Source organism: Atractosteus spatula, chromosome 12 (genome assembly GCF_055471065.1).
Source record: "Atractosteus spatula isolate fAtrSpa1 chromosome 12, fAtrSpa1.hap1, whole genome shotgun sequence".
NCBI lineage: Eukaryota > Metazoa > Chordata > Actinopteri > Semionotiformes > Lepisosteidae > Atractosteus > Atractosteus spatula.
In genome coordinates, this window is record NC_142717.1 from 20,697,177 (window position 1) to 21,273,892 (window position 576,716).

General features: G+C 36.5%; 9 protein-coding genes and 1 long non-coding RNA gene across 37 annotated transcripts in view; 4 read left to right on the plus strand and 6 right to left on the minus strand.

Annotated features, from left to right (window-relative positions):
- Nucleotides 1–56,222: 56,222 nt before the first annotated feature.
- On the minus strand, nucleotides 56,223–77,400 carry LOC148822754 (serine/threonine-protein kinase DCLK3-like). Its single transcript, XM_088929397.1, has 5 exons — nucleotides 77,340–77,400; nucleotides 70,214–72,045; nucleotides 58,410–58,542; nucleotides 57,292–57,459; nucleotides 56,223–56,419 (listed from the first exon to the last, which is right to left on the minus strand). Exons 1-5 carry the CDS (start codon nucleotides 77,398–77,400, stop codon nucleotides 56,223–56,225), a joined length of 2,391 nt encoding a protein of 796 aa, XP_088785523.1.
- Nucleotides 77,401–85,769: 8,369 nt separating this feature from the next.
- Nucleotides 85,770–122,955, minus strand: LOC148822755 (TPR and ankyrin repeat-containing protein 1-like). 3 transcript variants are annotated; one of them, XM_088929495.1, is made up of 24 exons: nucleotides 122,889–122,955; nucleotides 119,239–119,373; nucleotides 118,676–118,802; nucleotides 117,857–118,016; nucleotides 116,126–116,229; nucleotides 115,542–115,628; nucleotides 115,234–115,372; nucleotides 114,314–114,457; nucleotides 113,711–113,875; nucleotides 105,458–105,607; nucleotides 104,914–105,168; nucleotides 102,342–102,518; nucleotides 99,236–102,073; nucleotides 97,648–97,847; nucleotides 95,511–95,648; nucleotides 94,746–94,889; nucleotides 94,119–94,275; nucleotides 93,655–93,743; nucleotides 92,474–92,577; nucleotides 91,860–91,992; nucleotides 91,321–91,466; nucleotides 88,303–91,223; nucleotides 87,809–87,910; nucleotides 85,770–86,771 (listed from the first exon to the last, which is right to left on the minus strand). In XM_088929495.1, the coding sequence occupies exons 2-24, from the start codon at nucleotides 119,370–119,372 to the stop codon at nucleotides 86,641–86,643; spliced, it is 8,745 nt and encodes a 2,914-aa protein (XP_088785621.1). In that variant the 5' UTR covers nucleotide 119,373; nucleotides 122,889–122,955; the 3' UTR covers nucleotides 85,770–86,640. The 3 variants fall into 3 exon arrangements, with proteins under 3 accessions (XP_088785621.1, XP_088785619.1, XP_088785620.1); XM_088929493.1 differs by having other exon boundaries at nucleotides 121,565–122,947; XM_088929494.1 differs by having other exon boundaries at nucleotides 120,651–122,947.
- A 3,813-nt stretch (nucleotides 122,956–126,768) lies between these two features.
- Nucleotides 126,769–128,795, minus strand: LOC148822756 (uncharacterized). The gene is made up of 2 exons (XR_016093860.1): nucleotides 128,517–128,795; nucleotides 126,769–128,227 (listed from the first exon to the last, which is right to left on the minus strand). It is a non-coding gene; the product is annotated as an uncharacterized LOC148822756 (long non-coding RNA).
- Nucleotides 128,796–129,008: 213 nt separating this feature from the next.
- On the plus strand, nucleotides 129,009–145,479 carry mlh1 (mutL homolog 1, colon cancer, nonpolyposis type 2 (E. coli)). Of its 3 annotated transcripts, none has more exons than XR_016093837.1 (19): nucleotides 129,009–129,279; nucleotides 130,498–130,588; nucleotides 131,094–131,192; nucleotides 131,923–131,996; nucleotides 132,364–132,436; nucleotides 132,971–133,062; nucleotides 135,922–135,964; nucleotides 136,570–136,658; nucleotides 137,078–137,190; nucleotides 138,492–138,585; nucleotides 138,676–138,829; nucleotides 139,180–139,535; nucleotides 140,265–140,413; nucleotides 142,090–142,198; nucleotides 142,717–142,780; nucleotides 143,069–143,233; nucleotides 144,045–144,137; nucleotides 144,555–144,702; nucleotides 145,061–145,479. XR_016093837.1 is itself a non-coding variant. In XM_088928841.1 (19 exons), the coding sequence occupies exons 1-19, from the start codon at nucleotides 129,173–129,175 to the stop codon at nucleotides 145,226–145,228; spliced, it is 2,247 nt and encodes a 748-aa protein (XP_088784967.1). In that variant the 5' UTR covers nucleotides 129,009–129,172; the 3' UTR covers nucleotides 145,229–145,354. The 3 variants fall into 3 exon arrangements, 2 of the variants coding, with proteins under 2 accessions (XP_088784967.1, XP_088784968.1); XM_088928841.1 differs by having other exon boundaries at nucleotides 144,589–144,702; nucleotides 145,061–145,354; XM_088928842.1 differs by lacking the exons at nucleotides 129,009–129,279; nucleotides 130,498–130,588 and having other exon boundaries at nucleotides 131,096–131,192; nucleotides 132,366–132,436; nucleotides 144,589–144,702; nucleotides 145,061–145,354.
- A 1,204-nt stretch (nucleotides 145,480–146,683) lies between these two features.
- On the minus strand, nucleotides 146,684–219,236 carry lrrfip2 (leucine rich repeat (in FLII) interacting protein 2). 15 transcript variants are annotated; one of them, XM_088928825.1, is made up of 29 exons: nucleotides 218,848–219,236; nucleotides 216,478–216,648; nucleotides 190,957–191,043; nucleotides 183,404–183,454; nucleotides 181,564–181,617; nucleotides 181,414–181,461; nucleotides 179,268–179,354; nucleotides 178,205–178,252; nucleotides 175,517–175,588; nucleotides 174,238–174,312; nucleotides 172,869–172,916; nucleotides 172,706–172,750; nucleotides 171,994–172,041; nucleotides 171,819–171,875; nucleotides 168,228–168,296; nucleotides 165,860–165,973; nucleotides 164,840–164,884; nucleotides 163,660–163,791; nucleotides 162,007–162,078; nucleotides 159,559–159,729; nucleotides 156,259–156,351; nucleotides 155,263–155,355; nucleotides 153,896–153,997; nucleotides 152,739–152,871; nucleotides 152,064–152,113; nucleotides 151,800–151,920; nucleotides 150,801–150,880; nucleotides 150,175–150,279; nucleotides 146,684–148,371 (listed from the first exon to the last, which is right to left on the minus strand). In XM_088928825.1, exons 2-29 carry the CDS (start codon nucleotides 216,565–216,567, stop codon nucleotides 148,261–148,263), a joined length of 2,301 nt encoding a protein of 766 aa, XP_088784951.1. In that variant the 5' UTR covers nucleotides 216,568–216,648; nucleotides 218,848–219,236; the 3' UTR covers nucleotides 146,684–148,260. The 15 variants fall into 15 exon arrangements, with proteins under 15 accessions (XP_088784951.1, XP_088784952.1, XP_088784958.1 ...); XM_088928826.1 differs by having other exon boundaries at nucleotides 216,478–216,595; nucleotides 218,848–218,982; XM_088928832.1 differs by lacking the exon at nucleotides 218,848–219,236 and adding an exon at nucleotides 187,396–187,415 and having other exon boundaries at nucleotides 216,478–216,494.
- A 5,824-nt stretch (nucleotides 219,237–225,060) lies between these two features.
- golga4 (golgin A4) lies at nucleotides 225,061–309,428 on the plus strand. 3 transcript variants are annotated; one of them, XM_088928668.1, is made up of 26 exons: nucleotides 225,063–225,276; nucleotides 241,485–241,586; nucleotides 247,375–247,476; nucleotides 250,113–250,184; nucleotides 250,685–251,005; nucleotides 252,448–252,495; nucleotides 254,208–254,264; nucleotides 255,280–255,378; nucleotides 255,757–255,904; nucleotides 256,448–256,635; nucleotides 265,717–265,800; nucleotides 270,132–270,279; nucleotides 278,402–278,580; nucleotides 280,797–280,928; nucleotides 282,182–282,337; nucleotides 282,786–287,026; nucleotides 287,531–287,652; nucleotides 289,169–289,299; nucleotides 291,615–291,728; nucleotides 293,689–293,709; nucleotides 294,131–294,199; nucleotides 294,597–294,672; nucleotides 298,084–298,178; nucleotides 301,846–301,932; nucleotides 304,357–304,423; nucleotides 308,710–309,422. In XM_088928668.1, exons 1-25 carry the CDS (start codon nucleotides 225,199–225,201, stop codon nucleotides 304,384–304,386), a joined length of 6,900 nt encoding a protein of 2,299 aa, XP_088784794.1. In that variant the 5' UTR covers nucleotides 225,063–225,198; the 3' UTR covers nucleotides 304,387–304,423; nucleotides 308,710–309,422. The 3 variants fall into 3 exon arrangements, with proteins under 3 accessions (XP_088784792.1, XP_088784793.1, XP_088784794.1); XM_088928666.1 differs by lacking the exon at nucleotides 247,375–247,476 and having other exon boundaries at nucleotides 225,061–225,276; nucleotides 308,710–309,428; XM_088928667.1 differs by lacking the exons at nucleotides 247,375–247,476; nucleotides 304,357–304,423 and having other exon boundaries at nucleotides 225,061–225,276; nucleotides 308,710–309,428.
- Nucleotides 309,429–323,186: 13,758 nt separating this feature from the next.
- Nucleotides 323,187–458,511, plus strand: itga9 (integrin, alpha 9). The gene is made up of 28 exons (XM_088929806.1): nucleotides 323,187–323,510; nucleotides 325,913–326,040; nucleotides 332,902–333,008; nucleotides 338,376–338,499; nucleotides 341,240–341,307; nucleotides 346,071–346,200; nucleotides 347,313–347,398; nucleotides 347,787–347,849; nucleotides 349,473–349,610; nucleotides 350,516–350,621; nucleotides 351,877–351,971; nucleotides 355,101–355,191; nucleotides 356,526–356,571; nucleotides 358,404–358,558; nucleotides 363,837–363,997; nucleotides 393,738–393,890; nucleotides 404,065–404,141; nucleotides 410,455–410,602; nucleotides 425,453–425,539; nucleotides 431,045–431,124; nucleotides 433,576–433,665; nucleotides 443,472–443,580; nucleotides 446,624–446,731; nucleotides 448,443–448,568; nucleotides 449,417–449,536; nucleotides 450,254–450,349; nucleotides 453,717–453,836; nucleotides 456,575–458,511. Exons 1-28 carry the CDS (start codon nucleotides 323,332–323,334, stop codon nucleotides 456,671–456,673), a joined length of 3,090 nt encoding a protein of 1,029 aa, XP_088785932.1. The 5' UTR covers nucleotides 323,187–323,331; the 3' UTR covers nucleotides 456,674–458,511.
- Nucleotides 458,512–466,420: 7,909 nt separating this feature from the next.
- Nucleotides 466,421–468,469, plus strand: fignl1 (fidgetin-like 1). The gene has a single exon (XM_088929517.1). The coding sequence runs from the start codon at nucleotides 466,421–466,423 to the stop codon at nucleotides 468,467–468,469; it is 2,049 nt and encodes a 682-aa protein (XP_088785643.1).
- A 22,085-nt stretch (nucleotides 468,470–490,554) lies between these two features.
- ikzf1 (IKAROS family zinc finger 1 (Ikaros)) lies at nucleotides 490,555–532,785 on the minus strand. 8 transcript variants are annotated; one of them, XM_088929578.1, is made up of 8 exons: nucleotides 532,626–532,785; nucleotides 526,553–526,606; nucleotides 523,158–523,277; nucleotides 505,453–505,713; nucleotides 502,055–502,222; nucleotides 500,860–500,985; nucleotides 497,384–497,515; nucleotides 490,555–494,383 (listed from the first exon to the last, which is right to left on the minus strand). In XM_088929578.1, exons 1-8 carry the CDS (start codon nucleotides 532,768–532,770, stop codon nucleotides 493,659–493,661), a joined length of 1,731 nt encoding a protein of 576 aa, XP_088785704.1. In that variant the 5' UTR covers nucleotides 532,771–532,785; the 3' UTR covers nucleotides 490,555–493,658. The 8 variants fall into 8 exon arrangements, with proteins under 8 accessions (XP_088785704.1, XP_088785705.1, XP_088785703.1 ...); XM_088929579.1 differs by having other exon boundaries at nucleotides 497,414–497,518; XM_088929577.1 differs by having other exon boundaries at nucleotides 497,384–497,518.
- Nucleotides 532,786–569,112: 36,327 nt separating this feature from the next.
- The window catches only part of spmip7 (sperm microtubule inner protein 7), a 14,311-nt gene continuing 6,707 nt past the window's right edge, over nucleotides 569,113–576,716 (minus strand). Inside the window, exons 8-9 of the mRNA XM_088929518.1 lie at nucleotides 575,298–575,399; nucleotides 569,113–569,236 (exon numbers count right to left, since the gene is read on the minus strand). Of these exons, the coding sequence (XP_088785644.1) occupies nucleotides 569,113–569,236; nucleotides 575,298–575,399 (226 nt within the window). The remainder of the gene's footprint in view (nucleotides 569,237–575,297; nucleotides 575,400–576,716) is intronic.

Below are 576,716 nucleotides of genomic sequence, written 5' to 3' on the forward strand. Positions count from 1 at the left end.
TGGTGGATTTAAATGCCGACACCCCAGATGACTATCGCTTGCGAACAGGTCTTTTCCCCCCAGATGTACCCACGGCTTTTGTATTTAAAAAATCTAAAAGTCGGTGATCTCGCAATCATAAACTCAGTCGAAAAAACACGTTCGGACCGTCGACATGTCTTCACGCGTTCGGAGAAACCTGATTCTCTTACATTTTCTGGTAAAAGCCGCCCCCAATCAGCGGAAAGCTATTCTCTGCGGGGCTTCAAATGATCTTGTACAGGCCATAGCTGAAATCGCCTTGAATACCTTGAAAGGGAACATACCGTTATCTACTAAGCAGTTTGGGACCCTGAAGAGAAAGCATAAGCTTATAAAGACTTTGAGTCGAAAGGGTCTTTCTCTTAAAAGAAAGAGACTCTAGGTGAACCAGTCTGGCGGTTTTATCAGGACCCTGTTGAGTATTGCAGTACCATTAATTACGGGGCTTCTACAATGTCAATAATGGAGCACGCTGAAAAAATGTACCTTGTACCTCAGAAACAGCTTGATCGACTCCGAGAGCGGTCCGGCACCGAAAGCGATGTAAGAAAAATAACAACCCGTCGGTTGGATGATGAAATGAGAGACATTCTTCAGAATGGCCGAATATGAAAAAGTGAAATTGTACAGTCAGATGTTACAATGGTATTTGACATTAGTACGTCAGGAGACTTCTGAAAATGGGACTTTAACTGTTGTACTACCCGAAAATGCACCCGCCGAGCTATCACACATGTTACCACAGCCGTCATCGAGCAACGCTGACTTTGGGTATATTTTGGACAGCGTGTCTCAGTGGTTCCGGAGAAATGCAGAGATATTGTTAAAGACTATGGCCTGCAATGAACCGTTAATAGCCTGGAATGAAAAAGAAGAATTTGTGTACAAGGGGGCACCCGTTGAGGGCTCTCACATGATTGATCTTGTCAGGGCTCTCACGCAGCAGCAACCAGTTGCGGCCAGTAAGAAGCCAAAAGGTTGGGATGTATTTATGGAGGCTATGGCCGAAATCAACGTACCGGGCACCTTGCTAGCCAACGCTGGTAACCGAGAGCTACTTGAAAAACTCAAGTCTGCCCCACTGGGTTGTGCAGCGTCTGTCAAAACTTTAAAACACCTGGTAGAGATGTCGACGCCGAACCGGTCTCTAAGATAACCGCAGAAATGTCTAGGAGACGATCATTAATACCTAGACCCACATGGATGTCTTTGTAACATTTTTTCTGTCATCTGAGGGTATGGGTGTTTGTGATAAATGACTTGACTTGAAATGTATATTAAAAAGTGTGAGCAATATAGTTACGTTAAAAATGTTTGTAATAAAATGGCTTGGATATAATGTGTATTAAAAAAGCTTGAGCAATATAACCTTAAATAACCGTGAATGTATAATAAAAATATTGTATTGATTTTAATTCATATTTTGTGTTCTTTTTTTAAATAATAACCACACAGACAATGAAATGGTTCGATTTCATTTTTATTTTAGACTTTAACATTCATGACATGTTTTAAATTGACATAAGCACCCGCATAATTGAACATTCATATTTTCAAATGGCTTAAAAGGGTACAGGGGTCTCCGTCTCACACGTCGTCGGTTTTTCAGAAACATTTCAACCATGCGATCATTCTGGATTGCATTTGTAGAATAAAGTTCTAAAATGTTTCTAAAAGATAGGCCTTTACATCTATGGTATAGAAAAAACACACAATGTACTCCGCAGGTCACTGCAAAAGAATCTTGCAATTGTCTGTTGTTGTAATATATGGAATTAGCATTTCTGTTTAAGAAATCAATAATGTTCTTGGGAAAAAAAAAAGGCTTTGGGTGAAAATCCGTAGGAGTCGAAAAATTCTGCTCCGGTGTCATCGGGTAGGTAAATAGCGAGCCAGTGTTCGCCGGGGCGGTCGTGTGGGTGAGTATTAACTATTAAACTCAGAGGTCGCCGCGCCAGTCTCTCGATCGGTAGTGCATCACTGGGGAACACGCCTAGAAAACTGTCTTGGGTGTAGCGATCTCGGGTTAGAATGTCTTCTAGCTGTTTGGTGTTCATCTTTATGTGTAGGTTGTGTGGCTCCCGTTTTTTTTTAGCTGAAGTTGTAAATGACTTGACGTCTCATATCAAACTCTATCACGTTGTCGAACAGCGCATACACAACCATGTTAACTGTAGTGGGTAGCGGTAGTGCGAAGCATATTTCAGCTCTCAGATTACCCGTTTTGATAAGTGAATAATGACCTGTGCATTTGTCGTCGGGGCTGAGGTTGAAAGTGAACAATGTGTAACCGTGCGCATACTCCTCGCGGTCCACCAGAAGTAGTTTGTCTTTCTGACGCTTCCCGGATGTTTCCACCAGATTAAAATATTCACGGACGCAATGACCATTCTGGAAGTCTGGTTGAAGCGGTTTAGTGGGGATTTGTTCACCGTCCGCATAGAGAGTCAGAAAGTTAATGTTGTAGTGTTTAAAATTGAAGGGGTTTTGTGTAAAACTGCCGCTGAATGCTGCGTTGTCCACAAACCCCAAAATTACCACTTTGGGTAACTGCCCAAGAAAGAGGTTTTCTTGGTTACACACACGGCTCCCTGCAGGCAGACGGAAGACTTTCATCTGTATGCGGTCTATGGTGTATTTATCGTTGGCTGTCAGGAGTGCTTCGGCATGTCCCAGTCTGAACCCAGGTGACACTCTGTCTCTTTTCACAAAGATGCCGAGAGTACGCTCAGTTTGTGTTCTCCGACGTTGTTCATTAAGCAGAAAGCATCTCTGTTGCGTGTGAGTTTTATTTTCAGGTCAACGCCATTCAGTAGTAGTTTGTCCTGAAAAAACAGGTCTGCGTGAATGTGACCCAGGAGCTCCAGTTTTCGGCTTTGTGTCGTGTATGATGCTCTTTTTCGGAACCCCTGATTGGGTCCATCCAAAATTATGGACTCGTGTCTTTGTAAAAGAGCCCAGTTGAATACTGCGTCTTCAGCGTCTCTTCACTGTAGTTCAGGACAGACTCTATAAAGGCTCTGTAAGGATAACAGTTGTTGCTCTGGCTGATCAACTGGTCTCCCCTGTGATGTCAACCTGGCTGAAGATGGCAGCGATGGGGTAATTCACCAGACTCACACGGGCAGATTAAATCTAAATAATCTTCACCATTGCCTGCGATGTAGAATTCCAGAGGTGCGTTTTCTGTTAGGGCCGTGAGGGGCGGAACTTCTATGTAAAAGCTTTTCTCGATGCTTGTTTGGGTAGGCGCTTATTGAAATATGTCCAGCTCCGACTTTGCGCATTCAGCAGACCCGCCGTGAACAAAAGCCATATTTAAAATATGTCTTGTTTCATATCTCATTGATTGCGGCGTGTCACGGCCCTCTTCTTGGTCGACCTGAAGCTTTTATGAGATGACTGTCTTCTCTTAGCCGTTCTTTTATCAGGTTTCGGCGGTCCCCGACGGTGAGATGATGAAGTCTGTCTTTTTCTCTTGACATCTCTTCAGATGTATGCTAGACCCAAACCTTCCTGCTGATGTGCTGCCGCCTTAGCAAGTTGATTTAGCAAGTCCCTGAAGACAATCTATATTCATTATATCATGAAGGTAATTAAGGAAACTGTTGAGAGAGACACATTGCATAATTCAGCAGCATAGAAAAAATCATTATTGTTCACATTATTTTTCTAGTTGATTTTATTCCTAATAAACTTTAAATCCAATAATGAGTCCAGTATCCTTCCTACTGTAGGTAGACTATTGAGCCATTTAACACATTTTGTAAGGTGCAAACATTTGGCTTAGTTTTGTGGATTAAAAGAAAGATAACAAATCATCTATCCAGCCATTTTGAAACTGTTTCTTCCAATTCAGGGTTAAAGGGGAGCCAGAGCCTATCCCAGTAAGAAAAGGGTGCAAAACAAGGTAAAACTTGGATTAAATGCCAGTCCATTGTAGTGAAAACACAGAGATATGCATAGCGACATGCACATTCTCACACCTAGGGATAATTTTTCCATAAGCAAATGAACTTCACAGTATGTTTTGGACTGTGGGAGGAAACCAGAACACATAAAGGAAACCCACACAAACAAAGAGAGGACATGCAAACTCCATACAGATAGCAACCCAGGTCTGGTATTGATCTCAGAGTCCCAGCACTGCAAGGGAACAGTGCTACCCACTATGCTACCTTGCTACCCACAGTTAAGAAATCTCATCTCCCAAATGGAATTGTGTTGATTTTACCCTTCAGGAAAAAAATCATTATGGGTTATTTTGTTCTTGTGATAAAATAGCTACAGTGTAAGAACTACTGCTCATACATTACTAATGTTTTCATAATAAGAGATGATAAAAAATGTAGGACATGAAATTAAGCAAGTGTAGGGCATCCAGAAAAGGGGATGTTATGAAAATATTTTATAGCAACCCCTTCATCTGGATCAATAATGTAAAAGAAGAGATTGAAGGCTCAGTAATGCTAAAGGTTTGAAGAAAATTTTAAAAGTTTGGAAAGTATGGGTATGGAAAAAACCTGAATAACGTGATCTCTGAAAAAGGAACTAAAGGAGCTGAGAAGGGCAGCCCTCAGTAAGGCAAGTGGTGCAGATCGGCAAACTTAAGGGTTGATGTGGTGACAAGTGAATAGAGAAAGTGTGGAATGAAGTGCGGGCTAGAATCAGACTGCTGAGTCAGGCTAGGAGCTAAAGCTGGTGTGCCAGGCAATTCTGAGAGCTGAGGCTGCTGTTTGAAAAGTTAAAAAGTAGGTGGCATAGATCCCTCATTTTAGTCAGAATATATTTTTACTTGAACTAATCTAATTATTGGATTTAGCTAAACTGCTGAAACATTTTTGTAATCAGCCTTTGAGAGTGCACTGCTCTCTAAGAATTGTGTGTTAAACTCTTAAAGTACTATGAATTGAATATAACTTCTCAATTTGTTGTACATTCCCTCAAATACTGTTATACTGTAGCTAGGGTGAGGACCCTTCTGTTTGTTCATATCACCATATTGTACTGTATATTATTATTATTATTGAGTGATATGACTGGTAATTTCCTTAAGGGCTGTTGGGTAAATACGTTTTTATAATTACATTTTTGTTTTTGTCTTCAAAGCCCTCTAGGCTTTGATGCTACCCATTACATGAAGATATAGGATATTTCATTTTAAAGAGTAGCTATCAATCAATGGGGTCATATACCAAGTTAAAGTTATATACTCATACACAGGTACGGTATATGGCATAGCAAAATGCTATTTAGCTAGCTCTCAGACAAAGTAGTACAAAAAAACAACAATACAATTGTGTAAGAAAAGAAAGAGGCAACAGGCAATGTGCAAAACAACAACAGGTAACAGGTGATGTGCAAAACAACAACAGTTGTGCAAAATCATACGTCAGAGTGAAATAAAGGACACAAAATTATGGGGAGTGAATGTCTTGACATGTGAGATAGAGATAGATTTCAATGTGCGTTTGAGTTTTTTTAAAGAGAGAAGGCACTGTGAGGGTTCAGATTGTAGGTGATGTCAAGGAACCTATTGGTAGAATTAGAGGATCCTTATGCGTGACCGTGAATCCCACAGAACGCAGAGTAGCAAAGGGTCCGGTAACGAGAGATATCCAAAAACAATCCAAAAGACAAATCCAGAAGGCGAGGTCAAAAGGTGGGAGCAAAGATTAGTAACGGGAGATCAGTCAAAAGGCTAAGAAATGCACACAGGGGAATACTACAAGAGGCTTCTCAATAGTGAGCGTGGGAAGGTGTGTGAGGGGAGTTTAAATACGATAAGGAAAGGGATGTGGTTGGATAACTGGTTAGAGAGTGAGAATTTGTGGAATCTAGTGCATGTGAGAATGTGATGGGTTCAATCAGGAATGAGATTGTGAAACAGTGGTTCTGGGAATGCAACGCCATTTGCAAGGGAGAGTGTGGGGTGTGACAGGAATGGAACAGCGTTTGCGAGGGAGAGTGTGGGGCATGACGGGTGAAAGAGGCTAGGAGTTTAATAGTTTGATAGTGGGGGGTAAAAGCTGTTTCTGAGTCTTGTAATTCAGGCCCAAATGCTCCAGTACCGTTTTCCAGATGGTAGAGGGTCAAACAGTCTGTAATTGGGGTGTGTGGGGTCTTTGATGATGCTTAGAGTTTTCCTCAAGCACCGTCTGTCAAAAATGTCCTGGATGGATGGGAGAGCAACCCCAGTGATGGACTGGGCAGTTTTCACCACCCTGTAGGGCATTGCGGTCAGCAGTACTGCAGTTGCCATACCATACTGTGATGCAACCTGTCAGTATGTTTTCTGTAGTGCATCTGTAAAAGTTAGTGAGGATCTGGGGAGATATCATAGCTTTCTTCAACCGTCTTAGGAAGTACAGGCGCTGTTGTGCTTTCTTAATCAGACAAGTGGCGTTGAGAGACCATGTGAGGTCCTCGGTGATATGGACGCTAAGGAATTTGAAGTTACTGACCCTTTCCACTTCAGTCCCGTTAGTGTGGACAGAGGCATGACCATTTTGCAGTTTTCTGAAATCAATGATCAGCTCCTTGGTTTTGCTGACATTGAGGGTGGGGTTGTTGTCTCATTGTAAGGAGATTGACCTCCTCCCTGTAGGCCCTCTCATCATTGTTTGTGATCAGACCTACAACTGTGGTGTCATCGGCAAACTTGATGATGGAGTTGGTGTTATGCTTGGCCTTGGTCATAGGTGTAGAGGAAGTAGAGCATTGGACTAACCACACAGCCCTGGGGAACCCCAGTGTTGAGTTAGTGTGCCGGAGGTGTGGTTTTTAAGCCTGACAGCCTGGGGTCTGCCTGTCAGGAAGTCCAGAATCCAGTTTCAGAGGGTGGTGTCAAGACCCAGTGCACTGAGTTTCTTGACTAGTTTCTCTGGAATGATGGTGTTAAAAGCTGAGCTGAAGTTGATGAATCCGTATGTGTTCTTTTTATCCAGATGGGATAGGGCAGTGTTTTATGGCAATGGAGATTGCATCATCTGTAGATCTGTTGGGCCAGTAGGCAAATTGGTACGGGTCCAGTGTGTCTGGAATGGTGTCCTTAATGTGCCCCATGACCATCTTCTCGAAGCACTTCATGATAACAGGAGTTAGTGCCACCAGACGGTAGTCATTAAGGCATGTCACTGTGGTTTTCTTTGGTATTGGGATGATGGTGGTTGTCTGGTGGGGACTACAGCTTGGGCCAGGGACATGTTGAAAATGTCTGTGAATACACCTGCCAGTTGATTGGCACAGGCTCTGAGGATGAGACTGGGTATGTCGTCAGGTCCTGCAGCCTTGCATGTGTTCACTTTTAGCAGGGATCTCACCTCATCTGCAGACAGCGAGAGCACCTGGTCAGCTGCGGAAGGTGCAGCTCTGTTGACTGGTTCTGTGTTGCTGGCTTCAAACCAAGCGTAAAAGATGTTGAGCTCATTAGGCACGGTGGCATCATGGGCAGATGCACAGATGTTCTTCCTTTTGTAGTCTGTGAGGGCCTTTATACCTTGCCACATGTGCCGTGTGTCATTAGTGCTTAAGTGTTCCTCTAATTCCTGTTTGAGTGTGTTTTGTGCATGTTTAACACCATTCTTTAGATTGATCCTGGCTGACTTTAGCTCTGATTTATTGCCCGATTTGAATGCTGCATCCCTTGCTTTGATTAAGATGCGAACCTCACTGTTCATCCGTGGTTTCTGGTTATGAAAAGTTTTCAGAGTGTAACATCATCAGCACATTTGCTGATGTAGCAAGTGACTGATGATGCATATTCCTGTATGTCAGTGTGTGATCCCTGTGTGGCTGCCTTTTCAAATACATCGCAGTCAGTGCATTCAAAACAGTCCTGCATGACTGATTCAGCTCCTTCAGGCCACACTTTCACCGTTCTGACCACTGGTTTCACTTGCCTGTGCAGCTGTCTGTATGCTGGGAGGAGAAACAGAGTGATGTGGTCTGAGTTTCCAAAGTGGGGGAGGGGTATGACCTTGTAAGCATTCTGAATCTTAGTGTAAACGTGGTCCAGAGTATGTTCTTGTCTCGTTGAGAAGGAGACATGCTGATGGTATTTCGGGAGAACAGAGACGAGATTTGAATGATTAATGTCACCCACGACGATAAAGGCTGTGTGGGGATGTGCAGATTCCTGTTTGTTTATTGCAGTGTACAATACCTCTAGTGCTTCTTTGCCATTAGCGTCAGGGGGATGTAGATAGCAGTGATAATAACAGTTGAAAATTCACTCAGCAGATAGAAGGGGCGGCATTTGATCATTAGAAATTCCAGAGCAGATGAGCAGTATTTCATGATGGTAGATATATTGTTGCACCATGCGTTGTTAGTAAAAATGTATCCTCTGGTTTTAATGGACTCTGTAGTTCTGTCCATGCGGAAGGCAGAGAACCTGTCTAGGTGTATAGCCGAGTCTGTAATACTGTGTTGAGCATATAAAAATATGGATAAGATTATGGAAAAAAGAATGTTCGGTTATGAGCAGCCAGAGCAAAATACTTTAACAATAGGTCTATGAAACTGAATAGCCTCTAAGACAGATGCACCAAACTACTCGGGGAGCCAGTGACACCCAGCAAGTTAGACCTCAGAAATAAGCTTCTTAAATCCTCAACTGCAGCCCAGGAACCACATGTACCAATGGGAGTAGCTGCATCTTTTAAGAACAGAGCTGGCAATGTATCTGGTGCTCCGGCAGTCAAAGTGATGGCAGGAACAGCCAACAAGCCAAGAGCCGATGAACATTTCCATGTGCAGTACAAGCCAGATTCATGGTTGCCATACATTGAGATATGTGTGACAAACTACAGTACATTAGATCCATTGGAAGCTGGTTCTGCCAGTGAAGGTCTTCCTGAGGCTACCAGCTCCACAAACCAGGGTCTGTGAGGCCAATGGGAGGAGACAAGCAGGATTATAAGTGCACTCTCCTGAACTCTTGCACAAATGACAAATAGACAACAAATGAGATCCACTTGGTTCTTTTCTGAGGTTGGAGAACTTCCCTGGATCTCCCTGCAAGATGCACTGCCCATTAGAATGGAAGGTGAGGTTTTACCTACAGATCAGACTGTTTAGAGCTCCACATCTTTGATGTACACAGATTGACAATATCTTCTACAGAAATTGTGCTCGCTTATCCAATTAGAAAATGCATCCAAACCTGTGTTTGGGGCATGTGTGGTAACTACTTCCCAGCAGAAAATCCAACCCAGAGGTACATTGGTGGAGAGAGTGGTGCAGAGGGTTTTGCCTTGGTATTTTTGAAACACTGAATGTAAGACAAAGGCATTGAACCATGGTTACAGTGGTGTAAGATGACCAGGGGAAGGGTCATTTATAACCGGTATTTCCGGAATGAAACACTTAATATATTTGATATAGACCTGAGCAAGATGGCCACCAAGGAGAACCAGCTGACCCGCTTTTGGAAAAGGCCCATGCAACGAAACAATGAGACACAGGTGAGCTACATCAAGAAACAAAATATAAATGCCCCGGAAGCGGTGAGCCAGCGCGGAAGCCGATAAGGTGAATGCGTTTTGGAGGAAGAAGAGGATTAGAATTAGGACTGTGGTTGAAAGGATCAAGGAATAACGGACTACGGTTATGGATTACGGACTACGGTTTACGGATTACGACTTGGTTATGGTACGGATTTGTGTGGACATACGGACTTTGGAATTTGGATTGTTTAAGGATACAGGAAACGGATTACGGATTGGAATCGGAAAACAAATGGACAAAGAAGCGGAGAAGATCAGTGTGGTGTGAGTAACATCCCTTTTACACCTGCTTTTCCCCCGGTGACACCACAGTGGCCATAAATGAATCACGGCTATGGGCAGGGTTGAGGTGTAGCTTCTAGTATAATATGACAGTCACTTTCACATTTTCACAAGGGTTCATGTTTTTCCAGGGTTTGCTGCTCTGACTGGATCATCTTTTCATGATCCATGTTAATTATCTTATTATTCAATTCCCACTTATCTATATAAAGCCAAGGCGCCACATTGACAGCACGTCGTCATTTTTTGACATCACTCCAATTTTCACTAGCACTTCTGTCTCACTCTCCGTTTTTTTCTGCTGAGCTAAACAGTCTTACCCTACACAGAAGTTGCAGCCTCAAGACTTGAAACCTGTTTGGTCCATTTTTTTGGCAGCGCACTATTTGGTTAAGCCAGCCCTTGCGCTGCGCAGCAGTCTCTGCAGCCTCGCCAGTGGTTCACCCTTCTCAGCAGCACTCGCCTGCACAGTAGCCTTCAGCCAGTCTTCACTCTGTGCAGCAGTCTCAACAGTCTGTCCATCTAAGTTGTCCAGCTCCTTTCCCAGCAAGCCTGCAATTTGGTTTCTCCCATACACAAGACTCTGTTTTCAGCAGGTGGATTGTGTTTGACAGCAATCTCGGCTTCCAGCCTTCACTCTGCACAGCTCTCAGAATCGCCTGGCACACCAACTTCAGCTCCTAGCCTGACTCAGCAGTCTCTGATTCTAGCCTCCACTTCATTCCACACTTTCTCTATTCACTTGTCACCACATCAAGCCTTAAGTTTGCCGATCTGCACCACTGGCACTACTGAGGGCTGCCCTTCTCAGCTCCTTTAGTTCCTTTTTCAGGGATCATGCTATTCAGGTTTTTTCCATACCTAAGACTCCCTTTTTTCCAAAGGGCTGTGTTTAACATCCTTTTTCGCGAGTGATGCACTTAGCCAGGCTTCTCCTGGGATCATCGCTTACCCACCCCCCACCCATTACTGACTGGCGAAAGTGGGGAAATGGTTGTCTGATATACTGTATTCTACACTTGAATACACTGGATCACCACAGGGCTGTCTTGTCTCTCCTATTGTACATTTGTACACTCACAATTGTAAGAGCACACAAAAAGACAGACATTTCATTAGATTTGTTAATGACACAGCCCTGATCAACCTATTAAAGGATCCAGAAAAACATTATGGGCTAATTCTAAATGTTTTTACTAAATGGTGTGATGACGTCTCCTTGGTGTTAAATGTTATGAAAACAAAAGATCTGATAATTGATTTTAGGAAAAAAATCTCCAGCTTACTGTAATTAATAAGGTTCGAGTAGGGAGCTGTGTCAGCATGCTGAAAGGAAAAAAAAAAGCAAACCTTTCAGCTGTGAAGTCTTCTTTAGGTGTGAGGGAGGGATGTTGCAAAGAAATAAAGAGAACTGTTTACTGTAATTACACTGTTCATAAATAAAACCTAATAAGGGACAAATGTTGTGACACCATTTATAAAGAAAGGCGAACAGAGACTTTAAGAAAACCTGGTTACTTTAAAATAAAACAATTTTAACACTTTTGTACAAGTCATTTATTAAAAGTGTTGTAACATACTGTCTTCCTTGTTTGTCATCATCAGTGTATATAATTGCAATAGGCTGGGAAGATTTGTAAAGATAAGTAGCAATATAATCAGGGCAAATTAAATAAACCTATCTGCCCTCTACGAAGAGAGGGTTCAATAAAAGGCCAAGAGCATTACTGAGTGTGTGGCTCACCTCCACCATTGTGAATTCACACTATTCCCATCTGCCTCTGTGCCCCCAGGTGTAATGGTAATAGACTCAAGAAATCTCAGTACAATCTCGCTCTCAGAGAATATAAAATAACTCTTATCTCCTGAAACACAGTTGTACTGTATTCCTTATTGGTGATGATTGTCTGTTTTTTTTTGTTTCATCATTCAATTGGACATATAGCAAATTTCCCCAAGGTGATGATAAAGCTTGAATTGAATTGAAAAATGTTCTACTTTTAACTACATAATCTAATGTTGTTTGTCTATTTTATTACTTTCAACAATGGTCTAAATCTGTTCCAATAAGTAAGTTTTTCAAACTCAGATCACAATGTTGCTCAAGTTCAAGTTATATTATAGTTTTGCTACCTGTGTTTAATGCTCTGCACTTGTCTAAATGGTAAGCATCTGACAGGTTGTTTGTCCATTTTTAAATGTTATCTAATCTTATCTTTTCAATTTACTTTGAGCTTCTAAATAATTTGCAATTCCTTCTATTTTGCTATCATCTGTAGCTTTCCCTAGTTTACCAACTACTATATATGTATAAGAAAACACACAATCGATTGAATTAGGAAGAACAGTGGTCCTAGTGCATTCACTACAGTACTATATATCCTGTGGTACTCCACTTTTTACATGAAACCAAAAAGAGCTTTATCAAATATACAATATTGTGTACTCTATGGATATTCATTATTGTTGTTTCTTGTAAGAAAGCACTCTTACAGGCTAGTTAAACCAGACAGATATTTTCTAAATCCATGCTGATTTTTCCCTAGGAGCTGCCAGCAGAGGCACACAAGAAGGACCTCAGCCTATCATTTTTCTTTTTATGCTTATTTGAAGTGATCAAGATGATAAGAAAAAAACTGGGACACACCAGAATAACAGCTAACAGCTCCAACAGCAATAGATTGAACACAGGAAGGAACTTTTATGCTCTTTGTTATAAACAAAGACTTCCAGGGAGCAAAACCAGGCCATAGTATGTCAGGGGGAAGGCTGTAGGGTGTTAAAAAGTATCTCCCAAGCTTCTAGCTGTCAGCTAGCACCAAAAGATGTAAAAACAGAACTGTGTACGATGATTAGTGAAGTCTATTTGGTGAACAGGTCCAGTGGAAGCAGAGTATCCAAGACGCGAGGCAAAAGAGTAGTCCGAAAGTCTAAAGCAGCGAGTCAAAGCCACGAGATCTCAAAAGAATAGTTTAGGGTGTAGTGTAGAGCAGCTCTTCTTGAGGAGTTCTCAATAGCTAGCAAGGGCAAGATGTGAAGAGAGGGTTTAAGTAGGAAAAGTGCATGGGCTTAATTAGGGCATGCACGTTCAGTGTGCATGGGAATGTGACGGTGCTTGTGCAACAGAATGCGATTCGTGACACTAACTTAGTGACATTTTTTGATGGGGGCCAAAATCAACCAGAGGAGCCAACAGGATGTGTATGTTTATAATAATTGCTTACACTTATATAGCGCTTTTCTGGACACTCCATTCAAAGCACTTTACAGGTAATGGGGACTCCCCTCTACCACCACCAATGTGCAGCATCCACCTGGATGATGCGACGGCAGCTATAGTGCGCCAGAACGCTCACAACACATCAGCTATTAGTGGGGAGGAGAGCAGAGTAATGAAGCCAATTCATAGATGGGGATTATTAGGAGGCCATGATTGGTAAGGGCCAATGGGAAATTTGGCCAGGACACCGGGGTTACACCCCTACTCTTTTCGAGAAACGCCCTGGGATTTTTTATGACCACAGAGAGTCAGGACTTCGGATTTACGTCTCATCCAAAGGACAGCGCCTGTTTACAGTATAGTGTCCCTGTCACTATACTGGGGCATTAGGATCCACATGGACCAAAGGGTGAGCGCCCCCTGCTGGCCCCATTAACACCTCTTCCAGCAGCAACCTTAGTTTTTCCCAGGAGGTCTCCCATTTAGGTACTGACCAGGCTCACAATTCCTTAGCTTCAGTGGGTTGCCAGTTGTGAGTTGCAGGGTGATATGGCTTTAGCAAAGGACCTCCCCAATTTCTATAATTTATTCTCCAAAATATTTAGGGATGGTCTTTCATGCAATAAAGCAGATTAGGGAATTCTAAACAGCAACCAAAACATTGCAGTATGACTGCACACAAAGTCACAAAAGTACAAAGAGATGCACAATGGCACACAACCTAGAGAGGTGTACAGGGAGCATATACGTATATGAAGACATGCAATACAGAGATATGTTGCAGATGTAGGGAAGGTGGCAAAAGATGCGTAGGGACACAGAAGCACTGAAAGCACCAAAGCATAGAAATACAGTACAAGGTGTGGCTGCATGCAGTTCATAGGAGGTAATATAGTACAGTGCAACCTAATACACTGAGGCCCATTTTCTTCTATCTTATAATGTTATCTATTTGCATCACAATTCCTGAAAGATAAAACAGACAAGAATAATTAGGAAAGTACTGAAAGGCAATAACCTTAGACAAACAGAGAAAGCAGGGACATCCATCCATCCATTTTGTAACCTCTTAAGAGTACAGGGTCACAGGGACTGAGAACACCACAGTAATTGAACCCAGGGCCCCTGTACTGTGAGGTAGAAATGCTATCAAGTGTGCTACCATGCCACCCAAAATGGCAAGTTTCTTCAAAATAAAAAGGAAGACCTATAAGCAAAGAAGATATGTAAAACAATTGCTCAAACAAAACAAGAATGAACAAAATTCCTTATAGTAAACCAATATGTGGGATAAGCAATATCTTAAACCTTTAAAAATATGGTGGAGGTATGGGGGCAGCAAAACCTAAACCCAGGCCTGAGAAATAGAGGCTCTAAAAAGGTCTGTTACAGTAGGTTCTCTTTTAGTGCTTTGCCTTTCTTAGAAAGACTTTGAGTGTCCTTTTAAGTCCAAGAAAGAGAAGAGCATCAGCTTCCAGCTGGATACACACAAGCTCAACTATAGATACTGTAATAAGATAATACAGTCAGAGAAAGAAGTTCAGGCACCCTGCTGGCCCTTATCTTCTCAGCTGACAGGTTCCCCTGATTGGACTGTTGGTCACATTGGTAGCTATTCTAATTCTAAAAGCTTAGTACTAAATTATATTCAGTATCAAATCGGGCTTTTCACAACACCTTTTCCTTTTCAGTTATAATTTTAGTTACAATTGTTTGTAATTCTATGTTATGTACCATCTGAACAAGGAGAGAAACAGACCTATCAAGAATAGGGCATCCTCCATCTACACAGGGTTATTTTCTTAAGCAAACTTTGCATCCATGAAATAATGAATCCATCCATTTTCCAGGGATATGATTTTCATGTTTTACTCACAGTGCCACGGTGCTGTATATCTTCAGATTAGTGATAGTGATATGAAATGCAGTAGTAAAAAATTGAAAACAGGACTTTTATCATTTGAATCTTAGAGGCAACTTTAGTTAATAAACATTATCTCCAGTACAGTGTTTTAATTCTAAATACAGTACTAAATGGGTAACAATATTAGTTTTATTGAAGTAACTATGACTAAAAGGATTTACAGATTTCTTATTCAGTGCTCAGTATAAAAAAACAAAAATCTTTCTTTAACCTGTACCTAAGAAAAATAAAATATGACTTACACATAACTGCATTCTATAAATCTTAATTTTAAGATTTTTTAAAAATTTATCAACCACATACTTAAGGTCTCAGCTGGACCACATAGAAGGAAACCTACAGTAGACATACAGTACAGGTAAAAGTGGTGCACCAAACTAACCAATTGCTTTTGAATACTCAAATGAAAATGATTTTGACAGAAGAAACATAATCCATTCACAATTATGCAAAATAGACTTAACAACATACAGCAAAAACATTTTTTGTTTTATTTTCTCATTTGCCAAGGGTTTGGTGTGACTGATAAATTACAGTGTTACCAAGGCAGATACAATTAACAAAACCTTTATGGACATTTACAGTTCAAACATATTATTGCAAATTTACATACATCACATAAAACATTATTATGAAACAGGCTTACTGTCTGTTCCTCAGGCTGTGACAGGAGATCACATACAGCACTTGGGTTGCCAGCTCTATAGAGTGTTCACTCTCCTCCCCCAGTAAGACTGAAAGCTGTTCTGATTCTGGCAGGTGTGTGAATTCTGGGATTAGATTTGTTATTTTAGGGGAGAGTGTTTGTCTGATCCCAGAGCATTTCTTGCAGTGCAGCAGTAAGTGCATCTATGTCTCTGCTTCTCCCTGCTGGCAATGATAGCTTGCACTTTTCTCCCTGGGGACCTAGGTCTGTCTTTGATGCCCACTTTCTATGGCCAGGCTGTGGTCAATGAGCTGACACTTCATCAGGGACTGTGTCTCTGCTCTGTCTTTCCATGGTCAGATACTCAGCTAGTCTGTATTGTCTTTTTAATGTCCTATATCATTCCAGTTTCTGTTGTGCATGTGTGTCCCATTTTTTAAGGTAGTGTTGTTTGGCTTTTGCTGTGATTTAGTTGACTTTGATTTGTGTTGTTTTAGTTGTGCTGTCAGTGTGTGTCAGTGACCTTCAGTACCAGCCTGCTGAAGGGCTATTTTTGGGGGCTCAGTTCTTGGTTCAGCAGGTTTTTTTCTGGTAGGAGTTTTGGTTACTGCTTTTCAGGTGTGTAATAAATATTTTATTTCTCTCCTCTGTATATTGATTAGCAATGGGTATTGGCCTAATTCAGCCCTGCATGGATTGTTAGGTGTTTTTTTCTGCACATGTAGAATGTTTTTAGAGAACTGAAGTAGTACAAGTAGGTAGCTGCATCAGCATGCATAGGTTGCAAAGGAACAAGTAAAGGTTTATTCCATGCTGAAATAGAAGAAAAGAAACACAATGTTTTGGCTGTGGAGCCTTCTTCAGGTGTGGAGGCGTGGAGCCTTCTTCACAATTGAAGTACAGTAGGCTCCACAGCTGAAACGTTGTGTTTCTCTTCTTTTGTTTATATAGAACTCTGTGTGCAGGGCTTCTATGGGGTGTTTGTCCCAATCTTGGTCTGTGAGTGGACCCCACACATCACTGCCATATGTAGTGTTTCATAGCCGTTCAGGGAAGCCAAATATGTAATCATAGTGGCTCTCTGAAGGCACCAGTTCTGTAGGGTTTGGGCATTTACTGAGACAATTATTAATTGTAGCAGTAAATCACAAAATTGATTCTTTTGATGGCTTTAGAATCCAACCATGCGACATAACTCAAACAACGCACACACACAGGTACTAATACACGAGGATACATTTATTAATACATAGAATATGCATGTAAACCTAACAGATCTTATCGAGAGGGTTATCAGAATACAAAAGGTATATATTCAATCAGTTACGAAGTGTTACACATCAAGAGGACATACGTTCAGTATATCATTCATTAAGACCGTTTCATAAATGAACTTGGTTATAACTTCTACATTAGATACTTGAAACAAGTACATAACTCTTAGGAATTAAATTGATATCAACTGGTTTGGATAACAATTGAATTCCCGAGCTGTAATGCATTGAAGTTGAATACTCATCCAATTTCTGGGGATTCAGATCTCCTGCGGGCACAAAGAAACAGTTGCAGGCTGTTGCTGTCCAATCCGCGCTCTCTGGCTCCGTGCCAGGCTGTGCTGTGCGGCTTGCGACGGTGCGCTGCTGATGCTCACTGACCGGCTAGTTAGTGTTGGCTTTAACTAGCAAAGTTTGTGCACAGGAGAAAAGATGACTGTGGATCCCAGCAAGTCAGGAAGAGGACCGGTTCGTTCCTGATGAAGAGCTAGTTCTGAATAGTGATTCAGCTGTCCACAGTTCTGACCTGTTCACGAGGCCTGCTGCTGGTTGCTCTCTGGCAACCTCCACTCTAGACTCTTAGAACAAAGGAAAGTTCTGGCACTCGGACACACTGGCCGTTCCGTGGTTGTCCGGGCTGAGTCTCGGGATGGTCAGGAGGCGCGCTGCGAGAATGTCCTGCCCTTGGGAGCCTTCTGCTCCTGGGCTGTCCCGCCCTGGAATTCTCCTTTGAATTCCCTTTAGAACAGTCCACAGAATCCTCTCCAGAATCTTACTGAATCTCCCGAATCTGAATCTCGTTGAATCTCAATCTCCAGGCCTGTGTTGCCTGTTTTTACCTGGAGGAACTTCAGCTTGTTGATTGGCTGAAAGTTCCATGGGCATCAGAGTCCCACGTGGGTTACTCAGCCCTACCAGTCCCTGATTGGTTGATCAAGGTGAGATATGAGTCACTTAGTCCTGACACTTAGTAATGCAGTCCAGATGTCCATCCGGCACTCCCTAGACTGATAGGCGCCAGTGGATGACCATTGATCATGATAGCCAGACTTAGCTAAGTGCATCCCCCTTTGGGAGCTGTCCTAGGAAACCTTAAATCACCCTGCACTAATGGTCTCTCTGTGGCTGCTCCACAGAGATGAACAGAGAAATGGGGCCTCATTTGGGAAGCTCAGAAACACTTAATTCTGCCTTATTATTAAGCCTCGCCGCTACATATCCCCCCTTTTTGAAGGTCACGAGGTCCTGAGGCGTTGTTGCCTTCAAAACAAAACAGAGTTAAGTGATGTCCCTTGCCATTAGAACATTAATCTTAAATGTCTACATTACTCCTCGAGAATTCATACCGGAACCAGCATTGGATACAAACAGGATGAATAACATCTGGAGTATGTATAAACACGGTAGGAGACATTATCTAAGTCTAGGAATTACACATCAGGAAGCTCACTGTCAATATCTGATACCTCTGTAGTAGATATTTGGGGAGAAGTCACTTCCTTTCTTTTGACATGCTACCTTTGACTCATTCATGCTACCCGGAGTACATCTTGATGTGAGAGTACAGCATTCAGAGTACATCCAGTCATGATCCAGCTACCCGGCAGTAGTGTTACAATAACAACAGTTCCTGTTCCCAGCCCCCCGATAAACCACAACACCTGTGTTGGGTATCTGCTAGGGTGGTTTGGAGGTTTGTTCCATTAAAGCAAACTAACTACCTGTACCTCTTCAGGGCTTACTGTTTCTTGGATTTCTATCCAATTCCTTAGTGTGGCATCTGAAGGCATCCACGACCTCAAGTTTGGTCTTATATTGTCTGGTTCCAGACTGTACAGTGTTAATTTACCATGCTGTACTATGGCCTCCTCAGGAACTTGCAGGAAAACTGTTTTGATTAGGTAGCTGCATTGCGGTAGCTGTATCATGCCTGTCACAAGTCATAGTGTCAGTTAAATGTGGTGTGTTGACCAGCCATTTACGTCCCACCTGCTCTTCATGGGGTTCATTAACCTCCCTCTGCCCATTAGTAGCTTTACACCCTTCATTGGTGAATCGTTTAGACACAGCCAATGGATAGCTTTGGTAGCCATACCCATCTCAAGATTTGGAACCGAATTCAATCTTGGATTGCCTTCTGGGTGAGCTATGAGCGATGGGGTTAATGTCACATACTCCTCTACTGAGAAGAGTGGAATCAAGTGGGTTGGGAATTGTGCCGTGGCTAGACTGGCTACAGTGGCACTAAACTCCCTTAACAGGTCTTGTGTCAACATTCTGGCCTGTTGCACACAAGCATAAACCCACTGTATAACACCAACAATCATGTCCACTGGTTGGGGAATAAGGTTTAACCCTGTTGCATAGGAAGTTGCCTGTAGGATTTTCCCTAAGCTTTCCAACTTTTGCTGCTGTTGATACAGTCTGTCACTACCTTCTGGCATCTCTGACACCTGCCTTCTTGGGGCAGTCAGGGTGAGAGTGCCAGTAGCACACAAACCTACCAGAAAAAGCAAACGTGCAACAGTGGTGGCAGCAATCAGTCCTCCCAAAAGTCTTTTCGGGTGGCTGATCCCAGTCATCTCCTTCTGAGTGACTGTTGCCTTTCTAAGCTGGCGCAGCGTGTACATGGTGTCTTTCTCAGTATGCCATGTGGCATCTTGGGCACCAACATCCTGGAAATCTGGGGAGATCTGACACAGCTGCTGATGCTGCTCCTCCATTTCCAGGGCATCTGCTTTTTCGATTTGTTCATGCCTGTGCTCTAGGAACCCTGCAGGGGGTGGTGCAGCGGTGGAGCATGCCTGACCCTCGGCTGAGTGGTCATCTGGAGCACCTGAGTGATCTGAGATTGTTACCCCATTCTCACTGTTCCGGTCCACCGTGCACACTTCCTGATTGAGGAATCCCTCTATCGGCATGTTTACAATCGTTCGCTGGGCGTGGGTGTAGGACACCTGCTCGCTCCCCCCTTTCCTCGCTAGGGGTTCAGGGAGCTGCCCCAGCACTGGGATAGCTAGTTCACTGTCTTCGAACTCGCTATCACCCACCAGGCCCATGTCAGTGCAGGCGGGGATTCTGACACCCCTCTTTGCGATGTCCTGCACTGACAGGCGGGTGACTTGACCATCCAGCTCCAGTCTGGCTGAACCACTGTTGGTCAGACTCAGACTGACAGACTGAGCTGGTGGCTGTAAGAAAACCGGCTCGGCTTTCATTCCCTGTCCCTTCTGGGGGACTGGGTGTGTTGGCAACCCTGCCGTTGAGGCAGGAACAATCAGGTCAGTCTCACTCACTACCTGGTAGTTGTGAGAAATAATGTTACCTGACTGCAGGTTCCCTGGGTCACAGCAGAGGGAATCGGCATCTGGGATCAGGTGTGTCCACAGTGCAGTAGTCTCAGCGTCCAGCTGGACCTCCTGTCTAACCTGTGAATGTTGCACCAGGGGCACCTGGCGGTGGCCCCGTGACAGCTGCTCAAGCAGATCCTCACTGATAGAGGACCTCTCAGGGCTAAGGGCGAGGGCTACATCACCAACCTGCTCTCCTGCCATCTGGATCCCTTCCACCACTGCAGGGTGGTGGTCCTGACCCCTCTTGGGTGCCAGGGTGCACAGGGAAAGCTCCTTTTCATCGCCAGGTGGGGAGATCTGCTCCTCTTTAGGGTTGTAAAAGGGGTGTGCTTTACCTGGTGGATCAGGCGGCTGCTTGGAGCACCGCTCCTGTGGCAGGGAGGCTGTTGTGACCTCAGCCGGGACACGACTTCCCTGTATATCCGGGGAACAAGAAAATATTTTTATTTCTTGTCCAGAGGGAACAGAAGGAATCTTCACATAGGCCTCTGTGTTCGGTGGGCACTGTGTGAGCACAGTCTGCCTCTTGGCCCCCCTTTCCTTCTGTACAGAAGGCTTAGGAGCCTTGACCTGTTTCCACACTTTGCCTTTCTGGTGATCCACCAAAGGTTCCACCATGAGTCGCATGCCCTTTTCTTTTTCTACCCGTTTGAGCTTGCCGTGTGACATCAAACACCTTTCAACCTCAGTGTCAATCAGTGTCTCACTGTGTAAGGCACCTCCCATGGCAGCCTTGGGGTAAAAGCTTCCTGCTTTTCCTCTGTGTTTTACTGCCTGCTCTGTGACTTCAGGGGTGGAGTCAGCACTCGCTTGGGAGTGGCTGACCTCATCCAGGCAGGAACCCTTCCGCTCAATCAGATAGACTGAGGGAGTGGGAGGGGGCGGGTCTCCGCCTCCTCCAGTGGAGAGTATCAGCTCATTCACGCTTCCGGCAGCCTTGGGGAGCGGTTGTCCCTGTCCTAATAAAGCTTGTTCAAGCCTGGCCAGGCGGGTGGCTACTGAATCCTTTTGTTCAGCTTTATCTAGCCCTTTTCCTCCCCCGGTGTTCTCATGGCACTTAGGACGCTGGGTGCGGTCCTGTGTGCCTGCTTTGGAACGGGGCTTAGCCAGCTCAGGAGCCTGTGCTCCTTCGAGCAGGAGGGAATCAACCCTGCTGGCTCTGACGGCGAACACAGTCGTTTTAGCAGCTTTTTGCTCAGAGCGACTTTGGACATCATACTCCCAGGCTTTCTGCACGAATCTCTTAATATCAGTCATTTTCATGGTCTGTGCATCTGTATGCATTAAGATCATCTTTCTGACTGATGGGTGGAGATTCGCAATGAATAAACCCTTGAAATGTATGTTCTCTTCGCAACCCTCATCATTTCGCCCTGCAAAATAAGTTCGTCTAAGTCTCTCGTAATATTCGCGAGGGGACTCTGCTCTCTCGTGCTTAATGTTAAGAGCGGCGGCTATCGCGGCAGTCGGGTCAATAGACGCACTGTATTCTCCGATAAGTGCATGACAAAGCTGTTCAAAGTCATTACAGACTTCTTTCATCTGCCTAGCCATCCACTCATGTACAGCTCTGCTGGTAGTTTTCCTGACCAGAAACACTTTCTCCTGTTCTGTGGCGTTTGGCAGGTACTGCAGGTTATACCTGAGGTCTTGAATATAACTCTCGATATTATTCTCTGACACTGCGGGGTCAAATCTCTCTACGTCCTTCGCTAGCTCTCTCAGAGAATGGAGATTTATTCTTCTAGCTTCTCCGCTGACGGAGATATGGAAGAGATCGTGGTCAGACTTGTCACTGCTAGAGAGAGTGCTTAATAGCGACTCGAATTCAGACCTTTTAGCAACCATCGTTAAACTTAAAGAGTATTACTTTTAAGTACGAAATCACAGTTTTACCACAGAAAACCACAAGATCAAGTATGCAATCAACCCGGTAGATTGCAAAAGATCACAAAACACTCAAGCACTGCTTAAAGAGCAAGGGGAACTTTTTCTTTCGGCTTTCAGCACACTGTATTATCGTGTATGAAACCCGCGGCGTTTTATATGAATTATTCCGCTTGGTTGATTCATTTCAGCCTTGCCACACCCACCCAGGGACGCCATAAATGTAGTGTTTCATAGCCGTTCAGGGAAGCCAAATATGTAATCATAGTGGCTCTCTGAAGGCACCAGTTCTGTAGGGTTTGGGCATTTACTGAGACAATTATTAATTGTAGCAGTAAATCACAAAATTGATTCTTTTGATGGCTTTAGAATCCAACCATGCGACATAACTCAAACAACGCACACACACAGGTACTAATACACGAGGATACATTTATTAATACATAGAATATGCATGTAAACCTAACAGATCTTATCGAGAGGGTTATCAGAATACAAAAGGTATATATTCAATCAGTTACGAAGTGTTACACATCAAGAGGACATACGTTCAGTATATCATTCATTAAGACCGTTTCATAAATGAACTTGGTTATAACTTCTACATTAGATACTTGAAACAAGTACATAACTCTTAGGAATTAAATTGATATCAACTGGTTTGGATAACAATTGAATTCCCGAGCTGTAATGCATTGAAGTTGAATACTCATCCAATTTCTGGGGATTCAGATCTCCTGCGGGCACAAAGAAACAGTTGCAGGCTGTTGCTGTCCAATCCGCGCTCTCTGGCTCCGTGCCAGGCTGTGCTGTGCGGCTTGCGACGGTGCGCTGCTGATGCTCACTGACCGGCTAGTTAGTGTTGGCTTTAACTAGCAAAGTTTGTGCACAGGAGAAAAGATGACTGTGGATCCCAGCAAGTCAGGAAGAGGACCGGTTCGTTCCTGATGAAGAGCTAGTTCTGAATAGTGATTCAGCTGTCCACAGTTCTGACCTGTTCACGAGGCCTGCTGCTGGTTGCTCTCTGGCAACCTCCACTCTAGACTCTTAGAACAAAGGAAAGTTCTGGCACTCGGACACACTGGCCGTTCCGTGGTTGTCCGGGCTGAGTCTCGGGATGGTCAGGAGGCGCGCTGCGAGAATGTCCTGCCCTTGGGAGCCTTCTGCTCCTGGGCTGTCCCGCCCTGGAATTCTCCTTTGAATTCCCTTTAGAACAGTCCACAGAATCCTCTCCAGAATCTTACTGAATCTCCCGAATCTGAATCTCGTTGAATCTCAATCTCCAGGCCTGTGTTGCCTGTTTTTACCTGGAGGAACTTCAGCTTGTTGATTGGCTGAAAGTTCCATGGGCATCAGAGTCCCACGTGGGTTACTCAGCCCTACCAGTCCCTGATTGGTTGATCAAGGTGAGATATGAGTCACTTAGTCCTGACACTTAGTAATGCAGTCCAGATGTCCATCCGGCACTCCCTAGACTGATAGGCGCCAGTGGATGACCATTGATCATGATAGCCAGACTTAGCTAAGTGCATCCCCCTTTGGGAGCTGTCCTAGGAAACCTTAAATCACCCTGCACTAATGGTCTCTCTGTGGCTGCTCCACAGAGATGAACAGAGAAATGGGGCCTCATTTGGGAAGCTCAGAAACACTTAATTCTGCCTTATTATTAAGCCTCGCCGCTACACATATAAGGCAGTGGGTTGGGTAATATTTTCAAATATACACAGCCACATTTTTATTGTGGGCTAATATTATAGAAACTCCTTCTAACGTTCTAATAAAAAACCTACACATCCTCTCTTTCAGTGCCCTCATTGTTAGATTCAAATTCCCAGATGAAATGATTGTCAGATCAAGGTATGTTTAGCTGGTTGTCTGTTCCAATGTGTTGTTATTCAGTGTGAAGTGGAACCTGTTTCCCTGAGACCAGGCTTTTTTCTGGAGAACCATGACTCTGATTAAGATTGCCTGTCAGTGCCCAAATTTGATAATACTGCCCCAGCAGTGCCAGGCTCCGCTGCAACCCCTGTTCTGTGGGTGAGAGCCTATCCAAGTCATCAACACAGAGCAGGAATTTGATCTCAGTGTTGTGCAGTGTTAGGCAAGGGGCTGCAGACTGTTCCAACACCTCTGCTAGCTCATTGATATAGATATTGAGCAACACTTGGCTGGAATGACAGAGTTCACAAAAATACAATTATGTGGGATTAATCTACAATATAACTTCTCATTCATACATTATAATTACTTTAAGACCAAAATTAATCCACCAATTAGTTCTGGTCTATAAGTCTATGAAAAACAATAACAGAGTATGCAAACTACAAAAGCAGGGTAAACAAAGGACCAACAATCATAGATTAAAGGTTAAGCAAAAACATTTTTCTAAATGCTGTTAAATTACAGGGCATGAATGATTGTTAATATACTGAAAGGCATTAAAAGCATAATAAAAATGCTATTGATTCCAATGCACATTTGTTGCCTTTTTAATAACTCTCTGTTTTATGAGTGCACTTCAGCGTGCCCTTCATTCATTTAGAGCAGTATACCTCAGCAGTTAAACTATAAATGGTCTTTGGGACAATCTGATCTATCTGAATAAGGTTTTAATGAAGCTGTTATGAAGTGTTTCAGTTTCCTAACCAAATTTTATGTTCATCCATATATCAGATTCTGTTTGATATCTCCAACTGAGTGGAATGAAGAAGCTGATGTTTCCTTTATCTGAAACCACATCAGTATGAAAAATAAACTGTCTTGCATTACTTTACAAATAACAATCACTTTAGAAGGAAATCATTCTTGTGTTTAAAAAGGTCACATCCGCAAACATTATAAATAAGTTTTGTGATGACCAGATTTAGTCATTTTTTGTAATTTTATGAACCACTAGTTATGCATATCCTGAGAAATATGTTTAAGTTAATCTATAATGTGATTTCTAGTGCAAAGGCAATTAAAATATTCCAATATGCTTTATTATATTTTTTTGTAATTTTATAGACCACTAGTTATGGATATACTAAGAAATATGTGTTAATCTATAATGTAATCTGTAGTGCAAAGAGATATTTCAATATGCTGTATAACAGCAGTACTGTTCAGGATCAAAACCAAAATGTAAAAGAGATTTGACTGTTAGATGCTTAGATTTAATCTATTGAGGAACCCATGCAAAGAAAGGAAATTGGAAATAAAGATTGTGTAAGTGGGCAGCAGGTTCAGGCAAAATAGCATCTGTTGTCTCGACCATATTCCCCAGAAAATGGTGGGAAATGAGCTGCTGCTCTTAGTCACCTGATCAGTTGCTGGAAGACACAAAAAAATCCAGAAACAAACACTTTCAATGCTTTTTTAACTAATCTGCTTTCTGGACAATGAAGGACAGAAATCACCAGAAAGAAGGGAAAAGGAAGCACCTGAATGTGGCACAAAGGAATCTGAGTTTTGAGATTTTAGGATGTGCTTTTAGAGAACAGTCAAAGAAAGAGACTGATTTTAAAAGTTTTATTTTATTTTCAAGCTGGTAAGCAGCTAAGTTACCTGGCTCCAATAGGGACAGACTGGAGAAAGTATAGTTAGCAGGAAAAATACTGTATGAGTTAGGCTTTTGTTTGTTTACTTTCTCATACTCTAAATAAAGGAGCACTGGTGTGTATGTTATGGCAGAGTTAGGCCCTCCTATTTTAAGGATCCCAGTTTACAGCACATCTATAACAGTTGTTATAATGCTATTAAAATGCATAAATATGTTAATGGGAATGTGTTACAGTCCCAGCATCCCGCCACCAGAGGGCATTTCAACCTCTGGTACCTACCTCCATCCATTCAGAAGAGGCATAGATCTAGTAGACAGCATTAATCAATCTCGATTTGCCTAGTATCGTTACATCACTACGCCCTCTCTCCACAAGCCTACTTAAACCCTGCTCTTGGCCCAAACTGAGTTCAATATTGTTTACAACCTCTCAAGCTCTGCTTCTCATGCTCCGCTGTTCTTACCCTGGACTTATTGCTGGTGTTCTGGATTTCGGCCTGACTCTTGACCTTGATTTTTGGATTGTGTCTTTGGTGCTTTACACTTAGTCTCCTGGTTTTTCGAATCTTCACTCGCCTATAGACCCAGTTTTACTGGTTTTGGATTTCTTTTTGATCTTCTTAATCGCATAGGGTCCATTTCTTACCTACTGAGCTGGTGACCAGCCTAACAGAACGCTGCCCACTAATGTATGCTATGTCAAATGTACAGTAACAGTGTTTTTAGTCAGCCCTTATGATATAAGTAAGGCAAGCCTGAGATAATTTATTTTTCCAGGAAATTGGAAATAAAGATTAATCTGTAATATTAATCTCTATTGTAATTTGTAGTGCAAAGAGATTCAAAATATTTCAATATGCTGTATAACAGCAGTACTGTTCAGAATCAAAACCAAAATATAAAAGAGATTTGACTGTTAGATGCTTAGATTTAATCTGCTGAGGAACCCATACAAAGAAAGGGAATAGAAAAATAAAGATTGTGCAAGAGGGCAGCAGTTTCAGGCAAAATAGCAGCCATTGTGTCAACCACATTCTCCAGAAAAAGGGGGGAATAAGCTGGTGATTTTTTCCATATAGACTTTTGAGTAAACCTCAAAGAAGAGCCCATTTTATAATGTAATACCATTACATAGATTTTCTACGATAATTTATACGTTACTATCTGCTTACTGCAGCCACTGCACCAGTCACTGGTCAATCTCTCTATCCCTTCTACCTTAGCTGGTGAACAACACCCCAAGGTAACTTAAACACCTTCACTTTGGGGAATTGTTCCCTCCTCACCTGGAGAAAGCAATCCATTCTTTTCCAGAGAAACATGACCTCAGATTTGGAGGTGCTTACCCTCATCTAGTCTAGTTACACTTGGCTATGAACCTTACTAGTGTGCATTGGACATCAAAATCAGAAGAACCAAAGCATGAATAACATCATCCACAAATACCAAAGATGCAGCCCTCAGGTCCTCAAAATGGATATACTTATCTTTTTCTGGTATAAGATAATTATACTTAATATTCTTCTTCTGGTAATTAACTGTGTACTACTAGCCTCATATATCTAACATATCCCAGGAACCCATTGAAACAATTATTTTCATTCCATAAAAAGAGTTGTGAGAGTGAGTAGTACTGTAAGTTGCATCAAGCTGCCAGTCAGAGGCTCTATCATAACTCTCAGAGAGGAAGAACAGGCATCATTAATGGATTTCATGGATCTAAATTTTGCCAGCCCTGGTACCATAGAATGCTGCATCAAGCACATGGAAGAACAGCACTAGCATTAACCAAAGATCACAAGGAAATCATCCTGCCAAGAATCTGAGTGGAGAATTAGTGGTTACGTCAGCAGTTACAGGTCCTGGGCATCATTCAACATTTAATGCCCTGCTAAATGAGAAATTAAAAGGGTCTCGTGATGACCTCCTACCTGCTGCTGAGTGCATGCAGCCCAGCATTCCTCCATTCCAGCAGCAGAGATTCAATGAAACTGCACCAAAGGAAATGTATGAAGTCCAGATCAAGATGTCTATAAAGAATCTGTGAAGAGTCAATGGGATGACAGGCTTTCCTAGTGCTGCTGGACATAAACAGAAGGATGACATTTCGTATCAAATCTTCCAGCAACACCAGTTTCTTAGCTTGGAACATTTCATTGACTGTTAGCTTGACACTAGCAGTAAGAAGATGTACAGGAAACAAGAAGCTAGGATAATATCCATCAGCATGCTACTGACTTGGAAGCTCTTGCAACATTCTTAAGAAAACCGATTCTGCACTGCCTACATCATTAGGCTTGCTGCCTGAAATGGAGTAATATTGTACATGTATCCTACTTCAATGGAAAGAGAGGGCATCTGCAGGCAGTGTACCCATGAAGGAAGTAATCTGCTCTGAGTCAACAGTCACCCCTGCCATGAAGAAAAGTGAGGAGAATCTATAGTGAGTAGACTTTCAAGGGAAATAATTTACATACACTGTGATTTATCAGGGATGTACAGATGGTTGTCCTTGTTGAAATAAGCTGACTGAAAATAAGCTACAACCAATATTGGGCAGAGAGTGGCATAAACATCATCCACAATGGCTCAGGAACCATCTTCACTGACCACATTGCTTTATTCAATCAAGATTGATTATTCAGAAGCCATTGATGCAACTCCTTTCAAACAGTTGCTTAAGACAAGGATAGGACCCTAGAGAATCATTCATGCAATGTTCATCCTAAGGATGATAAACCTGAATCAAGTACTTATAGATCAATTAGTCTGACACAATTATATGTAAGGTTATGGAAACAATTTTGAGAACTAAAACAGGGGATCCGTTATATGGAAATCAAATCCTAGAGAACAGTCAATACCACAGGGCACATAAATAGACAAAAACAAGTACACATTCACACCAGGGAAAATTCTCAGAAGCCAATAACCTACTGGTACATGTTTGAACTATGGGAGGAAACTGAAGTACCAAGAGAAAACCCCATATGAACACAGGGAGAAAATGTAAATTCCACATAGATAGCACCTCAGGAATTGAATCCAGGGCCCCAGTGCACTAAAGCCTCAATGTTGCAGTGCTAACCACTGTGCCACCCAAGTAGTCTAAATTGGTTTAGAAAAGTTAGGTCTTAACTAACTGTTAGTCAAAAAAACTGTACCAATAGTTATGATACTTTATTTAACAGAGGCCACTGGACACAAATTCAGTCTTCACAGTAACAAGTAAATACCCTGTCTGAATAAACAAAGCTCTCTACCTAAAGTCTTTGGATCTTATCATGTCTCAGGTTTGGTCAGCCAGTTGCTCCAGATAGAATGTAACCAAAAACATATTTTTCTTGTATGTTAATATATCAGCTCTGAAGGTTGTTGCAACAGAGAACAATACATCACATGTCTAGTTTAGAACTTCCAGTACTTCCAGAAAACTTTGTCATTTAGAAATGTTAACAAAAAGAAATAGACAGATACAGCCAGATTTGCAAGCAAGATGTCTCATACATTAAAGTTATTGTTCCATCAAGGTCATAGTGATCACAAAAAGAAAATACTTAACTTACTGTAACTCTTTACATCCATTCCTAAGTTGGCTAATACAAAGAAAGTCTTCACTTCTTTTTACAGTTTTTTGAAAAAGAAACAACAGTTATGGATACACACAAAGCATATGGTGTATTTAGCTTTTCAGCAGACTTTTGATAAAGTTCCTCATAAAAGATTAATTATCAAATTACCATACATGTGTAACAGGAGCTGGTCCAGGCTCCCGCAAAGTGTAGTTCAGGACCCTATGCAGACGGTATAATCCAGAAGTAAGTGAAGAAGGACATCAGGGGAGGAGATGAAGAGGATCAGGACGGGTTGACAGACAGGGGGGCATGACTACGGTGATCCGGTGCTTGGTGGGCGTGGCGATGGCAAACAAGTTCAAACAGTCCAAGGTGAATCCGGGGTGCAGTCCAAAGTCCAAAACCGGGGGATCCATCAAAGACTAAACAAACACAATTAAAAACCTGGAACTGGATCCGGAACAGGTAAAGGGAATAAAATGAGGTAACAAGGCCAGGCGCTCCGAGCCCCGGACTCAGATGGTCAGGACGCCATTATGAAGCTTATGCCATTGAGTCTCTCCTGGACCTGCTGGTAGGCTGGTAGGCAGGCTTCTGGGCATCCATCTCCCAATGCTGAGCCAGGCATAGCGCCCGCCTTAAATAAAGATGGACTAAACAGGGGGCAGGTGCATGAAATCAACTAAAATACAAAAGGGCCGGAGCCCCCTTAAGAGGAGGGACTCTGATCGTGAAAACATGAAGGTAGGCATTTAGGGAAATCATTGTGTAATTAGTGAAAACTACAGGGATCTATACTAGACACACCTCTTATATTAATATTAATCCAGATTCTGCTACAATAAGTCTCCTAAATCTCCTATACTAACAGGATAAAGGAAATGAACTTATATCTATATGAATCTACTGTATATCTTAGAAAACAGAAAAGATTGTGAGGGTTCTTGATGTAATTACTCACAATACTTATGATCATTGACAAAGTCAACCTAATAAACATTCAGAATGACAAGTGGAAATGATATGGAAATGTAAAACAAGAACAAGAAACATTTCTTTACTTACTGGACTATGGGAGTATGGCACAAGCTAACCAAGCTATGTTATAGAAGCCAATACTCTGGTTTATTTCAAGAAATGCTTGGATGAAATCCTTGGATCAATTAACTACCTAACAAGCTGAATGTCATCCTCTTGTTTGGAACTATTTCTGTGTTCCTAATATAAAATACTAATGCCAGTGCTGGATGGATTGGTGGATTGGTACAGTGCCATGTTAGACACACCTGGAGGGGGAATAAATAATCTCATATTAGTTAGGTTTTCGGTAAATTACAGAGGAAATATTGTGTAATCAATAGAGAGCTGTTAACAATAGAGACAGCCTTAATATTTTTATGACCCTATGTCTGTGAATAGTTACTGTATCTCTTCTCATTTCTAAGCTTGTTGCTCAGTTTCAAAGAACTGAAAGGACAGATGGCCAGATGGCTTGATGCATTACAGGAATACAACTTCATCATTCACCAGTGGACTAGAGCCAAACACGTCAATGTTAAAGGTTTTTCCTGAAAGCCCTATGTTGAGGAGGAAAATGAACCTTATACTGTATTAAGAAGGAGTAGCATTGGTAAGAGACAGCTGCAGTCATCACCACTGCACTAGCTGCAAGTATGGGTCTGGGAGTAAAGCCTGAGGAAATTAAGCTTTGCCAGACAGAGGGCCTGAGACTTTGAAGCAAGTGAGAGTTACAGGCAAACCATTAACATACAATTAGGGAGGCATCATTGTGGGTCGTGTATAAGGTTGAAGGACCAAGAAATTTTGGAGTGCCAAGGACCACAGGAATTTGTTTGCATTTGTATTGATGTTGTTGCCATCACGATCACTTTAACCTGATAGTCATTGTTTCATTTCAAATCCAATGTGCTGGAGTACAGAGCCAAAACAACAAAAATTGTGACACTGGCCAAATACTTACAGACTGCACTGTAGATGCTCCAGGAGAGCTTTCAGAAAGCTTGAGCCATGTCCCGCAAAAAAGATTTTCTATACAAGCAGGTGAAAATGCCAAGGTGTCAGAAGAAAGCAAAACCTGAAACTGTTCATTGAAAGTACACAGATATTTTCTGATACTAGAAACTATGTCTGTCTGTATCTGTTGTTCTGGACAAGACTGTGAATTTAAACACAGTCCAGAAAACGTAATGGGTAGTTCTGCATTAAAATACATTTTAAATTGCTTTGCTTTGCTCTGATCCACCAATATAGTTTCTCCTTGAGTTCATTCAGAGACAACACAAGATGCACAGGAATCTGTATATATGACTGGCAGCACAGATTTAATAAATAAAAAAACACAACAAAAGATTATTACCACAACAAGGTATTGGTTTGATATTCTGTCACAGTTATTTAGCACGTCTACAAATGCTTGAGAGATCCTTCAGTCAAGAGACATGAAAATGTATACAATATATTGTATATAATATATTATATAAATCATATTTGTATATGTATATTTTCAAAACAACCCTTAAAGATATGTTTGCCCACCAAAACATAAAGTAACACTGGCTGGATTTACAGAAGAGAAATTCCAATTCCTATAAGCTACTACACTATTTTTAGTTTAAAAAATGGAATGAAATGTTTTTTACTATGAAATAAATAGTTTAAATGAACAATAATTAATATAAAATTAAAATTCTGTTTTAAGACATCAGAATAAAAGAAGAGCTGGCCCCATTTTAAAATTCTTCACACAGCACTCTTCACTTTAATGCTTTGCTTCCTTTGAGAATAGAATTGCAAAATTAATTTGGAATTAAACTTGATTAATGTTTATTGTTACACTAAATGGTGGCAAATATTAATGGAATACACTTTGAACATTTGCAGGGGCAATGAAAAATGGGAACAATCTCCATGGCAACTCCAAAAGAGTCCATTGTAGATATGTTCAGATACAGTAGGTGTGGGGCTGCCAATGTATTCCAAAATAGTGATTAGGAGGGTTAGATAGATAGATACTTTATTGATCCCGTGAGGGAAATTGCAGTGCAACAGCAGCTTAACACACACAACACAGCCACAGTGTAACGAATTATATAATAATAGTACAATACATACAATACAATACAAGAGTTACTCACAGTCCGGACGCACAAGAACAAACTAGAACAGAACAGTACACAGAAAATCGTATCACACTCATATCACACATATGAATATAAATATAGATGTAACTATAGATATAAATATAAATGTATTGCACAGGTCCCTGGCATATATTGCACAAGAAGTGGTTGTAAACGGGAAAAAGAAAAAGAAAAAGAAAGAGAACAGATGTAGCAGTAGATGTGTAGATGCGTTTAGTCCAGAAACAGGTCACTGTCGATGTTGCCTCTGCCAAGACGCAAGGTGGATGCGTTGTACAGTCTTATGGCAGACGGCAAGAATGACCTCCTGTAGCGCTCCCTGTCGCACCGTGGATGAATCAGTCTATTGCTGAACGTGCTCTTCATTCCTGCCAGCCTGTCAAAGAGGGGATGGGAGAAGTTGTCCATGATGGCCTCTAGTTTGGACCTCATTCTCCTCTCAGCCACTACCTCCAAGGAGTCCAGGTCAAACCCAATGACAGAGCTTGCTCTCCTGATGAGCTTGTTCAGCCTTTTGGAATCTACTGCTCTAATCCCAGAGCCCCAGCACACCACTGCGTAGAAAATGGCACTCGCTACCACCGACTGATAGAACATGTGTAGCATCTTACTACACACATTGAAGGACCTGAGCCTCCTCAAGAAGTAGAGTCGGCTCTGTCCCTTCTTATAGATGGCCTCGATGTTCTTAGACCATTCCAGTCTATCGTCGATGTGCACTCCCAGGTACTTGTACGAGTCCACCATCTCCACGCCACTCCCATGGATGTAGACAGGAGTAGGTTTGACCTTTTTCCTCCTGAAATCTACCACCAGTTCCTTTGTCTTCGTCACATTCAGTTCCAAGTGGTTCACCCCACACCACTCCACAAAGCTGCTGACCAGTCCTCTGTACTCCTCCTCCTGCTCACCCTTGATACATCCCACAATTGCAGAGTCATCTGAGAACTTCTGCAGGTGGCATGACTTTGAGTTGTACTTAAAGTCCGAAGTATAGAGGGTGAAGAGGAATGGAGAAAGAACTGTCCCTTGAGGTGCCCCTGTGTTACTCACTACCTGTTCAGACACACAGTTCTGAAGTCTCACAGACTGTGGTCTGCCTGTCAGGTAGTCAGTGATCCACGAGGTCGTGGAGGCATCGACTTGCATCTCCTCCAGCTTCCTCCTTAGAAGTAAGGGCTGGATGGTATTGAAGGCACTGGAGAAGTCGAAAAACATGATCCTTACAGTGTTGCCAGCCCTGTCCAGGTGTGAGTAGGCCCTTTGCAGCATGTAGATGATCGCATCCTCCACACCAACACTGGGCTGGTAGGCAAACTGTAGGGTGTCCAGTGATGAGCTGACCAGGGGTCTCAGGTGGGATAAGACCAGCCTCTCCAGTGTCTTCATGATGTGAGAAGTCAGTGCAACTGGTCTGTAGTCGTTGAGGACAGAGGGGCGCCCTTTCTTTGGTACCGGGACCAGGCATGATGTCTTCCAGAGCACCGGGACTCTTTCCAAGCGCAGGCTCAGGTTGAACAGTCGCTGGAGCACTCCGCTCAGCTGATCAGCACAGGCCCTCAGGACTCTGGGGCAGATGTTATCTGGTCCTGTGGCCTTACCCTCGTGCAGCCTCTTCAGCTCCTTCTTCACCTGGTCAGCTGTGATGGTCAGCCTGGCCTGGGGGATGGTGCTCATACTGCTTTCAGTGCTGCAGGTGTTAATGGCGGAGGTGTTGGAGAGTGGCAGCTGTGGGGGATGGGTGGGTGAGTAGCCGTCGGGGGTTGTGGCTGTAGGCGGCCATGTTTGTGGGGGGATGGAGGAGGTATTGGGCAGTCGCAGCTGTGAAGGGTTAGGGAGCGTGTGGCAGTGGGGGGATGGGTGTTGCGCCACAGAGGACCCAGAATCAAACCTGTTAAAGAACTGGTTCAACTCGTTGGCCATCTCCAGGTTCCCTTCTGTTGCACCCCCAGCCTGTTTGAAGCCAGTGATCTCTCTCATGCTGCTCCATACATCTCTCACCCTATTCCTTTGCAGCTTGTCCTCTATCTTCTTTCTGTATGCGTCCTTGCTCTCTCTTAACTTCTGCTTTAGCTCCCTCTGTACACGCTTGACCTCTTCCTTATCTCCCCTCCTAAAGGCTCTCTTCTTGTCATTCAGAAGAGCCTTCAGGTCGCTGGTGATCCAGGGTTTGTTATTGGAAAAGCAGTGTACGTCTTTGGTGGGGATGGTGTTATCTACGCAGAAGTTAATATAGTCAGTGACACAGTCCACCATACTGTCTATGTCGTCCCCATGTGGTTCGCACAGCACATCCCAGTCGGTGGCCTCCAAAGCACCACGTAGATCCTCCATAGCCTCCTGAGACCATCTCCTCACAGTCCTCATGGTCACAGGTTGGCGCTGGACAATAGGCGTGTACAGTGGTGTAAGCAAGACAAGGTTGTGATCTGATCTGCCAAGGGGGGGAAGGGCTGTGGAACTATATGCATCCTTAGCATTGGCATATAATAAGTCCAGTGTTTTGTTTTCTCTGGTCGGGCACTTAACAAACTGGTGGAAAGTAGGCAGAGTGGTGGAAATAGATACGTGGTTAAAGTCCCCTGAAATAGCTATAAAAGCGCTTGGGTGCTTTGTTTGTAGCCTGGCTGTGACTGTGTTTATGACGTCACACGCTACCTCTGCATTTGCCGTAGGTGGAATGTAAACAACAACAAAGATGGCGCATGTAAACTCCCGCGGCAGATAGTACGGACGCAGTCCTACGGCTACCAGTTCGATGTCCGGGTTGCAGACGCGCTCCTTAACATGAGTATGTCCAGGATTACACCATCTGTTGTTTACAAGCACCGCGAGCCCCCCTCCTTTCCTCTTACCGCTCTCGGTGTTTCTGTCCGCCCGCACCGTCTGAAAGCCGCCGATGGTAACGTTCGAGTCCGGAATAAGTTCCTGCAGCCACGTCTCGGTGAAACACATGATACTGCATTCACGATACTCCCTCTGGCTTCTCACCAATGCTCCCAGTTCGTCCATCTTGTTCACTAAGGACCTCACATTTCCCATGATGATCGAAGGAAGGTAGGGTTTAAATCTCCTTCTCTTCGCCTTTCGCGTCGCACCAGCCCTACAGCCTCGGCTTCTCCTCCTCAGCTCCTCCGGCACCGATGGCTTCTCTCCAGTGAGTAGAGCCGGACGCGCTAGCGCGATCAGCTGGTCCCGCGTGTAGACAATGCTTCTGTGGCTATCAGCATTGCAACTCGATAGCCACAGAGGTCCAAGTATCAGAAAAAACAAGAAAAAGTTTCTCAGCTTCCTAGTATCCATCATGTTGTGATCGCAAATCTAGTTGCCGGCAAAGGTATGAAGAAAAAACACTAACACACTAGCATTAACTAACTGAAAGAAACAAAAAGACAACAAAAAGACACAGAGCTGCTGTAGCAGGCTGCCACTAACACGGCGCCATCTTGGATATATGGTTATAATGAATGATAAGATTAGTTGAGGAAAGACAGACCATTTTATTAGTGTAACAAAACTATTAATTATTGTCCTAAACAACTGTAAATGATAAATAAGCACTTTCCATCCTGTCTTGGGTAATTCTTCCAAAAGCAACTCATCTTTTCCTCAATTCCTCAATTCCTAGCCAAAAGGCCGCATTCCAAGTTTAAATACCCATGTTGCTAACTGGCTGTTAATCACACTCATTATTGCAAACAAAATATTAAATTGTACTGTAATTATCCCTGTTTTATTTTTGCAAGCTTTTAACATTTAAACTATACATGTACACTAGTGGCCAAATGGAAATCTTGTCACAATTTGAGCAATAACAGTTGGCCAATGCTAGTTATAGGATATGTTTTACTAACAATTTACTCCAGTTACTTACATGAACATCATTACTTTATTGGTCAGAAATCCAAAGTAATTTGCCAGACTGTCCAATTGTCAATTGTTTTACACTTTTGACTATTGCAATATATATTATATTTTTCAGCCAAAGTCTCTAGTCTATCCCTTCAAAGTCTAAAAACTGCCATTTTTTTAAGGCAAAGAAAAAACAGCTATCTTAAGCAAAAGCCTGTTGACTTGTATTATATGTTACATTGCCTTTGACAAGAGGAAGTGTTGAGAATCCAAGAAGCAAAGATCTCGAAAAAGGCTGTTTTTTATTACCCTTTTTACTCTGATTGCATTGGCAGGTTATGTGGCGTGGTGCCAGTTTGGAACAGACAGGAGATATTGACCTGTCATTCTCATGAAGATGCCTTGTTACTTCAAGCTTTTCCTCACTTGTAAAATGAAAAAAATTTATTCATCTTAAACAATGAATCCTCCCCCAACACGAGACAGAAAAACAATCTTTTTTTTTAGGTTTTGAGGCTAGGGTGAATAAATTAAAGTCAACAGCTCAGTTGCCCAGCTCATAGAGAAGAATGAAATACACTATTTGACTGTATGAATTTCATGATAGACGAAATAAGATTCATGTTTTTACTTCAGCCATCAAGCAACCCAAAGAGAGTAAATTGTTTTTTTTTCTGTAGAGTTTAAACTCCAATTTTTCCATTTACAAGCAAAAGACATACCCATAATTACCTGATCAAGGACTAATTTAGTTAATTTGATAATGAACTAGGATCTTTTTTTTCTTGAAATGTAATGTAATGACGTTAAAAAGAATAATGTAAAAAAGTATAATGGAGTCCATTCACATAGCCTCTTTTTTGCCATTGAAATTAATGGACTTATAACCAAAGTTATTATAAAAATATGATTCAAGAGGAGGTGTAAATCCTAATCTTCTACAATTCCACTGATCTACAGTATGTACATACAGTAACTCTCACACCCAATATATTCCATAGTACATCTCTCTTGTACCCCTCCTGCCACCCCATCTACACCCCTGCAAAAACTCTCTGGTGCAGTAATCACAGGCTCTACTGGTGAGGCTGCTATTCCCTCAGCCAGGTGAACTACACCAAATATAGTCCGCATCTCATCTCTATCGCATTTATTAGAATCAAACCAAACTACTGAAACTACTGTAAGTGTGATGTCCTTAGCTGTGTGGACACCTACAGTAGCAAAACCAGGTCAGTTGGATCTTGAGACAGGGCTTCTGCAAAACAGGGTCTGGATAAAGAGGTTTAATAAAAAATGAAAGGAAATCAAGTTTCAAACATAAAAAAATCAAAATCTATAAATAAGGATATCGTTGTCTATCCAGGGAAAAACATTCATGCCCTGTCCTTTCGAGGCAAGCCATGCTTCCCAGTAATAGAGAAGCTGCAGTCAGTCATAAGCACACCACTGTCCACCACTCACCCTTACCTTCTACCTGCAGGGTTTTTATGTGTGGCATAACCTATAACCTATAATAGCTGTGTCTTGTTTCTATCTCAGATGGTTCATTGCTATACTCCTCCTGTATGCTGCCATCTTTGTACGACTGTACTGTCACAAAATTCCAGGAGGTGCATTCGTAGATACTATCCCTCTATGACCACACCTCTCAGGGCATCACAAAAGGATAGAAATACATAGCTTTCAATAATATATCAACTAAACTAATTATTTTCTTGTTGAAGTAATAAGATAAATGGAATAATTTGGAGCTGCATTCCAAGATTTGTTTACGTTGTGCTTTTTCATTTTAGTTTTCTTATAAACAATAGTTCCAGTGACGATCAAATTCTACTCTTATCCACTTCTACTGCTACATCTAAATATCGCACATGCTGAGCTCCCTTTTACGCATCTTTTCTCACCCCACCTTCATCCTTGCAGGAGCTCCTTGGCAAATTCCTTCCAAAAGCGAGGAAGGGTTCTGTCTGTCTTGCCTTTACAACCTGACTGTTACAGCCAGGTGAAGTACACCAGTTAAGCTGCCGCTACTTCTGTCTCTACGTTGCATTAATTAGGATTTGACCAAACTACTGAAAGGTTTTTATGTTTTCATTGCTAGGATGGTTTCCAAAGATCAAACTGTTTTGGGTGGCATATGTCAAACTAGACAAACTAGCTTTCAAACTTGGTCTTATTTGCATACCCATTAACTGATATTTCACTTTGTCCAAAGTGTACCTTCAGATGACTGATTAGTATCTAAAAAACTGATTTAAAATGAGCATTTAAAAGATACACAAAGTCGCTCATCTGCTTTACATAATCAATCTGTCTACAGTCAAAATGCATTGCAACTTAAATTCATCACAATATTAAACTTGTGTTTTAATTGGTCTGTCAAATTCTCATTAAGGAGCTCTTTAATGAGCAAATGGAACACATTTTACATGACCTCTGTGGAGATAATACAACCTGAAAGTGATATAAAACAGGCTGCCTTCACTCCTCACTCCGTTAATGATCTCCATTTTACAGTACCTGCAAAATATTTAATTTAATCTGCATCATATTTCCTTATTAAATTTTTTAAAAAATCTATAAGGACATACAGTATGTTCAGAATCTACTATAACACACTTCTCACATTAAGAAAGAAATATACTAACTTCTAGTTAACTTTTGTGAATTTTCATAGACCCATAATACAGACAATGATCTGTACAGTATATCATATACTGTACTGTAATAATTTTATTACAGTATGTAATGGAATGTTTTTCCTTCAATGAAAAGAAAAATATTACATTACATATCTTAAGAATTCAACAAAGGTCAAATATAATTAATGAAACGTCATTTGGGTAATCGTGCTCTCACCTTTACTCTAAAGAGCATTTATTCTACATACAGTAGGTTCTGTGTCAAAGGTAAATATTCGTCAATAGTTCAGCGAGAAAATGCTATAGTTAAGTGCAGAAAGCCCAGCCAAAGATATTGCAATGCAAAAGACATACTTCTTACTGGCCTGAAGCTCAGAATCACTGACTATCTGCAATGGATTTTCCTGGTGCTCGCATCCGATTGTGATCATTTTTTAAATCGTATTAATGAGCCTGTTGTAGTGTATCTTTTGGATGATTTCCCTGTGGAGTTAGCCTCCCAGCCAATGCCACATTTATGTCTATGCATTCAGCGGCACTTTTATGTGGTCTTCATTCCTCCCTGTTCTCACTGATTTGCTGGTTTAAATCACAAATTGTTAAGGAGACAGAAAAGACCTGACTGCAAATGGAGACTGACAGGACTTCAGAATTCAAATGTCACAATTCAACAACAGCTATGCAGAGCTCTTCCTTCATTTCACCTTTTTTTTTCACTTGCTGCTACACAGTCATCCCTGTAATCACAGCCTTGTATGATGTTGAATCTACTGCTTCTCATGTGGGCAGCAAATCTTCCCAGGAACCATTTCCTGTCACTATTTTTTATATTTGTGCTACAAATTTAGAAACAATGAAAATCTTCTTTCTTCATATTCTTTTCTCGATTAAAAAAGATTCAGCTAAAGAAATTTGGTGCTTTTTTCTATCACATTGTGTCTGTTATTGGAAATTTTAATAAAGAGCAAAATTCATTGTTTAAATTTTGTGTTGTGTTCATTATCATATTACATTTCCGGCAGACGCACCCTGTAGACAAATTACAGTATGTGTGATTCTCAATACATGTTCTACATCTGGTTCTATAAATACAGTATATTTAACAACATGACTGCTGATGTCCATGTACAGTAGCTATGGTTATTTACAGACTTGACCTATGACACATTTTATGTTAAGAACCCTGCCCTACTTAGAAGTTGAAAGATAAGATGATCTTTGAAGCAAATCTGAATGGGTTTTCAATAAATATTTTCTTGTTTACAGACAAAATTGTGAATGCATTAAATGATTCCATTCATTTATGAAGAACATGCATGTTCTCCCCACAGTCATGTAGGTTTTCTCCAGGTACATCAGTTTCCTCCCAGAGATATTATGACTAGGTTTAATTGGCTATTTTATGCTTTCCCTTTCCCATGGACTTTTCCTCTTAGCCCTTCTTGTTTCATGTGCTTCCAGGATACACACCTACAGTATGTGCCACAGTTCTTACCAGGACAAACATTTTACTGGTAATAGATTGAAGTTATTCTAATAGTTACAAAGTAATTATAAGCAGGATGAAATAATGCTGTGTCATTTTATTTGTGAATGTGGAAGAAATCTGTAACTGGAGGGTACTCAACTCCAAGAGACTTTCCTCTATAAATCTATCAATCAAGAGTTTGTGAATGGTTTAGAAAGAGGGTTTTAATCAGCCAATAGCTAGAGCAGTGTAAATTATAAATGAAGCCCTTTCGTACCTAGTGCTAGTGCAGTCACGGCCCACTTGAGCTCTAGATCAATTATTTTTCAAATGAAAAGCAACAAAATTTCTAATACATATTTTATAAAGAGCTGTTTGGACACTGCATCATGAATAATTCATTGTGCAATCTCCAAAAGGAGATTAATAAATGATGCCCCATTTTCAAAGACCTTAAAGTTATAGCAAATTAAGTTGCTCTGTAGCTGGAGTGATACAATTCTAAAGTTTTACAAAATGGGAAAATTGTTCTTAGCTTAACCCTTCATGCTATTTTTCTGATTTAGTTATGTTACTTCAGTGATATATACAGTATATATTTTTTTAAATTGCTTGTTTTTATTTTGACTACATCTGAGGTACTTTGTCAGAAAACAGAGCTCAGACTAAGATTTCACTAGGAATGACAACGCCTAAGATCAAAGCGTAATGAACTATTATGGAGCTGATATTTGCCTTAACCCGCTTGGCTGAGGGCCTGCCTCCTGGCCATAGGACAAGGAGGCTAGGACCCCCAAAAAGAATCATGTGGGACTCCAAGCCACCAATGCAGAATTTGGAGGAGCCTTAAGGAGGTGTAGTCTGTGACGCATGGATTGTTGCGGCAATAGGGCAGTCGGAGTACTTGTCTGCGTTCTGTGTAGGTTTACTGTAGGGAAGTCAGCTTCCGTTGGCCTAGGCAAGTCGCTTATTATAGGTATGCATTGAGGCATTGACGGAAGGGAATTCAAACGAACATGGGGTCTAAATGATGAGAAACCGTGTAGGCTCTTTGTAGATGGGAAAGAAAATCGCTGCTGTTATTGGATTGGGTTAGTGGTGCCAGTGTTATCTGGATGGATAAGGGCCCATGTTTGCAATTGTGTCCCCCAAAAACAGCAATGGAAATTGGAGACTCCTGCACTTGATTCGCAAGGTGATCACGAGACAGGTAGACAGTAGTGACTTGGCCTTTTATAGCCGTAAACTTTGATGAGGGTTTCCTGGATGGACGAAGTGGCCGGCTCGAAGGGAATGCGGAGGCGTGTAAACCTTATGGCAAGTAACACCTTTGCTATCTGATGATAAATTAAGTGTAAAGAACTAACTGCTGGGACTCTTATGGATTCTGGAACTGGATAGCGAGCATTGATGGCCTTATGAGAGATCCATGTGGGCACTGTGGAGAGGAAAACAAAAACTCCTGTTGGGAGAAAATAAACCTCTGGGGGTCCCTGCCCAATGGATGTCCCCCCTCCGGGCAGCTAGGCATTTTTGGATAGCTCCAGACTTCGGCTGTAGTACTGTAGCTCATGTAATTTACGTGAATGGATTTTACGTGAAGTGAGAGCAGTACTGGATCCAAGAAGTAGCAGTGTGGAGTGGGAGAAATGATCTCGGTGCTGAACTGGACATCGGGGATAGGGACTTGAGTCAAGGGGCAATTGTTGAGTAGCCAGAGGTAAGAGGCTGGGCAAACCCAGGGCTGAGAGGTGGCAGCGGTAGCAGCAGATGATGATTGGAAGACAAAATGGGCCTGGGGCTGGATCGGACACCAGGGATAAAAACATGCATTAGACAGGGGAATGAGGTGAGGGACTTACCTGTACAGATGTCGAGGGGGTGGCTTGGTAGCAACGGAGGCACGAAGGGATGAGACTGAGGCTGAATTGGGGAAAAGAGGTAAAGAGGCGACGAGACAGGGACGCAAGACATAGCGCAATTGCTGGCAAGAGAAATTAACTTTTACCCCTGTAGTGTGCTCTCACGAGGCACCAGTTCTGTAGGGGTTTGGGCATTTACTGGGACAATTATTAATTGTGGCAGTAAATCATGAAATTGATTCTTTTAATGGCCTTAGAATCCAACCATGCGATATAACTCAAACAACGCACACACAGGTACTAATACACGAGGATATATTTATTAATACATAGAATGTGCATATAAACCTAACAGATCTTATCGTGAGGGTTATCAGAATACAAAAGGTATATATTCAGTCAGTTACGAAGAGTTACATATATCAAGAGGACAAACGTTCAGTATATCATTCATTTAGACCGTTTCGTAATTGAACTTGGTTACAACTTCTACATTAGATACTCAAAACAAGTACATAACTCTGAGGAATTAAATTGATATCAACTAGTTGGGATAACAATTGAATTCTCGAGCTGTAATGCAGTGAAGTTGAATACTCATCCAATCTCTGGGGATTCAGATCTCCTGCGGGCACAAAGAAACAGCTGCAGGCTTGTTGCTGTCCAATCCGCGCTCTCTGGCTCCGTGCCAGGCTGTGCTGTGCGGCTTGCGACAGTGCGCTGCTGATGCTCTCTGAAGACCGGCTAGTTAGTGTTGGCTTTAACTAGCAAAGTTTGTGCACAGTAGAAAAGATGACTGTGGGTCCCAGCAGGTCAGGAGGAGGACCGGTTCGTTCCTGATGAAGCGCTAGTTCTGAATAGTGATTCAGCTGTCCACAGTTCCGACCTGTTCACGAGGCTTGCTGCTGATGCTAACCTCGGGTGGATCCTCTGGTTACTCTCTGGCAACCTCCGCTCTAGACTCTTAGAACAGAGGAAAGTTCTGGCACTCGGACACACTGGCCGTTACGTGGTTGTCTGGGCTGAGTCTCAGGATGGTCAGGAGGCACGCTGCGAGAATGTCCTGCCCTGGGGAGCCTTTCTGCTCCTGGGCCGTCCTGCCCTGGAATTGTCTCGCACCCCTGGAATTCTCCTTTGAATTCCCTTTAGAATAGTCTACTGTGTTGCCTGTTTTTACCTGGAGGAACTTCAGCTCGTTCATTGGATGAAAGTTTCATGGGCATCAGAGTCCCACGTGGGTTACTCGGCCCTACCAGTCCCTGATTGGTTGATCAAGGTGAGATATGAGTCACTTACTCCTGACACCTTAGAAATGCAGTCCAGATGTCCATCTGGCACTCCCCAGACAGATAGGCGCCAATGGATGACCATCGATCATGATAGCCAGGCTTAGCTAAGTGCACCCCCATTTGGGAGCTGTCCCTTATCAAAAGAAAACATCTTTATATCAGCCTGCATGAATAGTTTCTCTGTGGCTGCACCACAGAGATGAAGAGAGAGATGGGGCCTCATTTGGGAAAGCACAGCAACACTTAATTCTGTCTTATTAACAAGCATTGCCGCTACACCCCGAACTGGATACCGGGGATGTGGAAGCGAAACAAGCAAGAGCAGATTGGACATGTGGGGTGGGGGGGGTAAAGGACAGGGATGAAATGGGGACATGGGACGAAGGACTTACCTGTCAAAGAAATTGTACCGGTGGCAGAAAGGGTGAGAGAAAAAACACGAAGTTGAGATGGAGACGCAAGACATGGGACTAACCTGTATGGACATTAAAGAGGTGGTGCCAGTAGTGGAGGGGCTGAATAGGATGGGGATTGATGAGATGTGTGACAGTTACAGACTGGGCCAGAGGTAGGATGCCGGACAGACCCTGGGCTGAGGAGATTGCCACAGTAGCAGCAGAAACAAGAAAAATAATTCCGGGGCCAAATTGAACGCCGGGGATAGGGAAAATAAGAGATGTATTTTGAAAACACACGCTTCCAAGACGAAGACCCAACTCCGTGATCAGTTCTGTCTGAGCCTGAGAGAAATGCAGTCGCGCGGCAGCCTAGAATGTGTTTTTTTGTTTTTAGAAAACAGAACACCAGGGGATCAAGACACAACCAGACGAGGACACGAGACATAAGGGCTGGGTTGGACGGAAACACAAATAAGACAGGGATGCAAGACGCGGGACAACTGCTGACTGGGCCAGAGGTAGGACACCGAACAGGCCCGGGGCGAAGGAGATGGCCGCAGTAGCAGTGGAGACAGGAGAAATGAGCCCGGGCTAAATTAAACTCCGGGTATGAGGACGCAGGACAACTGCTGACTGGGCCGGAGGTAGGACACCGGACACACCCGGAGCCGAGGAGGTGGCCGCAGTAGCAGCGGAAATGGGAACCCGGGGCTGGATTGAATGCCGGGGATTTGCAAGTGTGGCAGCGAGTGTGCATTTGCCAAGAGCAGCCCATTTTGTTTCAACAGGAGAAGTATCTGGATGTTCGGATGCTAGGTGTTTCGAATGGACGGGTTGGGAACGGCGGGTCCTGGTCTTGGGAAAGGCATGGAGGCATGGTTTATGCAGAGACTACAAGGTGTGCGGGGCCTGCGAGGACGGTGGGGGACTGCAGGGACACAGCGCGGCGGCGCTGCGGCACAGTTTAGAGAGGAGGCTGGGTATAGAGCAGGGTGCAGGCCCAATCAGCACTCTCCCGGTGTTCGTGATGAGCAGGGCTCCCTGGAGAAGCTGTGTAAGATGGAGGCCAAGCGCAGCACCAAGGCAGGAGTCAATGAGCTGGAGAGCCTCTCCCTGGATTCGTATGCTTCCGACGACAGATCCGAAGATGATGGCTACCCAAGGGTGGGCTTGGATTTGGATGCTGTTGACAGCGGGTTTGCAGGATCGGGCTGCTGTTGCCCGGTGGAGGTGAGTTGGTTGAAGGAGAGATGCTGGCGAATGTGTAGCAGGACGAGACAACGGAAGACGAGGGGCAGAGGCACGGGCAGCCTAGCTTCTTTTTCCTTTTTCTCTTCTTGCGTATTCACCCTTTAGTTGAGGAACATATGTAAAACTGGGTTAATGAAGCTGTTTGATGTCCAGAGAATGATTAGAAACCGACTGGCAATCTCCACTCTGTAGCTCAGTTGTGGGTGAATAGTCAGGTCTATAGCCATGAACATATAGAATAGTGTCCGGCAGACTATGAAGGCTCCCATCAAGTAAACAGGTCCCCTGGTAGCGCAGCCTTTGGCCTTTCTCTTGATAGGAAACTTCCATCCTGCAGCGTGCAGTGCCTGCAGCAGCACGGAGTAGCAGGTGACTATGATGCAGGCTGGAAGAATATAGGCCATTGCACTTTTTTTTTGTATGCCCAACAGTGCTTGGCTTTCGTTGTGCAGGCATGTGACGATGTGAGGGGCCGCCGCAGTCAGCAGGAGTCGGAGCTGAGCAGGGGGGACCCCAAGGTCCACTACTGCAGCGCAAGTTCTAGAATGGGCTGGAGAACGGCGGCGCGGGTGATGTCAGTGGAGGGCGCCGGAAAATTTTAAAGTTTCTTTAAGCCTTCAGATCACGACGTCAGGTCTGTAATCGTGGGAGACGATCCAAAGAAAGGAGGAGCGGATATGCGTGAACTTCAGCGAGGAGTTGAATCTTGAGAGAGCTGGCCGGAGATGAGGGCTGCTGGTAGGAAGGGATGGAGGCGACAGGACGCTGGAATAAAAAGCAGGAGGAACAGGCTGGTTGAGGAGTGTCAGGGAATCCTCTGCGCTGCCAAAGGTTCTTCGCAACGCGAAAGACACACCCGAACATGCAAAAGTCGCACGCCAGGGAGACAGATGTCGTGTTGGTTTTTATACCGTTTGGTGGAGGAAGAATAAAGGGAGTGATTGCTAATTAATGACAGCTGGGAATAATTGAGCGTGGTTGTTGTCATCCCTCCTAAACTTTCATTATATAAACTCCATTTCACAAAAAATGCAATTGTTTCTCCTTTTGTTTCGGGTGTTGTTTGTTTCAAATAAAGGGAGAACAGGACTTTGTAGATTAGAATCAAATGCATGACCCTGGATTGCTGTGAGGATAAACAACTGTGTTGCATTGATTCACAATCACATCAAAAAAATGTTTTCAGTTAGCATTACCAACGCCTACAAATTTAAGCAATCACAAAACACCCTCATTTAAGTAATCAGTCATGGCCAGTTTTGAGCTGAGGCTCTTTTCATTCTAATATTACAATACTGCACATAAAATAATACCTGTGGGAAGTACTGTCCTGAAATAACTCTGCTCAATGTAAATGTAAGTTACAGATGCAGCCATTCAAAACAAGCAGGGTACGGTGCGGTACAATGCGGTGGGTGTGTTGCGTCATATCGCGTCTTGTCGTGTCATACCGCATTTTACCACATGCAAATTAGATTAAGTTAATAGTATCTAGAATCACCTTGTAAAACTGCCAGGTGGAGCTAATAAAATTAACCTCTCATGTACAGCATTTGAGCTGTCACCAGAAAACACCTGGTTTCGACTCCCGATCACTGCTGTAAACTAAAATACTTTTTCATTGACAAAAAGTAACCACAGCATTTCGTTGATCCGATTACACATTCATTTCCAATCATACAAAGTAAGTCTTGAGAACCTCCAATTCACCATGCCTTTCACATGCTCATAAAATATATTGTAACGTATATGGCCAACAGGTACTGTGTAAGAGCCAGCTTACCAGAGCGGTGACGTCAACGCCCTTCCATGTAATAGCAGGATGGGAGATCTCTGATAGATCTAATACTGTAGTTGGCAGGAGATCTCTCTTTATCTCACCAGGCTGGGTCCCTGTTGAGTGACGCCGGAGGCCCGGGTTCGTGTCCCCAATGATGTGGGGCTGACCGTAAGCGGCAACGGCAAGGGTGCCCGCCTGAACCGCGAAGCGTTACATTGGTGTCAGAGTGGGATGGGATAGCCCTTCGCCGAGGACGGCAAGTTAAGCAGGGGAGAGTGTAACGCATATGGTAGAGAGGTACTGTGTAAGAGCCGGCTTACCAGAGCGGTGACGTCAACGCCCTTCCATGTAATAGCAGGATGGGAGATCTCTGATAGATCTAATAGTTGGCAGGAGATCTCTCTTTAGCTCACCAGGCTGGGTCCCTGTTGAGTGACGCCGGAGGCCCGGGTTCGCATCCCTGACAGTGCAGGACCGACTGTAAGCGGCAACGGCAAGGGCACCCGCCTGAACCCTGAAGCGTTACAATATTAATTTAGGAACACAAAGATATTACTGTACAGTATGTAAACTGTACTGTATATGGCTGGTCTTGGTAGTTTAAAGAAAAAATACACGCCAGTATTCCATTTCTCCCTAAACATTTTAAGCATCAAAGTCTTACATGTGGTTATTGTGGAAACGTTTTTACATGCTCCTTCTGACCATATTACTGTACGTTTATTTACTTTGTAAAAGGTGATCTTTTTAACCTTTTCTGCGAATACGCTCGTTATCAGAGTAAACAAAAGCATACTTCTAGAATTTGATTAATAGAAAATATAATATGGAATGGCGTATCTGAAGAAATTAATAACAATATAATTATATTCATGTACTGTTGCACAAACAGTAGTATAAGACTTTCCATGGATATGTGTACTTCTGTTTCAGTGTTTAGTGCGTGTTGATGGTGTGATGGCTTAGGTGACTGACTTATAAGGCTGAGGTTGGGTGTTCAAATCCAGCTATTGCTATGAGTTTTCTTTTAACAAATAAACATTTCTTTGAAAGGCTAAAATAGCAAATATTATGGGCACTATATTGATCTTTTTTATATTTCTAAATATCACAACATGTTCGTACTGTATGTACACAGCATTACCACAGGGTGTAGGGCGCAACCCACGTGAGCCCGAAAGCCCTACATTAATGTAGCACATTCGCCGGGCGCTGAGGCTGAAGAGCACCTGGCTGGGGTGTGCGGCGAGAGGCAGGACAGGAGTGCTAGTGATCAGGGTGGGGATTAGGAAAGCCGCTGACCAGTGCAGCTGACCCACTGTGAAACGGGCGTACAGTCTGGGGAGATCACCCATTTTCATGTAAATAGTCCCCTGGTTTCACACCCCTGTGTGCGCTCTCTCTCTCTCGGCTGGCGCGCAGCAGTGCTGGCTGGCTGGTTGTGCTGAATTTCACTCCACAAAGTCTGAGTCTGTGTGCCTACATTGTTTTAAACAAACTGGTTTCACAAATCTTTTCTCATCCTCTACATTTACAAAATAGAATAGGCAAGCCTTCAAATGAAAAACAGTCCCCCTTCCCCCCACGGACAGACTGACAAATGTTTTCTTAGAAAAAGAGATTCACAACACGAAACTGTATCAGTCTTCTGTGAAAAAAAATTGGAGACATAATGGGTGTTGTTTTTAATAAGCTGCTGAGTAAAGAATAAGAATTTTCCTGCTGTCAGCAGTATTGTGTTTATAGTTTTATGTACAGGTTGGGAAAAGTTTCACAAGTAGAGGCCTTTAAAATGAGGCTGGGCAAACGATTTTTCTAATTTTTAAAAAATAAATAAAAACTGAGATATAATGATATTGTAACGCCCTCGCCCAGTGGTGAGGAGGAAGCGCACCTAGGCACTCATAGTACCGCTGGGCAGGCTGGGAGTTGTAGCCGGGGAGAGTCCGAGGGTCAGCACAATGACCAGCAGCTGACCATGCATATGTAAATAGTGTCATAGCAGTTTTAGTGTCCGGTGTACCCATATAAGTGGATAGCCTGTTGTTAAGAGGCACCACCCTAACGATGTGTACGTTTTCCGTCAGTCTCCTAATGTGCTATATATCCTGTGTTTGGTTTTGTGTGTGTTGGTCAGAAGAATAAAAGCTGTCGCTTGGTTCACTAATCGCGTCTCCACTAGTCCTTTGTCCTGAAAGAACCTGCATACGCTACAATATGTTCCTGTTTAGAGATTGCACAACTTTAAAAGCTATAAAAACAAGCTTCGATAGTTAATAACCACTTTTTATTTGTGAAAAACGGGTGATTTTTCTTCCTCATGATCAGCTTAGAATCTCTGCATACGCTGTAAGATTTTTACTTCTTAATTAAACATTAAAATACACGAATTTCATAAAGACAACACATGTTTCGAATAAAAAAAATCATATTCTGTTGTCTTCCTGGTATGTAGAACAGATCAGCAGGTCTTTTTTTCCCAATCAGAGGCTCTGAAAATAGCATACCGCCCACAGCGCTCCGTCAGAGGGTGAAGCGGTTGTCTTCTGGTCTTTTCTGTTCTGTATTAATAAAATGTATGGTTACTTGCATTGTTTAGTTCCTTGGGGAAACCTGGTTGTGAAAGGCGCTATATAAAAATAAACTGAATTGAATTGAGTTGTAGTGTTTTACATTAAATGTGTTTTATTTTGATAATAATTAAGAATTGACCCTGTCATAAATTACTATTGCATTTATTTTAAGAACGCATTTGAGTTAATGCAAGAACGTTTAATCTTGTAGGAGGGCAAATGTCTGACATCTGAACAAAAAATATTTTACTTTAAAATACTGTTTGTGAGGAACAACATTTCCTTGCCCACTTCTAGCCCAGACAATTTATTTCACACTGCAAGCAATTTCTTTCATCTTTGCATTTACCACAGTTTAATGTGATTTAAGGGCTCCCTCTGCAGTTTAAAGCAAGCAAAACAGATCTTAAAACATAGTGTCTTGCAAAAGTATTCAGACCCTTCCCATTTTGTGAAATTATAAAAGCCAGATAGCTGTTGCTGCATCTAGTAACTGGAGAAGTCAAAAAACATAATCCTTACAAGGCTGGCAACACTTTTGCGGTGGTATGCTGGGGCTCTGGGATTTGAGCATTGGATTCTAACAGGCTGAACGAGCTCATCAGAAGAGCAAGCTCTGTCATTGGGTCTGGCCTGGACCCCCTGGAGGTAGTGGCTGAGAGGAGAATGGTGTCCAAACTAGAGGCCATCATGGACAACGTCTCCCATCCCCATGACATGCTTGTGAGAATGAAGAACACGTTCAGCAATAGACTGATCCATCCACGGAGCGACAGGGAGCACTACAGGTCATTCTTGCCTTCTGCCATAAGACTGTATAATGCATCTACTTTGCGTCTGGGCAGAGGCAACATTGACAGTGACCTGTTTCTGGACTGAACAGTAAACTGCTACATCTGTTCTTTTTCTTTTTCACGTTTACAACCATTTTTGTGCAATATATGCCAGGAAATTGTGCAATGCTTTTATATTTATATTTATATTGTGCAATACAACTTTTTGTGTACTGTTCTGTTCTGGTTTGTTCTTTGTGTGTTCTGGACTGTGAGCACTTCTCACTGTACTGTATGTATTGTATTATTATTGTATCATTCGTTACACTGTTGCTGTGTTGTCTGTGTTAAGCTGCTGGTGCACTGCAATTTCCCTCACGGGATCAATAAAGTATCTATAAAGTATTTATCTAGTAATTTGCTTTTATTTATCTTTAAAATAAACTAGCTATTGTTTTACTGATTGATGACCATTAGACTTGTTTGCAACTCTGTTGCAGGAGCTGAAAAGGTGTTAATTGTAGGCAGGAATTTTCACAGCATTTAAACCATTGTAGAGAAACTGTGGGAACAATTTCCATTCAGAACAAATTCACACAATGTGGCAATAAACTGAAGAATAGAGCAAAATCAGTCATTTTCTCAGCAATACTACCAGTACTAAGCAAAGGTGAATGATTCCAAATATTAATCTGTCAGCACAACACATTGATGAGGACATAGTGTGCAGAAGAACACTTCAGCTTTCTGATCTAGACTATAGGAACAAACTTCTAAGTCTACATCTAAATGAAATCATCTCGACACTACAAAATCCACACAAAAAATCTGAAAACATTTAAAATAGAATGGAATGTGAGGGGAACTGTCACACCCTAGACCTAGAGGGCTCTCTACTTCTGTCCTGTTCCTAGTTCCCTGTGATTGTTCATGTCTTTCCTGTGTCTGCTCTGCTCCTGGCTCAGCATTGAGGGTACAGATGTCGTGAGACCCGCCTATTACCAGGTCGCCCCACATCCATGGCCTGAGGGCATAGGTTTCTTTACTGACATCGTCTGACTCCCTGAGCCTGGGCTAACCCCCGTGTTGTTAGCAACTCTGTTGCAGGAACCGCTACGCATTGGGTCTCTACTGCTCACCTAGTCTTTCCACCGCATGCCCCTTCCAAAATCCGTGACAGGAACAAGGGAAGTCAAGGAAGAAGTATTTTGCATGGAAAACTCTTAAAAAAGACCAAGGTTGAACCAAAGGCAAAAACAAAACAAATAATCAGGTTGTTAAGTGCTATGCCTAAATGCTTGAAATATCACAAACAAAATAGATGACAAAGAAACTACCACATTACCAGGCAATTATGATGTTATTGGAATCACAGAAACATGACTAACTGAAAATGATGAATGAATATGACATTTGTGGATATACAGTACTCTGTTCTGGAGAAACAGGAAAGACGGAAGAGGAGAAGGTGTAGAGCAATATACAGTATTCAAGTTCAGGAACACTAGAGGAATAAGGTGTCTTAGGTTTTACGTGGATCAGATTCATTAAAAAACATTCCAAGGAATATGTTAAGAATATGATATATTCCACCAAATGGTACAGACCATTAATGCACTGGCTTCTTTCAAGAAACAGCAAAATGAGATTGTTGAATAAATTAACTAATAACTATGAAACAAACTAAATGAGCTGAATGGCCTCCACTCATTTGTAATCTTTCTTATGTTCTTACTGTATGTAAAACCTGAATAAGATGGATAAGTTACAGTAAATGTCAGCAAAAACTAAAGAGAAAGTTCTCACATTGCTTGGGGATTGCTTTTAGACAGTAGTTTTCAAATCTTTTCACAGATTCTCCATAGGACTTTGGGCCACTCATGGACATGCATTTTTGTGTTCTTAAGCCACTGCAGTGTAGCTTAGTGCAGTTTTCTAGCATTTCCTGTGCTTTGCTTACTTTGATTGTAGGCATAGTGTTGACTGGGGAGATGTACTGTACTGGTTCTGCACCTTACTTAACACTTGGAATTTAGACCATAAAGTTCCTATTTGTTCTTATCTGACTACAACCTTTTTTTGCTGGATCACTCATGTGCTTTATTGCAAACTCCTATTCAAATATGAAGTGGTATGGTTTTCCACTCTGCTATAAAAGCTTTGTGGAGTAACTGTTGACTGATGTACCTGAATCACTGAACATTAGATCTCTTTCAAAGTTGTTGTTGGCCTCACTTTACCATACCTCACAAGCTTCCTCCTTGCCAGAATGTACACAGATAGAGGCCACTCAACTACTTGTGTGTAATCAAATAATTGTGCTTATCCAATCAGTTCTTTTCCATTTTTCATTCATGATTTCTGTTTATATTTTTTTTTGAATGTGTGGAGCAAGTTGTATACATAACAAGTATTAATTACTACTTCAATGTGTAATTACTGCAAGCGTTAAAGCAGCAAAATGTGAAAAGTGTGAAAGAGTCAAAACTTTTTGCAAGGCACTATATGTAAGCATATATTGTGTAATTCTCTAAACATTAGATTTAGCAATTTCCTTTTTTAAAGTCATACAAATTAAACATTATTGTCTGTTTTAAAGTATTTATTTTCTAGTTTGGCCAGCACCCTTTTTTCAAATTATATTAAATGCCTCCTCAGTGTCAAAGTGTAAAATAAAAAAATTATCTGGAAAACTAAATAAAGTAAACAAAATAGCCAGCTACTATATCACCCTGCAACTCACAAATAGCAATCAACTGAAGCTCAGGAAGTATGAGCCTGGCCAGTATCTGTTTAGGAGACTGTTACAACCACGCACCGCTCTTGTCCACATTAATTGCACTCATTACCTCGTTTTCCAATCATGTCCCCTTTTCTTCACTATTTAAACTCCTTGTTCCCACACCTTCTTGCTTGGTATTTTGAGTCACAGGCTAGTCAGTTGGCTGCTTGCTTGCTTAACTCTCACCGCACACTTTACCTGGACGTTTTACTCAGATTTTAACGTCTCCTTTCAACCCTAGGATTTTGCTCTTTTGGACTATGCCTCACAAACCTTTCTCAGTCACACTTGTTTTGCATAGTGTCCAACTTGTTTGTCGACGCCTTGGCGTAACGGAGACCTCCTAAGGTTGCTGCTGGAAGAGGTGTTACTGGGACCAGTAGAGAGTGCTCATCCTGCAGTCTGTGTGTCCTAATGCTCCAATATAGTGATGGAGACACTATACTGTATAAACGCACCATCCTTTAGATGAGACATGATTCACTGTGGTCATTAACTGATAATTCCATAAACTCATATACTGTAGCTCTTTACAGGTAATGGGAAATACTCCACCACTAATGTGTAACTCCCACCTCCATACATCAGCTATCAGTGAAGAGGAGAATAGTGATGATGCCAATTCATAGATGGGGATTATTAGGAGGCCATGATTGGTAAAGGACAATGGGAAATTTGGCCAAGACACTGGAATGTATTGACTCCTACTGTTTTTGAGAAATGCCCTTGAATTTTTATTATTATTAAAATAATGTATAGGGCTAAGCTTGTTTATACTGTAAGTGGTGCCATCTGCTCTGTAAGTCTATATGGTAGAAGTAAATTTGAACAACACATAAAAGACCAAACTGAACAAAGGATCAAGTATTCAGAATGAACTACCAATCAATATTATTTAATACTTTATTATATAGTAGATAGTCTGAGTATAAGATACAAAAAGTCATTTCTTTATACTAAAACTGTCAAAACAGCTGATAAAAAATATTTACAGGTACTTTACCATACTCAACCCTGCATAAGCTTTACACAAGATCTTAATAACATTTAAGAATTGTATATGAACTAAAAATAAAAGCCTGCCTCTTCCATCCTGTCTCATCTCCATGTCATCATGAATAACTGGAACTCCCACTGTTTTACATATTCTCGCAGATGAGCTCACCAAAACAGAGAACTTGCACAGAAAAACATTAGCCTCAGACCGAAACCAGCAACACAGCTCCAAAATATTATATAGTTATATTACTTTGAATCTGTCAGATACCTTATGTTAAATCTTTTTAAGAACAATATGCCATTATTAACTCTTTATTAAAATATAATTTTATACTTATCCAATGAACACCTAAAACGAGTGACATTTATTTTCTTTTGCCTGAATTGAATTTGTTTTTGCAGTTTCTATACAATGAGGAATCTATACATTGTTTGGGTGCACTGATACACACCTTTTCCCTTTAGCGCTCGGGACTATTTCAGGTCTCTCCCACTACAAGCCATATACTGGTAAGAGTTCCACTACAGTTCCTGGCTACAAAAATCAGTCTGTTTGTGATTTACCATCATATTATGTATTACAGAAATAAAAGAATACTTACATTTTATAGTATTTAACCAATTTCCATCTTTTAAAATTACTTTTACATGTGGTTTAAAATTATGTTCAAAACACTGAGAAATCTTTGTGTAGGTCAATATATTTTGATCGTCACGATAACTATGTTGTCCTTGTAGATCTTCATCTGAATAACTCTAAATCTCAAGGTTACACTTACACTAATAAATTATGCTAAAATAACACTTACAGGGTTAATTTATTTAGAAAATAGTGAAGGCTTTACAATGTTTCCATATATAGAACAATTCCACACACTCTGACGTCAGTGTCTGACATGGGGTAAATACGTTGAATTTAGAGAATGGACAGAAGAAAAATTAACAACATTGATCTCTCCTGCCACCTCTCTCCAAGGTTTTCAGCATTACAGCAGGTTATGATACTTAAGTTTAAAAGAATCAAGTAATTCACTATAAGTTTATGATATGCATTTAATTTTGTTAAGTTCCATTAGAGCAGCCTTGATATTTGCTATGGCTTATGTAATAGCTATCCTTCAATTTTCTTACCGCTTCTTCCAATTCAGAGTAGTGGAAACTGGGTACACTCTGGACAGAACACCCAGGGCGGGCAGACAGACACAAACACAGACATACACCCATTCGCTCCAGGGCCACGTTTTCCAGATGCCAATTGACCTACCAGTATTTTTGTACTGTGGAGAAAACCAGAGCACCTGGAGGAAACCCAAGTGATCGCAGGGAGAACATACAGTACAAAGTCCACATAAATAGGACCCAAGGGCTGGAATTGAGTCCAGAGCCCCAGCACTGCAAGGCAGTAATGTTAACCACTGCACCAATGTACCATCCATTATAACTATCATTATCAAATTTAAAAGTTTCTTGCAAATCAAAAAGAGTTTGCAAAGTCTAATGCATTTATATTTACAGAAGCATATCAAGCAGAATATCTCAGGAGGCTTTTAGCTCATTTCATTGTATGAAATTAATTTAGGCCACAACCTTTCAATAAATTATCTTTTTAATCATTATATTTTACATTTTAATTAGAAGATGATCTGGAGATTAATCTTTTTTAATTCTGTAATTTTCTGCTTACTATTTTCAGGGCAATTCACAAGTAACTATGAGTATTCATTTGTCCTTACTGCATTCAAAAGTGTGCCACACTTTAGGAACTCTAGCCATACATTTTCTTCCCACTTTATCCAGTAGAGATTCATGGGTGGTCCTATCCGCATCCTATCCTGACAAGAAACGGGCTCAAGGTGGGATACACCCAGGATGGAACACAATCCCAGGCCTCAGTTCCGTAGGGAACACACAGACACACAGAAGTCAATTAACCTACCAGTGTGTTTTTTGATTGTGTGAGGAGGCCAAAGCACCTGGTGGAAACCCAAGTGCAGAAGAGGAGAACAGGTTCAGAATTTAACCCAGGGACAATGCTAAACACTGCTCCACCATACTGCCCCTCCTCCTTAAGGAAATCACGCCCATTGTTATATACACCATTTCTGGGACAGAGAAATAATAGGGAAGAAAGGCATGACAATAAATAAGTATCAGAGACTAATGATCTGCAGCACTGGCGTGCTCCCGCTTGCGACGGTTCTTGAAGTGACGTTCAATGTTAGTGGTGACTTCTCGCTGCAGGTTGAAGCTGTTCTTGCTCCCTGATTGCACCCATGGATGCTGCAGTGCCTGCTGGGCTGCATACCTCTTCTCAGGATCCACTAGCAAAAGCTTGCTGATCAGGTCCTTGGAACCTGCGGTGAACATGGCACTTTGAGGAATACACATTAGCTGAATGTACACAGTTTCTCTGCTAAATGTTCTATCTCAGATTACTGTTTGAATAAAAATATGTTAATATGTGGCATTTGTTTTATTAAGGGCCTCTTGTTTGCTGTTTGCCCTTGTTTTAAAAAGTATTAAGAAGAGTCACACTGGTGTTAGTGAAGTCCTGTCATTCCAATTTCTCACAGGCATACCTAAACAAAGAAACTATGATAGACACACAACAGATAGGACCCTTGTGAGTGTCATTGGTAAATCACATAGGCTGCTGTTCACATCTGGCAAGTCATGCAAATAATGTTAATTATTTCTAATTTTCAAAACTGAATTTTTGGAATCCAGAGTCATCTAAGTCTATATCTAAAGAGAATTTGACAAACTCTCAGAAAAGTAGAGAAAATATAGGAGGATAATATAGGAGGAAAGCTGTTACAGAAATTGTTAGGCAGATTTAATGAATAGTTTTGAGAATCTGTAACAGGATTCTCAAAAGAGAGTGTGTAACTCCCCACTGGAGCTTCACAACAGCAGTATCTACAGCAGGGACCTGAACCCAACAATGTATGAGTCCAGAGACTTGTTATGCTGTTCTGCCTTTAGCTTAAGTCTCTATAGCATTCAGATGGAAAAAATGAAAGAAAGCTATGAATTTCTTCATGGTATTCACTGTTAAAAAAGAATAGTTTTACAAGGACTTTTGATTCAAAATGTCACAATAGCATTAAATGAATAAAGGATTATACAGTACTTTATGACAATATATTCAAGGGTCAACTCCTCCTTAAGGTATTCTTTTTTCTAAAATTTGAATTTCCCTAGTTGAGATTTGTGTTATCCTTACCATCTGAGATGTTGTCCCAGTAGGGGGACAGGAACTCATACTCCCCCAGCTGAATAATTTCAAATAGCTCTTCCTGATCTCTTTCCAAACTACGAAATGGAGGGAATCCACACAGCAGTATGTAGACAATTACTCCAGTCGCCCACATATCTACTGGCAACCCATAACCTGCAAAATCAACATAAGAAATTTAATAACACTGATGATACTGCACTAACAAGAATAGCTATGTATAGTAACATAGAATCTTATCTGAACTAAGGATCAAGCAGTTCTTCGTAATAATCATAATTTCTTAGCTGAGTCAACAGCAGTCTAGTTCCTTATGTGGTTAGGAACTTGGAAGTTATTATGCACCACTACATTAGACATCTGACATATACAGTAAAACAGTTCTTTACATACAGCCATGAATGTAAATCTTCAGTATTATTTAATGTTGTTTGACTTTCTTCTACAGCTGACTAACCAGTTATTCTTTTGTTTTGTGAAGGTTAACTTGGTAGTGCATTATTCTTTAACTTCTTAAAAAGATCACCATTTTCAAATGCCTTGAGACATCTAAATTGTCTCAAACTAAATCTAAAACTAAGTCAGTTGTAAACTCTGTGAAAGGCTACACAAAGTGTATTGGCACAGTCCTCTTACTCCTCACAAGTCTTCTTTATTCCTTCTGGGAACCTGCTGGCAGAATATCTGAAGTCATCAACACTCTTGAGAAGAAGTATACTACAATATACTTGTCATTTACAAGGCTTAACTTTAAATCTGTGCCAGGATTTTGCAATTTGTTCCACAGAGTTAAATGCTTTCTTCACTGCCATTGTGCATTTCAGATGTGTTTTTAGTTACATCTGGAGTTCCAATCACATTTATTCACAGAGAACAAACAAAGCTTTGCCATTATATTGCTCTTTACAGAAAGAACAAGAATGTTTGGCCTAGTTACCTAGCAATTCTAGAGACATAATTCTTTATTCTCACCAGCTTTCACTGCACAATGCTAGTTCAGTAATGTCACACCGGGTATCACAATCACATTGATGAATTTATGATTGCCTTATGTTGCTACTTCACTACACAGCACAGATAGCTTTGCTGGAACTTTTGTAGGCTACCTTTTTCAGAGAGTATTTCTGGGGCCACATATGTAGGTGTTCCACAGACAGTGAAGATTGGTTCAGTTACTACCACTGCAAGTCCAAAATCTGCCAGCTTCAGTGTGGTGCTCCCATCTTTGTTGTGTTGAACCTCATTAAAGGATAAAGAAAATCATGGAAAACAGTCCGTATACTATACTACACATACTTGAATAAACAACCTAAAAATAGCATGCAAATTGTGTTGACAAACCCAGATCAAATATAACAATGCTAAAGAAGTCTGAGGTTATTAATCGTTTGATTAAAATGAACATATGGCAGTTCTTCTAAAGTTCATATACTGAGATGAATGCTCAAATTTATATGTTTAACTCTGACATAACCAATGTTTAACATAACACAACTCCTAAGTGTAGTCTGAACACTAAACGTACAGAAGTCCAATAACTATCAATGGATATTATAAGAACCTATTGTACCTATCTCAGTTTAAACAGTTAAACAATATCCGTCATTAAAGCAACAGACTGGTGACACTAGGGTCACCTCATATCTCATCAACAAACCTGTTTTACCCCTTTACTTGGTTTTTACCCTTCAATCTAAACTCTAATTTCAATTTAACTGTAAATACTTCTTAACCTAAATTAATCTGATCATTACAGTTACTGCACATACAGTATTTGCCTTCATATTTCAAAAGAGCTAACCTTAATTCTTCGTGTTGGTTTGGGATAGAAATGAGATTTATCTTTTTACTGCTTGTAACAATGATATTTAGAGACATGGCTGGTCTTATGTTTATATTTGGTTTGTTTAAAAGTAATGTTTTAGTTAGTCAGCATTGGAGTTACATTTAAGAATGATATGGCATTCATAAAGATAAGGAGTTAAGTTGGAGTACAATTAGAAGTCAATTTTTTATAATTTCTATTAAAACATTTTTGGAGTACTGAGCCTGGGAATAGTTTCCAGTTTTTGAGGAGGGCTAAGCCCAGGGTTCTAGCTGTTGTTAGTCCAGTGTGATGGATTGTATACAATATGGTAAAGCATTAAGTAACTGTTCAAAGTATGCTTTCGGTAATTATGGTCTGATTTAAAGTTGGTCAGCACAACTGAATGATAACTCGTCCTACATTGGCATTACCAATTTATTAAATTACCTACTAATTGGTAATTAAAGTAAGAGCTACAGTTAGTTTCACCCTAATTCATAAGTTACTATAATGCTTGTCCATCTTGTCCATGCTATTAATAAAAGAGTCAAATAAATATGAACTCTTTTCCTAATTCATCCAAAATTTAAACATACAGTAGTATAAACATTCATAGACTCCTAATTTTACTACATTTCAAAATCAAGCTAATGATTCAGTTTTTAGTATTTAGTTTTACTGTAATGCTTTGCTGTAATGACTTTTTGTCAATTTGTTCTATGTTAGTTCTAGGATAAGAGCTAGATAATGGTTAACATAACACTTTCCATTAGAATTAACTTCCATTACCATTAGGGTAATGTTTAAATGGCTTAATTATCACAGTTTTAGGGTCAAACATCAAAACCTTGGTGCTGGGCTGTGGCTGAGGTTCTGCGTATTGATAAACCTACGATTGCAATTGGGTTAGGGGTAGTTGACAGGAATAGTTTTAAGATTAAAGTTAGAGTAAAGAAAGTTTTAGAATTTGAACTAAAGCCAGTAACTACATACAGTAAGTGAGCATTAAACACCATCTGCACTTAATACTGGGCCAGTTGCAGGCTAATCCTACTCTGGCAATTATTTTAACCACAACTCCAGCTCATCCCTAACATGCAATTGCATTCACTTTAGTTTGCCACCTTTAATTCACATCCTCAGTCCTCATATCTGTCATGCAAATTTAGATTATATATATGTTCATACAGTACATCTGCTTGGAAATGGAAATCTATGTATAAATTACCAACTACAGTTGATCTTAAAGGTCTCCAAAATAAAAGATTTGTCCATGAGTCAAAATGCTGAGCAGGTGCTCATGAGAATCAAAACTTGGCACCCTTACATTACTGGCACAATTCTTCACCAAATGGTCTACAGTGAGCTCGAGAATTATTGGCACCCTTGATAAAGATGAACAAAAAAAGACATATAAAATAAAGAGCACAGATAATGATCAATATTTTATGCCCAAAAATGGGAAAACTACAGAATAAAGCTACTTTTATTCTAATACAACTATTTAAAAATAAATGTTTATAAATGAGTAATTCTATTAAAGAAAATTAAATCTGCAATGAAATACCGCTTATTTAAATACAACGTAGTTGTAAGGAATGTTATTTTGGACTTCCTGTTTCACCAGAGTATAAAAAAGAGGTACTGTGGCACACATGAGAAAACTTTTTGTCATCCATAACCATGGGGAAAGGCAAGGAACTGACAAATCAAAAGAGACAGATTTGTTGATCTTCACAGATCAGGTAATGGATGCAAAAAAGTACATAAAATGTTTGATGTACCACTTACATGTAGCACTATTAGGGCAAGAAGTTCAAAACCACTAAAAAGTGGTTAACCCACCAGCAAAAGGATGCAAGTGCATCTTGTCCCCACATACAGTGAGGAAGATTGCAAAAGGCTATACGGAAGGGTTCCCCGAAGAAAGCTCTTACTGACAACAAGAAACAAATTTAAACAGCTGGAGTTTGCCAAATGCCATTGGGACTTTGATTGGAACCTGGTGCTATGGTCAGTTGAGACTAAAATTGAACTCTTTGGCCATTCATACCATCAGCAAGCATGGTGTCAGGAGAGGGATGCGTAAGAACTGAACCTCATACCCACTATGAAATATGGCGGTGGATAATTGATATAGTGGGGCCGGTTTGCTGCCACTGCCCCTGGAGCTGTTGTTAAGATCAATGGTACCATGAACTGCTATCATGAAATGGTACTTAATATCGGGATATTCTGGCCAAAAACCTGGTTGCCTCTGCCAGAAAGATGAGAGTTGGTTGCAGGTGAACCTTCCAGCATGACAATGATCCTAAACACATAGCAATAGAGAAACATCTGCTTTACAATGGTCATCCTGGTCTCTGGACTTAAACCAGATTGAAAACCTGTAGTCTGAACTGAAATAGTCAGAAATTTTCCAGAACCTTGATGAACCTTGATGTAAGTCTACACTTATGCTTACATCAAGGTTCATCAAGGTTCTGGAAAATTTCTGCATAGAGGAATGGTTCAAGATCCCTACCAATGTGTTTTCCAACCTTATCAAACATTCAAGGGAAAGGTTTTGTGCTGTTATCCATGCCAGAGGAGGCTGCACCAAGTACTAGAGACAGAGGATCCAATCATTTTGACACCTACGTTTTTGAGGAAAAAATACTATTATTCTTGTGATTTTTTTAAAAATAATTTTATTTGAATCAATAAATCACACTTAAATCACTGTTTTCTAAAGACATGGAACATATGTGAGTTCTGAACAATCTAAAAAGTATAATTTGATTAATTTAATAATTAAGTTAGTTTTAAATGGGCTTTATCTTTCTAATGAAACATTAAATGAAAACTTGCTTCATTGGTAAAATTGTTCCCAATGATGATTTAAGGGTGACCCATTAAACCTGCTAGACTGTCGTTTTCCAAGGCCAGGTTTGCCAATTCCTATGTCATAATTTACCATTAGAAATACAGATGTAATTGTTAAAGATACCGCTAGGGGGGAGTATTTGCAAAGTGATATAGGCTTCAAGCGAGACAGAAAACGTGGTCAAATTAGAGCTCTGCTGTTATTTAACCATTTAATTCAAGCTTACCTCATGACAATGTTTTTTGGTTATATTATATGAATAATATTGTGTGTCCACTTCTGATGATATAACTTATAACCTATCAGATATACTAACATTTCTAAATTTAGGTAACTTTTAACTGTAAGCTTTAAAATGTAATGATTTTCAAACAAGGTAGGGAAGAAGTGGTAAAGAGGCAGTGCTTGGGAGAATGTTATTTATCCCTTTAAGTATTGTGAAGTCAATCATTAAGAAATCATGCAATTATCATTCCAGTTACTATCTGCAGTATGCCAGTCCTCCCTTACAAACTGAGTAGGAGGTCAAACAAAATATAGTTTCAGGAAGGCACTTTAAAACTAAAATAACAGATTTTTAAGATTAACTGAAACAAATATGAAACAAGATATAAAACAAATGTCACATTTTAATACATTGACAAAATCCCCTTTTAGATATGTTCACAATTTGTTATGTTGCAAACTGAAATAGAAATCCATTTACTGTATATGGGAATTATTGTCACTGACACATACAAATTAAAAATTCTTGACATTTTCACATGTAAATTAAAAGAAAACACTGAAATGTCTGGATCTCTTAAATATTCATTACACTCCAAATTGAGCTTAAATGAATCTAATTTCCTTGTGAAATCACTCTAAAAGTTGAATGTTTGGAGCTTATCTGTGGTCAGTTCTACTGGTTGACATGATTTCAGAAGAAATAAACCTGTCTATATACAGTGAGATCACTCATTTGACACTGCATGTAAGAGCAGTTACTCTACCGTGAACACCGAAGAGCTGTCCACTCCCGAGAAAAGCTCATATAATATTATGCCTGGAATTTGCAAGAAGGCATGTGACAGAAAAGATTCTCTGGTCTGATGGAACAAAAATTGTATTCTTTGGCCTGAATGCAAAACTCTATGCCTCATGCAAACACAGCACACCACCTTTGAAAAACAATCCTTACCATCATGTTATGTGGGTGCTTTTTGCTTTTTGGTGGCAGAGACTTTGGCACTTATCAGGATAGAGGAGACAATGAAGCCAAATAAATGCAAATCCTTGACTTGAATCTGCTTTACTCACCAAAAGACCTTATATTGGGGTGAAAATTAATGGTTCAAAAAGACAATGACCCCAAGCATACAGCCAAAGTAACACTGGAGTACGTCAGAACAAGAAGGTGAATGTCCTTGACTTTCTATGGAAGCACTTAAAGATTGAGGTTCACTGATGCTCCTCGTCCAACTTGACAAAGCATAAGCAGAATTGCAAGGAAAAATGGGAATGCCCAAATCCAGATGTGTAAAGCTGATACAGACTGTAGATACCGTATGGGGTGTGTTCAGTGGGGAGGCAGAGCTCTCAACAGAGAGCAACACGTTGCCTCGGTAACCACAGCGGAGCTGAGTTTAGCAGCTGATGAGTCTCAGCTTTGGGAACACTTTACATGCTAGCTGAACACGTCCCACAGAAGAGATCAGTCGTGTTCAAGCTGCAGGTGAGAGGGGACAAGAGCTCAGGGTCCCCATATGCGGAAGTTCAGCTGTGAGAGAGCAGGGTCGATGCAGGACAGCATCTAGCAGCTGCATCTAAACCCCAATAAGGGAATTAGAGAGCGACAGTTCCAGAGGGATCTGGGAGAAACTTGCCTTAATCCCTGAAGGGACCTGGAAGGAACTGTGTGATTTGAGTCTTTAGAGACTGTGTAGTGTATGGAGACTAGAGTTTTAAAAGGACAGCAGCCTATTACAGTGAGGAAGAAAAGAGCTGTCCAGGAGATCTGCTGTAAGAGTGTTTAAGTGTATAGAGTGAGTTGAATATTGGAGCTAACAGTGATGGCTGGGTGGCTGGGTACAAGTGCGAGGTACTGTATGCTAGCAGCTGCGTGTGTGATAAAACAGAGGAGGCTGGGCGCAGAGATGGCTCTCTGGCAGCTGCAAGGGCATAGCCTAGGGTGTGAGAGTGAGATGCCAGAGAGGTTGTGTGTGTGGTTTTTAATTGGGGAAACTGTGTTGAGTCTTAGCACAAGTGGTGAAGTGCTACAGGGGACTCGGATGCTTAGTGAGAGTCTCAGCACAAGAGTGTGCTGCTGGAGACTGTGTGTGAGACCCAGCCTGGTGGCGTCAAGTGAGGACATCAGAGGCTGGAGGTGGATCTGGAACAAGTTCTGGCTGTTTGTGAGAGGGAGCTGGAGACTCCAAACAACGCAGGGGGAAGAGGCTCCTGACTAACCAGGTGGTGAAAGTTGGAGGTGACGTTTGTCGAGCCTGGGAATCAGGGAGCGAATGGCTCAGCAATGGACCTCCATTTTGATCTCAGAGGAGATCATATAGGACAGTGGTGAGAGTGAGTTGGAGACGCAGGGTCTGAGAGTCTGCGAGACGAAGGCCCAGAGGTCGCGCCACATGCCCTGGTGCCTCAATGAGTGGGCCGAGAATATCACCATTCTCAGAAAAGAGTGGCTGCAGAAAAGTGCGAAAAGGTTCTCCAGCAGGCTTTGAGGGGTGTGTCCCCTTTGACACACTACAGACATGGCAAAAAGTTTCATGGTCAATCACAACAAAAATTGATGTTTATTTGTAAATGCAAAGTGTTATTTTTGGTGCAAGTTCCAACACAGCACATCAACCACTCAACACATTCATTTAATTTGTGAAGAATGGTGGGGGCTTCTCAGCAGCAGAAACTGAGCAATAAGAAGTCATTTAGGATCTGTGTGATAACTGAGTAAATAATGGGAACATTTTTTTAGGAAAACCTGCTTGAGTCACCCATGGATTCTAAAACTAGGTTAAAAACTTGTGCAGTTGTACATATACAGTAAACTAATGTGTAATTTTAGTATGACAATGAACAGAAGCACAAGTGGTAAAATCACACTAGAGTGAATGTCCTTCAGTTACCTGGTCAAAGTTGTGTACAGTATCCTATAGGGATTTATGGTGAGACCTATATTTGTCTGACTGATGTTTTTATCCAAATTATCATACATTGTCATCTATTTATACAACTCAGTAATTTACTGGAACAATTCAGTTCAAGTATTTTGCTCAAGGGTACAACATTTTGTACCTGAAGATTTTTGCCAGAAAGAATAGCCATAAATTTTATCATCCAGCTGTGCAAAGTTACACTGATCCAAAGACACAGAGAGCAGTAATTGCTGCAAAAGGTGCTTCTACCAATTACTGACTTATGAGGCAGAATACTTATGCAATTAGGAAATTTTACTTTGCAGATTACTTTACTTTTCTGACATTCAAGCCCCTTTGCATATTAAAAGTGTTCAGTCTGATTTAAAATGGTTTAAAATAAAAACTGTAAAAGCATATTAACATTTTCAAATAGCAAATATTAAAATTTCACATAGCAAATTCAATTTTCCCCAAATTTCAATACGTAAGTCATAATTAATCAGCATGTGACATTATTGGAACGGAGTGATTAGTTTTGCAAGGCACTGTATCTTTTTATCAATGTGTTGTGTGCTGATGCAAGATCACTATTTCACTATGCAGTCAACTAACAAATGCTTATTGGGATTAAAGAAAAGGTGACACAATGTGGACTGGTACACAGGATCAGGTAGTACTTATACAGTTTTATTTATTTTGTGATTTATATTAAAGGATTCAAATTATTTGGCATAATATAGATATTGTCCATATACTTATAGTGGCTTTCTGGTGAGTCAAATGTTATGGTCGGCAAAGTAACACTGTGAATTCCAAGTAAAAAACAAAAGAGATTACCTCACACAATCTAATATGCATGCCATTCAATCTTTGCATCCTGCTCACAAAGCTGATATTTGCTCTAGGTTCTGTACTGCCAGCTGGTGGGAGCATTATTTGGTTGATTTTTAAATCAGCATTTCTTTCTTCTGCATTCTCAGTTTCCTTAGCTAAAAATAATAAGACCATATGGTCCAAAGAAGGAAGATAATATAACATAGGAGCAACCGTGTGTGTGCGTGACATCCTGTAAGCAACAAAAGCAAATATATGTGGATAGAGAATAGAGAAAGAAAGAGAAAGACTGTCAACATGTATATCTTTCCTAGCACAATTAAAAGATATGTTACATGCTACTGTATTTAGGAAGATAATGTGTTCAAATCACTTAGAGCATAAGAAATATAGATCAAATAAATCTCTCCATATGTTAGCTAGGTCGTTTTGTAATTCTTTTCAATATTTCATTTAGTTTGGCACCTTCTCTGTTTGTTTTTGCTTGCATTCATTTCAAATCAGGGGTGAACAGTTTTGAAGAAGCTTACTTTTCAAAATAAACTTCATTACAGGTACACATTACTTTTGTAAGGGATTAATTATCAAAACTAACAACTTGTGGGGCAATAAATTTAAAGTGTAATCAATTACAGTGATCTTAAACAATGATATTACAGTGTGTATACAGTAGTTACTATCTAAAATACCTCTTGCTGTGTAAAGCACTGCTTAAAAACAATTTGCTGTAACTTCCAATTTTAAAAAAGTAATCTCGTACATAATGAACTTTTAAGTGTAATGTATTTCTTATCAAAATTACTTCCCCTAACACTGCTTATGGAGAGCTTTTATCTCTAAGGTGACCTCTTCTCACTCATATTCAGTATTTATTGTATATTTATAGCAGGTTCACACCACATACTGTAAAAGGAAACAGTGCAGTTGTTTCTGTACCCAGACTTGATCAATTGAGGACATGGTGTATTTTATATAGCCTTTTCAGCTAAACAATGCAGTATATAGAAATATATTTATGAAGACTGGTTTGATTGAATTCTCCGTAACGACAGTTGCTAAAGTGCTATCAATATTACTATTATCAATCAAGACTTCCAAATGCGTATTACTGTAGATGAGGTAAATCAAAGTAGTTGGATATTGCTTTATTTAAGTTTTAATCTTATAGCAGCAGTGTGAACATTTATTTCCTTCAGTACTGCTTTGTACCCAGTACTGATAAATGCTTTATTACAACAAAACCTCTTGAAAGAAAGTTCAGGTGGGTAGCTGCGTCAGCATGCGTAGGCTGCAAAGGAACAAGTAATGGGTTTATTCCATGCTGAAAAAAAGACGAAAGAAAACACAACGTTTCGGCCGTGGAGCTTTCTTCATGTGTCTCTTGAAAGATGTTTTTTTTTATTTCAAGAAGCAAAGCACCCTGTCTGATTGTTTGGTTTGATTAAGTAGTTGTTTTTCATTACATAAAAAAGATATTTAAGATTATGAGAGTTTTTAGGCTAGCAACTTCTTCAACAATTTTAAAAAATGTAAGTAATGAGATGCAGTTTTGCAACACATTTTAAATTCCTGTATTATAAGGAGATGAGGGCACTGTTTAACCAAGTAATGAATGTCACCATGGTTACTCACTGACAGTGACACTTTCCTGTTCAACCTAGAAGAAATATTACAGATGCTAGAGGGATGCTTGCTTTGGAAAATTTGGAAAACTGTCCTAAATTATCTTTGCTTCTCATGTGCTTTGTAATTACTGCGTAATGAATCGTGATATCTAGGCTGGGCAAGTGAACAGCACTTGGTTTGTAGGTTTTGTTTCACTGAGGCAAAAGCTCAGCAGTGAGTAAAAGTACTTGAAATTTACAACTGACAGCACTGCATGCTGATGTGTCATTATGAATATAATAATTATCATATTATAGAATTACATCATTTAATCCTTATAACAGCAGGGCACAATCTTAGAACAGTGGGAGTATCAAATCCAGTTTAAAGGTGTATTAAGTAGATTTGCTTTCTATGAATTTGTAAATTAACATGTAATGTAATAACATTTTTCCACAATGGTACTTGTTAGAAAGACAAGCAGAATATCAGTCTAAGGTGCTCTCGTAAATATTTAGAGGCTTCTGTGATTGAACCACAAAAGTACAAGTAATTATACAACACACAGAGATTTTATTTTGATTAATTGCTGGTTCTTTCCATGTTTTCCTTCTGTGTATTCCTTTGTTTCTATGTTTCTAAACATCTTACAATCAAGGCTTATTGAGTGTAATCATCCAGCCCTGCTGAAAACAAAACAGAAACTAATGTCTTAAGACTAATGCAGAGGAGAGCTTGAGTGAAAGTAGCAAAAAAAGCTGGGAGCACCATACATTAATTACACAATGTCTTGGTATTTATGTGAGTGTTTATATGTACAGTAATTACAATGTTATTATGCCTAGCTGTATGTAATGTGTAATTTCTTTTAATCGTACAGAGAACTACACAACTGGCACAGATATTTTTTTAGCAATATGAGTATTTCATTACTGAAGTAATTTCTTGTTGAGATTATGTACTGTAAATGACAAGCACAGGCATAGCTTTATTAGTGAAACATAGTGAAATCTTTAGTGAACATTATTTATTAATTCAGGTGGGTAGCTACGTCAGCATGCGTAGGCTGCAAAGGAACAAGTAGGAGAAGGCTCCACAGCCAAAACATTGTGTTTTCTTTCTTCTCTTTTCAGCATGGAATAAACCTATTACTTATTATTTATTAATGACAAGAGGTAATAAGTACTTAGCTTAGATTTATAGAGGGATTTTCCATCATTTGTTAAGGACTAGTAATTCACTTATAAAGAAACAAAGTTCTTTACAGAGTACCCCTAAAATACAGTTACTAACAGTGAAATAACAATTTCAAAGCAAACAATTAACTACAGTATGTGCTGTATCACTGTATTTACAATTACAAATGTAATTATTATAATTAGATAGACAGTGAAAACATTCTTCTTGAAGTGGTAACAGTACTTCAAAATTACACTTAAATATTCTGGTAATAAACATGTGTCCAATGCCATAGGTTAGATAAACTGAAGCCTACTGTATGTCTTTAAGACAACAGTGGATTAGTTATTTGGATTTATTAAAATTATGAAAAGCATAAAAGATGATTGCACTAGACGAGCTGCAATAATTTATTTTTTTAAAGTATACCCCTTGAATGATATTGTTAGAGCTAGTTGGAGGTGCTAAACATCTAGCTTGTGTCAATTGTCAACATTTAAGCTCTCTGGAAGCATCAAAGCAAGAACTGAGGTGTGTACTGAGTTGTAAGGGGTCTGAGACAGACTATTTAAATGAATGGCCAGGTTTTCCTTGGTTATTAAGATCTTGGGGAATCATTAACTGTCATCAACAGTCCAGGAACACAGAATAAAAAGACAGAGAAGGGAGAAAGATGAGAAAAGAGAGGAAACAAGAGAGGACAGACAGCAAGACACAAGGAATGAAAAAAAGGAGTGCTAAGCAAGTGGTTATGGTTCTCACCAACCTTAAGGAGCAGATTCTAATTTCGTATTTGAACCTTGTTAAAAGAGCTTGCCATTCCTTTGTTTTTAGGAAACTCTGATTTCCCATATAGAAAATTCCTATATTAAAAACAATCTTTCCTGCTTAGTTAATGCATTTTTAGAATACGGAGATACAGTAGGTTCCCATTCACTTTGTAGCATCCAGATCTATATAGATAGATTTAACTGTAGATCATATTCTATTTAGTTTAAAACATTAACTCTCTTGTTGGCCTGTCTAGGCTGTCTAGGTGATACAGTATATGGGATCTTTGAATACTTGGAGTAGAGTGTTACATGTATATAGGATCTTTCAATACTGGGTAGTAGTCTGGAGTTTTACAGGTTAGTCAGGATGTTGGCTTCCGAGACACCTTGTTTATAAATAGAGTAACTTGTATGTTGTGTTCTTTAGTTTGTGTTGTGTAATTTTTAATCAATGCTTGTTTATCCCAGTTTCCTCTGATTTATTACTCCTTTACCAAAGCTGTGCCAGAGAACAAAGATCTCAAGTGCCTGCTATTATACCAACCGCTTGGGTATATGTTTGGCATTATCTTTACTATTCTGGGGTTATAATTATTTAATTTACTTATAGATTATACCAGTCTGTCTGTTTCAGCAATTCTCTATTTTCTTAACCCCCTATTTGTAATAATACATTCTAAAATATAATTGAATTAGGGAAAGGGACGCAACTTACCAAAAGGTTCTCTGGTTTCAAATCTCTATGAACAATGTTCTTGCTGTGAATATATGCAAGTGCTTGACAAAGATCATTAACCATGAGAGATGCATTGTGTTCAGTAAACTTGACACTTTCTGTGATGGAATCGAAAAGGTCTCCTCCATGAACAATCTCCATAATGAGGTAAATGTCACTCTCAGTCTCATAGTCCTGCAGCAGCCGCACCACGTTTGGGTGGGAGAGGCTCTTAATGATGGATATCTCATTTTCTATCATGTGCTCTTTACCCTTCAGTTTGGCCTTACTGATGATTTTCATGGCATAGGCAAAGTCAGTGTTACGAAGTTTGCACTCCTTTACAACAGCAAAGTTCCCATCCCCTATGACTCTGCCAATCTCGTAATAACTTTCAATGTCACTTTTGGTTTTCACAAGTCTTGGCTTCAAAATACAGTTTCTTGAAGATTCTCTTTCAGAACTTTGAACTTCTTCTTGTGTCTCTCTGGTTTCAGCCTCTTGCTGTCCTTCCTTATTCATATTTTTCTGTTGGAAGTCTTCAGAAACACTACAGAGTCTTTCTGTCTGAACTTTATAAGGGCTTTTATTTTCAGTCAAGTTGGACCTACCATTAAGAAACCTCTCTGATACTGAATTCTCATTTCTCACTTCAGAGTCACATGGATTCCTGGCAGATTGCTTTTCCACAGCACACTTCTTGTCTTCCAGCTCCGTTGTTTTCTCTGATTTGCTTTGACCATGGAAAATAGGCATGTCCCCATGTTCTTTGCAAGTCCAGCTGCTTTCTTTTCTATACTTCTTTGTATCTTCACGCTCATGTTTTTCTTTCTGGAAATTATCCTCTGACATTTTGGAGCTCTTTGGCTTTTGCCTTCTTTTCTCTAGTGGCAATTTTTCAGGCTGGTCTTCCTCCCTCCCCTGTGCTTTGTTGTCAGGAGACACATTTTTTCTCTGGATTAAAGTACACTGCTCTCTTTGTCCTCGATTCCTTTTACACTTTTCACAAAGGCTTGCGTTTTCTGTGTAAATGTGAGCAAATTTTTTAATATCCTCATCTCTGTGCGGGAGACTGCCTTTAAATCTGTTCTTTTCTGACAGCTCTTTCTGCTGTCGCTCCCACCTTTCCCTCTCCCACCTTCTTGCCTTAAGCCTCTCCTCCTGACGGGCCTTGTCTCTGACTCTCTGCAGGTTGGTAGCTGCCTGCTTTGGAAGCTTTGGACCTTTCTGTTTGGTGACTATGGGCTCCTCATGAAATCCGCTGTCTGCTTTTGATGTTTTTGTTTGAGGTGTTTGAAATTGTTCCCAATTTTGCTGTACGGTGCTCTGAGAATACGGACAGTCTGGATAGAGCTCCTCCAAAACGTCCTGAAAATCCTTCACTGTCAACTTCTCCCTCCCCGCAGCAACAAAGACATCATCCCCACGGAAGAAGTCAGACACACTCCGGATCTCCCTGCCTTTGAGGCTGAACAGTCTTTTTACTCTGTCATTTTTCCATCGGGGAAAACCGAGGGCCTCTGATATGTCAGCCAACAGTTGCTCAAAGGTCTGCACAGAGCGCCTATTAAGAAGAATAGTTATCTTCCTCAGGTTTCTCTTGCTGCCTGGCCTCACCACAGTCACTATCCTTGGCTTCAATGGGCTATTCTCTGCATGGATGGTATGAAAACCATTTCCATTGTGATGGAATGGCTTTTTGAAACAAGTGGTTCCTGACAGTGTCTTTCCAAATGTGCTGGAGCTCATGGGTGGATAAGTTGCCTGAAGTCTTATATCACAGTTCCCTTGTCTTAGATCCTTGATTGAGATAGGAAGGGAAGCTTGCTGTCCTACAATACAGAAAATGGGAAGAAGGATTTTTGCTTAGTTATGCTGATCATTTTTTTAATACAACAGATTTTATTTTGAAATTTTGTTTGTATTTGTCCTGTGATTGAAGGAACTTTTCCAATCTATTATGCATTTTTTTCCTGGAACGCTATTAGTTACAGCAAAATTGCATAGAACAGATCATTTACTGGTTTATATATATCTATAATACATATATATTTGTTATATATACTGTAAGTACTAAAGCTTATATAAGCTTAGACACACATATACTGTATAAAATATATAAGCACATAATTATGTGTTTCTGAAAAAATACTATTAAGTAATTAGCAAAATATTTCACTTGGTTTAATGAAAACATTTTTTATTTATGGGAATTTTCTAACACTGATATACAGTAACTGGTTAAATCTGATATAATCTGATATAACTGTTTGTTTTTCCTAAACAGATAATCTACAGTAGGTACATTTTTTTTTCATTATGTTGTGCTCAGAAATACATATTACATAATATACATGTTGTTTCAAATCAGCAGGAGCAATATTTTTTGCTGGGTCCTTCTGCTAAAATGAAATGCGTTTCATGGCATGTCTGTGTTAACTGGATAAACACTCAATTTCAAAAGTGCCTAGATTGGACTCAGTAACCCGGGATTTAGTAACTAGGATATGGGCATGTAAACAGTGTCATGAGTAAAATTAAAGAGAACAAGCCAATCAAAAACTAGGAACCGGCAGAGTGGGGAGTTCTTGTGATGCCAACTCAGGGTATGGACCATGACCCTGAATAAATTCCAATGTCCTCCTTTTCCTTGAAGTGCTTTGCAATTGTAGTAATCCTTACTGTTATTTCTCTCCTTTGCAAAATCATGAACAACAAAAAGCACTGGGATGACAAGTGTCTCTTTTCTCATCTTCAGTATCCTGCCTGGTCTGACCTTGATTTGAGAAACTAATTGATTTTAAAAACTCTGTGTAAATTGTTTGCTCTTGGTTAACATAACAGCAGTAACCTTTATACAATATCAATAGTTTTTTTTATTTTATGTTCACATATATGCCTTTGTTGCTATTATGATTTACGATGATGAAATCACACAGACAATAACAAGTTAATATAATTATTTTTATAGATCAGTTATTTTCATTTTTACCACAAAGGAATATCCAAATAGAAATTTGTTTCAGGATACTTTACTTTATTTAATCACTACTATCTGAAGGACTGTAGGACCAGGGCCAGATACCCTCAGTCTAAAGCACAGAATTTACTGTAAATATGCTGCATGGATTGGACCCATATTGTTTAAACTAAATAAAACAGGATCTTTTAACACTGATGTCTATAATCCTAGTGGAACTCAGGTTGAAATGATGTATTTGAATCAACATTGGTAATATTCCCTCCTTTGCCTGCCCTTGAGTATACTGTATAACTGAATTCAAACCTCCAAAGTCAGTAATATTCCAAAATGCTTTTTCTTGCAGTGACCTAAGTTTTGAATAAAGGCCTTTTTAAAGGTGACCTGATCAGACATTGTTCCACCTGGACCTCATTGGGTAAAAGTGCACCTAATGAGCTTTCGTGTGATTGGTGTGATTGGCAAGTTGCAATGCCTCACTGCAAAAGCTGTATTGCTGGTCAGAGGGCTTAAAACAAATTGACACCTTTTTGTGATAGGACATAAGCTATAACTATAGTATTCTCATTCCAGAAGATGTTGCGTTTCTTTTTTCCACCAGTATACAGTATATAGCACCTGATTGGACTTGCAGCTGTCAGTCTTCTGTACTGTGAGAATGTTAAAAGTGGAATGTAAAGGCCAGATTTATATACTCATATATTCAAAATTGACTTTAAACATTTACTTGTCTTTTACAAGATATTGAGATGATTGGATTTAAAAAAAAACCATTTTCTCCTATTAAAAGTTTGGAAGCTCAAATTTTTCTTCTCTTTCTTTTCTTTCCTTTTTCAGTTCATAATACATTCATATAAAGTATTATGTTAAATTACTCACTTTTGTTTCTAGTACAAAATACATCTGCACATATTTTCACAACTTGCATTTAATTATTAAAATATTTATTGCATCAATGTTCTCCATATGTGTGTTGTTCCAAGTTATTTCTGTGCCTTCAAAGTTTGAAATTTTTGCAATGGAACAAAACACTATAAAAAATCATCCCATTATTATGTAGGGTTCAGCTAAAACCCAGCAACCTCTTGTTTCCAGGAAAGAAAACCAGAGTATAGTAGGAATGGCTTTATCACAGGGGGAGTCTTTCAATAGATAACGGCTTATTCTCAGACTGGGAATAAAAAAGATGCCACCTTTTCATCCAAAGCAGTTCCTAGAGCAACCGGTTACACAAAAAGAGTCTTGACTTGCATTCAACTAGGCGTATAATCAACAAGGCTGCTAGCCATAGATGAGTTCTGAATTGAGGACAGAGGTGTTCAATGGAGCAGACATTTAACTAAGTCAGAAATAGCATGTGCTTATATCTTGCAACAGATGTGCCCTTCAACCTAGTTTGGCCATTCCTTTTAGGCAACTGCACCACCCAAGGAGCAGAACATGACCCCCCAATAAAGCTGGTGAAGTGATCTATCATGTTCAGGGACGCTGAACAAAAGACAGAAAATTGTCCATTTATTAACAATCTATATAGATGATATGAAACTGAGGTTTAAAAATAAACATATACTGGCAATTGTTATGTGATGTTTTAAAATTTTAGAAGAGATGTTTATATATATAATGAATATTACTGTATGTAATGAGTAAGATTCACTGATTCAAATTCGTTTTAGAGAGTTTAATCCCTTTGTAAATACACTTTTAATTTATGTAAAACAAATTTTTTATTTACTCAACCCTTTCTTCCCTTTCATATTGGAGGAAAATCAAACAGAACAGCTGCCAGTAAAGTACATTTCAAGCACAGAAAGACTCTCAAATTGCCTGTGCTGATGAGAAAGTCTAACTCCTGCTGCTGAGCATCATATTCTTAGGGGTAGTTCCTACTGTATACTGTCCTACTGCTGGAGGTGAGAGGACCAGATTATGCCTCCTAAGGTTGCTCATTCATGTTTAGTTGGTCTGTTTTTTTTGTTTTATTTATCACCCTATTTTTAAGTAGTACAGAAAAAAGTCAAAGAGATATGGTTGTGTAAGAGTTTATGTTACATGTACTGTATTCATCACTTTAATCCCCCTCCCACAAAACAATGGATAACACACAAGTTAAGAGTGGGGAACTGAATTGTAAAAAACTAATTATAGCATTTTGTCATCATCAACTTGCACATTGAATAACCACTTCAATCTTTCTCTCAGGACAGGACTACTATAAAGGTTGCACTGTACTCCATGTAATCATACTGTAATCCACACCTTTCTTTGAGCTCTGAACTATAGTAAATATACACACCAAGTTTAAAAAAAAAATACAAAATCCTTGAAAATACATTTTTCTGTTTTGATGGCTCTAATTTATAGATAGACATAATTAGCATTATTTATTCTTACATGTTTTACAAGGGAGTTTTTTTAACTAAAGCAATTAATGATAAACAGACATTTACATGCAACACAGTATTACAAAGTGCATCAAAACACTGCATTTGGATTGAAAAGGACATTCAGCATAGATTTCTACAGATGACTGGAATGACACTTAAAGTTTGGCCTCATCCATGAAAGGCAATCCTTGTCCTATGATTTTTGTGGAAGTATTCTGTCTTGCCTTGTGTACTTTTAATAATTTAGAACTGCCAAGATCCTGTAACTGAGAATCTCAAATGACCTCGGAGTCACTGAGATGGAAAGAAAAAAAAATCTGATCGCCCGTGTTTGCTTACAGAGCAATTTCTTCCACTGTTTCAGGCAAGAGATGGCTACCTTTCCAAGCATTGCTCTTAATAGAACTCCACCTGGAAGATGGTCCAAGAGAGGCAATGATCATACCCAAGCCCTTAAAAATCAAAATATCTTATGCCTAATTTTCTCCTAATCTATTACATACGGTATACGCATATTTAACATGTATACATAGCCTAGTATAGCATATAAGGTGTTATATTTCTACAATCAAAATATCCTGTTATTTTTTTTATAAATTTGCTTATTGATTTGTTTTTGACACTGTGACCTTTTTCTTTCCAAGATGATCTCACACCGTTTTGGAAATCCTGAGTAATTACTATGCATGTTAAAATTAGGTTTTGTAGGAAAAAGAATTGTAAATGCAGTCTTATAACAATGAACATTTATTTTTCTCCTCATGATGTGCGGATAACAATATGTGACAAATATGATATACTGTAGAATGTTTAGTATTCTGTTTTCTTAAGCATTGAGTTTGCGTTCATTGAGCAGCGTCAATTTGTTAGTCTTTAGATCATCACAATATATTTCAGGAACAATACTTAATTAAAATTAACACTAATTCTCCACTAAAATGTATTTTTAAAAAAATATGAAGTATAAAGTAATTATAGTTAAAATGTAAAAGTGTTACCTGATTTCCCAATGCAAATGAGTTTAGAAAGTTTAGAGTAATTTATCTGCATCTATCACTGTTATCAAATGTAACGAATACTTCTTTAAACTGATTTAGAAAATTACAATTTCAGAGACTAGAAAATAACGTATTATAGGAAAAAATAAGTATAAAAAAGCTGCTTGTATTGTTATGATTATTATAACTTCATACACATGGATTAAATTATTACTTGTGGTTTGGTCATTGTTAACTTTTTAATGCTACTACAATACTTTTTTAAATGATGCAGAGGTGTAAAAAAGAAAAGATGTTCCATGATGTGAAACTTTGGGTCAAAAGTTAAATGCTTTTACATTCAGTGTTGCTCGAAACTGTTTCAGTTACCTACAAATGTTGTATCAATACTCATAAACTCTCAGTTTATAATACAAGATTTTTACACTCAATTCAAAATTCAACTATAACAGCACAAATAGAAACATGCTGTTTTACAAAATGTTTTATCATACATCTACAGTACAAAATTAGTTAAAATGTTCGGTACTGTTAAATTGTCTTTTTCATGGAGTTTGCTGTATATATGGTATTTTATTGTTGATTTCTGAGAGATGAAGAGATAAAATAATCTAAAAGGTAATGGAAGATAAAGTTACCATTTGTATCAAATATTTGTTTCATTAATTCCTTAATGCATTTTCTAAATCAGTGCAAGAAAATTGCCAGATAGCATTATAACAGGCACTAGGAAAGAGCATAGAACACTGATAGTAACTCACCCGACTGCCTCCAAATGGGACTTGCCACTTCACTAGGACCCTGCTTCTTGAAGGCTGGCATGGTAGTGAAGCAGATATTCCTCTATCCGAAGACACATTAACTGAATAACACTGAACTGCATTCCCTGACAGTGTGCAGAAAGACTTAGAGTATCTATACAGCCTCCTCTTAAGTGCCCTAAAGTCTGCATGTCACATTGTGAGGAGAGAAGAAGCTTCAAGGACACTGAATAATCCCTATGGGTGGAGTCCTGAGACTCAGAGAGAATTAACCCTCTTGCATCCTGTGCCCTCTGGAAACAATGGGCTACAGCATAACACCCAATTATCTGTTATAATAAAATAGTAGATTTAATGTAGATTGTACATTACAACTACAATTTATTTTGCTACCTGAATTTTTTTACCTGTTAATACCTTAATGTTTTTAAAAACATAGTGCCACAGGGCTTGACAATACCTTTTAGTACTGTAAATGGGCTATGGAAAAATGTTCAATAAACTAATGTATTTCTTAAACTAGTGCAACAAATACAGTATAAATCACATTTTAAAACTGTCACAAGGAAAGGTGCACATGAGATCCTATCTAAACGCTGGACAGCTCCTTATTTCAGAACGTCTCTGACATCTTGACTGATTTGTTGTCACAGATTTCATCCTCCAACCATAGGTTAGAGTTTAATATTTAACTCAAATGGCACATTTACTTTTCAACCACAATGATTATTGAGAGCCGCTAAGATTAAATTCTACTATATTTTAACACAAAAGTGGTCAAAATTTAAATAAACACAGCCTGCATGGAACATATCTTTAAACAACACCTTAGCAACACAACTACAAGACAGTGAGAATGCTGTTTGAATGACCAATATTCCCAGTACGAATTTCCAGAGCCAGTTCAAAAGCTGCTTGGCAACAGTACAGAATGAGTGATTATCAAGTATCCTTTTCGTCTCCAAACAAAGCACAAAAATACGGAAGGGATAGTACTGATAAAAACTACATTGAAAGTTTAGCTGAGTACATCAGAAGAAACATCGTCAATGAAAACAATGATTGTTTGCTTCCCTTGCCGTGCACATGCACATGCCATTTTCTTAGGGAGTTCATTTATGAAACAGATCTAAATAACTATAACTATATCATTGCTTTAAAAGTACCTAAGAAAAATGACATTTATTTCAATAACTTGACTTATATAGCAAGCCAAACATTTTGATGAGTATGTAAATCATAAATGGAGGAAGAATAAAAGGAAGAAAAAGTAAAATAAAAAGTAAAAATAAAAACTGTCACAATGTTTGAAGAAATCTATGCATTAATCCATAGTCAATTTAAACCTTATTCGACATTTATAAGACAGAAAAGGCCATTCATCTCAGTGAAAATGAGAAAATACAACATACAAATAAAAATACAAAATGTGTATAAAATACTATTGAGTCATTGGGTACTTTGACAGGTAATATGGTTTAAACAGAACTGAAACATTTATGGTTAAATTAGCGTTAGTTGTGTTTCACTGAATCCTTGCTCTTGAGCACTACAGTACATAGAATATGACAGTATGTATCACTACCACTTGATTATTTATTGACATACGTATAAACATAGAGTGTCACAGCTGCCTCTTGGTCTGGTTACAGAAGCAAATCACACTACTAAGACGTGTGACGCAAGCGATCTTTCACCTCACAGACAGTAATGTATAAGGCCCAGTAAAACAGGAGCATGCCAACCCAGATCTATAACATTTGTTTTTCACAGGGCTTCCTAAAGTGAACGTAAGAAGAGGATCAGGAGTCAAAAAAGAACCTTCACAGAACCTCTAAATAATTTATTATTATTTCTTTTACCAGGCTTCAATATACTGTAGATAACAACTCATCTGGAAGTGATCCTCAATGCAGCCTGAGATTACCTTCTAGCTAATTGGTTTCACATTATATCAAATAGCTCAATTAAACTAAAGGCCATGTTTTTTTCTCAATTAGTATTTTACTTGTTTTAGTAGTTACTGTGACAGTGTCTTCTTTGATTACACAACAGGTATTTTGACTTATTCCTAAAAAACTCTGCCTTCAACATTCAAGTAATAATGTACTGCATGTAGAGCATCAGTTGCACAGATCTACAGGGGTCTAGTTTCCCATTCGTTCATGACACTTGTAGGTAATTTTACCAATTATACTGCATCTACTTCATTATCACACTACTGTTTTACTGCTTGTTTTTTTATGTGCAATACAATTTGGACAATAAGAGAATGTTTATGTTGCTATTGCATCAGAACATAAACTAAAATCAGTAACAATCCATTTAAAATGAAACTAACTTACATTTATAAAAACATTCACAACAAACTCAACCACAAAAAAGTTAGAAAAGCCAAAAATGTACCAATGAGAAAAAGACATTCAGTGTATTTTACTAATTTGTGTCCAAAATCATTAATCCAGGATTGTTTCCACATATTTATTGTTTCTATATTTATAATTTCAAAAATGTGTATCAAGACTGTCATAAGTCTTATTACTTATTTTATCTACAGATAACCTTTTAAAAATTAGAATCATGATAAACATCATTGGACACAAAGGTTTAGTTGTTATATTTTAAGTATTTTCATAAGTATAATGATATTAATTCTTACTGAAATTAAAGTTTAGCTTGTTTATAAGATATACTGTACTAAGATATACTATTGAAAGTCATTTAATTAGCAGATTCTATCCCTAGGCTCCATAAAACACTCCATATACTGTAGAAGGGGACCTACCTGTACATCATTAACCATTGATATGCAACACCCATTTGTGAAATGTACGGCTGCCGTTAGGTATCAGCAGCCCCCACTACACAGCAGACCAGAGAAGTGTGAAAACATTTTTGTAACTGAATTAAAGGCTAATATGGATATGCCTATTTGGAATTTAGGCAGTCCAGTTTCCCCATTTTTATTTGTTTTGTTGTTGTTTTTCTAATACATTTCCTTTGTCACCCAAAATGAAATAATCTTTTTACTGCTGTAAAGCACAACTGTAATCTTCAGCAGCAATTCATATTTTTTACTTGGACTTTAACTTGGAGTGGTGAAAGACACAACAAGACTTAGGTGATTATCTCTGTGAAGCCACGGTCAAGGCTTAATGCTAATGTTAATTGCTCTAATAAGTAAGTCGTTTATAAACTTTCTGTAGGTCAGGCATACTCAGTCATTTCCCATTAGCACAGACAAGCCAGATCCCATGAGCTCTTAGTGCCATTGAGCTCTTTTTAAAAGAAAATATTTGAGCCAGTGATTTCCTCTTGAGAGTACATGTAATGTACTGTAAATTGGCCACAGTATATTATAAAAACACGTCCTAATAAATGTACGTTTAGTATTCTTTCCAAAGGTATTGCTGGGAAAAAATGCACTCAAATATAAAATCAATTCAACTTTAATTCAACTGAGCAAATGAACTCAATATAATTGTTATTTTTGCTCAAGAAAAAACATTTCACAAAATAACAATCCCCACCCTCCAATTGTTGTCACCACAAAGTCGCAGACTGACAAATCTATGCCCACCCACACACACTCTGCCACAATAACACCAAGCATCAGAGTGACAACAAACGTGCTCATGTGTATTTTTTAGAAAACAAAAGAACCTTTCAAGGCTTCATCAAAAGGGATCAAGAGCACAGAAAGACAGATAAAAGCATTGGTGATTGTGTTTGACAATGTACAAATAGAATACTCTGCTGCTAGACTTCTGTAGTGCTAATGCTTCAGTACAGGAGCTGTTTATCAGAGGTTATGCCAAAAATCAGATGAACCCTGGTGTGTTTATTAATGATCTAAACACTAACCCACTTCCGAATGCCCACTTTTATACAATAATGTTTATATTATTTTATTTTAGTAAAAAGGCTATTTTGATGTGATTAGTTGTTCTGTATTTACCTGCAATATTTAGGAACAATGAAAGAAGAAATTAGTTGGAAGACAGTAATCTATCAAATAAGATTTCAATTCAAGAGTTCAATTAGCTATCAAAAGTAAAAAAGAAAGCAGCATCATATTGAGTGAAGATACTTATAAAGCAAAAAAAAACACACTTTCTGGAAAACTTTACATGAGTATAACAATAGCATGAATTGTTTTGTATATATTACCACCATCTCTTCCACTTTATAACTGTAGTTGAATATTTCAGCTTCTGCATGGAAATTGTTTGTGACATATGAACGTTTTAGTCTAGTTTTAGTTTGAAAAAAAATACAAATGTGATTAGTAATCTATGGAACGTGAAAAAATATGATCAATTTACATTAAAAGGGGCATTACTATTCTAAGCTCTTTAAAAGTAAAGGTTTTGAAATCTTATTTATAAAATTTTCCTAGTATTTTTGATCTGGGTTTTCCTTTCATGCAAAACAAGTCTTTAAAAATGTTTTTCCAACCAACTGTTGACTTTTTCAGTCCTCTGCTTTAATTATATGGTACTCTTCCTCAACATGTGAAATCAATCAAAAATATTTAAAACACAAACATTACAGTAAATCACAAATAATAAATACATAAAAAGCCAGTACCTGTTTGGGTCTTGTGATGCTGCTTTTCTTGGGACATTTTTATATTGTTTCTGAAGACATTATTAGTAATTAGAATATATTGAAAAGTTACAATGCTTCTTTTTATCTTTTGACGTCTTCACATCTTCCAAAAAGTTAAAAACAAATACACTGAAAAATTCTACCTGATTACCTGACTAAAACAGTCTTTGTGGCAAACGTTCCCAGTTTCCTCTCTATTCACCTCTGTAAAGGCCTCCCCAGTGAACTTGCTTCACTGCTGGGTGCTGAGGGATTGTATTCTGCTTCCAGGCAACCAGTTAACTCCATCCACAGTGTTGGGTGGTGTGTGCCCCGATTTCTTTGACAGCCCAGAGGACCAGGTGAAGAGTAAGGCAATCTTAGGAGGAGGAGGTTCCAATCATTGTTCTCTTTCAAAAGGAAGAAAGAGTTACTGTACCTCAACCCGAGACAAACAGACCTTAATGAACATAATACAGCAGAATGATGCAGAACAATAATACAGTAGTATTGCTTTAATATCACATTATTAGTCTTATTTTTCTCATTACTATGTACTAGTTTTCCATTTTAAACTAAGAATTTCAACAACTGTGCAAGAAGATGAGATTATAAACATACAGACCTACAGTACAGGCAGTTTTTTTTCTGATCTTTCCGCTTCTTGCTTACTGTATTTTGATGGGATAATGCAGAGAGGTACTGTAGTAAATCAAGTATAATATGTACAGTAGGAAACGACAAATCAAAGCCAAAGATAGGAAAAACAGAAGTCTGGTGAGGCACAGCATATTGTATATATAATGTTTATTAAACATGGAAACAGTCTAATCACATTTCAAACAATAAAAATATTTTTTATATTGGAATAATCACGTTTAATATAAATTAGACCTTGGACTCATTTTCTAAATTCAGCTAAGTATTCAAAGCATAGATTAATAAATGCGGGAGCAGTTCTTTAATTTTCCTGTGTTTACTATAAGACACACACAACAGAAACACAAGTAGAAAAAAATAATTGAGGATCTTTTAAAAATCTACATATAATTCAAATTATTAAAATTACAACTCACATACTTTCCAGCTTTACTTAACCTTTTCATATTTCTAAAAAATTAATATTATATAATAATTTGTTTATAATGGGCTTTTCGTCCTAACAGATCCAAAAGTACTTTAAATGGAGGAAAGGATACACTTCACCTACCACTGCTAGAGCATGCTATAGCTCTGTATCTTAGGCATTCACAAGCTGTAAACTGTAAAAGGCAAAGCACTTCACTATGAGAAACCTAATTCCCATTTATATCCATCCTTCTCTAATCTAGAAACATTTTTAGACAGTGCAGGCCTTGAGATGAGCTTCACAGAACTCATTGTAGTCTTTGATTAAAGTAGAATTTGGCATGTCCACCTTTTCAACAATTTCAAGATTTGACATTCTTCCATTTTTGAGTGTTTTTGATATGCCAATTTATTGGACAGTCCTCTAAGAACCTGTTTAATGCATCAAGGCTTGCAATAACAAAGAAAATAAAGGAAAACACTTGAAAAGATAAAAGGTGAACAGTCAAAAGAGATTTGCATTTCCTTGAATTTATCTGTACCTCACTGAAGTACAACAGTTCACAATTTTTACATATTTAACTACTTACAGTATTTACTATACTAAGTAAAATTGATTCAGCCGTGCCAAATCAGGCTGTGCTAGGACATAAGGGTAGTACAGTATATTTAAATCGATTCAAGCTCCTTTGGACAGGCTTCAGACCTTTTCATTTTACCCCCTTCCTCTTCAGGCTGTTTAAAGGTGTTCTCAGCAAGCTGTTGAAATACTTTTGTGATACTATCCCAACGGTCCTAGAAATCTATTAAGCTCAATATGTTGTTTGATAGACTTTGATGATTTTAGTCTTCTCCAGATTCACCTTAATCCCTTTACCAGACTTATTGCCCATGCAACTTTATGTGGAGTTTAAAAAAAACATTCACTTGTAATTCAATGCGTTTTCTTCTCATGGGTACATACCAATACCCTTAATGAAGATGAAGTATAGACCATGGTTCCATGAAGGGAGGATGTCATGAATGATGAGTGGCATTAGGGACGTTCCACAGTCAAACAAAAATCATGTTAAACATAAATTACATGGTGCCATCTGGTTTGTCCATCCACACCGCCAAGACAGCTGATGGTGATGAACACAGCTCAATTATTCTTATAAATAAGTATACCCATTTAATTATTCATTATAATTATTATACCTATACTTTAACATTTGGTGAAACGGCTGCTGTATTACAGAGTTCTTGAAAAGTGAGGTTCAATAGGCCTTCACATCTATCACATCAGTGTTATAAATACCTTCTTTATTACAATAGATTGTCCCCATCTTTATAAACATCTGGCGAGGATTGTAAGACTAAGACTGTATCTTGGAAAGAACAGAGCTACAGGTATTTGCTTCACTGTGACATTATCTACATCATCACAGAGCTCACAGCCACCCTGTTCTCCTAAACTGAAGCAGAGATCATGTCTTACAATAAGGTAGGGGTATTCCATTCTCCTTTCTTGCTGCAGGGCTGGTATGTACTGCAGGTCTTCATTCCAGTTTATTGAGCATAACCAGGTGGTCAGTGGCTTAAATGGACCAATTTGGCTATAACAGGTTGAAGTAAATACAAAAGGTTGCAGTTACATCTGCTGGAGTAAAATAGTGTTGGATCTTCCATCACAGTAACATTGTGTGCAAAATAAAATTACAACAAAGAGAGGATACATGTACAGTATACTGATGCACGACCCATAATTGCATGGAAACTACTTAAACATATCATGATTAAGAGATAGTAGTTCAGGTGGGTAGCTGCGTCAGCATGCGTAGGCTGCAAAGGAACAAGTAATAGGTTTATTCCATGCTGAAAAAAAGAAGAAAGAGAACACAACGTTTCGGCCGTGGAGCTGTGTTCTCTTTCTTCTTTTTTTCAGCATGGAATAAACCTATTACATGATTAAGAGATTATTCATGATAAAAAATCCAGCATTAAGTGAAGTGACTGATGCAAATCACTGGAAGTCCAATCCCATATAAAGATTTAAAGCCAGTATTTTTAAATAATGTGGTTTGTCCTTCCCAATGGAATCCTCTTTAGCTTCATGGGAGCAAGGGCAAAAAAATGACTGATTTTGGCTGACAAGGTCAAAGCAGGACAGTTCCTGCAATTTCAAGCACAATTTAAGGAACATCACATGGGTACTGGGTAGTGATTTGTTTCTTTCTTCTAAAATTGTTAGCCTTTCTCTGCATGGGTCTGTTTCCATTGGTTTCTGTTAGCTCAGAGTTCAGAATGCATTTGTCTTTCAGGATCTGAAGTAATGCCCATCCTGGTGCTGAGGTCTAGTACAAACAAAACGAAGCTTTTTTAAAAAACAATTTCTCCTATACTCTTAATTTGACAAAGAATTTGAAGGATAACCACTTGTTTCTTATATATCCATTATCACATGTGTGTTTTGAGTTCTATTTATGCTTAAAGAGAACTAAAAACATTTTCATTAGGGATTGTAAACAGGTTACTAGATATAAAGGCTCCTAACATTCCTTTTAGAATCACGATGAATCAGGATCTATTAGTGTTAATGATCAATTTTCTTACAGTACCTGGTTAAATATAAACTTTTACACAGTATAGAGAGCTTTAAATTGTATTTTAACTATAAACGAGTAATGCATAACATTAACACTGTCTTTCTAACCTCATTCTAGCATATGAAATACTTAGTTGCTCATGCAATTTTAAGCGTTTTTTCCATAGGCCTTAGAGAAATTAAACTTCAGTCAAATACTTTATTCTCAAAATACCAATGAATGATCATCATTTAAAGAAAACAGAACTGTTCAATACAATGTTTAGATCTTAAGATCTTTTGCTGTTGATCATTTTAATTGTCTTTATAGTGTATAGAATCAGTTATTTTCTACTTCTGTAGTAATATCACAGTTTTAAAGGGTACATCTTGTTTATTCTATAAAATATATAAAAAATAGAGTTCACTAGAACGTTTTGTTTTGAACATTTTTTCCTGACTAACATTTAAATATATACTGTATGTAAAAAATAAGTCAATCACTTCAGTTGTTGTTTCCAAATGTTAAGTACAGTAAGTCAAATTCAAATGGAATCAGAATAAACTTTTGTATTTAGATCATCCTGCACATTTACTGAAAGGAACACTGTGTAGATACTTACTGTACCTACAGTATCAGCAGTGGCATAAAGAAAAAAAATGCCATAATGGCATCAATATTCTTCAACAAAAAATACAAATTGAAATTATAAATATAACTGTACATAAGCATGACTAAATTAAGGTCTCCATACAGAAATACTGAATATAAAACAGAAATACAGTAAAGTTCAAATGAATGTGATGAGAAACTATTAAAAAATGTCCTGAATTGTTCTAAAAAGTATATTTATCATTTCTTAAAAAGTAAAAAAGACAGTTTTCTGTTGTCTAAGCAAATAATAAAATAATACTAAGATTATAATGAAGCTGAAGATCACTGCAGAAATCTAAAATACATGAGAATGAGTTTAGCTGTTCGGCTGTTAGGTTGTCTGTACTGAGTGGCTGTTACAAGTTCTTTAAAGAACTGTGCAGTCCATGGCTTTGCAGCTTAAATTTCCCACACATCAGGCATCAATACTTTCTTCTTTTGCCAGATTTCCCCTTCTTGCCTCTCCTCTTTTTATTGTGAGTAAGCTCCTCAAACTTCTCAGGCTCATCAACAGCATCATCTTCCAAACCGTTGTCTTTGAAGTCTCCGGTTTCTGTTAATTAAAAAAAAAAGGAATTTGCAGTAATGATGTTGTGGTAGAATCACCATTTAGTTACTGCTGTGCTGAAGTCTTAGAAGTTACAACAGATGCATCTAATGATACCAACAATTTATAGAAAGTCTCAAATACTGATTCATTTTAGTATAATAACTGTTATTAAAACAGCTAAGTATGATAAAGATAGAAATAAAATTTGCCATATGACAATTTTCATTTCACTTTAATAAAAATGTATAGCTAGACAACCACACTCTGCAAGGTAAATATATGGGCGAGTAATCAATATGAAGGGGTAGCTAATCCATAAGTCAATTACCAATTAAGTGTAACTCATTCTCAGGCATTTCCCATTATCAATATTTTGCTGCCTTTTGTACTGTCATAATGCTAAAAATATAGTTGTTGTACTACAAAAAACTGTTTCAAAAAAGATTTGACTGTTAGCATAAAATACAATGGCTGTAACTTCAGTAGAAGATCATCTTAAAATTGTTTCTGCATAAAGAAAGAAAATTAGTGAAGAACAGTGCAACTGAAGAACATAACGCAAAATACAGCATTGAACATATTCACAAAGCAGTGTATTTAAAAATATTATTATTAATGAGTGGAAAATGCATGTTAAATGAATCCACAAGGCATCTCAGCCAGGATTCATGAAAAAAGTCAGCTGATAGTAAAATACTCTTGGTATAGTGTCTTTAATATTAACAATCACAATTTCATTAAAAAATGTAAAAAGCAAAATAGCACCTCCAGTGTTTCCAGTAAAGGACATCTCAGCAATGTATACCTATAAAGATTTTCTTTCAAACACTGTAACACATTCCTCTATGATACACAATGATATTCCAAATGATACACAAAGGTCTTTCATGTTGATTCTAGAGACTAAATGAATCACTTCTGAGGGTAACAATATTCTTTTCCATATTTAGTGAGTTCAAGCAAAGACTGTGGAAGATGTTAAAACTCTAAGAAAGAGTGCAAACACCATCTCTGTTACAAACGTGACTGAACTCACACACCTTCATTTGCATACATTCCTGTTTCGGCTAGTCTCATATCTTCCTTAGCCTCATGCAGTGCCGCACTCAGAAATGAAATTTTCTGGGACAGTTTCTCAATGCCTAAGAAAAAATAAAAGTTCCCAAGAAAGGTATCTGCATCAAGTGTCTTTGGAAAAATAATGTGCAATGATATTTACAATGTTGCATATGCCTAAAACATTAATCATAACAAATAGCTTTTCGATTCCAATGAGCTTTTCTATCACTTTGCATCAGCTTTGCTCTACATTCTTTATTAAAACTTTCATAGTTGATGCCATCTTTTAGTTTGGAGGAAAAGAAGCATTTTTCTAAACAAGGAGGTAATACTTTCAGATAAAACTCATGCAGTTAACTGAGTCACATTAAAAAGTATAAAAAGCATAATACATCTACTACAAACTGATACCTACATATAAAATGCTAAATAATATAATAGTATTATGTTGTAAATATAGTAAAATGTGTATTACCTGAGGCCCAGTTTTTAGTCTTGTAGATACTCTCCATGGAAGACATGAAGTTTTGAAGGGAACTCCTCAGTTTTCCTTCCACAACCTTTAACTGTTCTCCCAGAGAAAAAATGCCTGCTTTGTAGGCATCCAGATCTTCAAGAACCTTTTTGGAACTTGTGATTAAAGGGTCTGCATGCTCAGCAAAATAGTGCAAGTACTTCTCATAGCAATCCTGCTGTAGTCTATGTTTCTCACTAGACAAGTGTGTTTGGTAATCTTCTTTGAATGAGATTTCATTGTTGTCTGCCACTTGATCATGCTCTTCATTTCCTTCTTCAGTTTCAAGGTTTTCCTCTTCTAGCTCCTCCCCAGTTTGCTCATCAGAAGGTTTTACCAAATTCTTCCCAAACCTGATGCCACACAAGTCACACTGTGTAGTGTCAATGTCAGCTTTAATGAAATTTTTAGGGATCATCCGTTTAATGTGTCCATCCCCTGATTTCTCTCGCATTATGGCTATCGCCCTGTTTACCAAAATGCATTTTCTGATGGCTACCCTCCAATTAATTCTGTGCTGCTCTGCACGAAATACCTGCAGATGGTATTCAGATTCTTCAATATCTTCCTCATAAACAGCTGCATGAGTTTTATCAGAGGATGGGGAGGACAGGGATATGGGCAGCAAAATGTAATTGAATCGAGCGACAGTGACGGTTCTGAAATGAATATCCTTATTAAAACTGTCCCACCTGCAATCCATAAGGTACTCATCATCCCTTTCCTTCAACAATACCTCAAGGGCTTCGACCACATCTTTGATATTTCTGGATGTATTTACACTGTTAACGACACGCATGATCCTCTTGGAGACTTGACCTGGATCTTGGAGTTTCATCAACTCTTCCTTTGCTGTTATGAAGTTGCAGCGAAGATAGGTTTCACATCTGGAATCCAGGACTTGCCCTACATTCACAAGCATCACCAGACACAGCACCGCAGATCTCTCAGCTTCTCCTGAGCCAGTGTATTCTGAGTCACTAAAGGCGTCCACCAAGACATTGAAATTTTCATTCACATGACCACTCATTACTTCAGCAAGGTAACAAAGATGGCTTTTCAATTTCTTTATGAAATATGGTACATCCCTTGGTTTGTAAGAATGCACCACATGACACCATGGCTTATTTTTCAGCATGAATTCCCAGAAATGAAGGAGCGCAAGATAGCTCTTTGGCAAACATACTACCATGTTTTTGCAAAAGTGCATCAGAAAAGCACAGGTCAAGACAAACTGAAACTCAATCAGCATGACTGTATTTCCAATGTCTGGAATCATATGTTGTTTACATTTCCTGACTGGCACATTCAGAAAACGATAGAATGTGTGAATGCACTGCTCAGGGTTCTTGTAAAGTTCCCGAGTCATCATAAGGAAAAGCCTGAAGAAGTTAAAGTGCTGTTGTTTACCTTGTAACATCCCAGCTTTGCCCTTTCTCTGTGTGTTTGTGTTCAGTTCATTCTGGTATAGATTCTCCTCTTTAAAAAGCAATTTATCCAGTTTGTCAGGGAAATCAGAAGACAGGAGGTAGACCTTTGTCGCCTCTAGCCACAAATCAGTCGATTCTCTCCTGATGAAATCCTTTTCATCTTTAAATCGTTTTGAGATATAATCCCTCAGAACCATTCTGTAGCTCTCAAATGGTACAGTCTGGGTTAATGAAAGGATCTCTTTGCAGGCAACACTGTTGTCAGATACAACTCTTTGGTGAAAATGCTTTGGAAAAACAGTCCTGATGAGAGACTTGCATAATGCATACTCATCTCCTGTCAAAATGTTTTGGAAATCTTCAACTTCAGGAAGAGAGTTTTCTTTGCATAGCTTCTTAGCTTCTAACAGCATCCCATTCAAAGCTGTAAGATAAACCTTGGAATGGATGGCAGATTTGGCTTCATGTCTCTGGAGTGGCTTGTGAAGATCTGTGCAATTTTCCAACTTGCAATCAAGACCACACACATACTTCAAACACACATTTGGAACTGCCTGACAACCAGAGATCATCTCCTTTGCACAAATGTATAATTTTCTCAGCAAGTGACTTTTTAGGACAGATTTCACATCGTTTGTGTTTAACCTGTAGGAAGTAAGCTCAGATATAGTATTTTCTTTTAGGCTTGCATCATCATTGAGAATAAACTGCAAAATCCTTGCTCCATCATTCTTTGGGATACGGCTCTGGCTATCATCTATTTGAATGATTCCATAGAAGTCAAAGCAAGATTTCACCATTTCTTTCTCTTCATTGTTTTCTGGTTTTGCCAGGGCTTTGACCAGCTTCAGCACCATTGAAATGCATGTCAGGTACTGACTTAAATTTGAAACCGTTAAGACAGAATGACTAAGCAGAGTGCAGAGGGCCTCTAATGCTCCAGCAGTATGACTTTCTTTCAGAAACATCTCGAATGCATGCCTGACAGTTGTTTGAATTTGCTTTGTGAACAAGCCTTCCAACAGAGTTACTTCTGCTACTCCATATGGCTGCTGTGTCTTCCTGAACATTTGTAAAGCATCTCCTAACACTTTCCTTACTTCTTCTTTCTGTAAGGTATCAAGCTTTTTTTCGCAGGACTGAATGCGGGCATAAGCAAGAAGGCACTCGGCTTTGTACTCCAGTCTGTTAGAAAATTCTGCCGCTTTGGTCAGGTATCCATACTCTCTCATCAAAGTAGCTGCATCTTCCTCCCGCTGTAACATTTTCAAAACACCAGCTGCTTGGGTCAAGTAACCATTTTCTTTTAAGAAAACGAGTTGATCATCTGGAGATAATTTTGAGAGACATGCTTCCATTTTTGGCAGATTTTTCTGTTTGTGATATCTGGCAGCAGCCTCCAGGTAGAAGTACTTTTTAGTGTAGGGAACTTTGGTCTGCTTCAGATCCCACCTGTAAAAAAACAACACTGGTGTTAATGAAAAGCTGACGAATGAAAACAGCTATTGTCTCGTAAGAACAGTTCTGTCTTCTGGATAATGGCACATACCTTTCCAGTACCTCAGCTGCTTCATCAAATAACTCTGCCATGCAGTACATTTTCATTGCCATCTCATACTCCGCTGCTTTTTCAAAGCACTTAGCAGAAGATTTGTAGCATTCTGCTTTTCTGTACAACACTGCTGCTTCCTTCATCTGAAACATTGTAAAATAGATTACCAACAGGATAAAATAAAGTTAATGTGCATTCACTAAATGATTTAGGAGTATTGTTTTAGGTTTATTTACATTTTATATTGTTTTACATTTTGCTAGGAAGTATATTCAGTAACTTCTAAATTAAGCATCTGTCATGCTGTAGTTTTCTTCATCTGGGTTGCAGTACCAGAATTGAGACTTGACACCACCATTAGAAAGTTTTCGATTTATTACTTACTACATAATCCATTACCTGTATCATCACAGTTACCCTATTTTCAAATGCTAATATAAAAGCTCAAAGAAGCATCTATGATTACAAAGTATTTTTCCTCTGAAATTCTATGGAAAAACAAAACACAATGACCTTCAGGATCAGCTGTGCCTCACCTTTCCCAAGCTCTCACACAGCTGTGCACACAGCTTGTACTCTTTTGCATTTTTCAAACATTTCATAGACAGCTTTGGCACACCGCACTCCAGGTAAGTCTTGGACAGCTGCAAGTACTCTAGCTGCATCTCTCTATTAAAAGATGAAAAAGTAGATAAGCTTGTAGAAATACAATTTTCTCATTATTAAGGTCTATCCAAAAATCACACTAATATCATGTTTTTATTGGAAATATATAACACGAAAATATTCTATTGCTGTTAAAGGTTAGTCACACAAATTCTTTCCCCAAAATACTCCCATTTTACGCACATTTAAATAAATGAGGTATGTTAAAAGCAATTTCAATAATTACTGTTGTTAATATTACATCAGTTAGGAAAACATTTAAAAATGTAAATGTTACAGTGTTTGATTTAGCTTGCTTAGAAATGGAAATCTTATTAAAATCTGTTTTAAATTTAAAAGAATTCTCAGCAGCAGATGTATATTATTTGAACTAAGACAACACTGACCTCTTGTGGTCACTAGTCCTACCTGGAGTTTCTCTTCATATATACTTGGATGTACAGTATGATGCTTCAAAATTCATTTTAAAAAACATCTTACTTACTTGGGACTGACTTTCTTGTATTGCACGTTAAGAACTGCAAAATTAGCTAAGGCCAACTTTTCCTTATCGGCAGAACCTCCTTTCTGGTAGCATTTGGCAGCAACCTAGAAACAATAAAATACAGTAGTCTCAATACTATTATAATAATAATAATAATTGCTCACACGTATATAGCGCTTTTCTGGACACTCCACTCAAAGCGCTTTACAGGTAATGGGGACTCCCCTCCACCACCACCACCAATGTGCAGCATCCACCTGGATGATGTGACGGCAGCCATAGTGCGCCAGAACACTCACCACACATCAGCTATGAGCAGAGTAATGAAGCCAATTCATAGATGGGGATTATTAGGAGGCCATAACTGGTAAGGGCCAATGGGAAATTTGGCCAGGATGCTGGGGTTACACCCCTACTCTTTTCGAGAAACATCCTGGGATTTTTAATGACCACAGAGAGTCAGGACTTCGGTTTTACGTCTCATCCAAAGGACGGCGCCAGTTTACAGTATAGTGTCCCCGTCACTATACTGGGTCATTAGGACCCACATGGACCGAAGTGTAAGCGCCCCCTGCTGGCCCCACTAACACCTCTTCCAGCAGCAACCTTAGTCTCCCATCCAGGTACTGACCAGGCTCACACCTGTTTAGCTTCAGTGGGTTGCCAGTTGTGAGTTGCAGGGTGATATGGCTGCTGGCTATCCTATCATACTATCCTACACATCCATACTATCCTATTATACAACTTACCAGTGTATAATACTATCCTACACTGACAAGCCTTCCAAACATCACTTGTCACTTTATTGACTGGATGCTGCACGTTATTTCTTCAATACTATACATTCCTTTGTTGCATTATCTGGGCAGAAGATTGCCAAGTTAACTGCTCTAGCAGAAACATTTTTAAAAACAAAAAGTTTTCTCAAAGACAAAACCTTTTTCAATGGGTGTATTCTAATATCTGTGCAGTCAATCCCAAAAGTTTCAGTAAAGTGGTGTAGAATGTGTTTGTAGAATGATAACAGATAAGCAGCAGTAGTATGACTGACATTAAATAATCTAGGAAGAAAACAAATAAAAAAAATAATGATAAGATACCTACTGTCCTTTAACTCATTTGAAATGTTAATGACAAAATACTCCAGTACAATAATTCAGAAAAAAAGTTTTATTAATTACCTTCCAGCACTGATGTTTTGCAAAGTAATCTCCTCTCTCAATCCACTCTAGCTGTGTTGAACTTTTAACAAACATACTGTCATCAAGATCTGTAAAAAAATAAGGGATGAAACAGGCACACAATGTTCAGACCTGCTTCAGTATGCATTAAACAGAATCTCTGCCATTTTACTAAGAAGAGGAGGCACTTGTGGGTTTTGGAACACATTGCTTAGTCAAATGCCGAGACTGGCGGATTCTTCATTCACTGAGATATCTGTATCAAATAACAATTAATCACTTCTTCTCTTATGTGGCCCTTCTTATGATCTTTTTGTTTTACTTATTTGCTTCTTTTGCTAAAGATTTTCTATCCTTTGACCAAACAGTTTAGATATGGAAGAGATTTATTAAAATCACAATCAGCACATTGTAATAAAATACATATGCAAGTATACTTTGTACAGGATTTAATAGAAACTTACCAGTGTTTTCATCAGTCTTGACCACCTGCACATACTGTCCCTTGATAAGATACTCAAATGCAGGACCACGCTTCTCTTGGTTTTCATCAAATAGCCAAAGATTTACCCTGGCTCTGGTGACAGCTGTGTACAGCTGTTTTAATTCATCATTCAACATCTTCAGGAAACAAAAACAAGAGAATGACACAATAAAATTACACATTTACTAACTGTAATTACTGATGTAATGAGGAATCATTCTTTGCTCCACAGGATACACAAAGCTGACACGTCATAGAAATAATTAAAATGTGCAAAGAGTTAAAGATGAAGGATTCAGAGTTTTACATTAAAAAATTATCACTCCACAAGTTTCAGTTATCAGAGTAATAATTGAGGAAAACTGCAACTGTACTTGAAGTCCTGTGAAAACTGTTTAGGAGGAGATATGGTTAAGATAGGGCTAAAGAACCAGTATCTCAGATTCCCACTCAGAATTATTTTTTGAATTTCAAATCATTGAAATTGGTGGTGTTTTCCTTCTGGGACCTGAAGAAGCTTGATACAGCGATACTCATACAGTAAGTTACCAGTCAGAGACAAAAGGGAATGCTTCCACTTTTAAGACCCATGTTATCCAGACCGCACCTTGTGCAAATCAGCATTGAACTCCAGAGGTCTGGTCTGCACAGAAGTTGCCTCCTCCAGGGGGACTTCCACAACTGGCCCACTTGATGATGCCTGTGCACTGGTGTGGCTGAAGGAGGAGATCACACGCCACTCTTTTCCAGCCTAACCACACAGGATAAATAAACAATTACAAGCTGTAATCTGCACCTCAAAAACAGGAAATACCCTTATCTTATCCCCTACGATGCAGGTGTACAGTAGGTCTTAAAGTTTTCAAGTTTTCAAACTTTTCAAGTTTTTTTTTTTAAATAAAAGTAATCAAAAGGTTCTCAACACAAGGGTAAATTTCTGTACAGTATTTCCATACTGAAGTGTTTTGGAAAATCTAAAGTTAGTACTTGAATAGTTTATCTGGGCAATTCTTTAGTAAGGCTGACAGAAATTATAGTGTGAAGTTTCTCATTCTTACACTTTCTTCCTTTGTTAGAATTTGTTCAACTCACCCACCTCCCTCCCCAAACAGAGGACCCATAATAATAGTACATAGTAATAATAGTATCAAAACAATATTTTATAACAAGATAAATCAAATTCCTAAACAGAACTACCTTCTTATGTTATTGTGCCACTATTAGTAATAAGTAATACAACAGGTTATGAATAAACTGCTTTTGTCAGCAAAGTGCAAAAACTTCCCAGGTCAAACCACTCCATACAAATCAGATACATCTAAAATGCAAAGAGTATGTCAGATAAATTTGTCCAAAATTTTCAGAATCACACCTGGGAGTCTGTGAAAAAGTTATACAGCAGCACATCATCAAATTCCAGGCCTTTAGCTTCATAAATGGTGAGAACCAGTGCCAAGGTCAGCTCTTCGGGAATTGTTTCCTTAGCTGTTTCATTTGCAACAAGGACCACCTGGAGTATAAAGACAGATAATGAAGTACAAATTGAAAATAATCCAGAAAAGGGTTCCATCATACAAAGAGACCTTGCATGTTGCCCACTTTCTTTTAACACTTCTGGCCTTGTTTTAATTAACAGTTAACAAAAATATCTATTAGAAACCACCTAATAGTTTTTTATTGCCATCTGGTGATGGACACATGTCACTGCACTGAGTGTTGTTCACATGTTCAGGCAATAAAATTAACAATCTTTTCTGAGGAAAACTCCAAAACAAAAAGAGCATGTAAACACAACGTTTGTTACACAGTATATACACACAAATTTTATGCTATTGGGTAATGTAGGAGGGGTAAAATGGTGCAACATGCACCAACTACATACCCCAGAAGCCTGTGGGGTGTGGAAGACATACGGTTCCACTGTCACATGAACAGTCCAGAAACAGTGATAACTCAGGCGACCACATTTAACCAGGAAACTAAGGCTTCATGGAAAGCTCATTTACAGCCTGCCACAGGAAGTAGATATTTAGCGGTATGTAGCAGGAGTGAGTAAGAGTTGGAGGAGACTGAGCGAGGAAGTGCAGAGCATTAGGATCCCAGACTAGGAATTAGATTTGTGATGGACTTTGGCTGTTGACTGTTTTCGTTAGTGTGTTTTAACTTCAATTAGTTTAGCTGACTGGGTTATAGAGAGGAACTTGAAACAGTCACACAGAGCTGAAAGAAGTTACATTTTTCTTGATTTTCTGAACCATTTACGCACTGTACAGTTCACTGGTGTGCAATATAAATTGGCCTATCTGTGCATCTGTTACCCTGCCTATTTCAAGAGCCTTATACTCTTGTATACAGAACAACATGCAGTCATACACAGCATCAAAATTAGTGTATACATATATTGTATAAATAGTATAGTCACGTTCTGAACAGAGTTGATAGGGGGAAGGATACAGAACTGTTCATTTTTAGTGTGATTACAATATGCTCAACAATATATCCAAAGCCCTGAGGAAATACAGCATTTGTCCCCTCTTTTTTTCCTTTTGTAGAAGGGCTGTAGAACTGAGGTGGATGTCTACTGCCTGATAAAGTAATTTAGGATTCATAGGGTTTAAATTTATTAAGGTTCTTTTAATTTTAGCTGCTATAGCTTTTAAAATATTGTAGACTTTGAAATAATATGTATAAAGACAACAGGGACAATTCTAGCTTCTCCACTGGATTCTTGATATACTTAAAATACCTCTGTATCCATAAACATCTAGTGAAGCCAAAGTTTTTTTTTTAATTTTAATAATAATAATAATTTAGAACACCTTTACAAATGCAAGGACACTGCACATAATGATAAAATATTTTAAAAAACAGTAAAAATGAAAACAAGAACATAGAACAAACAGGAAGGGCATTCCATAATAATTGAGCAGTGACTGAAAAAGCATGATCACCAGCAGACCAACATTTACTCCCAGGTATAGAGAGCAAAGGACCAGCCTCAACTGAATGGAGCCTACAGAAAAGAGTGTATACATGAGGGAGTTCAGAAATGTATGATTGAGCCAGACTATTCAGAGCCTTATAAGTCAGTAACAAGGTCTTAAATTGAATACTGTACATGACTTTACAGGCAACTAATGAAGAGATTTAAGAGCAGAAGAATAAAAGGTCCTCCTTTTACTAGGAACACAGATCAACTGGTGAGAGTCTATAACGGCATAATAAGTAACTAGTAAGACGTTTTGCCTGAAGTTTTGGAAAGACTAAATTAAAAAAAGAAATTAACAAATAAATGAACATATTTAATATCTATACATTTCCCATAAGGCAGAAGGTTCTGAGTGAGTTGCATTACCCCCTTAACACAAGCATATTGCTCTGTAATCACCCTTAGATATCAATGCCTATGACATTATTAAAGAGCAGGCGGGTGCCTCTTCAGGGATGCAAAGATGTTAGTGAATCTAGGGGTTACAGTAACTTTTTTAAAGTGTATACAAACCACAAACCTGGTGAGCTCCAAACTCAATGGGCTGTGACTTCCTCTTGTTCCCCCTCAGTAAAATAGCCAAGTCACTGACACTGCAGGATTCCAGGACTGTAGGCTTGGGCCCATCGAACAATCCCCTGTCCCTTGGCAACCGGTCAAATGATTCAGGGAAGAAGAACTGCAGCAAGTCCACAATGCCAGATGCCAAATTCAGAATCCCTTCAATGAAACATTTGGAATTTGGAATATTAAATACATTTCATCCGTACTACAGTACAGTGTAATCTGTAAAATGCTTTATAAATATTTTTTAGTGGCAACCGGTCTAAGATTTAAATCGATTCATTAATGCAACACCCAATTTCACCTAAAGAGTACTGTATATACACATGAGATTAGAATAGCGAGGTGTAGAGGAAAAAGCAGAGGTAAATTCCACAATGAAAACTTAAATAGTGTAGTGCATTTGCCTGGCGCTGCAGCTGAAGAGCGCCTGGCTGGGGGTACGCGCCGAGGGCCAGGACAAAAGTAGTAGTTGTCAGAGTGGGGACTAGGAAAGCCGCTGACCAGTGCAGCAGACCCATTGCAAAACGGGTGTACAGTTTGGCGAGATCACCCGGATTCTTGTAAATAGTTCCCTGGTTTCGCACCCCTGTTATACTTCTACCCAATTGCCACACTATCCCTGTGTAGCTACCTGAACAGACCCCTGGGTGCTGCTCTCTCTCTCGTCTCTCGGGCACACACTCATTCTCTCTCTCACTCTCACTCTGTCTCTCTCTCTGCTGGCGTGCGGGCGCGGGACTGCTGTGCTGGCTGTGCCGAAAAATAAAGCGCCGTTTTTCACTCAACGAATGTCTGAGTCACTGTGCCCTTGCCGAACCCGAAAATACTACAATATTTACTTTCTAAACATATAATAAAGATACTGTATAAGTATAGGTTATTATAGAGGCTGAAAAGTAAAAAGAAAAAATATTTCAGTAAGGAAGCCTTCTTATGGTATGTGAGGGCAGGCATACAGTATGAGGCCAAGGGGTAGAAAAAGAAAAATTTTTAACTGGGAAAATGAAAAGAAAAGCTAAAGAGGAATATTGGAGTTGCAGAGGAAGTGCGTAAAACAGAAATCTGTAAATGAAGAGAGATTACTGAATCATTCTGACCTGGAGATAAGTGTGACCCAACTGAAGTAAGCCCTACCTCTCTAATTTATCTAATATATTTAACCTTATTTATTTACAGATCTCAGCCTTCCACACTTCCCCATCTCTCAAAGTTCTATCTCACCCAGCAACCCATTCTCATATCTTCTTACTCCTTACCCACCACTTTGTATCATATTCCTGCTCTCTCTCATTTCTCTGAGTAACTAAAAAGAATTCAAAGACAAAGCTTTGGGTCTTTTGGTTTTGAGTGTATAGTTTTCTTTTCTCTTGATTATCTGTTCCTGTGCAGCTCACATACTGTACCAATGCAGTTCCCCACTCAAATTTGTCTATATAGACAGCACCACTGGTTCCAAGCTAGAGGGATGTACAGTTAACAATGCACACTTTAAATACTATCTGCCAAATGTATTACAGATGTATAGAAATAACTCTTTTTACCTGAATGTGATCTGTAGTTCTGATACAGCTGATAAATCCTCTTTGGTTTTCTGACAAGAGATCGCTTCTTCTTGTCCGCATTGCTCTTGCTGGCATAATAGAATAAGGACCTGAGATCACTGAAGCGAAATGCCACTCCCTTCATGATGCTCTGTGCAGTGTCTCCAGTAAGGAACATGGAGTTGGGGTCATTGATTATTTTCATAAGCATACAAAGTTCGGCCTGGGTAAAATCTTGGATCTCATCCCCATAAAGCTCATGAATGGACCATGGTATTTCGTCAAGTTTTGCAAGTCTAATAGACAAGTTGTGCAGAACATCCTCCTCATCAAAGAATCCCCGCTGGGACTTGATTTGCTGATACAGGCGAAAGAGGCGATAAATTTCAGTCCTGTCCTCCTGGAAGTTTGGAGCTCTCTTCCTACCAAGCTTGTTATACTGCTCCTCTGAAAGGGTACCTTCTGGGCTGCTATAAGCCTCAAATGACCCTTTTAAAAATGACTTGATTTCCTTCCAAACCAAGGCGGGGTTACAGTGGGGTTTACCTTTGACCATTTTAGGCCAGATTTCATAGGCAAACACCTCATATGTTACAAATTGTCGGGGATCAGTCTCTCGCATCTGGATTTCCATTACATTTTCTTCTTCATCCATCTCATCTTCAAGCTCCTCTTCTTCATCGTCATCCTGCAGCTCAGGAATCAACATCTCATCCTGAGAGGACCAGCCTACAATAGATTTTTTCAAGCTCCCATCTGGATTCCTTGGGAAGAAAGGATCAGGCAGTGAACCATCCAGAAGCAGAAGCAACTGCTGAGAAGTGATGAAGAGTGGGAAGTGTTCATCTTTGATATCCTGGAGTCTGTAAATACTGGAATCCAGGGGTTTGTAGTGACTAGTGGCCTTGGTGGACTTGCTCAGCTCAATAAAATTTTTCTGCACCTCCTTGCACAAAACATGATTTTTGGTCACAAAGATCTGATGCAAGTGCTCAAGTTGGTTTATATCTTGTTGGGCACCATTGTCAATATGTGATTCCACTACATCCTCCACTGCAGGAGCTACTGCAGAGCATGCTCCATCACAGGTCTGGACATCCTCTTCACTTGATACAGTGTCATTTTCATCATCACTTTCATGGCATTCTGATTCCGCACAATTTGTTGACCCTTCCACCTCTCCTAGATCATTCTCAACACCATGGCCTTCGGAAAGTGTCTGTTTAGGCCACATGACTTTCACAAGCAAAGGCTCACCTGCTTGCTCTGCTTTAACCCAGTATTTCTGGTACTGCTTCCACAGTCGATAGAGGCAACAGGTGGTTTTGCCAGTCCCACTTCTTCCTATCAAGATAATTGCTTCCAAGGGTTTAGGGCAGAGGTCTATTATAGCATATTCCAATTCCCCAACCCTGAAGGGGTATTCAACCTTAGTGTCCATGTTACTAAGTATGTTGAGTGCCATATTAGTACTGAAGCTATGAAACTTCATAATATTGTATTCTGTTTCAACCGCACTTGCTGGTGGGCAATATTCAGGTGTCACGTAATCTTCCATTGTCTGACTTTCACCATAATCCACAAAACAGAGAGGAATGCGTTTCTCTGTGTTCAGGTTTGATGAAAACTGACCTTGGTTAAGCCCTTTGAGTTTCTTGCGTAAAACGCATGACAAACCACGGTTGTAAGCTTGACATATTGTATCGATGGCATGATTGAGCTTGTTGTGGTCAAGCACAATGTCCCAAATCCTGATCATTTCACTGTAGACTCTTCCAGTGGCCCTAACATTACCATTGGATGCCTGCTCCATTTCAATTATCTTCTCTGGATTTTCGCTGCAACGAGGTGAAAAGTCTATTGCAAGCTCCCACATCATCCTTGCCCCTTTGTCAAGTTTTGCCTCATAGAGCTTAATCTCACTTTTAAGATGCTTAAGCTTCTTCTGAAGACTGACAGTCCATTCTCCATTTCCTAACTGCTGGATGACCTGCACAATTTTGTTTCTTGTGTGCAACTGGACTTCTTTGCTTCCAAGTTTCTTTAAAACTTCAGAGGTGCATTCAATTTCCCAGGTCATGTTGTCAAAGTCCAATGCCTGAAAACAGTCCTCTTTCAGAACATCATCTGGTTCATTTTCTTCCAGTGTCGCCTCAGCTTCTGGGTCTTCCAGCAAATCAATCTCTTTTGAAGATTCACTCTTGACACTTGTCTTTTCAGTGTAGTTGGCTGAATTGCCTATAGCGTAGTCTATGTTGTCATTGTCTCGTAATGCCATCGACCCTGAGATATCAACACAGGGTGACATACATGACCAGTCTCCCTGTTGAATCAATTTTTCAATCTCATACACAAGACTGTCTCTCACTGTGACCAGTTTGCATTCCACTTCACCTTGTTGAACATTTTCGCCTTTCTTGGACTTTGCTTCAATGTCCTTGAACTCTGGTTCATCTGCTGGTTCAACAACTTTCGGCTTGGAGTTTTTTGAGTTGATCACTGTTTTCACAGTTTTTGTCCTCTGAGATTTTGAACTTGTATCCTGCTTCTTTTTGTTTCTAGGGAGGATTTTGTTCCAATAAACAAGTCTTGGATCCTTTCCACTTACTTGAAAAGTTGCCTCTCTGTCTTGATTATTTTTCAATTTTTTGTTGATATCAAATTTTACTAACATGTTCATTATATCTTCATGATGCCTAAATGAATTTTTCTGGAAGATCATATGAAGTAAAGTGTTGCCTTCATGGTCTTGTGTATTAGGATTGAGATAGTCATATTTTGCTGGATCTGCACTGTATTCGTCAAGAAAGTGTTTCAGAATGTGTAAGCCAATATCATCTGTAAAACAAAACCAGTGTTTAGAGACAAAATGCAACAGTAAAAAATAGTAATGCAACAAACTTGTCATTTTATAAAATGGTATATTTTACAATACAAAATGGTACTCAATGTTGACAGTGTAACAAAATATTAAGAATGGTTCTTTATTTTATGAATATAAACATATATATAACATAATAGAGACAACTTTTCAAAAAGTCACAACAGATAAGTGCTTTGTCCTCTTTAAACTTGTCTGGCACAGAGGATATAGGTTGAAATATACCTTTTTTATCTGAAACAATGTGAAGAGCTGCGTGAAGAGGTGTATCTCCAGATGTGACAGAAAAACTCTTTGTGTTTCCCCCATTCTTCAGCAGAAGATAAACCAATTCATAGTCTTCATTCTTCAGACAAAGATTGATGGGTGATTCTTTTAGATCACCATATCCATTTGGAGAGGCTGTTCAGACACATTAAACACATTTTTGTCACCAACCGGTAATACACACATATACCCACTCAAACATGTTTTAAGTGAGCTGAAGCTCATTTAAAATATGTTAGCTTATTTTAGTGTGTTTTTTTGCTACCAGGGAGCAAGCACTCAGAGGTCAAGGCAATAAGCCATGCTTATTGGCATAAAGTAGAGCTCAGTTTGTGACCAGGGGGACTTTTCATATGGGTGGAATTTTATTGTACTGATAATGGCAAATATCTACTTAAATTATTGAATTGCATTTTGAAGTGCAATGAAATATGTTCTAGAAAAAATGAACCAAATATACTGGGCACCAGGGATGCCCAACCTTTTTTAATGTAAGGTCTAGTTTTTCATTTGCCAGTCCAGCGCAATCTACCAGTGTGTATTTGAAGCTCTGATATATGAAAAACAGACTGGGCACATCAGTACAATAACGATACCCATCACTAAAATTACAGCAAATAAAAGCAAGTGACTTATGTTACTGTAAACAAGTAATGTTCCCCATTTTAGAAAAAAGAATATCCTACCTTAAAGGTAGCATTGGCACTGAGAAAACTTACTTGAGAACACTTATAATTTTTTTCTTAACGTGTTGACACTGCGGATCATGTCGATGACATTTTTATTTTGTCCCTGCACCTCGACATTCAGCTCATTCAGCAGTTCAGTCAAGTCTGTGAGGAATGCTAAATCCAGAAGCCACCGGTCATTCTCTAATTGGGCATATTCACCATGTTTAGATGACTTGAGAAACTCTTTGATTTCAGGCAACAGCTGTCTGAACTTTGCCAAAAATGTCCGTTTTTTTAATCTCCAAACAGCAAGTCAGCAGCCTCACCAAACATGTTTTTATTAGTTCTCGATCCCTGAATGACTTTTTGTGTTTAGCCAGGATGTGGCTCACACGGAACGATGCAACGATTGCCGCTTTCCCTCTTGTATTAGGCCTCGTGAAAACCAACTGCTGCTAGCTGTGCAGTTTTGAAATGTTGTTCTATATTTCCCTTTTTCGCGTAGACGCTAGCATTACAGATTTGAATGCGAAAGTACAAACAAATAATCATGCTCCCATTCCGTGGTACGTTTTCGGTCTCTTTGCTTCATCATTTTTCGCTCAAACACTACATCAAATAGGCAATCAAACTTATGAAACTGTTGGCGAATTTGTCACAGTCTGTTTCGCTCCACTATGCACAGTACCCAATGTGGAGTTCGCGCGGCAATAACCACGAGAACGTTCTTGGGTAGCATACACAACACTATTTACAGAGCTCCTGTAGCCTTTTTTCCCCACTGTCAGCCAGCACTCAGGGAAGAGACTTTTACAACCCATTCGACACGGGTTAAACACACACAACGGCAGTAAAATGCAAGACATCACATGTACAGATCTGAATGAATTTTTAGGCTATCAAAAAAAGTAAATAGTCATATAGCCCATTTATTTTGTGCCAAACATTCTTGCGATCCAACGACTGGCAAGCACTCCACGTTCGATCGACTAGTTGGGCACCCCTTCTGTAGACCAAAGGGTCTGCAGGAGCTTGAGAAATTTTGCCTGGAGGGTTAGTCTGAAATCCACTCTCAAACTGCCAGAACTTCACTGCACTCTACAAGAAGTATTCTGTCAGCGCAATCCATACAAGGGAAAGTTTTACATACAGTAATGCTAACTATCGGGGTATTCAAAATATTCTGTCTCCAAGCAAGCCTATTACAGTATGTTAATATCAATATCTAGACAATATTAAATCGATAACACATTTTATTAATTTTTTGGGGGGTTCCTGTATCACTGGAGATGTGAAGAACTAAGGAGTAGATCCCATTTTCCAGATAAAAACTAAAACTATAGGACTAAAACAATACTAATTACAAAATCATATGATCTGTAAATCTCAAGTTGACAGATGATGCCAGACACTAGGCCCATAGCCTGTTTAACTTGCACTCCATTCGTTTGGTTTTGCAATGTGGCACTGTGTGGATTATTTAGATTTCTGTCAGCAGTCAATGAGATGTCCAGATTCTTTCCAACAGAATGGAGATACAGTGTACAATGAATACTCAGTGACTTCTAATTAACAAATAAAGAGAGTTAGGCAGTGAGAAAATAAAAATATATAAATCACTTCTGAAATGCGTGCTTAATTATCACATGCTTTAGTGTATTGTCAGTACACATGGCTCAGGCAGCATGATGAAAGCTGCTTAATCCTAAAATCCTTTAATTATTAAAACACTGGTTATAAAATCAGTTATTTTATAACCAGTTATAAAATTAACTTAATTAAATTAAGTACTTTAATTATTAAAACACTGGTTTTAAAATCAGGATGAAGAAAATATAATAAAGCAAAAACAAGTTTACCTCCCATTTCAATAAGACACTTCACCACATGTATTCTGTTGCCATCAGATTTGCTAAAATGGGGAACAATATCAGCCAAGTTCAGGTCCTTCAGGCAGCATCTGGACAGGAGGCCTCCCTCACTTCTCTTCTCTCCATCCGTTCTACCCCACAGCATCAGCAAAGTTTCCTTCCACTTTCTTCTTTGAAGGCACTGTTTAACCAAGTTGTTTGAATAGCTGACATCCACATCACAAGTCACTCCAGGAGGGACTTCTATGGGAACAGACAACAGAAATCTATACTTTCATTTGGGTTATTATCTATACACAATATAATTATTTTCCCGTTTCCATTAATGATTTAATTTTGAGAAATCATCTGAAGAAACTAAACAAGAGTGTATCAGCAGTATTGCTTCTGGATTTCTGAAATATTTAACATATACAACTTTCATCCTATCTCAATTTTAAACCTTAAAAATATCATGCTCACATCAATGGATTATTAAAGAGATTTCGAGGTGCTTGGTATTTGAAATTCACATATAAGAATGACATGCTACCTGTACATGATGAAAGATGTCTCAAGAGGGGCTGGACCATTTGATGTTCAATCAAAGGACGAACATGTTTCTTAGGACACTTAGTGCAAAACTGAACAAACTGATTTACTGCCTCTGCAAAAGATATCTCTCCTTCAGATGAAGAAGCTCCTGTAAAAAGACATACCAAAACTGGTTAACTTAAAAATATAATCAATGGCTTACACACCTTTTTCTCAAATATACTTTGAAGGAGCAGGTATCTGATTATTTTTGGAATTAAATGTTCTGAAAGATTACAATAATTCTCTTGCTTTGAACTGAAAGAGTCCTGCAACTACAACTTGTTTGAGTCAGCTTCTTAGTAATGTTGTCGAGATGGTACTGTGAGAAGCTGGATATCCTGGCTCTCCAATGCCAGACCAGATTACCATACACTGGGCTTATCCTGACACCTCCTAAATGAAATGAAGTGCCTAAATAGATGCCTGTCAGTCTGCATCTGCAAGAAGGAGGCATATCTGGACTAAGACCCCATCTGGAGGTCATCTGCCATAAATCCACTGACAGAACCAGAATGATGCACCAATGGGGAACAAACCATAATGACTAATCACAAACCACAATAATACAACTTAAAAGTTGCTGCACAAGCAGTTGCAATGCTCTCTGAGATCCCGTCAACTTGACAAGAAATGAATCATGTGACTGAAACCATCGCTCCCAGAAATGGAAACAGCAAACAAACTTAGCTGAAAGTAACTGCTGGGCCAAGAGACCATACTGTATGTAAACTAGAGTTCTCAACAGCAAGAGATGTTTTGTGACACACTCTTCGTTGTAATTTTAAGTTTCTCCCTATCTAAGCCTGAAACTGTGGCCAGATTCCCATGTCCTGAGACTCTGTTTCAGTGGAAGATTGGACTTTAGCACACTGCTAAGCATAGAACCCTTCTCTCTTCCTATGCCCTGAAGGATATTCTACAGTATATATTCTGTATCAGTGGACAAAGACTTGACAAACTCTGTCATGGATCCTGCTGCTCCTCTCTGTGGAATTTTTAAAACCTCATCAGAATTGCTCCTCGCAAAGTGTTGTTAATTCTGATATCTACACTTCCAATGTTCGCATTTTTACACTCAAGAAGTTACTTTTATTCCAAACAAGAATATTTAAGATAAAGATTAATTAATTATAGGAACTGAATTTACTCATTTCCTGAATGTTTATGTACAGTATGGCATGAGACCAATTATAACAAGGTTGACTACATTAATGTAAGTTTTATAGCTGATGTATTTAAACCTGTATTATTAGTACCTGTATCTCATACAATTCTTGAGTAATCAGCCAAATGTATTTATTATGGCAGACTGATTAATATGCTGTATAAATAATTTTCATTAGCCACATTTAGCACTTTACTGTATTACTAAAACCATATATTTTTGAATGTATGTTTATACATTGCTGTTTGTTCTGACTGATTGATCGATTCCCAGTGGCCGTAAGGAACTCTATGAATTTACTGTCCTGATTTCTAATTATGTAAATCTAAACCAATCTAAAGCTAAACCAAACCACTACACTGGGAATCTAAATAATGAAACTCTCCATGGAGAGAGAATACCAAAAGAACTATTAGAAGAATGTTTATTAGGTTGAATCTGGTGAAATCACATTCATGGTGAATAAGGATAACAATGTTTTCACATTCACTGTATGAACCTTATTCTGTATCTATTCTTATTCCGTTTTACCTAAAAAGCATTGTCCCAGTAATTAAGGGACTAATTAGAGAATATACATATTTATTTTTTGCAAATAATGGCAATATGAACATATACTGTATATATACAGATCAAGCCATTCAAAATGCGCAGAGTACGCTACGTCATAACGCGGCAAGCGTGGCGCATCATAGCACATGCAAATTGAAATATGATAAGTATCCAGAAGCACCTTGTAAAACTGCCAGGTGGAGCTAATAAAGCTTAACTACAGCATTTGAGCTGTAGTCAGAAAATGCCCAATTTCGAATCCCGGTCACTGCAGAGGGACAATCTTTTTCCAATTAAGAATTTAAGTTGTATACTCTTTAGACTTTTAATAATTTTAAACTGTGTATTACAGCATGTTAATCATTAAACATTAAAAAGTCAGTATATTTTATAAAAGCAAGATTGCTCAGTTGGACAGAAGAACACAACCTTCATAATAAATATTTTATGCACCAAAGTCTTTAACTTGGTAACTTAGTGGGTTCTGGTTTTAACATGCTTGTTCTAACATTATTAAGCTTATATTGTGTACTTTATAAAAAGTTATAACGTTTTATTCTTTTCTAGAAATACACAGTAAGAACACCACTTGCTGGTATATGTTGTAGTGATTTAATATCACTTGATAGTTATATGAATATGGTATCGTGTAACTAAGCAGCTAAAATATCACAGGTGGACATTTCGGAAATATTTTGACATCCATTTAATTTAAAAAAAAACTTTTATTGTCCTTGTAGTGGTAATGGACAAAGCACTGCACCCAATGGTTCAAAGCGCGATTGGAGTATTACTTTCGGTTTGTTTCTTACTGTATATAGTGAATACATAAAAATAGTCCACTATTATAGCTTGTTGTTGGCTCTGGCGTGAATTTGTGTATCTGGATATATTAAGTGATGGTACTGTGATTAAGGATTTTTTGTGAAATTCTTTAAGTTAAACAAAGGAGGGAAGAAGGGTTATTTTTACAACTGGCAGATTCTGACTGATTTAATTCCCCTCATTTAGCTGAAATGGATAAAGAAATCATGCAGTAGTTATATGTATTGGAAGGTGCTCTGTTTTATTAACAGACACTCAGACTCAAACCTGTGTTGTACAGTGATAGAGACGTGGGTAATGTCATCCCCATTAAACAATGTGCTTATCGCGCAAATCCTGCTAAACTAGAAATTAGACACAAGAAGAGTATTATTGGACAATGTTGTGTGGTTCTGGTGGAATTTCTCTGTAAACTGAACAGTTATAGAGGAGAAATGTGTGTATCACCTCTTTTTGCACTTGTAAGAACATACCAATGTTAACGGAAGACATTATTAATAACCTTTATATCTGAAGCTGTTAACTCTACTTCACACCTGCATGTCAAGATCACGGTTTCAAAATAAAAAAACATCAAACCTTTGATTGGATGAGAACGTTATGATTGTTTCGCAAGGATGTGAAACGTGACAATTTGTTACAGTTACCATCAGGTAAAAAAAAAGTTTATTTTTTATTTGTGGCTGCTGCAGTGGCTTGCAATGGCTGGAAGGGGGGGGGGGGGGGGGATCTCCTTGACAGCTGACACTCCTCCATCCGCTTAAGTGAAAAATTAATAAAAACGCCAAAGTAAATGTCATATTTACAATTTGTTGAAAATAAAAATGTAAAGTTCCCTAAAGCTTTCTCAGTCAAGAACGAAATTCACGTAGGGAGCTGTGTAAGCATGCATAGGCAGCAAAAGATCAGCTGAAGAGGGAAGAAAACGTTTTCAGAGAAAACAATGTTTCAGATGTGAAGAATACAGATCCCCAATTCAATTGCAGCCTAAATGTTTCCCCGCACACCCTGTCCCCACTGCGATTGGAATATACACAAAGCACTGAAAGCTTTACAGTAGATGGTCAGGTGTTTCGCAGACGTGGGGATAGTACATAATTCTGGCTTTATGAACTCACACCTGGGATTTGATCATTTCAAAATAAGTTTTTTTTTTTTAAAAACTGCACCAGGTACTAGATCTTGTTTATATTAAAGTTATATCACTGGGCAGTGGTGGACGGTTAGTGGACTGTGCGCTATTTTGTCAGCAACCTGCTAATCTGGTTAACACCTGTAGAAAACATGATTTTATTTCTGTACGGAATGCATGTTGTGTTCACAAAAATAAAGTGTTTCAAATGTTTAATTAAGAAGTAAAAAGAACTTACAGCTTACACAAAGACTCAAAGACTCTACGTGCATAAAAAGTGTTTTTAACTGATTTACAGATGCCGCCATTCAAAACGCGTGGGGTTTTATTATTGAATTATTATTATCGAATCCATCAACTCGTTCACTTGTGATTATTTTGGAAATATTTTGACATATTCATTTTAATACAGAGTTTGTAATGTTGTGCTCTCTGTACAAGTTAAGCTTTGATAAAGTACAAATAAATGTATTTCCCACAAGTTATACTGTAGTGGCTTCAAAACTATACAACATCGCGCTGTTTGCATGCATCTTTGTTCAAGTTTTAAAACTACAGTATGGAAAAACGAGTGTTAAGAAAAAACAGGACATTTGATTGATGGTTGCCTTATATTTATTTTTAAAAATGAAATAAAAAATTAAGATACAATGACGTGTTCCTGCCTAACTCAAACATTGCGTGACTTTAAAAGCTGTAAAAAATGGTTTAGATAGCAGAAAGTCACCTTGCTCTTACAAGCGGCTCTGTTAAGCAGAGTTTGTGTTAACGTAACACAATGCTGTCAGTAAAACAAATGACCATGGGCAGTTTTCCTTCCCCTGTATATTCTCATGTATGAGTAGAATAGGCAAACCTTCCAATGAAAGATAGGTTCCTTTTGCCCAAGACTGGCAGGAAACAGTCTAAACTCACCACACCCAGACTGTTAATTCAACCAACCTTTTTTAATAGCCTTGCAAATGCGCTCACATTGTAGAATATGCATTTGACACATCACAGGTGTCACATTTACTGTACATGTTGGACCAGTTGCCTTCCATTGCGATTTTTTTTCTCTCCATAGCCTCCACTTTATCATTTATACAGTATGCCTATTCCAGAGACATTTTCATTGTCGATAACTATGCGGGGAAAGCATGTAGATTCCAAAACACTCTACGGCAGCAGAAGTGAGCAATTACATGCTCGAAAAATGTGTTCCCAAAAGCATATACTGTACAATTATCGCAACATTTGCAAACATTCCCGATACATAACCACGTTATATACTCTAGGAGAATACACACTGTATTAATTATTGTTGCTGCTGGGCTTCAAGCTTTGAGCCGCCTACTTACTTCTTCGACTAGCTTGCAGAGAAAGTCATTGCCCTTCCCTCTGCCTGCCTCACCTGTTCCCATTTTTAATCATTCTGTGTCCAAATTGCAGTGGGTTGCAGGCTCTGTGTCATTTGTTCATAAAGTTATTGACATCTGAAAAATTGTATCTCATAAATAGGTATTTTAATAAGCAAAGCTTATGAAAATTGAAGAAAAAAAATGACTCTGAAAAAGATACAGAAGCTTGAAATTATTATTATTAAATTTATACTGTTAATAATGACCAGACACATTGTTATAGTTTCAGTGGTATCTTTAATACCGCTTTGTTATTCCCGATTCTAATCACAATGTATACGATTTTGTTTTAAGGCTTGAGGCGTCTGCTCAATTGCCCCACTGAATAAAGTGTTTTAAATTAAACCGGTTGAACAGCTGACAGTATTCACGTTTGCTAATTCACGTTTTTATTTCATTATTAATATAACTTTACATTGAATATGTTAAAATATATATACAAAAAAACATGTTAATATAGTGTGCATAATACTTCATCATGCGTGAATAAGTCAAATTAAAAATAAAACGTGTTTACAAAGAAAGTGGATTACAGTTATACTACCAGCTATATAAATACATATATTTAGATCCTTAAATTAATATCATTATTAATTTCTTTAGATACGTGATTCCATACTATATTCCCTATTAATCAAATTCTAAAAAGTATGTGTTTTTTTACTGCGATAACGAGCGCAAATGTTCATAGGAAATGTTAAAACATTTTATATACTTTATAAAAAGTTAGACTTAATATAGTCAGAAGGAGCACGTACTGTACAAACTCGTATGTTACAGTATTTCATTCGGTATGTAACCGAATGAAAAACTTTGACGCTTAAAATGTTTAGGAAGAAAGTTGAATATTGATGTGTATTTTTTATTTAAACTACCAATACCAGCCACAAACAGCTTACATAAGGAACAAGTAGTAGGCTTATTCCATGCTGAAAAGAGAAAAAAGAAAACACAACGTTTCGGCCGTGGAGCCTCCTTCATGTTTTATTTCTTCTCTTTTCAGCATGGAATTACTTGTTCCTTTGCAGCCTACACATGCTGATGCAGCTACCCACCTGAACTACAGTTTACATAATATGTTTATGTTCCTAAATTAATATCATTTATGACCTTCAGACGTGTTATGCTCCTCTTCTTTTTATGATCAGCTACTTAAATTTCCCTTTAGTTGTAAAATTCCATATTAATATTCAATATTAAGTGGATTTAAACATGCATAGCAAAGAGATTAAATCGTTTCACTAACAACCAATGTACCACGAGTGACCCTGTTGGTCATTTTGGCCAGCCAATCACTTACCGGAGTACAACGCGGTGAACTGTAGATAATTTCGCGCAGTACGGGGTTGTACCGTGTATTTTGAATGGCTGCATCTGTACTTTACACTTACAGTTGTATGTGTGAACATGACATCTTTCCACAAATGTCAATCCTCAATTAATAGTATTTACAGTTTTGTAGATATTCAAAATATTAAAAAAGTGAATCTGACACATGCAAAACTTTGTGCTTAGAACTTAGTAACACTTCTATTGGCAGATAATCACAGCTTCCAGACATTTCCTGTAGCCAACTGAGAGTCTTTCTATTTTTGCTTTTGGATTTTTTTCCCCCACTCTTCATTGCAGAACTCTTCTAGCTCAGAAATATTCTTAGGTCTTCTTACACACACTGCATGTTTGAAATCGACTCACAGATTTTCAAGAATACTTAAGTCTGTGGATTGTGAAGGCCATTCCAAAACCTTCTTTTGTTCCTGAGCGTAATTCATGGTTGATTTTGAGGTACTGTATGTTTAGGATTGCTGTCTTGCTGAGATATCCAACCTCTTTTCAGATTCAATTTTTTCACTGACATTGGCTTCTAGAATTTTTTATAAGCTTTAAGCATATTTAGTTGAATCTATTCTTCCTTCCACCCACAAAATATTTCCTGTGCCAGTGGCTGCCACACAATCTTTCTTGGCTTATTTTAGATGCTGACTTTTGAGATGAGATTGTAGAAAAGCTTTTCTTCAGACAACTCTCCCATGCAGATTTTGTGTAAGCAACGCTGAACTGTGAACTTGTGGACAACTACTAATGGCAGTTAACCTTTCTGCAGGTCCTTTGCAGACCTGATCAGATCTTGCCTTAACTTCAACCTATCCCTTTAACTTCCATTTCTTAATGTTGTTTTTGACAGTTGAAATTTCAAGTTGTAGTGTACAGAGACCTTTTTATAGCCATCTCCTGCTTTGTAAGAGTGGATTATCTTTATTTTCCAGTCCTCAGACAGCTGCTTAGAGAAGCCAATGGTTGTTAAAAGTAAACAGAACAACTTTCAACACAACCTGAGAGGCTAGAAGTGTCAAGAGTATTTGTTCCACCCTGGAATTGTCATCACATGACTTAATTTAAGACGTAATGGGTCACTCAAGTTTTGGGGCTTTTGAAAAACACAACTGAAAAAAGTAGTAATGAATCAACTGGAAGTGTACCCAATCCTTTGCACATGCTAAATTCACTTTATTTTTTAAAACTGTTAATCTCAGAAAATAAATAGTAATTTTGCATTATAATATGCAGAAATGTTGGGTTTAACTTTGTACCATGTACAGTAGTAGTTGTGTCACCTTTTGTTCACTTCAGACATTACAATTTAAACACAGTTGCCTAATCTTTTGCACAACTATATATAATATGTATATGTATTAACAGACTTAAATGATTAGGAAAAACTGTAAGAAAAAAATACATATACTGTATAAGCAAGTAACACTACGTAACTAATAGACTTCCAAAAAGCTGGAATAAATGCTGACCAATTAACATTATGTAATTATGAACATAAGAATTACCTTATAAAAGGCTAACATGCAAACCTGGTATAAGGGGAGATTAGAACAGTTAAACAAGTATCATGAATGCAACAGCTCAACTGTTGCATAAACAAGATGAACTTATTAACCCAGAACTGAAAAAAACTGTGAGAAAAATCTTAGAGGACTGAAAAATATTGTTACTGGGCTTACAGACCCAGGAATTTTGTTTGCTCTTTCGTTACTTTTCCTGTTTTCTCCCTATTCTCAAAAGAAGTAGAAACATTTTCCTCCACTTTATAGTTTTTCTCAACACAATTTCACCATGGCCTACCTGCAGTCTCTTGGGAAGTAGTGTGGGATTCATGCCTCTTAATGGCGTCGAAGGCTTTGAAGTTCTTTTGCTTTTTCAGATAATCAGCAGCTTGCTTGTTCTGCTTGTCACAGATTTTTGGATCAGCCCCCATTTGCAGCAGCATGATCACATCTTCAGTTTGTACTGTTAAACCACAAAAAAATGTTTAACCTTATATGTTTGAGGTGTAAATAAGAATCAGAATGGTGGATGAGTGGTGGCTTATAGAGAAATCAATATAAATAAGAGAACTGTATCTCTGAAAACATAGAATTAACCTAATTTCCATCAAGTCTCAAATATAGACAAATGGGTTTTGCATAATTATTAATGTAATAAAAATATATCATGTGTGCTTGGTTAAAGTTCATATGAAGCCTGGTAGCAGATTTTTCAATCTGTTTTAAGAGACAATTTAAATAAAAATACATCTACCAGTGCTGAAAAACATTACATCTAAAAACAGGTCTAATGGCTGAAAGATATTTCAAAGACCTGAAGTTACAGCAAAGTGCTCTATCTCAATATTGTTAAAGAGCTCTTTCACAGAAAAAAATGTTTCTTTTTCCTAACTGTACCTACATTTGGGCTGATATCCTTGAACACTTGGGAAAGTGGAGACAATGTGCAGGAGAGTGTAGCCCTCATTGTTCTGTTCATTGATTCTCTCTTTAAATGTTGGCTTCCGAGAGAGGAAATAACTCATCAGGTTTTGACCCCGTTCACCTGTGACAAAAGAATGCCACATGAAACAAGTCTTACTGTGTCATAGCCTTTCAAGCCTTTTGACCATTTTAACAACATTCATGCCCAATTGATACTGAATGAATTATAGATTTAACTGTACAGTAAAACTGCTTCCATGCAATGAAAAATGGCATATAAAAATCATAATAACCTAAATACTTCAGAAGTACTTTTTTTCCAACATTTTAAAAGTCAGGATATTAAACAATATACATTTTATTATTAACATGACCAATTCAGAGCTAATGCAATTGTTATACTGTACGTCATCTCAAATCAGATTTCTACTTCTGGCTTTTTGGGTTTAATCACAACCTTTTTGAATGAAGAACCATAATCGAGAAGCTCAATTCAATTAAATTTTGCTCAAAATTTGGAACTAGTTTTCTGGTAAACAAAATACAAAATCGCTTAAGGCATTTCCTAACTAAGCAAGATTTTACTAGGCAACATTTTCAATAATGCCTTTATTGTGCCGAGAATAACTTCTTTGAGTTTCTGAGATTCTACTTTCAATAAGAGAAATATGGGAGGAAGTTGTCCTTGGCCTTCCAGAACTTAACCTTGTTCGGTCTTCAATAGTGATAACAAGGTGGCAGCTCTTCACACAGTTCCTAGGCAACATGTTTTCCCTAACATTCTTAGAACATCAGTAAATCCTAAATAATTTTGCAAAAATAAATAGCAAAGTAATTTTTGTTTTAACACAAAATAATGTTTGACCATGCTGGACTATGAACCCACAGTCCACTTACGTGTCTTGATTGACAGCTCCATTACGGCATGAAGGGGGAAAGGTCCAATTTTCTCTATATTAGCACCACCATCAATTAGCCATTTGAACATAAATGACACCCATTTAATATTCGCATATTGCCTGGAAGTTACATGTTCCTGCAAAATAAAAGGTTTTGTAAACTCCAAACAACAAACCACAAAATTAAGGGCCACAGTTCTGTTGCTTTGCAACTTAAAAGGTAGTTTGTTGGTGCAAAGACATGAGACCTTTACTGATTACAAATAGTTACTGAAACCAGAAATACTTAACAAATAAAGTACTGACCTCAAAAAGGGTCTTCATAGAGATATAAGACAGATTTATTTCTCTTGGCAACCTTCTCCCCATAAAATAGATCAAAATGTGAGCATTCTAGAGAGAAAGAGAAACAAATCATTCACAGTTCAGCATATCTTCATTTTCAACACTTCTTTTATATATTGTAAAAAAGTTCAGTGCATGTTGTTTAAGGGACATCATCTGTCCCTTTCTTTATCTCTCAAATGTTCAATAAAATGTAATTGGTAAGGCCAGTTGATTTATATGCTCATATGATCCCTCATGTTCCTATGAACACAGTTTCTCAAAATACTTGTCTACCCAGAAAAAGTGGGAATTTTAGCTAGTACAAACTGATATCTTTCTTCAATTTACTTCCATCATGTCTCCTAAAAGAAGTCTTTTTGCCCATTTTTTTGTGAATTTTCCTGTAGTCTTCATGACAGGCTGAAGTTATTATTTACTTAAGACATTATTTAATATTTTTGTGGTAGGTTCCTCTAAGCTCTAACATTGCTTGAATAATTATATAATATGTCTAGCAATCAAATAAAAATAGCGGAATTCAGTTTAAATGCATTTACCCTTACCTTCCAATGGTTTGTAGATGCTAGTTTTTCAAAGACAAGTTTCCAAATTTCAGGTCCAAAGTTCTTTCTCAATATTGAATCAATAACATATGGAACAAATGGGGCTGGAGGAAACAATAATGACAGCTGTTTGTACTTTGACAAAGAATAACAATGGCCAAATATAGCTTTTTATTTTACACAAGAAGCTAGAATGTTTATTATGCAGGGGGTCCGTGGGACAAGTTCCTTGGTTTAAATCTCTCCACCCTTAGACCTTTGATGTTTTCTGACAAACAATGTAAAACTTCCTAGAACTGAATTCTTTTTAACTTAGGTTTGCCCCAGAAATCAGTCTATTGTGCATGTCAAGAGCACAGATAATGAGTAGTTTTTTACTAGAATTATTTCAAGTTTACCTTGTAATAAGTATGAAGTACCCTGCAGTATATATATAAAAAAATATATTTCAAAAAGTATTCATAAAGCATCGCACGGCAATATTATTTTAATTATATGTTAATGAGGTACTCGAATTGTGCTTTAAGCATCTAATCTTACAAGTCTGACCATTTTACCTCAACAACAGTGGTAGTGAATAGTGCATTATGGCTTTGCAAGTACAAAAGGGTATAAAAAGGACAAGAGTCAGAAGCAGCAGTTGAGTTTGAGGATGACGAGAGCCATTTTGATGACCACCTGCCTCAACATGATCTTTCTCCAACTAAAACATCTGCAGTCAAGACTCAGTGATTTCTCAAGGGGAGATAAATAAATTGAACTTTTTAATTTTGTTGAGGTGAGTTACAAAATTACAGTGTAAAACACCTTACTGTTTAATCTTTGAAAGTGACACCTTTCTCACACTCTCTTTTATATAATTTAATATGCTTAAACTATATAAAATAAAAAAATTAATGACATTTAAAGATGTATGTATAGTCATTATACCTCATCATATCCCTATCACTACTCAATTCCATTGTTTCTTATGTAGAAATTCATCTCAGTTTGCGTCATCAGGGGATGATTTGTGCCATTCTAATCACCATTAATGTCTATTTACAGTGTTTCTTACGAGAGAAAATTCCTCCATTTACAGTACGTTGTAACTTTATGGTCCACATCAGCCATGTAAACAGGGGACCCCTGTACATTTTCTGTGTTTTTAACAATAATTTCTTACAGCTGTTTTTTTCATCCTGTTAAAAGATTTGATTTCCTAGGAACCTAGGTTGTTTATTTCAGTTAATATTTTCCCGACTAAGTCTAACCTTTCCCAGTAATAGTTTTATTTACTTCACAATGAATACTCATGATGAGTATCAACAGAGATTAATTTAAAAATGTATCATGCTTTCCTAAAACTTTGCACCCAAGAATTATCCCTTTCAAAAAGAGACAATAAACCCCTGTTACTCATGTTAGAATGAAAGATTTTGCCATAATTATTCAGAACAGATCAAGTTTGATGCATTAACTTGGTAATAAATATTCACATTTACATAACGTGCAAGATGCAGCTACTGACTTTTTAGATAAAGCTGTCTGAATGAAAATGGTCATCCACACTACTGCTAGATTTAAGAGCTAAACTAATCCAACTAACCACTGAAAAACATCATGACAGAAACACGATACAAGCAACAGTAATATTTTATCAGATATTTATTAAAGATGCAAGCAGATACTATACAAAAACTAAAACGTTTGACAATCACTCATTCTTGAGGACATTAAACTTTAACTTACCAGTCCGGTTATCAGTAACAGTGATGAGTCCAACTACAACATCTGCTATGACTGGTCTTGGAGTATCCACTTTAATAAGCTCCAAACCTTGCAAGAATGTTTGCACTGCTTCATTATAGTTCCTCATTTTCACCAACGCAGTCCCACGCCTGTAGTAAGCCTAGAAAACAAAACACCTCAGAGCATTTAGTATGTTTAAGACCTTCCTATATTAAAAACTGAAGTAATTACCAAGAGAGAACAATTTCAAATCTAAGTTTTGAAAAATGAAAATACAGTACAAAGGGAAACCGTGTAAAAACAACAACTATAGCCTAAATTAAGTTAGGCTGTTAAAAAAATAAAATTAAGAGATCAAGACGGATATATCAATAATATAGTATGTGTACTTTCAATCAGTTGAGTAATTTGCATATTTAAAATAAAATCTTCAGATTATATTTTGTTAACAATTCACTCAGTGCTGACCAGCACTAGATCTCATGCGGAAAAAGATCATAAACTTGCTTTGAAAAACAAAATTGTCAGAATTATACGAGCATTTCAGGGGTTATAAACCTAAATAAATGTTATTCAGAAAAAAACAGAAAAACTTCCAATTGTACAGTGATTTTGTAACTATTTCCACTATGGGAGTAAAATACAGTGAGTCATACATTCCTTTAAAGAATTAATAACTGTGATGTGTTAAATAAAATCTTATTTATTACTAACAGACAAATATTAAGAATGTGCACATTTTAAAATGTTGTGAAGATTAAGTCCTATTAAAACAAAACTGTCAATTACAGCATATGATCAGCAGTATATAGGACTTGCCTTTATAGATGAAGGATCTATTTCCAGTGCTCTGCTAGCTGAAATAAATGCTGCCTCCCATTGGTGAAGGTTGTAGTAGCAAATGGATTTGTTGCAGAACAGTATGCTTATTTCCCCTAGAGGTCCTCTATGGAAAGTAAAAAGAAAGAACAAGGTAAAGATGCAGGATTTCTTTATTATCATTATAATTTCAGTTTATGGGCTATAGTTTCATATAGTAAAATAAATTCCCTAGACACATACAACTTCTGTGCACTGAACCCTTACAATTTGCACATTAGATGTAGAAATATAAAAAGATGAGAAGATCATGTTCTGATTAGGACTGGAGAGCAGATTCCGGCCAAGTAATTTGATACAGAGAGCTTGTAACACCATTATACCAAAAAACATGTTAAAATAGGAATCTGTTAGGTGTTCCTACATATATTGGTGCTACTATACACATGGACAGAAATGTGTCTTGGGAAAAACTTTTTTTTGGGAAAAAAATTTAGCCTATATACAATCTGAGACATTTCTACATACTGTCAATGCAACAGAAACAATTAATTCATACTTACCCTCTGGAATGAACAAGGTTGAACAAGATACTGAGAGCGACATCATACTTTTTGATAGCAGATGTATATCGGCCACATTTGAAATCTTCATTGCCTTCAGCCTTCAGGTGTTGAGCAACTGTAAATTCATCCATTCTAAACCCAGGAAAACAAAAATGATGCTTCCATTTTAATAATGTTTGTTAAAAATAATATAGGACCACATTAAGGTATCTATACAACCTATAATTCTTTGAACACACTTTCTTATTTTGTCAAGGTTTTAAGGTGTAGTCTTTCCTAAAAGTATACTAGTTGTAGTGTACATGAAATGACTTTTTGATAACAAGCCATGTGTATAACAAATAAATGATTCTGACAACTGTCCAGGATCAGAGTCCATGCCTAATCTTCTATCTTGCATAGCTTATTTACTAGTACTCTGTATTCAAAACTCCACTTCCTTTTAATAGCAAAGAGCAGTTCTGCAATTTACTTAAATATATCAGTCTGTGGTTTACATTCTGCAATGTTTTACTTGCTTTTCACATTTAATTAATACATTTTATTTGTTTAGCAATAAAATTAAAAAAAAAATCAGGCACCACACTTAAATCAAAGTAAAGCTCTTGATTTTTTTTAAAAAACTCATACAGTTACCAGGAGTTTGGCATTGCCCCCCATTAGAAAACACTCCACATCATCTTTTGTACCATCCCCAAAAAGGACTATAACTAAGGGGTACCTTCCACAAGGTGCCTTGTTTTGCATATCTTTCAGTGTTCAGGTTTTCAAGTATGCCACTACCAATGCCATGGAGCTCTGCCCTGAAAGCTTGGCATGAATGAAAATGAAGGAAACCATTTGGGAACCACTCTTGCTGAAGAGAGATGGGAAGGACAGCAGGTTTCTGAGTGGCAACTGCCCTTGGCTGAGGGATGGACTTAAAATGACATCCCAAGCCAATGGGAAGCCAATGGAGACTGGGGAATTTCTAAACCTCACCGTGGGGGCACAGCTTGCTCCTTTCAGATGGTGGCGAGGGTGGAAGCATGAAGTGATGTGAAAAAGATGGCATAGTCACAGAGTGTGCTGGGATTGCAGGAGCTGGTGAGCATTAGTAACGAAATGGCATTCTCATCGGGGACCATACTAAGACATAATCTTGTCTCTTTGGCAACACAGAACATCTGGGCCGCTGTCAGCAAAAGCTTGCAAACAGAAGGAGGCTGAAGAATGGAAATTAGGCTGCAGCATAAATCTGCTACCTGATCGGCAGAAGCCGAAATAGTCTAAGGAGGGGCCGATTCTAGCAGCTCTTGTTTAGAGAATCCAGTTCCACCCAGCTTACATCATCATGCAGCTCATGCTTAAAGGAGGGTTGTAGAAGGCAGAGAAAATTCCATTTTAAAAGATGAGGGAAACAAGCTCACCAGCTGCCCTGACTCGCTACATTGTGAAGTAGAGGAAGTCAGACAACTCCATGCGCCTGAAGGAGCAGAGGGCTGGAGAGAGTTCTGTTGGTTCTCTGCTTGAATGGCAGACAGAGGCAGCACATCCCCTGTAGAGGGGCCGAAGCAGATGCCAGGAGACCTGCACACCCATCAGCTGTAAACGCTCCCAAAACTTAGAAACGGTATGGGGAAATTGTCAGGCTCCACCTAAAAGGTGGCACGCAGTCAGTAAGGAAGGAGAAGATTACAGCAGGCACTGCAGCCAACGCACAACCCATTTTCTGTGAGATCTAGACCAGAGTCACACAGCTAATACAGATACCACCTCAAGAATCACACACAGTAGTCACAGCTCCACCACTAACAGCTATACTGCCAACAGACAGAAACATGGACACTGAAGAATGGTCAGGCCACTACTGCTACAGTAGATGTGAGGTGAGCAGAGGTTTCAATGCAGAGAACAAGACAGGGTTAAATACAGATGCCATATGTAAGAGCCAACAGTGACTGATCTCTGATAATTATTTGTTAATGGGTTCATGTTGTGTTAAATGTATTATGTATTGTGTTATGTCTTTTACCTGCCTGCAAAACACATTTCCCATGTGGAACAATAAAGGTAGTAAGGGTGAGCTGTAGCGGAGCAGTGAGAAAGGACTGACTAAAACCAAGCAGGTGCAGTTACTGATTAAATGATTTCATACAGTACATACCTGTCTTGCAGCTTCCAGTAATACCACCTTGGAAATGCCTAGCACTAGCAAAACTGCAGGCCTTTAAAGGACAACTAGAGAGAATGATACCGGATGGAACAGTAGAGCCCACTGACAGCCCTTGGTTATTTTAGACAGTGGTTATATGGAAGAAAAAATAATAATAATGGGGTATACCTTAGGAACCAGCTGGCTCCCCATGAAAAGAGAAGAGAACTGGGATTGCATGCCAGGAGAGTTGAGCTTTGAGGGCCAGACAGCAAAAAGGTGCCTGAAGAGAACAGTCTTCTGCAGCTGCCACCACTATCAACCCCCATGTTATACATACAATATGTTTTTGTGTCCAAGCTTCTAAGATCTCTGCTGTGTCCAACAAAGAAGATAAAAAGTGGAGGAAGCCTTCGTTTCAAAAAAACTTTTTTTAAATGATTAATATCAGCAATAATAAAAACGTTAAATACGGTTTAATTCGACATAACCTGCGAAACCACATATCCTTTTGAATATATATTTGTGAAAAGTAGGGTTACAAATGGAAGTCAAGTACTGTACGATCACTATGTCAAAATAGCCAACCATATTTTCTCTAGAAGCAATCAAACAATGCAACGATGATAAGTACAAAGTTAGGGAAATCAAAACGCATAGCTTCTCCTTTTTAAAAAAAAACAGTACTTTAAATTCAGAACGTTACAATTGGAGACATTAAATACACAATACTGTACATTGTGAGGTACTGTGAAATACACGTCAGCTCCACATTACAGCTTTACCAAGTTAATTAATCCACCGCCAAATTATTAATATAAATATGGCTGTGCTTTCACCGCCCCTTCCACGACAAAAACCTTTTTTACAAGCAGAGTATTCAAACAGAGGGTGATATCTTCTTTTTAACCTAGAAAAAAATACTTGATATCAAATAAAGATAATGGAACGGAAGCTGTAGCAGTCAGCCTGTTGGCTGGTTATCAAAGTTTGTAGTTGGCAGAACACAGCTATTTCTCCAAATTTTAAATTTTACATATATCTAATATTACAGCAAACTATTGCGAAATATTAAGGATATAACTGAAAGTAAAAAAAAGAGCAATATCAACACGAAATAAAAACCTAACATATTAATTATTGCATTATTGAATTACGTTGACAACTTGCACAGCTATTATTATTATTGTTATACTGGAATCGACATAACAGGCAAAACGCTTTCTTAAGTGTCCAGAGAAAGTATATTGAAATATACACAACGATTTATCATTCATTTACCTCCTTCATTCTTGTTAACATTTTTACAAACTTATGTATTGATTGCACATGATTCCTAACAATACGTGGAACCAAGACAAGATCCAACCTATCTGAAGGAAAATATACTAAACACCATGCTTTTCTTTTATACCCTAGTTCTGTTGTATTTGAGTCATATATTTGTCTTAAGTTTGCAAAAATAATTAAAACGCTGAAAATTATTTAGGAAGTAGAAATGATCCAAGCTTACCTAAATGTTTATTAGTCCATTACACCCAATACAAACTACGAACTGCTGCTCGTCAAGTGTAGCACATCTGTGTGAAGGATCGACCGTGACGTCATTTCGGGGAAAAGGAGTTACGAATTAGTTAGGTTTCTTTTTGCGATTATAAACCAGTTAGGATAGCAATAATAATTTTAGTTTCATTAAGTGTAATTGTGATTTCACTATTTTAAAGTCGTATGTGTTAAATCACAAATACAATACCTTTAGTTTAATACAAACAGAACCTTTTAATTGCCTTATTAGTAGTCAATCTTGAAAACAGAATTGGATTTTCAATAGTGTTGAGTCCCGTTTCCTTAAGCAGAATGCAAATTTTAAGTCTCACATATATGTTAATCTTATGGTAATATTTTCAGAACATTGGTTGCTGATAAATGAAGCCGACATTCAGTAGGTTTCGTTTTCTCGTTTATTTCGTAGGTGGTCCTGATAGGTTTCCTGGTAGCTCATCCATGGCTGTTTTGTAATACTGAATGTGTTTATGCAAAGATATGGGCGATTCAGTTCCAAGGTCCGTTTGATAAAAACATTAGCGAAATCCTAAAACCACGTCACATTGCCCGACAGAACGAATTGCCGTCTCTGTGCCACTGTAATGACAAGGTTTCGAAATATCTAGAATAAGTCTTATGCGGAAACACCATGATAAAAGACACCCAGCTTCTTTTAAATACCCTTAAAGTCTTGAAAATGAGAACCTATCTAGGTTTCTATAGAGCCATTTGCCAAGCAGAATGTCTACTAGCATGCATCTCTACAGTACGTGGTAAGGAGAGTAAGACGTTACAAATTGAACCAAAAAGATTAGAGGGGGGTTGCTGATTAAATAATACGCAGGGTCCTAAAGTATCTGAGGTTTACATTTTCAGCCATTACACAGCTTCTCTAATATGAGACAAGTACGTACTAACTGCTAGTCTGGAAAGATTAGTTCTGTATAACTGTAGTTCTTTATAACACAACTCAAAACAATCACACATTAAGTTGATGATTCCAAATCCAAAAGAGCATGTTAATGGGAATCATCAACTTAATGTGTGATTGTTTTGAGTTGTGTTATAAAGAACTACAGTTATATAGAACTAATCTTTACAGATTAGCTTGGACTGTACTTGCAAGCTCTAATTTATTCCTAGTTTTGCCTTTTAAAGGCCACATAAACATTTTTATGTTTTTAATCTACAGTGACTAAACTGGCTGAAACATTTGAAGTGCTGTTGATGTGGCCTTAGAGTTTAACACACAAGTAATAAAACCTGAAATGTCTTCTTATAAGTTACCAATTTCAATTGTATCCAAATCATTAGCTTTCATATCAGTAATGGAGATCTTCTTTCCCTTTAAAATAATGTAAGCTGGTAAAAATAATGAATGTTTCTCTATTTTAAAACCAAACCATAAAAAAACTGCAGTTGTATGTTGTATCAGTAACTTCAATTTAACAATGAAGAGGTATTAAATGATTTTAAACACAAACACTGAAAGATACTCACCTTCTTTGTAAAACCATTTCACCTTCATTTTCACCTGAAAAGTGGTTTAGTCTAGTGTCTTTCACCAAAGAATCTAGTAAAATTACTTTTCCTATTGAGATAACGGCAGCAGTGAACGGGACTCTTTTGAACACTATTTCCATCATTACTGACACAATACACACTACTACTTTGGTTCAGTATGACCAGAATTTGTGACCACAATGTGTATGCATGGAAGGCACACAAAAGGATAAACATATTCAATACTCACTGTATACTTACTGGGAATCAGTTTTTCAAAGTGCATTTTTTTACTGGAATAATAAGTTATATGATGAATACCAAACTGACATTTTGACACTGACAAACACATGAAAAAAAGACAACAGGGCAAGCTTTAAATTGTGTTTAATTGGATGAGTCCTAATAGTTATAAAATCCCTTTAAAGTCCTTTGTCAAACACTTCAAAATTCAAATAATAAAAATTAAAAATATTTTAGTATTTTTTGCACATGGACTCACCTGATCATAGATGCTGTATTTCTGATTAATGACACTATAGAACATAAAGAAAGGGTGGTTACAACACAATATGTTTAATTTGCACACCTGACAGATAAGAAAACAAATATGAACCCAAATGCAAATCTGGCTTCTAACGTAGTTTTTTTTTTAAGTTGTGTACAACGCCTTCTATGCAAACATACTGTATGGTTATCCATGGCATATATATTCATGAACAGTATAGATAGATAGATGATAGATAGATACTTTATTGATCCCGTGAGGAAAATTGCAGTGCAACAGCAGCTTAACACACACAACACAGCCACAGTGTAACAAATTATATAATAATAGTACAATACATACAATACAATTCAAGAGTTACTCGCAGTCCGGACGCACAAGAACAAACTAGAACAGAACAGTACACAGAAAATCGTATCACACTCATATCACACATATGAATATAAATATAGATGTAACTATAGATATAAATATAAATGTATTGCACAGGTCCCTGGCATATATTGCACAAAAAGTGGTTGTAAACGGGAAAAAGAAAAAGAAAAAGAAAGAGAACAGATGTAGCAGTAGATGTGTAGATGCGTTTAGTCCAGAAACAGGTCACTGTCAATGTTGCCTCTGCCAAGACGCAAGGTGGATGCGTTGTACAGTCTTATGGCAGACGGCAAGAATGACCTCCTGTAGCGCTCCCTGTCGCACCGTGGATGAATCAGTCTATTGCTGAACGTGCTCTTCATTCCTGCAAGCCTGTCATAGAGGGGATGGGAGAAGTTGTCCATGATGGCCTCTAGTTTGGACATCATTCTCCTCTCAGCCACTACCTCCAAGGAGTCCAGGTCAAACCCAATGACAGAGCTTGCTCTCCTGATGAGCTTGTTCAGCCTTTTGGAATCTACTGCTCTAATCCCAGAGCCCCAGCACACCACTGCGTAGAAAATGGCACTCGCTACCACCGACTGATAGAACATGTGTAGCATCTTACTACACACATTGAAGGACCTGAGCCTCCTCAAGAAGTAGAGTCGGCTCTGTCCCTTCTTATAGATGGCCTCGATGTTCTTAGACCATTCCAGTCTATCGTCGTATGTGTTTGTATGTACAGTATGTGTGAATCTGCAAGCAATTAAATCCTTGTTACTGAAAATCTTTTAATTTTCTTAAGAGCCTTAGTGAATGCAATGCTTACTTTATACTAATACAAGTACAGGTACGTCAAAAGGCATATGGTACCAGTTTTAAAGGTAATAAAACCATTTACCATTATTATTAAAATCATTTGATAACAATAAATCATCTGTAACATTACCATGAATTTAAAAATTCAGTTATGCTGGCAATTCAAAGTAAAATCTTTATTCGTGCACTATAAAATTCTAAAGGTTAATTCTAAAGGTAATTACATCTCTTACAATTTCCTACAGCAGTTTATTTAATATTCCTTGCGGCTAGGTAGCTCGTTTGAATGGAATGATTAACGTTGACTTAATTTTGTACAGACGTATACATGATTAATAAAGAAAAACAATGATTGATTCTGCCACCAATCAATTCCATGTTTAATTTTGATCAACTTCTGACGTTTTTCATACTCATGACCACAAGTACTGCACCTCCAAGGTCTTAATAATTTTCATTCTAACAACAACTTGCAAAGGGATGCTGAATTTGTCATTCCTTTTGGTGTTTTAGGTGCCCAACGACAAAGCCAGACCAATGCAGTTGCTCTATTTAAAAAAAAAAGAAATTAATATTTTATGTTGTTTCTCATCACAATGTCTACAATTATTGTAGCGTATTCAGGTTCTTTCAGGACAAAGGACTAGTGGAGACGCGATAACTTTACCAAGCGACTGTTTTATTCTTTTATCGAAACCACTCAAAACCAGAGGATCTACACACACATGAGGAGACTGACGGAACACGTACACATCGTTAGGGTGGTAATTACTTAACAACAGGCTATACACTATGAAGGCTACACAGGACACTAGAACTATGACATTATTCACACATGTAGGGTCAGCTGCTGGTCATCGTGCTGACCCTCAGACTCTCCCCGGCTACAACTCCCAGCATTCCCAGCGGTACTACGAGCGCCTAGGGGCGCTTCCTCCTCACCCCCGGGCGAGGGCGTTACATTATTATACCATCAAAACGTAAAGCATGTTAGTGTTTACACATGGACGAACTTTAAATGCCTCTTTTAAGATGTTTAACTTTAATTTCTGAAGCATCCAAAATTGTAATTACGCAAAATCTTGTGAAAACGAATATGGCACGTAAACTGGAGCAAGAGGAAAAAGTGGACTATATTTTGAAATTCAACTCACACATTTTTCAGCAACTACATTTTACACACACAGTTTTAACATTGCTGTTGTAATAACACAACCTGATTAACAGACCTTTTTGATGTCTGAAAAGCTGTTATGATCTTACTATGATGACTTTCTTGTGCAGTATCAGTCGTTTCTCGTAAATATTCCCTCGATATGAAGTATAGAGTATAAAGCCTCACATTTATTACTGCCACCTTCAGGATTGGAGTATTGGAGAACAGTGCTTGTGTTCAATTCCTAAACAAAAAGACCTCCTGAGCTTTTGAGATCTAATAATGATGTAATATCAAACTTCCCAACATCGATTTGTTCATGTTTTTTATTTACAAAAGAAATCTTTAGTCAGATACCAATAATTAATCCAGATCTGATTTAAAGATGTATCGTTCTGCGTTACAATCGCACCCAAATAAAAAGAAACTGTCCATTAACGATTCACTCTTCAGGATGGCGGGCTATTTAGAGCTGCTGTTTCACATTGTTTGGTTTGTGTGCTCGAGTGAGGTCTGGAGCGCCTTACTGTGTGGAGTTTGCATGTCGTACCTATGTTTGTGTGTGTGTTTTGCCTGGTATTCATCCGCAGTTTAAAGACGCGCTGTTAAGATACAATAGCGTGTTTCTAATTCCCGTGTGTGTATGTGCTTTGATGGAAAGTTGTCCGATTCAGGGGTATCTGCCTGCTAAGCTGCTGGGCTCCAGCTCACCGCGACCTTGCATTGTTTGACCACGCGGTTTTTCGCCCCAATTTTCCTGACCGCTGCTTTCGTTATATACGGCATCTCTCCTGTCAAACTTCCTCCTGACGTGTTTGCCAGAATCTGGGCCGTGGTGAACAGTGGGAAAGACGCCCTGTGGAGAGTGAGCAACATGGGGGTGTTCAAAGGCATCGAGGTCCCAGTCAAGGCAGCAGGTAGCCTTGCCCTGTTCATCACCCGAGAAAACTATTACCTCAGAGATCTGTGGAGAGAAGGGAGAGAGGAAGCAGAAATCTGTGGGAAATAGACGACATAGGACAATATCTCAAGAAACTATGAAAAACATTATCATGTTTAAGTAAAGAATGTGCTTTGCACCAGAACAGGAGAAATTGTTGCTATGTAACTATTATCGCGTCAAAACGTAATGAGATGTTATCATATATACTGTTTTAAGTATGTATATTAATGTAAAGCTTTCTATTTTGTGATTCCCTGTATTTTTGTGAAAAGAAAATAAAGTTCTTAAAAATCGGCCAGTGAAGACTTACTGTATGGTTTCCGTCAGTTACACTTTGTCACACAACCTTAGTCTCGCAGCACTTTTGCCATTATGAAACACCATCTATTCGTAATATCCCGTAATGTCCTTTAACAAATTTAATAAATGATTGTACTTATTTAATAATTTTCCCTTTCTCTTATGAGACATTTGATCAATATTTCTCCAACCACACCTGCATGTCACATATTTTCGCCAAAAGCATGATGCAGTTGTGCAATTTACAGTATATATTTACAGTAAGACCTTCCAAGGAAAAGAATTTCACTTGCCATATGATTGACACGTCGCATTCAAACACTAGCAGTCTGCAATTTCCAATTGCGCAAGTCTGCTCTTTCCAGAGAAAAGGGATTGGCGGAGGTGAGTTGCTGGACTATTTTCTCATTGGTGGTAAATCTAGATTGTTAGTCAGAACACAAATTAGAGACGTTGTGGTGGCGTAATATTGGTAAATGTTATCCAATGGGTTCAGGAAGTAGGAGGGATTTGCGTTTCCCCGCGCCTGCTGTCAGTGTTTACAATATAATGCTCGTGTCTTCAGTTACTAGTGTATTTTATATTGCTGTGCGTCTGTTTTTTCTATTGTATTTTAGGCGGATTATGTTTCCGTGAAACGTGCGAAACACACGGAGTGATTGGAAAATGGCTGGGGTGATCCGAAGGCTGGACGAGGCGGTAGTAAATCGCATTGCCGCCGGTGAAGTAATTCAACGGCCTGCTAATGCCATTAAAGAGATGATAGAAAATTGGTAAGAGTTAACTTAACATGTTACTAACATTGTTGGGTGGGCTACACTAAATTGAAACTAAGTTTAACCGAAAAGGAAGTTAGGAGACGTAGTACATAGTATTAATATGAGAATTCTAGAAGGGTAGGTATCGGTGGTGGATTGAACTGTATTTTAATTTGCGAGAATGCCTTAATGTTCATTGTTTACCCGATGTTGTGTACAATACATAGAGTTAACACGATCATTTGTCTAAACATTTCACAGTATTGGGATGCTGGAAAACTCATAATTAATGCACTTTGAAAATCATTTTATATTATGTGGCAAGTGCTGAAAATGGCAGATTCATTTTATGTTTTTTGAATCTATATTTTCACCTTATTTGCATCGCAAATTTCACAGCAATATATATGTGTCTTTGACAAGTTGCAAAAAATAGAACTGAGGCTATGTGTACCAGACCAAAACGTACAGTATACTCTGTATTTGGTGAATGTTATAGTCAGTACTGAGCCATTTATATACTGTGAAAATATTACGTTTTAGGACAGTAACGTGAAATGTCACCTTTGCTGTGTACGGTTGTAATATGTATTTCAAATCAAAAGATGAATATGATGCAAGTGTTCAGAATGTCAGCATTTATTTCTGGAGATTTTGTGAATACATGTTAAACCTTGTTAGAACAAATTTTTTTTTGTGTTCAATCCCCCAATTTCAGCAATGAGTAAAGTTAGTATTTGGTTACATGCCCTTTATTTTCACCAGACTCTTGATATGTTCCTTTGAGATGCTTTGCAGCCGCTTGACTGCAGCCACTTTCAGATGTTGCTTGTTTTTGGAGTTTTCTGACTTTAGTTTCCTCTTCACCAAATAAGATGAAAACTCAATAGGCTTCACATGAGGAGATTGATTTGGCCAGTTCAAAAGTTCAGAAGTTACCACTTATTCTTCCTGATAGTGAAGACAAAAACTTTTATGTTTTTAAGCCAAAGGTTTAATATATGCCTCATATTAATCTTTTGATTTGATTAGTACTGTACAAAATGATAACAAAGATAATTAGTAATGGCAAAAATGATACTTCATTGTCCCAGTTCTTAGGAGTTTCCCTGTATATAATAATGGTAGGCAAGGTCACTATAAGTGAATAACATTGCCTTATAGCAAATTACATTTGTTTCTATGATAATATAACTGAACATTAAATACTCAACTGGTAAACTTTTTTTGCAGTTTGGATGCAAAAGCAACCAGTATACAGGTTACAGTGAAGGAAGGAGGGCTAAAGCTGATCCAGATTCAGGACAACGGCACAGGTATCCGGGTAAGTAAAGAGTAAGAGCTGCAGAAAATGGTCTTTGATTTTTAATTTATATTATATATTTAATGAGTAGTGAAGAGAGTTTGCTTATCAGTTAATCTAATATGTAAACAGTATGTAATCTACAGTATATTATGGAGAATTGTTTATGCCGGGATACATCAGACCATCTTCATTTGCTTTATTGCATTTCATGGAATAGGGAGAGAAAAGTGAATATATAGTATACAAGTATAAGAAGATCCTTGGTTAATTAAAAATGTTTTAAGATATTAATTTCATCTGTTATTAAAGGTGTATTTTCTATATTTAATTACATTTAGTATTTTAAATACATTAGTTAGGAATGATATCCAGGTGTGGATATAAATGATGAAGAGGTGAGGCTATTCTGTCTTAAATTCAGAATGTTAGTCTAAGATTGTCCGACATTACAGAATAAATTATGCATTGCAGTTTATTAATTCATGTTACTTAACTTGTTATCTTGTGCTGTTTTTTTTAATAGAAGGAGGATTTGGAAATAGTGTGTGAGAGATTTACTACAAGCAAACTAAAGACCTTTGAAGACCTTACAGCCATATCTACCTATGGTTTCAGAGGGGAGGTAAGTTTCACTGAGAAGAACATTAGATTTATACTGTGCTCTTCTTTGTTTACTGCATGCTGGTTTGAAGTTGTCTACAGGAAAGCATACATTTATCCACAGTTTTTTTTTATTCTGTTGCCAACATGTTGTTTGTACTTAAGTAGACTGAAAACACAATGCACTTTACAAAATAATCAAATAAATAAAACATTCAGTGTATAAAAACTAGTAAGCATTTGCTTTCAGATTTAATAGTTTTAAAAAATTGAGGGAGCAATATTACATAACATTTTGGTTGGGATACAACAAAATCTTTTATAGTACACCCAATGTACGCCTAGGAGCAAGTAAACGTTAATTCCCCATTGAAAAATAGAAGAAACACAACTTTTCAACTGTTGGGTCTTTTTCAGGTGACACCATAATTAACTTAAAATATTTAAATATGCCACTATTGATATTTAATTTGTGCATCACAAGTTGTTTGAAGTTCTAGACATCCATTACTTCTAGACCCTGCATGTTTCATGGGTTATATAATAAGCTTTAGGGTTTCTCTCTTTCCTGAGCACTTCTTTAAGAGTGCTGTGTTTTTCACTAATGCGTACTTGCAGTTCTCGGACAATTTGTTTAGTATCTGTCTGAAGTAATGTTATTTAATAGGTTTCTTTATGTAAGCAGTTGATGGTTTGTAAACTCTAATGCAAATTAAACCATGCTTCAAGAAAACATTGAAATCTTTTCACAGGCCCTTGCCAGTATAAGCCATGTGGCTCATGTAACAATTACAACCAAAACAGCTGATGGTAAATGTGCATATAGGTAAGAAAACATTACAATATCGCATTATTCCTATGCCCATTTTGCCTTTCCTGTACTTCTCTCCACAAGCCTTGAGAGCTGTGGCTGATAGTAGGATTGTGCTGTGGTATTTTTGCATTCAGATACTTTGCCAAATATTTATCATCTTTGTTTCGTGAGCTTCAGGTGTACACTGGAGCCACATACTGTATAGACAACATATTACTTTTTTTATTATTTTAACATGAAAGTTTAGATAAAAATTATATTTGTAAATTATTTTTTTATAGCAGAGCTAGGTAAATAACACTGATCTTCCTATCTAAATGAATATCCCCTGGTTTATGGTCTTGTGGTTAAGGCTTTTTTGTATCTGCTGTCCATTTAGAGCCAGTTACTGTGATGGAAAGCTGAAGGTACCTCCCAAACCATGTGCTGGAAACCAGGGCACACAGATTACTGTGAGTCTTTTTGTATAATGCAACTAAGTTTCAATGTTTTTTATAAATAAATTAAATCATGTATTTCTTTATTTATAAGTCACTGTTACTGGTAGGAATCACTGATACTGGCAAAAAATCCCAGTTTGCATAAGGATTGCTTTTTTTATATTTGTTTCTGTTATCCCATGTTAATACTAATATTTAATGTATTTTTTCATGATTTAAAGATAGATTTTTTTTCCTCAGACTTTTCTGAGTCATCATTTTTTACTTTGAGTTTGAGTTGATTGAAGAATGTTGACTGAGATCTTTACAGTCATCTCTTCTCAGGCAGATCATTCTTTCACAGGCAGGATTAAATCCGGATTGCTGCCAAGTAATTAAATCTAAAGTGACTAATAATCTGTTTGAATGATCTCTACTGGAGCTCTCAGTACACTTAATTAGAAGTGGTAATAAACAATCATAGATGATTCTAGTTCTCTAACCCATGCTAACACAGAGAAAAGTTCCAGTTTTTGGCAGTCTCTTTGGAAAATGTTCTATGTGCAGGTAGAAGATCTTTTCTACAATGTTGCTACACGAAGAAAAGCCCTGAGGAGCCCGAGCGAAGAGTATTCCAAAATTGTGGAAGTGGTTAGCAGGTCTGTTTTTTTTAAATTGATTTTTTACAAATAGATGAATATACTGCACATGTAATACTAAAGCACAAATAATCAAATGATAATACAGAGTAATAGCTGGTTACAACTACAGTTGTTACAGACTACTGTAAATGAAGTAAATAAGGTATATAAATGAAAAGGAATTTCACATATATGGTCATAAAAGTAATAATATTAGATGAAATATTTTCTGTAATTTTAGGAGTCTGCACTCTTATGGTTGTGTAAAAGATAAAGATGCAGTGATTTCTTAAGGAGAAGTGTGTCCTGTCATTGCTTAATGGTGATGCATTGCCTATGGAAAGCTACTTTCCCAAGTAACACATTTTGTGTCTAACAGCCTGAGATCAAGACATGTTCAATCAGAACTTATTTGATTTATTTACACATTGTAACACAAAACATCCAAGTAAAAGACAGATGTTCAAACATTCTGAATGGAGTTTAAAAATGAAATCCTAGAAAAATGGGCTAGATAAGTGTACACACCCCTTAGTAATAGCAATTGAAATTAACTCTGGTGTAACCAATTGCCTTCCATATTGTAGCAATTCTGATGATTTCAGAATAAAATCAGCTGTTCCTATAGGTCTTTTCTGCTGGGTAGTGCATCTAGTTAAAGTTAGCTATGGGCAAAAAGGAGCTATCAGGAGACCTCTGGGATACAATTGTGGAAATGCACAGAGCAGGAGATGGATATAAAAATATTTCAAAAGTCTTAAATATCCCTTGGAACACAGTCAATACCATCATTAATAAGTGGAAGGAACTGTATACAGCACTACCTTGCCTAGATCAGGTTGTCTTTCCAGATAGGATGACCAAGAAGACTAATCACAGAGACTAACAGAAACTTTGAAGAACTTGCAGGACTTTATATCACACTGGACAGGATGGTTGAAGGAAGAAAACCACTACTCAAATTGACTGAGCTAAAACAGTTCTAGAAGGAGGAATGGGTAAACATTGCCAAATATAGGTGTGCTACATTGGAACAGACCTGTCCAAACAGAATTATGGCTAGAATTCAAGCAAAAGATGCTTCTACCAAGTACTGTACTGGCTCAGGGGGGTGTATACTTATTCAACTTTTTTTTATGTGTTTTCATTTGTAATTACTTTTCAGAATGTTTGAATTTCTTTTCACTGTGAGGTTGTTACTATGTGTTACATTTTGTTAAAATGTAAATGCAAAATAAATTCTGATTTAATGTGTCTTGATTTCAGACTGTTAGGCTACAAAACATGTTTCTGTGGAAAAGGTGTGTAGATTTTTGATGGCCACTGTAGTTTGGCCTATGCTTCCAATTCAGTAAGATCAAGCTTTTTCCTATTTGAAGGAAGTAAAAACTAAAAATTAGAATGTATCGAATCATACAAATTTCCAAACAAGTCTGTTAGTCTAATTTTAAATCCCTTACCAGTTCGTCTTTTGAGCTTTAAATCTCTTCATCCACAGAGGAGAGTAATGGATAGATCTTACGTGATATTCTAGTTCCCTGTGATTTTTCTCCAGCCTCCTGTCAACAAGGGGAGATAATAATAATGGTAGAGACTGTCTTGACTGATGTCTTTAGGGCCCCTGTCAATAGAAGATAGTGAAAGAAGCAACTACCTGGCAAGAATAATTCCAAATATTAACATTAAATTTCAGATAGAATGCAGTTTTTCAAATTGTAATAAATAAATAATTGTAATATGTTTCAATTTAATTGTTTCTAATGGACCATAATCTTAACTGTATGCATAGCCAAGAGGGTCTTTTCCTTTCATCTTGTTGTGTCTAATAAATATACTGTAGCAAGTGTAAGACAACAGCATCTTGAATGAAAGCTACTATGGTACTGTTAGGCCGTTTTTTAATTTACTCTTCTGAAGGGATGGGAGCAAATTCCCCAGTAGAATTTGCTTGTTTGTCGATTGCTTTAAGCCATTTTATACTGTCAATTGTAGAAAATAATTAGTTCAGAATAGAATTTATATTTGTTCTAAATAGCCCATTAGAGATAGAGAGATACCATGCCATCTTTCAGGATCCTTAGTGAGGACTTTCAGGATGGGTTCACATTAGGATGATGTAGTTCGTTCAAACTAGCATATAATTGAATCCCTTATCTATTATATTATAATATATTTGTTTGTTATAAGAACAGCAACATCTACATATAAACTGCTTTTATGATAAATTGCTCCAGTTTGGATATGTTTTATAGTATAATTGTAACCAATAGCAGGAGCTAGAGATTCAATAAAAATAGATAGTTGGATAGTTGGCAACCATGTCTAGTACCCCGATATAGCCAAAGGAGTTGTGAAATTATTCCATTCCTTTCGGGGAAGTATATAACAATTTAACCGATTTAACAAAGATTTTACCTCCAAGATGTTCCAAAACAGCAGGGTGTGCTGCTGTTCTTTATTTAGATTGTGCCTGTGGGCATTTACTTGAATGGTTAATAGACCGATTAATAATAAAAGCAGGATAAACAACAGTGGAAAATACAGTTTAGGATGCTAAAAGTTTATTGAACACAAACTTTATTTGCTGATATTTGTAGTTATGAGAAAGTGAATTTGTGTCTGTAATAAAAGAAGTTATTGTCTGAAATGAAAGAAGATTCCATTTTAGGGTGAAACTTAGAAGCTGAATCCAGGTCACTAAACAAGATATTTTTTCTAAGTCTCAAAAGGCAGAATTAAGGTTTGTATCTTAAAACTAAACACAGTTGCAGAAAGGTTTAAAAGGCAGTACTTTACGGACGTTATGTCAAAAGAAGTTAGAGTTTTCAGTCTCTTAAATCTCAAGTCTCTTAATACACAAAAAATCTTGTTTTTTAGGTATGCTATACACAATTCTGGTAAAAGCTTTGCTGTAAAAAAGGTGGGTAAATGTGTTCATACCTTTCAAAAAATTGTGGAACGATTCTTGTATTGAGCGTCACGGTGATGTGTTGGTTGGCACAGCTCACTCAAAGCATTTGGGTTTTGGGCTTGATTCTGGTCCTGGGGATCTGTCTGTGTGGGGTTTCCATTCATGTAGGATTTCTCCAGGTGCACCAGTTTCATCTTTCAGTCCACCAAAGACAAGCTTTGCTCATCTACTCTAAATTCCCTGTTTCCCTGAGGCCCTGTGATGGACTGGCCACATCAGTGGGGAGAGAGGTCATGTGCTCTCAGTCTCCAATTGTATGAAGCCCTGTGCTTCATTAAAAAGTTCTTGTGTGCTGTGACCAACACCATGAAAAGTGCCTTACTATTCATTGATGGGTGGATACATGTGTATCTTTTAACTTTGTCTGTGTTTTCTGAATCAGAACAGTGAGATCAAACCGTTACGTTTCACCACTAGTAGTGTTTTGCCTTGTAATGTACTACAGGAGAAACAGTTTTCTTCCTGGTAGGAGTTTTGCAACTCTCTTTAGCTGTGTTCTTTTTCTTGGGATTATTGTGACCAGTTCTGCTTTGTTTTTAACTATTTTATTTCAGCAAGGGGAGACTGTGGCAGATGTCAGAACTCTCCCAAATGCTTCCACAGTTGATAATATCCGGGCAGTTTTTGGCAATGCTGTTAGCAGGTAAGAAAATGATCATATTTAAAATTATTTCAGACATTGCAGGTGCCTCTTCAAATGATGTAAGCTTTTAATGCTGTACACATTGCTCTCAGAGTAAGGAACATCACAGTTTCTTGCTTATCGAGACAATTAAAGGACTGAAATCATACTTCTGTTATGGCAACATGGAAAATATGGAGGATAGTGTATCTTGATGGAAAGAGATGATCGTTAAACTAATTCATTAAATACATATCACACTTTTAGGTATTTGAAGTATCACACTATTCTAGATCTGTAGGATTACAGAACAGTATCCTTCAGTGATTTTACATGATATTCATTAATGCACTCTTTGTATCACAGTATAAACATTCAAAGCTGTGAGATTCAAATTGTGCTGAACTGTTTGTACCCCCTTGTTTTGACCTCCTCAACAGGGAGTTGATTGAAGTTGGCTGTGATGATCAGAAGCTGGCTTACAAACTGAAAGGCTTCATCTCCAATGCCAACTACTCTGTCAAGAAATGCATCTTTCTACTCTTCATTAACCGTATGTATCTGTGACATACACTGCCCTTAACCAGGGCAGTCCCAAGTGTCTGAACTCACAGTGGTCATAAATTCAATTTCAGAAGGTATAAGCTGCATACCTTTAAAAAAAAACATACCCCCAAAACAGCATGCATGCCTCTTTATATACTGTAAGTCAAACAAAAACCCAATTACACCCTTGTGAGAATGTGAAAGGGGAATTTTTCCCCCTAAAAACAATGCAAATATGCAGGGTCCAAGACCGCTAGAGTGGAAACTTTGCCCATGTGGCTTTAAGCTGGAGTTTTTCCCATAGGGATTAATAGAATAGAGTCTTGTTAGTGACCGTAAGTTAGACTGAGTTTCTGTTTCACTTGTAGCTACCAAATACAGTACAAACTAAAAATACAAATGAAACAGTACTAAACAGTACATTCCTAAATAATGCAACTTATAGCAAAATGACATAGAAATAAAAAATAATATCATACTGTTTGGACACCTGTATATACATTTAATGTACTTATAACACATAGAAAACAATAAATAGAAATAAATACTGTCACAGCTCCTTTTGAATTGTGGTCTTGTTGAAAGCAACAAAGCCTTTCATAACTTCTGAGGTATATATTTTTTTTCTACGCACTGTTGATGCATGTAAGTTTGCAGTGAAACTTTGATCCATTGGTTGAATAAGCAATGTAATTGGTAGTGGTAAGAATTCAACTTTAATGTATAATGATTCATAATTGAAGTCATAAGTAACATCATTGTCTGCAAAAGGAAGACTTTTTAATATTAGATTTTGTTCTTCAGAATAATTTTAATTTCTGGAACAAAATAATCCATGAATCACCTGTGTTGCAAGCTTTTTGTGTCTTGAAGTGGTATTCCATTTGTTTTGGGGAAGTATATAAAACTTTTAACCAATTTAACAAAGATGTTACCTCCAAGATGTTCTAAAACAGCAGGGTTGTTACAGTACTTGCTGCTGTTCTTTATTTAGATTGTGCCTGTGGGCATTTGCTTGAATGGTTAATAGACCGATTAATGATAAAAGCAGAATAAACAACAGTGGAAAATACAGAACAGGATGCACCACGCTAAACAATTATTAAATACTACCTGTATTTACTGAAATTTATAATAATGAGATTTCAATTGAATTCATATTTGTCATAAAAGATTTGAAAGAAGACTACATTTTATTGGGAAACTTCAAAGCTGAATCCAGGTCGCCAAAACCTTGTATTGTTTCTAAATCTTTACTTCTTTTATGTTGGGCCTAGAAGTCGTTGCTCATTTGTTTTCTCCTTTCAGATCGTTTGGTTGAATCAAGTGCTCTGAAGAAGGCCATAGAAACAGTCTATGCTGCGTATCTCCCTAAAAACACACACCCCTACCTTTACCTAAGGTGGGTGTGACCAGGGAAGAGGAGCATTTTGTACCACTGAGTAAAGTGCGTCTGCTTGAAGAGTAACTTTCCCCTGTTTTGTCATGACAGCCTTGAAATCGCCCCCCACAATGTTGATGTAAACGTGCACCCCACAAAACATGAAGTACACTTTTTGCATGAGGACAGCATAATCGAGAGTGTGCAGAAACACATTGAGAGCAAGCTGCTGGGCTCCAATTCCTCACGCACATATTTCACACAGGTGAGCCTGCACAGACGGCACTGTATCGCATATACATGCTCACAGCATTGCACATTGGACATAAAGCTGCTCAGGTTAGGGAAAAGTGCAGTGGTGAGCTTAAGTGCAGATCTCTGTTGCAATATTTAATGAGTATTTTATATGGCTCCTAGGTTTGCAAAAGATATTCTTAATAGGAGCCTAAAATGTTACTTTGTCAGTCACAAATATCAAGTGGTAATTGAATTATTCAAATTATAGGCTTTTGTATCTGAGGATATACTGTATTAGAATGTCCTCACCGAGTGTGAAAAGTGTTATGGCTGTCCCATTGGCTTTCTTGTTTTTAACCTCTTGCTGTCTACCTGTAGACTCTCCTCCCTGGCCCCGCGGTATCTTCCAGTGATGTTGTAAAGCCGGGCTCCAGCTCTTCCTCTGGCTCTGTTGACAGAGTGTATGCCCACCAGATGGTGCGCACAGATTTCCGGGCCCAGAAGCTGGATGCTTTCCTCCAGCCAGCGAGTAACGCCACCCAGGCACCTGCTGCCGAGTCCACGGAGCTGCAGGAGCCCAAGTGCAGCACTGCCTCTAGTACTCAGGCCGAGCCCTGTGACGTTGACATGCAGGACCTGAGAGGTGCAGACTTGACAGCCGCCCTGGTTGGAGATCAGGTTGACCCCACAGAGACCACCAGTGCCGACTGCTTACCTCCTGCTGATCCCCCCAAGTATGGTTTTATAAACAGTTTTTACACTCTGAAACTTGGAGTTTCGGTTTGTTAAGGACATGCTATATATAGACTATGTGCTTTTGGAGAGCTGTTCTTTCTACACATAAAATACTAACCTTTTAATGTTGTTTTGTTTATGGTACCTTAGATATATTTTAACTATTTTCTAAGACTATTGAAATATTTATCTTGGATTAATTGAAGAATCAATTCTCCCTCACATCAATTAATTCAGTTGGAGTGTGGCAATGTCCACAATAGGGGGTTATCAAACACATATTCTGAAAAATGTAATGTGCAAGTCTTAATGTGTCAAAGCTGTGGTATTAGTGGTATTAAAGCTGAAACAAAATTTAATTGCTAAGTGGTCACAATGTGTGGATTGTTAACACTACTCCTTTAGATTAAAAGGTCAGTGTTTTTTTGAAGTTCCAAGTACCAAGTCTAACATCACATACTTTAAACTGTGGATAGCCTCAAGAACATCATTCTTTCCTTCTGAATTACCATTTGTTATATCACTTCTAAAAACTGTACTTTGTGTAAACCAGTTTATTCCAGGACTGCTTCCACTTGATTATCTTAATCCCTCTTAATGACTTAATTGTGTCTTCTTATTCTAGAGACCACAGCAAGTACCGCTGATGTAAAGACTGTGATTTGTGGCTGTTGAGGAGTATGATTTGTCCAGAATGGTTTGTGACTGTATTTTTTGTTGCACTTCAGGAAGCGTCCCAGGGTGAGCCCAGATGTGGAAATGAAGGAGTCCGAGAGTGAGAGCAACCTGACCGCTGCTGCGTTACCGAGGAGACGTGTCATAAAGTTAACAAGCATCAGGGAATTGCGCACAGTGATCAGTGACCAGGCCCACAAAGGTCAGGGGCGTCTGTGGAACATTTCACTGACTGAATTCTCAGTTTATCTATGCAAGATTCTTTTTCTCTTACTCATGAGGGATGAGTGTGCACTACTTCGCAACCATCTTAGACATTTTACATTGTTCCACCCTTTTCACTCAGATATTTTTTCCATCTTTATGCAGAGACACTTTTATGGTGGTCTACTGAGCTTTTAGCCATTTTCTTTTAAGATTGTAGTTAATGTTCTGAAATCTTACTGTATATTATCTGTCGTTTGCATTTATCTGCCATTATTATTTTTTTATAATAATGTCTTTATTAAATCTTTCTTAGGACAAAACCTTAGCTTCTTGACAGAGATTTTATTGTATTATATTAATTGTATTATTATATTGAAATAATATACAGTAGGTATTTTTTATGTTAAAATCTGCTGATAAAACAAGTGAAAGATGTAACATTCAACAAAGTCTACAAAAGCAGGTAATGTTGTTATATCTAAATTACAATCCTATTGCAATTGCCTGCTTTTATGGATTTGTATTTGATTTTGATTGTTGTTTTCACATTTTAATCATCAGTTGTGAAACGATAAAAAAGAATATAATTATATTTATATAATATAAAAAAATCTTTTATATCTTGTCCTGATGAAGATCCTGTGTATATTGGATGTTTAGTAATGATAAAATCTATTTTGGAGCATTTAAAACAAGTGTGTAAGCAGGTCAAAATGCTATGTGGAATGGTGGATACAGGGGTCTGGAGCTGTAGGAAAGTTATGGGTGAGGCACTTGTTATACGCTTCAGCAAGGTATTATATTAATATAAGGTATTATATTATAGACTGTATAAATTGGTGCAAATGTTTTGGACAGCCACATAAATATGTTTGTGGCTTATTTGTGCCATATATGCAAACTAGGTACACTGTCCTCCAAACATATTGGGACAGCAAAATCATAACTGTTATTTTTGTTTTACAGTCTGCAAAGTTGACTTGTGATCATGATATGTACAATAAATATACAGTACATTTTGTTCTAGGGTGTTTCATGCATTATATTAAAATAAAAACATACTTTTTGTTTAACCCAGTGATTTCCATGACAGTTAAGTACTTGGGTAAATTCAATTTAAATAAACTTCAGCATATACAGTATTTGGTTACATATCCCTTTGAGGCAATAATTGCACCAAGTCTGCTACTCATTGAGTTCACCAGTAAGATAAATGTTTGCATGGAATTACCTACTGTACAAATATATTGTACTTATCATTCATATCACAAGATTAGTTTCAAATACAAATTGAATGAAAAAAGTTTGTGATATTCCATTACTGATCAAGTATGTGTGTTTTCACTTTTTTGTATTATTTTGTATTGGTCATTTGTCATGTATTATTCCTGCCAGATTTTTGTTCCAAAGTAAGAAATCATATTGTATTGTCTGTCAGTGAGCAGTGAGTGTGTGCCATACTCGAGTGTATAATTATCCTCATCCACACATTCAGAGCTGTGCAGTCCTCTTAGACCTGTTTTTAAAATGAATTATGGGAGAAAAAGGCTAGTAATTCAAGCTTAATGAATAGTGAGATATAATGCAATTAAAAATGAAAATGCTCTTAAGGCAGGACACTTTTAGTAATTTTTCCCTGTATTGAGTTGTCTCACTGTTTTGTTGTTGAAGGTCTTCAGGAGATGCTGCAAAATCACTCCTATGTGGGCTGTGTAAGCCCTCAGTGGGCTCTCATCCAGCATCAAACTAAACTGTACCTCCTCAATACCACCAAACTCAGGTCAGTTGCAACCACCATATTGGTTTGAAGAAACTTCCTGGTAAGCTACAGGCTGGTTAGCTACAGCGCTGGTCCATGTCAAGGTTATGGAAGAAAACAAAATGTCAGTACATTTATACAGCAATTTCCAGAAAAAATAATCTATCTTTACTGGTCATGAGATCAATGTTTTGATCTCTTTTGGCTCATGTAAGATATAAAAAATAATTAGTAATTAATCTAGGATCTCTGATAAGATGTGAAACTAATTTAATCTATGATGAGTATGGCATCTTCCAATATTTAGGTGACATGCTGACCCAGGGCTACTTTTCATGTCCTCGTCACATCAGTTGGGAAACATTTCAGTGATTCCTAACTACCTAATTGCTATTACAGTAAAATTATTCATTTTGGAACACTTGAAGGAGCAAATTAAAGTGAAGAAAGGAAATTGCTTTAAAAATGTGAATGAAACAATTTTTTCAAATTGAGCATAATTAATCTAAATGTTGTCGCATTTCTATTTTTAATTACAGTCAGGAGCTCTTTTATCAGATTCTCATATATGACTTCGGGAATTTTGGTGTTCTAAGATTATCCGTAAGTAATTTTAAAATATTTTACCCAATATGTGAAAGGTTAGGGAAATTTGATTCATATTACAAAACAGAAATACAAGCTTCTTGTAGTTTATCTTAGCCAAAATCCAAAATCTTAGAAGGAATTATCCTGTTTTGCACCTCTACAAGACTGGTCTCCTAAGTCTAGCCTGCAGAATCCCTGATTTAGCATGTTTTTCATACACTAATCTGAGATGGAGGATCCTTAGAGACCTCTGAGTTAAGTGCTGTGCTGTGTTCTTATGCTAAGAGGTGCTCTGTGTTGCAGACCCCAGCTCCTCTATACGACTTGGCCATGCTGGCCCTGGACAGTCCAGAGAGTGGCTGGACAGAGGAAGATGGACCCAAGGAGGGTCTAGCCGAGTATATTGTGGAGTTCCTCAAGAAGAAAGCAGAGATGCTGGAGGATTACTTCTCCATGGAGATCGATGAGGTCTGTTAACAAAACAGCCATTATCCAAGCAGGCACACAACAGTTCTTGACCTTGATAATGCAGATTTTTTAGGTCAGTAGGACACAATTTAGACTTATTTTTCTGGCTTTTGTTCATCATAATCTCTCTTAACTAAATTTACTTGAGTACCATATAAAATAAAGATTATTAGTCTTACCAGTTTTATGTTCAGACAAATTACAATTGTTTTTTTTTTCAGGAGAAAACAGTTGGTGACCTTCAAGTTGTTATACTTGAACAACTGTTATAAAATTGCTTTAATGTGGCTCCTTTGCACACTATTAGTGTATCACTGAATTTTCTTTTTGTGGTTCTGAAAAAAACAGGAGTGTAGTTCAGTCTCTGGGTAATGGCTTCTACGAACTTTCAATGAAAGATTTGTCATCTTTCAAAGAATGATGATATTTTTTACCAATATTATAATTTATATTCTACTGCTTTGGCTTTAAATAATTTTCTCTTGAACATTTAACTGATTCTGCAGAAGAAAAATAATTCACCAGTACTGTCTTTGTGAGTGACCTGTCCAAAACAAAGTTTTTTCCTATTGTTGCAGACATGAATTATTCTTGTTCTTTCATTTAAATAATATATTTGTTTCAATACAATTATTTTGAGCTTCAAAATGTTTTTTGTATTGTAGAAAAATGCTGATTCTATCAAACAATCAATGGCTTTCTTCCATATCCAATCAGTATGTAATGACAATAGGTGGCCACATGGGGGAGAGTTGTGGTCAGTGACACTCATTATTCCTTGTTGTATTTATGTTTTTATATCTGTTGGCAGGAAGGGAACCTCACTGGTCTGCCACTACTGTTAGACAACTATGTCCCGATGCTAGAGGGACTGCCTATGTTCATCCTGCGTCTGGCCACAGAGGTACAGGAAGAGGAGGATTTTCATATTTTAAACAAACTATTCATGAGAAACGCCAAGAATTAAATAGCAAGTGTTTATTTAAGGGCTTAGGCATATTAAGATTTAACCTAACATACTAGGCTAGGGGTTACCCACTAGCCTTAGGATGAGGAGGCTATTATCTCCATGCAGTGTAAGGAGTTAATAAAAAGGTAGCTGTGAAGGTGTACAGTAGATAAGAAGAAAGAGGGACACAAAAGACGTACCTGTATGCAATGGAGAAAAGCTTATATATTGTATTACTTTTGAGTTAGGACAGCTGAGGCCAAGCCTTCGTTGTAAGCTCCATGAACAGTATTCTGTCATAAAACATCAAGTACCTTGTATAATCTTGATGTTGTCTGGCATGATTTATTTATTCTGTTTCTGATCTCTAAGGCCTGATAACGTGGAAAAAAATCATGGTTTGCAGGTGAACTGGGATGAAGAGAAAGTGTGCTTTGACTCATTCAGCAGAGAATGCAGCCTGTTTTATTCCATCAGAAAACAGTACATACTGGAGGAGGCAGCAGGGCCTGAGCAGCAGGTATACGCTTATGTATGAACTAAAGCTAAATAGCGCCGCACAAATGATAAAGCATGGCTGGAGTTGGCTGGACTTTCTCAGACTGCCACACAGTGTAGATACACTCAAGATGTGCTAGAATCTTGTAGTGATTTCAGGGACCGTGGCAATCCAGTGTAACTGTCCTGTAGAGCCCTGTGGGGCGTATACTATGGTAAAATACAAATGGCTGTGACAGGTGGACATTGAAAGGTCAGAGGAGTGTGTTCACTGATTCTCTCAGTAAGGTACAGCAGTGGTAATCAGGATCATATTTCCACATACAGTATATGCAAAACATGTGACTGTAATTCTCTCAATTTTCCTTTGTTTTTAATAGGCAGAGGAGCTGGGATCAAGTGGGACTTCATGGAAGTGGACTGTTGAACATGTCATTTTCAAAGCTTTTAGGACACACCTTGCTCCTCCGAAACACTTCACAGAAGATGGCAGTATCCTCCAGATTGCAAACCTGCCAGATCTTTACAGAGTATTTGAGAGGTGCTGAAGGTGCATCCTTACTGGGCAAACATTAAGGAAGGTCAATGCAGTAAGATGGAAAAAAAATCCAAGATCATCTAACCACTGATAGGATTTGCCTGATTTTCTGCTTCAGATGTGGGTTATTACTGTTTGTTTCCTAAACAGTTATCTAACACTTAGTAAGCAGCTTTTGTTTTCTACTATTTCCTATTGGAAAAGTGTTTTCATTTATTTTATGTGACTGATTCTGACTACTGAAAAATAAATATTTTAATGTTACTTCAGTTTTATTTATAAGCTTGATTGTAAATAGCAACACCAAGGTCACTAAGCAGGCTGAGTCAGTGTTCTAAATTTAAATATAGTAGGCACTTCACAGGGCTGTTCAGTGACGAGAACAGATCTTTAATTCAGAGAAATAAAACTGGGACTTGCTTCAGAAGTGATGTGTATGAATGAGTCAGACTGTAAATGTTGCCATTACATAGTTTTCTAAAGATAGTCAATAACTTATTAATATCCCATGAGAATGTGAACAGGGACTCTTTAGGAGAAGTCTGATAAATTAACATGGACAAGTAGATTCAGATGTACGTAGATTAAAAACTGAATATTTCTATTACCATTATTATTGCATAATAGACAGTTTGATATTTACAAAAATCGAGATGCTGTATTACAGATGAACAAAATAAGATTTTGTTATTTTGTGTATAAAAGCCTTCTGAATTTTTCTTTCAGTACCAAATATTTCTGTAGGTTTTGCATAATTCCTGTAGAAGACACTTTCCTGATTATGATTTTAAAATAGGAACAGTGCCTTATCTGCTTTCTAGTGTGGAATACTGTGTATGCTACTCAGAAGAGAATGAAATGTAGATATGCTACTCTGACACTCCCACTACTGTTATATCCCTCTCTGGCAGCCCTCAGAGAATTGCATGTTGTTGTCAGGGGAATCCTAGTCACAGTTGGCAAGTCATATGAAGCAAAGCTCAAACTAGCAATGTCTAGGCCATACAGCTCAACCTGTACTATTAACAAGCACTTATGCTGGTTAAGGCTCTGTAAAAAAAATCTAAAAATGTTTACCTCTCAATCAAGCTTAATTTTCTATATTTCCTTTAAAGAAAGGTGTACATCACAATAGCTCTGTAAATTAATTCAAATACAAGTTCAAATACAATAAAAGATTAGACTCTACTTGCTGTTTTTTTAGAATAATTTTGTAGCATTCTGTTTAAACATTTGTTAAATATTACAGTACATACAACTTACACACAGGCCAAAAGGTATCATGGGACAAATTTCTAGTTTTAAACTTTGAAATTGTTACTCATATCAGCCCAGCAGAGTCTCAAACTGAACTTGATTACAAAATTGAAATTTAAGACTTACCTAATTCATAATGAATTGAAATGGGATATTACTAATTTCTCAGACCAGGTTTCATTACTTAAATAAGAGCCAGTTGAATATAATGTACAGCAGTTTTATTACAGGTCAATTGTAATTTACAGGAATTACATTTTTTAATTTAGATTTTTAGCAGCAAACATATAAGTCACTTTCTTTACTTGATATGCAAAAATGCGACATTTACAACTAGCATGATTTTTTTAGGTTACAAAACATTTACAAGTTACAAAGTCCCATGATTTAGGGCAAGCTTTTATAGTCTTTTCCAATCTCTTTCTCATCCAACTAAATTTCAGACAGGAAAGAACATTTATTATATGGTTATAACTAAAAGCCAAGTTCCTGTTGTAACATTGATCAGCTGTAATTATGCACATAAATGTTGGTAGACAATTGGAGTACCCAAGCAGTTATTTAGTCAAATTACACCTGTTCACTTTCCTTAGTTTCCAAATGGTTAGTGAAATTACTGCTTACAAAGTAATGGTTAATTACTGTTATAACTGACCACAGCCCAGCTGTATAATGACATGGGGATGGACTTTACACTGTGTTGTATTTAGCAGGAAAAAGCAATAAAGTGATGAGAATTAAGATGGTCTTGAGAAAGAAAATCAGTGATGAGAAATCAAATGGCAAAGCTTTATCATAGTCTAAGGAATATACAATAAAAAAGCAAATCTGTGATGTTTATAAAGTGTCATTTTAATATCTTAGCTGCCCCAGTCACAATCATTTTGTGGTCCTGAGACTAAATCTGCTTCCAAGCAGTAAAGTATACAGTTTAAAAAGTACAGCACATATTGTGTTTCTATGCACTTTTCTCATACCCAACAATGCAAGAAATCAGGACTAATATCCTGTATTCAATCAAAAACTTATCTTATGTGCCATCACCCATGCAAAAACATCCACATTTTATATACAGCTCATACTCATTTACATATTTTTCCAAGAAAAAAATTAAAACATTTTCCTTTTTGAAAATTCCTTAACCACAAAACATATTACAATATCCATTGGTTCTATTTTTTTCAAACCAAAATGCACCCTTTTTAAAATTTTGTACCAATACTTGTAATGCAGGTAATAAACCTCTATAATCTCCTTTGCACCACGTAAAAGGCACTTTTAACTGAGTCTTGCATTATGAATGGGTGCAGAGCAAGAGCAGCCATTTATTTTACAGTTCAGAAGCAATATAGTGTCCTGTTGAACTCATGCAAGTCACCAAAAGAAAATATATATATATCAAGCACCCAGGAAAGCAGCAGGAAAGAGTTTAGTAAATAACAATGTATAAAGCTTTGAAAAAATAGGCTAGTTTCATCTGCATTAGCAAATCAAAGAAAATACACAGCCCTTTCACTATAGGAGAATAAAGTTGCTCAACAAGGACAAGTAAGAAAGTTCACAATTAACAGTCTCTCAGCCAATGCTTTCATTCATATAAATTACAATAAAAAGAACCAGGTATGCCAGTATATATAAAACTAGAATATTACCAATGAAGAATTCTGAGGTGCTCCAAATTGTGCTGTTGTGAAAAGTTCATTTAATGAAAAAGTTAAGGGCTTGTTAATTTTTGTTGCAGTGCGTCTCGCTCTCCTGTGTTCACTCCTACATCCTCCTCCTCTTTCACTGCTGAGACAGAAGTGCAGTGCGATTGGCCTTCATCTTTTCTAAGCGCTTGACTAAGTGGCTGTTGGTCATCTCCATCTCCTCAATCTTGTCCAAGGCTGTTCTCAGCTAGAGAGTGAAGACAGGAGTCAGGGCATATGGACACAAACAGACTGCAGAAGCACAAAGATACTTAACTGTAGTGCTGGCTCTGGTGATGTCTTCAATGCAACCTATGCCTAGATTTCTATTTTCTTAGAATCCTATCTCAATAGAAGACCCAACAAGTCAGTATCCATATGGCTTTTAAGTGTTCTCAAAAGATTACTTTAAAAAGTACAAAACTTCAGCCGTGGATATGTTAATACCCTTGATTGGATTATAAAAGTGACATCATGACATCCAGAAACATGGCTTTCAAAATGGTTGATGTTAGGCTGTAAAGCAAGTTTAAGAGTTTCAAAGTAACAATATTAGCCAAAAGAGTATAACACAACATATATTGGGCATTACAAAAGCAGAGTTTGGTTAGCAAACAAAACCTTTTTTGTAATCTAGAAACCCATGGGCAGTAATTCAAGCCCAGAAATGTGCATAGAAATGCCTGACTTCACTCTCTGATATGCTGCCCAGTGGGACTATTAGTGTATAATTGGTGTTGCACATGTCAACCAGTTAAGTGTTGCACTTCCATGGTGGATGAAATAGGTGCCCTTATAAATGTGCAAGTCTTCAAGATCCTTTGGGATGAAAAGCACTATATAAATACAAGGAATCATCATAGTTCCAAGTTCTCATTTTAAGAGATAACACTACAACAAAGAACATCTATACAAATATATTATCATTATTAATATTAATCATTTCAAAGTGGAGAGGGCCACCATGGCTTAAAGTATAGAACAGAAAACAACCTCAAGAGTAAACTTAATGGGCATCTGACAAGCTGGATTGTGCAATGACATAAGACAGAATTAAAAAGTTCAGAAACTCACTGAGTTGGATGAGTCACTGAAAATAGCTTTTTGTTAAAAATACTTTACAGACAATAGCTGCAGTCCCTATTCATTTCACTGTATTTATTAAGCAAGTAAGATACCATTTTAGCAATATTAAAAACATTAATTCAGAGCTCACTGGCATTAATTACTTATTTGAAAATATGTTTTTATACATTTAGAATCTAACCAGTTATTTTTGTTATACCCACCTGATTTAATACACCTAATTGTGTCTTAATTGTTCTTCATGTCTCAGCTAGGAAACAGCTAGGAAATCTCACATCCTAACCCAAGGGGGAATGAGGAGGTCAGACCTGCTCTTCTTTGAGGCACTACGTTTAAACACGTCACAAGCTGTACAGCCCCCCAGGTGAGGTTCAGCACTGACAGGAGAAGAGGTGCATCCTTCACTGTCAGCCCTGGCCAATAAGTCCCATTCTACCCTGCACTGGGATTCCCAGTCACAGCTTGTGACATGACTTGGGCTCAAACCCACAACTGCAGAGCTCAACCTCCGCTCTGGCAAACACCTTTACTTCTGGGGTGACTTGGAATGATCCAGAAAATACATATTCTGCACAAGGAAGGACTTTTCATTTTTCATTTCATTGAACGGCAGTCAGATCACAATGACCTCAGAATTATTTTTTTCTTAAGAGGGTCACTGGACATGTAGGCCAAAAGAGGGGACTATAGCAGAGAATTTATGGTGCGTTAAATTAACACATAACTTGTTAATAAAACATCATTCCCTTTAGCTATGTTCTTCAGGCACACAGTAAAGCAAGCTCCTTTGGAAAGTAGCATGAATTATAAAATTGTAAATCTAAACCACTCAAGATTATCTGTAATGCTTTAAAGGTTTAATTGGCTACATGAGGGTGAAGTGACATGACAGTTAAAATAATTTTCCATGTTAAACATGACATACCTCTCTTTGAAGTTTCCTTTTTTCTGCTTTCAGTTCATCTTCAATTTTTTCTGAATTCTCTGCAGCTGCTTTGTATCGGGACACCTGTCCTTCAAGTCTATTAATCTGGAAAATCAAAGCATAAATTATCTGAATATTCAGTTATTTAAAATACTTAACACAATAGAACAAGGTAGACATTTCTGCAATGTGCAATATTATAAACTGCATTTTCCATTACTAAAATGCTAGACAGATGTTAATGCTAGACAGAATGTTAAATAGAACAGCACTTTATTTTGGTGTCAGCTTGATGGAAGTGTCCTGCAAAAAATCTTAAGAAACCGAGATTCAGGAGGGAATAGCTTTCCTTTTTAATCTATATATACACAGTGGACTTCTGTACTTTTGATGGTAACAAATTTGAAAATTCATTACTTCTGATACAGTATATGTCCCTCCAAAATAAAAACAACCTTTTTTCTGTTTCTTTTAAAAGAAACAGATACAATACAGACGGAAGAAGTAAAAGCAATGAAAACAAAACAGCTGCTATGTAAACATAACCGTAACCTTTAAACATATAATTTAATTGCATCTTGAAATTTTTGTGTATTACTGAAAGCCCCTACTATAAAAATACTTACATTTTGTTCCATAGTACCCATTTCCTGTTCTGCTTTTGAGAGTTTGAATTTGTATTCGCTTATCTGTCGGTTGGCATCTCCTGTGAAGAGTAGATTAGAACTGGTTAAATTTCTTTTATCCGCAAAGGTACATTATATTTAGAGGATCTGTACATTTTTGCAAAAAAAACTGCTAAGATGAAGTGCAGGCACTAAAATATGGATTAGTATTACCTAGATCTTGTTTAATTGTAAAATATATATACATACACATCTAATATTTTAGGTATATTTATAACTATATATTTATTTATAACTAATACAGTACATATTTATAATGTATTACTATATTTTAGATGTGTGTACAGTATATATATAAACTATACAAACCCCAGATTCCTACAACAAAGGATTATGGGACAAAATATTTGCCAAGCCATTCTGTTGAAGCTGAAATATTGGCTTCTTTCAATAAACGACTGAAGAGACCCTCAGATCAATTAACAATAAGCAACCAAATTAATTAGATGAGTTAAATGACCTCCTCCCATTGTTAACCTTTCTTATAGTCTTAAAACTATACAAGTCACTTTTAGAAGAAAATCTTGAAGCAGCACTCTAACATGATTACAAAATTATTTGAACAAAAATAAAACCTTTTGTGCTTCACCCCATCTAACACATGCAGAGATAAGACATTTTAATATTGTTTTTCTCTTTACGGTCTTGACAGTAGGATAACTGAAGTGGTACTACTGTCTGTAAATAGCAACAGAAAGAAGTCATTTGTTAGATAAGAACAAGAATAAGCAGAAGTCTCTCTTCATTTTCTTTACATGAAAATGTATAATAGAAATTTGAACAACTTAAAAAGAGAAGGATTTAAAGCCTGTCTGGAAGTCACACCATGATCTAGTGTAAGACGAGTGCAAGTTGTAGGATGTTAATAATGAAGATGATCATGCTTTGTGAAAAGAATTTCAGTGTTTGTGATGGCGTCTATGCCGTGAGGGTACATACTCTGCATCTCAATAAACTGCAGGTCTGTGCCATTCTCCATTCGCTCCCCATCTGTATACACACTCTCCATTTTTGAGTTCTTCTGCCTCTCCTCCTCCAGCTGTGTTTTCAGTTTCCGTATCTGTTTATAAGAAAACAACAAAAAGAGCTCTTCTCCATGTTTTGGAAGTTCACAAACTCAGTGCCATGCATAATTTAAATAAAATTACTATAAGACTAAAGACTCGTTTAATTAATGAAACTAAAACTAAAAATGTTTATTACCTGGGTTAAGAGTTCATCCTTTTCTTCAGCAAGCTTCCTTAGCCTCACATCTAAAGATAAGACAGATAACAAACACACCTGTGACTTACTAGACCACAAAAGGATATGAGTTTATTGAACATTTTAAGGCAGGTGATTTTAAAGTCAATTAAGACAAAAAACAACTGCTGAATTTGTTTTTTGTATCACACATCAATTTATGTTATTCATTCAGCATTTAGAGATTCTGATAAATGTATAGTATAGTCTTTACTAAACTAAACAAAATACTAGAACTTTGAAAGAACAATCTAATAATACAAACGTGTTCTTGTTATTTGTTAAAGCATTTTTCCCCACTGCTACTGAAACTTAAAATCCAATGTACTATTAAAACTCTTGATTAAAAGGTTCAGTAGAAGCAGTCTTGGGAAAAACACAGATTTTCCTTAAGGTTGTTAAGTATAAAGTTCTTTTTGAAGCAAAATTATATACAGTAATTGTCAGTGGACTTACAAGAGAGAGCAGACTAAACCAAATTCTGCAAGTCCACCTTAACTTTGGCACAGGTACAATGACTTCTATATTTTAGATGGAGGTGATCCCTTGAATTGCAACGCTACAAAAATTAAATGGTGACAGCCCAAACTAAAAACCAATCAATAACACAGAGACAGTAAGCACTGCATAATTTACCTAGTGGCCCATCTCCAGCAGATTCAAGCACCTGAGCAGCCTCCTGTGTCACCACAGTTATTGCACCAACTACAGGTTCATGGTTAATGTCTCCATTTGGGGTACCTTCTGGGATTATCACGAGCCCATGTTTCTGTGGACAAGAGGCACAAGAGTTAGCGTTTATTTTCCTATAGTGTAGCACACCGACAGTTCATACTGTACTTACATGAAAATGAGATGTGCACCATAATCTTATTCAAAGTGTCAACTTGTAATATACAGTAGGACTAAATATTTGATCGAAATATTTTTTCAAAAACAAAATTACTGCTATTTATCGTATAACCCTAATGTGATGCAGAATAAATGCAGAATATATATGAACGTTAAAGATACTGGTTCAGGGAAAACAGACAATGCACTTCCTTGGTGACATTTTACAACCTTAGTGACAGAGAAAAGCTACAAAGAATTCTATAAATAACACACATTAACATAGGAAATGTGTACAAATAAGATATTCCAATGCAGTTTTTCCTATACTATGGAAAAAATAAAATTTGGTTTTGAAAAGATGGGATTAAATGTTGTAATTTTATTAATAAATATATTTCAGAAGAAACAATTTCACAATCACAGATTGTGTATAACAAATTACTAAAATTATATGTACAGTTCTGCAAACCTACGATACATTTCAGAAGTGAAAATGACAACAATTGACTTGCTGTTACCCATCTAAAAATACCAGATTTACCTTTTAGCTAGAAAAATAATTGTATGACATTGGTGTACAAGTTTGTCATTTCTGGGTACATTACTAAACCAAATATAAAATAAAAACGGTCACTGTTTCTGAGGGGGATTCCTAAATTCACACTAATCAGTGTATTCAGTGATTCAAAGTAAAACAATTTTTACAGCCCCAGTTGCATTAATCCTAAATTAAAACAAATCAGAAGAGTTAGGAGTTGAGCAGCCAAAATGACAGTGCAAGTGGTAATGAAGGTGTCAGCAATGTGAAGCAACAGTGAGCTGAGCAAACTCCCATGTTAATCCAATGTCTGTACAAGCCTCCCTCTCTCTGAGGCTAAAAGACACTTCAAGAGGAGCATCCAGCATAGCGGCAGACGTCTGTTAACCTTCCTAGCCTAAAGGGAGTCCCCATGACCTACCTCTCCTGTCTTCACTTTTCCTTTGAGGTCAGCCAGCTCATCTCTGAGCTCATCTCTCTCATTCCTAATGCAGTCAAAGTACTCTTTCTGCCTCTCTAGAGCCTGAAGATCAGGCAGGAAGCAGGAAAAAATGGCACAGAGAAATAGGAGATCAAATGCAGAAGAGATAAGAGCAAAAACGAGCAGGCAATGATGGGAATGGTGGTTGAAAAAACATGCACAGACGAGGACACACCCTTGTTAGCACTCATGTTAGTGAATAGCCACATAAAATAAACATGCCCAGAAATAAAAATACAGATGAATGCAGCATAATTTTATATATAAACATAAGAAAATGGGAAAAAGACCAACCAAATAGATGTGTGATGTATTCCTACAACTAATTAGTTGCCAGTTTTGGTAACTGATTTACAGAAAGTGCTTATGGATTACAAAAAATTATAATCAATAGTTTCTCATATAAAGTGATTTAGGAACTCTCTCTAATAATGAGTAATCAAAGTCACGCTTTCTAAATTGGTTAATTATGCATCTATTTCAAACACTCTTCTAATATTAAACTGTTTCAAAATTTAAAATAAAGTTTTACATTATATGTTAATTTAACAGTGGTGGAAGCTTGCTTTCAAGCATGCTCTTAAAAGAATTTAATATGGATTTTCACATGCACGTTGGATGAGTAGAAATATATACACTCACAACCGCTCAATCATTGTTATTTCTGCCAAAGTCTAGAAACTAGCATGCAATAATGACCAGCAATACATTGCTACAATATCTAATGATTCTTGATTTATTAGAAGGCAAAGTCATTAGAAAGTATGTTGACTTCAAAGGCAACGTAAAAATACCTACTATGGCGTAACTGTTGTTACTGCGGTAAATATAGCAATTGTTATATTAGGGACCTCAGTTTTTATATAAATTGAAAAACTGCAACTACTACTTTAATTTCAATGTATACCGAGTGTTACTGTCTGTTGTGATGTCTGCAATGTCATCAAAAAATTTATTAGATTTTTGCTAAATAATCCAACATGATTTCCAACCTGGCCCATAAAAAAATGATGGCCAATCACTGCGGGCAGCTATTCATATTGATTCCATACAAAATGACCCCTATTCAATTAAATGAGATGCAACTAGAGTGTGCACCTCTGTTAACTTGAGTAAGCTCTCACATTTTTCAAAAATAACCTTAGACTGTAATAAGATCCACACTGAATGTGTTCATTATACCTAAAGTGAGTAAAGTTTCAAAGCAACCTGAAAGTAAAGAAGCTGTATATAGACCTCGATATTGCAGCACAAATATCAGTCTATTGCTGGTCACTTTCCCTCCTTGCCTGACTCGAGCTTCCTACCCCAATCTTTTTGTCCTTCCAGTTAATCGTTTCCTGCAGATCAAATGCTTCCCTGGTGAGGGAATCTAACTTTTCCTGCATTCGCTGGTTCTCCTGGGATGTGTGTGTACAAAGAACAGGACACAGAAGAGCAAAATGAACACAAAAAAAGAGATACAGTAACGAGAACAGACACCAAACTCAATTTTGGGACAGGGTAGCAAAGTGAGGAATAAATGAAATACAGAAGCCAGGATGCTGGGAGACTGCTCAGTAATGCAAAAAAAAAAGAAAGATTTCAAAAGCTAAAATGGGTTTGAGGCCATTTGTCTCTACAAAGGTTTAGGAACAGAACAGAAATTTTTCCTTTACACACTCAAGACATTGAAAATATCTTCAAAGTATATTTTATTAAGATATTCTATTGTGAGGCAGCCCTAAATCTATTTTATCTTTTAAATGGGAACAACAATCTGCTAAATATTACAATTATACAGTTTATCTTGTTTTTTCTTTGCAAATTATTATGCATTTGTTACCATAAAGTTTTCCTACTTTCCTATGGAGATGTACTGTAGAACTGAATTGACAGTTGTACTGTAATTTCTAATTTAGATCATTCAGCCCTTTACATTGATGTGTTGCATGACACCACATCGTCCACAGTTACTGTATAAAAGGTATCTTATGATTGCAAAAGGTCGTAACAGACTGAATGTGAAGAACGGAAAGAAACGTAATAATTTGAATAAATATTTTGGGGCTTCATTAATAAAGCTGCCCTTTTAGTGTTAACCCTAATGTTTGTTCCGATTGCAAAAACCTTTTGAGAGTAAACAGACTTTTTCTTATAACACAGTTAAAAAAATAATTAGAGAAAAAGGGAAAAAAAATCAGAAAAGTCCCACAAATACTATGTCGCATATTTTATCACTAAAGAAACATTCCTCTGACTGGAAGTGAATCTCACCTGCAGGTACAATATAACATTAACATCAAGCAAACTTGGTGCCTTACCTCAATTAGTTCATCTCTTTGGCGGATACCCTCTTTCAGTTCCTCTAGTTTGTGCTGCAAGACACCACATGTGTGCTTTTGCCTTTCTAGTTCCTGAAATAAAAGGCACAAACAGCATTATCAATAACCACTGACAACACATTTGAATTAATATGCTCCCTCATTACAATAGCTGGCAGCTAATTTAAACTATAAATAAGCTTACTCATACCTGGTGAGGTCAAGTTTCTTGACAGTATATGTATAGCAGTAAAAACAGTATACTGTATGTATAGCAGATACCACTTATTAGCAACCCTTGGGTTCCCAGTCAAAAGTTTTTTTAGACCATATTTTTTCCATTAAGCAAAATGAAAAAATTAATAAAAGCTGGTTTACAGTATATGAAACAGGGATAAATAACATTCGTACAAAACACAACTGAAATATACTTTCATATTTCCACTCATTACATTTTTAAACAAAATCAATACAAAAAAACAACATACAGCTGCAAGAAAAAGTTTGTGAACCCTTTGGAATTACCTGGATTTCTGCATTAATTACTCATAAAAATGTGGTCTGATCTTCAACTAAGTCACAATAATAGACAAACACAATCTGCTTAAACTAATAACACACAAACAATTGTACTTCTTGTCAGTACTGAGCACATCGTTTAAACATTCACAGTCCAGGCTGGAAAAAGTACGTGAACCTCTAGGCTAATGACTTCTCCAAAAGCTAATTGGAGTCAGGCATTCCAATCAATGAGATGAGATTGGAGGTGTGGGTTGGAGTTGCCCTGCTCTATAAAAAAGCCACACAAAGGTTGGTTACTTACAGAGTCTGCTCTTCTCAAGAAAGAGCTGTTCATGTGAACCATGCCCTGATCAAAAGAAATATCAGAGGACCTTAGAAGAAGAATTGTAGAGATGCTTAAAGCTGGAAAAGGCTACAAAAGCATTTCTAAAGGCCTGAGTGTTCATCAATCCAGAGTAAGACAAACAGTCTACAAATGGAGGAAATTCAGTACTGTTGCTACTCTCCCTAGGAGTGGGCATCCTGCAAAGACCACACAAAGAGCGCAGAGTGCAATGCTGAAGGAGGTGAAAAAGAACCCTAGGGTAACAGCAAAGGACCTGTTGATATCTCTTGAACTTGCCAAAGTCTCTGTTCATGTGTCCACAACAGGAAAAACACTGAACAATAATGGTGTTAATGGAAGGACACCATGGAGGAAACCACTGCTCTCCAAAAAAAGCATTGCTGCATGTCTCAGGTTTGCAAAAGACCACCTAGATGTTCCACAACACTTCTGGGACAATGTTCTGTGGACGGATGAGACAAAAGTTTAACTCGGCAAAAACGCGCAACACTGTTTGGAGGGAAAAAAAGCACTGCACACCAACACCAAAACCTCATCCCTACTGTGAAGCATGGTGGAGGGAGCATCATGGTTTGGGGCTGCTTTGCTACCTCAGGGCCTGGACAGCTTGCTATCATAGAGGGGTCAATGAATTCAAAATTGTATCAAGACATTTTACAGGAGAATGTCAGGGTAGCGGTCCATCACTAGAAGCTTAATAGAAGTTGGGTGATGCAAAAAGACAATGACCCAAAACACAGGAGTAAATCAGCAACAGAATGGCTTAAACAGAAGAAATTTTGTGTTCTGGAATGACCAGGTCAGAGTCCAGACCTCAACCCAACTGAGATGCTGTGGCATGACCTGAAGAAAGCTGTTCACGCAAGGAATCCCAGAAATATCAATGAACTGAAACAGTTTTGTAAGGAGAAATGGTCTAAAATTCCTCCTAACCATTGTGCAAGTCTCATCAGCAGCTACAGGAAACGTTTGGTGGAGGTTCTACCAGTTACTAAATTCAAGAGTTCACATACTTTTTCCAGCCTGGACTGTGAATGTTTAAACAATGTGTTCAATATTGACAAGAAGAAGTACAATTGTTTGTGTGTTATTAGTTTAAGCAGATTGTTTTTTGTCTATTATTGTGACTAAGTTGAAGATCAGACCACATTTTTATAAGTGATTCATGCAGAAATCCAGGTAATTCCAAAGGGTTCACAAACTTTTTCTTGCAACTGTAAGAACAAATAATTGTGCAAAATACACCAGCTCCAATAACATTAGTAAGAAACTGTACATTTCTGCAGCAAATAACTTTTCTGCCAACATCCACAAAAAAGTTAACATACTGTACCATGTATGGTATAGTACTTACAGTTAATATAAAGCAGTTTTAAAAGAAAGAAAGAAGTTTCTAAAGTTCTGTTTTTTTTGTTGCAATTCAACATCTCCAGAAATTCTGTGAGCCTCTTCATACTGTAGCTATTTTCAAAGACACGATATTTCCAATCAATTATAGTTTGGCAAACTGCAGATTCCGAGATGCATAACCTCAGTGCTGCTTGCATTTGTTTACAGACATACTGTACAAGAATCCAATTTTGTCAGTAACAGACAGGTCTACAGAAAACTTCTAATGCACATTCTGCAACCAGCAGTTATAAATGTAAGGGCTTAATTTAGCAGGTTATGAAAATGTATATAAAAACACTGCACAAACACATAGCCTATCCTTACTTCTACTGTAGCCTTCAGAAAGATTAAAAAGCGTCATAAATATGTGGCAGACAGCTGTTCATATCTGAAATCTAGCTAGCTACCATTTAAGTTTATGGGATGGGTTTTGGTTCCAATGCCAGTACTCTCTTTCAGTTTCACTAAATATCACATTTAATCAGCAAATATACGTACTCTGACCCCAATCTATTTTTTTTTTTATCTGGGAATTTAAAATAACAATATGCCATTAATGTGGCAATCATTACATCTAATAAATTCTTGTTTTATTCTAAAAAACTTTACTGTAATTCTAAACTCTTTATTTTAAACCAAATTTAAAAAGTTTAATACCAATAATTAACCTGACATTTAAAAAGGTTTCTAGCATTCATTTGTGTTTCCTTTTAAAATACTCTTGCCACATGCCAGAACATTAAAAATGATCTATTCACAAATTTGCACTGGTTACAATATAAATGTCTTTTTCTTTCTTTTGCTTAAAACCAATCTTCAATCTCAAATTCACAAATTCTAAACTGATTACTTCATGGCAATCTTTCCAGAGGCTTCCTACTTCTACCAGTGGAAATCCACAATTATGAACAGAGTATACTATTCACAGTTAGCAATTTTATCTTTATTTGGCAGAAGTCAATAATCACTGAATTAGACACCTGAAGGTTTTGGACCCTTTAATTACCCATCCTGTAATGAAGGGATCAGGGGTACTGTACCTTAGTTTTCTCTTCTGTTCCTCGATGCATTTCTGCCATCTGTTCCTCCATTTCCTCAATCACATCTTTGAGCGTGTCCACCTGGTAGATGAGGTTGGCTTTATCGTTGTCCAGCTGGGCGTTGGAGACCATAGCTTTCTTGTACTTTTCTTCCACTTCTGACAATGATTCCTGTTGTAGTTTGCACATACAGTATAAGGTTATTGTACACTATGGAGCTTTTGTAGGCTGTATACAAGATGCGAACAATCTAAGCAAAATATAATTCACTCTTTACCTATAAACGGAACAGTCAAGGATTGAGGAACATAATGCTTTGATTTTGAGTAGCTGAAATACTCTTCATTCTAAGCCTTAGGCATATGTGACACTTTAATAAACATGTATTGCCAACAAGCCTTGTACTTTTATTAAAGTCACATTTGTAGCTGACCTAAGAATGTATTGTCCATATGCAGCATACAGTAACTAGAAAAAAAGTACTTTAATTTAACTCACAAAGACTGTGGTGCTTTCAATTGGATATAGGAACCTAATTCTTATTACAACAGAATAGTGTATATCTATAATGTATATCAATTTATCATCAGTGTGGAAACTTTTTTTCCTAAACTGAGGGCTAGAATACAGTCAGGGCTAGAAAACACCAAGCAGAGCTTTCTAATAATCCATCCCCCAGATGTTACTGAATGTTTGTACACATTCACTCCTGCGAGATATATGTGGATCTGATCTCACAGGAGACTAAACAAATGGCTCATGTGAGGACAGGCCCAGAGAACACTATGGATGAAAGCTAAGCTGTTGTTTTCTTAAATCAGGAGTACAGGCATTACAGAAAAAAAGAACTATTTAGATGAAAGCATGACTTCAGAAAAATAAAGTACACAAAAACAGGAGTAGCAACATATCAAGACAGAGAACTAGTCCAGCAGAGAGACATTCATGCATACAAAACTTTCCTCCGTTGAAAAAATGGGGGAGGGGTGGGCTCTACAGCTGTGCATGCTCACTTAGAAAGGGTTAGTAGTAACTGTGTTTCATGCTCCCCTGGAAAGATAAACCATCAGGGTGTAAGCTGTGAAAAGCAAGCTATATTTATCTGAAGAAATGATGATCCAACTTGATGGCCTACTGCTGTTACTACTCAAAGTCCCGGGCCTTTTATCACAGAGTATAGAGAAATAAAGAGCTTTTGAGAACTAATAACCTCCTATGACTCTTGTACATTACTGATGGAGTATTTTAGCATCTATCCCAAATGACTCTTGGAACGAGGCACTCGACCGTTTTAATTAAAAAAGGCTGTTGTATTACTGTACATTTCCCAAATACAGTTTTCCACGTTTTTTTTACAAAATATTGTAGGTGATATTGTAATTTTATAATATTGTAAAAAAGAGTCTAACAGAACTTTTATCATAAAAACAGAGGGACAGAACTGAACACACATTATTTATATTTCTATTATTTGTACAAACAATGAACCTCATCAGCAGATTGTGCTAAGCATGTGAGAACAAAGTCTATCCATTAGCTTTGAATCATCTATGGAGACAAACCAACCTCAGTTTTCATACCAAAAGGCAGTGATGACAGCTCTTAAACCCAGTCAAGACTGGCTATTCAGCACAGCATGGATTTATACTGGGGATTACCTGAAATCATGGTTTATGACTGTACATACTAGAGACTGTCATTTTAAGCTAATAGTCTCTTTGGAATCAGTTCATTTAACTAAGAACTTCAACATGTGTTAATTTCTGTTTAAGTTAACTTTTTAAAAATACAAAGGATGCTTTCAAATAACATGTATGCAAAGCATGTCTCTTAAACATGTGCTACTGTATGTGAATGCAAGGGATTTAGATAAAACCAGGAAAAGTGGCACCAGGACTGGCTCGAAGATCCTGGCATGCTGTCATTTTGATGTGTCCACCTTCTGATACTCCTCTCCACAGACTCCATTGCAGATTTTTAAATGGAAAAGAAGATACACTAATGGCATGCTTCTGAGGATTTTCATCACATTTTCTCCCTTAAATATGCACTCATTTTTAATTTCTAATAAGACTCCTTAACCTATCTAAATCAAGATTATTTCCCTTAAGTTTATCTGCAGAGCTGTAATGTTTTTTTAAATGGACACCATGCTTTGTAGGGTTGGCCAGAGAAGAATACTTCAAAGATAATTTAGTAAAATATGATTATACTTGCAAGAATTTTTTCGAGAAGTTGTATAAACATTGATACCCCTAATATCACTACTCTAAAGTTTTCTGTTAGATATCGGAGAAATAAAGTTCACCTTCAGTATAAATTGTTACTGAACAGTCCAAACAAAGGTTAGTTACACTACAGTAAAGTTAATACATAAGAATCTGGATGCAACAGCCATCACCAGTAACAGCAAAACAGAAGGCATGCTCAGAGCATCAGCCCTGCTACCTTGAGCTCTTTTAGTCCCTGCATGTATCTGCCTTCTACATCTTGTATCTGGTCCTTAAGATCATAGATATCCTGTTGGGCAGATGGAATGAACCATTTGTACAAATCAGCGAGAAGGGGAATTATGTCAAAGTCAAGCTTATAGAGCAACCAAGACCAAAAGATACAATAATTTCAGCAAGCATCCCTTCATGCACAAATGCAATCATAGCAAGAAATAGAAGGATGAAAGAGGTCCTAGCATTGCTTTTCTCAATAATTCCCTACTTCTAAAAATTTAAAAATGATTTCAACTTGCAAAAATGTTTTAAGCATCTGTATTTGTTGTTAGAGTAACTTTCAATACGAGAAAACAATTTAACAAAAAAAAAAATAAAGATCCATAATGTTTACAAACAACAAATTCCATGCTGGACACTGCAAAAAGAGCCCTCCAGCTAGTATTTACAGTATTACCACTCCTATGTGGAAATATGAGATTCTTAACTGTAGTATTATTTTAAATTTAAAGGGCTATTAATCTTAAATGTTGAAAATTGGATCAAGAATAATTTAAGTGCGATTAGACCAGGAATAAAACACTGTCCTCACAGATGTCTAGACAGACTGATATCTAGATATACAGTTGATGGTTGGAAGATGTCTGATAAAAATAAATGGATAATTCACACTGTTAAATCCCTCAGGTCTTGGTAACAACTCTGAGGCCACTTGTTTAAAATCAACAAAAAATATTGTTTTCATGCAATACTCCAAGCAGTTCCAAACTGCTGAGTATCTGGAGTATTTATATCTATATATACACACTATGTCGCTTTCTTCTATTCTTCTTTCAATCACTTTACATTGGTCTTCTTGGAGTACAGGAGAAATAAAACTTGTAATATGTTGCAACTAAGACACTGAAGCACTGGGACCATAAAACAGTCCATCAATCTATTTTCTAACTGCTTCATCTAATATAAAATATTAATTTTTGAAAAAGAAAAAAACAAATGTTTCAAGTACTGTGAATTTCTAGTTGTGTAACATACACTAAAGAAGAGGCCTGTTTTATAAAGATGACATACTGTACAATTTACATAGCACACACAGTTCTGCCATTTATTAATATTCATATTAAAGTTACTAAAACAAGATCTTAGTTTCAATCTACAATTTCAATCTACAGTTATTAATAAATATTCATAAACTGATAGATCTCAGATATTCTGCAACTGAACAACTTTTTAAGTGCAGGCATATGTTTTCTGATTTTAAACTCCATTGATAAAAATATTTTAACTTTTAATTTTTTGAAATGAGTCATTCCTTCACACTGAAGAGCAGCATAAAATAGTTTAGAAAATTTACTTCAGGCTGTGCAAACATTTAAAGAAGGCTTGGAAATTAATCCAGTAAATAAAACTAATGTTATTCCTATCATGCACCTCAAGATACATCTGCAACATGACTGCTTCTTGTTACACTGCTATGTAGGCTAACTATAAAAAGGATATGAAAACTAAAACCATTTTTGAACAAAACATCAAAACTTTTCAAGGCATAGATATAGATACGAAATGGCATAGAGCTTGTCTAAATTCATTACCTTTTTAATATACTGCAAAAAATCCAACTATGCACCTCTGTATGACAAATAACAGATCTTACCCTCAATTCACCCAGTGAAGAGTCTGGGTCTATTATGCTGCTTGTGTCCCCACTTCCTCTCCGTGATGAGGTCCCCCCCAGAGAAGCCAGGGTGGCCACAGACAGCCCAGGTACAGCATTGCGAGAAGATGGCTGTGACACACAGAACATGTGAAGCACATCACAGCAGGGAAATTATCCGACTAGCATCAGGAGCACAGACTCATTTATGCTTAAAAACGGGTTGTCAAGGTTAGCTCCTAACTTTCTGTATCCATTTAAGAAACCATGAAAACTGCTCAAGGAGTAATCATAATGGATTTCATTCTAAACAGACACAGGATGATGGTTGTATCACAAAAGATTTTATTTGGCGCTTTGGGCTCTTCCTTTTCTCACTAATCCACAAGCTGTTTAGTTTTGCAGTAGGATAAATGAACATAATATGTACAAGGAACCCACCTGACTTCCTCTGGAACCGAATCTATTAGCCTGACACACATCTTTAATTATCCTAGCTCTTAGAAGAAGAGGCTAGATGGTGTTTCCTTATTTTAATGTGATAAAACCTTGTTGTTTTTGTTTACCTAATGTTTACTTTAAGGAGTTCAAAGCAATATAGTATGAATTACAGTATATTAAGTTATATTTTAAGCATTAAGGAATTTCTCGTCTTTCAGAATCTTACTACTTGCCACATACTGTACATATGCTGCTTGTTACTTTTATTAATTTAACCTGAATTTCACTTTAATGATGAAAAATTAAGTTTTAGAACCAACCTTGTTCTGTAAGTACTTACTGTACATTTATGTATATAAAACTTTTCATCCCAAAGGAACCCATAATTCATATATAGGAGGGGACCCACTCTCATTCAACACTTTAGTGCAGCACCTACAGGGTGATGTCTGGCAGCCATTATGTGCCAGCAGCCCCAGTACAAACCAGATCTGGAGAAGTCAGAAACTACTTCACCAACTGAATAAAGGGGGAAAATTAGGTAGTCCAGGTAGAGCAAGCCCAACCTGGCAAAGCAATGGGGTTTAACACCCTTTACACTAACCTAACACCTAACACCTAACACCTTGGTTTAACATCTAATGTTCACAGTGCCTTGTATTTGCAACTACAGTAACTGCAATACTTGCTGTTACATCTCATTTTTCCTCACTTCCACACATTTGTTTTACACACTTACCCGTGAAAATGTTTCACTGAACTGCTTGTCACATTTTTCATCCAGCTGGAAAAAAAAAGAAAGAAATTTAATTCAACATTATATTACTATTATAAGCCATATGCCATTAGGCACAGATTCTTACAATGACAAAAAACAGACTCTGCTGGTTGTGGTATCAGTGCATACCATAAATGTGTATGATTTTTACATAAATTCAAAATTTGTCACAGTAAGTGGTTTTAGAGCTTGTATGACTGAAAATTAAAATCTTCAAAAAACACAGAGACAACATTGTTTTATTGCTCTTCACATTGAAGAGCATTTTTAATGCAACAGAAACAAATCTATAGGCATCCACAGTAATGTTGTAAAATACAATACAGGTCTATAAGAAAAAGACAAAAACTCAGAACCAAAAGTCTACTGTTAAGCTCTTTGTTGAATGAAAGTTAAAGAAGGAAAAGGAAAGAAAAATGTTAAGGACAAAAAACAGACAGGACATTATTATAAAGTTGTAGAGTAAAAAAAACTACTCGGTTTTTAAAGTTTAATACATTAAAGTCTGATGCACAATTTTTCACAACCTCAATTCAGAATCAGAAATACAGGTATATTTTTACATAGGCTACAGAAAAGTTGCAAAATGTACTGTACATAATTTGCACTTTGCTGTTAATCAAAAACATTACAATTAGACCCTTGCAAAAAAAGGCCTAATAATCTTGCTACAGGATACAGGTTCAGGGAAATGAACAATCAATAAAGAGTGTCTGTGAATCCATGCTGTTCTACATGCTAAATTACTCCCTGAGCATGCCATTCCCTTCCTGCAATTTATTCCATGGGATACATTTCACATTAGAGTCCTTGATAGCAATGGTTATGAATAGTTTGCAGCACAAGTATTAGACTGTTTCAGTCACAGACGATAACTCAACAACACATCCCAAATTACTGAGAAATGTGTTAGTATAATACAGGCTATAATGTTAGACATTAAAGTCACACCATGCCTTGCTTTGTTCCCCTAAAACTCACGCTGTCCACGTCTGGGATGCTAAGATCATCCATGTCAGACACGATGCTGCCCCTGCGGTTCGAGCGGCTAAAATAATCCGCAGCTGACTCACTGATATCAGAGAAGTCGGAGGACTACGGTACCGAGTTGAGAAGGAGCAGGAAGAGAAAGCAGAATGCGGTTAACACATGTCACAGATCTGGAAATGCAAAGCTTAGATTTAAAGGACCCAATTAAAACACACTTGTAGACTATCAGAAGAATGGTATAGGGAAATTTAGTTAAATAGTTCAAAATTTTAAACTGTAAATATTTCAGACAATCTACACATGACACAAGAATTTCATGAGATTAACAATAATATTTTGTGGGCAGATTGTAAAATGAAAACCAATAAAAATTACATTTGCCAAAATCCTGAGTCAAAATCCTGACTCAGAAAGGTTTATAATGCAAGTTTTCTATTTACACCTGCAAATTCCTTTAGTAGAATTTGTAGAGTGTAACAGATATTCATGTTAAAACTATGTGTCAAACAAAATAATAATATACAGGTATTTAGAGTATTCTCTTTACCCCTATCAATGTCCTAAATACAGTCCTACTGTAGGTACAATCGTTAATATAATGGATTACGCTTAAACTTAAAGACAGAAATAAAAAATATTAATAAAAAATACCAGAAATGATTGTACTACTTTATATTGCTACAGTAAATCCTTCATGTGAAAAATTCTCTCACACCCCATAGAGTACTATGATTGGTCTTTCTACTCTTTTGTTTCTTCTCAGTAAATGAAGAAAGCCTTTCATTACGGAGATAAACAGTGCCAGGAAAAACATTCATTCCCTTACAGTTGTTCTCTTTGTTACGTTAAAGGTCTCAGTCACCACACTTTGAAGCAGCAATTAATACTTGTTACTTACAGAACTTACTGTGCCATCTGTGTAGAATAGTGGTTCAGTTGTAAGAAAGCAAGTTTGAAAAAAATCAAAGACACTGAATATAATTTTGACCACTGTGATGGCAGTGTGTATCATACCACTCAGGTAATGCCTAGACATGGTTATCCCTCCTAACTGAGCATCTGAACAAGGAGGAAACTGGTTAGTGAAGCAACTGTGAAGCCAACGGTGACTTTGACAAAACTACAAAGTTCATTTGCTGAGACGGAAGAAAACATGCATGAGTCAACAATATCCCTGTCCACGAAGCTGGCCTGTATGGCAGAATGGAAAACCCATATCAAACCCAGCATGGAATTTGCAAACGTGGCAAAAGGTTTTGTGGTTAGACAAGACAAAATTGGATGTTTTTGGTCTAAATGCAAAGCGTTACATCTGATGCAAACATAACATAATGCATCATTGAATCAACACCATCCCTACTGTCAAGCATGGTGATGGCAACTTTATGTTATAGTATTACTTCCCATCAGAAGGGACTGAGAAGCTAGTCAAGAACACAAGATGGAATATGGTAACATAAGTTGGAACACATTACTGGAACATTTTAGTAGAAAACCTGCTTCAAACCTTCCTGCATGACAATGACAAAAAGAACAAGGCCAAAGCTACACTGGAATGGCTTATGAATAGCAGTGAATGTCCCAGTAGCCCAGTCAAAGTCCTGACCAACTTGAAGCTGGTATGCAACATTTGCAGAGACTAACCCATTAAGACTTGCAGCTGTAATGTTTGCTTTCAGTAAATACTAAGTTCACAGTCTGAATATTTTTTCAAGGCACTGTATATACAGTATAGAATGGCATTTAAGCCAGTTATGGATTAACAGAGGTCTGATTAAAATGACTAAAATTTGAGTTCATGTACAAACTTCTGTTTGAGATTTTACTGATGTGAAGTTCCAGTATATAGCCTAATATTTAGTTATAAGATACTGTATGCCATGTAGGTCAATCTTGCCTATAGCCTTTTCTGTTCTCCAGTTTCCTAAAGCATTTTCTCAGGCTATTTCTGAGTCACCTTACATAATCACTGTATAAATACCTATATTTAAACACAAATACTGTAACTATGAGATAAAAATGAAGTGCTCTGGGACAGCTTATTTAAGGATTCCCACCAAACAAGATTTTACCTGTTTTATATGACATTTTAGACACTTGGTTGTGTGGTTTTGTGACAAAAAGACAAAAAAAATCATCACAGAATAATCATAACATCCTGAAGATTACATGATTTCTGAAATAAATACCAACAACTTTCAGATCTATGAAACTGGATAGAAATTGAATGGAATGGAATGGCTTGCCTTCAGGGAATTAGAAATCAAAACCTTTCAGAAACTTTGGAAGCTTTTACTGTAAACAGCATCCTAAGCAGCAGAAGGTGATAGACACACGCAATCATGCATAAAGAGCTCACCACACTATCTCGTCGCCCACGATTGCTGTGATCCTGAGAGACAGTGCTGGCTGTATCATCATCAGAAGACTATGAAGATTAAAGACAGTAATATAAACAGCACTGTAAACTAGAAGGCCGGGGGACACTGCTTGTTTTCATTAAACACAACATGCAATTTATAACTGTGCAGCAATGGTAAACAACAAAAGCTAAACCAGATGCTGACAAATGGAGAACCTGCAGGCAGAGATAATAGCCTGCCCTTCTGTGAGAGAGCAATGTTTGAGCCACTGTAACAGTGTAGACTGGTGTCTATAATCTGACATCAAAGACTATGCCTACATTGTGATGAACCTTTTTTGTAATTTGTATCTATATTTTAAGACCTACAACAAACTGCATTCTGTATATGGAAACAATATACAGCTCCTGAATAAAATACAAAATCTCTGAGGATTTGAATTAGTTATTGAAATATAATTGTAAAACTTACGGCAGTCATGAAAGATCAATATCGCATTAGAAAGAATAAAAAGGGGATAAGAATGATACACACTACAAAAAAGCATTTGCCTCATCTCACCATGTGCAGCTGGCAAAACTGATGTACATTAATTTTCATTACGTCACTTCTATTCAATGCATAATAAATAAACATCAACTAACAAACTTAGATATTGCTGGTAATCTCCACATGCAACGTCTGTTGCATAACATTCTGTAAATACACTTAGGGTACAGAAATAACAATGTTTCATAAGCTAGTATAGAATACTATATACTGAACAAAAATGGTAACTAACAATCAGCTAAGATATTATTGTTCTTACAAAGTTAGTTGTACTGTTTTATAGAAATAGAAATATTTTTTTTGGCATAAACAAGTTTTTCCAAAGCCATCATTTTGAGAAAGAAATAGCATGAACTGCACATATACTGTACCCACATCCTGAAAAATATGTGCATGTTCAAATGTTAAAATGTTTAATAACGGGTGATTTTTTAAATCTATCTGGAAGTCAGCTTCACCATCACACAATTTTAAAATAAAAATATTCAATTAAATTTATTTTTATATAGCACCTTGCCTTTCACAACAAGGTTACCCCAAGGTGCTTAACAAAGCAAGTGACCATACATGTTGTAAATACAGAACAGAAAAGACCAGAAGACAACTGAGGATATATATAGGAACAAGTAATAGGTTTATTCCATTCTGAAAAGAGAAGAAAAAAACACAACGCTTCGGCCGTGGAGCCTTCTTCAGGTGTATGAAGCAGCTACCCACCTGAACTCTATATATATAAATATATATTAATAGATATATAAAATATAAATATAAAAGAGACTAATCTCATTCTGTGTTTCTAATTCTAAATTCTTAAAGATGAAACATTAAAATCTTTATGGTTACAATATCTTTTGTCCAGTACAGGACAGTGTAGTACATCTTTTAAAGAAGAAAATTTGTTCTTAAAGGTATGAGAACATTGATCCTAAAATGTACAGAAGCTTATTAGTAGTACAGAAGGACAAAAAAATTGCATTTAAATAAGATACATTGTCTTAATTACACAGCAACATTTACAAACTGTATAATGGCTTGTGTACCATCCTAGAAATGTTTTTCATTTTGTTTGGCATTCCCATATTTCTTTACATTCATGCCTCTGCAAACTGACACAGAAATACTGTTTCTTTCTCTTTTCAAATGACACTCTTCTTGCCTTTTGCTTTGTAATTCCAAATTCAAATGTATCTGATGTCAGCATAGTGTAGTCTAAAAGCTTTTGAGTTTTGTGTTTAAAGATTCAATGATCGACCAACAACAACAATAACAAGTAAACCAACAGCGGGCATAAGTTTTTACTCAAGTAAATGTATTCATACAATTAGGCAAAAACCAATATACAGTACATGTTTCTGCAGTTTCACGTGAAGAATAACATGCTTGTTAAGGCATGTCAGTTGTGATTTTCACAGAAGTGGCGGAAATGACATGAGTTTAACCCAGGAATGCTCAGTGACAGGGTGTTCTACTTCATGTACTGTATACAAAACACAGTACACACGCTCCTTCAGATTAATTCATTTGTGAAAGACAATGCTGTTTTAAATGGGACATTATTATTGCTAATATATTGCAAGATATTAATATACTAGGCAATGCTGTTCACAGATGAATTATCACCTTTTAAGTTTTCTTATATAAAACAGTGCTGGGCGATAATTCGATAACGATAATTATCGCGATATAATTTTCCTCGATATAATTTTAACAAAAGTTCGATAAATCTTTGATATATGTTTATGCTTTGTGCACAAAATACTGCGCGAGTGCACGTGCGTGTTGCAGACCGGGCAGCTAACGTGGTGTTGCTGACAGGATTGTAGTTAGATTGGAGAAATGAGCGACACTGAAGCAAATGTAGTGCTGCCAACGACCAGCTCGAAGGACGATGACATCGTCGACAGAAAAGGTCATTCAACTTTTCTGATATTTTGGAGATATTTTGGCTTTTTACGACCAGACATAAAACAGAGCACTTTAAACTTTGCAGTCTGTCTGAGCCATCTTCTATGTGTATTTTATCACACTGCAGTATTTAATTTTTCTATTAAGATATTTATTTTGTAAATTTTACTCATGCATATTTTGACATAAAAAAGACTTGAATACTCTCAGATTTGTTTAATGTTTCTGCTGTTTGGCAAGTGTTTGTTGTGTTCTTAAAATAAAGAGTTGTTTAATTTACCAATTAACTGTCTGGTTTCTTCAACTTTCACTCAGGAGAAAAAATCTGCCTTTAAACTTGAAAGAAATAATGATTTGACATTTATCGTGAGAATTATTGATATCGACTGATATGAAAATTTTTATCGTAATAATGTTTTGGGGCATATCGCCCAGCCCTAATATAAAAGCAAAAAGATTCTAGTTTTAACGCATTATCTCATTTAAAACACACAAAATAGTTTTTTCTTTGTGACGCTAATAAGTTCCCGCACAAAGAACTGCCACAGGATCACTGAATATTCACCATCATTAATTGAAAGATCAATTTGACACAACAGAAACAAAATAATGTAATCAGACTCAGATAATCCAATCCACTCTTAAATAGCTACTCTTGATACGTATAAACATGACCCTGGAGAAATTTATAACTCTTGAGTATACAGGCTTCAAAGTAATCTGAAACTGAAGACATCAAATTGTAAGGTGACTCCCAAACATTTTCATGACAGACATATGTTTTTGGTTAAATAACCTTAGCAGGTCATAAAATGAGACCATCACAGGGCCTTCACATTTTAAATTCAAAACATGATATGTTAAAGATAAACAAAAAGAAACTAATAAACTGAAGGTAAAATATTGTATTTTAAAAAGAACAGAAAAGGTTTGTTCCAGGAATTGCAACCATACCCTGTCTGCATAATATTAAGGAGGCAGTTTGTTCAAACTAGAAATTAAAACAGAATAAATCTTTTAAGTGCTGTGGGTGTGTCTCTTGGATACATTTTGGTGCATTACTGAACTGTAAAACAGAAGTGTACTGAGCTCTCTGAGGTTAATCCACACCATGCAAACTGTAAGACTCTCACCACAGGGCTGCTACGAATTGAGCTCGCTCTTGAAGAGTACCAGCTGTATTCTGAGGGCTGTGGACAAAGTCAGCATTGACAGGAGATTAATACAAAATGCCCTAACTTAAAATGGGTAATTATTGCATCCACATTACGTCACTATCAGAGTATTCAATGGCTAAGTGACACTTACAGTTCTTGAACTGTACGACCCATAGAGACCCTCATCATATAAAGAGGCCTAAAGGTATAAAGAAACCAACAGGTCAGATCACACAGTGAAATGATGAGGCTGTAAGATTCCTTCCAAACCAACAACAGTCAAAGATTTCTAGCAACAATAAAAAAAATCCATATGCGTGAAATTCAAGGCCGAGTTATACTGTGAGAATGGCATAAAATTCCAGATGAAAACTCGTATCAAAATAAACGAAAAACAGTTGTGTTAGCTCAGTATAAACATATTGTATATGTCAGACTGATGCATGCAAATGAGTAAAAATCTTTAAACTGTTTTTCAGAATAAATCTCAAATGTCTTCCTCAGAAAAGCTTCTGAAGTTTCAGAAAATGAAATAATTTTAATGGTGCAGACCATCATATTTGGACCAGTAACCAATTCTTTAAAGTTGCAAGCAAACTCTTGCAATTTTTTTTTTTTAATATGAAAAGCTACATTCACCCAAATTCAGAACATGCAAACACAATCTATTTTGTACACAAATAATGCTTTTAGTGCACTACAAAACTAAAATAAAACCAGTTAAAAAAAGTTATTTTGAAGCAATTATTGACATGCATGTTTTGACTAGGAATCAGAATTATACAGTTGTGATGCTACCTAAATCTCACAAGGTTGCTGTTAGTTGTACAAAAGCTCCTGTGAATTCTTTAGTGCATACGAACCAGACTGTAGCTGCGTGTCAGACCGGTGTCTGTGCTTGAGGAGGCCTGTGATGCATAGGAAATGTGTAGCACATTTAAAGACATTATCTGTACTGAATTACAGAAAGGTGTTTAGAATTCTGAGATAAAGACAAAGGTAGCGCACAGGCAACACAATACTGACCCTGTAGCTCCTGGATGTTGCAAGTGGGTCGGTGTATAGAGAGGAAGACTGCAGCAAGAAGGAATTACAAAACATTTAAATAGCTCACTTAAGTTTTATTCATTCTTCACATTAAAACGTGTATATGTTTGTTACCAGATTAAAAACTCTCGTAGTCCAATACCACTCTTAACCTTGATACGTAAAGTGCATGTTAAAAGCTAAATTAGGTTTCAAATGTATTCCATTTAAACAAAAAAAATCTAGTGTAATCTTTCAATATGAGGCTAAAGGTCTTCTTTAATATTTCTTTAATACAGTCGGGCTATAGTAAGGGCTACCACTCTGGAACAACTGAAATTCATTAACTCCTTAAAAACACTTTCCAGTAGGTACTTCACTTCTCTGAGATTACTCTGGTCAAAGACAGAGCAACAAAATATAAAATACAGCTTTATTTCATATTAACAAGGTAATCTATGGTTAATATACATAAGACACCTTTAACAATAAAAGGCTGTAAATCTTGCTTTCTGCTGTGGGTTTTCTTTTAAGCTTAGTCCTTACAAAACTCAAGACTGCTTCCAGTTTCTAAGGTGCCACTTGATTGTCCATTAAACGTACTGCAGAATAATCAGATGCAGAAGTATTGAAAAGACATAAGAAACTATGTATTTTCACAAATAAATACCTAATATGCTATTTTGATTTAGATTTTTATTTTCAAATAATTTTGAAATAAGCAACACAGTCAGGCAGAGAATGAATAGTCAATAATTAAACAGTAGACTCATAGGAAAGAGACTACCTTTAATATAACAAAATTGCAGTTAGCTTTTTTTAATGTCACTTTATATTGTATGCATTCAGTCTATACGTATAGGAACACCTCAATTAGTGATTCCATATCATTTTAATGTTGTCACTCCCAAAAGAAAGACAAAGCATTACCGAAATTAGAATCTGGTTGGAAGTCTGTAACATGTCTACTTCGGTGAGGAACTACATCTTGGCTCATGAGAACCTAATTTGATTTTCCATTTTAATGCAGGGCATTTCTTTGATTAAATGTGACTAATGGAAATCTGTCATGTCTGATTTTTTGAAAATGTTATTCAAGCTGATGTTTGTTAAAGTTTTTTTCTTCATTTCTTTACTTAGACATGCAATATGTATAAAAGCTCAAATTTATACTTATAGGCGAGACCTTAGGGGATGGAAAACTGTAGAGATCTCCAAAATCATTCACAGTAAAACTACAGCACAATGTAACAGATGAGAAACATATGACAAAATAGGAACAGACAGAGAATGAAAAAGTCTGACAAAGCTATGCTTTTCTTAGTAACCTATATGACTACGCTGACAAAAAGTGGTGAGATGGACAAACCCGAGTATGGTAGGATGAGAGTGGTTTGGCGTGCTTTAGGCTGCTGTAGTTTCTTTGGTCATGGTAAAATCCAGCCTGTGAAATGGATGGACACATTACAGACATTCAAATAGGCCACAGGACAAACAGAGTCACAAAAAAACGGAAATACACTGTGAATATAGCTACAAAGTTAAGCATTCTCCTAATACACATTATTGAACTGCTGTACATGGTGAATCCTACATGGGTCACATTTGTAAAGACCTGTGATGTTGTAAGAAGGTTAGTCAATTTTGGCAAAAGGCTTCCTACAATCAGATGGAAACTCTAGCATGTCCAGGTTATCTATCATGGAGAAAGAACTCTGCTTATCATCCCTCTTCAATCTGGACCATATCCTGTGGTACAAATCAACCGCTATCTGCTTTTTCCTAAGTAGTTATTGGCTCAGTTTTAATTGGACTTGGGGATATCATCACTGGAAGGCATAAAATTAAATTAGGAAACTTTCAGTCATAAGCACTGTATCATCTTTGTACATCCATTTATATCTTTCCAACTTAAAATTACTTTATTAGTTACACTAATAAACTGTGGGCCACTCAGTCGTTTTTTTTAAAACATTGCTTGAGGTAACCAAACTACAGATCATGGGTTAAAAGTGCCACCTGGCTAACTCAAGTATAGCTCGTGGTGACGTGCTGGGAACAAAGGGCAGGCATTAAGAAACAAGAGTTTAAAGTGTTCAGAAAGAATCATACTGTGAAAGCATCAATATCTCTTTTCCAGCCTATATAATAAATATATATATATATATGCTGTACGTGTCATTCATAAGAAATATTAAATATGAGGAACAGGTGTACTGTACTTGAACATATAAAAATACTATCAGAGCATAAATGCTAGGTATAGCTTTTGAAATAAGTGTACAGTCTTTACTAAAATGTAGATTTCTTATTTAGATCAGTGTATCTATAAGTCACTTATTTAACATTAAATTAATAAAAGTGTAATTTACAAACACTATAATTTATTTTTATAAAAACAATGGTGAGAATTTAAAAAAACTATACTGATATTATCAATAAAAGTCCAATAGCTTTGCAGTGCTCAGCCATATAGATATTTCAACTCTTAGGGTTAGGAAAGTTCACCTGTCATATAATACTGAGTAAGTCTGAAGTGTCTGAGGAAATAATTAAATGCCCTCTACTTATATGAGCAGTATCACAGTATCATTAGTGATCTAGAATATGACTGCCTCCCTGCAGAGACGCAAAAACACTAAACTAACCAACATATCCTTCCTGGAGCTGCTAGATACAGGCGTCTTCTTATGTCCATGAGAATCACTGTATGTAGAGCTCTGTGAGGACAAAGCATCAGAGGGACAGGCTTAGAGATGAACAGTAGAAAGTTTCTCTTGTGTCAACATCTCTGTACTGCATTATTGTTGACTTTAGGTATGTATATTAAATAAACAAGAAGGAGTTTAACAACATTATCTAATGAAACTAGCAATTTTTGTGGTCCCTAACATTCTCTTATTAATGGTTCCTTCATAAGAGAAAAAATAATCTGCTGGTCCAAGATGTTAGTTGTACACAGGTACACATACCTCAGGAGACAAAGCAAAAAAATGGACAAATCTTTGAATTTTAGTTCAATTTTTTTATCTTAAGAATCTCAATTCAGTATTCATATACTGTACTAATTTAGAGATCAATGGTTAAAAACAAGGAATGCATTTTTTAACGATCAATGTTTTGTCAGGCTTTTTTAAAAGACAAATATTTCGTACTTTACACCTTGATTTTGAATTGCAGGTTACTGTTATCTTCAAAAGCTTGTCTGAGCTAGGCAAACCACAAGCATAGACAAGTTCTCTGGATACTGAAAGGTTAACTGTCTGCTGGATGTCATCTCCCATCACAATTACTGTATCTGTGAGCCAAGGAACACACAGCCAACAGTACAATGTTCAATGTACTCCCATCAACTGTCTGTGTCCACACTCAGAAGTCACACAGCCTGGTTCTCAAACTATCACAATATAATTTGGGAATCCTACTCTAAATCACACAAATTCTTTTCAATGGAATTTTGGAAGAAGGTATTATACTGTAATGAGCTTCATCCTTTTAGAGCCTCAGAGCATTTGTTCAGTTTTCAGGGTGAAACTTACAGTGTCTATAAAAAGTATTCACCCCCCTTGGACTTTTTCACATTTTATTGTGTTACAGCATGGAACCATGATGTATTTAACTGAGAATCTTTTGCCACTCATCAACACAAAGTACTCTATAACGTCAAAGTGAAAAAATAAATAAGACATTTGACTAAATAAATTAAAAATATAAAACAGAATAACTGAATGCATAAGTATTCACCCACCCAGAGTTAATACTTGGTAGGACAACCTTTGGCAGCAATTACAGCTGTGAGTCTCATTGGGTAAATCTCTATCAGCATTGCACATCTTGACACTGGAAATTTTGCCCATTCTTCTTGGCAAAATTTCTCAAGCTCCATCAAGTTTGATGGGTCCAATTGTGAACAGCAATTTTTAAGTCATTCCACAGATGCTCAATTGGACTGAGGTCTGGGCTTTGACTGGGCCACTCCATGACATTAACCTTTTTGGTTTTAAGCCACTCCAGTGTGGCTTTTGCTGTATGGTTTGGGTCATTGTCGTGTTGGAAGATTAATCATCTTCCAAGTACCAGTGCTCTTGTGGATTGCAGCACGGATTACAGGATTTTTCTGTACTTAGCTCCATCCATTTACCCTTCTACCTTTATGGGGTTTCGTGTCCCTGCCGCAGAGAAGCATGCCCAAAGCATGATGCTGCCACCACCATGCTTCACTGTAGGGATGGTGTGATGTGCTGTGTTAGGTTTTTCGCTAAAAACAGCACTTAGCATTGAGGCCCAAAAGCTCAATTTTGGTCTCATCAGACCATAGAATCTTCCTCCAAATTGTTGAGTCTCTCACATGCCTTTGGGCAAACTCCAGCTGAGATGTAATAGCCTTTGTTGAAAAAAGCTTGTTTCTTCTTGCCACCCTTCCATACAAGCCAGATTTATGAAGTGTGCGTGCTATCTTCGAGTCAGTTTTGGAGGATGGCCAGTACTGGACACATTCACAGTTGTTCCATATTTTCTCACCTTTTTAATGATGGACTTCACTGTGCTTCAAGGTATATTCAATGCCTTGGAAGTTTTCTTATACCCTTGCCCTGACTGGTATTTTTCAAGAACCTTGTCTCGGGTCTGCTTCGAATGTTCCTTGGTCTTCATGGTGTAGTGCTTCCTTGGAAATGCACTCAGTGGGGAAGCTCCCAGACACAGGTGTGTTTATTCTGAAATCATGTGAAACACCTCAACTGTACACAGGTGGACTCCAGTCAAGTAATTATGTGACTTGGAGAAGAGAACCTCGTTACTTCAGAGGTAATTTAGGTGTGTCAAAGCAAGGGGGTGAATACTTATGCATTCAATTATTTTCTGTTTTTTATTTTTAATTAATTTAGTAAAATGTCTGGATTTATTTTTCCCACTTTGGCATTATAACTTTGTGTTGATGAGTCTCGGTTAAATACGTCATGGTTCCATGGTGTAACAATAAAATGCGAAAAGGGAGGGAAAATACTTTTTATAGGCACTGTAGGTGTCTATATATTGTCAGGACCACTAATTTCTAAATATGATAAATATACATTCTTACACAGCATACACATTTTTACTGGGCATATACAAATTAGAGCAGGTATAGTGCTTGCATACATGAACTAAATTTAGTCAAATTTAGTCAAAGTGTTTTTTTTCTCAGCTGGTAAACAGGGAACAGTTACTGCAATGACTAGGTTTTAGACAAGAAATGTAAGAAAGGCAGTTTTTGCATCTTTACAAAATCTGTTTCCTTTATATATATATACACACACAGACAAACAAGAAGAATTATGTCTTTTTACAGTACATACAGATGATCGTGAGCTTTTTATGGATGACTTGTCCTTAATGTTGTCAGTCTGAAGGCAAAGAAAAGAAAATGTAGATGAAGAGTGATGGAAATAACATTAAATGAGAAGGAAAAAGATTGAAAAAAGGAAGTTAATTTAAATTTAAAAAGTGTGGGCTGCAACACACCCAAACAATTTAAAAGTTATCTGCAAAATTGTCCTGTTCCTTGACACTGTCAAACTACATGACTAAAAAATATGCAATTGAATACAAAAGCTATAAACACATCTAGCTCACATTTTTATAAAAGCAAATTTTAACTTCCATTTTACTACTCTGAGTGCAGTATTTGGTCCCTCCTAATTTTTTAACAAAAAATAAGCAATTTCTTCCTCTGAGATGGCTATGTGAAATCCAAATGCTGAAAGATTTGTGAATTAATTAACTGAAATATTTCAAATAACAAAAGCAAGACCCCAATTAATACTGGATTCTACAATACTTATTCTGTTTCAGTATCCCAAAGGTCAGAGAAAGGTAAATGCACCCTACAATACATTATGCGCTGCACTACAAAAGTGCCTCAAATGGCGACTTCATTCCAGGAAAAAAAATAATTATTTTCCAACACCTTATCCAAGTATCAAGTCCTGTTTCAGTTCTGGATTGTGTCTCCTCTTATCACAGAAGGTTAAACTGTGCACTGCTGATACAGCCTCACCCCACCCCCTTCTGCAGCACACACTACCAATAAACAATTGAAAAGCTGTTACCATTTTGCAGCCAGAAGCTTCAATTACTTCAAACATTATTGATGAAAAAGTGAGGTCTAAGCAATGAAATGTGCCTTACTGGAGAGATAATGACTGGAATCCATCATATCCATGTGGCAAAAAATAAAGTCTTACAACGTGCAGTTCTATCAAATTTGTTTCAAATGTTACCACAACGGTTCCACTCCACAATCGTTTCTGAACCTGTCATTACATTTATATATGGCTTGTGGTTAGCGGCAGCTGTCGCTCAGCCATTCAGGAAGTCAGTGGCTCACACACAAAGCATGCACATCCCCACCCCACACACCACGAGGTCTCTTCTCCGGGAGGTGCTCGCTCGGCTCCTGTGAGAGACCCCAACATCTCGGAGAGAGGAGGACAAGGAAGAAGACGGCTTCAAAAATGAAAATACAGATGTCAGTTAAATATGCCTGATATTTTTACACTTATTCATGTTCATTCAGAATATTGAGAAGAGAGACCGTGTACAGTCGGGGACTCAAAGGAATGTTCTAGTCCGTTAGGCAAACAGAATGGATGAGATCCATAGATGACTTACAGTAGCTACTAGCAACCATGTTAGATGGATGGGCTAAATGACATCCTCTCATTTGTAAAAGATCCATGTTAAATAAAACAATAACAATACAGACTATACTGGAGAAATGCCCTGAATCTGTCCAGTACCAGACAAACCTCAAAGCTCAGGATTAGTAATTAGATACTGCCTACAAAACAAATTTATTCTATATATACCACAGATTTGCAACAGAATAAGCAAAACAGGCATTACTGTTCCTTTTATGCAATATAAATAACATAGTATAATAATTACTTGCAGAGATTATATCTTGTATAGTGTAGGAACAAGTAATAGTTTTATTCCATGCTGAAAAGAGTAGAGAAAAAACACAACGTTTTGGCTGTGAAGCCTTCTTCAGGTGTCTTCAGGTACCCACTTTATGTACAGTGTAGGCCTAATTTAAAACAGAAGCATGAACTTTAATCTTAATTTCACTATGACTTTATGAAGAGCTGCAACTGAATATGACTTGAACTAATAAATTTACAGAAAATGCTTCTTTAACGAGAGTACTACCTATTACAGCTTTTTATACCACTTTTGATGACTTGGTTTGGAAACACGTGTCAGCAGTTTTCTGCAGAAACCAAAACATATAGAGTACAAGATGGACTCTCCCATAGTTTCAAATGTTACTAATACGTATAAACACAAACATTGTGCACCATATTTTCTATTTTCACCTAAAATAAATAGCTAACTATTTTATGTTATTGTAAATTGCATTTTATCACAACATAGTTATATTATAAGGTATTTGTATTAGCTAACCTGGTCTCATTAAACAGTTACTTTTTAACACCACAAAGCATTGCAGAGCACTGCATTTTATTCCGGAAGATAAATAAAAAGGGAAAGCTTCTAAATTAAGCTGTTATCAGACAATACCAAGATCCTGACCATAAATTAATGTTTGCTGATTACACTAAGCATTTTTGATATACCTTTTCAAATTCACCTCTAATTTGCAAAAAACAAATATCTTTAAACGCAATTAAAAATGTAATCTACAAAGACCATGATACTATTACAGACAGGCATTTTAGAAAGGTACCGAAAATGTTCTAAGCTCACTGATAATATTGAACTACTGTATTGTGTTTAACTGTCCTCTAGGAAGAGTATTACTTTGATCTTAAAATACCCAAACAATATTAACACAGTACAGTATTGATACAGTAGGTGTTTACTTACTAGTTTTAATGAAGTAATTGGGATATGCCTGAGGGAGGTTTTACCGTTATGATTTTTTGGGGTTTATCTGGTCTAGCACATGTCAAAATTTGGTTACGAAACATCCATCAGGATTACTACTTCATATTATTAAACTACCACGCTGGGAGTCAAGCAATTCAGAGGAATTTCACAAAATTTTACAGCATTCAGTTGGGTGTTGTGCATTCGCTTCACGTCACTGTCATTCTCCTGCATCAGCCATACAAGGACAGGACTCGTGCTATGAGCGTTAGACTAGTCCTCTGTGTCCGGGCTGTAGAACAGAACAGGGGTCTCGTTTATCATCTCAAATCCTATGCTACTGGTTCAGCTGCACAGCAAAGAACTAACATCCTAATTGCCATTGGCTTTGCATTTAATGTTCTTGTTACTTTAAATGCCTCAGCAACTAAATTACTGTGATTACACATAACTAAGGGCTCAGCAGGGAGCAGGCAGCTTTTTGAGTATCATCCAAAACAACCCAGGAGAGTGTACAGCAAGAAACAAAAAATATGTGATTTTGTTACAAAAAGTAATTGTTCTAAAGCTGGACGAAGTGCTATAGCCTGAAGAGAAAACACATGCATATAATCTAGATTACAATGGACACGAGACATTAAAACGTGGGCTCTCCACAGGATACTGTACAAACCCTGTAACTGCCAACACTACGGACTGACATCACATCATCGTTGAGTCCCTGAATGAAAGAAAAAGGACAAGTGAAAACAGAAACTGTAAGAAGTAGACAAAGAAGGGAGAAATAATGAAAGAGAGAAGAGAAAGAGATGGAGGTACAAACCCGGTGATGATGTCCACTCGATCTGTGACCATATTTAGCTTTTTCTGTGTCTTCCTGAGAGGAAAAGGAGTGTTGAAATGCAGCAACTCCAGTATATATAAAGTAGGAATCAGAATTACAGATAGTGAAACAAGACATGCAAATCTGCTTTTAAATGACAGCAATAAGGCATAAGACCATACACTCTCACTGCTCTTCATTACAGCCACAGCTCTTCAGAGGCAAAAAATACTTCTATACAGAAACATTCTCTTTATTAAATCATTCACTGTTTAATATGAACATTTTGCACCATAGTTTTTTGGAAGAGTGCAAGTTAATAATTAAATACAATGAGAACACATTTACAAAATTGACATGGAAATACTATAGCAAAAAGACAATTTTACTTATGCACTTTTAAAGAAAAATTTAAGAGTTTGGCCAATATGACTATGTCTGGCCCAACAGGCAGCTGATGGATTACTAACAGGGGCCAGTGGATTTTTGTTTTCACAGACCTTATCACAACTCCAGCCACAGCTATAATAACCCACCATGGACAAATCCAAACATTGAGGTCTCTAACAGCACAGATTCAAATGAGAAAATCAGAATGTGAAAAGTTTAGAGCTGTGCTGAGGACAGACGTTTTAGGGCTGATGGGTTATCCAGTAAATGCAAATATATTGTAAAAATTCAATCAGGATAGTAAAATGCACCCGGATGTATTTAAATATAGGCTTGTATTAACTGTTTCTTTCAGGGAATTATCAATATATCTGCATAATAACTACATAATGTCTAATAGTGCAGAGCACTGTTAAAATATTAGTTCAATAGATTTAATCTTAAAATATATACTGAAATTCATTAGGTAGTCTGGAGATAAAGATCAGGACTGATACATGATTATTCTTGCCTGCAAATGCAAATGTTAAAACATTAAAGAATTTTAATACTTTTTGGGAAACATTTCACATTATAGTCAATATAAGTCTATTTTTCTTGTTATTATGACTAAATAGATTTCTGTAAAGTCTTATTTAGTATATGTTCATTTAACAAAAATAATATATATTGGCAAATAACATCAAAGAAACTCTATGGCTGATAAATACTGAACTTGTTTTGCATCTGCTGCACCTGGTCTTATGTTTGCAAAGCCTACCATTGTATGCAAAACAGATGTAGTGCAATACTGCTTAGCAAACTTAAGCCTAAGGAAATACTGTTTGGCTCTCATTCCTACCTCCATTTAACTGTATTTTTCAAGCCTTACTTTCTAGGGAAAAAACACTTTCTGATGTCCAAAAAATTCCCTTTAGCTATTTCTTTTTGGAAGTAATTTTCTCATTCCCACTTCCTGTAGCTCAATTTCAATTCTACATATTAGAATTCGAGATTTCAATTTTGGATAATTCTAAAACTAGATAGGAACAGGGAAGAAGCAATATGTCCAAAGACCCTTTCTGTTTCACATCCATAAGGGTCGCTCTTTCCTTTTTCATATCATAAAAATCCAGAATACCTTCTTCACTTTATAAATTGGGCCTGTATGGCTTCTTAACAAATGTTAATGGTTGTATGGATTTATTATCTCATGCAATTATATTCTCTTTACTATCAATAATATCCAAGGCAGACATGCTTACATTATGTTCTGTGTGATTCACTCTGATCAAGTAATCAAAACTAAAATATAAAATATACAAGTAAAGCTCATACTGTAGTTTTTCCAAATTTGCTGTTCATTTTAGAGGGTAGATGCTAAAGAGCACTAAAAGCAACTCTGAACACACAGTGTATTAGTAAGTGACACGCTTCATGCATGTTTGCATTGACACACTCTTTCTCCTACCATCCACTGATGGATTTGTCCCCATTTTCTATCTGAAGAATGGCGAGAATGCTACACAACAGAGAAAGAAAGAGGAATAATGGAAAAAAAACAATTAAATATTCTGAATATTCTGAAGAAGCCAGTGATTATAAAAAGAAATGGAAGCTTTTTAAGTTACACAGAATGCTAGTATTTTTCATCTACTATCAATCATATATTCCAGAAAAACTGATATTATGCCAATGTTAAAGTTTATCATACAGGAAACATCCCTCAGGATGCAGGCTTTCTATTTCAAAATACTAATGTGTCAGTTTCCTTAAAATAATACACATTACATTCTCAAGCAGAATAATCATTTTACACTTTCTTCAATTCAGTACTTAAGATACACAACTATTTTTTAGAGGAGACTATAAAAATGATCACTATAACTTAGACACCCACTCGTTTATTACTTAGGCATTGAAGTGGGACATGTATATATCTCACTTATCCAGCACTTAAGCACATTGTGAGAGGTGTTGATGGGGTCTGTAAATTTAGCCTCAAACAAAAGTTACACTAAGATGCCATACAGCTGACTTGCTTTAGCAGCCCCAGTGGCTTAACGCTAGATAATAAAAGACAGGAATGACACCCACAAACAGGACAAAGCAGACCAATGTCTGCTGCATATCAAAGGACAGAACCTAGAGCAAGACAGAGTAGGACAGAAGTAATTACATATCAAAGAACAGGACAAGCACTCAGATTGTGAAACAAACTTTCTTCTGACTGTATATAAGAGCTGGGAAACCCTTGCAGTTTGTCTGTTCTGTGGGGCAGACCCAGCGTGCGTTGTCGAACTTATTGAGCTCAATAAAACTGAATCTACACAAGACTGTGTCCTGCTCCTCTGATGAAGAATTTCCCACAACAGGCATTTTATAAAGTGAAACATATAATCAAAAGGTTTTCTAAGATACATGGAAGCAATACCTTTTGATTTAAAGGTACTGCATACCAGGCCTATTTATTCAGATCAATTTCATGTCTAATAATTCCAATTATTAGACATGAAATGTATGCAAGTATAACGTTTGTGGTGTATATACAGTACAATATACTGTAAGTAAAGGAGAACAGAAATGAGTACTTGTGGTTGAACCCACACTTTGACAAAGCCTTCTTAAAGATCTGCACCTTGACAAAGTAAACCAACCACAAAATTCTCTTATCAACATCCACAAGATTTTATTTAAACGAGCAAGAACAGTTTTTCTTGTCAATACACAACCTTTTAGATTGGAATCAACAGTCATTAAGCCATCTATATTCCATATCCAAATATTTTTCTGAAGTAAGCTAACTTTACTAACTTTACAAGATGCCTGTATTATTCACTTTGTGCTACCTGCTTAATGAAACATAAAAGATAAAATTACCTACAATTCAAGTGGAGTATGTTGAGATTTACCTGTTTTAACCTGCAAATACATACATTCACCAAACTTAGTAATGTAAAAGGCAATTGTATGAATGGATTTCTCCAAGATGGGAACAATCAATTTATTACCACTGTCAAAAGTCATTTTTTAACCCTGGACCACCATCACTACAAAGACAACTCATGTTACAGAACAAAAACAGACTAACCACAACACCTACATTAAGAGTTTTGTCTTACATTTTAATTAAGAAACTACAAAATCTGCAATATAAAAACGAACACACTCTTCCCTCATTAAATGAGTTCTTTACTTAAAACAACTCGCAAAATGAGTGATACATTCAAATACCTATTTTTGTTATACGAGTTAACTTCCGCCACTAATATGAGCTCCAAGTGTGTAGCTCATTCTTCCACTTATTTTTTCTCTCCTCTCAGCTGTTTTATTGACTATCGTAACAGAAATTGTACTATAATTGTTATTGTATTATATTTGTTATGGTGTATTCTGAATGCATAATTTGTAAAAAATAATATTGATTCAAGAATTTTAACATTTTATACAAACAAATTTTTCATTATAATAATAGACACTATGAATGCACAGTATCGTATATGTATACTGTAAGTACATAAACTCAATTGGTTTACAGTACCTTATAGCCAGTTACGAGCACTTGAAATGAATCAGAGATCTTTACATATATTTAAATGTGAACTATGTCCTCGCTTTTGTGATTTTTCGCCTATGAACACACATTTTGGAAAGAATTATGCACATATAGCAAAGAATGAGTGTATTTACCTTTAACAAAAGCACTAAATACATCATGCCAAAACTTGCTTGGTTTTTGTCTGCTATGAAATATGACAGCTGATAGCAGACAACGCTCACTGGAGCTATGGTGATCACAGAAAGTCAGGAAAGTAGTACTGAGTTCTGCAGTACTAAGATAATTTCTAAGACTCCATAGTCAACATCAGAGATGATTAAACTTGGGAGTCTAAAAGATGCTCGATTCCTTCAGGCAGACATATTTTATCTTCTCTTTAAAATACTCATAGAAACACGTAGCTGCCATATACTAAATAAAAAAAAACAATAGGTGGCATAACTACAAATCTGACAAGCAAAAGAATGTCCTCCATTAAAATTCTTAAAATGTGTAATGTCCAACCACATAGCTCCACATTTCGACACTGTACCCTGTAACCTACTTTACTCTGTCAACAGTTTTACAAAATGGCAAGGAGCTGGCATTGAAATGAAATGTCTCTGGCACTCAGCATGATGTAAACTGTAGATTAAGAAACATGCTTTCACAGGCTCCTAAAAATGGGACAATGATTTGAAAAGAGCACTTTCAAAAGTGCCCGTTACCAAGGAGGTTTAAGAATTAAGGTCATTCTGACGTGTACAGTAGCATTCTTTAGCTAAATCCTTGAAGTGCTTAAAACAGATCCAGCTTTTACTTTTGATGCACATGACTGATAAAACCAAGAGCACCTGCAGTACTGGACACAAAACATCACTGAAACTACAAGTAAGATGGCTGGGAAACAGGAAGTTACATAAAGGAACACTTATATCCACTGTAAATAGGAAACAGCCATCTGAACTAGACTCATGACCTTGTAGCAATTACATAAACAAAGACAGATCTGCATAGTGTTTTGTAAAAACTATAATCAAATAAAAAATACACCTATTAGATTCAGCTGAAGAAAGCTTGAAAGCATGAAAGACAAAAAAACCTTCTCACATCAGTTTTCAAAAGGTAGGATCTACTGGTTACCTAACAAGAAATTGAACTTTTCATCAAGTACTGGAAACAGCTTATATTTAGACATGTTCTTAAATTAGACCAGTTTTTGTTCAGTGCCTTGGCTTAACACTGTATACATCAGAGGTTTCTCCCAAAATACCTTCTTACACTTACACTGAAAATGAATAAGTTTCTACCTTAAATTAAACAATAACATCATATACTGATTATTAGGCATGTCATAAACAAAACTGAGTACTTTGAAGAATAAAAAACGCTGAAATTTCTTATCTGTTGAACTGTCATATTTTAATCAAGAAGGTAATTATCTTAACAAGTATTTTAAATGAATAATTAATGTATTATATTTCAACACTCCATAATTGCATCTTGCCTGCACTTGTAAGCCAGCCATGAATTTTAAATTCAAACAGTCTTGTCTTTAAATAAATCATAAATAATAATGTAGAATCTAGTAAGAGAGAAATCCTCAGTACTACATGTAAGTTCCTACAGCAATTGATGGCATTAAAAAGAATGCTTTACCCTTCCCTTGACAAGTTAAAAAAGGTTACAACAATATAATCAAATCTAGCTCAATGCCACCACAAACACTGATTGTAAAGTTCACAATCTATTTTTTCATTCAGTGAGTCCATTTTTTAAAAGTCCAATAAAAAAATTCTCCAGACTGCACGTATTACTGAATATGTTCCATACATAGTTGTTCTTGCTACGTCATCTTTGATAGCATTATGTTCAAGCTTTTCAAAGACTCATTCTTGTTATACTGTAAATAAAATGTTTCTTACCTGCATAGCTTTCCCTCACCCTGAAAATTTGCAACAACAAAAGAAATAACAGTGTCAACTCTATTTTCAAGGTTCCACTTAATATTTATTTCAACAAGTAACCAGTTCTTTGATAGCACTTTTATAGAAATGGATACTGTTAAACATATTCTGCGATTAACTACATTTTATCAGTCTGTATTCAAATTATGCCCTGCAGCTGAATGCAAGATGATTTCTAATAGTTTTTTGTTCTGTAAGTGTGTATGCTGTACTGCCTCTGAATAAAGTGATGTATAAGAGGACAGGGTTGAGTATAATATTGCTCATTCTTTTTTACCACAGTCCCTTGGTTACTAATATTACAGCACTCGTGAACAGAACACCATCCCCCGAGTGAAAAACATTCTCCAAAAATGAGGTTTCATAAAAATACCTCTGTGTGTTTTTTGGAAAACCTACAATAATAATTGATTACAGTAGGTCAAAATACTGTATGTTATGTGTAAATAGTTAACTTTTTGCTAATTTACATAATGCAGGTGAAATAACATTAGTGTCAACAAACAAAAGTGAAGTATGACAACCTCGTCATCCTGTTGTAGTCTTAAAACTACCCAGTCAAAAACACTAAAACGTACAATATATTTAAGCAGTTAAATATTTATATAGAGTATATATATAATAGCCAGCAGCCATGGCAGCCAGCTGAAGCCAGCCACATCACTTTGCAACTCACAACTGGCAGCCCGCTAAAGCTAAGCAGATGTGAGTCTGGTCAGTACCTGGATAAAAGACCTCCTCGGAAAGCTAAGGTTGTTGCTAGAAGATGTGTTAGTGGGGCCAGTAGGGGGAGCTCACCTTGCTGCCTGTGTGGGTCCTACGGCAGCACATGAGGACACTATACTGTAAAAAGGCGCCGTCCTTTGGATGAGACATAAAACCGATGTTCTAGTTCTTTATTAAGTTAGTTATTAAAAATCCCAGAGTGTTTATCGAAAAGAGTAGGGGTGTTACCCCGGCAACCTGGCCAAATATCTCATTGGCCTTTACCAGTCATGACCTCCTAATAATCCCCATCTATAATTTCGCTTCATCACTCTGCTCTCCTCCCAACTGAGAACTGGTGTGTGGTGAGCGTACAGTGTGCACTACAGCTGGCCTCGCATCATCCGGGTGGGGCTGCACATTTGTAGTGGAGGGGAGTCCCCATTACTTGTAAAGCGCTTTGAGTGGATTGTCCAGAAAAGTGCTACAGTATGTAAGTGTAAGGAATTATAATTAATTATTAATAGAATATTTGGTAATAGAGGTTAGCTATCAAAATGTTAACTATGGAGAAGAATCATTCCAGGCATTGTTTAGGGTTCTTTCTACAATCATAATGTCAGCTGGTAGAAAATCACAAAAAGAAAATGGGGATAAAGTAAGCTGAAGTACGACAGCTGCACATTATTGAAATTAAAACAGTTCAAACAAATTTTATGGTACAATAAAATGTGATAAACCCATATATACTAAAATAATAATTAGTCTACTTTGCTTTAACCTAATATTAGTAAAATGAAGATTCCTAAATAACATTTTAAATTATATTCACACACCAAATAACTGAAAAAAATTAAATGAATAGCAATAAAAGTAAGCCTATTCATATAAGACCAAAGAAATATTAAGCTATCACAAAATTCAGTGTTAAAATAAAGAAGATAAGCAATGAAAACTGTTTCTAACAAGATTCTACTCTGCTATGCTACACCTAGAACACTGTGCAAGTGTCAATGACTGCATCCTTACATAGGGAACATATTGAACTCTGATCACCTCAATCAGTGAGCTAATGTCAAGCAAAGTGTCAGCAGCCACGGCTAATAAAGAAATTGAAAATAAAAAAAAAATAGTTCACAACAAAGCCCACTCTGAATTTATGACCCACTTCAGGCTCATTCGCTCACAAGACAGGAGTGTTCAGAACTACAATACAAAATTCTAGGTCATACATTGACATGCCATTAACCTTATGAGGTTAAATCTAAATTTGATACATTTCAGTTTAATCAAATGAGATGCTACTGAGAGGAATATTTTATAGCAACCAGTTTCTTTAAAAATTAGAATTAAAACTAATTTCAAAGTTTGAATATTTTCCATTTTTATCTGAAATGGGAGGGTCCCTAGTTTTGTTTTTTTGTTTTCTTAGTGCAGGACTGCATTGACTTTTATTTACTGCCAACATGTGTCTGAAAGAAAAAAGATGACTCAGTATTTTTATGACCCATGGGCTAAAGTGACATTAACTGTGCATTTCGTAAATTGCATTCTCTATTTTTCAGTTTAACAGAAACTCCTTGAGCAGAGGATTTCAGATCAATAGAAAACAAGGTAATACAAATTCTAAAATCTAGTAATTGGTAGGGCTAGTATTAACAGGTATTACTTAAATTATTACTTTCATAAAATGTTTAAGATAAAAAGTTAGATTGAAAGCATTTTCAGTCTCTGAGAATACTCTGTGCTACTATATCGTCTGCTATTAGATCAACTGAAGCACAGCAAATAATCAGTAAAAAGAGCTGACCTAATAATGGTTATACTGGTACTTACTCTCACCCTTAAAGCTGCTGACACTGAAATGCTTTTAGGTGTGTTCAAAGTGAGGTAAACAGACATCTCAACAGAAAAACATTAATGAGAGCACACAAGTAGAAGCTAAGAAGAAGTGCATATTAAACTGGGAAAGGGAAAACGTTCTGCACACAGGGTGGTGGTAGTCTCAAACAAGACAATATTAATAAAGTTGATAGCCTGATAGCCTTTTAAGAAGCATATTGACAAAATCCTCAGACCACTTATCTATCAGCAACAAAACCAGCTAGATGGGCCTCTATTTATTTGTAACCTTTCTTGTGACCTTAAAGAAAAGATCACAGAAGGAATAGAAACTTTCTACAAAAACACGATTATTTCAGAGAAACATATTCATACTTTTTCAGCTGTTACTAATATCACAAATCCTTCGCACTGGCTTAGATACAGCCATATACCATAATGCATTATTTAATAATGTCATTTAAATATTTAAAAATTACGGAAGACAAAAATGCAAGTGTTTAATAAAACTATACATAATTAATAAATTTTCTGATGCTATGTGGATATATAAAATTAATAGTTTTCAAAATGGCTGCCAAACTTCCTATCACAGGTAAAGGCTGTTCAGGATCTCTGAAATTCAAATTTCACAGGACCCAGAAAATCACCATGCTTCCAGCGCAGTCTGAGGACAGGGAACCCATACACTCCAGTGACAAAGAAAGGCCACCTCCTGCATCTGGAGTCAGTTGTGTACATTCTCTTGAAAGGTCAGTGGCTTTAATATAGATACGCAGACACTTTTGCAAGGATGCCCTTAGAGACAAAACAGGATCCTATCGTAGTCCTATGAAAAGCTCAGACATTAATTTTGAAATCTGCTTACCTTTCAGTTCCTCCCAGGAACACAAAAACATGTGCGAACCAGAGCATGAAAGGCATAAGAAAAGCCCCATTTTTGCAGTGCTATGTAAAGTGACAGTAGATTACCTCTTTCTGCTGCCGCTCCAGTTCTCTCATTCGGATGTCTCTTGCTTCAGCTCGCGCTGCCCGCTTCGCAGCGAGCCTTGCCTCAGCCTTGACAGAAGAGAAATAAAAAGCAGCAACAAATTAGCACATTGGGTTCAATCAACTGATATTCTAAAATCTTGTTATTATTATTGTATATACAGCAGATGCACTTCTAATTCCTCTATTGTTTTGTAATCAGGAATTGGCAAATAAACAGCTTATTTTTATTCTGTACTGAGACGTTTACTGCGCACTCCAGAAAACCTCAAAGCACATGTGAAATATTAACGAATCATAAGAATGGATCTTTACATGTAATCTGGATTTTGATTTAATCTCATAAATATATCCGACATTGGAAGAAATGGTTTTATTGTAAATATCTGCCATGAAGAAACTTTCTGTTCATGAGCAACAGGTTATGAACAAGAATTGTGGATCCGACCTAAACTTTACATGGTCATACCTTCCCCCAAAAATACCACAGGGACGTAGTGACGGGCGTTTAAAAATTGGGTTACCATTTGTGTGATTCCACTATATTTGGATTACCCTACCTCACAAAACCTAGAATTTCCAGCCCAGTTTTTTTAGCCTAGCCCTTTGCATCCTTTTGTGCCCACCATTGGTTGAGGAACAGCCCAAAATTCAGTTAAATTTATTAGGTAAATCTTCAGAATGAAGTGCTTACACAACTAGCAGAATTAAACAGGTTTTATTTTTAACAAGGAATTATCTTCTGTAGGTTACGAACAAGAGGTCACTCCAGCCTAGTAATTACACTTTTATCACTTCTCCCAGTGACAATTACATTTACAAAATCAAATTAACCTCAGAGGAGGCAAGGTTAAAAATTGCTTCATTTGGAATTATCCAGATTATATCTTTATCAGACACCAAAGTGGGGTACGACCTTTCATCATTCTTGGTTGCATATGCTTTAAGGTCAATAGAGTCAGAGGCAAGAGATCATACTGTGAGATGTTTCCAAACATCATATAGTGTACTGCATTGCAGTTTAAGTAAATGTTTTTCCAACATAATCCTGAACAATAGTAATAAATGTTGTACATGTCTACAACTTTACAAAACAGAAATATTACACTAATTACATAACAAAAACAAACTAAGGTTTTCCATTAAATTACATGTAAAATGTATAGCTTCAAATGAAAGCTACATTATGTAGTAACATCATCACTATACTAATGGATTCCACCAGTAAATCTGCATATGATTAGAGATACAACATGGATCATGAACAAGTTGTACTCCAAATCACTACCATTAACGAATTTCAAAATAATTTCAAAATAACAATTGTAATTTCAAAATACAAATGATACCGTACTGTACTCCATGAGTAAAATAGAAACAGTTTTACACTGCTGTTCCTGTTGTGCATAAACCTCATTTTAGGAAATCAGGCATCCAATCTGAATTCATACTAATCCTTAATAAAAGGATACAAATAAAATAAGCAACAAAACATTTAACTTCAATCATTATTTTTAAAGAAATCTAATGTACAGGAAGCTTACATTACATTTTGTGGCACTGACAAATACATTCACAAAATCTAATTAACTTCAGATGGTAGACTATTTTTCTTCTTTTCAAAAGAGTCTACCATATTCTTTATTATATATTACAATATATATATCTACACTAAAACTATAATGAAACTGAAGACATGGATTTTAGAGCAAGATGTTAACAAAAGTCAAGGAAGCAAAGTAATTCACAATTAAAAATGTTGGTGTACAAGACATGCATTAGATGAAGTCTACTTGATTCAGAACAGTGAAGCTGAGCAAATGTATCAATTTGAAACAAAATGCAATTATTTACAAAATGCAAAAAAAACAAAAGAACAAAGAGAGGAATATCTTTGATCAAGAATTCAACACTATATTTGAGCAATTATTAAGGTCTTACAGGTCAATCAAACAAAGGGCAAACAATGTAAGATTAACTCATCTAGTCACGTCAGTGCCACAGCACAATACCAAAAGTTATAGGGGTGACGTGTCATCCTTTCAAAACAAACTAGAGCAAATTTATTATTGCACAGAGAGGGAATTGTAATTAAAATCAACAACACCACAGCACCAGCCACAGTCCACAACAGTTGGTATTATTTTTCCACTCACAGATGTGCTTTAATTATGTTAATGAAAGAAGTACTGTAATGTAGAACAGAAATAAAGCTTTAACGAATCACGGATGTTTTCTTAAATAATTATGGGTACCACTTTAATTTATTATAAATTCCACAATACAAATTTAGAACAATACACAAAAGATGGACTGGAGGTTACAAACTACTACATATGATTTGTTAAAATTAATAGCTTCAGATCAGAAACCAAAACAACAATACTTATTTTTTCTTAGAGTAATTATTTACTCGTTTCGTCAAAACCTTGACAACAAATATGGGAAAATAATATTTAATTTACTATTAATTGTAACCAGCCAAGATCTGCTGCCATGTACAACATTATTTTAGGTCTTTAGCATGCATATCATGTGTCATTTCAAACAGAATGAAGAAAATGCTTCCAGTTAAAACTTGAGTCCAATCAAAAAGCACATTTACCAAGATTCTGTTTGTTTTGAAGGCTGAAAGAATTAGAAAACTGTATCTGCATCTCTGTATACAAATACTTTAAGAGATGTACAGTAAATTAATTAAATTTTCTGTTAGAATGAAAACAGTATTTAGTCAACTTATAAGAGATACAACTCAGAAAAACATATAGACAAATTACCTTATTCATTACACTTAAAACTGAGTAACACTGGAAAATATCACTTTGTATAAGAATATTGTATACAGAAGCATTGTATATACACGTTTATGAATACACAACAATACATATAAGAAAAACAAACATTGTAGGTGGATGCAGATGGGCAGTTGGATTCCAAGATCAACAAATGCTCAGACCTCTTAGGTCAACGTGTACGAGTGATTTGATCTCAGCAGTAGTCAATCAACATTAGTTACTGAGTAATGATGGCGTCATAACAGCTAGTATAACAAAGAATGTATCATTCAACAAAACAAAATTTTAATATACAGCTTCTGTAGCAAATATTTAACAAGGAGTAGAGACATTTTGGTGCAGATACACAACTTCACACAAATAGCTATCAGCAGCTTTGGCTGTTTAGCTGATAGAGTACTGATATTCTTTTTGATGAACCTTTTCTAACAAATCTTAAGACTGTAACAGTCCCATTTATGACTTAAGAACTAAGGCAACATTTTTCTTGTGGTACCATTACATGAGCTGCACATGAAGAGAATGTCTCTTAAAACAGCACGAACTGGAAAAATATATCACTTTCTAGAAATAACTAGGAATAGAACAACAGTGTGACTGGAATAGTTCGTCATGATCCCTGTTAATACTTAAAGAACCCACACTAAACTCTCTTTAAAGTATGTGTTTAAAATAATCTGTACTAAACACTCCATTAAAACAAGCAAGGCCATTAAATCTTTATTTAATTGAAACCATCACTTAATAGGCCATTTGAATACCTGTTGCCTTAAGAGGTCAGATGAAGAAATCTCATTTTCAAAACTGGACATGTTCAAAGCTAGCCTTGGATATTGGGGTTGCCTCTATACAAGACAATCCTGATGAGCAGTGGTATCCCAGTGATGCCTCATGGGATGTAAATCTAGAAACATAGCAGGCCAAAGTTCCAGGACATTGATATTTGCATTTGAGAGAAAAGGTTTTGGCCTAATAATCTTGTGTCCCATTTATTAAGTGCACAGAAACAAGTTGCTGAAGACAAGGTACAAGTTGTAGAAGAAGCATCACGTTTGATGAAATTATCTTATACATGCATTTTAACTCTCATTGACTCATGAAACAAGTTATAGTCCCATAATGGTGTGGCTCTGGTTTCCAGCCAGTGCCTTCCGAAGTTATGAGAAAAACTCCCTGCACATACTTAAGTAATAGCAACCTTTGAAACTGAAACTAAGAAGTTTTCCAATCTCACTTGGCTAAACAGCAACTAAACATTAAAATTGATCAAGTGTTTTGTTATCTATGAAACTACTAAATCCAAATAATTTACAAGCTAACACAATAATCAACATAAAATGTACATCTCTAATAGGTGGAAAACAAGCCCTTGTAGTTTCTTCTGCTGGAGCGTTAAATGACAGTGCAGTACTGGTCAGTAAAGCTGCATAATCATGAGTCACTGTTATGGGTCATGATACACCACTAATGTATATAAACATATTTATCCATTCTCTGTCTCCATTGTGCTTTAACGTATAAAGAGACACTTAGATAATTGTGGTTTTGTAGTGGATCATGCCAGGGTCAGAACAAAGAAAAAAGAAAACTGTCCAATGGAAGTTGCTATGGTGGACTACTTTAGACTGATGTGTAACTAAAAGCTGTCAACTGAGAAGTAACATGAAAACAGCACACATGGTAGAACAGTCACTTTCAGGGCAACATGAGAATGTGAAACTAGCTTCTGGAAGGAGAGGGGTAAGAGTAAATCATTGCTTTAGTTTTAGTGTAGTTTGGCAGGGTGTAATATCTTTCATACTCTGTAATTAAGAACAATGCTAAAATAAAATAATTTTTAAATACAGTGACTCAAATGTGATTTTGAAATGTGGTGTTTTCTTTAGGGAACTTTATATAAAATTACATTTATTTTTTTCTAGTGTGATCTTCGTTTCTGTGGAAAAGCCCCAGATAACTGACACAGCCAGATTACCCAATGTAAACAGTTTATGAATCACTGGAAAGATATGCGGTGGAGATATAATTACTAGTATAGCTTTTAGAGATTTTCCAGCATTTTCTGAGTCAGTTTATTCTGCACTCTACACATTATGTACCCAGATATAAACAAATACCATGTCTGTAGATATCACAACTGTATAGTCAATAAGAAAAGTTTACATACATTTGTCACATTTCACATCTCCCACACTGAGGTATAAGAGAACCTAAAGCAGGAGAACTGCATTGGCAATACACCTTGCACCTTGCTTACAGCTGTAAAATTAACAGAGAGCTATGCTTCATGAAACTACAGTAGCATGAAACTTAATATTTATGCAAATTGCTACTAATAGCCTCTGAAGATTGTATTTTTAACTTCTACTTCAAAAGTTAGAGATTTATTTTTAAGATGACTTACATATTTATTTTCTTATAAATCTTTATTTTTTCCATGTTCAATGGTAGCCAGTAAAAAGTAATCTATGCTTATTTTTGAGATCTGATTTTTCATAACTGCTCTAAGTAATGAGCACTTCAATCATTCCTATGGACCAGAATACCAGGCTTGAAGTAAACTAATTTGCCATCTCCTTGTTCTTTGTTTTATATCATATAACACAGACATCAACTGTCTTCAGCACATTATCTAATTCAGTCAATCAACGTGGTGCACATCACAACAAAGTCTAAACAATGTTGACTTGCCAAAGAAATCTTTAATTTTATATTTTTTCAAAACGCTGTATAGTATTTCTCTTTTTTCTGTAAGTTTCCAGAATCACGTGATGAAAATTGTTTGCATGTTATACAATAAATGAAAGCCAGGTGTGGCTGGGTTTTTTATACAAACTATGACAATTTGCTGTTTAACCATCAGGATTTTGTGATTCAGAGGAATTTCCATGTTTTACCATTCTAAATACTAATAGTGAAGCCCAGTTCTCACTTTCAGAACTATACTTTTTGTTCTTTATACTGCTAGTATAAAACTCCACTATCACACAATTACATCTCCTTTTAAGCATCAGTTCACTATTCAAACACACTGACATGTACAGAAGACAAGTTTACATTTCCTATGGAGAAGTTTAGCCTTTATTATTTAGCCTGAATTAAAGACACAATAAAAAAAGAAAGGCAGACGGTTTATTGAAAAAGAAAATGAACCATTTTACCTTAACAATCATCAATTATTATCAGAGTACAAAAAAGGTTCTGTTTATATAATTAAAACTTTTCTTCAGACCTTAGACTTGCTACTTAATTAGGGCTACTAGCCTTTGTCTAAACTTATAATATTATAAGATCTTCCTCACATTGACAAACAGAGACAAGCTGGGGTATATCATTTATTTTACCTTGCAAAAATTCAACTATATATTCAAAACTGAAACTTTTGGTGAGTTTTCCCTTAATCTAAATTTTGCATAGCAACATAAATTTAGCCTTTCTGAGACAGGAGAAATTTGAAGGCCTCGCGTGAAGAAGACTTTTTTGTAGAATTTTGAGAGCGCTGTCTTCATAATTCTTGTACATATTTTGGGTTTATTTTTCAAACAGTTGTGAACTAAAAAGGTAGTAACAGTGTACTTGTTCAAAATATTTATTATTTTAAGAAATCCACGCAAATAGCAACCTACCAGCAGGTACAGTGTGTATTTATTCTCTATTGAAATTAGAAAAAAAACAGTGTGAGTCACAAGGGAACTAGTTAACGTTTTATTCCATGCTGAAAAGAGAAGAAAGGAAACACAACATTTCATCTGTGGAACCTTCACATGCACAGTGGATGGATAGAACCTCATACAGGAGTTTCACTTTACACAGAATATTTGATTACCAACATACCCATTAAAAAGGTAACAAAATACAATACAGTAGATATTAAAAAAATATACTGTACATGTGTATATTACAATTCTTTCTCAGTATTCACAGAAACAAAAAAAAAGTTGCTATTCCAGCCTAACAAGATAAAAAAAAAACTAGCTGTGCATTCTCATCCTTAATCCAAAAAAAAATGGTTCTGCACTTGTATGGAGAGCTAATTTTGTAAAGAGCAACTACAGCAAAGGCTAATTAAAGACTGACCAACCCCACACCCAGGGAATCCCTGGTTCCAGTTACTCCCTTCACTCTTCACATTGCATGTTTTAATATTAACCCACTTGACAATGCAGCAGACAGGACTGCTTTCAAAGCACTTTCAAAAAAATGATGGTTTAAGTGAACAGCATACTAGTTTTACTTTTGCTTTCCACAACAATTCTGTCACCAGCTTGACTGGTATCCTCAAATTCTTCTATAAACATTAAGCAAAATAAAAATGTGTAAATTCTTTTTCTTGAAAAAAAATCCACCCAACTGCTAAAATCAATCAAGAGACAAAAGGGGCAGGGGATGCATTCCACAATTGGAAATTGCATTGGAGAGTCTGAAGTAAAACTGACAGAACCTATTCTGTAAATATATTTTCCTGCTTTTACTACTGAAGGTTGCTATATAAATGTAAACAGAACTTCAATCTGTCACGAAACATTCTCATATATATATATACACTCCCTTGAGCACAAAGACATACCACAGGAAAGGAATGAAAAATGCACAAATTCAGATTCCTATTGAGAAACACTACCTTAAGCCACATTAAGGTCAAGCAGGCCTAAATAAACAATCATTTTTTAAGGACTGTAAAAGTGTTAATCTTAAAGGCAATAAATAAGCACCTCACATTGATGATGTATTGAAAACAATGGCAAAACTAGGTATTGTGTGGTGTTAACATGAATAAAGCAAAGTGAAGCAAGATTGCACATCCTCAAGATCAGGCACCGTACATACTGTAAGTTTCTGGCCAAAGTTACAGACCTTTCTCAGAAAATTCACAACTCATTTTTTGAGATAATTAGCAAGTCCCAGTCAGCTCTTAATTGTATTTTACTGTTACTGAAATAAAACTTTGTTTCTTTTTCTGCAAATACTTTATGTCATCAGTCAAAGCACAGTTCACAAACATACATCCATTCACAAGTACAGCCATAGACAAAGGCAAATACAGTACACACAGAATGGAAGACAATGGAAAAGAGGCACACACACACAGTCCCATTTCTTTAACCCAGTTTTCAATGGTAAATGACAGCTGACTTGCTGCCTAAGAACTGTCCCATTGCACACTGCACCTGTTAGAACTGTCTGGCAATGTGACCTGCTCAGCACACCAACACAGCTGATCCTTCTGTTTTCAATACTATTTATAGCTCTTAGCTATACCTCATATTTGTGCTTCTGACCTCTTGTCTCAATCTACACCTAACTGGTTGATTTAATGGTTAGAAACCTACAAATCCGCTGTGCCTTAATCAGATCAATATCTTGCTTAATACTGAATTCTATGCTGTCAATTTAAAAACAAAAAGACACAAAACAATGTAAACAAATTGGCATAGAGTATGAAATGAAGAATGAAGAAAGCTCTGCAGGAGCAGGAATTGCATGAATAAAGAAGTTCCTCACCCACCCTTAAACAGTTACAGCAATAGGAGAGGGGCATCCGCTTCAGAAGATACATCTGTTCACACTTACTGTAGCCTATGTAGCAGACCCAGCAGAAGATGACGTTATTTGCTATGTTGTACACTATACGAGAAGCTTGTGTGCACTAAAGTGTTGGCAAAGCCCATCATGATCTGCAAAGGAGCAATGAGCAGAGTACGAAAAGGAGTTCCTGAGATCCAAAATAATTGCAGAAGCTTTGAAATCTGAGGTGCTGAGTCATAATGACTTATAGGATGAATGCATCAAAAGCCTAACCTTTTAGGTATAAAATGAGAAAAACTATAAACACAATAAATGTTATTGGTTTCATCTTTAAATCCTCTCAGTATGCTTTTCGTGAAAGTTGGCTTATTTCATTGTTATAAATTAAGAGAATATAACATTGTAAACACTAACAATTTTACGTGAGTAAAAGACTTAGGGTGAAAAAGAGATTTCATATGAAAATGCTTAAAACTGTTAAGCTCAAATATGTCCCTCTACACGTGTCTTCCAATGGATTGATGTTATGAAACATGCTAACAGGAAAATGTGCTCCAGTAAAGATATTAAAAGACGTTATGTGAAAAAGCTGTATCCTTTACAGTAGACAGGGGTACTTATATTACTCTACACCATTTAAATTTATTTAGATAAAACGATCCTGTAACAATCACAGAACTAGCACAAACAGGTATCAATTGCAGCACAAGGAACGGTTCCTCTATTGTCAATAAATTGACTTTTAATTGTGGAACTTGGAAGTACATGAATAGATCAAAACACCGCATAAGTCTTCCAACAACGCTTTAAGCATTTTCCTCCATCACAGCAAAAGTGAACAGTGGCTGGCATTTCAAAATGTAAATGACTTCATGCTGTACAGTGGGCAAGGCTAGCTGAGGGCAGGGCGTGGTTAAGAGTAAGTCAATAAATAACAGATGCAGTTTTATAGGAAAAAAAACAGCAACCAGTTTCCTCACATGACACTGAAACAACGGTCAATTTCAGTGAAAGAGACAAGCTGGTGGACCAAAATGCAGAAAATGGGAACAGAACAAGTAAGAAAGAGCACTTCCCTGTATGTTTCTTGTCAATGGATATGCTAATTTAGAAACAACAACAATCATTATAATTATATCAAACCAATTGCTCGTGCTTCCTTAAGATGCTGATGTAATTGTGGCATCACTATTAGACATTATATATGGTATTACAAAATTTTACTATAATTCTCTCTTTTTTTTCAGGTACCATTTCATTTTTCTAGGCAACTAATTACTGAAGACTATAAATGTGCACTTCAACTTCTTGTGAACTATTCCACAATTGAGCCTGAAAGCAAAGGGGTTAGTAATGACCACTAAAGGCAAACTAACAGACACACCAATACCACTCCAAAGACTGCAGTATAGGCATTCCCTGTAATCTGCGAAACACTTAACTGCAGCTTTTTACACTGCTATTGTGAAAGAGCTTTTAAAGGACAGTACACACCAAGTCAAATAAATACCTTCACTATTTGGAAAAACTACAAAAACTACACCCTAGATGGAACACCACCTTATCTGAGGGCACTAAAAACTGAATATGAAGGGCAATTTAGACACACCAGCTAACCTGGACAGCACAGAGCGGACTGTGGGAGAAAGCTGGAGCACTCAAACATACTCTACACAGATTTGGAGAGAAGACTCCACACAGGAGGAAAGCTTTTTGAATAGCACTAACCTCCATGCCACCTTGCCACTCTTCACTAGTAATGTGTTGGAGAAATTTCTAATAAAAATGTGGACTGTCTTTACTGGATATTGCAAATTCTCCTCATCCTGAGCATATGGCACATCGTGTGGGAAGACTTGCTACAAAACATGTCAGAACTCTTCAACATTCCCCTTTCAAATTCTGAATTTGTCATAGAAATTAAACACACTATAATCCAGAGAAATTAAAGATATCATCAGAAGCTCTGAAGAAAAAGAAAATAAATATTCTATGATTATATAGTCTCCTTGGTATGAAATCCGTCAAAGCCTACATCTGAGTTTACTGTCTTCTTGTAGCATCTGTAAATAATTCAGCCAAAGGTGACATTTGTTCAGTTTGGAAGGGCACAATGACTATACGCAGACATAGCAGATATTTGACATCCAGCTCCAATACTTTTCTATTATTTGCTAACCACAAGAATCTTGCAAGTATGAAGGAAACTGCATGCTCACAGGCTATATATCTATCAGAAGCAACATGCTTTCACTCACATCCTCCATGGATAAATTCTTAACACAGAGCTGAATTTGGATGTATATAATTTCAGATTCAGTTTCTCTTCCAGTCTAAAATAAGCATTTTGGAATGCATTCACTATTATCAGAAAGAATTCCATAAATAAAAGTAATGCAACAGGACACTTAACAGTGTAGTGCAGCACTGTAGTCACCCTGTCATTATGGTAAGAATAAAAAAAAACTTTTAAAATGGGCTTAAGGTTTTCATGAAGACACACTAAACATCTACAGCTGCACTTACAGAGTATGAGATGTCTCTTAACCATAGAGCAGTAGCATTTTACAGAAGCCAGAAAATGTTCCTTTATGGCAATTTCTCTTCATTTTTTGCACGTGTAATAATTCCTCTATATCAAACAAATTTAAAAAGTATAAAATGAGTAAATCCTGAGGAGTAAAATTCTTAAAAAGGCATTTAATACACTTTAAAAGTTTATTACAATAACTGAATATTAAATTCTAAAGAATAATTCTTCCTTTTAGATCTTTACAATGTAAATTGAAAGATATGTTTTAACGCCTGGGGATCTGCTGTTCTGAGATATTATAGTATGACACTTGAAGTACATCGTCATAGTCAAGATGAAACAATGTGTACCCAAAACAGCTTAGATAAGACTTAACACAATGCAATAACAGAACTATGAGCTACAAAAGTTACAGTTGCAGCTAGACTAATGTATTAGGTTGCGAACTAGCTATCTTCTGATGTAACAAACCAATATTCTCCTGATGAAAATGTTATTTAACCATAACAACTAGTTTGATTATATAGGATTCATCAAAGATGTAGTCCATCTAGCTTGTAAACAACTGCTGGAAACCCTGGTGACCCCAGCACGCACTTGTTACCTTAAATTGAACTACTGAGTATAGGCCTAGCACTTTCACTAATACCAAAGCTAAATATTTTTGGAATGTGTAATATTTTTTATGGCACAAATTCAAGAATTTACTAAAATCTCTACTCTTGAACTGAGATTTGATTTCTTCTATAAGGGGTAGATTATTCTGATACTGTTAACCATACTTCTTTTTCTTAAATTTTCATATTTAACACTAAATACTATTTGACAAAAAATAACCTTACTCATCTGACATACAAGTGCACAAATCTTTATAAAGTTATCAAGTATTTAAAAATTGTTGTACTGCTGTTACCTTAATTCTTGGTAAGAGATACCAAGTTCACAACACACAAACTAAATAAGATGAATAAATAAGACTATGATCACAACAAAGTAGAAGAGATGTGTTGAAGTGTAGAACTGCATATAGAATTGTTTAGTTAACCCAAAATTTAAAATCAAGGAAATGGAAGTTTTCCAGACTTCACTTCACAGCAACAGAGACATGGCCAAAAAATCCCACAGAAGCCGACTGTTATTAAAACAAACTGGTAAAAAGAATTATCGGAGTTTTAAAAGGAAACATCGCATGTAACCAGTATATCCAATTTCAACATTGACCCTCTCCCTGTTTACTTAAAAACATTTTAACATAACACAGCCTTAAGCAACAGCAGAAACTTTTCTATATTATATTATTTGAGATTATAGAACTGCACTGCAGATTGGTTTGGATGTTAGTTTTGTTGATACTGTACATAGTTATTGTGTCCTGGGTTTGATTTAGGCCTGGGGAGTCTTCTGTGAAGAGTTTGTACATTCTCCCTGTGCCTGAATGAGTCTTTGCTGGGTGCCACTGTTTCCTTCCAATCCAAAGAAAGTACAGTACTGTAAGTGATATCTCCAAACCGTCATCCATGTGTGTGCCTTGCAAGGGACTGGCGTTCTATCAATGTCACAAAACAATATTTGTCTTTGTTTTGTCACCCTCCAACCAAAAATAATCAACAAGTTTTCCGGGTACACGAAAGCAAATATAACCTCTAAAAACACAGCAGAGCAGAAAAAAGGTCTTTAAATTCTCCTTCCAGAATTCTGAAGTCTCCATTAAAGATGTACAATTTTGTGAGGTATATCAATATACAGTACATGTTGTGTGAAATCAATGCAATTATGGAGCAAAAAGGATATCCCAGAAAGTAATTGTAAAATAAATTTAAAAACCTGTTTTAAATGTTGATGTGTTAATGTTAGTGTTCTCTGGTGTTATTTCTGCGTTCCAAAAACTGGCTGATTATGCTTATATCTTTAATTTGTCCCTGAGAAATATTTAAAATGAAGCAATTTTTATAATTTTGTTTTAAGTGAGGTGTCATTAAAATATGTTTTATTGAAAAGTTACAATAAGAAATAATTACTTTAAGATATTTAATAATCTTCTACAAATTAATAACCTCTGAATAAAGAAAACAAAAGGGGAACTTCAAACATAGCCAGAGGTGAGGTTATATTATTACTGATGTTTATCTGGGGTGCAACTGAACATGTGCTGTACATTATGTGTGTAATCCTACTAACAGGACGACATAGGCTTTGGCATTTGAAATGCTCTAGATTCGAAAACATTACAAGATCCCTTCAAGCATTTGGAAAAGGTAGACTAAGAGAAAAAATAAATAAATTGAATCCAGTCTGACGCAGTATTAATAAGAACAACATCACTGAAACGAGAGAAAAAAGCATGTAAAACATAGAAATAAGCAAGCTCTTAGTTCTTTTGATTAAAAACCATATTCTTAAATTTACTATTATTAAGTCATTCAAAAATCTTAAGCTAATCAATTTGTTCTATGTTTTGTGTACTTGCTGTATGTATTTGTACAGAAGATGTACTTACAAGTAAGATGTGCTTACTAGAAATTCTGAAGATTATCAGTTTGTTTTGTAGTAAGCAACATTAATGGATCTTCAGCACTTCACAACCATGAAATGTTTCAGGTTTTAAACCGTTATGAAAAAAACAGTTCAATCAAATGATTTTCAAACATTTACTCCATAGCTTTAGGCTTAACACTATGTAAAGTATACTGACTTTGATTTTTATCGAAAAATCAATCAACTATTACTGTAACATGATTTCTTATTATTCACAAGTATTACCTTGTTTTTCTATGTTATATTTTTTTCTAAGTCAATCCTGCTAAATTAAAGCATGTGTGTAAGATACTTATTCTATTTGATAACATAACTCTCTCCCGGAAAACAATGCTGCTGGAATAAATTAAGTATCCAGATTTTGAACATGAACTTTTTAACCTTATTTAAAAAGGAAGGATATTTTATTTTGAGGAAAAGACACTGATGAATGGTAATGTTATTTCATTTTTATGCAAAGTAAAAGTGAGATTTAGCCAGCAAAACTCCATCCAAAAAGACAACCTTTAAGGATCTGATTGGAACATTCAGATTGTCAATGAAAGAGCTTCAGGGTGAGAATATTGCATTTTGGCATTATACATTTGCATTACAAAAAATACTGCTCTAAATGGCAAAGAGGTGTATTACTGAGGAATAAAATCTAAGTAAATAAACCATAGATGGGGCATTCCTAAAACTATAAACGTCATACTTTAAAGTTATAAATCTTAGCCCCACAAAATCAAACAGGGATTTGTAAATGGAACTCACAAATTTAGTATGACCGCCATTAGAATCAACGACTGTACAACAGGTACAGTTGTGTGTAACATTTAGGCATTGCTGGTCAAATTATGTTTCAATTAATTTTTAAGTCAAAAGAATTTGAAATAAGCTCTGCATTTTTATGTATTATGCACAATCATTTATTTACAGTTTTGTAGATATTAAAATATTAAAACAGTGTATTATGGCACATGCAAAAGTTTGGGCACCCTTGTCAGTCAGCACTTAGTAACACCTCTATAGACAGAATTCACAGCTTCCAAACATTCCTGTAGCCAACTAAGAGTCTTTTTATCCTTGCCTCTTTTCCATGCAGAACTCTTCTAGCTCATAAATATGCTTAGGTCTTCCTGCATGTACTGCCATGTTTGAAATCTCCCCACAGATTTTCAAGAATATTGAAGTATGGGAACTGTGAAGGCCATTCCAAAACCTTATTCTTTCATTCCTGTAAGTACTTTATGGTTGATTTTGAGGTATGTTTCGGATCGTTGTCTTGCTGAAATATCCAACCTCCACACAACTTGCCACACAATCCCAAAGCATAATAGATCTACCCTCATGCTTAAAAGTTGGCAAGCTTTTCTTTTCCTCTAATGCTTCAGCCGTGTTTTGCCAAATATATGTTTCTGTGGTTGTAGCGAAAAAGTTAAATTTTTGTTCCAAAAAGATTCCAGCTTATCAAGATTTTGTTTTGCATACTTTTGAGATGAGATTGCAGGCAATATTTTATTTTTTTCAATCTGTTAAAATCAGAAAATAAATAGTAATTTAGCATCATAATTGACAGAAATATGTTGAGTTTAACTTTGTACCATGTAGAGGTTGTGCCAACTTCATCCCACTTAGAGATTTACTGAAACATATCATTTGACCAGGGGTGCTTAAACGTTTGCACACAACTGTATCTGTGCATTGAGGTTATCACTTTTTTGTTTTCGTTTTGCAGCTATGGTATGGTATGCTATGAAGTCATTATAAGTGGGCGCCCCAAACCTGCCTTATCATTGACTTTCTGACCGGCCTCTTAACATCTCAGAAATGCACTAATGGTATTTGTGACAGCAGAAAAGGTGAGCAAGCATTTGTTAAGAGATTCCAGGATTAAACATATCTTAGGCTTTAATACTGAATAACTGTCTTCATAATTTTTTGTTACTACAAGCTTTAATGAATGCAACATTCTACACACTGCATGTTCAAGTCAAAGAATGAGCAACAGTTTTATTTTTGGGGCAGTAAAAGTAACATTATATGGCCACCCTATAAGTGGAAGTAATGCCAGTTATGTCTTAGAAAAATCTATGTTACAACCACATTCAAATAATAAAAAGAGAAAACACAAAAGTTAAGTGGTCTATTGGTTTGTTACAGTAACTTAATACTAAAATGTTTTCAAATATAGAATTGTCTTTCTAAATAAATCCTTCAATTTATTCAATTACAGTAAGTCATAATAAAAGCCTGAGAAGCAAGCTGTGCAAGTGTCTTGGAGTCGGCACCATGCTTATCGTGTTTAACTCTATTCACAAAGTTGATTTTTAATGACACATCTGCCATTGGTTTCATTGCCCCCAATTATCATTAAACATGGTGTACCTAATATTAAATTATACAAGTGGGTCTAGCACTACTGATAATCAGGCTGGGCAAAACTCCCCACTGGCAAATTAAAAAACAGCACCTTACAGTGCTGTACGTCTCAGTGATCTTTAAATATAGAGCACTCGTTTCATGGGTTGTAGGAGTCAGAAACTCTCTATTCAGCCACTTTGTTCAACCCAATACCCTGGATTCTTTCAAGAAACAGCTGGGTAAGATCCTCAGATTACTTAGCAACCATGTGAGCTCATGTGAGGTCAAATGCCCTCTCAATTGTAACCTTTCTTAGGTTCTTATTTGTTCATATAAACCTCCTGTAAAACTACATTTCCAACAACTGCAGAAGACAGGTTGTAATAGAGAACACTTGAGCAAGTTAGGAACCTATACTTCAGCTTCATTTCATTTGTGTTAAATTCCACAACTGATTGAACATATTGCAATGTGTATTTCACCCTTTGATAAAGGCTACAGTTAAATAATAGTAATCAATGCTTGCAACACTGAGATGAACGTTACTGTGCAAAGGTCAAATCTCTAAAGTCTGAGAGGTGTCCTGATTGTACACAATAGGAATCAACTTCTTACTAAACTATTTTAATAACACTTTCAATAAACTTTTTTGAATGGATTTTTGTGCAACAGCAAAATGCAAATGGCAATTGTGAGATACAAAACAAAACCCCATCAACATTTTGTTTTGTATATGCACTAAATTTAAAATCTTGTTTTGAATCCTACCTGTAGACAGAAATGAACATATAAGTGTTCCACGTATCTTGCTCTATAAAGTCATCCTAACATATCTAACTGTATTGGCATTCTTATTATCAATTCTCAATGGCACAAAAAATACTTTTTTTCCAGGAAGGGCCATGACATAACATCACTGCATTACAAGCCGCAGCATGATATTGTAACCAAAACAGAGAAACCATTGAGTGCAACAACAACAAAATGCGTGAAGGATTATCAAACAGTATCTACTTAGGGCAGCTCCATTTTGTATAAGTCAAGAATCTATTTTTCACAAAAAATTCTTAGTTTAATTGCTTGTAAATTTTTTACCGGAATAATCTGAAAATTGCTTCATATCAAAGACAAAACAGCTTCCAACACTGTTCTTAAAGGCTGAATCTGAATCATTCTTACCCTTACAATCCTAATTTTAAAGAGGAAATGCAGAGTTATTTTAATATTTTGGTGTCAGAATTAATCGCATTGATGAGTGCATTTCAAACCACAATGAAAGTGAAATGTACACAGTAACACCTCTACTTACATCACATAATAGATTAAACTTCCAGGTATGCACAGCACCATATTGCTGTCATTGCCTGCAATTCAGAACAAGGCAACAAAACTTGTGGTGACGTGGACCAGCCCTACTACACTGTAAACAAACAGGCTTATGAAAACATTTCTTTTAATCCAATAAAAATATTGCTCTCAACTTTGAGACGGTTTTGCCAATAAAAACACCCCTCCAGCTTAATGTCTGCTGCGTGTATTTATTCATTCGTACATCGCATTACATTTTATTACAGTGACTAGTGAGCAGGAAGGGCTCTCATTCATGGTGACGCCAGCAATTTGCAACAACAGAGCGACCATACAGTACTTGCACAGTTCACGATTTTTTGTGCTTAACTTGGAATTTGTCAAATTGAGATACAGCCCATTCATTTATTTTGTTACTGATATGTAATACCCCCTCTGAGAAACTGGGACTGCAGTTCCCCTTTAAGTAGTCTTGCTTCAATGCCACATATAAGTGAAAGATTATTTGGTTAGAATATTGTATACATACTACATGCACTGACAAATAACATCTGTATACAAGATATCAAATAAATGGGTACAAGACAATGTACCCAGTGTTGTGTCACTGTACACCTTGAGCAGGTTTTAAAACAATAATAGTGAGGTTTCAAACTTTAAAAAACAAATTCCTTTGACAGTTACAGCAGTCTTTTACTACTGAAATAAACTACTTTTACTACTGAAAATGATTTTCACTACAAGTATATTTTTAAAGTAGTTTTTTTCAAATTATACATCTCTTCTGATCTACTAGTTCCTTGTTTATGAAACATGAACCCACATAAAAACAAAAACATGCATGTACTTTAGGACAGTTATCCTAGATAGAATTGATTGGGCCACAAAATAGCTCAAAGAATCCTACCTTTCACAGCAACTACCCAGATTATTTGCTGAAACTGTTACTCTCCATTGAAAAGTCTATGTATTGTTAAAAATTAAATTTATGTATAAAGTAATTTGTTTTACAATATGGCATACGTAAAGGGTTAAACAGCCTCCAGACAAAAGACAGAAAGGTGCCCATCTGAACTCTGCCAATTCCTAGAAAAGAGGTTCTCATGTACCATGTCATCTAGAGAAAGGGATCTTCTTATGTTCCATGAAATGAAATGCAAGAACACAGCTTCATTTTTTCCCCCCAAAGTCTGAAACCTGCAGAATAAAACTTTCCTTACCACCTCTTTTAAAACCAGATATAAATATTTTAGGAGCTACTGTATTGTAAAGACATGCTCTTTCAACAAAACAAAAGAGGTCACAACTCTGTGGAGCTTCATTCACTGAAATATACTGTTAACTTAGTCAGAAGTACAAGAATGCCAAATTAATAAAGCATTAAAAACTAATATTAGCAATTGACAAGTTCTCTGCTAATCTTTACATATATCATTTTTTAATTGGATAGGTAGGAAGAGAAATGTTGTGCTGTAATTTCACAAAACACACTATTCACTTTATTAGCTTGTATGTTCGATAAAGTAACAGTACATTTGGAAAGATGTTCCAAAAAAAACATGACACCTTGGAAAAAATAACTGTGTCCAATTTTAATTACAGAGAGTGCTGACAGTGTTAAAGGGAAGCCAGCCAACTTTAGTAACCACCTAGTCCAATACAGCAAAACAGGCTTGTGGTTGAGCTGGAACCGAATCCATCAGTGAAACCTACAGCGGTTTTAAGAAAGCACAAAGGATATGATCCATTTAAAAATGGAAATAACTATTACTACTCAGCAAAATGCATGTAACTATTGCTAATTTGCCTCATATTACTATTATGGAACAGTTCATAATAAGAAATTATTGTATTTGATTAGCAGTCGATAATAAAGAATGAGTAAAAGGTAAAATGTGAAAGAGTATCCAAGGTCAAATAAAACTTTTATTTATGTTCCCCATCAAAACCTGATTAAATATTACTTGCCTGCAACAGATGCCACTAACACAGGATGATGGAAAAAAATGCATACAGCTACTTCATTAGGTTGGCTCAAAAGCAATAGCTGACTTTATTACATACTGCATACAGTAAATCTACTAAATATAGAATTCTGGTGTCAGTGTCCAAAGCCAGGCTGCACTCAGAAGAAACCAAGGGAGTGAACACAACGTTCTCGGTGAGCAAGCTCTCACACTATGACATCTAATTTGTGTTGAAGGCAACTATAGAAGTGATATAAATGTTGTAGATTTTCCTTCCATCTTCAGAAATTAAGAAATATGTGAAGTGACAATACTGAAAGAATAAGCTTCCCATATTCTGTTTAAATTTGGTAATTTGTCGATATTTTCTAACTGCAGCAGGTTCTATGTTTGTGTCATTTCGACTGAATACAAGCTCATGTTTTCAGTACAATCCTGGAGTTTTAATTTCAGATATAGAGGGAACATTTATAGAATCTGGAACGCCCTGTTTAAAACCCAAGTGAGTTAAAAACTCAAAATTACAACCTCACTATTGAGAAATAAGCAATACTGGTGAAGCAATTTTCATTTAGAAGACAGATTGACTGCCCAGTTTCCAGGTATAATCCTGTTACACCCAGTTAAAGTAAAATGTTTGATATAACAAGGCATTTCTTAACAGATTAGTTTTAATTTACACCACTATCATAGGACTCTTCTTTAAGACTGATTTTCTGCAACATTTAAATTTAAATACAAAATTTAAACAAAGTGTGAAACTGAACAACACACCACAGATACTGCACAATGCACATGTGCAGAAGTGTGAAGCTTAACCACTATAGAACCTGCTGAGATAACATGGTAATTGGCCAGTGGAAAACTCATAATTAGGGGCTAGCCTTACCATTCAAGTGCAAACTGCATTTTTACCCAGTCTGTATGATAATGAGCATTCATTATTAGGTAGAAGGGTTTTCTAACCTCTAACAGAAGTTCTGTTTCATGCTAAGGCAGAGCAAATGTCCCTGCCTCCAGATACACATATAACAACTTTACAAAATAAATATTTTTTTTCTAACTTATTAAAAAATGTGAAAATATATTTATTACATTAACATTAGTGTACTTATAAATGTAGACATCAGATATAAAGTGAAATGCATTGAAATGTAAATACCTACATACATTTGCAAATGTGACACATTGCCAAAACTAAATGCAAATTCAAGCAGTCTTAAATTAAATGTATTTCAATTATTTGTCCTTATAATGAACATTAACAGACTGATTAGTCTACACAAACTGATATACAAGGAGTTTAATTGATACAATAGCAGCACACAGTTCATACTGTAATCATACTGTCAATAACAATTACAAGTTATGTACCAATATATAGTAGGAATCAGGTTACAGAACAATACCACAATGCTTTGTTGCATTCTATTCTAACATTTATACAGGGTATTAATAATCATTAATAATTGTAGATAGTGGAGAACTTGCAAGCATAAAGCAACCAATAATTAGCAACTGAAAAAAATAAAGCTACTTGCCTTTGCTTAGTAAATTGACATTCCTTCATGCTTCACTAATAGAGAAGATAGTGAACAAGTTGAATGTATGGCTAATTATATGGGAGTTATCTGCATGAAAAGGGGTTACATGGACATATCTTTTTAAATATAAATATAATTACACATAGTTAAAATATACAAAATATGAAGTGAAATGTAAATAGTTGCACAGTTTTCATCTGACCCTCAAGTCAAGTAAACACAGTAAACCATCAATTTAACAGACTTCAGATTTAACAGAAAAAATCTGTTAATGGGGAAATTTGTCAGGAAAATCATATAATACTGGACTTTCTCCACAAGAACGACATACACGAAAGTAAATAAAAAATAAATACTACATAGGTTTAAATTTAAAGAATATCAATGGTGCCCTTCAGGGGTAGGTCAATTGCTTACAAAGGGTGTTGTTAGTCTTTCCAATTTTATACAGAACATTTACGATACGCAAAATAAAGAGCTTTCAAATTTATGTTTAAAAAATCACAGAAACAATTTTCATTAATTGTGTTGATTGAATTTGTCAAGAAATGTCAAATATCCAGAAAGCATATAAAAGTATGTCTATATTTTTCTCATATAATGGTGTGTTTTGGGGTTAAAACTACATTGTTTGCAATTTAATGGAAATTCAGCAATAACAGACATCCCTTCCGCCTATCAATCCATTAGACCAAGGTCTCTCTGCACTGTTCGTTTCCGCAAATATAAGAATATAAGATATTACAGCACAATCACTTCCAATGTCTACATTGAAAATAAAATGCAAAATATATTTTTACAATTTTAAATATGAATGATATTTAAAGAGATATGTTTTTTTTAAACAAATGTACAATTTTTCAATCATTAATCATTTTGAATTATTGAGACAACAATTCTATAATGCGTTACATCAGTTCTGTTTTTTAATAATCATTTATTTGTCTTGTACAAAGTCAACTGGTAGGATGGGTTATTGTGAAAAATCTATGAGTGGTCTACATTAATACAAACTGTTAAAAAGACAATTAGGCTCATGGTTCTTCAAATGCCATTTCAGTTGTGTTGCCATTACTCTTAATAGTTTCAAGCAAAACAGTATGTTCTCTCAGAGGTCAGGTTGCGTCTGCTATTTAGACGGTCACTGGACAACATTGCAAAGGAAAGCGATTTTGCATATGCATCACAGACACAACATTTATACCTAGACATTCAAATGAATTTCCTGGATATCTCAGTATTATCAGTACTAGCATCATTTGTTTATTTACTAATAAATAAAGGTGAATGATGTCTTTTTCATCAGGATATTTGCCCCTGGCGTCAACTGTTTTATTTCTCCTTTTTTGTGTGCTCTATTAATCTGATCAAAATGTATCTTGCAGTTTGCTCCTGGTATCCATTTTCAAATATGACAAATGCCTTAGAGTACAGTATCAAGAGTTTTTCTTAAAGTGTTTTCAGTATCATGCAGCTTTGTCTGGCAAATGAAATCCTATTACAAACATAACTTATTAAAATTCTCACCTTGTCAGAACATGTAAAATGCAAGGCTTGAAAAAATAACAGAGAAATAGACTGGAATGTTCCACACAGAAGACAAATTACTTTAAAAACATACCTTACTGCAGTTAACTTCCACGCTATAAAACATTCTGCCTCTTTAAAACTCATTGCATAAGAAATGTCTGTCAGTACCCTTTTAAGTTTCATAATCTGAAATTTAGCAATTCATAAAACAACTTGACTTTCAAATTTAAATGCACATAATTTAACATTACAAACATTTCTAGATTTTAATAATTTGAAGATATTTTAGACTGCAATCCTGGCAGAAAAAAAACACTGTACATGCATTTCCAGTTATACAGTGACTCTACAGTAGCTAGTATAAAGAATTAAAGAATGAAGAAAAGTAAATGTGACTATTTCTTAACAAAGCGATAACTCTCAGTGTTAAAGATACTGCTCTTACATATTTGTGCAGACTGAGGCATGCTACCACATGGCAAGAGAGCATGTCTATACGTCCCAGCAAATCAGAACAAACATATTAGCAATCACAATATAAGCCTACAACCTTTTTGGCCTTGACAGTACAACAGTGGTAAATCAAAATATGTATTTTATGTGTATGTAAAATATGTATTCATGAGGCTTGGCCCGACACATACAGAATGTCTGAAAATGAAACAAGAGTAAAAGTCTATCTTTTGGCATATGCAGTATATTGTTAATTCTTAAAATCCTCCTGGCAGAAAATGGTCATAGACATTTAAAGAAGTAGAAAAGGTTATTTTACAAATAAACCGTGTGCAATAATCAAACTGTCACATGTAAAACACATTTGCTACAGCCCTGCATATGAAACATTTTTAATGTTAGTCTTTCTTATGACCACTACAAAATAACTTCTGCGACACGATATGGTAACAAAGAATGGAAACACTGCACTGTGGAGTGCCATCAGCTCATGGAAAATCCCATATTCTATTGTCTCTAATATTAATAAGGCATGACCCTAGCATACTACAGTAGACTGAGTACTGCATGCTAATCTATTTTAGATGCCACTGAAACAGGTAAAAGTGGTCATTAAACAGGCAAAGCTAAGTGATACGAAATGCTGCAAATGCAGAAGAGTGGTGAATAAAGTGCTCAGGCAGTGGGTAACTACTTGATTCCATTCCTTTCTGCCCCTGATGAAACACGTCTATACTGGTTTTCCGCAACACTTTTTTTAAAACACACTTCAAGTTAGTGCACAAACTATCCAGACATGTCTTCTCCACCCTCACCAGACAAGTCTGACCTGTATTTCTAGAAAATATTTCTGAACGCATATCTAACAAAATGTTTTTTTTATTATTTATCAAGATTTATTCTTGTTTATTTGTTGTGTGAGATTACACAGATTTCTTGTCGATTTCTATTTAACACCAAAATCTAACTATATCTGAATGTACTGTGCTTACACACATAAAACAAATGTGGGAAAAAAATTGCATAAGGAGATAGAAAAGGGTTGTATTTTTAAAAAACAAAATCAAGCATTGTGTAGAAAAACATTTCTTACAGTCTCTACAAATTGCAATTGTTCTTTTACATCCTAGACCCCTTTTACACTACAATATGTTGTACAGAGATATAAAAAAGAACTGCAACACTTCCTGCTGACCACAAAATATTTCCTTAGAAATGTTTTAATATATTTCTTTCCCCCCCCCCCAATTTAAGCTAACAAGTCTGATCTTACTACTGTTCAGTACATATCACACATACAGTACCAATCAAACATTTGAGTACACCTGCTTGAAACCAGGTTTTCATGATTAACTGTGCTTTAAACTGTATAACCTTGTCTATAAACACTTAATATTTAATTACATGATATGTGTACTTATAATCGTAAGTGAACTGCATTGAAAATGTTAATTTTTCATTTTCAGTAAAAGGAACACCCAAAGCAAGCAGATATCAGTCTGAAGCCAAGGTGAGTTAAAAGTCAGAAATGTGAATACAGTAACATCGTGTTAGAACACTACCTCATTTACCTTTTGTCACCAATTATTGGTAAAAAGGTGAGAGTCCACAATTACTATAAATATAGGGAGCATAGGCAAAAGTTTGTAATTCCTGAAAGAACGTGGCAAATTTTGCTCAGTTAAGCACGGAAAGACTATCAAACGATATGAAGAAACTGGCACTCATGGCGACCAAAAAAGTTCAAGCAAGCCAAAGGTGAGCAACACATCAACTGATCAGAGGAGGTTCCATCAAGCTGGCCTACCAGGAAGAATTGCTGTAAAGAAACCATCGTTAATAGTGCAGAATAAGAGGAAGAGACTTGCCTGGGCCAAAAAACACAGAATCTGGACCTTTGAGGCCAGCTTCACGCAACCTCCTCTGAATAGTTTATGTTGAAACATCTGTACTTCTAGTTGCATTGAGCTCAGCTTGTATTTCAGGGGCAGTTAGTCATCAGTTTCGCAGAGTTGTGACTCTAATGAACGTATTCTCTGATTCCGAGGTCACCTTTGGCTTGCCTGAACTTTTTTGGTCCCCATGAGTGCCAGTTTCTTCCTATTGTTTGATAGTCTTTGCCACAGCAGTTACTGACACTTGCAAAGTTCTTGCAATTTGTCTTAAAGATTGACCTTCATTTCTTAAAGTAATTTTAGACTGTCTTTTTTCCTTGCTTTTTTAGACAATTAACTTTTTTTAGTGTTCTAACACCATGTTATACACATTTGTGACTTTTAACTCACCTGGGCTTCAGATTGATATCTGCTTGCTTTGGGTGTTGCTTTTACTGAAAATGAAAAATTAACATTTTCGATGCAGTTCACTTAAGATTATTAGTACACATATCATGTAATTAAATATTAAGTGTTAACAGACAAGGTTATACAGTTTAAAGCACAGATTATCATGTAAAACCTGGTTTCAAGCAGGTGTACTCAAACTTTTGACTGGTACTGTGAATACAATGTGGTCTGATTCATATCATCAGTCTAAGATCACTAAGAAGCACTCTACTGTGCTTTGTGTTGCAATAACTTCAGCTGAAGACTTACAGTTGATCTTTTACATTTGAACTTGTAAAAAATAGTTAAATTTAAAACGAACACATATTTAAACTTAAATCATGACTTATTACTGGTAGTACAGTTCTCTTATATATGCTTTGCATTGAGAAAATACAGCATTTTGTTACTGTTACTGTAACACCAACTGTATGTGGGTAACAGGTTGAAAGAGAGGCTTTACAACCACAAATGAAAGTAATAACCAGATCTGCTTTCTCAGGATGTTTTATGGTTTTATCAGAGCCCGCAGCCTTTTAAAGACAGAAAGGGTACACCTCTATGTTTTTGCTTTACCCTGAGGGAAACTCCATTACGCAGAATCTACACTGACAGAACAGGACTTAAAAAAAGGTTTCTACTCACCTCCCTGGCAATACTACTCAAGGCCTCATCTTCAGCAGAGAATCTGTCTTTGATAGGAGCACGTTTCCTTCCAGAGCCAGGTGTCCCCATTTCCTCACCTTCTGTCTGATTCAGCTTCCTTAAAATCCAGCAGTGGACAAAAACAAACTGTTCCCAGAGACTGTCACCACACTGGAAATTGTAAATACAAATGTATAAATAAAAACGAAACATGATTTGAAGAAAAAAACATACCACTTGCTAGCATTTATCTTTTAAAACCACTGAAACAACAGTATTTCTCTTGCGTGAACACACATGAACATGATGCCACTGCTCTGTTAATATGCTTTGTAGATTTCTCCAGGTTTCAGTACATTCCCGGAAGGAGCATTTCTTCTGATCAGCTAAGTGTTTTATTATATTGAAAGTATTCATAAGACCTGTTCTTCTTTTTACTTTGCATATAGCCAAAATACATAACTTTAAATCATTTCTCGTTGTTGATGCAGCTGCTATTCTTCTTAGAGTGGAAAGTGGGTTGAAAACAAAAGTTCTTTCCAGATAGGTATTAAGACTCTATAATTGACAATTGTATTGTCACTATTGTTATAACAGCATTATCACTAGGTGACAGCAACCATTATAATTTTAAAACAAGTACTTAATTGTTAATATTTTCCTGTACCAAAAGGCAAGAGGCATCCATCAGCCCACATTAACTGTGAATTAGGCGTGGCAGTTGAGGTTGCTGTGATCAGGCCTGTCTTACACTGACAGCTATTTTTGCTGACAGTAAAATGGTGATTGGTATTGCTGAATAACACAGTTGGAATTTCCTGCGACCTCACAGAGAAGTTTAGAAAGACTGTGTGAACATCTATTAAACATTTTTATCTATCACCATTACATGTTTTACTCCAGCCCCTTTTAGAAAGACAGCACATACAGTACAGTATAAGCATTTGCAGTTTAAGTGGCTTTATTTTTAATTGACTCTTATGTGGTTTCAATATTTAAATGGAAATGAAAATAACTTTCCACATGGTTATGCAGACTTAAACTAGCATTAAACATTAACAAATACTGGAACAGAATGGGTGTTGTTTTTCTAATTTGTGCTGTGCAAGTAGAGACTTTTACAGAACCAGATGTAAACCCTGTTCTAATTTGCACCTCATCCTAATGTTGTATCTCAAATGAAAATTTTAGGAAGGGATTTGTAAAACAGAACCACAAATAAATTTAAAATTGGTACAATAAAATAGCAGCTTAGACAACAGTGATTTTTTTTTCTAGCTACCAATCAAAATTCTTACACTTTGGTCCTCAATTATGCTGGCCCACAACAAAACATTCAGTATTACTTCTAAGACTGATACATAAGTTTAGTTATTTAAAAGATAACACTGCTCACAGTGAAGATAGTGCTCATCATCAGCAGAGTGTTTCTTTTTAGTAACAAAATCATTATTGTGATTTGACAATCATTGCAAACAACAGTATCCAGGCCTTCAAAGCAGATAACAACGTATTTCCCATTAAAACGAACTAACCTGCAGATTAAAATGTTTTATTATTAAAAGTAATTGTAATGAGGAATACTGCATTTCCTTTGTTATAGGAAACCTTATTAAATATTTTAGAGCTCATAATAAATTTGTATTACCGGTACAAAAAATGCTTTGCTGTTTTAAAGCAGATCCATAATTTCTGTGGTACTATTTTTGTGAAGGATGTAAAACATGGTGCCACTTTATTGATCTGTGTAAACAGATTTGTTCCAACGCAAAAAAGTTTATATGCTTATTAGGACAAAATGGTTGTAAATAAAGCCCTTTATTTAATATATGGCTGTCAAATATTCTTTAAATTATTTAAATACATGCCGTCATAACTTTTCCAACTTGGTCAAGTCATAATCCCAAAGCTTGACAAGAAGGTTTTAGTGGACGGCCATATAATGTTATTTACCCTAAAAGTGCAACAACCAGAATGCCAATAATATTTCTTTTACAATATTCCACGCCACATTTTCACTTTCGACTTCGGCAATAACAAATAGTCGGTGTCACCCGACGATTTGTGAACAATTCCGTCATTAGAGCTTGCAAGTTACCATTTGCCAGCTTTTCGGAATTTAATATAATCATTTTAATTGGAAAGAATGAAAATCCAGGAAGTGATCCTTTTTCATCACTATCCTAACGCCACCGGCTCAAAAACAAGGCGCGACAAATCGGCTGTACAGTGATTTTTTTAAATACGGCAGTCTTACACCTGGGTTTCGGAGTGACATCTCAGAGCATTTGTGCAGTTTCCCATTTCAATCAAGAAAACAGCGTTTCTCAAAATATTTCATTTAGAGTTTCTTAAATCCAAAGCACTTACCTTTAACAGTGTTCAACGGAAGAATGCCGATATACCAGAGACACTGTGTCCAGGGAGAGAAAAGTGGCTCAGAATAGGAAGAAGGCCAGACCCTTTTTTGCAGTTATAATTTCACCTCCGTTTCCAGTGTGACAGCGCAAACTGACACCGCCGCTTATTCGTCCACCTTAACATAAGAAATCCCGATTCTCTTTCACCCAGGATTCCCTTGGCATTTATTTAGGACAGGGTTGTTTTAATTATTATTATTTTTTCCGACCGTCTCTTTATGTGCTTTTCTTCCTCAGAGAGCTGCCGCTAGAAGTAGCGCCTTTCTCCTGCTACTCGAGTCCCCTTCCCCAAACGGCTCCGGCTCCCTGTCTCTTCCTCGCTCGCCAGCTTCTCGGGGTGACCCGATGACGCCGCAATGCCCGGATGTGTGCGGCTAGGGTGGAGGCGGACGCTGATGATTTCATTTAAGATAGAACGATAGTGTCACGCGTTCGTAGGGTGCAGTGTCATGGACAAAGAAGAAGCGAAAACATATCTATATATACTGTATAAACACAATGTGCATATTCTGAGTTTTTGCGGATGTAGGGAGAGTTACAACATATTGCTTTATTTGAACTGAACTGCTAATATAATCGTTGTTTGCCTTATTTTCAAGTTATCAAATACAGTTTAACTCCTTACAACCACAAAATGTGCTTGAAAACGTGTTTAATCAGACATGATAACAGTAAAAACTGGAAAAATCTTTTACGATAACCTTCATTACTACTGCCCAATGGGTCTCTGGTCTACTGTGAACTGTTATTTCGATTTTTCTTTCTCTTCTACTCGGAAACAACAAGCACCTTAGATATGACAGTACATGTACATGAAACCACTGATAAATTTAAACAGCTTAAAATTTACAGTTTTATACTATTTCAACTCTTTTTCTGTTGCTTAACAAAAAGTAGTTTTTATTGCAGACAGCCGTATTATAAATAAATTCACACATAATAAAATGCAGTACGGTAGAAAGAATCAGCTATTATAAAATATGTTAGTCCAAACTTTATAGTTAAAAGTTTAAAATCTGTGGATTTAGGAAAAGGTAAGTCTTTAGAAATTGTATAGGTGAGTAAGTACTGAAGAATATCTGTAAGGTAATAAAAGATCATAGCCTAGAGTTATCTGAAATTCCTATTATTAGATAAACCTAGTATCCTGTGACACACCCTTCAATCTGGTGAAAAAATGAATTTTTATAACCTTTCTACAAAATTAATGCGAGCCTTTTCCCCTTTCATAGAGAAACAACGACCTCTACTGGGGAAATACATCTGTATCTACAACTTTTTAGATTTTTTTATGGATATCTCTTTTAATTACACAAAGGATGTTAGGATACTAAAAGAATGAGGATATCCAGTTCATTAATTGGTGTCCTGTTCGCTTAAGTTAAAATAAAAGTTTATAGTCTAGTGGTTATTTAATCTAGCTCACTCTCTTACTTTCAGAAGTTAAGCATTGGAACAGCTTAGTCAACTATTGTGATGTTGAGGTTGAGCGTATTTAGACAGTTAGTGGTAGGAGGGAGACAAGCAAGCTGTTATTCTGGCTCTGAGAAAGCTTTATTGCCTTTTTTATTTACAGTGGGTGTGCTATCCACAGGGGTTAGGCAAAGCAGGTTGAAGATGAGAAGAAGAGAGAGAAATGCTGATCCTCAACAGTTCCAGGTGAGAAAAGAGCAAGCAGGGGTCTCTCAGTCCTTTTAAAGGGGTAAAGGGCAGGAAAGGGGGAGCCAGATGAGAAAGGTCAAGGAATGAGCAGATCGATAGACTCCCCCCTTCCCCACCAGGTCCCTTGTCCTCAGGAGAGACTTGGTAGTCTCACAATTGGATTGGTCTCTGTCTCTGTCTGCTCCTCAGGGAACGGCATGATCTGGGTCACGGAGACTGGGACGGTGTAGTCAGGAACACTGAACGAGGAAGACTCCTGGATCTTATTGGACTTTGTTAAACCATCAGGATCCGGGAGTCCTTTCCATCAGATAGGGTCAGGCTGCAGCAGGCTTCTAGCGGATGCCACATGTCCCCGGTAGGAGGTCATCTGGTCCAGATGCAGCTCCGCCTGACGACCTGCCGGAGGAAGACGCATCCTGTAAGATACCTCACTCACCCGTTCCACAATGCAATAGGGCCCCACCCTCTTGGCATCAAGTTTTGGGCCCATGGATCTGACAGGGACCACAGAGCCAGAGGCCATATTATAACCCACTGAAGTTAAGCAGGTGTGAGCCTGGTCAGTACCTGGATGTGAGACCTTCTGGGAAAAACTAAGGTTGCTGCTGGAAGAGGTGTTAGTAGGGCCAGTAGTGGGCGCTCACCCTGTGGTCATTAAAAATCCCAGAGTGTTTCTCGAAAAGAGAAGGGGTGTTACCTCCTTGTCCTGGCCAAATTTCCCATCTGCCTTTACCAGTCATGGCCACCTACAGTAACAATCCCCATCTGTGAATTGGTGTTCTCTACTCTGTTCTCCCCCCCACTGATAGGTGGTGCACTATGGCTGCCGTCCATCATCCAGGTGGGTGATGCACATTGGTGATGGAGGGGAGTCCCCATTACCATTATTATTATTATTATTACTATTATTAAATACAGACGTCCTCACCCCAATGGAAGGGCTGCTCCCAGGGCCAGATGTCATATTTCCTCTGGAAGTGTAGTACCAGTGCCCTTGTCTGCTCTCGTCAGCTCAAACCTCTGGACAGTCTCCATACGCTCTCTTAGTTGTATTCTTAGTCTCTTATTCCGACTCACCCACAGCAGGGCCTTGGTTGAGAAGTCACCAAAAGACCATCTTAGCTGGCATCTGGAGGTCATGGCCAAGCATTAAGAGATGGGTGTGCAGTCAATGGACTCCTGGACTGCCAAGTGGCAGGAGAGAAGGACCAGTGGCAAATGCAGGTCCCAGTATTTTTGGTGCCATGCAATAAGTCAGGAACAGCTGCGTGCCCAGATGTGGTTGAACAGCTCATCAAGTCTGTTGCTTTGGCGGTATAAGGAAGTGGTCCGTGTCTTTCAGATTCCCAGGTGTTAGCATATGCACTGGAGCACTTGGGACTCAAAATTCCGACCTTGGTTTGAATGCAGTTCCTGTGGCACCCCAAACCGACTGAATCCCCCACCTCCAGTTAAGGCCTCAAACTCTATCTCCTCCTTCAGGTCTGGTAGAGCGTAAGCCTCTGGCCAGTGATTGAAATTGTCCATGGCCCCAGAACAAGAGTAGCTAACACCGGGGAATGTAGCCAGTGTGCAGCGTGAAGGGGAGCCCAAGGATGTAATACTGGAAATGGTGAATCACGCTCACCACTGCAAGGAGCCACAAGGAGCTCCCATCTGGTGACACAGTAGTTGTGCTCCCGTGCAGTGAAAAAAAGAAGAGAGAGATACTGCTCCTGAACGATTCCAGCAGCAAGAAGGTTCTTTTAAGGGGGTAAAATCCTGGAAAGGGGGAGCCAGAACGGAAAGGGCATGGGGCACAAGAACAGTCCATTTTGGGGAGAAGTGGATCACTACAATATTATGGCAGTAGGTAAAAAATGAACTGGCTGACAACAATTTTTTAAAATTATTAAAAAATGAAGTCTTGTGTTTGACGTGAAGTGTGGGAAACTTAAATAATTGAATAACTGAAGTCTCCAGATAGGATACACTGGTCTAGCAAGTAAAGTAAGTGCTCAAATGGACACAGAAAAGCTAATGTGCAGCATCATATGGAAGTATTAAATCATGGTAATTCATGGTACTTCAGCAGACATGCACTAGGGAAGGTCCATCTTTTATGAATTAATGACCATCCAGTATTTGAGACTATCTGAAACCACTTCACATTTCTCAAATTAATAGTAATACTTGCTTGCATTGTATATCCCTTTTCATCCCATAGCAAACCAATGTGCTTCGAACACAGGAAGGGGGACTCTCTTCATCCTTCACTACTGTAGTACTGCATCTAATACACCAGCAGCCCCATTACACGGCAGATCGGTTTGAGCATTGATCAATTAGTTCATCTGTTGAAATAAGCGTAAATTTAATGCATGGAATTGAGCCATGACAATGGGGTTAACCTCTGCTTATACAAATGGTGTCAAGGGGTCTTTCATGACAAAGTAGTCATTATAAGGTGAGAATAATTTCAGTATTTTATATTTGATTTAATTTTTTTTGGCCACTGCCAGGCCATAGTACTGTATATATCGTTACTGACTAATGGTGAAATTGTCATACGTATTATTAGAACATCAAATAAGAAATATTTTAATATTTAGAGCATAGAAACATAAGAAAGGTTGCTAATAAGAGAAGCCCACTTAGTAAGATTATTTGATAGTAGCTACTTAATCAGAAGATCTCTTTCAGCCATTTCTTGAAAAAAGACTAACAGAATCCTTTGTGTAAGAAAGTGCCTCTTAAAGTTTTAAAAGCACTTTCCATTAATTTCCACTTGAGTCCTCTGGTTCATGTTTCACTGTTAATTTTAACTCCACAGGAGTTGGCTTTGTCAGTACCCTTGAGGATTTGGAAACCTTGAAACAGGTCTCCTCATAGTCTGTTATGGACTAAAATATACAGTATTCCTATTTTCAGAGTAAAACATTTCTGCAATCCAGGAATGTGTTTGTGTGCTCCTTCCTTGACATACTCTTATGCATTTTGGGATATTATGTTTTATATCATAGTGACCAAAAGTGCACACAATATTCTAGATATGTTCTTACAAGTGATTTTTACTATTTTAACTAAATATTCCTTAATTTCAATTCTACAATTTTAACTGTATACAACAAATTTTCTGCTTGTCTTGGAAAATTGTGTTTCCACAATCTCTTGAACATGTAAATGATATGTCTACTTAAAAGGTGGTCCTAATACAGATCCTTGAGGTTCTCCATTAATTACTCTAATCTGAGGACTTTTGCCTTACCTGTACTCTCTGTTTTCATATTGACATCAGTTTTATAATTATTTATAAGGAACTTCGTCAAATCTTTCTGAAAATCGAAATATACTGTATTGTATGCTTTGTGTATGTTCATTCTTGCTGTGGTTTCTTCAAAGAACTCTAAAAAGTTATTACCATAAGGCCTTTGGGAATTTTCATATTATATGCTTCTAGTACATGTAAAACATCTGCCTTTTCTATAGTGATATTATTTAATATAGAATTTTGTCTTTATTCACCCTGAATCAAGTTAGCAATTTCTTCCTTGAGTAATCATGAGTAAAATATTGATTTAATTATAATCAAACTTTCATCAACTAATGTTTCCCATTTCTATTTCTGAGATATTTTTCTCTATCCTTTTTTTCTTTTTTCCTGTTACAATACTGAAAAACAAAATTATTTATAATTTACTTTTGCCTCCATTGCAATATGTTTTTCTGTCACTCTCTTAGCCTTTCCCCCTTTTTTACCCTTTTGTTCCTATTTTTTAATTGTATCCTGTCTTTTTACATATTTTCAAGTATTTTCTTAATTCTTATATTTTTAAACAACTTATTAAAGCATTTGGGCCAGTGATTTCAGACTTTTTTATTTATTTTGGGATGAATATGTTCTGTGTCTCAAGAAGAATATATTTAAACTGTTACCATTCATTCTCTACTGATGTAGTTTACAATGTCCTATTCAAATTCTGCTTTTCTTAAGTTATGTCATAGTTCTAAAGTTGTTAACTTTTGAACTTTACCTTAGCAGTTTCGAAATGTACACCAGGGCATACCATATTATGATGATAGGTCTTTACAGATTCTTGCATTTGTTTTCTACACTCTTGTTGTTTGCAAAGACCAGATCAATACAGACTTTCCCTCTAACTTGTATTTTGACAAAACAGAGTAAGGAATTTATGTAAAGAAAATGTAAATTTCCCATGTGGTTGCAACATAGCTATCATATAGTTCATATATATACTGTAGGTATCATATACAGTATCATATAGTTGTTTTTTATTTTTAAAATTAAAACAATATTTTTTAATGTTCAATCAACAAGGTACAGGAAACTGATTACACTAAATTTGTTTAGGAATATCTCTGCTTTATTCACCTAGATTTCGCGATGGTTATTAATAAACACAAGCCTTATTAAACGCTTGAATTGTGAAGTACGCTGATCTAACATGTCCTTCTTCGTTTGCCGTAACTATATTTCTCTCTGCTCCACGTCGGCCGCACAGGCGCAGTTTGCGCTTTCACCTGCGGGGAGATGAAAGACGGTGATCTCGAAGATAGAAAGACCGAGGATTAGGGAAAAAAAGCACTTTTAATATTTAACATCGATTACTTTTTGACAGTAGCAGCGGCTTGAAATATGTTCAAGAAACTGAAGCAGAAAATTAACGAAGAGCAGTCCCCACAAAGGAATGCGCAGGCTCAGCAGCAGGCCCAGGTACAAGACGAGTTTACTTTCCGAGAGTCTGTTCTGTCGGATGGTTATCAGCTACCGGTGGTTCAGCCTTGGGAATTTAAAGACACACACGAAAATGACATGACATCAATAAAATTAAATCTGATGGCCAGCTGTTAGTTTTCTTGGCTGTCTAGATAAATAAAGGTCAGACAGTTTGTTTTATCGTCAGACCTATGATGTCATTTAGTTATTTTTCTTGTAAGTTTCAAAGGTGCATCAGCATTTGATTTATCGAAACTGAGTTTCTAGCGACGTTTGTTTTGCATGTCACGAAAGATCAGTCAGCCTGAAACTTATATTTTAGCCGGCTTGCGATATCACTTTCACTCTAGTATTTTTTGAGGATGTTTACTTCAAAGGTGATTAAGTTTCATCTTATGTATGTAATGACTTACTACCTCTTTGAAGAGAATTAATTAAAAAGCACGATGCACGAAGCATCAAAGCTTTCCGGCAAAATGAGTGATGATAGCCAAACAGTAATTTAATTAACTGAAATTACTGGAGAGAGTGGTGTGTAACTAATGCGGACACGTGTCATTGATAGGTTAGTCATACTCGTGTCACCTGCTTTGCTGGTGACGGCTCTCAGGTGGTAAAAACCGTAAACCAACCTGTGCGATCGACGAAATGATTTAACGTTTTACAGAGGTCACGTTAGTACATTTAGTCTAACTGCCTGTGTTCTGGCTTGGACATTATTAGTTCTTTCTTAATCTTAGCAATGCTATTGAGTTGTCGTGTGCATGATGTTGGGTAAACGAGGAAGTGTTGGAAAAATCTAGGTTAGCGATCGTAAATGGATCAGAGCATACAGGAAAATGTTCTTCAGGGAGCCCGGGGGCACAACTGACTCCCGGTTTTTGTTGTGACAGGTTAAGAGTGTAATCCTGATCCTGCGCGATGCGAGTCTCCACGCATTTGAACAAGTATAATATTCTAAAATGAGCACTGCTCAAAACGTTTAACAACGTTATCCTATAAAGCTGTGTTGGTTAATGATTTTATTTACTATTGTTAGAAGCCTGTGTCCAATCAACTTTAACAATTTTGTTAATCTCAGATTTTAGTACATTTATATACTTAGTATGTACAAGTGCATTCTTATGCTATACGTCCCTTCACAGTTGGTATTGACCATCTGGTATGTCTTTGTTGACCAAACCACATTTTCCTCTTACACACTTCACTTAGTTTGTGGAAAAAATGCCTTGGAAATATCTGCTTCAGTGTAATTGACAGTCATTTTATTCTGCTGAATTTCTCCTATTTGGATTCCTCTCTCCTCTTGTTTGTTTACGATGGTTTCAAATATACTGCATAATTGGATATAGTAAATATATGATTGTCATCAGTCTTCCAAGATAAAAGGAATCGGCCAAATGAGCTTTTAAGCTTGGCAGAATGCTGTTCTAGCAGTTTTGCAAAGGCTTCTGGGAACTGACTAAGCCTTAGGAGATCCAGAGAGGTTTAATCTTTATTGGCAAATCATACTAATATATAATGAAGGATTATTTTAATTATCTGCTTCTTACTTTGGTTGACTTTTAAAACCACTGATTTGTTGTTAAATCCCTTCATGTTGTGCATTTGATTAGTTTAAAAGGTCTAAATGTAGTTATCGGGTCCAATCGTTAGAAAAATATCACAAATCTAATTATTCTCATATGATGAATTAGCATAATACCATCAATTCCTTTACCGTCTTTGTTTCAGGTATATAATGTAAATTTCTGTATGTTTATTTGCTATGTATGTTTCACAATGTTCAATTTAAACAGTTTAGTTCACCTCTGCCCTTCATATTTTTACATTGGAAAACCATAACACTATACATCTATCTACAGCTAGCTATCAGAGTAATATTCTATTTTTAAAATAATTATATGATTGAATGGAATGTGTTCTGGTGTTGATATTCATAGCTGTAACTTGCAAAGTAAATGTTATCACTCTGGGACACTAATGTAGTTTGTGCTCTCACATGTTCATTTATGAACTGAAAGCAATTTGCTGTACAGCTCAGTGATCATCAGACCCAGCATAACTCTGCAGTACATCACTATTACTATGTTTAGAATAGTGTTCACAAAGTTATTTGGAGTATAAGCTGACAAATTGGGAAGGCGTTAACTAAAGCCATTTTCCTGTGTAATGAAATGGCAATAGAATTGCCAGTATTAAAAAAAAAAAAGTTTTTCAGGCAGTTATTTTCGATTCAGAATAAATTGCAGCAAAAACTTGTGTGTTATAGGCCGCTTTTTCTAGCTGCAAGAGTGTCATTGTGTTGTCCTTTGTATTTCACTTGCACATTGAGGTCCAGGACTGATTCTCAATGCGAATTTGATCTTGTGGTCTGTACTCATCAATACATGAGGAAAATATGCTATCACTGACACTATTTGTACTAACCGTCTCACTTCTTTGGCCAGATCAAGGATAACTACTTTGTGAGTATGGCTGTAAAGTGCAGGTTGTGAATGTTTTTGTTAATGCTCATGTTTGTTTATGAAATAAGTGGTTATATGTTTATTTTCAACACGTTTGATTTACAAATCAGCCTTCTTTTAAACCGGTTCCTTGACTCTTGTGTTTTTTTTTGTATATACTCATTATTTAGTTTATAACCCCAAATATAAATCTTATTTACATACTATTGTCTGCACAATACTCCGGTCTTGGGCTCTGTAGTGGAGAGGGCTTCTCTTTGTCAGTTTAAAACAGAAAATGAACCATTCAAGTAAACCCTAAAGTAACTAAAACAAAGCTTTGAATATCAGTATGCTACAGCCTGTTTCTCATTCCCTGATCCGTGAACCAGCACCCATCCCTAGAGCAGTGCTTCCTGGCCCCTGCTAGGATCTTACATAATATTGCCAAATAAGTATTCTTGTTATGGGCCGCTTTTTTAGCCTAAGCAGTCCTCAGAGGAGGGGGTCCTTCAAAAGCTGGTCCCTGGTACAGAAAAGCATGTGAAACACTGCTCTACAGTTTTTGAGCTCTTTGTTACTGGGTACTGTACAAATGACCAGAAGACACCACTTGGACCAACACAGAATAGATTGTTTGAAGATCATGGGCAGCTCATGCATATTTACTAGTCTTATGCTGAGTAGTACCCCTAATAGCTTCTGAGGCTCCATCTTTGTGAAAGTGGGCAGAAGGGCTCTGTTTAGGCATAGCTGGTTTATATTTTTGCTTATCTGGTTATATAACAGTAATCTGCAATGTCATTGAATTTGTTATAGTGTCTCCTTTGCCATAGTAGGCTTTCCCTTTTTGACCTATTATGTATTTGTTTTGTTAGAGCAAGACACCTAAATATTGTAATCCAAAACATTTTTGTCTCATTGACCCTAGTATAATAAGAAAATAAATCTGTAACCAAACAATCGTTTTTTTAGTAATTCAGAAAACTGTCGTTATTATAGTTCATATAATTTATATTTTTGGAATTTACTTTTATATTATTTGAACACTTACTTTACAAGTGAAATGCAAAGACTTACAGGTGTAAAAATGCTTGTAGTCTCAAATCTAAAGAGGTGTTTGTAATTTTCATTGATGTTCTTATGGATATATTACTAGAAAAGGAATCTCTCCAGCTATGGTCCTGGTGAGCTCCATTGCAGTTAGTTTTATAGGTCATCTGCTTCTAAAGATTAGCAACATCTGACAAAAACTGTCATTCTGGGGAGCTTAGATGCTGGGAAATTGTTCTATATTTTAAAGCTATAGTAATTTAGTAGTGACCTACTTAATCTATTGTTCTAGAGCTCTCTTGGACAAGGGCTGAACATCCCTTACTAGAACATATGAAAATAAGATAGGCTAAAAGGTCTCCTTTAATTTGCAACCTTTCTTGCTTATTAAGGAAATTAGTAGCTAAGTGAACTAAACTTTCAACCAGCCTTTTGATAGAAAAAAATATTCTGTTTCCAGCTATAGATGCAGCCATTTAAAATGCAAGAGACGTCAAGTGGCATATAGCAACACGTCTCATGGCATGACAAACAGCACATATTGACATTTTTTTATCAATTTTATATATTACAGTATGTTAAATATTAATTTAATATTAATAATAAAAGTAGCAATAAAATAGATGCAACTGTGTAGTGTAGAACTACTGAAGCAAATGTGACGTTTATTGCTCCTGATGTGTGAAGAAGCACAAACCAAAGGAGCAATAGTTAATTTACCACCAGATCTTGCAGTTTTTAGTGTTTTATTTGTTGAACCATAAGTAACTAATCCTGTTCTTCAAGTCTGAACTATGTATTAAATGCAAATGTAGAGTCATGTGAAAGAGAAAGTACACCCTCTTTCAATTCTATGGTTTTATATATCAGGACATAACAAAAAATCATCTGGTCCTTACCAGGTCCTAAAATTAGGTAAATCTAACCTCAGGTGACAAACAACACATAACAGATTCCACTATGTCATTATTTAACAAAAAAGTAAGCCAACATGCAGAAGCCATGTGTGAAAAACTAAGTACATCCCATGATTCATTAACTTGTTGAACCACCTTTAGCAACAATAACTTGAAGTTATCATTTTCTGTATTTTCTGGGTTTATCAGCTTCTCACATCGTTTTGGAGGAATTTTGGCCCACTCTTCTTTACAACATTGCTTCAGTTCATTGTTTATGCACAGCTCTCTTAAGGTCTCGCCACAGCATGTCAATGGTTTTGAGGTCTGGACTTTGACTGGGCCATTCCAACACCTTCATTCTTTTCTTTTTCAGTCATTCAGTTGTAGATTTGCTGGTGTGCTTGGGATCCTGTTGCGTGACCCTGTTTCAGCCAAGCTTTAGCTGTCGGACAGATGGCCTCACATTTGTCTCTAGAATACTTTGGTATAAAGAGGAGTTCATGGTCGACTCGATGACTGCAAGGTGCCCAGGTCCTGTGGCTGCAAAACAACCCCAAATCATCACCCCTCCACTACCGTGCTTGACGGTTGGTATGAGGTGCTTGTGGTGATGCACTGTTTGGTTTTTGCCAAACATGGCATTGTGCATAATGACCTGACATGTCCACTTTGGTCTCGTCTTTCCAAGGACATTGTTCCAGAAAACTTGTGGTTTGTTCAAATGCAATTTTGCAAATCTAAGCCATGCTGCCATGTTCTTTTTGAAGAGAAGGGGCTTTCTCCTGGCCACCCTTCCATGAAAGCCATACTTGTTCAGTCTTTTTCTGATCGTACTGTCATGAACTTTAACATTTAACCAGTTAACCGAGGCCTGTAGATCCCTAGATGTAGCTCTTGGGTTCTTTGCGTTTTCTCTGAGCATTATACGGTCTGACCTTGGGGTTAATTTACTGGGACGCCCACTCCTGGGAAGATTGGCAACTGCCTTGAATGTTCTCCATTCGTAAATAATCCTTCTCACTGTAGAATGATATTTTTCAAATTGTTTGGAAATGGCCTTATAACCCTTCCCAGATTGATGAGCAGCAACAATTGCTTCTCTGAGTTCATTGCTGATGTCATTTCTCCATGGCATGGTGTTAACACACACCTGAATGCTCCAGATCACCAAACTGCCAAAAGTTCTGCTTTTATAGAGGTGGTCGCACTTCCTGATGATCAGCTAATCAAGTGCATTTGATTAGCAGCACCTTGCTGCTAATTACCATCTTAATTCCTATGGAAGCGGTAAGGGTGTAAATTCTTCCCACATGGTTTCTGGATTTTGGCTTACTTTTTGTTGAATAAATAATGACATAGTGAAATCTGTTATGTGTTATCTGAGCTAGATTTGTCTAATTATAGAAGTTGGTGAGGACCAGACAATTGTTATTTATGCCCTGATATGTAAAACCATAGAATTGAAAGAGGGTGTACTTTCTTTTTCACAAGACTGTATACTCATGCTTAAGAACATGATAGTCAGGTAAAGTATAACTCACTGACTGTCTTATAATATCAAATTCCTTTTTTTTCTGTTTTTTTCTGTTGTCTCCTCCCCCCTGTCTCAAGCTTTGCACTTGTAGCCCTTGGTAACTTTTCACTCAGCAGGGGTTCCCAGCCTCCTCATCCTCACAGGGGAGAAGGGGGTGGAGGGGGATTCGGGGAGATGTGAACACCGTTTCCTAACATCACATATCTTAAATCTTTGTTTATAGTCTTTTATGCTACTTTGTTGGTGTAATGGGCAATTGAAATAATTGTCAATAAAATGACCACGAGGCCAGCTAGAGAGAAACAAACTGTACTGAGTTTATATGTTGCACGTGCTCTCCCTCTTACTTACTTGCTGTTCAGTATGAGTGTATGTGTGCTGTGCCCCAAGTCAGGACATTCTGCTGGCTTTTAAACTCATTTCATTCCACACAATGCTTTGTAGACATCAGATGAATTTTAATAAAAATGTATTTTCTGTGTAATGTCTAATACAGTATGTCTCCAGTAAAACTGGTGATGCACAGTAGTTTCACAAAATAGTGAGCTGAACATCCGCTAAATTAAGTTTTTAAGTTCTTTTGTTCTAATTTTTACTTTAATTTTTTTTTCTTTGGATAGTATATAATTTAACAGTGGGAAATTGTGATATCTACAATTTAATTTAAAAGTACTTCTCTGCAATGCAACTGAATGTACAGTACATGATCGACAGTTATTCAAATCAAAACTTACTTTAATTTGGCTCCTGTTTTGTTTTTTTACTGTACGTGTTTGTTTGCTTTAAAATATGATACTGTATGATTTTAAAGCCTATAACCAGTAGATCTGGTTTTCTTTACCCCTCCTATGGCTGTATTCACATGTTTGCTAACTCTATGGAGGTTCATGCATGTTCTTACTGCATTTATTATTAGTTATTATTTAAAATACTGTGATATAAAAAAATAATAAAAATGTCAATGTAGTATACCTATCATTTATTGTATTTTATTATTAGAAAATTAGTTTTTTATTATGCCCAAGGGGGGGATTTGTTGCTATTTGTGCATTTGCTGGGAATCAAACCCCACTCTTCTATGTGGCAGGTGGGAATTCTACCGCTGAATTGCCAATGTGTCACTCTGATTGGATGAGCTAAATTAAAAACTGCAAGTGTTGCTTTTTCCATTTTCTACAAGTGTTTATTTTCTATTATAATGATTAAAACAGTGAGTGTTGATGGGAAGTTTAGTTAAAATGAGCACATCAGATAACTACAGCAAATGACCAAGTAAAAAAAATTGATCCAGAAGATGTTTATGAAGAAGGGGGAATACTGCTATGAGCCTTATTTTTTATTTTTGGCTACCAATACCATTTTATAAATATATAATATTTATATTAAGAAATTAATGTTGTTAGTGATATTCAGAAATGTTATTATACTTTGGTTATTTTTAATTTCAGCTACCAACATTTATTTAACTAAAATACCCAAAATACCAGAATTACATATTAATATTTTGTATTAAGTGGTTTCACTAACATCTAATGCACCATAAGTGCCACTTGTTGATCTTCTCTGGGCAGTGAAAAGTTAAATTTGCCATGCCGAATCATACTACAGTACAGTGCACCTAGCTTACCACAGACACAAGTTTTGATGCGAATTTTGAATGGCTGTATTTGTATGTAAACAAGAATTTTCAGTTCTCCCTCCTTCATTTTGTTTCTAATTATGACATGGTATCATTGTTTCACTACAGGATATGAAATTATCTCCTATTCTGATTTTATATACTTAAATCAAGTCTGCTCTTTTCTAGACTGAAGATGTTTATCCTCCTTTTTTTTGCTATGATAACCAAAATTGAACAGAATAGAACAAAATATTCTAAATTACATAACCTTTTTCCACAATACATGCCTTTTGCTGTTTGCTTTATCATTGCTTCCGCACCTTGCCTTACATAGAGTAATCTCTAAGCTTCAACATATGTTACAGTTACTACATTTTACTTAATTTAGTTTTTGGTTTAATTAGGTTGTTCAACAATGTGTTCATTGCTTTGCCTCATTGTTATAAAGCTTTTGCTTTATGTCACATTACTAGAGCATAACCTTTCAGCTGCTGAGTGTGAAATGCATGAAGATAACCTGATTGTATTCGTACATGTTGACCATATGTTTCAGAGGATGTCAATCTTGGAAGATACGTTTGTGTCTTAGTCCTGAAACTGAGGGTTTTTTTTTTAATCCAGACAATAAATAATCTCAAAGAAAATTTAGTCCATACCAATGTTAGACACACCTTGAGCCAATCAGGTGAAGAAAAGGGGCAGCCAGTTATAGCTATCTTAAACAGTGTAAAAGGTAATCAATTCATATCCTGTAGACTCAGATAAGAGTTTTCAGGTTTTTTTTATAATTTAACAGTGCAGTTATAACGCTTTATTGGATTTTAAGGGATTATGCCAGAGAGAGTAGTAGTAATAATAATAATAAAAATTGCTTACACTTATATAACGCTTTTCTGGATACTCCACTGAAAAAGCTTTGCAGGTAATGGGGACTCCCCTCCACTACCACCAAGGTGCAGCATCCACCTGGATGATGCAGCAGCAGCCATAGTGTGCCAGAACGCTCACTACACATTAGCTATTAGTATAGAGGAGAACAGAGTAATGAAGCCAATTCATATATGGAGGTAATTAGGAGGCCATGATTGGTAAGGGCCAATGGGAAATTTGGCCAGGAAACCAGGGTTACACCCCTACTCTTTTCGAGAAACTCCCTGGGATTTTTATTGACCGCAGAGAGTCAGGACCTCGGTTTTACGTCTCAGCCGAAGGACGGCGCCTTTTTTTTTTTACAGTACAGTGTCCCTGTCACTATACTGGGGCATTAGGACCCACTTAGGCAGCAGGAAGAGCACCCCCTGCTGGCCCCACTAACACCTCTTCCAGCAGCAACCTTAGTTTTCCCAGGAGGTCTCCCATCCAGGTACTGACCAGGCTCATGCCTACTTCGCTTCATTGGGTTGCCAGTTGTAAGTTGCAGGTTGATATGGCTGCTGGCTACAAGTAAAGCAAGAAGCTTGACCTAAAATACAACACTGTGTGCCTTTTTTAATATAATAGTTCTTACTGTAGTGCCTCAAGAAAAGAGTTCAGAATACTTAAAGGTGAATGGTCAATGGTCTACATCTTGCTCAAGAATGAGACCTAAGGGAAATTATGAAGAAGTATACTCATGACTGGAAATAAATTGCATTTATTTGCATGTTGTGGTGAGTGTGGGGAGTTAATTATCCTTGTTGTTGAAGTGGACTCCCTGACTTCTATCAGAGTACATCTGAATTATATTCTCTGATCAGTAGGAATACATATCCACACAGGCAGGATAGGAAGAGTGTCCTTTTTTCTGAAGTTTTTATACTATTAAGTAGATTTTTATTAAAACATTTTCCAAAACACAGCAAGTAATTGGAGACATGCACTCAATAAAGATTATCACCACTTAGAAATAATTCATATTAAAGCGAGACATGTAAAACAATGCACATGATAAAAACTTTATCAGGGTGTAGATAAACATATCTGGTAGGTACTGGAGAGCACTCCCATTGAGAACCTAGGAGTCTAGATTTCTGCAAGTAGGATATCACAGCTTTTTAGCTTTCGACCCAGATGGCATAGCAATATTTTTCAGATGGAAAACATCAGTCTATCCATTTTCTAACTGCTTTATTAAATACAAGGTCATGGTGGAGCCAGAGACTATCCTGGCAAGCAACAGATTTAAAGCAGGATACATCATAGACAAAATACCAGTTCATTGCAGGGCAGACACACAGACATGTACACACGTACAGATGCAGCCATTCAAAGTGCGCGTTACAGACACGTACCGCAGGTGACGTCGCTCAGTATGACGCAAGATGACGCGGGGCACCGCAGTACGTGATTGGTTGACCGACAGGGGCACTCGTGGTCCGTTGGTCTGTCGTAGAAAGACAGTAAACGTCTTTGCTGTGCCCGTTGTAGGTATTGAATTTTACCACTGAAGGGAAATCTTAGTAGCTGAGCATAAAAAGAATAGGAGCATACTGTAACGCGTGTGAAGGTCATAAACGATATTAATTTTGGAACATAAACATACAGTGTATAGCTGGTCTTGGTACTTTAAAGAAAAAAATACACACCAGTATTCCATTTCTCCCTAAACATTTTAAGCTTCGAAGTCTTTAACTAACGCGATACCGGAGTCAACAAGCATACTTTTAGAATTTGATTAAAAGGGAATATAATATGGAATCGCGTATCTAAAGAATTTAATAATGGTATTCGTGTGCTGCGACAGGGCTGTGTAGGGCTGTTTCGCCTGCCTGTTCATGTGAGCTGTCTTGTAGACGTGACTACCAGCTGACAGGTTGTGTTTTCGAATCCAGCTGGTGCTGGTCTTTTCTTTTAACAAACATTTCTTCGAAAAAATAGAATAGCGATATTATGGACAATCAATTGACTTTTATATTTCAAAATATCGCAACATGATCGATATTTGCGATATTTTGAACATATCTTCCCTTCTGACAGCGGTGCCTGCTTCTATTGTGTGTGTGTGTGCAACAGAGTAAATTTTTAATAGCGTTTTAAGCGAATAGGTAATTAGATTGCTCGTAAACCTAATCGCTTTTTCTACATAAACACAGCATGATTACTCTCTGAAAATGCTTTTCCTTTATTTTTAAAGTAGGCTCAGATTTCAACTATAGATCGTATTATTATAAACTTTCTTGGAAAAATGTATTTTATGTAAACCATGTTTGCTATTAATTCATTTAGGGCTAAAATACGTTCATTGTCTTCCAATCGAGTCGAGTTGACATTGGAAGCCTGCCACACCCGGACTGTTAAACCAACGCATTAGCACGTCAAAGCCCATTGAGGGTATTGAGCCAGTATTGGCTTTAGTATTCCCCCCCTCTCCCCTCAATTCAATTCAATTCAAGGTGTTTTATTTGCATGACAGATGGGTACAAGCAGTGTTGGGTATGTATATTGTAACGCTTACGGCAGACAGGCACTGTGTAACAGCCGGCGCACCAGAGCAGCGCACCGAGGGAGCGTCTGCATTTATAACTTGGTTTTTAAAATTAGTCAAGCAATATGAAGCATCTTCTTTTACTTTTGAGTCCCTTAAATACATTGAACACAGCTTTCTCACCACTTAAGATTGCTCTTGATACCATCCTTACACAAAGCAGAAGGGAGATTTTAGTGCCTGAGCATAAAAAGAATAGGAGCATACTGCAACGCGTGTGAAGTCCATAAACGATATTAATTTTGGAACTTAAACATTCAGTATATGGCTGGTCTCGGTACTTTAAAGAAAACATACACACCAGTATTCCATTTCTCCCTAAACATTTTAAGCATCGAAGTCTTTAAGTAACGCGATACCGGAGTCAACAAGCATACTTTTAGAATTTGATTAAAAGGGAATATAATATGGAATCGCGTATCTCAAGAAATTAATATGCAATAACTGAGTCAAGGGACTCAGAGGATCCAAGGCTAGACTGAGTATAATAGGCTTCGGGCTTCTATTGTGACATCTACTGTAAATTACAGAAATGTTAAAAGTAAACAAAATAAAGTAACTAAAATGTGGTCTAAAATCACCCCTTTAGACACCCCTTTTACTTCACTGGTGTCAGATATGAAAGGCAATAGTCTCCCGTTCTGTCTGCTGTGTGTTGCAGCAGAGGGACTCCCTGCCGCTGAAAGGGGCAGAGTAACTTGCATGCCCTCTAGTACAGTTTACACATGCACGACTTTAAAAGCTAGCAAGACAGGTTTCGATTCACATTAGCTGGCGAGCCTTGTTAAAAAAACGAATGATAATGTAACATGCCACTGTTCATGAACAAAGTTATACTGAGATTTCCTAAGATACGCGATTAAAAAATAAATAAATAAAAATTTGAATCTCCCGCGGAACACATTCCATAAGAATCAGTGGTTTTACAGTATATATCGCCTTTAAAGGTGGCTTCTCAAAACGCTTTACGGGATAAAAACAACCAGAACAGCAGCAACAACAATATTGTATTTCGTTGCACTTTGAAAACCAAGTAATAACTTAACTATACAGTACGTGCAAACGTTTCGTATGTTGCTGTCGTGAATGTCTGCGTACCCATAAGTATCTTATTTGCCTTGAGTCTGTCTACAGTATCTCTGTCCCACTACCCCCATCTCTCCCTCAATTCAATTCAAGGTGTTTTATTTGCATGACAGATGGGTACAATTCTTGTTGGGAATGTATACTTTGATATTTACACCCGGCGCGGCACCGAGGGAGCGTCTGCATTTATAACTTGGTTTTTAAAATTAGTCAAGCAATATGAAGCATCTTCTTTTACTTTTGAGTCCCTTAAATACATTGAACACAGCTTTCTCACCACTTAAGATTGCTCTTGATACCATCCTTACACAAAGCAGAAGGGAGATTTTAGTGCCTGAGCATAAAAAGAATAGGAGCATACTGCAACGCGTGTGAAGTCCATAAACGATATTAATTTTGGAACTTAAACGTTCAGTATATGGCTGGTCTCGGTACTTTAAAGAAAACATACACACCAGTATTCCATTTCTCCCTAAACATTTTAAGCATCGAAGTCTTTAAGTAACGCGATACCGGAGTCAACAAGCATACTTTTAGAATTTGATTAAAAGGGAATATAATATGGAATCGCGTATCTCAAGAAATTAATATGCAATAACTGAGTCAAGGGACTCAGAGGATCCAAGGCTAGACTGAGTATAATAGGCTTCGGGCTTCTATTGTGACATCTACTGTAAATTACAGAAATGTTAAAAGTAAACAAAATAAAGTAACTAAAATGTGGTCTAAAATCACCCCTTTAGACACCCCTTTTACTTCACTGGTGTCAGATATGAAAGGCAATAGTCTCCCGTTCTGTCTGCTGTGTGTTGCAGCAGAGGGACTCCCTGCCGCTGAAAGGGGCAGAGTAACTTGCATGCCCTCTAGTACAGTTTACACATGCACGACTTTAAAAGCTAGCAAGACAGGTTTCGATTCACATTAGCTGGCGAGCCTTGTTAAAAAAACGAATGATAATGTAACATGCCACTGTTCATGAACAAAGTTATACTGAGATTTCCTAAGATACGCGATTAAAAAATAAATAAATAAAAATTTGAATCTCCTGCGGAGCACATTCCATAAGAATCAGTGGTTTTACAGTATATATCGCCTTTAAAGGTGGCTTCTCAAAACGCTTTACGGGATAAAAACAACCAGAACAGCAGCAACAACAATATTGTATTTCGTTGCACTTTGAAAACCAAGTAATAACTTAACTATACAGTACGTGCAAACGTTTCGTATGTTGCTGTCGTGAATGCCTGCGTACCCATAAGTATCTTATTTGCCTTGAGTCTGTCTACAGTATCTCTGTCCCACTACCCCCATCTCTCCCTCAATTCAATTCAAGGTGTTTTATTTGTTTGACAGATGGGTACAATTCTTGTTGGGAATGTATACTTTGATATTTACACCCGGCGCGGCACCGAGGGAGCGTCTGCATTTATAACTTGGTTTTTAAAATTAGTCACGCAATATGAAGCATCTTCTTTTACTTCTGAGTCCCTTAAATACATTGAACACAGCTTTCTCACCATCCTTACACAAAGCAGAAACTGTCCGATGACTCACAGTACAAGTGGAAAGATTACAGATTTTAATCGTCTTTAATTTTGTCTTTAATTTTGCCTGTGGAGTGTATCTTATTAAGCTCTAAATTGCATTTTGAGCGCGGTTTTTTACTTTTTTTTAATTGCATTTTGGGCGCGGACAGCACATACAAGGGTTAATGAACTGCGCCAAGAAATTTAAAATAGTATTCTTTAGGTGTGAGGGTAGGAGTGGACCGCAGCAGGCATAATCAGCAAACCAGGAAAACAAAGAACAGGACAGGTGAGATGTGTATCCAGAAAGCGAGTGATCAGAAAAAGGAAATGGAAAACGCAGAAAAAGAAAACGCTTTACAGGATAAAAACAATAACAACAGTAGTGGCTGGGCAAACGATTTTTTTTATCGAAATACAAATTGAGATACTGTACTGTATAATGATGTGCATGAACAAAGGTATACTGCAATTTTCCTTAGATACGCGATTAATGCTTCGTAGGAGGAGGCGGTCTTTTCCTCTTGTCTAACAGTTTGTCCACAAACAAAACATTCCTGTTAGACAAAAGGAATTGAAAAAAAACAATTTTGTCAATGAAAACCGGTGTGTGTGTCTCTCCCTGCTGGATGTTCCTCTCACAAACTGCTGAATGAATAAAATAATTTTATTGAAAATGCGTTTGCGATTGTCTGGTATTTAATCTGGTCCCTTTTAACTGTTTTTCGATCTACTGTATTGCTTTGAGATGCCACTTTTAAAGGCGATATGTAAAATAAAGTTTTTTTTATTATTGTTATAGAGAAACATGATCAGATTTTCCCTGGTTCAGAAAAAAGATCTAAAGTGCTACACATAACTTTCTTAATTCGATGTATTTAAAGCAGTGAACTACTGTAGGTGTCACATAACATTCAGAAATACAATCACGTATTTGACAAATAAAAACGATTATAATCTAATCCTTCCACGTTTGATCCCAAAATCCCAAGAAATATAAATCTTGACGGGTAGAAAGCTATGCTGAAAGTTTATTAAGATGCTTAGAAGACAAAGATACTGTATCAATTTATGTTGCATTAGCCTGATTATGATTAAAAAACACATATAATTAAACACGCGTTTGCGATTTAAATCAGAACACGATTTAAATCAATATCGATTCCATATTATATTAGCAGAAAAGCTTAAAACTACCACTTTTTCACACGCTATTTCACATGCTAGTTAAATACTTCGATGCTTAAAATCGTTAGGGAGAAATGGAATACCGGTGTGTATTTTTCCTTTAAAGTGCCGAATCCTGGAATCTGACTGGCTGACACCCCTCTGAAGTGGTTCCATAAAATCTGGTATACGGAAAAGAAAGCGTTGATAAATACAAGTGTCTTTTAATACACTCTTTGCTGTGCTCTTGAGGATCCTTGTGATATTTTAAGCTCTAGTTGAATGATAAGTGTCGCATTTTAAATCATTTTCGTAGTTAGAAATTATGAAACGCCCTGTTAAAAGCAAGGAAGTTTTTATGCCCGTTGAAGTAAAACAAAATGCCTGACAAAGTATGGCTTGGACAGATTCCAAGTGCTTGTACAAATGTGCTAAAGAAATTATACTTTGAGTATACAGCTTGTCTAAAGTCATCCATTATTAATACTATTAGTAATATCTTCAGTAAAGGCTTTGATGCATAAATATTTATGATAAAGGTAGGCTGTGTACTTTTGTCCAACTGAGCAATCTTGCTTTCATAAAATATACCAACATTTTAATGACTGATGATTAACATGCTGTAATACACAGTTCAAAATTAAAGGCTCAAATGCTGTACATGAGAGGTTAAGCTCCCCCTGGCGGTTTTACAAGGCGACGCCGGATAGTTAACCACGTGACACCACGTTAACTGCGTCATACCGCGTGATACTGTGACACGCCCACCGGGGTATGCCGCGAAATACCTCACGCATTTTGAATGGCTGCATCTGTACACCAAGGCCAGTTCACCCTGAAGACAGTTAGCCTACCAGTATGTGTTTTGACTGTGGGTGGAAACCAGAGCACCTGGAGATAAAGCATGTGAACACAGGGAGAACATACAAACTCCACACAGTCTTTACAGTATTCTGCATCTAAAAGTCAGTTCAGTATCAAAGGTCGACCACAAATTCTTCATTATGGGTTGAAACTCAAGCGCAAAGCTGTCAATTGACATAGTTATAGCTTTGATTAAATTTAATTCATGGGAGGAACCAAAAAATGTGATCTCAGTCTTATCAGCTAAGGTCCAAATATTTATCATCCCACCTTTTTTTTTATTAGAAATGTATTCAGGGAGAGGCCTGCTATACAGGCATAAGGAATAAATGACAAGCAATGTTATTTGTACAGATTAGTATAATTTAAATTTAGTGGAATTTTTCAATTACCCAACAAGTACATTACATATATAATATATGAAGTTATCATTTGTTTCAAGGGGTCTTCAGTTCTGGCCCCGATGTGTTGAATCAGTAGACTGGTAGTGAGCTGGCCTGAAGGAATGTCTTTGAGTTTTCAGTATGCCTCTGTCATCCCTGCAGAACCCTGCCGTCCCCACAGCGCCACCTGCAGGCTCTCGAGGACGTACCTCGTCCCTCACGCTCCGGCAGGATGAAAGCACCATCTCTCCTGATGACAGAGAGGTAAGCTTCTCTAAGCTGCACATGGCTTCTTGTCTTTTTCTATGCTTCTATTTGATTACAAATATTCCATTGCCTCTTACCATGACTTAGACCATTACTTATGAAACACTGTCTTGAAAAGCTTTGCTTTAAGTTCTTCAGTGGAAACTGTTGGAAACACTGAGATTTTGGAATTGTGGTAAATACAGTTTTGATGAGTTTTTTTAAGTTCAACTATTCTGTTTAGCTTCCAGATGAACTAGTAAAAGCTTTAGGTTTTAGCTGCACAATGTCTTGCTATTAAAATAACTTACTAAATCAAAACTGACACTGAGAGAAGTTGTGGCCAGGATCTGTGCAGTAATACAGTATAAAAATGAACTGTGATAATGCATTAGTAATGGCTGTTTGCACTTTGCACTAATGGAGTTGCTAAGGGTTTCAGGCAAACTAGAAAAAACAAATAACAAGCGAGCATGAAAGGTGAGTGACTTTGCAGTGCCTGTTACAAGCTATAAGCTGGACAAGCTAGAATTTATTAACAGACTCCTTCTCCACAAAATGTGTATTTCAGCTAAAGCCATTGTCCTGCTTACTGGGATGTCCAGAGGTTGTTGACCAATGATATATTGAATATGTATTGGTGCTCAAAAATTACAGTCATAATACTGTCTAGCTCATGTTTTTGTACATGTTTTCTAGAATGAGTGTTTACAATAGAAATCATAACATTACTGATCATTTCTATAGTTCAGTAATTCTTTTTAATATAGATCGCTTGTGATAATGGCATTTTAAGTTTAGATTGCCTTTGGCATCTAAATGCATTAGGAGTTCTGTATAAATAAAAAATAATACTGGTAATACAAGGTAATGATCCAGGAGAAGGAACCTGATGCTTGTGCATCTTTTGCATCTTTGCAAATCCCTTTAGAGTATAATGCTTCTAAGTTTAGCAACTCAAACAGCCATTTTTTAAGTGGGTCTAATGGCAGTATTGTTTTTAAGAATAGCAAAGGTTAATGTGATCATTATTTTAAATTTTGTTTAGATATGTGACTTTCTATTGGAATCAATCCAGAAAAGCATTTAGTATATATTATTCAGAATGAGTGATTCAACACAGCTCAACACCATTGTTTATGCTGTCTGATTTTCAGATAACTGATGCTATTTTTGACTGATGTATTTCCTAAAGACTACAAGGTATCCTACCTAGGTGAGAGTATAGACTCAGGTCTTAGTGGGACTAAGTGGCTTTCTGATAACGAATGGATGAATTTGACTTCTGGAGCACAAGCAGGCTGAAATCATCTATTTTGCATCTATTTTGATAAATTCCATAATCTTGTAATCCTGTATTTTGTCTTGCACATTTTGTAGTCTTTAGATGAAATTGCTTTACAGTTGTCTGTAACTTTATTATATGCTCAGCACATTTAATAAAATAGTTATCCCAAATAGTGTAGGTTGTTTTTTTAGCTGGAGTGTAAATTAATTATATGTTTTAGGTCTGAATGTAATTTTCTAGTAATCAGATTTTGTGCAATTCTTAGCAAGATAATAACTTTATTATTCGGTTTTAGAAATAAAATGGGGAAAAAAAACAAAGCAGAGTGTTGACAAAATTAATTATTTCCTCTCTCACTTTCATCTGTTATCATAGATTGCACTATATAGCCTCAGAGCTTAGGGTAGTTAATATAGTACACAATATAAGGTCCTTGCTAATTACTTTTGTAAGTTTAGTGGATAGGGCAAATTAAACTAAAATCAAAAGTAAGCTTAGAACCACTCTGAGGTTAAAAGTCACAGTTTTTAGCCTTTTCCAGTTACTGTTTTACTAGGATGTTTGATTGGTATTGGATGCCTGAAAGTGTTGAATTACTTTTTCTTTATAAACGTGTTCAAAGTTCTGTCTTTGAAGATTCCATTCAAGGCAGATGAAACCTTGTTTGTTTAAATTTTGGTGACATGTAATGCAGAAAGTGGAAATGATCAACTGGTTTTTGACCTCAGCTTTTCACATGTATGAACCAAGAGATACTACTCAAAGATATATCCTGATGTTTTCACATTTGCTGTCCTGGTTTTTATTGCCTGTTTCAGTTTCTTTGAAACCTAGACAATTTAACCCTAACACAGGGCTCACCTTTACAAAGTCTTCAGCTCCTGACATCTGAACCATTCAAAGACTGTAGCAAAACTGACTTTATTGATCTATATACCTGGAAATTGTCTCTACATTTTCAATTGTTGAGGTGGTTCTGAAAGTTTTGATTTTTACAGTTTAATTGTTAAGATTGGTGTCTGTATAACTTATAATATAAGCAGTAGTAATATATCTGATTTCAAGGACCCAGGGGGTTTCTATTCGCATCTAGTGTATCATCAAGATTTTGTGCTTGATTTGTTTTAGTCTGGACTTTATTCCTTTGGGTTCATCATTTGAATGCTGATGGACAGAGGAATGGAGAATAAAAATACTGTAACTGATGGAGAAGGGAGTCCTCCAAGAGGTAGTCTTTTATGCATTGAAAAAAACTGTGAGGCTCATTTGCCTGATTCCCCACTAAGGAACAGCCATTTATGTCTATTTAACTGGGTGAACTTTATAAAATCCAAATATTCTTTTTTTAATTTCTTCTTCTATTGATTAACAACAAGACATCAAAATGTTTCCTTTCCAGTGTATTCAATTGCAAACACAAAAACAGCTAGTCAGTCTTTCTTTTACCAGGACCTAATAATTTGGGAAAATTTTTGGGGAGAGTGGCCTGAACAGGCAGTACTTTGAATTACATGAAATTGGCACATGTGGATGTAAAGTTTTACCTTTGTTGCGAAAGGAGGCAGCAGATGGAATATTTCAGCAGCTGAACTTGATCGGATACACTGGAGCTTATGCCCCGCAAGGCATGTCTTTAGGTGTGTCAGGTCTGTCAGTTCTGCCATTTTAGCACCAATGTTCGGAATTAGAAGACTCCTTTTGCTTGTGTTTGTACAGATCCAGCCATTCAAAATGCATGGAGTACGCTGCGATAAAACGCGGTAGGGATGGCGTATCATACCGCATTATACCACATTTTAATTGAATTATGATAATAGTATCCAGGAGCACCTTGTAAAACCACCAGGTGGAGCTAATAAAGCTTAACGTCTCATGTACGGCATTTGAGCTGTCGCCAGAAAATGCCCGGTTTCGAATCCCGGTCACTGCAGAGGGACAATCTTTTTCCAATTAAGAATTTAAGTTGTATACTCTTTAGACTTTTAATAATTTTAAACTGTGTCTTACAGCATGTTAATCATGAAATGTTAAAAAGTCGGTATATTTTATAAAAGCAAGATTGCTCAGTTGGACAAAAGTACACAACCTTACAGCTTCATCATAAATATTTTATGCATCAAAGTCTTTAACTTGGTAACTAAGTGGATTCTGGTTTTAACATGCTTGTTCTAACATTATTAAGCTTATATTGTGTACTTCATTAAAAGCTATAATGGTTTTATCTTTTTCTAAGAATACATAGTAAGAACACCGCTAGCTGTTATTGTAAAATGATAAATGTAGTGATTTAACATCACTTGATAGTTATATGGATTTCTTTGCGAAATTCTTTAAGTTAAACAAAGGAGGGAAGAAGGGTTATAAATTGTATAAAAAGGGAAAGGGAGGGGGATGCTCTCCTTGACAGCTGACACTCCTCCATACACTTTTTTAATAGCCTTGCAAATGCGTTCACACTGTAGGATATGCACTCAACGCACCACAGGTGTCACATTTACTGTACACGTCAAACCAGTTGCTTTCCGTTACTTTCCGTTTTCTCCATAGCCTTCGCTTTATCATTTATACAGTATGCCTATTCCAGTGACATTTTCGTTGTCGATAACTATGCAGGGAGAGCATGTAGATTACAAAACACTCTACGGCAGCAGAAGTGAGCAATTACCTGCACGAAAATGAATGTGTTCCCAAAAGCATATACTGTACAGTTATCGCAACAGTTGCAAACATTCCCGATACATAGCCATGTTATGTACTCTACATTGTTCTATTTTGTCTGTCAGTGAAAAAAATGACTGTGGGCACTTTTCCTTCCCCTCGGGTTGTTTTAAAAAAACTCGCTCTTAATGGGCTAATCCTTCAGTCAGTCTCTCTGATGCAATGCATCAGCTGGTCAGGTGACTGAGGGTGACTGACATTATTTCCCACTGCATTCTGGGGAATGTAGTTTTGACAAGAACCTCCATCTTGTCTCCATCTATCACTCTCTCACAATTCATCATGTGTGTATGAGTCAAATTAAAAATAAAACATGTTTACAAAGAAAGTGGATTACAGTACAGTTGGATATGCATGATTAGCAACACGGGGTCATTGTTATGATTTCTCTATTATTATCAAATCCCTCAACCCGTTCACTTGTGGTTATTTTGGAAACATTTTGACATGTTCCTTTTAACTACATTGCTGTCGATATTTTAGCAATAGACTAAATGAAACACTTGGAGTTTGTAATTTAGGGCGCTCTGAGCGAGTTAAACTTTGATGCAGGACAAATAAATGTATTTCCCACAAGCTGTACTGTAGTGGCAGTACAGTAGCAGTTTGAAATTATTTGTTGTTATTAATAAATCACTTAGCTTCGAACATGTTGTGATATTTAGAAATATAAAAAATGTCAATATACTGTCCATAATATTTGCTATTTCAGTTTTTTAAAGAACTGTTTATTTGTTAAAAGAAATCTCATGGTGACAGCTGGGTTCAAACATCCTACCTCCAGCATGCAAGTCACATGCCTACACCATTGCACCACACACGTAATCACGAGTGAATGAGTTAAACTGATGCAGTCATTTACAACGAAAGTCTACTACTGTGATAAGCTGAGCTACAGTATATGCATATAATTATATCATTATTAATTTATTTAGAATGTCCCTTTAGTTGTAAAATTCCATACAAGTATTCAATATTAAGTGGATTAAAACATGCACAGTAAGAGATTAAATGATTAAACTGTTTCACTAACAACCAATGCACCACGAGTGCCCCTGTCGGTTATTTTGGCCAGCCAGTCACGTACTGCGGTACAACACGGCAAACTGTGGATAATATTGCGCGGTACGGGGTTGTACCGCACATTTTGAATGGCTGCATCTGTAAGTTTCTGTAGCTCAGATCAGAAGATAATTGAACTGCAGCACAGAACACTACAGCTGCCTTTTCTTTTGGTCAAAGGGATTTAAAAATCTTCAGTCACTTCAGTCCTTCATCAGCTGATACGGTTAGTGGCCTCCTGCAGTTATTACTGTTGACTTGTGATGAGACTCAGATAGCTGTTCTCAGAATGGGAGAAGATGCATTGTATTGACAGCAGAAAAGTACTTACAATGTTACACTGAAACGACAGGCATGCTATACTAATGAAAAGGATAAGCCTCAATGTTTTTGTTTGTACACTGAGATTGATTTTGCAGGTTTTTTGTAGTTCTTAAACATGTTTTCCTGCTTCTTTCCATCTTCAGAACATCTAGGTTTTTCTGATCTATCTTATAACTTGAGAACTAAGAAATACAAGAGGCATTCAATTGGTGAGGACAAACAAGTAAATCTAGGTACTTTTTCTGGGAATCACTGTTTTGTTTATTTTTCTTTTTTCCATGAAAGCCTTGAGCATCTCATCGGTGGTTAGTTTTGGAGTTGAATACCTTCTTCTGTACAATTTCGTTTTTTTTTGTTTTCTCATTGCTCTTTGTTTCCCTCTTCCCACCCTGCTAATTGCACTGACTGAGGCAGCTGCTAGCCGGGATGATAGCAGAGCCTGCTTTTCTGTCTGAATATACTATCTTTGCTCTGGACCATACCAAACGACCTAAAGCGACTCAGATTGCCAGTGTGGTGAGTCCCCACCCCCCAACCTTGCCCCACCCTCTCCAGCGATGCCTTATGGTGGGGTAGAAGAGCCCTTGTAGCCAAATTTTAAAAAACTCACTGCTTGCAACCTGCTCCTCTCTCTATCTCTCTTACTCCAAGGCATCTCACCCATCTAACCCTGCACTAAACCTGATGGACCAGTATGTAAATAAAAGAAAAACGAAAGTACCTTAGTGCTTGTGTGCTTTTTGCAGTTTGCTGGTTTATATTTTGCTATTCCTTTACTGTGTGGCATAGCTAAAGGAATGAATGTCTCCCTGTGCTCTTAGTAACCTCGCCACCCTGCGATCCTTCAAAAAAAAATTTCTAGGGTTCTCCCTCTGATGTCCCTTGTGCTGGAATTGTGTTTTTTGTGACACTCCCCCTCCACAGTCAGAGAGCAGAGCTGAGCACTTTGGACAGAGATTGGCCTCTTTTTTAATTTTCTCCACAAAGCTCTGGGTTTGCATCATAGATCAATTGTAAATGTCAAGTAGGAATGTAGACCTCTGGAGAGAAAATATCTGCAGGACCTATAACACATTGATTACTACAAAGTAATATTTTGGAAGCGCACAGAACCTATCTACAGTTATTTTTGCCAAATCAAAGCCTTAAATTGAGTGAAACAGTACAAAATGTTAGCTTTTGCTCTTTTCTATTACTTCATATTGGCAAGATTTGTGAACTATGCACTTTATTATAATAAAGTTTTGTTACCATGTGTTTATCACACCCAATCTTGAAGTCCACCTTACAAAAGACATCTTGATATACTCTACAACAGTAAGCACTTCTCAACATTGAGGTTTTTATTTCAAAATCAGCAATGGTGAATGCAGTGCCCTTCATTTGCTCATTGAAAACCTGTGGAATTGTTTTACCTAATCAATTTCATGCCATGTAAATTAAACTTTGAGACTAGTATGAAGGGAATTCACTAGTTCTTTTGACATGTTTTTGTGAACATTTTCAGTCTTTGCGCTTAGTGCCTGGGTAACATTTAGCTGTAGCAAACCTGAGCTTGGATAATTCATTGTTCAATCTCAGGGTGTGACCTATTAGTCTGTGCCGATCTTTCTGACATGCAAGACAAACCTGTAACAGAGCCATTCACCGGTGGAATTTCAGGAATCCAATCTACACTTTCTGCCTTCACATGGTTATTAAAGGCACACAAGCTGTTTAAGTAGTGATTTCCCATCAAAACATGAAATATATTACAATCATGAGTTTGATAAAGACTTGAGTAAAAAAAACAAAGTGTTTCATTTCAGTGCTTGTCAAAAATACAGTTTGTGTTCTTTCTTAACTTCTGATCAAGATTTTTGTTGTGCTGCATTAGATGTCTTTCGCAGCTGCATATTTAGAATCCATCTGCCCTGGAAACAACATGCCAGAGTCCTAATACAGTATATTTTCAGATCTGAGTGCAAAAATGAAGATGGATATTACTCTCTGACCCAGTCCATTCCTGCAGGTCCTGGGCGTTTTCTATAACATGGCTCTCCAGCACTTCTGAGCCTATGATATTCCCAATAGCAAGCTGTGTGGGTCTCAAACCTGTGATTTCCTAACTATAGAACTGGTCTATTACTTTTCTGTTTGTACATCAATTAGAAAGCTAATTTTATTAATGGCAATTTCATACCTTAAATACTGTACCTTGTAAGTTCACTTCATCTGTTCCCATCCATTCCCTTTATCCATTGTCAGTAAAATAAAAAAAAATAGCTGGTACATTATGGAAGTGGTATGCGTTCCTTTATATTTGATGAGGTAGAAATTATTTTTGCCAGATGCTAGCCCCAATTCATTCATTCTCTGTGCTTCATTCACGATATTAATTCACTGCAGCACTTCATTCAGAATAATCTAATTGTAGAAGACATGTTTTAAAGCATTTAATGTGTTTTCTTGTTTAAAATACAGTCTAAGAAATGCTTTTAACCTCAGATTCAGTTACTCTTATAATATTGTCAAAATACACATTAAATAGCTAATAATATACCAATATTTACAGAACTTTTGATCTGGGACATTTAAGGGAATTGTTCCTTTTTAAGAATCCAATAAAAACATGAATGTATATGCAGTGATTCATTAGACCCTCTGAAAAAAAGTCATACCAACAAGAAAAAGTGGAATTAGTGAAGATTTGAATTTCTACAATAAACATGCCAGACTGTAAAAGACTTTAAGGTAGTGCTAAGAAATATAAGGTGCAGAACATTTCAGCAGCATTAAAGGAGCATTCATCTAAATAAAAAAATACATTATCCTATGCAGGCCTTTTAATATTAATAACTTTGCCAGCTTTTTTGTAGTGGAATGAAGTAATGCCAATTGCTCTGTCTTCAGTTACTGCTCTACTAATTTTTTTTGCCTCTCATGGCTGTGTAGAGTAGAAATGTTCATTAGTTTTAACCCCTTTGGTTCTGAGTTGCATGAGGTCACCTGATATCGCCTCAGGGGTGCTCAAGCAATACTAATTTGCTTCAACGTGTAATTGTTAACATGGAGAATTGGGAAGTGGGCTGCGGATGTTGTTGTGACACTGCTAGGCTGGCCTTTTTGTTACTGTTCAGTTATTATTCATACTGTTCTTTGTTCTCCCTTAGAATGTATCTAAGCCTGTCACAGAAACTCCAAAAACTGGCAGTGTTAACGGAGATGAAACGGACTCGACTCAGGTTAGTATCTCAGCCCATTCTCTTTTGTATCCACCACTCAAGGGTGGATCTGGTCTGTTTGCCCAAGGTGAGGGCAGTTGCACAATTCCAGAAGAGTAATCTTCTTACTATTTTTTTTCTTTTTGTCTCATTTTAGTGTTTTACAATCTGTATGTATTAGAGATACGACATCCTTTAGCAAGATTTTTCTAAGAGGTTTTCTGTCCCAGTAAAAATCGGAACCAGTGTTCAGCGAATAAGTGTTGTACCGGTAAAAAAAATTAAAACACTTTTCATTTATATGCAACTGAGGTCTTAAAAAGAATTTGCATTTCAGTGCAGAATAAGTGATTCTTGACTGTTAAGATCAAACTAATTGAACTGAAACAGTAACAAATAATCCCTTAAGTATAGATAGGAAGGAAAATAGAAATGCTGAGTCTGGTTGACTGGCAACAGATAATTACGAAACGTGTGCCTATGGTCCTCGGCTGACTCCTGTGATTCTCTCACCGCTCTAGAAGCTTGAGCCCCAGTCATTCGCGAGGAAGCTCCAGCTCCGCGTGCCCTCCATGGAGTCTCTGTTCCGCTCCCCATCCAAGGATGGCCTGTTCCGCTCATCCTCACGGGAGAACCTGGTGCGCAGCACTTCGCGGGACTCCCTCAACCGCCTGGGGGAGGCGGACACCCCTGGGACGCCCTCCTTTGATCCCCCTTCGGACATCGAGAGCGAGGCAGAGGACTCCCCGGGCAGTGTCGACACCCTGACCAAGGAGCAGCTCCTCCATCGGTTGCACAGAATGGAGAGGAGTCTGGGCAACTACAGGGGAAAATACTCCGAGGTGGGGCACTGAGGACTGTCTTTCCTTCACCAAGCAGTACAGGCGCAGAAGTTAATTGAGTTTTTACATTTCTGCATTGGTTTAAGCTATTGAACCACAACATTGACGGTATTCATTTTAATAATAATAATAATTGCTTACACTTATATAGCGCTTTTCTGGACACTCCACTCAAAGTGCTTTACAGGTAGTGGGGACTCCCCTCCACCACCACCAATGTGCAGCATCCACCTGGATGATGCAATGGCAGCCATAGTGCGCCAGAATGCTCACCACACATCAGCTATCAGTGGAAAGGAGAGCAGTGTAATGAAGCCAATTTATAGATGGGGATTATTAGGAGGCCATGATTGGAAAAGGCCAATGGGAAATTTGGCCAGGACGCCGGGGTTCCTACTCTTTTCGAGAAATGCCCTGGGATTTGTAATGACCACAGAGAGTCAGGACCTTGTTTTTACGTCTCATCCGAAGGACGGCGCCTGTTTACAGTATAGTATCCCCCTCACTATACTGGGGCATTAGGACCCACATGGACCGCAGGGTGAGTGCCCCTGCTGGCCCCACTAACACCTCTTCCAGCAGCAACCTTAGTTTTTTCCAGGAGGTCTCCCATCCAGGTACTGACCATGCTCACACCTGCTTAGCTTCAGTGGATTGCCAGTTGTGAGTTGCAGGGTGATATGGCTGCTGGCCATATTGATAAATAACAGAATTTGTGTGCATTCCCTCCATTTTCTAACTGCTTTAGCCAATACAGGATGTGGAAAATGCCAAGCGGGCAAACAGGTGTAACCTGGGGCAAATGTGCGACAGGGAAAGATACAGCCTTGATGGGACGCCAGTCCATCACAGGGCACACACAGACACAAACATGCACACATTCCACCTAGGGCCAGTTTTCTCAAAAATGTAAAAATGTAAAATAATCAGTGTGTTGGAATTAGTTTACCAGTGCTGGGTTTTTAAACAAAGTAATTGAAAACAGCTTTTGGTGAAATGATTAGTCTGGTTCTAACTAATTGACCTTTAGTCCACATATTGAGTCCACGTAGGTTACTAGCTGAGGGACAATATTCACACCTTAATTCAGATTTCACCAGCCTGTTTGCACAGGTAATGGACCACTTCTGTTAGGTTTCACCAGGTAGGTTGTGAAAAATAATTTCGGTCTAATGTTTACTTTTCGAGAACACTTGCTGTCCAATCCCCTAAACACTTTTGAAGTGAAAAGCTAGTCTGCTGGCTTCAACTTGATCAGGTGTGCATACAGTATACTGAATAAAATATGTGTTTATATATACAACCAAGTATCGCGAAATAAGCCCTGAATTTTTACATTCATCCTATGTTGACTCTGTCAGAACTCTATGGTCATCTGAAAAGAAAGAAAACGGTAGCTTTAGTGTTTCTGCACCTTCTGACTTTCTGTTTCTTACTTTCAGCTTGTCACTGCCTATCGAGCGGTACAGAGAGATAAGGAGAAAGTCCAGGTAATTTCCTTTCATCATTGCTACGTGATTAACCGATTTTGATTTGGAAATCTTTTAATATCACATTTGATATACTCTTATGTTACCATGGTCAGGGGTGTCCATTCCTGGTGCTGTTGGCCTGGTGTGTTTGTATGTTTTCTAGATTTTTTTAAAGTCGCAGTACCTGAAGAACTGGAAGAAGCTGGTTAAAGTGTTCCATTTACATCAATATCCAGCTGGTTTAGCTTGTTAAGGACTAATTTGTAATTAAAACCTGCAGGCACACCAGCCCAAAGTAATTGTTTTGTAGAAGAATGTGCTTTGTTGTTTGTAATTTGAGTGCAATTCGTCACCAATATTGTGGCTAAATTCCTCGCTGGCCTTGAACACTCTTTTTCCCTGCAGTTTCCCCTGAATGATGAAGCAGGTTCTAACTTCTTTTCCTGATCTGTAGGTGTGTTTCTGGCACATTATGGCTGCTGCATGTCACTGAGGTGGCGGCTGCTGCTCAGTAGTGGATAAAATGGGTTCATGAAGGCATGTAATTCTGAGGAATAGCATTAAGAAAAATTACAGTAGAAGCCTTCAATATTTTTAATGTAAGCAATGTCAGCCAAAGTTGTGCAATAATATTCTCTAAAACTGATGATATAGTGACATTATTTATGTAACACCTGTAGTTTCCTTGAAATTATAATTCAGGCATATCTAACAAATTACAGCTAAATCTTTTTTAACTACATTCTTAAATACATATAGTACTGGTTATCCTTTATGAGATTGTGGCTAAGTGGAAGACATTAGCTTTTAGTAGATAAGCACCCAGTTCTTTCAGTTTTCTTTAAGCTTGTCTGGTGAGACTTTCTCAATAGAGAATCTGGAATGTGGCCCTGCGGACAGACTAGTTCAGTGAACAGCAAAATCTTTTTCATTAGATTGTAATGGATAATCTGTAATCCGGGGAGAAAGCAGTGGCACACATGTCATATCTGCTACAATTTGTTTCCCTAACACTAAGCATAATGTTTATTAGGATTCACATGAATGAAAAATAGAGTTTTGATATAAAATGCCTGTCTGTTATGGACTGCAACTTGATCAGAGCTCTTCAGGCAAGTGTTAGATAAGACAATTTATGTGAAATGGAAAATCTGAGAAAGAGAACGGTAAAACCCATGACGTGTTTTCTTTCCAACCCAGAAAGCCAGAGCTTTGCTCAAAATGGCAAATACATCAGAAGCCACTGATACTGCCAAGCACCTGTCATATAATCCAGTTCTAACCAAGGGAATAAGAAGTTGCATTTGCCTCAGTTGTTTTTTATGGATATTTAGACTAATAGGTTTTATGACATGCCGTTAACTTGAGATTTACCGTTGTGTGTCTGTTTTCCCACTGCAGTGTCATTTATTGCAGACAACATAAATATACCTTGGAGATACCATGCTAAAACTATTTGTTCCACTGTTTTAATCTGCATATTTAAGCCATAACTTGCATTTTGTCATAAAACTATGACATTTTGGTGGTGGCTTATTACCTGCTTTATCTAATGTTGCACCCGTATAAACACACCTTGTGTTCTATAAAGACAAAATAAAATATTATGATCTCTCCAAAAATATATGTTTTGAAGTGAAGTGCAAATATATTTAATAGTAGAGATTGCATAGCTATCTTGAATACAAAGTAAAACTGTATAATTTAATTAATCATTGGATTCTTTTCAGGCAATTTTGAGTCAAAGCCAAGACAAGGCACTGCGAAGGATTGGGGAGCTGAGAGAGGCAAGTTGTCTGTCTTCATCCTGACTTTTACTAGTCTTTACAGATGATGGTGATGAGCCAACATCTTGTGCAAAAAACAAACCAGCTGAAAAAATGCATTCTGCTCACTACAGTGGGGCTGTGCAAGACACATGTAACATTGCTTTTTTACAGAAAAAGTCGACATTACATTACAAGTTACATTAAGGACTTAGGTTTACCATTGGAGCAGTGGGTTAAAAAGGGAGTAGGGAGACATGTTTGTACTAAAAGATTGCAAGCCTTCTGTGATCAGCAATTAAATTAATAGGTCAATAAGAATTTATAGACTAGGTCAGGCATAAATTTTTGTTTTTGAGTGCTTTATAGACTTGCTCTAGTGAATATCATTGTAGCTTGAGCAGGCAATGGCCATTACCGCAGAAGGCTGCAGGTGTGGAAGAGATAAGCTCAGGCATGTCACATGTAATTTCTCAACTATTCTGGTACATATAGTTTTCAGTTTTCACTGTGACCTGAAGAACAGTACATTTGTGAGGAATAAACAAAAATAGTAATTGATGCAAATATTTTGAACTCATCTACAAAAACACTTAAGCAGAATTGTTTCTGTGTCTTAAAAAGCAATAGGTATGTGTGCCTGAGGACAGAAAAGACTTTAGCAGGAATATAGCCTCGAAATACTTCCTTTGGAATTATGAAATGCCCCAGAAACCTTGAAGTAAATTAAAACACATAAAATGTAGTGCTCTTCTCTGGAACAGTTCAAAAAGAAATCATTAGCATCTCTGTTTGGAAGATTAAAAACAAAAAGTAAAGAAGTTTACATTTATTTTATGAAGGAAGGTCGTGAGACATGCATCTTCAGCTGTTCTCATGCTTTTAACAATTGAGGTTGCAACGCCTCCCTTTCTGCTGTGCTCTGATGAGATCAAGATATAGTAGAATGACATTTTTAATACATTGAATTTCTGGCTGTTAGGTGAAGAGAGCTGGCACGCTGGTATTTTAAATGCTTTCTGTTTGTGATGGCCAGGAGCTACAGATGGACCAGCAGGCAAAGAAGCACTTGCAGGAGGAGTTTGATGCTGCTCTGGAGGAGAAGGACCAGCTCATCACTGTCCTGCAGACTCAGGTGGAGATCTCCGCAATAGAAGTGGTGGGGGAATGATTGGTAGAGAGGATATGGTGTGGGCTAGCGTTGCTCTGCATTTATTTGTGGTGTCCTCTTAATTTGTCATAAAAAATAAAAGAACCCAGCTTTTAAACTTTAAGTGAATTTCCACAGACCATAGAATATACAAACATAAAAACAGACTTTTTTTGTAGATAATTGTACAAATAGGTAGTTTGTTATTGGATGAGGTAATTAGATCTGTTGAATGCTTAAGTATCTCAGAATCAAAATTCCAGCATTAGAGATAGGGAATTCATGAAGGAATACATGACACAATGACTTGGCATTAAAGTTTTCTCTCTCCATTGACAAATATAGTACTCTCTGTCTGCACAGGTGGCACTAATGAAGAAGCGTTTGCAGACTGCCCAGGTGGCTTCAGATCACAGTGAGACATTACCTCAGTCTGCAGAGACAGGAGACACCGAGTCTTCCCCAGAGAGTACCACACAAGGGATCACAGATACCTCCAGCCTTTCTGAAGGTAGGCCTTCTAACATGCTTAATGTATATTTGAAAAGGGGTGTAATCATTGCTTTAGAAGAATGCTAGATCAGTGTGTTGAGTGATAAGGGCTATAATTCCTTTTTGTAGTCAGGGTCCATTAGCTGGTGATCAGATGCAATAGATCACAACAGCCTTGTTTTTAATTTTATAAGATATTTGATTTTATTTTTTCATTGTTTCTCTTTTAGCAGTGTTGCAGGGTTTTTTTTAAATGAGCAAGAAAAACATATCAGCCTCATGTCAAATTAATGTGATGTTTCTAAAAGAACGGAAAAAAAGGAACGATAAATATGCAGGACATTCTAGTGTTTAGCTTCCAAATATCAGTGACATTTTTATGATTTAAAGCAAAACCCCTGAAAGTTTCATACAATCCTCTCCTAAGAAAAAAATGTCAATGTTCAGCATGCAATTTCTAATTCAATTATTAAATGCCTTAGAAGTCTATAGCCTGGCTGTATTTCAGTACAAGTTGAGGTTTCTTCTGCTGTAGCTAAGACTTTGACTCTCCCACCACTAGAGGGCAGCGGAGATGCAGCAAAGACACTGGAAGCTCTCCAGCAGCGTGTAAAGCGGCAGGAGAATTTGCTGCAGAGGTGCAAGGAGCTGCTCCACACACACAAGGAGCGCAACTCTCAGCTCAGCAGTGAGAAGGAGGCCCTGCAAGAGCAGCTACAGGAGCGCCTCCAGGAGCTGGAGAAAATGAAGGTACATAGGTTCTGCCAAGGCTAACATGTCACCGTATGAAACTGCAGATCAAGATGAAAAAACTGCAATAACTTCTAAAAAAATCACTGCTGTTAGTGGTTGTACACTTAGAAGACTTTTTAATACAAATCACGCATCAGGGTTTAAAAGCCTGATACTAGTTGTGCTTTTAAAGTTTAAATCAAACTCTGAGCTACTTGCTAATCTCTTTTTGCTAGTGTAGTACTTCAGGCTAAAAGCCAGTATGAAATTTTCCCATTTTCCAAGTAGATTCTGCCAAGTGAAAAACAAGTCTGTTAGGAAATCATTATTATAATCTTTGGTTTTTTTTTTTAAACAAGGAGTTATCATGGCTTAATGTGAGGGTGTTACTTCATAGCTGGAATATACAGTATTTTAATAGCTGTTCTATTAAAACTTTGAAAACAACTTGAAAATGCCTCAGATCTTAATAATATTTTTCAGTGAAAATTAGCTCATCTTACATTGCAGTAATAACTTCCCAGAGTGATTAGAGTCATCATTAATCTACTCAAGTTATATCAGCATCTGGACATACTCAAATAAATGATTTCTAATTCTGAAAATTAGGTAGTGAGTATCTTGTATCTGAATTTAGAATCTTGTGTCTTTTTAAAGTGAGATACATGCAATACTTCCTCAGTTTTAGATACTTTTTAGAAACATTTTAGTTTTAAATACTGCAGTTTTTGCTTTCAGTATATAGTATAAAAATAGTCACGAGTACAATGAGATGTGGTTGTTTCTAATAAGAAATGTGAAATAAACAGGTTCAGGAGTGAGCAATCAGCATCAGGTGTCATGCTTTCAAATTACATATTACAAATAATCATTACTCATCAGTACTGACCTTGAGGATCCAGACTTGTTTCAGAATTATCATATTTCTGTGTTTTTAATCTTCAGACCAACTCAAATCACAGTAAGTTCCAGGGAGTGCCATTTTCACCCAAATAGACAACAGAGATTTCAGGTCCTACCTACTGTGTAAGCATTACATTATATAAGGGGCACCCACAGCAGTTTGCTTTAGCAAGTGTTAGATGATATTTCACAGCTGCTTTGTTTGCATTCAGTAAGGAGTTTCTTAAGCATCTGGTTAACATGAGTTGGAAAGATGTTCAACAAAGCCTAACCTGTCATTTTGCACCATGTTTGAGAGGCTAAGAAAAATCAAGAAACCTTCACTTATAGAATGAATGTAAGTTTAGGAAACAACCCTATGCAATAAAATGGCATAAGGTTTTATCAACCTTGTCATTAATGCTGGAATAGATTGTGCTACATTGCTGTGAGAATAGTTTAATAAAAGAATAAGTATTGTCAGCCAAATGGCTTTATTTAGCTAACATTTTCTGCAGCTAATTGTCATTTACATTTAAAGGATGCAACATTAAAAAAAACATCATCTTAAGCTGTATTGATACATATTAAAAAGATTGTAATAACATTCATAAAAGTGTTTGTTAAAAACATTTATTTCTACTTCAGCAAAAATTAACAACTTTTTGTGCTTTAAAATCCTATGTTTAATAACTTGCACTCTTTTTACCATAATTATCATAGTAAAACAAAGTATTTTATTATGTTGCTACGTTTTGCTTCAAAAACAAGTTCATTAAGGTAATTTTGCTTGCCTTCAGTTCATGTTCAGTTACCTACTGTCATTTGCTTCCTCTAGTAGTGATATCCTTATCTACAGTGCCTATATAAAGTCTACACACCTTTTCCAAAGGAAAGGGTACCTTTGTGACCTAACAGCTTGAAATCAAGACACATTAAATTGAAATTTGTTTTACTTTTACACATTGTAACATACTGCTTCAAAGAGAAAAACAAATGTTCAAACACACTCAAAGTAATTACGTATGAAAACAAGGGTGTGTAGACTTTTTATAGGCACTGTGGGTTAATAGCAACAAATGAAAAGCAGCATACTGGGGATGATCCCATGTTAAGTGCATAGCAATTGCAATCAACAATTGCAATCAATTTGGCTGCTGAAATTAGTCCCCAGCTCTATACTAAAATTATTTGAAGAGTTTAGTTGTGCATATAGAATTGTATTTCAAATACAACACAATAGACCTACGTATCAGGTTATATTGTGTTATCAATTATATGGGATATTAAGGAAGAGGGGTACGGTGGGTACAATGTAGTACTTCATTAAGTTAAATGTAAGGGTATATAGAAGAAAGATCTCTTGAATCGCAGTCCAGACTGCAGTAGTTTTAATTTTTGTAAAATCAGTATCATTATCAAAACTGTAGAAACCTAGCTATCCTGAATGGTCAAGACCCACAGACATCAATTAGAGCACCCTCTCAAAAAAAGTGTTACCAAATGTGGAACATGAAAGTGGATGAGGTTTTATAGTATTTCTTACACATAAATGTAGCCTAAGCCTGTCTTAAAAATAGCTGTTCTCTTAAGCATCTAAAGTGTCTAGTATGTCTCTATATCATTTATCAATAGAAATTAAAGCCATTGTGATTTGGCACATGATCAAATTCAAACAGCTTCCAACTGCAGCTGCGCTCATTTCATGGTACATTGAAATTTATAGAATATCATATAGCTAGTTGCATCTGGAGTATCTTGGAATACATACAGTTATTTATTCAATTCTAACTATCGCAAGCATTCAGCTATATATATGACAAAGTAGTAAACTTATTTAAAAGTTGGACCACATCTTACTTACTGGTAAGAATAAGTCAAATATTCTGAATTGGATCCCCCTTCAGTTTTTGCTTGGTAGAACAACAGATTCTTAGTACCAAACCAATCGGAATCAGCTGGTCTCCAACTTTGTTCCAGACAGGTTTTCATTTCTTTTGAGAAGGCAGCTGGCAATGATCCTGAGATAGTACTGTACTAGCTTTTATTAATAAAGCTGCTTTCCAAACCCAAGAGCCAATACATCATGAATAAAGAAAAAGACAGGAAAAGTACAGTAAGAGTAAATGGGGGGGAAAAAAACAAAAGCATTCAGGTTTTTACAAATTGACTGTATGAAATCAGACGTAGACCTTGGTAAAAAGGTATGTTTTAAATTTAGATTTGAAGAAAGTTACAGAAGTTGTCTCTTGAGGAAGGTCATTCCATAACACTGGAGCAGCGACAGAGAAGGCACGGTCACCAAAAGTCTGTGATTTAGTCCTGGGGACAGTGAGTAGAGGACCGGCCTCAGCTGAATGGAGCCTACAGGGTAAAGTGTAAATATGGAGGAGTTCAGAGGTGTGTGAAGGAGCCAGGGTGTTTAGAGCCTTGAAAGTCGGCAACAAGGTCTTGCATTGAATAAGTGGCTTCACAGGCATCCAATGTAGAGACGTAAGTGTGGGAGTGATATGCTGCCAGGGTCTGGTGTGAGTAAGTATTTTAGCTACAGTTTTCAACATATTCAAGTAGGTAGCTGCGTCAGCATGCGTAGGCAGCAAAAGAACAAGTAAGGTTTATTCCATGCTGAAAAGAGAAGAAAGGAAACATAGCCGAAGAAGGCTCCACAGCCTAAACACATTTCCTTTCTTCATGGAATAAACCTTTACTTGTCCCTTGAGTTTTGAACATATTGCAACTTGTTGAGAAGAGAGTTAAGTAGCCCATACAGTACAGAGTTGGAGAAATGTATGTCTGAGACAGGACAGTTAGGAATGGAAGAACATAATAATGGTTACCATAAGTGAATACCACATTGGCACATTTTTATTGTCAGTTTGTTAGTACTGAACTATTTAGAAATATTCCATGATGGATAAAGTTATTAAAATTTGAGCACAGGATATTTAGAAAGTGTTCTTGGCAATGGACAGGAATTGGCTTAAGAGATCTGTGAAAACTTGTAGACCTTGGAAAGGGAAGGAAGACCAGAGGTTAAAAGTGCACTCATCCTTTTAAAAGGATTAAATCCCTGGAGACATTTACAGTACATGTTCTTGCTGCTCTTGACATTAGTAACGGTGCATAAACCTGTCAACTTTACTCAGCAGTTTTAAACATTTCCATACTACAAAACGAGTGATATTCTTATAACTTTCTCACAAATCAATGCTTGACAAGAATCAGGTAATTCCATTTAAACCTCCTTTCATATGTGATTTTATAAGATTTCTTCTTTTCTCTTTGTTCATAACTACGATACAGTTAAGAACTGGACTGCTAAAATAATTGCACATTTTACAATCAATATTAGCTCTAAATGACAGAATATAGTGTTTTTCTGCAGGTACGGCATATCTGTTTTTACCTTTTTGAGTTACATTGAAAGTCCCTTTGGTTGTGAATCTAATTACTTGCAAATTTTACCAGTTACTTAAATGTTGTGTCCTATGGATGTAGAACCTTGTACCCAGGACACTACCATCAAACTAACTTCTGATTAGACTTGCACTATAATGTGAGTTATAATTTTAACCATTTTGAGTTAACAATGTTAATTATTCAGTAAAATGATATGGAACAGCCAGCTCCACTCAATGCTTTCAAATCCTTTGAACAACATTTGGGTTTGGTAACTTACTAGGGCAATGACTAGGACACTGCTTGTGAAGTAGATAATTTTTTAGATCTGGATCTACCTTTGATGAAAAATAGTAAAACCAGAAATAAACAGCTTATTTACTCACTACTTTTCCAGTTTACCATTTAAAAAATGCTTATTTAAAGCATTTTATGCTTTAAAATAAAATGAGGTTGGTCCTCATTTTTAGCAGTAATGTCCTTAAAATCTGAATTATTTTATTTTTAATGTTCTGTGAAAACCTCATTGAAGCAGCTAATAATTTGTGTTGCATGGATAAACAGAGTGATTTACAATTTCTGGCCTATAAAAGAGCTTCTCACGAATGGTAATTCATCATTGTTGGAGAGGAATCTGTTCTTTCCTTCAATTTTTGAGAGCCCTTCAACCCTTCAGCCCTTGTGTTTCACAGGAAAAGCTGCGGTTCACAGTTTATTGGAACAACATGTGTGTGAATAGCAAAATCTTAACACAAGGCCTGCTGCGGCTTTATGTCATTCTAGTCTCATGAAAAGAAATTCTTTAAATTCCATAAGAGATTGTTTTCACAAGTCATTTTGCGGTCTGCATCATGACTTTTTTCTTAATCTTAATATCTCTTATTGTTAGCATCATATTTGAATGTTTTGATGCTTGAGCTTCTTAAAGAATAATGACTGTGGTATGAAGGGAAAAAAATCACAAGTATTTGCAAAAAATGGAGAGTATGTAAGAGGGAAAGAAACAGAAAAGTTCTGTTTCTTTTTAATTGGAAGGTGTTGAAGAGACTTCTCATATGTGTCTCAGAATTACAACCATGCACTAGCAGAAATCTGCTAATTCCATTTTAGGGTCATGGTAAGATGGATCCTGTTCTGGAAGCAAAGAGGACGAGACAGGACAATATCCTGGATGGGATGCCAGTCCATGTCAGGACACATATGCATATCTGTGACACTAGTTAACACAGCCACAAAGTCTGGAAGGTGGAAGGAAACATGGCAGCACAGACAAAACATGCAAACTCTTCACAGAATGTTCCCCAGTCTGGAACTGAACCCAGTGCTCAAGAGCTGTGAGGCAGCAGCGTTAACTGCCACTCTGTTCAAAGTGTTTTGCTTTTTTGTATCTCTGTCTTTGAGACATCTTTAACGCCTCCCTGTCACAGTTCATTGTCCCCACCTGCTTCAATAAAACCACCATTGTTCCACTCCCCCAAAAAACCAAAAGTGACTTGCCTGAACGATAACTGCCCAGTAGAATTAACATCTGTGGTGATGAAATGCCTAGAGAAGCTGGTGTTGTCACATAGCAACTCCTCCATCACAGAGTCCCTAGACCCCTTGCAGTTTGCCTACCAGAATAACAGAATAGTGGATGATGCTGTCTCTGTAGCTCTACATACAACGTTGGAACACCTGGACATTAAGAACTTGTATGTGAGAATGCTGTTTGTGGACTATAGTTCAGCATTCAGTTCAACCATACCCAGCCAACTGGTGACAAAGCTCAGGGGACTAGGACTGTGCAACTCTGTTTGAAACTGCAATAGGTAATAAAACATCAACACCACTCACCCAGAGCACTGGCACCCCACAAGGCTGCTGTGTGAGTCCTAGGATGTACTCCCTGTTCACTCACGACTGCACAGCAAGACACAGCAACAACAGCATCATTACATTTGTAGACTACACCACTATAATAGGCCTGATCAGTGATGATGATGAGTTCACTTACAGGGATGAAGTCGTACAGCTGCTGAGGTGGTGTCATAGCAATAACCTGGACTAAAGAACTAATAGTGGTCTTTCAGAGACACCCACTCAGCAACCCACTCAGTATTGATGGAATGGAAGTGTAAACAGTCACCAGCTTTAGGTTTTTGGGAATTCAGATTTCTAATGACCTAACCTGGACATTGAACACGGACATTATCTTGAAGAAGGCTCAGCAGCGCCTCTATTTCCTAAGGTGACTCAAGCAATGGGGGATGCCAGTACCTGTGTTGGTAAACTTCTACCACTGCACCATCGAGAGTGTCCTCACAAACGGGATCACTGCGTGGTACGACAACACCTCTTCTTTCGAGAGAAAGGCACTGCAGAGAATGGTGAATATGGCCCCAAAGATCATCGGCTATGGTCTCACAGAGATTAAACAAATTCTGGCCACCACAGAGGACAGTCACCACCCCGGGCATGAGCTCTTCACCCCACTACCCTCAGGCAAGAGACAAGAGCATAAGAACATTTACCACCAGATTCCTCAATAGCTTCTACCCATAAGCAGTGCGACTGGCGAACACATTTGGCCATGCCCCTCAGACCACACCTACACCGTCTACCTCATTATAATTGTATTTATTGCACATCTGCAGTCATTGTTTACACATCTGAATTGTTTACATTCAAACTGTTTACTTGTCTACTTGTACATTGTCTACTGTTTGTATATTGTCTTGATGCACTGTCCACACTTTTGTGTTTTACACTTTTGTTTACCAATCATGAGACTTACTGTAAGAAAGAATTCAATTGTACCAGTACATGTACCGATTACATATGGCAATACAGTTCAGGTTTGAGATTAGCTGTTTATGTAGTGTAATGTACAAGACATGCACAGACCTCCTTTTTTATGCATGTTGCTTTGCATCAAATATTATATGAATTTAAAATGTTTTTGAGGAAATATGGAGCTCACTGAGGTCATTATTTCAGATGCATTCCATCCATGTGGAATGTTTGTTCTTTGTAGGAGTTGTTTGTGCAGGGGAGGGTGAATGCACCAGGGGTTCCAAAAGGTGTCCTGATTCTTTAGCCATGTGGAACGTCTGCACTCTGTATTTCTGCCCCACCTCATCCTGTGTCCTGAGTGTGGAGGATGGTAGGGTGATGTGTCTCACTCTGAGAACCCACACTGCAAGAGCTCAGCATAGATCTAGTATCTGTCAGATCTGAGGTTTCTCAAAGAATTGCATAGTACTATGTCTGTACATTAAGCATAGTGGATTCGCAAGAATCTTGTCAGTCGAAAAGGTATCATTTTTCCTTTTCAGATAGTAATTGTGTTGTATTTTGTTGTAATCATATATACAGAGGTTATCAATTAGCATAAGTCATTCGGTCCATCCAGCTTGTTTGTTTGCTAGTGGCTAATTGATGCAAGCGTCTCATCAAGATTCTTGAATGAAGCCAGGGTATATGCCATGATGGCTGAAGAGCTTGTTCCAGAATCCTCTATTTAAAAAAAAAAGCCTGAGTTTACAAGTTTCCATTTATGTCTTCTTTTCCATATTACACTGGGATGTCCATAAGATAATCTTTTTCCGTGTCATTTTTTCTCTTTTGGTGTCATCTGCTAACTTGGATTTTAGATCAATTAGATATAGATTATGATACCATAATTTAGATCTAATTGATATCATTTAGGAAGAACAGTAATGCATAAGGATCCTTGTGGTACTCCACTGTGATATCAACCCAATTTGAGCATTCATTCTTTGTTATAGGCAGGTCTCAATCTTGATGCACTTTATTAAATGCCTACATTTTTTAAATTACTCAATAAACACTCAAAATTACTTTGAAGCCTTCTAAAAATCAAAATGTACCATGTATTCTCTTTATCCATTATTGTCCAAAGAATTCCTAACATGTTACGCACGGCCCACACTTTCTAAATCCCTGTTGAGAATACACTACCTATTTCAGTACAAATGATGCTTTAGCTCAGATTGTTTCCACAGTTTTACACTTTTATTAAAAATAGTTGCTACATTAATGGTCATTGTGTATTTGCATTGTCTTGAGTGACTTGAGTTTTGTTAATGACACAAGATAAATGTCTCTTACTTCCTTCATTTCAACTGTACAGAAAATGTACTTTCAGGCCTTGGTGATTTGTCTTAAATGCTTCTTGTACATTTAACTAACCATCTTTTTCCTTGCTAATATTATGGAATACAGAACTTTGTCTTTGCTCTGGGTGATGCATGTTGTCTATTGAGCAAGTGAAATATGCAATGACGTAACAACACATCATTAAGAGTGACTACAAAGTGATTTTTTCAGATATCAGTGTTTAAGAGTGCACACTTTAAAAGTGAAAACTGTGGTTCAGTACCTACTGTATGTGTTCCGCAGGGGAATATAATTCATTATTTCATTTAAATGAATCTTGACTGCTTTGGTTTACATTATTTTTCACTACCTTAAGCACAATAAAAATGCTTAAATTCTACAAAATAATTAAGGAATGTTAAGAAGCAGGGGGACTAAATCATTATCAGAGCAACACTGTGGAGGAGTGGTCAGGACTCTAAACTCAAAACTAAAACTTTTGGGTTCAAATCCTGGATGTGTCTTTCTCTCAGATTACGACAGTAGAATATCCAGATGTTTAAATATAAATGTAAATAAATGTCACTTTGGGTAAAGCTTTAGCCAATTAATTAAATTAAAAAACATGATTATTATTACCTCTGTGCTAAGGGACATGATGCAGATCTTACTGTATGTTGCTCAGAGGCCTCTATTAAGCTTGTCTTCTGTCTTCAGGAACTCCACACCACTGAGAAGACGAGGCTCATCACTCAACTCCGTGATGCCAAGAATCTCATTGAGCAACTGGAGCAAGATAAGGTGGGTCTGGGCAAGGCGAGGGTATTCAGACTGCTTTATCCCTGTTTAACCCTTCTCTTCTCATGTTATCCACATGGGTCCAAAAGATGCCACAATAATCTGTAAAATAACTAAAATATTACACATACTGCAACATCATAGAGTATTTTTGTTTGGTTTTTTGTTTGTTTGGTGTTTTGTGTGTTTGTAAATTGGTCATAAATGACTTCATATAAAACATTAACTTGCTGCAAACCCAAATCTGTTTTTTAGAGAATCAGCATTCGAATCGCTTTTATTTGCCAGTGCGTGCCAGGTATAGACATTTTCTTTGGTACATTGGAACCTGCTCAACACAACACTCACACAGGTGCAAAAGAAGCATTAACATTAGTGTCATAGTTATATTGGACAATATACAAAAGATGGGGGAGTCACAACAGAGTTATAATATGTGCTCACGGTACAGAACATGCAGACATTACAGTATATATATAAGACACAGGAACATTCAGATTTTACAGTACAGTGCAAATATATGAACAATATAGACATTATAGGCAAGTTCAGACCATGTGCGAAAGTACGGTCTGAGGAGTAAGGTGCAACTATGTAAACATGTTGGGAAGACGCACCACTTATTAAGCGTCAGATATACAAGATGTATGAACTAAGCGGTAATAATAGTTCAAAGTTTTTTTTTCAGCTGAATCGGGGAGTTGTTGGGGGAGAATGCTGGTTAAGCAAGGATATGGCATTGGGAAAGAAACTGTCCAGGTGTCTGTTGGTTTTGGTTTTGATTGCTTTAAAACATTTTTCCAGAGGGAAGCTTTTGAAATAAATGATGACCAGGGTGGGAGGGATCTGCAGCAATCTTGGTGGACCAATTCACTGCTCCAGATTTGTAAAGCACAGCGTGGGATGGAAGATTGCAGCCAATCACTTTCTCCGCACACTTGATAAAGCGTTGCAATTGGTTTTTGGACTGTGCTTACACTTTTATAGTGTTTTTCTGGACACTCCACTCCAAGCACTTTACAGGTATGGGGGACTCCCCTCCACCACCACAAATGTGCAGCACCACCTGGATGATGTGATGACAGCCATAGTACGCTAGTCACCACACACCAAATATCAGTGGGGAGGAGAACTCATAGATGGGGATTATTAGAAGGTCACGATTGGTAAAGACCAATGGGAAATTTGGCCAGGACACTGGGGTAACTCCTCTACTCATTTCAAGAAACACCCTGGGATTTTTAATGACCGTGGAGAGTCAGGAACTCAATTATATATCTCATCAGAAGGACGGCGACTTTTTTTTACGGTATAGTGTCCCCATCACTATACTGGGGCATTAGGACCCGCACAGACCACAGGGTGAGCGCCCCCTACTGTTCCCACTAACACCTCTTCCAGCAGCAATGTTAGTGAGCCAAGGTCACACCTGCTTAGCTTCAGTGCGTTGCCAGTTGTGAGCTGCAGGGTGGTATGGCAGTATAGAGTATAGATATTGTAGAGCAAACAATGAACTGACGCTGCTTCCTGTTGTTATTTTAACATTGTTAAAATTGTACTTTTGTCTTTTTCTGCCTTTGCTCCCCATCAGTTTTGTATTAAAAGTTAAATTCTGGTATGTGACTTTAAGAAACTGCTCTCCGTCTTATGGTAAAGGGATGCACAAAGAAAAATAGAAAAATGAACTGACTTAATTTGAAGGACAGGCCTTACTGAAAGTGAACAGAAAATGACTTCTTTCATCACCACTGCTGTGATAAACCTTTGACCTCTTGAACACAAGATAAAGAGAGATAATGGAGCATGAACCCTCCTAGCAGGAACTGCAGAGCCAGGCCACTGTGGAATGCTTTTGACTGACCTCACTGTGAAGCACTGCTACACACACATATTGTACCTGGTTCAGAAATAAGGATGCCCACTGTTTTCTTTGTGCTATGTTCTGTTTCTCTATAGTGGAATGTTTCTTTGTGTGACCTGTTACAATTTTGAAAGACTATGTCTGATTGTTTTTGGGTTGTTCTGGTTGTGAATAATTAATAACAAAATGAGTAGGCAAAAGGAAATATCACACTATTTCCATTTTCAAATTATACCCACAGTATATGCAATGCTTAGAATGTGAAAGCAGAATTCATTACGGTTTGGAGGAGTTCAGAAATTGTAAATAATAGGAAGTGCAGTACCTTGCAAAAGTATTCAGACCTTTGCATAGTTTTCACTTTTTAGTGCTTTAAAGCCTGCACCCATGAAACTTGGAAATTGTTATGAGTATGTGTTCTAAACACAACCTACTCCACTCCATTCACATTTAATATGAAAGAAAAATGGCAAGGTAGTGATTGTATAAGTATGCAAAACCCTTTTAAGCACAAACCTTTAAGCACACAAAGTTACCTTAAGGAGCCACAAAATCAGTTGAGTTGCCATGCTTTCAAGAAAAATACAACATTCTCTACTTGAAATTCATTACCTGACTGGTAAGGTCTAAAACATTAGAAAGGTCCTTATTATCTCTTTGAGAATTATAAATTAAGTTATTAAGAAGAGAAAGACACCCAGACACTGCCTAGATCGAGCCGTTGTGCCAAACTGAGCATCTGGGCAGGGCAGAAACTGGTTACTAATGATGCTGTGAATTCATTGGTGACTTTGAAATACTGTTGAGATATAATGTCACTGTCACTCCACAAAGGGGTGTGTAAGGAACACAGAAAAACACCTCATGTCCCAGTACATGGGCTTTGGAACAGTGCACATTAGTGACACTGCATGTGGTCAGACAAGATAGAATTGGAATATTTTGGTATAAATGCAAAGAATTACAGGTGACACAGATCCAGCATAGTGCATCACTCAGTTAAAACCAGAACTGCTATCAACTATGGCTGTGGCAGCATTATGTTATACTGTAATTCGGATTCTTATGAGCAGGGACTGGGAAGTCTGTCAACATTTATAGGAACATAGATGGGGCATATTGAGAAGGAAAACCTGCTTCAGACCTAAAACTGGGTCAAAAATTCATGTTGCAGCAGGGCAGTGATATGAAGGCCAAGGCCAAAAATACACTGAAGTGGAAGAATAATAAAGTGAATGTCCTTGAGTGGCCCAGTCAAAATCCTGATTTGAATCCTATTTAGAATCAGCGGAAAGACTTGAAAATGCTTTCCATAAATTGCTTGAGAAAAAACTTGAGAGAGCTTGAGAAAATGTGCCAAGAATGGGAAGAGATTGCATCGAGATGATGTGCAAAGTTGGTAAAGACTTACCCAAAAAGACAAAAATCTGAATACTTATGTAGTCAACATACTGCATTTAATTTTATTTTCTCTTCAGTTCTGTTGCCATTTACTGTAATTTATTATACCCTTAGAAGTTCTTGGTTTGAGCATTCAGACTTTGAATAGAAGTTTAAAGAAGTATGTGCATCATTTTGTAATTTAATCAGAAGAGACATTGCGGTAAGTGTCTGAACATGTTAGCAAGACATTGTGAATGATGTAGAGTGTAATGTCACCCTTGAAATGACTGCCTGTGTGTATTTTTTAAATGTATTATATGAAATAAATAACTTCTTTATCAATGTAATTATTGTTCCACTTCTAATGAGAAGGGAATTTTATGTCATCAGCACAATGAAAACCTTGTAAATAGAAACAGATTGCTGAGCGTGCAGAGTTTTTTTTATTGATCGAGTAATCAACTTAAAAAAAAAGGTTGAGTTTAGAATGCAGGTCAGTTCCTGTCTGTTCAGACACTACTCAATCTATAGTCAAGGACTTTATTTTACAAGTTTGTTTTGTTACATGATTGTTTGGATTCATAAAGTCAGTCCACAATAACATTATTTCATATCGTACAATGTAGCCAAGTTGCTTTAATTCTTTTAAAAAACTGAATTGAATGAAAGTGAACTCCTAGTTTGAAAGATTAAAAAAGGGGACTAGCACAATAGACGAACTAGTGTTTTTACATTTTCTTTGTTATACTGTATAAATGTAAAAACAAACTATAAACGAGTTCATTCTTCTCATCTCTTGTTAAACTGGTTGGGTGGTTGCACTCAAATAAAGAGTGGAATCTTGAACTGTGTCCAGAAAGCTGATTGCACAAGCTGAACAGTCAGTAGACACTATAACTTTGGGGGACTGGCAACCCCAGAATAGGCAAGTTCAGGGATGGCAGAAGTGTGCACAGGGTGGATTTGCAGAACTTTCTTCATGACCACATAGTTGCTTAGACTGTAGTGCAATGGAGGAAATTTAGACAAAAATAAAGAGGGGCCAGCTGGACCACAGGTGACTGGGGTGCTGTTTCTTTTGGTGTCTCAGGGGATGGTCATTGCTGAAACCAAAAGGCAGATGCATGAGACACTGGAGATGAAGGAGGAGGAGATCGCTCAGCTTCGCGCTCGGATCCTGATGGTGGCCGGCCAACGCGATGAACTGCAGGAGCAGAAGGAGAAGTCGGAGAAAGCTGGTAAGTACCCTGGGCTCTTTTTTTGTTTTAAGGGCCATTTACAAAACTCATAACATTGACCATTTCAGTTCATTTTTTATTCATTATTGCTTGTTCTATAATTGCAGAGTTAAGATGGCTGTTATTTCTTTTTTTAAAAAATATGCTTTGAAAACTTGAGATGGTAAAATAGAAAGGTTATAATGTTTACACTAATAACCTTTAAAAGCTGGGGTTTTCGTGCCAGTTCTGTCACTGGATGTCTCTGGGAAATGTTAATCATCGCTACAAGGCCATTGCAGATTGTGTAGTCTTACCATAACACTGGCATTGTGGAGCCTTTGATTTCTTACATCCATATACGAAAAACTAATCAATTCAGTGCTTATTCTATTCTTTATAAACTCAGTGTTGCTCTCAAGCTTAGTTCTATAAATATACTGTGATGGTAGGCTAATAAATTTCAAAGTCAGTGTTTCATTACTTACATACTTCTCATCTGAAATGTTTGTTACCTAGTTTAAGTGGAGTTAATTCTGTCATGTCATGTTCAGCTTCACTACACTTAACATCTAACAGAATTGCACCAGGGAGGGTGACTGGAGTGTAATATGAAGGGAACAAATGAGGAGGCTCTTTTTGCAGCTGACAGAACCGTACTAGATTTCTGATAAAGATTCAGGTCTTTTTTCTTAACCAGTTTCTTTTATTCTGTCCTAATTACTCTAAATTAAATTAAAATGGATTGAAAGGAACTACATTCAAAAGACCAGTGGTTCAAATTGTTCAGACAATTCTGTCCTAATGGCTGTTCTAACCACTTTTATTGTTGCATGTTACCACCAGGCAGAGGAAATTGATTGGACTTTCAAAACAGCGGTCTTATTATTTATTATATCATCTGCATTTATAAAAAAAACTTACACAAGAAAGTTTTATTCTGTTTAGCATAATACTGCAAAGCATACATTTTTAAAAACAGTAACACAGTAATCAGTTTTTGTATTTCCCAAAATTTGCTTTGTTTACATATTTACAGAGGAATTTGTTTATGATACTGCTGAAACATTTTGGAAATGCAACCCCACATTCCCTACAGGCATTTGACAGAATGAAATTAGATGTATTTTTGGAAAGTTTGGCTGCGGCATCATTATAAAATTTCTTATATGAAGGTTGAGACATTGTATGGTTGTATAAGTTAGGTATCTCAGGTTTATGTTGTTCTCTGCCTGGTGAATCCTTTCATATTTTGACGTGATGAGACATTGTCAGCAGTATAGTGGACCAGTGCATGAAGCAGAAATCCCTGTGAATCCTGCTGTATGAGGAGGTTGATCCACATTCAGCAAGAGTCAGTGGAGCACAAATATCAAATTATGACTGAAATAGCAGTTTGTAGTGAAATCACTATTAACAGCATTCCAACTGCTCAAGTGGGTATCAAGTGGCCCCATTACTATAATATTGTCATCATTAAAACACTTTGTTGTCTTAAACTAAACTTCAAGAACCCTTCCTGGTTCCAATTAAATGCAATGCTCTACAACTATAAAGTGAGACTAACCTGGAAATCTCGCTCTTTCCTGTTCTCCATATTTCCTACTGATGCAGTTGTGCACCCACAGATATTGTTGCAAGGGCACCAATATTCGATTATTCAGCGCTGTTTCATGATCATTTCAATGCGATTCATGGGTCTTTTCAGGGTGCCCGGTTTTGTCAGCAGTTGTAGTTCTGCTATGCAGAAGCACTCCCTGGGATGTTACCAGCTCTTGGATTGTTATCTGGTGGAATTGCTTGAGTTGATTCATGCCAGCAACACTCACTGAGCTCTTGCACTCAGCTACAGCATCATTGTAGTGCGCTAACCTCTACATTCTTCATGAAAGCAGCATAATTTTTGTACTGTATGAAGCAGTGTTTAGGGTCCTGGACTTGTAACTCAAAGGCTGTAGTTTCTATTTCCCAATGAGATGCTACCCCAGCGCAAGTTATTTAACCCAGATCGCTTCAGTGTAATACCCTGCTGTATAAGTTGGTATACTGTAGGTTTTGGACAAATGCATTGACAGAATAAATTAGTATTGCTATACATATTAATCCTAAAAAGCATATATTATTACTTTTTTAATTGACACTAGTCAATTGTCAGTTGAGGTTGAAAATACATGTTGCGTTTCTAAAGTGTTTCAGTGTGCATATTTTTTTGAAAACACGGTTTCTCCATTCAGATTGTTTTAACAATTTATATTAAATGAATTGAGCTATTTACTTCATTAAGAAGTAGAATAGAATTCTTTAAGCCACATCCAGTGCCTCCATTTTCAATGTATTTATTTAATAGCAAATACCTGTATTTTTTAAATGCTGTAAAGCTCAAATTTTGTGACTTTAGCTTTCACTAACTTCTAAATTTGTTCTGTGGGAGCCTCATATAGCAGTATGAGGGTTCTGCCCTTTTTTACAGAAACTCTACATGTTTTGATGTTACTTCTGACAGAATTTGATTGACCATTTATAGTATTTCAGACTACTGTTCATACCCTTGAAGGGGACCAGGAGGTGGTCTTTAACAAAAGTATATTTTTTTATATAAAAGCAAATAATACAATGCCCTTATTTAAACACTTTCATTTTGAACATGAACACTGTTACTTTTCTTGTTTCAGCTAAACATACCATGACTATTTCTACTTTTATGTCATTTTGAACTGTCATTCCATTAATATAGTTAAAAAAGAAAAGGTTGCTAAATTATGAACAAGTAGATGAATGCTATCTTGTGTATTGCATACTTGAATGCCACATTAGTTAGTATAGATGTGTGTTTCACAGCCATTGAGTTTTTTCGACTCTTACACTCCATTTTATTTTTATGCATCCACGCATGCCAATAAGTGAATCATGGTGCCTTTCCCAAGCCTTGTATGAACAGGACTGGGGTAAGGGCAACTTTTTATTTCTGCACCAATAGGGAAATGCTTTGGGCTCTCCAAATGGAAATACTTTGATTCTCAGGCAATGGTTACTATATTTAACTAAGATAAATTGCTGAAATTATTGTACTGTTGCCATTTGGAAATGATGATTAAATAATATTTAATCTGAATTAAAACAGTTTTAAAATTTTGTCACTCTTTTTGTGGTTGTTAAATCACTCTGTATGTCTTCATCAACACTGCAAACTTTATGTACAGAAGAAACCGGAATTAGTCTAGAGTATTGTAGGTATAATACAGTATTGTAAATCAAGGGAAGAGAATTTGGATACTTTGCCTTCTCTTCAAAATGTTCTACAAAACGTATATTTCACTCTAATTTGCAGTGATGGAATTGATTTGAATAAATGATGTGAAGGCTTTCTCTGGCAGGGCTGTGACTTTTTTCTTCATGTACAAAAGGCAGTATGGTACTGGCCTGGGAGTGTTTGTACTGTATCTGTTAGGGTAAGTTTACTCCCCCGATGATTCTTTCACCTGTCTTGCGCTGAGCTGCTGGTGAACAGTTTAATGTCAGAGTAATCTTTGATCTGTACTGTGATTTTACAGAAGTAGACAGTGTTGTCCAGACCATAATTCAGAAACTTTGTGTTAATGCTAGGAAACTCCTTCCTTTTATGCGTTTCTACTCGAATGGTGTTTTTTGATAGGCAGATAAACTACAGTACCTACTTCTATTGCCTAGCATTTTTGCATGTTTACAGTGAACTATTGTATATTTACATTCATTATCTAGAATATTAAAATGCCCGTTTGCATGATTAGGCTGTGCTGTTTAAATTTGTTTACAGCTCTTCCTATCTCAGTTAACGATTATCAGAAAAAAGTTTGGTCTAAGCATGATAATTAACTAAGTTTTCTGTCTGTGTGTACACCCTCTTCCTACCTTATGCAAGACTCAGACCTAAAAACATCTATGGGTTCCATAATAAAATTTTCTAGTGCAGTTTCCACCAGGGCTCTGTTTTAGATTTCAGTATTTGTTTCTGTACACATACATGTATGGTCATTTCTGCATATTATCTTGTGCTTTTTCACTGAAAATTCCCTATGTTTACTGTTTTTACTATTTATTGTGTATTTTGTCCTGTGTTTAATTACCGCACACTGAACACTGTAGGTAATGACATACAGTTTTTTCACGAATAAATACATTTGCTAAAAGGTCATTCTAAATTATTTCCTGTACTGTATATTTTTAAGTGCATTCTATATTTGGTGTTCAGATATTAGAATTATAAAGTGATCAGCACACACACTTGAAAACCATTAAAGCTCAACAAACACTGGTGAGCCTGCAACTCAGCTCTCCTGTCTCTCCTTCCTCACTGACAGACACATCTAGAGCAAATAAAGGAAGATCAATGGTAATTCTATGCATATATTCACGGCTAAGAAAAGGTCGCTTTTAACTTGCGTAAGATTCAGGTAATGAATTGTGCGGAACCAGACCCTTATGTAATCAGGGGAGTGGGTTTATATAATTAAAAAATGTAGGCCAATGTCTTCCGATGTCTCTTATAGTGTAGGTGTACTGTAAAAACATAATTGTGGAGGTGCAGTTAAGCTTTTGAGGGTTTGATGGTCTAGATTTGGTTTCTTTTGTGAAAAGAGCATTGTTCCTTTGCGTAACCATGCATATATGCATAGATATTACAGTAACTCCATTTAATGATTTAGCTATGGAAACATTTGCAGTCCATAAGCAGACACCTGCATCATTAAAGCCAATCTAATCAGCCTTTGAAAACAAGCAGTGTATTTTGCAGGTTGCTGAAGACCGGCTTTATGAATGGATTTTTATTCTTAACTTCCATTGGGTAAAGCAGTTCAGTGTAAAATGGAATAACCACTGATTGCCTGGGGTAAAGGCCAAAGAAGTGAGGGGTGTTACTGCAAATAAAATTTTTGAAGTTGGAATATATTTTAAAGAAATAAAGTTACTAACTAACTTTCAGTTGCAGTTTACACTTCTTCTTCTTTTTCTGAGATAAAATTAACTTCACTTCTCAGTTTCTTGTTCAAAATCAGACTTTGTTTCTAGTCAGGATTATTCCAAAGCATGTCTCTGGATGATTTTCCAGGAAGAAAAAAGAACTGTTTTAAATCTCTTCAAAAATGGCCCAAACCACAGGAAGAGCAATCTGTTTTGATTTTGCTTTGGTGCCTTACAATGTAGGTAATTTTTTTTTATTATATAAAGATGTCTGATATTGACATGGAGAAGAAAGTCTGTTTTCAAAGTATTTGTTTGTGAAAAGGGCACTCAAGCCTATTTTTGTTTTGTGGATGATATGGATATGCATTAGACTAATAACAACACTAAATAAATGTACTGCAAATAGGAGAAAAGCCAATATAATGAGATTATAATCCCTGGGATGCTGTCCCTATGAAGACTGTATTACAGACCTGAAGCTACTCCTTAATTTGTCACACATTTGGTTTTAAAAAGCCCCTTTTATGTGGATGCTTACTCAGTATTGTTTTTGTGTAGGCGTTACAATATAGCAGTACTTCCTTGTTTTAAGAAGAATTTATCATTAAAATATGACTCTATTTAATAAAATGGCCTTAATTTTTCAATATTGCAATACATCTTGATGTATTAAAAATGGAATGATTGCTTCTTTGGCATACTGTGCTTAGTAGCTTATAAAAATTGCTCCAGTATTAGGGGGTCCAAGAGCCCTCTTAATTCTTGTTATGGCTTTTGAGTTTGAAGCTCTCTGACAGAAGGGTGAGATTGCCTGAGATCCATCGTATTTTCCGCTGAGCAGCCTGCAGTGTGTATGACTGTTACCCATTATCTCTTCTGTGTGCTTTCAGCCCCTCGCCATCCATTTTGCTAGTGCTGGCTCTCTGTGCCCTGTAACTTGTGCTTGTGCTGATTCATGGTTATACTTGTCCTGCATGCATTTTGCAAACATTAGAATGTGTTTTTCCTAGTCACTGATATATGCAGAGTCTAGTGGCCTTTCATACAGCCTAAAACTCAGACTCTGGTCTTGTACAGTCAAAGCAAAAGTAGTCCTTACGTGTAAAAGAGCAACATTTAATAGTTGTCATCTCAGGCAGGCAACACTACACCAGTATGTAATGCCCTGTTTGATACAGGATATGGGATTTTAGGTTCTAAAGAGAACTGCAGAGAAAATCTTTCTTGGTCATGTTTGTCAATCCCTTTTCTATAAGTAATGCATGTTCAGGTGAAAACTGCTTTATTTTTCCATTAATGTGCAACCTAATACATGGACCATGTTTTTGTAGAGACAATGTAGCTGTAATTTATATAGTGATGGATCTACAAAAGACCAGAGAATGGCAGCATGTAGTCTTTTTTTCATGTTGTTACTGTGAGCGAAAAGTACATTTCTTATGATAGACTTGTTTTAGAGGCCTTCCCGCTGCTGAGAATTCTAGAAGATCTAGGCTCAGTTCACAAAATGACAGCACTGTCAGTAATTGTCACCATGGTCCCTCTTTCCAAAGCTTCAGTCCTCAACAAGAAACCTGTTTGCCAAGGTGTTTAAATTTCAGATGTCAGTGTTAAACGACTTGTCTAGTCTGAAGTAAATGTCCTGTGCAGTCATTTGTCTCCAGTGTTTATAACCCATGGGGGCTGTGTTAAGTGGGAACCTGCACGTCTACTGGGCAGCAGCTGGCAGTTGCCAACAGGCCCAATGGGGTGTGGACAAAGTAAACCTGAGAGATAACTTGAAAACTTAAACAGCAGATTGACTTTTAACAAGAGAGATGAGCTATATAGACCTTTTCTGAAAATGATATTTTTGCAACTGTCTTATATTCTCAACAATGTCTGGGACTGTAATTTCCTTGCAACTTAATATTGTTGTTTTCCTGGATAAAAACCCAAAGAATCCTTGCCAGTTTCCACTAGACAAAATGTGAAGGTTCGTTAAGGTGATCACTAATATACAGTAAATATATGTACAGTAAGTGCTGTTCACCGAGCTGTGTAAAAGGTGTATTTGATATACAGTAAATTAGTAAACCTACAAATAATGAAATCTTTCTTGGATATGAAGACCTGAGAATAAACTTGCAGTATCTATAATTTTTCATATTACATATGAGTGTTTTTGCTTGCATTATACCAATATTTAGGTTAGGTCCATATCACAGACCTCTAAGTCTCAAATATATCTGATCTACAGTAAATGTCATCTTTCACATAAGGATTTACCAAACTAAGGGCCCATGATTCATAACATGATTTTTTTAAAAGAGTATAAAAGGACATTGGAATAGATAGAAGCATGGAGAAGAAAAAAGCCTTTTGGCATTGTAGAGATTTTATCTGGGCACAAACAGGAGCTCTGTATTGGCAGAACCCATAGGAGTTCAGGTCAGGCGAGCAAAATGCTAATTAGCAAAAGCTTATAAAGTTTAAAAATGATATAAATTTGTCCTTAATACAAATTATAACTAGCTGTAGATTAGTTTCATAACACTTTTTCCTGCAGTTCTTCCTTCTGCTACAATGACTTGAGTATTTACTGCAAAAGATAGTGAATTCCTAGGTTCTAGTGTGCAGTGCCAGCTGAAGTTTTTTTTCCCATTTGGATAGTGAAGTTAAGGCTTATCAACCTTGTGTAGTTACTCTCTTTGTAGTGTTACAACTTTTTTTCTGCTGTATTTGTCTCTGGAATTTTCATTCCTGTGTGCTGAGTCTTAAAACATTCTGTAATTCCTATTAACTTCATCAAAATGTATTACCTATATTTATGAGAACAACCTCCATACAATCAGAAACAAAGCAATTTTACAATGATGTGCATTTTTTATTTATTTTTATAGCTTAGGGATTCTGTACAGCAAAGTCCAAAGCTGCAAGATTTTAATCTTTGCTAATCGACAGTGGTAGCACAAATATCACTCTTATTCCGCATTTGTTATTTGTGTGTTCTGCAAAAAGTCATTTGCATGAGAAGTGCATTTGCAAGAGTATAAGTGTTTCTGTACATTTATTCCATCCTTATTTTTTCACCTGTACCCATCCCATTGGTGTTACAAGAACATAGGTCCATATGCATTTAAAAAGACAACACAAACAGAAAAGGTTGCTGTTGTTTCTATCCATGTGTTACAGTGAATGACATTGTAATGTTGTCTCCTAGCCTTTGAGGAGCTGGAGAGGGCTCTGAGCAATGCACAGAAAGCTGAGGAGGCCAGACGACAGCTCCAGGCCCACATGGAAGAGCAGATCAAGGCTGTGGAAAAGGCCAGCGAAGACGAACGAAAGAGTCTACAGCAGGAGCTCACCAAAGTGAAGCAGGAGGTGGTCAGCATCATGAAGGTAATCCCTGAGCCCACTTTGTTGGCAAACATCCCCTGATTCAAGTCAGCCAGTATGAACAGGTTATAAGAGGTTGTTTGAACAGGAGTGTACTTGTATGGTGCTGTCCCCTCTGCACATTGCTGAAATCCATTAACATCTGGAGGTCTCACCACATGAGATTAGGGAAGTCTGACACTGTTTTCACTGTAGGAGATTATTGAAAAAATAAACTGCACAGAAAGAGTAGATGTTATGTGCTCATTAGATACGAAAATCTGATGACTTATCCATATATTTATTTCAAAAGTGACCCTCTAATCATCTTAACCTTCTCCTTCTGGTTACCAAATAGCATAGCAGCAACTCTTTTTAAATTCTGAAGGTTCATGGATCAGGCGGAGCTGCCAGGAGACAGAAATGAGCTGTAGGTTATTTATGGAGTGAAAAGCTTCCTTCTCCTGTATTTCAAAAATATCTTCGTGTAACATATTCACCTAAAACTCTACTGAGCGGAAGAGAGGCCCCCATATTTCTAACCTATAACAGCTGGTTTTACTAAAAATGAAATAAACGTACAGGCACATCACATTGCTTCAGTCAGTCTGGGATTTCCTCATAAGTCATCGCAGAAGCTTAAATGTTAACAGTGCCTAACATCTTTCATCTAAATGATATTATTAGCTATTTAAATAAGTTTTTCATTTCTATCAAATGTTTTTGCTTCATTTAGAAACAAACTGTTACAACATTGACTCCCCAACCTCCCATATTAAAGGAGTATGAAGTAACAAGATTGTATACTTACAGAAGAATTGTTTTAGGTTATAGCTTTAGTGTTATTAACTAAAACCAAGCTGATTTTCAAATGGCAAAATAAGACAAACTCATGAACAGCCATCCATCCATTTTCTAACCGCTTTATCCAGTTAAGATTTGCCCGGGGAGCTGGAGCCTAACCTGGCAAGCAGGGTATAAGGTAGGAATACACCCTGGACGGGATGTCAGTCCATCGCAGGGTCCACACAGACATACACACACTCACACCAAGGCCATTTTATCCCAGAAGCCAGTTAACTTTCCAGTATTTGGACTGTGGGAGGAAACCAGAGCACCTGGCAAAACCCAGGCAAACAAGGGGATAACAAACAAACTCCACGCAGTTAGCACTCCGGAATTGTCCAGAATTGAACCCAGGGCCCCTGTGAACCTACAAAACTAATCACTGTGCGACTATACAGGACACTTATTATCATCCATCCATGTTCTAGCTGCTTTATCCAGGGAGTCAGAGCCTATCCTGGCAAGCAACAAGCGGAAGGCAGATTACGCCCTGGATGGGACACCATTGCATAGCGGGGCACACAGAAACACACTCACACCAGGGCCCATTTCCTCAGAAGCCAATTAACCTACCAGTATTTGGGCTGTGGGAGGACATAAATGCACCTAGAGGAAACCCAGGCATTGCGAGGAAACAATGCTAACCACTGTGCCACCGTGCTTCCAACTAATAAATATAATATTCTCACAAAATATGAACATTGTAGAATTCTGATACTGAATTTTAAAAAATTGAGCCCATTTACTCAGTTTGTAAACTTCTTTTCCATCAGACATTCAGTTCTAGTTGTGGTTTGTTGCCATATAAAAGCATATGTAGTTTTAAGTTTATTGTCCAGAAGAATAATCTGTTTCTAATACATTTCCCAGAGAATTTCCTTTGGGATAATGTATTAGATTTGTCTAAATTTACACATTAAAGGAACCATCTTTTCCATCTGAGAATCATATTTTCCATCTGAGGTTAACTTTTGTTTGCTTTGAAAGAACATTCCTCATTGATACATAACCATCAATGGCTGTGTATTTAAAATGTATTTAATTTGCATGATAAATTGCATTTTTCTTTATTAACTATTGAAACTGGTTTAATGTCTCTAATTTAATGTTACATTAGTAAACTGTATTCTTTGATGAAGCTATTGCTTTTTTAAGGTTAAGGTTTTTTTGGTGTCTGTTAATTTGTGAAATGAAATAATCTTTTTAAAACTCCTGAATTTGATTGAAGATGCTTGTAACCAGTTGTATGTCAATTGTGGGCATTGTACAAAACTCAAGAAAATCAAATAGACATTATGCTGAGTTTTACCTGATCTTAGCTGTACCTTCTGGAAAGTGGGAACCATTCTCTGTAACAAAGGTGTCCTATTCTTGTGTAATGGCATATGCTGCAGAAATCTTCTGAGGATTGGAAAGCAGAGGTTGAGAAACAGCACGCAGAAGCCCTAGCCAGCAAAGACCAACATCTGAAAGAGATTCTGCAGGTTCGCGAGGCTCAGATTGAGGAGCAGATCAGCCTAGCTGTGGTACTGTACTTGTGTATTTTTATAGTTCAGTCATTTTGTGTCGTATATTTCTACATAGCCCCTTTTGTTAAGAAACCCTGTATTTGACATCAGGAAATCACAAGGATAAGTGAAGGGAAATATAAATGTCAGATTTTGGTTGTTTTTTGTTCTTCATCATTTGTTTTTATTTATGGAACTTTAACAGTTTATTTTTGTTTATAATTAGAAACCACAACATAACATGTGTTTCCAACCTTGCCTGTTTTGTGCTTCCTCTGAGCAGGAGCCAGCTATAAAGGCTATCATGTTGTAACTGAATCTTTTATCTTCCAGAAAATCAATTGTTAGTTTGTCTAATTCTTTTATATCTAACACATTGATACTTAGTATTAGGTATTAAGATTGTTGCTGAGTAGATATTGCAGTGTATTTGATGGACATTTAATGTGCATTGAACCTTTAACTTTTGTGTTGATAAAGGATGTTAAGTGTATAAGAATCTGTGCACAATAACCACATTAGAATGCTCAAAATTAAAGTTACATTTGAGTTTAACTTTTGTTTGCCCAAACAGGTCTTCATGACATCCGAATTCTCTAAAAATCAGTATTTAAACTAAATTAAATAGTTAACCCTAAATTCCACCTTAAAGCAGAACTGCAATGCTATTTTTATATTTGAGGGTTATTACGAATTGGCAGTGATGAGCACATTTCAAACCACAATGAAACTACAAAGTACATGGTAATATGTACAACTTCCAATTTACATCATAAAAAAACAAAGTTTGAATGTATCAGTGTCGCGCAATATTGCTGTTATTGGGATTCAGAACGAGGCACCAAAACATTGATGATGCAAAAACAGCTACTATTTTGCTACTATAGTAAATAGTTTATAGTATTTTCATGAAACACTGTGCCTCTGACTTAAGAACATGACATTCTCAAATTATATTATAAATAATAATTATGTCTTATTTTTATTAATTATATTTACACAATGATTAATTATATATAATTAATCATATATATTATATATAATGAATCATATAACAACAAAAAGTAGTCAGATATTCACAATTTATTTTCTACATCACTGTACAGTGTCACATACATGTGTTAAAATGCTTTTAGGCATTTTTTGTGGAAGGTTTTTCATTGTATTTTTTAACAGCCTGCACAAAAAATAGTAGACAAGCTCAGAGCAGAGACTAGGAAACATTTCTGATGTGTCACTTGCTTTATGCTGTTGTTGTCTCCTGTGATCAGGAGCGATGCCAAGGGGAGTATTCCCAGATGATGCAGGAGAAGGAGCAACAGGCTGCGTTGGCACTGGAGGAGGTGGAACTTCAGATGAAGGCAGTGCAAGCAGAGGCCCAGAACAGAGTGCAGAAGATGGAACAGGAGCTGGAGAGTAGCAGGACTGTAAGTGCAGGGCAAAGTTGGGGAGGAATATGTATTTGTTGACCTAATCTGGAAAATCCTGATGATTTGATTTATTTCTGTTGCTGGGCACAGATTCCACCTGTCTTTTAAATACGTAGCTGTTCCTACTATTGACCATTGCCCAGAGAAAGCTTTTTGGAGACTTTACTGTGGGAATAGAATTAATGTGCAAAGGTTAAAACTTTCACCTTTATTTTAAAACAAAATCATTTTAGTTAATTAAAATATGCACTATGAAAGGTTCCACATACAGATTTAAACTTCTGACGTCTGTAAAAGATAACCGTTATATTGTAGCCTTATTTATGTTGGAGAGCCTTCTAAAGAATATATTCCTTTATAAGTATATTACTTTGGAGGGGACTGTCTTAGGCATATGCTTCTACTGCTAATTTCTGTGGGTTTTCTCTGATTTTTCTGTTTACAGAGAGTTCTGGAATTGGAAAGCTCTCTGGCAAAGTTTTCACAGGATGGGGCAAAACATTTGGATGAGCAGTTGTTGCAGATTGAACATAAATCTGCGGAGAAGCATGAGGCCGAAATGACTGGATTGGCTGAGAAACTTAAAGAGCAGTTAGAAAGCCTAAGACGGGATCAGGAGAGCATTCGGGCAGAACAAATGGAGAGCATGAAGCAGCAACACCAAACTGCCCTGGAAGAACTTAAGGAAAAACATCGACAAGAGTTAGATACTGTCCTGAAAGAGAGGGAGTCTCAGTTCCATGCACACATTGAAGACATGAATTTAAAAACCTTGGAGAAGCTTGACGTAAAACAGACGGAGCTGGAGGCTCTCTCTTCGGAGCTGTCAGAAGTGCTGAAAGCTCGAAAGCTTTTGGAAGAGCAGCTGAAAGATGCCACTAACTCGGTCAGACAGGAGTACGAAGTTAAACTCCAACAGGAGAAATCCAGGTACGAGAAGGAGGTGGAAGGCATTAGATCAGAGCATGAGCAGTCTTTGGGAGGAGTAGAGAAGACTCTGAAGGAAGAACTCAATAAGCTCAAAATGGTCTTGGAAGAAAAAGAGAAAATAATTGAAGAAATACAGATAAGGGAGAACAATCTGAAGGAGGAGGCAGTCAAGGCTCAGCAAGAAGCAAGAACTAAATTAGAGGAGCTGAGCCTTTTACATAGCAAAGAGCTGGAAGAAGCACTAGAGCAAGCACGGAAGACGTTTTCTGGAGAGTTAGAAGAACTAAGAGAAAGCCTTAAAAGAGCAGAATCGGAAAGGGAACATTTGACAGAGGTCAGTGTTAAACTATGTCAAGTCACCCCTGAACTAGAGAGTTTGAAAAGTCAGGTGAAACAGCTAGGGCAACAGCTAGAGGATAAGGAGAAAGCATCAGACCAGAAAATGCAGACTCTTCAAGAGGAGTGTTCAGCGCAGGTAACAGAACTACAGTGCCAGCTGGAGAAGGTTAAGAAGGAACTGTCTGAACAGGAGCAGTCTTATGCACAAACATTGGATGTGCATCGCCAACAGGTAACCCATTTAAATAAAAAGTTAGAAGAGGAGCAAGCTGCAGCAGTGCAGAAAATAGAGACCACAAAGAAAGAGTTTGAAAGCAAACTTAAAGCACAAGAAGCAAAGATGGAAAAAATAAAGCTAAAGGCAAAGGAGATGCAGGAGAAGTTCAAGAAGACACTCTCTGAGCAGGAGAAAAAACTGAGAGTGGAGCTGGCAAAGAAAGAGGAAGACCTTGCCCAAAAGGACAAGCAGTGTAATGAAAAAATCCTGGAAATGATTCATGCCAGTTCAGCTGGCATCAATGATGCTGTCTCTCAGCTGGAAGCCACCCAGAAAGAGCAGCTAGAGAGTATGTGCAAGGCCCACAAGAAGGAGCTGGAGGAGTTGACTCATAGCTGGGAGAAAAGGCTGGGTCAGCAGGAGGAAGAGATACAGGAAAAGCATGAGGCAGAGTTACAGGAGAAAGTACAGGAGCTTGCTGAAATTAAACAACAGCTAGAAGCCACTAGAGACGAGAAGGAGCAGGTTCTCCAAGAAATTAAAGACCTAAGGGAAGAGCTGGCCATGAGAGAGACTACTGTGCAGAAACTGCAGGCAGAACTGAAGGAGGCAGCTGTGAGGGTAGAAAATTTATCACAGGGGGAAGCAATGTTGAAGGAGCAAGTTGAGGCAATGGAAAAAAACCTGAATCAAGCTTTAAATGAGAGAAATTCCTTTCAAGACCAGTTTTGTAAAGCTGAAGAGGATAGCAAAAACAGGCTTCTAGTTCTTACAAAAGAGCTGGAAGAGGCCCAAAATAAACTGCATGTTCTTGAAGCTGCAAGCAGTAAAGAAGGTGAGGACCTTCAGAAGAGACTTGAGGAGAAGGTCCTAGAAATGCAGTCAAAAGAAGAAGAGTTAAGAAATCAGCTCAATATGATCAACAAGCAGTTGGTTCTTTCATGTAATGAAGTTCAAATGAAGCTGGAAGATAACACCACTGATCTCTGTTATACATTGAATAGCAGATTCAGTGTGCTATGTGATAGAGTTACCTGCAGCCAGAAACAAATTGCACAACTCAGAAATGTAATTCTGTCTAAGAGTGATAGAACCCATACTTTGGCAGAACAGCTTCAGCAGATGGCAGAGGAAAAGAATAGCTTAGATAGTAGACTGATGCAGATGATGCTTCAGTTGCAGGATAAAGAAGACCATATAAAAGCCTTAACTACTGAGAAGGAATCTTTAGAGAAAGATGGGAACTGTAATTTGCAAATCCTTTCAGAGAAAGAACTTTGCATTGAACAGCTAAAAAATGACTTAACTGCAAGTATGGAGGCCAGTGTTGCGGTTTCAGAAATTATTAAAGAAAAAGAAGGTCATATCACCAGTTTGGAGAACATGGTAAGTGACTTGAAGACCAAGCTAGCAAACAGTCTAGCAGCCAAGGAAGAAGCCATATCGTTACTCAATGAGCAGCACAAAGAGGAACGTCAGGTACTAGTAAACCAAATAAAAGATTTGTCAGAAAGTTTAGAGACTGTTAAAAAGGAGAAATCCTTAGCCCTGGACCAGGCAGAGCAGTTGAAGAGTAAGCTTTCAGACTGGAAGAAGAAAACAGAATCCAAGCTCACTCAGAACAATAGCACTGTCAAGTCACTACAGAGCAAAGTGGAAGACCTGGAAAAGCAAATAGCTGACAAAGATGAAAAGTTAGAAAGGTTAACAGACTGTGTTAATAATCAGTCCATTAGCAAATCTGAGATGGACCAGGCTTTAAGTGAAAAGGAGCAAAAGGTTGGTGAGTTAACTGCTGCCTTACAGAGCTCCACTTGCAGGATTAAAGAGCTGGAGGATCTTCTGGTCAAAAAGACTGAGGAACATAACCAGTTAATCACTGATATGCAAGAACAGTGCCAAGTCAAGGATAGGGAACAAAAAGAGATAGTTATACAGTTACAGCAGGCACAGGTGCTATCCTCAGAAAAAGTCAATTTGGTGCAGGAGACCGAAGAGAAACTGCAAGCTCTCATGAAGGAAACAGAAACATTGAAGCAAGAGCTTCAGCATCAAAAGGAAAGTTTTGAAAGTTTGAGAGCAGAAATTCTGAAGAGCAAAGAGGAGGAACTGAAGTCGGCAGAAGAAAGGTTAACAGAGAGCATGGGTAAACTAGCAGAGCTGAAGAAGAAAGCTGAGCAAAAAATTGGCTTAGTGAGGAAGCAGTTGACCTTACAGGTAGAAGAGAAGGAGCAAGCTATAAAAACCTTGGAAACCCAGCTGGATGAACTTAAATGGAAAGTCGAAGATAGAGAAGAAAGTATAAAAACACTTCAGGAAAAAGTTAAATCTCTTCAAGCTGCCTTAAGTAGTGGAAAGGATGAAATGGAAAAACATGTGCTAAAGGTGAGAGATGAAGACAAGCTTGAGAAAGAGAAGTCCTTTCAGAGTTTGGAAGAAACGTATGAGGAAAAGCTCTGTGATCTTCAGAAAGAATTGGCTGATCGAGATGCCGTTATTCAGAAAATTCAGGAGAGTGATAAGGAAAGGGGTTCTATTCAAGATGAAATATCTAAGAAGCATGAAGAGGTTCTAAACAGGCTTAAGAGATCAGAAGAAGATAAATTACAACATCAAGCCGAAATCGACAATCTTAAAGCAGAATTGCTGAAACAGACTGAAATGTATGCTGTCTTGGTCCAACAGCAGAAGGACGGTATGGAGTCAGACCTTCAAAGGCAATTGCAAGTCAAGGAAGGAAAAATTACCGAACTGGAAAGCAGCTTGGAGGAGCTGAAGAGAAACATGCAAGAAAGAGAAGTATCAGAGAATGTGCTGCAGCAAAAAGTCAAAGAGCTGGAGAATTGCTTGGCCAAGGAGCAGTCAGACTTTAAATGTAAAAAGGATGCCTTATCTGAAGAATATGAACAAAAGCTGAAGGAACTTAAAAACCGACTGGATGAGAGGGAATCTGTTCTCAAAACCTGTGAAGAAGTGTCAGACGGGAACAGCAGGTCTGACCCTGATGGTGTTGTGTCAGACGAGAGGGCAGAACAGAAGGAACTGGAGAGGAAGCTAATGGAAGCAGAGAATGAGAAACAGAAACTGCGTAAAGACGTTGCCAGACTGCAGAAAGACATCCGTTCTTTGCGGAAGGAGCATGTGCAGGAGCTGGAGTACGTGAAAAAAGAAATGACTGAAGAAAGTGAAAAGAAGCTCAAGTAAGTTACCTTTGTTAATCTATTGTAATCGATCAATTAAAATTGATTTTGTAGGTCATTTTCCAAAAATCTGTAATCCAGTTTTCTTCTGTCACTTTTGATTTAGATATCTTAGCCAGATCACTTTCTAAACTGTATGAAATTAATATAATGTACAGATGTGCTGCCAATTTGGTATTTTACAGCAAACTGATTCTGTTTGGTTTGCCACAAGGTGAGACACTGGTACCCCTTTCAGTAAAATATAGCAAATCTCTGTAAATGGCTGATTAGGTGAAGAATGTCCAAATACCCTTACTCCACATTTTTGTATGTGTATATATATAATATAGAAATATAGAAATATTTCATGGCTATGTCTCATTACTTTGCTTATTTTTTGTAGAGGTACAGCTCATCAGATTTACTTTTAAAATGAAGTGCTCGCCTTGCCTATTTATTATTTACATCAGTAAAGAGTTTAAGCCTGGTTTTGTTTAAATCTCCGGTCATCTCTGCCAACAGGTTGGAACTGGAGGACTTGGAGATGAAGCACAACTCAGGCTTGAAGCAATTAATGAGGGAGTTCAACACGCAGATGGCCAAGAAAGAACAGGAGATGGAAAATGCTGTGAAAGAGGCAATCAGTAAGATGGAGACTTCAAAGTTTTGTAATTCTTGCCTTTTTTTGTCAAGTGTGGCAACTATATACCGTAATCCCACTATTTTTTACCATATCGACCAATTAAAACATGCAGTAACTCAACAGAATAAGTATGTTGGATTTTTATGGCCCATATTTCCACTTTCCCTCTTATCTGCGGCCCCAGATTTCCTTCCAGTTGCCAACAGCTTCTCCCATGAGTTAGGAGAACGACAGAGCACTTAATGTCTTTCCGTCCTGCTGTCTCGCCAACTCTTCTTTTAAACTGCAAATATTGCAGACTGAAACTGTTTAGCATTCACTAGCCCTCAACCGGAGCCTTCTTAATGGTGATAAGGTGAGAAAAAGGTGGAAGGTGCTAAAAATTGTTTTATCCCCTTACAGCTTTTTCTCACCTTATCACCATTAATCAGTACATATCCTTTCTCTGGTACCTACTTCATGTGGATAGCTCAAAATGGATTAGACTTGACCTGGATGTGTACCTGAGCTAACGAAATATGTACCAGTTAATTTTTATATTTAACTAAAACAAAACAGTCACGACTGTTACATTTTCAAATGGACCCTAATTTACATAACTAGAGCTGATGGCCTTTGCTGTTTCTGGCTTTATTTTAAAGCGAGCCCCCTCTTCACCAGGTGTTTCAGTGCTACCTGAGCCAGGTGGCTAAACCACTGCTACTCCATCTTCTGACACGACTATTGTAACGCCTTCTCTGCCTCTTTTCCACCTGCATGGCAAATTCTTTTTCAATCCTGGCATCTTACGCCCAACATTTTCAGCACCCTTCATAATGGAAGTCCTGGGAAACCCTTCGTTCCAAGTTCCACTGGCAGGCAATTGACTTTCCACCCCCATCAGATTGCACTTTTCCACTAATGGCTGGTACTTGCACACATTTCTCTCTCGTATGCCTCCAAGAATGGTGTTAAACTGATTGGTTAAACTTGAAATTTCAAGACATAAATCTACAGTTCCACTGGATTTTGTAGGTGTCCTTTAACTCATCATTGGGTTAAAGATTTGAAAAATGTAAATAACTATTGCAGTAATATGACTAAAATGGAATGGAAAATGGAAAACCTTTGTCAATTTGCCAAGCCAGAGGTTACCATCAATGGATTAGCCAAAAGCATCAACTAAATTCAGGGAGCAAAGACATCTGGAAAACTTTGTGGAATTTGCTTTCAAATGTGTCTTTTCAATTTTTTTATTCAGGTTTATGATTTAATTTCTAAAAATAAAAAATTATCTTTGTCATAGTAAAAATAGCTGTTTGGTATTTAAAAGGAAATGCTGGTTTCATGAAACAATTTTAAAAGGCCATTATGATGCATAAGCCATATTTAACCCTGTTTTGTTTATTCTGTGAACATGATTTTCAAACAGGAAAAATGTGACATGAATTGTGTGGAATTGTTTCCCAGTGAGGGTGTTTCTCAGTCCTGCTGGGATGAATGTTTGTTTTCATAGCTTCCTTACTTTTATTCTCCAGGCAAGGCCCAGGAAGTTGAGGCTGAGCTACTGGAAACTCACCGTGAGGAGGCCAATCAGCTGTACAAGAAGATTGCACAGAAGGAGGATGACATTAACAGAACAGTCCAGAAATATGAAGAGATCCTTCAGGTACAGTACCTCTTCCAGACATTGTGAAGTCGTAAAAACTTTAGAGTCTGTACCTCTGATACCTTTCACATAAGTATATCAGTCAGTAAATCTTAAAGGCCAAGTACCAGGGATTCTAGCCTTTAAGGCATATCAGTGATGCACATTCTTTGTAATTGTGAGTGCAAGTGTAAAAGTAATCAAGCAAAAATCAAAATCCAGTGCATTTAAGTATTAAGTATTTTTTTACATATTATCACCATATGTGATGTGATGGAGCCTGCTATAAAGATATAGAGAAGGAAGTTCACAATGTAGATGTGAAATACATTTCAATCCAGTGATGGATTTCAATCCTGGCTGTTTTAGCCTACAAATGAGTTTGGAACTGCATGTAGTGGAAATTATTTCAGAGAACTAAAGGCAGTAGGAGTCCTTTAGGTAATTCCAATTCCATCTGACTTTTGAGATCGCTGTCAAATAAGTCGCTGCAGTTGTGATTGTAGATTTATGACTAAAGATCTGCTTTCTCAAAATCAGGGTTCTGTGTGGCAAATGTTTCAAATTTCTTTTGCTTCTTAATGTCTCTGACAGTAGCCACAAAAAGTGTATATTCCCTTTTCCCTTTGTAGAATGAAGCAAAACATTGAAAGGATAAATATTCTTAAGAGCCATTTAATGTTTTTTTTTGTTTTTACAATTCTCATGATATTTCAGTGAAAAAAATAATAAAATGGCAATCCTTTTCTGTCTGTTATGAAATGTTTTCCTGAAAATGTATAGCTTCTAACATCTAAAGTATTTTTAACAACATGTGGCTGTGATCCTTCATTAGTACCTCATGATTTCTCTTTCAGGCCTGTAATGTCCTAAACAGGAGTCAGGTATATCTGCACTTGAAGTTGCAAATATTATTATTTACGATTTCCTTTTGCATATATTTTGGAGTTGTAATTACAATATAAATGATTGTTGTGATGTAGAATTATGTATTTTGTTAAGGATATATCCCTATGGAAATCACTCCCATTAAGTGTTTTCCCAATGGTTGAGGCATAAACATTGACAATAACTGCAAAAGGAGAGACCTAACGATTCTTAGATGTTATTCTTGACTTCACTGGGACTTCCTGGATAATTTTCCAGGTTGGTCTTGGGAAGATGCTGGTAGGATGAATGGTCCTGGGTAGAGTCACTGTTGTCTTGAATATTTTCCATTTCTAAACTGTCTAGCTGATAGTGAATGAGTAGAGCTGCAAACATTTAGAAATGGTTTTGACCCGCCCTCTCTAGGCTGAAGAGCATCAACCATTTTGTATTTCCAGTAACCTGTAAGGTGAACACCAAACCCACTATGTTTCTGACCATTATATAGGACAGGGCTGCCCAAACTCAATCCTTGTTTACGTTTGATCAATTATTTATCCACCTAATTCTAAATACCCCTTTAATTTTGCTAGGCAAACTAGGGATTCATTTATTATATGTTATATATACTTATTATACATACACTTATTCCTTGTCTCAAAAAGTTTGAGGTTGTAATTCTAAACTCTTTTTGTCTTTATGAAATTCTACTGCCAGTTACAAAAAGTATCATGGTAAGAAATTGCAGTTTCTACAGTTCTGTTGGGAGTTCACACTTGTTTTTTCTCAGCGCTCTATGTCACCTTACTCGGTGGTTGTTCTTGCTTGTTTTCTAGTAAAAGATACAGTAAATTCTTGGTGAACTTACTGTATCTAAGGAAATCTATGGTTTGTGCCCTGAACACAGTCTTCTGTCAGAGTTTGAAAGCTTTGAAAAAATACATGTTAAATACTGTATGTCATGTTAAGAAAGCAGTTAAGTTTACTGGATTCATTAAAGGCAAAAGAGATATCATTAGGTCTTTCTTTTGTAAACACAGTAGTGTAACTGAATCCATTGTTCAGCCCTTTTTGTTTTGGAAAACTTTGCATTTTCTCGTTGCTCTAAAATTTTAGTATTGGCTCTGTGTGTCTTTTACTGTGAGCCCAATGGGTGAGGTTGTTTTGGATTGCTATGGTGACTGATTGCAAAGCAGAACACAAATTTAATTTTTTGCAGCATTATTCCTGCTTTTTTTCTTCTATCAGCTGACAATTAAAAGTAAACTTAAGTCAACCATGAACCAAATGCACTTGTCTAAACTAGAAAGGAACTGCATGTGTATTTACTTTTGTCAGCTTTAGGAAGTATTCTGCTTTTTTAAATGTGACTAATTATTTAAGGTCCTGTACGAAATTGGAGCTGCTATGAAAACACAGTTTTTCATTATTGTAACAGAAAAATAATGGTCTTCTCTTGGTCTCTTTAGAGTCGTGAGGAAGAGATGACTGCGCGAGTGAATGAGATCCAGAAGGAGCTGGAGGAGTTGCAGGCTGAACGGGAGCAGACACTGAATGAGGAGAAGAACCGGAACAGCCAACAGGTGCTATACACACCATTGTACAAATGGCCATTGAGCATTACTCTTAAACCTAAGGCTGCATAAGCCTTGGTTTCCTTCCAGATCCCTCCATAACAGTGAGACCAGTATTGAGAGTCACTAAGTATTGTTTATTATAAACCCATCCAATTCTGATTTGCAATACTTTTTTTTCCCCTATCTTGGGTCATAACTACGAATACTGCACCTGCACACTGGAGAGAATGAGGAATTTTAACTGACCTGCCCCCCCCCCCCCGAGCTGCTCCAGTTGTAACGCCTCAGTGGCTAAACCTCCATATAGAGGTTCAGGGTCCACCAGTGGAGAGGTGTATTCCTCATTAACTGCATATCCAAAACAAGATTCTATTCTCTTAGGTTGATCACTGAAATTACACTCTTCCTTTGTAGTCTTTGTGAGTCCTGGCAAGGCAAAGGAGCTAATACCTCAGGACAGAAGTGTGCAACAATGCATCACATGGGCCAAGAGGTTAAGTTTTCAGAGCCTTGTTAAAAAACTCTGAAGAAATTAAGATCTGTCATTTCATTCAAGCCTGGAGGCCCATCCTTTTTTAAGTGCTAAATTGTTTTGGGGGAGTCAGATGGAATTGTGCAGTAAATATCTGATTTACTGGCAAAAAATAATTTTCCTAGTCTAGATGTTTTTTGAGGAGGGGTTGCTATTGAGTAACCATGTCATTAACTGCAGCAGCACCTCAGTTTTAGAAAGCCTGCAAACTTTAAGTACCTCTTTGTTAGGGTAGATTTTCAAGTTGTTTTAAAGGGAGAAGCAAGCTTGATGTAGTACTTTCAGCTCCTTTGTAAATACTCATGAGTCTGCACACTCTCAAAGCTGCCTGTTTTTTATCTAAACACCCTGTGTTTAAGTGTGAGTTTAAAAGGAGTAGTTTGGCTTTCAAAATTAATCTCTTTATGGTAATGCACTGTCCAGTCAAGCAGAAATGTTTGACAGTTTCTGCCTTTCTTTTCTACATACTGTCAGTATTCCAAATAGGATGCTTACTAAAGGTTTTTCAGTGAAAGTGCCATATGTACCCATACTAAAATATTGCATTTGTTCTTGACTTTCACATTTTAAACTTGGGTGTTAGATACTTTCTTTCTTTTTGTGTGATAAATATGGCATTTACTTTTGCTTAACCAGCAAAAATGATGAAAAATGAAAATGGTTGTCATAAACGGATGCATTAAGATCATTTTAAAGTGGACAGTAAAAAGAAATTACAGTTTGTTCCACCTCTCTAAAAACATAAATCCCATTCTGTATGGAGGAAATGTTTATTTTTGCCTTATATGCTCCTTTAATACTAGATTTGAGTGATGATTTTGAAATGTGCTGAGTGGATAATGGGCAAGAGAGGCAGATTGTGTATTTTCACCTGCCAGCTGGGAGGAAACTGACCAATCAGAATCAATTATCTACTTTACACATGCATTTTAGACATATAAAGAGCAAATTCTTATTGGCTGACAATCCCGCAACGTGCCTTAGCAACAACTCAGAATTCAGCACTGAAAAGATGCATGACTAAAAAGAGTGTGGAGGAGTATACAGATATTTTCCCCCTCCGGAACATTTCTTTAGGTTTACAACAGATTGTAGAAATGTTTTTGTTTTAAACAGAAATGTGATCGTGCCACTCTCTTATCATGTGGTAATACCTTTGCAGTTCTTTTTCACTCTTCAGTGTGCTATTTAGTTTGGTTTTAAATTAACCCTCTCTTTTATTTGACATAATCTGGCTCATTTAACATCCAAATCATTGTTGATTAATATCTGTATTCCTGTTTATCAGTTTATCTTAGTTGTTGGGACATTAGGTCAAAATTATTGCCCCCACTGTCATGATGTTTTAGAGGGAATAAAGTAAAGTAAAAAAAACATTTGTTTAAATGTGATTAAATATACAGTAATGCATTAATACTTTTTTTTGTTTTGTAGGGTACTGTGAAAGAGCTACAGGTGAGTTTAATTAAGACTTTCCTTATTTCATTGTCATAAGTTTTGGTCTGTCACCTAACCAGTCAATGTTGCTGTACTGTTCAGATGACTGAATTCAGCTGTTCAGACACCACAAGTGTTTGGGGAATATAGTGGGAACAAGATCTGCACTTTATTCCTCTTCTACTACAATGGCACTATGCACATTTAGCATGCAAGTATATATACTTTATAATCCAGTCTTTGCTGTATGAATTTTTAATTTCTTAGTTGTGATTTCTAATTTGATTAGATTTAGTTTTTTACATCATTAACAGAGCAGGCATATAGTAAGTGGAGACTGTTGGAAAGGATGCTTTGATTACTCTAGGCTTCAGGCCTAGGGTCAGAGATTCTGCAGGTTTATTCTGAGGGCTGAGGGCTCCAATGTGTCTTCCACCAGACGCAGCTTGCACACAAGACCACACTTCTGAGTGAGGCTAAGCTAAAGGAACAGGAGTTCCAGGAAACGGTGAGGATATTTTAATGCTGTCTTGCCACACTGGGCTGTTTTCTGTTTGTATAATGTATTCATACTAATGCAAAATAATTTTCATTTAGAAACACCTATCTTAAAATGAAAAAATAGCTGAGAGCTTAATTGCACTATCAGGTATCTCATCCTGCAATTATAAAATATTCCTTACTTATTTTTTACTGTTAGAATCGAATGTCTTGAAAAACACAGCTGTTTGCCCTCATTCTTTCAGTAACACATTCCTGGATCCTAGTGAATTTAATTTTTTAGCCAACTGTAATCCTTTAGGCTCCATGCCATCGACAGCAAAGGAGCATTATTGAGGAAAAGACAATGACAGTGTGTTTATGCGATTGCACAATTTTACTGAATTGTTTTTTGTTGTTTGTAGATCCATTCTCTTGAAGATAAGCTAAGGTGTTTGCATAAGAACTCAGTTGTGACTCATTTAGGGACACCATACAGAGGTAAGCTCTTCATCTGGGCTGTTTTTGTGGTGTGTAATGGTGCAGAAAGTGTTGGTTCTGATTGTGTTGATTAAAAACATTTTTTTTTACCATGAAACTACCAATGCAAACTTTCAGTTGCTTGCTTTGTATGACACTTAACTTAATTAAATTAAAAATGTCAGGCATTCTTCAGCATCTAATAACAAATATACTCCAAAGCTTTCTACATTTGGAGAGAGGGATCCTATTATGATTTATTTGCTGTTTGACAGCAGACTCCACTATGTTCAGCACGACTCAATGGATTACCAGTGTTTCAGTACAGTCCTATAGGGTTCAGTAGCTTGCCTGTATCTGTAAGTATATTTAATCAGCAAGACGGAAATTAGCAGGGAGATCTAAATTACACTCATCATTCATCAACCTTTCTGTTTTACACATGTGCTGTAGGAGAAAGTATAAAATCTGTAGCCCTTCAGATTAAGGGGAAATGAAGGCAGGAAAGGTCGTGCTGCATTCTAACCTCGCTGTGTTACCCTCCCTGTTGATGCAGTAATGGGCATTCCCACTTGGACTAAACTGAAACGTCTTTCATGTTAATGGTTTTTGCAGTCACAGACTCCAGACAGTCTCATCATTGAAGCAGCACATTTAAACCCATGCAAGCAGAATACTTTTCCAAGAAAAACAACAAACAGAAAAATATATGTAAAAATATCCTTACATATATAGGGATATTTGCATTATATGTACATTATGTTTGAATGAGCTATTGTCAGACAGGACAAGTTTCTCAAACAACATGTTAAGTTTAAAATTCACCTTGCTTTCCATTTTCAAAAATGCAGTTCCAAAAGCATTTAAGAATTGTAGAATGACAATGACAAGGCATTGCATCTGTATAGTAGTAACAAGAACTTTTTTCTGTTTCTGGCTGAAGCTCTTCATTGCTAAGTTTTACCTTCTGTCCTGATGGCCTTCTTTCTCCAAGTCTGAACTCTGAAATGCCTGGCCATTCTGTGAATATGAACAGGAATATGAAAGGGAATAGTGTAGGCTTGTTTCTGTTTGTTTTTTACCTTTTTGTTATACTTTAAAACTTGAACTATAAGCACAAACACTCATTAATTACATTGTGGGCTAAATAAAAGCTAAAATGTTCTGGTAATAAAACATATTTGGAAGCAGACGTTACTTTGATTTATTTTACTTTTTCAGACCGTTTAAATTGCCCAGGTACATTTTTATCAACGTAGTATTTTTATAAGGCTTTAAGTGCTCCAATGTAGGAGTACATTTTTCCTTTTTTAATGTTAACCATTTACATGAATTTAAAAAGTTTGTGAGAGAGTGTACTGCAGGGCAAGAAAGGTGAGGGCTCTCTGCCTCTCTCCTATTACACTGGCTTCTTGGGGGAGGATGAAGAAAGCAGGGGAGAAGATTAAAGTCTTGGATTTATTGACGTTCTTTCCTCCACACCTACTGATCAAAGGCCTGTTTTCATAGCAGTGTTGTTTTTATCTGCTCTCAGTAGTGGACATCCTTTAAAAAGATTTTCTGTTGCATTTGGGATAATAGTCCTGATGACTAATTCAGAGCCGGGACAAAAGGACATAACATGGAAAGTTTTCACACAGCATGATGGTCGTGTGTGAGAAGGTGTGACTTTGTTTTGAGTGGTGTGTTTCTAGAAACGGAGGGAAAGAGCACATCACTTACACCACTATTTCCGCAGCACTTTCAATGAAGGGGCACCTAATAAAGAGAGTGTGTGAGCTGCGTTGTATTTCAGTCAAGTGTTCTTTTTGCAAAATCTTGTTTTCAAGACCATTTTGTGAAAATGAATGGTGCTTAGCAGGAAAGCTATCTTGTAATCTTATAAAATCTTATTGTAATCTTGTAACCTGCCAAGAAATTAGGTATTTGGAATACCAGCAGTAAAGGTTTATTTCCTTTACTTTTTCTAAATTCACGTGTGACAGATACAGTATTTCTTTAGCTGTGCATAACAATCCAGAGCCACACTCTAGTTCCTTACTGAACACATCAGCCTCTCACAATAGATCCCTGGCACAACTGCCTAATAATAGAAACTCAGCACTTCTCACAAACTGTCTCTTGCCTTCTCTCAGGATTCCCTGGTTTAAGGTGTAGATTGAAATGTTTACTTGATTGTAAAGCAGTACGTGGAAAAACAATTAAATCTTTTGCACATCATTTTTAGGGAAATTTAAAATATATTATTCTCATTCATTGTTGTTTTTAGTAAATATTTTATGTCACAGGATCATTTGGGGTTTAAAAAAATGGAATGGGAGGTAAAAGCCTTATTTTCAGTGAGGTTAATTCTGAAAACCTACTGGTAAATGATAAATGATGAATTTACTTATTGGACAGCATACCATCTAAGTTCAATTCAAAACTTTACTGCTTATAATTGTAACATAAGGACTGGATCACTCATTCATTTTGTTAACATTTTTTTTATTTTGAGGAAACACCTCTGCCGCTATAGACTTAGTTTCAGTGCTGAGTTGCTGCTTGTGTTTACCAAAAAGGAATGGCTCATGTGCAGATTGCAGACAATTGGCAAATGGCTGCTTGCGAACTGGGCTGCCTGTCCTGGTTTCAATTACAGAGCTGATTCTGAATGCCTGGCTGGGGCTGTATATAACACATTACAGTATATGACTGCTGGGAAATGGGTGACTGGAGGGGGAGTGAGTGGGGAGCATTCTTCAACAATGGGATAACTTGGACTGTTCTCCACTAAACAGAAATACAATTAGTTTAGTCTATTGTTGGTAACTACGCAATCACTGTATTGCAGTTAAAGCAGAAATCAGTGTTTGGTATATGATTGTGATGTTTTAAGTTTCCTTATTTACCAAAGCAGTTCATTGTTGACTTGTACAGTTTTTCTACAGACTAAACTGTTGTTCATATTACTGCTCCTGAAATATTGCTAAATACATTTAATACCCTTCCACATTAAAGTGCTAGACTTCAGACTATTAACTTAAAAAACTGAATGAAGTATGGCTTCCAAGAACAATGTATAAATTCTATACACTGCCTGTAACACTACCACATGAACACTACCACATATAGTTTTTTGTAATTGAACAAATTTAATTTAGATCAGACAAGAGAACACAATATATTGTTCTCCAGGGCAAGGATACTCTCAGAAATTTAAAAAGAAAACTTTGTTCGCTCAAGAATGTGGAATGTTAAAACTAGCTTTTGTGAATTCAGTTACATCTTGTTTTTTCTGGGATTCCTGTGCTCTATCACAACACTCTGGAGTTGATAGGGTCAGAGGTGCTTGTCTGCAACCTACTGTTCTCTATGTATGGCACATTGGTTTCACTGGTGAGCGGATTTCACAGTCCTGATTGTAAGATTTTCATTATCTGTGACTTGCAGATGGAAACCTCAGCAGCGACGCTTTCTCAGAGCCCACAGAGTTTGAGTACCTAAGGAAGGTGTTGTTTGAGTACATGATGGGGCGCGAGACCAAGGTAGGACCCCTTCACAATCATCTTAAACCTGTGGACCTGCTGTTTTTATATTTGTTATCTGTACATCAGCAGTACAGATATCCAGTTGTTTCATCTCATTGCAACACATACAGCTAAAGGTTTTAAAACAACACATTTTCTAATACTTATAAATCATGTGTTTGATTTATAAAAGAACAAAAGCAATTGGCTACTTAATCTTTACTGTTTCTTTCTTACCATAATGTTGCCTCTTTAGTTTGAAATGTTGCTTGTATTGTGTTAACTTAAGATAAAATGTAGTTTACTAACTCATGAATCACTTAACATTCCCTATCTGTTAAAGAATGTCCGGTCCATAAGAAGGATCTGATCAGAATCAGAGATAAATGAAATGCAGAAAATTTGTGTCCTGATAAATTAAAATGCTATGTTATGCAAACGGTTGTACAGTCAGGATTTCTCAGTTGGGAGACATTTGTGTAGTTGGAAGGGTAGTACACTAACAGGGGACCTAAATGGTTATGATTTCAACATATTGTATTGCTTGTAACTCCTAAAATATTCAGCTGCCTGTCCTGCTGTGGAGTTCAAATCCTGTTTCCTGAACCAGCTTGGATTGATGGTGCGCTTGGAAGGTTATGGAGAATACATTGCTCCAATGAGTCATTATATACAGAAGATCAATATAAAGGCACAAGGGAAAAATGATTTATTAAAAATGTGCTTTTGTTCATCTCAGCATTGCAGTATCATGGGCTTGTCAGAAACTTCAACTTTTTTTTAACAAGATTGAAAGCTTTTTTACAACAAACGTTTTTTTGAAACATTTCTTAACTACTCTTGCAACCCGTAGAATTAGCTTCCCTAAATACAAGTATCGAAACCAAGTTGAACATAGAAGTTTACATAAAGCGAAGGCTGTAAGTGGTAGAAATATTCTTTGATCATTTGTTGTATAATACTGTATATATTAAGTAAATGAGTTCTATGCCTTTATTTTATTACTTTTGTTACTCTACCCTCTATTCTGAAAGGAGTGGGTTGATTTGTTCTAGGTAAAATAAGAGATAAGATCACTTTATTGTCCGTATAGTACAATTTCTTGTATTAGGAATTTGTCTTTTTCGCATAATATGGCTATTTACAATGATTAAATTCATGCTGTCAATTTGCATAGTATTAGTATGGTTTTTGTATTTTTATATTTGTATAATTAGGATTAGTTTTTGGTTATTTTCATTTAATAGCATCTTCTTCAGAATGACTAAATCTAGGTTACAGATAACCTAAACAGCTAAATGTGAAAGCTGTTGTTTGTGCTCTGGGGACTTAGGTAGTGTCTTAGATGTTGATTGCAAGGATGGAGTTGTGATTGGGGAATAGAGAAAAGAGATAGACTGTGCTATTAACTGTGTAGTAAAAAGTGTAGTAATGTGATTGTAGCACTGGAGGCTCAAGCATAATTGAGTTTAATAAGAGTGAAGTGAGCCCCCTTGTTCAGCTGTAGGCGAAAGTTCCTGTTATAGGTTAAGCCTTTTGTTCCAGTGCAACATTTTGTTGGTTTAAACTAAGCTGATTTCCATTCCTGTCATTTTCCTGCAATGCAGGATTAAATTACAAGGTTTGTGAAAACAATTTGGTCATTGTAGTGTACAACATTTGGTATTTAAGCCTATATAGTGTAATGTGGTGTTTTAGATTCTTGAATTCAAGGACCTTGACACAGTCATTATTTTACATCCCCATTAATGCACTTTATACAGTGCCTAAATACATAAGAGATCCTTACATTAATGCACTATGCTAGTTTTTTTTAGTTTGGACAGCGTCCATCTTGTCCAAAGATATCTGTGGTACTCTGTGTTGTCTGCTCTAAAAAGTAATACGTAATCAGTCATGTGTATAGCTCCTTGCTTCGAAAGTATTTTAGTCTTTTATTTTTTGATTATCTGCACTATCCTGTCATTTCCAGTTATACTTGGAGCTGTGAAAAACAGAATCCATCGAACTGGAGGGGCCTTCATATCTTTTTTTATACACAGAACCTCAGATAAAATAGTTTTTAAGAACTGAAACGTTAAAAAGAGGTCTGTAAAAAAGAAAGAAAGCTTGCATCATTAAGTGAGAACTCCAAAGCCAACTCTATTTTATGAAGAACAAAATCCACTTAGGAGGAAACAATACCCAATAAGGAGATACATTTAGGAGTGTTTATTGAGGAGTCAGGCATAAGAAGCTTTGACTTAACCCTCTTGGCTGAGGGCCAACCACATGGCCGTAGGACTAGGAAGTTAGGACCTTCATACAGAGAGAGCAGCTCACCAAGGGCTAGCTGAAAAAGTGGAGAAATGCAGAAAGACCAATGCAAAGATGAGGGAAATGTTTACTGTGGTATTTATACATTTTTATGACCCGACATTGTGAAACTTAGAGGTAAAGGAGTTTTGTATGTCATTTCTTTTTAAATTAATTTAATTACATTTTCTCTGTCTTTGCATAAGGACAAACTACAGGATTTTGTGCACTAATAATTTATTACAATATAATATATTGTCATTTTAATAAAGCAAAAATACTGGTTTTGAATTAATTTGGATTTATTCTTTTTAGCAAGTAAAGTCTTTGGCTAACAAATCCATCCTTATTTATTGTATACTGCTTCATTAGTATGTCTGTTTTTTATCCAAATAATCAACTATGTGAAGATTCTTAGCCATAATCACCCCTTCCTCAGCCCCATGTAACAGAGATTTTTATAACTCCATCTATTTCCTTCTTAGCATGGAGAGTTATGAGGACCAGGTGGTTGCTTGTCCATTTTTTCATTAGGAAAAGATATATGCCCTGCCATTTCCACATGTGCAACAGACACAGCAAAAGCACATGTATGTGCAAAAAGATATTCTTTCTTTTCCTAGAAAATAAGTTTTACAGTTTGCATTGTTGAGAGAGTACTTTATAAAAGAATTTAGAGCGCCCTTCTTATGCATGTCATCATGTATCTAAGAAACCAAGAGGGCCAGAGCTGCCTCTCTCATGTCAAACGCTCCCTCTGGCTTCTCTACAGTTTTGGTTTGGCTGCTTCTGCAGCCAGGTTGTTAGGCCAAGAGGAGAAAATAAGGTCTGCTCTTTCATTCTCTTGCTAATGATTGTTATAACAGAGCAAATAACTATCACAGCAGATGCAAGGGCAGCTGTAAATTAGTTGAAAGAGAGTGTATGGTATCCGTTAGCTACTTCCAGAACTTTGGTCATTGCCATCAAAAGCCCTGTAAAACTGTATTGCTATATGCACTTTAGTGGACTGTTACCAGAATATTAAATTCAGATGAAGCAGAATCTGTCAATTAATAAAATGGTTCCTAACGGAGTAGTGCTCCAAGGCATTGCCTGCCAATTTCTGTGAGAAGTAGTGTGACATTTCCTCAAACATTCCAGCACTATAACAATGACTACCTGGATCCTCTGTCCAGAAATCTGTGCCACCAGAGCAGATGATCCCCCTTCATGTGGGGCTACTTTGTTTGTGGTTTCTTTTAAAATGTTTCTCAAAAGTGTATATTTGGCTGGTAAACACTAATCGTATGACGATTAGTCATTGTTCCATCTTGTTTGTCATTTACATTTTTTTTAGACAAATATTTTCTGTCTTATAACCAAACCTTTTTTTGTGTTCCTCTCTTAGACAATGGCAAAGGTCATAACTACAGTACTCAAGTTCCCTGAGGATCAGACCCAGAAGATTCTGGAAAGGGAAGATTCTAGGACACTAGTAAGTGCCCTCACACCAGTATTTGCTTTGCTAAACTAACTTTAGCAGCAGCTTTAAATGATGTGCTGCATTGTGAAGTATTTATGAATTGGCCTTAAAACTCAAGCCTAAGGAGATTTACAATGCCTTAAAATGTTAAAGCACTTTCTATTTTGAATAGTGAAATGTGCTGTGTGACGAAAACATTCGTAAGCAACCTTCACTTTTACCATCCATTAATAATTTTAATAATAACTTGCCAACTAAGAATGAGATATACATAATTATTTTGCATTTAGAATAAAAATTTTTCCCTTTCTTCTTTGACACAATAGATATATTTTTTCACCTGTGGTTTTGTTCATGGCCTTCATATGTTTCTTTTCCAGCACTTGTCTGTCAGGTGATAGTGACAAGCTGCTGCCTTACACTGAACTAAAGCTTGTTTTTGCCTTGTTCCTCTTCATGTGCATTTCCTTGTGGATTTCCTTGCCTTGTCCTTTTAAATAAGATATTGACCAAGTCTTAATATTGCTCTTCATGCAAACTGAAGTAATTCTAGCTTTTGTCAGCACAAAAAACATTTTTTATTGCTTTTGGGTCTATTCTGTAAGCATGAATGTTTAACAAGGTAAAGACAAGGACCATTTACAAACTACTTAAGTATACTTTAGACCTAAGTACGTGTATGTGCAGATTCACATACCCACACTTTTGAAAGGTGTCATTTGGCAAGGGTGTGCTTTTCATTTCCAGTACAGTTTTCTGACCAAGTTTTTTTGTGTTTTAGTCAGAAGTGGCCCTCCCTGGTCTAGGAAAGCTACAGTCCTGCAGGTTTTACAACCTTAAATCATCAATCTCTGAACGTTAGGAACAATTTTTCTTTTGCTATTTATTCAAGCAGGAGATTTACAATTTTATTTATTTAAAAAAATGTCTAAAAAATATATAAGCTTGAAACTTAAAAAGTATGATATTAATATATGATTATGGTGTGTGTCTTTTGTGTCACTAAGTGATTGCTCTTGGTCGAGTTCATGGTCATTATTGGTGCACCCAGTGTGAGCAGATCTTGGTACCTGGCGATAGTACCATGTTACATTTCACGTTACTAATTTATTCCCACTTTTCAGATTTAGTCTTAGTATTGGTTTTATGCATTTTAGAACAGTCTACAGGGCCTGAATGCAGAGCATAGAGAAGAAAGTGTACATTACGTAGGGAAGTGCAGTACTGTATATTACATTAAGTCTCAGCTGCAATAAATACATGTTGTTTCAGGGCACATTGTGTTGCAGGCAAAATTTATAAGCATCATCAAAAGCTGTAATTACTTTTGGTTTTGTAACTAGTATGTTCAATTACATAATATAACCTCAAATGCATGTTTAGTGTATTCATTTTAGATGATGGAAAATTAATCTTTCAACTCTTTAAATAATCTATAAAACAGACATTTTCTTCATAATTGTATTACAGTTTATAATGGAGGTGAATATTATGGTTCAGCTATTTTATTAATACATTTTTTTTAATAATCCAACTTTACAAAACATGCTATTCTTTGAATATTGAAATGAAAAACTCTGAAGATGAAAGAGTTGTGTTAAATAAGAAATGTTAACTTTTATATCAGATGGTTCCGTTTCCCTAATATGAGATTTGTGGATACTGTGATGTCCTTTTTGTGATGAATGTTTATCTTTTTCTAAGGGAATGCTGAAAGCTTTGATTTGACCTGCTTACACACCATGAATCTCCTTTGTTAATCTACATGCATACTTCAATGCAGAAGTTTATTCTTGCCGTGGTGAAAGATCTTCATTTTTTAACCTTTGTCCTGGTATTACAGTGTGTAGTTGTCATATAGACATACAGTTTTCACTTAACATGTTTAGGGTGTAACTACTGTGATTTTTACCTTTTGATATGATGCTATCACACTTCTTTGCATTGATTGCCAAAGTGCAGTATAATGTACACTCACACTGCCAGCCCTCGTTTAAAAAATAACTGGCCTTGGTTGCCCTCTGTGCTTCATTCCTGTACAACAACCCTGACTCGCAGTAATCATGTGTCCACTTTATCGCATTTGAAACTATTTATGAGTCTATGCAAAACCTATGAGTTTATTGAAAACATAAAACTGTTTTTTCATGAGGACCTGAATAGAATTAAAAGTCTTTGTTTTCAAATCAGTTACGTGTACTGCCTTAATTGAGTCCTGTATGTTGCCGAAGTTTGTTCCAAACAAATCTTTGTTCAAAAGAAACATTTGCCATTTCTTGAGGTTTTAGACTAACAATGATACTACCTAGTACGTCTTCACCTAACTCTCTGCTTGCATTTTCTGTGTTGCAGAGTTCTGTGAAGCTCACTAACTGACACTTTTCACTTCCACTAACCAAGTTACTGTGCTGTGTTTTTTTTTCCCTGGCCTTGTAGTTTGCCTCACCGCAGCGTGGTATCTTCTGAGTAGACTCAGATCAGACAGTGCTTGGTTAGTATGGCGGTGAGTTAAGAGAAACCTCCCGTCTTACCTGGGGATCCGATCTGCATGAAACCAGCAAATTAACCCTTAAAGGGGAACTGCAGTCTCAATTTCACAGAGTGATTATTAAATCTCTGTAATTCATTGATGATGAAAAAAATACAAATTTCAAATTAAGCACAAAATCATGAACTTTGTGAAAGTACTGTAAGTGGTCATGTTGTCGCAAACTCTCATTTGAGTTCCCACAAATAGCGACATGATTTGGCCCTTCCTGCTCATTAGTCTCCATAATGACTTATGTAATGTGATGTACAAGAGAATAAAAACAAGTTGCACAGCAGGCATTTCACCGCAGAAATCTTGCAACGTGAGTGCTATTTGTCTGCAAAACTATGTTGAAATCGAGAACAATATTTCTATTGGTTTTAAAGAAATGTATTCACAAGCCTGCTTGTTTACAATATCATAGTGCCGCACATCTCACTGGACGTTTTTTGCCTCGCAGTTCCCCTTTATTCCCCTGCACAAATCCTATAAAGCATTGTATTAATGAGTCTTTTTGATTTGTGGTCAGTTCTTAATCAAAGATAATCTTTTAGAAACACTGTCTTCTTTAATACCAAAAATTAACTACAAGGTTTATTAACTTTTTACAGTCTTTAAACTGAATAGTTGATACTGCATGGAGATAATTGTGGGCAGCTAGCAGTAGCTTTATGATCTGGTATAGGGCACTACTAATACTTCTATTGTATTATTTCACATTAGTACAGTACAATACAAATTAATATCTAATTATGTCAAATACTCCAAGTGTTCATTTGTCTTCTATTTATAATCAAAAACATCAGCAAAACATAGATGTGCTCATAAAGGTACTACTAGAAACAGTATAAACAAGATCCAATCACAAGCTATGTGTCTTTCTGGATTACACAGCTTTAACATTTCTCTCAAAACTCTAAAGCACCAGGCTGTAAAGCAGTTAAAGGAAATCATAATGGTTCCTTTTTTATAATCTTGCCCATTTTTTGGTTGGCATTGTACAACATTTTATCGGCTCTTCTATGCTGTCTTTTGTTTCCTTTTCAGTAATTTAATAAGTAAAATTACAGTATATGTTCTCTGGAGGATCGAAGTTTGAGGGAATTAAAGTAAATTGGAACATTTGTTCAAATGGTTTCACACTTCCCTTCATGGTATCTTTTATGTTAAAAGGCTGATGCATATCACAGCCAGTGATTTTATTGTTTGTGATATGAGAGCTTAAGTACACTGCATCAATTTGTAAATGTTTCATTTAACATTAACGTTTCCTACATAATTGAATAAATTTGCAAGTATTTTGGTGTTAGTACTTCTTTATAATGCAGTGTTTATGATTTATGTTTGCCAATGAAATGTATTTCAGATCTACAAGTATTTTTATTGATAAGATGCATCTTGCATGAAACATAATCTTAAATTTATCACGCCATTTTAAATAAGGGGAAAGGAACATTATTTGTTATACAGCAGGGTATCAAATGTGTAAAGAAACCTGTGCCTTTTCTCTGCAAGTCAAATTATACAGGTACACTGCATAATTCCCTTAGAAAACTTTATCTAAACCTTTTGACACTCTTTATTCTTGTGTGTTTAAATAATGAAGAATGCTTATGACAATATCCTAAAGAATATACTTTTTCTCTTTAAAATCTGAAGATAAATAAGATAAATACTGTATATTCATTTTTGTTAGGTCATTCTTTAAGTATATATATATAAGTATATATATATCCGTTATTTAATAAAGTTGATAGTACAAAGTACAAAATTTGTTAATCATTTTTGTGATGTTAAAGGACAAATAAACGCTTGAAATGTAGTTTGAAAAAATGTCATGACACTGTTGAAGACATGCAACTATTTATAAACTAGGAACAAGTAATAGGTTTATTCCATGCTGAAAAAAAGAAGAAAGAGAACACAACGTTTCGGCCGTGGAGCCTTCTTCAGGTGTCAGGGAAGATGATGTGGAGCTGTCAGCCGTAGAAATTCCTTAGCCTCTTTGATGTTGTTGTCGGAAAGGATAATCTGTTTTTTGAGGGAGAAATGGTAGAGAGCATTAGTTTCCTAGAAAATTGTTTTAGAAGTCTCTGAGTGTTACTCTGGGTGGTATCAGAGTCAAAAGAAAAGGTATTAAATTTAAGGCGAAAACCTTTAGGGATGATATTATGTCGACGACATCTGTAAAGGAATAGAAGGTGGTTAGAAAGCCTGGTCTTGGAACAGATAGCTGTGAAGAGATGGAATGCTGGTTTAGTGAGAGAAGCGGGCAAGTGGCCCAGGGAGGAAGAGAAGGTATGATGAAGAGATCTAGAAAAAGATTTGGAGGAAGGCATAGTCACCTGAAGAAGGCTCCACGGCCGAAACGTTGTGTTCTCTTTCTTCTTTTTTTCAGCATGGAATAAACCTATTGTTCCTTTGCAGCCTACGCATGCTGACGCAGCTACCCACCTGAACTATTTATAAACTATCCTGGTACACAGAGTTCAAATAGTTTTATTATAGGCTTTAAATTTATATCAAAACCTGTTTAAACCCATTATTCTGTTCATACAAAGATCTTAATTCTTATTTCTTATTATTAACGCAATCAGACTGTAGGGTTTGCATGAAGGAGGGTCATCTCTGTTTACTTTGGACAGCATCTAATGGCTTGATTGAGATTAGTTCTTTTAATCTTCACTTAATTACCAATGCACATAAAAGGTAATTAATGTTTTAGCTTGATATTATACAGCCTGGCCATGGAGCCTAAAGCCTATTGAAGGCAAGTTTGGATTGTACAGGATGTCAAACCAATAGATGCCTTGCATATTAGTGCAGAAATATATGGAGAAACACTCCAGTGTCTTCATGGAAGCCTAAGTGTTTTACATATGAATGAGTATGCAAGACAAGTATTTAAACCAGTTTGCCCAGATATTCAATATTGTGGTTTTGCATTGATAATCATTGACTTGAGCCATACTTTCAGATATTTCCCCTGCTTGTATTGAAATGTGACATAAACCATAGTAGGGGGATTGAGCACAGACACATAACTTTAGTTTTTTAACTGTTGTTAGTTGTATGAAGGTCACTATTTAAGTATTGAACAGCTGAATTCATGTTTAAAAGTTAGGCTGCCTTTATTAACATTTCCACACAGGGTGCTAAAGTAAACTGGAAGACGTGTTTTTTTTAAATGCTGTAGGACAGTATATTATTTTGGTTTTTTTTTAGCATAGCACTTCATTACCCTGATATCTTATCTTATTATAAATTAATATTAAAAGCCCTGACTTAAACTCAAATGTACTTTTTCTTATGATCCTGTAAAGCAGAAGCTAAAATAGTTTTCCAGAAGCATATTTTCCTTTGAAGTAACAATTTTATGTTTAAATTTTTATGTTTAAAAGACGTTTTTAAAGCTTTTCTTATGGAAAACATATACCTGTGTTAGCTGTTGCATTAATTTGTAGTTTATCTCATCAGGAATTGAGGTAATGTGGAAGAGTCTAAAAGGACATCCATGTAGAGCATTAATATTTTCAGTCCCTTAATCTTGATAAATTAGTTTATACAAGGTCATGGATCTGGTTCATTGTTGTCATGTGTGATTAATTATTGCATTCATATAGTGCTTTTCACTGCAAAGCACTTCACATACAGGAGAGGATCCACTTATTCCATCAGTGAATTGCAGCACCCATCTGGATGATTTGTGACAGTGAAAAAGTACATCCCCAATTGAATTAATGGGGAACTTCAGGGAGATTTAATTTAGCCAGGACACCAGGATTTACACACTTGTGAATACAGCCACATTAATGTCTAAATAGTCACCATCCAAGTTAAATATCTAAACTGAAGTATGGCACCTCCTGCAGGAGTCTCCTTTGTCACTAAGCTGGGGTTGTCAAGAGTATTTATTTTATTGTTGAAATAATATGCTGAATTAAAACAATCAGAATGTGATGTCCATCTGCTGGTTTTAAAACAATCAGTAAACACCACTAACAATAAAACTGCAGACAAGATTTCTGCTTTCAAACACGTACAGCATTATTTCTGTTTACTATTCACTGTGATGATCCAAGCTCTTCTGACAAGTTTTCTTTTTCATTTAGTTTTTTTTTTGTCTTTCTGGTAAATGTTTGTTGCATGCTAAATTCCTTTCTTAGCTATTCATCTGCATTCTACTTTCCAAATGTTTGCCACGTTCCACGCAGTTCTTGTAAGAAAAGCTCTGAGTCAGGCTTGTTTTGTTGTTTTAGACCTGGTTGCGCTGAGAGAGCTGTTGGAATCCTACAGGAACTCAAGAGGATTTGGTGACTGCTGCTGAAAGAACTGGTGTAGACCTGGGAATCGCATAGATGAGGGAGACCTGGCCGTGACATTAAAGAAAACTTTTCTTAATTTTATGTGTTTTGTTTTTCCTTATTTTAAAAGGGTTAGGAGAACTGAATTACATTTCTGCCTTTTTCATGGCATCAGTTAAAAAGACTCTTTATAACAAAAAGTTATATCTAGTTCTAAATTAATTACCATACAAAATATGACAGTATATCAACTTCTAGTGAGAGATTGGTGAATGATTTTTCTATCTCCTCCTTCCGGTTTTTGTTTAGAGTTAGTACGAATGGATGGACTGTGCAATAAATTTCATTTGTCTTTCCTTGCTGTTCTTCCTTTTATCTTATCTCTCTGTCTTTTCTCCTTCAGGTATTTAGGTTTATCTTGTTTTCTCTGTTAGGCTCGTTAACTATCCTCCAGTCTGTTCCCTCTGCTTTTGCTGGTAATTACACTGGATTGCGGTACCTCCTTGATTGTTTATTACATAGCTTTTGTACTTTATATTTTCTGGGGAAAACACAAAAACATATTCTACTGTAAATTGTATATAACTGATTAAAATCTGTACTATAGAGCATATTGTGACTGTTGGTATGTTAATACATTTGAGACAAGCTAATAAAGTTTTATTTACAGTACATATGTATCTTTATTTCTTGTGTTTCAGATCTTTTGAGATTACATATCTATATTAAATAACTATATAACCTGGGTATAATGTATTCATATCTATAAAGGTTTGAGAAAGGTTACTTTTGTGCTAAAAAAGAAAAAAAGTAAAACGTTGTTTCAGCTTAAGAGCCTTCTTTGGTTGTTGGAATGCAAATAATTAATCTTTCAAGTTGAATAACTGATTTTAATATTCATAAAATAGCCTTATGTTGGTAGTCTAAAGCTTTTGAAATAAATCCATCCACCCTGTCAGCTGAAAGTGTTTTCTATAAAAAAATTATACCAGTACTTTTGGCAGTGAAAGAATGTGAAGGAAGATGGAAATTCTCCATTCTCACTTCCCTGCAGTCCAGAGGATGATGTGGAGTCTCTGAGCTTCTGTTGTATTCAGCTGTTCCTGCGTTCTGCTCCTCTAATAACTAAACACAGGTTAACAGGGACTGTTGTGCCATGAATACTGTTAGTTTTTTTCACTCCCAGCATTTATGCAGTTGAGATTGGCAGCTGTTACTGTGTTTTCCACATACTATACATACAACATTTTATCTTTTTAGTATGGAGCATCTTTTTAGATCCTATGTAGTTATTCTAATAAATGGCCAGACCGTCTAAGAAACATCTTGCTACCATGTACTGTACCATGGGCTGTTGAAGATCAGTAAATTATGGGATTCAGGGATGTATTCTGCACTGACAAAAGGAAAGGGAAAGCCTATGACTTAAAAAGCACAACATAGGAAGATTGACTGGTTTCACTGGTGAAAATCTGAATGTTATTTAAAAATTAGTCTGAAGTAAAAATGCCTGTTTCCTCAGCAGATCCAATATATCTATCCACAGGGGACTTTTTTCCTTCATCTGTCATCAATATCAAAGTCAGGTGTGTTTGTAGAATTAATTTAAGATTAAGTTATTCTGTCATGTACCTGCAAATTTTATTCCAAGCTGCCCATTTTTGTACATCACTCCTCAATGTAGTCCTCTTTGAAACTTTCTCTTCCTCAGTGGCCACATTATTAAAGTTCTTGTTATTTTTCTCCTTTGACTTTGATGTTTAAGAGAGGGAAAACAATGACAGCTTCAGATTTTGGAGACATTTTAAATAAAATTCTGTCTACACAAGATGTTTCCAGAGAACTGCTCTGTATTTCTTGGCAGCCTTGGTACTTTCATAACAATATGTTCTGCACAGCTTTTTATATCAAAATTTAGTATTTCCACTTACATTTCTATTTGTAAAGTTCATATACAAGAAAATCACAACACACTTGCAATCCACTTCTTCTTGCCATCATCGAGGTCACCGGCTGGAAGGTTGCCGGTTTGTATCCTGCGGCCGGCAGAGGAATCCTGCTCTGTTGGGCCCCTGAGCAAGGACCTTAACCCCAACTGTTCTAGTGGTGCGGTATAAATGGCTGACCCTGCGCTCTGACCCCATAGCTTCTCTCCATGTCTGTGTGTCTCATGTAGAGCAAGTTGGGGTATGCAAAAAGACAAATTCCTAATACAAGAAATTGTATATGGCCAATAAAATGATCTTATCTTACTGTATCTTATTAGATGTTAGGCTATTATAAGTCTCTCTGTCTTCAGAACTAAAGAAGCACAATGCCACAAATGAACTCCACCTTCCTGCAGGCCAAAGCTTTTTGCCTACCCTTTGAGGACTGAAACCTAACATGTTTCTTTCAGCACTGGAGAGACCAGCAGTAAGTTTGGGAGAAGAGGCTGTTTCTATATTCATGGTAATATTTACTTTCAGAAATAAAAACAGCAAATAGAATATGTACTGTATATAGCCTTAGAATGAGTTCAACAAGAAATAATAACAATAAGAATCATTTAAGGTCACAGGGGAGTGTCACATATAGATTGCTTATGGGAGATAAACAATGCTTAGACAAGATGTGATCCAACATATACAATTATTTTACAGTATATATACAGTACATAATATCAGGCCAGGGGGTGATTTCATACCCAATGAAACAAGGACACAGATTACAAGCAGAAAATGAAATGGAATTAATTTAGACTTGAGTATAGAAAAAATGTCTTTACACAATGATTTGTAGGTATCTAGAACAAGCCTTCTAGCCAGGTGGTTCCGGCAAATGTCTGAGGTCACTTCAGGTTAAATACAATTTTTATTCCCTACTAAACTACCACATGAGCAAGATTCTCATCTTATCTGCATAATTTCTTATGTTCATTAAAGAAGCCATGCTTAGAATATATACAGTACCTGGCTACCAGAAAAATATAGATTTTCTTTAGGGATGCAAGTGTCGTGATTTAATATTGGTTTGACCCTATTTGTTTGATGTATGCTGATTTGTAATTTACTAAGAATGCTTTTACAATATTACGATATTCTTTTCAGAGTACTTGATTAGATTCATTGCTTGTTTGCAAAACAGAGAAAAGGGTGCTGTTCTTGATCTATATGTTTCAAACTAAGTTCTGTGTGCAGCAATTAGGCAAGAAATGTGAAGAGGAAAGTCAGACAGTCTTTATTTTCTGCCTCACATTTTGCCCAAAGACACAGGATTTATTTGTTGGGGCTGTGAAGGAAGATAGCTTGTTTAGTTCATTATTGATATATTACAGAATAAAGGCTTATAGAAAGAAAGTAATGTATTCATATTGATATTACAGGGAATAATGAAACACATTAAAGGAGATCCCAAATTAAATATTTGAAAATAAGGCCCTTTATTCAAAACAGCTAATGTAGGCATATTAATCCCCATTTCTTACTATAGGTATTCAAGCATGCAAGTATTTTGAATATAGGGCCCCAAATGTTTAGTACAGTATTTGTTGAGAAAATATTTAATTTTATTGATGATTTACATTAACTCACTTGTTTTTTTCTCTTGATTATTTTTTTGCGAAGCCGATTGTTTCTACGATCATAAAATATTGAGGTGCATTCTCCAAATGGTGATTTTAACACAAGTATTTTTGTCATTGTGCTTAAAGTAACATGGCATTATTATTAATGGGATGTATGGAACACAGGAATAGAAGAACAAAAGCTGTTGAGGAAGTACACACTATAAATAACTGTAAAAATATAAGATCTATATATAAGCTGTAATTGTTACCAAGGTTTCTTAGTTGTGTTTCTGATTATCTGAGACTGAGGTTTTCAGTTTAGACTTCTCTTCTGTTTCATTTTAATCATCAGTTAGTTTTCCAATGTTATACCCTCCCAGTTTGGACTGATAATTTTCCCATTACAACACTCTTACTTCATAGGAAGAATACATGCACTTATCCAGTTATCATAGCATTTTTCATTCGATAAAAGGGGCACAGTGCCTTAGGACAGTTACTGTAGCAGTGACAGAGAAGCATTACAATTCTCACTAGCAAACCTTCACATTTGCTGTATTTAACATTTCAGTAGTAGGTGTTGCACCTTAGTGCTTGGCCAGTTATTTGACTTTGCCCGTACAATCCAAGTATTCTGTATTTGTTCTAATATAGTGACAGCAAACTGCAGATCTAATAAGATCTCAGCAGCTAAACTAGGCTGAGCCTAATAGTTTAGTGTCTTAGTGTCTTAGATTTCAGTTTGTGTTTGCTCTACCTGAAATTCAAACTTAATTCAATAGGTGAAACAACTTTGAGCTCTTCCAATTTTTCTGCTCTTGCAATGTGGCTCCTGGCACATGTTAACTGCCATGTGTCATTCAACCATTACTAGACCATCTCTAGACCTCCATCTCTAAGCCCAGATAACAGATTTGGGTAGAACCTCCAAAAAATTGTGAAACCACCAAAAACATCACATTTAAATGGGCAAAATTAATATCAACTCAATGGCTTTCTGCTATAAAGGTGTATTTCATTAAGTTCATTATCTTATGAAATATGGTTCATAAGGCTGCTTTATCAATGAAGGATAATAATTATCTTCTCTCTGAATCATCTGAGAGTTAAAACCAGTTTGTACAGAAGGTCTATACTACAGCAGTTCAGACAGACATTATTTCATATAATATTGATTTATTTTATATGCGTGAGTGCTGCTGTACATGCTTTGACAGAAACAATATTAATGTCTCCAGATGCATGAGCTATTTTCTGGTTAACATATCATATCTACGACTGCTTCTATATTTGGAATCTTGATCTAGAGGCTTAACACCATTTATAAATTATACAAATATAATTCTTGTCTCCGCTCTTTTTCTTTATTACACTATGTATGCAGGTTATGAAGAGATCACTCCTTGCATTACAGCTATGTTTCAGTCTGCATATAAGTTTTTTTTGTTTCTGAAAACGTTCCCTATTGCAATTATTTTAGAGTTTTTTTCAATTTGCTGATCATGATATCTTGGCCTGAATCTGGGTATTTGGGCTGATCCTTTTTAAAACATTTTTTTAATAGTATGACATGCTTTTGAATCAAATAAATTTCTGTTCTGTTGTCTAACAGTAAGAACCCTTCCACACCAAGCAGCGCTTTTGCTTTTCTATAGAATTGGTAGTCTTTATACCCATAGTTAGTCCCTCTGCTGGTACCACAACCATCTATTGTACACTCTAGATTTCTAAACACAAGGGTCTGCATCCTGGATTGCATAGAAGGAAACTTAAAAAGAGTAACAATGGCTAAAACTACACACTCTTTCATTTACATAGTCCAAATATTTAGGACATAGTATTTCCTTTAAATATCCTATTAGAAAATAAGTTTGGAAAAAATCAGAAAATCTGTTTGGCTAGTCCCCCTCACAAAGCTACAAAAATTAAAAGACATTTTCTTCAGTCTGCCCCACATTTAGTTATTGTTCTTTATTTTGCATAAACACCATTTATATTAAGATTAATATTTAATAAAACATGATACATGATTTGCTTTTAGTCAGCATAGTAGAATTTCTAAACCTTAGAGGTTTAGGCAGAGACTTACTTTGAATTAATCTTTATATAATCATTGTGAACAATACTAAATCCCCAGCAGTCAAACTATATAAAGCAGCACCCATGTAGGTCCATGAAATCTGATGAAATCCACCAACCTGTGTCTGCCATTGTCACATAAATATAGTATATAGTATATAAATATATATGGCAAGTAGGTCATATGGCTTACATGAAGTTAGTTAAGTGGTTTATTTTTGCTTGTCCAGAAGCACATCCCTGTAATGTATAGCTAAAAGGAAATATCTCTATGTAGCAACAGTAGATTAAAAGGAAGGTTGGAAAAAAATTATTCATTCATTTTTATGAATCCTTTACATTACAGAATTTTTACTATTTTTAAATATAATATATAAAGGGTTTAGCATAATGAAAAGCAATATTTTTAAAACAATTGGTTGTATTGTAAGGAGATACGGTGATTTTTGCTGCTGCTTCACAGCTCCAAGATCCTGGGTTTTGGTTCAGTTCTCAGTTTCAGCCCTTTTCCCTGACTCAGTTTGATTGCCTATTCTACATTGTTTCTTTCTATATGACCCTGTGACAGTCAAACATCCAAGTGCAGTGGAGCTATACTGAAAGTCCCACTGCGTGTCCTCTGCCTCTTTGATAGTACCTGACTTTCTATGATCCCCAGCCAGATAAGCAGTACACTAATAATGGATAGATGGATTTATTATGTATTGAAGGGCCATGAAAATGCTATTTATATTTCTGTCAAATGCTCCATTCTATACAGTCATTCAAGCCAAAAATGTAAAACATTTAATCATATCAAGGTGTGGACATCCTTCTTTGGAATAAAGTACATCCCTACTTTAAATGGGTTTTGATAATTAAAATTACAAATTTTAAATTGAATCAAAATTGCATTATTATCCACATGTACTCTTAAACTCTCTAACTCACTCTTTACATAAAACTCATTATAAATGTAGGAATGCTTTTTTAGAAATGCACCTTTATTTCCATATGTTTCTGGATTATCATATTCTAACCACACTTTCTTGTGTACTACAGTATGTAGCTAAATAAGACTCAGCTAATGTGTCCCTCCCCACCTCCCCACCTACAGTAAGTCCTCCATAGTGTGGTGTCAGCCCCTAACTTTCTCCTTTGGCCTTTTCTGCCCAGGGTTCCAGATACCAGCTCGCACAACAAATGTCTGGCAGACCTTTGGCTTTGCAAAACTTTCCAAATGCCTCCTCAGATTTTTCATCAGCATGCGATCAGTTGCGATCTGTTTCTCTGCTTTTTGAGGGACCCTAAATTAATCCAAGCTTTGGAAATTGTAGCCTCTTAATCCTGGATAGATTCGTGTTTCACAACCAGGTAAATTAAGTTAAAAAAGTTAATTCAAGTCACACTAACTCTATAATATTGGTTTCACCAAACTACTTCAGCACAATAACAACATTTTAGGTTCAGCGACATAATAACCCACAGTAAATTGAAACCGAAGTTACATGGGGAACAAAGAGCAAGAGAGAGCCAAAATGGAAAACAAAAAAAATGATCAAGTCATCAAGCACGTATACAGTAACTAAATGCTAGAAGTATCATAAACACTTTACTTGAAGCTACCACATTAGTAGGTAATTGTGATGTTTTTTTCAATCACAAAAACCTGGCTAACTGAGGAATGGGACATTAACAGATACACTCTGTTTCAGAGAGATGGGAAAGATATAAGAGATGGTGTTGTAGCACAAGTCACACTAATTAAAAAACATTCCAGAGGTATAGAAGTGCAAAATATCTTTACACCATCCAATGCAGAAGGTGATTATAACTCAATACTCTATAATAAATTTAAGAAATTATGTGTAAACATTGTTTTAATGGAAGACAACATCTTTCTCAACATAACTGGGGAAGACCTACAGGAATATCAGCGGCAGAAACTGAAACAGAAGACATCAATCATGATTTCTTTCTTGTCAAGTTTGTATGAGCAACTATAAGAGAAAATGTATGAAATATTGTCTTTTCAAACAATGAAGACAGAGTGAGGCAAACAGGCAAACAGAAGAAGTTAAACCATCGGAGATTTTTTGTCAAGATATGGTGTACATTGAAGTATATTTTTGAACTGTTCAGGTTTACTTCAAAATACAATTTACAGGAAGAAAACTTTGAAGGAATGACATACAGTTTAAGAGAAGTAAAATAGGATAGATAGGAACTTACTGAGATTCTGTCTGAAGCATTCACCAAATTAATCCTCAAAGTGAGTAAAAGGAAAAAAAACAGTATGACAAATAGTTCAATATATCAATTAGAAAAATAGAGGGCTTTATAAAATGATTAAAAAACAAAAAGATCCAGTAAATCAAAAAGAATGAAATGAATTATGAGCACAGATAAAATGGTACTAGAAAGTCCAAGAGAGGAGGAAAGAATGTTGCAAAGAAGGGTAAAATAAATAATAAGAATCTTTCAGTGCTACAACAGTACCAGAACCATAAAGGATAAAGTAAAATATATCCATAACAAAAATTGGTAATATCTAGACAATGAAAAGGAAAACGGCAGATGTACTAAATGCGTAATTCACTCAACTGTTCGATAAGAAAGAAGTCAATAATATGTCTCAGCCAGTGGTATTAAAGAGTTCTGTACTAAATAGTACTATCATACCTGTAGAAGATGAACAAGTATTTTGCATATTAGAAGCACTCATGATTAATAAATTCCTGAGGCCTGATCATATCTTACCAATTGTAAGATATCTTACTCAAAGAAATAAGAGATGTTATTCGGAAGTTATTAAAGCAACTCTGCCAACTGTTACTCAAGAACCAAAGACTGGAGAACTGCCAAACTAGTACCTATCCATAAAAATAGTGAGAAAATGTAAATCAAGAAACTACTGTATAGACCAATAGAAAATAATTCTATTACTGTACGTGTAAGGATATGGAAACAATTATAAGAAAAAAATATAGTAGATCTCCTATTTAGAAATAATATCTTAAGAAATGGTCAACACGAATTTAGAAACAAACTTGTTATCATTTTTTAACACAAAACAATGCTAATGAATACACAGAAGGCATATGATATGGTGTATTTAGATTTTCAGAAGGCTTCTGGTAAAGTTCCTCATAAATTGTTAATTCTCAAATTGCAAGTAGGAGGCATACATGTAAACTAATGTGTTAGATTTAGAATTTATTACATTTGTTATTAAAAAAGAGGGGTAAATGAATCACTCAAACTGGAGTGATCTAATGAGTGGAGTACTACAGAGATCTGTATTAGGACCACTGTTCTTCTTAATTTGTATCAGTGATCTAGATTATGGGATAATTAATAACCTAGTCAAGTGATACCAAATGAGGCCTCATTTAAAATATTGTGTAAAACTTGTGGTAACTGGATAGATAAGATATTACTGGTCTGGAATTAGGTTAGAAAAGAGCATAGAGATACAGTATGGGGCTCCAGGAAATATCCTACACTGACAGGCTGAAGGAACTGAACCTTTCAAGTCAGAGAAGAATGCAAGGGGACCTGATATAAGTATTCAGAATCGTCAAAGGCATTGACAAGTTCAGCCCAGTAGAGTAGAAACTTTTCATTTAAAACTGAGAAGCAGAGAAAATGCTTTACCCAAAGACTTGTGAGGGTATGGAACAACAGCAATGTTGTTGAAGATAATACCTAAACACAGTTTCCTTCATGATATGGCTTAATGAGATCCTTGGATTAATTAACTACTAACCGATGTGCTAGATTGGATGAATGGTTTCTCTATTTAAAAAAAATAGTAACAGAGACACACTAGTGTATGATTTACTTTGTGTGTAAGATTTGTGCTGTGTGAAGGATTTTCGTGTGCTGCACAGACACCTGTTATTTTCACAAAGAATCTGACAGATAGCATACTGTTGTCTCACATACTGTGTATGGACGAAGATAAAAAAGTTTACTCTAAATGTATTGATCCTAAAATATGTGCTTCTCCAAATGCTATTTTAGGGTTCTTAAAGGAGATGTTTTAAAGTATAAAAGGTGCTTGTAAACAATGGTAAACAGATCAGATAAAGAAAAGAATCATTCCAAAAGTCTGATCTCCAGGAGGCCACTTCATTACTAAAAAACTGTTTTCAAATCTTCACTGAACTGCGCTGTGACCCCTTGCATCTCTTAACCAGTATTATATAAGAATTCTTTAGATTCCCCTCAAATAGAAAATAACTGTAAAGTGAGAATTGGAAACTTTCATATGTTCTTACACTCATCAGTGAGTGTTCACTATACTGTAGTATGAGTTTGTCTTATGCTTCCTTGTAGGAAATGCTAGAACATTATTTAATTTGTTTTTTGGAAAACAACATACAGTTCAATCAGTAAGACCTTTCATGTGTTTGAATTATTTTAATTGTGTACTTTATTTTATGCTTATACTGTATTTAATTACATGTATTTTTCATGTTAGTATTCCCTTGTGATGTTTCCAATATTTTTTTCAGATATGACACTTGAAGCTCACACTTGAATCTATTTTAACTGGGATTTAATGGAATATTTTTCTCTGTAAGCTGCGATCTGTATATATATACTGTATATATACAGTATATATATTATTGGTGCTTTTTTTTCTGTAGAGCCTATAAATATTTTTCACTTTAGTCACACACAATAACATGAATATGGACTCTTAACTACAGATGATGTGATGATTAAAAAAGCTCACAGTCTGACTCAAAATAAATACAGTGTCCTGTTTCAATGAAACTGTCTGGCTGTTATGATTTTGAAACAAACAGCATGTTAACATGTAAAGCACCAAACCTTGATGGATGACTAAAAAATAAAAAGCAGATGTGACTAAATTCTCTTGTCTTTCTTTAAATTCTTTGTTAACATGAACCAATGCATAACTTTGGAAAATATTTAGTTGTATATTAATTAAGAAGAGACATCCACTTAGCATTGATAAAGTGAAGGGGATTAAAGAATTAATAGTTCTATCACAGGATATAATCGAACATGTGTGTATATACTGTATGTGCATAGAGTGCATCTGCAACAGAGAGGATCGTGAACAAACTTTTCTAAAGAAAAATAACAGATGCAATCCCAGATAACATTATTATCAGAAAAATTACCCTATTTGCCTCGCCATTTCTATACGATATTGAAGTTAACTGCACGGGAATTGATTTTAGCCATTACAACAAGTCATATGGAAAGCAGACTCCTCTAATAGTGTCTGTTGAAACAATTATATAAACCTCTGAGTGAGTGTCCCATGGTGCCCTATAGGCTCAAAGGGCTGAGCAGAGCCTGAAATAAATTAGGAAAATCTGAGGACCAATTTACATTCACTTACATCTTGAAATGTGTGCAGGCCATTGTCTCAAAAAATACCACTAAGAGTACGAACATTTCTTGTAGACTGGTGTGAACAAAGTATTAAGTACCAGCCAGTAACAGAATTATTTAAAATAGCTTGTCAAATTTCAGGTTAGTGCCAAGAAAGCAATTGACTTTATTCCAACTATCCATTGAATGTGCAACAATTGGGCCCATTGAAAGGGAACCTCCTGCTTTTCAGAGCAGAAAAGAAAAGATCCCAAAGTCTAAACTGTTTAACTAACACCTTCACAATTAGGCAGTATGAATCTGATACTACAAAATCCAATCATGACCTAAACAGTTTCAGATGATAAGCACAATCATAATATTTGAATAAGGTGCAGACATGCCACAATGAGCTTTAGCACAGTGTAAGATTGTTAATCAAATCTTTGGACACTTTCCTTTCCAAGTAAAGTCAGGTATAAAAGAGTCAGTTTGTTTTATATTGTATATTGTGGTGGAAATGAAATGGGAATTATGGAGAATAAGACATTAATTTGAGGAAAAATAGAGATCATAAACCCTGTAAAGTAACTATTAAAATAAGAGTTTAATGTCCAAATATTGTTCTTTGCAAACATACTGTATTCACCCCCAAATATGAAAATGATCTGGTTAAGTCGTTAGCATTGCTGCCTCTCAGTGCTGGGGTCCTGGGTTCATTTGTGGACCTGGGGTGCTATTGATGTGGAGTTTGTATGTTTTTCCTGCGTTTGTATGGGCTTCCTTCCACAGTCAAAAGGTATCCGGGTAGATTAATAAAAAATGGCCATGCTGTGAGTGTGTGCGTGTTTGTGTCCAAGGTGTACCATTGCTTGCCAGGCTCTCTTGTGACCATTTACTGGATAAAGTGGTTAATAAATGGATGGATGATGTTTACACATTTTTAAAGTGAATACTTTTAATCAAAACTTAAATGCTCAAACTGGGAACTTTTGTTGTGTGAAAGAAGTTAAATGCCAGAAGAAATGCAAAGAAAAATCAAAAATTAAAAATGTGTTGATTGTATAAGTAATCACCGCTTTTGTTATGGCATACCTAAAATTGTTCAGGGGCCAAAATAATGGCCTCCATCTGTGTGCAGTACTAGTGTTTCACATGTCCTCAGAATAAATACACCTATCTCTGTAAGCTCCCTCCTTTATTTAGTGAATTTCAAGCAAAACAACTGGTTTAAAACAACTCAGGAATGAATTAGTACAGATCAGAAAAAGAATAAAATAAAACACCTGCAAACCTGAACTGGAAGAAGTGGTTAGAAAATGGATGCATAGACAAAATATCCCTTTGATCACTGTACAGAACAAATAACCATTAAAAGTGGAAGGTTGTACCTTCTTATAGTACCATCCTCACATTGCCATCAAGCTTGTCCTTCCAGCAGCCAAAGAGGAAAATGGTTAGGTTGTGAGGCAAACTCCAACTTTGAAAGAGTTACAGAATCCAATGCCTGAATCGAGAGAAAATGACCAAGAGTCATTCTAGTCATTCCACAAAACTGACCTGTATGGCATACCCAGCTCAAATTTTGCATGCAACAAAGCATTTAAGTGATACTGCATGTAGTAATCATGTGGTAAAGTTTTGTTGGTTTAAACCAAAATCATTACTTATGGCACAAACCCAATACAATGCATCACTGTTGAATACCTTCCCTACTGTCAAAGGACTGGAAAGCTTGTCAAGGCTGAAGGGGAAGTAGATAACATAGTACTGGAAAATCTTGGAGGAAATCTTCTTTCAGTCTACTACAGACTTAAAACTGGGACAAAAAAATCATCTTTCAGAAGGATAATAACCCAAACCCAAAACTACAATGAAGAGGCTTCACAAGTATTTTTGATTAGTGCAATCAAGTTCTATAGAAAATCTGTGGTAAGTCTTAAAAATTGCTGTCCATCAACGATCCCCATCCAAGCTGACAGAGCTTGAGCAAGTTTGCAAATTATTCTAATTTTATCATAAAAGACGGTCTGATATTGCTATTTCAGTTTTTTATAACAAATTGAGTGGCATAAAAATTAGTAGTGGTTGAAAAACAGTCAGTCCTGACGCCAGCTTGAGGACAAACGTAAAGGTTTACTCAAAACGTAAAGGTCACGTATTTAGAAAAGAAACTGCAAAATTAATTAAGCTTCATTACTTTACTCTCCCCCCACTGATAGCTGATGTGTGGCGAACGTACTGGCGCACTTTGGTTGCCGTTGCATCATCCAGGTGTGTGGTACACTTTGGTGTTTTTGGAGGAGAGTCCCCATTACCGCCCATCTGAGTGGACTGTCCAGAAAAACGCTACATAAGTGGAAGAATGTAATAATAATAATAATAATAATAATAATAAAGCATTATAACACCAGATAAAATCACAAGAAAATGAAGAAAATATTAAAGTAGAAGGTAGCGTTTTACCCGTTTGTCTCTCATTCCCTTTCCAAACAGGCTTCACAGTGAGATTCACAGGGTTAAAAATAACTTACGCAGTAACATGTCTTATGTCTAATTCCAATTTCTTAGTGGTATTACACAGAAACATTACAATTGTGCCTTAAATCAAGTTCATTTTGTCATTAAATCAATGTTATATAACACTTTGCCCCTTAATACACATTTTAGTTATCAAACTGAATATGATCGTGTTCCAGTTACCACGCACTTAATAAAACTTCGAATTATCTGTTATTGATTATCTTCAATTTTGTTTTTGATGCCAGTTCTTTAATATTTGATATTGAAATGTGATAACAATACTGATAAAACTTTGAAACTGGTCAAACCATTTAAAAAAATTAAATCAGGAACTCTCGTCAAAATCAACCATCCTTCTACCAATTATTTCTGTGTTCTTTAATACGCAATTAATCTCGGCATAACAATTATATAACTGTATCAATGATACTTTGTTTTTAAACCTTATTTCTGTTTTATATTTTCTCAGAAAGATATGGCATTAGAGAACTAAGTACTGTGTAAATGATTATGATGATTAAGGCAAAGATCATTAATAAAAAAGATTGGTTTTTGATGACTATTTGGCTATCAAATGTTTTTAGAAACGTAGAACGCATATTTGTTTGCACTCCTGGAAAAGCTTTGACACAGTCAATTGGAAAGGTGTAATGAGGAGTTGTAAAAGGACATTAAGAAAAACATTCTACAGCAGATGGCAGCAACGTTCGTATTCTGCAGCCTGCAGCCGTTCGATGAAATATGATGCTGTAGTCTGAGACATACGCCTCTCTGCAGGCAGAAAAGAGTGTGAATAGCCAAAAGCAACAGAGTACCCCTATCTACTTCAGTGCTAAGGGCGCAGACTGCTCTGTGAAGGTCTGGACCACCGTTCTCTCCAGCCTTGGGAAGTCGTCGGTTTTTAAAACTTTTTTTCAAATTTACATTCGTATACTTTCAACTCTTTCATTATAGTTCAGTTGCCGTACTGTTTTGTTTAGTTCTACTTTAATAATTCGTTGCGTATATTTAAAAAAATTGCTCGACCTTTTCCGTCTTGTACTTTAAAATCTTATATTGGTTCTGAACACTCGAGGATATACCGTTATTGTAGGATGGCTGGGATTATGTCCAAAAGAAGAGGAGAAAAGTATGAGATATTTATTACTTTGATTTCTTTTTCTATGGTTTATTCTTACAACATCGATTTAGAACACCCCATAGTATATGGCGGTAAAGATGGCACTTTTTTTGGATACTCCGTCCTGGAACATTACCATGATAATACACGCTGGTAAGTTAAAACTCACCTGTAAAATTGCTCGTCACTACTAATACGAAATGTAAAGCCGCACAAATTTTATGGAAAATTCTTTTTCCAGTATGGCTGTGGAGTGCCCAAGTACTTTGCCTGTACTGCGCCACAAATTGATGTGTTTCCACTTTTAATTATTATTTTTATTATTTGGAAGGAGAACGATCTTTTGCGGCTGGTATTAACATAATCTTAACCTCACTCATTCTGATAACCCCAGTGTCTGACAGCTGATGTATGGGTGAATCAGAGCTGGATGCTTTATTTGTTTAGTGAAATAGAAGTGTTACCAGTTTCAGTGGAAGCTCTGAACCAAGGTGGTTTGTTGATTGGTCAATGACTTATCCTGCCGTCAGTCCATCGGCAGTCACGTTTAGTAGCCTATATCCACATTACTACTTTTTATTAGATATTAATAATTTTTTTGTTATTTTATATCTCCTGACGTTTATATTATTACTGTTCAGAAAGATTAAACACACCGTACATGGGTGCATTTAAGATTTATAATCTATATGCACAACTCTACCAAATTACTTCTGTACAAATGCCAGAGACCCAATATAGTTCCAGGCACATACTTCAATTTCTGTTCTTTGTTTTGTGTAAGAGAGCATTTCTTTCCTACTTCTAGCACAAATCAAATGAACCTGACATTCTCCATGAAACTGTAAGTCCCCTTACACAGAGCCCTGTTTTAAACTTTCGTTGTCATGGAAGACTTTTTTAAAAAGTAGAAACTTTTGCAATCAAGATTGTTTATTTCCCTGTTTTTGGTACAACTAAATATACAGTATCATCAGTATATCCCATTAACAGAACTGTCTCTCCTAATTCTCATTTCTTTTAAATTTTGCCTCCTTTTCAGAGCCAAAAAAATTCACGTGGCACTAATTGGTTGTAGGGGGTTACAAATATCCTTATTAACCCTTTTTTCTACATGATAGCTAAGACTTTGAGGCAGGAAGATGATTTCCATTCTTTATTGCTAGTTTAGTGTTGGGTGTTTTAAATAAATTTTGATTCTGAAAAATGATTCATGTAATGCTAGGTGTAACAATGTGAATGCCATATAATTGGATGTGTAATCAAGACCAAGTCATAAACAATACCAAAATACCACCCAAAACTGATAAAAGCACATTAATACAGCCCTGTTGTATTAATACAGTGCTGTTGCACTGTGAACAGGTAGCTTTAGTTTTGTCTCAGCTATACAATTTAAAGCATAAAATCCTTATGTACTCTTGCTAATAATAAAATAGAACACTTAAACGTAATATTCACCTAAACTGCATTGGTTACTTCTGCAATATTTTATCTGTAGAAGTATCATGCAATATTACTTATAATGTACAGTACTAGTGTGTAAATGATGCATAGCTTTCAAAAGATTCAAAATCAATGTTACAATCCAGCTTAGGTGTGTAGTGAAATGAGGCTGAAAGTTTTTATCTAACTGCCACCCAGTTCTGATTTTTTTTCAGAAACATGCAGGGTGAAATAGCTTGCAAAAAATAACCCTTTGCCTCAAATTTCATGGGGTCAAAGACCTTGGGTTCTTTTACCTTGTTTTTTTAAAGCAAACATTATATCAGACAATGCTTTTTTCAAGATGTATATGTAATTTGGTCTTTTTAAAGTATATGTATATAGAAAGAGGACAGTAAATGACAAGTTATTTTAAGAAAAGAAGAATGGCTTGTTTTAGATGAAAACACATGATTTTTCTTGAAATTATTTCAAAATATTGTTCTATGCCCTAATGGATTGCCAGTTGCTCACTTTTATTTGTAATGCTATGGAAACCAGAATAAACTTTGGACCAATGAGCCAATATGCCTTGGATATGGAAATTACCTACCTATCACTCAGATTTAAAACATCTGTAACTCGTCTGTATCTCAGGTTTGTATGCTATTACAAAGTGTGACTTTGAGCATCTTGTGAAAGTCTACGATACTAGTGGTATAACTTTCATATTACAAAGGAGATCCCATTTGATAGGAAACCCAATATGTATATACTGTATGCATATTTGTGTCACTATTATTTGTAATCAAAGGAACAAGAAGTTCCAGTATTGCCAACAGGGCAATTACACTATCTCTTCTAAACCCTTAGTCTATACACTTGTCTACCATTAAATGCATAGTAGCTGTTCCATATGGGTTTTGCTGAAAATTCTCAGGGCTGTCAATGTTCAATGGGCCCCCTGTCTTTTTATTGAATCACAGGAGCTGGTTGTAGGGTTTATTTTACTGCTCTGCCTGTGTGAAGTCATGTCAGGGGGGCAGTGTCACAGCTTGAGGAAACTCCTACTACATTGAATGAGTAGAGTATATATAAAGACATGCATTGTTTTTTTTTCACTCATACAGGGTGTTAGTTGGTGCTCCTAAGGCAAACTCCTCCTTCAGCAATTCTGTGAAGACTCCAGGAGCCGTGTTCAAGTGCCGTGTGCACAGTAACCCTGAGAAGAGATGTACTGAGATCAACCTGGGCAGAGGTCAGTGCTTTCATTCTGCCTCTCAACTGCATGTTTAGAAGGATAAGCAAAAGCGGATGGATATTTCAACTAGTAACTTCAAATGCTCCATTATGAAATGTGCTAAAACAAACAAGCAGCTAAAAATAGCTGAACGCATTGTGCAGAGGAGATGATAGTAGGTAAAACAAAAAATGGAAAAGGATACAGTTGAAAAGATAAAATAAGAGTCAAGAGGGTTTCATTTTAGGGTTACTGATACCCCTGATAACCAGAAAAATCTTGGGTCAGTGTGGGTCAGTTAATCAGTATATTAGGGTGTCTTCTTAAATGTTTGGAATCAAGAGGACTCCACTGACAGTCACACTTATCTTTGCTGGTAAAAGCTGATCAAAACGTTGCCAAGGACTGAGTGGAAAGTAAAGCTTCAGTGCCAGTTCCTTGTGTGATCGTGCTGAATCAGTGTTCTATGCTAGTGCAATTCAAAGGAGTCACATGAGATATGTATCTGGTGATGTCAAACCACCATTAGCCCAACCCCGTTTGTTAAAGGAAATGCTTGCATCAATCTTGTCTTTTCAAACAATGAAGGGACAGTGAGATAGACAGAGGTGAGAGAACCATTAGGGAACTATGATCAAAACAGGGTGTGCTTTGAAGTGTATTTTGAAGCTGTGCAGATTGAGTCCAAATCAAAAGACTACAACTTCAGGAAAGCGGACCTTTAAGGCATGAGACACTGTTTAAATGAAGTAGAATGGGATGGGACAGATATGTTATCAGTGGATGGCAGAAGTTAAAAGAGATTCTGCTCAAATCACAGAACATATTTATCCCAAGACTTAAGTTGAAAAGTAGTATCCCAGATGGTTCAACACATCAATTAGGAAACATAAGGGAACACAAGTAAATTTGTAAAAATAAATTAAAAACTCCACGAGTGCAATGTATTACAAGTACAGGTTCAAAAGAATATTCTAAATGCCAAAATGGAGACAGAAAGGAATATAACAATTGAGGCTAAAACAAAGAATTAAAAGTACTTTAAAGTTCTACAACAACAACAAAAAAACTTTACAAAACCAGTAAAATGTGTCTGACAAAAATAAAAGGCCAAAAGCTATCACCCTGCAGCTCTCAACTGGCTACCCACTAAAGCTAAGCAGGGTTGAGCCTGGTCAGTACCTGGATGAGAGACCTCCTGGGAAGCTATGGTTGGTGCCGGAAGTGGTGGTAGTCTGATCAGCGGGGGGCACCCACCCTGCGGTCTGTGTGGGTCCTAATACCCCAGAATAGTGGTGGGGACACTATACTGTAGTGGCACCATCCTTTGGATAAGATGTTAAGCCAAGGTCTTGACTCTCAGTGGTCATTAAAGATCCCCGGGCATTTCTTGAGAAAGAGTAGGGAGTTATCCCAGTGTCCAGGCCAAATTTCCCCTTGGCCTTTACCGTGGCCTCCAAATTGTCCCCATGTATGTTTGGCTTGCACTTGCCCTGCAATGGACTGGTGCCCCATGCCTTGAGCTCATTGCTTGCTGGGTAGACTCTAGCTTCCCACTTACATATACTGTTGTATAAAGCAATTTGGTAAATTACATGACAAAGATAAAAGATGAAAGAGAAATTGCAGATACAGTGGGTACAGAAAGTCACCACCCCCTTTCAAAATGTTCACCTTTTGTTTCCCTAAAGCCCAAAGAGAAGATAAAATCAGACTTTTTCTAGTTGTGTTTACAGAGTGTACCTTGCAACATCCAAGTGAAAAAAGAAAGCAACATTTCTGGAAAAAAATAATAAAGTAGAATAACTGGGTTGGATAAGAAAACACCCCCTGAGTTAATACTACATGAAAGCACCTATTACTTGAATTACAGCCTTGAGTCTGTTTGGATACATCTCTACCAACTTTGTCCACCTAGAAGAAGGAATATTTGCCTATTCCCCCTTACAGAATTGTTCAAGCTCAGTCAAACTGCGTGGTGACCATTAATGGACTGTCCTCTTCAAACCATTCTAAAGATTTTCGATGGGATTTAGGTCAGGACTCCAACTAGGCTCTTGGTAGACTCTCTGATCAGTCTCCTTCTTGCTTGGTCATCCAGTTTGGAGAAACGGCCTGATCTAGTCAAGGTCTGGGTGGTGCCATACGCCTTCCACTTCTTAATGATGGTCTTGACTGTGCTCCATGGGATACTTAAAGCCTTTGAAATCTTTTTATACCCATCTCCTGATTTGTGCCTTTCCACAACTTTATCTCAAACTTCTTTTGAAAGCTCCTTTCCACCCAGAGTGCATTCTTCGCTTTCAAATGCACTACCAAGCAGTGGAATTGTTTATAAACATCTGTTTTTATTCTGAACTAATCCAAATCGCCACAGTTGATCACAGGTGGGGGCCAATTAATTTGTTGTCTGATCTGTAAGGTGATTGGTTATACCTGTGATTACAAATGCAATTGTAAGGGGAGTGTTCACTTATCCAAAGTATTTTACTGTTGTAAAATTAATTAATCTTCAGAATGTTTTAGGACATTATTTTCACTTGGCTAATGTGGGTTACTGCGTGTAAATTAAAATGGAACAAGCCTATTTTAGTCTGTTTTTATTTTCAGAGTGTCATACAACAAAAGGTACACAATTTGAAAAGCTGGTGGTGACCTTCTATACCCATTGTATATTAAATGAGTATTTCACTCAGGTGTTCACTAACAAAGAAGTGTCGGAGGCAGCAGAAGAAAGTTCTTTATTAAACAGTATTGGTATAAAGGTTTCAGGTACTAGAAGTACTTAAGATAAATAAATATGCAGGACCTGATAGCTTCTTACCATTGGTACTCATGGAAACGAGAGATCTTATTCAGAAGCCATTGATGCAAAACAAAATGAAAGACAACAAACACCCTACAAGTGGAAACTACACTGAAATGTATTAAAAACCAAGAATAGGTGACATGTCTTACCTAAAGGGTTGTGGGAGTATGTAACAAGCTAGTCAGTCAAGTGTTTGAATCTTTGGCTTCCTTTAAAAATAGCTGATTGAGATCCTTAGATCAAAAAGCTACTAACTATAAAGTGGGCCAAATGGGCCAAATAGTCTCCTCTTGCAACCTTTCTTATGTTTCTTAACAGTGGAAATATATGTATGCATTCTTCAATGTTGCATAACATTGAAAGAGACCACTTTTTACAGATTTTTAAATGAGTTTTGGACTACGTGACTGCATCATGAATTTAAGAGATAAATAGAATGTCAGTCTGGAAAGGCAGATAAGCAATGAGCTTTAGTGCCAGGGACATGCAGTATGAATGTGTTCTGAAGGCAATTATTGACAGAGAAGCATTACATTTTCATACATGACTGATAGCTGTACTTTGGCAGGATAGTCTCAATTTGGATATGTCGATGGAAGAAAGTAATCCTCAATAGAAACATTTAGAAAACCATCTGTGGTACAGACTTACAGCGCAAAAATGGATCAAGTTAAAAGGCATCAATCAAAAGTATCTCTCAATGACAATGTATCTCGCTATAAAGAACTGGATGAAGTTCTAAAAACTTGAATGCATTATTTACTGCATGGTGTTGAGTGACTGGATTAAACTGGAGAAACAGCTTTTATTAATATTAATTTAAATGAATTTACCCTTTTTAATTTTGAAAATACATACCCACTTTAATTACAGTATATAATTAATAATGTTTCCAAATGCCGGCAAATACTTGAAAATACTTCCATTAATGTGCTTAATAGAGCTAACAATACTGAAAAAAATGAAAGAGTAAATCTAGTGTGATCTAGAGATGTGAATAATAGTTTTCACGATCAGATATGTCTTTATAGTAATGAACAATTGCTCTTATTCTTAAAAAAATGGGCTTAAAAACTGAGCCTTTCAGAAGTTATTTCTGATATAAATGATACATATCTAAAGTTTTCTAAGGAGTTTTGGAAGTTATTTTATGTTAATCATACCTGGTTTACAACATAAGGGAGCTTTTCTTGAGGTCTACAAAAAACAAAAAGTTGTGAAATGAGGCGTTCTAAAAAAAAAACTGTTGCCACGGTGCATTTCTTGGAGATCTGTAAAGTAGCAGCACAGTAAAAGAAGAAAAAAAAACAACCATGTGAACAGGAAAACAAAAGGAAACATTCAGCAAGTGTGGGAAAACAAGCAGTGAAATAAAACATTACAAATGGTGAAGTGAAAAAAAAATTGAAATGTGGTATTAATTACGTAATTATGTAAACAATGTATAATTGATATTTGCTTTAGCAATAGATTTTATTTCTCCTCAAATTTGGATCTTGTAAGTAACATTTTTCAGACAGATGAAAAGTTAAAGCTACATTCTGAAATAATGTGCCTAGTACAAAATATGAAATATTTTGTAATATACTGTATACATGATATGATACATTTCAATATACAAGTAGTATAAGTTAACAATTCACATTAAAAGTGTTAACCACTGTATTTGTAGTTGCAGATTTCAAAAGCGTTTCATTATTTAAATGAGACAATTTTCAGTCCTCGGCCTGGAAAACCTGTTTCTGATTTGTTTGTTAGCACTTAATCAATACTGCTAATTTGTAAGTTAGTGCGAGAGTGTCCTGTGATCGATTGCTGCCTACCCAGAGTGTGTCCTACCCTGAGCCCTTTGCCTGCTGGGGTTGGTTCTGGCTCCCCCGTGACTCTGTATTAGATAGCGTAGTTAGAAAATAGATGGGTGGATGATTTAAACCAATGTATTTGGACATATTAGACAAGTTGAACTTAAGAAAGGTTACAAATATGAGGACACAAATCTGATCATTTGTTTGCTAGAAGTTGAGAATTGATCTAAGGGTGTCATCTGGATGTTTCTTGAAAGAAGTAAAAGTACCAGCTTCAACAACACAGATGGGTATAAGTTGTTCCATAATTCCTTATCCGTGCTCTACAGTTTCCTCCCACAGATGTTTGACTTGACAAGCCAACCTTAAAGCAAACGTGTAAATGCTCAGGTACACACCAAAACATCAATTAGTTATATTGTCACATAAGTGAGTTCCGGTATAAGTTCTGGTATAAACACAAGCCTTGAAAAACTCGCTTAAAAACACATAGATTATGTCTTTTTAATTCTGTATTGTCTAACCAAATTAATGCATTCAGTATCAAAATTAACCATTTGATTGTTTTTGTTTCCTGTTGTTCTTTGCATGCCACAGTTCAGAGGTCTGTAGTCCAGTCTGTGATGACCTTGTCCAGAAACATTCTGTATCTTGCCAGTCCAAACATACCTACTCAAACAACTCTGCCATTCAGTTACTCGTACAGTTTCAGCTTGATGGTTGATTGATAGTTACAGTTTTGAATTTCAGTGATTGAAATCTAGGGATACCAGGAAAATATGCTACTTCAAACGAACACATCTGATTTTTTCTGTGTTTCAAATTCAAATCTTTAAATAATTAAAATCAGGTTCTCTGTCTTACTGTATGGAACCAACATTTTTAACCTGGCGATGTAGTGTTTTCATTTTGTTTTTTGAATAACCAGATTTCTGATTTCTGAATCCAATCATTTTACTGTCTTTGCGCTATGTCTATAGTAAAATAGTTTCATTTTTTTTCTTTATTATCTTACCTATTGAGAGAGTTGTAGTATTGTGACTTGGCATTACTGACATGAAGTGAAAAACATTTTTTAGCAATTTTTTCTTCCATGTCCATCTTCAGAAATGTTAAAATAAAATAAAAAGAATATACATTTTTATTATCAAAATATAAGCGTGGCATCCTAGACATGCTATCGAATTAGATAATGTGTGGCCTCGCTGGGTGACTAAATTCAGTGATTTGGCATGAAATGGAGAACAGAGATTTATTCTGGGCAATTAGTCAATTATCTTCCAGGTGTCTGGTTTAAGCCTTTAAAGATTTAAAGATTAAGTGAGCCCTTTTTTCGTTTGAATTGGAGTGTCTTAGACTTGAGAGAGACTGTTTTGATTTGTAATGCCCTTCCCCTTTACAACGTTTTTATTGTTTGGACTTTTTTCATTTGTTTTTCTTTTTTATTGGATAATTAAAAATTGTTCAATTAATTCACTACTAATGAATTTCATATATAGTGCACATAAAGAATTCTCCAGATAAATTAATAGAGACTAAGTACCTGCTTTTCTGTCAGAGTTAGAATTTAACTAGCACTAGTAATTTCTAATGTTTTAGAAATTACTGTACATACTGTAGTTACAGTAGTGCTACCCAATTTTCATTCATTAACACTTGATTATAACTCTTGTTTATTAACTTTGGAAAGGAGCACAGATCATTTCAGGCTTGTTAAACACTGAAAAGGATAACAAGGATGTCCTCTGCAATTCCCCAGGCAGAAAAAAAAACATCTTAGTAGATTGTACTTTGGTACAAAAAAATAAGGTCTTCAAAAAAGTGTCTTCAACTTAGCCAAATTAAATCATCAGAGTTCAAATAAATAGCTTATAGGAGGTCACACATATTTTTTCTTGTTAAAATAGCAATACTGAAAAAATCAGGATGTTACCTCTTGAAGTTCATGAATTTTTGCATCCTTATAAATTTGCTGATTGTACCTCTGATTAGAAGTTCCTCATCTGAATGAATCAGTGCCAACTTTGTTCTTCTGTCACTTTTTAGGAACATCCTATGTTTAAAAAAGCAGTAATTGATTATAGACAATATGGGTGAAAGGATTTCAACAGAATTGACTGCTCTCTTAAAAAGGTTTAGAACTGGATTTTAATTGTTTGGGCAACCACAATATTTATAGTAAGTTACGTTTTAACTGCTATGTGCATATTGACTTTAGAAGTGCTGATGTGCCATTTTCATTGGTGACTTGGCTCTTCTTTCCAGGTGACAAGCAGAGGACATCATGTGGAAAGACTTGCCAGGGAGACATGGACAATGAGTGGATGGGGGTAACCCTTGCCAGACAGGAAAAAGACAGTGGAAGTGTTCTGGTGAGTGGATCCTTTGTAGTTGGAGCTGCCTGTTATGTCTGATGTAAAAAGCGATAAGTTAACTAGCACCTGCCTGCTCTCTGAAGTCATTTACTTTTTGTGCTCCAGTACTTCATACTGGAGTGATGGTAAAAATGGCTGTCCTCATCTGATTTACAGAAATGTTATAATCTTATCACTCGGTGAGGGAGGATGAGAGACACACAAAATGTACAATATTGTCCTCTCTGAAATTGGAAAAACTGTAAATGAAAGAACAAGCAACTGTATTAACAGAAGAGTAAAGAATACCACATACATGTATGAAACTCGTAAGTAGTAATTAATCTAGATGGCTTACATGGATTAAATAGAACTGGTGAGACCAGCTGAATTGAATGAAACATTTGAATACACCTCACAGGTCAGCTTCTACTGGGGCACCCACACATCTGCTGGTTTTCATTGCAGCTGAAATTTTTACTTACAGTAAAAGAACCAACAAGCTGCTTGGTGAGAACCTTTGAAAGTTTCTTTTTTTCAAGATTAGAGATTTGATTTTTAGAAAAGCCTTAGTTCAATGACAACATCTGACATGTTTAAGAACTGAAAATAAAAAAAAACTCAAATAAAACATCTTTGAGTCTATTAAGGGTTCAATTATTTATTTAAGTTCTCAGATGAAACAAAAATCAGAAGGTATGTGGGTCCCCAGGACCAGAATTTAGAACCCTTGCAATGGGAAGAGATTGAAGTGCACTCTAACAGTAAAAAGACCTATCTTTTATTTCTTTGGCATCAGTTTTAGCTTGTTCTGCCCACTCCTAAGCCTTCCAACACAAACTCTTGCTGACCAGCATAGTTTTCTAGTGTTTTCCTGGCATACACTGTCTTAGCTGTGGTCCTCTTTCCACCACCCACACCACTGCTAATCCTGGTCATGTTGTAGAGGGATTCACCACAGATGGACAGCTGCCACATCTTTTATAGTTCTCAAAGCTTATTGAAACTTCGAGACTGCTCCAAAGCACTATTTCCAGCCATTGACAAATTCTGGTGTTTTCTTTCATGAATTTACTACCTAAATTCCATACCACTTACAATTAGATTGCCTGTCTTTTAATATTATGTCAGTATCTAAAGCAAGCAGAAGTTGTTATTGCAGTGGTGTTTTGACATTTTGTGGAGCATTTGGCAATTATGGTTGTAGTCATACAGGCTTCATATTTCAGTAGAATGTTCATATGCAAATCGTGACGTGTATGTAGTTGTTTTGGATGATAAAAGGGCATAAACTGTACGAATTAAGATGCTAAATTTGACATACTGATTATGGTTATCATATAGCTGGATCAATTACGAGGGCATAGAAGTAGTGAGTACTTCAATGCCTGAGATTATAAAATTGTAAACAGATTAAACTGCTGCCACACAACTGTGTGAGAATTACTAATAGATGGTTCATATGCTTACATGTTTGGGAGAGTATAGATAGGATTGTTCATCTCAATATAACATAGCAAACCTTACCTAGAAGTACAGTATTACCAAGTGTGGATAGTTCAGTAATGTTGCAATATTTGCTGATTACTGTGCATAAAAAGCCTACTAATGCTGTGAAATTCCATTACTTTTCTCTGCCTTTATTGGTTGTATAAAACTGCAGCTGGCTGTTTAGAAGGAATTTCAGGTGACCTAGGTCAAGGTAATGTTTTTCCCCTTTGTGGACATTTGGCCCAAGGCTACTGGCTCTCCCTGCTTCAAAGTCGGTGATATCAGGTGTAACGGCTTTTCAAATAGAGAGGCTTTGCATTTCCTGGTAGCCTTCCAGTGCAGACGGGTAATGAGTCTCTCTAGAACCTCAGGGAGATGTGTGTCTGTCCTGTGGGACACAAGTTGTTGAGAAGTGTCAGATGCTCATCTGTACATTTTATCTACACATTCAGAGCAGAAAAAGAGAAAAAACCTCAACATCTGACCTCCTTGAAGCAAATACTGTCTGATGATATCCTTGAAACTTCCAATTCATAGTAATTCCCTTAGTAAAAAGTATTTGTTCTTTAGAAAGTAATTTAATCTTTTTTATGGTGTTTGAAAAGATAAGCATTTTTAGAATTTGAACATATTAAAGGTCATTTTTTATCAAATATATCTAGATGGAGCAAAACAGTATTTATTACAATTACATGGTGACGAAAATTAAAATAAAGCCTCCTTGACCTTTTGTGAACTCCCAGTGTGCATTGTGTAGAACGTATTGCTTGAATACAAGTTTTGGAAAGATATAATAATTTGATGGTTAATGCAAGTTCCCTGTTACTTTTTTCAAAGTTAAAATGGAAAGGCAGATCAACTCAAAGAATTTCATAGGTTATGTATGCAATTCTACTAATTTCACCTACAAGTCAGTTTGTTGTTTGTTTTTATGGTGCTTTGGTAGTATTTAATGTTTATTACTACAGAAAGCTTGCTGTGAAGTCCAGGTTTCTTTTTGGCTGGGATACTGGGCACCATCTCAACACTTGGCGCTTTTAGTTAAGGCTTTGGCTGTTTTGTGAAGCTCATATGCTGCTGAATGAGCTCAAAGTGGATACCTGGTACAAAGGCACATGTGTTTTATTTTTTGCCTGTGTTGAGTTTGTGGTTTGGGTCAGTGGAGAATCAAGTGTTTTTTCTTTCATCTGTGTGGCTTCTTGGAAGGAGAGTGAACATCTTAAACAGTGGATAGAAATTAGTGGCAATGGGAGATGCAAGTTACTCCATTTTCAAATACCTTTCATAACTGGTGGTGAAAGTGGTTTGGAATGAGAAAAGAAATCTTGAAACTCAGTTGATTTATATGTAAAGCTGTGAGAAATTACCTGAGAGAACAGATCATTGAATGTGATTTCCTAATTCCTTTAATATTCTGACATTTATATAGCATGAAATCTTAATTCATTGATTCTTTTCATCTTTTCATTTGTTCTCAATGTAAAGGCATAAAAATGCTGCATTTCTCCAACAAGAAAATCATTTAACACAAACCTTTATGCAGACACAAATATCCAAGCCAAAAACTTATACTTTCTCTGGGTCTTAAATTATTACCATATTTTGTGTCACGACTTTTATAGAGTTTGGAAGCCTTTCCATAGTTTCCTATTTATTTTTAGTGCTTTGAAATGTTAATATGAAACTAAATAGGCAAAATGTTCTTGATTAACCATATTTCACAACAGTGGACAAAATAAACATGTTAGTGGACAAAGTGAAACATGAAAACAAAAACTTTCTTACGACATAGACCATGAGTGGTAAAAAATGTCTCAGAAAGCCTGTCTGCTGATTATTTGCAGTGTCTGGCCAACATTGAGCTGGAATAATTCCCATTGTAATTCTTAAACTTAGCCTGCTCATTTATTCCTCAAACATAGTGTATAGCAAGGGATTCTGCTTGCTTGACCCATGTAATCAACATGAACAGGCTTTCATTGAGGTGTGAATTTGAAATTACCATGGGTACTATCCTCATTTAAAACCAGTTTACTTACTTGTTTGTTTGTGTTCAGCAGCATGCTTTAAAATGAAGCCATTACCATTTCTAAATTTGCCAGTGTGAATAGCTCTGGTGTTATAACAAAAATAAGTCTGTGCTTAGGGCTGTTGACTCAGGAGTCTATATGGTGCCCATTGAATAAAAAAGACAGTCTTGAATAAAACCTTTTGAATACCTTTCTGGCATTTTGAATAAGGGCAGATGTACCCTGTCTGTCCTTGTGGAGAAGGTGTATAAGATAATGATGAATGCTTTATCTGAGCTTTCCAGCTGTTTGTAAATAATCTCTGAAAGCCCTTTTAGCATCACTGCATTTGCACAAACACTTGGAGGACACCATGGAAAAGTTAATCCTCTGTACGTCAGATATCTTTCACCAATCTACTTGCTTTTATAAATAGAGACATTTTGATCTTGTCTCTTCATTGTCTCCAACCCAGAGATTGTTTTTTACCTCTGTTCCTCCTTAGTATTTCTTTTTTTTGCTTAGTGCACCCAACATTCCTAAAAGTATAGATCCTGCAACTACACCATAAAAAGGTGTGCAGTGCAAAATGTTTTAAAGCCAAGTGCAGTGTACCAGTCCCGTTTGGATTCAAACCACTGAAACAGGTCTAGCATCAAGCAGCTGAGATTCACAGAATGACGGACAATTCAGATCTGGTCTCCATGTGGGACTTGAATGTTTTTAACAGTTCAGTGGAGAAATGTTGCCATTATAGGCTCATTGTTCAGTTTGAGCTGTTACATAGATTACCACAATTTTTTTTCCTTTATTTAAAATAAAGTATTTGTTTTCCATTTCCCTAATTCTTTCCATTTTTTTCTATAAAATTCCTGAGAAACATCCATCCTTTTTCAATACAGTTGTCTTGATGAGGGTCACAGTAGTGTTATTACATATGAGTAAAAGTAGTCCTAGCGGCATTCAGTTCTTATTCGTGATGGTAGAACAGGAGTCTGCTACCTCTGTCCCCCATCTCACATATGCAAAAATGATGCATACTGAACAAACATGTCATGTTTTAGCTTAAATATGAATAAAAAATCAGCAAATTTACTCAGTCAGAGGGCTTTCCTTTTCTGTCCCTATTTGGTTATTTGGCTCGCTGTCTGTCTCCATCTCCCTTGGCTCTCTCAGTGCACGTGTCTCAGTAGGAGTGCCAGTTGATTTTACTGTGGTACGTGTCTGTCATGCAGCTCACTCGAGGGTATGTGAAAAACTCTCCAGGGATCACAGCATAGGAGTAGATGTTCTTGTCTGCCTGTGTGTGTGTGCTGGTGTGTTTATGGCCTTTTAATCAGGAGATTTTGCATGTCAAAATAAGGAATAAGGAACTAGTTAGAACTTACAGTATTTGTTTTGAACATGATGCGGGGGGATGTTTATCATACAAGCTTAATACAATGAATGGAATCATAAAATTAATATCTGGAAAGAGTAATACTACAGTCAAATATTTCAATATAATTTCTAATTAATCATAATTGATACTGTGTATAGAAAAAGATTGATCCAAGATCTCAGAGGAATAGCTTATTCATTGTTTGATAGAATAGATTTTTTGTCTTTCAGTTGTCTTTTTGGGGTCATATGCATGTTCCTTTGATACCATTTGTTTTTAGATAGAAATTGCTTTTAAGAGGTTTTGTATTACCTTAAATTACACATAAGCTCCAGAGTTCACTGTAACCAGTGACTTTATTTTCCTCCAGCTTCTTGTTCATTTTAAAAAGCAATCCCTCACACCAGTTACTTGTGACTGTAATAGATAACTTTTCCCAACACTGCTTTTCATTTTGAGATCCTGTTTAAACTGTGTTGATGTGTGTTGTCCTGTGTGTTGCAGGCCTGTGCTCACCGCTGGAAGAATGTTTACTATGGGACTGAGCAAATTTTGCCTCATGGCTTCTGCTCCATTATCTCCCCCAACCTGCAAGGCAATACCAAGCCACTCATTCCCTGCTATGAAGGTAAACCACTCCATCTAGGTCTGTGTTGAAAGAAAATTCTAATCAGCTACTCAAGGATGCCTGAAGAAAAAGGCACAATGTTTACATGGCACTTCACATCCTTTTTTATTCCAAATACAGAATAACCAGATTCAGGAACCCAGTCATACAGTCTGTAATGAGATTCAATAATCTGTTTTCTTCCTCTAATACTATTTCAGGAAACCAGATTTGCTGTTGTCTGTTTTCTTGTGTTTTCTGGATTAAGTCCCTTTTAAATCCCATTTCCCTGATTTATAAACTCACTGGGTTAAATTATTCTTTAAGTAGTATGAGTTACATTTTTTTAAAAATGAGAAATTAATAATTTACTGCTTTTCTGCAGTGAGGTGATGTAATGTGACTTTTTAACATTAGAAAGTTTAGAAACAAAATCTTCAAAGGATCTCAAAGCTGTGTAAAGGTGTGTTAGGAAAATAAGTTGACATTTCCATTAATATGAATGCTCAAATAATATTCATTTTTTCAGATTCTTGGATGAATTATCATTTATATTATAAAGTATTTATAAGTATATTATTTATTGGATACTTTATAGTCATACAAAGAGAAGGAAAATAAATTATTATTGCTACATTATTATAATTATTATTGTAATTATATTACATTATTATATAGTTACATTTTATGGATATGTATAAAACTTGAATGTTTTGTTTTGGTTAAAATCTTGACTAAAATAATAAACAAATACCTATAGGCATCTGTGTGGCCTTTGCATGTTCTACCTCTGTTTCCATACATTTTTATTGAGAGCTTGGCTTATCTTTCTCCATCCCAAGACATGCTGGGTAGGTTTGATATTCTGTTTCTAAACTGTCCCTTTTTCTATGGCCCTGTGATAGATGGGCTTCCTGTCTGGGGGAAGAGCAGTTGTGCGTCTCTTAACCTTCACCAGGATACGTGGCTTATTGATAATGCATAGATGTGCATTTTAACAGGACACCTTCAAGCTTCAAGCCACCTATTGTAACATTTCTCCTAAAGGCCTTGCACAACATACTTTATACTTTATACTTTATACTTTCATTGTACACAATTTTATAATTCATTTTATGAGCACTAAACCAATTAGAAATAACTCTGTGGTCAGCAGACCTTGCTAGTTTATTTAAAATAATGACAATTCATACATTGACTTGCTAGTTGGCAGCTGTGTAGTGAGTACACAGGTGCTCCATTAGACCCTAGTTCTTCTTCACATGTACAAGATGAAGCAGTTTACACATAACAGCTAGAATTAGGAATTGGTGTATAATCTGCAATATGCTTTCTGCAGTTGTAATATCTTAATATCTGTAATATCTCTTGTCAGGTCTAAAACCTGAATATCAATATATTTAATCAAGAGTAAACAGCTCAGCTCAGCACTCTAACTTTCTTTCAGGGATTTTGTCATTTTTCCTCCATTTCGTTTGCTGAAGTACAGTATGATATATTATCATTACTTAACAGTTTCATGGGAATAGACTTAATGAATGGATTGATTTTTGTATAAAGATGTATATCACTTGAAAATCATATAAATGATAGAAGGTGTGTTTTTGCAGCCATTCGTTTTGTCTCAAATGTATAATAGCTAGTTATTTTTCTTTTTCTACCTAACAATAATATTAAAATCCCAGCAGGACTATGAGCACTTGAGGGTGACTTTGAGTAATAATATGCATATTTGTAAATGTAATTGAAATATACAGTAAGGTCCAATTTGTGCTAGAATCCTAAAAGAAGTTGTTGTTGTTTAGAAATCTCACATTATTTTAAATTGGTACGGAAACTTATTAGCATCACAGAGAAAAAAATATCTTGTTTAAACAAGTATTGCATTTATATGTGAAAAGTATCCCATTTATACTGTACAGGAAAATTATTGCGTTTATATGCGAAAAATATCTTGAGAAAAGTACGTTTAACCTGGGAATGCTTACTGACATGGTGTTGCACTTCATGTATACAAATGACATGTGCTCCTTCAGATTTTTTTTCCCAAAATGAGGAATGTGATGATATTCTATTTAAAGTCAATGCTACTTTGCACAGGACAATATTATTGCATACACAATACAATGCAGTATAGTGTATTAATATGGTAGGCAACATTGTTCACAAATTAACTATTTGGTTTAAACACAATCATTTTCTCGTATAAACAAGATACTTTTCTTGTATTGATGCAATAATTTTCTCGTAAAAACGAGATACTTTTCTAGTATAAATGCAACACTATCTCATATAAACAAGATCATTTTTTTTTCCCGTGGTGCTAATAAGTTTAGAAAATTTGACCCATTGAAAAAAGCTTTTTTTTTTACAAAGGAAGAATTCAATGACATTCAGTTCTCAAGCTACTTAGCCAACCTTTCACTTCCTTCCTTTCCCTGACATCTATCTCCTAAATGGTTTGCCAGTTCCACTATTTGTAGTGCTCTGTTGTGATATGTTCTATAAGTAATGAGCAGCCTGTGGCGATCCAAGCCTAATATTGTTTGTAACATGAGACTGTGCCCCAGAAGTGCAAGTGTGTGTTGAATACAGTACCACTTTTTTTTTAAATCTGCTTTTTAGCCCAAATTCCTTTTGGATACAACACTAGCTTTGACTGACTCCATATGGAACAGAGAAAGAATTCCAGTAAATCTTGGCTTGGAAAATTCTGGCATGACTTACAGTTAAATAATTTGTGGTTTATTTTTTCTTGTAGAGTATAAGAAGAAATATGGGGAAGAGCATGGATCATGTCAGGCTGGAATAGCAGGATTTTTTACGGAGGTCTGTAATGGCTTGAGCTCTCCGATACAGTCCACTGTTCTTTAACTACATACTGCTCACACTCTGCATCTTACCTTGTATAGAGTTGATGCAAGAGTATTATTCCTAGTAACAGGTATGTACAGTAGCTTGAAAGCAATTAGGAATTCAGGATTAGAGCTTAAAAATATCTGCTACATATTACTACACAATTTTTATTTTTGGCTGGGGTGTCATGAACATTTGAAGTGTACTGTAGCTTTCAGCACTAATTAGTTTTATGTGCAGAAAGTGTTTAAATAATATTATTTAAGTTTTGTGCTGATAAAACACTGTACAATTTCTTCTCATTAGTGCATCGAATTCATCAAGATGTCATTCTGGACTCTATTTAATGTTGTTCATATACTTGAAGGAATTTCAGAGCTTGGTTCTTGTTCCAGTACATTACCTAACAGACTAATAACAGTGGGCCCCATTTCTAGACAGACCTGGTGTTGTTTGGGAAATCTGGATCAATACCTTGTCAGTTAACACAGCTAAAGTGTGAAAAAAAATTAAAGAAAAGTGAACTTTAGGGAAAAAAATGCAGGTTCAAAAGGAGTGCTTTGAAAACATTTTTGTATTTATTCTGAAAAAGTGCCTTTTCATAATGATCACCAACTCAGTGTATTTAACAAAGAGCCTTGTTACAATGCTCTATACTGTAAGACAACCACAGCACAAAATAGTATATAAAAAGTAAAATTAAAATATAATAAATATATAAAACATAATGACATTGTCAGGTATAAAAACTACATGGTAAATGTTAAGAACTTAAACATTTGTAATGAATGAAAAAGGAAGGTGGCTTATAGCTGTTTATAAGGTATATAAACAGCTATATGATTAGAAGAGACAGTTTAGAGTAAGTGGGTAGGTATCACAGTAGTTGCATAAAAATGATCATGGGAACCTTACAGAAAATGTATTGTGGTTAAGAAATTATGTGATCAGAATTGTGAAGGGTATTCAGTATGCAGTATATAATGTGTGGAGTAGAGATCAGAGGTAAAATTTTTATTCTTTGTGAAACTGAATCCTTATTTATAATGGAAATTGTTTGCATTTTTACTTTATAAAATCAAGTGCTGAATATACTCACTAGGATTACATCACAACCAATCTTCTTTCAAACCAGCAATCTGAAACACAGAGAACATTGAACACAGCAAAAGCAAGTGGGTGGTCTAACATAACCATTCAGAGTATTCACTATAATTTTACAGACACCACATGCATTTTTTTCTTTATACTTGGCAGTTTCTTTTTCACAGAAACAGTAGATTTCAGGATAATTTTTTGTCCTGTTTCTTAACCTTTCCACTTCTTTTGTCTTTTGGCCCTCTTAACCCTGTCCTCCATTCACTCAATTCTACATTTCCTTGACTTCCTTTTCTTTCATTATTGCCCTCTTTCTCACCCCATTTCAATCTTTATTATGTCTTCACTGCCCTGTCCTTTCTTCTTGTCCCTCTGTTGTCTGACTGTTATCACTGAGTTGAATCCATCACCTTATCATCACCTTATATGGGCCTCCTCGCCATCAAAATTACCAGATTTTCCTTCAGTGGATGAGGAATCAAGATGCTTTGTAAAATTAGTCTTTATCAGTCTCTCTCCGGGTAATCAGAATGCAAAATAGTTGTATTTTACTGAATGTACATAGTCATAATTTTTAATTCTGTATGACCGAATTAAATGACTGTAAGTTCATACAGAAGTCTGTCCAGTTTAGAGATAACAAAAGTTTGTGTTTGTTGATACCATGAAGACTCACACATTCAGATCAGCAATTTTCATAGAGGAATCTATTCTGTTGATCAAGAAACAAGCTAATAATATCACAACAGAGTGATAACGTTTATGTTCCTGCACACCATGTCTGTTGTGCATCCCTAATACTAAGACAGCATATTTTTGCTAGGAACTCAAGCAGTCAGATATGCTTGAAAAGAAACCAGAACAATAAAGCTCTCACATAAAGCATCCTCCACAATACCTGTTTTCCAGCAGCCATATCACCCTGCAACTCACAACTGGCAACCCACTGAAGCTAAGCAGGTGTGAGCCTGGTCAGTACCTGGATGGGAGACCTCCTGGGAAAAACTAAGGTTGCTGCTGGAAGAGGTTTACTGGGGCCAGCGGGGGGCACTCACCCTGCGATCCATGTGGGTCCTAATGCCCAAGTATAGTGACGGGGACACTATACTGTAATCAGGTGCCGTCCTTCGGTTGAGACGTAAAACCGAGGTCCTGACTCTCTGTGGTCATTAAAAATCCCAGGACGTTTCTTGAAAAGAGTAGGGGTGTAACCCCGGCATCCTGGCCAGATTTCCTATTGGCCCTTACCAATCATGGCCTCCTAATAATCCCCATCTATGAATTGGCTTCATTACTCTGCTCTCCTCCCCACTAATAGCTGATGTGTGGTGAGCGTTCTGGCGCACTATGGCTCCCGTCGCATCATCCAGGTGGATGCTGCACATTGGTGGTGGTGGAGGGGAGTCTGCATTACCTGTAAAGCGCTTTGAGTGGAGTGTCCAGAAAAGCGCTATATAAGTGTAAGCAATTATTATTATAATTATTATTATTAGCTGTGATCAGCGTTAGTTAATAAAACTCACCTAGAAAGGCCCCCTGTTAGGAATTAGTAGTGAGGACCCTATGCAGAAAACCAGGGCAAACTCCAAAAGAACAGTCTGAAGTCTGAAAGCCGTAGGTAAACTAGCTGGTGCTAAACTACAAATAACCAGAGGCAGAGCCGTAATCTGTAAGGAAACCGAGAGTCAATACCAGAACGAGAGCAAAAGTACCAAAACCGAAACCAGGAGACGTAGACAGAGAACAAACCAGGGTCAGGAAGCCAAAAACCAAGTAGCGAATAAAAATGAGACTCTAGCCAGGAAAACCCTAATATTTTGCACCGGGAAGAGTGTGAGGCAGCATTAAATAGGCTGGGGAAAAGGACTAATTGGGAACTGTGCTGGAATGTGAGGTGGAATGCCAATTACTCTGGGGGTGTGGCGTAACACCCCCAAAGTAAAATTGCAGAGTAATGACAAATAAGTTTATCATGAAGTTGGGCCAATTGTAATTTCATTATCCTCAAGATAAGGTTTGCAAAGTTGTTATTCTGGCACATTACTTCAGGAACAAGCCAGTAGTCATTCAAAAAGCAAATTCTAGTCACCAAGTAAAATTGAATAACTACAAGAGTGTGATTAAAAATGGGCATTCTTCAGTTCTTCAGCTCCTTACATGGCTATATTGTTGCATATTAAAATAAGACAGTGACACTTAGAAAATCAGAATCTGACTTAATATTTGATAATCTGCTTTACCAAATCCTCACTAATTTCACAGTCAAGAACATGCTGTATTTCTACAGCAAAGCAAAAGCCAAAATATTAAAATAAACAAATACAATTGTAGTTTTCAGAGATTACTGTAACGATCAGTTCTTTCCGGACCCTATGCGGACGACACAATCCAGAATTGTGAGGAAACATTAGGAAAAAGATCATGCAGGAATACGGGGATGAAAACAGGGGGGCGTGTCCAAAGTGCGCTGGAGCACGGGGGAGGTGTGGCCGAGGCAAACAATCCAAAAATAATCCAGAGAGGGAATCCAAAAACACAAGAATAAGTCCATAGCCAGGTGATCCATCCAGCAAGGAATTAAAAACATGAACCGGTGGAAAGGGAGTGGGAACAGAGATTAAAACCTTAAAGGGACCAGGCGCTTCCAGGTCCCGGACTCACACGATACGGAAATCGTATGCAGAGCACGGATGAACGTCAGCGCCTGGCTTTTAAGGTGGACTGGGAACAGGGGTCAGGTGCACATAATCAAGTCTGAAGTGAAAGGGCCGGAGCACCCTTAAGGAGGAGGGACTATAATCGTGACAGTACGCCCCTCCTTTTCAGTGCGGCTCCGAAGCCCTGAGAAAAAAAAAGGGAGAGAAAAAAAAACAGATGGAGTCCAGGCTGCCAGGGTGCCGTCCGCGGGGTCCAGGTGTTGGCTCTGCATTCTGTAACAGTCAGTTCTTTCTGGACCCTATGCGGACGACACAATCCAGAATTGTGAGGAAACATTAGGAAAAATATCATGCAGGAATACGGGGATGAAAACAGGGGGGCGTGTCCAAAGTGCGCTGGTGCACGGGGGAGGTGTGGCCAAGACAAACAATCCAAAAATAATCCAGAGAGGGAATCCAAAAACACAAGAATAAGTCCATAGCCAGGTGATCCATCCCACAAGGAATTAAAAACATGAACCGGGTCGGAACCGGCGGAAAGGGAGCGGGAACAGAGATCAGGGGTCAGGTGCACATAATCAAGTCTGAAGTGAAAGGGCCGGAGCACCCTTAAGGAGGAGGGACTATAATCGTGACAATTACAATGTGGTGTATGGCTTCTTTATGCAAAATCAACCAAAAAGGTCATTGGCAATTATTACTGTATATAGAAAGGTAGCCCTGAAAAATGCACTATAATAAACCAAATCTTTTTTATTCATTTGTCTAAATATGGTATTTTGTCACGCATATCTGCTTTTACTGTTTTACACCTAGCATCAAAGAGCAGCTTTTAAAAGGACTAAATTGATTTGCTGTGGTATGAGACAGTACTCCTTTCCACAATTCCTACCTCAGTGTCTTTGCCCTGTCAGGGATATACCTCCAGTGAGCTGGCTCTGCCAGGGGTTATGGCCCATTGTTTTGGTGGTTTTCTTGCAGGAGCTGGTGGTCATGGGGGCTCCAGGATCTTACTATTGGACTGGCACCATCAAAGTTTTTAACCTGACTTCAAACTCCTCTTACAACCTGAAAGAGAATGAAGTTGGAGCTAGCAGATACAGCTATCTAGGTAAAATGAACTATTTACTGCTATTTTGCAGTTATTTAATCCTAACACTGCTTTTTTGTGAGAGGAAATAAATCTTCAGAAACTGTTTATTATAAGTTGGCAATTAGTAGCCTATCAGTGTCAGTTTTAACTTATTTTGCATTATGGCTGGTTTTATTATTTAAAAAAAATGTTTTGTATGGCTCAATGTTAGTTTTTCCTTTCCCTCAGTTCCTCTTGTAATTTCCTGACTTCGTCACACACAATTTTCCCAATATATAGAAGCTCTCTACTATATGAACAGAACTCAAGATGTACAGTATATTCAGCAGTTGCCCTTGCTACAGTACGTGCTTTCCATAAGCTAATAATTAAATTGATAATTGCTAAAGACTTCCTTAAGAAATAATATCTCTTATAACTGTCACATACTGTATACTGTACTGCTTGTTAAACAGCCGTACTTACATTAATGTGTTCTTAAAAACATCCCCTGCATATTTTAGAATATATCATAGAGTATACAGTATAATTTAAGGATGTATTTCCACTTAAATGTAAGATAAAAGCTGTAAGAGCGTGTGAAGTTTCAGAATTGATTTCTGTTGATTAGATAATTCTAGTTATCTTCGCTCCTGAAGAAGAAGGAGCTGAAGCAGTTCGAGAGAGAGAGATTTTATTATCCCCAAGGGGCAGTGTGTCTTGCAGCAGCAGACAATATAAAGAAAGCACACCAACAAATAATACACGTATATAACGAAAGAGTAAAAAGAGAAAAAATGAACAAGGCTTACATACAGTACAGCAGTGAAATGGCTGTCTGGGGACAGTAACGTAACTTAGGGAGGTGCACCCCTTTCCAACTGCCATTTCTTTTTTTTTCCGTCACTGCGTACCCCTCCTTCTTTTATACTTTTTTCCATCCGTGTTGCTAAATACAGATCTGAGTCACTCAATTCCCATGCTTAGTGAGTTCTTTTCAGGCTCTTGCAGAGGAAGGGATTGATCCCAGGGTTTCAGTGGATTCTGGGTGGTGTTCAAATAGGGGCCAAGTCACTGAATCCAGCCCTGACACTTTGACATGGACCAGCTGCTGAACAGTCCTGCTCTCTTTCCCTCTCTTGTCTGTTCAGGGTATGCGCTGACGGCTGGCCACTTCTCTTCACCCACAGCTACAGACATTGTTGGGGGAGCACCAAGGGATGGGGCTAATGGAAAGGTGGATATTATTACAAACCCCTGTGCCAAGAAATTGAGTTTTATAATTGGATCTTACTGTATATTTTAGGTTTCTTTGAAGCTTGAAGCCATAGGATTTAGTTTCATAGTTACAGATTTCTAAATAAGCTGTGATATGCAGGATCATCTTCTGCAAGTAATACTATCCTAAGGCTTGCACTGTTAGAGTGTCATTTCAGTCTGAGTTTGAGTGTGGCACATTACTTTAGTCACGAGGAAACGTTTGCCCAGTTTTGCACACATAAATACTGGAAATGAGTCACTGCTGAGACTCATAAAAATGTCAATAATAAAAATACAATAAAAGTTTAATGCATATCAGTTTGAAACAATTATAACTTATACTGCTTAGTTTCCATTTGTTTTAGGTTTACATTTTCAAAATTGAAAGAGGTTCTCTTGTGAAGATTTTCCAAGCCTCAGGGAAAAAGGTAGGCAAAAATATCTAGTGAAATCTATTCCCATTCATTTGTTTACAATACATTCATAACTGTAGATTTTTAATTTATAATGTCATCTGCATTATGCTTCTACACAGCATCTGCTAAATAGATGAAGATTCATAAGATTCATCATTATTCATCATGAAAGCCATGATAATTTAATAAATAGATAGATAATAGATAAATACAACTGTTATTAGTTGTATTATAAAAACAGTAGTAAAATTGAGAAGTATAATTTTTTAAAGAACAATAAAATTAGAAAGGACAATTTAGTACACATTTTGTGTCGAGCTACAAATGTTTACTGGAATATAACACTTTAAAATACAATTGTGAGGTTTTCTAACATTGTGTCAGTATGAGTGACACATGGTGTCATGATGGTTTGAGCTACTGCCTCACAGATTCTGGGTACTTTTTTTGATTCTGTGTGAAGTTTGCATGTTCTCCCTGCTTTCATGTAGGTTTATTCAAGATGTTCTGTTTTTTTCCTCACCCTTCCTAGACTTGAAGTGCTGCCCTGTGATTCCAGGGTAGGAACTGGGTTACTAGGAAAAAGTGGCTTTGTGTTAATTGATGTATGTGCTAGTATATCTAGTTAAGTGAATGCCATTTTTCATTTACTTCAATCTAAAGAAAGTCAAAGAAAAATGTGTCTCAGAATCAATACTTTGAGCCTTGAAATATGATCAGTTGGTTCTCTGTGAAACAGTTTGGTGGTGGGAAGAGGTTTTTGTTTGTGAAAGGGCCACAGAAAAGTGGAAGTCATGCCATTTTGTTCCAGTTTGACACGATCAGCTGAGTGTATTTAACTCTTCAGTGACAAAACAAGAACTTCAGTTTACGGAAGATAACCTAACAGATGTCAAACGTTTCACTTCATGTGACACTTTGTTCTGTAACTAGTCACAAGAAACTGGGTCTTTATTAGTTCTGTGTTGTCCATTTGATAGGTTTAGTCTAATTAAGCAAACACACTGAATCAAAAATATTTCAGATTCTTTTTTTGTTTGTTACATCATTAGAAATTATGTTAGTCATATGTGGGATCACTGAGGAGTAAACTGATAGATTTCCTTGGAAAACACCATGATATAGGTAAAGGAATTGATCAAACAGTAACAATTCTTTCTCAAAAAGTAATCCATAAATCATAAGAGATTGTCTTTTTTTAAGCACTTACCATGCACACCAGTTCTATCCAACATATCCTGTACAAGGGAGCATTCCCAAAACCAAAAATGGAGTAAAAGAATAGCATGTGCTTTGAAAAGTGCTCAATAAACGTTCTAGTTCAGAACACGTTCTACCTGCGGAGTTCATGCTTGATGTTGGAATAATAGCTGGAAGAAGTGAAACTAAAAATGACAAACTAAATACTAACTTCAGGGTGAACACTTGTCGGCTGGATTTGTGGTAATATTTCCCAGATTACTAACTGAAAAATATATTGTTCTATACCTTAAAGTAAAACACAAAACAAATGCTAGAAAATAATGTTGAAGTGAAAGTAATGGCACAAAAACAGGAGAGCAGTTTGCTACAGTACCTTTATTGCTTGGCATGTAATCTGACTGAATACTCTGTTGTGGCTCGGCTTGGTTCCAGATGGGCTCTTACTTTGGCTCATCCTTATGTGCAGTTGACCTGAACCAGGATGGCTTATCAGATCTGCTGGTCGGTGCGCCCATGTTCAGCGAGATCAGAGACGAGGGACAAGTGTCCGTTTTCTATGGGAGAGGCAATGTAAGTCTTCTGTTTGACATCTAAAAGGTTTGCCTGGATAAGCTTGATCTGTGTCATAATATGCCATTTAAAACCACCAGCCATGAGATCTTGAGGAATAGACATAATAATTTTGATAAAGCCATGGATATTTTAATTTCAATCTTTAAAACAAATCTTGATATGCAAAATCTGTCATCTAGTGTTTTCCCATTCAGTACCACTAGCCATCTGTAGCTTGGAAAATCACAGGAACTGGTGTATAGATCTCCCTGGTGTGGCCATGGCTGGGGAATCACTGGTTTACTGTGGAACTAGTTAGGAAAGTAAAATATATATCATCCAATACATAATTAGGCATAGAATTTCATTACTTGGCTTCGGATGTTAATTTTACATTAGATGTAATTACGCGTTTTACAGTGGTTACTAAAGCTGTTCTGTGTTGGTGTTATGAAAGTGTACATTTTTCAGGATTTTGTTGGAACACTGTCAAAATACAAAAATAAAAACATTGTAAGAATGGTGTGTATTTTGGTATAATTACTTTACATTTTAAAATATAATTTACTGGCACCTGGTTAAAAATGAACACTGTTGTCATAACGTGGAAAATTTTATACAATATATTAAACTAAAGTTTAAAGAAATTATTACTTTAATAGGGTATTACTTATATTTTGGGAGAATTAATCAATTACTTCAATATAATTTGCCCTGTTCAATATAAATTCCCCTGGAATTCCTTCTTTTACATATCTGCTATTATGCTTGACACTGAGCACAGAGCACACATTCTTCTGACTGGTGATTCCCTGAAATAGTGGGTGTTTCCTGCCAGCAGTGAGGTGCCAGACCTGTGCAGCACAAAGCCAGCTGTGTGTTCATTGGCCTGAGCTCTTACTCCTGTGTTCTCTGTGTGCCAGGGTGTGCTGGAGGAGGGAGAAATCCTGAAAGGTAACAATGCTTTCAATGCCCAGTTTGGTGAGAGCATCGCTGTGTTAGGAGATATTGATGATGATGGGTTCCCAGGTCAGTCTATACCTTTTACTCCTTCTTTTAATGTGTAATGCATGCTTGTGAGTTTTACATGCTATATATTTATAAAAAATGTCTAGCATTGCAGAAAACTGAAGGCATTATTTTTAATTTCTTACAACCTTTAACATTTTTATTTTTACATAAATTTTGCACAGTTTTAAGAGTGAGTGGCAAAAGCTTTATTTGATATAAAAACACCTTATTATTAAGTCAACTAGTTGGTCATCCTAAAATGACACCTGGTTTGTTCATTGGCAGGGCTTGTTTTAGTCTTGGCAAGTGTCATGTAGAATCTTTCTATGTATCTTAAAGATGACGTTGCCAGACACAATAATCTCGGTCCAGCATAGCAGGCCTTCAGTCATTCCTCATGAGAATTTATTGTAATAGCACAATTCTGGAGAGTATTTTTTTTGTTTTCTAATAATGCATTCCACTTTGATAATACAGTATTTGAGAATATGAGTTTTACAGAATTGTTTTATGCTGTGTCTTCTATGGATTATAGTGAATTTTGAATAGTTGGTTAATAACACATTTCACTGTTCCAAATCCAAAAGAAGAGGAGCTATTGTAATTTAAGTGACACCTAGAGAGTTGTGTGGCCCATTTATTGTCTTTTCTTATTGTTACCATTTCTGTTTTATTTATTATTCAACTCATATAATACAAAAAAGGCTGTTCCCTATAGTCCTTTATTTAAAATGCTAGAACATCGTAAAATATTTTGCACTTCAGAGTTTGGATTCTGGTCTTTTAATGCTGTTTCTAGAGATCACATTTAAGATTAATCACATGTTTCTGATGTGTAGATGCTTTCTTTGACATCTCTGTGTGACATTATTCATTGATGTGTATTAAAATATCCAGAATTAAAAAATATTTATTCAGTCACATAAAACTAAAACTTTGATTTCCAAAGCTATGCATATAAATTCACAAACATTACAGGATGACATTTTTTTTGTCACAAAATTGCAAATTCTAAACAGCCTTTCTTGGCAGTTAATGTACCGTGTTCCCTGGGCCTAACACCCCTGTTTTTAATGAATGAAATTGTTACACACTTTTTATGAGGCTTAACAGTCATAAAGAGTCTGTAGGTCAACTTAACAAGGAATTATCTTAGCACTACTTGTACTTAAAACAAACACGGTTTTATTGGATTAGCAGGCAATGGGAGCAAATGTGTTTCCCAATTGGAATCAGGGTGCCCCCTCTTATTTTTCTTGGCTTTCATCCACAGATGTTGCTATAGGAGCTCCCAAGGAGGATGATTTTGCAGGAGCAGTGTACATCTATCACGGTGATGCTGATGGGATAGTGACAAAGTACTCTATGGTAATTATCCTTATAAAACGGATAGGCAGAAGTATTTTTTGTCAATGGCTTGTTAAGATCAAACTTTGACATGTGTCAACATCAAATTTTATATTTTGTCCTTTGAGGGCACTGTTCTGTTTGAGGTGCCTTGTGTCCATCCAGTAGGAAGCCACATGAGCTTGGAATGTGTGAGATACAAGCTGGTTAATGTCATGCCATTATTCTGGATTTAGCCCAATTTGTTTTCCGTGTTTAATATATCCAGTATAAGATAGGTAGGAAAGGCGTTCAATGCAAACTTTTCTATACTATAGAAGTTTGAATTCAGTGTCGAGCCTCATATGCTAGAGGTTCCTATAGTATTGACGTCTTCCAGGCCATGTAGCTGTGTTCACCCTTGTAAAGAAGAGGTTATCTGCTCCAGAGCATTTTTCCACATGATTCTGTCTCAGCATATTATAAAAGCAATGTTTAGTTTTTAGTTTCACTGTGAACATTTTGAACCCACTTATTTTTTCACACTAGCAAATGTGAGTAGAAACCTGCAAATAAATACCATCTTAATGTCATTTTGATGTTTCCTCATATGAAGACAATCTTTTAAGACACATACAGCTGTTTGGTTTTGTAGCAGAGAGCACATGTGTGTAGGAGAAACATCAACCTCACTGTGAGACATGCTGTTATGGTCAGCCACAGAAGTCGGGTGGAACACAGTGTGGGTGCTATATTCACTCTGTGGCAATAGAAAAAACAGATGAAGAAGGACATGTACAGTATCAAGACTGTGGCTTTCAAATTGGTTGACAAGGTGACAAACAGCACTCCAGGCCACCCAACTGAAAACATGTGGTTGTAAATTTCATGCTGAACTGAGTCTTTTCTGGGTGTTTGGGTTTTCTCTCAATTCTCGACGCGCCCTTTAGATTTGACTGGCTACACTAAATTGACTCTTTCCATCTTCAAGAGGATGTCATCCTGTGACTTTTCACTGTCCAAAAAACTGCTTACTGTGGGACTACAGAGAAATAGAACAAAATGAGCATGGCAGGTCAAATGGCTTTCTCTCATTGTTTCTAATGTTCTGATGTACCATACAATTTCACAAACTATCGACTCATTTGTGAACAGATGATCATATTATGAGATTTTCTTCTGTGTTGTTTTATGTCAGGATTGGGACTTGTGTACTTCACAGTAGTCAACGTATTATTTTCTCTAGCTAATATGTTATGCAGTGAAAAACAAAATGATGCTGAAATATACTTGTTTGAAAGTGTGCTTTGAAGAGTATACAAATCAAGTATTCACCTTAAAAGGAAATTGTACCTGAATTTCATCCTGTATAACAATCACTTTTGCTGACTTTGACTGTACATGACAACACTGAAGAAAAAGTAGAGACAGATGTCTCTTTTAGTTCTGTTTTATAGGTTTAGGAAGTTCCTATTTAAATTAGACATGCTGGTTGGTACTTGTGACTTTTTACATACAAGTATAGCATTTAGTTTGAGAGTATCCAGTAACAATTCTTTTGGGTCTATGCAAAAATGACAGAGCCAGCCATCGCCTGCTTGTTCTGACTGTAAATCAGATTATCAGTCTTCAGGCTAGAGGTCCTTCTTTTAGGTTTACCTACAGCCAGTGGATTTAATTTATTAAGTTGAATGGAGAACTAGAATCCTTGGAATCACACTATCCAGTTTAATAGATTTGTTCTTATTGAAAGAAACATTACTAAATAACATTGCTGTTACAAAGGATGTGCCAGTGTGTTCACATGCTTTTACTCATCTTCAGAACTAGTTTACTTACTCCTCATTTTCCAAATGTAATACAAAAATGCTGTGAGACTTAGTAATTTTTAAATTTATGTTGTAAAATAACATGCATTTAAAATGTTTGATATAAAGTAATTGTATAGAGTTGCATTCTGTATGTTGAACATTCCATAGAATTGAATTGAAATTGTACTACAAAAACTTTAAGCTCTGGAGAAAAAGAGAGAAAAGTAGATTCATTTTCATGTGAATGAAGTTCTGGCTATGCTCACTGCTTATGCTTTTTATTTATTTATGTTTTTGTCAGGGATACAAACATTTGCCAGAGCTAGCAAAACCATGAAAAAAGCTATTTTATATATATAATATATATAGCTATTTTTGTAATGAATCACTTTCTTCATAGAAGCCTGGTAATTCCGAGGATAAAGTAATTCAGAAGTTGTGAGACAAAATGGGACATCATTGAAAGGAGGGAGAATACTTTTGTAAAGCTCTGTAGTTATTAGAACAATAGTAACATTACAAATAAGAGGAGCCTATGTGACTTATCTCACTCCTATGACTATGCAAAGTAACCATTTGCATAGATTATGTAAATGGATACTAGAAGCTAATTGATTCAAGGATCTCATCCAGCTGTTTTTAGAAAAAAAAACATGGGTTTTTGACTGGATAGATTGTTCCAGATCACCCCTGCAACACTTGATGTAACAATGCCTTTTAAATGCACTTCCACATAGTTTCCACTTGTGTCTTCTGGTTTCTATTTCCCTGTTGATTCTGAAGAAGTTCAATGAGTTGACTTTTCCAGTGGCTTTGAGGGTTTTGAATACTTGAATCAGGACCAATGGCAGGCCTCTGTGTTCAAGACTGGGGAAGATTTAATGGTTTTAGCCTCTCAATCTAAGACTTTCGCTGAAGCCTGAGATTGAAACACCTGTATTTTCTACAATACAGTAGAAAATGACATCAGTCAGTTTTACCAATATTTGATCGCAAAATCTTTCTTGCAGCCTTGCAATGCATTGCATGAATATGATATTGTATCGAATTCAGGTTCGGCGAGGAATGGAGCAGGCATGGGACTCAGGGAATGGGGTTGAACAACACATTTATAACTTGAACTGGGGAAAGGTACACACGCAAGGACAGGGGTTACAGCGCTGCACCTTCACTAACACACAGACACGAAGGGAAGAGAACATCTCCCAGCCTCCGCCCCACTATATACAGTCCCATAGTCCCGCCCCAAGCGCTGTTCCCAGCCTGCCTTGTGTGCGCATGCTAAAGCGCGCCGTCGGACGCTACAATATATTTTATCTGTACAATGAACAACCAATCTTAATCCTGTGTTATTCCTCAGAGACTTTCAGGCCAAAGTATTAACCCCACCTTGAGGATGTTTGGTCAGTCAATATCAGGGAATGTGGATATGGATGGAAATGAGTATCCAGGTAAGTACAGACAGATGTCTCTTTTAGCTCTGTTCAATAGAGCATCAGACTTTCACTGTTGGGAAAGTGGTGGTGAAGTTGGCCATATGCTTACAGTGCTGCTACTCATAAAATAATTTTCCAGATATTTTAACACACACACATTATTATTCCTGTTGTATAGAAAACCTCCCATATCACACCCCACCCTAAGAAACCATGTCCAAAAGAACACAATGATTTTTGGCCAATTGCTTTTAAGTAAATTTTAATGAAATAATTGAAAAGGGTCTTGGTTCAGAACCCCACTCAGTCAGCAAATGGTAAACTTGATCCATATCTGTTTGCTTATAAAAACAGTGAAGCACAGAAGGTGCAGTAGTTACCCTCACTCATTTCAAAGCATTTGGACAAACACAGAACATATGCTAATGTACTGTTGCCATTGGTCCAAACCAATTCATGACCACATTTTCAGATCATTCCACCTTACGTACATCTGATGAATAATAATTCAGACTCCAATGACTCCAACATATATCAGCCTAATCAACCTGCGAGTAATATATTCTGACCTAAATTTCCCCTTCTTTAATTTGGTTAATTCTTTCCTGCACAAACCCCACCAAAACACTAATCATAATATGACTCTATGGTTAAATACATATTTTTTTAATATGAAATGTATTTTTTGTGTGGTACAGTACCTCTTTAACCCATTCTAGTGAGCTTATTTGATAATAAGATGATATTCACATTGTAAATGTTGTGTGCTAGAGGTAAAATGAAGGATGTCCTCTATACCAGAGACAGGTATGGCTGAAATGACTAGGTAAAATACGTATTTAAGTGTTTGTGCAGTGAGATGACACTGAACAGTTACATATTAAACAGTTACTGTACATATAACATCAGCAATATTGTTACATGAGGCAATGGAATACAGAAAGAGGGTATTGTTGTTATGAACTTCAACAGATGTCTAAACTGAACAGGATACATGGTGACAACATTCTGATGTCTTTAATACAGGCATGTCTAATTATATTGTATGATTCTATGTTCATCAAACACAGAACACTGATTTATTTTATGGCATTTTAATTAATTAATTTCTCTTAAAGAGATGACTGATAGTACCTTTTGTATAGAATATCAATAATCTAAAATAGTAAAAGTAGTTATCTTCCTTGCTATTGTAAAATAAACTGTTGTGTATTTTCTGAAAGAACAGTGAATGAACTTTTTTCTTAATTTTTTATTTTATCGCATTAATGTAAAATCTACAGTATCTGAAGTCAGAAGAAAATACTTCAAATTTTTGTTTCTCATTTGTCATACATTTTCTGTTGCAGATGTTACTATTGGTGCCTTTATGTCGGATAATGTAGTGTTGCTGAGGTGAGCTTTCAGTTTACTAATTTCTGGAAGTTTCTTTGTGCTTTAAGATCTTCAACATTATATATGAGTAATTCAATTTAATTAACCCTTATTGTCTTTGAGGAAATCTGTCATCTGCATAAACATATACTGTAACATTTATGACAATGATACAACAACAGTACATACAGTACAGTAATACAAACAACATTCAGCATTCAACACAACAGTGAAATACTGTTTCCTACAGATCTGTTAAAACATGGTGAGATGTTTCACGGGGACTTTATTACATTGTTCCTTTCTTTAAATTTGTGTAATTTATAGAAAAGGAACTGTGGTGTTTTGGAAGAAAGCCCAGCTCTAAGAAACCCCTCTAAAGTTTACCTGAAGGCCCTGCTACTGCAGGGTGGTGATAGCATAGACACTCTTGGCATGAAACAGCCACTTCCCTGACCAACATGACAGCTGAGGCTCACCAGGAAATAAGACCTCAGCATTTCTATTCTTCTCTCCTAATAATTTATTACCTGATAAAAAAAACAAGATATGTAATTTTAACAAAGTTCGTGGTCAAGTCTTTTTGCACTATGACAAATTTAGATTGAGCTTTTTTCCTGGAATTTTAGGAAAATGTCCTATGGCAATGCTTACAGTACATCTTGGCTGTGCTTTAATTACATTTGAACATCACAGATCTATGCAGATCTTTTCAAATATACCATGCTGTATAAGAGCATAAGAACTGTAGTATAGTTTGAGTGTATAAAATAATGTTTGCAGACTAGACTGTATGTGTAAAGAATGAACCGATATTTAATAACAGGAAATTTCAGTTTTTTAATTCACTGAAGCCAGATAGTTGTGGACAGATTATTATGTACTGCAACAATTTTATTCTGTTTCCTCCACAGTGGTACCATTGTCCTACAAAATGCACAGTTATTGGCAGTAGTTGCCAGGAAAAAAAAAACAGATTCATTTTGTTTAGTGAATTGATGTTACTGTTGAATTTGTTTCCTGTAATCCCTTCCTATTGGTTCTATAGATTTTGACTCATGGTTTAGAGATTATAGATTTTGAAGTGTTAGTGGGGCCAGCACCCTGTGGTCTGTGTGGGTCCTAATGGCCCAGTATAGTGATGGGGACACTATACTGTAAAAAAGATGCTGTCCTTTGGATGAGACGTAAAACTGAGGTCCTGACTCTCTGTGGTCATTAAAAATCCCAGGGCATTTCTCGAAAAGAGTAGGGGTGTAACCCGGGCATCCTGGCCAAATTTCCCATTGGCTCTTACTAATCATGGCCTCCTAATAATCCCCGTCTATGAATTGGCTTCATTACTCTGTTCTCCTCCTCGCTAATAGCTGATGTGTGGTTAGCATTCTGGCACACTATGGCTGCTGTCGCATCACCCAGGTGGGGCTGCACATTGGTGGTGGTGGAGGGGAGTCCCCATTACCTGTAAAGCGCTTTGAGTGGAGTGTCCAGAAAAGTGCTATATAAGTGTAAGCAATTATTATTAATTATTATTATTATCTTAGCTGATTAATCTGATAGTATTTCACATTTCACTTAAAAAAAACCCCAACAGTATTCTTTAGGTGAGTGATTTGTAATTGTCAGGACTTCTTGCAGAGAAGATAAAACATTTTTCTTCAGTTTCTCTGTTTTTGGTCATTCATTTGCCTGAACAGTCCATTCTAAGAAGATCTGACCTGTGCTTTTGCCACTCTTGCTGACTTTCTGTCAAAAATGTGCCAAATTACAGATGTAATATTTCAGAAATTAGTCCTTTTCTCACACCTGGTGGAGATTAATGTTTGGTCCCTTTGTTTCACCTTTTGCTACAGATCAAGGCCTGTTGTCACAGTGGACATTTCAATCTTCCTTCCCACCTCCATTAACATCACATCACCTCAATGTCATGATGGGTCCCAACATCTCAACTGTCTCAATGTCTCCCTCTGCCTGCGCTTCCGAGGAAAACAGGTGCCAGGACAAATAGGTAAACAGCGTTCCATTGTGGAAGCAGGGATGTTCTATTTACATGCAGTATGGTGTTCTGGAAAACTTAGAGTATTGCTGTACTGAATCTGGCTTTCTAAATTGTTCTGTTTTTGAAACAACCTATACAAACTAGGTAAGACCTCTGACTTAAAAAAATGTATACACTTATAGATCTTCAAAGGAAAAAATTAGGAGTTCATTCTACTCTAAAACGTACTGTCTACTTTTCAACTTGAAATGAACCTCTACTTGTTTCTTTGCATCCTTAATGCGTTTAAGTGTTAACCTATGCATAAGGATTTTGAAAATGTTTCAAGGATCAAATGTATCAAATGTATATTTAAAATGCACATAAAATGTGTATATGGAAATTCATTTTTTTGGAATCCCTTGTTTTATCTCCAAGGGTTGCTTGTGTCCCTGGACCACTGGTTGCCCACCATTAGTGTATAGGGAGAAATTCTGTTGGGAGACAGAAGCAGGATCTGGATAAGGAGCCATCTAGAATAGTTGGTTAGGAAGAGGGCTATATTTTGTAAATGTTACTGAGGAGCCATGAGCACATATTCTTGTGAATGTCAAGTTTTATGTTACAGTTTCACATACAGAACTTTCATACTGTACCTTCAGTTCAATACTTGTATTTTATGTTTATAAAGAAAAAAATAATTCAATTTATTAGAACTTTATACATTGTAAGTCAATTCTTGTGCTTCCTTAACTAAGCCTGCTATGTTTTATGTATCACAGTTATTTGATTTTTAATGTTAAAAAAATTCAAAGTTAGTGGAAAATTAGGCAGAACTATTCTGTGTCACTGGCCCAGTGTGCTTGTGCACTTTGGCACTCCAGGAGTGGCTGTTGTCCAAAGGAATTGTGCTGCAGGAAGCACCTTGGAGTACTTACTCAGGTTGTGGATACATGCCAAAAACCTGCCTGAACTTCGCAGCATGATCTGCAACTTACTGTAATTGCCAGAGGAAGAGAGAGTCAATATAAAAAAGTGGCCAAGGCAAAGAGAAATTGTAAATGACCACATGCAGATTTGGAAGACAGACAGAGATGTCTCTGCCCATTTCTGTATACCCATTGCAATGTGAAAGTTCTAGCCTTTCAGCCCTTTCCTTTTCCTCTTCATCAAAACCTGAGATGGAAAAACGTCAATGCAGAGTGGTGATGGGAGTGATTTTAAAAGTAATTACAGTAGCTATATTGCTGGTTTATATTGCCTTTTTTTCTTAAGGAACCCTAAGTATCTTAAGGTCAATGATTCTTTGTTGGTTTTGTTCTACCAGTTCTTTTTGAATCTGTTCTAACTTTTACCCTGATCTGCTGGTTTGATAACCTGAATCTGAGAAGCAAGAACAAACAGGGCTGCTCTTCCAGCCCTCTCCTCCATCTATCATTCACATGTATTGTGTAAAGCAAAATCCATCTGTGATGATCCTTCACACCCCTAGTTTAATAATTTCCAGTTACTCCCATCAGAACGCAGATACTGACTCCCCAACACCAAAACCAATAGATTTTATGTTCTCATTCAGACCTGTGAGTTAAAATGAGTTAAATGCTGATATGATGATAAGTTTATGGATTTATCTGTTGTTTTTTGGATCTGAGCTCTACTGTATATCTTGGTTCCTTTTTCTCAATATACTTCTCTTTACTCCACTGCCAAAAGACTACAGTAGCTAGATTGGTTATGTTTACACTAAGATAAACTTTATCACTGGAAACTTCCAGTATGGATACAATTTTTCCTTTTTTTCTGGAGGCATTATGTTGAATCCTTTCCTGTTTATAAAACCGAACCGGTCCCCAAGAAAGTAAAGAAATAGAGCTGTTGTGTCACCATTCCCTGTGTTTCTGTCATTATTTTTAGTAGTAGTCATAGTAGTAGTTGTAATAATAATTTGTAATAGTCATCATCATTTTGCGTGATTATTGAGGATGATAATTGTTATTGTAATCTGACTGCAAAACATTTTATTATTTATAGACCCTATTTAATTATGAAGAGTTTAAATTATGATTAGTTTTTATGAATCTGACCATGTCAGCTGATGTTTAAACAGATATCCCATTATTTAGCCTATGGGTGTGACAGGGCTGTCCACATGCTTGTAAGCTTGCAGCAAAAAAAATATCATGGTTATGTAACATGCTCCTTAAGGAAAGGGAAAAAAAGAGCTGTTTAAAACCAGTTTAAATTTGGCACAAACACTGGAATTAAAAACATCTCGTGTCTAAATAGGTCTTAAAAGTACATTTCCCTCAAACTAAGGGATTAGGCCAAGTCATCCATCTAGTCTCCTAGACTTCATTTCAGGTATTATTGAGATTTAGGTGCCTTGTCTAAAGTTCTAACCTTCCCTGACTGACTTAAGCTGTTTTCTTACAAGATTATCTGGTATATTTAGGACACTAGAGGAAAGAAGTTTTTAGACCAGTTGCTCTTGGTTACTCGAATCTGTCTTCACAACAATCCTGCACGTGCTAAAGCCTTGTGATAGGCCTTGCTGGCTCTGATCCTTAGACATGTGTAAGTGTTTTATAGTGTAAAATTGTTTTCCAAATTTAGGTGGAGACCTGAGGTCTGTATTAAGTAAAAATGAGCAAAAACATTCCCATTCTAAACAGCAATCTAATATTTTTTTATTCTAACAAAGAGGGACAATTTTTTCCATTTTTTCAAGCCTATTGTAAGTCTTTTCACACACCAGAATGTATTTTGGCAGTAGATGAATCATGTCTTTTAAACTGAGCCTTGTGTATTGCCAAACTTGAACTATGGAATTTAACCTGACTTTCCACTGTGTTTTTCTCTAAAGACAGACAACTTCTGCCATGTGCTAAGTCTGTACTGTATCTCATCTTTTGCAATGAGAGTTAGGAGCAAAGAGAAGAACTAAATGAGTCTGCATTTGACCATTCTCATTGAAACAGAGGAGAACTCTGGTCTTGTGATCTTTTAGAAACAGAAAGGCTTTGGTAGTTTAACAGTTTGGTAGTTTAAAGACTTCATCAAGCATTACAACAGACACACCAGCATGTTTTAAACACACTGTGGTTAGGGAAACCTACAGTAGTTGCCCTTTTTTACCCAGTACAGTGTTAATTGTCTGGAAATACCACAAATCTCAGTGTAGTGTCTGAGGCAGAGAATATTTGAAACTATTATTGATATTTGTTTATTTGAAATCAAGTACATACAGTAACATCTTCGTTGGTTCTTAAGTTCTTTTTTCATATATACTGTATATGTGATAGGTGGCATGGTGGTGAAGTGGTGGGCATTGCTGTCTTGCAGTGCTGCGACCCTGGGTTCAATTCCTGGGGTGCTATCTATGTGGAGATTGTATGTATGTTCTTCCCTTGTTTAGTTTTCCCTGGGCGCTCCAGTTTCTTTCCACAGCCAAAGACATACTGGTGGGTTAATTGGCTTTTGGGGAAATTGGCCTTAGGTGTGAGTGTGTGTATCTGTGTTTGTGTGCCCTGCAATGGATTCATGTCCCATCCAGGGAGTATCCCACCTTGTGCCTGTCATTAGATAAGATTGGCTTTGGCTTTTCCACAACCCTGAATTGAATGAAGTGGTTATAAAATGGATGGATGTATATATGGTAGGTGATTTTAAGAGTAAAACTTCTGTGAGGATGCTCTATTAACAAGTGTTGAAGAACTGAAGCAAGATCTGGACTAAATCTGGACTCCAGTAGAATAGTTGGTTTGGAAGAGGGTTGTATTCTGTGAATGTTATTGAGGAAAACGTAGCATGAGTCATGAGCACATATTTTGGTGAATGTCAGGATTTTAGAAAGAAAACAATATTCAATTTATTAAAACCGTATACATTGTAAGTCAGTTCTTGTGCTTCCTTAACTGAGCCTGATGTTTTTTCCTCCTGTTATGTCTTACGTGTCACAATTATTTGACTTTAAAGCTCAGAAATTTCAAAAATTGGAAAATTTGGCAGAACTATTCTGTGTCACTGGCCCAGTGTGCTTGTGCACTTTGGCACTCCAGGAGTGGCTGTTGTCCAGAGGAATTGTGCTGCAGGAAGCACCTTGGAGTACTTACTCAGGTTGTGGATACATGCCAAAAAACTAGACTTTGCAGCACAATCTACAACTTACTGTAATTGCTAAGAGGAAGAGAGCATCAAAATAAAAAAGTGGCTGTACTCATTTCTGTGCAGCCACTGCAATGTGAAAGGCAAGTCTTCTAGGTCAGGGGAGCTTGCTTTCATTTTCCTCTTCATTAAAACCTGAAATGGAAAAACAAGGAATGGAATACAAGGTTATACTGTATATCAGCCTCATTTGTCTAAAACCAAATTGAACAAGGTATAGTATATTTCTTTATGTGACAGGTACATTTCCTCCAGTGTCACATTCACACACCTCTTCTGGCTGTGTCCCACATTGCAGATATTATGGTAGAAATAAATATGGTACTCCATGGTACTCAAAAATGTTTGGGAAAAGTATTCTCTCAGATCCTGAAAAAGCACTCTTTGGTTGTTCAGAGGAAACATTTAGATTAACAAAGGCAGAACAAATAGCATTGGTGTTTGGAATGGTTGTGTTCAGAAATGTTTTTCTTTGAGAATAGAAATCTATAATTGTACCCTTTTCAAGAGCTGTCTTGATGAGATAATCTCCACAAAGACAGTGGAGTTGGTTTTCTTTTGGCAAGTGCTTTGGAGCAATTCCTACAGACCTGGGGTCCCTTTCTTTATTTTTTTAAAAAGAAAAACGATGCATGCTTTGTGCTTATCCCTGATTTTTTATACATTCAGTCATTTTGTGATTGCTTATCACAGATTTTGACATTATTCTTATCTCAGGAAGAAAAATGACATAAGCAAATTAGTGATTTTTCTTCTTTTGTGTTTGGCAGTTTTTTTAGGTTTCAGTTTTGTTAAAATTTTCAAAAAGTCTTTAAAATAAAAAATAATGAGTAAAGCAGTTCTAATACTTTTAAATGACTTGGTACTGTTTGTTTTTTATGAAAAAAAAATGCACGAGATGTCGATTTCCATGCAAAATAGCACTAAAAATACACAACATATTACTTTCATGCTAAAGAAAATCATTACTTTTTTTCAATTGCTCAGTCTAGCTCTGCTGTGGGACCATAACTGTGGAAAGTGGTTAGTCAGATTAAATGACAGGTGCCTTTTTGTAGACTTAAGGGGTAAAAAAAGTTTGCACTTTTGATTAAACTGATATTTTCCTTGAGTGATTCTTCCTGTACCAATGGTCCCCTTGCAGGTCTGATCTATAACCTGACAGCAGATGCAACAAAGCGAGAAAAGGGCCAGCCGTCCAGAGTACTACTTGGGCAGAACAGAGAGCTGACCAGCACAGTGGGGGAGATGGTCAATCTGTCCCTCAACAAGGAGATGTGTCAGCACTACGTGGCCTACGTCAGGGTGAGTCTCAAAGCCAATTTCTTTCTCTTTATTGCTCTACTCATGCTTGGATGCTTTCATAACACCACAGCTAACATTTATTATGTAAATAGACACCTTTTAATTACTTATCCCTTTTCAAGATTATGCAGATTACTGTTGTTGTACCAGTATAGTGTAGAAGTGGTTCTTACACATTTCATTGTTGTGTGAGCTGTGAATGTACAGAACATGCTTATTTTCAAATTTATTAAAAAAACATTTTTCTTATCTTATTTATCTTATCTTTTCTTATTTATTCAATATAAATTATAATCCTGTGAGAAGAATATAGAGGTACATTATCATATACATCGGTACAGCCCTGTACAATCAAGGTATTTTATTCTGTAGTTTCTGTCATGCCGCTCTCTCAGTTTTGCTCCCTTTGGCCATTTGCTTCTCCCCACAAGATAGTAAAACTCAATGGGTGTGCTAAACAGAAGAAAAACAAAATCCCCAGTTTAAGTCTTTTATCATTAAAAAGCTCAATGGTAGAAGACAGCTTATAAGATACTGAAAGGGTTTGAGGTGGTTGTGTGTCAATTGAAAATAGAACATTTTAACAACTGTTCATCAAGAACTTGATCCTGCCAGTTGTAGTTGCTGGTCTAAAATGGAATGTCTTTAGCACTTGGTGGGTAAAGATAGGATGGGCATATCACAGCCTATTAAATTGATTGACAAGGCATTTTGGTCCACTGAGAATCTGGGAATTTCTTTTCGGAGCCATAGTAAGAGATTACTAAATACCAAATTACCAAATGAGTGTTTCCTTGTTATTCCCTAACGCTACACATTCATGTTAAGTGAAAGTAATGTTATACTAACATACATTTAACAATATGCATCTTTATATCTATTATCTTTAAATTTTAAATTTTGGAAAAACATATTGCATCTTCCCATAGGGTTCCCTCATACATATTTAAATTAATTGTAAACAGATTCTCATAATGCTTTAATAAACAGACGATAATAATTAAACACTCTTAAATGTAACACTCTTACATTGATAAGATAACGAAAAGAAACTTTAACTGAAAAGTTTTTATTTTATGCAAGAAAAACTAGACTGTCTTTCTTACTTACAGATGACATCATGTCTAAAAGTGTAAAAGAATCCCATGTGAGATATGATGTTTTTAAAGTCATATGTCACCCTCACATGACCTTCTTATTAATTTCAGATGGCCTCTGGTTACTTCAACCCTATTAGAGAAGGGTTGTGCAAACTGGTGTTCAGTATCCAAGGGTGATGTTTGAAGCCATTTCTCATTAAACTCAGTAGTTGAAATTGACTCAGTTCCTCATAGGTCCCACATATCTTCAACCTTTTCGACCTTTGCTTCCCTGTACCAGAAAGATTTCTTGACAAAAAGCATTCTGATATGTCATCACTGTGCTAATTGCATATTCACTATTTGAACACTGTTTGTTAAATGCACATTTAAAAGCCTAAATTCCAGTTACATAGAATTTTGTTGTTAGTTGCTTAAATATGACTAAAAGGTCTATTAACTATTTTAAATAAATGGCCTGTCAATATAAAATCTTTGAAGCATGTAACTAGTTGAGTTTTGTAACAACCATTAGCACAGTGTCAGTAAATTTAAACAATTTGAAAAACATATTTATGTAACATTTTTTTAATAAAAGGTATGGCTTTATTGAATAAAGTACAGCTGTAATTGCTTACAAAAATGCCAGAGAACTGCTGTCATATTGCAGAACCTCTTCAGTGAGGAAGCTGATAATGAACTGCAACAGATTTGGCTTCAATAAGGAATGAAAATAATTATACTGATGCAACTTGCAGATAGTTGGAGAGAGCTCTATAAGTCAAACATAGTAGAAATTGCAGAAAAGAAGAATATTTCTTTTGTTCCAGTATTACAGTACATCAATTTATGGAGAAAATCCAGTTACACGGGGGAGTTTTGAATGGTTTTAAAGATATCAACCACCCTGTTTGCTGCCTTCTGTAGCTACAGTTTAGTAAGAGCACAGTGGAAGTGTGTTAAGTTTAAGCTGTGAATTGGTGACAGACCTGCCTCAGAGAGATACAGTAATTACAGTAAAAAGTCCAGCAATAATGTCTAATTAAATCATTGCCTGTTTCAAAGCAGTTAAGTGACCCTCCTAGCACTAATGGGACTGCAGTCTATCACTTAAATTATCTTAATGAATAGAGAGCAGCTGTGGCAAAGGAGTGTTTACTGGTTATGAGGGTAGTATTTCAGTGACCTGAAAGCATGGTCTTTTAGAACATGATAAAGAACCACACTTTTGTTTTTGTCACTAATTGAATTAAACCTGGTGGGTGGGATTTCACAACAAACACTGTACCAAGAAAACTAGCATCTTGAGACTGATCCTATTGGATTGATTTACCACCTCATGTAGCCTACAGGGATCAACATGTGAGGCAGTAAAAAAATCAATCAGGTTTTTTTTTACAAGGGATTTCACCTGTTTAACTCATGAAAGATGAATCTGTAACAGGGAATGGAGTTTTACCACAAGGTACTTCACTAGAATTTTACCTCAAAATATTTATTCAGTCTCATTTTATTTCTTTTGTGTAAATGTTTGATATGCCTTTAATTCTAAGGAACTATTTAATATCTGATGTATTGTTGAAACATTTTCTGTCATGTGATAGCTCTTTTTTATGAGAAACTAGTATTACGAGCAACTGTTAAGAGTCAATAAAACTAGTGAAGACTGTTTGCTATAAAGACTTAAACTATTAGTTTTTACAAAACAAAACTAATTTGAATTACAGACTTGTACTGGGCACACAAAAATGGAATCGATTGAAGTTGATAATTTATTACAGGACAGCCAATGAACTAAAATGAAAAGTTCCAATTGTATATTGTTATTAAAACTAGCAATCATTTTTATTATGATGAAGGAAGATTGTTTTGGCTTGTGTCTGCTCAGTTTATTGTGTTTTTAGTAGGAAATGGATTTTGCAGTATCTTAGTTTGGCTGGCCAACTCTTTAAAATAGATTGTGTGGTAAAACAATTAATGTAGTTCTTAGTTTTAACATTCCATTTAATCTATTCACAAGAAAAGTTCTTGTTTTAAAAACAGCTTTTATTGTGCTTCATTTTCTTTTCTTACTTGCTTATATTATTGTTTTTTTCTTTTTACTCTTTTTCTTAATTAAATTGATAGTTGGTGATTTTAGTTAAACTGATTTTGATGATTATATTTTCAGATACCACTAAATTTGCAGTATTTTCATTTTGATAGTCTTGTGTTATCTCTCTTTATGGTACATATCAGCTTGAACCAGAAATACATTACTAACTTTGAAATTCTGAAGTGAAAAAAAACAATGGTAATAACTGTTTACAGCAGGCCTCACACCAAAAAAGGTTTGGAGGGATGAGCTGAACGTCCTGGCTTTTGAATAATTAAACATTATGACCTGTCCTTGATTTCCCTAACAGGAAATTAGCTGTCACTTTAAATATCCAGTGATGAATAAGTATTAGTTTTGTATAAGATAGAAAATTCTGGTTGTGCATTTTAGATCCATGCAAAAGCAACATAGGCAGACGCATGACAACTAAAGAGAAGACATGCCTGATGTTTAACCTGTAAATACTCCTAGCAACATCAGGTTTGGGTGATAAAGTTACTCATTTACTCTAAATTTGTTCTCTTTTATTTCTAAAGATAGACAGTCAGAAATTACAACCAATATGTTACTTCCTTGGCAAATGATAGGATAAGTATCAACATTACATGTAAACCTGTTCCTGTTCTGTTTAGATTTCTCATGTTCTTTCACATGATCTCTTTCTGTAATAGAACTATCCACATAGATAGTCAGTATCTGTTTCAGATCACACTTTAGCAGCTAAATTGTGCATTTTTTGATGGCCTAGGATACAATTTTGAAACTAGTGAATGGTGTTCTAAAGCAATGTATTGCAGATTTATAAGAGAATTTACAAAACAGTTTAAAATGTCTTTATATCACACATTTTGACTGACCTCTTTCACTAGAGCTACTTATTTCACACAGTTGGATATTTATCTTTAACATTCTCCAATACCTCCTGCAAAACTGGATTAAAATGCAGCTGCAACATTAGCTGCCTACTAGACTGCTTAGTCTAGTAGGGGCAGACTTTGTGATCGTTGTTTCTAAATTACAGATTGACTTCTAATTTGATTGCAAAGAAGAACAGGCCTGACATATAGCATGTGATTGTCTCACTAGATAAGTTATATGTTTGGTATATTCAGTTTGGACCACATAACGAATACTGCTCATCAACCATCCTCCTTTCCTGTCAGTATCCTCTGTGCTAATCACTATTCTCCATATTTTAATTCCTGTCAATTAGGTCTTTTCCAAAATGTGCACCCATAGTTGTTCATCCAAAATCTCTCCTAAGCCTCTCATCTGGCAACATAAAACAGACGCAGACCACGCAAGCTGCATAATGAAGAACCATCATGTTCACTCAGAGCACCTCACTGGGAATAGGGGCTCTCAATTGACCAACTTATCACAGGAGGTGATTGTCTTGTTATATTATTCAAAGGCACAAAGTACATACAGAATAGCACCATCAATGCCTTGATTTTCAAGGTTCAGAAAATACATGTGTTTATTTTTAGGTAGATTAATATAATTTCTGGAATAAAAATTCAGATTTCTGGAATGAAAAATTTCTGGAATAAAAATAAAGCAAATCTCTAGCTTTACCAGGGTTCCCCAAGCACAATTCGCTGAGGGCTGCTGAGGGCAGGGTGGGATTAGTCATCCAGGGCTTTCTCAGTAACCCATGAGGACTCCTGTGTGGTATGCAGTACTGTCAGTGAGAGATGTGCTTCTGCTCCAGTTGGTGCTGAACTGAGTGATGATAAAGACAAGTGTCTTGAAGGTGCATAGGTCAGAGGAGTCTACCAATATTTCTTCATTCTCTCCAATGTATGGTCATGGAGTTCATAGCAGTGAGTCCAAGATAAAAAGAACACACCATTTGCTATGCCAAATCAGATGGTTATAACAAATAAAGTGATAAAGTCATTAGTAATTAATTCAAAATTTAAATATATATATATATCTTAAAAGGAGCTCTTAAGGATTTTTCCCCAGCATTTATCAACACCTCTCCACTATCCCTAACTCCATCACCAAAGCAGCAGCCTATTGATTTATGATGGCCGTGATTCATCTCTTTATCTCTTCTATTTGGCCAGGTGGCCAAATTGGTTAAGTCAAATGGGTTAAACCAAATGCTCTTTCCACTTGGGGGAAGCTCTTCTGATGTAACATAATGAAACAATCTGATGTATTTATTTATTGTTACAGTATCGAACATACTGTAAGTGGCATTACTTTAAAACCAATGTTATGTTAAAGAATTGACATCTCTTTTGTATTTATGAATTCATGTTTGAAGTAGCACATTTGTAGGTTTACACTATTCTGTATACTGTACATCACCATCTATTTTATTGATTTATCGAAGTAAGATTTTATTGCTTTGCCAGTGTGTATATTTATTTAAATTATAGGATACTGTAAATGTAATTGCATGTGAGAGGATGGAATTAGCCTTAATTACTAAAAATTTGGCTGTAGAAGAAGAATGTTGAGTTGGTTTCCCTGTCCAGTCATTTGTCTTGATAGAGTGTCTGTCTACATGGGCAAGTGAGAGCTAGGCTCTTTCATAATCCTGGGAATGCTAATAGAAAACAGCTGTGGCTAAAACTGAGCTGGGCTGTCCTGCATACCCATTTATAGTGACCTGGGGACTAAGAAAGGTGGCAGCAGCATTTGCATTATAAGCATGACTTTCTTATGCAGTACTGCCTGTTTGGCTAGACTAGAACTGTATGTACTGTACTTTAAGTAGAGTAATCATTTTGTTGCTGTACTTGTGTTTTCAAGTCTGAATATATAAATTCCAAGGCCAACCAGTATTTTAAAATGTGAATATTGATACTATACTGTATATACAGTATAAAGTAAAATGTTGATCTTTTGAGTTGTGGGCTGCTGCACATCACCCTGGTGGGTTCTGCACCTCATAAAAGTGGATAAAATTGATCCTATTCTATGCGTGCAGTGCTTTGGGATCTCTTGTGATGAACATTCATTATGAACTTATCTGTTTATAATAAAATAATATAATAATAATAATGTGTTTCTTGTCTGTAAATTGATTCAAAGCAAATTCTATAAAATAAAATGATAATTTATGGTAAACGAATCTGTTCTAGAATCCTAGAACCTACAGAATTTATGAATATTCCTTGTCGAACATAATGATAAATAACTATACAAAGCATAAGCATTTTCATTGGTATAGATAAGTGAGCAGTTGAACACAGCTTGGCAAAATCTCATTCTTAAAATACGCACAACATTGGAATAATCTGAATGATCTCATATTTTCTGGCCATGGCTTTAAAGTGAGTAATTTTTTAAAGCTCTGTAATTTGTGACTGTATCCAACCAATTTTAAAGTCTAATTTTTTCAGAATATTATTCTTTAAATTAAGTATAATGGTCTTTGCCATTTCTACATCTCTGTTTTGTCTTCCAAAGTTTTGGTCTCCCCAGAAATGCTAGTTCATGTGTCTGTACACTGTATTTACTTTTTTTTATTAACCAGGATCATTACACTTTGTTCACATTACATGTTTGAATAAGCAATTAAGATAATTGCAGAGGATTCTGTGTTCATCTTTGCCTGATGAAAACAACATTCCACACATCCAGCTGTAATTTTTCTGCTTTTTTATAGAGCTGTTTAATGACTTAAGGTCATTATTCTCAGCTAACAAATATAGTTATACGCTGAAGTCATACACTTGCAATGTTGCAGGGATATCTTTGGAAGCTTTTTTATATTTACCTGTATAATAATAAAAAATCACGCCATTTTAACAATGTTCCATTTTGTTAAATTTCCAATCATGCATGCTCTTTCTTGAAATTGAATTATATATATATAACACTTTTATTGGTAAAAGAATATGAATATCAGCAAAAACAGCAAAGAAAAATCACCAGCTGAAATGTGAATTTTCATCCCAGGTATACAGTAGGTCATTAGCAAATGGAAGCAGGTTTCCCTCTAGATTTATCCTGACTTTGCTCCTTCCCACTCAATCTTGACAGACATCCCAGTCCCTGCTAATGTGAAGCAGCCCTATCACATAATGCTGCCAACACTATGCCTGACAGGAGGTACAGTATGGTGTCGACTGGGTGATGCACTGTGTTGGGTTTGTGCCAGACACAATGCTTTCGCATTTAGACCAGAAAGTTCGACCTCATAAACCTTTGCCATATGTTTTGCAGAATCAGTTAACGCTTTGTTGGGAACTCTCTAAGGCATGTGGAGTGGAACACTGAGATGTTTTTGTCTCATGTATATTTTCACTTCCCTGAGCTATTGAACTTCTATAGCTCTTTGAAAGTTGCTGTAGGCCTCAAAGTGCCTGATCTAGACATAATAATAATAATAATAATAATAATAATAATAATAATTACCTAGTAATAGGTACAATACGCTTTCCCGTTCCTGATAATTAGCTTTTGAATTTGGGTTTCTCATAAAGAAAAAAATAAAGATAATGGATACATTTGCAAAGCACTGTATATCTTGTGATAATACACAATGTTGACTAGTTGACTTTATCTTTCTTGAACTGGGATTTTCTGTAACTCCAGCCTAAAGGTGGCCTCAGATTTTGTTGTAAATGTCGATATTGTTGCATTGACATTTATAGGCAGAGAAGTCTTTATAACTATTCAACTGTTGATTTTCTTTCTTGTGCATCCCTGCTGGATGCTTAGCTCTATTATGATTTAGTTTAGTTATCAATAGTAGATGCAAAGGGAGGACTAACAGAATTTCACTTTCATGTGAAATGCACAATCACTTTCTCAGGTGCATCTATGAGGTGCATCTATGAGTGCGAATCTGCTGATCAAATCTGGCCTGTTCTTGGACCAAACCTCTGCCAAACTTCTGTTCCCTGGCAGCTGTTATAATAATGCAAATAACACAAATCTGGGATGTGTAAGAACATGTGGTTGCCACTTGGTGTGAAGTTTAATAAAAAATATTTAAAAACTTGTTTAATAACTTTCTGGAAAATCAGATTTTCTTGATATAGTTATACACCTATTCAGGCTAATTTTAATTTGTTATTGTAGTTTTCGTTGATAAATCAAAAACACATGAAAAATGACCATTAACCTATGATGGAACAAGACATTTAATCATCATGTATTCATGATGTATGAATTATAAGTTATGGAATGACATTGTTTGATTTTTCAGTGTACCAATATAAGTTTTAATTTATACTCATACTGAATTTATAAAGTTGCGAGTTTACTTTCTGATTAAGCATTTTGTTGCCCTGATGTTATTAGAGAGGAAAGAGGATTGCAAGTTCTTGTTCTTGTGATGGAAGAGTTTGAGTTGAAAACAAGTAATCTCATGATTCACCAAGAGGACAGATTGCTCAAGAGTCAGACTTGCCTATATGGCAGTTGCATAACAGGGAGTTGCATCAGGTCTTCATTTGTTTGGAACTTTTCATTTGATCTTTCTTATTTTTTAGTGGAATGCTCAGTGGTTACACTTTCAGCAATGCATAGTACATACCATGAGAAATATTCAAACACAACCAGAGATTAGAAGTTACATTTGAAAAACAGAGGCATTGCATCTATAATATATTGCATTCCATCAAGAGTTGCAGAGAGCTCTCAGTGCATTATTTACGATGCAGTTTGAGTTTTCCATTTTTTTTGGTGCAGCAGGCCTGTAAAACTTCTGCCAAAACACAACAAGAGAATAAGAACAATATGCCAAGATGTTACTGGAGTCACATAAATCAGAATCTTTGTGGAATGCAGGAAAGTCTAGTAAAAATGATGGAGACCTCATTGATTTGTAATGTCTGTCATGGAAAGCAAAGGAATAACACGGTTTTATTGATTTGTTTACTGCAATCACAGGAACTATTTACCTTGAAATACAATTTGAAGCACAAGCTCCGGAGATGATGAATGTTATTGATGGAGCTGTGTTTCTGTTTTAAAAATAAGGGAAAACGTCTTTGGAAAGAGGTCTTAATTTTCAATGGATACTCTATATATAATATTATTCATACTGTATATAACATTTCTGTTAAGCAACTGCCCTTGTTTTTAACCTAAAATTACCAATGTATGAGTATACCATTTGCGTTCCTCTTTCCTTGTTAGCAGTAAAATTTCCATTATGTTAAAAAAATCTCTAAAGCCCTTATCTTACATTTAAGAATTTGAGCTCTTTATTGATCTCTGTGAGCTATGACAGCAATTAAGCCACTTTCTTCCCAGCTGTTCTTAATTATAATTATTTCCTACATTATTTCTAGAAAACTATATGTCTATGTCACAAGTAACTCCCTCTTTTTCATCCCTCTTCCACCTCATTTCCACCTCTGCAGCAACCTCCTGGTTTACTCTTCACTCTGCAGGGGGTCCCAGCTTTCTCGTACTATGGGTAATGGTCTGGCCCTCAGCCAAATGGGTTAAGCCAGGTCTCACTATGCTGTACTTTAAATACTCAAACATCCTCAAACACATCCAATTTTGGGATGTCACTATTTTTGTGAATAACAAATGATGTAATGATGTAACTCAAATAGGTCACACCCTCACACCTAAAGAAGGCTCCACAGCCGAAACATTGTGTTTTCTTTCTTCTCTTTTCAGCATATAATAAACCTTTAGTTGTTCCTTTATGATGTAACAGAGCAGAATGAAATATTACTCTGTCGCATTATATACAGTACAGTTTGTGTTGTATCATCAGTTAAGGGTGTTATGTTAGCTGAAATTTAAATTTGCATTGTACATTTAAATGTTAATTTACTTCAATGATAATGCTTTCAAGTCTGACTCCAGTGTTTTGTGAAAATAGTTTTTACTGGTTCAGTGATTTTAATTGTACATTTACACCTTAACCTCAGTAAGTTTAAGAATTCTTATTCACTACAAAGGAGCAAGAGGATCAGTTTGTTGATCATGTATTTTGTAGAAAGACAGGTTTTAATTTCTGCCCCTTGAACAACTTAGTTCATGAATCCCAGTTTATGCAATCTTAAAGGACCTTACCCTGAATTGTATTTAAACAGTTGTGGATTCACATAAAATTTTATGCAGGACATTTGTGTTTTTTATAGTGTGAGTTAGCTTGTTTACTCTGTCTCAGGATCTCATCTTATACACATTCCCTGTCTGTCTCCAAAGTCATTCCACCTATCCTGGTGCCATATGCGATTTGGCATCTCATGAAAATACATTCTGATACAGTATATGTATATGCCCTTCACTTCATAGTGGTAGAGACTTCATTAAATTTGATAGCCGGATATATATAGGAATTTAGTTGTCTGTGTTGCAAAAGATTTGAATGTGTCGCTTCAGGACTGGCAGATGAAGCTGACACTTGGCACAAAGTGACTGAGCTAGTACTTCCTTGGCTGACAAGTAACTTGTCGGCTTGCAATGTTATTGTTCACAGACAAGCTAGACTGATCTTGCAGCTGTGCAAGTTAGCTTGGAAATGTTTTTTGAACAAAAAGGTTACTACACTGTAAGTCGCTGTGTGTGAATACTGTGTACAGTCTGGAATAACTTTGCCTTTCTGTTTCTGTTTTCATTCGTCTGGCCAAGTGACGGTAATGTATAAAAAAACCTTGATGAGGTAATGACTTCCATATTTGTTTAACTATACAGTGGCCCAATTTGTAAAAACTGGGATTAGGTCTGAGACTCCTTAGGGAACACACAAATGTCATACAGTTTGTCAAGTCTTCTTGACTTCTATATGAGATGTACTGAATGCACATAAAAAGCATCATATAAATATTATGTCTGTTTACAGCTACAGTACCTCTTGTATTTGCTAGAAGAAAGTATAAGGGAGTTTCAAACCATTGTGCTCCAGAGCAAAATGTTCTCTTTGTGTTCAGGAAGTTGTAGAAAATGCCTAAAGGTGCATATCTGCAAAAATAGACACAACCCAGTTTTCTTGTAGCTATATGCAGTATCATGGAATCCTTTCTGTCTGACTTGAGTGCCTCTGGCTGGCTGGGAGGTGGGCAAGGCTGACTGTAGGCACACAGAGACACACCTGCTGACCACATGGAGCAGAACTACTGCAGCTGTTGTTTAAATGAAAACCTGAAGAGAACAGTGGGTAGTTACTGTATGTAGTTTGCAAAATGAAAAAATGGACTGTGTGTATTTAAAAAATACACAAACAAAGTTTACTGGCTGCTGTCTTTTACAAATGTTAAAGTGTATCTTTATTTTTTGCATTGGGATATAAGGTTCATTCAGTCACACAACAAATCATGCTTAAGATTTAGAAAATACAGTAAATATAGCAAAGGAATCTTTGGTGGGAAACAAACTGATTTTGTTTTTTTCAGTGATTTTTTATAGGTCTATGAATTATTTGGGAAATTAGTAGTTGTAGAGCAAAATTGTATGGGTTAGTGATCCTGTGATGGAAAAAAAATAATTGAAAGACTTTTCGTGTGGTTTGGATAGCTTTAAAACAGATAACTCTCTGAAATCCAAGATTCAATCATCTGCAACTTTCTCATGCAGCAGGTAAAAATAATGCCATTCTGCTGAATTTCTGGTCTGATTTTCAAGGACTCCGCACTTATTTTAAAGATAAGAACGTACAGCGTTTTCAGTGACAATGATATGAGTTGGGACTGGCTTTTGAACTATAGTGATAGTCAAGAATATGCTGTTAGTGTAGCACTTGTATGATCTCCTACAGCACAAGAAAAAGAAGATAAATCCATTAGCAGGCATCTCAAATTGACACATTCGTTCTATAGTTTGTTACAACACACTTTGCATTATAATGTCAGTTGTATTTTACAAGTACTATGCACTGGATGATTTAAATTGTATTAATTGTCTCTTGTCCTTTTGACATTCGAAACTATGGCTTCTTCAGGCTTTCTTAAAACCTCTGATTGACCGGTTTTCCACACCAACATTCAGTCATCATGTAGTGAAAAATTAAGCAAAAAATATTTAAACTAAACATAAAACTGTACATTTTCCAAAGTAGTTTTTTCAGATAAACAGAGAAAAGACTGTAACAATTGTCTACACAATTGCCTGCAACTGTGATGTTTTTATTTTTCTTCATCATCAAATGTGTTACTTTGACAGTCTCCCACTTTCAGCACAGTTTCCTCTTTGCATGTTAAGACTGTCAGAAACATTCTTTATTCTTGAATGTATATAGTAGGTTGATGCAGGTTTGACAGACTTCACAAACCAAAATTGGTAAGTGATTTGAGTTAGTTTCCAGCTTTGTATGTGCAATACATATATACAACAAAATAATTAAGAATTGTTTTGTGTGATCATGTAAAACTTCCAGTTTTGCTCAGATGGGCAATGTTCACACATAGTGGAGCCCCCAATTCATCAGATTTTGCAACTTTTCCAGAGCCTTACTTGCAGAAGAAAAAATTGTCCTCATTCTAATGATAATACAGTATAATATGAAGTAGTTCAAGTAAGTAGCTGCGTTAGCATTCGTAGGCTGCAAAGGAACAAGTAAAGATGTATTCCGTGCTGAAAAGAGAAGAAAAGAAACACAATGTTTCGGCTGTGGAGCCTTTTTGGATGTCTTCTTCTTCGGGTGATAACCGAAGAAGGCTCCACAGCCGAAACGCTGTGCTTCCTTTCTTCTCTTTTCAGCATGGAATAAATCTTTACTTGTTCCTTTACAGTATAAAATGTTCATTCTACTGATACTGTTTGAAGAACCATTGATAATCATTTGTAGTACATTTGCATGTAATGATCTTATTTTCAATCCCTGTTGTTCAAAGAGTTATCAGAATCAGAAATGACCATACAAGTTTTGTTTTGTACACTGAGTTACACAGACACTTATATGTAAAATGTGTGAAATGAACTCCAGTGAAAAACATTAAAGAAGTTATGTGTGATGTGAATACGGTGGGTCTTTTAGTGCATGCTAATTGAATCCAGTTTTAATTAGAAAGTATTTTCTTGTGCTGTGAAAGTCAAAATTAGACCATGTAATGTATGAAGTCCTATACTTGTACCCATGTTGTAGTGTTTTGAGGGTGAAAGAAATTAACGTGGCATGCATTTTCCTCTGAGCCTATAAGATATAAGTTGTGATCCATTTTATTTCCCTAAATTCCATCTGTCAGCAGCCTATTAAATGAGATTGGCCTCATTAGGATTCTGTCGCAGGGAGCCAGACGCCCTGCAGGAATTAGGACTGAGGTAGACCTTGAATCTCGGCAAAGTTGCAAAAACTGATGAATCAGGGGCTCCACCATGTGTGAGTATTGCCCTTCTGAGCGAAACTGGAAGTTTTTTCATTCGGATCAAATCGTTTTAAGTGGTGTAAAACAGTAATTTTAAGCCGATTGGATATTTGTATAAGTCAGTGTTCATAGCATCTGCTTAGTATGGTGAAAAGGCTGTTTGAAAAGAAGTTGTGCAGGCTCCCTGGTTTAAACACAGACTGTGGCAGAGGGGAATGTTGTGCAAATTGTTTACAAATGCTGTCTGTCTGTGTGATATGGGGGCACATTAAATCTAGGGTGAAAGGGTAAGGTTCAGCCTGATATATTAATGCTTGATGGAGTAAACTGTTTGGTTTAAGCTCTTGAAAAGAACATTTCTTCCTGTGCGCCTGTTCCAGTGCAACCCAGCTGGACTCTTTCATTGTCATTCTCTGGACGTTGAGCACACATTTCCCTGATAACTATAAGTATTTCTCATATCCCAACTTCCTAGAATGGCAAATTCGTAAATATTACATTTTCGTTTAGAACAATTCAGATATAATGCTATGTGCATCCCTATGCTCATGAAAGAATTAGGTCAGGGGTCTCCAACCTTTTCTTGATTGAGAAAATCTACTTCTGATTTATATATCCTGAGCTACTAGAACATACAGTATATTGAACATATACCAACTTATGTACATAAAGTTAAACATATACCTATTATAATTGAATTATAATGCCACCCAAAAGTAGTGGGACAAAGGTGAAATTTTTATTTTTGATTGACAGTCAAACAGTTTTGTATTTGTGATCATGAGATTAATATGAATAATTAGAATAATGTAATATTAATGTATTAATAGTCTGTATGTATAGTATATACATATTTCTGAGTATTTACAAGCATACATTTGATCAAACACAGTTATTTTAAGCTACAATATGTACTGGGTCACATTCACTTTGATAATTTGAGAGTCAGAATTTGGTCACATATCCCCATAAGATCTTTGTGTAATCATCTGAGATATTTTACTAAGGCCACTTTGAGTTCTTGCCTATTCTTGGAGTGTTTTAACTTCAGGTATTTCTTCACCATATAAAATAAATGCTCAGGTGGATTTAAATCTGTAGATTAACTTGGGTAAACCAAGATCTTACTCTTTTTTTTGCTTAGAGAACTCCTTTGTTGCATTGGCCTTATGTTTGGGTCATTGTCATTCTGCATGATGAAATGCTGCCCAATAAGTATGGAAGCATTCTCCACTACATAAACAGAAAGAAATGTCTGGATAAACTTCAGAATTCATTCTGTTTTGCCATTATTAGTTACATCATCAATAAAGACAAGTGAGACAGTTTCAGAGGCCTTGCCTCTTATTGTCACCAAATACTGTACATTGATTCCTTGGGTGGTGGCTTCCAGGTGCCAACAATTCCTCCTTAATGGAGAAATCTTCAAACACCCTTCGAACAAGCTCAGCCAATTGGGCAGCATTAACCAATTTATCACACTAAGAAATAAACAAACATACTGTATTACATGTACTTAAATCTCTTACTGTTCAATCCTGTTAGCAGTTAATGAGAGGAAAGTGTTCTCCCCTAACTGTATTTGGAAGACATAGAAATAATGTGAGAATTGATTTTGAAACCTTTAAATTATAATATATAGTTAAAATAGCTTAGTATTAATAAGCTACTACAGTAAGAAGAAGGCCTATTAATAGCCTATAGGCCTCATAGCAGAAAGCCTATAATATTGTCTAAATTCCAGTTTGCTTTTGCAGAAAATTGTTGGCTGGCATCTTTAGAAACAAGTTGTTTCTTCTAATGTTCTATGTTCTACTGTAAAGCAACTACACAAGAAAAAAATGAATGCAATACATTAAAATGATTTCTGAACAGTTTGTTTTTCTCAGGGATACTTCAATGGCAACCATTCCATATTTAGTTTTTTCATGATTTTTAAAGGCCAAACATCTGAGTTACAATTTGTTATTGTTGGTGATTCTCTTTTCTAATTCTCTTGATGAAAAAATGTGCTTAGGTTTCTTTGTCAAATACACCATAGCATCTTTCCATAGTGAACTGAACAATTTATATTTATTATTGAAGATACATATAATGAAATATCACTTTTCTTTTATGTTTTGCATATTGTCAACAGTATCTTAATGTATTCTACCAAATGCCAAGAGGTTGAGGAAATACATGTTCCCCACTAAAACTAAATGAACTCCTTGAGGTCATTCCTGTTTGCATAAAGCTAGATATTGGTGAGATGTTAAAGGATGTTTCTCTCATACATTAAGAGAATTTTAAAATTCCCCTGGCAGGGGTAAAAACCAGTCAGGAAATAACAGTCTCTGTGCTTGCAGCCTAAAGCCTCTCCCCAGCCTGTTACCAGGCCCAAAAGAATAAAGATATTTGAATAAGTTAATTTGTTACCTAAAAACATACTTTTTCAATTAGTCCCTTGGAAGTTCTATATCTGTAACCCACCTCTATTTATTATTCATTGTGGGTTCCATTATGAGGCTATGACTCTAATGCCTTACATATTTCTCTGTTTAGAAAAGAAAATATTATCGAATCTCTTTGTTTAGTAGTAACTGTTTTAAAATTTTGGAGTTTCTGAATAGTAAGTCAACTTATATTTCACAATCCATACTTGTAGAAAACCATAGTTCAAACATAGTTATTTAAACTAGTGTCTCTTAACAACTGGCTTTGAAATGTGAATACTTTCCTAAAACTGGACAGTTGCACTGGTTTCACAGAAAGGCAAAGTGATATTCTGTTAGAAAAAATCTTTAATATCTTTAATATGAAAAAAACTCTTAATGAAAACTTCTGTGCTAAGAAATTCTGAAGTCTAAAAAAACAAAAAAAGGGGGAGCTGCAGTCCCAGTTTCTCAGACAGGTTATTAAGTCTTGGTAAAAAAAAAATGATGTTATAGAAAAAAAAACTAATTTTGAATTAAGCACATAATCATGAAAGTACTGTAAGACGACATGTTGTCACAAACTCGCCTTCAAGTTCCAATGAATTGTGACATGAGGCAGCTCTTCCTGCTCACTAGTCACTATAATGACGAATGTAATACGATGTACGAACAAATAAGCACAGGTTGTACAGCAGACATTTTACTGCAGAAATGTTCCAACGTGTTCCAAGTTAACAATAAGTAGTATTTGTTGGCAAAACTGTCTTGAAAAGCATTAGTTCTATTGGATTAAAAGATGTATTCACAGGCCTGCTGTTTACAATGTAATAAGGCTGTAAGATGTCATCATAAGTCTTGTTGCCTCATTCTAAAGTTATTGTGTACATTTTACTTTTATTGTGGTTTGAAAGGCACTCACTGATCCTTTCTGATGCTAAAATATAAAAATAGCATTGCAGTTCCCCTTTAAGGATTATAAATACTGAAGAAAGAAAAGAGTTTGAGTCAATTTGTGTTACTAAAAACAATACAAAGTATTGTACTGTGTATGTACAGTATTACACATCTGTGGCACTGAATAATGATTTATGCATTAAAACATTATCCTAATTTAATATTAAAATTGTGCACTGATATTAATTATGCTACATGAACCATCCTATTATATACTGTATAATAAGCTAATGATAAGCTTGGGACTAAAATATGTCTTAAAACCTCTGTTCATTTCAAAATTCTCATCAAAAAGAAAGCTGATAAAATTGAAGTGCTTCTTGAAATTTAGAGGCATTCATGTGACCTGAATCCAATTAGACAACTTACTTACATAGGGCTAATTGCTGAATTACTGCTGGAGCAGTACAACAGGAATCAAACATGTTAAGAGAAACTGACCATTTTTCTTTTGTTTTCCCAGCCTTTTCTCAGACAAAGCTTTCTCTTGACCACAATTCAAATACTTCATTAGAAACACCAGTTCCTTGTTGTTTTGCAGGTTATTTGTAAGCACCATCTTAACCTAGTAGCCTATTAAATACATATAATTCCAATTTTTTGAGAATTAAGGCAGGAAATCACATTCTCTACTCATTTAATTTTGTAATTAACTGAGTGTTATGATTACTAAATAATGATAACTTTCACCACAGATAAACTTATAAACTGATTGAATCCATAGCAGTGCATACTGTGTACTGCCCCCACTGTATCCTACTGATAGGGATATGCTGAGCTCAGCCTTCAGCCAGCTGTTGCCATACAAGGGCTCAGAGTACTCCAGAAAAATTATCTACGAGTTGCAGATTGCAGTTTTTTAAATAAAAAAGATTTGTCAAACAAAAAGAACAGCATGTATTAGCTTTTCCTGAGGAATGCACGTTTGTCCTCAGTGTGACTCTGGCTTTCTTCAGTGTATTTTTGGCAAATGCAGAACAGCTGTATTTAGTAACAGCTTTTTACATGAAAGAGGGAGGGTGATACTGAGAACATTGCTTTGGAATTCAGGGAACAGACACTGATATGGTCAAGATCAAGGACAACATTGATAGGGCTATATTTTTTTTTAAATTACTGTCCTCCAAACATATATCTGCATGTGTGGTTCATTAGTTTTCAATTATAGATACAACATACTGATGGATAAAAACACCAGGGTTCCATTTCACACTCATTAGTGAAACAAGAACATGGGGTCACAACTAGAATTTAAGGGGAATTAATTTAGGATAGAAAATAGGAAACCTTACACATCTTACAAGTGGATATTTGAATCCAGATTACTAGTAAGATAGTTATGGCCCATGCTGTTTTAAGAAATGTCTGGACAAAAATGCTACTAAACTACCAATCAAACAAGATTACCTTCCTTTCATTAGTAACCATTCTTACTGTACTTTCTTATGTAAAATAAATGGCACACACAGGTCCACTCAATTTAATCAAACATTTTAAAGAAAGATATCAAAATCAACAACACCCAAGAATTAAGCATACTGAAAGTTTTATAGAGTGTTTTAGTCACAATAACATTTGTCTGAGCCTGCTTGGTGTAGGGCTAACCTTCTAGATTTAGGAGGAGGATAGGACCTCCATGCAGAGGGCCGTATGTGAAGGAGACAAAGGGAGAACATACTGTATAGTATATTTTTATAATGTTTAAGTGAAAAATGATGTCAGAAGTGATTATGAATTACTGACAGCCGAGTCTGATTGAATGTGCCTGTTGTCATCCCTCCTGAACTTTTAATTCCTTTTAAATAAAAATTGTTCACATTAAACATAAGATAGTGTCAAAGAGCAAGCGTTATAGTTATCAGGTATGAACTACCTGAGCACTGACACATTCTTAACAGCATTGTAACATAGACCTGATTAGCCTCTGGATAGACTGCTGTGGGATGTTCTGACACATTTGTGTTCAACTGCAGCCTTCTTGCATTGATGGCATCATGAGACCTGTTGACCGCATTTTCAGCTTCTTAAAGAAAGAGCAAAATACCGCAATAAATAACCATTAAATCCAAGCAATGAAATCAAACACTTTGAAAGTTCAAAACAGTTTGTAACAATACTTTTTAGTACATAAAGGATTTATTTCTTGAGTGACAGTGGCAACCAAATCCTTTACTATACAATAACTTTGTTCCTTGTTATTGTAGTTGTTCATTTGTGTTTTTATTTGTATGCTTGTCTTATAGAACTTATCCAGAAAGATTAAGCAAACTACATCCTGAATAAGAACTCAGAGGTGTTATTAACTGAAGATTGCATTTATGCACTAAGCAAGAAAACATTCAAAAACTGTCTGCGAGCTCAATCTAGGATTCCTTGAAAACTCTTGCCCACTTTTAGATCAGTTGCAGCTTTCCACTTAACAAGTGCTATGTTATGCCAAAAGTCAAATGCCTTCTGGATGATACTTGTTTTAAAAATGGAAAACGATGAGCTTTGTAGTCTTAAATTTTGCTTATGTTTTTAGTGCAAAGGTAACATTCAGTACATCAGTGTTCGCATTACAGCATAAACAGCAGATACCCCATCTTTTATGTCTGTATGTTTCCATAATGGTCTTAATTGTGTTAAGAGAAAGGGCTTTGCTTGTGTACAGTGTGGTTTGATTTTGCCAAGAATTATATCAGAGTTGGACAAACTTGATTTTTTTTCTCAGATTCCTAAGTACTGGATGGAACCCAAGGACATTTTGCTTGAATATATCACAGGCACATATTTTTTATGTCACATTTATGTGGTGAATGGACTGAACAATATCATTAGTACTAGCCTGACCTGGTATATGCTGAGATCCCAGTCTTGACTCTGGACACAGATTTGATGCTGTAGTGTTCATTCCCTAATTGTGGGAAACAATTTGTCACAATTAATTCAATCAAAATAGGTGTTAAGGTAGGTCTAACAGAGATTACACTACATTACACTTACACTAACCCTTTGTGTCAAAATCTCACTGGTATTAATTCAATGTGCAGAGTGAAACAAACTCCAATGTAGAAAGAAAAATAATAAAATGATAGAATTTTAGTGAATTTAGTGAAGTTGCTAAAATCCTGTCAATAGTAGGAAACACAGATATCTTTCCTTTTGTATACATGCACAGAAAAACATTATCCTAATTATTGTGTATTTTTTAAATTAACATTAAAGAGCAAAAATAATGTTTGCTATCAATAAAGCAACCCATTTAAGTAATTATTTGCTAGCACAGATACAATGCTTTGCAATAGAATTTGCAGTGTACACAGTACTTTATCAGATGTGCGGGTCACATTGTACCTGTTATGAGACAGTGGGGGAGCTCGAAGGAAGCTTTGCAATTTAAAGACAAATTCAGACTTCTTTTTATTCTCTTTGCACACTTTAATACCATTGTCTGTCCCTGTTCTCTCCATCCCCCCAGCTGTTTTCCTACCGCTTCATCCAGTTTCAAGGTTGCACCCATTACTTGTGGGAATACACAGACACACACACACCAGGGCCAGTTTTCCCATAAGCCAGTTAACCTACCAGTATGTCTTTGGACTTTGGGAGAAAATGAATCACCTAGCCTGTTATATAAAAAAGGAACAGTCTCTAAGTTTGTGAGGATCCATGAGTCCATGTGGGTAACATTATCTGGCAAACTGCACAGAGGAGAGAATGAGGATGTGCAAGCAGTCTCTTCCACCCAACCTGCCTGTCCTTTAACATGCTATAGGTTCTGTGGCCCCTTGTAGGAGGTTTGGCTTCAATTGGAGGAAACTACATAACTAAGTGCCTGTGTGGCCACAGGGGTCACTGTGTTCCAATAAAGCTTGGAATGACTAAACCTTAGACAGCCTGGCTGTCTAAACCCACTCTACCACAGATGACCCTCAGCTCAGTTATGCACCATCTCTTGGGGAAACCTGGTCGGAGTAGTTTTGCTTGTTCAAATTTTGGAAATAAAAAACAGAAGGAAGTGAACAAGGCAGCTGGGAGATATTTTGAGACTACTACAGAATTCAATGCTGAGTTCTTATTTCCTAATTCACATATGCATTCTTTTTTTTAGCATTTGCAGGCAACTTTTTTATTATACAGTACATCCTTAATACTTACAGCAATACCATCAAACTTTATTTTTCATTTTCTTACTCTAGTCTATCGTACATTCTGTCTAAAATAGCTTAAGCAAAGAATGTTGAAATTCCTAGTTGAAGCAAAGACGTAAAAAATGAATGTACTGTATGTACTGTAATAGTATTATTGCAATCATATTGTCTGCTTGTCCCAATGCAAAAAATCTGGTCTATTCTCCAGTTACATTTTTAATTCATTTTCATACATTAAACAATATAATAAATGGACTATTTTAAATGTTATGTTATTTTTTTTATTGAAAACAAAACTTTCAGGTTCCTCATGGGTTACCAATTCATAAATGGTTTTTGATTTATAACAGCTGAGGGAGACTGCATAACAAAGTGTATGCACTCAGATGGAGTTCCAGGATATGTCTTCACTTATTTTACTTTATAAAAATTATAAGCTAGTATTTATTTTTTATGACTGCTTCTATGAAAAAAAATGTATACATGTTTCTGTTAATGTTAGAAACAGAATTCATTGATGTGGGAAATATACTGTAACCATGGCAATAAGTAAACCTTTTCTCGTTTTTGTGTTATTTTCACACTCAGTATATATAGTATGCTTAATCGTACGAGGCATCATATTTAGTATACGCTTGATTTACTGGAGATCTATTGAAAAAAACTTTTCCTTCTGGAGATACCTTGGAAATTTGGTGTTTATTGTCCAGCACACCCAGACTCTCGTGCTACACAAAAAGACATCAGATCTGCGCATTCAAGTCATTTTCATATTGCCAGAGATTATGAAACACAAGAATTAAGCTTCAGAAGCACTCTCCATTCTTAAACATGTAGCAGAGATTCTGGATTCTGTCCTGTTTGTCGTCTCTAATGTTAAAGAGCAACTGTAATTACATACTGTAAATGCCAGTGTCATCTTGGTGGCTTTCCAGTTCAAACTGTTTTCAGTGACAAAATATTTACCTACAGAAGAGGCAGAGGGGTATCTCTCAGCTTCATAAGTGTACAATTAAAGCCTGTATTGAATGTAGTGTCATACTCTGTAGTGTTTTAATGTGGCAGGTGGACATTTTGACTGTTAAAGGGCTCTTAACACCGGTATCTGTCCATAACCTTTCAGTCCTACAGCTGGATAAGTTTTATTGAGGTTTTTGGGTGAAGTAATCCCTCTTGCTCTGTGAAACGATCTCCACTAACTGCCTTTACAAAGGCTCCAGTATCCCTTGTTTGTGTGTGGAAATGAATGCCTAGACAAAACAAAAAACATAAAGGAGTAAGTGCTGCAGACTTTGACTGCTACTGAAAGCAAATGTGTGAAAATTAAATATTTTTCTTCAGAGCTATGGTGAAGATTTTAAACCCATCCTTTTCTGGTCAAGCTGTTTCTTCAGAGCTCCGATTTCAAGTTAGGACTTCAAGCCTCACTCAGGAGTGTAAGCATTCTTTTCAATTAAGGGGATGAATTAATCTGCCATTAAAATAAATTATCAGGTATATCTGTAGTCTGTCTCTAGAATATAATTTATGAAAAGTCAGTAACCCTTTTAAATTTTATTATAATCATTGAATTGACCTTTTCCCTTTTTTGCTTGTCTTGTATGTACCTTTATTAATGATGCAGCTCTGTAATATAAAATTCTCTTGTCTTGAACAAGTTTAACTGTTTGCTTTTGTTTATTTTTTGTATTTATAGTTTTAGTAAAGTCCATAAACATGAGAAACATGAAGGAGAATCTTTCACTTTATCATTCAGACAATGTCCATGAAGGTTAAAGAAATCAATACCATTTGGATTTCATAAAATTCACATTCTTACCTAATCAGCACAATTGACCCTGGTTCACATACTTTACATTTCTCCTCCTTTAACCTTGAAAGTTGACAAAGCATCATAAATTCCAGCTGTGCCTGTTAGAGTAGTCTACATGGATATCTTGACATGCTTTTAAAACTTCTTGTTTTATAAAAGCTTGCATGTATTTCTTCAGAGTAGCACGCACAGGCATTCTCTGCTTCATTAGGCTGGGAAAGTGATTCTAACTTAATTTCAGTTACTGTACAAGCACCTATGCAATGGAGACATGATTAATTGTTTATTGTATGCAGAAAGGAGTACCAGCTTGTAATGCATTGAAATCTGTCTCAAGCCTTTTTATGGTATGAAACCTTGCAGTAGGCTGAATTGAATGGTTAGGAGGAGCCTGAATGAAAAGAAGTTAAAATTTCTTAAAAATAGGGAATCAAGGCTACTGAAGCTATATCAGGTTGCAAATCACAGAATCTTTTGCGTGTTTTGTGTGAGACTAAAGAAAACGCTTCAGATTATTTCAAGGTTTCTTAACACATTTTCCAGATGAAGTTTGTAGTAAAGTGCTGAACTGGATGCAATTCAGCAGGTGCAAATTTATAGCAAGACAGTAAAAATATAGGGCTTTTTTATTTTATTACTGGGGTCTTACACTGTGTTTCTTGATAGTCAATTCTGTACAGTTTAAATTGAAATTTATAACATATTTTTCCCTCACAAAGGCACCTGCATAATCATTAAAGCATGGTTCTTTTGGAGTAAAAGTTTTTAAATGATGCAATATATTATCATAATCTGTTTATACTGTGGCTCTTATGTTATTGGCATTGCTATAAAAGGTGATGTAAAAACCAAGTCAGAAACAGTTGAATGTTTGAAGGTTTAGGTTTCTGCGTCTTTCGTAAATCTACGGGGCACATAAATGCTAGCATTATTGATTCCACAGCTTAAACTGAACTAATATGCCCCCTGTGGGAGCTACTAAACTTGATTTCCAAATGGGAGGGATGGATAGTGCTGATTTGTGGCTAATTTGCACTTTGGGATATCTAGTGATTCAAGTAAATTTAATTTTTGTTCATTTTACTTTGGATTTGTGCTAGACTTTAGTGTAAATTCAATTTCTCCTTTGTTCATATTCCAGCTCTGTAAACCTGACGGATACCTGTTTTCAATTGCAATAGTAGATAACTGAAAATATAGAGGGTGGTAGATTTTAACTGTGGTTGTGGTGGTATGGAATTTCCATATGTCACATGTAAGATGTGCATCTGTTGCAAAAGGATCATCATTTTTCCTATAACTGTGACTGATTTCATTTAAGTGATCCATACATAAAGACAAAATAAAAAGACACTCGCAAGATAAAAAAAAGAAGAAAGAAAATGAGGGCTATTTTATGTAATTTAAATAACGAAAAACAACCCCTGTCCCAGCTGAAATAATGAGCACTGTAATTTGTTTTCTATAAGCACAGGATCTATAGATGAATGCAAGCAATTACTATAATTTATTGATGTAAGACATATGATAATTAACAGAAAACTTGGAAAACTTCATTGAGTCTGGGTTTTTATTCTTTATATTGATTGAATGATTGAATAAATAAATCACTAGATTCACCCTTTCCTGTATTAAGTTCCAAGAAGTGTTCATGATTTTTTTTTAAAAACCACAAATTTCTTCATTGGATTGGTGAACAAAGACATATTTTGTAATGTTTGTTTTGTATGGCAGACAATCTTGTACCGCATTAGGACAAAGGCCTGATTCTGAAACAATAACAGAAAAACGGGGCAGATTCTGTAGTGGGAAGCATTCAGCTAAACGTTATACTTCTCTACTAATGACAATGACAGTTTCTGATTTAACACAAAGTTATGCACCACACTGCTCTCCATTGCAAAAAAAACCTAGCATGGCTCTTGCCAAAATGCCTCTACAATGTCCTTTCATTTTTTCTGTTATAACTCACCTCTCAGTCTTCCTCTACGTTCACTTCCTTCCCTGCAAGTATTAGTTCCATATGCTGCAGTCCCTTTTTATTAGTGATGGGCTCTTTTAACAAATGCCTTTCTTAAGCTTCATGGAGGGCATCTAACAGGCTCAAAAGTGGCCCAGTATCACAGCAATATTAAACTCTGCTGGGAATCTGCTGCGGTTCTCTGATTGAGTTTTCCGGCTCACATATGTTAATGATATTCAAAAGAATTTAAGAGAAGGAAATATGGTATTCACATCCCTAACCTCAGTGAGCAATGGGGATTATAACCCAGACATCACTTGTGATTCCATCAGCTCATTGTCTCTTCTGATGACTTACTGTACAAAGCTTATTGTAAGTTTTGGCAAAGACTGTCACCAAGTCAGAATTACATGAAAGTTTTGCTATTCATTATTGCAGCACAGGAACACTAGCTATTTCATAACCATGTTTAATGGGCAAGTGGACAGCTAAAACTTAATGGCCCAAGAGTGAGAAAAAACCTAGACTATTCATCCTACTGCATTCGTCTGTCTTTGGCCCATCCAGGGTGGGTGTTGTGCATAATGGTAATGGCTGTAATGCTGTAACTTCTGTACTATAAATTAGCAGGAGAGTTATTGTTTATGGATTGGCCAATGGCGTTAACCATGTTATTTGAATAACCAGAAATGTTATTGTTTTCAACCTTAGCTTCCATTTGTTCTGTATTAAGGCGAGTGTTAGAGAGAACATTTTTTAAGTCTGGAACCAATTGGAGAATATAATCTACTGTAATAATATACTGTATGTGAGTATTTGTAATGCATATAAGTATTCATTTTTAATTTCACTAGGATTATAAATTGTAATAATATAAGTTTTACAAGTTACCCTTGTGGTATCACCCTCCATTCAAGTCCATTGTAGTCCATTAAAGCAGCAGGCTCAAGGTGGGATACACCCAGGACAGGATGCCAGTCCATTGCAGGGTTCACACAAACACCAGGGCCAATTTTCCCAGAAGCAAATTAACCTACTAACATACAGTATCTGTGGGAGGAAACTGGAGCACCCGGTAAAAAAACATGGAGAATATACTGTACAAACTCTACACAGACAGCAACCTGGAAATTGAACCCAGGGCTCAAGCAATGCTGAGCACTATGCCACCCTCCTTTAGTTCATACTGGGCTTTTTTAATAGACTGTTACTCTGGCCATTCAAATATCTTATAGTGCTATTAAATTCCTACAAACAAGAGTCTTGAAAAGGTGACACAAGGGTTAACTCTGCTGTTCTGACTGACTCTAAGCATGAATTCTGCAGAAGTTTAAATACAAGTTGATGAACTGTAGTATTTTACTGTGCTTGTCATTAAGGGTCCTGCAAAATTCACTGGACAAATGTCCATACCATCCACAATCCCCTGGAGACGTGATTAAGTGATTTTTACAGTGGTGTAATGCCCCATAAACACATATACTTTAGGTGAGACTTGCCTGATGGGTTCAATAAATCAGTGGAGTGATTGTGTGAGCTATAAGTGTACAGGAAGGCAGTTATTCCAGAATTGTCCTAATAAGGAAATCCATATTGTTGAGATCATTTTAACGGTAAATCTTACAGTTGCCCAAATTCTTGCTACAATCAAAGCTAATAAAATTTAAAAATGTATAATGAATGCCTGTAGTTGTATCTATAGTTTATTGTTGCTTGATGTACACTACTGTACCTTCATTTCAGAGAGGTAATACATTTATTTTGTTAAAAAAGACCAGACTTGTAGTGCTTGTGAAAGTTATTATTAAGAGCAGATCAATGACGTGCTTAAATTCCAAGTTAATAATTGGACCTTTCCATTGTGTCAGTTTCCCTTATCCTCTTTAGAAAGTACAGAATCTCAGAACCCTAATAAAGCCGGGATATTTGTTGTATTTATGTATTTTAAACCTTTAATGGAATCTAGATCTAGATTGTGTTGCACTAAGCTTAGTCCAATGTTCAAAACACGAAATTGCACCTTATGTTCTGTAAGAAACATTCAAATTAGTCACGTATTTTGATATCTCTGACGTTTCTTTGTTGTAGTGTGTTGAAGTGCTGTTGGGAGGCATGGGGCAGTAACTCCGACTCTTAAGTTTTTGCAGAATGTGCATACCAGCTCTCTGGTCACTTGGATGGGACCTCTCTCAAGCTTCACTAAGAATTAAGATGCACAAAATTGGCAGATTAAAACAATCCATATATTACTAGAACTGTAATAAATTCCATAATGATCAGAGATTCACAGTAGCCTTTGCAGTGTCCTTATAAATCCTGCACACACACAAAACCACTTCACAGAACGGTCAGGCTTTACTGTATCAATGCAATCAGATGCATGTGTGTGAATTTTTTAATTGATACGTACAATATCAATGTGTACAGTATATGTATAGCTTTATGTTAAAAAAGCAAGAACTTCATGTTGAAAGACTGCTCGTCTCTTAACTGTTTTAAAAGGGTTGTGATGTTTTTCAAATAGTTAGCTTAAAATCACTGGATAGCACCTTCAATTAGAATCATGTGTTATTGCTAAAAAGATGATTTTCCAGACTATGCATTTCCCTTCTAAAAATAATTATCAGTGCTGATGGGCTTCCTGTACCTATGAAAAGTATACATAGCACAGTTACTGAGTTCTATACAACAATGTCAATTAAAGGTTTCAGGCTATGAGCTCTGGCTACACTTGAGTTAACTGGAGCCATGGGACTTAAATCATTCCAAAAATACAGGAGTTAAATGCTGTTGGGGTTGCTGGTAAATGTTAATAATGGACCAATAAAAAGACCATGATTCAGAGGTTGACAATGATTTGTACCTGCAGGTCCTCCTAGTTAACAGGATGTGATTCATTATATTAATTTCCCTTGGAGACTCTGCTGAACCCAGTCCTTTAGAGACAAAAAGGGGAATTCACAAAACAATTGTGTCAGAAGAGTCCGAGTGCTGTATTAAATTACAGCATTTTTCTTTTGTTGTTTTTTCAGAATTTTCGAAATGTTGAAATATACAGTAGCTTTTGGAAAAGTTCTGCACTGCTGTTTTTCCTATAAGACTTTAAAACATCATTCATCAATAAAACAGCTTTTAGACACAAAATTAACTATCTTTCATCCTGGGCTAACCTGCATAAAAAACTGCTATTGATCGCCACTTTGTATGCTATCAGCTTTTATCAAGAATAGTGCAATAGAGTGGATTTCATAAAGAGATCTCTATGTCTTGCCCCTGCGTTTACTTCTTTCACAGCCACTATTCTGTTACTCATGAATGAGGGAGTTTAGTTTTTAAAAATGAATTTAGATGGTGTTTTTATGTGGTATAAGCCTAATAGAGAAGGACTGTGCTAGAATAATTAAATAAAAGATTTGATAAGGGTATCTCACATAACACTTTTGGAGTTGTTATGTATAACATATTTTTACTTAACCTAAATTCCCTCTAGTTCACAGATAGCATAATTAGACTTGATTTAAAATAGCTGGAAAGTTTTTCTTTCGTTTAAATTTAATGTAAAATTTAGATTTCCTGCTGTTTGCTGAAACCTACATTCTTAAGAACACCAAGTGGCATACAGTAGGTTTGTAGATAGCATGTTAGGTAAACAGTGAAAAGCACCTGAAATTTCCTATCTCTGTTGATATCTGTGTGAAACTACTGTACTGTTAGATGTCCACTTTTGTGGCCATGCACTGTGAATCTCTAAGAATTATTAGATTATTAATTCCATTGATGTTGATGAATTACTTAGAATTGATGACAGCAGTTTCTGATTAGGTTTACTTCCAGGTCTGCAGACTCATAAAAATACATCAACATCACATAGAGATCTTCCCCTCTCCATACTCACAAAGAAAACAAACAATACATTGCATTAGTGGGGTTCCATTATGAGTTTCCTTGTAGTTAAAGGGCTGCTGATAAAGTATGCAAGGCTAAAAGCAATGTATGTACAGTATGATCTTAAAAACGTGCCCATTATGGTATAACCCTGTTGTTGTTGTTCACCTACTGTATATACTATCCAACTACAAAAAAAACCCTCGATGAAATGCTGGCAATGAATTTGAAAACTGTCCATATTCATATTATTTAAATATTTAATCTCGTATTGTAGCCCATTTGGTGGGGACCAAAGGTTTCAAGAATTGAGTTGCTGTCATAAATTACCTGATGGCAATGATCCTGTTTGTTCTGTAGTTTAATTGAGGAAAGAAAAGGGTGGACACAGGAAAATGGTGCAAGATAAAAATACATATACTGTACATTGAGAGAGAAACAGAGAGAAATTGAGTGCTTTGCTAGTGCTAGTGGAAAATGTTGTGAATTGTGTTTATACAGAGGGCTAGAGCACACTGTTAACTTTTCATCTCAATGCTACAGTATAAGATAGTATTCACACATTTCAGGGAAGCTGGAGTAACAGCAGCTTCCTGCTGTAATAACCACTAAGGATGGAGTCAGCACTCCTGGGCTAAATGCATCAGCAGGTTTGTGTAATATCAGTTGACAGTAAAAAGGAGCTTATTTTTTGTGCCCCCCCCCCCAAAACCCTTGTATAAAGACTTGTTTCAATTTGATTATTTTTTTGGTTTTTTTGGCTAGGCACATGCCAAAAAAACCAAACAAACACAAAAACTTGTACTGGCTCGTAATAGAGTTGCTCAGGGCATTGATTCTCCTGATGATTCTCCTAAATCATTAAATACTGATGAAGCAAGTATCTTACCTGTCAATGGCTGAATGTAAATCCTAAAACTGTATTATGTACTGTACTTGCATATTGCCATTGACTGTTGTAATGAAATAATGTAAAGATGACCTTAATCGTATTTATGTCAAATAAGTGAAACTTTCTGCTGTGTTTTAACTGGTTTCATTGGAAAAATTGAAAATTTTGGAAATTTTAAGAAGTAAGGACTCAGAATGAAATGTTTTTGTTATACTGTATTTATTATTCCATTTTTTTGCTGTTGACAGTGTTTTTTGTGTCTTTGCAGAAAGAAGTGAAAGATGTCTTCTCCCCAATTGTGTTTGAAGCCACCTACAGCCTGGGGCCACATGTGATTGAGAAGACGGAGGAGAAGGAGCTGCCGCCACTGATGCCAGTCTTGCGCTGGAAGAAAGGAGATAAGATTGCTCAAAGGAACCAGGTCAGACACAGTGTCCTTATAACTAGTGGAATAAATTCTGAGCCATGTTCTGCAAGTCAAGAGTCATTGTTAGGCCAGTTGAACGAGCCCAGTTATGCTTCTTGCTTGCGACACTGTGGCTTATGCTTCAAGGCTTAATGACATACTGCACAGTAATATCCGGGAACAGGAGTATTTTATAGTAAATCTCAGAATGCTCATACAAGGCAAAACTATTTTTGATATACTTATATTCAAAGGTCCCATAACAGAAGAATATAGAGTCAATACTGGAGTATGAAGTATGACAGTGGGAATGGAGTGGGGCATTGTGAAGGAAGATAGTGCAATTAGTGGGACTGAGAGAAAAATCTGCAGCAAACAAATCATGGATCTGGGGAAAGAATTTCTGAAAGCTTGTTGAGAGGTTTTAGCATGGAGAATGCATCTGTTTACAAATAGGGGGCACTTTGTGTTGACAAGGGGAATGCTACTTTTAACAAGGGTTTTGACATCCCCCTGCCCTACCTCCTACCTCTGTTTTCCCTCAGTTTATCTACTGCTTATAGTAGATTGCTCCATTGATACAGTAGCTCAACAAGCAAAATCTTGCTTATTTGATGTCATGTTTAGGTGCAAATGATTTAAATATTTAAACTATACGTATTTGGCAGTGATACCTTTTACTGAATGATAATTTAACATTTATAAGAGAAATTGAAGGCATGCAGAAAAATAACAAATAGTCACAATAAATAGATGGTGGTGTCAGCAGAGTTGTGGTAGAGCAGTTCAACGTTTTATATTAATATTTTAATTAATTATCAACTTGCACTGTACAAGTTGCAGTCTCAGTGGCATTCAATTTTTTCTATAATAAACGATTCCTTATTTACATTTTGTTACCTGCATGATGTCTGCTCTTCACAGACACTGTAGTTCTTACAATTGTCTGCCTCAATGTTTTTGGTCATTTCAGTATTTACTTACTATTTGCCATGCCCAGTACACCTAGAGGGCGCTCTACTTCTGTCCTATTCTATTTACTTCCTGTGTCTGCTCTGCTCCTTGCTCAGCGTTGAGGGTATTGATGTCCTGAGACCCGCCTAGCACCAGGTCGTTTCTCTCCGTGACCTGAGAGCATAGGTTTCTTACCGACATCGTCTGACCCCCTGAGCCTGGGCTAACCCCTGTGTTGCCCTTTTTACCGCTGCGCATTGGGTCTTTACTGCTCTCCTTGTCATTCCATGGCTTGCCTTTCTGACATCCATGACAGAATGCTGAGCCTACCCTAGGCCCCTAGGGAATTTTAGGGCTTCCATGCCCACTGCTCTCCCTATCTGTTGTGGGTTATTTCTTTTATGTGTGGTTTGTTCCCCTGTTCCGTCAGGGTTTATTTTCGTTGTTCGTGATTTTTTACATGTTTGGTCTGTTTTTTTGTCTTGCTCCTCCGGAGCCCAGTCTGCCCCCCCCTTCTCTACTCAATAAAGGTTTTTTACCTTGGAGGAGGGGGTAGCTCTCAGCCGTGGACTCCCGGAGGTTTCCTTTCAGTTAAATTAGGTTTTTCCTCCCCCCAGTGCTGTGCAGCTCTTTTTTTGGGCATCAGGAGCCACCCTTGAATGGGCGGGGGGGGGGGGGGGGTTGTACTGTCATGCCAGTACACCTAGAGGGCGCTCTACTTCTGTCCTGTTCCTAGTTCCCTGTCATTATTCATGTCTTTCTGGTGTGTCTTGTTGTGTAGTCTATTTACTTCCTGTGTCTGCTCTGCTCCTCGCTCAGCATTGAGGGTATGGATGTCCTGAGACCCGCCTAGTCCCTCCTATTGTTTTTCTTTGTACTATACTTGAATATTTAAATTATAATTGCATACACATAATAAAATGTCATTATTACTGGAGATCTGTTAGATGTGAAGTTTTGAATTATATCTTTCTTGCAGAGTTACTGAGAAATATTTACTTTATTTTATAACCAGACACACTACCAAACCTGATAAGGGAGTCCATAACCTATGAGAAAGAAAGAAATGTTGGAGTCAGAGGTATACAATAAAAAGTCATCTACATATAAGGACACTCTTGGCTCCGAGTCACTGCTGACCACGCCCTGGAAAGTCAGACTGCAATAGAGGGATAATTCCTTATTGTGGATTTAAGTAATCTGCCAAGTATAGATGCTTTTAGGATTTGTTGCTTTTGAACATTGCTTTGAACTAATAACTCTTCTGATGCATAAAGCACCATATTTTAATATTTTTGAAAATCAGAATGTGTATGTTAGAGACAAATCACAGCCTTTCTCCCAGTCTAGTTTTCTACAATGCAAAGCTGAGATAGTTACATAAACAATTGAAGTCAAAGTCTGAACATTGGCAGATTTTGTTTGCTACAGCTGTCACATTAATTTAACTGTCTAGTTGTGCGTATATACAACAGATAAGATGGCTTAAAATAGAAACACTTAAACATTTAACTATGTAGATCAAGACAGAACATAATTTATACAGGACTTCTGGCCTGGTTCTTCTGCAGCATGGGGATGAAACATTAGCTCAGAGATACTGCTTCTATATGCCTTCCAGATGCTGTTAGATCCCTGTAGCTAAAAGACACAATTCTTTGTTTATACTGGAAGGGATAGATTGTTTCAGGTTTCATTGTCAAACTGTCCATGATGTGAGCTTCATGATTGCTTGGTAGTGTTACAGATACAGTATATCAATCATTCTTTAAACCTCTGGGAATTTGTAGGAATTAAAAGGACCATACTATAGATCTCCCTAATATGTAGACCCTGTGGAAGTCTTTATTTTGAGGAGATACATATTTTCCATATTAAAACATCAAAACATATATACAGTTTAAGGGTTAAGAGATTTATGATTGAGAGATGAATCAGAATAATCCATACGGTTTGGCAGACTAAAGTATTGCATATATTAAGTTTGGTGAAAACATACTAACAATCAATTGCTGTCACTCCATCTGTATTGCTTTACATGTGGCAGTTCTGAAAGTAATATTGTTTGCTTCCTGTGACTTTTAGGTGGTATTACACCACTCCCTATACAAACTACGTGACATGACTGATTAATATAGGACTGTGTAATTACTGTGCATTTCACTATATCTGTGACACTAGTGGAGGGTAAAGTAATTCTTCTGTTCATTCTCGCATTGGGATCATATACTGCACATAAAACATTGGGATCTGCTTGCATCTGGTAAGGGAATGTGGTTGACCTCCAGCACCGAGGAGTTTGGTGCTGGCTTGACCTAGGGGGCAAAGTGAGTATCATGTCAGTTCTTTGCTGTAGTTTTGGTTTATCATTGAGCTATAGTTTTCATGGTTGACATCCCCTCCTCCAGAGGGTGCTCCAATCCTCTCTAGATAGTCCTTTTAATTATAACTTCCTGGTGTGTTTAGTTAAGTCGCTTATTTAAGTTTTCTTCCCCCAGCCTTCGGGGCTCAGCTTTTGAAAAATGGTTGTCTCATGGCCTGCCTATCACCAGTCTTCACAGAGAAGTTTGAGGGCATAGGCCAGTAGTTGTCATGCTGACCTTCTGAGCCTGGGGCCTGGGATGAAGCCCCGTATTCCTGGTAGTTGTTTTTCCGTGTGTCGGTTCCTGTTTTGTCTTTGGATGGATCTCTCGATAATGGACATATGGACTGTTTCTTGATTCTCCTGTGGACCTGCCTGGATTTGTAGCAATGGATACCTACCCTTCACTTCTGCACGATCTTCCCTATCATCACTGTGAGCACCAATAAACCTTGTATGTCTTCCCTCAAATCCATTCCCTATTCCTTTCCGTATTTGCCGCCTCACATAGGGTCTTTTCATGACATACTCTTTCCATGGGAGCCTCTCCCGGCAACCATTACACTAGTGCTAGGAGGCAGTATATCTCACAGGAAAGTTAGCTTTATATCTATTTGAAATTAAGTGAATGTCATGATAGTGCCTAGGTGAAACAGAGTTGTGTTTGTATTTCAAAAATGCCATCTTAAACCAGGGGAGTTGAGTTCTCAGCAGCAACAATACTACAGTTATACCACAATAAGGGTGAAAAAGTTTGGAGATCATGATGAGGGAAACAGCAAATATTTCTCAATGGAGTACAGTCTGAACACAAACTCTTTATAGCACAAATACATGTTCACAATGCTATAGTGTATGACATCAGACTGAGCTAACATACAGTATAAATAGTACAAAGTGGTTTAGCAGGGAAGAATGGTGCTACAAAAACAGAAGCTAAACCTAATCTCTGTTATACAGTAAACATATATTAAAACTGTTTTGTGATCTAGTTCTTTTATTTCAATTGCCAAAATGAATTATGATAATAATGATATTTATTCACATGCAGTGGTCCCTGATAATTTTCTCAATTTTGCACTGCAATTAGTGGAGCACATTTCCACTAGCTAATATTCTGACTATGCCTCAGCTTTTAAGGGCATATTCTGAATTTATGATGTAGTTTTTCACAGGAAGGAAACATAACAAGATATGTCCTTGTCTGCATATTGTCATATACTTGTGTTGCTTTAAATGCACTCATAGGCACAAATGTACAGTTGGTTCCAAAGGACAAAAAAAAATAACCTGTTTTAATATTTTGCTTTCAGCAATATTTTTAAATAATCATTAAGGAAACTTAATATTTCACTTAAACATTTCAGAGATAAGCCTGGTACAAATCAGAAGATGGGTGTTAATTTGAGTATGCATTGGTGGCTGGTTGTTGCTTCTTCATAAGAAAGGAGAATTGTATGTCTTCCTTAATCCCTTAGAGCTACTTAAGCTAAATCAATCAATAAATCACAATGATTATTAGATAGAATCGTCTTAAAAGTGTTGAATGTGTCTCTTTCTGAGTTGCACTCAAATAGGTCAATAATAATGCGCACTTAAAATAACTTGTGTAAGGCTCAAATGTGGAGCTGCAACAGCTATAAAGGAACAAGTATGGGTTTATAGTATGCTAAAAACTAGAAAGAGGAAATACACTTCAGCAGTGGAGCCTTCATCAAGTGCTCCTTTATAATCTATGATAGAACCCAGGACACATGGGAAATTAGTAACTAAAGAGCAAAGTATGTTCTGAATTTAGTTAAAATGCTTTATATTCTCCTTCTACAAAATTGTTGTAGAGTATCTCAATGTTTTGGCTGTTGTGTTTTTCTTTCTTTTCAGCAAGGAATTAACCTCTGCTTGTTCTTTAGCAGTTTGTGCAATGAGTTAGCTGCCCACTCAAACCAACAAATGGTTTATATTTGTGTCTTGTTTAAAACTTTGGGGCACAGTTACAGCTATCAGTTAAAAGTAATCAAAATGTAAACCATTGTAAAACAATAATTCAGTTTTAAAGCAGGAACGGATGCATGTTTAAAATTCAAGATTAGGTCACACTAATAATCATAAGAAATCGTAAAAAGGACATGTTGTCTATAGCTGTTAATATTTTATAAAATGAACAATCAAATACATGAACAGATTAGCAAGCATAGTGGTATAATCCTTACACCATTGGCTATGCCATGAATAATATTTTAAGTGCTGTGTTGAGATATTAAAATTGGAAATGTGGCTCATATAACTTTGGAGTTGTTGGACAGAGTCACTTTGCCATCTAGTACAGAAATAACATCAGTAAAACTGATCTGAAAGTCACGCAAGATTACCAGGTCGGTGATCAAGGCCCTGGTGCTGGGAATGCAAATCTTCGAACGCTGAACAAAGTGGTTTTGGTTTTCCATTTGCTTAGTGGATTTGTTTTCTTTTCATCTATGGAATTTTGAAGGATGATGAATTTATTTGGATAGCTCCCACCCCTTATATCTCCTTTCCATAACCTTTCTTCCTCTCTCCTGAATCCTTTCTCTCCTGAAGGATTAGCTAACTCCTTTCTCACTTAATGCCAGTGCATTATGCCGCCATATACTGTAGGTATTTGTTTTTCTGGAGACTAAATTCATCACTTACTGTACAGACAGTTATCACCTTGTAGCCTTGTTAGATTTTAAAAGCTAAGTAAAGCTAGAACTGTTCAATACTGAGATGGTACTGTAGACCTCTAAGACAATTTGTTCATGAATGATTTTTAATCAAGTTGTAATCCTCACAGCATATTTTCCAGAATTATTTTTACAGCAGACATATTGTGGACATACTCAATAAGTAAAATGTAAATTAATGCTTTTCCCTGAATCCAGTACCATTACGTTATTGTTAAATATTAGCAAATGTATATATTATTTACTAAATGTACTGTATATACTGTAGTAACACAGTCGGATGCTGGATGTTTGTGGAAGTTGGCCATAGTTTATGGAAAGACAGCAGTATTAATAATGGGGAATAGTACTGTGTTCCTATTAGTTCTCATGTCTGTGTTCCAGTCCTGGTTTTTGTTTCACTAGTATCATTTTTGTCAGCCAGTCCATGTACCAAAACTGCCATAGCAAGTTCCTCCTCCAGAATAATGCTCTTCAAGTTTTAGTCAGTCTAGAAATTTATCTTGTTCAGGAAACCAAGTAACAGGAAATGGTTAAAATGTCACAAAGGTTGTGAAACAGTCAAAAAAATGATAATATAAAATACACATACACACACAGGAATATGTCAGAAAAATGACAGGTGCAGGTCTGTGTTGGGGCAGAAAAAAAATAAATACAGTAGGGGGTGGTCTCTTACATTAACAACCACACAAGAGCAAGGACATAAAACTACCAAAAATATGGGATTCCATGAACTGAGTGTTGTGTAGAACTGTGAATTTCAAAATGATGCACTGCAAAAGCAAATTATTTTTGTTTTTTTCAGTTGTGGGAGATAAAAGTGAACTGGTATTTTACAGTGTTGTAGAACTAAAATGAAACCTTAAACATCAGACTATAATAATAATAATTGCTTATACTTATATAGTGCTTTTCTGGACACTCCACTCAAAACACTTTACAGGTAATGGGGACTCCCCTACACCACCACCAATGTGCAGCATCCACCTGGATGATGCAACGGCAGCCATAGTGCACCAGAACACTCACCACACATCAGCTATCAGTGGGGAGGAGAGTAGAGTAATGAAGCCACTTCATAGAGGGGGATTATTAGGAGGTCATGAGTGGTAAGGGCTAATGGGAAATTTGGCTAGGACACCAGGGTTACACAGTATAGTGTCCTCATCACTCTACTAGGGCATTAGGACCCACCTGGACTGCAGGGTGAGCACCCCCTGCTGGCCCCACTAACACCTCTTCCAGCAGCAACTTTAGTTTTTCCCAGGAGGTCTCCCATCCAGGTACTGACCAAGCTCACACTTGCTTAGCTTTAGTGAGTTGCTAGTTGTGAGTTGCAGGGTGATATGGCTGCTGGACTACACTGGATTTTCATTGTTTCAGTATTCAGTTGTCTTACTGGAAACTTTAAACCTCATTGCCGGTTTTACATTGTAAATTTATTGTGGCAGTTTGTGTGAATTGGAAATGGACCTTTCTTGTGAAAAGTATGTGAATTCATCAAACATTTACAGCAGTTATTGTTTGTTTCTGTGTCAGCAGACATTGTGGAATGTTGCAATGCTTATCTCTCATTATCAAGCTGCTTCAAATTAAACGAGCCGTCAAATAATCACGTAATCAGCTGTTGAATATAATATAAAATATCTTTAATCATCAAGGACTGTTAAGGCCATTCTGTAACTGGTGATTAAACATCAAACTTAAGAGAAAGTAAACTGACAACATCTTAGAAAAAAAGGCACTTGCACAAGTGCTTTACAGCATTGATGTTGAATACACTACTGTATCATCCACAGACTCCTTCAGTAACAAGAATGAACAGCAATTAGGAAGAACCAAGCTTTAAAACTGTACATTATTAATTTAATAGGCTAACAATACATAGTCATATCTGTTTATTACTGTATATGTGACAAATCAACTTAATTTCAGAAATGATTTCAATGTCATTATATTCAGTTATTCTTGAAACCCACAATGAATGTCTATTTTTAGACATATAGCCAGTAAGAATAAAATCCACCTTAGATGCCTCTGAATGTCCATTCCCTGTACAGTAAAATTGAGATGCTCTTAAAGTCCCTAGAATTTATATTGAATTTGTCTTTTGGTGCAATTAACTGACATTAAGTATGTAAAGACTTATCCTTAGATTGAATTGAGGTTTCAAATATGTAGCCACATTTGTGAATATATGTTTAGGCCTTAGTATTACAAGGAGGTTAGAAAGATGTTCCACCCCTTCTATTGTACAAATTGTATTGGTCTTGAGAAGGTAAGGGTTGAGTATAATTCTAATTAAACTGTTAATAAGTTATGTCTGAAGTAATACACTCAGGTTCTGAGGGTTGATTGTGTTCAGGTAAGGAGGCGATTTTCAAACTTGGTTTTTATCAACAAAAAAAATACAAGGAACCATTGTGCCTTGTACTGTATATCAAGAAAACGATGCCTTCCTGCAATCATTATGTTGCAGACAGGTGTTCACATTCAACAATTCATAAAATTACTAAATGTTGCATTCAAACAGAGTTAATCAATGATAGGCCATATTCTTGGAAACCACGATTCATGACATCTTATTAATTTGGGAGGCACAAGTGTGGACTGACCAGGAGTGTCTGGTTCCTAGAGAACTCCACTTGGAGCGATTGATGAAAGTCATTGATTCAAATCCTAGCCCTCACTTGCTACCCTTTCTGCAGGCACATGCTAGCAAGACAGCTGCTTGTATAACAATAGCTTTCTTGCAAGATGAGAATGTGACACTTACACCAAGGATGCCCAGCTCAACCGACTTGAACTGGAATGAACTGGGAAGATGTGTCACTCAGAGACAGTAATACAGTAATATAATGCTTTTATAGGCTCTACAATAACAATGGGACAGAATCCCACAAGAAAACATCTGCACTAATGTTCTACACATGTATCACAGATGTACAGCTTGTAGTGTTTGCTATGGTAATGCCGGAGACTTCCACAGTAGACCCCTGCAGTTCAATCCTGTGGCAGCAAAAAACTATGCTACAAAAATATTAGTGTCCTGGTAATAACAGTGAATTTGTTGTAGTTATAAGGTACTAAATCTAATGCTTACTATATTAATTCGATTTTTTGTATCTGATCTTATTTTATATTTTTCACATGGAAGATGCTTATATCTGTAGTATAGCATATGCTGTAAAAATATGTTCTGCTTAGCGCCAACACATCTTAAAAAATTGTAACAGGTTTATATGTTATGTTAATGAATGTTATAAAATTGAATAATTGTATTTGGAAACAATGGATCTTATGTTCAGTCTAACATTTGGGGCTGGTTCCCTAGTACTAAATAGACTATATTTTAATGTACAGAGCTGCAGAGCATTTTACCTGTTATTCTCATCAATACTGTTTTTCAATATATTCTTTGAAAACTGTGGAACAAGTAGCTACATTTTACAAGATAGTAAGCAAACTGTCAAAATGTGCTGTGCCACATTACATAATATAAATTTACTGGAAAATGTCAAGGGTGATTGCGTTTCCACAGTGAAAAAGCTGTATAAAGTCATGAATCATTTTTGATTAAACAAAAACACACTTGCTTAGTTTAAACAGGCTTTTCTTGTTTTATACTATGTTAAATGCAATGAAAACAACTTAGGCATAAAGTATGAAGTTGTGTATATTTCTATTCAGTGATTGAATAAAATTGAACAGCTTTGAAAATGAACGTGAATAGTGCTATATCTGATAATCAGAAAGAAGTTTCTCTTTGTAGTGTTAGATACTGTACTGCCAGTGGGCTCACCCATCCTATTTGGATTATTTTTAAGTGGAATGAAACAGTCATGTTTGTTCATTTGTTTCATGTTTAATATCGTATATTGGTGCTGACAGATATTTCATTTACTGCCTCTGTGCAGCTAGATATACACTTACTTGGAACTGTTCTGAAAAACTTCCCATTTAGATGGTATTGATACTAGAACATTTTACTGTAATGTGTGGCCATCTAATCTCAATTAAATGAATTTATGTACATGATAAAACTGTGAAAACCCATTCACCTTCCCTGACCCCTTGAACTTTACAGTTATGGGAGCTATTGCAATGGTTACTGTATGTAACTGTAAACTGGTGGTTTCTGTTAAAACTTTTGTTTTGTTTTTTTCAGACATGGTTTGAGAAGAACTGTTTATCTGATGACTGTGCTGCAGATCTCAGGCTGCTTGGAAAACTTTTGCTCTCTGGGTATGTCAGTTTTTGAGCTTCATGTGTTTTATGTTTCTTTGTCAAAGGAAAGGGACAGGGGTGGTGTCTGCAGTGTGCCACTTTTGAAACAATATCCCCATGACAAATCCTATTAAAAACCTTACCATTGTGTGTTGCTTTGTGGCTTAAAGATGTTGAACTGTACATGTGCCAATGATTGATCTCAGTGCTTTTCCACCTCTGTGCTATGATACAGTACTCTCACTCTGTGAGAATACACATTCTCAAAAACTAGGCACAATCAAGACCTAGGTACAGTCTTTAGATGATGAACAATTGTATTGTATTTTTTTAATTGTGTTATTTTGATTTTAATGGTCATATGTGTATCAAGCTCCATATTGAATTTAATAAGAAGCAAAGGTCTCAAAATTCACATTAGCCTAGTTTACCTGTTTTACTGTAACAATGGGAAAAGCCACCACAGTAAAGAACACAGTAGCGTCCTTAGCATTTCATGACCTGTACGTACAGCATCATGTGTTAATGTTTAAATTCCAATATTTAGGTATTTAGACAACCTGTTGTTGGACTGCCAGAACTGTTTAGGATTTAAAACATTTTTGACATATTTGATACTTATTTTAATTTACCGTAAAAATATTTTAGACTGCAATATATTAGTTTAGCTTTCATAATTTTAGAAGATTGAAGTGAGGATAACAATACTGCAAAAAGCCCTCTTATCTACTTTAGAACTTTAGATGGTGCTTCCTTTGTACAGGTTATATTATACTGTATTTTTTCTCTCATACTGTAGGTATTCAATTGCATATTGTCATGAATATAAAGAGAAATTTTTTTTTTCTTTACTTTGATTAATATTTCTTTTTAGAGCAGTTTGTTAGTAAGCCAGTGAAATGTGCTTCACTGTCTAGAACATTCACTTCTCTTCAGAGAAAACAAGCATTGTTATTATTGGAATCACTAAGATTTTTTAAAAGGTAAAGGGTGGAAAATCAAAATATGTTTGCGTTTTACTATTTTTAGATGTTCAGAACATTTGTCACAATCAGGAAGGTCACTTCTTGATTGTGTGGCACAGGTGCAGGGTGGAGAAGGATATTAATTCATTTTCCTGTTGCATGAAGAATTGGTTTGGGTTTTAATCATATTCATGAAGAACCTCAGACTACAGTGTGTTCTTTCCATATACTACAATATACCTAGGTATTATATATTATATATATACAGGTGGCAAATATTTGTCAGTGTCTCTCACTCTAAAGTGTTTTGATCATAAAATTAAAGTCTGCCAGGACACTCTTACAATGCTGTCTGTGATCCTTCACATTTTTATGAATTGTAAATTGTGAATGCAGTATGTTTCTTGAGGAGGAGGTTTATGTTATTGTTTCTGCTTTAGTGGCATCATCATGAATTCTGATCTTTTATGTTAGTCACAATGAACTAAGTACAGTTTTATCATCAGGATACACCTGAATGGTACTCTTAAGCTTGAAGCTTCTTTCCATTAGGTGATCTGAATAGAAATAATTGGTCACATTGTCTGCCATTTTTGGGCCTTTTAGTAATCTAGCTCTACGTGGTTTCATCCTCCTCATTATCTGTTTCACTTGATGCTGATGGCTGTGTAAAATCTGCTTTGGTCAACTCAGCAATTGCAGTTCAGTCAACCCTTGGTTATCGCTTTCATCAGTCTCTTCACAGCCTTCCTGTCTGCTGTAATGGCTAATTTCACAATTCATTTAACTTCAGCTGGGATGTCAGGGAATCCTGTGAAATCATGGGAAAATGTGTTAGAATGTATGGTGTGTATAGCAGGCTTTGCAGGTAGAGATGTTCATTTAGCTGTCTGGCTGCACATTCAAGGTGGTTTTAGGTGGTAGTAATACAATTTCAACATTTGTATGAGTGAACTTGAGGTTACTGGGGCCTCTTGGAGCATCGTCTAGGATTAATAGAACTCTGAAGGCCAGAATTTTTAAGCTTAGAAAGTATTCCTTTTTGTGGTTGAAACAATTGCTGAAGGAGTCCATTAATGCTTGTGCAGTGTTCCAATCCCCCTTGTTAGCTTTCCAGCAGAAGGAAATGATTCTTGTTTTGTCAAGATGAGCAGGGGTTTAAGATGGGGTAAGTGCTGAGAAATAAGAATAAAGGGAACACTTTTTTGGAGGCATTCAATCGTAATCCTACAGATAGTAGCTGTGCACCGTTGGCTCTGCAGCCTATGGTTCCTGTTGTATTGAGCAGGATTACTATTGCAGCAACACATCATCAGTAGAATTAGATTTACCTGTCTAATGATGTTCTAAATCGTGCTCATGGGTATTAATGGGTAAACAACCCAAGGCTTGGTTATTTCTGGTTCACAGTGGCAGAGCCAATATTTGATAATCAAAAACTGAAATTGCTATGAACGCTTCTCTGTCACAAGTCAGTTATGCCTGTGGTAAATATTCGGACTCTTTTGCATTTCAACTTCCAGTGACAGTATTTGTGCTTGGAAATTAAAGTGCAGATTGGAGGGGACTTCCCGAACAAGCTAATTTTGTCACAGTTAAACTGTTTTTTTGGCTTTTAGTGCTCTAGAAGCTTAATGGTTGTCTTATGTAGATATCACCAGTCATTGCACATTGTGGAGAAACTAAAATGCTTTTTAAAAGTGTTAAATTAGAATGAGTCAGCTTCAAAATCGAATTCCTCCACACTCTTCACTATGTTTGCATGATGCTCTTAGATGCATAGACCCTTCTTCTGGATAACCGGTCCTCTTAAGTATCAAGATTGATCACAATTAAACAGAATTTACAAAGGCAATGCCAAAGGTAGCCCAGTGTTAACTGGACATCTTCAGGATGGGCAGTGAAACAGAAACCAGAAACTACACAAAACAGCATTTAAAACCAAGAACAGGAGGCATTTCCTTACACAGAGGGTTGTGGGAAGGGAGTATGGATCATGCTACCTGGCCATGCTGTTGAAGACATAATCATGGCTTCTTTTAAGAGTCGTCTGGATGGGTTTCTTTGATCATTTGGTTATTAACAACCACACAGACTAGACAGGCAAAATGTCCCCTTCATGTGTAACTGTTCTTCTGTTCTTATGAAACTTGTTATCCAGGAGAGGAAGTCTTTGATTAATCTCTGAAAAGAGAAGTCTTCATGTGGTAAGTTTACAGAAAGAAGCAGGATGGTGTAATTAGGAAAGGCTGGCCACTGCCTGGACAGCTCTTTTAGTGGGTGTGTTTTTCCAGCCTTGCACCATATTGCCATTTATTATCCCAGGCACAGCTATCAGAAACTATCTGAAATCTAAATAAGCATTTTTTTCAAAATTCCAAGAGTTTACAGAGTACTGATACACCCAAGCAAATTGTAGATTGAATTTACTGTACTTTCAATGAACCAATCAGGTATCAATCACTGAGGTATAGTACACAAGTCCCAGTCCTGACATAAAACAACACAGAAGAAAATCTCATAATTTGATCATCTGTTCACAAATGAGTCGATAGTTTGTGAAATTGTATGGTACATCAGAACATTAGAAACAATGAGAGAAAGCCATTTGACCTGCCATGCTCATTTTGTTCTATTTCTCTGTAGTCCCACAGTAAGCAGTTTTTTAGACAGTGAAAAGTCACAGGATGACATCCTCTTGAAGATGGAAAGAGTCAATTAAGTGTAGCCAGTCAAATCTAAAGGGCGCGTCGAGAATTGAGAGAAAACCCAAACACCCAGAAAAGACTCAGTTCAGCATGAAATTTACAACCACATGTTTTCAGTTGGGTGGCCTGGAGTGCTGTTTGTCACCTTGTCAACCAATTTGAAAGCCACAGTCTTGATACATGTCCTTCTTCTTTTGGTGACCCAATAAATTATATCATCGTACATTGTGCTTTGGGGAGTATGATGATTGAAGATTAACAGCAGTTGATCGATGGTTAACAACCACTACCCTGTTAGGATCACATAAGATAATGTCGTACTGTATGTCACTACCTAGCATTCACACAAGCTGCAAAGAGATTAATATCTTTTTAAACAGCTGCAGGAAATTCATCCATCCATTTTCTAACCGCTTCATACAATTCAGGGTCACAGGGGAGCTGAAATCTGTCCTAACAGGCAGCAGGCAAATGCAGGATACATCCTAGACAGGATGCCAATTCACAAACAGGCACACACCCAGGCCAAATTCCCCAGAAGCCAATTAACCTGCCAGTACACTTTTGGACTGTGGGGGAAACCTGCAATAACATGGGGCGAACTTACAAACTTCACACAGGTACTACAACAGGTGCAGCATTGAACCCAGGGTCTCAGCACTGCAAGGCAACAATGCTAACCACTGTTGCACCCCAAAGGGCATGCCATCATTTATCATGATAATAGAAAAAAATTAATTTCCTTGAAGATGGCAACAGGTGTTATTGATATGGTACAGGATTTCTTTTAAGATAAGTTAGTAAATACCTAACTAGATCAGTAACCTAGCCTTTTCATTTCACAGTTTTAAGCTTTTTATGATGGCTCTGTCTTTTTAGAACATGTAAGCTGTCTTAACAGAATTCTGTTTGTTAAGCAATGATTTGATACATGCTTTGATTGGAATACATTCCCTTAAGTCAGAGTGCTCAGTCAGCAGTCATATACACCATCAGTTAATGAGCCGCAAGTCCAATTAACAGTGTCCAAAAACATTTCAGCTCGATTTGTTTGCAGTTTACTATTTTTAACAGTTAAGTCTTCTGGAACTGAAAGAAATGGAATAGAAAAAGTCTGGCATTCCTCATTTTTTTTAGAAAACAAATATGGAGAGCATAATTTATTCATGTACCATTGGCAGAACAATATTAAAATCTCTTTTCCTGGCTTGTGGGCATTGAAGTTCCATGCAGGAGACAAAATGAAAACAAAACATTGTATCAAATGTATTCAGTCTGCTGGTGAGTTTTGGACCTAATTCGATTGGCACAGACCTTCAGCCTGTTGCGGACAATCAACTTTACCTATTGTAAATGAATACATTTCTCATAGGTTTTTTCCCTGCTTTGACTAGGAAGTTTTTCTAAGTACTTTATTGATCTGTGTTACTTTTGGCTCTCTTCAAGAGAAATAAAAACCTTGGAAATCCCAGCTCTTTCCCAAATGTACTGTACAATGGTAGGCAAATCCTCAAAAGAAGTTAACTTTTTAAAAACTATCTTGCATCTATTAAAATATTTCTTTTCAAAATATAACTAAAGGCTAAACTGAGTACCATAATTGGTTTTATAATAAGAAAAACATATTAAAGAAAAACATAGAGCAAATGAACTCTTATCAGCCGAGAACAAACCCTGACACTAATAGGCTGATTAGATCACATTTCCGAGCTGTGGAAAATATTTAATTACAAGGAAAACGTTTTTTCACTAGAACATATTCTGTAAAATCTGGATTTAGGTTCTTTGGAGATAAATTCTCAACTGTGATTCACCCAGTAACCTTCTTCAGTGAAATAATTAAAGACAACTATTGGTTTGTGATACTAGGTTCCAAAGCACATCCATTGAGACAGCAGTTTTTTTAGTCCCTCTGTTTTGATTGGACAAATATACAGTACAGATCATCAGTCAGGATACACTGTAGATATGCCAGTAGGTTAAGGAAGTGGAAAGGAAAGGCACTGTTGTTTTAATCTCTGCCAGCAAGAGTGGAAACCATGGTTACAGAGTGTATTATTGTATTAATAATTGAATTCTTGAAAAGAGAGACATGCTAAAAACATTGCTAAAACATGCTAAAAACATAAAATTGTAAAAATATTGTAGAATGATCACAGAAATTCAACAAATCATAGCTAATTCACATGTTGTTACCTATATGATTCTAAAGTCATCAATAGATTGTTTTAGAAGAGTCCCAGTTTATTTTTATGCTTATAATTTAGTTTTTCCATAGTTGTTTTTTGCTTGCTATCTGTTGAAAACAAGAACTTAATAACTTTGATGTGCACAGAATACCTTAAAATTAACAGTAATGAAATTTTGGTCCTCTGATTCAGGAAGAGGGCTTGCTTGTGGTTGCTGGTTACAGCACTGACTCACTGTGGTTACCTGAGCAAGTTATTCAGCCTCTGTTCAGTTCTTTGTGTGAGATGTAATGCCAAAGTAAATGATTCTGCACCAGCAGTTATAAATGAATGTTTCACCTTCTAATCTGTGCAGGGTGGTAAATAAAACATTTGCTGATGACTACAGCTGTTATTATTAGTTCATTTTAAGGGTTTGTTTTTCCTAATTAACCTTTCTTTATTCCTTTCACCCACCCTGCCCACACAGTGTCCACAGCAGGCCTTACCTGGCACTGGGAGGGGTGAAGAACATCTCTTTGAACTTGTCCATCTCTAATGCTGGGGATGATGCCTATGACACCAACATCTACTTCAACTTCTCCAAGGAGGTCTACTTCATCAAGATGTGGCAGAAGGTAGGGGAGATAACATGGTGATGCTGTCTGTGTGTTATAACCCCAAAAGCCACTTTCCACTGAGATGTGCATAAAATATCAAAACTTACAAAGAAAACAACAATAAGATTGAACCACAATATTTAAATAAACCAATCAGTTTGCACAATGAAAATGTGCATTACGACATTCATTGTGCTGTAATCTTTTAGCCATGGTATACCACTAATAACAAAAAAGAACTGTTTTCTAAAACCAAACATGCAGTAACACTTTATTTCATAGAACAATAGATATTACCTAAGAACCTTTTAAATTCAGTGATGGTACAGTAGAATGATAATAGCGACTCAGAAAGAAATGTCTTTGTGGGAGAGTAAAAGATTCAAGCCTGAAGAGTGTGCATGCCATGATTTTTTACCACTATTTGTATTCCCTTGCTTTACCATTTCCTATTACTGATGACAGTTAGAATTTCTGCCTTTGAATGCACACTAAAGTTTCACTGAAGCTAGACTCTGAGATATTGACTTGACCTTTGCTTTCAAAACAGAGGCCAATGATACAGTTTACCCAAGAGGCCCACTGCATAGACCATTCAGTATTAAATAACATTAATTGCTTTCAACTCCTTGTGCTATACAGCAGGAGATAATATTGTATTTGTGTTTTTCTTGCAACCTGAAGCTTCAGAAAGTGTCAGGAATGGGATTAATTTTAAGTTCACTGTATTTTTTACCTAAATTTCTGGCAGGCCATTCAAGTTTCTGTCAGGCTAGTTAATGAGGCAGAGAGAAGAGAGCTATAACAGTAATGCTGTGGTGGAAATAAGGGGACCTCTTATTGTAGTTTTGGCAGACACATGATTAATGTTTCAACTTAACAATTCAAAAATAGTTTTTATGCATAGAAACTGCAGAGCTTAAGAAATTGGTCTCTTATATTTATTCACTACAGCAGTGGGTTTATGACAAAAGGGTTGTGTGTTTGTGTGAGTATGAGGTGTAAGATACTGGACTAAAAAAATGGCATACAGTGCAAAAACATATAGTAGCCATTCCTTAGACATACTGTACCCTGCATAATTATATCAACATCAATAAACATAATGCAAATAATTGTGGGCATTTTATGTGCTCACATGTATTTATATGTTTTATAACTTATGAATAAATATAGACTTCCTCTAGAAGCCTCATGCTGCATTCCGCCTGCCTTTTAGCTGTCAATCATTGACTCAGAAGGGGTAATCAATCAGTTTTTATCAGTTTCTTATCAGTGCTCCTTTTTTTCACACCAGAAGGCAACTCTGCTATGTTCTGCTGCAGAGATATAACAAATGTTTAAGGAGGAGGAAATTACAGGCAGAAACTGGCTAAATTTGTCAATGTTAATAACAGGTCAGTGTATATTTACAGCCAGTATAGCCAGTAGTAAGATCTTATAAGCTCAGGAAGGTTGAAATTTTTTAGTATTAGGATGAATCACCTCTAAGGAAAATAAAGTATGTGCTGTGGATAGCATTTGGGGAAAAATAGGTGGCTCTCTTTTTTCTGGGATAGGATTTTCAAGCCAGTGCCATACTATAGGACAGTACCATCCTTTGGACGAGACAACAAACTGAGGTCCAGGCTGGTTATTTAAGCTGAGGGCTTTTACAATCTGGCCTATCTAACGTTCCCCCTTAATTCAGTTGATGAGGTAGTTTTAGCCCTTCACTTGATCTTCTTTTTTGTAGTTCTGCTGCTGGCACTTAATACCTGTTTTGTGTCACCTAGCTTTCACTTCAGTGGTGAAAGTGGTGAAGTACTGTAGCTTTCCTACTATGTCTCAAAAGCATCCTGAGATCCTTGGTGGAAAGTGTGGTGAAAATACCAGGGATTGATAGTATTCTGTAGTATTAAAAGTACAACAAAGGGTGAATTAATATGTACAGCTGTAATTTTCAGATTGTGTGGTCACACAAAGTAGAAGCTAATCTAAAGGTTATAGTGCCTTGTTATAGGTCGGTGCAGTGGCTCTGTGGCTAAGGATCTGCACCTGTGGCTAGAAGGTTGCCAGTTTGTATCCCACAGCTGGCAGAGGAATCCTACTTCATTGGGCCCCTTAACCCCAACTGCTCCAGGGGTGCCGTATAAGTGGCTGACCCTGCACTCTGACCCCAAGCTTTTCTCCCTGTGTGTCTCATGGAGAGCAAGTTGGGGTATGTGAAAAGACAAATTCAAGAAACAAGAAACAATAAATTGTATATGGCCAATAAAGTGATCTTTTTTAGATATTATTCAGATCAGAAGTCAAATTATCCTTAAACTAAGCTCACTTCCCCTCTACTTTCAATGATCCACAAGTTTCATTCTAAATCTTTCCATTCATTTTTAGAATTCTGCTGCTTCCTTGCAGAAATTGTTCCTCACTTATCTACCTCTTTAGCCTCATTTCATGTCCCTCCATCAATTTTCATATTCTTTATTTTTACTCTATTGTTCTCCTTACCCTTACCTACCCCTGTCTCTACTTCCTGCTTTTCCTCTTGTTTTGCACACCCGAAGAAGACACAGCAGACAATATAGTGCGTTTTTTAAATTTCTTTTTACTTTCCAGGGTGGAAATAACCTTTGCAGCTCAGACACTGATACAGCTCTACACTCAAACTTATGTGTGTATATTATACTGCATATGCATAGACAAAAAAAGTGCACTAAAATCACCACAGATGGCTTTTAAATGTTCTGCCTGCCAAAAAGATCCAAAGTGATTGGAGAGGAGATGTTAAAGAACGTGAATCAAAAGTGCCTGGAATTCTCACGCTTCCTGTACAGGATGGAGTTAGTGATGTCATACTTTATTTATAGCACAAATGAGAGCTAAGGCAATTGAGAGTGCACCATGGGAATAAACATATAAAATGCATTTCTAACTAGAGCCAGGCTCGCAGACACGGAGGTGGGCTAGCTGTAGAGGGTGGGAAGGGAATCATGCTGCTAGTTTACAGGGCCATAGGAAATGACCACAAATGTTGTTTATTTTCGAAATGATGGCTATAAAGTTTGTGTTTAATTCAAAAGGGCTCAAAAGCTAAGTCTTTTGCTTTGTTTTTGCTAAGCAGCAAAGAATGCCGGTACTGCATCTTAGGCAGAGAAAGTACATAATTACTATGAAGAGAAGCAGGCTATAAAATGTTGAAACTCCACCCCTTGGAATTTTAAATGGGCAGTTAAATTCAGATCACCTTTAATTCCATGGTTTGGCGTCTTTACTAGGAGACAGAAAGGGCGATTACTGAGTGGCCAGTTATTGTTCATCTCTGATTAACATTACAATGTACAGTGGCAACTGTGCAGCCACAGATTGTATCTACAGTACCAGGAGTGTTGAAAGACAGTTGGCTTCTTTTCATGCTTGTGATATATCCATGTGCCTACAAGCACAGCTCCCACTGACACAATTTAGTAAAACAGGCACCTCCACAAAGCACAAGAGGAATCACTGCTAAACAGCAAGAATATAAATGCCTACAAACATTAAAATGTGCACTTGTACACTTACCAAAGGTACCAAAGGTAGTCAGTCACTTGAATCAAAACAATAATTTTTTATTTTAGAGAGTCCAAAAGATGAAGATTTCATCTTTTGGACTCTCTACAGGAAACGTATAACATAAGTTACTGTTATGTCAAAATTAATAACTTTGTTATGGAGTACATTATTATTGTTACGAGCACAGCCAGCACCAATTAACTCCAAATTATTCAATCTTCATTCCACACCTTTCCCCACAATTATTTAAACCCTCTGTTCACTGCTACTGCTACTCGGTATTAGGATTTTATCTGCCTTGCCTCGCCCTGCCCTCTTTTCCTGAAACCCTCTCTACCTCGTCTGGATCCCCTCACCTACTACTCTTTGTCTTTGGATATCTCGCTACCTCTCTCTCGTCTCACCCCTCTCGGATTTGTTTGCCTTACTTCGTTCTCACTACCCGGATTTGACCTTACCTGGAAAAACTGACCACTCTTCTTCGTCACCCATCTCGTATACTTAAGCCTTTGGACCCTGTCTTGAGACCTGTACAGGGTTTGTAAATAACTTGTCGCTAACAATCATACATATGCATAGCAAGAGTCCCTTCAGAAATAAGTTTATTTAGATTTTGTTATATAAGCTATTAATTTAGAATATTACTTGATTTACAGATATGAAATTTCATCCTCACCCAGGGAAATCATCTCCTAAATGGAGACTGACAACCTGAAAAGGGGGCAATATAAGACTAGAAATAGAGTTTTCTGGTTTTCACAGTGTGCATTTTACAAAATACTTCAATAATATATTGAACACAATGATCAAAACTAATAATTAAGAGACTCAAGTCAGGTTTGACAAAGAACCTCCAGCCCTTGATCTTATTTTGTGCCTTTTGATAATAAGGTGAAATGTCACTTATACATCTTCAGTGAATAAATATACTATAGTTCTTTACGTATTGCATTTATAAGAAAACAGTTGCTAGAATAACAAAATAATAGTTAAATTAAACTTCAAAGTTGGTTGTCTGTTTAAGTCACCATGAAAAGCACACTGGGGGTTCAGTTTACACATTTGGCTTCTTAAAGGAGGAGATTATTTACCCTGTAGTTCTTCATTGTTATACTGTATGTGAGAAAGGTGATTTTGACAGGACAGGAAGACCACGTGAGACTATAAACAGAGCAAAGCTGTTAAAAGCCCTAGAAAGGCAGAGTACCTTCATTTTTTCCTAATATGGTCACATCTCCCATCTTGCTTTGTGCTTTTCGAGCACAATGATTAATATTTCAGTAAAGATGAGTAAAAATTTGAAGTGTACTGTATACAGAGGTGTATTGGTGAACGATTATATGCTGTATATACAGGACAATTTGAGTTGTAATACCATAAAAAAGCTGCAGAACCACAAAACGCAAATGTCTTATTAATTTCCAGAAGGACAGGTGAGTCAAAATCAGCTGGCTATAGATTTTTTCAAACATGTATGAAGTTAAGCAGTATGTTTAAAATGAGTTGGTCTCTTCACTACCGAGTTTATTTTAGGTACATCATAATGTTAAATATATCCAATGAGTAATTTAAAAAGATGTCTCTTCAGACAGAAGTATGGAAGGTGATTTTATATTTATTTGGCTATTGCTCATGGGTATGATTTTTTTTAATTCACAAAAAATACATAAAATTAGTATGTTAATTATCCTAAAATTGAAAATTCATATCCTGTTTCAAATCTATGTTCAGTTGCACATTCATTTACAATGGCACAGCACTACAATACACTAAAATGTGCCAGGCGAAATTTGTTAATTTGGAGCCTTTACATTCTAAACAGTTTGCAGACTAGACTGGAATAATTTAACTTATTTTGCATAAATTCAGACTAGGTGGCATGGACTAAGAAGCCAGTCCTCTAACACAGATATCAAGGAACCAAGGAAGCAAGGAACCATCAAACCCATTGTACAGAAGATTTTCAGTGCACCACAACCTTTAGACTTTCTATAGCTGTTTATTTCTACAGTCAAAACATAATTCATATTCTGCTAACATTTCTTTACACACTTTTGATTCAAACTGTATGTCTGAATACAGTTATGATTACGAGAGTACTAGAATTCAGAATCCTCTCTGCATTCCGTGCCTCCTATTCTGTCACCGTATTTGATGGTCAGATAAATTAAAAAATCATCTTGTAAAATGCAGTTCTAAACAAAAGTGTATATATCCTTTACCAAGGGTTTATTGCAAACTATATATGTTTCACACAAATTACCAAAAATTCAATTAGGTCTACCAATTTATTATTAGTTAATACCAATATTGCCTAATATAGGGCAGTATTATGTTGATCTTCAATGTTAATATAAGTCAGGCTGTCAGGTTACAATAGTGCAAAATAAGTGTTCAAGAGTCAGTTGGTGTGTGCCTTCCCTCCGGGACCGGGCCGCACAGGACGCTCCTTCCAACAGAAAACCAGCCAGCCACACGTCCCCTTGTCAGCAGTCACCTGGCAACTCACAGCTGGCATGGTCATGCTTGAAATGCCCTGTGACACATGATGATTTTATTTAAAAACAGTTTTTGAAAAACATTAAGTTGATTGCAAATAAATGCACCACGGAAGAAAATACACATCGAAGAAAATGGACAAAACATCCCATAATACCAGAAACATAAATAATCACAAATCCTAAAAGAATTGAAGCAGGGGAGTACTGTACAGTACTAGTGTTACGTACTGTAAATGTGGCAGAGTCAACACTTGTAACCAACGTGAGTGCTATGGCAACCTTCCCTCTTGCTAGTCTACTCATTTTGCTTTAATGTGAATGGATTCTCTTCTTCCCTAGTGGCAGCTGATAACATATCCTAACAAGATCTATTCAGTACCTCTATACAAACCCTTAGAGCAAACCAGAATTCCTAACCTTTGGACATCCACTGTAATCCACTGAGGACTGCTATCCTTGGTCCTCTCCTCCTGGTCCTACATTCCATAATTCAGATGGAGCAAATCGGTCCCTTGGGGAGTTCTCCCTGGATGGTGGCAATCATATGTGAAAGCTAACCATGGTGATCCTCTCACATGTCTAAACTAACCACTGTCCAAACCTAACCAGCAGCCATATCACTCTGCAACTCACAACTGGCAACCCACTGAAGCTCAGCAGGTGTGAGTCTGGTCAGTAACCGGATGGACCTCCTGGGAAAAACTAAGGTTACTGCTGGAAGAGGTGTTAGTGGAACCAGTAGGGCACACTCACCCTGTGGTCCGTGTGGGTCCTAATGCCCCAGTATAGTGGCGGGGACATATAGAGGCACCATCCATCAGATGAGATGTAAAACCAAGGTCCTGACTCTCCGTGGTCATTAAAAATCCCAGGGTGTTTCTGGAAAAGAGTAGGGGTGTAACCTGGCCAATTTTCCCATTGGCCTTTACCAATCATGGCCTCCTAATAATCCCTATCTATGAATTGGCTTCATCACTCTGTTCTCCTCCCCACTGATAGCTGCTGTGTGATGAGTGTTCTGGTGCACTATGGCTGCTGTCGCATCATCTACAGTAGGTGGGACTGCACAGTGGTGGTGGTGAAGGAGACTCCCCATTACCTATAAAGCGCTTTGAGTGGAGTGTCCAGGAAAGCTCTATATAAGTGTAAGCAATTATTATTATTATTAATTATGCCATGTAAATACACAGTGCCTATGGAAAGTCATCACACTCTACAAATTTGTGGCCTAACAGCCCAAAATCAAGACACATTAAATCAAATTTATTCCATGCTGAAAAAAAGAAGAAAGAGAACACAATGTTTCGGTCGTGGAGCCTTCTTCAGGTGTGAGAGAGACAAGGCAGTAGGCACAGGTAAAGTAGCGGGAGAACAAAGGTTGGGAGGAGGAGTGAGAGGCGGGAGCAGGGGACAGAAAGAGAGGCCAATCAAGAGGTGTGAAGTCAGAATGGGTGTAGAGAGGTGTGAAATGAAACTTCCAATGAATGGAGAAAATTTAAAAGAACAGTAGTCTGTCGTTAAGACAAGGGAGAATGTGTGATCCTAGCTGCAGAATAATTTTGGTTTCGGTAGTCTTTCTGATGTATGAGTTCGGAAAACCGTCTTTGAGAACACAGACGGAGAGATTAGAGTGGTCGTGGCCATCAGAGGTGAAATGAGAAACAATGGGCTTGGAGAGATCTTTAATCTTCACAGCCCCGACGTGTTCTCTGAAGTGGTCTCTGAGTCTCCTTCCTGTTTCTTTTTTCTCCATTCATTGGAATTTTCTCCATTCATTGGAAGTTTCATTTCACACCTCTCTACACCCATTCTGACTTCACACCTCTTGATTGGCCTCTCTTTCTGTCCCCTGCTCCCGCCTCTCACTCCTCCTCCCTCCCAACCTTTGTTTTCCCGCTACTTTACCTGTGCCTACTGCCTTGTCTCTCTCACACCTGAAGAAGGCTCCACGACCGAAACGTTGTGTTCTCTTCTTTTTTTCAGCATGGAATAAACCTATTACTTGTTCCTTTGCAGCCTACACATGCTGACACAGCTACCCACCTGAACTACTTAAATCAAATTTTACCATTATGCATTATAATACACAGCCTCTATTTGAAAAACAAATGCTCAAATATTTTGAAAAGTAATTAAATTTTTTATTTAATCTTAAACATCAAATTAAACTGTTTTTTTCTCATACATTGAGAAAAAATACATAAAACTTTATCTCCAAAAGGTTTTCAGATGTGTTATTGCAAGTTTACCATCACCTCAGAATGTTTTCTGCTGAATGGTAGTATGGGATCTTTGTTGATATACACACGAGAATTTGTGCACCAATTAAATGGAAGCCATTGCCTGTTTTAAAAAAATAACACCACTGTTTGGTCTGTATGCCTTTTTGGATTAACAGGCAACAGGGAGTTCATTAAGGGCAGGTGCTAGACTACCCTTAGGCAAGAGGTTTCACAAGTTTCTGAAAGCTATTAATGACACAAGAACATAAGAAAGGTTACAGGCAAAATGTGGCCAGAGGTGTTTTGCTAGTTTGATTACTAATTTATTATTAAAAAAGTGTTTTTATTATATGTCTTAAATTACATAACTAGGTAGCTTGTTCCAGATACAACCCTCTGAACATGCGCCTTTCCATTTTCCCGCATCCGCTAACCGAAACCCAAGACTGTCAATGAGAAAAAATATATTCAGTATAGACATTAGCGATGATATGCTGATGAGTAAGAAGCTTGGAAGTTATTATTATAATGTAATAATTATAAATATTATAATGCCTTTCATTATGCAAATGATGAAGTGTTTCTGTTACTGAACTGTGAACACATTTTTTAAAAATTAGTGTACACTCTATATACTGTACTGTAGTAGCAGTCAGAGACCACAGTGAATTTGTGTTTTTTCTAAAATCATAAAAAAACGCTATCTAATGTTTTCTTACAACATCTGTAAAATCTCTCCAAAAAGGAACCGTCATATCAGTTACTTCTCATCAGCAGATATGTCCTCTTGGGGCTGCATATTTTACTGCAGTGCATATAAATCACCTATTATATGCCTTATGTTGAAAGATAGGATGGGGAGCTTATTAATCAACCTAAGTAAGGCTGGAAGACAATTGGGAAAGACAAGGACTAATGTATCCACAGGTCTGTACACATATGGCCTAGCAGAATTTCTCTGTTTTACCCGTTAGTAGTGTAGCTTTGAACCATAGTCAACTTCCATGAAAATTCACCTGCTGCCCCAATTACTGCACATCATGTTTGAAGTAGGATGTTTGAACTTCTTGCAGAACTGTTGACAGTTTCTACTAAGCATTAAAGGTGTTTCTTCATCAAATAGGTGTGAGTTAATTTAAAATCTACAGAAAAAATACAGCTAAAAACTACTAAAATGTCACACATGAAAAAAAAGTTTTATTGAAAACTTATTAAAGATTATTTTAAGTGAATTTTTAGAGTGTCGTAAAAGTATTCTGTTAGCATTCATGTTTTGCGGGTCTGGAAATATTTAAGAAATGTTAGGTACATTTGTGTATCTGTAACATCTTTTAGGAATATTTTCTAACATACATTATAAACAATTATAAATGTAATAGATTTTTTTTAGATTTGAGACACTAGGTACTCCAAGAGATCACATAGGTAGCTAAAATAAAGTTATTGTGAAACACAAGGGTACACAGTGATATATTTTATTGTACATTAATAGATACAAGGTGGCTAATATTTTACAGTATTAAGCTCTTCATACCACAATACCGTTGAAAACAAAGCAAAACCACGCAATTTCTACAGAATTGTTTTCAAGATCTGAGTACTTATCACATCTTTCTGACCTGACATCTCTTATGCTCTACAAAAATTATGTGATATGCAATTTAAATTACTTTTCATTGTTCTGTACTGTTTTGCTTTAGGTTTAATTAACCTTAAAATATTTTTAAATGAATTAAAAAACAAACAGTTCATTTAGAGTATAGAGGATTTAACTGTCTGTATTTTTTTATTTTTTATCTTTTATTTGACCTGATAAATCAATTTAAAACTTCTAATTTACGATAATGGTCACAAGAGGACACAGGTAGCACAGAAAACAAAGCAATGAAAAAAGAAAAGAACCCAGAGCTAAAGGGTATATTATATATAGTATATTTAGAAGCTTTAACAGAGCTGGACAAAAACATTAATTCCCAATTAGTTTTTACTTTTGTCTACAGCTTTGAGTTGTGATGAAGTGTTCTTTGTGAAAACTATACAATACAATGGATTATATTTGGAGAACTATTTTATTGCAAATAAGTGATATTTTAACAGTGCATAGATTTAACCTACTCTGGCTTCTAACCCACAGCAGGTCTCCTGCTGCTAATTTAATGCTGGATGAGAGCTGTTGAGAACAAATGGCCCAGTGTGTCTGTCTTTGCATAATAGCTAGTTAGGTAGTGATCTGTTTTCTGTCAATAACTGGCACATGAGTAAACAAGAAGACTTCCTTTGCTGCACAGGGAAGCAGGAAGTGTAAATGTGTGCACAGTAATGGTGTTGAAGAGCTGAGGAAGTTACTCAATGTAGATTTGATAATACTTCTCTTTCCTGCCAGAATCGTGCTAGTGTTCATATTCTTACGTCTTAAGGCTTGTTTTACTTACTATAACTAATAGGGCCCTGCTAGCTGACATCTTTTCTTAATTTGACACCTTTTCATAATTGTCATCTTTTTTTTAATGCTGAAAAAATGTTTTTTGTATTTTTTACATGGCTAAATGATATTAGTCATAAATGGATCATAGCTAAAGATTTTATCCATACACATCTTACATTTTGTTCACCACAACTCTGCCATTGTCTTTTTTGGCATTGTGATTAATTAAATCAGAGAATCAGAGACTGAGAACAGCAGCTTAATTCTAAAGCTCGTCACATTTTAAACTTCTACAGTTTCTGAACTAGGTGAAATAATTGGGGTGATCTCAGTGAAAATGTTCAGTTTAGGACTAAGATCTTAAGAACAGGATATTTATAACAGGTTATATATATATTCTGGATATATACAGTAAGTAGAAGGTTGTCTGTTGAAATGTACCTGATGTACTGATGTACCTGAAGGCTGATGTACCCTTGAGCAAGGTGTTTCACCTGAATTTCTCCACTAAAATACCCAGCTAATATAAATGGGTACAAATTGGATAAAAGTGTCAACCAAATAAACTAGTAAGTTAGTTAATGTGGCTGCCTGTACTAATAGTTGGTTTACATGAAAAATAAAGCAGATGCATAATTGTTCATTAGATTGCTGAACTCAAATGTTTGAATGGAATTGAGCTGCATTCTGGCAGCAGATGTTTTTAATTGTCTGCAATTACTTCAGCAGTGATAATCTCGTAAGAGGCAGTGTGGTCACAATGGCTAGATTGTGGTGTGGAATAACATTATTTGAGTGCACAGGGTCCCACTGTTTATTAACAGTAATGGCAAGGTTATGTAAAGATGGCTAGGACTAAAAAAATAACATATCATACCTCATAAAAATAGGTGATATGTTTAATCTTTTATTTACAGTACTTTGGAAAAATAAATCAAAGCCCGGTTAATATAAACAGTGCCTAAGACTTCTAATGCTGAGTCCAGGTGTCAATTCTTGCCACAAAATGAACTTAAGATATATGTTGTAAACTGATCTAGTAATATTTCATATATACTTTTTAAACTTTAATAATATTTTGTAAATCCAGTACACCTACAATTCTGCTCTCTGGCTGAATCTTTTTGTGTTGTAGGGCAAGCTGATATCTGTAGTCCAGACTGCTTAAATGGTCTAAAATACATAAGAACATAGTATAAACTTTAAATGAGAAGAGCTCCTTTGGCTCATGTTGCTTATTTGGTAGTTTAGATGATAATTAAACATTATCATGTACTGTAACGTTTGTTACTTAAGGAGACTACAGTTTGGGCTCTCAAGACACCTACTGTAAAACTCTTGTACTAAGGAGCGTTTCCAATACTCTGTCCTACATAAACTGGTTTCTAGTTTTAATTATACTGATAAAAGACTGTTTTATAGTATTCAGAGTTTTATCTGAATACTGTTCCTTACTAATATTATATTCAAAGCAGTATTAATTAGGAGCTTCTGCCTTCTAATTATAAAACTCTGGATACCATAAACTACTGCAACTAATGTTAATATGGTGACCATATTATAATGCACAGCATCTATAATAACAATTTCAGTTAGAACTAGTTTGTGTGTCAGGATGTATGAAAGTACAGTAGCAGAAGAAGGCTCGAATAAAGAAAGAAATTCGTATTTTTTAGCTAAGTGAGTTAAAATTCACTGGAAATGTCACTGAAATCTGGAAAATTTTCATTGAGAGCTTTCGATAATTATGTTTCAATGTTTGGAACTGATGATGAAATAGACCAACAGCAGGTTGTGTTCCTCCTCACTGTAGCAAGTCGTGGAGGCTTTGTACAGTATATCACGCCTTCATTTTCACAGTATAAGAGAACAGATATGACGCCAGGATGGAGAAATTTGAAATGTACTGCACACCACCAGAAAACAAAACAATGAAAGTTACACTTTCTGAAGCTGGTTCCAAAAATGTCAATAGAACATGTTGACATATCTATGTTCAATAGAACATAGAACAATAGAATGGTATTTCACTTTTTTCACTTGAAATTGAATTTTGGGCCTTTGTGTGATTGTGTAATTAGAGATCCAATTGTCATTGGAATAAAGCACAAAATGGTCAGAGTATGTCTGCTTAGGAAATCTGATCTGACTGGGAAGAATTGTTGGGAAGAGGAACAATTTTCAAAGGATGGGTCACAGACAATCTGGAAGCAAAAAAGGCACATTTGAATGTGTCAATAATTCCACTTAAAACTGACATTGGAGTACAAGCAGTAGTCTTTTGCTTCCGAATTTCTTAAAATTGAAGAACAGATCATAAATACCAATAACATGCAAAGAGAAGCCCATTTCTCCCAAAGCGATGTGTAGGATTTAAATTAGTTGAAAAAGGCTTATAATAGATGCACTTGAGGATGGGTTTTAGGCTTAAAGACATGTGGAAACCTAGGTCTGTTCCTGTTCTTGTGGTTGAAAATGGTATTCTGTCCATTAATAGTAAGAGAACAGGTCAGAAAGCAGGATGTTAAAATTGTGTCTTTGCATATTTGTGGAAGAAAGAGCAAATTAAAAATAGGATGGTAGTTACCCAGCACTACAGGGCCCAGGGCGACTTTTTAACACATATGGGGCAGCATGTTTAAGTCTATAGGTACAAGACCAGTGTATTCGTTAGGTTACTAACAAATGGGACAAAGAGAAGAGAAACCGCAAAAAAATAGATTTTTGGTGGTGTGCAGTAGATAACATTTTAGCTACGAACTTAATCACATAAGTAGTAATTCCCATAAAATTAGAGAAACTCAAGAGTGATGAAAGGACAAATTTGACATGACCGTAGAAGATGGGGTCAGCATCTGATTGTTAATATTGTGTATTTTAGTGTGGAAAAATTGCATTATTAAGAAATAATGTAGCTCCTCTCTAATTGAGAGCTGAAGTATCCTAGCTCAGGTAGGTAGCTGTGTCAGCATGTGTAGACTGCAAAGAAACAAGTAAAGGTTTGTTCCATGCTGAAAAGAGAGAAATGTATAGCTATTCAAGCTGGTTCTTACTAGGGTTGATGACTGTGATGAATGACTGTGACCTTTAGAGGAGTAAGCACAGTTTTTATTCTCCCTTGCAGCAGCAAGCCTTGTTAATTACTGGGTTAATTAATAGGTTTGTGCCAGATGCTTTGGCTTCCTCCCATAATCCAAAAACATACTGGTAGGGTATTGGCTTCTAAGAAAATTGGTACTGATGTGTGTGCGTTTAACTGTTTACCCATCCAGGGTGGATAGGCTCTGGCTCTCTCGTGGCCTTGACTTGGCTGAAGCACTTAGAAAAAAAACGGATGGATTAAAAATAAAATCTCTGTGAAAAAAGATCAATTTCTTTATTGTTCACTAGTACACAATGCACCAGTAATGAGTAAACATTTGACCTAACAGCTCAAGTCAAAAATATTTAATATGACCAAATGTAATGAAAATAACTTTCCAAAATGCTGAAACACTTACTCTGGGGGGCATTGTGCTTTAGATATACCTTACCAAGCAGAAAGTTGATAAAAACTTGTTTTTTACTAAATTTACTAAACCTCACTTCAATTACTTGAAGTAAATACTTAAACTGTTCGCTATCCTGATTCACAACAGTTTCCTACAAGTTCTGAGGTTCAATAATTAGTGTTTGAACTTAATCATTTTAACTTGGATTCACTTGGATTTGTGCTGTCTGCAAAACCTCAAAATATCTCAAACCTTAATGCTAGTAATTAAACTCCTAGAATATTTTAGGAGGGCTCAGACCTATAAAACAACAGAAGACAGTCCTCCAGGCAGGGGGCATGGCCTTCTTCAACCTATAAAACATTCTCATTTAATTATTTTATGCTTCCCATAATTTTTGCATTAATAGTTGAAGCAGGTCAAGGCCCAACTGTTTACATAGCCCAGCTGGGGGGACAAACCCTGTGTTTGTACAAGCTTCCAAAAGCACAGTCTGGCAGTTTCTGTTTCCCTGTTGCTGACTGTGAAGAGTTTCGGTGAAAGATAAGTGTACCCCCACCCAACACCCATACCCTGATGTCTCATAAGGCATTGTCTTTCTCAGCAAACCCCCTGCCTCTCCCCCGAAGTTTATAGCCTCTAATAGTTCTGGTTTCTAGGTTACATTTTCTCATTTTTGCTGATTTTTCTTACAGGAAGAAAAGGGCATTTCCTGCGAACTCTTGGAGTTGGACTTCCTAAAATGTAGCGTGGGATTTCCTTTCATGAGGGCACAGACCAAGGTACGGCCCTTCTCTATTTCAAACACACTTCTATACAAAAAGGCAGACAGAAAATCAGGCATGCAGGTGTGATAATCACAGAATGTGTGCTTTATCACACACGGTATTGAGACACACTCCCACAAGTAGCCCACATACTGTAAAAAACCACAAGCATAGAGAAAGTTGTTACCCTGTTTTGTGTTATGTCATGTTTTTTTATGTAAAATGTTTTTTTGAGGTTTTGGACTGCAGCTGTGACAGATGTTACATGTTATAAATCCTTCTGCTATAATTGTGTAACAGAGCTGCATGTACTGTATTTTTTAGTGATGAAAAGTGTGGAAGAGAGGGAGCATGCAATGTCCTATTAACAGCTTAACTGACCCCATCATTTTCCATTTTGTTTTTTTAGTTAGTTTTTGTTTTCAATTTTTCTGAGTTTGTGTGTGCATTTTCCAAACTAATAGCATATCCAAAAACACTACCCTATTATCAAGAAGGGTAATTTTGTTTTAGAACTGGAAACTTGGGCCATGTCATAGATTTTTCAATCTAAAAATAATTCCACCAGTTTTGTGAAGCATGTGGTTTGCTTGCAGATTAAAGAAAAAACAACACTTGTCGTGATAACAACAGTGTTCATATTTGTGATAAAAATAAAATTAAAAGTGTTAATTGGTTCATTTTACTCATTTCCTTTCAACATTTCCATGGAGTTTTTAATGAAAGTTCGGGAAGAATGAAAGCAGCCGAACTCATTCGACACAGCTGCTGCAATTCTCACTAATCCTGACGTAAGCAACCGGTCTCCATATATATCAAACATCACCCTCTCCTCTTCCTCGTTCGTTTTCTGCATGGTTCGTTTTCTACTAGCTCGAATCCGTGCTCCCTTCTCATGGATCTGCAAATTCGCTGCTCCGATGAAGACCTTTTCTGCAGCACAGGAGACTCTCCTACTCCTCTCGTCCAGTCTTCCCCCCCTGCTCCCCTCACCTCTGTCTCATCGCCTCCTTCACCCACCGTGCCACATCAGCGCCGCTCATCTCCCAGCCAGTCCTCACAAGATCCAACTCCTCGCCGAAGACTGCGTTCAGCCGTCATAGTCCCTCTCTCATCACAAACCCAGCCTTCCCGTCCCTCCACGGCAAAGTCTCCAAATAACCCCCCGCTTCTCTCGAGGATGTCCCAGCCGCCGCACTTCACGCACATCGGCTCCCCCTTCTCCTGGATCATCTCTCGCGATTTCCAACTGGACCGTAGCAAGCCTCCAGAGGATACTTCGAAAACATTGCGTCCGTTTTAAAAGAAACGCTTCCAAAAAAGCTCTGTTTTCCCTGTACTTAACCGCAGTCTACACAAAGGAAACATCAGCTACACAGCTTCCCCCGGCGCCCTCCAATGACATCACCCGCGTCGCCGTCACTCATCCCAACGTGAGGACCCCGAGGCCGTCCGCGCCTCTGCCTGTCGCGTCTTCTGTCTTGTCTTGTCCTGATATATCCGTGTATGTGTCTCTTCCCCAACCAATCCATTCCTCCGCTGAACAACTGCACCTAGCCTCTTCCACCCAGCCTCCTTCCCTAAACTCCTTGCTGCCGAGTCTAAGGCCCCAGGCTCACGCCCCTCCCCAACCCCCTTCTCTGCTTAATCTAATTTCTGCACTCTCTTCTGTCTCTACCTCCGGCGTCCAACACGGCTCAAGCTCCGCCAGTTTGGTGCCTTCGGCCCCGGTTTCTTTTCTTTTGGCCCCTGCTGCTGTCTCCACGGCCCAAAGGCCATCCAGTAAACGACCCCCAGCTCAGCCAGCAGGCAGCTCTTACCCTCCCCCACCCCCTGGCGTCCAAGACGACTCGGCAGCCTCCTCAGTCCTTCACGCAGCCTTTGCCCCTGCTTCAATTCCTCCTCAACAGTCTTCGGCTTCCATATCCCAAGCCAATGAGCTTCAGGCCCCAGATCCGTCTAACCCCTCCTACCACAATCTGCTTTCCGCTCTTCTTCCTTCCTCATCTTCTCCCATCCCCGGTGTGCACACTTCCTTCTTCCCCCGTCTTTTGCAAAAATTTGCAATCTGCCACCGCCGATCCCCAGTCTGTTGATTCCTTGTTAGCATCTGAAGTCAAGAACGGTTTCACGATCGGCCCACTTGACTCTCCCGCATTCCCTGCATACCGCATCAATCCCATCGGTATAGCGGTCCATAAGTATTCCGGTAAAAAACGCCTTATAATCGACTTGTCAGCACCCCATAACTCCCGCGTGCCAAGTATCAATAGCCTTATTCCCAGTTCAGACTTCTCCCTCCACTGTGCCACAATCGACCATGCCATTTTTCTCATCAAAATCGCAGGTCCAGGCGCCTGGATCGCTATGGCCGACATCTCCAGTGCCTTTAAAGTTATGCCTCTCGACCCAGACTTCTGGCACCTCTTTGGAGTTCATTGGCGGAACAAGTTCTTCTTCGCAGTCCGCCTTACTTTCGGATGCAGGAGTAGCCCAAAAATTTTCAATACCTTAGCTGAAGCTCTCTGCTGGATCCTCTTGAATAACTATAGGCTTCCTTTTCTCGTCCACCTTTTCGACGATTTCCTTACCATAGATTTTCCTCACGCCCCACCCGCAAGAGCCTCTTCCACACTTATTTCCGTTTTCGGGAAACTAGGGGTACCTCTCGCCACAGACAAAACAACCAGTCCCTCTCATATAATCCAATTCCTCGGGATCACCCTCAATTCCATCAATTTCTCCGCCTCCCTGCCTCGCAACAAGATCGACAGGATCCAGACGTGTATCTCTACCTATTCTTCCGCCAAATCTTGCACAAAGAGGGAACTTCTCTCTCTGCTCGGCCACCTCAATTACGCCATGCGTATCATTCCTCAAGGACGGTCATTCATCTCCTACCTTCTCGACCTCGCCTCTTCCGTGTCCTCTCCTTACCACCACGTAAGCCTTTCAGCCGACTGCAAATCCGAGCTCAGGCTTTGGCAGCTTTTCTTGGCCAACTGGAATGGCATATCTCTCTTCTACGATGACCTCCTCTCCGACGCCGAGGATATCCAGCTTTTCACAGACGCAGCCCCCTCAGTCGGTTTCGGAGGCTATTACAAAGGCCAGTGGTTTGTGGCCCCTTGGCCTCCTGAATTCTCTTCAATCCCTCTCGCCGACCAGTCATCGGCCTTGTTCGAAATATTTCCAATTGTTGTTGCAGCTTCTCTTTGGGGCCACAATTGGAAACAAAAATCCGTCATCCATTCGGACAACATGCAGTAGTCTATCATGAAATTTCTCCGCCGCCTTAAATGGATTTCTCTCACACATCAATTCGTCCTCGTAGCTGCTCACATTCCAGGTCACCTTAATGAGATAGCTGACTCTCTCTCTCGCTTTCAATTTCAGAAATTCAGGAACTTGGCACCAGATGCAAGACCGAACCCATGCACAGTACCTCCCTATTCGGAACTCACGTTCCCCTGAATCATCCTTTCCATCACTACGTCCGGCTGGCCCAGCAAACTATCCTCTTAGGGATTGCCCCTCGAACTCTCAACTCTTACTGGACTGCCTGGAAGGGCTTCCAATCCTTCCACCTCTCCACGAACATAAAATTCCCTTCTTACGATATTCTCACCGTATCATCCTTTGTTTGCTATTGTAGAAATTCACTCAAGGTACGAGCATCCACCACCAAAGTATACCTGTGCGGCATCCACTTCTTCCATAAACTTCTTTTCGGCACGACCTGTCCCTCCCTTATCCACCCTCAAATTAGTCTCCTGCTTAAAGGCTTTCAGCGGCTTGAAAAACCACTTCCGAACCAACGCGCACCACTTACCTTGGACATTCTCGAATCCTGCATCTACGTTCTCAGGTCGGGTTACCCATCACCCTGGGTCGACCGCACTCTTGAATCTTTATTCTTGTTAGCCTTCTTCAGCTTCCTAAGATGCTCCGAAATTACCGCTGCTTCCACATCCTTCGATCCTTCTTCTCAACCCTGCTTATCCGATATCTCCATCTTATCTTCCGATACACTGACCTTCTATCTCAAGAAAAGCAAAACCGACCAACTCGGGTCCGGCACTCTCATCTATTATTTCAAACTCTGTTCATATATAAGCCCATACGAGCCTCTATCCCATTACGCACATCTTCGCACCTCTGCCGGAGCTTTGCCTACTGACCCTCTGTTCGTAAACGAGAAGGGCCGTATCGTGACCCGCAACTGGTTCCTCTCTCACCTTTACGACATCCTTCTAACCGCCAGATACCCCCCTGAACAATTCTCCGGGCACTCCTTCAGATCAGGGGCCGCGTCCTCTGCCGCTCGCCAAGGCATACCCGAGTATCTCATCAAGCAACTCGACCGTTGGTCCTCCGAGGCTTATCATGCATACATCAAAACTAACCCAGGCACTTTCTCTCCTCGGCTGAATTAGTTTAATAATCATTTGGTTTTGTTTTTGTTTTTCTGCACTGGTGACTGGGGGTCCCGCTTGGTTCTTTTGGGGGTCCTATCCTCCCCGTCCAACGGCCGGGAGGTTGGCCCTCAGCCAAGCGGGTTACGCCAAATCTCCACATCTCAATAAATGATTCTAATTTCTCCCAAGCTTTCGGCTGCTGTCATTCCTCGTGAAATTGAGTTTTTAATGAAAGTTCGGGAGGAATGAAAGCAGCCGAGCTCATTCGACACAGCTGCTGCAATTCACACTAATCCTGACGTAAGCAACCGGTCTCCATATATATCAAACGTCACCCTCTCCTCTTCCTCGTTCGTTTTCTGCATCCCTCCTCCACCCCCTCTCCACCTTTGCAGCTACCCCATTGGTCGCATGGGGGTCCTATCCTCCCCGTCCAACGGCCAGGAGGTTGGCCCTCAGCCAAGCGGGATATGCCAAATCTCCACATCTCGATAAATGATTCTAATTTCTCCCAAGCTTTCGGCTGCCGTCATTCCTTGTGAATTTCCATTTAGGGCCTTATGCCAATGCGAATCAACAAACTAAGAGTTCAAAAGCACTCCTTTTTCTGTTCACAGTTTATCCATGCTAACCGTGCTGTCTGGCCAAGCACATAGAGTACATCTTATCTTTCTTTGTATTATAGGTATCTGTTCGCTATAAATAGCTGCAGTATTAGCTTCAACTTTTCTTATTATGAGATCATTGCCATTTTTAGAGTCATTTAGACATTTGTCCAAGAGGTTTAATAGATAATTTTTTACAGTCTTAATGAAAGGATGAAACAAATTTCATTCTCCTTGCTATTAAGGCTATTAAAAGTCATTAGTACTGCTATTGCTATTGTTTGCTGTTCTGTCTAGCATAGGGTCCTTTAGATAAAGTCTTTGGATAATGTAATAAGGTTCACTGGGAGACCAAAATATTTACTCTCTTCATATGACACCGGGAACTGGAAATTTATGGTTTGGGAACAAAATTAAAATTAAATGGTTATAAAAACAAAACAAAACACTTTTTTATGTGGTGATAACCATGCGATTTTCAAATCTTCTTCATGCAGTACCATTTAGCTGTGATTTTTGACACCAGCCATCTTTCTGGAGCTGAGAGGCACTTGCAATTCCTAGTCACAGCAAAAAGGTAAAAAACTTCTCTTCTTGAAATCTGAAACAGCTGTAGAGAGAATGTGACGTGACACCAGTGAACAGAAAGGTTAGAAATGATCATATAATTGTGGTTCTGTGTGAAAATGTATCTTTTCAATTGAAACTGGTAGGATGTTTAATGGAGAGAGAGCTCAGTAACTTGTTCTTTAGCAAAATGGTACAGTACATATCCACAGATATACTAAAACACTGTCAATGAACTGCAGTGTGACCGTATAAATATATGTATGAATAAATAAATTCATGTATGTATAAATATACTGTGTATACAGTATGATACAGTATGATTTTAAAGCCACTACGGTACAGTATGTGTGAAATATTTTTCATAATCAAAATTTAAAGTTAAATTGTTTGCTGATTACTCGTTGCTTAAATTGTTTCATTGTCCATTACCACTACAATAATAAAGGTTTTAAAAAAACGTACATCAAAATGTTTCCAAAATATTCACAAGTGATATTTTTAACTGCCAAAATTGTTTTAGTTACACAATTCCATAATAATATTCCCTATCATGTGGTATTAAATCAGTATTACACTTTTTTTTACAACGATAATGGTGAGTGTTCTTATTACGGATTCTTAGAAAAGGATAAAACATTATAGCTTTTTATGAAGTATATAAACTTTATATAGTTAGAACAAGCACATCAAAACTTTTCCAAAATAACCACTGTAACTAACTGATTTTAATTATTTTAATGCATAAAATGTTTATGAAGACAGTGGAATACTGTGTGTACTTTGTTTTTTTTATATTTAGCTACCACTATCATCTACTGTATGTACATTAGGTATACATTATGTATGAGACCATATGGCTTTAAAGCCACTACAGTACAGTATGTGTGAAATATATTATACATAATTGAAATTTAAAGTTAAATTGTTTCCTGATTACGTGTTGCTGAAATTTGCATTACATTAGGTACTGTATATATATATTTTTTAAAATTTGTTTTTATTTTCAACTACCAAAATTTCTCTTGTACAATTCCATATTAATATTCAATATAAAGTGGATTTAAACATACACAGTAGAGATACAGATTAAATGAAGAAATCATTTCAATAACATTTAATGGACCACAACTGGCACCTATTGATCAGTGATTCAGTCATTCATTTTGAATGACTATTCTTTCTATTAGTGTGAAATGTTTCACACCTGTTTTGGACAAACTTTTTGAAGCCTTCCAAAAAAAATCCACATTGCATCTAGATGATAGAAATCATCAAACAAATTTAGGCAACAGTTAGAAAACACTTTTAATATTGTTATTATTTTTTAAAATAATTTATATCTCTCAGCAATATTTAGAAATATTTTAGTATGAAAACAGATTGTTCAGTTGAGAGATATGCTCAATGTCACAACACACTAACTACGCTTTTATCAAACAGTGCTCATAATGTTAGTTTGTCCTTTGCAAATTATGACGAAAAAATCTAGCAAGTAATTCAAATTCATGGAAAAACACCAAAAAGAATCAATTAATAATTTTCACATTGTAAAATGATATGAAATCATATTATATAACAGTTGCAGTATACAATAAACTGTTCATGAGAAGGTAGTTGCTGTAGATCAAGGGTCTTAAACTCAATTCATAGATGCCCTTGTGTCTTCTGGATTTTAAGGATTTTGTTAATTAACTTATTCGTAGATATATATGGTAACTTGTCTTCATGCTTTTTACAGCTTATTACATTTGTTTAATTAAAATATGATAATCTACAAAACACTCAGAGATTCTTGTTAGAAGTTAATTCAAATAATTATATAAACTATGTAACTGAGAACTTAAGAAAATAAAGATTGAAAATGAGAGCACGTTATGTGGCCCATCTGCTAGTAGGATATCACCTTCAACAACATGGATCAACAGCATGGTTCACATTTCCACATAAGGAAGTGCCCCGTGTTTTAAATGTACTTCCAAGTAATTTCCAATTGTGTTGTGTTCAAAATGAGAGTTCATGTGAAGCAAAAAACAAAATTAACTATTCTATTTTGAGACCCTTGCTTTACATCTGTTGGCTTTAAGAAGCTGCAGTATTACCAACGACTTTTTTGTTCATGGGTTTATATACATTTTTATAGTACTTCTGAACATTTACCTAACTGGTTTAATACATTCTTTTAAGCACAGAATAACTGTGTCTTTATTGAAAACCTACTGAACAAAGAGAGTTCGTACAGGCTGTTAGCTTTTATATAAATTTATTAATGTAAAAAAACTTGGCAGCCTGACCAATATATCTGTCAAAAAAATCAATTTTTATTCCAGAGTAAAAGTAAAGAAGTAAAAGACTACTTCTAAAGTAGTAGTAAAGAATATTACATTGTTTCTACCTCTAGTGTTTGTGTAAATTATTTTGACAATTGTTTAATCTAGTATTTATGTTTCCTTTTGTGTAGTGCAAATCCAGAGCATGAAAGCAAGCTGTCAGACAACACTCTACACCTCTCTATTCCTCTGATACATGAAGTTGATACAACCATCACTGGGTATGTGGAACATTTTAAGGCTGCTTTTACTTATGCTAGTCCTGCATTTTTCTAGAATGACATCAAAGAAGAAAATGCTTGGACAAAAAAGTGTATTTACATGCAAACATAGTGTTTATTTGACAGGTGTCTTAACCAATAAATAACAGGCAGTTCTCAATTTTGAGAAATGGCACATAATTAAAAACCATGCATAACTTATTCCACATAAGACCGCATAAAAATTGGAGGGGGATGCACACTGAGGATGCACACTCCCAACCCCGGATTTGAAACTAAATAAAAGCCATTACAAACATTTATTCATGGAAGATGTTTATACAGGCATATTAAAATTCAATGTTTTTCATGTTTCAATATCATGTGAAATGTATGTATAATTGAAATGTATAAATGAAAGAAAAACAGTTCTTAGCAGTGGGTAATGAACAGTGTGGGAAATTCATGAATCATATGCCCATAGACTCATCTGGACTGCCCAGTTATCTTCAATCCTTTTGTTCTAAGAGAGAATTTTACATGTCATATATTTTAAAGTGTCATACATAATGTTACGAATATTTTTATTTATTTAAGGTTTTTACTGTTTATAATTGTTGAGTTTAACAAAACATTCCTTAAACCTAAGATAAAGGACTTCTTATTATCATGTAGTTTCTTATCATTAAGGTTTTATCAATAGTATGAATGTGTTAAGGAAAATGCATTTCCTTTAAAGAAATTCCTGCTAATAAAGTTTTTAGCTACTCTATATTGAAACAGAATTTCCATGAATATGGGGTACTAAAAGGCTTTTTGTTTTTCTTAGCAGCTTTTCATTATGTACACATTTTGTGCTATATTAAAAATATTATTTTGCTAGAAACTTTGAGGTGGCAGATTTTTCATGCTTTTAAAACATTTCTGTTGGTTAATGAAGTCTGTCCAATTCTTGTTTTTTAATAGCTTTAAATTCGCAGTGTTTTTTTACAAATTCTTTGCTTTAAATTTCACAGTAGCTTTGTTGCATCCATTTTATTTTAATTGTCTGTAATGTTAGTACAAAGTACTTAGAAAATAAAGTTATAGATTTATTTAGTACTGTAAGGGTGAGATGACGGGAGATGAACAGCAGTAGAACAGCAGTAGAACACTGAGATAGATTTCCCAGCTGCTTGTGTGTCACCTACAGTAAGTCACTCTATTCTGGCAGTGAATTGTTTACATACAGCGTGTATAATCTCATACTCTCTGTTCAGTTGCCTGTGGCTGACCATGGTAAGGTATGTTAAAGTGAGAATTTATTCTTTCTTAAATTAGGACATGGTACATGTATATATTTGTGAGCTGCAATAAAGAAAACAGGCAAATAAAGAGCACTTAATTCAAGACCTAGCTGTACAGTACCTCCAGATTCAGTTAATACCCTATTAAAATAGAAACAAAAAACATCATATAACAGAAAGAGTTCAGATTGCATAATGTGTCTACTTTTCAACAATTCTAAAACAAAGTCATACTGTGTAATATTACATTAACATTAGCTTTGCTCAGACCAAAGTCAAAGCAAAAACACAAGGGTCACATTTGTTCAAACCTTTTAAATATTCCTTTAAATAAATTGTAACAAAATCAATTGTATAGTCACGTTCAGCTTTTTTCCTTCTAAGGTAAAGGAGGAGGCCATAGAAGGCTTCTGCTTTCTTGGCCTTTAAAAAAGAAGGTAACACACAAAAGATATTCAGTTGTATCGTGTAGCATCATGCATAAGGTCAGTGAGCAAAAAATGGATTTGGACCGCCATAAGCTGGGATATGACTAGAAACAAATCTACTGAAGATAAATCCAATAACACTTTGCTCCTTAGTGTCCATTATTAAGAAATTTAAGGCTACTGGTGCAATGCCAGCCCTTCTAGAAAACAAGTGTATCATTCCACCACGAACTGTGAGACGTGGCTCTGGAGGCATCTACTAATCCAAGACAGCAGTTGAAGATCTCCGAAACAAACTGACATCTGCAAGATACAAAGTGTTGAAAACTACCATTCAGCATCTATTTTGTGAAATGTGGTAATCATGGCTGGCTTGCAAGGAAAAATTCCCTTCTGAAGGTTAACCACCAAAAGTGGTTACTAGAATTTGCCAGATAACCCTCTCTTATAGGGAGAATAATGAAATAGGGAGAATAATGAAATTATGGACATTATGGCCAAACATCTGTTTCCTGTGCCAAGAAACTATGGCTGGAAGCATAACAATGATATCAAGCATACATACAGGTCAACACATAAATTGTTAAATGAAACAAAATAAATATTCTCGGCCAGTCATCTCTAGATCTCATTCTAATCAAACATTTGTGGTTTGAAGTCAGAAAGGCAGTTCAGAAATAGAATTAAAATGGTTTGAAGGAAGAGTAACTTTCTTTGGGAAATGGAAAAAAAATATCCTCTCAGAAGTACCAGAATTTCACAAGGCACCACAGGTGCACCTACTCCTACCTACTCAGTGTGAATTTACAAAATTGTAACTACAGATGTTTTCTGGATTTAAATAACAACAAATGGACTTAATCTGTACACTGCTGTAAAGAAAACTAAATTACCTTTTTATTTTTTAGCTGTACCCATTATCCAGTCCATAAATCTTCCTGTTGTATGTTTTTTTCCTATTTTACTTCATTTTTTACCTTATTTTACTTATTTTCCTATTTTACTGGCAGTATGATCAAATCTGGAGGGCATTTACTATATACTTGTTACATGTACATATTGCTGTTTTATACAGGGTGTGTTTGGCATGGAGGGAGAGCTCTTAGTAGAGAGTGATGTGTTGCCTCGGTAAGCACATGTGAGTGGAATGAGTGTTAAGGAGTCTCAGCTGTGGTAGTGTTTTAAAAGCAAGTTGAATGCTTCCCCAGAGATAGAGATCGAGCTCTTAGGATCTTAGTCCTGTGATTTCTGCAAATGTGAGAGGACATGGGAGACCTGTCCCATATGCGGAGGTTTGGCTCTGAGTGAACCAGGCTGACACAGGACAGCAGCGGGTGTGAGGTGCTGCTAGTACAGGTGCTGTTAGGAGAGGATGTCTGCCTTATAAGTGCGAGAATGAAAGTGCAGCTGAACCCTGAGAAGAAGAGTGACAGTTCCAGAGGGAGCTGTAGATAATTGTGTAAGAGAACCCAGAAGGGACAGGGAACAGTGACAGTTTGAGAGGGACTGTATAAGAGCCTTAAAAACAGGAGCCTTAGAAGAGCTCAGAAATATAAAAGGGACAGTAGCCTGTTATGGTATAAGAACAGGACTTTCTGTGAATCTGCTGTATCTGTTAGTGTAGTGTGAGTTAGGTGAGTTAGTGTGTATGCCAGAGTGTTGTGTGTGGCAGAGGGACCCTCCCCCAGATGATACCTCTGTTGTCTGTTGAAGACACAGTAGTGGTCTGCAGCTGTATGTGTGTGAAGACGGTGGTCAGGCATAGGGAATGTGTGCTGACAGCTGAGAGTGCACAACCTGGAGAGTGTGAGTGAGGTGCCAGAGGGGTTGTGTATGAGTGATTTTGGTGAGGGTATATGTGTTGAGTCTCGGCACGTGTAGTGAAATGTGATACAAGGCTCAGATCATTAGTATAAGCATCTAGGTGCTAGAGTGAGGCACCGTGTAGTGAATTTTGTGTGAGGCCAAGCCTGGTGGCATCTGGTGAGGACGTCAGAGGCTGGAGGTAGACCTTTATAGTCCAGGCATGACTGGGGATGAGAGACACCATAAGCATTATAGAATGGAAGAGCAGGAGGCTCTAGGTGTGGTGGCTAGGAGCAGGGAGGCTCCTTGCAACAGAGTGTCTCACCAGTGAGAAGGGTGAAGCTCGTTTAGTGCAGGTAACCACAAACAAAGGGCTTGGCTTGGCTTGGGAACTCCAAAGAGGACCATGACGTGGGCGAGCTGGAGACTCTGGGCCTGAGAGTCCAAGGGCTAATAGCTGTCTGAAGCACCATGTGGGGGCCATGCTCAATACCACTCCCAGAGGAGAGTGCATGTAATGAGAAAATTAGAGCCAAAAAGTACCAGACAAGCTGTTCACACCCAAGATGGCTGCCACTACCCCATGGCGTCACTATATATATAAATATACATACCAATTTGCATTGCTGGTTTTTAAGTTCAGAAAGATTGTAACTGTAAATTCTTTATATTTTTAAGGAGTGTTCTTACATTGTAATGAAATGACTAGCATTTTGGGAGGTTCCAGTCTTTACTTTATTGTCAAAACGTATTGTTAAGCTTAGAAAACGCCAGGAACAAGCTATAATAAAACTATAATAAAGATATTATATAAAATGTTCAGTTTGTGCCTTTAAAGCAGAAGGAAGCTAAAAAAAATTTAATCAGAGTGTTATATCTAAGCAAGGAAGGATGAGATACAGAATTGTAAAGGCTTCCTGAGGGGAGGGCAAAGAAACCAAAACAGCTCATTAAAGAACATACTTTCTTATTACTTTTATCTATTTGAAAGACAGTTTTACGGAAAGTAAATTTAGAAAAAAAACATTCACTTATCTGCTAGTTCCTCTGTATGGCTGCCTGTTTTCACTCTGTTTTGAAGCAGGCATCCTGTTATATTTGGTGTGTCTTTTATTCTGTTTTATTGTGGTCTGAACAATTTCCACCAAGTAATAAACTGTTAACCCATGGAAATAAAAAGTGAAATAAAAAGTTATTTAACACTAATCACAATAGAATATGAAAAGATAAAAATGAACACTGATGGATTTTTTAAACAATTTACACAATCAGACTGAATTTAAAAAGTTTTTATGTCATATATAGAATCTAAATTAAATGATGACTGGTAGTGTCTTACGGAAATGATTTTGAAGACAATCACTTTTTTCTGTACCTGGAGTGTGGAAATGAATTTTGCTCTATATACTGTACTGTATTTTAGAAGACAGTTAAATAACTAGCAGCTTCATGTACAGAAGAATTCTACATTACATTAGGGATCAATTAAATCATTTTTTAATAGGAATGAATTTTCCTAGCAAAGACAGACTTAGAATATTTTAGAATATTTATAGCTAGCACTTTATGATATATCATTTCTTTTCATATGCTTCTGATAAATAAGCATGAACTCCAACAACCACGTCAAACTTCAGTTGTGGGGTATAGGGAAGTACTTTGATTAAATTATTACATACTTGTGGAACTATGAAGATACAGTAGCTGTTGAAGCCGGTACCCTTGGTTCCTTCAAGAAACAGCTGGCTAAGATCCTACTACCAAAAGGGCTACATGGCCTGAATTCTTCGTATATTCTTATTCTAGGGAAATAAGAAATAAGGCTAATAGTTAATAATAATAGCTAATAATAAAGCTAATAAAAGTATTAACTTCCAGTTCATTGGCAGGGGCATAATTGTTATTTACAACCTTTTTACAATTTAAGTCCTATTACTATAACTCCTTCCTCTTCTTTTGAGTGCCTTGCTTTAAATGTCTCTATCCCCCAATCTACTATCATTGCCACAGTTAATAGACCACCCAAACCCAGCGAAGCCTCCTTAGGTGAGTTTGCTGATTTACTCTCATTTTTATGCCTTAAGTTTAAAAGGATCCTTATTCTAGGGGACTTTAGTATACACATTGACTCAAGGTCTTCCAGTCTGGCTGAACTACACATACAGTAACAAAGGACACATCCTACATTTAATCATTGCCAATGACTCTTTTGTCTCCCACTGCTCTTCCCTTGATCTAGGCCTCTCTGACCCCTTAGCTATTCTTTTCAATCTGGAATTACCTGTTTCTAACACTTCCCCCTCACGCTCTGTAAATTTCCGCAACTGGAAATCAATTGATCACCCAAGGTTTGCAAATTCCGTTTTGTCCTCCTTATCTTGTTTCTCTTCCTCTGACCCTCTAGAGGACAAAATACAGTTACTTGACAGTACTCTTTTATCTACCCTTGACACCTTTGCTCCTTTAAAAATTCGAGCCATCTCCTTCTCTCGCCCTGCCCCCTGGTACAACGATCATCTGCGATCTTTGAAGGCAGCCTCCCTCAAACTTAAGCGTAGGTGGCATCGTTCTGGCCTAAATGTACATTATCAGGCTTGGAGAGATTACTTGTCTGAATATAAGGTTACAATAGATCCACTTACAATAGGTTCTAGATCCACCTACTTCTCTCACATCATTGAAAATCACCATAACAACCCCAGCCATCTTTTCTCCACCATCAACAGCTTGCTAAAGCCAAACTGCCCCACCACATTACCTGCCTCATCGCAACTTTGCAACACATTCTTAGATTTCTTTAGCTCCGACTTCGACAATATCCGACATCACATTCTCTCCACTACGCATATCATTTCCATTCCTCCTCCTCCTTATCTAACTTTTCTGGTTCCCTTCTCTCTAGCTTCTCTCTTCTTGACTCAGAATCCCTCAATAAATGAGTTACACACATGAATCCCACCACATATATTTTAGATCACATTCCCACCACTTTATTTCAGTCCTGTTTCTCTTCTCTCTTTCCCATTGTCTTCAATATTATAAATTAATCCTTGAGCACTTGGTTCAAGTACTGGTTCACTTGGGCATTGTACCGATGGTCCGCAAAACTGCTGCCATTACTCTGTGCCAAAAAAGCCTAACATGGCTCTTGACAATCTTAACAATTTTCACCCCATCTTCAACTTACCCTTTCTTGCAAAATTTCAAGAACGTGCTGTCACATTTCAGTTACATAACCATCTCATGACAAATAACCTTTTCGTACCCCTCCAATCTGGCTTCCGTCAACTTCACAGCACAGAAACTGCCCTGATCAAAGTCACTAACAATCTTCTAATAGCTCCTGATTCTGGTTCTCTTTCTATACTCATCCTTCTTGATCTCAGTGCTAATTTTGACACTGTTGACCATGACACCTTACTTTCTCATCTTAAGACTATGTTTGGAGTTTCTGACACTGCTCTCAAATAGTTCAAGTCTTACCTCACTGATCGCTGTCACTTTGTCTTTTTTAATGGGTATAGGTCTGAAATTGGTCTTGTTAAGTCTGGTGTTCCTCAGGGCTTAATAGTGTCCCCTTGCTCTTCATCATTTACATGTTTCCACTTGGTCAGCTTTTAAGATCACGTGGCCTCAGCTATTATTTCTACGCTGATGATACTCAAATATACATCCATACCAAACCTGATACTGATGTCTATCTAATTGCATCTCTGACATAAAAACTTGGATGACTCAAAATTCCCTTCATCTTAACACTGACAAGACTGAAGTCATGCTTATTGGCACCCCCCATTAACATTCGACCCACACGTGCAGCATATTGTCAAAACATATTTTTTTCACCTCAGAAATATTGCTAGACTATGCCCTATGCTATCACTAACTGTGGCTGAGAAGCTGATCAACACATTTGTGTTCTCTTGAATTGACTGTAATGCTCTACTCGCTGGGGTATCTAAATCTACATTGAACAAACTGCAGTATGTCCAAAATTCAGCAGCCAGAATCCTGACCAGGTCTAGTGCAAGTGATCACATTACTCCTATCATGGAGTCCTTGCACTGGCTTCCTGTCAAATTTCGTGTGGACTTGGCACCTCAGTACCTGTCTGAACTATTATTGCCCTACTCCCCACCTCGCAACCTTCGCTCTTCTAATTCTGGTCTCCTTACTGTCCCCCAAGCCCTTCTACATTGTAGGGGTGACAGGGCCTTCTCCTGTTATGCCCCCAAGCTCTGGAACTCTCTGCCTAAGGATATCAGAGAGTCACCTTCTCTAAACTCCTTCAAACCCAGACTCAAAACCTTCTTCTTTAGAATAGCCTTTACTTAACTGGTTCCATTCTTCAACCCTCCGCCTTTCTTAGTACCACCATCCATGGTCTCTTCTGTATATTGTAATGGTGTTTTATCTTGTGTATTCTTTTTATTTATTGTTGTTGTCATTCTGTAAAGGCGCTATATAAAATAAAGTTTATTATTATTATTGCTTTCTATCAAAATCCATAGCTGATGTTTCACAAAGTACTGTATATTCAGATTCCCCAATTTGCTGCATCTTTTTCTTTAGTCACAGTGTACAATAAGATAACTGGATTTCCATTTAATTGTATGTTTACTTAAATGTCTCTTTTTTAACGTCATTTTTCTGTTAGTACTTTGATTATTGTAACTATTAGTAAAATGTGAAACCAATTAAATCTCAGAGTAAAAGTTGAATGAGATTTAAATTGATAAGAATAATCTAAAGCAAATTGAACAGTAAACAAAATAATTTTACAAATTATTTCAGGTAAAATCTTTGCATGTCATTGTTCATATCATATACACGTAGATGCTTTTAAAATATGCATACAAATGTTTTCATTCTGAGAAATTATTAAGTGCTCCAAAAGTAGAAGTAAATCAGGCCAATATCCATGTTTTTTTAATGAAATAACATCTCCCTTTTCTATACATTACATACTGTACATCAGTTAAAATTATATTTCACACCTGAAACCATTTATTTGAGTGGTTTATTGTCCTCCATGCCTTTTCTTACTTTCCTGTATTAAAACACATTTGTTTAAAAAGAGAGAATGAGAAGCATTGTTTTGAAATATGCAAAAGTGCATAGTGAGTATTGTTGACTCTCTTTTTTTCCCAAGAGGGCTTTGACAGTAATAGATTTAATAATGATGTATTACCAATATTAAAACAACAGCAATAGGAAGAAACAATATTAGATGATTCCCATAAGCATTTTCATGTAGCTTAGGGTTTAGAATTATTGGGGCATTTGTAAAAGTTTTTACATGTACTGTCTTTTGTGAGGGCACTGATCCCTATCTAAATTACTGTTTAATGAAACAATATAGAAATGTAAAGTATAGATGTTTCACTGTTGCCTAGTTTCATGCAAAAAATATCATGTTTGTCAATGGGCATTGCTTCCAGGGCAGTTTCCCTTCTTAAGACATACAGTACCATACATCTGTTGTGCAACTTTGAGGACAACAAGTCAAAGACAAAAGTCACCCAATTACCCTGAGTAATAGGTCATGTGGTCTATGCGAGAAAAGTTCTCATTTTTAGGTGATCAACACTTGGTGTGCCCATCAATAGGTGAAGTACAGTCATGCCAATTACATATTGAAAACTGGCAGAAATGTTATACACAGACAACAAGGATGTTATACCAATTTGTAATTTCGCTGCCTGTTGAGCAATGTTGTTTTTTGTGGTTAACAGTGGTTGACTTGGCTGTATGTGTTCAATTGGGGTAAGGCGCAATCACACATTGTGCATGATGTTGATTGCAGATTGTTACAGAAAGTGACTCATAATGTGGAATGTGGGGATGGTCTTAATTTTATTGAAAATTAACATTACATTAATGTTGCTTTTGCCATAATGGTGGGTGAACTCACAGCTCTTGATAACTAATGCTGCACATTATGATTACCATCAAATCAGGTGGTTTCCCCATCATCATTCTGCACCAGATCTACAGTATGGATATAGTGCACAGCAGCAATTTTACAACTTTAGCTTTATCCTTCCATTGCAGAGGAGTTTTAAAACTCTGCTATTGAGAAAATTGTGTTTTAATATACCTATTAGCATTTAATTATTATTGTTGTTGTAAAGTGAAAATCCAGGAGTATATCCTTTTCTTTCCATAATCCAGGTATATCTTGAATAAATGATCTACATCAAGATGGATGATTGTTTTTTTTCATGTCACTTATTTCTTGTTCCACCTTTTGGAAACTTATTTTTATCAAATCAAATCCAGTGACTTAAAGTGCTGTCTTTCTCAGAGTGGTCTCGCCAGATTCCTTTCTGTATGGAGATTCTGTTGAGGCAGCCCGGTTTGTGCAGCTGGAGGAGATGGAGTGTAGCTTTCAGCCTCTCAATTTCACTTTCCAGGTAAAACATGGCTGGCCAATACTGTCTTTTTTACTGTGAGTGTCTGTCCTGCTTTCTATTTAATCTCACTGTGGATAATATGGGTAGTCCAGTAGAACTCTGATTAGAAGAGAATAAAAAGTAAAAAAAAACGTTTTTTTTATTGCCTGCTTTGAACTTAAAAAGCTGTTAGGAGTTAGCTGCATGTGGAATTTTATGTTTATTTTTTAGAAGACTAAAATACATTCACATTTATATTCACCTGATTCATACTTTAATCTATGGGATGTCTCAGATATTAAATGTTTTGTTGTTTAATTATTGAACCTTCCTCATGATCATAGTAACTATTGTCAGGAATGCATATTATGAAAAAGTAATATACAGAAGATAGTGAAAATTAACTCCTCTGCATTCCCCTTGAATTGACAGTGGAAGGTTTACATAAAAGTGCATGTCTTTACATCCTTCATTTTCTTTGCCAAAGTGCACACATTTTATCACCCAATCAAACTCAATGTTGTCAGAATAATGACTTGGCACTGTGCGTGAATTTATATTCTGCGCAAATTGCTTCAAGGATATATAGCTCTCAGGAGAGGAATACTCAGCATTTTATTTCAAACATATTACTGAGAAGCAGTTTACCCAACAGGAAATTACAGTTCACACAATAGCTATCTGTTGCCCTGTTCCGATTAACAGATAAACTTAGGGTTAACATCAAGTTTGGCTGATCATTCCAGGAAGGACCACCAGAGCTGTTAACTTTCCCATTTCCTAAGTTGCCTGCAGTGACAAATATTTAAACTTTCAGCTCTGAATAGGTTATTTGTATTTTCATTTTTGAATTATGATCTAAGACATAATAAATGTTTTTTTGGTGTATTTATTCTTTACTTGAAATCTTAACTTAAAAGTGAGAGAGAGAGAACACTTTAAGTAACTAGAAATGACAAAAATACAGCAAAATTTGGCACAAGTAGTACATTAGCAAGTGATCTTTAAAAAAATTGTGAGAGGAGGTATTCATTAGTGACAGAGCATGCCATTTATTGGTCTTTGCTTGATTGTACACTATCACTTTACAGTATATTTCACGATCGATCGTAATCCCTCCTCTTAAGGGCGCTCCGGCTCTTTCGCATTTTGCTGATTTCATGCACCTGCCCCCAATCCTGCCCCTCCTTATTTAAGCCTGGGGCTCACACTACTCTGGGCTCTGCATTGGAAGATGGACGTCTAAGTAATAGAAAACACAGAGTACAAGTCAAGGAAGAAAGCAAAAATCTGGGTGATGTAATTAGTGGAATTCTAAAGGGATCCGTACTAGGACCGCTGACTGCTCTTCCAAATGTGTATCATTCATCTAGAGTATTGCAAGGTTATTAACAAAATTAGAGAATTACAGAATTAACACGCACTGTAGAAAATTGATTAAAAAAGATTTAGATTAAATTACAGACTATACAAATACCTGTGACATTTCATGTAGACAAGGCAGGGCTTTTCATACTTTACAAACAATAAATACTAAATTGGAAGCACTGACCTACTGTAGAAGGCTTGTTATGAAATAAATATAGGTTACGTGTACATACTCTAAGCAATGTGTGGAAACAATACAAATGTCAAAAGAATGTTAGGATATATAGTCAAAAGCATTTAAATCAAGGAATATTTATAGAAAGGCCTATAGAAAAGTATGTGCAATTTTGGTCACCACATTATACAAAAGATTGCTGTTCCAATACTGAGATGCTAAAGGAACTTTTTTAGTATTTAACAGAGAAGACTATGTGTGGACCTAATACAAACATTCAAGTTCCCACTACACATTGCAAAATCAACACAATGGACTTTTTTCAGAATAAAAAGTGAAACATGACCTAGAGGACACCAGCTATGATGTGAAAGTGCATTAAGAATTGAGAACAGGAGGCACTTTCTCACCTAAAGCATTGTGTATGGAACAAGCTTCCCAGCCATGTTGTTGAAACTATACCCTGGTTTCTTTAAAAAGACAACTGAATGAGATCCTAGAATCAATTATCTACTGAATACCCAATAAGTTTTGGCTGTGAAGCCTTCTTCAGGTGTAGCTAGGTTGTAGTTTTTTTAAACCAATCTTAGTTCTTAACTTATTTTATTTTAGTAATGGGCAAGAATGCGTTGTCAAGTTTCCATAATGCAGAATTAAATGTTATTTTGACACAAATTTAATCTCTGGTACAGTGCAGTTTGTGCTTATAGTGGTGCAGTGTGGTTCATGAATGGCCAATACTGAGCCTTGTTTGTTGTGATTCCAGCTTCTGTTGTCATGTTTTGCATTTACTGTTACTTAGGTTCTTAGTAACCAAAACATTTACTTAATTGACAGGGTTTGAAAATAAACTGGTGATGGTTGTGCAATCAGAGTACATATTTTGTAAATGTTTTTTCTTCCTGCAAAAATATGACATTCACAAAAATGTCACTGGGAAGAATATACTTTTCTTCCTATATATTGGCTGGTTTTAATTCTTGGTCAATTTCATGCCTCTGTACACAATTATTTGGATCCCCTTTAAACTAATTATAGCGTGTTTTTTTTAAAAAACAGGAAAACATACCATTGCCAAATATATTCAGCCCTTTTCTGAAAACAGTGCCAATGACCCAGATTTAGTTCCTTTGGCAAGAAAAATTCCTAATTGTGTTGTATCTTCCTGAACAAGTGACCCAAATAACATATTGTTTATATGAATTGTTCATATTTTTTAAGTATCACTTTGCGTATGTTGTTTTACTGTTAATTATGACTCACAGGGGCTTAAACATAGTCAGTGTACCATGAAAATACTCTATGTCTGTATCTGTAAAGTATACTGTAACTGCAATAATCATATCTTAGTTATTGTCTTGATGCATAATAAAACAAATGTAGATAAACTAAGAGATGAAGATTTGCTCATTTTGTTGTACAGGTGTGCTATAAAAAGTATTTGTATCATTTTTATCTGTTTTATTTTTATATCTCTGTGTAATCATGTGTTCTCCAAAACTGTTTCTGTTGTTCCTCTAGGTTATAAACAATGGACCCAGCAGCCTGCCTGGCTCCACCATTCACATTCGGATTCCTAATCGCTTAGTTGGCAGTGGGGCAGACATGTTCCATTTACTTGACACAGAGGTATGTGCTCAGCACAAGTTTCTGTCCACTTTCTAATCATTGCTCATATTGCAGCTAACCACTGCAATTGACTACATCAGTGGCACAAAAATACAAAATATGTTTTTTTTTATTTTCAACATATCTGCTTTGACACACGTTATACAGTACATTGTTGTTGAACCCAATATCCTGGATACTTTCTAGCAAGAGTGGCGCCTAAGATACATTTAAAATCTGTTCTTTTATGGTACCAGATTATTAAACACTTTGTATTTTTTCCCAATCCTCCCTTGAGGTTTAGTTGTGAGAAATAAACAATTGTTTTACTTTGCCTTTTTTTCCTTTCCAAACTCTTTTGCTCAATACTATAAATCCTTGGTGTCCACTGTACTATCCACCTGTTAAGCTGTTGGTGGTAATCAAATTTTCTCTGACCACACCAGGTTTGCCTTGTTAATGACACCAAAGCTAGGATTTAGAAACAAAGTTCAGTATTTCTACATTTTTATCAAAAGCCAAACAGTTTATTGAAGAGTTTATATAGTCTTCTATTTCTCCTGCCATTGAAACATATTCATTTTTTCCCTAAACGATATGTAGAAATGAATGCATATGTAACATACTGTATATGTGTAACATGTAATATGTATACATGTATTTACATATATCACACATATATGTAATAATAATATTGATTGTGCCTTCTCTCAATTATAATACATTATGATAAATAATATATTGTAAGTGTTTAATATTGATTGGTTAGAGTACAAAGTATATTCAACCCTTCATACAGTGTTATTGACAGTGTTGTAGAATTGAACTACATACAGTACAGTAGACACCAGAAGAGATTTATTTGTTGTTGACCTTCAGAATGGTCTGTTTGTACTATAGTACTATAAGAATCTTGGGGGATCCAGCCAACAGTCTGGTGGGTAGGAGGTAAGAGGATTTGAAGAGAATGTTTCCAAGTATGGTTGTCTGTTATCATTCAAAAGAAGAAAAAAAGTGAAAGATACATTTGCGTGACCTCCTGCTAAGACTGGTAATAAAAACCTGCTGAAAATGCATACCTCAGGACAGATATATACTGTAGGCATGGTCTTAACAAAAACAAACAAGCCTGGTGAGCCTGGAGCAACTACCATGAAATTCCTGCATTTCCACCCAAAGGAACCTTAAACCAGGCTTCTGGAAAGGAAAGGCAGAAAAAGGGGAAAACAGTTAGTGCTCCCATGAGGTCTAGACTTTAAGAGCCATAATGTGAGAAACATCACCATGAATCAGTATTCTGAAAGGGGGCCTTGACAGATGTCTCTGCTCTCCCTTTCCCTACATGGAACTGCTTTGTAAATAAACCTGGGGGTGTTGTTGTCTGGCTCCAGCTGAATGAGGATTTCCTTTAACCCTCTTCCTCAAGACAACTGCTTTGGCGTCACCAGGCAGCAATAAATGAGAAAACACTGAGCACAAACTTTTCGTAATCACTGGCCTTGGGCAACAAGATGTCTGAGGTGGTAGTCCAAGAGAAAAGTCACACATCAGGCATGTCATTAGTGAGCATTGTAAATTTCTTATTGCTTAGTTTAAGAGTTCCTTAATTAGATAACATAATATACATTTCTGTTTAGGAAACAGCTGGAGGGTGTTTTAGTCACTGTTACTCTCAATATCTGAATTACATCAATAGTGTTGACTGTACCATCTGGGATTCTGTCAAACCCAGGTTGCTGAAGGAAGAGGGAACTGTTCGCAGCACATCAATCCCACACCCTGTACTGTGCCTCAGGATAAAGAGAGCATCTTCCACACCATCTTTGCTTTCTTCACCAAGTCCGGGAGGAAGGTCTTGGTAAGATATTGTGTATCTATCACGTCCTGTTGACGTGAAGGAGGAAACAGAGCAATTTTGATTTCTATGGAGTTTGAGTTGAGATGGGGAGATGGGGGTAGAGTACATTTGGCCCCATTTACTGTACATTTCCTTAAGTTTTCTTATTAGGTTTTGAAAGCCAGTGTGAATGCCTGACTCTTTACTTTCTTATTTTCTGTCTCATTAGGTTACTCACTAGTTCATCAAATACCCTAACAACAAAATGTGTGTATATGTTGCTTTATGCAGTGGTTTCTCCTTGTGGAGTGTTCTGAAAACTGTGGTGTTGTTGTAGGAGATACTAGGATAAAAGGTGTTTTTAATTAAATTAGTGCTGACAGACATTCCATCAAATTTTTAGACATCACCATCTCAGTAATTTTATAACAGCTTTTTATATAAACATCTTTTTTGTTTATTCTCCTCTTTTCAATTTATGCAATCATAAAGATTTCTGCTCTTTATGCCTGAGAAGTGGTCTGTATTATATGCTGTGTCTTTTTAGTTATTTTAATTAAACATCTGCCTGTATTAGTTGTGTTTTTTCTGTTCTTGTTTATGTTTAGGTTGCTTTATTATTCTTTATATATCTACTTTTAAAAATAGACTATATGGTTTTTTTAAATGATTGTCTTAGAAAGTTGCTTAAATTTTACATGTCTTACATTTTATTTGGAGGAAGTTAGTAAACAGGTATGAGACAGCCAATTCAACATAACCAGGTATACTCGTTCTGGACACCTATAAAGGCTTGCACTACTGTATATGCAGCTCGATTAACCGGAACAGCAAGCTAATGATTTTAATTTATTTTGCGATTATTTCAGGACTGTGATAGACCTGGTCGGTCCTGTTTAATGATAACTTGTCACTTGAGGTCATTGGGGAGAGAAGAAATGAGGAGCATAGACTTACGAATGCTACTGAACACAGAGATAATAAAGAGAGTAAGTGCTATAGTAACTGATTCTGACCCGTCATCTGCTCAACATGTAGATCAATGAATGCAAGAAAATCTTGTTTAGTTAAGTGAACAATTTGTTTCCATCTTTTTACATATTTGATAATAATCATAGTAGTCTGTAATATTTTTACTATTGATGGTGTATTAACGTTTCAGTGTAATTACTGGGTGAAATATCACTGCTGATGTTTTTTTTTCATTTTTCATCACTGAGACATTTTTTTATCTTTTTCAAACAAAACATTATCTTCTAATGATTTATAGCTTCAGCGGATATGCTTTTTATCTTTTGAAAGAAGCAGTACTATGTGTGCATTGGGATATATTAAGGATTAATGCAATCTAACTTATTTCCCAAATTTATTATCCCCAAAACTTCACGTTCAAGGATTTATCACTTTTATCCTTTCTGGATATCTAATTAGCAGACAATTACAATAGTTTGAAAGTTTTTATTTAATTTTAACATTTTTTATTATACTTTTAAACATAAAATTAATTTCCACAATGTGACATTAGTCTTTCTAAAATGGATTAATTTGGTGCCACAGTGTACAATAACAACTACTGAAGCTACAACTGATCAGGTACACCTAGGATATGACATGACTATTGTATATTCTCCATTTTATCCCTTACTAACTGCACAGTGTCACTGAGTCATCTCGCCCTCCCTGTCTCTCCTCTCTGTCTTTGACAGGACAGTTCATCTGCCATCCAGTTTGTAACAAGGGGCAGCGTGATGGTTGACAAGGGAGCAGTGGAGGTCTCTAATGGGCTTTCAGAAGACACCACAGTAAGTGGATCTCAGGGCTGTTTTTTTTTGTTTTGAGCTTTTAGCAGTATGGATTATACAAGGACAATTCAACCTTGTATGGGTTTGTTGTTTTTTTCTGGAGGAGAAGAACAAAAGAAACACATACGCATATTAACCCCAACCTTTTGCCTTTTGTTTAGATGAAAGAAGGAACTTGCTATAATGAGACATTCAAAGAGAAGAAACAGAATGTAGTGCCAAGGAGTATGCTTTTTATTTTGATGAGATGACCTTCCTGTTTTCTGCATGGTTATCTGTTAATCAGGTTTTTAGCTGGTCGGTAAGCTTTGCATCGTGTACATTTTCAGTGGCATTTTATTCATTCTAATCAGTGGTTTAATGCAATCATGCAAATTAACTGTGGAGAAGTTTAGGGAGAAGTGGCACAAAGGCCTTCTCTTGCTATTGAACAGCTTTCAAGGACTCATTTCTCCCTTGAGGTCCAAAACCCACAATCAATCTAATGCTGACAAATTGTGGCAGCTTTGGCTGTTAGGCCAAAGTGTTGATCTTGTTAAGCTCCTTGGTTTCCCCCAGTGTATTTATCAGTCTATTTAATTTGGTGACCCCGGCATTGCCACCTCACCTTCTCCTAACCACTAATTCAAAAGGTGAGCTAAAAATGCTGGGTCTGGCCTCAGCTTTTCTCTGAGTGGATTCATCCATTCAATTCATTAATTAACTTTCTTTGACAAGATTCATCCATTCTTTCACGTAATTCATTTTCTTTACTTCTTTTGGTCCCTTAACGCATTTTTTTTGTGACCACCCTAGTTCCATAACTTTCAATTTTATGAAACAATGGAACAGTCTGTCAAGGACTGTATCTGCAACATTTACAAATGACAAGAGGAACATTCTTACTGATGCTAAGAACTGCAATGCCCATATCTATTAACAAGGATCACTAGGCCTTAGAGAACATAATAACAGGTCTGTGCTCAGGAGTTTCACAAAGAAAACTCAACTGCTTGGTTATTTACAGTAGGTTACCCCCCTGCCCCCACGGGCACAGGGTGGGGGTGGTCACCTTGAGGCGACCAGGGAGGTGTGGAGCCGTCTGGTTCCTCCACCAGTTGCCTTCATCTCTCATCAGGATCAGACCAGCTTCCAGTTCCGGGGTCAGACACTCAGCCTCAGGGTGTCTCCCTGCCAAATGTCAAGACCTACATTATTGTCATGTGAGCAAATCTATTTCAGTCTGTGCATTTGCATCGATGGCTAGCTCTTTTTTTTACATGGCAAATTATTTTTATTTTTTATGTTTTTGAAAGAGGTCTGTAGTAAGATTACTATATTCCTTCTGCACTAGACAAGCAAGAAAGGAGAATGTTTTATATATTAAAAGGAAACACAGATACTTTATCACTTGTTTCTGAGTAAAGGTTATCTATAATGCCTGTGGTGAAAGAAGCTCCAAGATCAGAGGCCACCAGAGTTTTGTCCCTGAACTTTACTTCGTTTATCACTGCTGTCACTTCTCTGTTCCCTCTACTACATTCTTGCTCCCAAGGAGATTTCACCTACAGTACTATTCATGTCTGCTACATCTGTGGGAAAATTTTAATAATAATAATTGCTTACACTTATATAGTGCTTTTCTGGACACTCCACTCAAAGCGCTTGTGTGGCATCCACCTGGATGATGCGACAACAGCCATTGTGCACCAGTACACCCACCACACATCAGCTATCAGTGGGGAGGAGAGCAGAGTGATGAAGCCAATTCATAGATGGGGATTATTAGGAGGCCATTATTGGTAAAGGCCAATGGGAAATTAGGCCAGGATACTGGGGTTACACCCTTACTCTTTTCAAAAAACACCCTGGGCTTTTTAATGAGTCAGGACCTCGGTTTTATGTCTCATCCGAAGGACAGCACCCTATTACAGTAAAGTGTCCCCGTCACTATACTGGGGCATTAGGACCCACACAGCCTGCAGGGTCCTTAGATTTTCCCAGGAGTTCTCGTATCCAGATACTGACCCAGCTCATACTGTACCTGCTTAGCTTCAGTGGGTTGCAGGTTGATATGGCTGCTGGCTTTACTTTCTTCTTCCTCTGCCTTCTTACAGGTGGTATTATTTTATTTTTCATGCTTATAAGTTTTACAATTTTCCCCTTCTGATCTGATGAGCACTTATTGCATCCAACTTATTTTTAACTATACTATGAATATAAACCTGTTTACTTTTGTTTCACCAAAAAATAGAAATGTTGTTATATATACTGTATATATCTTGTTATAGATAACGAGATGATGTGGATGCTGGCTTCAAATGTTTGGTGCTGACCTTAGGTTTGATGTTCAAAGAAATTGACATTTCAGCCAAGAGGTTATCACATGCGAGTCTGTGTTAATGATATTGCGTCACAGTGGACAGTAGATATTTCTGTTTTTATGCCTTACATGGCAATCTGGTTTGTCAAAGAAAAACAAACTATGTTATGTCACATAATGACCCAGTAACCTGCGAGATTCCAAGAATCCAGACAATAAAGATATAGTAGGTGTTTGGGAATTACAGAAGGGACAGTTTGAGATGTATCTAGGTTGTCTTTGTAGTCCCTAGGAAGGAGTACAGTACATTAACTGGCTACATTTAGACTAAATCATCATAAAGAAGATGTCCATGGTCAAGATACTTGATACAGTCTAGACACCGTAATGTTTGAAGGTTAAATGAATTGATTTTTTAATATGAATATAGGTTATACTGTTACTTTACAAAACTTTAAAAAGTCCACCATCTCTTTAAGCTTTGACGCTTATACTCAGCTTCTAATGTGCTGTCCATTCTTATAACCAGGCTGGGCATTATGGGGGACAGAATTTTTTAATCTGTACACCACTGTCAGTGACTATTAAGAAGTCTAAATAAAGTCTTATTATGGTTTAACATTTACATTTTTTATTATTTGTGCTGCAGTATATCAGTTTTATTCTTGTACTTTTCATTGTACTTTTCATTGTTTCATATGCAATTGTTGCATATTATTTTGTTTTCATTTTTTTATTCTTTATGATCTGACTTTTATTTTGTCCATTCACTATGTTGACAATGCACACAGACTTGTCAGAATTTCATAACTAATGTGACTCAATGTTGAATTTAGGAATGCTTCTCTGCTAACATGTAGAAATGTTCTTTTAAAATGCAGTTTGTGTATATTATATGTGATATGTGGAGAACATTTAATATTTTTTAGTCTTGGCTTTTTGCAAAATGTTAAATATGTTGTTGTGAGGGTCTAAGCTTTTATAGTATTGTTATCCTGGCGTGCAGTGACAGGGGATCTACTGTGCAAATGGTAACACTAATGGCTGATTTGCTCTGTGCTTCAGGTGGTATTTGAGGCTTTCCACAATCAAGAGCCAAGAGGCTATGTGGTTGGCTGGATCATTGCCATCAGCCTCCTTGTGGGAATCCTCATCTTCCTGTTGCTGGCTGTGCTGCTCTGGAAGGTAAGGAGATCAAATTGCCATGTCTGTGTGACAGTCCTCGAGCAGAGTAAATATAATGTTCATGAACAGGTATTCTAGTATTATACCAATCATTTTAGTCAGCTGCAGAGCTTTTAATGAAACAGAAGCAAATGTACAATGATATTCGTAAGAATATAAGGAGGGTTGCACTCAAGAGAAAGTCATTAATCCCATCAAGCCAGTTTGCTAGTTAGTGACTAATTGAGCCAAAGATCTCATTTAGCCATGTCTTTAAAAAACAGGATATTGGCTTCAACAACATGGCTTGGTAGCTTCTTCCAGACTCCCTAAAACAATGAACAGTTCTCACTTGCAAAATTTATGTCATCTACTTGTTACAGTAACAAGTATATAATAGTGTACATGAGTTATACAGTATGATATTACAGTATATTAGAATACATATGCTTTTACTTTTCAGTTTGCCTATGGCACTGTTGTACTTTGCCCTAAATCTGAGGAAATTCTAAAGAATGAAATCTACTTTACAATAAGTTCATCTTACTATTCAAAAATGTATAATTTTTGTTTTTGAGAGGGAAAGGGTCAAAATTCCACTTCAAATTAATCACACAAAGCCATTGTTTAATTGTTAGTATAAAGATTTTACATTTTTAAAAATGAAAATCTTCCAACATACAGTAAGTCTTCTTAATGAAAATAGTATTCGTTTTCCATTTGTGTCAATAATCAAAGTACTTATTGCAGTACATTTCATGAATATCTTAATACATCGATTATCTCAGATTAATACAATGTATAGAACCATTTTCAATTAATGTATCCTTTTCAGAACATGAGTTTTACAGGGGCTTTCCTTCATTTAAAAGCAATGTGCATTACACTCATTACTACGTGGGAAATCAGATAACAGCTGTTTCCCATATTTATAGTACTATTAAAGGCACATGTGCTAATACTTTTTAGTTCAGGTATGTAATGTTTCTGGTAAAATGCTTTAGAGCTCGCTTAACTACAAATATAATATGTATTTTTTTTTAAATTACCTCTTGGCTTAATCAATAAGCAGTCTGAGGTTCTTAATTATATAGTGTATCATGCTGCATTCATAATAAATGGCACTTGGTTTATAGGAAACTAAGAGAACATATAACAAACTATTATACAGATCCTAAAAATTAAATGTCAACATTTAATACTTTCAAGAGAACCTAATAAATACTGCCTGAGCAAGAAGGTCCCATATATAAAGATAACAATAAAAACAAATACTATAAATGTCAGTTATAATGTGGTGAATATAAAATATAAAAAATGGTTTAAAAAGAAAAAAGATAATGATTGATGAAACCTGCTGATTACGTTAACATTGTAAATTTTTCTGTCCCATCTAACTTGCATGTGCTGTTTTCCTACTGCATTCTGCCATCTAAAAGTTTGTTATTACCAGATACATGCCAGCTATAGGTTTCAGTGTTTGGCTGTTTTAATCCACTGGTTTCAGATGTTAAAATTCCATATTGTTGTGAGCTTTGCCTGTGGGTCCATGAAATATAGATGGTGTGCCATTAATAGGCATAAAATGTTCTGCAACAGACCTGGTAATAATTTACACTTTATTCACGGAGATTAAAGTTCCTGGTCATCACTGGACTCAAAGGGAACTTTGAAATGTGTATCACACTGATGTCCACAATACAAAAAACTTTCTTTGCTTTAATTTCTTTACTGGGAATGCCACAGATGATCCCAGGAAATCTGTGACCTGGGATACAATTTTACTTCATGAACTTGAGTCTTGCGAAAATAAATCTGTTTAACAGAAGATCCTTCAAATCCAGGCCCTATGCTTATGTGAAAACAGAACATCCTGGGGTACAGATTTAAGGACATGCCTGGAGGATTTGAAAATGCTCTTTAACAATAAACTGTAATGTGAGTGGAATACAGATAAACAGTTGTGGATGAAGGAGACAAGCTCTTTTGAGATCCCAGTTCTTCAAAGCTAGGCATGAGAGACCACCTGTAGAGCAGTGTTTGTTGTCCTATGGCAGGGGTCTACAACACTGATTCTGGTCTACAGTGCTGTATGTTTTACAGTATATGTAGACTTAAATGGTCAATTAGAAGAGCATGTGAACTCTTCTTTAAGCAACCAACTCAGCTGGAAAAAAAACAGAGTTAGAGTTACCAGGAATATGAAAGATGATTACAGTATGTCAAAAATATGACTTTGTTTCTTAATATTCACACCTATTTAAATCTAGAAGTATTTGTACATTCAATCAAATGTACTAATATCACCCAAAACAAAACACAGAAACACAGTGGAGGACATACAGTATAAACCCCACGCACGCAGATAGCCTCAGAGGTCTGAAACTGAATCCAGGTCCTCAGCACTGCAAGGCAGCAATACTAGCCACTGCTCCACTATGCCACCCTTTCTTTAGATATGTATTTCTGCATATTTATTTAATTTTATTTTACTTTCAATTACAAACTTGTCTCATTGCCTCAGACTCTTTGATTCTAATACTGACTTCAAGTACTGGAAGGTAAAGCAAATATAAAACAGCACTGGACAGAAATGAAACTGAATTTACTTGTTCTATTTACATATTCTAACCTTACTTCCTTAACTGTACTTACAAAGGGAGGCTCTAAGCATAGTCTCTTTAAATTTTGTTGTCTGTATGTGTTATTTCGTTCATTCACTTTTTCTGACTCTTTCACTCTCTTCACTCCTGTCTCAGATGGGCTTCTTCCGTCGGCGGTACAAAGAGATAATTGAGGCAGAGAAGAACAGGAAGGACAGCGAAGAAAGCTGGGACTGGGTCCAGAAAACCCAGTGAGCTGCCAGATATACCACTCACATCATGTGATGCCTGTCTGCCAGCCTATCAGTTCACATCCCTTGAATCTTCCATATGTGGAAGAAGAAATTCTTCTCCAGATTTTTCGGAGGCCTGATATGTGTTTTTGTTTTTTAAATATCGTGAAGCTGACAGCTGGGAACTATTCCTGAGGTGATCACGTGACCTGCAAGGAGTAATTATGTTCTTCCTGATGGAGTTGAACTTTGAACTCTGAAAAGAGAGGGTCCTCTATGGAAGGAAGCAGATATCACAACAACATTTGTGGTAAAAACCCTCAGGGCACTGAACTCGTTAGCGAAACTTATTTTTTTATACATATATGCCTTTTTTTTTACTGATCACAATCTTCAACAAATGTATTGATATTTTTTTTGCTGTGTTTTCTGTTTGACATATCTAGATATTTACTTCAAAGCACTGATGACTGGTTAACGCGAAAGTCAACATTAAACTTTTCTATATTATGGAAAGGAGACACATTACACCAAAAATACACTTAAAAAAACACAAAGTTAGATTATTTACTGTTTTCAAGCTGAAATTTCATGATAATGAATGATCTCTTATGCCTTAGTTCCTGTGCCCACTCCCTTATGCAAGCACCTGGTAATGCTTTTAAAGTAGAGGCATTTCAGCTTGCTGCTCTGTGATTTAACAAAAATGTTAAGATAGTTTAGATCAGGCGTGTTCAACTTTGGTCCTCAAGAGAAGCTGTCCAGCAAATTTTAAAAGTTTCTTTAAATCTTAAGCTTCAAAAAACAAGGAAAGGCTTCAACTTGTTCAAGTAAGCAAAAATTGAGTTAAATTAGTACTTAAGTGTTTAGAAACCTTCTGGCCCTCCAAGACTGCAGTTGTGCACCCCTGATGTACAGTAGGTCCATTTTGCTGAATTTAGGAGAATGCTCACCAAAAGTTATTTTAGGCAGGTATCAATCACATTAATTGTTCAGTATTTGTTTGGATATGACATATCATACTGTATATGTTAACAAAGTGCACAACCAATAGTCAAGGAGGGATTCCATGACAATTTTTAGAGTGTCTTTAAGACAGAGGTAGAAATTTGAGAAGGTACCACTGATTCTAATTCTGTGCTGCCTTGTTTATGACAGTGGTGCACGATACCAGTCCAAGTTGGTAGTAGTGTCTGCAGGCTGTTGTTCCTCCTCTGTTCTCAATAACATAATTGAGCTAATCATTAGATTAATTGGACCAGTTTCTTTTCAAAGATCTTCAGATGTTGATAATTTAAAGAGACCTAGAATACTTGCTGGATTCTGGCCTTCAAGGACTGGAGTTGTGCACATATGCTTTATGAACACAGACACACAATTCCATTCTTACAAGTTCTGTCTGTGTTACATCATCCGCTGCTTAAGACCTTGGGAATGTGTATCTGCTTCACTATTTTAATTATTATAATTAAGCTATTATGCACAGGGTTGCCAACTCAGGTTCTGGGTGGCCACCGTGTCTGCAGGTTTTAATTCCAACTCACCTCTTAAGGCAGTTGAGCTAATTATTGGCTGAATTGGATTCTCATCTCTTAAGGTTCTATAGAGGTTTAGGGAGCCGTATAAAACTTTAAAACCTGTTGCTCTGCGGCCCTCCAGGAAAACCCTGTATAATGAGATCAGAAAAAAAGAAAGAACTGCTCCGTAGTGATTCCTAACAAATAAGTCAGGAACAGCATAACTGCCAAAGTGCTAATCAGTGCAATCTACTGAGGAGGGATTTGCATATTGCTTTACTGTAACCATATTTCAGAAATCTGTTATGACAGGCTGTAATAGAAAAATAAATGATGAAAAACATGCATTTAATATCCTGAGCAAATCTAAATAAGCATTTATAACACAAAGCTATTATAAATTGCTTATTATGAAAAGCAACTCACAAAGCTTACCCCCCCCCCAAATTGCACTCAAAAATACAAATTTCTTAGATAAGCCACATCATTTTTACACTTAAGAAAATGACTGCTTGTTTGTCTTTTGATTCGTTGATTTGATAAGTTGATCATGATTAGTTTTAATTCCTGTCTGAAACTTTGAATCAACTACAGAATTGGAAGAAGGTTAGTAACAATTCATGATGGCAAGTCTCCAATATAAGTAAGGCACACTGTACCAAAGAAATTCCTATGTGCCTCACAATTACAGTCCCTACAACTGTCCATTTATGCTAAAATTCTTTTTTCTCAGGGTCATGAGAGAAAAAACAGAGTACTGCTGCATCCAGATGAGTGTATTGCACAGCGTGAATATCATTTCACTATTACTGTCTCTAAGCGTAATAGCTTTTCCTATTATTATGTTTCCATTAAATATAGAGTAATAATTTTTTTATTGTTGCATTTCTTCCATCTGCCCAAAATTTTGATTTGCTTTTATTTGATTTGCTTTGATTTCCAAATCATTTTTTATTTGATTTGCTTTGATTTCCAAAAAGGGTATTTAGAATATATGTTGTCTGTTTTTAAAGGTGAAAGAGTTCCATTGAATCTCTGTAATTGGTACTTTGTTTCCTTGGAATCGGTGTGGTTATTGATTGTTTCAATTTGATGAAATCAGGAAACGTAGTAGCTAAGCATTTCTTATGTGCTTCTAAGTCTGAATATTCACTTGAACTTGCATCCTCATAACTGCTGCTGATCCAGAACAAAGCTAAATCCAAAACACAAACTATTGAGAGTGGGTCTAAGAAATAGTGATGTATCACTGGATAAAAGCAGAGGTGTTGGAGTGAACTGAAAAATCATAGAATGGACACCTGAATGAGCTTGAATGCCTTTTAATTTAATTAGGTGGCTTGTCATTTGTAATTGTTTTGTTTTATGGTTTCTTGAGTGTTTATTTCTGAATTGAAATCAAAAGCAATAAATATCCACAGACAGTCTTTGTACTTTGCCTTTGTTATACTGCCCATTGCATTGCATTACTACCTCTGTCATTACCAATGGTTTAGAAACCACTTCATTAGGGTTGTCACCTTGCCCCATAATCCCCAGTCAGTATTTCAGTCAATGTACAGAATAAGTACTAAACCATTACTAAATCAATATTGCTACATAATTACATACAGTAATTATATACCTGCACAGTTACTGATCAATGTGAAAAAATAAAAATTCTGGAATAATTTGTATTTTCCATTTTACTTTGCATCATATGCAGCTATTTTTTTAAACAGCAAGCTGTTCTAAACCTTATTTGTACTGATTGATGATCTAAAATGCTAATGTGTAAAATAAACAGTGTAGTCAATAACTTATTTAATTAGCAGACTGTGCAATTTAGGCCATTTTTTATTTTAAAAAAAATCATGTCAGACTATGGTGTTTGGCACAGTGATACTATGGTTAGCACCACAGTGCTTGGGCCTTGGGTTTGTTTCCTGGAGTGCTGCTGTACCTGCATGGAGTTTGTATGTTCTCCCCTTGTTTGTGTGGGTTTCCTCTGGATGCTCCAGTTTCCTCCAAAGGTCTAAAGACATACTGCTAAGTTTATTGGCTACCTGGAAAATTAGCCCTGATGTGAGTATGTGTGACCTGTGATGGACTGGCATCCTGTGCAGGGTGCACCCTACCTTGCATTTGTTGATTGGTGGGATCAGCTCCAGCTCCTCTGTGGCCCTGAATTGGATAAAGATTATAGAAAATGGATGGATGGGTGGATGTACAGTAAGACAATTTTACTGTCTTATATAAATTAAGCAGCAACATTGATTTGGTAAAGGTTTAGTGCTCACATTAATTTTATTTGAAGGGCAACCTTAAAATCTTGTTGTGTCTCACAGTGTCTAAGGATTATGAGGCCTGATGGCAAGCATACATGTCTGTAATGCTGTTATCTGTTTATTCAAAATTGATCAAACAAGACCTGCCATGAACGTAACAAATGATAATATAAGTCTTGTCAATACTGTGGGAGCAAGTTTCTCTTTTACTAAAATGAGAAGAAAATATGAACATACATCATTCCTTTCAGTCATAAAATTAAATAAAAATAAAAATGATTATGTACTGTAAAATACTGTATATATAGGAATATACACGGTATGTATTATAGTGTATAAATACTGTGTAAATATTCTTATGTACAGTATTACACATTTCTATTGCAAAATAGAGCACAGCACTTATGTGTTTATCCACATTACTGATCATACATTTAGAAGTAATGTGATGGGCCAAAGTAAGAACTGCATTTATTCTATTTCTCTTTACTGTACTAATTTGACTACTTTACTAATGCTTACACCCCTTTGAAGAGCTAACCATCTCCATTGCATAAAGATCATAATGGGGTTTGTATCATAAATAAAAATAACATCTCCAGAGACTGCTAGTTCATGTCAGTGGCCATCTAGGACAAGGATTCCTCAAACAGCAGCACAGTTGTGCTACCAGGGTAGATTTGGGATTGGTCGGTAAGGACTTCCTTAGCTTTCTGGCAAAGTGCAAATCCTGGCTTGCTGGGCACCTGGAAGTTTGCAGTGGCATCAATGAGTGGCAAGAGGATTCTCCAGTCACACACTCTGCAGCCTGCTGCATGACTGTCTCCACAAGTAGGATTGCTGCAGGAATATGGCCATGAGTGATTTAAGTCTTACAACAGCAGGCGAATGCGAAGTTGGTGGCTGTGTGCTAAAAATGAATTATACCTGTAGCAATTCAATTTGCCCTTCTTTTTCTGGAACTGCTGTGCACCTGGGAAGATTGTGTTACAGGTAATTAATAAATTTGCTGGTCAGGCATATCAGTTTACCAGAAGAAAAATATTTTCCTCATCCTTAGTCCCTGCCAGTAGTATATTATTTGTTGCAATTTTGATCTGTTTGGTATTCATTAAATCTTTAAATTATGCCTACTAATGATTGTGTCTGACAATGTCAAATGACTAGGAGAATAAATGAGTTTCTCAGATGTGTAAAAAATTAAATTATCATTGCATTTTCCATACAGTATGTTGCTTAACCCCTTAACCATGTGCACATCCATCCTTCCATCTGTTTTCCAGCTGCTTTATCTAAGATAGGCTTGCAGGCCCCAGCACTCTAAGGCAGCAATGCGAACCACTGTGCCACTATGCCCTATGTGAATATATCATAATAGACGTTTTCAATACATTCAATACATTGCTTTTACAATTCCTCCCAACTGGAATACAAATACACCCCGAAGGTGTCTTTTCAATAGATTCAATTCATTCAATAATGTCAGACAGGAACACTGTAATTTGTGAGGTGATATGCTGTCATTGGACATCTCTTTTGAAGAACAGGCCGTTCAGCGATGTTTTGTAGATTAGTTGGTTTGACAGAACTAAAAGCTTTTCTCCTTCCTATAGGGGAACTCAAATGCTGTTGCTGCTGCAGGGTGCCTGTAGTATTCAATGTCAGAGCATGGCAGTCTTTGTTAAATTTTAACTTATCAATGGGTAGAACAACTTTGGTATAAACTTGAACATAATTTTAAAGTTCATACACTGACAAGGATAAGTAGCTCTAACCTTTTAATTTGTCCAGGAGTGGAAGGGAACACTACAGTGTGTTGTACATAATCAAACCTGAATGGATTGCATCACAAAAGGTGTTGAAACATAATAATTCTTTATAACTGTTCCAAGCGAGATTCTAAGACTATGTTTTTGATCAAGTTTTGTTTGTTTTTATTAAAAACTGATCTATATGCATGTAAAATGAATATAATATATAATATAAACAGGACATGTCACATTAAAAAAGTAATTGCAGTTTATCAGAATTTGCCCACTGGGTTTAAACCATATGAATTTAAGGACTTTGAAGGACTAAAACACCAGTTAGTGTCATAAGCACCAGGAGGCCTTATCATTCTTGGCATTTTAAAGGATATGATAAAAACAAGAATAGTTTCTTTGCGGCTGTATACTGTAATTATGGATTTTATGGGGTTTCTTTTTGCATGTGCTACATTTATGAACAGTAAAGCAGTGTTTTCTTAAAAATATACAGGGCTGTGTGAGGAATGGTTTTGTATTTCCAAGTTCATCTCGCTAACGTGCCAAAATGGGCTTATACATCACAAAAATGACATAACATTTCCATCTTTTTACATTTCTGTCAGTAATTTAAATATTTTTTAAGTTCTTTTCAAAACTTCAAAACCACAATATTTATTTTCATTTTAACTACACATACAGTTTATACAACACAGAAGTGATTGTTTTACATGTTAGAGACAATGAAGGACTTTAGTTCAGACATGCTGTAAATCAAATGTTTTGCAACAGGAGAAAATTCATCATTTGGAAAAACAACGCAACTGGAACACGTGACAAGCTAGAATTCAATGTTGTGGTTGGAGGAACTGACATCAAAACAACAAACCAGCGTACTGAAAAAATAATTTGTGTTTCCAGCTCTTCTGAAAATAAGACAAATCAGTAGGAGGTAGAGCACCTCGCTTGTGTGGCATGTGTTGTAAACACACAGATTTCATCTGATAGAATCAACATTGTGTAATGTTCTAACCTATTTAACATGTTCATCTGTCATTTATATCCTGCAGTATGAGTAAAGTTAAGGGAGGTGCTGGATTATATTAAGGTCATTTGGGTGGAACCCAAACCCACATCCCCTAGTCAGCTCAAACCTCCATTAGGGGACACGGAATTTACTGGGACACAGTAATCTGCATTACACCGCTTTATACAGTTGTGTCAAATGACTGACCAGCACTTTGAACTCCACTGGAATAACTCCAGTCACGACAGAAAAATGTTTAGTTTAAAACCCCTTTAGAGATCGCTATTGCTGTTTTACGTTACCTTGTGTTTATACTACCGTTTTGGAGCGACCTCTAGTGGACTGTGGTTAGAATATAGGGGATATTTTAGACATTCTGCGTTCTACAAACGCGTTGAGCATTGCAGTGCTTCAAAATTATTTTTACAAGGATGCTTAGTAGGCTTAACAAAGCAATTGCTATTAAAATAAAATATGTAATGTTAACAAATCATGGTAGTAATAAATAGAAAAAAAAAACAGTTATCCCTAATGACTTCCAGCAAAATAAAATATTACAGAATGCTAACCATTCAGAAATGCTTTATTTTGTTTTTGGAAGAAGGTTCTTCTTGGGCATCCTGCTGGGGTACCTGGAGGATAATATTTTGCAATTAATAGTTTCTTGTGATTATGTACTTGTGTTCAAGAAATCCAAAAGCACCTTATATATGAGAAGGGACCCACTTCATTCATGTGGCACTATTTGCAAGAACAGCACATATTGATCTCACTACTTTGCGGCCTGTACAGCCTGTGGCTGGAAGGTTGCTGGTTCAAATCCCGTGGCTGGCAGAGAATTCCTACTCTGTTGGGCTCCTGAGCAAGGCCCTTAACCCCAACTGCTCCAGGGGTGCTATACAATGGCTGACACTGTGCTCTGACCCCAAGCTTCTCTCCCTGTCTGTGTGTCTCATGGAGAGCAAGCTGGGGTATGCAATAAAGATTAATTCCTAATGCAAGAAATTGTATATGGCTAATAAAGTGATTTTATCTTAAACAAGGAGCATAGTTGTATTTTAATCAATAAATTCCAATAATAATAATAATTGCTTACACTTATATAGCGCTTTTCTGGACACTCCACTCAAAGCGCTTTACAGGTAATGGGGACTCCCCTCCACCACCACCAATGTGCAGCATCCACCTGGATGATGCGACGGCAGCCATAGTGCGCCAGAACGCTCACCACACATCAGCTATCAGTGGGGAGGGTATATACCAAAAGTATTTATCTTCATCATTGCTGTATGATTTTGTTTACAGCATCACTTTTGCTCTTTACTTTGGCTAGTCTGACACTGTGCACTGTACACTGCTCATAGAGCATGTAGTGTATTTGTAGTACTGCGAGTATATTTAACTTTAATCCAGTTCTTTACTGTAGTGTGGAATGAGCGTTTTAGCCGCTAGGTGTCGATCTTTTACTCTGATGAACGTTTAGTCTCCTCCTCCTGGTCTGTGTGAGTGCCAGTGAGCCTGGCGGGAAGTTTGTCTCAAATATAAGGTAAGATGTTTCTACTATAGCGTATATAAAGTATATTATCATCATTAACTATCGGTGTTGTATAATGTGTGACGATCCTGTTAGTAAAAGTCTCCAAGAACATGTTTCAAAATGTTGAAAATTTTCAGGAGAGATGTGTTTCTGTGGATTTTGTTTCGTAGAAATCGGTACGAAACGTAAACAAGCATGGCGAGTCTACATGGATTTTACTTACAATTCTGTATTGTATATATAATATTTATGTAAACAGTACATGTATTGCATGAATAACGTTATGAAAACATTGATAAGATATGGTTTTTAAAGTGAATATTACGCAGTAGGGATTTATTGTGTATTGCCTCGAAGAAAAATAGATTTACACCTTTGTATGTTCATCAGCGCTTTTAAACTAGTTGAAGTAAGTCCTTTTTTGATAGAGAAAAATATCAAAACTGGTAATATCTAGCTCGCGATAAAGATTCGATAAGCACATGTTCGGAATCAATTAAAATAAATCCATAATTCATTTCTACTGTCATCAACTGGCAGCTTTAGTTAGGCCTGCATTTTTGACATTTGGAACTATTAGATGAAAAGGGCAGGGTGATTAAGGATAGTTTTTCCCCCCTCTGTGTATAAAATGAGGTGGAGCCTGAAATATATGGGTAAATTTAGTTGGCATCCTAATATTTACCTTAATATTACCTAAATATTTGTTTAAAGAATGCATATAATTGCGAGGGTTGGCTTAATTAAAAAAACGGTATAATGGTAATACAGTGATGCTGTAATATTGACTTCAAAATATTTTTGAAATAAAGCAACATACTTAAATAAAAAATATATATTTAACGGTTGCTTAACTAATTATCCCACACAAAATTAAAAGTAACCAAAAATGTTAATGAAGAAACAGCTTTATTGCTATTGTTAGTTTCATTATTGCGCTGCTGTGATTTTTGCAGTTGCAAATGTAGAAAAGTTACTAGTTTAATAATTTGTAAAATCTAATTTACTATTAATTGCAAACATGAGTTCTCCATGCTTGAACCTATAGCGGGAGTAATGCACATCAATCTAATGAGATAACCTTGAGCAGTCTAAGCACCATTATTTTTATTCTTAGTGCTTTAAGCACTCCCAGAATTGGAGCTGTTTAGCACAGAGAATATTTTATTACCCCAGTAAATAATTACAGCAATATCAACAGTGACAGATAAAGGTTGCAATGAAATTACATAAAGCACATAGAAAATCGAGTGAATTTAAATTGTGCACATATCCAGATCAGAAATGATACCCTGATCCTATTCTATGAGTTCATGTTATGTGGGTGTTTCGTGTCAAATTTAAAATTAACACGTCCCTTGTAAAAATAATGAGAGAAGGTTACAAAATGTTTGTAAAACCTGATACAATGATAATTTTATTTTTTATTGTGTGAAAATCAGATTCCCTGCAGATTAATGTGGTTCCTGCCATCATTTTTTCAACAATGTTACTGTATTCAACAATGTTAATATGTTTATCTGATATATTTGCCCTTTAAAACTCCACACTGTTATCACATTGGTATTTATTTTGTCTCTTAATTTGTTATATGAAAATAAACTGAGAATTTTAAACTTATACATTTAATATTCACAACTGTTCCAAGCAGGAGCTACAGCAAGAGAGGGGCAACCATGAGCACAACACATCTGAGTGAATGGCAGAAGAGGTCCTTTGACATTTCATCTGGCACCTGCACACCTGAACAGAAGGCGGATGCCTACCGTGCACATATTCTAGACATTCAGTATGCATGGGCAAACTCGGACATCTCTGAGGCCTGTGCTGGGAGCTTATTCAGGAAGTACACAGAGCAGTATTCCGCAGTTGTCGATTCTGACAATCCACAGACAGGACTGAACAACTATGCTGACAGTGTCTTGCATCTGGCAAGATGTCAGAGGAATGACAGTGACAAGTGGGAGTCGTCCTTCACAGTGGAGAGCGTGTTAAAGCTAAAATGCATGCAAAGCATGATTCAAGCTGGAACTGAAAGGAGGAAATCTCTGGTGGCACCTGCTAATGCGAACATGATGGTTGGGGATGGGGTTGCTGATGAGGTGAACAAAGGTTACCCTAAATGTGCTCCTCTTGCTTTTAGTAGTGCTGGAGGCCTGGTTTTAAAACCCAAAGATGTTCCTTTAGCCTGCAATACACAAATAAACAGCTCTGAGATGGCTCCCAAGCCATATGCTACAGCACCAAGTAACATAAATCCTGGTTCCTCCTGTGCTTCTTCCTCATTTAATAACCAGCCCCCTGTTGCTCCTCTTTTTGGTTACTCGGAAAAGCTTGGTGCCAATCCAGCAGCAAGTTTGGGGCCCCTTCCACCAGCAAAACATTTTTCAGCAGGTGGGAGTCATTCTTACAATACCCAGTCAGCCTTCTTCTCTTCAAATTCTGCAAAAAGGAAGATGTACAGCATGAGCAATGAAAACAGTGGGGGATTATTCCCTGGATATGGACAACATCAGCAAAGAGAACAAGATACTCAAAGCAGTACTGGCAAGGGAGAGCGTACAGAGGAAAGCCGTGCAACCAGCTTCAAAACAGCTAAGGAGCAAATGTTTGTGAACCAGCAGAAAAAATACAACAACCAGCCCCAGAGAGCACATCCTGTGTCCCACCCCACTGGGGTCAAAAAGTCCCTGGGTGCCAACAGATCTCGTGGTGCTTTTGGAAAGTTTGTGTCACCTATGCCAAGGCAGGAGGAGGACAGCCATGCAGGGGTGATGTCAAGCAGAGTGTCTGACACTGAAAGTGCACATCCTGTGGATGAGCGACTCAAGAACTTCGAGCCAAAAATTATTGAACTTATCATGAGTGAGATCATGGACCATGGACCCCCTATCAGCTGGGATGATATTGCTGGACTGGACTTTGCCAAAAACACAATCAAGGAGATTGTGGTGTGGCCCATGCTGCGGCCAGACATCTTCACAGGGCTCCGAGGGCCTCCGAAGGGGATACTCCTCTTCGGACCTCCTGGGACGGGCAAAACACTGATTGGCAAATGCATTGCGTGCCAGTCTGGAGCCACCTTCTTCAGCATCAGTGCTTCCTCTCTCACATCCAAATGGGTGGGTGAAGGAGAGAAGATGGTACGGGCACTGTTTGCCATTGCCCGCTGCCACCAGCCTGCTGTCATTTTCATTGATGAGATTGACTCTTTGCTGTCCCAGAGAGTGGATGGCGAGCATGACTCCTCCCGTAGAATTAAGACTGAGTTCCTGGTGCAGCTGGATGGGGCCAGTACCTCTGCTGACGAACGTATCCTAGTGGTGGGGGCCACCAATCGTCCCCAGGAAATTGATGAGGCTGCTCGAAGGAGACTTGCCAAGAGGCTTTACATCCCTCTGCCTGTTGCCTTGGCCAGAAAGCAGATAGTTGTAAACCTGATGTCACGGGAGAATTGTGAACTCACTGAGGAGGAGCTAGAGCTAGTCATCCAGAGCTCTGAAGGCTTCTCTGGGGCAGACATGACCCAGTTGTGTCGGGAGGCTGCTCTTGGTCCTATCCGCAGCATTCAGATTACAGACATTGCCACAATCACACCAGACCAGGTTCGCCCCATCCTCTACTCAGACTTCCAAGAGGCTCTCAAGACTGTGCGCCCCAGTGTCTCTTCTAAAGACTTAGAGCTGTATGAGGAATGGAATAAAACATTTGGCTGTGGCCGCTGATCCAACAGCATGTAGCCTTCTTCTTTGTGGTTGTGTTCCACAAACTTCTAATGATTATTGTATAATGATGATAAAATAAATAATAATAGCCTTATAGTACAGCAGTGTTTTAGTTTGGGAATTTTTAAATGGGTATGTCTTGTGTGCTATTTGCACTTTAATAATTTTCAATGTGTTTTTTTTACAAAAAGTTATGTATAAAACGTTTTCACAATACTGAGTTGTTCTCGGGTAGTTGCTGATATACACCTCCGACTAAAACAAAGGTACCTTATTTAATATGAATTCTACAGAATAAATGCAATCACTTTTTTTCAGTAAAGGAAAAGTGAAAGTTTTTAATTGCCAAATTAACAAGATTTTTCTTTGTATTAATGAGAATAACTCAATGTCAATCTTGTAGAATACTGCATTACAAATTTTACCACTTCAGACCTGTAATAAAGTTTTTGATTAAAAGCAAGATTGGATTAATATTTATAGTATTTTTTACTCACTGTATCAGAGGTAGAACATAAGAACACGTTGCTATGTGATTGAAAGTGTAATGCCTGTGTGACTTATGCCTGAGCACAATACCTCTGCAGTTCACATTTCTTGACACATATATGGACAGACATGTTGTCATTTCTTAATCGGGAAGTAACAAGGACCATAAAACCGTGAGCTCTAACCTTTTTTACAGCCAGCAAACTGCATCTCATTTCTTAATTGCTTTACGTTGTATGATTAAAGTTTAGGTGAAGAAATGCATGTTGCATTTTTAAAATACTGCAATTTAACTTCATGTTCCAGATCAAGAAACTTCATTCACCAGTTTTAATATTTGTTGTTTAATTTTTAATTGTCTTGTTTACTATTCTAGCAAAAGCAGCCTGGAAACTCTTGCCAGAGCTTAGTGAGAGGAAGGAAGGTAGTGAAACTGCACAAGACATAACTGATAAATACAGTAAAAAAATCAATATTTTACTATTTCAGTGTTCGGTTGTGTTGTACAGACCCAGTATAGCTTCTCCTTCCCAATTTCAGAAGGCATTTCTTAGGGCTTCTTTGTAAAGCTACTTTTTGCTGCAATGTTTACTTGCTGTGGCAAATTACAGTTGATGCAGAAGTGAAACATTTTTTTCAGAACACTTAAGAGTTTGCATTACAGTAACAAAATAATATGAGTGAAAGTTGTTTAACTCTAAAATAAAGATGTGACTGCACAACTGGCACTGCATACCTGAGTCAGTATTTTCAACCAGTAGGACTGTAAAAGGATGCAGCATTTTATTATCTCAGATACTTTTAGGTTTTGGGTGGATTGGGTCTGGTTGTTGGGAGGGTGGGACGGTAGAAAACAGGAGGTATAGAATGTGCACAGTAGGAACCACAGTAGCAGGCAAGTCTGCCCTGGTAAGTAAAAGGCCTCACAGTAGGAACAACTGATGTTCCGTAACCTCTAGAGAGAAATTTCATCAGATATCATATCCATCCCTTTTGTAATGTCCTGTTCTGCTAGAGGCAGCTGGCAGAACAAAGCATACATTCAAATTGCGTTTAATGTATGACTCTTTCTCCAAACAATGAGTTTTCTTCATATTTTTTTCTGGCAGGTCTCAAGTAAAATTACTGAACAAACAGTGTATAAAGGGTTAACTTTATTTGCAGTTTCTCATTTTCACGTAAATGTATAGGTTAATAGTAACTTTTCTCAATTATATGAAGTGTTGAAGTGAAAAGCCTCATAATCTGTGTCCTTTAGCTCCTTTAGTATTGTAATTTATTCATAAATGCAGAATCATGAATGTCTGGATAAATGTAAGCATTTTGTTAATTGTGAGAAACTCAGTCGTGAGAAACTAACTTGTTTTTCTTTTTTGTGGTCAAGTGTTTTTTTCTCCTGTTTTCTGTATTTTGCAAACTTCACATCAGTACTGAAACTCACACCTGAACAAGTAGTACTGTTTTTAAGCATTTCAAATACATTTGTCTTGGAGATGGAGATTGGTGCAAAGTTCTTTTTCTTTTCGTTTTGGGTGTGCAGCTACAGAATTGCCAGAGGGATCTATGTATGGATTCTCCAGATAGTATATCCTTTATATGTTACTTATTAATTTACAATTTACATTGCAAAGAGTATAACATAAGCATGTTTCTGATCATCAGTACTGTATGTTAGCAGGATGTGCAAGAATCCAAAATAGGTCAGAAGGAGTCCAGAAACAGGCAAGTGTTCAGAAAAAAATTGAGAATGCAGTAATTATTGATTCTCTTGCTTTGAACTGGATTTGTAATGTAATTTTATGAAAGCAACCCGTAATATTGATATAATGAGGAAAAAAATCTTTAAATATACGAAAGACAATAATGATTCAAAACAGCATCTCACATTATCTGATCTCTCACAAGGTTCTTTGGGATAAGATCTCCGTTTCAGCCCAGGTCAAAGAAACAGAATCTCCACTCAAATGTAGCTCTCTTTAGATTCAATTCAATACTACTGAACTGATACACTTTTGCTCCTCAGAAAGACGAGGGCAAATCTTCTCTAGGGTCAACTAAGGTGACTAACAACCACCTCAACCTTTGTTCTCATGCAAACCTTTATACAGTATGAGCAGTACTATCAGATGTTTTTTTTTCATGCTTGAAATAAATTTTCATCTTTCAATGATAAAGTGTATGTAAAAGAAAAATGAAAAAATAAAGTCTCTTTATTCTATATTATAGAATATATTCACAGTAGATTATTGATTGCAAATAATAATACTGAAGCATAAGTCTTGACTTGGTTCCTTTATGTGGGCCATTCTGAGTCCTAGACAGAATGGGGAGCCACCTTTTCATTTAGTGTTATTAACCACAAGGTGGAGTAATTGCTTAATGGTCCTTATCTTTATTCTATTTTTCAATCTTTTGAGATGGACTGAGATCTGTCATTGGGTTTAAATTAGTTGGTTTATTTCAATTAGTATGAACCTGATATTTTTCAGAAACCAAATACCACATTCATGTGCTTAAATGAAGCACTTATTTTCATTTGCACTTTTATTAATACCCATCTTCCAGTTATTCATATTCTTGGAATTACAGTATGTATCTGCAATAGTCTAAATACATGCACTTATTAGAGCAAATGAAACACTACTTACAAAGGTTTCTGGTACATACAGTACATGTAACCCTGCAATGCTAAATGCTTACCTAAAGTCGTTCATCCATTTTTAGTAACCACCTTTTCATCAGTTACAGTAAGCTGGAGTCATGTACAGGGATTGAGGCAGGGCTACACCCTAGATAGAATGTCGGTTGAAGGGCACCGACACACATACAGGGGGCAAATATCGCAAACAATACGTCTTTAGACTGTGGGAAGAAACAGTTGCACCTAGAGAAAATCCAAAACCCATACAGAAACAACATGTCAATTCACATACACAGTGCCCCAGGCTGGAATTAAACCCAGGTCCAAACATCTACGAGGGGGTAGTGCTGATCACGATGCCACTTTCTCCAAAAGCAGTGATCACGAATGCTGTGTATTACAGTATGTACATAGTGATGATAAAACAATAAAATGAAGTATCTGTTGAGATTGCTTAATACCTTTGAAAGGATTAAAAATGTTCAAATTTAAACTTTGTAGTGATAAGAATAAGTGAACTATGTAGAAACAAGGGGTAGCCTAGCAGAAAATCATTGCTGCCTTGCAGCACGGGGGCACTGAGTTCAGTTCCTGGGTTACTATTTGCCTACGTTTTGCATCCTCTCCATGTGTTTGCATGGGTTCCCTGCAGGTGCTCTGATTTCCTCCAACAGTCCAAAGACATGCTGGTAGGTTAATTGGCGTCTGTAAACTTGTCCCTGGTGTGAGTATGTGTTTGTGTCTAGTGTGTGCCCTGCAAAGGGCTTGTATCCTGTTTAGCATAAAATAGAATAATGGAGGAGCTATATGTTGCAATTGTACTACATCTTTGAAACAAAAGTATTAGAATTTAAACTTTGTACCTTTGTAACTTTGTCTTGTTATGTCACCCAAGGATTAATTTCAGAAGAGAGGTGGCAGCAGCAGCTGTTTTTCCTGTCCACGCACAGATTTTACTTCCCAGTTTTTAATACCGTTGTCTCCTCTCTACACCTCTGCCATGCTACTGATTGAAGGAAGGTGAAGGCTCATCCCTGCAGAAAGCTCCTCTTTCTCTCGTTCAGCAAGCTTGATCTGCGGTAATGCCTGACTTGCCATTTTTGGTTATGTAGCTCTTGGTCTAAATAGGTGCCTGCTTGGCAGGCCTGTTGCTATTACTGGTTTGCATAAGATTCTGCAAGTTTTGTTTTCATTGCAAAATTGATTTCATTTTTATTGGGTAAAATATGTAATGAAAAGAAAATCTATATAGTAACAGTGTGGCTAGCTCTTGTCATGGAGAGCGACAAACTAGTAAGTTTCATTGGTCACCCTAAAATCATCAAGGCCAGTGATTTTGTTCAGTTAAGGTGTTTAGAGATCATTTGAAATGAAAATTCATTCTCACCAACTTGTAGCTCTTAAGGACCATTTCTAACTTAATTGAATTAATTAATTTGAGATGGTTGCATTAGTCTAGGCTCTGCTGACATGCAGTATCCCCATACTTTCACATGTGGACTGTGGAGTGGAGTGTCCAGAAAAGCGCTATGTAAGTGTAAGCAATTATTATTATTAAGTGTCCTTGTTTTCTTTGTTTACTAAACATGACTCCTAGGTATCAGAAGCCTGTTTTCTCCCCGGGTACACAGGATGGTAAGCAATTTAAACAGTCTTCTATGAAGGAGGAACTGACACTGGTGATTGAGCAGGGTTGAGCAATGCTTTTTATAGCATGGAAGCACAAAAACTGGCCAAGGCTTTGTAACCAATCAACTATTCAATTCAGCAGAAAAGAACAAAGCCCATTGGCATCTTTCCAATGGTACTCAAGGAAACAAAGAAATGTTATTCAGAAGCCATTGATGCAACTCTTCCAAAAGTCACTTAAGACAGAGCCTGTACCCAGGGGCTGGAGAATTGCTAATGTAGTATCCATCCATAAAAAGGCTAAGCAAAATGAATTAACGAATTATAGACTAAATTGCAGACGGTAGGTATTTAGAAAAACATGAGTGAACTGAAAATTAGTTATTAAATAGAAAACAGAAGGTACAGATATGGGGTGAATATTCAAATAAATTCAGATAAAATATTCAATAAAATGAATAAAATAATAAATTTCAAGACTGGGAAACACCTGGCAGGTTACATTTATTGTAGACAAGTTCAGGGTACTGTATGTATGTATTAAAAATATAAACTATAAATACAAAATGGGAAACACCCAGCTATAAAAATATCACAATTGTTCAACACACAAGTAAGGCCTCATTTAAAATATTTTTACAATTTTGTTCACTACATAAACAATTGATGCTCAGTCCAATGTAGAACAACCAGATACTGTATGTTCTGGGACTTACAGGACTGTCATAGACAAATTCCTTAAAGGCATTGACAAAGGCAGCACAGTGGACTTCTCCAAAATGAACAGTGAAACACGAACCAGATGGCACAAGTGAAAACTGCATGTGTGGAAGTGCATTTCAAACAGAAAATAGGAGGCACTTCTTTACCCAAAAGGTTGTGGGAGTCTGGTACAAGATACTCAGCCATGTTTTTTACATGAAATGGTAGGTTGAGATCCTGCAATCAAGTTTTAATTACAAACTAAGAAATGAGCTTGATGGGTCAAATTACCTTTTCTTGTTTGTAACATTTTACTGTGCAGTATGTTTTTATCTAAGGACAGTTCTCTACTACCTTGTTTAAACCTTCTTCGATCTGGTAAAAGCAATGGAAAAGCTTATTAAACTTGTCAACACAATGAAAACACCTGGGTCAGACTAAAATAATATATTATCCACTGTTTCCAGTTTCTCTGTTTTCATCCAAAACCCTATTTACCAGACTAGAAAACAAATACCCAAATTTGTGAATGTTAAACTCTCAGATGTTGAGACCCTACTGTAATCTCAGTCAACAATCTGTGGTGTTAAAGGCACCATTATAAGGTGAATATCATGGCACACACAGAAGTGTGCCTGATCCAAGAAACTGAAGACCTGTCAGGTGGGTGCAAAGTGACCCTGATGAATAGCTCATTGCTGTTTGACTACCACACAAGAGGACATGTAGCTCTCTCATCTAAAGATAGGTTGCAGGTAAGTTTGAATGTGCAATAGGACATTTTGTCTGAATCTGCTATGATGTATTTAAGTCCTTGTTTAAAATATTTTTTACAATTTTGTTTACCACATAAAAAATAAATTAATGCTCTGTCTCCATACTTCCGTCTCGCCTCCAATGTAGTTTTGTAGTGAGTGTTATATATAGTATATACTGTATAGTAGTCTTGAAGGTACAGTATTTCTGGTACTAATGATTTATGTGTAATCCCCTGGAATGTACATGGTATAAAACGCCCCTGTATATATGCCTGTTGCTTAGTTTTTGGATGGAATGAAAATGGATGTTGCCATGCTACAGGAATTGGATCTTACACATGTCATTCATAGATTTTTTAACGGGCATTATGTTGTTACTTCCTCTTCTGCTTACAATAAAACATGGAGTGCTTTTGTTCTAGAAAACAATACAATACATTTGTAGGAAAGGGTGGGACTGCATTTTTTAGGTAAATGCTCATTTTGAAACTTTTCAATATATTATCTAAATAAATTATAATTCAATTGGTGAAACTCTAATTACGGTGGAGAAGGGGCATGATTAATATTATTGGAGTAGGTGAGCAGAACAATAGCTCATTGAGTTCACAATAATTGAGAGCAACACTCATTAGAGGGGGGCTGTTGGAATCCCCCCACCCCTTTAATGAGCCAGGAAGTGCTACAATGATGGGGTTGAAGGAGGAATGTGAAAATGAAACGTGCTCAAGCGAGTAAGCACGTGAGATATTTATATCCAACTACAGTAGGCGGAAGTAGGCAAGATTAGGGTTTTGCTCACCTCCCAAACTTTAGTTTCAAACTTCATAAACTGGCATTGATTTCAATGCTGAATTTAACTTTTATTTACTTTTTTTATTGACTGAATTTCATTGACTGTGCTTGCAGCAGGTTACTTAACACAGATATACATCAAACCTTGTCAGGTGAGTGTTTAACCTATCTGCTAATGATCTGAGCATAAAATGTTCATTCTCGAATAAAATCCATTTTAGTCTTAGTTCCACAATATGAATGATTCACTACTGTAAGTGTTATTTCAGGTCCGTAACATAATATTTGCAGATACCCCCATCAAAGTCTCAAGATGGCCTTATGGTATTAATTAAAGGGCTTCATCAGGACAACTAATGCATTATTAGTTTCTAACATAACAGCATAAAAAATTTAAAAACCAGAATCTGAGCACTTCTTGAATATTCACTAAAATATTCTCAAAACAGTTGTGTTTGAATTAAAAACGTGTAGCAGGAAAGAAATTCTCAGCAGTGAGCAGAGTGAATTAAATGGAATTATATTATCATGGCAGCAGATGAAGCCATCTTCTGGGTTTGACATACTGTACAATGTTAGTGCAATCTTTACATTTCCTCTGTTAAGTCATAGTTCCCAACACAACTTTAATCAATTCTGAATTCCACTCATTTCATTTGAATCTGTAGAGCACTGACATGCCACATGACAATGACACATTTCTACAGTTTCTCGAAGGCCTTTAGCTGCTATAATTTCCCTTAAACAATGTCAAATATAAAGCGTCTCTCCGAGAGAAAATCAGCTATTCTGGATGCCCCAGTTTCTCTGACTTAGTTAAGTGTCTCAGAGGCAAGCACCCTAGGTTTGATGGCATAGCCACCTTTCTGGATCAGCAGGAACACTTACTACTTGAGATTATACAAACAGCTGTTGAGAGGGGCTTCTTTAATACCAGTGCCACTATTGTTTAATTATTATTGAAGAAGGAAAAGGAACTTTCTATCTGTACTATCAACCTTGTTCCTAATAAATTTGGATGCTACACTGTGCCCCAAAGTGCTTGCACACGGACTAGAGTTGCATTGCTAAATTGATTGATCAAACAAGATTTATTTAAACTTGATTGCTACATTGATTGATCAAACAAGATTTATTTAAACTTGATAGGCAGTAATTTTAAAAAAGGGGTTAACTCTCATTTATATGGTTCATGCTGTCAATACTTCATCCACAATCCTTTCTATAGATGCTAAAAAGAGAACTCTGCCTTGAGTGGAAGCAACCTCTGGAATTTGGGCTTTAAAATTATGATAATTCTATTTGCAAAATCCTCAGGGATGTTACTGTCGAGCACCAAGGGTTCTCCAGTTCTCTAGGGGGCTTGTTAGGAGTGGCTGCTCTCCCCACTGCTGTTTGCTATTTTTGTTAGTGCCCTGTATACAAACATCCTGTCAGTCCATATGAGCATTAAGCATACATAACATTGCTATAGACTGTATACAACTGAAGGCTATTGCTCAATCACTTTCTCCTTTCTTACTCTGGTTTTACAATGCCATGTGGGATATGAAATTAGCTGGTCTAAGTATACTCTACTGTCTTTGAATACCTTGCAAGTGAATAAAAGTTTACCTTTAAATGTACCAATGGTTAAGCATTTTGAATATATTTTGCATATACAGTAAATGCAAGCAACTTCCCAGTTGGCTCTATAAAAAAAACACATTCATTTTTTTAGTTTGAAGCTTCCACTCTTTCCTCCACTCTGGTCCTAGTTTGGTCCTGGCACTACTTAATCTTTCCTTATACAGTAGCCTGAGAAATAAGGTATAATCTATAATTTCCTTTAAGCACTGTAAATATAATTTAGTTCTCTTATGTATATTATCTGCTCATGTTATGGAGATCTGTGGAGAATTAGAACAGAGTGGTATTGGCATTCATCTATTAGTATAATTTTGCCAATCTACCTGGTGGCCATCTTTTTGCTTACACTCAATGACCCAGTCTAGGAATTTACAATTTGTCAAATAAAGACATCTTTTGGGATGCATTTTGTAATAATTTAAAGTCGGTTTTTAAAGATCCAGACCATCAGGAGATTCACCGTAACTCTCACAGAATTTGACTACTTGGAGACGGAGTGATGGCACTGTGGCTAAGGCTCTGTGCCTGTGGCTGGAAGGTTGCCAATTTCAAATCCCACAGCTGGCAGAGGAATCTTAACCCCAACTGCTCTAGGGGTGCCATATAAATGGCTGACCCTGTGCTCTGACCCCAAGCTTCTCTCTCCCTGCCTGTGTGTCTCGAGAGCAAGCTGGGATATGTGATTAGACAAATTTCTAATGCAAGAAATTGTATGTGGCTAATAAAGTTATCTTAATGGGCAGCCTTTTCAAATAACATGGGAGATTTCAGATGTACCTGTCGCCGTGTTTAGGTCTTTTCAACTGCATCCACCATTTTGGGGAGCAACATTCCTTATTTTCCAGTATTTCGGCTGGAGAATGAATGAATGGTCATCACTGGTTTTATTTGTGCAAAAGGTATTTGGCAGACATGACTTGTTTAGTACTTGGTAAGCATCAGTGGGCCTTCTCGCTTTTTGTTGTGATAGACGGAAGGATGGTCCAAGGCTGAGGTGCAGTAGTTACCACACGTGGTATGCTAAAAAAAATGGGATTTTTAGTTTGGTATCTGAAGAACATAAACTATGAAGAAATTATAGAAAAATAGTTTGGCACTGATATCTACTAGGAGGTCACAGTGGCCTAAATGAAAAATAATGCTTAAACATTAGATGACAGATGAAAATAAATACAGGTTAGAAGCAAACCTTTTGTTTCACACCAGTCTCTGTTACCTTCATACTGATGGCCAAACCACTGTCCTCTCTCTGCAACACAAGCCAGTGCCAAATATTACACAATTTAAGTCTGAAGCTACTGAATTATAAATTTAGTATCTTTCCCTTACTGAATATTTGTTGTACAGTATCTTTCCTTTACTGAATATCTTGTTTGTCCAGAATTTGGCAGACGGAATCTTCAACAAGCCATGTACAAGTGATTACAATTCTTCTGTAAAATAAGTGCTTTGTGAAATTACTTTTAATTTTTTTAAAGGCACTGTATAAAGTTTAGTATTATGACATTTATTTTTCTAGAACCCTTTTCTTATTTCTGATCAGTTACATCTTGCTGTTTAAAAACATCCATTTCCTATTCAAAAGCACCATGACACCCTTTTACATCGCAGTTCAATGAGGGAATTTTGTTGAATAAATGCACAAAATGGAACAATCTGCTATTTTAAGGTATGCTAAACATAAAAAAACTCATCTCCTCAACAGGAAACAAAACTGAAGACCTGTTTTTAGAAAACTTCAGCATCTTACCAAAACACCAGCATGCTGCCAAAATAAGAAGGATATTTTCAGTTTTGAAAATATAGCAAGGGTGGAGAATTAAGTAGGGGAAATCTTACTGCATAATTGCAAAAGAGTCTTTTTGAAGATTCTGGGCATGGGAAACAACTGCTAAGAGCTGTGTTAAGTTCCTCTTAAAATTACTATGTTAATTTTACCTATAATTTCAGTTTATAATTTAATTTCAATCACAGTTACTCCAGAGTCTAACCCAGGAAGCAACAAGTGCAAAGCAGGACAGGACAGGATGTCAGTCCATCACAAGGTACTGTACATACACTCATACACGATTTTTCCCAGAAGATATTTTACCCATCAGTTTGTCTTTGGTCTTTGGGGGGAAAACTGGAGCACCTAGAGGAAACCCACATGAATATGGGGAAAGCACTCAAACCCCACACAGACAGCACCCCTGGTCCAGATGTGAACCACAGTCCCCAGCAATTGGTGAGAAGCACCAATTTGGACGACTGTGCCACCATGTCACCTGGTATATTGTATGTGGTAAAAATCTCACAAATTCTACACTTGTGACAGAGCTTAAATAATGTCTTTCAAGCAACAGTCTCATAAGATTTTAAATCACATTAACATTTTGAACTATGTAGCTTTTTCTTGTACCTAAAATCTCTGTTGCATCTAATATTAATCATTTTCTATTGTAAAATATACATGATATACATTAGAGGAGCAAAGTTGGTTATGTAAAAGGAGGCTTGTTGGGTAATCTTGGAGTGTTCCTTTTTCTTTGGATATAACTCTGAAATCTAGGGTGGAGGGGGGGATGCTAGGATGTTTTTAACATGCAAATTACCCAACTTGTAAATTTGCTGTTCAGAACAAAATCTATACAAAGTAGAGGAAAAAGTATTGTGTTTGTTCAATGTAATTTGAAACCAAACACTACAGAAGGTTTTGAATCAGGTCTGCCAGATTGTAGATCATAGTCAGTGCAATTTAGGGATGTTCTGTGGTCTATTGTTGAAATGCAAGCTAAGAATTCCCTGACTGTCACAAACTGTGAGCTATAGAGCAGTCCATACAGTATATCTTGCAGTTGAGAAGGTTCTATGGAAATTATATTCTGCATTGTTGTGAGCTTCTGGAAACAGACTTGCCCTCACAATGCCTTCTGTTGCTTTCATCACAAAGGAAATGAGGCAAGCTTTTTCAGTAAGAAGAAGTTGGAAAAAAGTCTGCGGCTTCGTTCCCTTTTCTCCCCAGAAATAGATAAGATATCCTGAGAGAAAATGAAAACAGGGCATGATAAAACATCTCCCCTATTTCAGGATCGGATATTTTCTTGTCTCAACTGCTGATTTAAAAGGAGGAGCCCTTCAAAAACTGCATTTTCTCTCTCCATTGATCAAATAGATTATGCTTTAAAAACAACACACTTTTTGGAAAATTCTTCACGTATGAAATTTCAAATTAGACATCCTTCATTAAACGCTGCTCTATTGGCATTAACACTACAGTGAACTAGGCTGAGAATAAATCTAAAAAAAAAGTTTTACCCACAATACAACTAATTGTTGGCAGTTTTTCATTTGCTAAAACCAAGAAGTCACTACAAAACAGAAAGCTGTTGTCAAGCTGTAGAATTTCTGTCAGGTGAGAAAACATTTTGACTTCATTTGGGGCCCAATACAGCATAATGGGACTGGGCAAATTAAACTTCATCTTTCTGATTTCTGTCTTTCTGCACTGACATAATAGGATGGAATCAGTAACAGAGATGACTTGGTATTAGAGTGTACATTAATTCCTCAATCTCCTGCCATGCTTTTGGAGATAAACTTAGTGAACACATTTTCATACAGGATCTTAGTTTAAAATATGAGAGAATAAGGTATGAGGCTTGAGACAGTGTTCTTCATGAATTTACTCTTACTTTATTCAAAAAGACTACTTAATGTACAGTAACTTAAGTTTACTATTTCTGAAAGCGTTGTTCTTAAATGCTGAAAATCTCTGGCATGATTTTACTGTGGACATTGATATAGTCATTGTGCTCTGGTCTTCGACAGTTACCCACAGGGCAGCTTCCAAATGACTGACCTTTCCAATGAAGTGACCAAACTGGACACTATGGGATAGCTTTTGACAACCTACAGACATTTATGGGATGTGGTATATGTCCCTTTCAAGGTAATTAATCCCCGTTCTTGAATCAAGGAAGAAAGGTGTATTAAATTTTCATTCATTGTTTGATCTACAGAAAAAAAGAGTTCTGGGAAAATTAACTCATACTCCTATCATTTTTAAAAAAACACTGATAGTAACAATTGTGCTAGTACTTTGAAAACCATACTGGTAAATCTCTCTTATCTGACTTGCATTATACTTGCAAAAGAATGTATACAGTGGTGTGAAAAAGTGTTTGCCCCCTTCCTGATTTCTTATTTTTTTGCATGTTTGTCACACTGAAATGTTTCAGATCATCAAACAAATTGAAATATTAGACAGAGATAACACAAGTAAACACAAAATGCAGTTTTTAAATGAAGGTTTTTATTATTAAGGGAAAAAAAATCCAAACCTACATGGCCCTGTGTGAAAAAGTGATTGCCCCCCCTGTTAAAACATAAATCAACTGTGGTTTATCACATCTTTGGAAAGCTGAGTTCAATTTCTCTAGCCACACCCAGGCCTGATTACTGCCACACCTGTTCTCAATCAAGAAATCACTTAAATAGGACCTGCCTGACAAAGTGAAGTAGACCAAAAGATCCTCAAAAGCTAGACATCATGCTGCGATCCAAAGAAATTCAGGAATGGATGAGAAACAGAGTAATTGAGATTTATCAGTCTGGAAAAGGTTATAAAGCCATTTCTAAAGCTTTGGGACTCCAGCGAACCACAGTGAGAGCCATTATCCACAAATGGTGAAAACATGGAACAGTGGTGAACCTTCCCAGGAGTGGCCGGCCGACCAAAATTACCCCAAGAGCGCAGTGACGACTCATCCAAGAGGTCACAAAAAACCCCACAACAACATCCAAAGAACTGCAGGCTTCACTTGCCTCAGTTAAGGTCAGTGTTCATGACTCCACCATAAGAAAGAGACTGGGCAAAAATGGCCTGCATAGCAGAGTTCCAAGACGAAAACCACTGCTGAGCAAAAAGAACATAAAGGCTCATCTCAGTTTTGCCACAAAACATCTTGATGATCCCCAAGACTTTTGGGAAAATACTCTGTGGACTGACGAGACAAAAGTTGAACTTTTTGGAAGGTGTGTGTCCCATTACATCTGGCGTAAAAGTAACACAGCATTTCAGAAAAGGAACATCATACCAACAGTAAAATATGGTGGTGGTAGTGTGATGGTCTGGGGTTGTTTTGCTGCTTCAGGACCTGGAAGACTTGCTGTGGTAAATGGAACCATGAATTCTACTGTCTACCAAAAAATCCTGAAGGAGAATGTCCGGCCATCTGTTCGTGACCTCAAGCTGAAGCGCACTTGGGTTCTGCAGCAGGACAATGATCCAAAACACACCAGCAAGTCCACCTCTGAATGGCTTAAGAAAAACAAAATGAAGACTTTGGAGTGGCCTAGTCAAAGTCCTGACCTGAATCCGATTGAGATGTTGTGGCATGACCTTAAAAAAGCGGTTAAGGCTCAAAAACCCTCCAATGTGGCTGAATTACAACAATTCTGCAAAGATGAGTGGGCCAAAATTCCTCCACAGTGCTGTAAAAGACTCATTGCCAGTTATCGCAAACGCTTGATTGCAGTTGTTGCTGCTAAGGGTGGCCCAACCAGTTATTAGGTTTAGTGGGCAATCACTTTTTCACACAGGGCCATGTAAGTTTGGATTTTTTTTTTCCCTTAATAATAAAAACCTTCACTTAAAAACTGCATTTTGTGTTTACTTGTGTTATCTTTGTCTAATATTTCAATTTGTTTGATGATCTGAAACATTTCAGTGTGACAAACATGCAAAAAAATAAGAAATCAGGAAGGGGGCAAACACTTTTTCACACCACTGTACACAGAATAGAAGGTTTTACTGACAACTGTCTTCTGCTTGGTTTATAAAATTGGAACATTTTTTCTACTTGTTACAGGTCATTTACTGGATGGTCATACTGCCTGTAGAATATCTTGATGATAATTCATTATTATCTGTGTAATTCATTTGTTCTGTATATTTATGGACAAGTATTATTTTAAACAGCAGACTTCTGTCACTTTCAAAAATAATCATCTCACCAGTATGGACTAAAACATCTTTAAACTGTAAGTTTTGTGTGTCAAATACCTTTAAATTTGCACTTAATTACGTACAGTACTTCAATGAAAAGGTCCAGTAACTGTTGATCTTTGAAGTAAAACATCACCAACCTAATTTAAGCAGTTACTGTATGTTGATAACTTTAACTTCGTATTAAAATGTACAGTATTTATATTGTGGTTCCTATTTGCAGTTGAATTGCAGTTGCATGAGTATCGGTTCTTTTCTCCAGTGTTTTCCTTTGTTGTGAATTTACCACAAGAAGTCACAAGTAAGAGGGTGAAACTTTTTGTTGTAAAACCCCACAAGTACTGAACATACTGTAAGCTTCACATGAACACTTTAATTTTACTAACAATACATTGAAACTATGAATAGAAAAATGTGTGGATAATTTACAAGTACAGTGAAGCTTTACATTCCTTAATATTCCATTCTTAAATATATAGTATATTTAATTGTAAAGCTGTAAAACTCAAATTGCATAGTTGTGTCTTAGAATTTAAAAAGCCAACATTAAGAATATATTTATGTGCTGTACATAAAAGAAAATAGCAATGTTGTTCTGGCATCTGTTTCTCAATAAACATATTAAGAAACTGCATTTAAAATATCAGTATGTAAAATAGTTAAGTTGTGATTTCTGTTGATTGTGTAGTATTTTTCAGTGCATGTTATCCCCATTGTAACTTATGGATGTAAAGGTGCTAGACTGGTTAAATACTGTACAATGGAGACTGAAAAGGGATTTTTACTAAAGACTTTGTTAATCTGTAGTGTTTGGAATTGTTGAGCAAAAATGCCTTGTGTGTGGCAGTTTTGTAATTTGTTTTGTTTTGTGTGCCCAGATGGTGTTAGAAAATGATATGTTTGGCAGCGCTGGGTAGAGAGGATTCTTGTGGGGTTATTAATGCCAGCAACCTGTGCACAATAAGATGAATTCATCTCTGTCCCACAGGGACACCTGCACATAAACATACAGTACACAGACATGCACACATTCTATATCTGTCTATGTAGCTATCTATTTTTGTATCCATCTATCCATTAATGATGGACACTAGAAAAAGTGTAAAAGAAAAATGACCAAATAAGCTACAGTAAAAAACAACTCCATGTGAAATGTATATACACTGTACAGTAGCAGCTATTTTATAGTATACCTACACCTCTGGTGTCCTCCCATAGTCCAAAGACATACTGGTAGGTTAATTGGCTTCTGGGAAACTTGGCCCTTGGTATGAGTGTGTGCGTGTTTGTTGGTATCTGTGTGTCTGCCCTGCAACGGATTGGGGTTCCATTCAGGGTGTACACTGCTTTGCACCCATTGCTTGCTGGGATAGGTTCCAGCTCCCCTGCAACCCTGAATTAGAAGAAGCGTTTAGAAAATGGATGGATGTACATCTTCTAATGTTCAAAATAGTTTTAGAAAATGTTAGAGGTTTTAGAAGTTTTAATTATTTAATGTAGAATATTTTAACAAAAATAAATATATTCCCATTAACAGCTATTAATTCTCAGTTTCTTTGATTTTTCTGGTGATTATTTTATTTGTTAGGTAAAGCTGTGTACAGCCATTGGGTACATAAAAAGTCATTCCATTTTTACAGGGCCGATAAAGTAGTTCTCAGAAATGTGCTGACCATTGTTGTAATTGTTTTACTGTGTTTTTGGGAAGACACAGTTCCCCTTTCTCCAGGCAAATCCTCCCAATCCTATTACAGCTCTCTCTGTGGTCAGGAACTGCTGAGAACACTTCCCTCAACACAAACAGGAGGATCTGACACAAAATCCTCTGTTAAAAGAGTTTTGTTTTCTGCATTTGGTAAAATTGTATTGCAATAACTGTAAATCTTAGAGTTTGAACAAATCTGTTTATATTTCCCTTTTACTTTAAACATTTTCCCCTTGCTTTTCAAGTATTTATATACATTCTGCCTTATGATTTAAACAATCTAAACAAAGGTTTAAGGTTTATTGAATTAATATTAATGCATTTGTATATTAATGCACTTACTAATATATCAAATAATTTCATAATTGTCATGAAAAACAATGGAAAATAACTACAATAAAATGTAAAACATCCTGAGTTTACTGACATTTCCTACTGTATGAGTCTTGTCCTTTTTTTTTGGAGGTTTTCGTTTAGTTCCCATGAACCAGTTGAGTTGCATGCATAAGCATACACTGGCTGTCATACGAATGCAAAATAAAGTTAACAAAGTGACATGAAATTATTCCAATCATCCAACTATGCTTTATCTAAAAGATGCTTATTTCTACCAAGGGTTGCTCCAGCTAATAAAATTGACATTTTGTGTTTTCAAAGTCAGGATCCCAAGCACAAATCATCCAGGTGGATTCTGCACATTGGTGGTGGTGGAGGGGAGTCCCCATTACCTGTAAAGTGCTTTGTGTGGAATGTCCAGAAAAGCACTATATACAGTAAGTGTAAGGAAATATTATTATTAAAAATTGTGGCGATAGTCTGCTGCAGCATTTACCCACATGGTTCACAAATACTCAGTGCATGTTTCTACATGTGGTATATACTGTAAGTATACTACTGATATACTCATATACAGTACTATAGCAGTATGTTAGCAATATGTAATATGTCTTAATACATTTTATATTGTTGGTTATGGCCCATCCAGTACCATTCCACACACAGTTGCTTTTTCTTTGTTTCAGACAGGGTTTCTAACCTTTCTACACATGGGTGTTCTTGAACAGAATGTCTGCCATCCACTGCAGTCAGTTCAGTACTTTGCTGTAATTCAGTGAGTTACTGTACAGCATTTAAGGGTGGAAGGGTAGATGTGTTGTACATAATTTCTCATTTAGTTCAGCCCAAGTGATGTTCTTGTCTCCAACTTGGGATTTCTGTCATCAAGGATTATCTTTACTCCTTTTTGCCTATTGCTTTTTCAGTATACAGTATTAATAAAATCACTGTTTTAATAAGCACATTCTCTGAGAAAGTTAGAAATCCAATTATTTTTGTTCTTCTTTATCACTTTGAATTTCTGACAAGTGATGTTAAGAAGAAGCCTCTTGCTTGTCAGGATATGATGTCCCTGGATTTATTTAAGTCACTGAGTCAAAAACAAGATGTGGATTGCAATATGAACTGTATTGCAAATTCATGTTTTACCTGTTTCAAATGTGAAACTTTTTTACTGGTTTCTCTTTTTACATTTTTGAAAAATGAATTAGTGTTCTCTGTTTAGTTACAGCAGCTGATTTGTGAATTTCTCCCTTGGTTATGATGAAACCAATTACTTGCTGTGGAGTGGTAATTAATTCTCTCCTACTAGTGTTAGCACTCCTGAAAAATTAGCTAAAAAATGTTTGTCATTAAAAGGCTACACTGATTATGTAGCACCATACACCACTAATTTATATAAATTGATTCTTGCATTCCATTGAGGTGTTCTAATTAAATAATGGACATTGTTAATTCTGGTTAAAATAACAGTTTTAGGCTTTTTATACACATACAGTAAATGTCAGGAAAAAAATAAGCCCCCTGGTGGCACTTACTTGTAGGCCAAGTTGCCACAAATTTTACTTGACCTCATTTTAAACTATGCATAAATATGCAAAGAAAATTTTCACACACAATCACTGAATTCAATGTCACTGGAGATATTTATCATTAGTTCGGGTGCATTCAAAAGATTTAAAATCTTCTCTTTTGTGGTTTGATGTGGTAAAACCCCTCCAGTTCATCTTAAATTTACATAATTTAGGTATTATACTTCTTATGACAAACTCTACCAGTGTTTATTTTCTTGAAGTTTTGGGAAAATGCACAAATATGACACAAAGTGAAAACCGGATTGCTGTAACTTAGCCTGAAGTATATTCCACTAGGGGCATGTGCATGGCTGACTTTCATGTCCATAAAAAAGCTAGGACAGAAAAGGTTCCTCAGTTCAGAATGTACAATGTCCATTTTTTAAAATAACACAACTCATTGACATAATATGCAGAATCCTAAACTAAGGTTTTTGATGTCTTTGAGCACTGTCTTCTCCCACACAATTCTTTATCAAAAAGCAGCTTAATCTTGGTCAATATTGCGGCAGCCCAGATCCTATCCCTGAAGCATTGGGTATGAGGAGGAATACACCAAAATATAGGACACCTGCCCAAGTACATAGGGACAATAAGATTCCAGTTAATCTTGCCAGCATGTGTTTGGGAGATGGGAGGAAGAACCCATGCAAACTTCACACAGACAGGCTCCCAGCTCCAGAAATGACCCAGGATACAATAACTGTGTGTAGTACCCTTTTTGAGTTTTAAATTAAGAAAACATTAGGGACATCTCATCCTGTTATAGATTGGTTAGCCTTTCCTGTGATGGGTTGTCACTTTTCTTTATTGCAATACAAGGTGCTGGTTCTTATACCTAAACCACTTAGGTTTTATATCCCTATAGGAAGCAATGCAGATTTACGCACCTGCATTTTTTTCAATATAGGACCATCTGTGACCATACAGTAAATTAAATCCATAATTTGTACCACACCTGTTTTTTAAGCCAGGCATCATGTCGTTTTATGGAAGGACATGGCAAAATGTACTTGTATTGATTACAGATTTTCTGTGATGAACTGGAATCCCATTCAGGGTGTATCCTGCCTTACACCTGTTGCTTAAATTAATTAGGTTCTGGCTCCCCTGTGCCCCTGTATCGGAAGAATGGAGGGATGGATTACAGGTTGTGTATATGAAAAAGTAATATTATTTTAGAAAACAATCTTCTTGAAACTTTGTAATGCCATGGGGATTTCTTTTTTCAGCCAAAGAAATGATTAAAATTTCAGATTAGGTCCAAATGTTGTGGCTGGCTGATGCATTGGAACTTTGTATTAGAAGCCAGCAGTGGAAGTTCTGTAAACGTCCCTGAGGATTTTTCAAAGACTTTCAAGACAGCAGCCCAAGCGGCAGCTGAAAGACTAAGGCTGTGGGTTAACACCCTCGAAAGCACATGACAATACTAGACAACTTTGATCAAATAACCTAATGGGAGGTATTCCCCACCACTCTCGCTCTGACATGTGAGAAACAACATTCTCAAAAGTAAAAAAAAAAAAGTTTGTTTAAGTTTTGAAATAATCAGCTGTGACACATATTAATGATTATCACCATTTTGTTAAATGTTTTACCAAATAGTGCATTCAAAACAGAATGTCCCGATAACTTTCTGGATACAATAAAGGACACCACTAAATGGCTGACCAGAAAAGAGTTGCTTAATTATTGATATTAAGTGCTCAATTTATATATTTCATTATATTGTGGTGAGATATAGAGCATGTTTATGCTGTTTTATTGAAGCAAAGTAATTATTAAATTCAACTCACACCTTGGGAATATGAAAAACTACCACCCAAGATCTCTTTTGGATAGGCTATCTGATTTTCTCCACAAATGTTTTGGAGGATATGATTTTTGTTGTTTCACTTTGGACGCTGTCAATATCATTTATTAAGTAGCCTGGCTGAATGGGAAAATAGGAGTGGTGTTCTAATTTAGACAGAACTAAGCAAACAAAAAAAAAACAGAAAATCAGTTTTTGGTTAAAGTGGGTTGAGGAAACAAGAAGTGAAATTTGCTACTTTTGCCCTGATCCAGGCCAGTGTATCTTACAGGGACAGTTTGTACACCAGATTATCCCTCCTATGCAAATTTCCTCTCTCACTGGCTGCCTCCCAGTGATGCATGAGGGAGAAGCAGTGGCCACATCTGCTTCCCATTTTTGCCGAATCAGAGAGCAGCCATCTGGTTGGCTTCATCCCGGCCAACCTGCTTAGTACTGATTAGCTTCCTCACTTCTCTACCAGCCAGGCCCAGACCTCATAGTTCTCTCTGGCTCCAGTGCCGTTTCCCTCCAATTGCCTGAAAAACTCCCCAACTCTCCAAGACCTTAAACGGTAAGGGGTAGGCGTCCGTGTGCTTTTCTCAGTCTTCCTCACAGACTTTCACCAACTGTCAGCTCTGCACCCCTACTTTCATCTTCCTTTGATTACCAGGTGTGGTTTCAACTATCGATGTATAGAGAACAACAGACTGTACTTTTAGTGGTTGATTGTGGTGGGTAGGAGGCTGGGGTCTTGGTGTCTAGTTTTTTTTTAAATCCCAGAAGTTTACAAAACATGGTTTTTAAAATGTTATTGCTGTAACAATATATGCAAATCACTTTTGACTCCTAACTTTCATGTACCAAATTAATTAAAGATATATTTTAAATTAGCAATTAAAAATCCCATGAGTACAAAGAAGGTATGGTAACTAACAAAAGTATTCTAATGTGCCGATTCCTTCCAATGGCTATTTTTTGCTTTTTTAAGAGAGATTGTGTAACAACAGTTTTCTTATTTCATACACTGTATCACAGAAATTGCCACAAAGGGTTAATTCAATTTCAAAAAGTCCACAACATCTGGAAAGTAAAAACACCTTTATATAATTTACTTCCCATTTATTTCTGACACGGAATATTGCTATCAATCATTTTTTTTGACAGGACTCATCCTTTGTCAGTATAGGGGGTGATCGTGTGATTGATTGACTGGCCTTATTTGTCTTTTGGCAGAAAGAAGCTATGGCAATTCACATTTAGGCTGGGAACGCTAATTATGCATCTCAAGATGGTAACAGAACCTCTAGAGAGCCAGCCTATCTATAATCATAAGATGAATGAAAAGGAAGCAATAGAAAGTTCACTAAAAGCAAAACTTGTCTTTGTAAACATTTTCCTTGAAAAACGTTGAAACTTTGGATCTCTACTGCAGGAGTATAATGGTTGGCATTCACATACTATATGCTGAATGACATCTTCTACAATTGTGTTGTAGGTCATCCATTTGCCTTCTGTGTCCCTACAGTTTTCTTTCCTATCTTGCCCCCCTTAATGCATAGCAAAACAGTTAACTGAACAAAAGAAATGCATGTTCACCAAGCCAATCTCAAGTGAAAAAGACTACATTCTTCAGGTGAATGGAGTACATGGAATCTATCACAGAAATGAGAGTGTACAAGGTTTAACAAATTTCTGTTGTTCTTTTTTTCCCACATTGAAAGTTGAGGATAAATTAACCAGCTTTATGTACTTTCTAGAGGGTAATCTTTAAAACATCACAAGCTTCAAGGGTGTTTTTAACATGAGAACAGAAAACAAAATAAGCACAACCTCATCTAATTTAAGGACACTGAACATTTTAATATGTAGGGGTGGCAAATATTTCTAAAGATAGAAAAGATATATGATAAAAACAACAACAACAACAACAACAACATACCACTGTATGACTGAAGTTAGTATCAGATTTTTTTTAACAATAGCAAATGCTATTTGTGAAAGTGTTGATGTTTTGGTTTAACTTAAGGAGAACAATAATCTGACTTATATAAAAAAATCTTTTATTAGACAGTGTGGAAGCAAAGTATATTCAGTCCAGTAACACAATTCAAATATACAACCCATCTGTTCAAACAAGAAAAGAACTCTCCAGTGTAATGTAATAAAATAATCCCAAAACTTTCTTCTGCTATTTCACTAAGTTTCACACATTCACCTATTTCATTTGCTTCATACTCACTTAATTTGAGGTCATAGCTAAAGGAATGCACACACCATAGCAAAAATACAGTATAACATATTTTAAAAAGGAATATGCAAGGATAGTTGAAGTTCATAACAATAAATAAAACACATATCCAAAAACACCTAGTTGTCTAATAAGCATAAATAATAATAAAATGTTTGATAAAACATCTTGGGTGTCTTTTTGCCCTTTGCAACACTATACTATTAACATAGAGTATTATATTTTACTGGATATATAAAATTTGTTTATAAATTAACTTTACCTTAATGTTCACTCTGCTTTAAAGCAGGTCTCAAATAGATTGCCCCTAACTTATTTGATTTCATTGGTATTTTAATTCCCAAGTATATGGGAGGATGGATGTGTCTCTAGAGTCCCTGTTGAAATCCTAATATTCAACTCAACAATGCTGACCTACAGTACAGCGCTAATGCAAAATTTATGCCAGCCTTGTCTTATATTGTGCAAGTAATGTAACTAAATTTCAGATGTACAGTATCTGCAGCCTGTTTCGAATACAGGTCATCTGTAAAAGAAAACCATCCCTCATTTTCCACATCTATATTTGTGAATGTATTTTAGAACTAAAAACCAAAAATGATCTTATTTTATGCTGTGCCCATGCTCTGTGTATCTCTGTGTTCATTTATCTGATCAGAAGGTCTACAAATAACAAGGAACCTGGAATTGAAAATGTCACATAGAAAGTGGGGGCATAGTTACATGTATTTTAAATCTGAAAGGGAAGTTATGGCCTCAGTAGGGTTTATATTAAAATATTATTGAAAAGCGAGGCAATGACAATCAGAAACATTCCACTTCAGATTTAAAAAAAATAGAGGTTAAGAAAAAAACACTCATTAGTCATCTCACATTTTATTTCTCTAGAATGAACTAAAAAGGCTCTTTTATCTTGACTATCTTAAATCCTGCGTGATCTTCTTTGTACTCCATTTCTCTGATTTAATCTAATACACATTTTTTACATCTTAAGGTGGTTCTTTAAAAAATTAATCTAGCAAATACAGGCATGTAATACATTAGGAAATATAAGTTTTTGTAAAAATAACATTTTTTTAAAAAATAAGAACTGTTGCATAAGGATTTCTGTTGAAAACCCTCCTCCACTAACCCAGCCACTCTCTTGAACATATGTCAACAGAAATCAGCAGCTAGTAAATTAATTTGAAATACATTATATTTTGTCTAGAATACTGCTAACAATACAGGCTAATTTACAGTCACTATTAGTAGTCTGCTATAAAAATGCTTCTATATAAGAGACATACAATTTAATAGCTAACAAAATCTTTATTCTTGTTCATCTGACCAGTAAATTTGGCTTTTCATTTTTGTTTGTTGCCATCTAATTCTTATTTTTAGTGTCTACAAAGAACCCTCTACATGGCATTTTTATACTGCATTAAGTTATTGTTAATGTGACAAATGCATAAAAAGAGCATTTCCATAGCTTGAATCTTCATCTTCACTCTAGAACAGGTTGTTATGTGTTTTAATGTAAAACATCTCCAATGTACAAAGAATAATATAAAAGCATAGAGACTGACTTACAAAAACTTTCCATCTTTTATTAAGGATTTCAATCTTTTATTGGCTAATATAGTTTTTCCTATATCTGTACCTAAAAATCTGGCTGTCATCATGACACATCTCTTCATATAAAAAAAATATTTTGCTGACATGTCTGCTATAATTCACTTGGGATTAAAAGCAGGACAAGCCAGTTTCTAACAATAAAATCAATCTTGTCTGTGGATGGTGTTCTGAGCAGCAGTGCCACAATGCAAGCAAAGCATTGTTTTTTTCCAATTAATTCTAACCTCAAATTTGATTTTATACTCCATGCCTTTCAAAAGTTGTGTCTTTAAATTTTTTTTTCTTATTGCAAAGAGCATTTCTGTCCCTTGATTGAATAGGACAACAGTTGTGTACAACAAAAAAAAACCCAAACAAATCCACAATTTAAACTATACAAACTATAACTAAAATATACTATAAAATATTGTATTTATTTTTTTATGCTACATCAATCATATACCACCTCCATTCTTTGCCTTAAGAATATTGTATCATCATGGCAAAATGTGGGTAAGAATGTAAAATACTGAAGTCAAGAGGAGCAAAAGAATTAAACCTACAGTATGCTGTATTTAAAGGTCAAAATCTGTCCTATAGGAAAAAAGTTAAAATGCTTAGCGCTAACATATCACTTTTGCCTGTTAATATCTCATGTAATTTTTGCAAAAGACACTGTTTTAGTTCACTGGATTTATGAAAAAGTAAGTGTTTCTGTATTAAGCTATAATTTGGCACGTGACAACCTAGAAAGATCAGTATTCATTTGTGCTGGCCTACACTGACAGTGAACTTCTGCACCGACAATAATTCAAAGCAGACAAAAGCAAAATTCTTTCAAAATCTCTAACTGGAACAAAATAACTTAAAAAAATGACACACAATGTAGAAATGGATATGCACAAAGTCATTTAAGCATCAATATTTTCATAGGGTAGCCATCTGAAACTTTTTATAGCCATTTTACTTGAGAATATTTTCTGAATGGCCACTTACATGGGCATTATAATGATAAAATATCTGCTTTTACATGATATGGGGCTAGCACAAGTACATGTGAGAAAAAAACCTCAGTTTATTTAGTAGAAATCTATTCCTATTTCATGATAAAAAAGCCAACAAACAAAAAGAAGTTTTCATAACTGGTGCTTACAACATAAGTTAATGGCGTTCCATTTCTTTCCGAATGACAGAAAATACAATTCTTTCAAATAAATGTGCTCTTTGAAAACCTACGCATGCAGTTCTGAAACTACTTAACTGTGTACAACTGTAAGTCCCTCAGGATGTGATTAAAGGCAGCTTAGTAGCGGTGCTCCCCTCTGGTTATGTGGGAAGAGAACTCATATTTGTCCTGGCTGCGGAAGCCACACAGGTTGCACTCAAACGGGTCACGGAATCCATGGCAGCCCATGTGGATTGTGTACATGACGTGGTCAAGGAAGAGCACGCGACAGGGTTCACAGCGATACACCTTCACCTGCTCCCCGTCGGTGGTGATGACCTTGAAGCCATCAGATGGCAGCTCCACTCCCGCTACCCGCATGGCATCGTATTGCCGCTGCTCCTCCTTGACCGAAGTGATCCCCCCATTGCGGGCTTGTGGTGCAATGTGGTTGGTCAGGTAGATGAGGCCACTCCCTCCCCCAGCCCGCTCCTCATTGTTGCTCTCGGTGTCAGTAGAATCGTGGCAGCTGTTGCTAGGAGATGCATCCCTCTCCGTGGAAGCAGACTTGGCCTTGGAGAGGAGCAGCAGGTTCTCAGCAGCGCTGTCCTGTGCCGATATGCTGTGGCCATTGTTGCGGCCATGCGAGTCGCTGAGAGGCTTGTGTAGGGGATATATGGGGCTCATGACTACATCAGATGAGGAGGGAGGAGTCTGCACCAGTGGGCGCAGGGACTCAGCCCCCAGGTAACTGATGGCACTATTGATGGCTTGGTCCATTACATGTGGCTGCATCATTTCACTCTCCTTCTCAAAGCTGTTGGAGTTTCCATCAAAGGAGAGGTCTGACAGTCTCTTCTCTCCTGAGCAAAAGAGAGGCTACAGGTTAAGAAGTGCTTCCCTGAGATTTCAGTACTCGTTATGGTGTTACATTTAAGTAAACTATTTTTTTCTATACTTAAAATTGTCTTATTTGATAAAGAAATAGACTTCTACTTGTCCTGACATTTCCAAGTAATACAAAAATTTTGTAACAATAAAAGTAACAAAATAGCTATTTCTGTCATAAATGTTATTCCCATTGTAGTACATCAATATTTTTGTTTCCTCTCTGTTAACCAAGTATTTTTCAGAGCATTATTACAGTTCACATGCACTGTAGTGTACATTACATTGTACTGCTTATGTCTATTATGTTTAAATCTCATTACAAATACTGATATTTACAATATTATGAAAATTCAACCTATCTCTTATGTTTACTTATAGTTCATCTCATGAAACTTCATCAGTGAACAAACAAAAACAGTTAAAAAAGGGGGACAAGAGTAAAAGAACAGAGGGGGAAAATTCTTGAATTTAGGAACATTCTTTGTAGGTTTTTCCCTTTGTTTTGTATATTCTGAAGTCCTCTTCACTGCTGTCACCCACAAATGGGCAAAGCAGGCTTACAACTAATGAGTTTCTTCATCACCTAGACAGATCCTCTTTTCACTAAATAAACAAAATAAGCGGATGTTGCTGAGCTATCATGCAAGGAGTTCGACCTAATAGCTTCCATCAGGCCTCACATGGGCATCTGCACAGCAGAGGTCACTGTGGCGAGCGAGGCAAATAAACTAAAAGACAGACTTCCCTTCCCTAACTGTCTAGAGAACAGGTTTCCTTTTACATTCAGACTGAACTGGAAAGTGAGATAAGTTAAATGCTGATCTTAGTACTAACTCCCTGCAGTAGTAAAATGTGCAAATGTGAAGTAGATATCTCTGGATACTGAGAGTTTGCCTTGCCTTTCTGTGATGCTTTACAAAAAGATCCTCTCACAAAGGGCACTGAAACAGGTTTGTAGCTCACATATAGTACTGCTAAAGCATCTGTTGTGCATATAATTTGTTTAAATCTGGATATACTCTGTACTTTTAATTCAAGCCTAATCTGGTGATTGGTTCATTATCAGTGGATAATTATTACTTTTCTATCCTTTTCCTGTTATCATTTGGATCTTTTGAGAAATTTGCAGCCATCAAAGTTTTGTACAAGAAATGCAGCCCTACAAAATACATTCATGGCAACATTATTACTCTGAAATAGGAAGCATTACTCCACAGTGATGTGAGTATGTGAGTGAAAGAGTTTTAACATGGCAAACAATTAAATTAATATAGGCCCAGGTCTGAGCTATGAAAGTGACAAATCAAGAAGTAACCTCTGCTGCTCAATGAAAAGATTAATAATGTGTATAGTTTGATAATGTACTGTTCATACATGAGTGCAGAACTTCCAAAAGAATTTGGGACTTCTTTTGGAAATTGAAGTAATTATAAGACTGTCTGTCGTAAAAAAGGATCACCACCAGAAAAAAAGAGCATTGTATGGAGTTGCTGGAACTCATCAACACTGATTTAGTGAAGTTTGTGTCATGTCTGGTAACTGGTGATGATGGTATATGGCCAAGACTGGACTTTAAGCCCTTGGCTTTCATTTCTCATTTCCATCCCTAAGGAATTTCCAAACTGTGGTCTCAGCAGGCAATATTATGGCCAGCACCTGAGAATTAAAAGCGGCACTGAAGATCAAATACATGCCACATGAATTTGCAATATTATGAAGCTGACCTGACTATGTAAGGCATCCATACAATGTGCCAGGAAATGCACCAATTTACAAGTCCAAAAATGCATGGGGATGTGCTTTGCAAATATGGGTTTTTAGCAGTTGAATCATCCACACTACAGCCCAGACAGTTCTGATAACAGGTCTGCACTGCAAGAAATGTGGTTTCAAGATGATGATTCCTTGCCATCAGCTATTATCAAGTGGTTAATGGGGCAGTCTGAAGAGTTCTGTTAAATGGGTATGTAGGTGCAGTGAGATGAAAGATGATAGTAATGAGAAATAAAGTTGAGAAATTATTATGCTCATTTTTGAGCAGGCCATATATTTCTATTCACACATATAATTTCAAATACTGGCACACCAATTATTTTCTAAAAAGCAGATACTATTTATAAATAGATACTAATAACACAATCAATTGCTAAAGTACTTAAACATGCACTAATCATTACCTTATACAAAGTAGTTAATGTAGTTAATGGCATTTATCCATTAACTCATTTTTAATTTCCGGCAATACAATTTAAGCAACTAGAAATCAATGCAAACGGTAAAATCATAGGAGAGAAAAGAGGGTGGCCTTCAGTTTTGCACTGAAATATATGAATGTATATATGGAGTTTTTAATGAAAGTTCGGGAGGAATGAAAGCAGCCGAGTTCATTCGACACAGCTGCTGCAATTCTTACTAATCCTGACGTAAGCAACCGGTCTCCATATATATCAAACGTCACCCTCGCCTCTTCCTCGTTTGTTTTCTGCATCCCTCCTCCACCCCCTCTCCACCTTTGCAGCTACCCCATTGGTCGCATGGGGGTCCTATCCTCCCCGTCCAACGGCCGGGAGGTTGGCCCTCAGCCAAGCGGGTTACGCCAAATCTCCACATCTCAATAAATGATTCTAATTTCTCCCAAGCTTTCAGCTGCCGTCATTCCTCGTGAAATATAATTCTTTTTCACAAACGGAAAATACATTTAGCATTATACATTAGCATTTAACAATAAACATTAATTCCAGAAACAGAAAATAACTACTTTGGCAGAACAGAGGATTCATGGGCATACAAAAAGGTGTTCTATTTCTAGTATTACCCGTATATAATTTCTTGTTGCTTTATTTTTTACAGTATTACACTGTATTGCTGTCTTGCTGTCTTGCTTGTCTCTGTACACCATACATTTATTGAACAGGCACACTTCCTATCACTTTCAGATAGATACTCAAAGAAAGCAGACATTTAACCCTTACCCACAAACTTCTGAGGCATAGAACTCTTACGTTTGGCTACATTATTAGCTAGTCTGTCTAGCACCAAGGCTCTGTCTGATCCCATCTTGCTTAAGTCTTCACTCATCTCATTCTGGTTGCTTTCTTCCTTTACTACTGGAAAGCAAGATAGAAAGGTGAAGTTTAGGATTAAGATGATAAAATCTATTCTCCTCAACTCTTTATTTACTCTAGACCTGTTTTTTACTGCTCCACATCTTACAATATGATGTTTGTTGGTCGCAATTCTTACTGTTTTTAACCGTCTTTAGCAGGACAAACTACTGTTATATAACAGTCGGATAAAAACAAAGTTCATAAATTTACAGGACAATTTACAACTATAAAAGCAAGGGAACGGAATTCCCAAGCAAAAGGAAGTTTGTGGGAAAGCACACATAGAGTTAATAACTGACTTTTACAAAGCTGCCAAGCCTGTGTCCAAACTACACTTCCTTCATTGACATGTTTGGGAAACACTGAGCTAACGTCTTCCCATGTTCAGGAAAATAAATGGTGATATTCGGGCCCTTATTACCATCGGAAGTTTCTATCTAACAGCATCTCACTTCAAACGAAAGTATCTCTTGTCATGTAGTCTGGGCAAGCAGTCCTCCAATTTTACAACTACTGTATCTGCTGGTGTTTATGCAGAGACGTCTATATTAATTTTATTTAACTAACACTATAGGAAACTGCTAAATGGAAACTATGCAAAAAAACTATTATTTTTTATATTAATGCTTTACTCTATTTGTGAAGGAACAAGTAATAGGTTTATTCCATGCTGAAAAGAGAAGAAAGAAAACACAACGTTTCGGCCGTGGAGCCTTCTTCAGATGTCAGGTGTTACTATATTTGTTCCTAGCTCTGATCCTGGGAAACTCCTGTCTCTGCTGGTTTTCATTCCAACTAAACTTTAATCACTAATGCTTAATGATTCCTTTATTTGATTTGCTTGAATAATTACTCTTTTGTTTAGCTGTTTCTGCATTCAGGGTTTGGTTCCAAAAATACCCAATTTCAAATGTAAAGTAACATCTTCAGCATACAAGTTTATATAGTCTCAACTTCTCTGTGAAGGGTTTGCTCACTTATTTCTGTCTTAAAAATTAAAGGCTCTTTAGATAGTCAATGTATGACAACAGACACTGACAGGAATGACAATATATCAAACACTCTAGCAATATTTCTTCCTTCTTCCAAGGTCCCAACTGATTATATTTCAGGAAATACTCTTGAATGTGGGGAGTAACTGGTATAGAGTTTATATGAACTATAAATCCCATTCAACTTTTTATGAGTTACAAATAAAGTTAAAAATGTGTCTCCAATAGGAGACTGAAACCAGTTAGCCTGTGATTATGAACATGGCTGGAATAAAAACTCAAAGACACAGAGGTCCTTCAGTATCAGGATTGAAAATTACAGATTTAGTTCACTCTTACTATGGACTTTGTTATGTGAGATATATTACAAAATCTAAAAATCTATTCTCAATAAAGACAGTCTCCTATGTGAGTATGTTATAAATGGCATATGCCAATTATATAATTTTAAGTTAAATAAGATCAAGAATAAAATGCATGTCAATATTATCTACGAGTAACACTGTTTAAGAATGGCAACATTTGAAATCAGCCTGTGGTTTCCTAGAAGGAGTTTACATTATATGAATAATACTAGTATACAGCACATCATGAGATGTGCAGAGAAGTTAATTCCTCCAAAGTCTAACTGTGGAAACTAGTGTATACAGTATGCACAAACATTTTGTCCAATGTCACATTTTGCCATTAAGTTAGTGAAGAGTTTTAGTGGTGGTAATATAATACTGTATGTGGAAGTAATAGGTTTATTCCATGCTGAAAAGAGAAGAAAGAAAACACAATGTTTCATCTGTGGAGCCTTCTTCAGGTGTAGACACCTGAAGCACCTGACACCTGAAGAAGGCTCCACAGATGAAACATTGTGTTTTCTTTCTTCTCTTTTCAGCATGGAATAAACCTATTACTTGTTCCTTTGCAGCATACCCATGCTGACGCAGCTACCCACCTAAACTAATAGTACTGCATGTTACTATTTAAATAAGCTAAAATTTAAAAATAAAAATCTGTAATAACTCACAACAATGTTGCAGCACTTGCTAAAGTATTCTTTTTGTCTTTGTTGACTAACAACAAGAGCTTGGACAAAAGTGATGCCCTCTGAAAGAAACAATCTGATCAATTAAAAAACAAATTAATATGTTACAGAAGGTTAGCCTGGAATCTTATATTAACATGCAAAAGTAATTAAATGTCTATGATTGCAAAAACTTTCCTGCACAACAAAATTATAGTTGATATATCAGGTATGATTTGTTATATTCAATGTTTTATTCAATTTGTTTGATATAATCACCATAATATCAAGTCTGTACTTTGGTTGATTTTTAATATTACTGTGCATGGTTTAATTGTTCTGATCAATTTTTAATTTTATTTTCATTCAGACTCTTCCCATTTTTAAAATGTATCCTTTTCAGTATTACTTAAATCTTAAAACATGTTTTTACAATGTATGTTCTGAAGACTAAATTATTGATTCTGAACCAAACAAATGTTTATTTTGCAAGACTACTGTATTTCTGTAAAAGCAGAAAAGGCAAAAATGTTGAGAATATCTCTTATAATCTACATTTTAGAACATTTTAGTAAAGTTAGTTATAAAGTTATTCTACATGGAGTATCAAAGAGTATTCATGATAATAAAGCTTTCCAAAGAAACATCTCAGATCTATTACATTTTATTTCTATTAGTATCCATGACACCATCCCCTACAGCACATAGACCATGCACATAACTGTTCTCTATTTAAAACTGCTTCAATTACGGATAAAGAAATAAAGGTGAGTTTTAATCTTACACAACTGCAGAATAGCTACTAACAATTGTTAGCTCTATCTTTTGCAGCTGTAAAAAAAGCAATGAAGAATTCTCAAAACATTGCTTTCCAAGAAATGTTTTAAAACATCTTGCTTTTGGAAACAAATGAACAGAAAGGGAAAAAAATCTCTCATAAAGGACTCCTGTAAGTATAAAACAAAATTGTCCTGAAGTACTACATGGTCCCAAGTGAGGTCTATGACACATGACTATGCGCTTAAAAATGCCACACACTGTGCAAAAAAGCATAATTTACATAAAGCATAAGAGTCTGAGTTTAGTAATGTTTAATGAGATCAGTATGAAATTTTAAACTCTTCTTCAGCAGTTTATATTCCTACAATGCCAAAAAGACCAGAAGTGTCCAAGTGTTGAATCCCTAGTTTAACCTGCAGCAGGAAGTGAGGCACTTTGGTTTAGCAGAACATTGTTTGAAAGAGATATTAACTTTAAACAGCCACCCCAGAACATTTTATGGATTCATTTTGAATAAACGTTTTACATTTCATATTCCTCTTCTAAGCCCTCACCTGAGTAGATGGTGTTTTGAAGACCCATGCACTGCAAGTAATTATGACAACGCTCCTTGTGTTCTTCCAATGAGCTGCGTTGTTTGTAGCTCCGCCCACAATAAGCACATTTGTGAGGTTTTCCAACTGTCAAGACCAGAAATGAGTTTTAAACTTGTGCATGACAATTTTGATTACATCACAAATGAATTGTATGAAACAAAAAAATGCAGTGACAGCTATTTGAAAATGTTCTGAAGTCAATTTCAGGGACCACATCTAAACTTTATGTCTCTTTGTGTCAGAACACCTTCCATGTGTAAACAAGTTATCCTTTTTTACTGCTTTATAACAATTGTTATATAGTAGCTAACAGAGAAAAGAAAAAGAAAAGATAACAAACAAAAAATGGATTTTGCAAATGAAGAAAATAAATTTGATTATGAAAAGTTAAATTATCTAGGTAAAACATTTTGGAAATACTAGTAAAACATTTTGTGTATATTTTTGTGTAGCTAAGGTGACTGACACGTTTGTTAAATTTTTTAGCTCTCAATTGGTTCTAGGACTTTATTTTCTTTTCAGTAGTTGTGCTCCATGTGAGACACTCAGCAAAGTCTAAGGAACCGTTTCCCTTTAACTATTAAATAAGTATGATGATCCCTTTCTGCTTTATTCTCTATTTGAGCTTTATGAGTTTAAGATGATGTATTTATATTTCAACACGTTAAAAATTGTGCAACTAAAATGCATAGAGAAATCTATTTTTCTACAAATTCACATAATTTAAAAGGTTCATACGTGAAAAACCTTAAACATTATATCAAAATGTTATAATGTTATCTGTGCTTCTTTCTAAAACAAGACAGATAATTACATGAATATTTGAAATTTATTTTAACATGATAAAAAAATAATTTGTGCTTTAAGGAATGAACTTAAATCATGATCTATCAAAGGCACTACATTATTTAACAATTGATATTAGCAGGCTAAAGATATTTAAAATGCTATCTGAGTATTATTTTCAGTGTTTTATGTTGAACGTTTTGAATTAACCTTCAGATTAAATGGTGTTGTATTTGATTTTCATCACCAAACCACAGCCTATGGGTTAGCTAATGAAGGATGTAGAATGTGTTTTGCTTTATCAGGGAAATTATTAAATTAAATTAATTAATTACAGACACTGTTTGTTTTCTGTAAATATACCTACCAGAGTGAGTACGCAAGTGGCCAGTAAGAGCATCTCTTCTGCGACAGGCATAGTTGCACAAATGGCATTTGAAGGGCTTTTCGCCAGAATGCAACTTTATGTGGCGAAGCAGGTTGCCCTTTTGTGTGAAGGAGGCCCCACACTGATTGCACTGAAATGGCCGTTCCCCTGTAGAATATAGAAAACAGAAACAGCTCTATGAAGGCCTGAGTGCCTTGGCTAACTTAAACAGTTAAGACACAGCTTAGGTTCTGGGGAATTGAAGGACTATTACATCTGTGTCTTAAGGAACCAAAGTCAATTTCACGATGATAGATTTACTAATTAGATTCTAACTTCCAACACTTCATGCAACCCACATTTTGCTGTTTTGTATGCATTGTGTAATTAAACTTCCTCATAAATTGCATTTCAAGAAATTTTGATATTTCATGGGCTAGATACATGATATATGCGACAGTGACTAAAAAAATAAGGTGCAATTGAAATTTGAATTTGAGTATAGAATAGTTCACACAGTATGACCTCAAAAAAACTGTTGCAGGTGTTCGCCCAGTAAAACAGCTCCATTGCCTACTGTGAATGCATACTAGTTTTTGTGGTCTGTGTTAGTGCCTTGCACTGACAGGAACTTTGTGGAGAAACTAACACAACCCCATTCAAACAATGGCTCGCGACAGGGTCAGTGTCCTACATATTTCCTGAGTACTAGAACATCACAAGCAATGGGATGACATATAAGAAAGCTCAATTAAATAAACCAAGAAGATTCAAGCAAGCAAAAGTTCTCCTTTCTAGGCAGTCTCTGTGACTTGAAGCTGGCTGCTGCTGTGATAGAACAAGAGGCTTTCAGACTAAACCTGCCAGTTTCTTAATGCATCACTGCCTGGGTCAATTTGATCTGAAAATCTAATTTTTTCTTCTTCTCTAAAAGCAGAATGGCACATCACAATGCAAATTCAAACTCATTTAAATAAAGTGAAGGCAACATTTTGTGTTGAAAGCCACTCTTCCTGATCAGCAGTTCTGGAATAAACCAATATCCAGTTGTGCGTGTTGTGGCATTTTGGGGGAAGGTTTTAATGTGACTTTTTTTTTCAAAGGGTCTATAAAATAAGAGTCACCAGTGAAGCAGCAAAAACTATATAAAAAAGAAACTCATTAAAAATGCATTTCAGGATCACAGTTTCACCTCAGAACATTTTTATATTTAAATGAGAGCTCCTTCATTATAACTGTTATAATAACTTCTTTTGCATTTACATTTTCCTTGTGTTTCCTTTTTTTCCATTTTTGGTTTCATTAGTTTCTTGCCCATCAATAGTCAAACCTTGAAGCAGGAGTTAAAAACATTTTTTATGGTTAAAACTCACTGCAAATGGAAACCATTGCCCATACAAAATACCAAGGGTAATTCCTAATTTTAATCTTTGGTTTAAGAAAATATCTGCATTTGACCAATTACTAAATCTAAAGATCTTGTATTATTGGCCTATATCTGAGAAAATGTACTGTTTTTTTTCATAAAGTGTCTAAGCTCCTTAACATGCATGGAAAACAATGTTTCTTTATTCCTTATGCCTTGTCTCTGAATTAACTGAACTTTAAAATAATATAAGAGACTGAGTAAAAACAATTAGTTTTATTCGATTTTAGTATTTATTATTTTGTATAGTGTAAATTGAACTAAAAACAGACTTATGTTTTGTCTCAATGATTATAACTACATACACAATTATAAACAATTATAAACACAACACAATTGACAAAAAATACAAAAATTATACACTTAATATCGCTGAATATTTATCTGTTGTTGATTTTACAGTATATGATTTAGCACTCTAACTTTTGCAGTCATGAGACCAGTGAAATTATATTCTATATCATTCAATTCATCTACTGGAATCCTAGAGGAATTTGAGGTAACATTGATCATGGATTCCTACAGATATCCTGAATGATTCCTTTGGAGATCATAAGATAATTCAAGGAATCTTTACAAAGTCCCACAAAATGCCTGGTAGAACATCTAAGAATTTTAATAAAATAGCTGAACATAAAATTACACTTATTATAAAATGCAAACTATTTTAGGTGCCTCTGAAAGCAACATGAAATCTCTAGGAAGCCATTGTTTTGCTTTCGTTTCTGTAAGAAACAGCTGTCACGTATAGGGTTAAGGGACATACTAGCAATGCTTGTTATTGAGTGACAGAAAGTCTTTCTAAATTATAACAGTTGCCTCAGAACCCAAGAATAATACATTTTGTGTTTGTGTTACCATCCCAATTTCCCTGGGACACATTCAGTAAAAGATTCTTTAAAGTTTTTAATGTTACTAACTTATGAAATATACTACAGTATACTCAGAATATTAGGTGTTATATACCTAAACATTACACTATTCATCCATAAGATTTCACTGATAATGCATTAATCTTAATTAAGTCTTAGTTTAAATACATGTATTCTTTCCATTAGACTCTCCTGCACTGAACTAGACTGAAGCCAAACCAGTTTTAAACCTTTATTATTGGAAACATCTATCTACTGTAGTCATTTTGAACTATTTGAACAGCAGGCAACACACCACATCAAAGATTATGTCAGACTCACAAGGGCAATGTCTGTAGCTGATGTCTTAAAGACAGGGTAGAATATATTCAGGAGCTAATGCCTGATGCAAACATCTTCTAACTGCAAAGTTATATTGACATTTATTGGTACGAGGACAGTGTCAACAGATTATGATCAACAATTACTGTACAACTCCCATCCCACTGCTTACCTCTCAACCCTTCATATACAGTACCTTTAAGCTTCAATTGTTTGGCTCCTCACTTTATCAACTGAACTGAATTGTTAGCTCCCTATACACCCACAGTACATGTTATTTTTGCTTTCATACTCCATCCTTCTTTCAGTTCCCAATATTAGGCTCCTAATCCCGAGATACTGTGCTTTCTGTTCTGTTCCAGGACTATGGAGTCTCCCAGCCCACATCATATCTTGCAAGTCAGTCAGCACTTTCAAATCCTGTCTATAAAAGTTCACTTTTATAACCTGCCCTTTAAATGTGTTAATGTAATGTTTTAATCTGTGTCCACGTATCTTTATTGTTTGACTGTTTAATTAAGATGACATAAAGTGGTATATGAAATTAGGGAATTATTATCAGAATTATTATTACCATCTGGAGTGTATTTTCACCACACTAAACACCAAATCTATACATGGTGAAAATCAATATATGGATGGTTAAGTGAACTAGGGAGCAGTCTCTAAGGGACATGACTGATCTCAAGGTGCTTCGGTGAACATGCTCACTGTATTAAAGTTTCAACTTCCACCCCTTTCCCCCTAGAATGGAAAAGTAAAGTATTGCCAATGCTTACCGGTATGGCTTCGTTTGTGAACCATTAGCACATTGGGGCCGATGCAAACTATTCCACAGATATCACACTTTAGCTTCCCGTTGGGGAGACGAATGCCACCGACTGAGGAGTAGGCCTTGCCGTCTTGGCCAGAGTGGGAGCCATTCAGTTTCACTCCAGAGGCATCAAGCACTCGCAAATCCTCCGCACATTCTTCCCCATTCATCTCACAGGCACGCCCATTCTCTTCATCACTCTGATTTTCTACTTTAATATTACTGGCTGAAAAAAATGGCAGTAGTATGCTGTTTAGTATTAGCATGTTCTTCTACAGTATGCTCTTATTTCACTGCCATTAAAGTGACTATACCTCTCTGGACGTGACTGCACTGGGGATGTATGGGGATTTTATTTTTTTAATACTTTGGTTTCAAATCAAATTTAATCTGTGACATTAAAGAATATCAGATATTTCCAAAATATCTTCACATGCTTATCATAAAAGAATGATATAATTTTAAAATTGATGTTAATTTAAAGTATTTGAGAAATGGATATTAATTTTGAGCATACCTCCATCTTTCCAGACTTTGTGAATTGAAGTTGTTTGATTACCCTTAAAAAGTAGTTTTTGAATCTAATCAGTAGTTAATAAAAAATAATACATTTTCAATTTGAAACCAGTGTTAACATTCCAATTAAGCACTTTTATCTGACTCACAAGTAGCCAAACAAAGGGTGACCACCAAATTCTGACACTAAGTGGGCAGGATAATTAACTTTTTTCGTATAGTTGATCATTTTCTTCTATTGTTTTACTGGAGTAAAAGACAAAATCAGTTTTGGGAGGTGTTCTCATTTACAGATTAGGTCCAGGTGAATACCATTCTAAAACAATGTTTGCCCTGCAAGGTATAGTCACTCTTAATACAGTAATAATAATCACATATAACAGCTTTATTCTAAACAAATTATTAATCTTAAAAAAAGCAATTAAAAACAAGCAGTTTTCCATCTTCTCTGAATACATAAAATGTTATGCTTTAGGTTACTAGTGTTTGTTGGGATTTCACTAAGAAAGATAACATTCTTCAGTTTACTGAAACACTGAAAAGAGATACATTGTTCTGTCAGTTTTTTTAAGATATTGCATAGAAAAAGACATTTATCAACAAATATTTCTTGCAGTTCATTTGAACTTGTGGCCATGTGAATGTCCTGCCCAATGTTCACAGTTGTAGAAACTGTACGTATCTATACTGAACATGGAATGTGAAGGACTGCAATGGGAATGGAATATTCATGGAAGAATGAACAGAGTGTGATTGACTGCTTCCCCTGGAGTTAAAAATATATGTTTTGACCTTTATCCCAAAATATACATGTATATCATATTGTATATTTGGCTTTCTGATTAAAATGTCACTTTTCAAATGTTTATCCCTCATTTTGAGGTCTCATTGAAAACTAAACTAAAGACACCCTTAATATATGACTGCAAGACAGAAAAGATAAGAAGCATCGGTGACAGCCTAATCCCTTTTGAATAACCCCGGTTTCAACAGCTAAAACTGGCAAATGTTCTATTATACCTCATGTGTTACATTTGTATTAGAAGTTTTACTGAATTCAAGATCCATTTCTTCCTTAAAACGGAAAGGACATATCCATCTCATGACCAAAATCATTCTTCCTCTTTTTGTGCTTAACTTTTTTTTATTGTTGTTGTTTTTCATTGGGAATAGGGAATTTCCAACAACCCATACTTTCTCTCCCACCACCTAACTTTGGCGACATCAATAACACTGAACTAAACAGGAAACATAGATTCAGAGATAGAGGAAGAAATGTGAAACTGAAGAGAGCAAGTGAATAGCAAAATGTTAGTGGACTTTTTGTGCACAAACCAGAGGCTTATATACAGTAGGATGACTTGTGTAAATATTGTGTGTATACAGTATATAGTGTACCACATTTAAGTATATATTGTTTAACACCATATCCATATATCCAGTTTTAGGGTATTAGTTTATGTGAGATGGAACCATATCTATGTAATTGTGTTGTTAGATAAAGACAAATTCTATTCGTGCATCTCTGCTCTCTTACATATAAATACTTGCTTGCTGGTCACATCCTTTGTGTGCATTTTTTCTAGCACTCCCTCTCCACTCCAGCTTCACCCTTGCAGCAGCTCCCTTTTTCGTTCCTCAGAAGTGAGGGGTTTTGGGAGTCTGTGCAGTTTAGTTTGGTCCTCATGGCCAGGGCTGTCATTTCCTCAGCTAAACACTAAAATATTAAGCATGTAATCTCTTTATATTCATTATCTCACCTTGCCATAGTTAGAATTTGACCAAACTACTGAAGCTGCCTTTACTTTCCTTTTTCTGTGCTTGTTTTCTATACTTTTCCATGCAATGGCTACTTTTTGTTTAGTAATAGCTTGGCTGCTGTCAGGGACACAGACATTTTCAGTAAACTCTTTTATGAAAGATATTGGGAGTATTCAGGTAAAAAAAGCATTTTGGTTGAGACTGAAGGCTGAGCTGAAAGTAGGAGAACAAAGACTGTAACAAGAGTGATCTATGGATTACTTTGAGCAAGTAATGGTAAACATACTGTATTTCAATAAGACTGTAGTAAAAGACTGTAATGCATTATAATAAGTATATTTTAAGCTGTCTCTGTCCACTTTTTCAGTAAGCTAAAATTACTTGTGCTGTAATTTGTGCATGTACAGTATTCAGTAGTTACAATACCTATGGTACATAAGGCCATAAGGGAGGTTACAAATGAGAGGAGTTAACAGTAGTTAATTGAGAAAAGAAACTCATCCAGCCATTTCTTGAACAAAGCCAAAGTACTGGCTTCCACCACATTGCTGGGTAACTTACTCCTACAATCCTTTGGGTAAAGGCATTCTCTGCAGAAACAGTTTTTATATAACATTTTAATTGTAAGATTACATTTTGTAATCTTACAATTCTTTAATGAAATCAAGTTGAAGATAGATGTTAAGATGATTCAGAGAGAATTATGAGGGAATTTGGAAGTACGTGAATGCATTAAGCAATAAGGAATTGCTGTACCATCTATACAAAGAAGTAATGCAATGACATTGCTTGTGCATTCTTCTTGCAACTAAGAATGTTAAGACTTAAAGAGAAAAAAAAATGGTGATAGCCAGTGATAACAATGATAAATAGAAAAAAATGTTTTGCAGTGATCAAGAAGTTTCTTTTTACAAGACTGTAGAGCGTGGCTCACATGGAGCTACTTGTATATGTAGCTTTCAGGTACTGAATAAACATCCCAACAATGATGACACTGCGGTTTGCATGTCATAGTGTAACCCTGTTTCCACATCTCTGTACCACTATACTGACTCGCGAAGAGGAACAAGTGGAAATAATGAAATATAGGAATCTAGGGAAAAAGAGGAAGCTTCAGTAACAAGGCCAGCCCAACTGAAATACCAAGAATTATGGAGAAGTAACAGAAAGGGAAGCACTAACAAGGAATTATACAACACTGCAACTGAAAAGAGCATGTAGATGGTGTTTTTATAGCAAGACATCAAACTTTTACTAGTGTCTCTGCCATCACCACAGAAGGCCACATAATTTTAAACCAATCAGCTTCAAGGTGGAGCCATGCTTTCTTTCCAACCATTAACATACGCACGTCTTAAAAATGATCTCAAATCATAATACAATAGGAGCCAGTGACAGTGAAAATTACAAGAAGAAAGTTGTTCTTTATTTAATTTTGTACTCATCGAGGTACTGTATATCCTCCACTTGTATACCATTTTTCTGCTCTGTCTTAAGTACAGTGTTTGAAAGAATGCAGTCTTTCAAAAAGGAATACAAGCTAGAAATTGATGCAGGGAACTACAATGTATTTTGCACTGACCTTTTAGTCTATTTCACTATACACAGGATAAGAAAACCACAGAACATTCAGTACAAAGAAAACAAGCAGCTTCAATTCTTGGGTCATTTCCTTTCAGGTACAGGACAGAATACAGAGCTAATATCATACTGTATATCAATCAAACAAAGCAATTGTGGCAAAACAGGCAGTTATGTATTACATTCTCAGCACAAACCTGCTAAAAACTGTCCAATGCTCAAGCTTTCATCTGATTTCCTATGATATTTTCTAACAGTGTAATGCCTCAGTCTTCTTACTGTACCAATATATAAACTGACATTACATACAGTACACAAATTGTATCTTGAATGTAACTCATTCTGCTTATACAAGGTTTGTGCAGCAGAAGTGCATTAGTTCCTATAGTGATAGGTTGATTATGGAGCTTGCAAAAAAGCTCATTCATAGGTGCTATAGGTGTGATAAAGGTCATGCCTCATGTTCATTCTTCATAATGGAACACCTCTGGACTTAGTTCTCAAAGTTTATTGGCAAGGTTAAGCAGGAGAATAAGGAACCACAACTGCTGAACATTAACTTCGCAGGAATATGAAGAAGCGATGACTAATCCTAAAAATGCTCCCACCACGGACAATTAGTTTTACTTTATGTAGGGTTTGTCACACATCCTAAATTACAAGTTGAGTATTTTGGGACTCAACAGCTCAAAATCTCACTGAAATGTGTAGCCCAAATTACACAGTTCGTTGTGGCTCATCACCACATTTCTTTAAGTAACGGAAGCACAAAGACAAACACCAAACTTAAGAGGATAATGAGTTCTTCCTTAACAGATGCAACAAATGTGATGCTTTTGTTGTTATCTCATTAATTCCACAAAAATAGCCGTTTGCTATGCATTTTCATAGTACAAAAATACAATGTCATAAATTAATTTCAGAGCACAAATAAGACTACATTTAGCTTTACCATCATCTACTGTATAGCAGAGGAATTTGAACACTTCATCGGTGATACTACATGATTTGAATAACAACTTGTTAGTCTTTTTATTAAAGCCTGTGTAGTTTACTTAAATTTACTTACTTAATAAAGTCATGGAAAACTGTTTTACAACTGCACAAATGGATACACCAAAGAAATTCATCCAACTTCAATTCAGGTGTAATTTCTATTATCTTTTGACTGCTACAGAGTTACGGAGAGTAATACTGAACATATGACATATGACATATACTTATTTAAAGCTCTATTGTAAGGCTGGTAACCATTTGAATTAGATGACAAAAAAAATTAATATGTGTCTAGTGCTACTTATTAAACCTGAATTATACCAAGTTATTAATAATTAACAGATAATTGGAAAGCAATAGCCAAGTGTAACAGATCACAATGCTATACGGTCCAAGTAATATTCGATTCTAAGTTATCTATATTTATAATTCAACAAATTAAACATTTTGTTGTCAGGTACAGAGCACCTCTCACTGACTGTAACTACCAGACGGAATACTTTTAAGCATTATACCTCAGGAGTCTGGAAGTAAAAAAAAGTTTCAGAGTTCCTGTTTGTGTGCTCAAGAACTAAAAATAATCCAGCAAAGCATGCAAGCAAAGCTGTTAAGCTCGGTTTTGCTGAGAGCGAGCAGACGTGACGGTTATCGCTTGTTCTCTGAAAAGAGCGGGGTTTCGATAAGGAATGTTCAGATTAGGACTTCGGGTAGCAAACCACATGAAAAAAGGAGCTTCCACGCTTTTTCTCTGGGTTTCGCAGTTTTGGGAACTTGAGCTAATTAGATTCACCTAAAGCAGTCATATATGTAGTTTCTGTAGCAATTACACTGGCTCAGTTCTTGAGACAAACGTCGTTCAAATCTATTTTCATCAACTGGATAATGTGCCACCATCTCACTTTCACTGCAAGGAAGTAAACCATGATAATTACACATCTTACACATCTATTAATTATGAATTGTTCAGAGTAGTAGTGTACAGTAGATGCTATAGGTATTAATAATAATCAATGGCAAAAAATATCGCTCACAGAAACAAACTAAATCTGAGCAAGTGATACATTAATAATGACCAGATTTCTAAACACCCCTTTGTGGAGGTACAACATTCATATAGTACTCATACACTATACCGTATGCTGTGTGCAATTATTTAATTAATTAATTAATTAAATTACTTTATTATGATGATAATTTATTTCCTTAATTTTTAACCTGATTCAGAAGTAAAGGTAAAATATATTTTAAAAATCTCGTAAAGAGGTGGAGTGAAACTTAAGAAACAATACCAGTTGTTCACCACTGGTGCAAAAGAGGCTCTTGTGCACTGACACAATTTTGGTGGAAATTCTAACTATATCCTAAATAAGCCTGCCTACAGTTGGCATGCCTGTGTCAAAAATAATTTCACTTACTTAAAACTTTACTCTTATCATCTCATCAGTAAGAAACTTGTTCATTTCTAGCCCAATGCCTCTCATCCCTCTTCCAATAGAATAACTATAAAGCACATCGTTTTTACTGAAGACAGGCTACAGCTTACTAAGCAAACAGGTTTGAAAACTGTTAAACATAAGCTGCATAATCAATTCAAATATTAGTTTCTCATTCATTTAGGTGTTCTAGTCATTTGAATCAAACAGAAATACAAATCTGAGTCATGACCTGTCAGTAAACATAGTCCTTCATAGTGAATGGGAGACAGAGCTGATGGCTAATAATGACTCATCTATCTGTGCTGCAAGACTTGAGATTGTAGCTGCTTGAATCACATTATACAAATGTTTTTAACATGTCTGGTCATCATCACTGTCTTTCTTCTCCTCTATTTTGTCTGTGAAGCAAAGAAATATCCCTGATGCTTTGTACTCTTTATAGATTATGCAATACTGCTGGACTCAGTTAATGATAATGTATGCAGTCTGTCTGAAAAGCATTCTAGATAAATCTCAGTCTGGTAATGAACACCAATAACATACAATAATCTAAATTTAAGATTGTGAAGGACTTTCTTTTTTGTTCCATCAAGCGAACTGAGTGTTTATTTTTGTTATATATTGGCGAATGGATCACTCTGCAACTGGAAAATTGTGAGAGCAGTTCAAAACAGCTAACAGAAACAAACGTGAAAAATATACCTACATGTAAAATGACAAGGAAACCAATTTTCTTCACATACCCATTGTAGCAACAATTTATTATAGTTCTGAAATTTCTATGCTCTCCATAAAGGATCCCTTAAACTAAAAATAAACATGAATTAATAGAAACAGGTTAAGACAACTTTCTATGTTGATGAAATAAAGTAATAGGAATGTATGTGACACCATGAGCAACAGATGTTTGAGCAACTGAAACCTTGGGGCTTGATGCAGGCTGATATTCTCAAATGTGAAGAATGTGTTGCTTCTGTTCTGTGTTTAAGGCCTTTGACTAGCCATGTTTTTACCACAGGGTTAGAACCAGTACAAACTCTTAACTGAACAGGAAATCTTTGTACTTTGTGAGTTTTTTTCTTTTTTTTCTTTCAGGCCACCATATAGAACTGATGAAAGAAACTCATTTGTACTTTTAACATTTTTTCATGTATGCATTTTAAAGCATTTAGTATATATGGTAAATGATTAACTTTTCAAATGCATATACTTATGCATTCAAGCAACAAATATTTTATTGTCATTTTAACGCTTCAAGAAGCTAGCATCACAAGTACATTTTGTGTTAGTGCTCTTAAGCTTTTTTAAATAGAACAGATCTCATTAAAAACATGTAAAATTATTCAGTAAAACACCAGATCAGAGAGAATTCTGTGACACCATCTAGAAAATGTTGAACAGAAAAGCAGTGAAAGTTTGGTGAATGCAAAAACAAAAAAATATATACTTTTGATGTTGTCCACTTTTTAGATTAATATTTGCATTCTAAAATCTTTTTGCTTCCTTTGCTTTTGACTTAGCTATGGATACATGCAAATACTTCTATTTTCATTGACCTCTTCACATTGTAAATGGTTACATGATGGATACGTCCCATCTTTTAAAGAAAAAAACTTAATGTGGAAGGCAGGTACATTGTGTCATCTATCTCTTAAATATACTAATTTGATTTCTTCACATTTTTTGCAAGGACTTTTATTCCACAAGGTTTTGAATCAAAGCTCACTCACTCTTGATTTTCATGAAGGCACTTTAATAGGAAACCCAAAGTCTGTTCCATGTCTCTCACAACCAGTCCTTACGAAGACAAATATAGATTAAAAAACCTTTGTGTACTGTAAAAACTCAATAAGATGAGAACTTATAGGCTTTTGAATTGATTATTATTTTTAATGCCTTCACTAAATCATACGATAATTTAAAAGTAGCCTAAGATATCAGTCTTTTGAAAAAAATTAAACCTTTATTTCTCCAAATAATGCTCCAAAATGTTTGTACATTAAAATACTAATACTTTAGTAGACAAGATTACATGATCTAGCTGTTACATACTAAAATCATACATAAACAACTTTCTGGATAACAAGTTTAGTTACTATTAAATGCAGGAATTCCAGGAAGACACAAAATGGCACTACTGCCCCTTAATTTTCACATAATCTGCAAACTACACCACATGCTGCTTCATCATTGCACTGCACAGCTCACCCCTCCTATTGCTCTGTCAAGGAGTAGGACTGGGCTAATGTTTCAGAGCAACACTAAATGTAGAAAGTCTTGCCCAAAGAAAAGCATTAACTCAAGGGTAAGCACTAAGCTCCCAATACTGATGAGCCTGCTTGCCCCACATACAAAAAACTCCTGTCTGAGCTCTAAGTGCAACCATGGTAAGATCCTGTGAGATAATTTTAACTCCCCTGATATATTTGGGGTTATCAGAGCAGAAGAGATGCAGCTCGCAGATAAAACAGTCACTTCCTCCAGGCTGCCGATTAGATCTGCAGGCTCTGCAGCAGTGCTAAAGCCACACACACTCATGTGCACTGCACACGGCAACACGCAGACACTCATGCACACACACATACTAACAACACATAGACATACACAGAAACACACAGAACCACTCATACCCCAACATGTAAACCTTCCCATGGTTCTGTGTACTGTCACTGCTACCTCCCTGGTCCTCTCAGCCATAAATAAACAGAACACTCCATACACTCTGTCCTGTGTGCCACCGACCGTCACCCTAGCAGCTGACACCTGTGCTGCTTACAGCAATGCTCCATTGAGCCAGGGGCTTCTTCACTAACAACAAAACCTGTCCTGCACTGGAGAGTCCTGCTTGCTGGATGAGCCTTTTATTTGTATTATTTTTTTCTTGTTTTTTACATCATGGCACAAATCAGCTTAAGAAAATAACTCAACAGCTCTTAAGCTGAAGCATACTGCCACACCATTGTAATCGTGTGTAGTGTTTTGCCAAATGAAAACCCTTGTATTTATGCTGTGTTAGATGCTATGAGCAAACATATCATTTACAGTAGCTTGGACCACTCTGAAATGAGTGGTATTCAAAAGGCAATCCAACCTGACTTGAACAAAGCTCACAGAAGATGTAAGGAAGCAAGAAAAACGACAAACCTGTTTAGACCTGTTTAAAGAGAAATTACCGAGAGTCTCAAACCTATAACCAAACGTGTGTGTACAAAATCCCTTTAGTAATGAACTCATTAATTTAACTGTTCAATACAAGTTAGTCTTTGAAAGACCAAATAATAGCAGGGACTTTTGGCAAGGATGGATTTTTGAAGGCTAAAAAGTGTGAATCATGTGGCTTCCATGTTGAGAATCTGCTCACGAAAGACACATGCTGTTTAAGGTTGTACATAAAAGGGAAACTTTTACAGTGGTAACCAGAAATAAGCCTATGCTTAACTCATGTTTAATAATGTACAGCAATAAAGTCTGTCATTAAAGTTTATGTAATAGAGACTGTATTTTGATATTTGATGCATTTTGTTGTGAACTAAACATGACACATTCTTCATATAATACATCTACTGTGTAGCTATAACATATTACATTTATATGTATTTTAATGTGTTTTTATGTACTGTATGTCACAGCAAAAATTACAGGAACTGCTCTACTTCATAGAACATGTACATTGGCCAGCCCAATTAAAACTGATGGGTGTTGGAATGCACATTATTTAAAAAATCCAGTGCATTCAGTTCAAAATAATGTTAACAGGAACCACTGCTGCACAGTTGTAAGGTCAGAGTTAGGGTTAGGGTGGTGGTTAGGGTAAGCCCTTTCGAACCGCACTGGAGGTGTACCTAGGTCTTTCCCCTACCAATGTGGAGGAGGACTAACACACCCAGCTTCACTGCATAAGTGCTTGATCACTCGCTTTTTCCTATGAAGAAACGTAGAAGTTTGAAGTTTCAGTCTGCACCCCAGGTCTAAACATTTCCAAGTCATTACAAACTACCGCCTTCTCTTTAATAGCATTGAGCTCTTGTTGTCACTTCCTGTGTTATTGGGATTCCTAAGAATTTACCAAAATGTCACAGGAAGTGTTTCAATTTTTAAATACAAATCCCAGATATTTTAAACATAAAACTCCCTGGCATATGCTAAAAATCCAAATGAATTTTTGTGCCATAATATATGTTCTTTATAAGGACTATTATTGCATGATAACTATGACTAACTGGAAAACTGCTGTCATGCCATACACATATCTTTTCATTCTTATTTAAGACCCATTCAATTCATATGATGTATAAATATATTTTTATATATTTTATTCTTATAATAACATATTTTCCAATTATTTAAATTGGAAACTATTCTATCTTGTTCAGTCTTGTCAATAAGCTATTTTTTGTCCTAACTCCAATTACAGATACTCAAACCTGAAAACCAATGTGTGAAAATGACTAAGCACAGGTGTAACTCATTTAACGGAATGCAACGTTATCTAAGAGATACAGTCAGAGGGAAAATGTGAGTCCTGTCTTTAAGCAATACTGCATCCTTTTTAAGACACCAGCAAAAATCTCTCCTGCACAAAATGCAACAGGCATTTAACCTAAAACACTGGCATTTCACCTAAAAGGTATTTGATCTAAAACACTAAAGGCTGTACCTACACTTGACTGAGATGAGAGTTTTGTAGAAAATGAAGACTGATGGATTCAGGGAATAAGAATTTTTGCCAATCTTTGCGCCGAAAAAAAAACTAAGTTGAAGAGGAAACTGCAATCGGATGTGCAATGGTTTCCTAAGAAGAGCTAGCCATCATCAATGTTACAACACCACTGGAGATAAAGATTGTGTACAGAGGACTCCAGGACCTAGTATACAACAAGAAACACTGCTGCAAATATTTCACAAATACATTAAGTTTAAAAATACAGTATAGTGTGTAAAATAAAGTACACTCCCCTTCACTACACACCTAAAAAGCATTTTCAATAGTAATTATTCATCAGAAAGCAATTTCATTGCACAATGGAAAACTAGACATGGTTTTAGTATACTGTACTTTTCCAAGACATTAAGAACATAAGAAAGTAAGAATGATAACAAATGAGTTAGGGCTATTCAGTCCATCTAGCTTATTTGGTTATGCAGTACATAATCAACACAAGGGTGTCAACCAGTTAAATCTGTTTAGCCCCTCCTTTACATTGTAATTTTATTAAACTAGTAAGATGTAACAAAATACATACTGTATTAGCTACAGTGCCTTGCAAATGTATGCAGCCCATTGTGAAGCTTCCACATTTTGTTGCCTTCTTGCAATAATGACACATTCTAAAATGTGTCATTATGTTTAGATTCTACACTTTTCTAAACTGATAAAGCTAAAATTGCTGATAGTGTGTAAATAAGTTTGATTTTAATAGAAAACTTAAAATATCACTTATATAGTATAAGTATTCAACCCATTTGTTATGGCAAATTTAAATGACTTCTGGTGCAAAAGATTAGCTTGAAAACAAGTGTCATGGTCAAAGTAGTTTAACTTGACTTGAGAGTAAATGCAAAGGGAATAAGTAAATGCATTAGTAAATGTAAATGCAGTACCTCAGTAATAAATTTCATTTCAAGCTACCACTCACATAGTCATACAACAATACAACTATGAAAACCAAGGAGCTTTTGAAAAAAGTCAGAGATATGGTGGTAGAGAAACAAAGATCAGGAATGGGTTACAAAAATTCTGAAAATTGCTTATCAGAATTAAGAAATGGAATGTGGGTCATACCACCCAGACACTAGCTAAATCAGCCAGCCCTTGCAGGGTGAATATCCGGGCAAGCAAGACAATGGTCAGGGAAGGCATTTCAAACATTGACTTTCAACTTGGTCCCTACTACAGATTTCCATAGTTCTGTGCCTGAGATAAGAGTCAGTGCTCAAACAGTGACAATATCCTGGTCCCTGCATAAAGGCATTTGTATGGCAAGAGACAAGAAAAAAGCTCTTTCTGAAAATAGTTTCTGACAAAACATATACTACATATGCAAACATTTAGAAAATGTACTTTGTGGTGCAAATGCATAATGCTGTTTTGCATTTATGTTATGTACTGTATAGCACAAACTCAACACAGCACATCATACATTTAACACCATTCCAACTGTCAAGCATGGAGGTGGCAGAATCATGTGCTGGACATGCTTCTCATCAGCATAGTGAGAGGTTTGGCAGGGTTGAGGGAGAAATAAATGGTGCAAAGTACAGGTGAATCTTAGAGAACAAAACTGTAGTCACCTAAGTGTTATGCCCCAACGAGCTCCAGCACTGCTGCATTAGCTCGACCAATTGCCAATGCGCATTCCGCACATGCTGAAGACTCACTGGGGCCATCCTCAATGAGATCAGGCCGGGCCTATCAGGCCAATTAGGGAACATTGCACAGTATTTAAGCCCTGAGTCACTAACTCTGCCTTGAGTTTGTCTCAGTTTCAGGTTCACAAAAGTTTCAGTCTTCAGTCTTCAGTCTTCAGTCTTCAGTCTTCAGTCTTCAGTCTTCAGTCTTCAGTCTTCAGTCTTCAGTCTTCAGTCTTCAGTCTTCAGTCTTCAGTCTTCAGTCTTCAGTCTTCGCCTGATTAAGCTGTGCAACTACTGCTTAAGCTGTTTTCTCAGTTTCAGCTCTGTTGATCCTCTTCAGTGCTGTCACCGAATAAGTTATCTTGATTGCTGCATATCTTGGCTCATTGACTAATTTTCACTGAGCCCGTCTCAACACCTTGTCGGGCCCGGCATAACACTAAGAATCTAAAACTGGGTAGAATAATTACATTTTAGGAGGACAATTGCCTGGAAAACATGCCCAAAACTACCCTGGAGTCATTTGGTAAGAAAGTGAATGTCCTTGAGTGGCCCAGTTAAAGTCCTCTTTAGAAGATGTATGACTTAAAGATTGCACTCTATAAATAATACCCAAAAACCTTTTTGTATAACTGGAGTAAATTCCTCAGGTATGAAATGAACTAAACATTTGTATTCCTACTATATAAAGCATTTAGAAACCCATTGAAAAAGACTCACAGCAGTAACTGCAGCCAAAGAACCAAAGGTACTGTAGTTCTATTATGCTCTGCCTGAGGGTATGAATACTTGAATAAGCAGGGTATAAGGGTATGAATAAGCAAATTTCAATTGGTAAATATTCTGACATCCACCTTACTTCATGCATAGCAGTGCTTGGTATGATTCTTGTAGTTCTTAAAGTTAATTGTAAAAAATATATACAGTACATTATATTATGTGCAATTCATCAAAATGTTACATTAAAGGTAAAGGTGTAAATCTTTGAAAACTGTATGTACACTGTACTATATATACAGTATCTGTATATGGGGTCAATAAATCTGTGTAAACTGGTTTACACAGATGGAGAAATTAGTTCAAAGTGCTTCCAACATCTCTTACAATGGAAATATAGCAACTCAACCCTTACTCTCAAAATACATCATTAGGAAAATATAAATTAGTCACATTTGTATATAGTTAGCTAATTTGTGGATGTTGTATCTCAGATACATAGCTGATTATTTGAAAAACATGAAAACACTTTTTTACAATGTGCTGTCTGGTTAGGCACTGGCCTACTGTAACTGTACCCTGCAGGTATAGAAAATGTATGAACTTTATCTTTTGCAATGTACAGTATTTCTATCACACATAGTTGAAATTTTAAATGATAACTGATTTTTTAATTAACCAAGCAAAAAAAAAGGATGGGAAGATTATGATGACTTTCTTTCACCAAATTCTTCCTGTTCAACAAATTCTGTTTTGAGATTCGAAACAAGTGCTTTTTCTATCTGAGCAGGAGGACATTTCAGTACAATTTAATATATTTAAAGGTCTGAAGAAGTGTCATTTAAATAATTGCAGTATAAAGTGTTGCTGTCCATGGTGCTGTAAACATGAAGACAGGTGTGGAAACCTCACCTTTCACAAAAGCATGTCTTATTTTGTGAAAAATACTCAGCTTTGCTTATGTATGTTTATACAGCATATAGTATATACGTACTTTAATGTCTGCTGTTAAGCAGTCAGGGTTTTTGAAACACTGCAGTTTGGAGATAAATTAATCTTGCTTAAAATAACAACTTGTCTTATGTTCTTGTGTGGCATCTCTAAGCTTACAGATTCATAATGATACATCTTCACATGTCTGTATTCAGGAAATGAAATCTGAAGCCAGCATCTGAATCAGTATACAACATAATCAGTCTTTTGCCATTCTACATGTAGATTTATTGAATCCAGACTTGCACTATGACTGGACAGCACACACATGGTAAAGAAAATAATTTATCTCCCTCCACTCCTCTCATTAAAATTTAAAGCAATAGGAAAAACTGCTAATATACAGTACAGTCTGTTATTTCAGGTACTAATGTAAAATGGGATTGTACTGGGTAAGGTTAATAACTAGGAGTTATTCTCAATGTTAACAAACAGTTGACTTATTAATTTTAATATACAGTACATGATCCTATAAGATGGTCTCTGACGATTTTATAACTAGAATTGAGTTTTTCCCAAGAAAGGAAGACAATATCTGAATCCAACATACATCTCCTCTGAATTACAATAATTACTTTTCCAGGATTTCATAAATGCCTTATTTCTGTGAGTAAGGAAACATGGAAATGTATCTCAAGAAAACGTTTCTCCATATAGAGACAAAATATACAATGACCACAAAGGATGAGGTTCACATTGACATGGCCACATCAGTGTGTTTCCTATAAGAAAATTCTTTTACACATTTTTTTCTAGTCTTAAACATTAATATGACACATTTGCTAGCCACAAATGTTACTTTTAAACATTAAATTACCTTTATATGCAATACTCTTCTATGTATACTGTATATGAATAATTTCTGTGGATTCTGCTATATCAAGTTTCACCTCCAGCCCAGGTCCAGAAAGCAACACGTCTGGTTGTGATGTATATTTTTTAACATTGGTTATACTTTTGCAAACAGCTATGCTAACCATCATTTCCTCCCTTCACAGAAACACTCAGTTCTTCACGTCACTGTGTTGACCAGAATATTTGGTGTGTCCCAATTAAAGAGCATGAATACAGGCAGCTTCTCTTCTGATAAAACTGTGCAAATTCAGGAAAAGCAATATTAAAGCACGCAAGGCAGTAAAGACAAAATGGATTATAGAAACAATATTAATTCTACAAGTTAATAATTTAATTTTCAAATTTAAGTTAAATTTGTATTTGTTATGTATGAGAGTTTGTATTAGAGTGTGTATACAATCCATTTTCTTTTACTAAGTTAAACCTTCTTGATAGTTATAAAACATTTGAGTTACTGTGTGAAGCACTTTGAAGTGAACACTTGAAACAGAAAACTGTCATAGAAGGTTTCATCCACGTTTAAGGTGATAATTTATACGTTTTTGTTCCAATTTAGCTTGTCTAACCATGGCTTCAAACAGTGAATATTGGTCAAAAGACTGTTCTTAAAGATACCAAGAACAGGGTTTTAAACCTATAAATATGAAAAACCTAATAGAAATAAAAGGCCATCACTTAATCTAAAGCTTCCTGAGCCTCTCTCTTTCCTTTGATACATCTCACTCTTTTCCTTTCTTAAGAAAGAAACGTTACTTCTCTTTCCCACATTCACTTCTTTATTCCTACACTTCACACGTTCTATATACTGTATCTTTTTACTGCCATTTGTATCTACTGTTTAATAGTTCTTGTATTTCTGATATTATCTCCACATAAAAGTAGCAGGTCTTATATTATATGTGGCATATGTTTGTGTTCATTTTTACACATATTATCTTGCCATTAGTTCAAATACAATTTACTGCTACTGGTAAAGCACAAATGTTTAATAATTTAAGTCTAAAATAAATGTCTACATACAGATTTCATAAACTTAAGGGGTTGTATGGCTTATGTACAGTACAAAGACTGTTTCTACCTCTGAAACGCCATGAAATAGAATAAATCACAGTAATTATATACTGTAAATGAAAACAATATAATACTGTATAAAGTATAGATAAGAATATGTTGCTACAAAATAACTAGTTTAGCATATAGTTTCTCATCAGTTTGTTACTTCAAATATGCAATTTTTTTTAGAAAAATAACTTGTTTCTTGGTATGTGATTCTGCATATATCTGAAAACATATCTGCACCTAATAAATCATTGTCACTTCATGTTTGAAAAATCAAGCTCATGTTTCAGGTACAACCCAAGGCATATTAACTTTGTTAGTAAAAAAATAATTTTTAATGATGTTTTGTGCTCTTACACTTAGGCTTAAACAGCACATCCACAAAAATGTTATCCTGAAGCTCCTACATACTGTACATAACAACACTTCACTTTTTCAGAAGCTGTTGGACTTAACAGAATGAATGGATTACATTTCATCACTGTGTTCTTCTACAGGTTCTCAGAGGTTCCTCTATGTCTGTATGTAACAATACTGAAGCTTCACATTTCAGGAAATGTATTAGATATTAACGGATATTAAATGGTAGGAAACATTACATCAGTTGTAATCATTAGCTACTGTATAATCAGTTCATTTAAGGTTGAAAGTTTATGACTTATGGATTACTTCAGCTTAAAAACCAGATCCATAAAAGCACCAAACATAGTAAATTTAAGGGTTTTTTTTTACTTCTTGAACAACCTATATCTCTTAATTTAACTAAAAATGTAAATTCTCTTCTGAGAAAAGGTTTACTATCATAATCCCATTAAACACAGAAATGTTACTTTACATTTGAAGCTTGCAGCAATACTATTATTTTGCTGGCTGAGGTCTCACTTTTACAATGTGTTTTTTAGAAAATATAGAGACAAGCTAGAAAATTGCTGAAGAATGGAGATCTTTCATCCTCAGCCCTTATTTGAAGGAAAATGTGCATTAGGAGACCAGAAACCTAATGCACACTACTTTGGCAATAATCTAAGGCAGACAGTCAGGAGGAAAACCATACAGTAAATAACTATTTTTTATTGCAGAAACAATCATGTTCTCTTGATTGGGCTTAAAGCGCAGTAGTAAATAGCTGTCTGTTGAGGCCACATAAAGTTGTGTATAGACATCCAAGTGTGCATAACTTTGACATCAATTAAAAGGAATATTCAGGATGCTCAATAATACTTTGCTCTCTTTACTGACAAGTGGTTTAGGCGATGTTTGTGTTTAGTGATAGGAATAAATCAATGGATTCATGGGAATTCTGACCTCTAGCTTAGTGCAAATGGAATGTTTGAGAGGGGTGCACTGAGTACTGTAGAATGTGATGTGAAATGTGATTCCCTAGCCTACCTCAAAAAACACTCACCTAATACTTTGTCGTTCTTGGTGTTCTGCTGCTGCCCAGAGGTAGCTGAAAGGTCTTCTGGGACAGGCATGGGCTCTTCTGTCTCTTCAGATGTATCATTTGCAGGAGGACTTTCCCTGCCTATAGAAAATGTGTGAGCCACTGTTACCCATTTAGTTAGAATCCTACATCATAAACATACCAAACACTGAATGATGGTTTTAACTTTTAAAGAATGTGAATAATCATAATATTAGTACTCTCAAATGAAATGAGCCCTTATATACACAGTATATAACAAATATATTTTATTAATTCACTGTTATTGTGAAGCTAATCCTGTACCAAATTACCTGTTTGGTTGTTTGTGAAGTAATTTACCAATATTTTACATATAATAATATATATATATATAATCTATATATTACTTTAACTACAATCCAAGGGAGGTCATTTTAATTAAATTGACTTTTAGCAATCACAATTAACAGATAGCTAAAATATTCAATATTTTATGTGTAATAACTTGCAAAAACATATATCAAATTATAAAAATCTTCTAAAATGAAGACTAGCAAAGTTTAGACATAATAATTGAGAGTCTTCTGCAGTGGGCAAAAAAACGACTGAAAAATGTAATAATGCTACAAAATGCTAAATGAAGAGTGTGCTTCACATTGTCAAACAGAAAGCTCTCCATTTGACAGGAAAATAAAAAAAAACTGACAGTCTGTAGTACAGATAACCATCTCTTCGTTGTAGATTCTCATACACCGGATGGCATTTGACTGTACATACGTCAGCACTTTATGGTTTTTACAGCTACATAAAGGCAGAGTTATTACAGAATGTACCATTCAAAATCCAGTCCTGTTGTTCGTAGAGTATATCATTTTACTCTCAAAACGACAAAGGCTAATTTTGGAATGATACAAATATATATTTTTAAACAAATTAATACATTCTATCACGTTTCTAAAAACAACAGTGCACAGATGTATATTTTTGTTATCTATGAAAATAAAGAAGATTCACAAGGAATATAATCAGGTCAGGATAATTATCCTTAAGATTATCAGTAGGATTCATAAAGTGTTTTTTGCTGCAATCCAAGATGTTGCTTAAGAAATCTGTTAAAGTTTTGTCAACATAATAAAGAAACAATATGAGTATTTGAAAACTTAATGTAAAGGGTAAAAATAGAATAATGAAAAGTCATAAGCTTATAAATATATTTTTCAGTTGGTAAAAAAAATGTATTTTAGCTGAGGCAAATTTGAAACCTGTCTCTTAAAACCAGTCTCAAGATTTTAAAGTTGTATAAAATAATTAAAAACGTATTTGGAGTTTTTAATATTTTGGGTTTGTTATTAATTAAAAGGATTTTGATACAGTATGTGTCACACCACAATGAATCTACTGTGCCCTACAGCTGTGCCCTCACTTCAGGAGAGCTTCTGGGCTTCTTTATTCATTCAACTTATGCTCTTGATGACTAAATCACTGGTTATTCATTACTGAATGAATATAGCAAACTTTCCTCATCTTCTGTCATCTACAAACCCTGTAGGACTGTAATGTCCTTGTTATAGGGATTTGTTATGAATTACTTTTTCACACTGCCTTGAAAGAATGAGAATTTGTATCTTCAAAATCTAAATTTCTATGATAATTTTAACATTTATTTGGCACATATTGCTTAAATCACTAACCTAATATAACCATGTAAAATGGGCAGATGAATAGAAGATTCTATAAAATTATCTGTTTCCACTTGACCTTAGTAATAACCATTACCAAGATAAAACATCATATTTATACTTAGTAGAGAAATAACAAGATACAACTGAAATAAAGGTAGGCAAGAAACCTCAAAGTACTGTACAGTACTATATTTGTTGATCACTTGCAAACTCTTTACTACAGTATGCATGCTACGTTCAGGATGTTAGACCCGTATGCTTAATTGAATGAGTCTCTGCAGCAACTGATATACTGTAGTTAGCACACTACAGTACTTTTTATTTACAGTAGTGGGTCAAAACCATCATTTTGAACAAGAAAGTGAAAGGAGGAATTTGTAAAAACAAATCCTCTTGTCACCTAAACATTGATAGGTCCTTCTATACTTACTCTTCCTTGCGTCTCAGGAATAATTTTTGCTTTTAGGTAAGTATATTTATTTAGATTAAAAATTTAGAAATCACAATTTAACTCCTAGGTATGATGTATAATATCCTGAGAACCTGCTTTACTATAGTGAGTCAGGGAACTCAGTGAGTTCCCTGTATCTGCCAGTGACAGCACCATCACCACCCTTCTAGTCTGCTCTTGTCAGATCTTCCAAGCAAACAAGGCTGGGTTGCTGTTGGAAAAGGCTTTTGTGGACCAGTAGGTGGCACCTTCCCCTTTGGACTAAAATATTCAATCCAATGGTGAAGAGGCACATTATGTTGGCTACTATAATTATTCATCATCAATGAGTCGTTAATGATCTTGTTATCCCCATTTACATACAATTTACTATGCAACCTGGATTTAAGCTGATTGTGAACTTTTTCTTTCTTATTCTGAAGCAGACATGCTTTCATGAAAAGTGATACTTTTAATTAATTATTAAAAGTAATCTGTCTGATCCAGCTGTACAGTGCAGGATATACAGAGTAACTTTTGTGGTCTTCTCTTTTTGTCTCTCCTTCTGCTTTGTGAGCTCCACTTCTTTCTTCTGTTTATACCTTTAGCCTTGCTCTGATACAAATTGCACTTTATGTAAGCCAGAACAGTGTACATATGAAAAGTGATAAAAAAACTATTTTCATTTATTCAAACTTTTCCATTACACAAACAATTAATCACAAATCAGTTTTATTTGTAAAATCTATCAACATTTATATAAATATACAGTACATATACATTTATAAATTTCTGTAAATGAAGCAAAACACTCAAGATACACTATTGCATTTTGTAAATATTACAAAACAATCAAAAACATTTAAAACCTCATTGGAGATAACATGCATTTTGAGTTATGCAGTTCATGACAATGGACAGGTTGCATATACTGCAATACTTAAATTCTTCACTTTAATACTACAACGTTTTACAAATAAAGAAGTTTCTGCAAACTGATAGAACATTGGACTGGCAAACCACACTAACTCAATAAACACAATACGTTTTTGACTGACCTTATTTTAAATATGTACTGTATTCAATGTTTTGATAAGGCAAGAATACTGTAGCTGTTGGAACAGTTAGTTTTCCATGCATTTGCTAAAGGTAAATGAATATGTTATTAACTTAACCAAATGCCTTCTTAAGGTCCTGATACTCAAGTGACAGACTAAGGCATTAAGTAATAGATGAAGAGCTCTCTCAGTGGATGTGTCTACTTGATGTATAAAAGGTCTCACCTGAAACATGGGACATGTCTTGAGCCTCCTCTGTCTCCATTCTTTGCAGGTATTCTAGGGGAAAAGAGATTGTATCTGCTTTAATCAAATCAAGAGTGCAATGCAATAATGTAAAGACAACACTGCTTATTAAGTGCAATGCCCTTTTCCTTTACCATTTCCTAACCTCTGCAGCATCCCTGTCAGCTGATTGGCAGAAACTGCAATCCTTTAAAATACGCTTTAAAAAGAATTACAGAAATTTCATTACAAGGCTGATGCAGGGCGTGTTGCTGACAGTACGGTAGAGGGAGGGTGGTGGGAATGGATTTCAGACCACATTTGTTATTTATTGTTAATTTCCTACTGCGTAATAATCCAAAAATGCAAACTGACTGCCGCAAAATTAAGCAGAAAATTAAATGGCCCCAGGTCACCGCAGACACCAGCATTCATTCCCCAGCTGATCCATAGTCATGTTATTTCTAATTTACTGAACATGCATCGATGAACTTTGGAGTCCGTGCTGTGACACACTCACTATAGTTGGCAATCAAAAGGAAAGAAAAAAAGGAAGCAAAAAGACAGAGATTGGCTAGATAAAGAAGCACAAGAAGAGGGAGAAGAAGATGAAGAAGTAGCAGAAGAAGCAATTTACTGAAGAACATCTCATTCAGCCAAGCAGGACTGCATATCTGAGCAGTCACCAGTGTGTGCTGCCTCCATTAATAATAAATACACCTCAAGCGTGTGGCAGATGGGCACAACAGCAGCTCCAAGCCCTCGACCGCCACTTCAAGAAGTCCCTGGTAGAGAATTTGCCCAGCTCCCCGTGCCACGCAGGGAGAAGTGAAGCTCCCTAAAATAGCGAAACAAGCCCAGGAGAGAAGGGGAACCTAGGCCTTCCTGTTTTGCTGACAGATGGCTCCACATATTTGGAACAAATAGTGGGAAGCGGCTGCCCCTTCTGTTGCAACACATAATGTTCTGAAGGGTAACTTTAGAAGTTAAACCACAAACACCAGGGAACCAAGAGGGAGGATGAAGGTTAGCGGTGCAGAAGAATTATACATAGAGGAAAAAGTTTTGTGTGTTTGTACTGTATGTGTACATATGTGTGCTTTCTGTTTCTGTCTCATTATGGAATTATGAGGTCAGGGAGAGCAGACCGTTTTACCTGCTCAGCTGGTATGAAAAAGGGGAGATGGGGTTGTCAAGAAGAAAACCATAATCTCCATTTCCTATTTCCATGCAATTTCACCTTAATTCTCAAGGTGAAATCTTGACTTTTGATGAAGTTTAACACTTTCAGATCTGTATATAGACTTGTTTCATGCTGCTTCTTGACAGCTAGAGCCATGTGACTGTGTCATCCTCTATAGCCTAATTTACAGAGGAAGAAGAAGTGAAAGATGCATGGGCATATATGAAAGGGAGGGAAAAAGGAGGGGGCACTTACTAAATATCTCAACTTAAACAGAATGGAAAAATTTAGGTGTGCTTGTTAAGGCTCACACCTCAGGTCTCTTAAGTCTTAGCTTCACATTTGAATCATTTGAATGCATACTTCTTTACCATCAGATTCCATTGGCAATCCATGTTCAACACATCACACAGATAAATATACCTTTCTTTTCCACCCTGATAACATTTTGAATATACAGTACTTTGGACAGAAATGTGACAGTTTTCAATTAGATCTGTTTCTTTTTAAATGGAGGATATTAGCTGGATAGTAAGAAGAAGATGATAGCTGTTTGTCAGTTCAAAGAGATCAGCACAAGACTCACTCTCTTATTTATTATTTTGGTCTTGTTGTTTGAGACAAACAATATTTTTGTCAATTAAAATTTATCTTAATTGTCAATTGCAATAGATCTTAACTGTTATAAGAGGTGTACAAAAGGGACTACTTCCCTTTTAGGGGCTGCACCGGATCATAAATGAGAAATAACATTGAACAGATGGATAGACCAGTTTTGCATCACCTGAAAAAATAGTCAGATTCTAACATTTCTAGATTTTTAGCCTTTCTCACAATAAATGTTACTTAACACTATTAACTATAACCCTGTTCCTTTTATAAGAAAACACTAGATCTAATATCACATATATAATACCATTATAAATGTAGCTATAAGCTATGGATTTTGGATACATTTGGATTGTTTAAAACTTGGGGTGTTTTTAAAGAAAAGTATGGGACGGTAATGAAACATGGGGATTTCCCGTTAGGCAGGAAAACCAGAGGCACTGAACTAAGGTTCAGAGCTGTATAAAAAGCAGAAAGAGACAGGAAGAGGGCTGTGGGTTAACTAGCAACTTCTCCTGTCCCACCTACTGGGCTGTGATCGAAGGAGCTGGAGTGGGGTGAGAAGGGAGGCAGGGTGGAGTGAGGGTAAACAGCTCTACCGTTTAACAGAAACCAGAAAAACAAAAGAAAAACATAGACTTTGCAGCAAAGTGTTCTCCCTGTACAACGTGGAGCCACAGAAATCCACAAAACATACAAATCGACACATATTGTATAGACTATCAGATCTATAAAACAAACTGCAAAATATAATGCTACAAACATTTCACTGTTGACCTTCCTTGACCGCCTTATTTAAATTTCCTAAAACATAAACGTTAAAAAACACTGCAAGCCCTTTTCTCACGACATCTAGTGCTGGAATCAGTAATGCGATAATGTATTTAAGCTGTAAATTATTTTATCTAATTTTTCAACTTCACATTTCTGATCTTTGTAAGTATAGTTTCAGACTTTACATAGTCCCAGTTAAACAGAACAAAAAGCATTATGTCATTAATTTACTGTAAAATAAATAAAAAGTAACGGTCGAAACAGATGATCTTGTTTTGTATTGTAAAATCAACTGTCCATACAAGGTGACTTAACAAACATTCTTTTAAATGACATATCGTGGAGCACAGATGTATGCAACACTCAAAATCAATGCAACCTTGATAAAAGTACTTCAGAATTAAAACATGTACAGTATATGCATATATGAAACTATCTATTGTTCAGATATGAAAAGTGTTGATATATTAACTATAGGACTATAAATGTTTTACAGCTGTACTTAAAGCAGATGTAATGGAGCTTTAAGTATGACTTTCTGTATATTTTATTGTGGGTAGTGATTTATATCACTTTTCTTCATTTTTCTTAATGGTTTTACACCAGCATGCTTCAGAACACATGCTTAAGGGATAGGTTGAAGAGTAGTGGAAATGTGAGGCTTTTAAACAGGGGTTTTCCTTTAGAGGGCCTATTGGCATCCGGCACACCTCACCAAACTCTGATGCTGAGTGGAAACATTTCTATAAGGGTATTTTAGCACAGACACATTTTAATAGATCACTAAAATAACAGAAACACATCTACACTTCACATTTTGCATTACACAAGTAATACTGCGTATATATATATTATAATGTGTAATCTGTAAATTGAAAATAACAAAATCTGTTTTGTTTTAATGTATAAAAATGTAATTTGTAAACAACAAATGTTGTTTTTACACTTTTTTAACTGTGATAACTTATTTTCCTTACAGTAATGTATCTTTATTTTTGCTGGACATAAAATAATATTCAAAATAATCAACACATACTTTGATATTTGGTGGTTTTAAAACATGAGGCAGAATGACATGTAATTGTATGCTTTGGTAAAGTTAATTTTGGCATTTACTGCTACACTAGTATTTAGGATTTCAGAAGAAATACTCTAGGATAAGTAATAGCACAAATGGGGCACCCCATTATATGAGACACAAGGTATGGTTCAGTATTGTTAGGTGACTTTCAGGGATGTACACTTCATTTTAAAGCAAAGCTCAAAAAACAGAAATAAAAAATATAAAGTAAAACCACTCACAGTAGCATCATGCTTTCAGACATCTAATCATCAGACAATGCTTTCAGGCATTTTCTCAAGACTGTGATGTGTATAACACATTCTTAAGAAAAAAAAGTTCAAAATTTCTATAAGAGATAAAAAAAAATCACAAAAAAATCCTTTAGAAGTATCCCGAGCCATATGATTGTTTAAGAGGCATATGTGTGTATATGTGTGTGTGTAAGGTTTCAAAAATATCTGGATATGATACACTCTTCTCAGGGCACAAACACAACACATTTCTTGATATTGCCATGTACTCAAGATTGATTTACAACATTTAGGGCCTGAGAGGTCTGTATACCTAACAGAAACAGCTGAAAATACCAATGTGTTTTAAGGAGTTTATTATTAAGATGTACTGTACAGTAATACGCACAATGTCACAATACTTTTACTGACTGTGCAAGATATTTTATTCCATAATCTGCAGCCAAAACATATACTGTAAATCGTCTTTAATGTTTTATCACTTTACTGTATTATCCAGTTAAAACTTATATAAAAACATAACTAAGATACAACATATATTACATTTATTAAAAGGGCAGAATTTAATAGATTGCGAGGAGTGGCAAATGTAGTCTTAAAACAGTGCGTCGGTGTTCTCTTCAGAAACATTGGATCTATTAAACCCTGAAAAAGGTCTGTGAAGAAAACCTGTTTACTGAAAACTGCCCACAAATCCTAGCAATTGAACACTGACTCAAAATGTCCACAATCATATTGCCCCCGCCGTAAATTCTTAATGATTAAAACGCAGCCAAAATAAAGCGGAATTTTAGATTAAGTTTATGGAAACCAGATGGTTGCTTATAGAATTATTATTATTAGTAGTAGTATGGTAGTGTTTGTATTCAGGAATTTAATACATTGTTCTGCATGCATTTTGTGGCAGCCAACTGTACTAAAAAAGACATCAAGTTTTAGATCACGACTAAAACTTTCCAATCTTTTTCCAATCTGTAAACTACACGTGCTGCCTATGTGGAATCTACTATCGCTAAAGCATCAGTTGTATCCGTCAGTTCAAGCTATACCTACAGTATTACATTTTGTGCAATTCTCCATTTCTGCTCATCTCCTTCTGTTAATTCAACCTGAGAGGTTTATCAAACTACAAATCCCACTTCTTTAAGTAAATACTTAATTCTACAATGTTTAAGGGAGAATACAATAATGCATATATTCAAGTGATTATTTAGAGGTTAAGCTGGTGTTTAACTGATTACAAGAAATAGGAAATGTAATCAAATATAGTTCGGGTCCTTAAATAAAATGTTAACAGTTTTGAAAAAGAATACTTCCCCAAATTAACTTTGTGTTGTTCCTTTTTTAGGTCACCCAACTCCCAGAGTTTTCCAACGGTATATATTTGTATTTATGTTTTATATATTCATATGAATGTTTTTCTGAGCCACCCCCTTATCTATCTGAGAGTGTGGCACATCGATCTGTCTTTCCTGTTCTGTAAAGTTCTAAAAAATGTCTTTCAACACAGCATTCACTTGCTGCAAAACTTAGAGCATCGCAGAAAACGTCTCCATTGGACGGCTTGATGTTCTGAGAATTTTCGCTTCGTTTTTGCTAAATAGACATTTACAAGAAAACAGCGTACTGTACAGAGAAGCTGGAAGCCCAAAGCTTCAACAGGTGTCTTTCCATTACTAATTAGACATTAAAACCAATTTCGGCTTTTTATGGTATTTGACCATTTTAAAAGAATAATTTCATTTTACCGTGATTATTAAATATATGATTGATCGTATGGATTATGATACAGTATTAAAAATTGTATTTCTCCTCCAAATAGTCCCTTTGGAATGAACATGAGGAAAGAATTCCTTAGTCCAAAAGGAGAGATAACCGATGTTTCTTTGCTAAAAATATTGCTGTATGCATACATTTATCGATGGTGTACGTATTTATCGAAAAGTAAAATAAAAAATAAACACCACTTCAGTCTATTAGACGAAACGTGTCGCTCGAGGTCTCTGGTGAGACTTCTTATCTCACTTGGAAAGAAGTCCCGTTTGTGCACCTGCTTTGACTTTCGGGACCTCTCAGTCTTTAGCTTTACGAGGCAGCAGTGTCGCTGTTTCAGAAAAAAAAGTTACTTAGCTCTAGTTTAAATCCACTTCCAGTCGCTCAATTAGCTTAAAAGCATCAGGAATGTTACTATACCTGCTATTCCTTGAGTTTGCAATATGAAGCTCTTCCAACTCTCCCCCACTCCATGTGCCGCTGTTCTCAGCGCAGCGGCTGCACTATGGAACTCTGCCCTCGGTCCCTCCCCTCTCCACTCCACTTCCTCGTTCCAGCCTAACATTGCTGAGTTTCTGCACTCGTACTAGGCATTTTGCAAGCTTTTATCCAGAGCCCGGGTTTCTTCAGAGAATCGAAGCAGCAGCCCTTGGCACATGCTTTGTGTCGTGCCAATAAAAGATGACACCCAGTAGACCATCACTGGCAGTCATGCATGAGAGGACATGCAGCAAGCGGGGAGACTGGACCATTAATTATTTATTTTTGAGGGAAGGAGGGGTGGTCCACCACTTACTGAATACCGGGATTTTTGGTTTTCACCTGTATTGAAGTTCTCAGTATATTAATATTCCTAAAGTGCTTCTCACAGTGGTAAAACAAGAGCACTTGAGTTTGACCTTTTTATCAAAGTAAAACTAGTCTTGGATCGACATTTTTTTCCATTTCCTAATGACTTTGGATCAATTTTCTATAGATCTGATCTTGCCTTGGAATGTAGAGAGTTTAATAGGCTAAGTCATACATTTAAATAGATTTTAAATGTTAATGCTACAATATACACATACCTGTATAAGAATAGAATGTTAGTCATTTTTATTGTGAAGTCTTGATATTGCTATACAGAACATGATTCAGTTTTGGAATAAGTTTTTAGTTTTGCTTAGATAGTTGATGTATGATTATAAAGAACAACATTGAAAACCATATTTAGGGTAGACATTTAAATACTTGCTACAATATTATAAAGAGGTACAGTAGTTCAGTAAATGAATACTGTATGTACAGTACAGTACTGTATGTGCCTGTTTGATATGAAATGTATACATCATTTCTACAATATGGTAATATCTGAAATTTCCTTTTTAAAACCCTGGTGGCTGTTTGAAATATTTCAAAATATATGTTATCTACTGTATAAACTGGTGCTGTATCTTAAATTAGTTGATCTGGCAGGACTTTTTAAAAACTAAAAACGCAATGAGCATTCATTATACATTTTGAGCTGTTAGTCATCTAATCAACAGTGCTTGAGATATTGAGGTATTTTTTCTGCAACATTCAGTGAAAATCCACTAGGAATTTACAGCCATTATTTGAAAGTGTTACTGTTCACTCAACAGTATATCTGAATCACTGCTTAATACACTTCTTAAATTACTTAGATGAAACTTTTGATGTTTTAATTATAAAAAAGTGCATGTAACAGGCTTTAAAACAGCAGTTACAAAATATCTAAAAATTGTGATAAATTTTATGTTGCTGGACATGTGCTCTGTTGTACTGTATTTGTGGAGTTTTTTCACTCTGTGGAAAACTATAAGTTACTCAGGTTGTTTAAATCTGCTGATTCTCCATATAAGTTGGTAAACCATATATTGTAAGTAACACTAAAAGTATCCATAAAAACTTATTTTAAATATGAGGTCCCAACACATTCATCTGCATTTGTGTGATCCTCCCATTATTGTATGCGTGTATAGTAATTTAATAATTCTGAATATCGCTTGAACCAATGGATCTTTCTAAAGCAGATCATTTCCATCTCTGTAAAGCTGCTTGATGATAAACAATACAAAGAAAGAACTGGGGAACAAAATTATCAATGATATGATATTGTAGGATAATACTTTCCAACACAAGTATGTGAATGACACTCCCTGGACAGAGGATATGCCCACAGCACAATGAAATAAGTTCCACAATCTTTAATTTTTTATTCCATTTTAAGTGGATAGGAACAAATTCTCATTCAAAATAACTAACAGGAGCCCGGCCCATTTATATTCACATTACTATAAATACCATTATATAACGATTACAATTTCTACTGCACATATGGTATAATAGGACACATACAGGAATATCAGCATCCTGAACTTTAACCTTTATCTGAACATATTTTTAAGGGAGTGTGTTATCCATTTACAGTATATGTGACAAATCAGCACCTGGAATTTGCAGCCATTTTGTGCCACTGAAATCAGTTTAAATGAGTACCTACCAAAGTGTTAGTACTGTATTATACTATTCCATTCATCCCATCTCATTCATAGACTTAAAGATGATTATACAGTATGTTCTTTATTTGATATTACTACATTTTCTTTAGATATGAGCATTTTATCTGTGATTCTTTTTAGTGAGTCAAAGGTATTGATTTTCTGACTATCAGCAGTCATTGCAGTGATGTGAGAGATTAAAACCATACAGTAGCTGAACATCAGTTGCCTTTTAATTCATTAGGCCAGACTGAAGTGAAAAGTATGAAAGACACAAATTGACCCAGGATGAAATCCAAGGGTTTATTTTATTTAGTACAGGAAGAATGTTTCAGCGAATGTCTGAACATGTTTTGTGTTGAATCATTCTCTGGTACTTTTAGAAAATGGTTGCCTGTACTATACCAAGTAATTTTTACATAAGAATTACATAAGAAAAGTCACAAAGTAGGCTATTTAGCCCATTAAGATGGTTTTGCAGTAAGTGCTGTAGCTAATTGCCTAGAGAATCTCATCCATCCATTTCTTGACAAAGTGTCAACATTAATGACAACTGTATACTGCCCTTAAATCAACACTGATTGTCAGACTATTCCATTGGACACAAAGATCTTGGGTCCATTTACAGCTATGTAGAAATTGCCTTTGTAATTGTTTGTCAAATGGAAAATAAAAAGAGTTACTATGTTAGTGTTTTTAATTTGAGCAAAAGTGATACATTAATGAAGAAATGTATTTTTCCTTAGACAAATATCCAAAAATATATTGATAAAACATTGTTGTCTTCATGTTTCATGACAACCTTTACCAAATGTAATTGATTTAACAAAGACTGGAGAATTATACTGTATATGCAGCTATTGAATTATTGGATGACCAATGGGAATTTAACAAATCGTTTCTTTTGTGATAACTACAAACAGAATAGACTGCCATAGAATGGAAATTTTAAATCTAATATTGTTTTTGTGGAATATTTAATGGTAAGATTTTCCATTAACCCATTTGCAGCAAACCAAACTATTCTACAAGAACCCTTTTAGAATAGTTGAAAAGGCACACGCAGCTAATAAATTACTGGTAAGTTGTATTTTTAATAGATCATCATGTAATGAACTTTTCCAATTATTAATATTAATAAACATACTTTACATTGTTCTAAAATGAAAAAAATCTTGAAATTTAGATAAAGGTATCATGACATTCACACTATACATTATACATTTCTGAAACATTTTCTTTTACATTAAGGTTTATTTTTTCCATATATCCCTTGACATATATATAAGAAAGATAAGATCTCATCTCTCTTATATATATGGAAAGGGATATATATATATGGAAAGGGATATAAACTGTACATGTATATTCCACCTACACTCCATAATGAATATATTTCCATGTATATATTTACTGATACACACATATATACTGTGCATTCACATTTTTGTCAAAACATAGTCCTTATTGTAAAATATAACTTCATTAAGGACTGCTGTAACTAAAATTAAATTATATTTAGGATTTTTTCTATCTTTATATTAAAAATCTATTTAATACTGGCAACAAATAGTATCTTGAATCACATTGCAAGCTGTGCAAGTCATATACAGTATACACTGGTAAGAAATACAACATATAAAATATCTAACCCAATGTACCTTTAATGTATTACCATATAAAATCGATCAGATTTGAAAGGACAATTCAAGATTTAAAATACCATTTAAAAGAAATATTTAAAAACACATTCAAAACAACAAGTGACAGGATGTGTTTAAAATATTTTTGCACCTGTACTAAATTGGCTCTGTTTTTTTTTATAAATGGAAATGAACCCCAGCACATTTTCCAGAAGTTTAAGAAATAACAAGTCCATTTCACGTTTCCATATTTACGATGTATCTCGCTTGATTTACACCTAGAACTTTATACATATACATTTGGAAAATGGATGAGCAAATTTTTCAGCTGCACAAAAGACTTTGAAAAACACACTTTAATCTGCCTTTTTAAGTACCTAAATACAGTATGAAGCCCGTCACATTTTCCACACAGACAATGTAGTGATAACAATACATATGAGGTAGAATAGACCTTTTAAACCCAGATTAAATTGATTTTATTTAACCTGTTCTTTTAATTTCAAAACTATCTTCTGAGCAAAATGCAAAATATTTGAACAGTGTTTTGTGACACTGGATATACAGTATTTACCACTATGACTATATTGTTGAAGGACCTCAAAATCCTGTGACCACCAGATATATAATAAAGAACTTTGGCTAATACTTAACAAAGAATTAAATTGAAATTCTGAAAATGTTTGATTTCGATTGAAAACTAATTTTAAATTCATTACTTAAAAAATCTGCCATCAATAACAAATGTACAAATTGCGTAAAACAAACTACAAAAGTAAAATTGTCCAGACACTCACACTTAATTAATCATGACTACTTTTTTACCCATTCATCTGTTTTATAACTGCTTTATCCGATACAGCACAGCAAGGCAGGATACACCCCTCAATACCAGGCAGGTAGGGATGCCAGTCCATTGCAGATTACAATATACAGTATTATGTAGTTATTTAATTTTTTCTAGATTACAAAAACTATGTAGTTGCATACGAATCATCCCACAGAAAAGCACCAGACACATATCCAGGCTCAAAAGAATGTCCTACACTTACGGGCTAAAAGATCTGAATGATTTTATTCTTGAACAGATAACACCATGAGGGATCCTGAGTCAAATATTCAAGATAAAGAAACAGTAAATCCAATGGATCTCTCAATAATTCACAGAGAAACACAAACCAGAGGACACACCCCTCTTTTTTGTAGCATTTTGTAACCCAGAAGATTATCCGCTTCATTTCGGGATCTTCAATTAACAAAATCACGCTTTTTGAAAATTTCCACACGATTCTTTCACAAACTTCTGTCTATTGCTTTCCTCTTCTATCTTGCTCCTCTTCAACAGTGATTGCATCTTGTTGTCTTACAGAAGTCTCCTTTGACATTTTTGGTCTCCAGTTCAGTTTGGGGTTCAGTCCATAGTTTACTTGGTATGTTAATTATCTTTTCTTATTGCTCTTATTGCTTGTTTGACATTTTAGAGTGTTAAATAGTGTGCTATTGTACCTTCTTGTCTCTATGCTAGCAATTGCATTTAATCTCTTATTATTATTTCGTGTACATCTTTTGGTCATCTGTTTACACCCCCTCCGTATGCTCTGTTCAGTTGAGGCTGTCCCCAGGACCGTGCCTTCTCTGTCGCTGCTCCAGTGTTGTTGAATGACCTTCCTCAGACTTTTGGAGAGACAACATCTGTAACATTATTCAAATCTAAACTTAAAACCTACCTTTTTACCAAGATCTACGTCTATAGTCAATTTGTAAAAGCCTGTATGTTTTTCTTTTTTTTCATTTACTTTTTGTACCTTTCTTGTCTTTTTCTTTGTTCATGGTGTACAGCGTCCTTGGGTTTGGAAAGGCGCTTTATAATTAAAAGTTATTATTATTATTATCTGTAGTTATCATATAATTTTCAAATAACAGCTAACACTCACCAGTCATTTAAGGCAGAAACAGCGCATTCCTCTATGGAATTGTCTTCCAAAAGCAGGTCAACCCATTTTGTCTTTTAATTTGTTGGGATATCCGGTTTTATGTTAGTAATATTAATTGACCTGTATATGTAGGCATTTGTGGACCTCTCCCTATCCTGTTGCTATGCTAGCATGTATGCTAACTTCATAAAGTTATTCATATACATGAGTGTGCATAAGATTATTAAGCAAAATGATTCTGTTAAAGGAAAAAGCATATGAATGTTCTGGTATATTAGTATTAAGGACAACTAGATAGATAAGGATAAAAAACTAAAAAAGCAATAAGGTGGAAATTTTTTGCAACACTGATAAATGATTTGTATATTTCACATCTTCATGTAAAATAAGAGCTGGTGATCCTAAGTGGTGCGACAAGAAAAGCAGTTTCTTTAGAGAGCATTTTGTGCGCTATAGTTTGAACTAGGACTACTGTACAGTATGTCAATAAACATGCAGTATGACCGTGATGATTAGTTGCTAGCAGATTAAAATATCCTTAGCTTGCACGAATAAGCCCAGTGGTCAACTAGGATAGTGTGAGATGTCAGTATTTCCAGTGTATCACTCCACTCAATGTGAACTCTGCTGTAGGTACTCTGGAATGTACACCAAGTGGAAAAGCATTTGTCTGACATGTCTCTTATTTTTGGAAAAAAAAGGCACGATCCTACTTCTCTGCTGGAGTAAGGACCATAATGATAAAATTAAGATGATTATCAGTTCCAACAAAACAGAACATATTCTAAATTGATGGGTGTAAAGAAAGCAACAATGTGTTATATAGTATATTTCTTACTTTTGCAAATCATAGTTCAGATTTAAATGAACTGACTAGTATGTACCTACTAAGCAATATTTTCCCATCCCTTATTTTAGATTAATCATTTGGCTTCCGAGTCATTATAAAAAGCTAGTGCATTTTAATGTAAAGATTTGGCATGATTTAGAGAAATGTAGGAGAATAAGTTGCAACTTCAAAACTTTGAATGTTCATTCAAAACAAACAAGAAAATGAAAAGTCGCCCCTTCATTTTAGGTATGAGTAGTTTCCAAAGTCAGATCACATTGCTATTAAAAACAAATTTGTAACTGGTGACCTTTACTGTATGTTGTTTATGATTGTCTTATGTTTTCAGTATGCATGTTTGCCTGATTCTGGATGTTCACAGCAAAGTTCACACTTTTGTTACCTTGGGTTTTTAAATATAAAAATACCAAGATATGCAATCTTGGCAGAGAGTATGTGTCCCTTACTATTTTTTGTCAAAGTGCATATTTTTACATTTTAATGTAATGCACTAATTAACATTAAAACAGGAAAAGTCCAACATCAGTCCTTGCAAATGATTCAATTAGGACACAAAATTTGGAAGATGTTTTATTAAGTAATTATTAATATAATCACAAAGACATCCAGTTTTACCAAAGACCTGCAATGGGATGGAATGGAAAGCTTAGTGTTTTAAGTGCCCATGTCCTAGAAGTGAATTTGGGAAACCTAGGTAATAATCATTATTGGTTGACATGGAATATTGTTTCAGATAATTTAAAACAGGGGTGTCAGACCCAGTTCCTGGAGGGCCTGATATCCTCTGGTCATTTCTCCCCCCTGAGCTCTAATAGTGGCTACATATGTATAATACATAGTAGCTCTAATAATTTAACAACATTTAACTTTAATAACTTAATGCACTTTTTGAGTAATAAACTGTACAAGTTTACAGTATTTTAGCCTGCATACTGTATGTCAAAGAAAGTATGTTAATTGTTTAATTGACTACTCAAGTTGGAACAAAAACACCAGATATCCCTAAGATACTACCTTGAAATCACACCCCTGATTTCAAACCCTCATATTAACTTTTATAATCATGTGTGCTAAATATAACTTAGATATGAATTTGTCGTTTGGATGTGGTGCTGAGCAAGCAATGCTGCAGATACTGTAGATGTTGACATTTTCGTTTTGGGCTACTGGAATATTGTACACAGAGGACTAAGTTAGAAGAGTGAACACATCTGTATATTTCAAAAGGAAAATCCTCGTTTTCATAAGATCATAAAATCGTTATTGTGTGATTTTCTACATTTAGAAATGTAGCACATATTACATGGCAACAAAATTTGGAAGAAAGGTTATGTTACTTATAATTCATTCTTTAATGGGAACTGCAATATTATTTTTTATATTTAGGGGTTAGAAAGAGTCAGTACTTGAAACAGTGCATTTCAAACAAAAAAAACAACCTCCAATTTAAATCACAAAATAAATGAAATTTCAAGGTATGCCCAGCACCATATTGCTGTCACTGTCTGTGATTCAGAGCGAGGCAACAAAACTTCTGGTTGACATTGTAAGTAAGCAAGCTTTGTGAATATATCACCTTTAATCCAATAAAAATATTGCTCTCAACTTCAGGATGGTTTTGCTGACAAATACTACATACTTGTTAACTATGAATGCAGAACACTTTGGAACATTTCTGGGGTAAAATGTCTGCTGCACCTGTACTTATTTGCCCATACATCACATTACATCAGTCAATCTCACTCTCACCTGTGGTAAAACCAGGGGTTTGCAACAACATGGTAACTATACACTACTTTCACAAAGTTAATGATTTTGTGCTTAATTCAGAATGCATAAAATGTTGCAATACTGTCAATTAATTCATTTTTTACAGTGATATAATAACCAATGAGAGAAACTGGGACTGCAGGTCTCCTGTAAACAAAATAAAAGAAATTATTTTATTTTTCACCATGGTGCTGTTGAGTATGTCCCTACTCTATGTAACACTGTCTAGAAACAGGAAAGACAGCAGGACTGGAAAGGGTAAGTAAAATATCAGCTTTTGGAAAAAACATCAGGCAGTAGTTGTACAACAAGAAGAGAGATCAATCCCAAGACTCACCAGGTTCACCATTTTTTGTGCCAGCCATGTTCAAAAGTCCAAAGTCCTAGCTGAGGTTCATTTGACATACTGGATGTATATAGGAACGTATTGTTTCTTGTAGTAGTCCCAGACAAGTACAGGCATTGTGTAGTACTTAGACACACTGGTGCTGAAATAACATCATTGTGTGGAAAGTAGCTGGGGAGTCCATTTCAGTAGCTGCCCATGAGAAGAAGGGCTCTGAAGCATATACTATATCTGTTTATACGATTGGACTTACAGTTGTATGTATTGTACTACACTTTTGTATTCTTTATTTCTAGGAAACATGTTTTGAACTGTCTGCAGTTTGTGGCATAACTCTTTTACACCCACAACTATAAAGGTTTGCATAGATGTTTTATGTCCAAATTAATCAAGATTGGGTGGTAAATGTATTTTTACACGCTTCACACCCTCCATTAAGTAAAGGATCAAAAATCCCATGTACCCTAAATTTGACTTTGCTAGACCTTTTACAGGACTTCATGGTTTATGGAAAAGGTAATGGACATTTCTTTTTCTTTAAAAAGCATTAATATGACCTAGGGAAATGTCTTATCTCTTAATTTGTATTTGTGGACCCCTCTTTGGATGAAGATTATTTGAAAAATAAATTTCTGACACAAATAGAATGCAGATTTTGTAGGTTTTACACCTCATGAACTCAGAAACATCCTGCATTTTCACTGTATTTCTTTTAACATTTCAATGCTGACATACATACTGCACCACTCAGCGAATGAGTAACCTCTGTAGGCACCCTTCTCAGAATCTCACCAGTGATAGTCTCAGAGAGGTTTGACTCATATGCACCAAAATGTAGGCTTGTCCTTTTAACTCCAGGTCTTTTTTTATTCACCACAGCATTGGCAATGCAAACTACCCATGCAGAGCCCATCCATTAAACAAAGATGCCAAGTAATGTTTTCCTGTACGTCTACATGTTGTTTTCTTTGCTTAATTGTGAAACAGATTCAGGCGTTTCCCAGATTTCAAATACGTCTACTGTATATAGTTTTTTTTTTCATTATACAACACTGATAGAGTGATAACCAGGATAAAATACCAAGAGAGGTTTCAGGAGCTTAGTGTTAATTTTTCACTTGCATCTGAAACCAATTATCTCTCTAAAATTATTTGTAATTTTATAAATACTGGGGTGAAGTGCATCACTCACATGCAATTAATTTGCTGATGATAGTATTTTGGAAAGGTATGAGACTTGACTGTTTCATTGATGTTTGCTATGCATTGGATTTTGATCTAAGTATATGCAAGATGACAGTGCATAATATTTGGTTATGGCACATTAGTGATCATACTTGCAGATATATATTCAGGGTATTCTATTTCACAGTTTTAACGCTCTCCATATTTTGACTGAAATTACATAAAAATGTATCCATCAACTGCAGGCAAAATAAAAGCCTAGGTGTTATGGTGAGCTATTTCATGCTTACTGTATATTTTGAGAGACTGACTTTTTTAAGAATTGCAAAATAAGAATTGTTAATACCTCATTAATTATTTCCAAAGAACTGAAGTAATCCAAATTATGATTTCTTCATGACTATTTGTTGAATAACCACTTGGGTAAACCTTACATAATGTAATGCAAGAGTAAAAATGTTAGTTTGACAATAATGCACCATCAACATACTTTAAATAAGTAACAGTGGGCTCATTGATATGATGTAGCCAATGATTTAAGCAAAGTAATTTAATTTCTGAATTAATATTTATAATGCTTTTTAATATATAATGAACTCTTCTTTACTTTAATTTAAAAAATAGGCTCATTTTTTCATATTTTCTCTCATTATTTTTTTAATTAAGTTTCCAGTAGAATGCTTTCTGTCTCTTAATATAAGTCATAAAGTGCTGAAAAGGTTTGTTTCTCCATTTTTTCCCAAACTCCTAGTTTAAAAGCATGTGATGCAATATTATCTAGGGAGATGCTGTTTGCTTTGGATTGCTGAGTCATGTAGGAGGCAGCCTTATCTTTATTTAAGCAACACACTTTCGGTATGTATGGGTAAGAATATTGAAATGGAGCTTGGGGAAAATATGTCTGTGGTTTCCTTATGACATTGCGGATTATTTCATTTCGGGCCTTCTGCACCTACATATTTCACTTGATGTGCGCCTTTTGTGTCATTTGTGGATACAAGACTGCTGTTCTGTGGTGCAGCAGCGATGAGAACAGGCCTCCCAGTTGCATGCTCTTTTAAAGTAATTCAGAGGGAATGCTGGATGCACACGGTGACTCAGCAAAGTACTGAGTCAAATCATTCAGAACAGAGTTTGCTCTTCTTCCCTGTTATTGAGATACAACTTCATCCAAGTGACTTAGCATGAATTCGCAACATGTGCTGGAAAAATAAAATAAACAATTTTGTTGAACCACTCTTGAATATTTGTTTTATTCTATACAAGAACTGACAATCGAAAATGAATGCAATTCTACGAAGCATTTTTTAGCAAACACTTGGCTCATCTTTAGAGCCAGAGTAAGGAATACTGAGAAAGGTCTAATAAATGTCTCTGCAACTTACAGTGATATTCAGAACAGGCATCCTATCCACAAATAGTAAAAAAGCTTGATCCACATGATCCACCATGCCAGCATCACCACTAGCCAGTAGTTTAGACATTGCTTCACAAATTTAATTAATGAGGAACTTTGGTGTGGCAATATTGTGCAAACCCAGACTGAAACTTATCCAGTCCACTGGGGGTAAACACTAATGTGAACATTTGGGTTAATTTTGTTTTCATTGAATACAAAATACATGTTAAAACGTACAGTATCTGTGATGGTGATTTTTAGTATTAATTGATGGATTACACTTCTAACATGGTGCATACAAAGGTGGAGTCATGGGCTATTAGAAAAATAAAAAAATACTTTTAAAGACTGATGCACCGAGGGTTGCAGAAAAGAGTTAGGGAGTTTCCACATCTTCACCTCCCTTAGCAGATAACTTCCTTTCTCCTGGACAGGAGGGAACTTCACTCGCTTCAGGGTGATTTAGATAGACAAGGACTACATAACAGCTTAGGGCTGTGAAATCTTACAATATTTACTTGTCAATATAGAAGTAATTGATACATGAAGTATTTGAAAATAATGCCAATAAAGTTCTTTAAGCACATCTCTAAAAATAAGAATACAATTGTCTAAAACTAGTTTAATTTCAAAATAAATTTGAGACAAAAAGAAAATAGAATGTTTAGATTTCAGAAATCCTTTCAAACAATTCAGTATGAAGAACAATACATGTAAAATGCTGTAAAACATCTTAATAGACACAACAAAGTCCAGCACACCCCTTTTTTTCTAAGAAATAACACCTTTATTTATACATGACATTTGTATGTTTGCTCATGTGTGTGCATGAAATATGAAATTAAATCAAAGCAAAACCAGGTAATTCTGAAGAGCTGTCAAAACTAAATATTGGTTGTGTAAGTGTATTGTTGACTTCAAGAATACTTCAAGTAATCATTTTAAAATAGTAAATGAACCTGCTACAGTAAACCAATTATATAACTGTTCAAATAAGTGGTGATGGTTATCTTCACAAAATAAATAAAATCAGAATAAGTATTTCAGGGGAGCTATTCCATTTGGAAAGGTTAGTAGCAGTTTTCTTTTGCAAGAAGACAATGACCCCAAACACATTTCCAAGAAATTTCAAATTGTTTTAAACCTTCAATTAGTTTCACATGAAGCAAGATGTATGCTAAGATTAATGACTCATTTTTATAGTATATGATTGCATTTCTTGTGTACAGATCTCAAATACTGAGTTATTGCTTGATATATTGTCATATATTTGTAAACTACTGTTCATAAATAAACTTTGGACCACAAATGGACAGATAGAATACCACAGTTTCATTTTTCTCAACGAGTGAAGAAATTAAATGAAATTTCTGCAAAGAATCAGAGTGAATCAGACTGAAGAAGACCCACAAATGTTGTTCCTATTTTCTTTGCATATTTTGTTTCCAAACCTAAGAGAAAATAACTATATGTTTAGAGAAACCAATATTTCTGCTTTGCAAATACATTATTTTTGCAGACAATACAAGCATGCTCCATCCCCAGCTGTACAGATTGACTTATTCCTTGTTACAAGAGAACATCTTGGGTTGCTGTCTCACTAATTCCTTATCAGTACCTGCAATATACTATGAGAAGAAAAGGAAGATACCTGTCACTAAAATTTAGGTGTGAAAATTGAAATTGTGTCAGATTTTGTTCAATTCTCAAACCTAAATCTTAGTGATTAATCACACCTAAATCTTAGATCTTTTTCAAAAACATTTTGTTTTGTATTTTGATGTTCATATTTTTCATGCCCACAGATATAAATACATTTGTATGTTCCTCACTGCCTTCTTCTAGTCTTGTTTTGGAAAAGGACTGATGATTTTAATTCATGCAGGTGGATCAATTACTTTGTAATAATAACTCCAGGTGGATTTGTGAACACAACTATCAAGCCACACTTACTGTAGTTCCCAATCCCTGAAGTTGGAAAGAAGAAAATGCATTGCATTTAATAATATGACAGATTATTATTGCAATTATTTACCCATTCAATAAGTAGCATTAAAGGAAGATTTCATAACTTGGATTTTTTACATTTATATCCATACATTCCAAAAAAGGCAAGTAATTGATTATAATTCTGGTGGTTATGCTACTATTAAGGGCCTTTTTTTAATTAACCATTGAAATTTTTATTTAAAAGCAATATTCTGCATGTCAAAACATAATATTACTCTTCCTGTATTGATTATAGATAGCAGAATGTTAAAGGGACTACAAATGTTTGTTCAGCCTGTCATTCTTTAAGACATTCTTTAAAATTCTTAAATGCATAATTTCTGAACTGATCTAAGAGCAGCAATATATTTTTTTTAATGTGGTGATCAAATTAGTTCTCAATATTCTTAATGAGCTCTTACCACTGCATCATAAAATCTTAACATAACATCTCTCAATCTGAATTATATTCTTTTGACTATAGAGCATAACATTATGATTGTCTTTATAATGTGTATCCACATTGTCTACAGAATCTGAATGATGTAATGATGTAGAAAACTCTAAAGCATTTTTTCCAAGTAGTCTCTTCTTTAGGGTTTTCCATTTCGGATTTCCAGTTTATGTTTTTACTACTTGCATGCAAAACCTTCGCTTGTCTACATTAAACATAATCAACCAGGTGTTTTCCCAGTCTTGAATATTATCTAAATTGTTTTGAATTTCGTTTTGATGCATCTACAGTATCAGTGAATCCTCCTAATTTGTTATGATCTGAAAACTTGACAGAATCTAGATCATTGATATAAACTATGAAGGTACGGGGGTCCTACTACAGATCCCAGTGTACTGGTGGTATGAATTACATCATCCCAATTTGAACATTTACCTGTACTCTCTATTTTTTATCATTCTTAATCTGAATGCACACATTTCCTTCCTTAGCAACTGTAATTTGTGAAATAATGAGAGGAGCTTCATCCTAAGCCTTATGAAATTCTTAATATACCAAATTATCCATTGCTAATGTTGCTTGTTCAAAGAACTCTAACAAGTCAGTTTACAACACCTACCTTTTCTACATCCAAACTGCCTGTTCCCTTGGATGTTATTTCCATATAGGTGATCCTCTAAGTATTGTTCTGTTCTTGGCTGACACCATTCTCACAGGTTGTCCTATTTTACATAAGAACCTGAAAACAAAGGAGGCCAGTAGGCTCATATACAGTAGCTTGTTTGGAAATTACTAGCTGAGTGATCCAAGGATCTCCTCCAGAATATTTGTTTTAACAACATGGGTGTGTAGCTTGTTCCATAGTTCCACAACACTCTAGGTAAAGAAATGCTTTCTAGTATCCATACTTAAAGTACTTCTTTGTAAATGTTTAGTTCTTCCACTCCTATTTAAATGTAAAAATATTGTAGTTTGAAAAAATACTGTAAATAACAATAAATTAAATCAGAACTAGTTTCTCATACTACATCAGAAGAGACAGATCATAAAGACGTTTCATCTCTAAGGGTTAAAAGAATTGGTGTTGTTGGAAATGTTAGTTATATGTGGCAGCCCAGTAGAGGTGAAAGGAGACACTTTAGTTTACACCAATCAATTGCACTTTAAGCACAAGAAAGGGAAGTTTTCTCCTACAGTAAGTGGTTTCAGGTAAGGTTGTAAGGCGTACAAAACATTTCCTTTGATTTAAATCAAATGTACATCTGTCAGCATAACATCATCCTCTTTAACTGGAACAAAAATATAAGTACTTCTGATGGTTGAATCATGCTTCAGCAGTACACATACAGTACAAGTGAATGTCAACAAGTAACTAGTGAAGAATTTAGCTCAGAACACTGATATTAGAAAAAGGCAATTGTATTATCATCAATACATTTGTAAGTGAAATATAATTATAATATTTTATTAATGTAGCATTTTCTCCATAACAGCAAAAATCCTATTAATGTGTCAGTCTGGTGTTTTTTTGGATCTTTGTTGTGGTTTCTCACAACAGACCAACATTACCTATATAAACCTCCGTACACACCTCTGCAGCTGAATTTCAAATAATTAAATTGACCAACTTAGTCACAGCATAGAATAATCTTTAAAAGTCTGGGATATATTGTGTAAATTTTTACATTCAAATGCAAGATTCAAAAGGCTTTATAATTTCACACAGTCCACTGTAAAATGTGAGGAATGGTCCCATAATTAAAAGTATTAACTAAATTGGCTCATCTAATATCAGTATAGAGCAAAAAATATGTAGACTGATGAACAAAAGGTGCTGCCTGTTTCCCATTTCATGCATCTTTAAGCAGCATTCAAATGTGACTTAAGAGCTTAAACAACATGTATGCCATAATTAGATTAAACACTTAAATAAGTCAAAGACGTTCAACATTGGTAATCACGTTAAATAGTCAAATTTAATTTCTGAGGCTCTGAATCCCACTTTCTTTAGGAATGCATTATGCTCTGGGATGTCAGAGTAAATTAAATTTTCCCTTGCACACTAAAGCATCAATTTCCTTATGGTAATTATCTGCTGGAATGGATGTATCACCGGCAAGGAGTCAGGCATGCTTGACATTTACCCTCTTTATAGAAAAATGATTACAAAAAATTAAGATGATTGAGTAAAATTAAATGTACGTGTGGTAAGCTGCATTGAAAACTCTCAAAGATCATTTGCAAATCAACTATTGTGTTAGTGTAACTGCTTTAAATGAAAGATTCACTAATGGGATGCAGTCCAGTTCAAAGAATAGAGATTGCAGACATAAGATGGAGAAAAATTATTTTGTGTATTAGCTTCAAAGAATGCTTAATTGTACACTGAAAAAGCTCATTAAAATTATATACAATATTAATGTCAGGTTATGTTAGAATATACTTTCATGAGGTTTCCCTCAAGTTTGTAGCTTTCAAGAAGCTTGTCTATCTGGTTTTTAAAATGTGTTTTCCAGTAGCAAAATCACTCTGAAAAAGACAAGGACAGTTTGGAAACTGCATTGTTTTGGCAATACATGAATAGTACAATGAAAGAGGCAAAGTTTCCCTATCAATCAATAACTTCACTGGAATCTAGGAAGCCCAACTTAGTCTTTGTCTTATTCGACAGTTACACACCTCCTCTGCAGCTCTTGTGTTCCAGGTTCCTGTTCTCTGGTGAATTCAAAAGAGGATGGTCTGTTCTCACAGTATTTAAGAAGGCCACTTCTTACATGGGTTTGTTTTGATTCCATTTGATTTAATTAAATTGAATAGATTTGAATTAATTTAGCTCCCGGTAAGAAATGATGTACAGTATCTATGAGCCAAGCACAGAAGCAGAAATGCTTTCTCACTTTTGCAGCACTAGATGAAAATAAGTATTTAAATATCTTTGATTCATCTCCTTAAATGCATAGATAAGTTTCACAGTAATATAGCAACTAATTTTATGTATGAGTTCTTCTGAGTCCACTTTGTTAAATGGAAAAAAACTCCTACTCAAGTAGTCAGAACCATACTTGCAATAAAGTTTTGAATTTGGTCTTGTTATGTGATGGAATGACAGTGGTGGTGGGGTGTGAGGGTGGCCCCTCCATTTCAGTCTTTTCTACCAGTAAAACTGTACATTAATTACTGTAAATGAGCCAGCAGATTTCAGGTTTGGGTTTTCAGTGAATTGTCCTCAGCTTCTAACATTGGATTGTAAAGATCACGCACAACCTTTTCTACAGTATATTAAAGGAATTCCGTTTTTATTTCAGTTCTTGAATAAGCCAAAAATGAAACTATACAAGAGATTTCTTACAGTGCAACAGTCAAAATGCATGGCTTGCAACAATTGTAATACAAAATTGAGTTGTTTATTTCTGTGGTCAGATAGATCAACGTAGTAATCTATTAAAAGATATATTGTCCAGCCAACACCTGGGAAATGAAAGGGCTGTGACAAAAAAAATCAATTTTACAAACCATCATATTAATAAGTATTCCTTTAATTATTTTACAACAGTATAACCTAAACATTTTAAATAATTTATGAAAGAGAGGGAGTGTTTCAGTTATATTACAGTATATCATTGGAAGAATCATTATTAATCGACACATAAGATGAATAGCTATTTACAGATATGAGGTATTCAAATTATTTTGCAACTCAGATACAGTATATGGGAATAAAATAATCACATTTCTCAACTGTTTCTCAGGGCAATCAGTCATCGTTTCAATACACTTAACCCAGTTATTCTTCAAACAACCAATTCCCTGGTAATACATCTGTTCTCACAGCTCCATTAAAACCAAACCATTTCAAGACCAATCGTGTAACATGTTGGTCTCCTGAGTGGTTCGATCACATGGTGCAGAACACATGGATACTGGAACAAATATTAGTCACTCCAGGCTAAGTGTGGGCCGTAGAGTGGATGATTCAACTGTTCAAACCTACACGGACAAAAAAACAGCCTGTGCAGCTTTAGCCTTGCAAACCATGAATTGATGCATTTTACTTTCATATAACTTTATGCAAAAGGGCCTACTAGGTTATGGCACTATTGACCAGTGATTATAGTTCATTGTGGCATGAAATTGATGAGCAATACCCTTTTGATTCCCAGAAGATGCTTACAACAGTAATACTGACAGATAACAGACTATAGTGCTGCACTCCTATGGGAAGGGTAAATGTCAGCTGCTTCCATTGCATTCATACAGTCTTGATCTCAGGGTGTGAGGAGTAAAACCCTTGTCTCAATAGTAGTGAGACACAGCATACTATTTGACACCAGCATTGAAAAATGCCAGTAATTCTTTGCTAGAGTCCACACTAATCATATCTTACTTGAAGAACCTTTTAATAGTATATTTACAGTTAAAATCAGAGATCATCTTGCTTTCTATCAGAGATTTTGGGATCGGCATTGGACAGTCCTGAACACCTGGGAACATTTTCAATTGCTTCTCTACCATGGTTAATCTACTTTACCTATACAAGAAAATAAACGAGAGGTCACTTTTCTAAACATAGCAACCATACTTCTATACATGTGCTTTCCATTACATCCTTTCTTGCCCAAACATCTGGGGACCCTTCATTAATCAGATTAAAAATTCCACTATCCAATGACTCAGGAAATGGAAGAGCTGCATTACCCATCAAAAGATGGTGATACAAATATGAAACTAGGTATGGATTATAAATCTGAAGCTTTTAATATGCATCTGAACAGCATATACCTGTATGTAATACTCCCTTGACTGCCCTCAGCAACCATCCACACCAGGCACTTTCCCTTGCAACAGAGCTCACTGTATCACCTGCAGGTACATATCTCACATCACACTCATTCAAGGCCCCTCAGGACAATTCCGGATCACTCAGATGGCATCTTGTACCTCCAGCAACCTTATTTACTGTATCTGTTGCAATAAATGGCCAGCCAGCTACATTGGGGAAACAGGAAGGAGACTCGGAGACCGCTTCAGAGAATATGTTAGGGTTGTGAAGATTAAAGATTTCTCCAAGCCTATTGTTTCTCATTCCACCTCTGACGGCCATGATCACACTAATCTCTCTGGCTGTGTTCTCAAAGATGTTTTTCCTAACTCCTACATCAGAAAGACTACAGAAACTAAGATTATCCTACAGCTAGGATCACGCCTTTCCCCTTCTCTCAACGACAGACTAATTTTCTTCTTAATTCTCTCTATTCATTGTAGGTTTCACCTCACACCTCTCTTCACCTATCCTGACTTCACACCACCTGATTGGCCACTCTGTCTGTCCCCTGCTGCTGCCTCCCACCCCTCCTCTCTCCAGCTTTTATTCTCCCGCTACATTACCTTTGCTTACTGTCCTGTCTTTTTCACCTGAAGAAGGCTCCATGGCCGAAACGTTGTGTTTTATTTCTTCTCTTTTCAGCATGGAATAAACCTATTACTTGTTCCTTTGCAGCCTACACATGCTGACGCAGCTACCCACCTGAACTACTACATATAATGCTGACACATACAGTATGTCTCATAGCAACATATGTCAGTTAAAATTATTTTCAATGCAGCCTCAGATTTTCTTATAATAGGTTTTGTGACTGAGTAGACGAAATGACCTACTTGAAATTTGACAATAGGTTGTCAATGAAATTTAAGATTATAAATAAAAATATTAGAATTTTAAGTTTTACCAATCTTAATATGGAAAGTATTTACATATTAGGATTCCAATAGAAAATGATAGATTGGAGCAATAGAAATAGTGTGTCAGACCTTTCCCAGTAAAACTGAAATTTCAACTTAGCCAACTAAGATCAATGACTAATGGCATCAGTTCCATTTGTCAGAAAGCTGTATTTGAGTCAGTTTGGAATTTCCACCTGGCACATTTAGGTAAGTCACAGTATTGACTTAAAATGCACGATTAGCAGGTTTTACTTCATGAAACCAATAGTGTTCTTTTTTTCTGAACCAGTTGTTATTAGTGATATTGAAACTAAGAACACAAAAAAGTTCTGGGACCCTTCTGCAGTTTACAGTATAAAATATAATAGATAGACAAGATTCTTAGATTTAAATTAAGATATACTTTAGATCTTGTCTGTTAGGACACTTTCAAAGAGAGGCTATTTTCTCATGAAATGCATACAGAGAAAAGCTTTAAAGAAAGCTATTTGTCACCACAACAAAGTTAAGAGTTGCAGCTTGAGGTGATTTTTCCAAAACCTCCTCTCAAAACTCATTTTAACTTGTCAGACATAAGTTCAAATTGGGGGGAACTTCTTGAAATTAAGTTTTAATGAAGTTAAGGACGAAGTGATTTTCTCCTCCCTTTTCTTTGTCTTCTAGTCAGGTGTAGTCAAGGGAATAGCATTTGCTAATCAGTTTTGGATAATTGGAAGCTTATATTAATCACAAAAATGTCAGGACAACTCATGCAAATACACAGACATTACTGGCTACCCTTTGAGGTAGCCCCTGATGGTGCATCGTTTGTCTGATCTGGGGCAAACCCTAGACTCAGACATAAGGAGATGCCATTGCTTGCCTTGTTTTCTCCCCATTAAAATAAAGCAAGGAAACAGACTATGGAGAAGAAGCAGCAAATTCAAAAGCAATACAATATTAATTTTTAAATGCAGATTTATGCATCTCTTCCTTATTCATTAAGTGTAATTTTTTTTTAAATGTGAACCAATCATGCCCAATTAATATAAATGCATTTTTGCCTGAGAAACTACCTACAGTTGTTGATACCTTTGTCATAATGGTCAGACTGCTGTTTTCCTAGACAATTTGATTATAGTCTGTATCCTAACTTTCTTATGCATGAAATTGCTCAATTTAATAATAATAACTTAATCATAATTGTTATTTGTATAATATGGTGTCAACCCTGCCACATAGAGGGCACAAGGGTGGCTTACCACCACAAGCTAAGAAACAAGACATTACGGAGGCTAATTTAAATTCAAAGGCAAAAGTATGGAGTATTGGAGACGACTCCAACCTGCCAAAAATGTATTTGAATGACATATGAAATAATGACATAATAATAATTGATTGAAATGAAAATTGAGCTTTTCAGACATGCTCATCAGTGTTGTGTTTGGGGTAAAAACGATGAAGTTCATATTGAGATAACATGTGCCCTGCAAAATATTGTGAGAATTATATAATTTTGCATCCTTGAGTCAGTGTCAAGAAATCCTGAACTCCAACATGTCTAGGGAGACTTTGGATGAGTCCTGCTTTGTCTGCTATTAAGCAAAAGCAGACTTCCCCATCCAGGGTGTCTCCTGCCTTGCAACTGCAGCTTGCTGGGGTTGGCTCTGGCTCCCCAGCAACCCAGTAAAGGATAAAATGCTTAAAAAATGGATAGAAGATGTAGCATAGAACTATATGAATTAATAACATAAGAACAATTACAAATGAGAGGATTCAATTCAGCACTCATTTGGCAGCTTGTAGTCACCTGGTCCAAGGACATGGTTGTTAATTGAAAGAAACCAGGGTATCAGCTTCAGCAACTTGTCTGGGAAACTTTTTCCATACTTCCACAGCACTTAGCAATAGACAATCATAAATCACATATATCTCCAATGCAAGTTCTAAGCATTGTGATTTTATAATTATTTGTGAACCACAGGGGTCTGTATCTGTAAGATCTCTGCTCTTCCTAATTTATATAAATGATTTTGATTCTAATATTATTATGAAACTAGTTAAACGTTGCAGATTTTACCAAAACAGGAAGATTAGCAATTGCTGTAGAAGGTGCAAAGGAAATAGTCTAATACTTCAAGTGTGCATGAACATCTGGCAGATGATTTGTACAGAGTATTGCATGCATATACCTACAGTAAGTAAAACATAAGCTACTTTACAAAAGTAAGATGGAAAACATTGATCTTAAAATTAAGATCTAGGTGTTTATTTTGACATTATTTTTATCTTCCACATATTATGAGGAAGCAAAAAGTGAAGACAAAGAGAGCTACTGTATATGATATATATTTAAAAGAGATAAATTCAAACAAAAAAAAATGCTAAGTTAAAATTGTACACTGCACTAGTAAGATCTATTATGTAACATTTTGGACGCCATTGTGGACAACATTGCTGCTCTGGAATCAGTTCAGAAAAGAGGAACCAGATGCTTAACTGGAATATTCTACACCGCCATGCTAAAATAATCTAACCTTTATAGATTAGAGGACATCAGTGGAAGTTACTGGGAAGTTCAATTAAAACTGAGACCAGGAAACATTTTATTACATAAACAATTGGGGGAATCCAGAACTCTGTTTGGCTTCTTTCAAACAAAACAGCTGGATGAAACCTTCAGATCAATTAGCTAAAAGCAACCAGACAAATGGGATGGATGGCCTTCATCTCTCATTTCTAATCTTTCTTATGATCTTACTGTATGTATGTTGCTTTTTTGTAACAGAACTAATGTAAATGTTTGATTTGACAGTATATTCACAAGCTGCAGATTGGCAGCAAGAAAAAAAACAACATATGTCCCATCTAGTCTTTTCCAAGTTTTATTATTTGAAGTTGACATATTTGAGTGATTTATTTGTGGATTTATACAGGATCAAACTATATGTACTGTATATACAGATTTGATCTGATAATCAGGGTTTTTATTGTACTCTTATATTATGTTTATAGACTTTTTACATAAGCAACTCATAACATACGGTATGCTTAAGGTAAATTTATTTTACTGACATCTGACAATCTGAATCTGAAATCTGAATTCTAAAATTAAATCTGCCTCAATTTACAAATCTCACTGACCCTGAGAATGGGGCATTAGCAACTTGAGGTATTAGAACGTAAAGATGTAATATGCATTATTCCAAATGAAGAAAGCCTTGAGAACGTACCTTGAAGTTAGTTTTTTTTAAACCTGGACTGCTATCATTGCAGGTTTTCAAAAAATTTGTGCTGTATATAATGTCTTTTCACCAGATCATTGGTGAAATAAATTAAACATCAGTTGCTACTTACAATACATTCATCCATCTATTGGATTTGAAAAACAACATTAAGGAAAAATAATAAGCAACCAGATATGAGGTCACATTACATAACACTGTTTGTTAATCAATGTACCTCATGTCAAACATGTTATCTGACAACCATTAATTTCCAGGTAGGATTGGCTTGCTTAGACAGTACAGTACTGTATGTCTTCTGATAATTAAATCACACTTTCACGGACTTTTATATTAAAAAACAACTTGATGTCTTACATTTGGCCCAATGCTTCACTAATTTTAGTATAAACCAATGTCTTCACCTTCATTTGTATGATGCTAGGTTTAATGTCTTTCTCTTGTTAAAAAATGTATTTATGGTAACTTTTTGAGAACCAGGGTGATTCTTCTGATTCTTGCCCCAACCAAAAGTGAAAGAAGTAAACAAATGTAACCCCATGTGACATTGGTTTGGCCCAGGAGCCGGGTGCCCACCCTGAAAAAGGTTGGACAAGGTGAAGATGCTGCATTAAAGGTAGACATATAATCCAGGACTGCCCACATCGAATACAGCGGGAAATTGAACTGAAAAGAGGAATTGGAAACACAGTGTATTTTCATATTGGATGATTCACTGACAAAGACTAAGTCAAGTTTCCACCTCCTAAATAATGGAAAATGTTGCAGTCCCATTGCTTTTCGTATTTTTGTCAATATTACACTAGAAACTGGAAATGATCCCAACTAATATAAAGAAGCTTTATAAAAACATATCAAGCCAAAAGTGAAAGTATGAGTCATATTGTCAAAAACCAAGTCAGAGCCTATCACAAACAGACAGAAGTGAATTTTCTGTTCTTTGCTGTACTGACCAGTGTTGAACAGTGCTAAAAGAAAACCTGATTGAACTGATCAAGTTAAAAGAAGTATGAAAAAGTTTGTATTAATTGTAAGGATTAAGGTTTTATTTAATGTATTTATACTATAATTAGCACTAGCACAGAATTACCACAGTGTTTAGATGTAGCAATGTGAATAAACACTTGTATTATACAGTATATTCTCTCTAATCCAACATAGTCAATAAAAATATTTCCAATGTAATGGAAACTACTTTGGAGGATTAAAGAAACATGCTCTATGTGGTAACTAATAAGTTTTATAAACACTAGGCAACACTTTGAGTTGCATTTCTACATAGGAAAGTCACCCAAAGCACTGCCACAGCGCTTGTATAGCATGCCATTTTGTTTTAATTCCTGCTTCTGATGGAGTGGGCTTTACTCCTGCATGGCTCTGTACTCCATTCTTCAAATAAAACTTAATATCCAGTAACACTGCAAGATGCTACAGGCCAGTGGCTTTGCAATTTTCATCAACATGCCTTCAGTTATTTTAAATCAAGAGTCTCTTTTGCTATTATTTTCTGGTGGAATATTTAAATGAAATTAAATCAAACACTGTGACTGCCAATACAATAGGTGCTGACTGGAAATTTAAACTTTAGGGAAATTGAAATGCAATGCCTGCCTCAAATTGAGCAAAGAAAGAAACATAAATAGTCAGCAGCACAATGGGATATTTATTCTAGTCTGTTTTAAGGAAAGATGTCTTAGAAAATGATCTGATTTCTCTATGGGTCACGTTTGTATAAATGTTACCACCACAGAACAAAATTAACAGGTGTGTATTCCCTGTTTGACTGAAGGACATTACTCACAGACTTCAGTTATTTTATTTGGAAAAAAATTCCAAATGTCTTCTTAATGTAATCCTGCATATTATTTAGAAAAACACCTAAACTATTTTAAGGTTATACTCTATTTAATGTCTGTTGTACAGTACTGTACCTGAAACATCTATTAAATCATTATTTTCAGCAGTTCTTTTTTTATTTTAACCTTTTCTTTAGACTAAATTGTGTTGCTTTTCAAAATCACAGAAAATGATATACATAAAGAATCTAAAAATATATTATGCATTAAAAGAATCTTATCAATTATAGCTAAAACAAATTCAAAAAATGTATTGACATTTGAGCCTCCTAGCCTGAAGTTACCTTTTGTAGTTAGTAGGTTATTATTCCAAGAATCTAATCTAGTTGTTTTTTGAAAGGAGCCAGGGTATCGGCTTCAACCATATGGCTGTATTGCTTGATTTGTAGTCCCACAACCCTTTAATTACAATAGGTCAATTCATTATGGTGACTCTTATCAACAGGTCTGATCAGCATAGGGACTATTATGAAAGGAGTAGGCTCGTAACATGTGGCAATACCATTATAAGAAATATATATGTTCAATGTGATTCAATTTTATTTTGAATTTCACAGCTTGCCAAAATCTCATCTTGAAATAAAGCCATTCTTACATGAGCAACATGTCTTACTAGAATGTTGTCACATCAGGATTAGCCTGCAGAAATGGAAGCAGATGAGCTCTCATGGCCTGCACTGTGCAGTCTGGTTGACATTATTCAGTAAGCTCTGTAAAGCATGGACAGTCTTGGTGAGACCATCACACATCGAACCTTCAACAACATTCCGGTGCCACAAAGTCCACTTGAGAGGGGGCACATATCCTAAATTTATCTTTATTTTCACCATTGAAAGAGCTTGACATCCAACAGATTAAAACACCTCATTACTTCTATCCAATAACGACACCCAAGAATGAAATGTGTTTGAGAAATGTTTACAAAATGCTTAGGTATAGTGAGACCTGTTTGTCTGAAATCCAGACCCCTGGCCCAAAAATAGGTGGCTAGGAATATAGCAATATACAGACATTTAATGACATTTAAATATACATATTTTTTATAAAAAGTTGGTGTTATTCTATTAATCTACCGATGGTATAGCTCCACAGGTTGACCAGACAATAGCATAAAATAAAAAAAAGGTTTTCTCTAAATATCTCCAAGTACAAATATGTATTATGGAATATACATTGACACTACCTCTGGGATTGCCAAAATCCTAATTTTGGCAAATTGGGATTCGTTTTTACCAACTACCACATCACAAAATGTAATCCCATCAAGATGAGCAATGGATGAGAGAATGCTTATCAAGAGCAGAATTGATACTGGTTCCCCCAAGGGTGTATATTGTCTCCCTTGCTCTTTATTATGTATACAAATGATTGTTATTACTACTCAAGACACATTATTAAATTTGCAGATTTGTTATTTTAGTTTGTTGCAAGCAGATGAGTGGGGCCATCGGCCAGTTGTAGATGAGTTTGCCACATGCTGTGAACAAAACTAATTAAAGTTAAATGTCTCTAAGTCCAAAGACATGTGAATTGATTTGAAGAATAACCCTTAGACTACCACTCATCCTTGCATCAGCAAATGGTAGATAAATATCTAAATACACATATATATATATTTAAAAAATATTTAGGATTTTCTGGATTAGAAGTAAATTTTTTAGGCAAATGGTGATTCTATTTTTTAAATAAAGGTCAACAACATCTATTTTCCTTAAGGAAGCTCAAACATTTTAAGGTTGATTGTGTTTTATCAGTCTTTTATTGAATCTGCTTCAACATCTGCCCTGATCTTGTGGTTTGAGAATCTGAATCTGAGAAGTAAGAACAAGCTGGGAAGTATTGTCACACTATGTCAGAAAGTCATTGGTGCTGATCTTTTGGCATTAACAGCCACATATCTTGAGTAAAGGATATTCCATTTAGATTTCCCAATCTAAAAACAAACATGTTTAAGTTCTTATTTAGACCTCTGGCCATAACCTTGCTCAACAGATTATTCTTTTGGGCATGTGTATATTATTTGTGTGTTTTCATCATTTCTGCTGCCTCCTGGGGACAATAAAGACACTCTTTCTGTCTGATGGGGCTAATACAGTAAAATGGGGAAATAAAGGCAAATTGAAGTGTCTAATCATAAAGACATTGTTGATTACAGCCATAAGGGAGGAGTCTATGGACTTGGGGTCATAGGTAGAAAAAAACAGAAGAATGGCTGTTCAGAAACATAGTGAGTGAAAAATACAGAGTGGGGTAGTAATTTAGATGTCAGTTTGGGAAATCTGAACATGGTTGAGAGGTGAACCAATAGTCTTTGGGGGAATGTGAGGTGGAGTGGGATGGGGAAAGGTTCCAGGGGCTATATGTGCTGAGCCTGAGCTTGATAAGACTAACAAGATGAGATGGACAAGATGATTGCACCTTGCTTTATTTGTTCCCAAAGTGACAGTGGGCCTAGAGGCAGAACAACTATCATGGTGTTAGGAGGTTTAGGGAGATGTCCATAAAGAAGGAGAAGTCCTTAGTGAGAGCAACTGTGGAGGAAGTGAATGAGTGGATCTGATCACAGTTTTCAGTAAGGCAGGGAAACTGACCTGGTGGTAAACCCAGTTGAGAGTGAGAAGCAGGTGACTGCTTCTCACTCTCAGGGGTGGTGAAATGGTTCAAGGAGAAGATATACTGGCAGGAAACTCTTGCTCGAGTCTGAAAAGGTAAATCATCAAAACAGCATATGAAGATCCATGGCAGAAAGGGAAGTGATTCTGGAAGACAATGTTGAGGAAGCAAGTAAAAAGGACATTTGTTTTTGCATTATAGATGCTTCATGTGTGATATGAATGTGTAAAGAGAGGCTTACTGTACTTATGGTCTTTATAGTTTTTGAGAAATAGGGTTAGAATGATGAATTAGGACATCTGAAAGTGACTTGTCTGATGTCATACTCACAAAATTTTGTTAAGAACCCTTCTGAGTTACAATTACCAAAAACAATCAATATTTAAAATTTGATTACTTTACTTGCCTTAAAGCATGCGTAGAGTGATACAGTAAGCATAACTCTCTATGGGTCTATTTTACTTAGATTCCGTTTATATAATTAAAATGTGTCAGCAATACAGCGAATACAAAAATAGTATTTTTGAAAAACTACAAAGTTCAGCAGAACTTGCTTTACTTATGCAAAAACAGAATTATTATAATGAACTCCTCTGTAACCATTCTATTATTGATCTTACCGTTGTTTTGCTTAATATTACTTTAATGCGTAACAGTCACACAATGCTGCTGTTTGATTTGCTTGGATGAGTCAAACTCCTGTAAAATGTGACTCAAAGTGTGAGATACAAGATTTTCAGAAAAAGTTGATGCTGTTAATTGGAAGAGGTTGTTATTGATTGCCTATACAGTACTTCTCCTTTTCACCATTGGAGGCATAATATAACATTATGATTAATTATTTTCTATTCTGAGGGAAATGTTATTATTATTTAGTTTGACAATAGTGGAAAATTCATCAAAGATGGTGAAGATAATGTTCATTTTTGACCAATAGCTTGTTAAAGTACAGTAGAAAAGGAACCTGACATTTTCTATTGCCATACCAGATATAGCTACTGCAGACACTGTGGTGTTCCTAATCTGTGTCTAATCTTGTTATATCTTGTTATACATAGTATAACAAGTACATGTTTTTTGATGTGATCTGACATTCATTATGGTCAAAAACTGAGAGCAGGGAACTAAAGACCAGGGTTTTAATTTAATGCCTCAGATATGAAAGATATGATTTTCTTTATTTCAACTGTGCTTCGTAGACCCCTTCCGAAGGTCTATACTTTATGTTGGCTCCAAAGGTCTTAGGTGATCCTCAGCCCCATCATATCATATTGAAGCTCTGTCTCATGTTGTGTTGACCATTGTTATTGTAAAAAGTCTTTATCATCAGGAATTCCCTCTATATTTTGTGGAGGTTTTATTTTATCAAAAGCCTGTGATAACAGCCAAATGTTGCCCGTTAACAGCTTATAAAAATGTTGTGGATGCATTTATAATACCTGACGATGTCTGTAGTTGAGGAGAAGAAAAGATAACAGCAAAATATAATTGTTATTCTTAAGTTCAAGTTCACGTTTATTTGTCATTCCAGCTATATACATGTATACAGTGGAATGAAATATCATTCCCCCTGGTCCATGGTGCAAAATACAGACAGGACACTGACATAGACATTGTAGACAGGATACACATAGTGCAAAGTGCAAATAGTGCAAATTACTAAGGCAAATACATAATACAATATACACAACACACTGGGGGGATTTAAACCCTGTTTCTGGAACTGGGGTGGGTGCAAGTAGATTCCAGGGTGTTGAGGAGCCTGACAACCTGCGGGAAAAAGCTGTTACAGAGTCTGGCGGAGCCAGTGTGTATACTGTGATATCTTTTTTCAGATGGTAGGAGGGCAGAGAGAGTATACACCAAGAAACTTGATGCTTCTAACTGTCTCCACAGGGGAGCTGTTGATGTGCAGTGGGGAGTGATCAGCACGGGCCCTCCTGAAATCAATGATTATCTCTTTTGTGATATTTACATTAAGAGATACGTTGTTGTTTGTGCACCAGTCCACTAGTTGCTCCACCTCCTCTCTGTATGGTGACTCATCGTTGTTGCTAATGAGGCCCACCACTGTCATGTCATCGACAAACTTGATGCAATTTGAACTGTGCTTGGCAGAACAGTTATGAGTCATCAATGTGAACAGCAGTGGGCTGAGCACACAGCCCTGGTGCTGGAGATGTTATTACTGATCCAGACTGTCTGAGGTCTCTCGGTCAGAAAGTCCAGAATCCAGTTACAGAGAGAACTGTTGAGGTTCAGCAAGCTCAATTTTTCTATCAGCTTCTTGGGGATGATTGTATTAAATGCTGAACTGCAGTCAATGAAAAGCATTCTTACATAAGAGTCATTCTTATCCAAGTAGGGACAGGGCCAGGTGAAGGGCAAGAGATACGGCATCATCAGTAGACTGGTTGGGGCAGTATGTAAACTGAAGGAGATCCAGAGAGGTAGGGAGTCTGGACTTTATGTGGCTCATGACTGGCCTCTCATGAAGCACTTCATGATAATTGGTGTGAGTGCCATAGGGCGGTAATCATTGAGGCAGGACATTGCTGACGTCTTCGGGACTGGTACAGTATAATATTGGTGCATTTGAAGCATATGGGGATGACCACCTGGCACAAGAAGATATTAAAAATATCTGTGAGGATGTCAGCCAGCTGTTCTGCACATTCCTTAAGTATGTGACCAGGTATATTATCGGGTCTAGCAGTCTTATGTGGATTAACTTTGGTTAGTGTCCTCCTCACATCAGCTGCGGACAGGCAAAGCACCTGATCATCAGGAGGAGGTGTGGTTTTCTTCACAGGCACAACGTTCATTGCTTCAAACTGTAGCGGCAATGTTTATTAATAAGTCAGAATTAAGCATTGCTGTGCTTTCCTAAATGAGGCCCCATCTCTCTCTCCTCTCTGTGGTGCAGCCACAGAGAAGCTATTCATGCAGTTCTGATTGAAGGTTTTTTCTGTCAGATAAGGAGCAGCTCCCAAATGGGGATGCGCCCAGCCATGCTTGGCTGTCATGATCAATGGCCATTCCTAGTGCCTATCTGTCTGTGAGATTATTTAGAACATCTGGAATGTGGTCCTAGATGTCAGAGGTCATTGTTACTCATCTCTCACTTTGACCAACCATTCAGGAATCTGTAGGGCATGGTAAACCCATGTGGGTCTGAAATGCCCGCTAAACTTTCAACCAATCATCACCTGTCTTGGTCCTGGTTTAAAAGACACTGCACAGCTCAGAAACTTTGCTTCTCCGGCCAATTTTCACACCCTCAGAGCCAATCACATGATGGCCAGTGTTGTCTGTATAGAGACTGGAACCTTGTTTCAGCAAAGTGTCGGCCTGGGGAATGCCCGTACATAAATCGCTAGCCAACGCCAATGTGGACGCTTCGCTTGATCACTGGAGTATACGTTTGGACTCTTATCGACAACCTGAATAAGTTTTTATTCAGCAGCAGCTCTACACCAGAAGCAAACCAAGTTTCTTCCCCCTAAAAAATGATTTGCTTGGACCCTCTGTGCACAGAGATTTCTACTAGTTGGCCAGACTACTAGTAGGTCCCTGAGAGAGACACTGTCGGGCATATCACCACAGCAGAAATCTCTCCTCCTAATTCGTCCGACTCTGAGCTGCACCCCGACTGGTTGGCCAGGAGCCAGAGGACGCTGGGACGACGCCAATTGAACGTCGCAGCAATTGGACGCAGCCGCTAGCTGGTTTTTGGTGTCCGTGCCGGGAAATACGAATCCATATCTGGATAAGTAAACCCAATGTTCTACATTTCATTTCAAGAATTCAATTGTTACCTCAACACAAGTTGATATCAATTCAATTCATATGAGTAATGTATTTACTTTTGAGTAGCTAATGTAGACTGATTGTCTAGCCGAACGGTATACTGAAGCATATTCTTTGTATCTCTTTGTGTTTTGCATCTTTTCGTGATTATATACATCGCACTTTGGTAACCCTCACAGTAAGATCTGCCACCTGTATCCAGGCAGACTGTAATTTGTTTTATGCACTGGCACATGGGGTAGTCCAGTAATCAGTAATGGCCTGGATGCCCGACCACATGCGCCACGTATTTCTGGAGTCCAGGAAGTGGCCATGGATTTTCCATGCACAGGTGCGCTTTGCCTCCCTGATGGCATGGGACAAGTTGGCCCTCGCAGTCCTAAGGGCTTCCTTATCGCCTGATCTAAATGCAGCATCATGGGTTCTTAGCAGTGCATGCACCTTTGCAGTCAGCCATGGCTTCTGGTTGGCCCGTGTGATGATAAATTTAGAGACAGTGACGTCTTCTATACACATACATAACACTATACATAACATACAGGTGTTCTGTTACAGTGTTCAAGATTTACTATTTATTGTATTTTATGAATGGCGGTATGATGGCATAGGGGTTATCATTGCTGCCTTGCAGCGCTGGAGGCCAGGAGGAGTGTTCTCTCTGTGTTTGTATAAATTTCTGACATTTGCTCTGGTTTCCTCCCACAGTCCAAAAACATACTAGCAGGTTAATTGGCTTATGGGATAATTGGCTCTGGTGTGAGTGTGTGTATGTCTATGTGTGCCCTGCAATGAACTGGCATCCTGTCCAGGGTGTATTTTGTCTTGCACCTGTTTCTTGCCAAGACTGGCTCAGTATCCCTTGTGACCCTGTATGAGATAAAAAAGTTAGAAAATGGATGAATGGATGTACAGTATTAAGAATTTACAAGAACCATTAAACATTAGTTTTCATCCATTTGAATATGGAAGCTTAAGTACACCCATTGCATTTGCCATTTCACTAAACATGCATATCACACATAAAATTATTTCTTTTAAAAAATGCTGAACTGTTTAATGTGAATGCCTTTGCAGTATTTATAATACTAAAATCACATTGATTTATTCTGCTCTCCTCTCAAATCAAACAATTACTTCATCCTTTTCAGAGTACTACCCAATCTCATTCTCCAGAGATACTGTCCTCTTTAATGTTTTGATCGTTACTGACCGTTGGGCTTCCTTTACCAAATTACTCAGCCAACTCTACTGCTTCCTCTCTGCCTCTTCACACAGCTTGTGAAATTCAAAAAATTCATGCTGGAAAAGAGACTTTCTGGCTTATGTTCTTTCTGTAATAGTGGATGCTTGACAGGAACAAGAGCTGAAAACATTGTGGTTATTTTAATTTCTCTTTATAAAAAGAGAGACAAAACACAAGAACTTACAAAGTCCTTGGATAATCATTCTTATGGTCCCTAAATGGCAAATAAAGCTCAGGAAAATCTCATTCAGTAGTAAACAGCTCTGAAAAAAAACACCTAAAAAAAGAAAAATAATCTCAAGTGTTATGTAAATTTGCTGTGCTGATGAGTTCGATAGGGTGGTATAGTGGGGCAGTGCTTAGCATTGCTGCCTCACAACACTAGGGTCCTGGGTTCATTTCTCATGGTGCTGCCTGTGTGGAGATTGTATGTTCTCATTGTGTTCATGTGGGTTTATGCTGAATGCTCAGGTTTGCTTGCACAGTCCACAGATATACTGGTAGGTTGATTGGCTTCTGGGAAAATTGTCTCTGGTGTGAGTGTGTGCATGTTTGTCTGTGTGTTGCTTGGTGGGTAATGCTCTGGCTTCCCTATAACCCTTCACTGAACTAAGCAGTTAGAAAATGAATGGATGGATTAGTTTAATAATTTGACACAATAATTGTTCTATTATGTGAAGGGGATATTTTAGCGAGTAGCCCATTTCAAGGGGGTTGATTGCATATTAATGGTAACATGAAAGATTCTACTAATTTGTTAGTTAAATTCCACATCATAAAGTCAGACTCCCCTACTATATTCTATTTGCAACTTTTATAGTGTATTCACATCATACATTACAGAATGTGGTCTTAAAGAGCAAAGGGTAATCTGCTGCACAATAATACCATTGTAGGACTGCTTTCTGTCTTTATTTGCTTTCTTTAGTGAATTTTCCCCTGTGAATAAGTTCCATTCCTGTGAAAATAAAATGTCAGCCTTTGTGGTAAAAAAAATGGAAAACCCTAAAAGCAAAGCATAAATTCTCAGTCGTATTATCTACCATAATGGGTGTTACTTTATGTTATTTCAATTTCACAACACTACAGGCTTCTGAGAGTTATTCTGTTAAGCTAAACTTGGTACTAAAGTATTGTGTACTATAGCAACAGTAACAGTGAATAATATGAATATTTCATAGATGAAAGACAGTTTGACAAAAATAATATAAAACCACACAATTCAGAATAATGTATGAATGCATAGAATGACAAGACTTTATTGTGTAGTTCTTAGGTGCTATCATAAAAGTGTTAAATAACACAAATTGTTCAAAGTAGAAAAGCGTAATAGTGCCACTGTATATCCGCTTCCTTTAGTCTGAAGACAGTTGGAAGAGGGCTTTTTATTTGACATATGATGCTTTTAAGACTTAGTAGAGGTTCAGAGAATTAACGCTGATGGTGAGATGTAAATCAGGAAACCAATGCAGCCCCTGTTTATACACAGGAAGAGGATATGGTTCCCGCTGTGCCTGCCAGCTGCAGCCTTATTTACTTCTGAAGTAGGTAAAATGTGCCAGTGTCAGCTAAGGGTTAAACTCATTAACTGTTTTTGCTCCTTGTTTTTCAAAGTCATGAACTGGGCTGATAGACATTTTACCTCCCCAAAAAAATTCAGAAACTGGATTTTTTTCAATGAAATCCGAATACTCTTCTTAATTATGATCTTTACATTCAATCACTTGGCTTCAGATCGATCAGTACTGTAAATGTCTCTTTCTTGTCATTCATAATTCACTGTGTTGTTGTCACAATGTCATAACAACCACAACAATTATTTGCATTTATTTACCACTTGGAATTCCAAAGTGCTTCCTAAAGAAAAATACAGTGAATGAAGAGCCACACCCACCTGGGTACCATTGCAACAGATTTACACAGAAGGTCAGGTGGAAAAATAAGAATTACTTAACCAATTGAGATAAAAAGAGATAAATAATTACAGAAGCTGGGCCAGATAGTGCAAGTACTAAATGCAATTTACACAGGACAGGTACAAATAGTACCATGGGAATGTCTATGATCAAGTCTCAGTTTGTCTTATCCAATGAATGATGTCTCCTACTTCCCAGTGCCTCCCATTACCGTACTGGTTCATTGATTTGGAAAGTCAAGTGTACAGCATCACCTTCTGGTTTTCTGATAATTATTACTACAACAACCTTTTTTTTGTATGACCTGCCCACCTGTGCCCCATTGTCTCATGAGCCCCTAACATATAACATAACTGATGAAAAACTAACAAAACAGAAGATTGACAACATGAAATACACACATACAGTATCTGTACCCAGTCCCAGAAAAACAGTATTACTTTAGATCTGAAGGAAATGTCCCTTATTCATTTTCATAACAATTAAAAAAATGCCTTACTATGGAACTCCTAAGTGGACAAGCTCTGTTCCTGATCAGGGTCCAGGACATGCAATACAACCTGGACACTACTGTTATGTACAGTATTGACTGTGGTTAGGAACTGTTAGGGGCAGGACACTATAGAATAAGTGCTGCTCTAGTTGCTCTGACAGAGGAAAACCTTGACTTACTGCACACCAGCCTGGTGCAAGCTGGGCACCCGTAAGTCCCGAATAATGGCTGATTTTTTAAAAGAAATAATGACAAAGTTAATTTTTTGTGTGGTATTTGTTAAATGAGGCTAGTTTTATCTAATATCTAGGACTAAGCGAAGATCAGATGTCTAAATACTGTATGTAAAACCATAAAACCTGAAGGGAATGTGCTTACTTTTTCACCACACTGTATCTATACAGGCTCTATGAGAAGAATGGTACAGAACCTCACATTCTTGTTCCCTAAGATGTCGTAGTACCCACTGCAAAAAAAAACAACAACCTGATAACCTTGTGAGTTCTTTGCAGTTATACAGTAAGTGATACATTTTTGACACTCAGTGTTAGCAATCTGAATTTTTGTTCAAAGGACATAGTGTAGCTTTTCACTGAAAACAGGCCTGAACTTGGTTCACCTGAAAAGGTGTACATTTATAAAGTTCACATAATTTAACAAATTAAATGTGGAGAAGTGCAGCAGAAGCTTTGTGCCTTAAACCAAACAACTTACAGCTGAGATGGGTTATAGTCAAAAGGACTGCATTAAATATTATTGAAATGTTTTTTTTAATAAAATACAGAAAAAATATACTTAATTCATCCGATACCAATATAGCATTTGACATCATCTGGTTTACCATATTCCATTCCTTGTTCAAAATCTTTGTTGAAATGAAAACCTACAGCATGATGTTCTTTCCTTTTTCCAATGAGTCATGATAGGAGCTGCAACAAAAGGAAGGACATGCTACAGCTTTTCTAATACAGTATATGGAGTAATGTTTGGCTATTTATTGCCCCTGTGTAATACTTGCTGCTGTATCGTGCAACTAGTGTATCGTGCATCCCCCTTTTTAAGTTTTTAGTATGACAAAACTACAGATCTACTATATTGTAGAAACTAGGCATTTTCCAATTCTTATTGTTTTTTATTTGCTAAGCCTATTTGGTATTTTTCTGTGGAATACAATATGAAAGTAAGGTTGGATCTAAGTTTTGTGAAAACATCAAATTATGTAAACACACAGCAGCACATTAATAGGCATTCTTCCAATAATGGTTAAAAAATCACTAAGACAAAGAAAGGCTAAAGCTCTATTTTTCAGTCTTAAAGAAGTTGAGTATTGGTCTTTTATTTATTAATGACACAACAACACATACAATTACATTTAAAAACAATCACAGTGTAACATTTCTGTTGTTGAATTACACCCTTTTGTTTAGAATCAATAACTCAATACTAAGGTATACAGGATGTAGAAATATACTGTTTTTGTAGGAGTTTACAGTACTATACAGTAGGTAAACAGGGCAGAAATATACACAAACGTTAATTAGGTCTAAATAATAACTATATAAGTAGGAAATACAGCGACTGACCTGAAACTGGAGTATCAGCTCCAACAACAGACAGTTTGGTCACAGGCATAATCTTATACCAAGTTAATGCATATATACTGTATATATATAATTCAGAGGAACCTAGAGAGCGTGTCACACAGGCTTGTGAAAGTAAAGAATTAAAAAAGGAACACCGGCTTGTGCATAATGGTCTCAGAGGTCACAGGACCACTCATCTAAATCAGGCAAATTATGCTAATACAGCATCTCATTATTCAGGAGCACAGAGAATCAACCATTTATACTACATTATTATGTGGCTAATAGGAAATAATATATCCAGTTTCAAAAGACAGAAATTCACACTTTTCACAGTTTTTCTTTTTCCCCTTTCTAGGATGTCTGCACATAGCTTCTCAGACATTTACAGCTTCCCTCCTTATATTTTGGAAGGGATTGCAAGGAGACACGGTTGTAATCATTTTGGAAAGAGGTCCCAGGCGTCTATGTGGAGATTTGTCCCCGCTGGTCATAATGTACCTAGACAAGAAAGAGAGAGCGTTTTTTATTATTTGGCCAGTACTGTCCGCTATGTTAGCTTATTTGATATATTTAGAAAATACAATTTTATATTTTATTTTATACACCATTAAAAATAAAAATATTGTTATGTACATTGTCTGGAGGAAAAAACAAAATATTCAACAAATACATCTAAAAATCAAGAGTTACATAACAATCTCTATTCCTTTATGGTGCTTACTATTTATGTTTATTTTTTATCTATAAAAAGAAAAATGATTTGTGTTCCCTAACTTGTGTAATGTTGCCATTTTCCCTTTTTGAATGCCTTAAAAATTTATGCAAGAATAACTGTATTGTTTGGAATGAGGTAAATATAAAAAGGAAAAGTAAACTTCTTTAAACTCTTCCTCCTATGAACCTACAAATCCATTCATTTTCTAATGGTTTCTTATACAAGGCCATGAGGGAGCAGGAGCAAAGCAGGATACACCATGGACTGGATGACAGTCCTCCATCACAGCGCACCCACAGACACAAACACGCACACACACACCAAAGCCAATGTTCCCACAAGCCATTTTGACCTCCTAGTATGACTCTGGACTGTGGAAGAAAACTGGAGCATTCAGAAGAAACTGACACAGACAAAACATACAAACTACACACAGGTAATACCCCAGGATTTGAAACCAGGTCACCAGCACTGCAAGGCAGGAATGACAACCCCTGCTGCTGTCCTACCCTCTGCAAATTACCTGTAGAACTCTTCTTCAATTGTTGTAATTTATTTTTTAGAGCAAAATAAAAGTGCAGGAAACATTTTCAAGACAAATTGTCATTTTATTCTGAGGTGAGCAATTTCCTTTCTGGGACTCACTATAGAAAAAGTGTTGCAATTTTTTTACAAGCTAGAACAGGAAATGAGGTAATGCAGATATATATTCTGGTGAATACATTTTTCTCATTTACTGCAAAGAACAATAATCTGTAATTTCAATCTGGTGAGTGAACAAAAAAGGATATTTTTGCATTCTGGTGATCTGACCACTTGTTTCATACTTCCATAAGTCAACTTGATGTGTTTTTGTTCAAGCCAAGCCCTCAGTTAAACAATCAAACCATTTATTGACTTAATAACAATAAGATTAATTTGAACAGTTTTTACCAGTTCTTAAACGTGCTGGAAATTAATTTGAACTTTTGGTCCCAGCTCTTAAACATGTTGTGAGACATACACACATCAAGTACATTATGTGTGAGATTGCTTGTAGGAAAAATCCATTTAAGGTAAACTTTTTGACATTATGCTTTCTTCCTGGTTAATTTTAGGAAGATCAGATCTATAGTACTCCAAATCCAATTACTTAAAATAATAATGGCTAGAAACAAAATGCAAATATTTAACTGAAGCAACTTCTTGGATCAAGTAAGGCTTCAATTATATTGTTTTGGATGAAGGAAAAAAAATGCTGCTTTGTATATTTTATCAATCTTGAGTTATTTTTTAAAGCTCTGTCTATACCTTCATCATTAAGCATGTGTTAGCATCAGTATTTCCTGTGCCTGTCCATTATTTTTCAATGGTCTATGATTCTGTGGTGTTAACCAACATGGGGTACTTCAGTGCTGCTCTACTAATGACACAACCGCTCTTAAGTGTGGCCTAGGCTAAGCCTGAAACTCTTCTGCATGATGCACAAAAAGTATGTGTGAGATTGCTTGTAGGAAAAATCCATTTAAGGTAAACTTTTTGACATTATGCCTTCTTCCTGGTTAATTTTAGGAAGATCAGTATTCTATTAAAATGCCAAATCCATTAACATAAAATAATATTTTTGACATATGAATAACAAAATACTTTCCAACTACTTTCTTACTTTCTCTAGTTTTCTAAAATAGAAAACTATTCACAATTAATTTCAGTGTCAAGTCAAAGGTAGACAACTGTGGATAGGCCTTCATCTCCCCTAGCCCAGCAGAAGGATATTTATTATTAGATTAAACTTATACAAAAACCTTGGTTTTATGTGGAAAAATGTAATGTAAATGTGAGAAAATAAAAAAATGAATGTATAAATAAATATTCTTTCTTTTTTTAGTGCTGAAGGTAATAGAAAGAAGAGGATGTTATATACAGTATAAACAGTATACTGAGAGGAATTAGAAACACCAGAAAATAGTATTGGAACCTGTAGCATTTGTTGTTAATGTCTCTTTATGTATAGATTTATTTGAAAGAACAATACACAAAATATGATGAAAAATTCAAGTCCTAAAAATTGTTAATCCAATGTTTTGTTTTCTTTATCTTAAGGAAGGATACTTGTCCCTAAATGAATCTGCAGAGGAAACACATTTTACATCTGAGAGTAGCTGGCTCCAGGAAAAAAGATCCTGGTAGAGAAAACCACCGTTACCGCGAGTAAAACAAACCTTTGAAATGAACAGGAGACCATCTGGAATGCTTCAAACCAAAGAACAGAGATATTTCTGAAACTTAGCTCTTGTGGGGCCCAACCATGATGGTGTTTTACTTATTCTGTATAACAGAAAACAGTAGCCTCTGAATTTAAAGTCATAATAAAACTGTAATTTTGAAAGATTTTAACACATATTCATGCTTTTTTTCCTAATGTCCATTATTACAAATGATAGACTTGACTAAAAATAGATGTTGGTTATAAAGTCAAGTAACAAGAGAAGATTATGTCTCTAAATGCTTATCCTGTTTATCCAAAATTCATAGAATACATGATGAGATCATAGGTGACATCAACAGCAGCAAAAGGACCAATACCACTAGGTGGCATATACATATTTATCAAGCTTGAGATAAAAAAAGGAAAAATATAATTTGACACTGAGCTCAAATTTTCTAATTTTCAACTCCTGATTTAAATACAATACACACACTAACACACCATCCTTAGCTGAAATAATTAGGAAAAGCAATAGAAAAAGGGGCAAACCATTGAAATTAAAGTTACTTCTCTTATGTTTTTGTGGTTTGAGTTCTGCTTCCCTAATTTTAGTTTTCCTCGTTGCAGCTGGGTCAGTTTATTTGTATGCACTCTCTCCTGGTGTCTCAACAGGTCAGGCTGCAAATGAGGACCGAAGAGTAGCATTTCCCATTCACTGCTAAGTACAGATATAAACATCATATACAGTACATATTTTCACTTTTTACTTTTTACAGTCACACTATGTACAATAGTTAGGCACTATAACCAAAACTGTATGCTTTCTAACTTCAATACTGGGAAGCAAAGTGCACCTCATTCTGTATTTAAGGATTAAGCTATATATTTGTGAGGAGGAAACTCCTCCAATGAAAAGAACTACTACAAAGTGAATACTGTGTGAATATTCCTTATTCGCCATGCCTTAATATTTCTAATTTTGTAAAAGAAGAACAGATTGTGAATAATGCCCGTAAAGAGCAGTAAGAGAAATTTGTTCGGGAAACAGAATTTTATTTGTGGATGCATTTGGGCCTAAGGAAAGATGGCAGAGTTTCCAAAGCCACAGCCAGTCAGGTATACTGTTACCCACATGATGCCAGAGGTTTTTATTTTAAAAGAAAACTAATACATTATCTAACCTAATCTGCCAGTGCCGACTCAGGTCGGAAAACAACATCAACTTAAACATCCTTCAATGGAAAACACACCAAGTTAACTGCCTCACTTGCTCAATACTTCTCAGGAACCTTGTCAAAGATAACACTTTAGTGGTCACACTTTTAAAATGTGTCAATTCATGATGAATCACCCTTAGGACTGCAAACACAAAAAAGACTTATTAAACCAGATTATTACAAACTGCTGTCCTCATTAATGTAATAATCTAAACCAATTACTGACATAATAATTACTGTAATCCCCCTTCACTGATTTAGTTATCTACAGTATTAACTTAAGACACATGTGTAAGGTACACATTTGCTTCAGACCAAGTATAGTACTTAAAAAAATAATAGCAATATAACATATAATATATAGTATCTTCTATCTGAACATACATAATATATAATAGAAATAACATTTATTTAATACATATTGTAATATTCATATATTGTTAATAATGAATTATAATGCAAAAAAAGACATTCTCAGTTTAACAAATCCCTTGTCAAGAGTTGAAGGATGAAGCTGTTTTATTTTAGCTCACTGCTTTGTTTTTCCCCTGTTCCACAACCTAACTTCCCTCTTTCTTAACGTCGTCCTCTCCATTTCCCTTCTTTACCACATTCTCAGCCTAAATCAACCCCTATTAATTATCATCACTGTCAGTTACTTCTATTTTTCCAGCCACCATTGGGATTTGAACCCATAACTCTTTAGGTTCTAGTATTATATCCTAACCACTAGGTGACCAAAACCAACTGACAAGCTGTAAAGTGCTGAAGTGTAGTAAATCTAGGCTAGATCAATGCCTGGCTAGGGCCCTCAAATAAGCTGCACAAGCCTTCAGACAATTATTGAGAAAGTAGGCACCTAAAGATTTTGTGCACAAATGTACAGAAAAAGAAAAAAAAAAGTTTTATTGTTTTTAAAATACATTTTGACGTGTCCATGCAAACACCATTTAAATGATGATTTTAAATAATATATTCGATTATGTTTATTGGTCAATTCCAGAGGTATTTTACTGTGTTTAATTTGTGTTTATAATTGTGAACTATAAATGTAAACATAAACATTTTTACTCTGTCACTCTTTCAAACCTTTTCTGTTAATAGTGTCTTATAAGAACTTATAAGAATCATGTTAAAAGTAAACTTGACACTATGGAATTTAGATTAATGAACTGTTTATTTCACATTATGTTTTAGAAACAAGAATTTAGTTTTGTTTAGTGGTAATACTATGACAATAAATGACGTAAAACAAAAGAGTTGAGTGATGTCAACTGCTCTTTTTACCAAAAAAGTCTATTACCAAGGTGATTCTGATTGACTTATGAGAACAGGTGTACTCAATGTGCACATCTTTGCGTAAAAATGTTTCCTCTTATGATTCTTAATCAGCTTTTTGTTCTTAAGTTTATTTTTCATCTGTGTTCCTCTGCCCAAATTACCTAGCAGTCCTTTTTAAGGTTTTCAAAACTCAGAAGGCTTCTTGTCACGCCACTTGTTAATTTTTCATCCTTTCAATTTTTCATTGTATGCTTTCTTTAAAAAAGTGATGCATTTTTAGGAATGGTGTCTTTAAAACTGTTCTTCATACTCACAGCACAGGCTGCAGTGCTGAAAAAAAGATCTACTGTAGATGGCCAGGATGGCCCCCTGTTGTTTGAAAAAATTATTGTGTTCTTATTGGATCAACTAGCTAATAAAGTAATAATAATAATAATATGAGATAAATAGACTGAATGGTTCTCTCATTTGAAAATGTTATTATGCTCTTATCAGTGAACTCTTTGAACACTGACAAAAATTCTACAACTTTCAATTTTGCCCACTGCCATGACCTTTGTCAAAATTTTCACCATTTTCAGTTTTTGTTCTGTGTTTATACTTAATTTCATGAGATATCTTTCAACTTAGCATTTCTTAGCCAAGACTGCGCTTTTTACCAAACATAACAACCCTGAGTGTTTTACCGTATCAATCCCTCAGGCAGAGTTTAGTGACACTGATCCCTAATCCCAGAGCCCATTTTACTTGCATTTCAATGCTGCAGTTATCAGTGAATGCTTAATGGTTCTGGATTATTGCGAGCAATCAAATAAGACAAGAAAAAAATGCAGTTTGCAATAATCAAAGGGCAATGTTTAAGGTTATTATAGTACATAAAAATCACCCTAAATTCATTGGACAATGAATACATTTAACTAAATTGGGATCTAGAGGAGATTCAATGATTCATAATAGTCATTTAAAGAGAAGCAGGGAGTAGTAAAATTAATATTTCTAAACAACGCTCCTTCTTGATTCATGCAGGAAGAGTACTTTTACAATGCTGTTTCAATTTGGCTACAACCAGGTTCCAAGCACTGCCTGCAGGAATGCCAATAGCCTGACAGTTATTTTATTCCATATACTGTATGTAATTTACCAGCCAGGTATACTTACCCATGCACTAGTGCTGTGGTAGGTGGCGTAGGAAGGCTGGAGTTTGCAGGATGGGTAGCTTTGAAGTGAACTCTGCCTGTGTAGCCTGGAATATTTGGGCGGCTAGAAATAGAAAACAAAAGGTAAATAAAAGCACAGTCAGATAGAACAAGCTGCTTTGGAAAATATATTTCAAGCTTTCAGTAACCTAGTGAAGTACAAAATAAATCCAGCAAATGTCCAGAGAAGAATAAAAGAACAGATAGGCAGTTACTACAGGAGTTATACTATGTAACGAAAAAGGATATAGATTGTCATTTAATAGCAATAAGATTTACAAATCATGTGACCTTACCATTTTAGAACAACCTTAGACACGTCAATGGAACAGAGCTCTAATAAGCTGAAGGCTTGCTATGATTCTAATTCAGGCTTCAGTACGTCACCACACTTACTGAATAACAGTGTAACGCCTATGAAGATGTCATCCATTCACTGACCTTTTACTCCGCATATAAACTAAGATATTTGTTAAATTTATTGCTAAATCTATGAAGTATTTAAAAATCTTTCTTGGTCAATCAGGAAGCAGTATTTTACAGGAAGCAGTGATAAGAAGCATACAGTAAGCATGCTGTTGTAAGGAACTGCTTAGCTTTGACACAATTTTCGATAGATTTTAATTGAAGTTTATTCATAAAACAGTTAGCCTTCACAAATATACAGTATCTGTACATATTTAAAACAAATATTCTCTAAGTAATACCTAAACATCTCCCACAAGACCAATCACAATTCCTCTCACATCATTAAGAGCCTATGGGAGCATGCTCAGGCAGCACGGTGGCACAGTGGCTAGTATTGCAGCCTTGCAGAGCTAGGGCCTTGGTTTCAAGTCTTGGCCTAGGGTACTAGCTGTGTGGAGTTTGTATGTTTTTCAATTGTGTGGATACTCTGGTTTCCTCCCAAAGTCTAAAAACATATACTGTAAGTATGTCTTTATGTCTGCCCTGCAATGGACTTGTGTCCCATCCAGGGTGTATCCTGCTTTGCTCCTGTTGCTTACTAGGATAGGCTCCGACTCCCCCGTGGCCTTGAATTGGAAGATGTGGTTAGAAAATGGATGGAGTATGCTCTCTACCCCCAGGGTTAGAGGCTGTGGAAAAGTGATGTGTACCATAGCTTTATCAGTGTATGTTTTACATGTAGCTATATATTAATAAATGCATTTTCATAGGTGCTATCATTCTAGTTTTGTGCTGGTTATAAATAATAACGCCTTGGTATGCAACAGGTGTGAATCTTACCTGCCAGAACATTTTTTACATTGGGCTCAATGCATTGTTGTCATGGTGGGAGACATATTTAAAAATTTTGCTATACTATGTGGGAATGTTACCTGTAGCTATGTAGAAATAAATGCATTCCTAAACTACATAT

Coding starts and splice junctions, on each gene's coding strand:
- LOC148822754 (XM_088929397.1), bottom strand. CDS start 77,400: ATGCCAGCCTTCAAGAAGCAGGGTCCTAGTGAAGTGGCAAGTCCCATT. Junction 72,046..77,339: donor TCCCATTTGGAGGCAGTCGG/GTGAGTTACTAT, acceptor TCTGTATTGTAG/GACAGCAAGCTTCCCTTCCT. Junction 57,460..58,409: donor AGAAATACTCTCTGAAAAAG/GTAGCCTACAAA, acceptor TTGATTTTGCAG/GTTATGGGTTGCCAGTAGAT.
- LOC148822755 (XM_088929493.1), bottom strand. CDS start 121,713: ATGTATAACATGGGGGTTGATAGTGGTGGCAGCTGCAGAAGACTGTTC. Junction 105,608..113,710: donor TACTTCCCAAGAGACTGCAG/GTAGGCCATGGT, acceptor GTCTTTTTACAG/GAGCTTCTTCATCTGAAGGA. Junction 94,890..95,510: donor ACTTTTTCACAGACTCCCAG/GTGTGATTCTGA, acceptor CTGTGTGGTTAG/GCTGGAAAAGAGTGGCGTGT.
- mlh1 (XM_088928841.1), top strand. CDS start 129,173: ATGGCTGGGGTGATCCGAAGGCTGGACGAGGCGGTAGTAAATCGCATT. Junction 132,437..132,970: donor ACCAGGGCACACAGATTACT/GTGAGTCTTTTT, acceptor TTCTATGTGCAG/GTAGAAGATCTTTTCTACAA. Junction 135,965..136,569: donor AAAGCTTTGCTGTAAAAAAG/GTGGGTAAATGT, acceptor ATTTTATTTCAG/CAAGGGGAGACTGTGGCAGA.
- lrrfip2 (XM_088928825.1), bottom strand. CDS start 216,567: ATGGGGACACCTGGCTCTGGAAGGAAACGTGCTCCTATCAAAGACAGA. Junction 179,355..181,413: donor GTAGTGTTGGCAGTTACAGG/GTTTGTACAGTA, acceptor TCATTTTTGAAG/CCGTCTTCTTCCTTGTCCTC. Junction 163,792..164,839: donor TCAGTGAAACATTTTCACGG/GTAAGTGTGTAA, acceptor TGTGTGTCACAG/CCATCTTCTCGCAATGCTGT.
- golga4 (XM_088928668.1), top strand. CDS start 225,199: ATGTTCAAGAAACTGAAGCAGAAAATTAACGAAGAGCAGTCCCCACAA. Junction 256,636..265,716: donor AGGAGCTGGAGAAAATGAAG/GTACATAGGTTC, acceptor TTCTGTCTTCAG/GAACTCCACACCACTGAGAA. Junction 282,338..282,785: donor AGCTGGAGAGTAGCAGGACT/GTAAGTGCAGGG, acceptor TTCTGTTTACAG/AGAGTTCTGGAATTGGAAAG.
- itga9 (XM_088929806.1), top strand. CDS start 323,332: ATGGCTGGGATTATGTCCAAAAGAAGAGGAGAAAAGTATGAGATATTT. Junction 351,972..355,100: donor TAGTGACAAAGTACTCTATG/GTAATTATCCTT, acceptor GTTATTCCTCAG/AGACTTTCAGGCCAAAGTAT. Junction 446,732..448,442: donor TCCATTTACTTGACACAGAG/GTATGTGCTCAG, acceptor TGTCAAACCCAG/GTTGCTGAAGGAAGAGGGAA.
- fignl1 (XM_088929517.1), top strand. CDS start 466,421: ATGAGCACAACACATCTGAGTGAATGGCAGAAGAGGTCCTTTGACATT.
- ikzf1 (XM_088929577.1), bottom strand. CDS start 532,770: ATGTTAGGCTGGAACGAGGAAGTGGAGTGGAGAGGGGAGGGACCGAGG. Junction 500,986..502,054: donor CCACTTGCGTACTCACTCTG/GTAGGTATATTT, acceptor TGGTCTTGACAG/TTGGAAAACCTCACAAATGT. Junction 494,384..497,383: donor TATGCCTCAGAAGTTTGTGG/GTAAGGGTTAAA, acceptor TCTTTTGCTCAG/GAGAGAAGAGACTGTCAGAC.